The sequence below is a fragment of the Saccopteryx leptura genome, chromosome 1 (assembly GCF_036850995.1).
Source record: "Saccopteryx leptura isolate mSacLep1 chromosome 1, mSacLep1_pri_phased_curated, whole genome shotgun sequence".
Taxonomy (NCBI): domain Eukaryota; kingdom Metazoa; phylum Chordata; class Mammalia; order Chiroptera; family Emballonuridae; genus Saccopteryx; species Saccopteryx leptura.
The window spans coordinates 51125912-51670103 of NC_089503.1; the positions used below are offsets into that span (position 1 = coordinate 51125912).

General features: G+C 43.2%; 8 protein-coding genes and 2 non-coding genes across 23 annotated transcripts; 6 read left to right on the forward strand and 4 right to left on the reverse strand.

Moving 5' to 3' along the window:
* The first annotated feature begins 10756 nt into the window (after window positions 1-10756).
* Window positions 10757-31287, forward strand: NRIP3 (nuclear receptor interacting protein 3). Its single transcript, XM_066366067.1, has 7 exons — window positions 10757-11010; window positions 23446-23607; window positions 24125-24207; window positions 26545-26684; window positions 27395-27447; window positions 27545-27639; window positions 27925-31287. Exons 1-7 carry the CDS (start codon window positions 10837-10839, stop codon window positions 27938-27940), a joined length of 723 nt encoding a protein of 240 aa, XP_066222164.1. The 5' UTR covers window positions 10757-10836; the 3' UTR covers window positions 27941-31287.
* A 9782-nt stretch (window positions 31288-41069) lies between these two features.
* TMEM9B (TMEM9 domain family member B) lies at window positions 41070-59782 on the forward strand. Its single transcript, XM_066366078.1, has 5 exons — window positions 41070-41791; window positions 44482-44573; window positions 49406-49514; window positions 52574-52708; window positions 58629-59782. Exons 1-5 carry the CDS (start codon window positions 41687-41689, stop codon window positions 58782-58784), a joined length of 597 nt encoding a protein of 198 aa, XP_066222175.1. The 5' UTR covers window positions 41070-41686; the 3' UTR covers window positions 58785-59782.
* Window positions 59783-68256: 8474 nt separating this feature from the next.
* Window positions 68257-69338, forward strand: ASCL3 (achaete-scute family bHLH transcription factor 3). The gene has a single exon (XM_066366088.1). It carries the CDS (start codon window positions 68257-68259, stop codon window positions 68797-68799), a length of 543 nt encoding a protein of 180 aa, XP_066222185.1. The 3' UTR covers window positions 68800-69338.
* Window positions 69339-72087: 2749 nt separating this feature from the next.
* C1H11orf16 (chromosome 1 C11orf16 homolog) lies at window positions 72088-92254 on the forward strand. The gene is made up of 7 exons (XM_066366149.1): window positions 72088-72162; window positions 73460-73644; window positions 74898-75054; window positions 76667-76898; window positions 77751-78418; window positions 87792-88010; window positions 92160-92254. Exons 2-6 carry the CDS (start codon window positions 73478-73480, stop codon window positions 88008-88010), a joined length of 1443 nt encoding a protein of 480 aa, XP_066222246.1. The 5' UTR covers window positions 72088-72162; window positions 73460-73477; the 3' UTR covers window positions 92160-92254.
* Window positions 89808-98140, reverse strand: AKIP1 (A-kinase interacting protein 1). 2 transcript variants are annotated; one of them, XM_066366140.1, is made up of 4 exons: window positions 97719-98139; window positions 97202-97282; window positions 94884-94988; window positions 89808-90280 (listed from the first exon to the last, which is right to left on the reverse strand). In XM_066366140.1, the coding sequence occupies exons 1-4, from the start codon at window positions 97899-97901 to the stop codon at window positions 90137-90139; spliced, it is 513 nt and encodes a 170-aa protein (XP_066222237.1). In that variant the 5' UTR covers window positions 97902-98139; the 3' UTR covers window positions 89808-90136. The 2 variants fall into 2 exon arrangements, with proteins under 2 accessions (XP_066222237.1, XP_066222229.1); XM_066366132.1 differs by lacking the exon at window positions 89808-90280 and adding an exon at window positions 92432-92688 and having other exon boundaries at window positions 97719-98140.
* Window positions 98141-149719: 51579 nt separating this feature from the next.
* Window positions 149720-329533, forward strand: DENND2B (DENN domain containing 2B). Of its 5 annotated transcripts, none has more exons than XM_066366231.1 (21): window positions 149720-149973; window positions 202161-202249; window positions 270204-270308; window positions 288055-289311; window positions 293431-293567; window positions 303002-303150; window positions 304932-305147; window positions 305910-306006; window positions 306503-306547; window positions 307558-307742; window positions 308743-308852; window positions 309071-309140; window positions 312060-312137; window positions 312690-312830; window positions 318311-318459; window positions 323376-323553; window positions 323769-323810; window positions 324813-324924; window positions 326243-326482; window positions 327322-327408; window positions 328760-329533. In XM_066366231.1, the coding sequence occupies exons 3-21, from the start codon at window positions 270229-270231 to the stop codon at window positions 328792-328794; spliced, it is 3408 nt and encodes a 1135-aa protein (XP_066222328.1). In that variant the 5' UTR covers window positions 149720-149973; window positions 202161-202249; window positions 270204-270228; the 3' UTR covers window positions 328795-329533. The 5 variants fall into 5 exon arrangements, with proteins under 5 accessions (XP_066222328.1, XP_066222330.1, XP_066222320.1 ...); XM_066366233.1 differs by lacking the exon at window positions 149720-149973 and adding an exon at window positions 192431-192449; XM_066366223.1 differs by lacking the exons at window positions 149720-149973; window positions 202161-202249 and adding an exon at window positions 202603-202974.
* A 7692-nt stretch (window positions 329534-337225) lies between these two features.
* RPL27A (ribosomal protein L27a) lies at window positions 337226-340060 on the reverse strand. Its single transcript, XM_066366244.1, has 5 exons — window positions 340000-340060; window positions 339605-339668; window positions 339118-339193; window positions 338350-338524; window positions 337226-337395 (listed from the first exon to the last, which is right to left on the reverse strand). The coding sequence occupies exons 1-5, from the start codon at window positions 340000-340002 to the stop codon at window positions 337267-337269; spliced, it is 447 nt and encodes a 148-aa protein (XP_066222341.1). The 5' UTR covers window positions 340003-340060; the 3' UTR covers window positions 337226-337266.
* LOC136389807 (small nucleolar RNA SNORA3/SNORA45 family) lies at window positions 337503-337631 on the reverse strand. Its single transcript, XR_010748377.1, has one exon. It is a non-coding gene; the product is annotated as a small nucleolar RNA SNORA3/SNORA45 family (small nucleolar RNA).
* On the reverse strand, window positions 338830-338962 carry LOC136389809 (small nucleolar RNA SNORA3/SNORA45 family). The gene has a single exon (XR_010748379.1). It is a non-coding gene; the product is annotated as a small nucleolar RNA SNORA3/SNORA45 family (small nucleolar RNA).
* A 58-nt stretch (window positions 340061-340118) lies between the features above and the next one.
* On the forward strand, window positions 340119-416212 carry TRIM66 (tripartite motif containing 66). 9 transcript variants are annotated; one of them, XM_066366167.1, is made up of 22 exons: window positions 340119-340253; window positions 342766-343006; window positions 347549-347618; window positions 377473-377576; window positions 378998-379145; window positions 380025-380157; window positions 380480-380596; window positions 381762-381876; window positions 382444-382590; window positions 384954-385071; window positions 387373-388277; window positions 389634-389795; window positions 405583-406104; window positions 406265-406457; window positions 408142-408202; window positions 408643-408817; window positions 409127-409416; window positions 409892-410018; window positions 410347-410421; window positions 410787-410939; window positions 411356-411574; window positions 412472-416212. In XM_066366167.1, the coding sequence occupies exons 3-22, from the start codon at window positions 347576-347578 to the stop codon at window positions 412529-412531; spliced, it is 3867 nt and encodes a 1288-aa protein (XP_066222264.1). In that variant the 5' UTR covers window positions 340119-340253; window positions 342766-343006; window positions 347549-347575; the 3' UTR covers window positions 412532-416212. The 9 variants fall into 9 exon arrangements, with proteins under 9 accessions (XP_066222264.1, XP_066222284.1, XP_066222306.1 ...); XM_066366172.1 differs by having other exon boundaries at window positions 340179-340282; XM_066366187.1 differs by lacking the exon at window positions 347549-347618.
* Window positions 416213-544192: the final 127980 nt, after the last annotated feature.

Consider the following 544192-nt stretch of genomic DNA (forward strand, 5'->3'; position numbering starts at 1 on the left):
AGCCAGGCTGACCAGAGCTCCAAGTTGTGAACAGCTGTTCTGCAATTCCTAAGACAGATGCCACCTAGTGGTTATAAATGGAATTAACCTGTGTTTCCGTCTTCCCAGAGCCTTGGAGCTTAAAATGCCCCTAGTTCAAGACAAAATGTTACCAATGGGATGTTGGGAACCAGGGCTGTGGTTTGACAACTGATTAATTAAATATATCTGTTTAGATTTCCTCCTTTCCTCCACCTGGCCTAATGATTAATGACTAGGTGGGAAGTTATTGATTTAGGTCCTTTTACATTATTAACAATGCTCTGAATCATGTTCAAACACACACACACACACACACACACACATACACATTTATTAATTTATTCATTGTTATGGTGCAGGCACATGCTAGACTGGATATATATATTGCTGAGACAAAAGGAAAAGAAGTTGAAAGAATGAGGGGGGAAATCACCCCAAATTGTAATCTTGTGTAATGTTTCACCATGTGTAGTTAGTTCTAAGAGTTAAATATCCCCCAACTTGGACCATCCTCTGACCCTGTATTCTATCCTAGGATGACATCAAGGAACAGTTTGGAGTTTTCTGTCTTTTTCCTATACAATGCAAAAAGCAGAAATATGAACTTACCTCAGATCTAAGCTTGATGCTGGCTTTGCCTTATACACATTTTGTGGTTGAAAGTAAATTAACTTTTAACTCATTAAAAGTTGCTGAGCAGGAACTGGAACTAATGCCCTAGGGACAGAGCCCAGCAATGTGTAACTGATGCGGCCATGGCCCCAGAAGAGTGGGGCAGTAGAGTGTGAGCTTGTGGTGAACTCTGGTCAAGCCTGCATGCTCAGCCCTCTGAAACCTTGTGGGTAACTTACTGTGTGTGACCACAAACTGCTCATCACCACACAGTGTCAGTGAAGTTGCATGTAAATTATGCCTGTCCATCGTATCAAACTGTGGACAACACAGCAAGATAGTAGCAATGGTGGCAAAACAAGAATATGTGTCTGGAACCTCAATGTCAGATCCAGATGGCTTGGCTTGAGGAAGGCAAGCTTTTAGCAGCCATGTCAGGTACCAAAGCTGGAGTTTTGGGTGTTCTGGGTGCAAGTATAAGAGGCCTGGTGAACCTTCACTTAGGGCTTCCAATGAGAATGGGTTACTCAAGCAGCGTCACTCACCCAATATCCCTCTCCCAGTATTCTAAGAATGCATTCTCTCTGTTGATCTTAGTGAAAGATTTATCTAAGATTTATATTTCATAGTGTTCATTTTCTCCAAGACTCCTATTATGTTCTCTGCAGTAGCTGGATTTATATCCCAGGTCTGCCACTTAATAACCATGTGATCTTGCACAAGTTACTTAACTTCTCTGTGCCTGAGCGTTATAGTAAATAGAAAGTCAAATAAATATAAAATGTAAAAAGGAAAATAAGAGTGATTTAGGTGTAACCAGTTTACACCCTTTTCAGATAACTCCATATGTCTCAACTGAGTGCCAATACCACGTGTGAAGTAATGTGATTAACTATACCTTATGTAAAAGCCCAGTATGTAAAGCCTGATTACCAAGGTGTAATGGGTTTATTCCCTTTTCTGATAACTCCACCTGTCAACCTTATCAAGCCTATGTGTGACTTATGTTTGAAGTGTGATAATGTAACCTTAGGATGTGACAACTGGCTAAACCATATATAAGTAGCTGGGGTGAAGATCAAGTCAGTCGCCTGAGACTCCAATGCAGACTCCATGTTGCCCACCACAATCATTTGGCAACTGCCGGGAAGACTGTGTCTGTACAAGCAAGGTTGTTCGGGCCCCACCGAAGTGAGGATCTAGACTTAGCTGGCCACTTGTGTTAACCGTGAGTGAATTAAAGTCTGTGTTATTTAGCTTGCTATGAGTGTCTTTGTCTATTCAATTGACTCCTAATTGCTTTCATTTTATGTCCTGAACTACCTAATGAACCCAGCTATAATTTAATTATAACCAATTAAATAGTTTATCATGACACTCAGTTTCCTTATTTGGTAAATATAGGTAATGATAGTACCTACTGGATAGGGTTATTGTGAGATTAAATGAGTTCACACACAGAAAACTCTTGGAACACTGCTTGAAACATAAAAAGGGCTTGATAAATGTTAGCTATTATCAGCTTGACCTGTGGTGGTGCAGTGGATCAAGTGTTGACCTGGAATGCTGAGGTTGCTGGTTTGAAACCCTGGGCTTGCCTGGTCAAGGCACATATGGGAGTTGATGCTTCCTGTACCTCCCCCCCCTTCTCTCTCCCTCTTTACTCTCTCTCTAAAAATGAATAAATAAAATCTTTAAAAAAATGTTAACTATTATCATCATCGTTATCTTCCACTTTTTGAGACTTGAGAAGTTAAATTCAAGATATACTTTTTTGAAAGAGAGATAAGAACGGAGAGAGACAGGAAAGGAGAGCTACGATGAGAAGCATCAACTCGTAGCTGAATCACTTTAGTTGTTCATTGATTATTTCTCATATGTGCCTTTATGGAGGAGCAGGGGCTCCAGCAGAGCTAGTGACCCTGTGCTCAAGCCAGAGACCTTGAGCTCAAACCATTGACCTTGGGATCATGTTGATGATCCTACGCTCAAGCCAGTGACCCCACATTCAAACCAGCTGAGCCCACGCTCAAGCTGGTGAGCTTGGTGTTTTGAACCTGGACCTCAGCATCCCAAGTTGATGTTCTATCCTCTGCGCCATGGTCAGGCCCAAAATACATTTTTAAAAATGGGTTCACACTTTTCAGTCTTTTCCCCATTTTGCTGAAACAAAAAGTCCTTTAGTTACAGGCTTTCTAGTAAGATGTGTTCTAGGAACGGAAGAATTTGAGCTTAAGGCAGGCATAAAAAGCTACAATGCCTGATTTGGGTTCTCACAAGACCTTGTGAAAAGCCCTCTCCTGAGCTGGGAAGATGAAACACGTTTTCCATTCCCCTAAACTGTTTTCTTGGATCAGGAACAGCACTCACTCTGAGACACCTGTCAATCCTTCCTTTGTTTTCCCTTCTTTCCGGCCCTCGGCCCCTCATGTGTGAAGACGGCCATACATTTTGCTGAGTCCAGCATCAGATATTCTCCAAAAATACACACTTCAATTTTGATGTTTTCAGCATGACAAAGTTCAACTTCTGACTCCAGGGAGGCAGTACTCAAGGTTGCAAAGCATTCTGAGAGGCTTTCCATCTTCAGAGGTCTGTTTCCAGACAGAAGAGCTCTTCATTGGTCTCTGGAGAACCAGTATTTTCCAGGTTTTCTACCTCGCTTGGAAAAGTGAAGAAAAGAGAAAGATGATTCTTATTTATCAAGGGCTCACTTTGTGCCAGGCCCTGTGCTTTATGTGTTATCTTATTTGAACCACACAGAGTCCTGCCAGATGGGGAAAGTGAGGCTCAGAGAGCTGCAGTAACTTGGCCAAAGCACCGCAGTGGACACTGTGGAGCCAGGACTCCCAGCCAAGCCTAGACTTCCCACTTCCCACCAGACACTCTTGTTTCAGATACTGAGATTCCGCCTCCCCGCTCTCTGCTGTCTGATTTGAAATCCCAGCCTGTCCTCATCCCGGGAAGTGAAACAAAATCATCGCTGACAGGAATGGATCCAAAAGACCCAGCCAACTTTGGAAAACACCCGGGGGATTGCCATCAGCCCTGTTCTATGAAGCTGTGGTGATTTTGGAAATCACTCTGAAGGAAGAAGACAGAAATATCATTGTTTTTGCTTTAACCTGCCAAAGTCGACACAATTTCCAGGGCTGGGTGCCAAGCTGTGGGCACTCATGTAGCGGGAGATCCTGGCACACATATGGTACCTGCAGCAGGCAGCTGTTTGAAGAATCTTCCTGCCAGAGGGAGTTGGGGTGGTGGTGAGGACACCAGAGGAAGAAGGGGACTCTGCAGCTCTGAGGATGGGGGCAGTGAACAAAGTGGGACCAGGAAGTGGCCCTGACTTCCAGGTATGCTCAAGGCAAAGTCAGAGCAAAATACACACGAGTGGGAGGGGAAGGGGGATGCAAACACCTTGGCCATCTCCTCTGCTCTTACTTATTTTTCTGGCTTCCCAGCTCTGGCACTCACCCTGTATCCCATTCTCAAAGGGCCCCTGCTAGCTGCAGACCCAAAGGGTGGTTGCTGGAAGAACAGATCGTAAGCTGGGGGCTGCTGACAGCCACGAGACAGGAAGAGCCTGCCTTGTGGCAGCAGCTCAGAGCAGAAACAGTTAGAGTGTTATCTGAGCCCTTTGATCCAGCCATCCCTGAAACCCCTGCACTTTTTAATGAAGGGGCCAAAACCTTAGCATTTTGGCTTAAGAAATTTTCAATTGGGCTTCTATCCTTTATAATGAAAACAACACAGGATCCTAAGTGAAACAGCATCAGCTTGCCTAGTACAATCTGCAAGGACAGATCCTCTACAACAACCAAGAAAGGATGTAGACAACTTTAGAACAAAGCCACCTGACATGGCAACTCCAAATCTAGAGGCACCAAGTGTGGACAGAGTAGGCCAGCCCCTGCCTCAGGAGGCTGTGGCTCCAAGGGGTGTGCATGGGAAATGGGTGGGTAGAAGATGCTTAGGCTTGACTTACATTGCCTGCAGCTCTGCAGAGAGGCTTAGAGGAAGCATAGACAGGATGCCTCTTCCTGAGGCCCATTCTGAGGCTTAGCAACCTACAGATTTTCTTGAAGCTGTCACAAGTAAGGATGGTAGCTACCTTCTGCAGAGCCCTATGTGCCATGATGTGCTATGTGGCTATGTGTATTATTTCATTTAATCCTCGCAGCAGTCCTGAGAGGTAGGTATATTACTGGCGTCATTTTTTAGATGAAAAATCAAAACTCACAACAATCAAGTAACTTACTAATCATATAGCTAAGAAGTGGCAGAACAGGGATTGAAACCTAGCGTACTGGGCTCCAAAACCTGTGGTTTTAACAACAATGTTCTATTTCTTCCAAGATGGGTCAATGGGGAATTATTAATGATCTATATGGAGAATTAATAATGACCTTTTCCTGCTGCTAAAACCCTCCAAACTTTACAAAACGCAATTTTATATGCAGTCTCACTGCACCCATATTACTGATATAGAAAGTCAGGCTTAGAGGTAGAAAGGGTCTTGCTCAAAGTCATTTGGCCAAATGGGGTAAAGTCTGCAGAAACTCGCAGTGTGTATGTGCAGGAAGTGGGGGGCTGGCCTCACCACACTGACCCATGCTTAAGGGCAATGATGGTGTCAGTCTGGCCAAAGAAGATCTCTGACAGATGAGGGGACCAACCAGTGTTGTGGTTACAGATCCAATTGCAGGACACAAAACCCAAAATGGCAAAGAGCTCTGTCTACATTCACAAACAGATTCACAGCTCCAGCCAAGGCCCTATTTATTTTTCAGCAACACTTGATATGGACAAATTCCAGTTCAACCAGAGAGATTCAGTTTCCTGGTGTTCCCAGAGGGGCCCTCACTATGAAAGCAGCTCCTTTCTTCCATTGGGCCATCCTCAGCAAAAAAGGCTGCAAAACTGAGCTGAACTGCCTGAGGAGTGGGGAGCTAGAACCTGCCTGCCTGGCTTCCTCCCAGAGAGGAGAGGCTGTCCCAGCTCAAGCCCCAGGGGCCCTCGCTCCTGGACCTGTCCTGATACTTTGCCGAGCTCAGAGGCACCTGTCCTAGAGACAAGGCAAGCTGTCTTTCACTGTTCCCTAGGTGACTCTCACCTGGAGGAGTGACCAGGCAGGGATCCAGGACACAGGACAGAAGGGGCCACAGCAGTCACTGTTGTTCACTGCTGGAAGTGTGCCACGGGATGGAAGGTGAGCTGCAATCCCACCCCCTCCTCTCCTTCCTCTCCAGGAGATATTGCTCTCCATGCAGTACCGGGGAAGGGGGCCTTGAAGCCAGGTGAGCAGGCTTCCGGATTTATTTTCTCACAAGCAGTCTGTGAGCTCTGAATCTAGGGCAAGTGTTGAAGGCAGGAACAGAGGGGAAAAGCTAGTTCATGAAGTCAAACCCAGCCCTTCCAGGTCTGGGAGATCTAGTGCAGGTTCTGGGGGAGCAGACAGTCGGTCCTGGGTTTAAAAGCCCAATTCTACCACTTGCTCTCCTAGGGCGAGACCTTAGCTTCTTGCTATACTTCTACTCCACAATTTTTTTTTTTTTTACAGGGACAGAGAGAGTCAGAGAGAGGAATAGATAGGGACCGACAGACAGGAATGGAGAGATGAGAAGCATCAATCATTAGTTTTTCATTGCAACACCTCCGTTGTTCATTGATTGCTTTCTCATATGTGCCTTGACCGTGGGCTTTCAGCAGACCGAGTAACCCCTTGCTCGAGCCAGCGACCTTGGGTCCAAGCTGGTGAGCTTTTTGCTCAAACCAGATGAGCCCGTGCTCAAGCTGGTGACTTCAGGGTCTCCAACTTGGGTCTTCTGCATCCCAGTTCAACGCTCTATCCACTGCGCCACCACCTGGTCAGGCTTTTTTTTTTTTAATTTAGAAAATTAAATTGAACAGGGTGACATTGATCAACTAGAGCAGTGTTTTTCAACCAGTGTGCCGTGAGACATGGTCAGGTGTGCCGTGGGGAAATTAAACATGGGTCCCTAAACTACGGCCCCTGTGCCGGATATGGCCTACAGAGGCTATTTATCCGGCCCACCACCAGCCACCTCCATCCAAACATAAACATTCCCCTCACAATCCCTCCAGCTATCAGCAACAGGAAGAGTGGAGGCACAGGGAATGCTCACTGACCAATCACCTTCTAGGATTCATCCCGACCACTAGCGATGAACCAATAGTAGGCCGCCTCTCATCCACACCCAGGAAGGTCCCTGCTCGGGCTGCCGCGCACTTGTTATTGTGTGGCCTCTGTGAGTAGTTGAAGCTAGTACTCCTCCCCATGGTCCCGATTTCTAATCCTGGTCAGGACTGGAGGTAAATGTTGCCACCACTAGATGAAGCCTCAGCCTCAGCTGGTTATGTCTATCCTGATGGTATAGATATTTGACCTTTTTCTTTTTAAAAGAGGCCCCCGCAGAGGGTGATATACAATGCATCACAACGTTATCTATATTGTATATGGCCTCCTGAAGGGTCATCTTCTTAAAGAGCTCAGTCTATATACACCATCAAAACAGACAGAACCAAGGCCCCTGCACTCAGTTGACCATGGGATTTGAACCCACAACCTCAGGGAGAACTCTAGTATTTATCAGAATCCTTACCTAGAAAGCAAACTTCTCAATCTGACAGTAGAGATGCTCTGAGGACTTATGATGTTACACAAGTACCAACATTTTCTAAAATTGATTTTGTCCAGTCTCTATTTAGAGAGAGTATTTGCCAAATTGATTTGAACCCACAACCTTGATGAAAGCTCCAGTATCTATTAGCACTCCCATTTTCAACCACATATCTATGTGACCTGAGCTTCTCAAGCTTGACTGCAATAAAAACTAAAAACAGAGAGAGACTGAGAACTGTTGAGGAAGAGCTTCGTGTGTGTCTTTCTACCATTCCTGCCAGGATATCCCTTTCGTGTTCATCGAAACAGGCCCAGGCCCTGGCCAGTAGGCTCAATGGTAGAGCATCAGCCTGGCGTGCAGGAGTCCCGGGTTCGAGTCCTGGCCAGGGCACACAGGAGAAGCGCCCAACTGCTTCTCCACCCTTCCCCCTCTCCTTCCTCTCTGTCTCTCTCTTCTCCTCCCGCAGCCAAGGCTCCATTGGGGCAAAGTTGGCCAGGCCGCTAAGGATGGCTCTGTGGCCTCTGCCTCAGGTGCTAGAATGGCCCTGGTTGCAACAGAGCAACGCCCCATATGGGCAGAGCATCGTCCCCTGGTGGGCATGCCGGGTGGATTCCGGTCGGGCGCATGCGGGAGTCTGTCTGACTGCCTCCCTGTTTCCAACTTCAGAAAAAAAAAAAAAAAAAAGAAAAAGAAACAGGCCCAGGTTTCACACTAAGTGAGTATAAATACATTTAGAAACTATATTATTAACTATATGTATAATATGTACTGTGTTAGAGTGTCATTTTGGTAGGTGGTGTGCCCCAGGATTTTGTAAATGTAAAAAATGTGCCACAGCTCAAAAAAGGTTGAAAATCACTGAACTAGACTAGAGTACATAGATTTTGGGTAAACATCTCCACATCATTTGAACAGTCAATTATGTTGTATACCCATCACCCAAAGTCAAATCATCCTCCATCACCTTATATTTGTCCTCTTTATACCCTTCCCCAGCCCCCCACGTCCTCCTCCCCGACACCCCCTCACCCTGGTAACCACTGCACTCTTATCTATGTCTGTGAGTCTCAATTTTGTATCCTATGTATGTGTAGAATCATAGTTTTTTAGCTTTTTCTGATTTACTTATTTCACTCAGTATAACGTTATCAAGGTCTATCCATGTTGTCGTAAATGATACTATGTCATCATTTCTTATGGCTGAGTACTATTCCATAGTATATATGGACTACATCTTCTTTATCCAATCCTCTATTGAAGGGCATTTCGGTTGTTTCCATGTCTTGGCCACCATGAACAATGCTGCGATAAACATGGGGATGCCTTTATGTACCAATGTTTCTGAGTTTTGGGGGTATATACCCAATAGAGGGATTGCTGGGTCATATGATAGTTCTATTCTTAATTTTTTGAAGAACCACTATACTTTCTTCCATAATGGTTGCACTAATTTACATTCCCGCCAACAGTGAACAAGGGTTCCTTTTTCTCCATAGCCTCTCCAACACTTGCTATTACCTGTCTTGTTGATAATAGCTAATCTAACAGGTAACAGGTGGTATCAGGTAACATTGTAGTTTTGATTTGCATTTCTCTAATAGCTAGTGAAAATGAGCATCTTTTCATATACCTATCGGCCATTTGTATTTCTTCTTGGGAGGATTGTCTGTTCATGTCTTCTCCCCATTCACTTGGCATTTATTGAGAGCCTCCTATATACTTTGGATTCAGTAGTAAGGGGGAAAGGGTGCTCAGTTGACATCTTGGAGCTTACAGTTAGTGAAGGTAGTAAATATTAATCAAACAACTAATAACAACCCCACCACCACTACCACCATCACCATCATCACCAAATAAGGTGAAATGTCCAGGAAAGGTGCATAGTATATGATTAGGGAGAATTCACCCTTTCTGGGAGATTAGGGAATTTCCTAAAGAAACAGTAATGGAGCTGAGGCCTGGGATGAACGGTAAAGAAGCTGGGGGCTGTCTGTTTACTGAACAGAGTAGGAGGGGCATTCCATGAAGAGGGAACAGGACATTAAAAGGTAGAGTATTTGGTAAAAGAGAGAATGACTCCTCTAAGGAACTGGAAGAAGGCTCATGAGGCTGAAGTACACAGTGGAGAAGCAGGTGGGAGCTGACCATGCAAGAATGTGGGTCTTTATCTTAAGAGCAATAGGAAGGTTTTTGAGGTACTCTCAGCAGGGAGGTGAGGTGATCACACTCTTCGTTTAAAAAGATGACTCACTCTGGCAGTAGCGAACTCGGAATTGTAAAAGGAACCAAGGCACAAAATTCAGGAGAGCAGCTGAATTTACCTGTAAAATGCAGATAATGCTAATACTACCTCATAAGCTGTTGCCAGGATTCAATGAGCTACTACCTTTTAAGTATTCTAATACCTGGCACATGGTAAAAGGCTCAGTAAATGTCGTTATTGTTACATTTCTTGTTTGTTTCTACAGAGAGCAGCTCTGTTTCCTGGCTGCTCCAGTGAGATGGGATGGGAGAGGGTAGTGGCGGTTCCCTAGAGTGGAAATGTAGTTTGCAGGAAATCACAGCATTGAGACGAGAAGCCAGGATGCCCGAAAGCCCCCTTAGAATGGCTTGGGAGTATGATTTACGAAGAAAACCGGGTTCCAATTGCTCCTGGAAACCTGATGGAGAGGTGGTAAGCCCTAGTGTGGACCGAGAAAACGTGCTTTACTGCCAGGTGTTCCAAAGAGCAGGTGTAGAGTTCTCAGTCGTGTGCAGCCGCGGGGAGGCTGGGACCCTCGCCGCTGCTCAGTCCCACGCTGACCCGGAGGTGGCTGCTCCGCCCTGCTTCTCGGGCACAGGGTGCCAAGAGGAGGGAGGGTCCCCGGAAAGTCCGCTCCAGCCTGCCTGCAGGGGCTGCCCCCTCCTCAGTCACGTGGCCCGGGTGGGTGGGGACCGACCTGAAGTTCAGAAATCCTGAACGATCTCGACTTCTGAGTGCGCCGCGCGTACTCCCGAGCCCGGGCTGTGGGCGCGGGGGCTTCGGACGGAGGCGCGGGAGTGGCAGTCTGCGAAGCCGAGCAGCGGCGCGGGCGGCGGGACTCGAGGCATGGCTCAGCTGTCCGTGATCCCGGGGTCGGCCACTGTATGGACAGGTGAGTGGGAACCCGAGGGCGGCAGCGGTGAGGGTCTGAGAGGCTGATGGGGCTTTGAGCCCCACACCCCATCCAGGTCCAGGGGATGTGGGCACCCACAAGGGAGAGAGCAGGAGGTAAAGCGGCCGCGGTGGACACTCGGCGCTTCGGGCCAGCCCGGCCAGCGCCACTCCTCCTCGCCCGCTCTCCCCCCAAGTCCCGGAGACGCGGAGATGCTCCGCGCACGTCCACCCGGACCCGAGCCGGCCTGGGGCGCCGTGCCGGCCCCGCCCCCCGCGCGCACACTGGCTGCTCCCCGTGACGTCACGCTCGGCTATAAAGACGGCGGCGCGCGGTTCTCACGGCGGCTGGAGGAGCTCGAGGAACGGGGTGGCCGGGGATCCGGGAGCGAGCGGCGGGGACGCTGGGCCGTGGGAGTCTCAGACATGTTTTACTCAGGGCTCCTCACCGAGGGCGGCCGCAAGGAGACGGAGATGCGGGAGGCGGCGTCGCTGCGGCAGCAGCGCCGGATGAAGCAGGCGGTGCAGTTCATCCACAAAGACTCGGCCGACCTCCTGCCCCTGGACGGCCTCAAGAAGCTGGGCTCGTCCAAGGACACGGTGAGCGCCCGCGTCCGCCTCGGGATCCCCTCGCGCGGCGGCCCGTCACCCTCTCGCTGTGCGCTCCCCCCACTGCCGCTTTCACTGAGTCACCACCCCGGCCCGAGCTGCCCTCTGCCTCGCTGTTCTGCTGGTTGGGATTCCTCACCATCCACCCCTGCTTCGCTGTCTCAGGATTCCATCGTAGCTTTTCTAGCTGCGCGTCCCTCGGCTCTGCCTCCTCCCGGCGCGTAGGAAAGACCCTGCCCTGCCTTCTTGCCCCAGGGTCGCCTTTCCTTCCCATTGTTCGCTGTACGAAGTGATCGCCTGGGTTTTGAGCCTCGCAGCCTGGGAGTCCTCGCGGGGCTGCGTGGCAGTTCCTATAACCCAGACAGAGGTGACTGCTAGTGAGTGTGAGGAGAGGACGAATTGGAAGGGGGGTTTCTTGGCAGTCGCCATACCAGAAGACTTCTGTTGAATCCATCTTCCCCCTTTGGAAAATCTTTTGATTTTGGTCTTATCTGCCTTTGACCTTGCATCCTGAAGGGGGACAGGAAAAGAAGGGTCGAATGTGAAGGTTTCCTGAACCCCAAACATCTCTTCATCATAACCATCTCTTCTCCTACACCCCTAGCCCCTAAAGAGCGGATGGACGGAGGAAGCCAGGCTGCTGCTTCTCGCCGACCAGCTGACGTGTGGGGCTGGGGCTGAGGCTGGCGCAGGCTTTTTCTAGCAGGGTTGTCCTTCGCATTAAGGAAAACCCTGAGGACTGGATATCCGGGTTCAAAGACCTTCAGCTGTAGGAGAGGGATGGACGGATATGGGTTACTAGTTTAAAGACCTGTATTTGACTCTCGTCCTTCGGTCACTGTAGTGGTGCTGGGGCAGATGATGTTTTAGCTTTGTAGTTTTTCTGGAGTTTTCTTGTAGTTTGTTTTCTTCAATTTCATAACTGTTTTATTCATCGGGGCAATAATTTATGAAGCATTAATTAAATATCTTTTAAATGAAATAAGAGCCCTGACTAGGTAACTCAGAGCATCGTCCTGGTATGCCAAGGTTGTGGTTGGATTCCCAGTCAGGGCACGTACAAGAATCAACCAATGAAAGCATAACTAAGTGGAACACCAAACTAATGTCTGTCTTTCCCTCTTTCTCCCTCTTCCACTCCCTCTAAAATAAATAAATAAAAATAAATAAATTTTTAAATAAACAAATAGGTACTATAGAATTTTCCCAGTATTTTTTTAGCTTTTGGAATGTCTCATTTGGTTGGGGGGGGGGGGGCAGGTCAGCCTGGTTCACTGAAGTTGCCATTTCATGCCCAAGAATTACTATTGAGGGCAGAGCTTCTGAATCTATTTTTTTAAACAACACTAATGACACACAGATACCAATGTCAGATTTGCCCTCCCCATTGTGATAGTCAGTTTTTAGTTATTTACATGCAGGGATGTCTACCCAGTTATCTTGCTCTGTTTTTCCAAAGGTATTTTTCCTGCACAAGTCACAGGATTATCAATCTGATTCATGCTCACTCAGAGTGGTGACTGAAATGTATTCTTAGAAAAAAAAATAACTCTCTTCCCTTCTTTCACTTTAAAGCAGTCTAGATTTATTTAGCAAATCAGATCCAAGTTTTCTTAGCTTCAGGCCAAAATAATCCTAGTTCCTGGAAGCCACAGGAACCAATAAGGAAGGAATTAATAGGAAACGAAGTAAAACATGGCGTATTTTTCATCCCTTCATCCTGGACTTAAGATATGATTGACGTTTGGTTGTCCTGAGCTGTCAAGGAGTTTCCTATCCCAGAGAAACTACCTCTCCATCCTTCTGCCTAGCATTCCTTACACTGTTTAATTCTGTGTGGGAAGAACTCCATCTGCCATTCTGGCTCCAGTCTGTCACAGCTGAACTGCACAGAAGCTGATAGCATAGGACGTGGGCAGTGGGCTGGAAGAAGGAAGCATCCTCGGAAAGCAGCTTATTGCCCTGGATGTAACACACAGCAGTTTACTGTGAGACCCTGAACCATGGTTCACACCTCCTTCCTCCACTTCCTTTTCCCCCCCTTCCTTCCCCATTGCCAGGGAGTTGATATCTCTCTCACTGTTCTAACATCTTTAATGTGCAAGTGATTGCACAGAAGAGCCAGAACAGATCACGGCCAGGCTGACTGTGGTTGGGCTAGGAGAGCTGTGAGCACTGGGGTAAGGTGGCGTGCTTAAGCTCTCCTGGAACTAATTGCTGCCTCAATACAATCTTAGAATTACCTTAGAAGTACTCTATCACTTCACTTTATTATTACTATCTGGTAATATAGCCCAGTGCTGACTCAATTTTCTCACACTGAAGTGAAATTTTGAGGATGCCAAAATTAACTGAATATATATAGTACAAACACAATAGGAAGAAGACAAGAATAGGGACGGGATGACACCAGAGAGATACTGGGGGGGGGGGGGGATTAGTTTTAATTGACTCTGGGGTATGTGCCGGTGAGATTGTGGGTTGTTGTTTTTTTCCTACTAGTTACTTGTATTAGAATGATATTAAGGGTTTTTCTGAATTATCTGTCTTTTCCAAGCTGTTTCTATAACTTTCGCTATTTGATATTAGCCTGCCAACTGTTTTTGGATTGGCAAAGAGCACCCGTTGGCAATCAGATGTGGTCTTATTCTCTTGGCCTTTGCCCCATTCCTGTTTGTGTGTAGTTGGGGGCTACAAAGTCTGCTATGCAAATTAATTGCATAATTAACTTATTTCTTATTCTAGCTCTCTTATTTTATTTATCCTTTCTTCTTGTGATTTTTTTTCTGTAATAGATTATAAAGAGCCAAAATCAGAGATAGGAGTAATATTTGATTTATTTTTAAAAACAGCCCTGTCATAGGATAATGTTCAGTCTTTCCAATATGATAATATTATTGACATTCAGGCCATATCCTTAGTTGTCCAGCAATAGAGAGCGTTTTGTGTTACTATCTATGATTGCTTCTGCTTATAGCCAAATGCTTTAGCAAAATTCACTAGAATTAGGAATGAAGGCCATGGGAAAGATGGTGGAACACAGCCAAGCCGACTGACCATGCAATAACTAGCCTGTACTCTGAGTATCCGATCTACCTGATCAGAATCTTTGTCAGTTTGAACAGCTATGGTTGGTACCCTACAGTTCAGGGCATTCATAATGCCACAGACATCCATAATGCTATTATAGGTTGATCAAAGAACTTAGGCGCCTCCGAAGAGGAGCATGAAATACCAGTATAACACCGGAATCAGGTGCAAACTGAAGATTTTCAGAGCCATGATTGCATCCTGATTATAGCAAACAGTATTTGAATACTTGCTGTGGTTAGGACACTTACTAGGTGCTAGGACCACAAAGAAGAAGATAGCAAAAAAAAAAAAAAAAGAATTTTTTTATAGATTAGAAGGATGGACAGAACAGATTGATTTATTCTACAAATATTTATTGAACACATGTTACCTATAAGGCAATAATATAGGCATTGAAGATGTAATAGTGAACCAAAACAGAACATTCTTGTGAGGGGAGGAGGCAGAAAATAAAACCAAGTAAACATATTATATATACCAAGTAGCGATATGTGCTATGGAGACAAGAACCCAGGTTAAGGGGAGTAGGGAGTGCAGGGAGTGGCCAGGGTAGGGTCGAGTCGAACCTTGCTGTTCTATATAGGATGGCCAGGGAAGGCCTCTCTGGTAAGATTATATTTTAGGGCCCTGGCCGGTTGGCTCAGCGGTAGAGCGTCGGCCTAGCGTGCGGAGGACCCGGGTTCGATTCCCGGCCAGGGCACATAGGAGAAGCGCCCATTTACTTCTCCACCCCTCCGCCGCGCTTTCCTCTCTGTCTCTCTCTTCCCCTCCCGCAGCCAAGGCTCCATTGGAGCAAAGATGGCCCGGGCGCTGGGGATGGCTCTGTGGCCTCTGCCCCAGGCGCTAGAGTGGCTCTGGTCGCAACATGGCGACGCCCAGGATGGGCAGAGCATCGCCCCCTGGTGGGCAGAGCGTCGCCCCATGGTGGGCGTGCCGGGTGGATCCCGGTCGGGCGCATGCGGGAGTCTGTCTGACTGTCTCTCCCTGTTTCCAGCTTCAGAAAAACGTAAAAAAAAAAAAAAAAAAAAGATTATATTTTAGGAAATACTAATAGAATGAGAGAGCAAAATAGCTTGGGAAAGACTGTTCTAAGCAGAAGAACAGCAAGTGCAAAGGCCTGAAATATCAATGATGCAGTTGAAGAATTATGAGGTCATTCTGGCCAGAGCAAGATGAGCAAGGGGAAGGGCGATGGAAGATAACAGCAGAGAGGTAGTGGGAAGCCAGAGGACCAAGGACCTTACAGGTCATTGTCCAGATAGTTGGCTTTTAATCCAATATGGGAAACCAGTATAAGATTTTGGGCAGAGGTTAACATGACGCGACTTGTTTTATAAAAATATTACTCAGATTGCTTTGTGAATTAGGCTATAGAAGGGCAAGAATAGACAGAAGACAGATTAGACGAAAGGTGAAGGCAGCTCACAGCCGTGTGATAGCAGTTTAGGGGAACAAGAAAAGGTCAGATTCCGGATATATTGTGAAAGCAGAACTGACAAGGATCTAAAAGAAAGAGTAGTCGAGAACGACTGCAAGATTTCTGATGTAGCAATTAGAAGAATAAAGTTGTCATTTACTGCAGTGGATAAGACTACAGAAGGATCAGTTCAGGGACAGAATAAGAATCAGGAATTTGGTTTTTGAACAAGTAAAGTTTGAGATGGCTGATAGTTACTCAAGTATAGTTGTAGAATAGACAGTTCATGAGAAGATAAGTGACACCACCAGGAAGCTTCTGCTTTGGCCTGTTGTGGCAATAGTGATGGAGACCAGCATCTGATTACAGCTTCATCATTCTCTAGCGAGTAAATTGACTGTGAGACTGTCGAGAGGAGGCTGCCTCCAGAGTGTGCCTTCTAGAGCCCTGGAATAAGATCTTACTTACAGGTTATTTGGTCCTTATATGTGAATCCTTTCTAACAAAAATACAGCCTGCCATGGCTTCTGAGAAACCACCATAGCAGACCAATCTGCAAGCAGGTAGCAATCAGGAATAAGGCTGTCCTCTTTCAAATAATGTGTCTGTTGGATCACAAGGCAAAGGCAAAGAGACAGAACACAGAAGGCCTGGGGCAATGTGGCAGCCTGCCTCGTGTAGGTTCCCATGTGTTTTTGAGCAACTGCAAAGCCTAGGCCAAGCTGTCTATATTCCCATGGGGTCAAGTGGGTCACATGGTGTATATTCGGCTAGTAAACAAAGAGAAGGCATAGATGTTAGTGTCCTTTTAGGTTTCCAAGGTGAGATAGAGACAAGCATATTGGGCTTGAAGTGAGAGTCAGTCAGGAGTCTGTGCTTATCTACAAACTGGATGTGAGGAGAATAATGGCGTAGGATGATTTCATTCTCTTTTAGAGGGGAAAAAAAGTGAATGGTAATCAGTTTCAATTTTAGGCTGAGCATAAGAATTTAATGTATATGCTCATACATATACTTACTAACACGTGACTGCTTCATATAGATCATTTCATTTAATCCTCACAAAAGCACTGCAAGGTACTTCCTAACTTGAACTCAGCTCTTTCTACTCCAAGCATACATTTTTGAATACTACTCTAAATCAGGCACCAGCAAACTTTTCCTATAAAGGACCAGCTAGTAACTTTTTTGTTTGTTTGTTTGTTTCTTTACAGGCTGAGCAGGCTCTGTCTCTACTCCACTCAGCAGCTGTTGTGCAAAACGCAGCCATAGACAGTTTATGAGTGGGGTTTGGTTGTGTTCTAACAAATTGTTATTTACAAAAACAGGCAGCAGACTGGATTTGGTTTGTGGACTGTATTTGCTGACCCTAGTTACAAGTGGTTCTAATTGTGGTTCTCTTGCTAGCTAGAAACCTTGGGTCTATCCTCTGGGAGTAAATGCTACAGGGAAGGCAGACTTCTGTCATCCTCCCTATTTTCCAGTCTGGTCCTTTCTGTGGACCACAAGATTCTGTTAGTTTGGTTCTGTCTGGGTTCAATGCAGCATAGGTAAAGGGACTGAGAAAGTAGCCTTGGAAGCTCTTGCTCAAATCCTGATTGTGTGGAGCATCCTGCAGTATAATCTTTTTCTCTTCACCTCACTTTTTTTCCCACTCTACAGCCTGATTAGAAGAGAAGGCAGAGATGTTAGTGTCTGGCAGACCATGTGCCAGATTGCGGAGCCTCAGCTATTTCCACCCAGAAAACAGCACTGCCCACAGAACCCCTTTCCTTCAGAAGCTCCTGACGATGATGGAGGCAGCATATTCACGCTCACCTGGTTAGACGTTAGATTCCTAAACCATGGTTAGGGTTTAGCAGCCACATCTCAGGAGCAGTGGAGGACCAGGGACTGCTTAGGTTAGTAGTTGCCTTTCTTTTCTTTTTTTTTTTTTTCTGTATTTTTCTGAAGCCGGAAACGGGGAGAGACAGACAGACTCCCGCATGCGCCCGACCGAGATCCACCCGGCACGCCCACTAGGGGGCGACGCTCTGCCCACCAGGGGGTGATGCTCTGCCCCTCCAGGGCGTCGCTCTGTTGCGACCAGAGCCACTCCAGCGCCTGAGGCAGAGGCCAAGGAGCCATCTCCAGCGCCCGGGCCATCTTTGCTCCAGTGGAGCCTCGGCTGCGGGAGGGGAAGAGAGAGACAGAGAGGAAGGAGAGGGGGAGGGGTGGAGAAGCAGATGGGCGCTTCTCCTGTGTGCCCTGGCCAGGAATCGAACCCGGGACTTCTGCACGCCAGGCCGACGCTCTACCACTGAGCCAACCGGCCAGGGCCAGTAGTTGCCTTTCTGAGCTAAAGCATAAAGGATTTATGTCAGGAGAGTGACTTGAGAATTATGTCGTAAAGGCCATCAGAGTACCTGCAACACCTGGCTAGCTAATTACTAGTGTAAATCTTGAAGGACATCAGGAATGTTGAAGAAAGCCCTTGGAAATCCAGTATTTCAATAAACATAAAAATAAACCACTTAAGCAAATTCAAAAAGCAACAGACAAGGAGTGGGAACTCAAGTAATACAAACTGTGCAGTCTACAAGAACTGAAGGGACTCTGAAAGAATGAGATGATGTTAATCAAGAAAGGGTTTTTGAAGAAGAAGAAGGTAGAGATTTGTTTGTTCGTTACAGTGTCAAGAGTTGGGGATATAGCTGTGATCAAGATTCCTGCTCCTGTGGAATTAACACTCTAATTGGGAGAATGAAATAATAAAACAAATAAATAAGCAACTTTTTGATTTATTGATTTTTATCATTATTGACTTTATATTATACTAGATAAAGGTTTGATTCTCATATACCTCCCCATCATGTCCCTCTCATATTATACCAATATTCTGTTAAATAAGTATGTTGGGGTTGCCCTGGCCAGTTGGCTCAGTGGCAGAGCATTGGCCCCCATGTGGAAGTCCTGGGTTCGATTCCCGGCCAGGGCACACAGGAGAAGCACCCATGTGCTTCTCCACCCCCCCCCTCCTTCCTCTCTGTCTCTCTCTTCCCCTCCCACAGCCAAGGCTCCAATGGAGCAAAGTTGGCCCGGGCGCTGAGGATGGCTCCATGGCCTCCGCTTCAGGTGCTATAATAGCTTTGGTTGCAATGGAGTAATGTCCCAGATGGGCAGAGCATTGCTCCCTAGTGGGCTTGCTGAGTGGTCGCGCACATGTGGGAGTCTGTCTCTCTGTCTCCTCGCTTCTCATTTCAGAAAAATACAAAAAAAAAAACCCAACAAACCCAAAACTGTTTGGGGTCAAATCAGCATTTACTGCTTATATTATGATAACTGTGTTCTTATTCACAGTTAAGTCAAATACTGTATTATAATTGTGTCCTTTCTCATACACCTATATATTTTTTAAAATTACTAATTGCCAAGTTATTAATTTATTTAATTTTCTATGTAAAATTTAAATTTACTCCATATATCTTAAAACTAAAGATGACTTAGTGTGTGCTCTTTTTCTTGGAAACATTCTTCCCAGAGCCCTCTATCTTCCCATTTCATTTTGGACCAGTTGTTCTCAAGACCTGCTGCACAACTTATATCCTCGACTTTTCCTTCAACGCCATTCTCTGACTTTCTTTGCCGGTCTTTTTTATTGTGTCCTTTACTCCTTGGATCTGATGCTTTTTCTGCTTGTTCATTGGTTTCCCTCACTTTGGTGGAGCATATCCTTCAGTAGCTTCTCGAGGATGGATGGGAAATACCTGCCTTGCCTTGATGGCTAGTTTGGCTAGGTTTAGAAATGATGTATTGTCAGATTTTTTTAAAGTATGATTTCATTGTCTTTTAGCTTCTGTTATTGCCACTGAGCAGTCCTCTGCCACTCTGGTTCCTAATCCTTTGTATTTGGATCATCTTTTGTTTTCTTTGGAAGCATTTAAAATCTTGGTTGTCTGTGATCGTCCAAAAATTTATAGTGATGTGAATCTTGCTGTGTATCTTTTTTTCTTTCATTATGCGAGGCTCCGTGTGGGGCCTTTCAGTCTTTAAACTCATATCCTTTAGTTCTGGCTTAGTATGCTCTGCTATCCCCACTCTTAGTTGTTTTAGAAATCTGACAATGCATAATTTCTAAGCCTAGCCAAACTGTCAACCAGACAGAGTCTTTTGATTTACTCTTACAAAAAGAATAAACTTTTGGAATTCTTCCCAGTTGTCTGGGTCAAATGGGACTTTTTTGCAGGCTTTACACTAATCTAGTTCCAACCTTAATTGTACCCTCCAACTGAAAAGGTTCTAATACGTCTAACTTCACAGCCTATCCAGGAATTAGTTTGTTTAAGGAAAATGCTTTTACAGCTAGACCCCAAAATATATACTAACTCAAATATAATAGTTTATTTTTTCACACATAACAGTTCTATTGGAGAAGTCAACAAGAGAACCCTCCCATGTAGTCATTTAGGGAGGCAGGCTGACAGTGACTCTTGTGTCTTCAACATGTCACTGTCAAGAAGGTTAGCCTCGGGGTCATCCCCATTCGAGCCAGTCAGAAGAGGAAAAGAATGTGGAAGAGTATGCACAGGAGATTTTCATGGGCCAGGTCTAGAAGTGGTGTGTCACCTCTACCCATATTCTGTTTGCTAAAATTTTGTCAGCATGTCTTTCTTTTTTTTTTTTTTTAATTTACTGTTCTATTTATTCTTTTAGGTTTAGGCCTTTCTTATCTCTTGACTATTATTTTAGTGAAATTTTGGTTTGGAGCAGAAGTCTGTGTAATTACACTGTCATTTAAAACATGTAGGCATAATAAAATGACCCCCAAAACACATCTTTGAGGTTTGCTGGCTGTGAATTTTCAACTCTCAAACCATACTATGAATGCATTTAATTATGAAGATGAATGAAGAAAATTACATGTACTGACAGAAAATGCCTTTCATATGTTAAATAAAAATAGAACATTTTAGAATAGTGTTATAGTATGATCCTATTTTTATATATGTTTGTAACTATTAAAATTTGTTTAAAGGATATATTTCTAAATTTAATGGTTGTTATTTATAGGGAGTGGGACTGAAAAGGGGTTAAGAGATATTAGGGAGCCTTTTCCTTTTAATTTTACATACTTCAGTGGTATGTAAATACTTTACATTGGGCATGTTTTGTGTTTGAACCTTCATTGGTCACTAAGGAATAGAGTCATCCATCAGTATCCATGGGGATTGGTTCCAGCATCTCCCCAATACTAAAACTCACGATGTTCAAGTCCCTTATATAAAATGAGGTAGTAGTTATATAGAGGCTATAGCAGAGTTTGCCTCACATCACTTGATTTGTCTGGATTCAGCACAGTACTAGTTGTGTGGCAAATGCAAGTTTTGCTTTCTGGAAGTTCCTGAGATTTTCTTTCCTGACTTTTTTCAGTCTACAGTTTGTTGAATCTTAGGAAGTTCCTGAGATTTTCTTTCCTGACTTTTTTCAGTCTACAGTTTGTTGAATCTTGGGATGCGAACGAAGCCTGTGGATATGGAGGGCTGACTGTAGCCAGCAGGGCCAAATGCCCTAGAGCAGTCAAGTCAAATGAAGGCTGAAAAATATCTACCAGCTTGGAAATGAGGTTATTATTGGTGCCATGGGATCAAAAGTAACTCAGTGAAGAAAATATAGGATATTAGGAACTAGACATAGTGATTTTGGCTTTTCCTTTAAAAAGACCACTCAAGACAAGGGTGTGATTAGAGGGCGGTGTAGAGTTGGGGAGGCAGGGCCTCAGGTTTTCTCCCCAAAACGTATGAGAACTTAGTGTATGATTTATAGCCTGTGGAGGAAGGGTCCAGTAGGAAGGGAGGAAAATTCAGAAGAGAGATGACTTCAAGGAAAATAATTTTAGAACTTTCCTAATTTGCCTCATCTGTCCGGTGGTGATCAGATCGCTCTGCAAGATAAAGAGTAACCAGATGAAGTGGTGTTCAGCAAACCAATGTAGAAGGAAAGCCCCGGACTTCCAGTGTGGAAGCCTTTGAAACCCCTTGCAGTATAATCTTTAGTTCTGCAAACCCAAGTTCTCTGAGTTAGTCCTACAAAACATGGGCTTGACTGAAACCCACGCCCTGCTTTAGTGTGACTTGAGCTGGGAATTCAGGCTAATTAGTGAGATATGAAAGAAGAATTTGTTTCCTTTGAGGAGAAAGCGTTCTCCCAGCAACACCTCAGGGAATCTGACCCCGTTAGCACTTCCTCTAGCTTCTTATCGAGGTAGGAAGCTCATTTTCTTTCAAGTGCCTCTGTCTCTCCTTTTCTCAAGGATACTAATTTAGAATCTGCTTTGCCAAGAATCAGTGTTTTGGGGAATATATTTATTCGCCTTACTAAGGTTACAGTGAGTCATGGCTCTGACTCCATTCCTCCTCAAAACTTTGTAAAGTGGTATAGAATGAAGACCTTTTCCAGTTCTTCCCTCTCCTCTGAGAAGGTTCTGGGCTCTGACCTTCTAAGAGTGACTCTCTTTCCCCTAGAGGTGGGGAAACTTAGGGTTAGACACTGTATTTTGAGGGATTTTGAATGTTAACGTAACTGAAGAATAAGATGCTTTGTATAGGAAATTCTCAGGTCAAACAACTTTATATCAAGAGGTAGCTTATACTTTCTTGAGGCCACTGTAGGTAGAAACAGTAGAGCATGGATATATCTGCCCTAGGAACTCTCCTGAACTCAATCAAGAAGCAGACTTGAAACCCTATTTCTCATTCTGCTTTCTAACGTTAGGTATCCTGACACAGACATAAGGTAAAAATAAATCCCCGCCCTGGCCGGTTGGCTCAGTGGTAGAGCGTAGGCCTGGCGTGCAGAGGTCCCGGGTTCGATTCCCGGCCAGAGCACACAGGAGAAGCGCCCATCTGCTTCTCCACCCCTCCCCCTCTCCTTCCTCTCTGTCTCTCTCTTCCCCTCCTGCAGCCGAGGCTCCATTGGAGCAAAGATGGCCCGGGCGCTGGGGATGGCTCCTTGGCCTCTGCCCCAGGCGCTAGAGTGGCTCTGGTCGCAACAGAGCAATGCCCCAGAGGGGCAGAGCATCGCCCCCTGGTGGGCAGAGCGTCGCCCCCTGGTGGGCGTGCCGGGTGGATCCCGGCCGGGCGCATGCGGGAGTCTGACTGTCTCTCCCCATTTCCAGCTTCAGAAAAATACAAAAAAATAAAAAGAAAAAAAAGAAAAAATAAATAAATCCCCGCTTCTTGGTCAGCCTCTGCCCCTTTTATACTTCCATTTTGGGGCCCTTTGAAGAGGATGTCAGTAGGATGATTTGTTCCAAAGTGTGTCTTTTCTGCTTTCCCACCCCATCCAACCATGGGTGACTCAGCCTTCATATATATATATATACATACACACACACACACACACACACACACACACACACACACCCGACTGGGTCCAAAAGGTAGGACTGTAAGAGAGTGAGGCTTGAAATAGAAATAGACAGCTTCTGACAACCAGTGTCAAGTAGGTTTCTTCAGCCTGTGAAGATGAGCTGGCCCTTCTGTAAGTGACCTGGAGATAGACCGATTACACACAGACTAAGGCCACTTTTCTCTTGAAATGCCCTTGTAAGGTGTGGGAAGACAGTAGGCTCAGGTAGTCCAAATCACAAGGGGCTTTCCATTCTCTTTAGAGATAGAACATTCGTTGGCCCTATCCACATTTTCCAGTGTCCCACCTTGCTCTTTTCATTCAGGGTGGCCTGCTGCAGATTGGTTTATAGTACCTGCTTTGACAGTACACATAAAGTTTCTACTTGAAGGACGAATAAATAAGAAGCAAAGGTAGAGTTCAGTTATGTGAGGCTCCTTCGTATTTCAGTGGCTCCTGGGGGCCGAGGGAGAAAGGAGAAGTGGGGAAGTGACCTGTCAGTAAGAAGTCTCTGCTTTCTACTCCTCAAGCAACCACACAACATTCTGCAGAGGCGCCTCATGGAAACCAACCTGTCTAAGCTCCGAAGCAGCCGTGTCCCTTGGACCTCCAAGACCAACAAACTCAATCAGGCTAAGTCAGAAGGACTGAAGAAGTCTGAGGATGACAATATGATTCTGGTTTCTTGCCAGGTAAGGTTCTGAGAACAGCTTTTCCAGGGTTTTCTGGCTAGTAGGATTTAGGCCCATTATGATCCCAGGAGTAGCTCTCTCACCTACCAATTGTTGAATGTGGGTCTGATGGAATTCATAAGTGAATTTCAAGGGGGCACTCCATGCAACACAGAAAATGTATATAGTATTTTGTATGCATGTGCATCTTTATGGGAAAAGGGATTAAAACATTTATCAGATTTGCAAAGGGCTTTGTGACACACATGCACACACACACTGAAAGACACAGCGACACACACAGGGTACTTGATATGTAGAATGAAACACCCAAAGTCTGTTGGGATCTTCTTTCAGCTTTAGATTCAGCAGGAAAATGATCCCCTCAAAGGAGACTCAGTGGGTAAAGGTGGGACACTACCAATGCATAGTTGTGAAGACGCTCTCTCTCCAGCCCTGCCTTTCATACAGCATCTGCTGCTTGCTCTCTGGATCTCTGTTCTCTCGGTCCTGTTGAACAGTGTGTTTCTCTCCACAGTGTGCTGGAAAGGATGTGAAAGCCCTGATTGACACAGGCTGTCAGTATAACCTCATCTCATCAGCCTATGTGTACAGACTGGGGTAAGTAGCTACTTGTACTGGGTGGAATTCAGATGCTAATCACTCTTTACCTGGATTGGTTTTGAGGTTAGAGGTGGTAAGGGTTTCCACAGATGCTCCAAGAGAAGTTTGTAGAGCTCACATATTAGCTGGAACCAGTCCTTAGTAGAGGGACAGATTGTGGGTTCTCAGGCACCTGCGAGAATCAGTGAGCCAGGAAAGCCTCTGACTTTCCATTAAATCCCAATCCCACCTATTCAGTTTTTTTTTTTTTTTTTCATTTTTCTGAAGCTGGAAACAGGGAGAGACAGTCAGACAGACTCCCGCATGCGCCCGACCGGGATCCACCCGGCACGCCCACCAGGGGCGACGCTTTGCCCACCAGGGGGCGATGCTCTGCCCACCAGGGGGCGATGCTCTGCCCATCCTGGGCGTCGCCATGTTGTGACCAGAGCCACTCTAGCGCCTGAGGCAGAGGCCACAGAGCCATCCCCAGCGCCCGGGCCATCCGAGACAGAGAGGAAAGCGCGGCGGAGGAGTGGAGAAGCAAATGGGCGCTTCTCCTGTGTGCCCTGGCCGGGAATTGAACCCGGGTCCTCCGCACGCTAGGCCGACGCTCTACCGCTGAGCCAACCGGCCAAGGCCCCACCTATTCAGTTTTGAGAAAAGACCTTTGGGGTCTGGAGTGAGAGAATTTGAGATTCTTGGCTTATTGTGGGCCATGCCCTGATCCTGCCTAGACAATAAATTAGAAAGAGCTGTCCTGTGGTATAACCCTGATGAATAAAAGCAGGGAATGTGGTTGGTGTTAGCTTACTCAGGGTCCTTCTGAAGGTCACACTTCCCGTCCCAGGGGGCATCAATTTGCACTTGGAATAGGACTGCTATTGCTGTTGGGCTTTAATCATCATAAGGGTCATTTACCAGTAGTTTCCTAATGTCTTTTCTCTCTGTAAAGAACATGTTAAAAAACCATGCTGTGCCTGCTGGGTGTTGGGTGTGAGAGGCAGACACCTTGTACTATATTGAATGTCTTCTGTTCTCTAACAGCTGGTAATGGTTCTCCCTCTTTTAGTCAGAGAGAGCCATTGTGTATCCTTCCTCCTTTTCACTGAATCATGCTTTCATTTCTTCCTCCTTCTCTTTCCTCCAAAGTACCAGATGGGCTCTGATATCTAGCCCAGAATTGGAAGAATCAACCCAACATTTTTTTCCACTTCTGTATCCCTAAGTACAACAATCATTCTCTAGCCCGACCACTGTATTGAAACAATCATGAGGGTAGGTGGAAGGGTCCATTTTAAACTACTATCAAGATGTCCATAATCTTAGGTAGGGCTTGCACAAGACTTGATTTGTGTAATCAGTGGCCTGCTACATGATCCGTTCCTTCTCGTTTCTGCCCTGTTCGCAATCCTCACCATCGCTGTGGCTCTTTGAGGAGGCCTCTGTGGGTTTTGTGTACGGTACAGGGTGTGGTGGGAGTCCAGGAAGCAAGTGCTCTTGTGGGAAGAATCCTGCGCTTTTCAATGTGAGATGAGATACAGGGCAACATGATGGTTCCAGAAGGAGTAATAATGTTCTGGTACATAATCAGACAGCAGGCTGCCATAAGCCCAGAGGAATTAATAACCATCTGTAAAACTGCAATTACTTTTCTTTTGGATGAGCTAAAACACCAAAAGAGAGGAAATGGAGTAAAGCAGAAGTATTGGCACAGAAAGCCAATAATTAAGTATTTCTCCACCAACCCATAACAGCTCGGTGCTAGCTGTCCCAGTCACGTTACATAACTGAAACCTTGGTGCTGTTTCTTTTCTTTCTCCCCTGCACAGCCAGGTTAAATTAATTGGGACTTTATCTATGATATTACTTGCTGATATCAACATCACTTACTGACACTATGGCCTAAAATTAACTGAGGAGGGTAGACTGATATAAAAAAAGACAGAGAAATTAGACATTGAACAAAGTATCTTCTAAAATTAGGATTGAGCTGCCCTCTCTGAGATCTGTTACCACAGATGGGTAAAATGACCTTGTAACTCAACTGCCTTGAACATAGGTGGGGATGTTAAGGCACAGAACAGGATTCTCTGAGTGTGTTAACTCCTGTCTTTTACCAGTACACCTAGTGGCATACCTCTTTGACAACAGGAGCTGAATCTTTAGTTTTTTACCCCCCATGGCATGTTTAAGACAAAATGCTGAAACAAGAAGTATAGGCTGGCTAGCAACTTTTTTGGTAAATTAATCCCAGGAAGTCCCTGGAGAATTCCAACTGTGGGTCAGAAGGTAGATTGCCAGATTCCATAAAAACCCTCTGCCAAGGGGATTCTTGTATCTTCTCTGGTGCAGACTCAAGGAGCACGTCAAATATCACAAGCATGAAGGAGAGAAGCTTTGTCTACCCCGGCATCTGAAAGTCGTGGGCCAGATTGAACACCTAGTGATCACACTGGGCTCCCTCCACCTGGACTGCCCCGCAGCTGTGGTTGGTGAGTAGAATTGGGTACTGGACCAATGGACCCTAGTATAAATTCTCTCCCTACGTCTAAACCCTCATGAGACCTCATGCCTGTAAATACTAACTTGTTTACAATCCCAGGTTTTCATTTCTCTATACTGTAGACCTGTCCCAATTTTTGCCCTTCAAAGTGCTAGTTGGACCCTGGGCTACATTCAAGGCAAAATGAGAATTACTCTTGAATAAAGGGGTGGGGGGATAAGACAACAAAAATTTTGTGTGCCAGTGAAAATGGCCCCTCAGGACTGTCCATGAGCTAGTTTGAGGTAGAGGGCAAGATTCTCTTACTCCTTTGCCATAAATCCCTTGATAATTTCCCACCACCTCATGCTGTTTCTTTTCTTTCTTTTCTTCATGCATTCTAATCTAGACTAGTTTCTGGTTTTTATTTGAAGTTAAAAAGACCTGGGTTTGAGTCTTGGTTCTATTGTCTTTTAACTATAATGATTGAGGAAAATTACTTAAAATAATAAATGTGCAATAGATGTCTATTAGATGGATGGGACAGATGTATAATGGATGGATGGATGGATGGATGGATGGATGGATGGATGGATGGATGGATGAATGCATGAATGCATGAATGGATAAATGGATAGATAAATGGATGGGTGGTTGATTGATTGGCAGGAACCTAAACCAATATGGGAATAGCTGAATTTTAATTTTGTTTTTAATTAGAGGACAATGAGAAAAACTTGTCCCTTGGTCTCCAGACTCTCCGATCCCTGAAGGTAGGATTGATTCTTTCTCTCTGAGGGAGGGGTTATCTTATTGGATACCGCCAAAGTGAGCTCACTGACAGTAACCAGTGATTTTCCTTTGTTTCAGTGCATCATAAACCTGGATAAGCACCAGCTGATCATGGGAAAAACAGACAAAGAGGAAATTCCTTTTGTGGAGCCAGTTTCCTTGAATGAAGACAAGTGAGTGTCCAAATGGGTCAGATCAAGTCAAATCCATTTGCTATTAATTGGAGGGGTTCTCATACAGGATCCTGGGTTGTGTCTTGCCTTTGGCTTTCAATCATATGACAGATACACCCCTCTCACCCCCATATTCCACCATCTTACTAAACTGTAGCTCAGAACAAGCAGTGATCCTATTGCAGAGAGTGGTGGGGGAAAAAACAGCTTTTAAACTAAACTTGTACTTGCTTTCCTAACTTCTTTGAATTTGGTATCATTTCTTCTGTTTCTTTCTCGTTTCAGCACTTCAGAAGCATAACCACAGCCTGCAGCATGTCTGCACATATGTACACACGCCAGGTTGACAGATTGAGAAGACTGGGTTTGAACCAAATGCAGTAGCGACTTGCTATGGACCAAGTTCTTTTCTCTAATAGAAGCTCCAGGGTCTCCTTCCCACCCAGACCTCTTTAGACTTTAGTCTGTGCTTAGAGATCTTGTCTGGTTATAGCCATTGTTTTTTACTCCTTTGATCACTTAATTTACAGACCTTTCTGACACTGCCAGGTCTCACTTGTGGCCTATTTCTCTGCTTCGTCCAGGAATTTGCTTTTATTAGTCAAGTATAGGGGCTGCCAGGTTCTATTTCTCCATAAGTACACTTGCTTCTTTCCATATAGCTAAAATGTGTGATAAGCAGGAACCTGACCTTTACCTCCTTTCAGCTGTGTCAGAGAGGGGCAGGATACTTACGTCTCAGAATTAACATTTCTTCTAATTCGTTCATTGATTTCTAAAGTAGGAATAGATCTGAAATCTGAAAGAGCCCAGAGAGATCATCTAATTCAACCATTTTATTTAAAGCTCCATACAGGCAAGTGAATTGTCTAAGCTCACACACTGAGTCAGTGGCAGAAGGGACCTAGAACTCACACCTGATGAGCCAGGGCTGGGCTTAGTCTCCCATGCTGCTTCATTTGGCTTGAGAAGAAGAAGAGAGGAGGGTTTGTAAAAAGCAGGGTAGGGGAAGAATATGCTTTGGGGATGGATGCAAGGAGGATCTGGGTAGCCCTCCCTCCTGTGTGCTGAGCCCACTAAAAGCCCCTTGCCTCAAATTGCCACATTTAGGCCCTTATCTTGTTGCCTAAAAGCTGAGGGTACAAAGGCCAGTGAGATGGTCTTTCACCTTGAACTTCTTGGAGGGGAGGAAGGGTGGAACCACAGACAGAAGAAGATGGATTACTCTCTGAGATGGAATTGAAGGCCTCAGTAAGTAATCTGGGCATCATTGCTAGACATTAATACTCCCAAGATCCAGTCACTATCTCGGCCTCGCCTGTTATTTGTGAGCCATGGACTCAAGGAGCTGGGAACAGGAGTAGGTAAAGAAGACAGAAAACCCAGAGCAGGTCCAGACTAGGAGGGAGTAACTCAGCTGGTGGGAAGGCCTACACAGGGAAATCTTTCTGGGGATGGTCAGGATGAAACCTCCGGGCAGGGAGCTGAGGGCATGGAGACTCTTCAGCTCTGCCTTGGTGTGAGAAAAGAGGCGGGCAGGAGCCGGCAGTGTTAAGGACAACTTTTTCTAACTGACCTGTACTTCCTGACCCCTCAAAGAGTTGAAGATTGCAGAGACTTCTTGAAGCTTTTTGTTGGCAGTGTCAGCTTGGGCACCCAGATATCTGTAATGGAATTTCCACTTCAGTTAGGTCTTGCAAGTGCCTAGAGAAGTCAGAAAAATAGCTCACTGAGGGTATCCTGTTAGGAGATTCTCCCAAGTCTGCTCTTGATCATAGCATTCATTCCCAGAGTATTTAATGGGTCCCATTTTGAACTTTGCCAGGTCCCACCACCAATCTCATCTAGTGTTCCACTGCTGTTCCTACCAAACAACTCTTTGGAACGCTGAGTGTTTTTAGCCTTACAGAGCTCCCTAAAGACTAGAAACTTGGTAACCTCTGTTTGAACAGCTGCAGCCAGTGATCACTGGGTCCTCCACAGGCTCCCTTCTTATCAGCTCCGAGAGGAAGGAAGATGGAAGACTAAGCCTAGCCACAGTAGAGGGTCACATTTGAAGCTCAGCAGGGGTGATCCCAGGTCACCAGCTTTCAATGCCCCCTCCACCTCCACCCATTTTCTTACCTAGGGATACCATGCCTTTCCATTGAGGCCTTTCTACTCTCCTCCCCTACCTATCGTGGCTGCACTTTGCCTGCTTCTTATCCTAGGACTGAGTTGAAATACTTCAGCCCTTCCTTCCCTAGTTGAGAGTTCCACTCTGAGCCTTGACTCTTGGCCACAAGTGAGGCATGTTGGAAGTTCCTTGGCCTGGTTTATCCTTATACGGGTTCACTGAGACCAGGAATTCTCAGGTGCTAGAAAGATGCAATTGATTCCAGCCCTTTGAGTACAGGATTATATGGCATTGGGGAAGATGAGATGACCTTTATTGATCTTTCTGGCCTCTGAGAGTCAATCAGTGATTTTTCAATTTTGGAGTAGAAATAATTGGGGCAATATGAGCTTAGGGTATCACAATCTCAGTGCAGTCAAATAATTTGAATTTACTAACCAAATAATTGTGCTTTAAACCTCAGGCCTGATAGAGGTACCTGAAAATATCTAAAGACAATTATGGGAAATCTTGGGCTTCATTAATCTTTAAATCCTGCCAAGCTGATTACTCTGGTAGCCCATCCTTCCTTGATATTCAGTAGGTAGCACTGGGTCTTCTCTCTGGGGGCTGGCAAGGTAAGCAGGTAAAGTCAGTTCCTCCCAGAATCCTAGAAAATTCTCTCTGGCACCTCTACTTGAAGGTATAGGAAGAGAGTGTCTACTTGGTCACAGTTCTGAAGATTGGTAGTAGCAAGAAGTAACCCTGGCCCTGGCCGGTTGGCTCAGCAGTAGAGCGTGGGCCTGGAGTGTGCTAGTCCAGGGTTTGATTCCTGGCCAGGGCACACAGGAGAAGCACCCATCTGCTTCTCCACCCTTCCCCCTCTCCTTTCTCTCTATCTCTCTCTTCCCTTCCTGCAGCAAAGGCTCTACTGGAGCAAAGTTGGCCCGGGTTAGGATGGCTCCATGGCCTCTGCCTCAGGCGCTAGAGTGACTCCGGTTGCAACAGAGCAACACTCCAGATGGGCAGAGCATCGCCCCCTGGTGGGCATGCCGGTTGGATCACAGTCTGGTGCATGCATGAGTCTGTCTCTCTGCCTCCCTGCTTCTCACTTTAGAAAATACCAAAAAAAAAAAAAAAGTAACCCTGTAGAACTGGTACTCCCTCCTTCCTTATTAGATGTCCATCTCAAATACAGAAAGTTCAGAAAATATTGTTTTTTCATTTGGTATTTCTGTGCCTAACTTACTTAAGGAACAAATGCTTTCTGACTTTTCTATTTCCTTGCCTTGCACAGATCCTACCTGGTAAGATTTTCTATTCCTTAGCTCACGGTGTACATAGAATGGATTGCTTGGTATGTCAGCTATCCTCACTCTTGTGTAATAGAAGTATCTTCCTAGGTTGGGGACATGGAGGAGACAAATGGGATTCCTCCCTCCTTCTATTGCCAGGCGTCTGTCTGCATTAGCACTTTATCTGCTCAGTGTTTCTGGCTGTGTTGGGTTAATATGTGAGATTGATGTAACAATAAAGTGAAATCTTCCCCTCTTTGTGTTTGTCTGACAAAGTGTCTGTGTCAGGGCCCCTGGAAGGTGGGCAGTCTGGGAATAGCCTACTGGCATCAGTGTTTGTCCCACAGGGTCTCCTGAACGCAAGGCTCTGTTGTCCTCATTTCCTCAACTGCTACTGGCCCTTCTGCTCTCCCTCTGACTGCTGGTATGTCCCTGGCAAACTAGTGAGCCCCTCTGAGCTTGGTCTTGTAATATATACATATATATATGTGAAACAAGTGATAATACTACTTACAGTAACGAATGAGGTAATACATGCAAAGTGGTTTGCAGATGGTATTTCCCTCAATGCTTTAACTGGGTATGAGAACAGCCTTTTATGGTGGTTCAATAGTAAGAGAACACTTTTAGGAGATATTTATTTAGGTCTAACAAATAAAAGAGGTTTGGAAAGGGGAAGGGTTTAATAAACCTTAATATATAAAGTTATTGTCTAATGACATTCCAAATAAGTTCCTTTTATAGATGATAAAAACTTGCCTTTAAGTGTTAATATATTAAATATCAATACTTAAATATTATAGTATGATTAAATAGTTAACAAGAAATATTCTTTAACTATGACAGTGATTAGTACAATCTTGATTTATGGTTCTGTTGCTACTCAGATGATACTATCATTCCATCTCAAAAGGTTTTCTGTCTTATTTTTGTCCATCTATTCTAAATATTAAAAATGTAAAAGGACTTACCCAACCTGACTCTTAAGCTATGAGGGACAGAATCAAGATTCATAATAATCTTAATATAATGAAACCAACAAAATTAAGTTTTAATGGAGTTAAAAATACATTCTGACTTTCATTTTTAAAAATGTATTGCATTTGCACAGTGGGAATGAACTTGGTTTAAGAAAGGTTCCTGAAAAGATGTTGGTTTTAGTTGACTACATATTATATATGTAGACGTATTAAGGACTGTGTGTGGCAAAGATGTCATTTGTAAGACAGGGATGTGTATATAATATGTGGAGATCCACGAAAGGACAGTGGCAACCTGATTATTGTCTTCAGAGCTGTCATGTGGAAAGTGTTCTGCACAAGCATGCAAGCATTTCCAATAGACAGAGGTTGTAGAGAGGCATATCCTGACTCAATGGGAAAGAAGCATTTGCTATAAACCAGGGACTCCGCTAACCCCCGCAGATAAGGTAGCATTGTTCACAGCTTTGCAGAAAGACAAAGTAAGGCTCAGAGTAGTATAAAGATACAATTATTTAGCACAAATAAATGGTCTGTCTTCTAAATTCTCTTTTACTGAAAGTGAAAGGTGGAATGATCATTTTCTAGCAATACTATGAAAGAGATTTCTGTGTTGGGTAGAAGGCTGGATAAGAAGACCTCCAAAGTCCTTTGTAATGCCAAAATTGATTCTAGGACATCTTTGTTAAGTGGCATTGTGAATCAAATGTAGTTTCTTGTTGACTCATTGCCATCACTATAAACATCGACTCTTGCACTGAAATTATGAGCTTTTACCCAGCTTTGAAGGGTCGCAGATTACTATTCTCAAGAAATCAGAAAGCTGAGACAAATTAATCTGTGTGTTATAGCTTGGACTCCTCAGTCAGCTACTGCTTCTTCGTTCCATTATCAGTGCATCCTCAGCTATAATATGCTACTGCCTTATTTTATGTTCACTTATCTGGCTGATGACTTACTGGCAGCTGTTTCTCACATAGTGTCAGCATATGGGCATTGTGACAACTGTTTTTTCAAAGACCTTTTTACTGAAGGGTTGTGGTATGTTCTGGAAGACTGGGGCTGTCAGATGCCTGAATGGAGAAAAATCTGGGTCTTTACCTGCTTCTAGATAGTGACTTAGCCAAAGGTTCTAGCAGCTTGATGACTATAAGCCTTCTTTCTTTCCAACACCTTTCTCACACTCTTTCCTGGACATATGCCCCTACCCAGCACATCCTAGCACCCATGTCAGGGAGAGGAATTCCACCCTAGCATTTACTGGAACCAGGGCAGCCTTCCAGTATGTAATTAATGTTGACTCACAAGTTAACTTGTGTTTGCACTTGCATTAGCTATTTTGATTTTTGAAACTCAGGATAATATAGGATTATTGTATTTGTGACTCTTCGCCCTGAGGGTCGAAGTTTGAAAAACAGCACACCGTTCTATATTCTCATGCGGATTCCTTTTCTTCCCACTCCTCCAGGCATGAGACCGCAAAATCGAAGGTACAGTAAAACACAATCAGTGTCAAGCCAGACTAAACTTGGACTATCTTCTAACTGCTCGCAGTTTGAACATACATATCAATGATATTGTAAAATCCTTCTTTGTTGTGTTCAATCCAACAAGAACGTGTAAAGTGTGTTTCAAAAGGAAAGCGCAGCGAAACCAGATATATTTGCAAAACATGTTACATACCACTACACATAGGTGATTGCTATACAGTATACCACACCAAAAAAAATTACTAAAATATATAATATGTATAAAATATATATAATATGTAGCAGATATGTACAAAGTTTCATTTAAATTCATTATATATAAATAAAGTATACTGAAGTTTATTTAGATCGTTTCACTTTTATATTCACGAAAAAATAGCTGGTGACATGAGATAACTTCTGCATAAAATTGCCGGTCAACAATGTGTTAATTAATACAGAAAACCTAATTCTCCAGAGAACCCACAAACTCCAATGTTGACGTAGTCAAACCCTGTCAGTTGCTTTGAACAGGAAAAATAGGTTTGGAAGAGAGAGGATGGTTGATCTAGTAGAAATACTTGTGTTTGCCAGAGGAGACACTTAGAGCGCAGAGGGAATGGAGACATCTTCTGTACTGTGAGCCTGGATAAATAATAGGAATTTAACTTTACTTTCATCATTTGACAAAGTAACGTGGGATATCTTGGGATTTTATTATGAAATACTGGACTAGATATACTGGATGACCTTGTTCTTGGGGAGCTGTTGTAGGGGTTCTTATTTTGAAAATGGGTAAGGACATGAGAATTTGGTGCTGAAGAAGTAATTACTCTGTTTTGAAAGTTCTGTAGAACCCCCCCCCCCCCCATGCTTGAATTCTTTTTTCTTCTTTATTTAGAAAGTTAAATTTAATAGGATGACATTGATCAATAAGAGTACATAGGTTTCAGATAAACATTTCTATAGCATTTGAATTGTTGATTATGTTGTGTACCCATCACCCAAAGTCATCATTTTCCGTCAGTGTATATTTGTCCCTCTTCACACCCTTCCCCCCACCCATCCCCCACATCCTCCTCCCCCTGGTAACCACTTCACTTTTACAATATATCCCACTTATGTGTGTCTCAGTTTTATATCTCACCTATGTGTGAAATTATACAGTTCTTAGCTTTCTCTGATTTACTTATTTCACTGAGTGTGATGTTCTCAAGGTCCATCCATGTTGTCATAAATGTCACTATGTCATCATTTCTTATGGCTGAGTAGTACATTGTATATATGTACTACCAGCTTCTTTAATCCAGTCCTCTAATCGAGGGACACTGTGGTGGTTTCCATGCCTTGGCCGCTGTGAACAATGCCTACATGCTTGAATTCATGATAGTTTCTCTGTGGTATTCATGAACCAGGTGGGGAATAGAAAGTATATCAAAGTGAACAGGTTTCATAAAGAGCACTGACCACACGGGTGTGTGAAGAGGGCCTGTTCTGAAGTCTGAAGAAGGGTGGTGAGAGAGGAGGTTCCAGCTGTGTATGCCCCATGGAGAGTAGAATTTCAGAAACAGAAACTCAGTATAAGCAGGTAAAGGGTGAGGGGAATGGCAGGGGTTGAAAAGAGTGACAATTTAAGGGAGGAAATATGGGGTGGAAATCCTAGCATCAGCTTAGGTTGACTACACCATTGAGGCTCAGATCACTCTGTAGAGACCAGAAGCCTGTAGGGTGGGCCAGTTGGAGCCAATGCATTTGAGAGACTGAGAAGACCAAGCCAATCAGATCCGTCTGTCTCTAACATCATCTTCCACATTATCACTCTCAGATGATGACCTTGTTTTCTACTTCATTCATGAAATAAGAACATTCACCATTCCTACTACATCTACCCTCTAACTATCATCTCTATACAGATGTTCAGTTTTTCCTTCTATCATTGTGTTACCATAGCACAACCTCCACAGTCTGTATAAGTTATTGTCTGTCTCCCCCTCTAGAATCTTGGTTCCAAGAGGATAAAGAGTTTTGTCTTTTTTATACTCTGATGTACACCTAGTACTTGGAACAGTTGTGAGCACATCAAGTGTTCAACAACCGCTTGAATGAATACTGGCTACCAGACCAGCAGACAGGAGTTTCCAGAATTTTTCTTCAAAGAAAATTACCTCCTCCCAAGAAAGAAGACTTACCTATCTTAACATGTGGAGATCTCCTTGAGTGCCCTAAGTGGTATTTTTTCAAAGAATTTTGAAATAAACATTCTTTGAAAAAACACCCACAATAAGAAATGACCATTTTGTGGGATTGATCCAGTAAAGGGTGTAATATGGAATATATAATATGCATGTGTGTGGGTGTGTGAAACTAAAGTTTCACAAAATTCCCTTTTTATGTGTGATGTGTTCTAATATAGTATTTTCTGCTCTTTCCTGTTGTTGGGGGTGGGGGGAAGGTTAGCTGCAACTGATTACATTGATTTCACAAACCACTAATGAGGTTGCAACCAGTTTTAAAAATACTGTAGTGTGTCCTAATTACAATTCCCATCTATATACATAGAGCTTCTAATCTGTGTTCCAATGCTTCACTCTTACATATGAATGGATAGCCAAGGATCTCCAGCCACTTAAGAAATGTCTTAAATGAATTTTTACTTAGCTTTGAAGGGTAGAAAAGCAGAAACATAGACTGAAAAACTCAATACAGACAATTCAAAAAACAAAACACTAGAAATATCCTCAGAGAAATAAGATACTACAGCACCCAAATGTAACAGGATGGACAAGAAAGTGCTCTAGTAACTTTAAAATATGGTAACAGAAATGCAAAAATTCAAAACAAGAGTTGGAATATGGAAATATTTCAGAAAAAAGAGATAGGGTTGGGGAAAGAAACGATAAAGTATTCCAGGACAAAAGCTGTGCAGTAGGTGCCCTGGCCGGTTGGCTCAGTGGTAGAGCGTCGCCCCTGGTGGGCGTGCCGGGTGGATCCCGGTCGAGCGCATGCGGGAGTCTGTCTGACTGTCTCTCCCCGTTTCTGGCTTCAGAAAAATACAGAGAAAAAAAAAAAAAAAAGGCTGTGCAGTAGGTTTAGAGAACAACCAGGCCAGAATGCAGGAGGGTGATGACTCCTGGAGGGTTGTTTCCAATTTAAAAATTAAACTGATAGGTTACCTGGTATATTTGAATGCACTGAGAGGCAAGTTTGGGATAAATTATGGGTACTTGAATACTAAGTAATTAGGAAAGCATGGAAAAGAGGTAATGGCTAACTTCAATAAAAAAAGGAAATGTATTATTATGTTAGTTGTATCAACTATGAATAATTTGTACAGTCATAATATAATGAGCTGTGATTTATCTAAGTAAAATGATATAGATAATATAATGAGCTGTGATTTATCTAAGTAAAATGATATAGATACATTGAAGATGGAAGATGAAGAAATAATATGTTTATGAGAGGGCATTAGAGTATAAATATATAGGAAGTACATATTTTTTACAGAAAGTAGTAAAATAATAGACTGAATTGAAAAAAATCAAGAATAGTACAAGGATATTAGTAAGAAATATGAAGATAAACCCCAGAAGAGATAGATAAAAGAAATAAGAGTCTGGGGAGTAGAAATTGTATAGAGGGTTGGGGCAAGGTCTGCTGTGAAATACCATTTGACTTAATGTTCTGTGTTGGCAAAGATAGTGTAGTATTTCATTTATTTGAAAATCTTAGTGGTTATAAAAGATGGACTTTTTCTTAAGTATTTCCTTAAGACACTGGGAAACCGACAATACTGATTTGGCACTCCTCTACAAGGAACTTAAAAATTCTGGTTTGGTCATAAATTTGTGTTGCTTTGTTATTTTGGGGACTGCAGTAACTTGTCAGCAACAGCGACACCAATATCTCTAGGAATAGAGAGATAACATTCTGACCTCATACACTATAATTATCTTGGTGGGCACTGGCAAATGATGGCATGGCACATGTCTGTAGCTTCACAGGCAGCAAAGGGCAGGGAATATAACTAAAGGGTCTAAACAGAAGGGAGCATCCCGGCAATGCACCTGGTAAAGGAGACGGCTCATCACAGAGGATATTCCCAGATATGCTCAGAAATAACTGGAAGAACTTATGTGTGTTTGTGTGTATGTGGCCTGCCATAACTATCAATACTAGAGGCACAATCCAAGGAAAAACATTACTGATGTTGAGTGTGACTCCATCTGTTCTCCTGTACTGGTGTCGCCCAGGAAAGTGCTGGGTAGCTCAGCAATGAAGGGGCAGAGAAATAAGAAAGAGGCACCCAGAGAGCTATTCGATCACTTGAGGGGAAAGGGGGAATCAGAGGCTGCAGACAGAGCTGGCAAAACCTTGGGCCTAGATACATTTGTCCCAGATACATAAATTGTCACTTCTGCTTCCGAACCTTTCTGACTTTCACACTTAAATTTGGAGAAGGCTCTTTTAACTGCCCTGACTATCCCCCACCAAGGAAGTTTTCAGGCTTCACAAATAAGTGAGAGGACCCAGCTGGGCCTGGACCACTCCTTAATAGGAATGAAGTAGGGAAACCTGGTTACAGGGCAGCAAGGAACAGGGAGGGGAAAGGGGCCTGTCTGTCTGTAAATAACAACTCTCCAATGTGACATGAAGATCGAGGAAGAGCCTAGGTCAGATATCTCTCCTCTCCCATCTGATATGGTGCCTCAGATCCCATCTGTGCTGCTTTGTGCATCTCAGCTTCGCATTCTCATGGTCAGAAAGGAATCAAGTAGGAATTCGGGTACCTGATTCTTTAAGACTGACTAGAGGAGCCTCTCCCATTCCCCTTTTCCAGGTCCCTATAAACATTTATTGGTTTTTACTATATCCTAGTCTCCAGGTACAAAGATAATAGATAAGGCCCCTACCCTCAAAGAGCTCGAAATATTTTGGTGGAGGTTGGGAATATAGAGGCAGATATGAAAACAATTTTACAATAATGGGGTAAATTAGGAAAGAGATCTGCACAAACTCAGAAGGGACTGCACTTAAATCAGGGAAGGTTTTCTTGCTTAAAAGACTCCTGACCTAAGGAAGAAGTGAGTTACCTAGATATGAGTAGGTCTTGCAGACAAGAGGAACTGATCCCTCCACTCCTGTTGCATCACCTAAAATTACAGTCATTTTTCGAGAGACATATACTGCTCCCAATCTTGGCTCTAGCTGTGCAAATTCCTGCCGGTCACCCCTCTCCTTACCAGGCTTCTTCATTCAGTGTCCAGACAGGCAACCATCTTAGTCACACTTCACTCGTGGCAGCCACATTCTATATTTTAGAACAGTGATGACTAACATACGTTTTCTAATAGCCACACTTAAGTAAAAAAGAAAAGTGAAATTATTTTCACTTAATTTATATTTTATTTAACTTAATGTATCCAAAATATTTTACCTTAAATAAGATAAAAACATTGAGATTTTTTTCTTGCACGAAGTCTTTGAAATTCACGTATATTTTACACTGTTAACAGCATATCTCAATTCAAACTAACCCCATTTCAAGTGTTTAATTACCACATGTGGCTAGTAGATAGTATTGGACAGTTAACTTTAAAGTTCTGTCCAGACTGAGTGTAACTGGTGTTTCTGCATTAAACAGAGGCGACCTGTCAGAATAAGGCAGTGGTAGTCAACCTGGTCCCTACTGCCCACTAGTGGGCGTTCCAGCTTTCATGGTGGGCGGTAGTGGAGCAACCAAAGTATAAATAAAAAGATAGATTTAACTATAGTAAGTTGTTTTATAAAGATTTATTCTGCAGAACAGTGAAAATCTGACATAAAGTACTTGGTAAGTAATTATTATTATATGCTTTAACTTGCTGTAACTCTGCTTTATAAATTTTATAAAGTTACTTCCCTACTTTATAAATCACCATTACTGTGGAACCGGTGGGCAGTTAGAAAATTTTACTACTAACAGAAATAAAAAAGTGGGCAGTAAGTATAAAAAGGTTCACTACCCCTGGCCTAAGGTATTACTATATATTTCCTCCAAGCCTCTATAACCCCACCCAGGCCCTGAGAACAATTCTGAAGAAGAGAAAGTCCTATGAGTACTCCCTTTAGGTGCCAGACCTAGACAACCATAAATTGATCCTAAAGTTGCAGATGAGTCAGCTTTTAGCAATCATAGCTCCACATTGCCTCACGGTCCGACACATTTGACCCCACGTGTCTCCAGATTCCCCTTCGGCCAGAAGAACACCCCACTACAGAAACCTGATATTTCACTAATGTGGCAGCATCTTCATAAAGTAGTCATCTAGTTCTGCCCCTCTGGTTCTGGTTAGGACTGGGCACCAATTGCAACTTTGGACTTAAAGGGGCTAAAAATATTTGGTGCAGTATCAGATATGTTCTTGTGTTAGAGTCTAGTATCAATAATCACAGGAGAAAAATATTGTAAAAATGCTCTATTAATTAGAACAGTTTCACAAATAGGAAACCACATTTTAAAATGTTTATGAAAGAAACACGGTGTAAAGCCAGTAGCCACGGCCACCAACATAGTCTCCTGGCCCATGCAGGTTCGCATTTGATTCGGACAGATGGTAATGAAACAACAGAGCCAAGAACTGGTGGGCCATTAACTTTAATCCTAGCTTGCACCCTGCGGGCAAGAAATACACACAGTGGGAAAACACTTCCCTTTCCATTCAGGGCTCCCAAAGCCACTGACTTATCCGAGTTCCCTAGAATCAAAGGTTTGTACTTCACCAGCCTATTCACTTCTGTTCCCCATCTCCTTCTCTCTGCACAAACTGGCTTCTTCTTCAGCACTTCGCCATCTTGGCTGCTTCTCCTTGCAATGCTAATTTCAGGAACTGAGTGAGCAAGCTCCTGGTTTGCCCCACTTTATAGTGCAGAAATCAAAACCTTTAAACCGATGTACAAATAAGGAAGCTTCTGATACCAAGTCACTTAGCTGAGGCATAAATGGGATTCCTCATAAGAGTGCACCACCCCACATCATGCAACAGCCAAGGGTGGGGAAAAGCTTAGTCTTAAAACTAAGCCTTAGGCTATAACGACCCTGCCTGCTTACAGCCTGTCTCCCACACCCAATGCAAACTATAAGCGAGCGAACATATACATCATATTTGCAAACTTATTTGGCCCACACATGGGTATTTCAAGAGAGCAGAATTTGAAATCCATAGATAAAGACTTCAATCTGCTCGTATTGAACCAAGAACCAGAAGCCCAGAAAAGGGAAGTTTTGCCCAAGGTCATTCAGCAAATTTAGCAGTGGTTGTGATGAGCCCTGTAGCCTTTAAACTACTGCCTCCACTAACTGAAAAATATTTTAATTGGAGACACTGTGCCAGCCGCAGGGCCCCCCCTAAGTTACCTGCGGAGGGTGCCCGCCCCCCAACCCGGATTTAGAGACGAGTCGCTGGGAATAGGATCGTAGCCGCCCCTACGATCCTACGACAGGATCCACCCTCCGGAGTCCCGGGCGGAGGAGGCTACTAGGGCGGTTCTTTCGCCAACTCCACACCTTCCGGAGCCGACGTGGCCCTGCCCAGCTCCGCCCGGCCGGGCGGCCCAGCTGCAGGCAGCAGGCTGGACCTAGGCAGCCAGCTCCCAGCGGGCGGGAGCGCGGATCCCAGGCCGAGGCCACAGCAGCTTAGCCAGTTCACAGAGACTGGCAGGAACCGCGTGTGAAATGGCGTCCGGGGGCGGGTGGGCGGCACGTTAGTCCCCCGAGTCCAGAGAGGACCCCCGACCTTCTGACTCGGGGTGCGGGCTGCCGGTGAGGGATGGCCCGGCCAGTCCCCTCTCTGCCGCCGGGCCTAGCACCGCCGGCCTCAGCAGTCCGTGCGGCTCGGGCTCGCTCCGGTCGCACAGGGCGCCGGCGGCCTCCGTCTCCCATCCCGGCCCGGCGGGGGCGGAGACAGCCCAGGTCTCAACGCTCTGCTGGGCCCAGGCTGCCCCCTAAGGAGGCCGCCCTCGGCTCCCGGCCGGGGGGTGCCGGCCCGCGCCCGCACCGCGCGGCGTCGGTCCCCTCACACCGGGAACAGTTTCCGGGTCGCAAGCTTTTTGTGGCTGACCCGGCGCGGCCGGTGACGCCGAGGCCCAGACGGAAGTGCGGGCGGAGGAGCCGGAGCCGGAGCAGGTCCCGCGGGCTCCGGCTTGTGGGGGCTGCTGGGTCTGGCAGCGATGGCGACTCTGTGGGGAGGCGTCCTTCGTCTTGGCTCCTTGCTCAGCCTGTCGTGCCTGGCGCTGGCGGTGCTGCTGCTGGTGCAGATGTCCGAGGCCGCCAAGGTGAGTCCCGTCCAGCCTGCGCTCCAGATCGGAGCTGCGCCCCTGCCTGCAGCCTGGCGGGGTCTCTCAGCCTGCTCCTCGCCCCTTCCTCGCCTGGCCCTGGCAGTGCCCACCCACCACCCTCCCCACCGCGGGCTAGCACGCTCGCCCTCCTGCCCTGACAGTCCTCCTGTCACCATCCGCACTGCCACCCCCTGCCCTGACACCGCGCCCGGCCCCACCTTCACCCAGCCCTGACAGTGCCCACCGCCTGGACAGCAACCCCTCCACGTCCTTGGCATTTCCCTTCCCAGCCCTGACAGCACCCACCCCAAACCTTATAGCCTTTCCAATTCTGGGAGCCTTCAACTTGAACTTCCCACCTTGAAGCTCTGACAGCCTCCAATACCCTCTACCAGCCTCACAGACCACTACGCCCCCATCCCCCCGCCAAAATGATGGAAAGCCCTCATCTTACAGAAGTTTTCCCTCTTAGGGACTAACTACCTCATCTCAACTCACCCGGAGCAGATTCCCTCACCATCGTGGGAACGTGCCTCTCCTGGCAGCCTTCCTTCCCGATAGGACTTACAGAGTTCTCAGCAGCCTATTATCTTTACCTAGCTCTCTCCAGGGCCCCTTGACCCCTTTCTTGCCTTCTCTCTAAGTGATAATTTAGTGGGTAACGAAGGATCCAAACTACAAGAGAGACGAGGCTGTGGTGCTCTCCCCTGCTCCATTTCTCCGCCCTTCTAGTCCCTTGATGCTGTTTGCTGCCCCCTTCCTGCTCCTACCTTCCCCACCTGCCCTGGCCCCACACACACTTCCTTGATGAGCTAGCTCATTATTGGGGAAAACAGAAGGAATTCACATTCATGTGGTGGGAAAACAGAATAACATTTGCATTTAATAAAAATAGGAGCTTTAATTTATAATATCTTTAAATTGAGAGTCTGGGAAAAGAGAGATTACAGGCAGGCAGAACAGGGGGGTTTGACTGGGGTTTTTGATCAGGGATTCTTTTTGACATCTTCCCTGTCTCCCACCGGAAACAGGAACAGCAACCAGTCTGACTTTCAAAACTTTGCACCCTCTGCATATCTCTTTCTCATCACTTTAGGTAGTGTATTATAATCAAGAATTTGCCAGTCTCCTTTACTAGGGTGTGTCTTAATTACAAGCAGGAACCATGTTTTACACTTACCTGAATCCACCGATACAAGGTCTGGCACCAAACAAATGCTCACATAATGGTTGCTGAATGAATGAATGAATTGTCCACAGCTCTGCCAGACATACCTCAGATAAGAGTAGTGGGCCTGGTACTCTGGAACTGATGAGCCACTGCCTTCTCTGAAGACCCCCTTTTGCTGAGGTAGCATCTCCTACTTCCTCTGTTCATACATTCATCACCTCTTTCTCCACCTCTGGAAATTTTCTTTATCTGTAGTTGTCCTCTCTTGTCTACCAGAGATTAGAGGCAGTTTCCTGCAAAAGGACAGGGCTCAGCTAGACTCATGCTACTTCCTTATGTACTTTCTTTCTAATTGTAGCTAGGGCCTGTCTATTGGACTCTGGCCCAACCCCTTTGTCCATATCAATCAATGTCTTTCTACCAAAGCATAAAAGAATGGTAAATGGGAGAATTGTGGTGTGTTTTTGAGTAATTTTTAGTTTGTTTTTCCCCATCCTTTTATAAATAACATTCTTATTTGCAGGCACAGCTATCATTTACTTAGCTTTTTACTGGCAGGTAGATGATGATAACATTAGCACAGTTTGATTGTTATCTGACCCATCATTGTAATTAATAAGTTATAGATCAGGTACTATATATTATTTCAAAATGAATTTATGTAATATTTAATGATTTATTAGTATTACCAAGAAGAACTTGTGGCTTTTAAAAACTTTTATCTCGCCTGACCTGTTGTGGCGCAGTGCGATAAAGCGTTGACCTGGGACACTGAGGTTGCCGGTTCAAAACCTTGGGCTTGCCTGGTCAAGGCACATATGGGAGTTGATGCTTCCTGCTCCTCCCCCTTCTCTCTCTCTCTCTCTCTCTCTCACTCCTCTCTCTCTAAAAAAATCAATAAATAAAATATTTAAAAAAAAAACAAAACAAAACTTTTATCTCTCAAAGTTATTTAAGGTTTGTTTTTTTTTTTTTTTCTTTTTTTTTTTTTTTTTTTTTTCATTTTTCTGAAGCTGGAAACAGGGAGAGACAGTCAGACAGACTCCCGCATGCGCCCGACCGGGATCCACCCGGCACGCCCACCAGGGGCGGTGCTCTGCCCCCCAGGGGGCGATGCTCTGCCCATCCTGGGCGTCGCCATATTGCGACCAGAGCCACTCTAGCGCCTGAGGCAGAGGCCACAGAGCCATGCCCAGCGCCCGGGCCATCTTTGCTCCAATGGAGCCTTGGCTGCGGGAGGGGAAGAGAGAGACAGAGAGGAAAGCGCGGCGGAGGGGTGGAGAAGCAAATGGGCGCTTCTCCTATGTGCCCTGGCCAGGAATCGAACCCGGGTCCTCCGCACGCTAGGCCGACGCTCTACCGCTGAGCCAACCGGCCAGGGCTATTTAAGGTTTTAAGTGAATGGTTTTAGAATATTTGACAGGGGGTGCTGAACAAAATGTATATGGTGCAGGTTTTTTAAATATTGATGATAAACTGTCAACAAGCTATATATAAGTTTCCATTTCGGTTACAGAATTCCGGGGATGTCCGGTGTAAATGTATTTGTCCTCCCTACAAACATATTTCTGGGCATATTTATAATAGGAACACATCTCAAAAAGATTGGTAAGTATTCTGGATTACTTAATTACCTATCAGATTTCTTTCTGTGATTGTCACTGTTAGCTCAGAATGGTCATCCAATGTATTGTTTTCTTTTTAAGTATTTCTTTCTAAGCAAAGGTGTCAAATCCATTTCCATTTGAAAAAGTGAAAGTGAGTTCACTTGCCCTGAGTGTAAGCCTAAAGGAATATAGCCAAAACACTTAAGTCCTAGGTAGAGTGGGGTTTTTTTGAAGATGGGGCTGAGTTTGTGCCATCTAAACTACCCTCCTTTGCCCCCTTAAATTTTGACTTTCTGTCTTGCTTTTCAGTGAAAAGTAAACAAGCCTTATTTATCTGGGTTATAATTTTTGCAACTTGTAGGTTTTGATCATCTATTGCCAAATATAGGAGACTAGGTTTAAAAGTGTCAGACTAGGTTTAAAAGTTGAAGGAAGGAGTGGGAATCAGTCATGTATATCAGAGTTTCCCAGTTGGTCTACCATGAATAGGCTATAGCTGTGATAAGATATTGATCCATACAGCCCTTGGGGTAATCAGGCAGGCCTGTGATGACTGGGATCCTGCTGGCCACCAGCAGCCCTCTCTGTTTATCTCAGTGGACCTTGCAAATGATAGTTTTTTTGACATGTGCCATAAAATGGTTGGGAAGCATTTGTTTGTTGCAGGATGGATGGGCTCCTTTCCGTGAAATTGTAATGTTTTACGGTTTGTAACCGTGGTGGAGGAATATCAGGACAGGCATAGAAGTGAAATACTTTGTATTTTCACATGCACTTGATTTCACAGCTAAACAGCCTATAGAAGTTTGAAAGTAAAATTAAATTTATTTGGTTATGTTATTCCAAGCAGACTTTGAAAAAGAAAAGGCAGCCTTTGAACATATTTAGTTTTTCTGATGTTATTGTGTATTCTTCCCATTTGGATTCAGTCTGGTATTTGATAAGTATGTCCTTGAGTATACAGTATTTCGTGAACTTCCATGTTCCACTTAAGTTTCATATTACAAAGTGATTTAGCTATATTCTTAAAGGTCTTATATCAGCAAGTTACTTGATATAATACAAGAAAGCTCAAATAAGTTTTTAAGATATTCCTATACATTTTCAAAATATATTGAGCACTTACAGTTTATTATCAGTAGTGAACTCTGAAGCTTATTATTTGAGTGGCAAGTGAACTCACTATTCAAGTGGTTAGCATTAATCTTTTCACCGACTTTTTGTTATTCCAGGTTCAGACAGACAGAGCTATATGTCAAGAGGGAGATTTGAAAGTAAAATGTTGAAAACAAGGCATGTTTGGGATTTTTTTTCCCTCTCTCCCTGCTTCCTTCTTTCAACTTAGCCATTTACTGAGGCTAGGTTCCCATTTGTCACTGAAAGTTTCTAACTGGCAGAAGGGTGGGCAAGTTATGTTATGGCTTTACGAGGCCTTTCTCTCTATCTGGCCCTAGATATATGTTTACCTTCCGCCTCCATTCTGTTCAGTTGTTAGCTTTAATTCTTCATTGACTTATGCTGTGTGGCCAGTGGTGGGATTCAAATAATTTAACAACCAGTTCTCTGTCCTAATGACTGTTTTAAATATAAAAAAACAATATACCAAAAGGTAGTTTATTATTTCATGTATTTAATACTTAAATAAGAACAATAAGAGGTATAAAAAGCTAGATTATGTTATAAGAAAAGAGCTTTAAAATATGAGTGAACAATATATTAAATAACACCTGACAAAAAACAATAAAACTGTTATTTAAGATATTTCCATATTGCTTCTTGATTTGGTCTACGGCCATAGCACCCTGAACGCGCCCGATCTCGTCTGATCTTGGAAGCTTCTTGATTTGCATCCTTACTTCCTACTGAAGTAACAAATGTGAGGGAGTTAAAACGTAGTATTTCATCAAAGGTATAATGAGTTTTATGAAATGAATAAATATTACAAGCATAGTTTTAGCAAATTTTTTTCACCTATGGAAGGAATGAACATTATTACTACAGGCACTTAGAATATGCTGTTGCACAGAGGAACATTAAAAAAGAGTAAGGAATGTGAATTTGTGATTTCTACATTGGGCAGCTGCCCAGGTGCCCTCCTTAGAAAGAACCCTGATTACAAGTGCCGTTTTAACCAGTTCACTGAACTCAACAAAAAATTAAGTTCTTCTGAACCCATGCGAACTGGCTGAATCCCACCACTGTGTGTGGCTTAGGAAAAGTTTGAGTTCTTGGGTTTGTGTTCGGGGTATGATTTAAAGCCAAAAATATCTTTCCTTTGGCACTAGGGGGAGGTGTTGCCTAGTTCCTAAAGTGGTGGAGTTCGGTAGCTGGGTTCTGTGTTTGCAGGGACTGGCCAGTCAGAACCAACCTTCCTGCTTCTTCTCCAACCCTGCACAACTTTTGCACAGCACTCAATAGCTCTTCATTATTAAACTGTATTTGTTCTTCAAAGGAAATACTTAATACTCAGCACTTAGATTCTCAATTAATACTTAGGTATTGTTTCTAAGGCTTCTGAAGCTGAAATAGGAAACTAAATGGAAGATAAATCTCATTTTCCTGAAGTTCAGAGAAATTCAGGGTGGTGGCCTAGGAGTCAGGAGTCCTGGATTCTGGTACTTTTAGCTAGTAATTTACTCTGTGACACTGCGCATGTGATGTCTCTGAGAGTGTTGGGCTGGATGAGCCCTATGATTCTGAGATAGATACTCCTGTAATGGGATTTAGCTTTCTCTGCCCATTTTACTCCTGCATCCAGCTGGCTGCATTCCTGGCCTTCTGTATGTTTGGGACAGATATTACATAGTTGTATGGTGTGAGTTGTGGGACCTGACTCTTATTTGAAATTCTACCATTGGAGACTTATTTTTTCATTACATATTACCTTTGTTTAAATTACCTGTTAAGTGTAACTGAACTTTTATCATTTATGTTGTATTTGGTTTTCTTCTTATGCCACAGCACAGAAGGAAAGAAAGAAACAGAAAGGACATTTGATAGGGCAAAGGGAAGAATCTTCCTAGAGCGTTGGGTGTCCCCAAGAAGACTGTGGTGGGAGACAGGGAGCTGTAGTGGAGTTCTGGCAGCTAGAAATACCTGAGGGAGAGGTGACAAAAGGGAAGAAAATTGCTTAGCGGAAGGCAGGAAGACAGAAAACTTTGCCTACTTTTGCTAAAGGTGATCAGAGTAATAGGCTCTTATTAGCTGGGGAGAGTAGTAACTTAATTATTTTCTAAAATTGACAGATTTTTGGGAAAAGTTTTTTTTAATAGAATTGCTTTTTCATAAGCCATAAATAAGTAGCCTGGAAAATGGGGAATAAATAAAAAAAAATCTAACAAGAAAGACATTCAGCTCTTTATTTTATATATATTTCTTCTAAGGTATCAGTTTTTATTTAAAAATATTTTTGTTGTTGCCCTGGCTCGGTAGCTCAGTTAGTTGGTCATCTTCCTGATACGTGAATCTCTCTCTCTTTCTTTCTGTCCTTTCCCCTCTTCCTTCCTCTTTCTCTAAAATCAATCAATAAAAAAATGATAACAAAAGAAATATTTCTGTTGACTTAATCTTCTTCTCCATGCTTTTTTTTTTTTTTTTTAAGTGAGAGGAGAGGAGATAGACAGACTCCACTATGTGCCCTAACTGGGAACCACCCAGCAGCGCCTGTCTGAGGCCAGTGCTCAAATCAGCTGAGTTATCCTCAGTGCCCGGGGCCAACACTCAAACCAGTCGAGCCACTGGCTACAAGAGAGGAAGAGAGGGAGAGAGGGAGGGGAAGAGCAACAGATGGTTGTTTCTCATGTGTGCCGGGACCAGGGATTGAAACTGAGACGTCTGCACGTGGGGCTGACACCTATCCACTGAGCCAACCAGCCAGGGCTCTCCATGCTTTTTCAGTAGACTTTTGCTTATTAAGCAAGTGATTGTTTCTTACTGTAGCTTTGAATGTTCAGGCTTTAGAGGTTCAGAATTTAGCAACTATTAAGTGTGGTTAGGCATTCATATACCACACTGTGGCAATTAAGAATAAAGTTAATTCATAAAAGTGATAATCTCATGTTTGAACAATGCCCCAGGTCATTTAAAATTATTTAAAGCAGCCTGACCAGGCAGTGGCGCAGTGGATAGAGCGTCAGACTGGGATGCGGACGACCCAGGTTTGAGACCCCGAGGTTGCCAGCTTGAGCGCAGGCTCATCTGGCTTGAGCAAAAGGCTCACCAGCAAAGTCACTGGCTTGAGCAAGGGGTTACTCAGTCTGCTGAAGGCCCGCAGTCAAGGCACATATGAGAAAGCAATCAATGAACAACTAAGGTGTCGCAACAAGGAACTAATATTATTCAATAGATTGATGCTTCTCATCTCTCTCCATTCCTGTCTGTCCCTATCTATCCCTCTCTCTCTGACTCTCTCTCTGTCCCTGTAAAAAATATATATATATATTTAAAGCAGTTTTTACTGGTAGCTGAAAAAGTTTGAATAGGACTTGATCTGCTAAATAAATAGTTTTTTAACCCATTTGGGATTTTTCAGGTACACTTTTAACTTTTTTTAATGTTTATTTCAGCTTTATTTATTCTTTTATTTTTAACTTTTTACAGTAGCACCATTGAAAATAGTTACTACATATGTGTCTTTATGGTTTCTTAGACTCTTAAATCTTACCAAATTGCTGATATCAAGAGAGGAAATGGTTTCACTTATCTTATTATTTGTTCCTTGTATTCTTTCCTTGGGTAAGTTCAGTGATTATTCTGGATTTCGAGAAAGTTTTGATTGGTAAAAGTAGAACATCCAGCTAGACATAAGCGGTATTTTATCTTCGTTTTTTTCAGCGATTGCCTTCATATTGTTGAGCTCATGTCTGGGATAGAGCCTGACATAGAAGCCTACTGTCTACGCTGTGAATGCAAATATGAGGAAAGAAGCTCTGTGACGATCAAGGTAAAAAAATCCATCTTTTATGCTTCTGGAATAATTCTTTATGATGTCAAAACAAGAAAGATAATTTTGGACATATGAATTCTATTTTAGTTACTCAAACTACTGCTCTTTCCTACCACCTCCTTGACCCCCTCCTTCCTCATCTCCAACCCCACCCTAAAAGAAACAATGGGTCCACTCTCTGCCTGCCTCATTGAGATGCTTTGTAGATTAATTAAGATAAGTTAGATAGGTATAACATGTGAAATAACACAAAAATACCCTATGTGTAATTAGCATATCCCAGACAAATGACCCAGCTTCTCTGGGGTTATATATACAAAAGGATAGTGAGAGTGGCGTGATTAGACCCTCTTCTGCCTGCTCTCTGAGCCCTTAGAAAGAATTATACATAGAGTGACCATGCTACAACGCTTCATCCACTGCGCCACCACAGGTCAGGCCATGCTAGTCTAGAAATATCACTTCTGGATTTTAAGATTTCCTTTCTTTATTTGCTGTAGGATATGGAATGTAAATCACTCTGATGACTGTTTTTTTGGTGTTTTTAGTGAGAAGGAGCGAGAGGGAGAGTGAGAGAGGAAGAGGGACAGACCGGGACAGACAGACCGGAAGGGAGAGAGATAAGAAGCATCACCTCATAGTTGCAGCAACTTAGTTGTTTATTGATTGCTTTCTCATAGGTGCCTTGACTGGGGGGTTCCAGCCAAGCCAGAGACCCCTTGCTCAAGCCAGTGACCTTGGGCTCAAGCTAGTGACCATGGGGTCATGTTTATGATCCCATACTCAAGCCGGTGAGCCTGTGCTCAAGCGAGTGACCTCAAGGTTTTAACCTGGGTCCTCAGCGTCCCTGCCTGATGCTCCATCCACTGAACCACCGCCTGTTCAGGCTCTGATGACTATTTGGATCTCTGATGTGTTCAGTTTATTGTGGTGGCCCATGGTTCTTCTCCCAGATTTTTTTATTATTTATTTTTTTATGGAGCTTCTCATTTTTTCCCAAAAAGAGGTCTCATGGGGAATCTGGAAGTGGTCAGCTGTAAGTTACAAAGAATTCTGTGTGGGAGAGCCCCTTCAGCAGGGTGCTATCCTATAGAGCAGGGGTCCCCAAACTACGGCCCGCGGGCCGCATGCGGCCCCCTGAGGCCATTTATCCGGTCCCCGCCGCACTTCTGGAAGGGGCACCTCTTTCACTAGTGGTCTTCCGCATCCTGTGCTCCTGGAGTCCTGTATGTGGTGGCATCGCTCACGTACAGTACTACTTCTGGTGATGCGGGACGCACGCGTCATGGCTCCGGAAGCGCGTCATATCACTTGTTATGGCTAGCAGTGACAAATATGGAACTGGACATTGACCATCTTATTAGCCAAAAGCAGGCCCATAGTTCCCATTGAAATACTGGTCAGTTTGTTGATTTAAATTTACTTGTTCTTTATTTTAAATATTGTATTTGTTCCAGTTTTGTTTTTTTACTTTAAAATAAAATATGTGCAGTGTGCATAGGGATTTGTTCATAGTTTTTTTTTATAATCCGGCCCTCCAACGGTCTGAGGGACAGTGAACTGGCCCCCTGTGTAAAAAGTTTGGGGACCCCTGCTATAGAGAAATTCTCACTGTACTTTTAAATTTTAAACAAGAATTTTGCTGTATAATTTACATATCCTAAAAGACACTTATTATAAGTGTATAATTCATAAGTTTTAGAAAATTTAAAACAACCTTCTAAAATCTAGTTTTATTATTATTTTTTTTTAGGTGAAAGGAGGGGAGATAGTGAGGCAAACTCCCACATGCACCCCAACTGGGATCCACAGGCAACCCCATCTGGGGCCGAGCAATTTTTAGCGTCTAAGGCTGATGCGCTCCAATGGAGCTATCCTCAGCACCTTGGCTACGCTCGAACCAATTGAGCCACTGGCTGCAGGAGAGGAAGAGGGAGAGAAGGGCAGTGAGAAGCAGATGGTTGCTTCTTCTGTGTGCCCTGACTGGGAATTGAACCCAGAACATCCATAAGCTGGGCTGTTGCTCTATCTACTGAGCCACTGGCCAGGGCCAACATCTAGATCTGTCATACCAATTTACAGTTAATCCTATCCCTACACTCAGTCCTAGACAATTAATATTCTGGTTTTGTGTCTCTGTGGGTTGGGCAGTTTATACAATGGAACCATATAATATGTGGTCTCCTGTGACTGGTTTCTTTCGTTTAGCATAATGTTTTTGAGGTTTATTCATGTTGTAGCATGGATCAGTATTTAATTCCTTTTTATTGCTGAATAGCATTCTGTTATGTGAATATACCATATTTTATTTATCTGTTTATCAGTTGATGGACATTGGGATTATTTACAGATATTTATTATTATGGATAATACTATCATGAATATCTGCATATATGCTTTTGTGTAGATATGTTTTCCTTTCTCTTGAGTAGAGTTCTTAGAGAGGTAAGTTTATGTTTAACTTTTAAGAGACTGTCAGATTGTTTTCCAAAGTGGTTGTACCATTTTACATTCCCACAAGCAACATGTGAGGGTTCAGTTTCTCCACACCCTTGCTAACATTTGTATTATTTCTGTTTAATTATAGTTGTTCTTGGGGGGGGGTGTCAGGACATGAATTAAGATCTCAAGAAAATCACTGGCCTAACACATATTTTTGTATATCTAAATTATCTAAAAGAGTATTGTGTTGGAATTCATCTGTATTACATTTCTGTCAGGGCTCCTTTCTGTTGTCTTGACATAGCACTGGGACACTGTTCAGGTGAGAAAGAACAATGCTGTGCCAGTGGTGGTGACAAAGGACTAGCAATAAGTGAAAAGGGAGTTTTGAAAACTCACAGAAAGATCCTGAGGATAAAATGCTTTCTTTCCTTTTCTCTTTAATACCTTGGTGAAGAGCTGTTGAGTTTGTTTCTTGTGTTGGAATCTGGTTTGCATAGAAACCCTTTATTCTTAGCAGATAAGTCAGTCATCACTGTGGATTTACCATTACTATACAACATTCTGATTTCTTGACTTGAACAGAGTTGTGACTTATTTTCAATTTCCTTTAGGTTACCATTATAATTTATCTGTCCATTTTGGGCCTTCTACTTCTGTACATGGTATACCTTACTCTGGTTGAGCCCATTCTGAAGAGACGCCTGTTTGGACACTCACAGTTAATACAGAGTGATGATGACGTTGGGGTAAGTTCTCAGCATGCTTTGTCTATTCTTGATGATAACCTCTGTCATCGTCATGATGTAATGTACACTTTCATGTTCCGGAGCAGATCATCAGCTAGAGAAGCTAAAGACTGTTCTAATTTTAGTATCTCTCTCTCTCTCTCTCTCTCTCTCTCTTTTGTATTTTTCTTAAATGAGAAGTGGGGAGGCAGAGAGGCAGACTCTCCTGCATGCACCCGACCGGGATCCACCCGGCATGCCCACTAGAAGGTGTTGCTCTGCCCATCTGGGGCTGTTGCCCCATTGCAATCAGAACCATTTTAGCGCCTGAGGCAGAGGCCATGGAGCCATCCTTAGCACTCAGGCCAAGTTGCTCCATTGGAGCCTTGGCTGAGGGAGGGGAAGAGAGAGATAGAGAGAAGGGACAGAGGGAAGGGTGGAGAAGCACATGGTTGCTTCTCCTGTGTGCCCTGACCGGAAATCAAACCCGGGACATCTGCATACTGGGCTGACATTCTAACACTGAGCCAACCTGCCAGGGCTTGGTATATATCTCTTTGTGAGGAAATCACTTTGTAAAACCATAAATATAATGGTTTAAACTGATGATCCTGGCCAGTGCTCAGTGGATAGAGCATTAGCCTGGTATATGGATATCCAGGTTCAATTTCTGGTCAGGGCACATAGGAGAAGCAACCATTTGCTTCTTCCTCTCCCTCTCCCCTGTGTCTCCCTCTTCTCTGCCCACAGCCAATGTGGCTCAGTCAGTTTGAGTATGGCCCCAGGTACAGAGGATAGTTCAGTTGGTCCAAGTATGTCAGTCTCGGGCACTGAGGATAGTTCAGTTGGTCCGAACATTGGCCCCAGATGGGGTTGCCGGGTGGATCTCAGTCAGGGCACATGCAAAGTTCTGCCTCACTATCACCCCTCCTATCACCTAAAAAAAAAATAATAGGCCCTGGCCAGTTGGCTCAGTGGTAGAGCATCGGCCTGGCATGCAGGAGTCCTGGGTTCGATTCCCGGCCAGGGCACACAGGAGAAGCGCCCATCTGCTTCTCCACCCCTCCCCCTCTCCTTCCTCTCTGTCTCTCTCTTCCCCTCCCGCAGCCAGGGCTCTATTGGAGCAAAGTTGGCCCGGGCACTGGGGGTGGCTCTATGGCTTCTGCCTCAGGCGCTAGAATGGCTCTGGTTGCAACAGAACAACGCCCCAGATGGGCAGAGCATCGCCCCTGGTGGACATGCCGGGTGGATCCTGGTCAGGCACATGCGGGAGTCTGTCTGACTGCCTCCCCATTTCCAACTTCAGAAAAATACAAAAAAAATAAAATAAAATAAAATAATAATAATTAAAAATATAAATAAATAAAATAAACTGATGATCCTTAGTGAGTGTGTTGTACAAGGCCTTGCTCTTCAATACCCAGGGCTCAATTTTCATTGCATTTCCCTGTTTATATTGAGAAAAGCACCTAAGATCGTTTTCTCCCCAAGCTCCTGCCTGAACACCTTTCCTGTCAGTGTCACCAAATGTCATAGAAGGTAAAGAGGCTCTAGTGAAGGGAAGCATGAAGACCATACTGTTCCTTTCTTAATGAAGTGTAGCTTGATAACCTGCTGATGTTTTATATATCCTGTTATCCTGCTTTAAAAAAAATCTGTGATCTTTAACTCTAGAGAAAAATAAAACCGTTGCTCTAGATTTTCTTCCTATCTTTAAAACACATTAGCCTGACCAGTGGTGGCGCAGTGGATCAAGCATCAACCTGGAACACTGAGGTTGCAGGTTCGAAACCCTGGGCTTGCCTGGTCAAGGCACATATGGGAGTTGATGCTTCCTGCTCCTCCCCCCTTCTCTCTCTTCTCTAAAATGAATGAATAAATAAAAATAATTTAAAAAGGAGGAAGGAAGGAAAAAATAAAACACATTAGTATTTGTACATGTAGTTGGTATAATAAGTATATAAATTGTTTTGTGGTCTGCTTTGTGTGTTAACATTACTTCATTCAAAAATGTCCAGAAATTGACATAGTGCACAAACTTGCAATTCAATTTAGCTTAGAGAAATAGATTGTTTGTTCTGTTATTATCCTGTTTGCAGTTGATTCCAAATTTTCATTGTTATATATATTATATTCTAGAAATTACATTTAATTTTGGATTACTTTATTGGACCATGTTCCTTAAAGTGAATGAGATTTAGTAGGGTTTCAAGAACCAATTTCAAAAGATAAAGCCAAGGTGAACCCTTGCTAACCACAATCAAAAGTCCTTTCACTCGTAAATGGCTTGTGGAGACCTGCAGGTAGAAGATGAGAAAAGGGATCCTGACTGGATGGCTTGAATTATAACTACAAACCTGCAAACAGAGCCTGCTTTTTTTTTTTTTTTTTTTTTTTTTTTGGTATTTTTCCAAAGTTAGAAGCTGGGAGGCAGTCAGACAGACTCCTGCATGTGCCAGACCAGGATCCACCCGGCATGCCCACCAGGATGTGATGCTCTGCCCATTGAGGTGTTGCTCCACTGCTGCTGGAGCCATTCTAGTGCCTGAGGCGGAGGCCATGGAGCCGTCTTCAGCGCCCGGGCCAACTACCTCCAATGGAGCCTTGGCTGTGGGAGAAGAGAGAGATAGAGAGAAAGGAGAGGGGGAGGGGTGGAGAAGCAGATGGGTGCTTCTCCTGTGTGCCCTGACTGGGAGTCAAACCTGGGACTTCCACACGCCGGGCCAACGCTCTATCACTGAGCCAACCAGCCAGGGCCCAGAGCCTACTTTTTTGATCAATACATTGTGGTCTCATGAATATCAGTTATGAAAACTCAACTTTTGGGCAAGATTTCATTTTTGTTTTGTCAAGTGCTTTAATATCATAGAAACACTTGTTTTTACCTCTTTTTCCCCTGTTTCTTTTTAATTTACCCAGTACATAATGACTAACATTTCATTATGAAGTACTGTGCTGAATACCTGCAATAAAGAGATGAATAAAACAGAAACAGACATGTAAAAGAAATAACTAATAATAGTGTTTGCCCCTTTTCTTTTAATCACATAAGAAATGCCTATCTAGTTTTGAAAAATTTCAGGAGGGAAATGATAGGCTGGGATAAAGGTCAAGACTAGAGATCTGGTGTGGTCAAAAACCAGACAGAGCAGGGCTGAGGGATAAGAGAGCTAGGATAGGGGATTGTGTACCCGAAGCACTAGAGTCTCAGATATTGCTCCCATGTAAGTTCACATATTGACAAGGTTTTCTCTACAGTATTGACCTTTTGGGTTGGATAATTCTTTGTTGTAGGGAACCGTCCTATTCACTGTAAGATACTTAGCAGCATCCCTGGCCTCTACCCCCCAGATGCCAATAGCATCTTTATCCCAATCATGACAATCAAAAATGTCCACAGACATTGCCAAATGTTCCGGGGCAGTAAAATCACCCCAAATTGAGAACTACTAACATATGAAAATATTATGGATCAAAGCCATCTAAACTATTTCATTATAAGGCACGTAGATAAAAAGTCTGACTTAAACTACAAGCCTTACAGCATTAAATGTTTTGGTTTCTGATTTTAGGAATAAACAATATCAATGTAATACACAAAGAACATAAACAAAATAAATGTACAAATGTGTAGACAAAGGTATTTATTTGATTGGTGGGGTCATGTACTTAGTAACATTTTTGTTCACCAGTGATTGATTCTGTGTGTAAATTGACCATTTGAGAACATTGTGTCTGAGAGGCCTGGCTGACTCTTGGATATCTGTTAAACTGATTGTCAGCAGAGAGAGGTTTCAGACCAGAGCCATGAATTTGAATAAAGAAGTTAAATTTAAATTTCTACAGTTGTTGCTTACCCAAGATGAGAGTTCTTCACTATTTATGTGCTTTTAAAAATGCTTTTGTTAAACTCTGTTAAATTGGTTTCATTTTTTAATGTTAGTTCAGTGTGGAACATTTTAAATGAAGTGAGAATTAATACAAATAGTTAAGAAGCCCACTGTAAGCAGTCACAATATTTACGGTATTATATATCCATGACACATCATTGCTGTTATCAAAGCATTACATTAAAACATGTTTTGTATTTATTGTAATTTTATCAGGTATAAAAAGAACAAACATAAAAAAGGTAAATGTCTATTTGCTTTCTCCCAGCATCCATGACCAGAAGCAGCTGGTTCAGTCTTGTTCTGATAGGTGGAGAATAGACAAAAAGGATTACTCATTTGTTTAGTTCTTTAAATTTGGTCCTTAAGATTTTTCTCCTCCTGCCCTGAAGAGTAGGTAGCAGGACTGTGAAACTGAGAAGTGCTCTGCTGATGAAGTCCTTCTTTCCAATCCTGCTTATGTCAAAACAAACCAGTGGTAATAATATTTTATATACAAGTTCATCACTGTATTCCTATAGTGTCGTTTTAATCTGCCTGAACAAATTCAGTATGTTTAGACAACATGACACCAAGTCAAGGTGAGATGAGCCAAGTCTTGGTGCTTGAGCTAATCTGTTAGGTGACCTTGGATTGGGTTATTTCCTCATGGGAAATCGAGTAATCCAACATTAGCCTTCCTCTTTTCTCACCTTCTTTCTTATATCTTCAATACATTTTTAACTTTATGAAATTGTTCTTATTATTTTCATTTGAAGATTAAAAATTAAAAAAAAATTAATGAGGTTCACCTAAATTTAGTGAAAAGCTGAAGGAATGTTGGTAAAGAAGGCAGGGAAAGGTTTTTTGTAGAAAACGTTTTGATGCAGTTATGTCCATGTATTGGTATAAAAAGAAGACCAGGTTTTATCACACCACATGACTACAATTATATATAGGTATGTGGTTGTGTGTAGCTTTCTCTAGATGTGCTGACTCCTGCCCTGGATCTGTAATAGAGTTTTTGCAAACATGCACAGCAAAACCATGTTATTTCTTTACTAGTGGCAAAGTTTAATTTAAGAGGTACAAATTCTGACTTGGATCTTATTTTGGAACATTTAGAAGCTTTAGCTTTGCTAACCAGGGTTTTGGAAAAAGAGATTAAGGAAAAGGCAAACAAAAGCAATAAATTATTTTGAATGCTTTTTGTCATTTAGGCAGCTGTGTTTATATATCATTCATAGATTAGCACAGTGGTTTTCTCTGTAATGACTACAAACATCAGTGGCGTTGGTTTACTTTGACCAGGACAGGTTGGTTTTCTACAGATACTTGGGTAAGCCTTCAATAGCCTCTTTCCTGAGGTAGCAACTAACATGGAAGTTACTGGGTGCCCAGCATTGAAAGATTCAAGTCTTTATTGAATAGAAATTCTGAAGTAATAATTCCTTACTGTCATGGGTAATCGAAGGTAATTTTAGCACTTGAGCTTTGTCTGTTTTCTTTACACATCAGGGAAGGGGTAAACCAGTCCATTTAGTGTATGTGTTGAGGGTGCCGAGAAAGATTAAAACCAACTAAGATTAGGATCCTGTCAGCTCATCTCCCAGGGTGAATGTGTCCCCAACCCACATGGGAGTACGGATTATAAGACAGAGCTTTTCTCTGCTACAGATTAGCTATGTAGTTTTGAATAAAGGAAAAGTCCTGCTTTCTGTGTCTGTAGCATATAGATAAAATGAAAATAGATCATCTTTCCTCTATTTGTTAGGGAAAATTCTCTTTAACATAAATGACCACTTTCTTTATCTTTGGTCCCTGCTTCTTAAGGGAAATGGTGACTCATCAGAACATTACACACATATCTCCTCATCATTTATGCCACTTGAACCCCCTGTTTCTTCATCTGAGCTCATTTTACTTTTGGTAGCTGAAGGCTTAGGAATACATGTTCCGATGGCCTGTTCTTTGAAAAGTCCAGCTGCTCTGTTCCTGGATAACTGCTCTTTGGTGTGTGTGTTTTACATGGGTTTCACCATCTCTTATGTTTTCCATTTCTGGACTTTCAGGATCACCAGCCTTTTGCGAATGCCCACGATGTGCTGGCCCGCTCCCGTAGTCGAGCCAATGTGCTGAATAAGGTAGAGTATGCCCAGCAGCGTTGGAAGCTTCAAGTTCAAGAGCAGCGAAAGTCCGTCTTTGACCGTCATGTTGTCCTCAGCTAATTGAGAATCAAATTCAAGGTAACTAGAAAGCAACAAGGCAGACAACTGGAAAAAATTGACTGAGTTTTTCTGGATTTTGTTTTAATACCCTGTTGATTTCACCAACTCTTGTTGGAAAATTCAAAACCTGAAACAAAAACGTGCGTGGTATTTTCTTGTTGACATATTAATAGAGACATTTTTAAAGCACGCTTAAAGTCAGCCAATAAACCCTTTCCTATTTGTGACTTTTACAGATAAAAACAAGTCTGCCTGTAAATTATCTTGAAGTCCTTCACCTGGAACAAGCATTCTCTTTTTTCACCACAGTTTTAACTTGGTTTTCAAGATAATTTTCAGGTGTTTTTTTGGCAGGGAGGGCTGTGATGTGTGCAAATGGATTAATATAACTTTTCTCAAGTCATTTTACTAAAACAACTTTTGTAAATAGACTTTACCTTATATTTTCAAGTTTCATTTGTATTTTGCAGTATAGCTAGCCTCATCAAAGCCCTGACTTACCCCCTTTGAATTTTGCACTGACTGTATTATCTAGGTACCTGGTCGGTCTGTTGCCGCACTTCATGGTAAATGAGACCTGAAATGCCTGTGGCTCTTCACAAAGTCAGACTTTCTTTAAGTACTGTGTTGTCTGATGCAGTGCATCCTAGAACAAACTGGCCATTTGCTAGTTTGCTCTAATGACTAAACATAGTCTTGGCATGTGTGATCTTTCTCATTCCCTAAATCTTTAAGGATGAATCTTAAAAGACTTGCATACTTGCAATAAAGAAAATTTCTTTTACACTCAAGCCTTGGTGGATTGATGACATACACATATTTGTCAGCATTTCTGGTTAGGTTGAGAGGCCGCTGTTTGAGCTCTGGTATGTGCAGCTTTGAATGAGTACTGGAGTCTGTGTGCCTCCCTCTGAAAAGTATAGCAGTTGTGAAAACTGGCTTTTTTCCCCTATGTCATCTTTGGAATGAAACAATAAAAGTAATTTTTGAAACACCTAGCAGTGTATCTATGTCTCTTAACTTTTCTCTCTTCCCTCTTTGGCTCTATGATGAACTTGGAGATGCATTTTGTATCCTGTTGTGAGACAATTGTATCAGTCCAGTATAATCATAAAACATTGGTACTAAATTGTGTGTGTGTGTGTGTGTGTGTGTGTGTGTGTGTGTGTGTGTGTGCAGAGCAAGAAAAAGAGACAATGCATGGGTATTAAGACAGGACTCTGAAAGTATACATATATCATTTTGATATATTGGGTAAAATGCATAAATGAGGGCATGTTCTAAGAAATTTTTGGAAAAATTTTTATTACATTAAATCTATAAGTTTTTAGGAGCTATTAATGAATTTTTTGGTTAGTAAAAAACAATTTTTTAGACCTACAAATCTAACCTAAAGTTACTGATTTTGTTAGTATTAAAAGATATAAGTTCAGCTGCAACCAAGTTAAATTTATGCCAGAGATTCAAGACTAGTCGAGTATTTAAAGACCAATTAATAAAATATATCATATCAACAGGCTAGAGAAGGAAAATAAAATGATCCTATGAATAGATGCAGAAAAAGCATTTGGCAAAATTCAACCACCTATTTGTAAAAAAAAAAAATCTCAGTAAACTAGATATAGAAGAGAACTTCCTCACTAGATAAAGAATATCTATACAAAACCCACAGCTAAATACTTCATGTTGAAAACTAGAAACATTCTTGCTAAGATGAAGAACAAGGCAAGGAGTCCACCACTCCTTTTTAGCATCATACTGTAAATCCTACCTAATGGCAATAAGACAAGAAATAAAAGGTACAGATTGGGAAGGAAGGAATAAAATTCTTTGTTTCAGATGAAATGATCGTCTATGTAGAAAATTCAAAGGAATCACAAAACAAAAATAAAAACCCTTCTAGAATAATAATTACAGCAAGGTTACGGGATAGAAGGTTAGTATACAGAAGATAGCCTGACCAGACAGTGCTGCAGTGGATAGAGCGGACTAGGATGCAGAGGACCCAGGTTTGAGACCCTGAGGTCGCCAGCTTGAGCACAAGTTCATCTGGATTGAGCAAAGTTCACCAGCTTGGGCCCAAGGTCACTGGCTTGAGCAAGGGGTTACTCAGTCTGCTGTAGTTCTACAGTCAAGGCACATACGAAAAAGCAATCAGTGAACAACTAAGGTGCCACAGTGAAGAATTCATGCTTCTCATCTCTCCCCCTTTCTGTCTGTCCCTATCTATCCCTCTCTCTGATTCTCTCTGTCTCTGTAAAAAAAAAAAAAAAAAAAAAAAAAATATATATATATATATATATATATATATATATGATAATTGCCTTTCTATATACTAGTAATGAACAAGTGAAATTAAAAACAATACCACTTACCAATACTAGCTCCCAAAATGAAATAGGTATAACTCTAACAATATAAGTACAGAGTTTATATGAGGAAAACTACAAAATTGATGAAAGAAGTCAACTAAAACATTGAGAGATATTCCATGTCCATGGATAGGAAGACTCAGTACTGTCAAGATGTCACTTTTTCTCAACTTGATCTGTAGATTCAACAGAATCTCAATCAAAATCCCAGCAAGTTATTTTTTGTATTTCAACAATCTGATTCTAAGGTTTATATTATGAGGCAGAAGACCCAGAAAATCCAACACAATATTAATGGAGAAGTACAAGTCAGAGGACTGAGACTATTTCACTATCTAACTTGAAAACTTACTATAAAGCTATAGTAATCAAGTCAGTGTCAGTGTGGAACTGGTAGAATAATAGAGAAATAGATCAAAAGAACAGAATAGAGAGCCCAAAAATATACCCACACAAATATAGTAAACTGATCTTTGACAAAGAAACAAAGGCAATACCATGGAGAAAAGTCTTTTCAACAAATGGTTGTTGGAACAATTGGACATTGATGTGCAAAATAAAAAAGAAGAAGCTTAGACACAGACCTTACAAGCTTTAAAATATTAACTCAAAATGGATCATAGATTTAAATGTAAAACACAAAACTAAACACCTATAAGATAACATGGGAGAAAAATCTAGATTACTGTTGGTTTGGCAATAACTCTTTTTTTAACTTACTAATTTGAGAGAGAGAGGAAGGAAGAGAGAGAAAAAACATCACCTTGGTGTATTGGGATGATGCTCTAACCAACAGAGCTATCCAGCCAGGGCTGGCAATTACTTTTTAGATATAACACCAAAAGCACAAATCATGAAAGAAATCATTGATAAGCTAGACTTCATTAAAATTTAAAACTATGCTCTGAAAGACATTGTCAAGAGAATAAGAAGACGGGCCATAGACTGAGAGAAAACATTTGCAAAACACATATCTAATAAAGTAGTATTCTCCAAAATATACAAAGAACTCTAAAACTCAACAATAAAACAACCAAATTAATAAAAGGGCCAAAGACCTGAATAGACACCTCACCAAAGAAGATATACAGATAGTAAGTAAACATATGGACAGATGCTCCACATTGTATATTATCAGGGAAATACAAATTAATTTTTTTTAATTTATTTATTCATTTTTAGAGAGGAGAGAGACAGAGGAGAGAGAGACAGAGAGAGAGAAGGGGGGAGGAGCTGGAAGCATCAACTCCCATATGTGCCTTGACCAGGCAAGCCCAGGGTTTCGAACCGGCGACCTCAGCATTTCCAGGTCGACGCTTTATCCACTGCGCCACCATAGGTCAGGCCAAATTAAAACAAGATACTGCTACACACCTATTAGAATGACCAAATTCCAGAACACTGTCAACACCAAGTGCTGGCATGGATATGGAGCAACAGGATCTCTCATTCATAGCTGGTGGGAATGCAAAGTGGTACAACCATTCTGGGAAATAGTTTTGCAGTTTTTAAAAAAACTAAACATACCCTTACTATAAGATTCATCAATCATATTCCTTGGTATTTACCTAAATGAGTTGAAATCTTATATCCATACAAAAACCTGCACATAAATGTTTGTAGCAGCTTTATTTATAATTGCCAAAACCTGTAAGCAACCAAGATGGCTTCAATGGGTGAATAAATAGAGTATATCCAGACAGTGGAATATTCAGTGCTAAAAAGAAATGACCTATCAAACCATAAAAACCCATAAAGAAACCTTAAATTCATATTACTAAATAAAGAAGCCAATCTGGAAAGGCTGCATACTATACAAGTCCACCTATTTGACATTCTGGAAAAGGCAGAACTATGGAGGCAGTAATGAAAAATCAGTGGTTGTCCGGTATGGTGGCAGGGAGGGATGAATAGGTGGAGCACAGAGGCATTTTAGAGCAGTAAAAACTGTTCTGTATGATACTATAATGGTGGGACCTATCATTATAAATTTGTCAAAACTCTTGGAATAGATAATACCGAGAGTAAACTATGTACACTATGGGTTTTGAGTGATAATGATGTGTCAGTATCAGTTCTTCCATCATAATGAATATATTTGGGTGGGATGTTGGTAGTGGGTAAGGATGTGTATGTGTAAGGGCAGGAGCTATATGAGAACTCTCTGCTCAGTCTTGCTGTGCATCTAAAATTGCTCTAAAAATACAGCATTTAGAAGTGAAAATAATTTAATCCGTACTTTTAATAAACTGTAGGCTCATAGTGATCTTCCTGGTTATGGCCTTAATCTCTTTTTAAAAGAATATTGACTAATATTGGCACAGTATAATACTATTACTAAAAGATATTTTTTCATGAATAATTTTAATGTAAAGTCATATGACCCAGATGAATGGGGGAACATTCTTTTTACAAAAGAACTTGTTACAAGAGTCTAGTTTTGTAAGCAAACCTTTCTACTTAGTATTGTTATGTGTTGTCATATCTACATGTTAGGTAGGAAAAAAAAACAGCTAAACCAGAACTGAGCAGTTCTGTTTAACTGTATACTACTTTGCATATTGTTACTAAGTGATTCACCTATAAATCAGGTTAAGTCTGACTGAATCCAAAATACAGCATATTGGTGACAAAACTCAGGTAAGAGAATCTTCCCCAGAGTTGCCCTTGGGGAGAATAAGAACATGATTTATAAGAAAATCCCTAGGCACAGCTGATAAATGATGAATATTGTCAGCTAGCTGATTATTTTATATCTCAAACTATCAATTATGCTGCATGTTAAAAGATACAGATTTTGCCAACAATTAAGTTGTCTGGAGTAGTGGAAAGGGTTTTGATTCGAAAGTTAGGAGACCTAGGTTGAGAGCCCTGCTCTGCAACCAGCTCTGCAACCTTAGCCACGTTACAGCCCATGAGGGATAGGACACGAGGATTTCCAAGGTTCCTTCCAATGCTAACATTTCATAATTCTATTACGTGTGTGATTGTAGGTTTTTGTTTTTCACATCGTAGATGGTTGTAATGTCTCTGAAAGTTGAATCTTTTATGCTCAGCAGAGCATCCAAAAACTATGTGGGGTTTTATGATTGAGGCCCCATTTATTTCCCAGAAGAGCTCTAGGACAGAAACCTGAGACTTCCCAGATGGGTGCGTTTGTCAGCTGTGCATGTGTCTGGAACTGCCAAACCCAGCACTGGCAATCTGTGTAGCTTTCCTTTAGAAACTTGTACTCAGTTCCTACAAACATTTCCAGCCTCCACTAGACTTCCTACCTTGATCTTCTTTCTTACTGCATTTTTTCATTCTGTTGCTCTGTTGTGTTATAGTTAAATTTTCTCCTTTGAATAAAAGATGATCATATTTAAATGCTACTACATTAATTAGTAACTCTTCGAAAATGCTCAGTAGAAATGCTTTGCATCAGTGTGTCTCCAGAGACACCAGCCTCTTTTTCCAAGACTAATGCAAAGTCTTGTTAAAGCCTAGAAACTTAAAAAAAAATTTTTTTCCATTGATTTGAGAGACAGAGGAAGGGAGAGAGAGAAAGAGCAAGGGAGAGAGAGAGAGAAGCATCAACTCATCATTCCACTTAGTTCCATTTTTAGATATGTACTCATTGCTTTTCGCACGTGCCCTGACTGGGATTGAATCCACGACCTTGGTTGGCATGCTGCATGATGCTCTGCCCACTAAGCAACCCAGCCAGGGCCAAGCCTAGAAACTTTTAATTACCTGTGGCGTATACAAATTACTCAGATTCCATCTGAGTCAAAGTTTAAGATAGCATTAAAAATTATCCATCGGAATAAAGCCATACCCAAATCATTTTTGTGTGTAATTGGCTTTGATGACAACAGTGTCTTATGTTTTGGTGCCCTGTTGTATCACTACTGGCTGGCCAGCCATAGGCAATACTCAGGCTCTGTGTTGTCAGGTATGTAGAAATATGGGCTCCGTACCCACGGGCCGCCGTTTTGTAGTTTCTGCCGTACATGTTCTCTATCTACCCTCTAAAATCTCTGACTTGGGAATTTTGTAACTCTTTTCTCTCAGCAACTTTTTCTTTTTGACATAATTTTGGCTAGTTTTTTTATTGATTGATTAATTTTTAGAGAAGAGGGAGGGAGGGAGGGAGGGAGGGAGAGAGAGAGAGAGAGAGAGAGAGAGAGAGAGAGAGAGAGAGAGAGAGAGAGGAACATCGATCTGTTCCTGTTCCTGTCTGTGCCCTGACCAGGAATCGAACCAGCAACCTCTGGGTGTTGGGACAATGCTCCAACCAACCGAGCTATCCAGCCAAGGTAATTTTGGGTAGTTTTTAATCTTCCAGAGATTTTTGTTTTATGTTAGTTATTTCAGGCCATTTGATCAATAATTTGGAATATTTCATTTCCTATTTCTTTGTTTTGATTTTTTCTTTGGCCCTATCACACTTATCACGTTCCCCAACTCTCCCCCCACCCCAATTGGGAAGAGTTTTTCTTGACATTTACTCTTTTTCTAGCCTGTTTCACCGTGACTTATTATAACCCTTCCCACCCCTCTTCCCCATCCACCATCCCCTACTACCCTTTTTGTTTCCATAGTCATTTGTCTCTCAGTATCTAGACTAGATAGAATGGGCTTTTTCACAAGAACTGCAATACACTTTATTGCACTTGAATTCTGGTGCTTAGAGGCCGCTCCACTCGTTCTACAGTGCAGCCTGCAGAGTTCTGCTCTGCTCGGGCAGAGAAACAAGTGATAATGTTATTTAATCCTGCCCATAAGCATTAGGGCTGCTTTGGGGGGAAAGAAGCACTAGGGGCGTGGGCTGACTCTTTTTCTTTACATAGGCCAAGCATACAGAACAATCTCTCCTAAAAATATTGAAAAATCGCACCCCGAGAAATGAACAGAAAGCCATAGTTCCTTCTTTTCCGGAGACCTACAATTAGATTTCAGGTTGCTTTTCCTTTTTCATTTTAGGTCTGTTCTTCATCTCAACAAATATATTATGTATACATCAATGTTTGACTTTCCAGTGTTAGGGAAAATATAAGCCAGGTTTTCTGTAAGGTGCAATTTAGAAAGGACGCTGCACAGGTTTTCTTCTGTTAATAAAGAGGAAAAGATCGAATGCCTATTCTTTTCACTTAATCCTCACAATCTCTACTGAGTAGTTAATATCTCAGTTGGTCATCAGAAAAAGCTGAAGCTCAGAGAGATTACAGAACTTGTTTGTCCAAAGACCAGCTAGGAAGGAGCAAGTCCAAGACTGAAACTTAAGCGTGTAGAACTGAAAGAAAAATGCTCTTTTCCTACAACATTACCCTGCTCCCAGTTAACTGTTTCAACTGCAATATATCTGTAAAGTCTGTTGTGGTTTCATTGTTATAGTTAAAGGCAAAAAGTAATGGTGGTTTAATAGATTAGATGGATGCAGACCATTGAGATAACGTGTTGGTGTGGGACCTCTTGGGGTATACTACTTTACCCTTCTGTTCCATTTAAAAAAAAAAAAAAAAACTTAAATACAGGCACACTTCACACAATATAAAGTTCTGTGTAAGGAAAAATATGTAAATCGACGATACTTTAAATGTGTTAGGAGATTTACATTTAAAGGATTCGTAGTGAATTTTTAAATGTTAACAATTCCTTATTTTTATTTTTGGACTTGCCTCTGGCATGTCAGGTGTTTTGTTTTGTTTTTTGTGTATGTGTGTGGCAGAGACAGGCGAGTAAGAGAGAGGGACAGATAGGGACAGACAGACAGGAAAGGATAGAGATGAGAAGCATCAATTCTCAGTTCTGGCTCCTTAGTTGTTCATTGATTGCTTTCTCATATGTGCCTTGACTGGGGGGCTACAGCAAACCGAGTAACCCCTTGCTCGAGCCAGCAACCTTGCACTCAAGCTGGTGAGCCTTGCTCAAACCAGATGAGCCCGTGCTCAAGCTGGCGACTTCGGGGTCTCAAACCTGCTTCATCCACAGTCCACATCCAAGCCCGATTTTCTATCCACTGCGCCACCACCTGGTCAGGCTGGTATTGTTACTTTTTAAAGATTTTCTTTATTGATTTTTAGAGAGAGGAGAAAGAAAAAGTGGGGGAAGAGAGGGAAGCATCAACTCATAGCTGTTGCTTCTCATATGTGTCTTGACTAGGTAAGCCCAGGGTTTTGAACCAGCAACCTCAGTGTTCCAGGTTGACACTTTATCCACTGTGCCTCCACAGGTCAGGCCTGGCATATCAAGTATTATTTTAAAAAGTTAGCCCTGGCTGGGTAACTTAGTTGGTTAGAGCATCGTCCTGATATCCCAAGGTTGTGGGTTTGGTCCTCTGTCAGGGCACATCCAAGAAACAACCAATGAATGCATAAATAAGTGGAACAACAAATCGATGTGTGTGTGTCTCTCTCTCAAAAAAATCAATAAATAAAAAAGAAAAAGGCTGTGCCTGTGAAGTTGCATGATCAATAACTGCTTTGTAATTTCTCCAACATGCATTTAAATATTGTGATATTTCAGTGTTCCCCAAACTTCAGTTATTTGCATATACCTTCCCAGTCTTTATTATCTATGTCCCATCTGTATTGTTATTTACTTATTATTGTTCCTCAAATCAATACTTTTTACTCAAGTAGATTTTATTTTTAAAGCAAACTTTGTATCATACTATAAATGTGAACTCGGTGGAATTCACAATAAATAGAAATTAAAAGTAAAATATTATTAACTTCTAACTCGTTAGTATTGCTTGTTGAAGCCTTTCAGCTGAGGAGGATTAGAAAGCACTCTAGCAGTGTAGGAGACACACTCTCACCAGACTAAAGCTGTATCTTTGTAATCCTTGAAATTAGGAGAGTTGAAAGACAATAACTTTCTCACAAGATGAGTCAGTGTTATTTAATGATATTTTTGTGTGTCATCAAAAAATCCTCTCTCTTACTACCCACAGAATATTGTAACCCTAGCTAGTTTTCAGAATGAGTTCAGAAACTATACATGAAAGCAGAAAAGTCTTTAAAACATGGCGCTCTGAGAAAATCAGTGATATCTGCTCTCCTTTGATTTGGCCAGATTAATAAACTTGGTTATGTTTCCAGGTTAACAAGAAAATGATGGACAATAGAAGGTACACTAATCTGCCAGAAAAACTGCCTGTCTTCTCTGATTCTGCCCACTTGCCACTGACCAGGTCCTTCTATCTGGACCCCATGGTCACTTTCCACTTGTACCCTGAGGCCCCCCTGCCATCCCCTCACTCTGAAGACCTGCCGTTGCTGCCCTTTTCCAGTGAGTCTCTGATCATGGAAAGTTACAGCGAACCCTGCCCCTTCTTCCCAGTGCCTTATCCAAATTACAGAAGGTGTGAATACTCCTACGGTCCTGCCTTTATCCGGAAAAGGAATGAACGGGAAAGGCAGCGGGTGAAATGTGTCAACGAAGGCTATGCCCAGCTCCAACATCATCTGCCAGAGGAGTACTTGGAGAAACGACTCAGCAAAGTGGAAACCCTCAGAGCTGCAATCAAGTACATTAATTACCTGCAGTCTCTTCTCTACCCTGATAAGGCTGAGACCAAGAACAATCCTGGGAAAGGTTCCGCCATAATAGCCATTGCCAGTGGCCACACTGACCCGATTTTTAGAATCATTTGACTCAGTGTTCCCAAGTAGAATTAAATAATATCATCAAATGGGGTCTCTTATAGCATGATGCGATAGTTTTTCCTAAATGTAATTTCTGCGTGGGCAGATGCTAACCTATGCTGGATATTTCTTACCTGGATTTCAGATGTATAAGACATTATCTTCTGTAGATTGAGAAGATGCTTCTTAAGCTTTGGTGATTTCTTTCAAGAACTTTAGGGGAGCAGGAGTTCCAGGATCCTCTATGCCTCTCACCTTGCCCTTCTCACACCCTTCACCAGAGTCTCAGCTGTGAGAAACTCTCACAAAAGGATTGTGCAGTATGACTAATGATTACTGAATGCTTGTAATGTACTTTGCAGATGTCTCATGCTAAGCAAACACAATGAACCATCCTTGATTTGTCAAAATCTGGTGTTTTTTATTATTTGGGGTTGACAAATCTATGCCTGACCCATGTCATGATGGAAAAGTGTCTCAGAGCTGAGGCAAAAGCAGTTAATAAAACCTTGTTGTCATCTGAAATTATTTCAGTCACCTTTCCCCTGTATACACTAGCCTGCCTTAGGCAGCTTAGTGTAGCAGTGAAGAGGGCAAGCTCTGGAATCGAACTGCCTCAGTTTAAACTGTGACTCTGCTGCTTCCTCCATGTCTCAGTTCTTCACCGACAGAGAAGTATAAGAACAGCAACTACCTTGTATGTTTATTATGAGGATAAACAAATTAACAGTGCCTGGCACGTAATAAGTATTTCTAAACCTTTATTATCATTATCATTACCATTATTATTATCCTTCTCTTGTTTTGTCCATAGCATCACCATTCTCCAGATTCTCTAAACCAGAAAACGTGCCGCTGCCTTCAAAATGTCTATTTCTGTTCCCACGACTAGGTCCAGCTCTTCCTTCTCTCTTATTTCCCAGGTCCCTCTGTCATCAGGCTCAGTCAGAACTTCCAGGACACTCTCATCTCCACTCTCATTTCTCAGTGAAGTCTTCACCCAGCCATTACTTGTTTCTTTCTTTTTTTTTTTTTTTTTTGTATACATATTTCCATGTAGTTTCTTCCTGCTACCGTCACATGCCATATTGCACACCTCTCTGTGTCTTCTTCAGTAGACCGCAAGCTCCTTGAGCATAGGGACCAGTCTTATTCATCCTGGCTCTTAGCACCCAGCAAAGAGCCTCGAGTCAGGTAGGTATTGTCAGCAAATACTGGGTGCTACCGTTTTCCTACTCCAATCCTGTCCCGTGTCTGGGTGTCTGTTAACCGCCTCTTCCCTGGCCTCCCAGCTCTGTTCTCACGGGATCCACCCTCACTCTGAGGTTCTTTCTTAAAGCACTGCATGCCACTTTGTTGGTCAAACCCATGACAATTACCTTTGATACCACATTATTTACATTTTATCTGCTTGGTTTTTTCAAAGCTCCCACCAATCAGGCTCCTTCCCAAATACCACACCTTGATTTTCCCATGAAATCCATTCCTCCCAAAAAGAATAGTAGTCCTGCAAATGCATCCTTTTCTCTTAGCTCTTGCTTCCTACCTAAACTAAAATACTCTCCTTGTCCCTCCACCATTGAAATCCTACCTGTCTTTTTTTTTATTTTTTTATTTTTTATTTTTTTCTTATTGAAGCTGGAAACGGAGAGAGACAGTCAGACAGACTCCCGCATGCGCCCGACCGGGATCCACCCGGCACGCCCATCAGGGGCGACTCTCTGCCCACCAGGGGGCGATGCTCTGCCCCTCTGGGGTGTTGCTCTGCCGCGACCAGAGCCACTCTAGCGCCTGGGGTAGAGGCCAAGGAGCCATCCCCAGCGCCTGGGCCATCTTTGCTCCAATGGAGCCTTGGCTGCGGGAGGGGAAGAGAGAGACAGAGAGGAAGGAGGGGGTGGGGGTGGAGAAGCAAATGGGCGCTTCTCCTATGTGCCCTGGTCGGGAATCGAACCCGGGTCCCCTGCACTCCAGGCTGACTCTCTACCGCTGAGCCAACCGGCCAGGGCCTAAATCCTACCTGTCTTATTCTCTTATTCAGCAATCCTTCTCTCACTGACAGAGACCTCATTGGTTTTCCTTGGACTCTAACTTTGTGCAGCAAAAAACTCAGCCTGTAGGCATGCAGTCCTGGGCAACAGTCATTCTGACTACAAAGCTATGCTCTGTGAGAGCAGTCATCAGGTAAGATGCTTTGGGTTGTAAGTAAGAGAAAACCCAATCCAAACTAGTATAATCAATAAAGGCTCACCTCACTGAAACATCAAGCAGCAGGGCTGCCTTCCAGCAGGGCTCAACACTGTTACCAAGAACCTGTTTCCTTTAGATCTGTATCTTCCTCTGGGAATTATTTTAGTGTCTCAAAATGGCTCTCAGAAGTTCCCAGGATTCCCAACAAAAGTCTGGAAGCCTCGGGAAAACGTTCATAACTAACTAAGTGCTGCAACCCGGGGGATGGAGTGCGCTGATTGACGTATGTTCCACCTGTAGAGCTGGGGTATTCAGCCTTTCTTAACCACATGGATCCTCAGATAGAAATGGAACTGTGGCATGGGGGAATAGTAATGTGGGAGAGACACCTGCAGACCCACTGAACACCGCCAGGCACACAACCAGTGCACAGTAACCGTCGCTTGCCTCAAAATACCAGCCTCTCCCCTGGACGTGCAAATGAGAGCTGAAACTAGACTTCTGTTCCTTTGGTCCCATTGTCCACTTCCACCACCTCAAGTGGTCACTATACCTGTGCTTCTCAGCAGAGTCTTGTCTGTTACAATCATGTCTACACCTTTGATTATTTTTGTTTTAAACTACAAAAAAAATTCTATGATGATGTCCCTAGTCCATTCAGTGGCTTCCTGCCATCATCTCTCCTTCTTCAGCTCAGTGTGGAGGCAGATCAATAGCCCTGTGTCTTTAGGGACCCCCTGGGATCCCACCATGACTGGCTCTTCCGGCAGTAGAGAAGCCTGAGCTTTTGGGAATTGAAGCTATCATGACCTTACTCTCTGATATTCCCCTGCTCCCTCTTCAAAGAGAAAGATGGAGAATAACTCCCTGCCCCTCACCCTGCCATGTCTTCTAAGGCCCCTCTGTCACCCCTCTGCACATGCTCAGTACACTCAGCTCACAGTGTTCCTTCTGGCTCACATCCATGGCAACCTGCTTGGCAACCAGGAGTCAGTTGGGCTGAGGCCCTGAGCCCCAACCAGTGAAAGCTGCGGAGGCCGAAGTGGAGGAGGTTAGGGCTGTGTGTAAGTCCCCTTGGGTTCAGACCTGTAGCCTTGGACAGGGGCAGACCCTGACAGGGTCTGATGGGCTGGGGCAGCAGAGTGTGATCTTGGGTGCTGGGTCGCAGCTGTTGCCTCTGAACAGGTTTGTGGAGCCCACGGCCCTGGGGTCTCAGCTGAGCCTGGGGTTAGAGTTAGTCCTATAGATCAGTGGTCCCCAACCTTTTTTGGGCCATGGACCGGTTTAATGTCAGAAAATATTTTCACAAACTGGCCTTTAGGGTGGGACAGATAAATGCACAAAATAAAATTATGTGACTGGTGTAAAAACTGTGGTATTTTAAAATATAATTGTCAAACTTATGAGACAAGCATCAAGAGTGAGTCTTAAATGGATGTAACAGAGGGAATCTGGTCATTTTGTGTGTGTGTGTGTGTGTGTGTGTGTGTGTGTGTGTGTGTGTGTGTATTTTTCTGAAGTTGGAAACGGGGAGGCAGTCAGACAGCCTCCCGTATGCGCCCAGCCAGGATCCACCCAGCATGCCCACCAGGGGGCGATGCTCTGCCCATCTGGGGCGTTGCTCTGCCGCAATCAGAGCCATTCTAGTGCCTGAGGCAGAGGCCACAGAGCCATCCATCCTCAGCGCCCGGGCCAACTTTGCTCCAATGGAGCCTTGGCTGAGGGAAGGGAAGAGAGAGACAGAGAGGAAGGAGAGGGGGAGGGGTGGAGAAGCAGATGGGCGCCTCTCCTGTGTGCCCTGGCCAGGAATCGAACCTGGGACTCCTGCACGCCAGGCCGACGCTCTACCACTGAGCCAACTGGCCAGGGCCTGGTCATTTTTTAAAAATAAAACATCGTTCAGACTTAAATATAAATAAAATGGAAATAGTGTAAGTTATTTATTCTTTCTCTGCGGACGGGTACCAAATGGCCCATGGACCTGTACCGGTCCACGAACTGGGGGTTGGGGACCACTGCTATAGATGACTGGGTTACAAGGGGAGTCTGTGGCTTAGGCTGGGGTCAGTTTGTCATTAGGGCTAGGATTTGTGCAGGGAAGGATGGTCTTACATCCTCAGGAGTTCCTACAACTGAGGAGCAGGAAAGAGGAAAAAACTAACGTATATATTGGGCTACTTGTCTGCCAGGTGCTTCTCATATATTACCTCTTGAGTGATGACTAAAGTGCAGAGGTGAAGTGAGAATACAGCCGCAGGCTGGGAAGGATTTGAAGCTGCTTCCTCCAACATCAGAGCTCTTGCTCTTTCTACCCTTTTCTGAACTGAGGCTCCAGAGGCAGACGGTTCGGGAGGACGCCCTGAGTGCCTGTGGGAGCAAGTGGGGCCCTAGAGAGGCAGCTAACTGCAGAGCTGAGCCCAACCCCAGCCTGGCGCCCTCTGCTGGGCTGCAACTCAGATATAATGGTGGTGCTTGTTCCCAGGTGGTTTCTCTGAAGGCCATGGAACCCTCCACAGAGCCTGGGATGCCTTTGCCCAAATACTGCAGCGTGGCCACAACCCTGGAGGTCCCTGGCTGGGCCCACACTGCTCCTCCCTGGGGCCTCTCCTTCACCTGCCCCTTTGCCCTCCCAGCACCCTGGCTCACCTGGCACTGCCCTCTCACCAGGTACTGGTCTCTGCCCCTCTGGAGGATGTGGTATGTGCCTTTCTTTTTCTTCTCTGCTCTTTGGCTCTAGATAAAGTGCCAGGAGGGAGAGAACTTACTTCCTGGGAAAGCCAAAAGGGTCTTTATTGTGTGGGCTATGATTTGCTTAAGGTATTATGTAACCCTGTCTACACTGTACTGCCAGTGACTCCAAGGGTTGACCTGGCTTTTGTCCCACCTTGTAGCAGAGTGGCAGATATCAGAGTTGGCATGTGAGGGAGAAGGCAGTCATCTCCTGTTATAAAGTTTCTACAGTAGATCGTTTTACCATCAACTATGGATCATGTTCTGGCACCAGGTGAGAAGTTAGGGTTTCTACAACCAACAGTTAAGTGAGGTCTCTGGGTCCCTCCTCAGTGTCCCCGGCTTCTCCTGAGCAGCGCCCTCTGTCCTCAGCTGTCTAAAGAGCACCTGCAAGAGGGGAAGGGCGCCTCCGCCTTGAAGTACCTATGGGCTGTGTGAGCCCTGGGGGTTCCTGCCCATGCTTCTCAGTGCCGTCTGCCCAGGTTAAGGACGTGCCAGCTTGAACAGCCCCCTTTCTTGATTCTCCTGTGTGGGCCATCTCATTCAGAGCCCAAGTTATGCATCCCTGTATCCAGGCTCGCCCACAAAAGCAAGCAGCTTCTTCAGAAACCCAAACCCTGACTCAACAAACCCTCCATCCTTGCCAAATTGGCTGTGTCCGCAAAATTCCCAGCTAGCTTCTCCTTTTTCTGTCCCCACAGTCCCTTACCCAGCAGCTCTGTGCTTCCCCTGCCCGAGCACTTCCCCTCCCATCTGGACCCCCAGTGCCAAGCGTTCTCACACATTGCTCCTTCAGCGTTCGGCATAGCCACCCAAGCCTCCATGCCTCATCCCAAATCCCGCACACCCGCTTAGGATTTACTTTTGTCTTACTCTTCCCTGGTCTGCTCTCTGATCTCAGAACTGGCATTCATTGATATATCAAAGCTATTCACATTTTGATTACCTCGAGACAATTTCCAGTCCTCAAGCAATGCTTCCCTGCACTGTCCTCTCCTGCCCCTGTCCACAGTTTAGCTTCCCCTTACTGGAAGTCATAGATTGGCACTTTTATGTGGAATACTGTTCCACCTAACCTTGTGTGTCATATACACACCACAGTGCCACTCAAGTCTATCTGTGAAATGTGTTCCTTGATGTTTTTAGGTCTTGGTCTTCTCTACTCCCTACTTCCATTTGCTTTTCCCTAGATGTTCATCTTCTCAACCGTGTCTCCACTTTGCTGACCCAGCATGGCTGGGGCCCAGCCGGCCAGGAAGAGTTGGAGACACTGCTGACACATGGGTCCTGGCAAGAAGGGGACCAGATGGCTTTTACTACCGGGCTCAGATAAAGACTGCTCCAGAGGCAAGTCCCATCACCCCACAGCTCCTGCGCACTCCTCTGGGTGGCCCTGCCACACTGAGGCTCCTCAGTTCAGTTTCTTGGATAAGCACAGATCTTCCATGGCCAGACTGTACAGTGAAGATGTCACATCAGTGAGTATGTTACTTTGCTAGGGCTGTGCAAGAAAGTAGCACAAACAGAGCTACTTCAGCAACAGAAATTTATTGTAAGAGTACTTTGCTCAGGAAAATTCGATGTGTGGAATTCTGGGCATCAGCCTGAGGAAAATGGGGACAAACGCGTTTGCCCTGTGCACGTGTGTGTGCCCTTACACCCTGTGCATGTGTGTGTGCCCTTACACACCTGTGCACGTGTGTGTGCCCTTACACACAGAAGCACAGCCCCCGCACCCTGGGAGCCGGCTGGCTTTCTCTTCGGTGATTGCTTACTTTGGGACTTTTTTCTTCTTTTGAGAGTCAGACTTTGTAAATGTGGACCCATGGGAGAAAGACTAAAATAATTCCTTAAAAATACGGGAATTGCCTGACCAGGTGATGGCGCAGTGGATAGAGCGTTGGACTGGGATGCAGAGGACCCAGGTTCAAGACCCCGAGGTCACCAGCTTGAGTGCGGGCTCATCTGGTTTGAGCAAAAAGCTCACCAGCTTGGACCCAAGGTTGCTGGCTCGAGCAAGGGGTTACTTGGTCTGCTGAAGGCCTCCGGTTAAGGCACATATGAGAAAGCAATCAATGAACAACTAAGGTCACGCAACGAAAAACTGATGATTGATGCTTCTCATCTCTCTCCGTTCCTGTCTGTCTGTCCCTGTCTATCCCTCTCTCTGACTCTCTCTCTCTGTCCCTGAAAAAAAAAATATATGGGAATTATAAAATTTCCAATCAAAAGTCATTTTGTCATTCTCAAGTAATTAATATGTGAGTTGAGTGAAATATTAGCAGAGTTTTGCTCAAATATAGGTTCTGTCTAGTGATTCTAGATTTTATTTCTTTTCAAAATGATAATGAGGTCTCAGAAAAGCTTATATTAACACTTTTCATTAGCTTTAGTACTTCTCCCGCTTTCTCTTCAACGCTGGTCCATTGCTTAGCCTGGGTGGTGTGGCGGCGGAGCTGAGGGCTGCCCTCACGCCACAGCCCCTCCGTGCCCACGTGGCCAGGGGATGAAGGCGCCATCGCTGGCTGATGTTGGACACAGGGACAGCAGCTCCCAGGACTGCTGGGAGGAGAGGGAGTGTGCTGGGGAAAGATCAGAGGACCCAGGGGTTGTAGGCCAAAAACAGAGAGCTAAGGAGAAAAGGAAAACAGGAAAAGAAAGAGAATGGGAAGGGAAAGGCAGGAAGTGATAAACTAGAGTTGCCCGTGGCAAGAAGAAGCAGAGGGAAGGGCAACCTCACCACAGTCTGCCTGTCTGTACTACAACAGGCTCTAAGCAGCTCCTATCCCTGTCCCTTCTGTAAGTGGACTTCCATGTTTGTGGTCATGGTATCCCCCTGACTGGTAAGTATTGGCCCTCCATGTTTGTAAGGAAGCCCCTGGGCCTGGTTCTAGGGCATGGTCACAGGGAACTATGGTGCTCCCCACGGTACTTATTCTGCCTGTTTTCTTTCCCACAGCTGGAGAGGCGGGGCGGCTTGCTTGTGGAATTTGAAGCTCCCCTTGTCACAGGCCCAGAGCTGCCAGCCCAGCGGCAGAGTGTGGTCTTAGGAGAAGATGTCATTTGGTTCTCACCCTCTGCAGAATACTCACTGAAACCTGGGGACAAGGTGCTGGCACCTTGGGAGACAGACAGACAGCGATATGGCCCTGCCACTGTCTTAAGCCTGGAGACAGGAGACTCCCAGAGAGGTAAGGGGGCTGCTGGACCTACCTGTCCCCAGGAGGAGCCAGGCTGGTGATCAGGCCAGAGGGAAGAGCAAAGGGAGTCTCTGCAGCTTAGGGATCTTAGAGGCACAAAACAAAACAAAAACTCATACAGCTTCATCCTGGGTGTGGCAGTAGATACACAAATCATATCTTTCAAATTAAAAAATATTTTGCCTTAATTTTTTTAAAAGATTTTATTTATTTATTTATTTTAGAGAAGAGAGAGAGAGAGAGAAGGAAGGAGGAGCAGGAAGCATCAACTCCCTTATGTGCCTGGACCAGATGATGGGGATGCAACATAACCGAATGTCAAAATAACCTGGAGATGTTTTCTCTGAACATATGTACCCTGATTTATCAATGTCACCCAATTAAAATTAATAATTAAAAAAAGCAAATTAAAAAATATTTTTCATCAGGGTTAAAGAGCTTAAAACTACTACGTCTATGTTGGCTAGCTAATCTATGGTGTGGTAGAGTTATTCTGGGGTCACACAGTACTCATGACCTGTTCTCCACCAAGTCTCCCAGAGCCTGGGTCAGTCCCCTTCTACAGGGCCAACCAGTCAGCATCACTGTAATTCAGAGGATGACAGGAGGTTCCCTTCCCTTCCCCTACCTGAGGAGGCATTTGGTTTTGACATGAAAATTGAGACAGGGAGGCACAGGCAGGTGCACCGGACGTGTCATGGTGAATCGAGCAGGTGAGGAGACACATGAGACAGGCAGAGCAGAGGGGCAGCACTGAGGCTTTGCTTTTGGGGATAGGAGACCCTTATCCCATGATACAGAAGAGGCAGTTGTAACAAAATGTCACCATTTTCTGTCATGCAGCATCAAAAGAAGAGATTACTGTTTACTTTTGGAATGGCGAGACAGCTGCTGTGCCTAGAGAAGGAGTCAGGCGGGTGCCCCCTGCTGCCTGGAAGAAGGCTGTGGAGAGGCTGCAGAGGACTTTCACCAGGGAGCAACCCGGTCCCCTCCTCCAGGCCACTTGCTGCTGTCTGCTGGCGCCGGTCACTAGCTGTGTCACCAACAGGCTTCCACTGGGCACCCCGTTCCTGTGCCCTCCCTCCCACCCCCATGCCAGCTGCCGGCTGCTGTACCAGGGCTGCCTTGACTGCTGCCCTCTGGCTGGGCCCACCTGGTGGCCTCTCACCAGGACCTCAGCGGTCACAGACAGAGAACATTGCGAGGTGGAGCTGAAGCCCACGCCTCAGCTTTTGCCCCTAGAGGCTCCTAAAGAGGAGGAAGCAGCAGGGCAGGCTCCCGTCAGTGTTTCTCCCTCCTCCTCCTCCCTTTCTGAAGAAGAGGGTTTGGAGAAGGAGCCGGAGATGGGCCTCCCTCAGAGGCTGATGGTGGACAGCACAGTCAACACAGACCCCATCCTTCTTGAGGCGACTCCAAGGAGGCCGGGTGGCCTCTGCCAGCCCCCGTGGAGGTACTGGAGGAGAAACGGGCCTGAGCCGTATCCTGGGGAGACAGGTATACCTTCTTCTAAGGTAGGTCTCAGGCCCTAGCATCCTTCCCTCCTGTATCTCAGGCATCTCAGCCACATGACCACTACGCTGGGGTTGGAAGTAATACTTAGGAGTGTGGTCATGTTGAAGGGAGTCAGTGATAGGAGGGAAATGGTAGGCTTCCATTTAAGCAGTAAAGCCCAGCAAGAAAGGATGGACTGAGCTTTGTGCAAAGGTTTGCATCCCATTTAACCACTGCCCTTTCTTCACTAGTCTCTTCTGACAGGGCACTGCTATTGTCTGTTTTTACCTGCTTCCCCACCCCCACCCCCACCACCCTCAATGTCCTGAGAAGCACAGACACTACTTTTTAAGCACTGGCCACCAGGACCTACTCTCAGCAGGGACCCGTAATGAGTTACAAGAGGGCACTGCCTTATACTGCTCGTTCTTCTCAGCTCAGCGGGAGCCAGTGTTATTGCTGACCATCTGCGGTCATCCTCAAACTTTTTTTATCTTTTTTTAAAATTTATTTAGAAAATTAAATTTAACAGGGTGATATTGGTCAATAAAAGTACATAGGTTTCAAGTAAACATTTTTATAGCATTTAAACTGTTGATAATGTTGTATGCCCATCACCCAAAGTGAAATCATTTTCTATCACCTTATATTTGTCCCTCTTTACACCCTTCCTTCCACCCCCTTCCCTGTCCCCTGCCCCACATGCCCTTCTCCCTGGTAACCACTTCACTTTTATCTATGTCCATAAATCTCAGTTTATACCCCACCTATACGTGAAATCATATAGTTCTTAGCTTTTTCTGATTTACTTATTTCACTCAGTATAATGTTCTCAAGGTCATTCCATGTTGTGGTAAATGTCACTATGTCATCATTTCTTATGGCTGAGTAGTATTCCATTGTATATATGGACTACATCTTTATCCAAGCCTTTACTGAGGGACATTTTGGTTGTTTCCATGTCTTAGCCACTGTGGATAATGCTGCGATGAACATGAGGGTGCATGTGTCTTTACATACCAATGTTTTTGAGTTTTCGGGGTAGCTATCCAGTAGAGGGATTGCTAGATTATATGGTAGTTCTATTCTTAATTTTTTGAGGAACCACCATATTTCCTTCCACAATGGCTGTATTAGTTTGCATTCCCACCAGAAGTGAATGAGGGTTCCTTTTTCTCCACAGCCTCTCCAACACTTGTTATTACCTGTCTTGTTGATAATAGTCATCCTAACAGGTGTGAGGTGGTAACTCATTGTAGTTTTGATTTGCCTTTCCAGAATAGCTAGTGAAGATGAGCATCTTTTCATATATCTGTTGGCCATTTGTATGTCCTCTTGGGAGAAGTGTCTGTTCAGGTCCTCTCCCCATTTTTTAATTGGATTGTTTGCTTGTTTGTTGCTGAGATTTTGAATTCTTTATAATATATTTTGGATATTAACCTCTTATTAGAGCTGTTGTTTGTGCAAATATCATCTCCCATTTAGTTGGCTTCCTATTTGTTTTGTTGTCAGTTTATTTGCTGTGAAGAAACTTTTTAGTTTGATATAGTCCCACTTATTTACTTTTGCCATTACTTCTCTTGCCTTTAGGGTCAAAGTCATAAATTGTTGTCTATGACCAAGGTCCATGAGTTTGGTACCTATGTTTTTTTCTATGTAATTTACTGTTTCAGATTTATATTTAGGTATTTAATCCATTTTGAATTAACTTTTATGCAGGAGGACCACTGTAGTCAAGTTTCATTCTTTTGCATGTGGCTTTCCAATTCTCCCAGCATCATTTATTGAAGAGGCTTTCTTTTCTCCATTGTGTGTCTTTGGCTCCTTTGTCAAAGATTATTTGTCTGTATATATGTGATTTTATTTCTGGGCTCTCAATTCTGTTCCATTGGTCTGTATGTCTGTTTTTCTGCCAATACCATGCTGTTTTTGTTTGTTTGTTTGTATTTTTCTGAAGCTGGAAACGGGGAGGCAGTCAGACAGACTCCCGCATGCGCCCGACGGAGGTCCACCCGGCACGCCCACCAGGGGCGATGCTCTGCCCATCTGGGGCGTCGCTCCGTTGCAACCAGAGCCATTCCAGCACCTGAGGCAGAGGCCACAGAGCCATCCCCAGTGCCTGGGCCAACTCTGCTCCAATGGAGCCTTGGCTGCGGGAGGGGAAGAGAGAGACAGAGAGGAAGGAGAAGGGGAGGGGTTGAGAAACAGATGGGTGCTTCTCCTGTGTGCACTGGCCGGGAATCGAACCCGGGACTCCTGCACGCCAGGCCGACGCTCTACCACAGAGCCAACCAGCCAGGGCCATTACCATGCTGTTTTGATGACTGTGGCTCTGTAGTATAATTTGAAGTCAGGTAGTGTGATATCTCTAACTTCATTCTTTTTCCTCAGGATTGCTTTGGTTATTTGGATTTCTTTATGGTTCTATACAAACCTGGTGATTTTTTTGCCCTATTTCTTTTTAAATGACATTGGGATTTTGATGGGTAATATGGCCATTTTAAATATGTTGATTCTTCCAATCATGAACATGGAATATTTTTCCATTTCATTGTGTCTTTTTCAATTTCTTTCTTTTTTTTTTTTTTTTTTTTTTTTTTTCATTTTTCTGAAGCTGGAAACAGGGAGAGACAGTCTGACAGACTCCCGCATGCGCCCGACCGGGATCCACCCGGCACGCCCACCATGGGGCGATGCTCTGCCCACCAGGGGCAATGCTCTGCCCATCCTGGGGGTCGCCGTGTTGCGACCAGAGCCACTCTAGCGCCTGAGGCAGAGGCCACAGAGCCATCTTAGCGGCCCGGCCATTTTTGCTCCAATGGAGCCTTGGCTGCGGGAGGGGAAGAGAGAGACAGAGAGGAAAGCGCGGCGGAGGGGTGGAGAAGCAAATGGGCGCTTCTCCTGTGTGCCCTGGCCGGGTATCGAACCCGGGTCCTCCACACGCTAGGCCGACGCTCTACCGCTGAGCCAACCAGCCAGGGCCAATTTCTTTCAATAATGCTTTGTACTTATTGGTATATAGGTCCTTCACATCCTTTGTTTAGTCCTAGATATTTTGTTGTTGTTATTGCAATTGTAAAAAAAAAAAGGTTTTGTTGTTTTTGTTTTTTGTTCATTTTCTAAAGTTTTATTGTTGACATATAGGAAAGCAGTAGACTTTTTATATTAATTTTCTATCTTGTGGCTTTACTGTATTGGTTTATTGTTTCTACTAGTTTTTTGGTGGAGTCTTTGGGGTTTTCTAGATACAGGATCATGTCATCTGCAAAAAGTAATACCTTTACTTCTTTCCTGATAGGATGCCTTTTATTTCTTTCCCTTGCCTGACTGCTCTGGCTAAAACTTCCAGAACTATGTTGAATAAGAGTAGAAAGAATGGGCAGCCTTGTCTTGTTCTTGATTCTAGAGGAAAAGCCTTCATTGTTTTTACCATTTAACCTAATATTAGCTGATGGTTTGTCATATAGGATCTTTATTATGTTGAGGTACTTTCCTTCTATTCTGATTTTATTGAATGTTTTAAACATAAAGGGATGTTGTATCTTATCAAACAGCTTTTCTGTATCTATTGATAGGATCATATGATTTTTGTTCTTTGTTGTGTCGATGTGGTGTAGTTTGTTGATTGATTTACATATGTTGAACCATCCTTGTGCTCCTGGAATGAACTCCACTTGATTGTGATATATTATGATTTTTTAATGTGTTGTTGAATTAAATTTACTAGTATTTGTTTAGGATTTTTGCATCTGTATTCATTAGAGAAATTGGTCTGTAGTTTTCTATTTTTTTGTGTTGTCCTTGCCAGGTTTTGGTATGAAACTTATGTTGGTCTCATAAAATGTGTTAGAGAGTATTACTTCTTCTATTTTTTGGAAGATTCTGAGAAGGATAGTTACCAAATCTTCTTTGCATGTTTGGTAGAATTCACTAGTATCGTCATTGGTCCTGGGCTTTTGTTTTGGGGGAGGTTTTTGATAGTTGTTTCTATTTCCTCCCTGCGTATAGGTCTATTTAGGTTTTCCACTTCTTCGTGACTCAGTCTAGGAAGATTGTATAGTTCTAGAAATTTATCCATTTCCTCTAGATTGTTGAATTTGGTGGCATATAAATTTCATAGTTTCTACTATGATCCTTTTAATATTTATGATGTCTGTGGTAATTTTTCCTCTTTCATTTTTGGATTTCTTTATATGAGTCCTTTCTCTTTTTTCCCTCAGTCTAGCCAAGCGTTTGTCAATTTTATTGATCTTTTCAAAGAACTAGCTCTATGTTGTATTAATTTTCTCTATAATTCTTTGTTCTCTATTTTATTTAGTTCTGCTATGATTTTTACTGTTTCCTTTCTTGTGCCGTCTTTGGGTTGCCTCTGTTCTTCTTTTTCTAGTTTCTTTTTTTTTTTAATTTTTTTGTATTTTTCCAAAGCTGGAAACGGGGAGGCAGTCAGACAGACTCCCGCATACGCCCGACCGGGATCCACCTGGCATGCCCACCAGGGGGCGATGCTCTGCCCATCTGGGGCGTTGCTCTGCTGCAACCAGAGTCATTCTAGCACCTGAGGCAGAGGCCATGGAGCCATCCTCAGCGCCCAGGCCAACTTTTCACCAATGGAGCCTTGGCTGCAGGAGGGGAAGAGAGAGACAGAGAGGAAGGAGAGGGGGAGGGGTTGAGAAGCAGATGGGCGCTTCTCCTGTGTGCCCTGGCCAGGAATCGAACCCAGGACTCCTGCATGCCAGGCCGACGCTCTACCACTGAGCCAACCGGCCAGGGCCTCTAGTTTCTTAAGATGTGATGTTCGGTTGTTTACTTGGGATCTCTTGTTTCTTGAGATAAGCCTGTAATAATATAAATGTCCCTCTTATTACTGCCTTTGCTACATCCCAGAAATTCTGATTTGTATTGTCATTTTTATTTGTCTGTATATATCTTTTGACCTCTGCTTTTATTTCCTTTGACCCAGTCATTTTTTAGAAGTATGTCGTTTAATTTCCACATTTTTGTGGGCTTCTTTACTTCCTTTGAAGTAAAGAATTGTAATTTCAAAGCCTTACAGTCAGAAAATATGCTTGGTATAATTTCAATCTTCCTTAATTTGTTGATGTTCATTTTGTGGCCCAACAAATAGTCTATTCTTGAGAATGTTCCATGGATACTGGAGAAGAATATATAACCTGGTGTTTGGGGCTGAAATGTCCTGTAAATGTCTATTATGTCCATTGGTCTAGTGTGTCATTTAAGGGTGATATTTCTTTATTGATTTTTCTGTTTAGACAATCTAGCTTAAGCCATTAATGATGTGTTGAGATCTCCAAGTATGATTGTGTTTTTGTCTGCTTCTACTTTTAGATAAGTTAGTAGATGTTATATATTTTGGTTCTCCCTGGTTCAGTGCATATATATATTAAGTGCATGTATATGTTTTCTTGATACAATATTCCCTTTATCATTATGAAACATTCATTTTTGTCTCTGGCTACCTTTTTTGTCTTGAAGTCAGCATTGTTAGGTATGAGTATGGCTACACCTGCTTTTCTTTGGTTATTATTTGCTTAGAGAATCATCTTCCAACCTTTCACTTTTATTCTACTTTTGTCCTTGTAGCTTAGATGTGTCTCTTGAAGGCAGCACATGGTTAGGTTTTGCTTTTTGATCCAATCTGCTACTCTGTGCCTATTTATTGGTGAGCTCAGTACATTTACATTTAGGATAATTATTAACACTTAAGGATTTCCTATAGCCATTTTATATTTTGTTTTCTGGTAGCTCTGTGTCTCATTTGGTTCTTCTCTTTTGTGTTTCAGTTGTTTTTATCTGGTAGTTTTCCATACTTCTTTCCCTTGTTTCTTCTTTTTTTAAACTTTGTGTTTCAATAGTGGTAACCTAATGGTAACCACCCTTTTCCATGGGTGGTTACCATTAGGTTATTAAGAGAAAAATTATCATATGTATAAGAGTCCTTTGTCTTTTGAGGGCTTCTGCACTCCATCCTCCTTTGCTACTGCAAATCTTTATCCTCTCCCCTTTTACGTTATTGTTGTCACAGATTATCCTTGTTTCTATTGTGACATTGTTGGAGCTTTTCCTTGTAGTTTTTTACTTGTTTTTTTCTTTGTGTCTGACTGAATAACACCCTTAAGTATTTCCTGCAGTGGAGGTTTTCTGGTGATAAATTCCCTCAGCTTCTGTATATCTGCAGTTTTTTTCTCCTTCATATTTGAAGGATAACTTTGATGGATATAATATTCTTGGCAGGTAATTCCTCTCTGTCAGTACTTTGAATGTTTGGGTCCACTCTTTTCTGGCTTGTAGAGTTTCTGCTGAGAAGTCTGATGAGAACCTAATTGGCCTTCCTTTATAGGTTATGTTCTTCTTTTCCTTAGCTGCCTTGAGGATTCATCGTTTTTTTGTTTTGTTTGTTTTTGTGTCAGAGACAGAGAGAGACAGAGAAAGGAACAGATAGGGACAGACAGACAGGAAGGGAGAGAGATGAGAAACATCATTTCTTTATCATGGCACCTTAGATGTTCATTGATTGCTTTCTCATATATGCCTTAACTGGGAGGGCTACAGCAGAGCGAGTGACCCCTTGCTCAAGCCAGCAACCCTTGGCTCAAGATAGTGACCTTTAGGCTCAAGTCAGCAACCATGGGGTCATGTCTATGATTCCATGCTCAAGCCAGCAACCCCGCACTCAAGCTGTTAAGCCCAAGCCAGGTATGCCTGAGCTTATGCTGGCAACATCAGGTTTCAAATCTGGGTCCTTTGCATCCTAGTCCAACGCTCTGTCCATTGTGCCACTACCTGGTAGGCTGTCATTGATTTTTGAAAATTTTATTATGATATGCCTTGGAGTAGGTCTGTTTGCTTCTTGGATTCGAGGCTCTTTTTCCATAGTCTTGGGAATTTCTCATCCATTATTTGTTTGAATAGGCTCTGCATTCCCTTCTCCCTCTCTTCTTCTTCTGATATACTCATTATTCTTATATTGCTCTTTTTGATGCAGTCAGACACTTATTGTAGAGCTCTATCACTTTTTTTAAATTCATAACTCTCTCTTCTTCTCTCTATAGCATCACTAATTGCCTGTCTTTGATGTCACTGATTCTCTTCTCTATTTGGCCTATTAGCTAAACTTGCAACCTCATTTTTCAGGTCATGTAATGAATTTTTCATTTCTGTTTGTTTTTTTCTTAAAGTTTCAGTCTCCTTGGTGAAGTACTCACTTTGTTCATTGATTTTTTTAGCTCATTAAATTGCCTATCAGTGTTTTCTTGCTCCTCATTGAATATCTTCAGAACTTAAATTTTGAATTTTCTATCATTTAACTCCAAGTTTTCCATGTGTTGGAGATTGCTTTCTGGATATTCTTCAATTTTTTTCTGAACTACTTGTCTATCTTGTGTAGTCATGGTATTTTATTTCTTCTTTCTTGATAGTTTGAGAGTGGTATTGTTAAGAACTCTAAAAAAAAAAAAAAGCCAAAAAAAGAAAAATAAATATTGAAAAAATAAAATGAAAAATATTTTTAAAATTTTAAATAATTACATGTTGAAAAGAAAAACCACCAAGTGTGAAAACTAAAAACATCAAAAACAAACAAAACACCCATAAAAATAATACAAATATAAAAATTAAATTCTAAAGAGAAAAAAAGGAAAAAATAAAAAATGAAAAAAAAATTGTTTTGAGAGGTTATTGTTTTTTCCATTAGGTGTCACTGCATTACAAGTTTTAGTTCTGTGAAATTCCTGGGCTGACTCTCACTGAGATGTTGCTGTCACAGTGATGTGGGCAGGGTTGCAGTCACATTGGTTGGTGGGGCATGTTTTGAGGGCTTTATGGCTTTAGCAATGGCAATTTCAGGCCTCCGGCTGCTCCTCCCCACATCTCAGCAGACTGGGGGACCAGATGTGAAGCACCTAAGGGGAGAGAGTGTCTCTGGAGTTAGGTGTGGGGTCTTTCTCCCCCACTCTATACCTGCGAGATGAGAGGCAGGATCTGGGAGGCTGGTTTTCTCTGTCTCTGTGCTGAGTGTGGGCTGCAGACTGAATGCAGCAACAATGGCGGCAACAAGGGTGTTCTGCTATTGCTTTGGTTTAGTATCTCCATCCCTGCCCCTCAATCTCTGCTCCTCCTGGCAGCAGGAGACCCAGTCACTCCAGGCTTCTCTCTCCATATCCTGGCAGACAAAACCCAGACTACCTGAACTTCCTGCCTCCTTGTAGTCCTGGCTGAGGAAAAAAAAAACAAAACATCTCTCTGGAGCCTACTGCAAGTGTGTTTTATCTTCCACCCCCCTTTTCAAGCCTTCCCACCCTTAGTCAATTGGGTGTGCAGACATTTCAGGCATGCCTGCAAGCCCAGCTGGGGTTCCTTTGCTGCATTATAATTGTTCAATTTGTTGAAATTTCAAGGGGTGAGGTCAGTATCTCTCATACCGCCATTACTCTGACGTCATCTCAATATTTTTCATAGCATTCTGTAGATTGGTTCTAAACCTGATTAAGCCCCTGGCCCTCAGCGAACACTGATTTTTTTCTTCACTGCTTGGTCACCTTGTCCTACATTCAATCCCTATCCCCATCATATTTCAACAAATCCACTAAACAGTTTTATTTCCAAAATAAATAATAACTGGCTACATAAAGAGAAATATAGTATCTTTGGGTACTTGGCCTGGCTGTCCATTATGCACTGGGTCATTTGTTGCTCCAGGCAAAGGTAATTTTTGGAGATGAACCGTGAGAATCAGTGGACTCATCTCTTTCCTGGTCCCAACTCTGCAACCCAAACTGTGGAGGATATGCCTGAGATAGGGTGTGGAGAAAGGGGCCACCCCCAGCCCTCATCACAGATGGGGTACTACATGCCACAACTAACTAGTGATGATGATGCACAAACCTGTGTGTATCCACAGCTGGAAACAACAGCCAATACCAGAGCTTTTCTCTCTCCCCTCAAGATTTCATATTCTTTAAAAGAAATGTGCTGTCTCCTAGCTGTGCTTGGTAGCCCTCAAGTACTGACGCTTAACAGTCAGTCTCAGGCTCTGCCACTCAGCAGTCTTGAATGGGTCCCTCTGTCCTCCACCCTTTTTGTTACGTTCAGTTACAGGCAGTGAGGGTGCTGTTTGATCTTGAAGTAGCGATCTGGAGAGACTAGACTGTTGGTGGTCAGCAGTCATGTAGCTCTTCTCCCTTGATTATGATGTAACAGGATTCAAACCTTATTTCTAAAAGTCAGAGGGGATGAATTTCTTTTAAAGTATTCCTTTTATTTTTAGATATTGCCCTATTCTACTGTGATCTTTGGTATAGTTGTGCTGAAGTCATCAAGACTAATCCCATCAAAGTTGTGGCATATTAAACATACCTCCTTGAATTTTGGTTTTAGGAAAAAAGATGTTGCAACATCCAGAAAGAAGAGAAGGGCAATAAACACCAGAGAACCAGCTATAGCAGTGTGAGTACCAACCAGCTTGTCCTGGAAGCAAGCAGCATGAAGCCACTACAGATCCTGTCCAAGCATGCTGGACACGGACAACTGAATCAGGGCATAACTGCGACACGCCAGAGACCAGGATGCCTTAGGCTAGAAGCCCCGAGGACCTAGGTAAAGCAGAATGGCTGGGGACTTTTTTTCTTTTTTTAAAGAGACAGAGAGAGAGTCAGAGAGAGGGATAGACAGGGGCAGACAGACAGGAACAGAGAGAGAAGAGAAGCATCAATCATTAGTTTTTCATTGCGCGTTGCAACACCTTAGTTGTTCATTGATTGCTTTCTCATATGTGCCTTGACCACGAGCCTTCAGCAGACTGAGTGAACCCTTGTTGGAGCCAGCGACCTTGGGTTCAAGCTGGTGGGCTTTTGCTCAAACCAGGTGAGCCTGCGCTCAAGCTGGCGACCTCGAGGTCTCGAACCGGGTCCTCTGCATCCCAGTCTGAGGCTCTATCCACTGCGCCACCGCCTGGTCAGGCTGCCTTTTTTTTTTATCATGTTTTTTTTTTTAAGACAATTGATTTTCAATGTGATTTTGTATCAGTTTCAGGTGTACAGCATAGTGATTAAACAACTATATAATTACATAATTTATCAAGTGATTCCCCTGATAATTCTAATACTCACCTGACACCATACATAGTTATTACTGACTGTATTTCTTATGCTGGACTTTATATCCCCATGACTATTTTGTAACTATCTTTACTCCTGAATCCCTTGAGAAGGGGCTTCTTAAGGACCCCTTCCATGGTTTTTTTTTACCTTTTGGGGTCATGCCCCCTTTGAAAATAAAACCCATGGCTCTTCTTCCCAGAAAAATGCACCCCCCCACACACAATTTTGCACAGTTTCAAAACGCTTAAAAAACTCAGAAAGGCCATCATAAACTTTTGAGGGGTACAAGGATACCCATTTAAATGACCATCTATTTGGTGATGGGCATGGGTCTGCTGTACTAGGCCCTACGTCCATGGGAGTCTGTTCCTCATTAGGAATGCTCTACTCAAAACTTTGTTTTTGTCATTTAAATGCTGGCATTTTTTTCCTGAGGAAAGTCTTGTTATGTTCAAAGTGAGATGAACAACCAGGCACTAAACTGAGAGATGCAGCAAAACTGTTGGTGTGGGAGCTTAAAAGTTAAGGACACATCGATGACTTTTTAAAATCAGTGATTTTTTTTTTCAGAGAGAGAGAGAGAGAGAGAGTCAGAGAGAGGGACAGATAGGGACAGACAGACAGGAATGAAGAGAGATGAGAAGCATCAATCATCAGTTTTTCGTTGCGACACCTTAGTTGTTCACTGATTGCTTTCTCATATGTGCCCTGACTGTGGGCCTTCAGCAGACTGAGTAACCCCTTGCTCGAGCCAGTGACCTTGGGTCCAAGCTGGTGAGCTTTGCTCAAACTAGATGAGTTCGTGCCCAAGCTGGTGACCTCGGGGTCTCAAACCTGGGTCCTCCGCATCCCAGTCCGACGCTCTATCCACTGCACCACCGCCTCGTCAGGCTAAAATCAGTGACTTTTGATCCTAAAATTACAGCCAGCATAAGACTCTCAGGATTTTCTCTTTTATAGTAAGCTAAAGAGAACAGATACCTGAGCAAGTTACAAAGTGGCAGGCAAAGCCTTCCCAGGAGGAGGGAGAGAGCAGGCCACAGTGAGAGTCGAATAAGCAGCAGCATCTTCAGTCCATGAAGAATTCCCTGCAGAAGGGCGGCAGGAAGGGCCTTGTTGTGAGAGGCTCAGGAGTGCTGACCCCTGACCAGGACCCCTTACTGGCAAGATCAGCCTGGATGCGCTCCACAGAAGTTACAGTTCGCGGTCAGCCTGCTTTGGGCAAACGAGTCCACAGCCTCTCTGCCACCTTTTCGTAAAGCCTACAGATGTACATGAATGATATTTTGTTGCTCTTACAATACAAATAAGAAGGAATTTTCTTTATTTCCAAATCTCTCCTTTTATTATCATAATTAGCCTTTACTTGGAAAGCAAGCAGTAAAAAACTATTCAGACAGCATTGTTATTGCTTTCAGGCAAAAAAAGGTGAGAGGACTTCTTCACTTACAAGTTAAAATAGGTGCTGAAAGAGACATGCTCCAGGTCCCAGTAAGGCTGACCTTCACAGTCAGCCTCAAAGGCAGAATTAATGTATAAATATTAAGAGAATCATATATTGACTTTATTCTCCTTGCTACTTAGAAAAAGGTAATGTGATCAAAGGTAATGTGATGGTCAACATCACACGGGGAAAACCAAGTCCACACTTTGTCCTGAATCAACTGCCACCACTTGAGTCTTCTTGGTTAAGTCATTTGTACCTACAGTGACAGAATAGGTCCCTGGATATACTTCTATGTAGAGGTCCTTAGAGATGTTCTCAGCCTGGAAGGAAAGCAGATATTATCAGGTTAGAGACTTTATATCCCAGTGCCCAGGGCACCTCCCCCAGGCTGTCTGTGTGCCAGAGGCCAGGTGGAACGAAGCATTAGTGTGGGAGATGGAGGTCCTATTTTCACATCTCAGCCACACAGTAGGACTGGACTATCCTTTAGGTAAGTCTTAGCATCTCCTTATGCTTGTTTCCTTATTTCTAAGACTGTGATAATACCTGCCACACTTGTGAGAACACTCTGTAAATGCTCAAGCATTATAGACACGTGAAAGGTAATACAAGAAGCACTCTAGCTGGATTAGAAAGATAAGAATTAGGGGCCCTGGCTGGTTGGCTCAGCAGTAGAGCATCAGTGCGGTGTGTGGAAGTCCTGGGTTCAATTACTGGTCAGGGCACACAGGAAAGGCGACCATCTGCTTCTCCTCCTCTCCCCCTTCTCTGCCTCACTCTCTTCCCCTCCGGCAGCCATGGTTCGATTGGTTTGAGCGCATTGGCCCCAGGTGCTGAGGATGGCTCTGTGGAGCCTCAGTCTCAGGAGCTAAAAATTGCTTGGTTGCAAACGGCCCCAAATGGGCAGAGCATTGAGCCCAGACGGGGTTGCCAGGTGGATTCTGGTTGGGGTACATGTGGGAGTCTGTCTCTGTATCTCCCCAATTCTCACCTAAAAAAAAAAAAAGAATTAGGCGGTGGGAAAGGCTTAGGACATTGTCTGGGGGATCAAAAGCAGACAGTGGCAATTGTTATCACAGATGAGCAGTAATGGCAAGGCACCTTGGAATGCGAATCATTCCTTTTCACTGTGCTTTGCAAAATTCATTAAGAGGATGAAACATTTCTCCTAAAGCTGTGAATACTATGAGTAGATTCCATTCTGTCATGTAGCAAGGCAGCTGGCTGGCAAAGCCCTCCCTCAGTGGACTGGTCCTCCTACAGCACAAACACTGGAAGCTGGAGTAAATGAAGAGATTTATGCTTAGAGCATAACAGACCTCCAACGATAACTTCACACATGGCAGGGAAGTGGGTCACTGCAGGTGTGCAGACAGAGGAGCGCTTAGTTCAGATGGCAAAAGAGCCAAGTCACAAACCAGAGAAGAGCCTGTCATTAAGAGCCAAAGCTCTTATTCCACAGCTGTGACACTACTCATGCTTACGCAGTGCTCAGGAGCCACAAGCAGTTGTCACTTCTGCCACCACACCTGAGGGGAGAAACAAAACCACTGGCTGGCAAATTCCACTAGAAGGATGAATGAGAATATTTATACTGTTGTGAAACTTTCTCCCTCTTCATCTGATAGATATATTTGAAGCCAATTTTTTTCCACAGCTGCTTTATGTTGTATCCTTTCATATTATATATCCCAGTTAATACAAAACCAGAGGTCTAGTATCGTTTAACTGATGTGAATGTATGTGACATGCCACAACTGTTTATTGGTCATCAACTATGTAAACAAAAGTAGGTTTCAGAAAATGCAGCTGCGTCAGGATTTCAGAAAGCCAAGGACGCTTCATGCGTCTGAATAAAAGGAATCCTGGGGGGTGAGACTGGCACTTATACCGCCAACGCTGTGAACACCTGGAAGTTTAGCATCACCAAAATCCGGCAAGTGGTGGAGGCATCTAAGCCTAACCACTTATATTTGTACTAGAAGCAAAATATTCTTAGTTGTTACTACTCTAGTATAGTCTGAATCTTGGCTAGCACATGGTATACACACAAGAAATAAATTATTGCAGCAACTTGCTGAAGTTCCTTTCCTCAGAAATCCAGCTTTTCCAAGTTCCAAAAGATTTCCTGAATTTATAAACAAATGAATATTTTATCCTAAAAATGAGAAACTCATCCCCCCCTTTATTTTTTTACAGAGAAACATTAGTGGAAAATGGGAATAAATTCCTTCAAAATGTTTTGGAACCCGATCTAACCAAATGTATGGTTCAGAATTTCAGCAATGGTATTCACTTTGTAAGCACAAGGATCAGACCCCTCCTGCTGCTTGAACAGATGGTGGAATTCCAGCAGGACCCAGCGCCAGCCCAGCTGAGCTGTAGGAACTGAGATGTGAATACTTCGCATTCTTTCCAACCACAATTATGAGTTCAGGCACAGAGCATCCCTCAGCCTTCAAGTGAAGGAAAGATACTGAGAAAACAGGACTTCACACTCAACCACAATGTTGTACACTGTCCACAAGTATAAAAACATCCCAACACAAAAATACTACATATCCAGTACAGTGATCCCTATAATAACCAGGTCAACTGGTTCATGAAATTGCAGTGGTGATGAAGCCCAGTGCAGGGCCACCGGGAGCTCTGTCCTCATGGGCTGGGATGCCAGAGCGTGCTCTGTGGCTGGATAGATGCAGCCAAACCCAAGGGATGCTTCTTCTCTCTGAAGAGACAAGTAGAAACATTGTGCCCAAACTCAGGCTTCTGGATTATAAAGAGAAATTTTCTCTTTATTAGGAACTAACAATTGTTATGTCAATTTTTTCTATACTGTCATCTAAATCATTAAAACTGTTAGTGAAGTTGTGAGATATTTTTAGTCAGATGATTACCATAATTACTTTTTTTCCTTCATGGGCTTTGAATTCAGATAAACCTGAGTTTGAATCTTATGTCTTTTATTTATTGAGAGGGACAGATTATTTCTCTAAGCCTTGCTTTTCTATTCCATAATATGGGAATACTGGATTGCAGGGCAGACTTAGAGTGTAGAAGTGACTAAGACTTAATAGGCCCTCAGAAAACGGAATTGTCTACTGTGACTGTCCCAGAAGTAGGGGCACTAGAGGGGAACAGGGTGAACTGATAAAGTCAATTTCCCTTAGAGGCACCAACTTACATTTTACAGGAAAGAATGGGAGGGATAGGAATGACCCTTGCCCAAATGTAAGCCCCTTAGCCTTAGGCCAAAAAAGGAAAGCCAAGGTTCAGGCTCTGGTATCACTCCTCATATCCCAGGCGAGGGAAACAAGAAGGACTTCCAGCGTGCATCCAGACTTCACTGTGTACCTGTGGCCATGTTTCCATCATTCCCCTAAACCCACAGGTCAGAGAAGTAGGAAATTCAACTTGTGGATTAGATTCTGTTTAAGGTTGCTATCTTTGAGTACAACTCGTTGAGTTTAAAAACAAAAACAAAACCACATACTGTTCTCAAAAAACAACAAAGGATTTATATTGAATCAGTTCATCAAGTCTACGGCCATACCACCCTGAACGTGCCCGATCTCGTCTGAATCAGTTCATCAAGTAAAATCTGTCTTCCCCAGAATGACATCTTACCTTTTGCGATGGCATGGATGGACCTGAAGAATATTATGCTAAGTGAAATAATCCAGGCAGAGAAAGAGAAATATCATATGATCTCACTTATATGTGGAATCTAATGAACACAGTGAACTGAAGAATGGAATAGAGGCAGAGGCGGGGACGCAGGGTCATGGGGAGCATAGGGACAGCTGTCAGAGGGAAGGGGGATGAGGGGACAGGATCAGAGGTGAAGAGATCAGCCAAATTATATATACAGAACATACAGATACAGATAATAGAACAGCAAATCCCAGAGGGAAGGGAGGAAGGGAATTGGGGATAGGGGGTAAAGGGCATGTAATGGGGGACACGTGGGAGGGGGGTGAGGGTATTATATTGATTGGGACACTTGAATCCATGTTAACGCAATAAATTTAAATTAATAAAAAAAATCTCTTTAAAAATGTTAAAAGGTTGCCTGACCAGGTGGTGAGTGGTGGCGCAGCGAATAGAGCGTCGGACTGGGACACGGAGGACCCAGGTTTGAGACCCCGAGGTCACCAGCTTGAGCGCGGGCTCATCTGGTTTGAGCAAAACTCACCAGCTTGGACCCAAGGTCGCTGGCTTGAGCAAGGGGTTACTTAGTCTGCTGAAGGCCCACGGTCAAGGCACATATGAGAAAGCAATCAATGAACAACTAAGGTGTCGCAAGGAAAAACTAATGATTGATGCTTCTCATCTTTCTCCTTTCCTGTCTGTCCCTGTCTATCCCTCTCTCTGACTCGGTCTCTGTAAAAAAAAAAAAAAAAGTTAAAAGGTCAAATTAAAACATTAAATCATTATGCTATTAATCATGAAAAAACCAAACAGGTAAGTTTGTACTGAGAGGCCTGTAGTTGCTACTTTCTTTAGGAAAAGTATTTTGTTATAAGAGACCCCCTCCTGGCATTTTCTTTTTAAAAATTATCAAAGACATGATAGGTATCACTAGCTTAGAGGAAAATACATGATTACGAAAAAAATCTCTTTCCTATCCCTAGATGTAGAACAGGATATTTGAAGCTCTTTAAGCCTGACCTAGAATGGCTCAGGATTGCAGCTTCAATGGAAGATCCTACAGTGGCATCAATCTTATATTTTGGACAAACTCCTATTTCCAGTTCACAGCTGTAAGTTCTCCGAGACTGGGGGTTGGTCCATTTCCGTTGAGCACTGTCATGCTGAGTCACACAGGGACCTGATCATACAGATCCCGCATGAGCTCCCCAACACAGGGTCTCGCATCTTGGGAGGCTGAGCACACAGCACAGGGCAAGTGAGGACACATACCTGACCATTTCCTAGGTCTGAGCACAGGTGCAGCTGTGACTTCCCTCTGTGATAACGATAGACGTGGGTTGCCCCTCCTTTCTCTGGCATAGATGAATAATATTTCTGGAGAAGTAATGTGAAAGATGTTGGGTAATCAAATAGTCTGGTGAATTTTTCAAAAAACTGTTACTTGGGCAAAATATGATTAAGAACAGAGACAAAAGAGCAAAGATAAAACTACCTGCCCGCTTAACAGGACTCTGGAGTCACCTAACGAATCTTAGACCAGGTAAAGTGACTGCGGAGGAGGAAACTGCATCTGGCATTACTTTGCTGCCATGTGCTGCCACCTGCTGCCTTTGTAGGGCAAGAACTCTGGCCAACTAAAGCTGGGCAGGAACACGCTTTTTGCCAAGTTAACTAATTTTCATATCTGCGCTCCCATGTAAAATACACGTGCCTTTCACCTCCTCTCATGACAAGTTCTGATGAACAGTTCCATGTTTATTGTCTAAGTCTCAGACAAGGACAAGGGAAAAGAAGGCTGCACCTCCTTGAGATCTGGAAACACACCAGGAAATACAACATAAACCCAATAGCTTGTAGCCAGTCTCCCTTGGGGTGGAGGGTGGGGGGTGTGTGTGTGTGTGAGAGGGTGAGGTCTCCAATTTAAGAATAACCCAAAGGATCAGAAAGCAGTTACATTTTTGTCTACTTCCTTCCTCCAACTAGAAGTTAAACTTAGGTTTGCCCTTGATTATGACTAATGATGAGGACATCACAAGCCTGCTTGTTTTGAACACAGTGTAGGGACAGTGTTGCAAGGCATAAGGACAAAAGAATGAGTAGCTGGGGAAAGCACTTCAAGACATGGATCTAATGCTGTATCTTAGGGGCTGGTTTAGAATTGTGATGGCAAATTCAGAATATTGTTCTTAATTCTATCTCAGAAAGCCAAGGGTTCTGAAGCTCCATTCCATGAAGGAGACTTAAACTGAAAACCAAAACGAAGAACACCAATTTGCTAAACCTCAAACCAAAGACAAATATTATTCCTTTTACTGAGCCATGAACCAAAGTTTAAGTTGATCACTTTACAGTAGAGCCCAAGTTATGAATTTTTCTAAAACCACTTAACAGAATAAGAACATAAAAATATTCTCTTAACTATATAGCTCATTGGTTAGAATCCTGTTCTTGGGAGTCACAGGGATTTTACAAAAGATATAGAAAGATTACAGATTTTTTGAAATCTTAATATATGCAATTGAAAAGTGGACAGAAACTAGGTCTTCTCTTCCTTCTCCCTTACAGAACACATAAGAAACATAAAAAATTAAGGCTGGAAGACACCCAGCGTCTGCTGTAATTCTTAGAAGACAAAGAGTACCTTCCATGAAGGTGATTTTCTTGAATGTTGGCTGCCCTGCCTTCAACATTCCCTTGAAGTACTTAAAGATGACCTTGGTATATAGTTTTGCGAAGAGAGTCTTTAAAACCTTCGTTCACCCATTTCAATAAATGGTACCAAACATAAGTCCTCCATGCTACAGATTATGATAATTTTCTGATGTTCATCTCTCAGTGGAAACCAAAGAAACAGACTGTAAAGGCTGGAAAAGATTTCAGAGAACATTTTTTTTCAACAAGGAAGGTAAAGGTGAGGGAGATTAATTGGCCTAAGCCTAAGACATTACAGTAAGTGCCAGAACATGGGTCTGGTTTCTGAGAGGCGGCTCTTGACATGAAGCCACACTACTTCCCATGAGGGTGTTGCATCTATTCCACAGAACCACCTTTGTGGCCATCAGACAATATGGACCCATAGGGACAAACTTAAAAACTACAATCCCAGAGACTTGAAATAGGTTAAATTCTAAATGTTTTCATTAGGATTTTGTTTCAGTACATTTTGAGAGAGGCTCAGTTCCAGTTTAGAAGGACGCTACTGTTTTTTTTTTAAACTGCATATCAGTTCAAAGTTTTAAAAACTCCAACTATTTGGACTTGTTTTGGAATTCAGCAAATAAGCTTTAACCCTCCCCACCCCACACACTCGTCTGAAAACAATAGTGAGGGCATAGACCTTTACTGACATGTTCACTGCTGTATCCTCAATAACATCTACTGAATCAGGCATTCAATAAATATTTATTGAATGAACTCAAACTTGGATTTACTGCCTGGTTTAAATCCTTGAGTGATTACAATCCACCCACAAAGACAGGCCAGGGTGAACTGGTAGTCTCCAGATTCTACCTAAATTCCACCAAGATCCACTCTGTGATCCATCACCAGGCAGATCAGGGGCATGGCTTCAGCTTACACCAACTTACCCCACACTGACTTGAAGTATAGTCCATGAATTCAGCCATTGTTCTGAAGGAAGCACTGAGGGTCGGGCGACTTTCTTCTCTCTATTTGAATAAATGGCAAGTCACGGGTGAGATCTGGTATTCTCTACTGGAGAATGAAGTCATTTGGGGAATAGCTTCCTTTTTACTTTCCGAAAGGCTCTGAAAGTTAAGTCAGTAAGAAGGATCTTACTGAGAATTCCAACTCTAAAAGGAATACATTGACATACAATTTACCCAGGACAATGACTGGTGTGCGGGCTTTCCTCTAACATCAAATGGTAGTATGTAAGATTTTTTTAAAAGAAGTAACCAACCAGGGCCGAGCACTAGCAATATCCTAAAGCTACCCAATAATGATGTCAAATGTCAAGAGTTTTCAAAGGTCTTTTTCGTTGACTGTCCCGACACTTCACAGCTTCCGTGTGGTTCGTGCCCTGGCCCCCGGAAGGCCACCGAGCGAATAAATGGGCTGGTCCCCTAATACAGGGGCCCTCACCTCTCCTGGGAGAAGGTGCTGGGGGGAATTGGCCCCGACGCCGCTCTGGGGAAGCTCCACAGAATGCCAGTCTACCGCCCTCCTCTTAGCCCGCTCCAGCACTTCTTGACCCAGCCTAGCCGAGCGCTGGAGGGAACGCCGGTCCACCCCGTTCAACGCCGCGGCCGCCAAGCAGTTCTCCATGTCTACCTAAGCGGGCACAGACACACAGCCGAGGACCGGCCAGCCCACCCCGCGACCCTGCTTCAGCTCCGGGGCGGAGGCCGGGCCTCAACCTCCCTAGCGACCAGTGCCTATGGCCCCGCCCCCAACGCGCTACCCAGCGGACGCCGGGTCAGGGGCGACTCGGGGAGCTCTGACCGGTTCTACTTCCGTCTCCCCCAGCGCTCGATTGGGGCCTTCACCCCGCCCATCTCTCAAGGCGCACGCGCTCAGCGCTCGGGCAGGGAAGGTGGGGGTGGGCCTGGAGCATCAGGCGCCTGGGGCGGGGCGATGGGACGCAAGCCCTTGGTGGGTGGCGGGAGGGTGGGGCGCGCGTAGGTATCGCGGCTACAGTGTGCGGGTTGCCGGGAAAAGGCAGAACGCTGGGTGTGGGGTGGTGTGCGTTGGCACGCGGGTTGCGGTGGTCTGTGTAACCCGCCGCCAGGGTCGCCGGTGCCCGTTGTTGGAGCCTAAGGCCCTGGATCCTGGCCCTTGGAGGTTGTCCCCGCTGCTTAACGTGACCAACTTGGTCTAGTTAGGTGGTCTCCTGTTGTCTAAGAAATTGTGGGAATAAGAGTCGTACTTCCCGGCCTTTCTTGATGCCTGGTCAATGTTTTGGGATATCGCTACTTTATTTGAGGAGATGGCTGGGATAGACAAAACAGTGTGGCTGCCAAGTGAAGTTTGGAGAAGGGAGTCTGTCTGGCCAGCGGGCTGTGGACGGTAGGACTCTTAGCCATGAGCCAAAAGGCAGGTATGTGTGACCCACAGGGCCAGAGGAGCGCCAGAGATGTTTGTAGGCAAGGTAATCATAATCCTCTAGTGGCAGCTTTCTCACTCCTCCAGTGAAAAATACAGACTCACACATTTGTATGAGTTGAACCCACCTTTTAAGAGAATAGTTGAACAATGTTTAAGTAAGGAATTGTGCATTGTTTGTTACCTTCGGATATTTGATACATGTAGGCCAGCTCTCGCCTCCTAATTAGTGACTTCTCTGCACCACCCTGCGTGCAACAAAGCATTGATGCTCAGGAGTGAACACTTGAAGAGACACAGGGAAATCAAATGTGCATCTAGGCTCCCTGACAGATGGCTTGATCAACAGTTCTGAGCTATGTATTAGGAAATAAGCATTTTTGCTCATTTCCTGCTTTCCTCTCAAAAAGTTGAGAACTGGATTTAAACTCAGGTTCTGCCACTTTTTTGTTGTGTGATTCTGGGCAAACAAATTGCTTAAATCCTTTGAGCCTCACTTTATCTCTATACTTGGGGATACCAATAGTATCAACCTCCCTAAAATGTAAGCTTTTTGCAGGGACCTATCTGCCTTGTTTACTGAGTTTAAGGTGCATCTAGTCACAGAAGGGGGCTAAAAATAGCTATTGTGAATTGGGTTGCTGTAAGAATTTTGTGAAATAATTCCTTTAAAATGCTTAGCACAATGCCTTGCAAGGAATAAGTGCTCCATAGATTTTGTTATCATTATTATGTGTCACGGCACTATCCTGGGAGTTACGGAGAATAGAAAGTGGATCAGACTAATGAAAAATAAAAAAATAACCCATAAAATCTGTACTGTCAGGAACAAAATATGACGTGTCATAAGATTGAAACAGATAAAGTGTTATGAAGTTTAGAGGAAAGATTATGTTAGTTAGGGGATCAAAGAAGACTCTGTGGGGAAGGAATTATTTTAGCTAGACTTTGAAGGATGGCCTAGGAATTAATGAGAAAGTGGGTAGTTAAGATACCTGTGAACTGCTGTTGTAATGAATGTGGTTAGGAGTGAGAGAATTTGGTCTTTTATTACTTACGAACTTCAAGATACTGGCTCCAAAACATTTAGCTGTGTCTATGTAACCCTGAACAGGTTGCTTAACTGTTCTATACCTCAGTGTTGTCATCTATAAAATGGGAGTGATAGTAAATTCCTCAATAGTGAGGATCAAATAAGTTAATACATATAAAGTGCTTTGAATAGTATATTTGGCACACAGTAAGTGCTCAATGAACATTAGCTAGTATTATTAACTTAATCATACTTCAGGTTGGTCTCCGGATATGTCCTCACCTGATGGTACAGCCACACCTCTTCACCTTACTTGGCACAGAATTCTGTTGCTACCTACTTTCCCCATTTTGATTCAGTCAAAGCATTACTTTCTTTTTGTCAAATCAACTCTTTGAAATCTTCCTCACTATTCCCAAGTTGCAGCCTCTGATACCATAGCTCTCTTTTAAAAAAAATGTTGTGGTTACTTACTTCAATCTGATTTAAATTATATGTAAGTGTAGTTCATTCTCTCCCAACAGCTTATGAACTCCTTGAAGGCAGTTTCTGTGGTTTACAGTTATATCCAGGGCCTGTTAATTAGTGGGTATTCAATAGACATTATAGATTAATAGAAATTAAATCAATTTTTAATTTTATTAGACCTCTGTTAGGCTAGATATGAGTTGGCTGTAAAAAAATAAATCTTACCAATATGCACCTTAAAGAATGTAATGAAGACTCTGGCCTGCTTGGTTAACAGTAGAGCATCGGCTTGGCTTGTGGAAGTCAGGTTCAATTCCCAGTCAGGGCACCCAGGAGAAGTGCCCATCTGCTTCTCCACCCTTGTCCCTCTCCTTCCTCTCTCTCTTTCCTCCCGCAGCCAAGGCTCCATTGGAGCAAAGTTGGCCCGGGTGCTTAGGATGGCTCTATGGCCTCTGCCTCAGGCGCTAGAATGGCTCTAGCATCAATGGAGCAATGCCCCAGATGGGCAGAGCATTACCCCCTGGTGGGCATGCCAGGTGGATTCTGGTCGGGCACATGCAGGAGTCTGACTGCCTCCCCACTTCTAACTTCGGGAAAATACCAAAAAAAAAAAAAAAAAAGAATGTAATGAATGTTCAATTATACTAATTTTCCCAGAATTTAACATTTTGAAGTATATGGGAAAGAAGATGCTTAGAATGAAAATGAAGCCTAAAGACTGACACTAAGTTAAATGTTTGCATTTTATTTTTATATTTATAAATATATATATATGTTATTGTAGCAATTTCACCTTTAATGAAACCAGCAAGTGTTTTGTTTTTTATAATTGAATTTACTGGGATGACATTGGTTTGCAAAACCATACAGGTTTCAGATGCACAGCTCAACAAACCACTTGTACTGTAAACCACAGATTGAGAGTATTCTTTTTCTCTTTTTAAAAATTGAATGGAAATAAGATTGATGGACTATGACCTACCCATCAGGGCCCTTGTGAGTCAAACACAGCCCAAGCCCAGTACTTGAGAAAGCCACAAGTGAGTCTTGGAAATGGAGCAGAAAGTAGAGGAAGGGCAAATACTCAAGAACGTGCCTGGTCATCAACAGAAAGAGCAACTGTTGGTTTAAGTCTTTCATGATTTCTGTCTTCATGAGGGTAAATTCATTACAGAGAACATAAGTTATTTGTCTAGGTTATCTGCTGTGGGGGAATAGATATGTTGGAGGAAGTCTTTATTCTTGAGATCTGAGGAAGGAGATTGGTACTGTGTATGTTGGGGACATTTTAAGGAGAAAAAAAATCAAGTCTAGTGAAGAGCAATGTAATTTTTTTTCTCTGTGTGAGGGGAGCAAAAAAGGGTTAAAAACTTAAGATGGAAAAATGGGTATCATGCCTGAATTAGACAATGAGTTATACTGTACATACCAGGAATGTATAAATCATTTCATTTGACAGGTGGTATTTTAATTTCTTCAGAAGACTTAGGAGGTTTAGGATTATTACAGCTTTGTAAAGTAGTATTATAGTATGAGTCATTAGATCATTCATTTGGCCTGATTACATCAACTCCTTGGGTTATTGGGGAATGAAAGAAAGTCATTATCAAAATTGCCATCTTGATTATATAGATTAAAGAAAATGAATCAAACTTCTGAGAATTAGCTTTCAAAACCTTTTAAAAATTGACCGGAAGTTACAAAATTGGTTGCAAAGCAGGAATGATTAGGGAAAAGTTTTGTCATTTTAAAATCAGAGATTGAAGGAATAATAATATTGGAAGTTATAAATAGTTAGAATGTATATAGAGTTTTTATACAACTATTTTATTGAGGTATAATTTACACATAAAATTTACCTGTCTTAAGTATATAATTAAATAGTTTTTAGTAAGTTTACAGAATTGTGTGAACATCATCACAGTGCAGTTTTGGAACATTTTTATTAGCTGAAAAAGATCCCTAGGGCCCACTATACGCGGTCAGTCTCAGTTCCCACTGCTAGACCCAGACAACCACTATTGTGTCTGCCGTCTATAAATTTGCCTTTTCTAGGTAAGTTATATAAATGTACTTATCACATGAATTTGGCTTATTTTACTTAGTGTAATGTTTTTTTTTTGTTTTTTTTTTGTTTTTTTTTTTTTTTTTAAATTTTTTTTTATTTATTCATTTTAGAGAGGAGAGGGAGAGACAGAGAAGAGAGACAGAGAGAGAGAAGTGGGGGAGGAGCTGGAAGCATCAACTCCCATATGTGCCTTGACCAGGCAAGCCCAAGGTTTCGAACCGGCGACCTCAGCATTTCCAGGTCGATGCTTTATCCACTGCGCCACCACAGGTCAGGCAGTGTAATGTTTTTGAGTCTCATCATATCGTGGTATGTATCAATACTTCATTCCTTTTATGGATGAATAATATTCCATTATATGAATATGCTGCTTCTTGTTTATCCATGCACCAGATGATGGCCATTTTAATTGTTTCTACTTTGGGGGTATTCTGACTAATGCTGCTATGAAAGATTGCATACAAGACTTTGTGTGGATATGTTTTCATTTCTTTAGGGGAAATACTTAGGAGGGGAAATGCTTGCATGGTAAATTTATGTTTTAACATTTTAAGAAACTGCCAAACTGTTTTCCAACGTGACTACCGTTTTACATTTCCACAAGTGGTGTATGAGGATTCCAGTTTTTCTGTATCTTCCAAAATACTTGTTATTTTTTATGGTCATTCTAGTGAGTGTGAAGTATCTTAATTGTGATTGTAATTTGCATTTCCTTAATAACTAATGATGTTGATCACCCTTTTCTGTTATTAGCCATTCTTATGTCTTTTTTGTGATATATTTATTTAAATCTTTTACTCCTTTTTAAATTGGCTTGTTTTTTTAAATTACTGAAGTGCTAGTTCTTACTCTGAACAAGAATTCTTTATCACATATATATGGTAAGTATTTTCTCCCAATTTATGTCATGTCTGTCATTTTCTTTTCTTTTTTTTTTTTTTTACAGAGACAGAGAGAGTCAGAGAGAGGGATAGACAGAGACAGGAATGGAGAGAGATGAGAAGCATCAATCATTAGTTTTTCATTGCGAGTTGCAACACCTTAGTTGTTCATTGATTGCTTTCTCATATGTGCCTTGACCGTGGGCCTTCAGCAGACCGAGTAACCCCTTGCTGGAGCCAGAGACCTTGGGTTCAAGCTGGTGGGATTTTTGTTCAAACCAGATGAGCCTGCGCTCAAGCTGACGACCTCGGGGTCTCGAACCTGGGTCCTCTGCATCCCAGTCCGACGCTCTATCCACTGCGCCACTGCCTGGTCAGGCTGTCATTTTCTTATTGGCGTTTTTTGAAGCACAAACCTAAATTTTGATGGCCCTGGCTGGTTAGCTAAATCAGTTAAGATCGTCGTCCCGAAACAAGGCTGTGAGTTTGATTCCCGGTCAAGGCATACATGAGAAATAACCAAAAAATGTACAACTTAGTGGAACAACAAATGCTTCCCTTCCCTGTCCCCTCTCTCCCTTCCTCTCTCTCTAAATATCAGTAAAAATTAAGCCCTGGCCGGATAGCTCGGTTGGTTGGAACATTGTCCTTGAGCATGAAGGTTGCCAGATTGATTCTCCAGTCAAGGAACACACAGGAGCAGCTCAATGTTCCTGTCTCTCTCCCCCCCTGCCTTTCTCTAAACAAACAAACAAACAAACAAATAACTGTTGGTGAAGTCCAATTTTTTTTTATATTTTATGGATTGTGCTTTGGGTGTCATATTTAAGAAATCTTTTATTAACCCAGGGTTATGAAGGTTTTTTCCCCAATATATTCTTCTAAAGGTTTTATATTTTAGTTTTACATGTAGAGTTATATCATTTTGCATTTGTGTTATAAAATAAGGGTCTTAATTTATCTCTTTACATGCAGATGTCCAATTGTCTCAGTACCGTTTGTCAAAAATATTATCCTTTTGCCATTAAATTGCCTTGAAACTTGTTAAAAATGAACTGACTCTGAATATAAGGATTCATTTTTGTACTTTTAATTTTGTTTCATTGATCTATATGTTTGCCCTTATGCCAGCACCACACTGTCTTGATTATTATAGCTTTCTAGTGATTTTGGAAATTGGGAAGTATAAGTCTACTATCTATGTTCTTTTTTTTTTTTTTTTTTTTTTAGGGAGACAGAGACAGGAAGGGCGGAGAGAGATGAGAAGCATCAACTTGCAGTTGCAGCACTCTTACTCATACGTGCCTTGACAAGGGGGGGGCTCCTGCTGAGCCAGTGACCCCTTGCTCAAGCCAGCAATCTTAGGCTTCATGCCAGCGACCTTGAGGCTGTAGCCAGCGACCATGGGATCATGTCGATGATCCCATGCTCAGGCTGGTGAGCCTGTGCTCAAGCCGGCAACCTTGGGGTTTTGAACTTGCTACCTCAGCAGCTCAGATCAACACTCTATCCATGGTGCCACCACCAGTCAGGCACAAACTTCTCCTGTAAAGGACGAACCAATAAGTATTTTAGACTTTGCAAGCCATATAGTCTCTGTTGTAACTACTAAGCTCTGCTGCTGTTCTATGAAAAACAGACATAGACAATATGGAAATGAATAGAGATCTCAGTAAACCTGTATATAAAAAGATAGGCAATGGGCCATAACAGGGTCATGGGTGATATTTTGCTGATCTGTTTTAGAAAATATAGAAACTCTGCTCCCTTCCCAGGGGTTGTTGGCTCTTGTTTGTTAGTTTACTTGTTTACTTGTTCAGTGATTTGCCTGGACTAATTCTGTGGTGTCTGTCTTCCCTGCAGCGTGTGGCTACTAAAGCCTCTCCTCAGTTTTCTTCTAATTCTTCTTTTCTTTAAGCCTGACTTCCTAGGTATTGTCAGCATAGCTTAGTGGTCAGCTAATAGTCAGTAAGAGGTTGTACTTAAATATTCTGAGCCTAGCAAGGCTTCTACCTTTGGCTGATTGGTTTGTATGTGGGTTGGGGAACACATTTATTAAAGTTATTAAAGTTCAACTAAGTGTGCCATGACTTTTGCTTTCTGAGTATGCAAGGCCTCACATTCAGCGTATGTATAACCTTGGACATGTCCACACCTTCCACATAACCAAGGATCTGAGAGAGCTTATCAGTGTCCACTATGGCTGTCTTGTTACTTAGAGCTCACTGTTAATTTTTTGCTGGTCTATTCATGCCCCAACTGGTGCTGCAGGCTCAGCCAGCTGTGAGGATGATTTTCCCTTGATTGTTTACCACTTGTTTTCTCAGGTCACTTGTCTCTGACAATATCCTGGGTACAAGATCAAGTCATCAATCACTGTCCAGCAGCAGGGTTGCTGGTTTTCATGGCTTGTCTTGTCCTGATAGAACTCCTACCATGTGGAGGTGAGGGGAAGGGAAAGGGACCGGAGCAGCCTTTGCTGCCCCAGTTACACACTTTTATTTTTTTTAACAGAGGTTGGTAGTTTATTGTTTGTCTGTTTGTTTATTTGTTTTGTTTTTGATAAGAGGCTTTCAGTTTGTTGTGTACCTCTGGCAAATTAAAAAAAAAATCCTGAAATGATTGTTATGACAATTTTGTATGGTTTCATTTTGTCTTTTTTGGATAGATAGATAGATAGATAGATGATTTGTCAGCTTCCTTACATGATCATTTTGGAAGTGTTCCCTATAAAGAATTTAATGTCCTAAAAACCAACACAATGTATCCTGACAAATCCAGCAGCTTTTAAAAAAAATTAATATATTGATCTTCCTGTTCCCTTCCAACTTTGTATCTCTCCTAACCTTTTAAAACAAAATTCTTTTTTTGAAATTGAATTTATTGGGTTGACACAGGTTCACATAATTATACAGATTTCAGGCGCCCAATTCTATAGCACATCTCTGTACACTGTACTGGGTGTCTGTCCATCACCATTTATTCCCCTGCACCCTCCTCCACCTCTCCCCGACCCACAGCAATCACCACATTGTTGTCTGTGTCCATGAGGTTTTAAAAACACAATTCTTGACTCTCTTATAAGGTTTACCTTTATATATTTTGTTAAGAAAAAAATATATATTTATTCCTTTTATCAATATTTCATTATTTGTTCAGTGGTCATTTATTAAGTCTGTGTTCTGTATTAATGTTGGAATGTATTCCCATCCCAGGAAGCTCTAGGAGTTGAGTAGAAAGCCAGATTTGCAGGATTATAATTATACCAGTTCCAAAGAAAACTTTAATCATATCTCCTTGTCTGTACTAAGTTTACCTAATTATAATTATAGATGCATCCCACTTTAAGAAATAATAAAAATGAAATTTAAAATGTAAGAAATAATAAGGTGGTTATACTTTTTAAAATATACTGTTTACACCAAAATATTTGTATATTTCAGTTTTTTGTGACTGTCTTTTCCAGTCATGCACAATTCCCTTCACATTTTTGTAGAGAACGTAAAATGCTCTACACCCCAAATTTCTTCCTCGCCACCCCCTTCCCCTTGAGGCCTAATAGTAGCTAAGGCAAAGGTGTCCTGTTTGGGAGACAGGGGGCAGATTGGGAGGATATTGGAAGTAATGGCTGGTGGAATATGAAGAAGGACTCCAAAATTGAAGTGGCTCAAATTGTTATCTGAAGTGAGTTGGCCACAGGATGAGGCGTGGCAGGTAGGGAGGTATGCTGTCTCTTGTATTTGTTTCTTGGACCAGGGAAATCCTGCTTTCCTTTGTGGACTGGGCAAGATTGGGCATAGGGTGAGTGAGGAAGAGGGTGCTTTCATAGTGCAAAAGGAGGAAGAGAAAATGGACACTTGGGATTGTAATGGACAGACCAGGTAGGCCGGTGGAGAGAGGATGTGCAAAAAGCTGACCAGGCTTACGCAAGGCAGAGTATTTCTCTGGCTGACAGTAGGTGTTCTGAGTCAGTGTCTAGATCCTCACATCTTTTGCAGTTTAAGAACGTAAAAGTGAGATGAGCTCGAAGGATTATTTTAGTAAATATAATAGTAGAATTTTTTGATCCATTACATAATAACATGGTGGGAATAGAAGGAAATGTACGAGAAAATGTTTCAGACTCTTTGGTTTTAGGTGAGGTTCTCTAACTTAATTTTTGTACTAACATCTCATTTTATGAGAGTAGCATTGGTGGTAAGCTAGCACTTGTAAATAACAAAAATTAAGTCAGTGGATATAAGTTATTTTGAAATACTGCTACGTAAATTCAAGAAAATATCATTGTATAATACTAAAATATTAAAAGCTGCTACTATATGAAACTTTATCATAAGATAAAGCTTCCCTGCCTGACCAGGCGGTGGTGCAGATAGAGCGTCAGACTGGGATGCAGAGTACCCAGGTTCAAGACCCCGAGGTCGCCAGCTTGAGTGCGGGCTCATCTGGTTTGAGCAAAAGCTCACCAGCTTGGACTCAAGGTCGCTGGTTTGAGCAAGGGGTTATGTTACTCGGTCTGCTGAAGGCCCGCGGTCAAGGCACATATGAGAGAGCAATCAATGAACAACTAAGGTGTCGCAGTGTGCAATGAAAAACTAATGATTGATGCTTCTCATCTCTCCGTTTCTGTCTGTCTGTCCCTGTCTATCCCTCTTTCTGACTCTCTCTCTGTCTCTGTAAAGGAAAAAAAAAAAAAAAAGATAAAGCTTCACCAAAATCATGATGAAAACTAATGGAAAAATAAGATTTAATTTACCACAAAATCTCAACATGTGTGTATTGAGTATATGCTTGTTGAGCAGTAAGGTTGATGTGAATTAAAAGTGAAAGACGGATCATGTGATTATCATATAGAACTTGCAGGTATCATCACTTAAAAAATCCTCTGTGCCCTTTTCTCCTTATTGTGTTTTCGATGCTCAACTCTTTGTAAAGAGCCAAAAGAGGATTTTTTTTTTAAGAGGATAGTCTGTTTATCCAGGCCCTCCAAAAGCATTTCCTCCCAGGCAGTTGACATGTAGCCTTGGCACAATTTCAGGAAACTGTTTTCTTCTGTTTACTCTTTCCCTACAGCATCGCCTAGGAATTGAGATGAAGAATCTCCTTTAACTCTGTTACATTTTAGAAGCATTCTTTATATAACACTTTAGAATCTACTGTTTATACTAGCACAATGAAAATTCTTGTCTTTAAAAGAAGAATGCATCTGTTTAGTAGTGTAAATTTTCTAGTAAAAGAGTCAAAGCTGTTAAGTAAATTAACCCTACAAAGTGTACCTAGAATATTCCTTTTCCATAAGCTCATTAAAATAAGTCTCTTTAGCACTGATGGGTAGCTTAGTTGGTTAATGCATCATCTGATATGCCAAGTCTGAATGTTTGATCCCTGGTCAGGGCACATACAAGAATCCACCAATGATTACATAAATATCATAAGAGGAACAACAACGCAATATCTCACTCTTTCTCTTCCTTCCTCTCTCTCTCTCTCTCTGAAATCAATCAAAAGAAAAAGGTAAGTCTCTTTCAGAAGTTCAGTATGCTTATATATGAATATACGAAACATTAATTATGGAATAATTGTTAACATTTTCAAAATCCTCACTAAGGAAAGAAACTCACCATTGAGTTTCTTCTGAAGAGTATGATCTACTTAATTGATTTATAATACTTTTTCACATAACTCTTCAGAAATATTTTGTAAAGTAAGATAGACACTACATTTTAAAAAATAACTAAAAATTTTTATTCCCTTTAGGGAGCCGGTTTGATTCTAAATGTTTTTATTACTCAAAACTCATTAAAAGTTAGGAATGCAGGAGCATATTATAGCTTTATTATAATCCCAGAATCCATGTTATTTTAATTAGGTATAACTATATCTTTGAGGGAATGTATTAATTTAAAGATGAGAGGCCACAGCGGAGTAGCTCAGTCAGAGCGTTGTCTGGATACGCCAAGTTTGCAGGTTCCATTTCCAGTTGGGGCACATAAAAGAGTCAACCAATGAATGCATAATAAGTAGAACAACAAATCAATGTTTCTCTTTCTCTCTCTCTCTCTCTCTCTCTCTCTCTCTCTCTTTGTTCTCTCACTTCCTCTCTCCTCCTCTCTCCTCACCCTTTTTCTTTATCTCAAATCAATAATTTTTTTAAAAAGATGAGAAACTTGATATACATGAAGATAGAATAACTTGACATACATCAATAGTTAAACATGAACGATGATAAATCCTCTCTGAATACTGTTGTTATATAAACTAATTATTACACACTTCCTTTGTCCTACCATGGTGAGACAAAAAGGGATTCTAAAATACTAGCCAGCAGCAGGACTCTAGACAGCAGTCGGGGAAGCAGGAGGACCAGGAGCTGGATTGAGACTGAAAGAATGACATAGCAACAGGTGGAAAGAATAAAGTTTGTGATCAGGCCCGGGCCAGGGATCTGGAGCCAGTTCAGTGTTTTAGATTGGGAGGATACCCATGAACCAAGATCAGAAAAAAGGCATGAATCAGACCCAGGTTACCCCTGAATGGCAAGGACCATGGCAAACAACCGATCAGAGACAGAATACAGAAGATTGGCACACAAACACCAATGGGATGGGTAGATGGGAATGATGAGCATATGTCCAGAGTTTGGAGTCTCAAATTTAAGGTCTGCCATTAGAGTCTTGCCCCTTAAGATTTCTGCGCAACTTAGGTCTACAGGCCCTCCCTGCCTCTCTATAATTCACAAGGTTTCAAACTTAACTGGAAAATGTGGCCCTGCCTTCACACACCGATAGTGAAGGCTTATGCACTGAGACAAATGAGTGGGAGAAAGAGCGAGGGAGTAACTCCTGACATAGGCACAGAATGCATCTTTCAGGTATGAGAAAGATGGGACTGTACTGCTATACAGGAATGTCCTAGAAATAAGCTAAGGCACTAAGAAATTACTGACTTATCTAAGGCTGTAGAATGATTCAGGGTAGCACTGGAAGTTAACTAATTGTCTTCATTTCTAGATTTATGCTGTGCACCCTGAACAAATGGTTTTCAAAGAGTCAAACTGTGCTTAAGCCAGCAAAAAAAATTTTTTTAAATAAATATAAAGTTTGAGTAAGTGAAATTTTGAAGATGATGGAATCTAATTGATAACTTCCTTACTGTTTAACCTGTACATAATCTCCCTTTTAAAAGTACTCATTACAGTAGTGATTATGCAGAGCAAAAGCCTGTGATGAAAATGTGGTATAAAATTGTATTCTTTGTTCAGCAAGTTAAAACAAGCTGGTCTGTAAGCAATTATTATCTTCATCAAAATTCCTAGCTCTAATGTTTTGGCTTCATTGGCTCTGCACGTATGCCTTCTCAAACAATTGGATGGATTTAAAACACTTAGGAGATGTTTGTTCTTATATCTTAACATAGCATCAGTTCAACAGGAAAAAGAAGAAACCCACGTGAGATTTGGCATTAGGGCATTGTTTTAAAAAGAAAATCAAACCCAAACTAAAGTGAACAAAAAGCCCACAAAAATGCTTATATCCCTGCATATGAATGAGCATTCTTTATTCAGCCTTGTCCTGCCCTGAGCGGCAGTGCTCTGCTTAGGGCTCACCAGCGTCTCTTCCTTACTCTTTAATCACTTAATGTTTCTGAAAAAAGTTACCAGAGGGGCTGGCTACCCATTACTAACATTTTTATGTGGGTGATAAATTAAAAAAAAATCTTTTTGCCATTTTTTGTTGTTGATGTTTTATTTTTGGTTATTCCAAACTACAACAAAAATGTGTTCAATATTCTGAGGAAACTGTTCAGATGCCTGTTTGGGTGAGTAGATCATTTAAAAGTGGTTAGCTTTTTAAGTTCTAAATTTGCATATGTGTAAGTGACTATGAAAAATGTGCCTTTGGATAAGATTGGAAATGTTTGATTAAATAATAATAATCTTTTAAGATTAAAAATATTTACAGGGCCCTGGCTGGATCACTCAGGTGGTTAGAGCATTGTCCCCATACAGTGAAGGTTTTGGGTTCAGTTCTCTGTCAGGGCACCTGCTAGAATCAACCAGTGAATGCATAAATGGGTGGAACAACATATTGCTGTTTCTCTCTATATATATTTCTCTAAAACAAAGCAATAAATAAAAAATTTTGAAAATATCCACAGGGCCATTCTTTTTTTTCACCATTGATTTGAGAGAGAGAGGAAGGGAAAGAGAGCAATAGAGAGAGAGAGAGAGAGAAGCATCAACTCATTGTTCCACTTAGTTTTTCTATTTAGTTGTGTACTCATTTATTGCTTCTCCTACATGCCCTGACCAGGGATCCAAACCCATGACCTTGGCACGCCAGGGCGACACTTTATCTACTGAGCCACCTGGCCAGGGCCTCCACAGGTACATACTTACAGTCAAGTAATTTTTTCTAGGGGCTAGGTTTCTGGTTAGATTCTTTGCTTACTTATGATTACATAGTCAAATATTTATACTGTATATGAAATTACTGTAATTCAACATCTATTTATTGAGTCACTGTCATTTGCTAGATATTGCTACACCTTCAAGAGGTGCATGTTCTAGCAGAATCAGCAGATTGGGTCATGGTGAAAAATAGTTGTGAACAGGTGTTAGAGGCTATGAACTGTGCCTTGGGTGCAAAGAGGGGAGGTAATTCTTCCTACGGGTAGGAAGAAGTCATAGAAGGCTTTACTGAAGAGGTGACATTTGATGTTACCTTTACTGAAAGGTAACATCTATCAAAGATGTTACCTTTCTTGATATTTTCTGTAAATGACAACTTATTTATGAGATTGGAGCATAGACTACCTGAAGCCAGCAATAAGATATAAATTTGGGGGTGTCTTTGGTATATTCAGGTGCAAATATCAGTCAGGTAGTTGGAAGTTCAAGTCTAGAACTCAAAAAAAAAATGTTGGAGCTAGAGATAATAGTTTGGAAATATCAGCATATTTCATTCAAACCATGTAAGCAGATAAGATGCCTAGGGAGAGGCTATATGTAGAAAAGAGCTAAGAATATTTTCCAATTAAAGGGTATGCAGAAGAAGAAGAAAGACACTGGAAAAGAGTGGTCCAAGAGGTAAAAGAAGGAGCTGATAGCAATGCTAGGACTGTAGAGAATGTCAAGAAGGAAGCTCAAAGAAAAAACTAAGAACTATATGAATCCAGACATAGATGGGACATAAAAATGAGTCTCAAAGACATGGACAAGAATGTGATGGTAACAGGGGGTGGGTGGGGGTGGGGAGGGGGTGAGGAAGGAGAGAAGGGATGGGAGGAGTGGAGGGGCACAAAGAAAACCGGATAGAAGGTGACGGAAGACAATTTGACTTTGGGTGAGGGGTATGTAGCATAATCAAATGTCAAAATAATCTGGAGATGTCTTCTCGGAACATATGTACCCTGATTTATCAATGTCACTGCATTAAAATTAATAAAAATAGGCCCTGGCTGGTTGGCTCAGTGGTAGAGCGTCGGCCTGGCATGCAGAAGTCCCGGGTTCGATTCCTGGCCAGGGCACACAGGAGAAGCGCCCATCTGATTCTCCACCTCTCCCCCTCTCCTTCCTCTCTGTCTCTCTCTTCCCTTCCTGCAGCTGAGGCTCCATTGGAGCAAAGATGGCCCGGGTGCTGGGGATGGCTCCTTGGCCTCTGCCCCAGGCGCTAGAGTGGCTCTGGTCGCGGCAGAGCGACGCCCCGGAGGGGCAGAGCATCGCCCCCTGGTGGGCAGAGCGTCGCCCCCTGGTGGGCATGCCGGGTGGATCCCGGTTGGGCGCATGCGGGAGTCTGTCTGACTGTCTCTCCCCGTTTCTAGCTTCAGAAAAATACAAAAAATAATAATAATAATAATAAAAATAAGATAAAAATGAAGGAAGCTCAAGATGCTATAGAAAGAAGGAGCAATCAGAACAAGAACGAGCATTTGGAAACTAAAAATATAAAAAATTGGTGGAAGAGTTAGAAGGAAAAATGTACAACATTTCTTATAGAGGAGAACAAAACAACAACAACAATGAGATAGACAATTAAGGAGATCAGTCTAGGAGGTCCAACATATAAACAATAGGAGTTCTGGAAAGAGAAATTTAAGAAAATGCAGGAGAGGAAGTTTATTTTAAAAACAATATAGGAGCATTTATTGGAAGTAAAGGACATGAGCCTCCAGATTAAAAGGGCTCACTATGTGCCTTAGACCGGTGTTTGATAAAGTACCCATGCCAGGGCACATCTTCATGAAATTTCAGAAAAGATTCTACAAGCCCCCATAGACGAAAACAAACAACAAAACCTATGCATTCTATTCTTCAGCTGCAATATTAGAAAGTATATAAGCAGTGGAGCAATGCCTTCTAAAATCTGAACCAAAAATACATTTTTACCTAGAATTCTTTACCCAAACAAACTTCAATTCAGTAGGAATATAGTTTGAAACCATTTGCAGCCTTGCAAAGTAGTAAGACATTCACTTCCTATGCACTCTTCCTCAGAAAATAACTAGAAGAGGACTTACAAAAACGAGGAGGTAGAAAAAGAAAGACATGAAATGCAGGAGAGCCAACATAGTAGAGATTATTCTTCCGAAGGAATAGGCATGCTTCTAAGACAGGAGATGGGGAGAAAAAAAGATGCATATTGACATAGTACAGGAACTTTGAGGAAGTCACACCTGTGTTTTCTCAGTGTTTACCTGTTGAAAATATTTAGAAGTTTTGAAAATAGGCTTGGGACAGTTGCTGTGGGGAGCAAGAAAGGGATTTCAGTCATTAAGAATGAGTAAAAGGATTGTTGTGCAATATTCTGTATTGAGAGGTTTGTAGTGAAGCCTGTCAATGCCTTTGCACCTTGTAGAAGGGTTTCAGATATGATAAAGTTGTTTTGTCAGTCAACTTCAATGCTGTTTATGAAAGATAAAAAACTTTTTCTTGAGATGCTCTGAAGATTTGTTTTTGCAACACAAACTGAATTATGGTCAGCAAAGGATCTATTTCTTTTTTTCTTAATTTAGAAAATTTAATTTAACTAGGTGACATTAATCAATGAGTACATAGGATTCAGGTAAACGTTTCTATAGCATTTGAACTGTTGATTATGTTGTATACCCATCTCCCAAAGTCAAATCATTTTCTGTCATCTTATGTTTGTGCTTCTTTACACCCTTCCCCTCCCCCTCACCCAAATCCCTCTCTCCCAGTAACCATTTTACTTTTATCTATGTCCATGAATCTCAGTTTTATATCCCACTTGTGTGTGAACTCATATAGTTCTTAGCTTTTTTTTATTTACTTATTTCACTCAGGATAATGTTCTCAAGGTCCATCAATGTTGTTGTAAATGGCAATATGTCATTATTTTTTATGGCTGAGTAGTACTCCATTATATATATGTACTACATCTTTTTATCCAATTCTCTATCAAAGAATACTTTGGTTTTTTTCATGTCTTGGCCACTGTGAATAATGCTGCGATGAACATGGAGATGCATGTGTCTTTATGTACCAGTGTTTTTTAGTTTTGGGGGTAGATACCCAGTAGAGGGATTGCTGGGTCATATGGTAGTTCTCATCTTAATTTTTTGAGGAACCACCATGCTTTCTTCCATAATAGTTGTATTAATTTGCATTCACACCAGCAATGAATGAGGGTTCATTTTTTTCTTTTATTTATTTATTTTTATTTAGACAATTAAATTTAACAGGGTGACATTGCTCAACTAGAGTACATAGATTTAGAGAAAACATCTCCACATCATTAGGACAGTCGATTATGTTGTTTACCCATCACCCAAAGTCAAATCATCCTCCGCCACCTTATATTTGTTAAAATGGTCATATTACCCAATGTAATATATAAATTTAAAACAATTCCCATCAAAATTCTAATGTCATTTTTCAAAGAAATAGAACAAAAAATCATCAGGTTTATATGGAACCATAGAAAACCCCGAATAGCCAAAGTAATCCTAAGGGGGAAAAAAACGAAGCTGGAGGCATTACAATACCTGACTTTAAATTATACTATAGAGCCACGATAATCAAAACAGCATAGTATTGGCAGAAAAGTAGACACACAGATCAATGGAACAGAATTGAGCGCCCAGAAATAAAAACACATATATATGGTCAGATCATTTTTGATAAAGGAGCCAAATACACACAATGGAGAAAAGAAAGGCTCTTCAATAAATGGTGCTAGGAAAATTGGAAAGCCACATACAAAAGAATGAAACTTGCCCTGGCCAGTTGGCTCAGCGGTAGAGCGTCGGCCTGGCATGCGGGGGACCCAGGTTTGATTCCCAGCCAGGGCACATAGGAGAAGCGCCCATTTGCTTCTCCACCCCCCCTCCTTCCTCTCTGTCTCTCTCTTCCCCTCCCACAGCCAAGGCTCCATTGGAGCAAAGATGGCCCAGGCGCTGGGGATGGCTCCTTGGCCTCTGCCCCAGGCGCTAGAGTGGTTCTGGTCGTGGCAGAGCTACGCCCCGGAGAAGCAGAGCATCGTCCCCTGGTGGGCAGAGCATCGCCCCTGGTGGGCATGCCGGGTGGATCCTGGTCGGGCGCATGGTAGTTCCTCAAACCAGATGAGTCCGCACTCAAGCTGGCGACCTCGGGGTCTCGAACCCGGATTCTCTGCATCCCAGTCCAACGCTCTCTCCACTGCACCACCACCTGGTCAGGCTGTTTTCTTACTTTAAAATAAGATATGTGCAGTGTGCATAGGGATTTGTTCATAGTTTTTTTTATAGTCCGGCCCTCCAACAGTCTGAGGGACAGTGAACTGGCCCCTGTGTAAAAAGTTTGGGGACTCCTGCTCTAGGTTGTTGAATTTAGTGGTATCTAATCTTACATAGTATTCTACTATGATCCTTTGTATATTTATGTCTGTGGTAATTTCTCCTCTTTCATTTTGGATTTTTTTATGAGTCCTTTTTCTTTGTTTCCTTAATGAATCTAGCCAGGTGTTTGTCAATTTTATTGATCTTTTCAAAGAACCAGCTCTTTGTTATATTAATTTTTCTATAGTTTTTTGTTCTCTATTTTATTTACCTACTTCTATTATTTCTTTTCTTGTGCTGACTTTGGGTTGCCATTGTTCTTTTTTTTCTAGTTTCTTAAGAGGTGGTATTAGGGTGTTTACTTGAGATTTCTCTTGTTTTTTGAAGGGCATGCGGGAGTCTGTCTGACTGTCTCTCCCCGTTTCCAGCTTCAGAAAAATTAAACAAAAAAAAGAATGAAACTTGACTACAGTTTGTCTCCTTGCACAAAAATTAGTTCAAAATGGATCAAAGACCTAAATATAAGATCTGAAACAATAAATTTCATAGAAGAAAGCATAGGTGCTAAACTCATGGACTTTGGCCATAGAGACCATTTTATGAATTTGACTCCAAAGGCAAGGGAAGTAAAGGCAAAGATAAAAGAATGGAACTACATCAAACTAAGAAGCTTCTGCACAGCAAAAAACAACTGACAACAAAACAAACAGTCAACTAAATGAGAGATGATATTTTCAAACAACAGCTCAGGTAAGGGACTAATATCCAAAATACACAAAGAAATCACAAAACTCAGCAACAAACAAGCAAACAATCCAATAAAAAAATGGGAAGAGGACATGAACAGACACTCCTCCCAAGAAGAAATACAAATGGCCGATAGATATATGAAAAGATACTCATCTTCACTAGCCTATTCGAGAAATGCAAATCAAAACTACAATGAGATACCACTTCACACCTGTTAGGTTGGCTATTATCAACAAGACAGGTAATAACAAGTGTTGGAGAGGCTGTGCAGAAAACGGAACCCTCATTCACTGCTGGTGAGAAAGCAAATTAGTACAACCATTATGGAAGAAAGTATGGTGGTTCCTCAAAAAATTAACAATAGAACTACCATATAACCCAGCAATCTCTCCACAGGGTATCTACTCCCCAAACTCAAAAACATTGGTACGTAAAGACGCATGCAGCCCCATGTTCATCGCAGCATTATCCACAGTGGCCAAGACATTGAAACAACAAAAATGCCCTTCAATAGAGGATTGGATAAAGAAGTGGTACATATATACTATGGAATACTACTCAGCCATAAGAAATGATGACATAGTATGATTTATGACAACATGGATGGACCTTGATAATATTATACTGAGTGAAATAAATAAATCAAAAAAAGCTAAGAACTTTATAATTCCATACATAAGTGGGATACAAAATTGAGACTCATGGACATAGATAAGAATTCAGTGATTACCAGGGGGAGGAGCAGGGAGGAGAAAAAGGAGGGTGGGGGGAAGCGTTGGGCATAAAGAGAATGAGGATTCTTTTTTCTTCACAGCCTCTTCAACACTTACTACCTGTCTGGTTGATAATAGCCAACCTAACAGGTGTGAGGTGGTATCTCATTATAGTTTTGATTTGCATTTCTTAAATAGCTAGTGAAGATGAGCATCTTTTCATATACCTGTTAGCCATTTGTATGTCCTCTTGGGAGAAGTGTCTGTCCAGGTCCTCTCCCTACTTTTTAATTGGATCTTATGGAATTCCTTTTCTGCACCTACTGATAAAATCATATGATTTTTATTCTTTGTTTTGTTGATGTGGTTTAGTACATTGATCAATTTCCATATGTTGAACCATCCTTGTGCTCCTGGAATGAATCCCACTTGATCATGATGTATTATTTTTTTAATGTGCTGTTGTATTCAATTTGCTAGTATTTTGCTCAGGATTTTTGCATCAGTATTCATTAGAGATATTGGTCTGTAGTTTTCTTCTGTGTGTGTGTGTGTGTGTGTGTGTGTGTGTGTGTGTGTGTGTGTTCTTGCCAGGTTTTGGAATGAAACTTCTGTTGGCCTCATAAAATATGTTAGGGAGTATTGCTTCTTCTATTTTTTGGAAGACTCTGAGAAGGATAGGTACCAAATCCTTTTTGAATGTTTGGTAGAATTCACTAGTGTAGCCATCTTGTCCTGGACTTTTATTTTGGAGGAAGTTTTTAATAGTTGTTTCTATTTCCTCCTTGGTTATAGGTCTATTTAGGTTTCCCACGTCTTCCTGACTCAGTCTAGGAAGATTGTATAGTTCTAGGAATTTATCCATTTTCTCTAGGTCAGGGGTCCCCAAATTACGGGCCCACGGGTCGCATGTGGCACCCTGAGGCCATTTATCTGGCCCCCGCCGCACTTCCAGAAGGGGCACCTCTTTCATTGGTGGTCAGTGAGAGGAGCATAGTTCCCATTGAAATACTGGTCAGTTTCTTTATTTAAATTTACTTGTTCTTTATTTTAAATGTTGTATTTGTTCCCATTTTGTTTTCTTTCTTTCTTTCTTTATTTTACAGAGACAGAGAGTGAGTCAAAGGGATAGACAGGGACAGACAGACAGGAACGGAGAGAGATGAGAAGCATCAATCATTAGTTTTTCATTGCACGTTGCAACACCTTAGTTGTTCATTGATTGCTTTCTCATATGTGCCTTGACCGCGGGCCTTCAGCAGACCGAGTAACCCCTTGCTGGAGCCAGCGACCTTGAGTTCAAGCTGGTGGGCTTTTCCTCAAACCAGATGAGTCCGCACTCAAGCTGGCGACCTCGGGGTCTCGAACCCGGATTCTCTGCATCCCAGTCCAACGCTCTCTCCACTGCACCACCACCTGGTCAGGCTGTTTTCTTACTTTAAAATAAGATATGTGCAGTGTGCATAGGGATTTGTTCATAGTTTTTTTTATAGTCCGGCCCTCCAACAGTCTGAGGGACAGTGAACTGGCCCCTGTGTAAAAAGTTTGGGGACTCCTGCTCTAGGTTGTTGAATTTAGTGGTATCTAATCTTACATAGTATTCTACTATGATCCTTTGTATATTTATGTCTGTGGTAATTTCTCCTCTTTCATTTTGGATTTTTTTATGAGTCCTTTTTCTTTATTTCCTTAATGAATCTAGCCAGGTGTTTGTCAATTTTATTGATCTTTTCAAAGAACCAGCTCTTTGTTATATTAATTTTTCTATAGTTTTTTGTTCTCTATTTTATTTACCTACTTCTATTATTTCTTTTCTTGTGCTGACTTTGGGTTGCCATTGTTCTTTTTTTTCTAGTTTCTTAAGAGGTGGTATTAGGGTGTTTACTTGAGATTTCTTTTGTTTTTTGAAATAAGCCTGTAATGATATAAACTTCCCTCTTATAACTGCATTTGCTACATCCCAGAAATGTTGATATGTCATGTTATCATTTTTGCTTGTCTATATATAGCTTTTGATCTTTGTTTTTATTTTGTTTTTGACTCAGTAATTTTTAGAAGTATGTTGTTTAATTTTCACATTTTTGTGGGTTTCTTTACTTCCTTTTTGCAATTGAATTGTAATTTCAAAGCCTTATGTCAGAAAATATGCTTGGTATAATTTCAATCATCCTGAATTTGTTAATTTTCATTTTTGGCCGAACATGTGGTTTATCCTTGAGAATGTTTCATGCACACTGGAGAAAAATGTATACTATGATGTTTTGGGATGAAATACCCTATAAATGTCTATTTATGTCCAATTGGTCTTGTGTGTTAAGGCCAATATTTCTTAATTGACTTTCTGTTAAATGATTTATATATAGCCATCAATGGTATGTTAAAATCTCCAAGTATGATTGTGTTTTTATCCGCTTCTATTTTTAGATCAGTTAGTAGATGTCTTATATATTTTAGTGTTCCCTGGTTCAGTGCATATTTATTAAGAACTCTTATGTCTTCTTGATACAATGTCCCCTTTATCATGATGAAATGTCCATCTTTTTTTTTTTTAATTCAGTGAGAGGAGGGGAGGCAGAAACAGACTCCTGCATGTGCCCCAATCATAATCCGCCCAGCAAGCCCACTAGGGGGGCGATGCTCTGCCTATCTGAGAGATTGCTCCATTGCTCAGCAACTGAGCCCTTCTTAGCATCAGAGGTGGAGGCCATAGAGCCATCCTTAGTGCCCAGGGCCAACTTGCTCCAATCGAGCTGTGGCTGCAGTAGGGGAAAAGAGAGAAAGAGAATTGAGAAGGGGAGGAGTGGAGAAGCAGATGGACACTTCTCCTGTGTGCCCTGACCGGGAATCGAACCTGGGACATCCACACGCCATGCCAATGCTCTGTCACTGAGCCAACTGGCCCTGGCCACATGTGGGGGTTTCTGGTGATTAATTCCCTCAGCTTCTGTATGTCTACAGAAGTTTTTATTTTTCCTTCATATTTGAAGGATAACTTTGATGGATATAGTATTTTTGGCTGGTAAATCCTTTCTTTCAGTACTTTGTTTGGCTCCACTTTCTTCTGGCTTGTAGAGTTTCTGCTGAAAAGTCTAATGATAATCTAATTGGCTACCTTTATATGTTATGTTCTTTTTTTTCCCTAGCTGCCTTGAAGACTTTTTTTCTTTCTCTCTCTCTCTCTTTTTTTTTTTTGTCATTGTTTTTTGACAATTTTATAAACATGTGCCTTGGAGTAGGTTTCTTTGGATTGAGGTAACTTGGTGTTCTATTTGCTTCTTGGATTTGAGGCCCTAACTTTTCATAGTCTTGGAAAATTTTCATCAATTATTTGTTTGAATAGGCTCTCCATTCCCTTCTCCCTCTCTTCTTCTGATATACCCGTTATTCTTTTTTTTAAATTATTTATTTATTTATTCATTTTTAGAGAGGACAGAGAGAGGGAGAGAGAGAGACAGAGAGAGAGAGAGAAGGGGGGAGGAGCTGGAAGCATCAACTCCCATATGTGCCTTGACCAGGCAAGCCCAGGGTTTCGAATCGGCGACCTCAGCATTTCCAGGTCGACGTTTTATACACTGCACCACCACAGGTAAGGCCTACCCATTATTCTTATATTGCTCTTTATGATGGAGTCAGATAATTCTTGTAGAGTCAGATAATTCTTATAGAGCTCTCTCATTTTTTTTTTAAATTTGTGAGTCTCTCTCCTCTTCTCTCTGTAGCATCTCTAGTTGCCTGTCTTTGATGTCACAGGTTCTTTCCTCTATCTGGCTTATTCTATTAGCTACTAAACTTACTACCTCAGTCATCAATTCATGTATTGAATTCTTCATCTCTGTTTTTTTTTGTTGTTGTTGTTAAATATTTTTAAAGACTTTATTCCTTTTAGAAAGGGGGGGTGGAAGGGGCAGGAATCATCAGCTCCCATAAGTGTCTTGACCAGACAAGCACAGGGTTTTGAATTGATGACCTCAGGGTTCCAGGTTAATGCTTCATCTACTGCACCACCACAGGTCAGGCTCTTCATTTGTTTTTATAGTTTGAATCTCCTTGGTGAGTTCATTAAGTTGTCTGTTCATGATTTCTCGCATCTCATTGACTATTTTCAGAACTTCAATTATGAATTCTATTTTGTTTAACTCCAAGGTTTTCATGTGATTGAGATTTTTTTCTGGAGATTTTAAATTTTCTTTCTGAACTACATCTCTGCCTTATGTAGCTATGGTATTTGATTTCTTCTTCTTTAATGGCATTTGAGAGTGGTATTGTTAAGAACACTAATAAAAAAACAACTAGGGAAATGAAAAATTAAAATTAAAAGAGTACAAAAATATATAAAAACATTAAAAATATAAAAATTTAAAAAGTAATGACAAGTGATAGAAGACAAGATGGCGCTGGAGTAGGCGGACGTACCAACATCCACCTCCCAGAACCAAAGTGGATTACAAACTAATTTTAAGAACCATCATCTGGAAAAACCAACTTTGGACTAAACTAAGAGGACTCTTCAACCAAGGAACACTGAAGAAGCCACACCAAGACTGGTAGGAAAAGCAGAAACGCGGAGAGGGCTGCCCAGCTCCCCGGAACGAACGGCAGCCGGGAGAGACTTGCATGGCGGGAAGTGAGTTTAGCAGAGAGAGGAGGGTCCTGAATTCCAGGAACAAAGCCCCAGAACCTAGAAGAGGCATATGGACAGTATTTAGCTGGAAACAAGTCAGGATACTGTTTGTGAGAAAGAGACTGACTTCTCAGACCCAGGATTCTTCTTAAAGGGACTGTGCAGAACACCTCTCTCACAATCACTCACCCGGGGCTCTGGGGGACAGGGAGAGAGGAGAGTACTGGAGTAGCAGGAAGAGAGTGTAATCTTGGAGGCACAGGGAGAAACATTTTGAGAGACAGCCACCCTAACCCCTGGGACGAGTCACTCCCCAAATCTGAAGTGAATATTTCCCCTGGAAACAGCAATATCAGCAAAGGGAAACAGAACACCAGCCAAACAAGCTCTCCCGTGGCACTCAGAGCAGAGTCGCTTAGAAGGAGGGAGCTTTCAGAACTACAGTAGTGAATGTTAGGGTCTGAGCTGCAGCGCCCCCACCCACACAGCTGAGGGCTCGCCAGAGGATGGGCGATGGCAGGACGCAGAAGCACGGTTCTGTCGGCAAGAGCAGAAGCCGGCTGACCACCACTGGGCCCAGGTGTGAGCTCAGTCTTGTCCAGCTGGGGAGGAGGGGGCATGCAAAAGCGGTCAAGTCCAGCTCCGGGCAGCCTCCAATCCAGCCTGTGGGAGAAGGGTGGGAACCCCTGAAGGGGTGGAGACCAGCCCTTGAGCAAGGGCGCAGAAGCACAGCCTTGCCCCGCTCGTGGAACTGAGGCTTATGGCCTGACTTGGGAGCCGGCTCTTCCCGCACAGGTGGAGCCAAAAACCCAGAACAGTCAGAGTCCCGCTACTTAGCATGGGCACGTAGTCCCACCTGGCCTGTGGAGCCAAGGCTTGCAGCCATTCCATGAGTGGGCTCCTCCTGCAAGGGCAGGGTGAAAGCCAAGAAACAGGAAGAGACCCACAGCTGAGCAAAGGTGCTCACCCCTGCCCTCAGGGCCGAACATAATGCCACCCGTGGGGGTGGGGCAAAGGCCAAGGCCACCAAGGCTTGTACACCCGAGCACGTGATCATAGCCACTCCCATGAAGGAGAGGTGGAAACCACAGCAACAGCCCCAGTGGGCAGGCATTGGCAACGCCCATACCCAAAAGCCCTAGGCAGCAACAGCAGAAGGGGTGGCAGGCCTGCAGACAGACCATACCTAGGGAACAGAGGCCACACCCAGTGGACCCCAGTGGCCAAAAGCTTCCTTTACACAGAGAAAATGAGCAGGCAGAGAAATGCAACACAAATGAATCAAGAGAAATCCCCAGAAAAGGACCTGAATGAATCAGATATAACCAAATTACCAGATGCAGAGTTTAAAATAACGATTGTTAGGATGTTAAAAGATATTAGAACAACAATAGATGGTCATTACGAACACCTAAATAAAGAGATAGCAAATATAAAAAAGGACATTGAAATAATAAAAAAGAATCAGTCAGAAATGAGAAATACAATATCATAAATGAAGAACACAATGGAAGGAATTAAAAGCAAGATGGATGAAGCTGAGAATCAAATCAGCGAGTTAGAGGACAAGATAAATAAAGGCACAGAAGCAGAGCAGAAAAAAGAAAAGAGACTCAAAAAGTCTGAGGAGACTCTAAGAGAGCTCTGTGACAACATGAAGAGAAATAACATCCACATCATAGGGGTTCCTGAAGAAGAAGAGAAAGAACAAGGGATAAAGACTTTGTTCAAGCATATCATAGCTGAAAACTTCCCTCAGTTAAGGCAGGAAAACATCTCACATGTTCAAGAAGCACAGAGAACTCCATTAAAGAGAAACCCAAAGAAATCAACACCAAGACACATCATAATTAAAATACCAAAGCTAAGTGATAAAGAGAAAATATTAAAAGCTGCTAGAGAAAAAAAGACTATCACCTACAAAGGAGCCCCTATACGGATGACTTCTGACTTCTCAACAGAAACACTTGAGGCCAGAAGGAAATGGCAAGAAATATTCAAAGTAATGCAGAACAAGAGCCTACAACCAAGACTACTTTATCCAGCAAGGCTATCATTTAAAATTGAAGGAGAAATAAAAAGCTTTCCAGACAAAAAAAACCCAAGGAATTCACTACAACCAAACCAAGGCTGCAAGAAATGCTAAGGGGCCTGTTGTAAACAGATCAAAGGAGAAAAAGAATATAGCAAAAGAGGAATACAGTTTTAAAGAATAAAATGGCAATAAACACATATCAATAATCTTAAATGTAAATGGATTAAATAATCCGATCAAAAGACATAGGGTAGCTGCGTGGATAAGAAAACAGGACCTGTACATATGCTTTCTACAAGAGACACACCTTAAAACAAAGGATGCACATAGACTGAAGATAAAAGAATGGGAAAAAAATATTTCATGCAAATGGAAGTGAAAAAAAAAGCTGGGGTAGCAATACTTATAGCAGACAAAATGGACTTTAAAACAAAGTCTATAGTTAGAGATAAAGAAGTTCACTACAGGCCCTGGCCGGTTGGCTCAGCAGTAGAGTGTCGGCCTGGCGTGCGGGGGACCCGGGTTCGATTCCCGGCCAGGGCACATAGGAGAAGCGCCCATTTGCTTCTCCACCCCCCCTTCCTCTCTGTCTCTCTCTTCCCCTCCCGCAGCCAGTGCTCCATTGGAGCGGAGATGGCCCGGGCGCTGGGGATGGCTCCTTGGCCTCTGCCCCAGGCGCTAGAGTGGCTCTGGTCACGGCAGAGCGACGCCCTGGAGGGGCAGAGCATTGCCACCTGGTGGACAGAGCGTTGCCCCTGGTGGGCGTGCTGGGTGGATCCTGGTCGGGCGCATGCGGGAGTCTGTCTGACTGTCTCTCCCCGTTTCCAGCTTCAGAAAAGGGGGGGGGGAAAGGTCACTACATAATGATCAAGGGAGCAATCCAACAGGAAGATATAACTGTTATAAATATCTATGCACCTAATATAGGAGCACCTAAATATATAAAGCAGACTTTGATGGATTTAAAGGGCGAGATCGACAGCAATCTATAATAGTAGGAGATTTCAATACCCCACTAACATCACTAGATAGATCCTCAAGAAAAAAAATTAACAAAGAAACAGACTTAAAGGACATACTAGATCAACTCAATTTAATAGATATCTTCAGAACCTTTCACCCTAAAACAGCAGAATATACATTCTTTTCAAGTGCTCATGGGACATTCTCTAGAATAGACCACATGTTAGGGCACAAAAGCGGTCTCAACAAATTTAAGAAGATTGAAATCATATTGAGCACTTTCTCTGATCACAATGGCATGAAACTAGAAATCAACCACAACAGAAAAACTGAAAAATACTCAAACACTTGGAAACTAAATAGCATGTTATTAAATAACGAATGGGTAAACAAGGAGATCAAAGAAGAAATTTAAAAATTCCTAGAAACGAACGATAATGAGCATACATCAACTCAAAATTTATGGGACACAGCAAAAGCAGTCCTGAGAGGGAAGTTCATAGCATTACAGACATACCTCAACAAGCTAGAAAAAGCTCAAATAAACAACTTGACCCTATATCTACAAGAACTAGAAAAAGAACAGCAAGTAAAGCCCAGAGCTAATATAAGGAAGGAAATAATAAAGATCAGAGCAGAAATAAATGACATAGAGGCTAAAGAAACAATATAGAGGATCAATGAAACTAGGAGCTGGTTCTTTGAAAAGGTAAACAAGATTGATGAACCTTTAACCAGACTCACCAAGAAAAAAAGAGGACTCAAATAAATAAAATAGAAATGGGAGTGGAGAAATAACAACTGACACAACAGAAATACAAAATATTGTAAGAAAATACTGTGAACAACTGTATGCCAAAACTAGACAACCTAGATGAAATGGAAAAATTCCTTGAACCATGTAATCTTCCAAAAATTAATCTGGAAGAATCAGAAAACCTAAACAGACCAATTACAACAAATGAGATTGAAACAGTTATAAAAAAACTCCCAAAAAAGAAAAGTCCTGGGCCAGATGGCTTCACAAGTGAATTCTACCAAATATTCAAAGAAGAACTAACTCTTATCCTTCTCAAGCTATTTCAAAAAATTCAAGAGGAAGGAAGACTTCCAAGCTCCTTTTATGAGACGAGCATAATTCTGATTCCAAAACCAGGCAAAGACAACACAAAGAAAGAAAATTATAGGCCAATATCCAGGATAAATTTAGATGCAAAAATCTTCAACAAAATATTAGCAAACCGGATCCGGCAATATATGAAAAAAATCATACACCATGATCAAGTGGGATTTATTCTTGGGAGGCAAGGCTGGTACAATATTCGCAAATCAATCAATGTGATTCATCACATAAACAAAAGGAAGGAGAAAAACCACATGATAATTTTAATAGATGCAGAAAAAACACTTGATAAAATCCAGCACCCATTCATGATCAAAACTCTCAGCAAAGTGGGAATACAGGGGACATACTTCAACATGATAAAGGCCATCCCACAGCCAACGTCATACTCAATGGGCAAAAATTAAAAGCAATCCCCTTAAGATCAGGAACAAGGCAGGGGTGTCCCCTTTCACCACTCTTATTCAACATAGTTCTGGAAGTCCTAGCCACAGCAATCAAACAACAAGAAGAAATAAAAGGCATCCAAATTCGAAAAGAAGTAGTAAAACTATCATTATTTGCAGATGATATGATATTGTATATAGAAAACCCTAAAGTCACAGTCAAAAAACTACTAGACCTGATAAATGAATTCAGCAAGGTGGCAGGATATAAAATTAATACTCAGAAATCAGAGGCATTTTTATACACTAGCAATGAACTGTCAGAAAGAGAAATTAAGGAAGCAATCCCCTTTACCACTGCAACCAAAAAAAAAAGTATGTAGGAATAAATTTAACCAGGGAGATTAAAGACTTGTACTCAGAAAATTATAAAACATTGATAAAAGAAATCAGGGAAGATACAAACAAGTGGAAACATATACTGTGCTCATGGTTAGGAAGAATAAACATCATTAAAATGTCTATATTACCCAAAGCAATTTATAAATTCAATGCAATACCAATTAAAATACCAAGGACTTACTTCAAAGAAATAGAACACATATTCCAAAAATTTATATGGAACCAAAAGAGAACACGAATAGCCTCAGCAATCTTGAAAAGGAAGAATAAAGTGGGAGGTATCACCTTCTGGATATCAAGTTATATTATCAGGCCATTGTACTCAAAACAGCCTGGTACTGGCATAAGAACAGGCATATAGATCAATGGAACAGAACTGAGAACCCAGAAATAAACCCACACTTTTATGGACAACTGATATTTGACAAGGGAGGAAAGAGCATACATTGGAGTAAGACAGCCTCTTCAACAAATGGTATTGGGAAAATTGGACAGCTACCTGCAAAAAAATGAAACTAGGCCACCAACTTACACCATTCACAAAAATAAACTCAAAATGGATAAAAGACTTAAATGTAGGCCGTAAAATCATAAGCATCTTAGAAGAAAACATAGGCAGTAAGCTCTCTGACATCTCTCGCAGCAATATATTTGCCGATTTGTCTCCACAGGCAAGTGAAATAAAAGACAGGATAAACAAATGGGACTATATCAAACTAAAAAGCTTCTGCACAGCTAAAGACAATAAGAACAGAATAAAAAGACAAACTACACAATGGGAGAATATATTTGACAATATGTCTGATAAGGGGTTAATAACCAAAATTTATAAAGAACTTGTACAACTTAATACCAGGAAGACAAACAATCCAATCCAAAAATAGGCAAAAGAAATGAATAGACACTTCTCCAAAGAGGACATACAGATGGCCAATAGGCATATGAAAAAATGCTCAACATCACTAATCATTAGAGAAATGCAAATTAAAACCACAATGAGATATCACCTCACACCAGCCAGAATGGCGCTCATCAACAAAACAACACACAATAAGTGCTGCGGAGGATGTGGAGAAAAAGGGAACCCTCCTACACTGCTGGTGGGAATGCAGACTGGTGCAGCCACTGTGGAAAACAGTATGGAGATTCCTCAAGAAATTAAAAATCAAACTGCCTTTTGACCGAGCTATCCCACTGTTAGGAATATACCCCAAGAACACCATAGCACTGTTTGAAAAGAAGAAATGCACCCCCATGTTTATGGCAGCATTGTTCACAATAGCGAAGATCTGGAAACAGCCCAAGTGTCCGTCAGTGGACGAGTGGGTTAAAAAGCTTTGGTACATATATACTATGGAATACTATTCAGCCATAAGAAATGATGACATCAGATCATTTACAACAACATGGATGGACCTTGATAACATTATACTGAGCGAAATAAGTAAATCAGAAAAAACTAAGAACTATATGATTCCATACATTGGTGGGACATAAAAATGAGATTCAGAGACATGGACAAGTGTGTGGGGGTTACAGGGTGAAGGGGAGGAGAGATAGGGTGTTGGGGGAGGGGAGGGGCACAAAGAAAACCAGTTAGAAGGTGACAGAAGACCATTGGACTTTGGGTGATGGGAATGCAGCATAATCAAATGTCAAAATAACCTGGAGATGTTTTCTCTGAACATATGTACCCTGATTTATCAATGTCACCCCATTAAAATTAATAAAAAAAAAAAAGAATTTGTCTCACGGCTAATTCAGGCAGTTAAAAGAATAGTAAAGGATGCTAATTCTGCTTCTTGGGCCACGTCCTGCAAAAGGGGCCCCAAGAAAATTGGTGATTTGGCTCCTCTGATTTTGCCAATTGGATTTAAAAAAATAGGTCAGGGGCCTGACCTGTGGTGGCGTAGTGGATAAAGCATCGACCTGGAACACTGAGGTCGCCGGTTCGAAACCCTGGGCTTGCCTGGTCAAGGCACATATGGGAGTTGATGCTTCCTGCTCCTCCCCCTTCTCTCTCTGGCTCTCTTACCCTTCCCCTCTCTCTCTCTTTCCTCTCTGAAAAATTAATAAAGTCCTTAAAAAAAATAGGTCAGGAATGCCCTGAAATGGAACTAACAATACATGGGCATAAATTTAAAGGACTTTTAGATACTGGAGCTGATGTATCTGTTATTGCTAAGCTACATTGGCCTCCTTCCTGGCCCACTCATGCAGCAGCCACAGAATTACAAGGTATAGGGCAGAGTAAATCCCCTCAACAAAGTTCTAGTTTTTTACATTGGGAAGATTAAGGAGGTCATTCTGGATTTATTAAGCCTTATGTGCTCCCTGGATGGCCAGTTAATTTGTGGGGTAGAGATGTTTTGAAAAATACAGGAGCGTTGCTTGTCAGCCCTAATGGTTTAGTCAGTACTCAGATGCTTGATCGGGGATTTTTGCCCACTAGGATCTAGGGAAAGAACAGCGAGAAATTCTCACTCCCATAGAAGTGGCACCCAATACCAGAAGGTATGGATTAGGATATCAAAATTTAGCAAAGGGGCCTTGGTAGCTCTTGGTACCCCAATAATGCATTGTGCAGACCTAATTACTTGGAAATCAGATAATCCTGTATGGGTAGACCAATGGCCCCTTTCTCAGGAGAAACTTAGGCAGCTGCTCAATTGGTACAAGAGCAGCTACAGCTGGGGCACATTGAACCATTTAATAGCCCATGGAATACACTTCCATATTTTGATCATGTCACCTCCTGGATTATCAAGGGGCATAGGCGACCCTTACAGCTTATAGGTTTTATGCCTCAAAATTATTGTTGTTCCTTTTTTCAAAGGATCAACAACAATGGCTCTGGGAAACTTCCACTAAATGGCAAATCGCTTTTGCAAATCAATGGACAACTTTATAGTGAAACAGTCAACTTAAAAAATCAGCTCAGAGACTAGAATTATATGCCATTATTGTGGCTTTTCAGCATTTGCCATATTCCTCCTTTAATCTATATACAGACAACAAATATTTACTTATGGTTGTTTCCACTATAAAGACTACTGTCTTAGGGACAACTGTGGATGAACTATTTCAGCAATTCCTCCTTCTTCAAAGACTTGTATGTCAACATAGAGCTCCATGTTTTATAGGACATACTCGAGCTCACTCCATACTCCCTGGAGCTTTAGCACAAGGGAATGCCCTTGTTGATCAAGCTACCCAAAAGAAAATTATTTGGAGCAACCATGACAGATCGAGCAATTCAGTCTCATACTATTCATCACCAGAATGCTGCAGCCCTGTGTAAACAGTTTCAACTTTCTCGGGAACCAGCACAGAAGATTGGTAAATCCTGTCCAAGGAGTCCTATACTACAATCTGTCCCTTCATTTGGAGTTAACCCTCAAGGACTCCTACCAGGACAACTTTGGTAAATGGATGTTACTCATATACCTTCATTTGGCAAACAGTCCTATGTCCACGTTACAGTGGATACCTATTCTGGATTTATAGTAACGTCTGTCAGAACAGGAGAGGCTGCTAAGCATGTTATAGCTCATTGTATGCATTTTTCTATTATTGGATTTCCTAAACTGGTTAAACTGACAATGCTCCTGCATATGTAGTAAAAGCATTTACTGTATTTTGTCAAACCTTTCGAATTATGGGTATTTCTTGCAATCTTTAAAGTCAAGGTATTATTAAAGTGTACCCAGCAAATATTTTAAGGTCAATTTAAAAAAATTTAAAAGGGGGGAGTCATATCCTGGAACTCCTATGGGTCTAACATATCATGCTTTTTACTTTAAAATTTTTAAATTTCTTTTGAATGCTGATGAACAGGAGACACCAAATCTTTTTCTCCTGCAAACTTCTACCTTATTTTAATTGATCCAGCTAATAACACTGTTTTGTCTTTTTCCAGATAGCTCCAGATATACGGAAAAGGTTTATATAGACAAATGGGGATCCTCAAACCCCTCAGCGAGATCTTCTGAGCATGGCTTTTAAGGTATCAAGAGGCAGAAAAAGCCCAGTAGAGATCAGGTGAACTACCAGCTTTTAGGATATGCCCTTAAAGGCTCCAATGCCCCAAAGGGGTCTCATAGGATTCCATCTGGGTCCTGCTTCAATAGTGAATAGAAAGGTCATTGAGCTAAAGCCTGCCAGGTTTACATGCCTTTGCTGTGAGGAAAAAGGGACACTGGAAGGTAGGCTTCCCCCTCGCTCCTCTAAGGGAGAGTTCAGTCTCTTCCAGCCCTGCTCCAGCCACCTATGACCTAACCTTGCCCAGAATGCTGTGATTTGCCACTGAAGGCTGAAGGTGCCCAGGGCCGTTGGCCCCATCTACGACACTGTGGACGAGCCTAGGGTATTTCTTCCAAGAAGCAGGTAAACTGACCTCATTTGCACAAGGGCCACTTAACTATGTCTTGCCTGAATAGTCAGGTTTTTTATTCTTCCCTCGAAGATCTCTGTTGTGGGTGTTGATAGTCCTATTTTCTGCTGCTTTGTTTAATATATAGTGTTTCATTTATTCCTCCTACCTCAATGCCCCACTCATATTTCAGGCTTGGACCTACTCCTAATTTAGAGCTCTCTTTCCCCCTTTTGCCAACTTCTATTATGAATTTACCTTTGCCACCCAGCTTAGTGTATCCCAAGGTTCTCTTTACCACGCCACAGTTGCAGAGCTCCAGGGAAAAGCAACCTGGTCTCATCTCTCCAGGCAGAGGAGAACAGAAGCTCCATCTCCACACATGCTGCAGATGGCTTTTCAAGTCTACCTGAATCATTACCAGCTAGAAGCAGCGGTCATTGGGACTTGGATGTGAGCTGTAAAGTATAGAATTGTGACAACAATTCCAGCGCAATGCAGACTTTTCCTGGACTCCTGCTCCTTGTGACAGCTCCTAACGGACTGAACTGGGGTTGGGTTGCATTTGCAGGGATTTGGCATGGTGTTGGTGCCAACTTGGACTTGGTGAACATGTTAAGGACACTACTCTTTTATGGATTCTTGCTGTATTGGCCAAGAGTTTGCTTAAAGGCTTTAATCACTGTAAAAAAAAATAGAAGACTGGATAAAGAAGATGTGGCACATATACACTATGGCAGGGGTCCCCAAACTACGGCCCGTGGGCCGTATGCAGCCCACGACGGCCTTTTACCCGGCCCCCGTCGCACTTACGGGGATTCAGCTGGTTCCCTGATTCATTTCAATTGTAAGTGCTCTGGCTCTTACAATTGAAATAATGCGCCCGCCGCTATACAGGAACTCTCTTTCCTGTATTGCGCTAGGCGCTCACTGTCCTACCTAGATGATCACGTCGCGACGTTGTAGCGCACGACGTGTGTATCTAGGCCTGACAGACTGAAGACCGAGGTGCCGGGTCCACAACGCGGCAGCGGCTGCCGCACTAGGTAAGTATATTTTTTATTTATTTTTTAATTGGATTTTAAAAATGGACCTACATTGTGGGCAGAGACCTGAACCTACATGGGAGGCAGAGACCTGGATCTACATGGGAGGCAGAGACCTGGACCTACATGGGAGGCAGAGAACTGGACCTACATGAGGGGCAGAGACCTAGAGCTACATGGGGGGGCAGAGACCTGGACCTATATGGGGACAGAGGGCATGGACCTACATAGGGGGCAGAGGGCATGGACCTACATGAGGGGCAGAGGGCATGGACCTACATGGGAGGCAGAGACCTGGATCTACATGAGGGCAGAGACCTGGACCTACATGGGGGGCAGAGGGCATGGACCTACATGGGAGGCAGAGGCCTGGACCTACATGAAGGGCAGAGAGCTTGGGACCTACATGGGGGGGGGCAGAGGGCATGGACCTACATAGTGGGCAGAAACCTGGACCTACATGGGAGGCAGAGGCCTGGACCTACATGAAGGGCAGAGAGCATGGGACCTATATGGAGGGGCAGAGAGCATATATATATATATTGGTATTTAACTATTATCAATTTGAAATCCCTAGGAAACAATGACGTCAAGAAAGAGAAAAATTGACTCAGAGTGGATATTCAAAGAACAGTGGACTTATGATTACTTTTTCATGCAGTACAAGGAAAGAGCTGTGTGTTTGATATGTCAGAATATAGTGTCTGTGTTCAAAGAGTATAATTTGCGTCAACACTATCAAACTCAACATAAAGATAAATATGATTGTTTGGTTGGAGATGTGAGAAAAGATAAAATATTAAAACTGGAAAATTCATTGTCAACTCAGCAAAATACTTTTGTGAAGCAGAAGCAGCTAAATATTTCATCACTGCGAGCAAGTTTTCAAGTTGCCAAGCTAATAGCATGCGCTGGCAGACCATTCGTGGAGGGAGAATTTGTTAAAGAGTGCCTTCTTTCTGTTGCCAAAGAGATGTGTCCAGAAAAGGCAGACTTATTTAGTACAGTTAGTCTTTCAGGATCTACAATAACACGAAGGATTGAAGAAATGGGGGAAAATTTGCATCAGCATTTGCAAAACTCTGCGAGAAAACTTTCTTATTTTTCCTTGGCACTTGACGAGAGCAATGATGTTCGTGATTCTGCACAACTTCTAATTTTTATTCACGGGATGAATGACAATTTTGAAGTCACAGAAGAGCTTGCTGCACTGCAAAGCATCAAAGGAACAACTATGGGAGAGGATATCTATGAAAAGGTTTCCCAAACTGTGAATGATTTGGAGCTGGACTGGGCTAAACTAGCCAGTGTGACAACTGATGGTGCGCCTAGTATGGTGGGGCCTAAGAAAGGAGTAATTGCTCGCATTAACCTAGAGATGGACAAACTTAACCATTCTCATCCAATAGCCATACACTGCCTCATCCACCAACAAGCATTATGTAGTAAATCACTGAAGTGGGACTCTGTTATGAAAATTGTGGTATGTTGTGTTAACTTCATTAGAACTAATGCACTAAACCACAGGCAATTTCAGGAATTTCTGTCTGAGCTAAATGTGGCCTATGAAGATGTTCTGTACTACACCGAAGTCCATTGGCTGAGTCGAGGGAGAGTTTTGAGACATTTCTATGACTTACTTCCACAGATTACAGCTTTTATGCTTTCAAAAAACAAAGAAGTACCAGAGCTCAATGATGCAGAATGGAAATGGCACCTCGCCTTTTTGACAGATGTAACAGAGCTACTCAACAGTTTCAATGTGCAACTTCAAGGAAAAGGGAAGCTCATCTGTGATATGCAATCACATGTAAAAGCATTTAAAGTAAAATTAGGCCTCCTTATTAAACAAGTGAAGGAGGAAAATTTCTGCCATCTCCCCTTAACTCAAAATCTGTTAGCGGAAAAACCCTTGATTGCATTCCCAAAAGAAGTATGTGTGGATTCACTGGAAAAGTTGCAAAAGGAGTTCCAATTTAGATTTAAAGAGTTTCATCTCCATGAACAGGACATTCAGCTTTTCCGTAACCCATTTTCTATTGACATTGAAAATGTGGATTCAATTTACCAAATGGAACTGGCTGAACTGCAGAATTGTGACTCTCTGAAAGATGCATTCAAGTCAAACAACTTGCCTAATTTCTATGCCTCTCTCTCATCATCAGAGACATATCCTAATATCAGGAACCATGCTCTTAAAATGTCAACAATTTTTGGCAGCCCTTATGTCTGCGAACAGACATTTTCTAGGATGAAAAATTTAAATTGTCCAACCCGATCTAGACTAACCGATGAACACTTGCATCATTTGTTGTGGCTAGCAGTGACAAATATGGAACTAGACATTGACTATCTGATTAGCCAAAAGCAAGCCCATAGTTCCCATTGAAATGTTGGTAAGTTTGTTGATTAAAATTTACTTGTTCTTTATTTTAAATACTGTATTTGTTCCTGTTTTGTTTTTTTACTTTAAAATAAGATGTGTGCGGTGTGCATAGAGATTTTCATAGTTTTTTTAGTCTGGCCCTCCAACGGTCTGAGGGCCAGTGAACTGGCCCCCTGTGTAAAAAGTTTGGGGACCCCTACACTATGGTATACTACTCAGCCATAAGAAATGATGACATTGGATCATTTACAACAAAATGGTGAGATCTTAACATTATACGGAGTGAAATAAGTAAATCAGAAAAACCAAGAACTGCATGATTCCATACATTGGTGGGACATAAAAATGAGACTAAGAGACATGGAGAAGAGTGTGGTCGTTACGGCAGTGGGGGGAGGAAGGAGGAGGAGGGGGACGGGCACAAAGAAAACTAGATAGAAGGTGACGGAGGACAATCTGACTTTGGGTAATGAGTATGCAACATAATTGAATGACAAGATAACCTGGAGATGTTTTCTTTGAATATATGTACCCTGATTTATTGATGTCACCCCTTTAAAATTAATAAAAATTTATTTTTTTAAAAGATATAAGTATAAAAACATTTACTTTGAAAATTAAAAAAAATAATGACATGTAAAAAAAAAGAAAAAACAGAAAAATATTGAAAACAAAAAAAAAAACCCAAAACAAAACAAACACCTATAAAAAATGAGAAAATAAAAATTGAAGAAAATGTAATTCAAAAGAGATAAATAGAATAAGAAGAGAAAAGAAGAAAAAAAATTTAGCCTGACCAGGCAGTGGTGCAGTGGATAGAGCATAGGACTGGGATGCGGAAGGACCCAGGTTCGAGACCCCGAGGTCTCCAGCTTGAGCGGGCTCATCAGGTTTGAGCAAAAAACTAACTAGTTTGGTCTCAAGGTCGCTGGCTTGAGCAAGGGGTTACTCCATCTGCTGAAGGCCCGTGATCAAGGCACATATGAGAAAGCAATCAATGAACAACTAAGGTGTCACAATGAAAACTGATGATTGATGCTTCTCATCTCTCTCCGTTCCTGTCTGTCTGTCCCTATCTATCCCTCTCTCTGACTCTCTCTCTGCTTCTGTAGAAAAAAAAAAGTCACAGGTCAGGGCACACAGGAAAGGCAACCGTCTACTTCTTCACTCCTCCCCCTTCTCTCTTTCTCTCTCTCTCTTTCTTCCTCTCCTGCAGCCAGGGCTCGATTGGTTCAAGTGAGTTTGCCTCAGGTGCTGAGGAAGGGTCTGTGGCCTCAATGTCAGGCACTAAAAAAATTTGCTTTGTTGCTGAGCAATGGCCCCTGATGGGCAGACCACCACCTCCTAGTGGGCTTGCCGGGTGGATCCTGATTGGGGTGTATGTGGAAGTCTGTCTCTCTGCCTCTCTTCCTCTCACAAAAAAATAAAATTTAAAAAAAGGAAAAATAAATTTTGGTTTTGAGAAGTTACTGTTTTCTTCCAGTAGGTGTTGCTGGAAAAAAGGAAAGAAAGGGGGAAAAAAGGAAAAAGAAAATTTCATTTTGAGAGGTTAATGTTTCTTCCAGTAGGTATCATTGTGTTACCAGTTTTAGGTCTGTGAAATTCCTGGGCTATTCTCTGCTGAGAAATTGCTGTCACAATGATTTAGATTGGGCTGCAGTTGAGTTGCTGGGTGGGGCATGTTGTGAGAGCTTTATGGCGTTGGCTTTACAGTTTTAGGGCTCTAGCAATGGCATCTTTGGCCTCTGGTTGCTCCTTCTCCCTATGTCTCAACAGACCAGGGGAACAGAAACAGAGCATCTCTGTTCTTCAGGGGAGAGAGTGGCTCTGGAGAGCTGGCTATGGGGTCTGTCTCTGCCACTCTCCATACCCGCGAGGTGAGGGAGGCAGGATCTGGGGGGCTGGGAGCTGTGCTTTAGTTTTTCTGTCTCTATTGAGTTCATGCTGCAGGCAGACTGTGGGAACAGTGGCCATGACCCTGAACTCTGCCGCCAATTTAGTCTAATATCTCTCCCTCTGCCCCTCAACTTCTCTACTCCTCTCAGCAGAAGGAGACCTAGTCACTTTGGGTTTCCCTCTTTGTACCCCTCGGACAAAACCCAGATGGCCTGAGCTTCTTTCCTCCCCATAGTCCAGCAGTGAAAAAACCCCCAGTCACTCTGGGTTTATCTCCTCTCCAGAGCTGACCATGAATATGTTTTATCTTCTGCCCCCCCCCCCCTTTAGTTCATTTAGTGTGTGGATCTTTCAGGCGCACCTGTGAACCCAGCTGGACTCCTTTGCTACGTTATAGTAGTTCAATTTGTTGAAATTTCAAGGGTAGAGATCAGGAGTATCTCTCACACTACCATTACTCTGACATCATCCATATTATTCAGGATCTATTTGTTGATGGTATTAGAATCTCTATGCTGGAAAGCTGAGGCCCTTAGCAATTGCATTTAATAAATCATATTTGGTAGAAAAAGCACACACACACACAAACACACACACACACAGAGTTTAGAGTGACAGCTTCCAAAACATCTATAACCTGGACTTTTTTTTTTTTTAGGTGTGAGGAGGAGACATAATGAGACAGACTCCAGCATACACCCCTACGAGGATCCACCTGGCAATCCAGTCTGGGGCTGATGCTCGCAACTGAGATATTTTTGATATTTTTAGTGCCTGAGGCTGACATGGCAACCAAGCTGTCCTCTGTTTTGGGGCTGGCGCTGGAACTAATGGAGCCACTGGCTGTGGGAGGAGAAGAGGGAGAGAAGGGGGAGAGGGAGAGGGTTAGAAGCAAATGGTTGCTTCTCCTGTGTGCCCTGACTGGGAATCAAACCTGGCACGTCCATATACTGGCCAACACTATCCACTGAGCAACCAGCCAGGGCCTAACCTAGACTTTTTAAACCCTTACATCTTGGCTCTTCAAGTCTTGTTGAATTGAAATTTGGCTGATGAGTTACTCAGGAAGAAGGAACTAAGGACAGAATAGTATGCTAGTATCCTAGAAGGAAAGAAAAGGGGAAAGAAAGGAGGAAATGAAATGGATGTAAGCTCTGGAAAGAGCTTGGCTTTTCAGGAGGCTGAAGATGGCTCTGTCCTCTGACACTGGTGTGTCAACCATGTCTCCTAGCACAACAGAAATGTTATGTAGGTAGGCTACCACTTAGCAATAAAGTGGAGGCATGCAAACTGCCATCTCCATTGTACTGATTTGTAAATTTTCAAAGTGATAACTATAATTATATACATTTTAATATGAGTAAACTTTTCATAACTTACTATTTTTACAAGTCCCTAAGCATTTATGATTTCATTTGTCAAGAAAAGTTATTTTATTGTACTGTTTATTTGAATCTATTAAGCATATAAATATGGTCATCTCTGAACTAGACATCTCCTTGACTCTAACCTGTAGTCCAGAACTCTCCACAGAGTCTTTTTTAAAATTATAGGTGCCTAGATTTTACCTCTAGAGATTCCAGTTCATAATATCTAAAGATATCCTGGACCAGAGAGTTGCATTTTATTTTTCTTTTCTTTTTCCTTTCTTTTTCTTTCTTTCTTTCTTTCTTTCTTTCTTTCTTTCTTTCTTTCTTTCTTTCTTTCTTTCTTTCTTTCTTTCTTTCTTTTTTTTTTTGAGAGAGGGGAGAGAATGAGAAGCATTAACTCACAGTAGCTTCATTTTTGTTGTTCACTGACTGCTTCTTCTTGTACACGCCTTGACTGGTGGGGCAGTGACCCCTTGCTCAAGCCAATGACCTCTGGGCTCAAGCCAGTGACCTTGGGATCATGTCAATGATCCTGTGCTCAAGCCAGTGAGCCCGTGCTTAAGGTGGTGACCTCTAGGTTTCAAACTGAGGACCTCAGCATTCCAGGCCAATGCTGTATTCACTGTGCCACCACTGATCAGGCCAGAGCATTGCATTTTGAAAAGCTCAGATATTATTTCCCCCAGAGGACAAATATTTTATTCTTTATAAAAATACAAAGGAATTGGAAGCTCACAACAGTTCTCCTTAGGTGATTTCTAACATCCACTAAAGGTTGAGGACTACCTTTGTTTCTCATTTGCTCTGCATGTTGTGTCCAGAATTATTTTTCTCAAGTGCACATCATGTCACTTTTTTTCCTTAAAAATATTTTTTCCATGCTTTTCAGAATAGAATTAAAATTTCTTAATATTGCTTTCATGACCTTTCTAGATCTGACCCTATATTAAGTCAGAGTAGGCTTACCTTATGCTGCAATAACAACCCTTAAATTTTATGTGGCTTATGACAACAAGAGTATATTTCTTATTCATACAGCATGTGTAGCGTGGGTCAGTAGGAGGGTGCTAGTTTATTTAGGGACACAGTCTACTCCCTTGTCTTACATGACTTTGGATCCATGTGGCAGAGAAGCATGGCCATCTCTCACCTATTCTTCAACACTTTGACCAGGAAGTGACATCCATCACTTCTTGCTCACAGCTTGTTATATAGAAGTCATATGGCCCTTCCTACCTGCAGGATGACTGTAATATAAACTTCTGGGACTGGGAAGGATATTAGTAAGCACTAGTAGTATCTACCACAGACCTGTAATCAACCATTTTCAAAAAAATTGAGGTGAGACTCATACAACATAAAAAAATCATTTAAAAGTGTTTAATTCAGTGGCGTTAATTACATTCAAAATCTTGTGCAACTATCACTTCCATGTAGTTCTAATACATTTCATCACTCCCAAGGGAGATTGTATACCATTTCTCCTTCTCTTGGCCTCTGGCCATCACTAATCCTTCTGTGTAGATTTACCTGTTTTGGATAGTTCATATCAGTGGAATCATACATTTGACCTTTGTCTGTTCCTGTACATCCTCGTGCCTCCTGACCATCCAGAGTATGACCATATAAAAATTTTTATTTTAAAAATGTGTAAGGCAACATTAAAAAAAGGCAAATGTATGTTCTTATTGTTTCCATAAGTTGGTTATCAAACAAACATGATTTTAAGTTAATAAAACTGGAACTGGAACTAATTTAATTTTTTGAAAAAAACACTCCTGGGGCTCAACAAGCATGAAAAGAACTCACTACTCAAAGGGTTAATGTGAATAGTGCTGCTATGAACATTCATTGTACAGTATTTATCAGTATTTACACTTGTTTCCAATCTTTGGGGTATATACCTAGGAGCAGAATTGCTAGGTCATATGGTAATTCTGTATTTAACTTTTTGAGTAATTGCCAAACTGTTTTCTACCGAATCTACCTTTTTAAGCCAAATGACAACCAGTCATTGTTCTTTTTGTTTGTTTGTTTGTTTTTGTTTTTGTATTTTTCTGAAGTTGGAAACGGGGAGGCAGTCAGACAGACTCCCGCATGCGCCCGACTGGGATCCACCCAGCACGCCCACCAGGGGGCGATGCTCTGCCCATCTGGGGCGTTGCTCTGTTGCGACCAGAGCCATTCTAGCGCCTGAGGCAGAGGCCATAGAGCCACCCCCAGCACCCGGGCCAACTTTGCTCCAATGGAGCCTTGGCTGCAGGAGGGGAAGAGAGAGACAGAGAGGAAGGAGAGGGGGAGGGGTGGGGAAGCAGATGGGCGCTTCTCCTGTGTGCCCTGGCTGGTCGTAAAGTCGAACGGTCGTAAGTTTCATAGGTCGTAAGTCGATCAATACCTGTATTTCTTCCTCTTTATCTCTTTTATACCACTTATTTTATTCTGACTCATTGTTTTTCTATACTTCCTCACTAGATTTCAAATTTGCTTATTGGACTTCTTTCTTTTCCTTACAATGATGTCAGAAACAGTTCTTTTGCTGATATTTAATACATGCTTGAAACTAATATAATATTGTATGTCAACAGTAATTAAAAAATAAGAAATTATTTAAAAAATAAATGCTTGTTGAGTAAATAAAGAAATGAATTAATAACTCCAGATATATAAATATAATTATCTTTTTCTTATTTGCTATAGGTTCATTTTTTGTTTTTGCAATTAATCTAGAAAATGACTAGAAAATAGTACATTCTTATAATTCTTATTTCAGGGATGCTTGGGCAAAATTCTGTGAACTTAATGATAACAGGTAGACCATTCTTTAATCCAGAGATATTTTATTAGATCTATGACTGATATCATTGGAACAACAATTGGTAACCAGTTTCAAGTCCGTAAAATTTGATTTTTAATTTTTATTTTATTCTTTTTATATTTTAGTGAGAGGAAGGGAGGTAGAGACAGACTCCTGCATGCACTCTGACCAGGATCCACCTGGCAAGCCCACTAGTTGATGATGCTCTGCCCATCTGGGGCCCTTCTTCCATTGCAACTGGAGTCATTTTTTAGCACCTGAGGCGGAGGCCATGGAGCCACCCTCAGTGCCTGGGGCCAACTCACTCTAATCGAGCCATTGCTGCCAGAGAAGAGGAGAGAGAGACAGAGAGAGAGAGAGAGAGAGAGAGAGAGAGAGAGAGAGAAGTGAGGGAGGGAGGGGGGGAGAACCAGATGGACACTTCTTCTGTGTACCTGACTGGGAATAGAACCTGGGACTTCCACACGCAGGCCAATGCTCTACCACTCAGCCAGCCAGCCGGCCAGCCAGCCAGGGCTAGTCAGTAAACTTTTAGACTTTAATTTCTCCCAATCAAAAATTATCTTCAAACCCATGAGAGAAGGAAAAAAGACCGTTCAGCAAGATGGACGAATGAGGAGACCTTCCAGGCTTAGTGAGCCTTTCTGAGCCTGCTCTTGTTTCCTATCCACTTAAAAAAACACCTGGTTACCTGACCTGTGGTGGTGCAGTGGATAAAATGTCAACCTGGAGTATTGAGATTGCCGGTTTGAAACCCCAGGCTTGCCAAATCAAGGCACATACCAGAAACAACTATTGATGTTTCCTGCTCCTCCCCCTGCCTTTCTCTCTTTCTAAAATCAAGAAATAAAATCTTTAGCCTGACCAGGTGGTGACACAGTGCATAGAGTGTTGGACTGGAACTCAGAGGACCCAGTTTCTAAACCCTGAGGTTGCCAGCTTGAGCACAGGCTCATCCGGTTTGAGTGTGGGATCACTGGCTTGAGTGTTGGATCATGGACATGACCTCACGGTCGCTGGGTTGAGCCCAAAGATCATTGGCTTGAAGCCCAAGGTTGCTGGCTTGAGCAAGGGGTCATTCGCTATGCTGTAGCCCACCCAGTCAAGACACATATGAGAAAGCAATCAATGAGCAACTAAGGTGCCACAGTGAAGAATTAATGCTTCTCATCTCTCTCCTTTTCTGCCTCTCTGTCCCTATCTGTCCCCCCCCCCCTCTCTCTCTCGCTGTCTCTGTCACAAAAAAGCCCCCAAAACAAACAAAAAAAACCCAATTATAACAAAATAAAATCTTAAAAAAAAAAAAGAACAACTGGCATCTCATTTTCTCCCAGGTCCAGCCCACCCAGCATTGTCAAACTATCCTAGTACTTTCTTTAATACATAGCCTGGTATTTGGAATAAAACCCCAAACAATATTACAGAGCAATAAAATAAATGAATCTAGGTCAGACTGAGCCTTTTAGTAAGCTGGTTATAGAAAAATAAGCTTGATTTTATGTATGACATCTTTCATGCACTTTGGAAGGGGAGAGTAAAAGGCACATGGCATTTAGGCAAAGAAATAGATTCTACTATGAAAAATGGGCTAAGAGAAGCAGTTCAGTTATCTTTTAAAACTATTTTTTTTTGTATTTTTCTGAAGTGAGAAGTGGAGAGGCAGAGAGACAGACTGCTCGACCAGAGACATGTGCCCAACAAGAATCCATCCGCATGCCCACTACAGGGTGATGCTCTGTACAACCTCGAGTTGCTCTGTTGCAACAGGAGGCATGCTAGTGCCGAGGCGAGGCCATGGAGCCATCCTCAGTGCCCGGGCCAACTTTGCTCCAGTGGAGCCTTGGCTGCAGGAGGGGAAGAGAAAGATAAAGAGAAAGGAGAGGGGGAAGGGTAGAGAATCAGATGGACGCTTCTCCTGCGTGCCCTGACCGGGAATCGAACCTGGGACTTCCACATGCCAGGCCGACGCTCTACCACTGAGCCAGGCGACCAGGGCCCTAAAACTAACTTTTATAATTTTGTTAAAATCCCAATTATAACACTTAATAATCACTGAAGTCCAAATTTATTTTGACAAATCAATGTATACCTTAAAGGATATTGTTCTTAAGATGTTTATTAATGATCCTAATTCTATAATTTATGTTAGTTATATCTACCAGGAGTATTAAGTTAATTTTTCTCCTTAAATTCTGTGTAGATATGAATGAAATCTTTGTTTATCCCAATAGAAAATTTTCAAGTTGTGAGAGAAAAACATCTTGGTGTATATATAGTTATATGCCAGAAATTTCCTACAGGTTTTTATAGTCAAAACAGTAACAGAAGGAACTATTCACTGGAGGGGTTGTTTGAGACAAAACATAAAAATTAGAAAGTTATTTGCAAACAATATTCTATAACCATATATGCATGTTAACCAACATTGCTTACTAAAACCATTTTGTAGTCTGGAATTATGCATAGTAATACTCTAAGCAAACATGGTTGCTATTCTGCTTAACCTACCAAAGGACTGAAGGCAGAGTGTGAACCTTTAGCCTTGCTCTAGAATGGTGATTCTTTCTTTCTTTCTTTATTTCTCTTTCTTTCTTTCTTTCTTTCTTTCTTTCTTTCTTTCTTTCTTTCTTTCTTTCTTATTTTGTGTGTGTGTGTGTGTGTGTGTGTGTGTATGTGAGAGAGAGAGAGAGAGAGAGAGAGAGAGAGACAGGGACAGACAGACAGGAAGGGAGGGAGATGAGAGGCATCAACTGGTAGTTGCAGCATCTTAGTTGTTCATTGATTGTTTCTCATATGTGCCTAGACCAGGGGGCTCCAGCTGAACCAGTGACCCCTTGCTCAAGCCAGGGACCTTTGGGCTCAAGTTAGTGATCATGGGGTCAAGTCTATGATCTCACGCTCAAACTGGTGAGCCCACACTCAAGCCAGCAACCTCGGGGTTTTGAACCTGGGTCCTCAGTGTCTCAGGCTGATGCTCTATCTACTGCGCCACCATCTGGTCAGGCTGATGCTTACCTTTTTTGAGATCATGAACCCTTCTGAGAATTTGTTACAGGCTACAGACCTCTTCTCACAAAATGCATTATGTTCGCATAAATAATTTTGCATTCCCTTTAACATCTCTGGAAGAATATACTAGAAACCACAGTGATTGCCTGAAGGGAGAGAACTCGAGGGCAAGAGTGAAAAAGAAGACTTCTTTTTCTCTGTATGTTCGGCTATATTATTTTTGAAGTTTTAAACTAGGTGTGTATATCATATATTTTTTTTATTTTTTTTTAAAGTCACAATGCCAAAAAATTTTGCACAAACATTTTGGGTCCTGTGCTTTCCCCCCCTACACTTTTAAAAAATAAATAGCTTTTAATAGAATATAAGATATTTTAATAGACTATAAAAATAACAGACTATAACAGTTAAGCAGTGTGTAGATTATTTTACCTGATTATGAAAGATAGAAATCTAGTCAATAGTTTCAGTGGCCTAGGAGTGCTTATAACTTTTGTATAACAAAACATTGCTGATTCTTTAATGATCTATTTTATTATTGCATTAAATTTTATTTAAACTTTAGTCAGAAAATATTTTAAAAATTCATTTTAAGGATTTTTATTTCTTTTGGAAGCAGGCTATAAGGGTTGTTGTGCCCAGATAAGTTAGTTATTGTGAAGGAAAGAACTACATTATATTTCTGTGTGTGTGTGTGTGTGTGTGTGTGTGTGTGTGTGTGTGTGTGTGACAGACAGAAAGAAAGAGAGGGACAGATAGAGACAGGCTGGAAGGGAGAGAGATGAGAAGCATCAATTTTTTGTTGTGGCTCCTTAGTCTCCTTAGTTGTTCATTGATTGCTTTCTCATATGTGCCTTGACCGGGGGGCTACAGCAGAGTGAGTGACCCCTTGCTCAAGCCAGTGACCTTTGGGCTCAAGCCAGCAACCATGGGGTCATGTTTATGATCCCATGCTCAAGCCGGTGCCCCTGCGCTCCAGCTGATGAGCCCATGCTTGATCAAGCCTGCAACCTCAGGGTTTTGAACCTGGGTCCTCCGTGTCCCAGTCCAATGCTCTATCCACTGCACCACCACCTGCTCAGGCTACATTATATTTCAATTCACATATCGACTTGATGCCTTTTGGGAAGCCTGTGTGAGTGTGTGGTGATAGTGGGGCTTTTCTCCAAGGGAAAATTGCCATATGTAGAACTGACAAAGTAAAGATAATAGAATTAATTTAGTATAGTGTTTCTTAACCTTGGAGATTCTAATTTAGTGCGTCTGGGACTAGGGCCAGAATCTGTATTTCTGACAAGTTTCTTAGATGATTCTGAACTAGGAATTTCAATTTAAGAACTTGTGATGTAGTACAGTGTTTTTCAACCACTGGTCCATGGACCAGTGCTAGTATGCAAGAAATTTTGTGCTAGAATGAGAGTTAACCACCTTGATGTTATATGAAGATTACAGACCCAGTGATCTTAGTTGAATTCACTTATGTTCAGAGTGATTGCCACTTATCAGCCTGTATCATTGATAAAAATACTATTGAGGTTGTCTTAGATATCTTTGGAACTTGTAGGCTCATTGGAACAATCTTTTTGCACTATGCAGAACATTTACAAATCAGACATAATAGACAAAAAGCATTCAGACAAACTTGTATGGTGTTTAGTGCATCGTACACGTAGAGTTCGGAAATCAAGCACCGGCTTGTACTGTGTTGCACTGTTATGTGCGGTAATATAAAACATGTTGCATGCTTCCGGTTCTGGCCAGCTAGGTTACTGGTCCTCGAGTGTAAAGGTTGAAAATCACCGAGGTAGTACATATCATGCTTTACTGATTGCAGAAATGGGTCACAAGGATTCATACTACTGACTTAATTGCATTTGGGTGAATGTAAGCCCCATTTGTCTTTTGAGGGCCTTGGAAGAGAGTATAGTAAAAAGTCAAAAGGAGTGAAAAATCATCCCTCTGCACTCCTGGTAGATATTTCAGGAGTAAAGGGATGGCCTGCCAGGGTATGCTGGAGATTACAGATCAGAGGTGTTTTATGTCAAAACTGGCCCAAAGTCTTAAAAGCTTATAGAAAAACTTCCAGGGTGAATGTGGGGTACTTTAGCCACAAGGTTCCACTCAAATCTAGGGAGAATGGAAAGCAGGATTGGACCAAATGGTGCTTGTTGAAGTTATGGATTAGTGGTTAAAAATTATTTTTAAAAAAGTGGGGTTTTTTTTGTTTTTAATTTTATTTATTTATTTATTTTTTACAGAGACAGAGAGTGAGTCAGAGAGAGGGATAGACAGGGACAGACAGTAACAGAGAGAGATGAGAAGCATCATCAATCATTAGTTTTTCATTGCACGTTGCAACACCTTAGTTGTTCATTGATTGCTTTCTCACATGTGCCTTGACCGCGGGCCTTCAGCAGGCTGAGCAACCCCTTGCTGGAGCCAGCGACCTTGGGTCCAAGCTGGTGAGCCTCGCTCAAACCAGATGAGCCCGCACTCAAGCTGGCAACCTCGGGGTCTCGAACCTGGGTCCTTCCGCATCCCAGTCCGACTCTATCCACTGCGCCACCACCAGGTCAGGCTAAAAAAGTGTTTTATGATTATTCCAATCTTTAGCATTTATGTTTAGCTATTTAAACAAAACACACTATTTTTATTTAAATTTCTTTTAATTAAAGACCTGATATGTGGAAAAGCATGACTTAGAAAACTTAAAAGTCACCTGGGTCAACCATCTTTCCCTGTTGCCTGACTTAGAGAAACCTTGTTATTTGGATCATGAGGAATAAATAAGCCCCTTTAATGACCACATATAATATACTGCTTGCAAAAATTAGGGGATATTTTATTACTTCATATTCAGTGATAAAATATCCCCTAATTTTTGCGAGCAGTATATTATAGACCAAGTACATAGGAAGAAATAACTCTTCATGAGTACTAGACCTGCAAACCTGAAAGACTTCCTTGAAAATCTTAACTCCTTCGTCCCTCAAAGAAAAAGAAAAAAACATGCAAAGGATAATCCATGAACCAGAAAACCCAAACTACTCACCACACTTTAAGGGCAGGATTTAAAACAGCGAAAGGAAGTAAAGCCCATCTCTGTGATGCCAAGTGCTACTTTGGTATATAATAAAATAGTTGAATTATAAGCCCCTCACTGTTAAAGTATTAAGCAGACCCTTAGCTATAAGATGTGTTGCCAGGCATCTGTATGGAATATAACCATGTAATCAGAGCATATTGCACTTCACACAGAGAGAGGAACCAAAGCTACTACTTCTAAAGATTAGGAAACCTTCGTTAGACTGGCAGAAGACAGTACAGAGGAAATGGCTTGGGGGTGGAGGAGATGGATGAGAGAGGATGAAAGGAGCGGTATTCATACTATCCGAATTAGAGCCAGGATGTTTATGCTCAAATCTTGTCTTGGCTCTGCGTTGAGGGGACTGAATAATGGGGACATGAGAAAGTGTTCTCTGAGATCCCTAAATTTAGCATTAAGTGTACCAAATTCCTAATGTAAGCACTTCTTATTTGCAGCAATCTCTGCTCGTCTCTGAATATATGTCGTTATTAAAGTCCAAAGCCAGCTAATGCTAATTACCACTTCCTCTTTTTTTGTTGTTAGTATCCTTCCTAAAGCTGTTAGTTCATCCTGTTGTTTACAAGTCACATGCCTCCACAGGATTGTAACCTTATGGGAAGTGTTTTTATTTACTTTTCCTTTACTTAGACAGCATAAATATTTTGTGCACCTATTTCATGCTGGGCACATAGGATGGAATTACTGTATTAGCAAGATAGACCTGGTCCCTCATAGAGTTTACATCTCCCTTAGTACTTTCTATATAGATGACTTTGTCAAGTGATGTGGACATTAGGTTAGTGCAAATTAATAAACCATCACCATTTAAAATAGCGTTCAAATGTTAGTGTCTCTAATAAATGTTTGGCTAGTATTAAGATTAATACTGACATCAGTGGAATTTAGACTTAGGCTATATTTAGCAAACTTAAGGGATATTAATTTTCTTTCTAAAAGGGCAGATCTAATCAAGATTTTTCTTTAGGAATTAAAAAAGTTCCATGCAAAATTTGCAATGGAATTGGCAAACCAAAGGGACTATTTGTATCTCATTATTGCCCCCTTATAGTGCAGCAGCTGCAGCAGCAGCCAGAGATGAAAACAGCTACTGTTGAGTCTGAACAGAGGAAATCTTGATGCTTTCTTTACAGATGCCACTCACAAGAAAAGTGGGACTTTCATAGTAGAAATTTTAATAGTTTTGGAAGTGGGAAACTTAAGAACTTCCTTATGAGTTTAGGGAGCTGCGTGTGGAATTGGCCTGGAGCATTGTTAAATTCTGTGGCTCATGTCCCCTTGTACATTGAGTTCTCTTGTTGTATGTGGAGGGTAGAACCTCCTGAAATTGAGACTGGAGAAGGCTAAATCCATCCAGATAGGGCCTCAGTCTCCTGGACGATTTAAGCCTGTCAACAAACCAGAGTAGAAACTCACTGCTGGATTTTGAATTTGAAATAAGACTTATTCTAATTTGCCTAGTTTCAGGTTGTCTCCTGCGTTTTCCAGTGTCCCTCAACAACAACTGAAACCTTGGGTTTTCCTAATGTGAACCAATTCACTTTACCAGAAATTGACTTATTTTCACACACACTCACATCATGGTGTCACACTGTATGTAAAGTGTCCTAAAAAAGTTAAATATCCTCTGGCCTCAATATTATTTAGAGAATTAATACTAGTAATTCATGTTACTATCCTTTTTTTTGGCAAAAGAACAATAGACTCTATCAGTTTGGTTCTTGCCGCTATTTCTGTTTGATCATAGGCAAGTTAATTTATTTCCAGGATGTATCTTAAACTCTCCATTATTTTTGGTGCCCCACAGTTGAGTAAATACTTCCCTAGGATATGTGACAATTGTTTTGGGCTTTTAAACATGTCTTGGCCTTAGAGTTAGTTTATATTCATTCATATACATTTGTTCCTTCAAAATTTAAGTAGGTTTGTGAAAGTCAGTTTTGTGCATTTCTATATCAGTCTATTTATAGTGCTTTATGGGAGGAGAAATTGAGTTGTGTGGCTTCTTTATATCCCACTAAGTATGTATGGATTTACATTTTAAGTGTTTTGTATTATTCTTTTCCAAGTGGACTGTCATAGAGGGTTAAAAATTTCTTTCAGAATCCCACTAAGTCTATGGCCATTCCACTCTGAATGCGCCTCATCTCAGAAGCTAACCAGGGTCAGGCCTGGTTAGTACTTGGATGAGAGAATTACACTAATGAACCTTAGATTCTCACTGCTTTGAGGTATTCTATTATTATTTAATGACACCCTTTTCTAGTTTTTGGTTTTGCAAGCTAATGGAGTATTTAAAACACATTCTCAGAATGCCCTTGGGACCTTCTGTTCAGACCAGACTTCTTGGAACCCAGAGCTCAGGGTTTCTGAGCTGCTGCTGCAGTACCAAATAGAGCTTCTTTTAATGTGTTTTTCTGTTTTGCTTTTTTTCTTTTGGTTTTGCAGGGCTCCTCAGGCCGAGGGCTGGGAGAACGGAAAGAGCTCATCGGTTTGTTTGAAGGCAGGCAGGCTGTCCAAGCAGCTTTTCCCAGACTCTCCCAGCTCCGGCTTTTCATGCATACCAGTAGAGCTGCTTTTTTCCTCCGGTGATTGAAACCATCTGGACTGCAGGGGGGTCACGTGTGTATGAGAAAATGACATAAAGTTTTAGATCCCCTTATGCTTTGCTCCAGACCCAGACAATTCTTGGTTGGATGGTGCCGAGGTGAAGACCGTTCAGCTTGAGGGCCAACTCCTTAGCCTGCCCACCCCCAGCCCCCCATCTTCCTTATCCCTGTATCCCTCCTCCGGCCCCGCCCCTCGTGCACTCTCCGCGCGATTTTCGTGTTGCCTCGGAGCACACCCCTCCGCCAGGCTCCAGAAGCCCTCCCTCTCCGTCTGGGGTGGAGGCACACCTCCTCCACGCCCCCTCCGCTCAAATCTGCTCTCCCTCCCTAATCTCTCCCTCCAGCCCGGCCGGGTGCGGATGCCGGCCGCCCGTCCTCTCTCTGGGAGCAGCTCCTCCTCCAGGCTGCACGGCTCCATTCAAGCCCGGTTCCGTGCAAGCGCCCAGCCTGGCTGGGGAGCACAGAGGTAAGTGCGTCTGGCCGCAGTCCTGGCTTTCTTGCCCGCCTGCCAGCCGGCTAGGAGATTGCCTGCTTGCCCCAGTGTCCTTGCTCCAGGCTGGCTGGCAGACGGGAGGGGTGCCGGTTCCGGCTCTGCCCCGCCTGCCGCTGCAGCCCTAGCCGGTTTCCCGCTATTCACTCCTTGCCCCCGGCGGTGTTCCCGCTCTGTGAGTGTTTGCATCCTGGCGCCCAAGCTCGGGGGGACTTCTGGGGACTCGGAGGAGCAGGGCGGCTGCAGGGGACTGCCCTCCGGGGGGTCCAGGCAGGCTCTGCTTTCCCGCCGGCCGGGGCTGCGGTTGGGGGTGGGGAACATCCAAACGAGGGTCTGGGGACGTGCAGAGTGTGGTGTGCGAAGAGGTGACTGCAGTCGGGGAGGCCCTGGAAGTGGGCTTTGCAAGCCGCCTTGTCCCCTGGACATGCCCAAGCTGCTCTGCAGCGGCTGTGGTAGCGTGTATACAGGCTCCTTAGAGAAAACACACTCTCTCTCGCGCGCACACACACACACACACACACACACACACACACGGAACTTCAAACAAAGGAAAAGTGACTTTGTACTCTAAACAAATTAAACTGTGTTTATAGGGAATGATTACCTTTCCTTTTTTTTGCCCTTCTTAAGTGTACTAAGTATTAAAGATACATATTTCTTAAGTGACCCAAGACTAAAGGAACACACTTTAGCCGCCGTTTATGGTACCTGATCCAAGAATTTAGTAATTTAGGAGAGTTCAAGAGAGTGAACATTTTCAAGTATTTCTAAAGACAGATTATGGTATTTCCTGGGATCCTTATGTGAATGTGGTCGTTTATATTACTTGAATATGAATAAAACAACTTCACTAACATAATTTACCTTGTTGCTACCGTAGTCCAGCTTTTACTTGTATCCCCATGCAGGTGTTTCTGTTGTTTGGACAGCAGGGTTTGGGGAAGGAAGGGTGAAGAGGTTATTACCCCATCTCCAGGACGGTTTTGAGCTCTCTCTTACATGCACGCACTGCAGCTGGCTATATTAGGGGAGAGCCACAAGGTCCAAACCCAGGTGACTGCATTATTATTATTACTTTTTCCTTCAAGTAATAATCTCAGAAGGTGAATGTCTTTACTGATGGAATTTTTCAGAAGTAGGGGTTTCTAAAGGAACAGAAATTGTCTAGGTTCCAGAAAGTGAATCAGAGGCTGAGACCAGATTGCTTGTAGTCTGTTTTCCTTGCTTAAGTAAGGGCAGCAAAAAAGCAAGTGCTCAAGAAAAGCCTGTTGAATGCATGGAGTGAATGAAATAAAGGCCTTCTGTACCCTTGATATACAGCTCCAACGCGACTCTGTCTCTGAAGCCTTTTTTTTAAAAACGATTTTATTTATTGATTTTTTAGAGAGAGAGAGAGAAATGGGGTGGACCAGGAAGCATCAACTCATAGTAGTTGCTTCCTGTATGTGCCTTGACTAGGCAAGCCCAGGTTTCGAACCAGTGACTTAAGCATTCCAGGTCGATGTTTTGTCCACTGAGTCACCACAGGTCAGGCCAGACTCCACTTTTCTAATTTTCACAATGTTGAAGCCCTTTTTAATTGAACGTTTAGATTGTGATTGGCTTGATAATTAGTACAGATTTTACTCTTGAGTTTGTGGACTCATTGAGGAAAGAGGAATGACACATAGAAGAAGTTTCAGATTATAGAAGCTCAGAGAAGGAAACACTTAGGAGCCAGGGTAGCTTTGTAGAAGAGAAGGGGCTTGCTTCCTTTAGGCCTTGAAACCAAGTGTGTTTCTGAAACTAGTGAAGAGTTTCTGGGGAGAGTTTTCAAGAGAAGAGAGAGGAGGAGAGCATTTGGGTTGGAACTAGGGAGAAAAGTAAGACTTACTACTGAGTATCCACTCTCTGCAACATGCCATGCTCTCGCTTTCATCTTCCAGTGTTGTGAAGTAGCATTGTTATTCTTGTTTTAAAGAGAGGGAATTCTTGTTTCCAAGATCAGAAAGATAAATAGCCTGCTCAAGATCACACAAGTAATAAGTGGTAGAGCTAGAATTCCAACTCCCCAAGGTCTGACTAAAGCTTACGCTTCCTCGGCTGCCTTCTACAACGGGCAGTGGGAGGTTCAGTTGAAGTGGACTGTGGTCAGCTTAAATTCTGGCTCAGGAGCTGGAACTTTATCCTACACACATTGTCTAGCTTTTAAAGATTTTGGATAGGAGCAGTGATGGGCAAGTAGTGTTTTTAGAAGATTAATGTGACATTTGTGTTCCGGAATGTGAGACACTCATCACAGGTAAAGGAAGTAAAAAGAAAGCGAATGTAGGTTAAGATATCTGAATGTTTAAATTCCGGCCCCATTTACCCTTCAATAGCTTGGTTCATGGGATAAGAACTAATTGCACTGACCATAGGGCTACTGGGGGTCAGAAAAGAGCTGGGTATGACCAGGCGAACATTGAAATGGACTGTGTATGTGGAACCACACAACCGGTGGTGTGTCCTTTATGTTCCCCCCATGTTTTGCAATGCTTTGGTGAAAGTTGTTTTGTTTCATGACTACCCTGGACCCTGGGATGTAGATCAATATTATAATTTGTTTAAAAGCCTTTATTCAGTGGCAAAGTTGAACTCCAGACCATGGCCTCTGCCCTAAAGATTTAAGTCAAAATGCCCTTTTCCTCCCCACATTCCCTTCTTTCTTTTTTTTCTCAGAGAAAGAGAGAGAGAGAGAGAGAAAGAGAGAGAGAGGCAGACAGGAAGGGAGAGAAATTAGAAGCATCAACTTGTTGTGGTACTTTAGTTGTTCATTGATTGCGGTACTTTCTCATAGGTGCTTTGACTGGGGCGGGGGGCTCCAGCTGAGTCAGTGACCTCTTGCTCAAGCCAGGGACCTTGGGCTCAAACCAACAACCTTGGACTTCAAGCCAGCGACCTTTGGGCTTAAGCCAGTGACCATGGGGTCATGTCTATGATTCCATGCTCAAGCTGGTGAGCCTGTGTTCAAGCCAGCTGGACCTATGCTCAAGCCAGTGACCTTGGGGTTTTGAACCTGGGTCTTCAGTGTCCCAGGTCGACACTCTATCCACTGCACCACTGCCTGGTAAGGCTCCCTTGTTTCTGAAAAATGCTAAATTTTTAAACAAGACACTTAGTACAGGCAAGGTAAAAATAAATTGAGATTTCCCCCTTCCCTTCCTCCCTCCCTCCCTCCCTTCCTCCACCCCTTGCTTCCTTCCTTGCTTCCTTCCTTCCTTCCTTCTTTTTCCATTGACTTGAGAGAGGGAGAGAAGGGGGATAGAGAGAGAGAGAGAAAAAAAAAAAAAGAAAGAGAGAGAGAGGCATCAACTCATTGTTCCAATTAGTTCTTTTTAACCAACACTCACAGGTACTCTCCTGTGTGCCCTGACTGGAATCCAACTTGTGACCTTGGGGCACTGGGACGACGCTCTATTCATTGAGCCACCTGGCCAGTGCTGAGATTTTGTAATAATTAAGATAAAACATACATTTATTTCATTTTTTATTTATTTATTTTTATTTTATTTTATTTTTTTTGTATTTTTCTGAAGCTAGAAATGGGGAGAGACAGACAGACTCCTGCATGCGCCCAACCGGGATCCACCGGCATGCCCACCAGGGGGCGACGCTCTGCCCACCAGGGGGCGTCGCTCTGCTGCGACCAGAGCCACTTTAGCGCCTGGGGCAGAGGCCAAGGAGCCATCCCCAGCGCCCGGGCCATCTTTGCTCCAATGGAGCCTCGGCTGCGGGAAGGGAAGAGAGAGACAGAGAGGAAGGAGAGGGGGAGGGGTGGAGAAGCAGATGGGCGCTTCTCCTGTGTGCCCTGGCCGGGAATCGAACCCGGGACCTCTGCACGCCAGGCCGATGCTCTACCACTGAGCCAGCCGGCCAGGGCCTCATTTTTTTGTTATAGAGAAGCAATAGGATGGATGCCTTTGGATAATGACTGAGTGGAAATTCTAAAGCGATGTGAAAGCCAGGATTTAGAGATGTGCAAAGTTCCTCCTGTCTCTCCACATTTCTTACAAGTTGATTGTGTTGTTCTTATATACAGTCAGGGGGCTTATAGGACCATTGAATACCCAAGGTTATTGCCAAGCCCTTTGATTCTTGGCAGATAATGGGCACAGGAAGGGCAGCAGTGGGTGGAGCCACTTGAGTAGAATTGTTTCCCTCTTTGTGTACAATCTAAATGTCGTGCTCTTCCCTGTGCAACGTTAAGCCTTTTCCTCTAACTTTGTGGGAGCTCTGAAGACTTGGTTCTTAGGCCATGGAATGTGAGATAGTAGAAAGTTGCACGAAAAAGGAACAGGCAGAAAAACCAAATTCATCAACTAGAGAAGTTTTATTTTAATTAATACTAGCATCAGCAATGTTGTTTTTAAAAAAAAAAAAAAATGCAAAACTAAAATATGACCCCAGGTTTTCATATCCCTTTTTACCTTTAAGGTCCTCTAACTGGAGAGTTGCTGTATGGAAAGGTGCTTTCTTATGTGAAATTCTCACTAGCACCTCTGAATGTGTCAGGATGACCCAGTTTGGGTTTTGGAGCTCTGAGGGATGTGACCTCTCAGTATAGGGGACTTAGAGTCTGAAGATATGGATTAAAGTTCCAGCTTTACTATTTCTTTAGAAGTTTCTGGAATTTGATGTTGGAGGAGTCTCTTAGCTCAGTTTTTCCTCATTCTTCTAGATCAGGGTAATCCCCTAGGACCAGATGCGGTTCGTGCCCTGATTAGTCCCCTGGTTCCTGCTCTCCCATTTTGTATGTGGTATTACCAAAAGCCATTTTGTTTTATTGATAGCCTCTAGTTATAGATCAGAAGGGAAATCTATTAAGGGTTTCCTTCAGAGAATGATATTTTGGTATGAGTTCCATTGAGAGTTGGAGGTCTCAAAAAGAGATTTTCGTAATTCTTTTATGTAAATATCAGAGATGTTTGGTTGCATTTTTGGGTCATTGCTCACTCACACAGTTGTTAATGTTTTTATATTTGGTCACCATTGTCTTTTCTTCGAGAGACAGAGAGAGATAGGAAGGGAGAAAGATGAGAAGCATTGTAGTTGCATCACCTTAATTGTTCACTGATTGCTTCTCATGTGTGCCTTAACTAGAGGACTCAAGCCAAGCCAGTGACCTTAGGCTTCAAGCCAGCTACCTTGGGATCATGTTGATGGTCCTGCGCTCAAACCCGTGACCCCACACTCAATCTGGTGAGCCTGTGCTCAAGCTGGATGAGCCCATGCTCAACCTGGCGACCTTTGGGTTTTGAAACTGTGACCTCAGCATCCTGGGTTGGTGCTCTATCCACTGTGTCAACGGGTAGGCATTTTTATAATTTATAAAGGAGTGATTTAGATTTCCTAAGATAGCAACCAGGGGTCCCCAAACTACAGCCCGCGGGCCACATGTGGCCCCCTGAGGCCATTTATCCGGCCCCTGCTGCACTTCCAGAAGGGGCACCTCTTTCATTGGTGGTCAGTGAGAGTACTGTATGTGGCGCTGCAAAGCACAGCGTCGCTCACGTACAGTACTACTTCCGGTGACGCGGGACGCACGCTCACAGCTCAGGAAGTGCGTCATATCACTTGTTAGGGCTAGCGGTGACAAATGTGGAACCGGACATTGACCATCTCATTAGCCAAAAGCAGGCCCGTAGTTCCCATTGAAATACTGGTCAGTTTGTTGATTTAAGTTTACTTGTTCTTTATTTCAAATATTGTATTTGTTCTCGTTTTGTTTTTTTTTTACTTTAAAATAAGATATGTGCAGTGTGCATAGGGATTTGTTCATAGTTTTTTTTTTATAGTCCGGCCCTCCAATGATCTGAGGGACAGTGAACTGGCTCCCTGTGTAAAAAGTTTGGGGACCCCTGGCTTAGACAAATAAAACTGGAATATCCTTTTGATAGTCAGATGTAAACTCCTAGCATAGTAGAACCATTTGACTATTTTAACCTATTCCACCTCCAGATATTCTTAGATCTCTCTCAAGAGATTTATTTTACAACCTGCCTAAGAAATGTTTTCTGAACTTTCCTGATTGACGAACACAGATGATCTCTTTGTATTTAGCCTAAGTTTTGGGGTTTCTTTTATTTCCTTTTACTGTTTTCCCATCCCTCTTCCATGAACAGATATTCACAGTGAACACAGTCTTTCCTGGATCCCAGCGGTGGCACCGCATGCACAGACTGTCGCTTTCCATTCCTCTGGCTCATCAAACTGAGCTTTCTCTGTGTTTCTTTACAAGCTGACTCTTTAGACCTAGGATGACACTTGTTGCTTTGTGTTTTAGACAGAAAGTCAGTATCAGCTATGCTGGCAATCAGAGCTTTTAGTTTGAAGAGAGCCATTTGGAAATAAAATGTGCTCCCTCCCACACTCAGTCTGAGTGATTGTGGAGCATGTTGTAAACTCTGGAGATGAATTTTTCAAAAAATTATCATTGAAAGAATTTTGCCCAAGTCCTTTAAGGTCTTAAAAAGAATCCAGCCTTTGCAAGATTGTACTAAAAGTAACAGACTAGCCCAATTAAGGCCTTTCTACAAGTGTGGGAATCATTTGTTTAAACTGGACATTAGGATCCCCAAGAAAATAGGATAGAAATAGTCTGCTTAACCTTTTGTTAGTAGCATAAGAAATAAAACCTTTTTAAATGGACCTCTGTGATAAAGGGCTGCAGTGATTAGAATGTGCTGGTTAGATATGCTCTGGTGGTCAGTGTTCTGGAAGCTACTTTGAGCAAGTGTCAATATTAGTGGCTTTTTGTCTTCCTTTGATATGAAGTTGGGATCTTTAGCTAAGGACAAGTTTGAATCTAGATATTTGTGGGTATTTTTTCCCCTTCTCCCTATTCTTCCTCTTCCCTAAGACTAACTGGAGTGGGGTAGAAGTTGCTTCTAATCAAGGTCAGTGTCCTGGGATGTTCTGTCAGATACTAGTCCCCAAGGAAGTGCTCTGTATTACTATTATTTATACACTATTATTTCCTCCTTCCTTCCTTCCTTCCTTCCTTCCTTCCTTCCTTCCTTCCTTCCTCCCTCCCTCCCTCCCTCCCTCCCTCCCTCCTTCCCTTCCCCCCTCCCTCCTCCCCCCCTCCCTCCTTCCCTCCCTCCCTTTCTTCCTCCCTCCCTCCCTTCCTTCCTTCCTTCCTTCCTTCCTTCCTTCCTTCCTTCCTTCCTTCCTTCCTTCCTCCCTCCCTCCCTCCCTCCCTCCCTCCCTCCCTCCTTTCCTCCCTCCCTCTCTCCCTCCCCCCTTCCCTTCCCTTCCCTTCCCTTCCCTTCCTTCCTTTCCTTCCTTTCCTTCCTTCCTTCTTTCCTTCTTCTCTTCCTTCCTTCTTTCCTTCTTCTCTTTCTTCCTTTTTTCTTTTATTTTCTCCTCTTTCCTTCCTTTTTTCTGTCTTTCTTGTGTTCAAAATTTATTGAATATCTGCTGTGGAAAAAGCTCTGGGCTAGTGCTTTAAAGCAGTGGCCCCCAACCCCTGGGCCGTGGACCGGTACTGGTCCGTGTGCCATTTGGTACTGGTCCACAGAGAAAGAATAAATAACTTACATTATTTTGGTTTTATTTATATTTAAGTCTGAATGATGTTTTATTTTTAAAAAATGACCAGATTCCCTCTGTTACATCCATCTAAGACTCACTCTTGACGCTTGTCTCGGTCACGTGATACATTTATTTGTCCCACCCTAAAGGCCAGTCCGTGAAAATATTTTCTGACATTAAACCGGTCCGTGGCCCAAAAAAGGTTGGGGACCACTGCTTTAAAGCATCTATTTGTTCTCTTACTGCTTTTTTTTTGCAGTAAACATGCTTAATATTAGGTGTTTGATGAATCAATGAGTGAGTAATGTTAAGAAATTAGATGGAAAATTGTTTTTGGATATGGATGTTGGATACCACCTGATTCACACACTGCTGTTGGGAAATGACTGTTTATATATCACTCTGGTTTTTGCTGAGATCACCCCTGATAAGAAGGCTCAACATATGGAGATAGAGTTTCTAGTGTGTGAACAGAGCCCAGTCAGTTATTTTTCCTATTAGTTATGTTAGATTACACTTACTGTTGCCAGGACCTTCGCTTAACATACATAGTATCCCCTGCATTGGAAAGTGCCTGATGGGCCCATGGTTCGTAGTTAGGATTGCCTGGAGAAGTTTTTCCTGAAAGCCTGGTCTTGTCACTTGAGCCAGAGGGATGGATGGATTCTAGATGCTTAGACCCAAAGGGCTTCTCCACAAGCCATAGTGATCCTAACACTATTACCAAGTCCAAGGGAAATGCAAGTTCTTTTGAAAATTGTATACTAGTATGGGGAGGGAGGGGTTAAGGCTTTTTGCTTCTTGGTGGACACTAGAATCTGTACACAGAGACTTTGAGATGAAGAAAACCCAACTTTAAATGAATATTTCCTACTGTGGGGTTAGGGAGAACATGGAAAAATGAGATTTAAGGTCAAAGTATTTATTTGAATCCTAATGTCTAACTAATCAGAGACATCAGTTGTAAGGGTTTTGTTTTGCTATTCCCCCCCTCATCTGTGTTTCGACAGGATCTGACTTGAATTAGAATAGTATTTATGACCAAAACGTTTATACAGAAAATGATGGTGGAGTCATGGGAGCTGAACGGAGGACACTTTATGTCTTATTTCAGAGGGACCATTTTTAAATCCCCATAAGTAGATCAATGGTCAACATTAGTAAGAAAAAACTTTGCTGACAGGTATTGGTAAAATAACATCTAGCAGCCTCTGTCTATTCCAGGACTAGATCTGAGCAATAAAGCCAGTTTGGGAATGCTGTCTTGTGCCCAGTTCTGCCCACATTCAAGTCGCCTACATAGTTCCCATGTGTCTGTCCCTGGAGGGCTAAGGGCAGATCTCAGGATGTGAGGCTCAGACTTGGTCGAAGCCACATCAAGAGCTGGTCCTGGTCGGTCAGCATTATTTTCTGTGGTTCGTCATCACCAGGATTGGGGGTGTGGGGAGGTGGGTGGGTAGGGCAGGGAAGAAAAAAATAAAAGGGCATATAGTTTTGTGGAAATCAAGTAAATAAATGATAAAATTAGAACCCTTCCCCCCACCCCCCCTTTCACTGACTTGGACTTTTGTTCTATTAGAAACTCTTATCACTTGAGGTCGTTTAATAAATAGAGTAACTAGCTAATGGCACTGGGGCTTCTGTATGTCGGTGGGAAGAACCCTCCTAGATGATCCTCGATATGTATTTGGGTTATGCCCATTTTACTTCTTTCTTTTTCTTTAGGAATATTCTGGCTTCAGTGTCTAGATTCTTTTAGGGCTATGGAGACCAGGGGCGGGGGACTGAGTGTGATGTGTTGCCAGACATGAGAGACGTTTGCATTTAGACAAATCCCCAGGAAAGAAGAGACAGAAAAGTTTAGACACAGAGCATAAGGATTGGGAAGCCAGAAGGAAAAGGGCATGTAGTGTAACAGCTTGGCCAGTGTGACCATCTCTGCCAAGCTGGGCCTGGTGGTTGGATGATAGGGAACTGCAGAGGAGATCTTATAATCCACGTCATTCCTTAAAGAAAAGGATGATTTTTTTTCTTAAGAGAAATTATAGTGTATTACCTTGGGGTTTTCTTTGTTTATTTTTCTTTTTGTTTGTTTGTTTTTAAATTACATGACATATTCACAAGTGATACCTGAGTGAGTGTGTGTTTAACTCTGTGCCAAGCATGGTGGTGGATAAACAAGACAAGTATGTGAAAAAAATAATCTGAGTGTAGAACATATAATTGTTGCCTAAAGAAGTACATAAAGTATTATGTTATCAAGCTTTCAACTGTGAGTTACATACAGGGGGTACGGGGCCTCAGCCAAGGCTTAGGACTTGCAGGCTCGTGGCCGAATCTCGCACTGCATGGAGGTTTTTGGAGATGTTGCCGTGTCCCAGGGCTCAGGCTTTGGCCCCCTTGTCTTCTCTGTCTGCACTGTTCTTAGGTGATCTCATGGTTTTGAAGTACTAGCATTTGTGGAGTGTTTACTCTGTGCCAGACTCCATTATAAGGGCTTTAGTGCACTAGTTTAATCTTCCAGACCAATTTATGATTTAGGTACTGTTATACTCACTTATATAAATGGAAACTGAAGTACAGAGAAATGAACTTTTTTTTAAATTAAAAAATGTATTTATTGATTTTTTAGAAAGAGAGAAACACTGATTTATTGTTCCACTTATTTATGCATTCACTGGTTAAATCTTGTAGGTGCCCTGATCAGGGATCGAACTGTAACCTTGGCATTTAGGGACGATGCTCTAACCAGCTGAGCTACCTGGCCAGGGCAGAAATGAACTTTCTTGAGATCATACAGCTCATAAATTGAAGAGTCAGGATGTGAACCTAGGCAGTTGGAGACTGGATACCTCTTGGCGTTCCTTTCCTTTTCCTTTTCCTTTCCTTTCCTTTTCTTTTTCATTTCCTTTCCTTTCGTTTTCCTTTTCATTTCCTTTCCCTTTCCCTTTCTTTCAGGTGAAAGGGGAGATAGTGAGGCAGACTCCTCCAAGGCAGCTATCCTCAATGCCCGGGGCCACGCTTCAACTGATGAAGCCACTGGCTGCAGGAGGGGAAGAGGAATAGAAGGAGGAGGTGGGGGAAGAAGTGGATGATTGCTTCTCCTGTGTGCCCTGACTGGGAATCGAACCGGGATGTTCATATGCAGGCTGATGCTCTAGCCCAGGGGTCAGGAACCTTTTTGGCTGAGAGAGCCATGAACACCACATATTTTAAAATTTAATTCCGTGAGCCTGACCAGGCGGTGGTGCAGTGGATAGAGCATCGGACTGGGATGCAGAGGACCCAGATTTGAGACCCCGAGGTCGCCAGCTTGAGCGCGGGCTCATTTGGTTTGAGCAAAAGCTCACCAGCTTGGACCCAAGGTTGCTGGCTTGAGCAAGGGGTTACTCGGTCTGCTGAAGGCCCGCGGTCAAGGCACGTATGAGAAAGCAATCAATGAACAACTAAGGTGTTGCAACGTTCATTGAAAAACTAATGATTGATGCTTCTCATCTCTCTCCGTTCCTGTCTGTCTATCCCTGTCTATCATTCTCTCTGACTCTCTGTCTCTGAAAAAGGAAAAAAAAATCTTAAAAAAAAACAGAACAAACAAAAAAATAAAATGTAATTCCGTGAGAGCCATACAACAACCTGTGTACTTTATACATTATCCAATAAAAATTTGGTGTTGTTCCGGAGGACAGCTGTGATTGGCTCTAGCCACCCGTAACCATGAACACGAGCGATAGGAAATGAGTGGATTGTAATACGTGAGAGTGTTTTATATTTTTAACGTTATCATTTTTTTTATTAAAGATTTGTCTGTGATCCAGATGCAGCCATCAAAAGAGCCACATCTGGCTCGTGAGCCATAGGTTCCCAACCCCTGCTCTAGCCACTGCGGCCAGGGCCAAGGATACCACTTTTTTAATTTTATTTTTTATTCAGTGAGAGGAAGGAAGCAGAGACAGACTCTGCATGCACCTCAACTGGGATCCACCTGGCAAGCCCACTACGGGTGATGCTCTGCCCATCTAGGCCGTTGCTTGGTTGCTCAGCAACCAAGCTCTTCTTAAAGCCTGAGGTGGAGGCCATGGAGCCATCCTCAGCACCCAGGGCCACTAGCTCCAATTGAGCCATGGCTGCAGGAGGGGATGAGAGAGAGGGGAGGGGGAGAGAGAAGCGTGTGTGTGTGTGTGAGAGAGAGAGAGAGAGAGAGAGAGAGAAGCGAGAGGGGGAGGGATGGAGAAGCAAATGGGTGCTTCTCCTATGTGTGCTGATTGGGAATCGAACCCGGGACATCCACTTGCCAGGCTGATTCTCTACCACTGAGCCAACCAGTCAGAGGAAGATACCATGTTCTCAGTGGTTCTGTATAGCCTTTTAACTGACTCCTCTTGTTCCTGCATGGTCTCTTCTCCACATTGCAACCAAAGTTTTACATTTGTCCCTGACTTTAACCTTCACATGGGATCCCTCCCATCGTACTTAGAATTCAAATTTACTACCTGGTTGTTAAGCGCTGTAACCTCCCAACCGCTCTCCACCTTTGTTTGTGCCCATCTTTTCTGTTTTGGAGCTTTTGCCCTGTGCCTGGCATGCTCTTTTTGAATGTTGCTAGTTTGTACCCTCACTTCATTCAGGTGTCGGCTCATGAGCATCTCCTCAGGGAGGATTTCCGCAACCATCCTATGCAAAACTACTACTCTTCGTCCATCTTTAATCCTTGCTTTGCTTTTCCTGCTAAAATCATATGCATATTTGTGTGTTTTTCTGTCTGCTTTCCCAAATAAATAAACTCCATGGAGATTAGGAAGTTGGTCATTCTGTTTATTGGTATCTTTACTTTTTATATCACTACGTGGAAGGGTTTCTTTAAATATTTGTTAGATGAATAAATATTATCTGCATCTGATATTCATGTTTCATATTACTTCACTTGGCTAAAAATAATGGAGAGGAAAGGGACATACAGGTCTTGGTCCTACTTGGCTTTACATTTATTTCCAAGGCTTTGCCATAATATCTGGCTAAGCAAGTGCTCAGAAAATCTTAGTTGAATAAATGCACTATGTGATTTGTTCTGGGTTCCAGACTTAGGAGTTCAGAGAAGGGTTAGCACAGTATGGACTGGAGTGCTTAGAGAAAATCTGTGGAGGACTTGTAGACTGAAGGAGAGATTGGATTTGTTGGGAGTATAAGAATCATGAAGTGGCCCTGGCCGGTTGGCTCAATGGTAGAGCGTTGGCCTGGCGTGCAGGAGTCCCGGGTTTGATTCCTGGCCAGGTCACACAGGAGAAGCGCCCATCTGCTTCTCCACCCCTCCCCCTCTCCTTCCTCTCTGTCTCTCTCTTCCCCTCCCGCAGCCAAAGGCTCCATTGGAGCAAAGTTGGCCCGGGCGCTGAGGATGGCTCCATGGCCTCTGCCTCAGGCGCTAGAATGGCTCTGGTTGCAACAGAGCGACACCCCAGATGGGCAGAGCATCGCCCCCTGGTGGGCATGCTGGGTGGATCCCGGTCGGGCGCATCCGGGAGTCTGACTGACTGCATCTCCGTTTCCAATTTCAGAAAAAAATACAAAAAAAAAAAAAAAGAATCATGAAGTAATTTATTTATTTATTTTAAGCTAGAAGGACTATTAAGATGATCTAGTTCATTCTTTTTGTTTATAGATGGGGAAACTGAGCTTAGAGAGGCTAAGGGCTTGTCCAAAGGCACACAGCTGGTTTTTGGCAGAACCATGTCTAGAATTCAGGTATTTTGATTCCTAAGTCAAGCCTATTTCCTCCATACATTTTAATGTTGTCTTCAGAATTCAGGAGGATGTGCATGAGCAAAGGTCCAGAGGCAGAAAAAAATGTGTGGGCTAGAAACTGGGATGGCAACTAGGCAGTTCTCACTGCATCAGCGGGTTAATGAAAGAGACCCATGGGAGATACAGTCGGCTGTATAAAGACCAGATCCTGAAGGATCGTTTTTCTTTTCTTTCTTTTCTCTTCCCTCCTTTCCTTTCCTTTCCTTTCCTTTCTTTTCCTTTCCTTTCCTTTCCTTTCCTTTCCTTTCCTTTCCTTTCCTTTTTTCTCTTCTCTTCTCTTCCTCTTTTTTTCTTTTCTTTTTAAGTGAGAGAAGGGGAGGTAGTGAGACAGATTTCTATGTGCACTCCAACTGAGATACACCTAGCAATCCCTGTCTGGGGCCAATGCTTGAATCAACTGAGCTATTTTTAGCACCTGAGGCTAATGTACTTGAACCAACTGACCTATCCTCAGTGCCTGGGGCTAACACTGATCCTGAAGGATCTTGAATATTATATTGAAGACTTCAAATTTGGAATGACAAGGACACGTGAAAATTCTTGAAATATTGTTCTATCTTTCCTCTCCAGTGAAGGTGACATTTTTGGTAATACAGAAGATGGATTGGAATTGAGGAAGAAAGGAGCCTTGAAGGAGTTAGGAGTCCCTTGTAAAAATCCAGGTAGTAGTGTAGTTAGGGGCCTACTAGCTTTTGTTTGTTTTGTTTTTTAGAAATTTGTGGTGGGCCCTGGCCAGTTGTCTCAGTGGTAGCACATCCGCTGCATTTGTGGATGTCCTGGGTTTGATTCCCAGTCAGGGTACACAGGAGAGGTGACTATCCGCTTCTCTGCCCCTCCCCCTTCTCTCTCTCTCTTTTCTCCTCCCACAGCCATGGCTTGATTGATTCGAGTGTGTTGGCCCCAGGTGTTGAGAATGACTTCGTGGAGCCTCCGCCTCAGGTGCTAAAAATAGCTCAGTTGTGAGCATGGCCCCAGATAGGCAGAGCATCAGCCCCAGAGGGGGTTGCTGGGTGGATCCTGGTTGGGGCCCATGTGGGAGTCTGTCTTTCTATCTACCCTCCTCTCACTTCGAAAAGGAAGGAAAAAAATAGAAATCTGTGGTGGTTTTAAAGATGACATATAAGATGTGTATGCCCAGATTTCTAAGAGAATTTTGACATATGAAGCTGGAGAACTTTACCTTAATTCTGCATATGGCTGTAAATGACATTTTAGTGTTCAAATGTTAATTCTTCAATTTTACTAACCTGAGCCCGATTAGAACAGTAAGGACAGAAGAAAACACCCTACTAGTGTGAAAACAGTGATGCAGGGGGTGAGGAGGGGCAGAGGAGCAGATGGATAATGGATGGGAGCCCCTTCTGAGAGTGAGCCTGAACCTTTCTGTCAGAGGAGCTGTGTGGTGGCTGGGAAGTCAGGTGGTCTGGAACCTAGTCTCGCACCATTTTTTTTTTAAAGGACATGACGCCCATGGGAATAAAACCTGCCTCCTGGGCCCACAAGTGCTTTGAATGGATGGGTTGTGGTAATGCCCAGGGCAATTGATATAGTCCACGTAAGTTTTCAACCAGTGCTGATGATGAGCAGTGGTCCCCAACCCTCAGGCCACGGACCGGTACCGGTCCGTGGGCCATTTGGTACTGGTCCACAGAGAAAGAATAAATAACTTACATTATTTCTGTTTTATTTATATTTAAGTCTGAACGATGTTTTATTTAAAAAAAATGACCAGATTCCCTCTGTTAGATCCGTCTAAGACTCACTCTTGATGCTTGTCTTGGTCACATGATACATTTATTCATCCCACCCTAAAGGCCAGTCCGTGAAAATATTTTCTGACATTAAACTGGTCCGTGGCCCGAAAAAGGTTGGGGACCATTGCTGATGAGAATAGATTGCTAAAGCCCTTACCAGGCCAGTTAATGGGCACACGGCATGATAATTTTAAAGTTTTTTTCATCCTCAGGAATCTTTTTCCATCTCTAAGGAAAATATTTTTTTTATTTTAATTTTTATTTATTTATTTATTTTTTATTAAGTGAGAGGCAGGGAGGCAGAGACAGACTCCCGCATGCACCCTGACTGGGATCCACACGGCAAGCCCCCTACCAGGTGATTCTCTACCCATCTGGGCTGCTGCTCTGTTGCTCTGCAACCAAGCTATTTTAGCACAGGAGGCAGGCCATGGAGCCATCCTCAGTGCCAGGGGCCAAGTTTGCTAGAATCATTCTAGCCATGGCTGCAGGAGGAGAAGAGAGAGAGAGAGATAGAAAGAGCAAGAGGGGGAGGGGTAGAGAAGCAGATGGTTGCTTCTGTGTGCCCTGACTGGGAATTGAATCTGGGACTTCCACACCTGGGCCAACTCTCTACCACTGGAGCCAACCAGCCAGGGCTAAAGAAAACCTTTAAAGGTCAGCATGAAAGTGAGAACACAAACCTCTAAATAATATTTTATACTGGATCTGAAAGTTGGATTTGCAGAAAAAAAAATCCTGGAGCATTCAACAAAAACTTAATGAGCAGGACCTGCTACATACCAGATACTGTGCTGAGTATTGGAACTTTCATCTTTTGATCATATCACAGCAAGTGTTATTAATAGATTATTAACATTTGGTTCTTTTCCATGTTAAGATTTTTTTGGCCCCAGAGGTTACATAGTTTGGTCAGTAAATCCTCTGTTAGTTCAGACTGTTTGCTTATGTCTGCATTTACTTGTTGAATGTTCACTGTGTATCAGAGCACGTGCTGAATGCTGAGGCAGGTTTTCTGGGTTTTTTAAAAATTTTTAAAAATTTTTCTGAAGTGAGAAGTGTGGAGGCAGAGAGACAGACTCTCACATGCGCCCGACCAGGATCCACCCAGCATGCCCACTAGGGGGCAATGCTCCTTTGCAGTGGAGCCATTCTAGCACCTGAGGTGGAGGCCATGGAGCCATCCTCAGCGCCCGGGCCATCCTCAGCATCCGGGCCAACTTTGCTCTAATGGAACCTTGGCTGCAGGAGGGGAAGAGAGAGATAGAAAGGAGAGGGGGAAGGGTGGAGAAGCAGATGGGTGCTTCTCCTGTGTGCCTTGGCTAGGAATCGAACCTGGGATATCCACTTGGCAGGCCGACGCTTTACCACTGAGCCAGCCAGCCAGCCAGCCAGCCAGGGCCAATGCTGAGGCAGTTTTGAAGATGAAAAAAATTGGTGACTGGGATTTACCAGGTAGATGTGGCAGCTTTCCAGCCAAGAGGAGAGTGTAATCAGCAGTCATGTATTCTCCTTTCCTGTTTTGCCCTCACTTTTCCTCCTTATCCTTGTCCCCTAACTCCACCTCTACATTTTAGAAAAATGAAAATGAGCTCCTTTGCATTAAGTTTGGAAGGTTTCATTATGGGAGCATTTTCCTGATGAAACCTTATGTTTGAAATCTTTCCAGGAGAATCCATCTTGCCTGTGGAATCACAAAGAAGATTTCTCTGTGAGATCTTTTCTCCTTTCTCTGAAAGTTGCTTTGCCTACAGCATGGCTACAGGGCATGCCGTATTCTGTATTTCTCCAGCTCCTCAGTTCTATCTGCTTCCCTAGCTCTCTCTGGGGGTGCTGGGAGGGTCACGCGGTTTATTTCCTTAAAATGAAGTTCACAAATGAGAGGGGAGGCAATCAGGGTAAATTTTCCCATCATCTGGAAAGGCAGCTGCTTAGAACAAAAGAGGCAAGAGAAGGTAGACACAAAGGAGGACTGTTTCATTGAGCCTCTGGATTGCCAGCTGTAGTGAGGTTGTTTCCCTCTCCTTTGCTTGGCGCCCAGAGCAAGCTTGTCCGCTGTTGGAGGGGCCCTCTGCTCCTTTTGTGCCCGTGAGCTCCTGCAATAGAAAACTACACAGTAGAGAATCATCTTTATCTTCAACTTCAACTTTAAATGGGTTCTTTTAAAATTTTATTTTATGCATTGTAGTACACTATACAAAAGATAGAAAGCTTCACTTTCCCAACACCCAGCTCTCAGTGATCACTGTTCGTATCTTAGTGCACCCTCTTATAGATCCTTCCGTAGGCGTATCTGTGTACACATTTGTATTCTTTTCTTTACCAAAGCAAGATCATACTATACATACTGTTTTTCATTCTATCTTATTTTTAAATTATCTCCACTTTTCCAATTCAGTAAATTTTTATTGTAACTAATACTCAGATCATATTTCAGGTTTTCCATTGACCCCCAAATGTCCTTGTCATTGTTTTTTTTCCATACTAACATTGAACCTGCAACCGCGTACTACATCTGATTGATATGTCCCTTATGCTGCTTTTAATCTAACCCAGTCCCCTTTGTACAATATTGTCTTGTTGAAGGGTTGTCCGTAATAGGTATTGTTAATTGAGTGCTGACTCTGTGACCTGTTACTTCTAAAGGGTTTATACATGTCATTTTATTTCATCCTTCCAACAACATTGAAAAACATGCTTTAGCATTCTTTATTTTTGTATGCTCTCTTCCTGTGGGATCTTAGGCATCCCCAGAGTATAAACTATTTCCTTTATGCCAGGGATACATCACCTGTATCTCAGTGGTCACTTTAAGAGCATGAACTTTAGAGCCAAATGGCCTGTGTTTGAATCTATTTTCCACCACTTATTAAATATGAATAAATTGCTTAACCTCTCTAGTCATCAGTTTCATCAGCTGTAAAATGGGGTAATAATATCTCATAAGGCCTTTGTGAGGTGAAATGAATTAATATATGTACTTAGAAGACGACCTGGCATGTCGTTAATGTACATAATTATCGCTGGTGGGCAGCTGGACAATCCGCAGGCGCCTCCAACCTTCCACGTCCGTCCACATCGGCACTTATCTCTGTAAAAAAGCTCACCGGCTCCTTTAATGAGATCAGAGTTGTTTCTGATTTTTCCTTCTCTCTCAATAATCACACTTGTGAAGTCCTGTCAGTTTCATTTCCGCAAAGTCCTCCTTGCTGTCTTGCTGCCTCCAACCCATCTTTTTCCTGGAATGCAGCTGTACTGTGTCAGCATATGTCCCCCCGCCCCCCTGTTCTTCAGCCAATCTCCCAGGCTGCTCCCGAGAGTGAGCTTTCTAAAAGACAGTTTAATCTTCCTACGTTTTTCCTTTTTATGAGGAATAATACTGTAAACTGCACAAATATTAGGCATGTAAGGATTTCAGCATTTGTATTCACCCGTGTAACCACCACTCAGATCAAGGTATATAGAACATTTCCAAGCCCCGCAGAAGGTCGCCTTATGTCTCTTCCGCAGTCCCGTCCCTAACCTTCGGTTACCTTCTGTTTTGCCTTTTCTTGATCTTCATATAAGTGAATCACAAAAGCTCTCTATTGAATTTTCTTTCACCGGATAAGTGCACACTTACTTGACATTCAAAAATCTTTGTCATCTGGCGTTTGCTTCAAGCCCTCCACACTTAGCCTGCTGAACCTGCATGCAGTTTACCAATACAATAGGTTCTCTCCCGCCCCGCCCCCCCCCCCCATTTTTTTTTGTACTTGATATTCTCTTGGCCTTCTGACTTCATTGCCTGGCAAAGTCATCCTTCAGGACTCAGCTCTGGCTGAATCAGGCCCTTCTTGAACACTGGAGGCATGATCATTATAGATGGTTCTTATTTAAGTGTTTCTCTCCTTTTCTCATTATGTTTAAGAGACTATGGATGGGGCATTTGCTCCTTAATTGACTTTTACACAAGAAATTCATGTTCTTACTAGAAAAATTAGAAAATAGAAACAAACCAAAAAAATCGCTCACAAGCCTATCTTACAGAGATGACCAAATTTTACATACATACTAAAATGTATACTGCCTGACCAGGTGGTGGCGCAGTGGATAGAGCGTTGGACTGGGATGTGGAAGGACCCAGGTTCGAGACCCCGAGGTCGCCAGCTTGAGCGCGGGCTCATCTGGCTTGAGCAAAGAGCTCACCAGCTTGGACCCAAGGTCGCTGGCTCCAGCAGGGGGTTACTCGGTCTGCTGAAGGCCCACGGTCAAGGCACATGTGAGAAAGCAATCAATGAACAACTAAGAAGTCGCAACTCGCAACGAGAAACTGATGATTGATGCTTCTCATCTCTCTCCGTTCCTGTCTGTCTGTCCCTGTCTATCTCTGCCTCTGTAAATAAATAAATAAATAAATAAATAAATAAATAATAAAATAAAATGTATACTAACGCTGTAAAACAAATGTACAGTCACAAACTAAATATTTATCTACTTTCTTATTTATATTGAGTTTTTACCCCTTTTTGCTATTATAAAAACACTGTGATGAACTTTTTTATGCCTGTATTTTAGTGTAGTTCTATGATTGTTTTTGGAGTATACATTTGTAGAAGTAAAATGGATACTTGGAAAATATGAACATTTTCAAGGGCTTTTGGTGAGGTTGGCCAAATTGCCCTCCAGCAAGTCTTTAACCTGCATACACTTCCACAAGGGTGAGTGAGTGCCTGATTTTAATCATCCTTGCTAAACTAAAATTGAAAATAATATTTGCAAATCTGATAAGATAAAAATGGTATTGCAGTCCTGGCCAGATAACTCAGTTGGTTAGAGCATTGTCCCGACGTGCTAAGTTCTATCCTTGGTCAGGGCACATACAAGAATCAACCAATTTATAAATACATAAATAAGTGGAACAAGAAATTGATACTTTTCTTTCTTCCTTTCTCTCTCTAAAATTCAATACATAAAAAAATATTTTAAAATGGTATTGCATTGCTGTTTTAATTTGCATTAATTTTATTGCCACTGAGATTGTGAGACAGACTCTCACATGTGCCCCGACCAGGATTAACCTGGCAACCCCCATCTGGGACTGATGCTAGAATCAACCAAGCTATTTTTAGTGCCTGAGGCTGATGCTCAGACTAACTAAGCTATCCTCAGCACCTGGGGCCAATGCTCAAACCAGTCAAGCCACTGATTGCAAGAGGGGAAGAGGGAGAGAAGGGAGAGAGGGAAGCAGAGAGAAGCAGATGATCACTTCTTCTGTGTGCCCTTACTGGAAAATGAACCTGGGATGTCCATATACCGGGCCAAAGCTCTGTCCACTGAACCACTTGGTCAGGGCCTTCTCGTATGTTTAATGCCACTTAATTTATATTTCTCTTGATTTACGTGTTCCTATATTTTCATATTTTATTTTTACTGATTTCACCAATTTTTTAAATATTAACTCATAATATATATACTACCTATATTTCTCTCAGTTTGTCATTTATCTTTTTACTTTATTTTCTGCATATAAATATTTTTAATAATTTAATGTAGTGAAATTTGTTAGCCTTAAACAATTTCTTTAAACCTGTAGTGTTATTCTTAGAACACTCTTCCCTGAGGAAGATTAAGATAAATACCCATTATATAGTCAACTACCTCTTTTATGATGTCATTGTTTTACTTAAACCTGTACTCAATCTGGAATTTATTGTTATAAAGTAAAAATAATAATGATAATAGCTAACATTTTTGAGTGCATGTTTGTTATTATGCTACTCTAATGCTTTCAATGAACCTGTGACGTAGGCACTGTTATTTTCTTTGTTAATTGACTTGTATTCATTGATTTAGCATAAACGTTATGTTTTTACTATTTCTTTTGCATCCTGTCTTGCATAGTCATTATGAGGGTCTGTTTCATATTCTTGAGAATCAATATCCGTCATCTGTAAATTTTATTTATTTATTGAGTATTTACTGTGAGGAAAACATTCCATTACTGGGATTAGCTTTGTTCTTCTTTTCTACCATAAGTTGTTTTTGACTGCTGATATCTTTTTTCTGTTTATTCATTCTTCTGCATGTACTTGTTGAGCCTCCTTTCGTGGGATGTGGTTTGAACCTGACAGATGTACCATGTGGGCATGTTCCTAGAGAGGCTGGTTGGTATAATGGCCTCAATGTAGGGGAGCCCCTGAGTGATGGGTTGGGCAATTTCACTGAGTGCTGAGCAAGTGCACAGCCCTAAGCTAGAGACCATAAAGAACCCAAGAAAACTTTCCATGTGTCTAGGGAATCTTTAATTATGTGAAAGAGGTAGATGTTTGAGATAAGGCCCAGGAGACAGTGTGTCCATTGAAACTGTAAGCAGGTAGGTATCCTGCGTGGTAAAAGCATTGAGGGCTGATCCTGTGGGATAAGAAAATTACAGATTTATAAGACTAGGAAGTCACAGACCCTGCCCGCAGTCAAGAGCTAAAAGTTAATATGAAAACATAAGTGGATTCACGGGGCAGGTTAAAAGTCATTGGCAAGCATCTGACACAATAAGGGTTTAGAGCTACGAGAACTTACTAAAGAGCAGAAGAGTTTGAGCAGGTTGTGTAGGGCGAATAGGGGCATCATCTTGTTAGAGGGTTGGCAGGATTTGACTTGGTGAAGAGCAAGGGGGACTTTAACTAGGAAGAATATTCTGAGGCACAAAGGTAGGAAAATGTGGTGTAAAACTAGGTTCATTTGCTCCCATCTGTTGGCTCCGTCCCTCTCACCAAGTTGCAGAGTCTTGGCTCGCTCCTCCTTTTGCCTCCTCCTCACAGTGATGAGTGGGGCCTTCCAAAGAGCAGGGCTCTGCCTAGGGGCCAGATTGCAGTCTGGGTGCTGCTGTGGTGCTGGCTGCACTGCCCTCCACTTGCCTTTTTCCAAGGACAGAGCCCTGTCCTCTGGGGCCAGCAGCTTGTGGAGAAGTCTTCTTTCCACTATCACCAACCTCTTAAGTACAGGATTCCTTCATACTATATGGGTCCAGGATACCTGCCATCTTAGCATAGAAACTTCCTACTTTCTCCAGATTTAGGCTTCCATGTTCAGTTCTGTAAATGTTCATAGCAAACCTATTACCCTTTGGTTCTCTGGGCACTTCCTAGTCTGTGTTGCTCAATGGGCGATAGACTCCCATGCTGGGGTCTAGAAACCATCGTGCAGAATGGGGAATGATGTCATGAGGACTGTATAGACAGGATATAGGAGCCAAGGCTGGGATTATAGGTGTGGGTCCTGATTTTGGGGGGACCCAGTTCATTCCCTCAGGGGAACCATGTAGTACGGTTTCTGTTTATGGGTGTTCCATGATTTATTTAATCAGACCTTTATTGAAGTACATTTTGATTATTTTCAGTCTCTTTCTGTTAAAATACAACAAAAATTGTCCATGAATAAATACAATTTAATATTAATTTTTAATTTTGATAATGTTACCATTTAGGTGAGGGGCACAGTAAGCCATTGGTCTTTAGACTGGGATGATTTCCGGATCCTTGACTTCCATATACCATCTGTCTGTGAATACAGTTGTACTCTATCACTCTTTCTCTTTAAAAAAAAATTTTTTTTAAGCCTTTATTCATTTTTAGAGAGGGAGGAGGAAGAGAGAGAGAGGGAAGGGGGGAGGAGCAGAAAGCATCAACTCCCATATGTGCCTTGACCTGGCAAGCCCAGAGTTTCGAACTGGTGACCTCAGCATTCCAGGTCAACTCTTTGTCTACTGTGTCACCACAGGTCAGGCCAATCACTCTTTCTCAGTCACTCTTCTTCCACTTTACAAAAAGAAGCATAGCCGCAACTCATCCCAAACCTTGCTACTTCTGGGCCTGGTGTGCGAAAACTTCCAGGTTAACAAACAAAGGAACAATTAGAAATATTAAGAAAATGAATGACTCTGAGAAACAAATCTTTTTCCAAATCAGATGGTTTCTATTTTTGCTTTCAATAAAGTTGAAAAAGTTTCTAGTTGGTAGATAACTAAAAATAATTTTTGATGATAAATTACTGTGTAATTTTGGTGTGTACCTCAGAACAAGTGCGGAGACTGATATTGCTATAACAAAATTTCTTTCATGTCTATCTAGTTATTTATGTGAACAAAATTTCTTGGTGCTTGCAACTATGAAAATGGAAAATTTATGCATTTACAATAAAATTTTACTTACTACATTTAGTAATAGAAATTTTAATATAATGTTTTAATGAATTTCATATTAATAATAAAATAAAGATAAAGAAAGCAATACAAAAGAAAAAAATTTTAACATTTAGAGCTTATAGGAAAATTAAAAAAACTTTTTGTGTAGATATATGTATGTACATATATATATATTTAATAGTTATATTGCAGAGAGGTATCATAGGTTGATCAATAAAAGATTTTCAAATGTGAATATTAGGATAAAATTCTGAGGTGGAAGTATAAAGGAAATTAAAGTTAGAAGGATAAAAAGGAATGGTATAAAATTTTATGTTTTTTAAAATGAATGATGTCTTGCCCTGGCCAGATAGGTCGGATGTTTAGAGTGTTTGTTGTCTCAGTGCACAGAAGTTGCTGGTTCGATTCCCCAGTCAGGGCACAGACAGGAACAGATTGATGTTTTTTTCCCTCTCTCTTTCTCTCTCTCTCTCTGTGTCTCTCTCTCTCCCTCTCCCTTTCTCTCTCACCAATTTCAATAAATAATTTTTAAAAATGGATGTCTTTTAAATCACTATGCTATTTAGATTTCATTGGATTTATTTAAGAGAATAATGTAGTAGTTTTAATTTAAAATGTCAATATTCACCCTGGTTGGTTGGCTCAGTGGTTAAGAGCATTGGCCCAGCATGTGGACCTCCTGGGTTTGATCCCCAGTCAGGCACACATGAGAAGTGACCATCTACACACAGTGTGTCCGTAAAGTCATGGTGCACTTTTGACTGGTCGTAGGAAAGCAACAAAAGACGATAGAGATGTGAAATCTGCACCAAATAAAAGGAAAACTCTCCCAGTTTCATACCTAGTCAGTGCAGTTCGATGTGGGCTCACGCACAGATTTTTAGGGCTCCTTAGGTAGCTATCCCGTATAGCCTCTACAGACTCGTCACTGACTGATGGTCTACCAGAACGGGGTTTCTCCACCAAACTGTCGGTTTCCTTCAACTGCTTATCCCACCGAGTAATGTTATTCCTATGTGGTGGTGCTTCGTTATAAACGCGCCAATATTCACGTTGCACTTTGGTCACGGATTCAAATTTAGTGAGCCACAGGAACACACTGAACTTTCCGCTGTACCGTCCACATCTCGGCTGGCATGGCCATGGGCTGCCCCGCTGTGTACAGTGTTACGTCATCATCTGCACATGCACACATGCTGCCACATCATCCTACAGAAACTGAGAGGGTTTTCCTTTTATTTGGTGCAGATTTAACATTTCTATCGTCTTTTGTAGCTTTCCTATGACCAGTCAAAAGTGCACCATGACTTTACGGCCACACTGTACTTCTCTTCTCCTCCCTCTCCCCCTTCTCTCTCTCTCTCTCTTCCCCTCTCGCAGCCAGCGGTTTGATTGGTTTGAGCATCGGCTCCAGACAGGGGTTGCTGGGTGGATCCTGGTTGGGGCGCATGTGGGAGTCTATCTCCCCTCCTCTCACTTAATAAAAAAGGTCAATATTTACAAAATGCCAATATTTATAATATGCCATAAAGTGTATCTCTACTGCTGTTCATGATACAATAATTTAAATGTTAACTTAAGCATATGAGAGGAATACTTGTTTTGTAACTTTCTATAGGGCACTTACGATAAACAAACGTCTACAAGGAAATACAATACCAGTGCTCGACTGGAAGGAAGGGAAGACTGACAAGGGAAAGATGCACAGGAAGCGCCAGGGCCAGGGAAAGCAACCGGAGGAGGTGCTGTGAGAGCTGACTCTTGAGGGACTGATGGAGTTGACCGAGCGAAGTAGAGGTGGAAAGGCATTCCAGGAAGAGGGGACAGTATATGCAAAGGGCCTAGAGGTAGAAAAGAACACGAGAAGTTTGGGGGAGACGGCAGGAGTTGCATGAACAGGATGGCCCAGAAAGGAGAGGTGATGGTGGTGGATGGCTGTGAGGGTTCTCTGGCCAAGGGCCAGGCATGAGATAGGAGAGCCATCCATCATGCTGCCCCCTTCCCAGTGATGGTTTCCATGTTAATAATCTCGGGACCTTCTTACAAATGTAGAGATTCTATTTACATTCTACTAGGGGCGAATAATGAGGCCTGGGAAGGGTCTATTCCTCTTGCAGGTTTTGTACTTTAAGAGCAGTGGCCAGACTGAGGTTAGTGCTTGAGTCCAGGGGGTTCTTTCCACACATTGGCCACATGCTTGGTTGAGGCCCACAGCTTTTCATTGAAAAGGGTGTTTGCAACTTAGAAACCAAAGTTTTAGATCCTTGAGTCAATCAATAAAAGATATTTTCCCTTCTCTGATTTGTGCATTTGTTTAAATGAACAGCTTTTATAATCCTGGCCTGAGGTGGAATAGTGGATAAAGCGTCAACCTGGGATGCTGAGGTCGCCGTTTCAAAACCCAGGGCTTGCCTGACCAGGCGGTGGCACAGTAGATAGAGCGTTGGACTGGGATGTGGAAGGACCCAGGTTCGAGACTCCAAGGTCTCCAGCTTGAGTGCGGCTCATCTGGCTTGAGCAAAAGCTCATCACTTGGACCCAAGGTCGCTGGCTCAAGCAAGGGGTTACTCGGTCTGCTGAAGGCCAGCAGTCAAGGCACATATGAGAAAGCAATCAATGAACTACTAAGGTATTGCAACGTGCAACGAAAAACTAATGATTGATGCTTCTCATCTCTCCGTTCCTGTCTGTCTGTCCCTGTCTATCCCTCTCTCTGACTTTCTCTCTGTCTCTGTTAAAAAAAAAAAATTCCAGGGCTTGCTCAGTCAAGGCACATATGGAAAGCAACTACTACGAGTTGATGAGTTGATGCTTCCCACTCCCCCCTCTAAAAACCAATAAATAAAAATAAATCTTAAAAAGCTCTTAAAAATTTTGCCAATTAAATCAAACTTAACATGTATATTTACTAAATCACCCTGCTATAAAGAATTCAACCGTAGGAAACTAATGTGGCCCCAGAAAAGGCAGCACGTAGGGTTATTCTTCTGGTCCGTCTGGTACTGGGAGTTCTTCTACTTTCATGGTAGGTAGATAGGCTTCTGTGATAGGGATCAAAATAGGAGTGCTGGAAAATAAGATGGTATAGTCCTGAAAAATTAATTGCTTTTTTTTTTTTTTTTTGCCTATTTGGAACATTGGTTCAGCAAAGTGAGATAGAGCCGTGATTCGGTGTTTGCACAGAACAGTTTTGAACGAACGCCAAAAGGAAACCATCAAGGGGCTGATTCGATACTACACAGAAACACGAGTTGGTGAGATGAGTGGTTTTTCCACATTTTAATATTTTCCAGGATGACACTGACATCCTTGCCCTTAGAGAACCCGGAGCCACTTAATAATTCATTCTTGCAGGCTCTTGAGGGGGCGAAATGGGAGATTTATACCATTGAGGAGCTATCCCGGGCCTTTCCTAGGGGAGGCTGGGAAGGAACTGAAGACAGCCATGGGAATGTGGCAGGTGAGGCAAGGTAAGGAGAGCCTCATGACTGATTTCTTGTGGGAGAATGCTGTATTTGGTTTTGTAATTTCCAGCTTTGTTTCCAAAAAAGTTTGAGAAAAGCCTAGCTCTTGGGGGACAACAGTAGAGAATGTTGTCAGGGAAAATACTGAGTCAGTCCGGGAGACCTACTGTGTGCCTCTCACTGCTTTCATAAATCTTACTGATTGTCTCACAGAGGAGGGAATCGTGACTCAGAGAAGTCACGTGACTTGCCCGAGATCCATTTTGAACCCAGGTTCATTGGATTCCAAAGCCCTTCCCACTACATTGTGATGCCTTCTTGGGCTGAAATCCTGGAAAATGAGTGATTTTCTGGATTGGATTAGGGAACTCGTGGTGTCCAGCTAACTGTTCTGAAAAACTCCAAGTATGCTTTATTTGGGGGTGTTCAGGGAGAGGAAGAGTGCTGGCTAGGAGAGAGGAATCGAGGGAGAAAGCACTAGTTGCTCTTCAGGCTGTGTCTGTTTCGTGGAAAGGGACCTTGTGCTGTGGTATCTCGCCCTCGGCAATGGTGCTTTGGAGGAAGTGACTCCTGAATTCATTTTCTGCCAGCTATTCCTGTGGAGGAGAAAAGCCTTGCACGCTCTAGGGATATGGGGTTTCACACAACTCAGTTTTGGTTTGTTTGTTTTCTGAGACTATATGGGATTCCCAGATTTTAAAAGTTTTTGCAAGGAAAGAGACTAAAACGAAACAAAAACTCCAAGCTATTATCATCTTTACATCATGTCAGAGAGGAAATGAGAAAACCAGATTAACGTACATTAAAAACAAACAAAAAAGTAAATAGGATCATAGGACAGCTCTTTCCAAGAAAGTACCTTATACTCGTCTGTGATGCAATGAGATGAGATTTAAAATATTTAAAAGTCAAGGAAAAGGACAACATAAAATGTACTGATGTATTTGTCAGTTTGGGAATTTTTATATGATGGTGCAGCCTTAGGGGAAGCTGGATTGTTCAGCTTGTTTCTTACTTTATTTTTTCAATCACAGTTACGCTTGACAGTCTGTTTCGACAGGTATGTTGATGGAAACAGTATCAACAATCTCTGTAATTGACTCAGTGTGGGACGTTGCAGTGAATGGAGAGGAGGAGAGTCGGAACAGGTCCTGGGCTTTTATTTCTGCAGCCAGGCCGAGAAGAAAGCAGAAGTAGCAGCTCTGGTGTCTGGCTTATGAAGGCTCCAGGAAGGACGCCCCAAGGACCTGTCTGGCTGAGTCATACACGGGTAGGAATGAGAACTGCACAAGACCCATTCTACCCAATATGGAACAGGTAGAAATTTATTTGAGAGGGATGCTGTAGATGGTAAAAAAAACAATAACAACTTTATCATGGCCTGGCCCAGTGTTTAAGAGAACCATCCTCCAAAGGAATTATCCTGTTTGGTTCTCCAAAATAATCCAAAGGCAAAGGTACAGACAAAGGCCCATTGTTTTCTCCAGGGCAGCTGTTTATTGCATTGGTGCTCAGGAGGGGTGTGGGAAGCCATCAGGACTGTGGCCTAGGTGCTCAGATTTGGGAGTGGTCCTCCTGTCTGGTTATTTTCTTGAGTCTCTTTTGTGGGGACTTCGGGCAAACTGTGTTTTTCTCCAAGCAGCAAAGTCTTAGCTTCACCTTTCACTTGGTCTTGGAGCCGTGGGTTTTTTTTTTTTTTTTTAATTTATTTATTAAATTTGCCGTGGGGTTTTTATGAATGCTCAGTGCCTGGGAACAGTAAAAAAAAAAAAAAGCCTAGAAGTAGCTTGGGAATTTCCCAACTCTTTTAGCTTGCCTCTCTTGTCCAGGGGACACCTACCTTCTGCATTTCCAGGGCCATTCTGGGGAAATGTGTGTTTTGGCCTCTCTGGAGAAGGGCACATTAGCTTCCATAGCCTGTTTACATTAGTTTGGTCCTTTCTGCCTTTGATTATGAATGTACTCTTGGGTGGGGGTTTCCCTGCTTCCATGGAGGTCACTTCTTCCTTTTGTCTGTGTTTGCAAGTTTACTACCTGGGGAAGAGCTGCCTTTTTCTTTTTCTTTACTTTTAAACAATCTCCTCGGCTTCACTTCTTGTCTCTTTGCTTAGTGAGGGGATCAGTTCACAAACAGGAAGCACTTCATCTGTCTCTTAAAATTCCCTTTTGCTGAAGTCTGTGACTGTTCGACTTCTTCCCATCCGCCTGTCACTGCCGGGTTGTCAGTGGTCTCCCCGAAGACAAGGAACAGTGTTCCAAGCCCAGAGGCGGGTCTGCCTAGCGGGGCTTCTGAAGCTGCAGTGTCCACGCTGGGTTTCCTCCTCCTCTGGATCGTGTGTTCTGGCTGCTCGAGGAGAAAGCAAGCCCCCTGAGGTTAAGAGCTCCACGTTCTTCCTTTCCCTTTTCTCCCAGTCTGTAGTAAGTATGGCTTGGGAGAGGAGAGGTGGGCGCTGTTGGGGAGGGGGACCCGCTGTGGCTGACTGTGCTGGCGAGGTTATATCGCCCTCCTTCCCAGTGTCAGCCTGCCCACCCAGAGCACAGGCACAGCCCCGGCCCGCTCGGAGGCTGACGTCACCGGGTGCTAAGACCGTGACTTGCTGTACGTACAAGAGAAAACCCTTTTGCCTCTTGGCCTGCCTCAGACCTCTTTGTTCTTCTTGTTCATTTGAACAGTTGTGATGCCAGAGCCTCTAATTCAGTTGAGTGACTCTCTCTGTCCTTTGAAGTCTTTTCTTTCTTAAAGGTCACAGGAAAGGTGACTTTTCTTTGGTGGCAATAAGTTTTCCACTCTCTCTATAGCTCTCGTACTCTTTGGAAGGTTTCTCTCTGGGATGCTTCAGGTGGGATTTTTTAAATTACACCAGTAGACCTAGTTGTGTACAGTGACTTCTTCTGTTCCCCCCGGCCTTCCTCCAGCCAATTGAGCTTGGTGCTTTGACTCCTTTTGGAAGACCCTGCCTAGTTCAGGTCCCCTGGATTCCCTTTCTGTTGCTCTGCTCCGTGGTGGCGGTTCACGGCCTCCACGCGTCTGCCCTCTCCTTGATTTCCCAGGCATTCCCATCTCACACTCACTTGATATTTTAATATGCTTTCTTCTGGCTTCTGTTTGGTCAGCTCTCAGATGACAGTCTATTCACATTCACATGTAGATCTACAATTCTCTTTTTAAATGTCAATAATTAAACAATCTGATTCCTTTGCCGCTAGCTTGCCCTCAGTTTGAGACTGTCGCTTTCCTCTTCGGTCTCCCATCTGCTGGCCTTTGCAGGGGTCTTCTCTTCGGCCTCCCTGAGCGCTGTGCCTGCCTCACTCCTGCAGTCCTTTCCTCCGGCGTAGATCACAGATGAAGTATTTACTTAGTCTCTGCCAAACATTCTGGCTATGTTGTTTTGCTTAAGAAGACATGCAGATAAACTGTTTTGATTCTTGGTCTTGGTGCTTTGGGGCAGATGTTTCTTCTATAACAGAGGGAGTGTGGTCAGTTGGAGAGTGCTGGACTAGAGTTTGGAGAATTGGATTCTAATCCCTGCTGCACTACTAATTTGTGGTGTGATCTTACGCAAGGCACATGTCTATGTCTCAATTTCCTTTTGTCAAAAGAACCTTATGATAAAGAAGATAGGAATCTGTGGATATGAGATGGGAACCCAGAGAGTAAGCCTGGGGAACTGAGGAGAGTGTGGATAGATTAGAGGCAGAGAACCATTACCATGAGTATCATTAGTGGAACCAGAAGGATACTCAAATCCAACTACAGATAAAATCAATATATATATATATAATATATATATATATTATATATATATATATGGTCACTTTGAAAAAGTACAAAATGTTATAAGACGGTGGAAATTCTCTAACAAGGATGACTTCAGGAGATAACTGTTTTGTCCACCCCGGGCTCGCTCTGGGTCCACACCTGTTTGCTGTCACCCTCGGGATGTGGGAGGCTTGATCTTCTGTGGCTTCAGTTCCAGAACTCTGCCTCCCACCTTCCACCTCCTTCATAAACCAAGAAATATTTGAAACTCAGCCAAGATCTTCACCTGGCTTTGATTTCCTCATCATGTGGAAAATGGTCCTTGGAAGCTGCAGTTTCCAGAAACCTTAAATGTTTGCTAACATGTCCAACCTCTGCATTTGTTGATCGCTCCTTCTGTGCGTGGCTGTGTTCCAAGTCTTGTGCCCTGAAGGTGGTATGATTTGGTTCCAGCAAGGAAAGGTGGAGTATTTGGGGGATTCTGTCACCAGGAAGTATGAAATAAAAGTAGACAAAAGGACTGAGGGATACCCCCTTGGTGTTCATGACAGGCAGTTCTTTGAAGAAGAGACACAGTGGTTTAATGTCTGCCTATGTAAACCATAATCCCCACACGCAGGTGTGGCAAAAGTTGGTCTGCAGTTGTTCATGTGGAAAAAGACATGCAGGTTGTGATTATTACAATAGCGTTTTTAACTCAAAAGAATGTCACAGTGGCATAGTGTGACTCACAACTGTAAACCTACTTTTACCCACCCCTGGATACATACTCACATAGGCAGAACTATATCTCTTTCTTTTAAAAAAAAAAAATGAATTTTTTGTGTTGACACTGGTTACGAAATGATACAGGTTTCAGGTGCACAATTCTACAACACATCTCTGTTACTTTAATGTGTGTTCACGCCTCTAAGTCAAGTAAATCTCCATTCTTTACCCTTTAATCACCACTGGTTGTCCATGTCCATGAGTTTTCTCTCTCTTTTTTTTCCAGAGCTGTATTTCTCCCTTATCCTTCTCTATCCCCTCTGAAATGATCCTAGGATTTAATCAAATCTTGCCTAGTTTATACTTTTCCTTCCCAGGTAAAGATTTGCATTGGTTTCCAACAAGGCAGAATGAGTACAGTGGTTGGCAAACTGTGGCTCGCGAGCCACATGCGGCTCTTTGGCCCCTTGAGTGTGGCTCTTCCACAAAATACCATATGCAGGCGCTACCTCGATAAGGAATGTACCTACCTATATAGTTTAAGTTAAAAAAATTTGGCTTTCAAAAAGATATATCAATTATTGTACTGTTGATATTTGGCTCTGTTGACTGAGTTTGTCGACCACTGGGTTAGATGAAGACAGTCTCCAATGTCTTTTGCTGCCCTGTCATCAGAAGAAACTTTTCTAAGTGAGTGCAGAGGGAAACCCATTTCTGCAGGGTTAGTGATAAGGACCTGCACCCACTATTGTTGTGCCCAACCCAGGAAGGCTCTCGGGCTGCTGACACTTACCAGAGAAAGTCATGGAACTGAGCAGAACATTTCTGGGGAGGAGAGTTGTGTAATTGACTCTGTGTACTTTCAACTGGGCCTTCTTTGCTGTTCTGCAATACTTTTATTTATTGCTCTGTCCCTGTGACATAAAGCACAGTGCTCATTCTGTGGTTTTGTACCTGTAAGCCCCAATTCCACCCTGATTCTGCATGGTGACATAGCACTCTGGGGTGGTTCCTTTTCTTTAGATAGCTGGGTGTTCTCTGCTTCATTCAGCTCCATGAGAACAGGCAGCAAGCCTTTCCCGTAGGCTCTGGAGACATGTTCATTGAGAATGCCAGCATCATCTGGGCAAAATAACGGCTTGACCTGGGGCTTGATAAGACTTGGAAGGTCAGGTCTGGCTCTTTGGTCCTTTTCCCCCTCTGGTTTTGTCTCAAACCGAGTGTCCCCAGGCAGAGGCCCTGTTAGTAGCTGTCAGGCAACGCATGCCGCGTCCTCCCGGGCACTCCAGTCCTGGGGATCACAAACTCGCGGGTGTCCATTTCTCTTACAATTTTGGCTCATACAGTTGCCCCTCGGGTAGGTGTTCTTCAAGTTACTTTAATTCTCTTTTTCTCCTGTCTATTGTGCTCAGTCACCTTAGGAAACACCTTCCTTGTCCCCCTCTGTCTTGTGGAGTAAAAGCTAACCCTAAGCATAACTGATAGGCATGACACCAAGAAGCCATCAGAAAGGAAAGTCAGACATTTGGGAGTGAAACGAGGTGGTGCGAAGAGTCAGTGCTCTCAGTCCTGTCCCTGTGAGTGCCTTTTAGAATCCCCAAAACACACCCACCTTTTAGTTAACCTGTCCTTCTTCCAGGCTCACAATTTTGGGATTCATAAAAATTATTTAGTTTTATTCCCTTATGTTTTGTTTTATTGCTAGTATTTACAGTTTTGTTTGTTTTTGTATCTTTATTATATATAAACAGTGTTTTGGCCATGCTATTCAGTAATGAGCTTATCTGGGTATCCAAACTAAAATGCCTCATATTATTTCTCTGGGAATATGTCTTCAACTGATAAAAGAGAGTATCAACGGATAAAGGAGAGTTTAATGAAAACAGTCTTCACCCTCTGTCTCCTGCTGGTGATGTTGTGAAGAAGGGACAGACTCTGTCCCTGTCATGGGGAGAGGAGGGGGAGTGCTCCCAGGAGGGCGCGGGGCCAGATGGGAAGAATGCTGTCCTTTTGTCCAGGTCTCTAAGTGGGTGGTAGTGAGGTGAGGTGCTTGTGTGTGCCACGCCGCCTGCCTGGCCTGCCTAAGCTCTTTTCTTTTTTCTCCCCTGCTGTGTGTTGCATTGGGGGAAATACTTGAGCTTAAAGCCTGAAGAAGTTCTCCCACTTTGAAAATCATGATCTAATTATGACCAGACCACATTGTTTAAACATGTTGTTTTGTGGAGTTAATTGAATCATCCCCTCCTATTTTTGAGTAGGAAATAATACATTCTTGTTGTGGTGCCATATCAGGTCTTAAGTGGAAAGCTCCTGGTTTGAAGCCGTGTACATTTCCGGTGGGACAGTCTGCTGCCAGTTTATGAAAAGTGAAGATGTCCCCGTGCTCTGTGTGAAACCTGCCGCATCTCCTTGTAGGAGGAACAATTCAGGAAAATGGAACTTTTTTGGGGGGGGGGGATAAAATTCCAAGCTCTACTTCTTCCAAGTTTGACTGAGAATTTCCTGTTAGAGTGGGACAGCTTATCCATATGATTTTGCCTGGGGATAGTGTGTATCACATAGTTCCAAAGAAGTATGCCCATACCTGATTACCTCTTTGTCCTTCCTATGGTGCCCAGAGATGATGGTTTGAGTTCACCTTTGGTCTCATCTCTGAAAAAAACAAAACAAAACAAAAACAAAACCCAGCATGCATTTTGATCAAGGCTTGGGAATAAAATCTGTGGCCACAGGGCAGGGTAAAACTAATGGTGCTTGTAAATAGCAAACCTCTCACCTTTCCTTCATTGGTATTAGGCTGTAAGTAACTGAACTAACTAGCTATAGACGCTTATTGTGCAATTTTGAGGTGAGGATGGGCAAAATCCCAGGGGCTTGGAGGCAGACATGTGGCTACCAGAGAGATGACATCAGCTAGTTTACTGGTGCCGTGGAGGAACGGGAGATTCCAGGTGCTCAGCCTCCTTCCTGCCTGTGGGGCTGTCTGAAGCCACCCCCAGTCCTATTGGCAGCCAGAGACTGCCTGGGAAAAGCCTACGTCTAATTCTTGCCTCCTGCTGTCCCCACAGGGACCAGAAATTGGAAGGGGTCTTGCAGCTCTGGATGTGGGAACAAAGCTTTGAGGAACGAGCAGACATGTGTGTCTCTGAGTCTATGTGTGTATTTTTTAATACTAACAAACTGGGAGTTGGATATGAGATGGAAGGGGAAGTGTTGTCCGGGTTTTTTGGAATCTGGATTAGGAGTTGTCCTTTTCTTGGAAGGGAAAGCAGTTTATGATTTAACTCATTTTTAATTAAAATTAGTTAATTATTTTCTTCTGATACTCTTAGTGTGGGCACCTAATATACAACAGGAAAGCATTCCTGATAACCTCCTTTCTGTGTTCTGTCCCTTCCCCCATGCTTGTCCTAGAACAGAGCCTCGCAAAGCCGTGCTAGGTGACAGATTGGAGAAATCACGCCTGCAGGGGAGATCTTCCCCTCTTCTCAGCCTTGCCTCACGGCCAGGATTCTGGAAACAGTGGTAGGGCTTCTTGGGAAGCCTACTCTCAGTAGGAGAGGGATAAAAGCTCATGGCCGCTGAAACACGTCAGAGAATAGAGCCGTGAGGTATTAGAGATCTACAAAGCCCCTCTGCTCCTAGCTTTGTTCTCCTGTCAGATGTTGGGAACTCTCTGATTTTGCCTTCCTCTCTCAAGATGAGGGGAGAAAACGAAGCCTCTTTGTGGAGAACCACCAGCAAAAAGCTGATCCTCAGCTTCTACTTATGCCAAGAGGTTCAGACATCCCCATCCCAGGCCCGCCCTGGGTTTCTTTGGGGCCGTCAATAGTTTAGGGTTTCCAAAGACTCTTGCTCACATTCAAGTGTAGCCACTGATTCCTTGAAGCCATATGGGGCCAGCCCAGGCTTGTTCTATCCGGGCGTCTTCCCACCATTGTGCTTTTCTCTTCGCTTGGGCTTTTACCTTCAAGGTCTCTGAGCTGTCAAAGTCCCTCTTCTGAGAACCTGGTTTGTCCCCTCCTGGGCCCAGGAAGCTGTGGTAAGCTTTTGGTTTCCTTCTCAGCTGGGCACTTCTGGGAAGCTGTCTGCATTCCTTTCTGCCCAACTCTGCCTCTGCGGCTCTGTGGGGTGCGGTTGCTTCAGGCCTGTGTGACAGGAATGCTGAAGCAGTTTTCCTGACCCAGTGGAGCCTCTGGCGATAACCAGGAGTTTGAAGGTGGAATTGCCCTTTCTTGCGATCCTGGAACCAGGAGGTAGCTTTCACATGCGCTGTGGTGTGGGGTTGCTTCTTCTTCACAATTTCTCCAACTTGCTTCCCGGTCTCTTCGCTGCTCTGAAAGAGAGGGGCGAGGAGGAAGAGTCATATTGTGATCTTTGTTGGCATTGCAGATGGGTGCTGAAGATGCCGGTTGTGAGGAAGGAGCTTAGAGGCAGGTGAGAGAATCTGTCTCCTGGTTGCCGATGACTGGTGTCTTCCCAGGCTGGGTAGGTTACAGCCTAATGGTTTATGTTGGCATCCCCTGGCCCTTGAAGGCGGGAGCCACCTTTACCTAATTTAAAACCTTCTAGAGAGGGCAGCATCATCAGCTCCTGTAAGGAAGAAATGGCCTAAGAGGACATTATAAAGAATGAACATGCTGGGCAGAAGATGAGCCTGAGAGGAAGACTCCTTGCTCTAGATACTACCCAAGTGTGCCTGCGTTTGTGTGTGTGTGTGTGTGTGTGTGTGTGTGTGTGTGTGTGTGAAAGAGAGAGAGAGAGAGAGCAAGCGCTGGAAGTGGAGGCTGGGAGTAAACACTTCTAATGACTGAATAAGAGAAGTACATCTGGAGAGGGAGTGGGGGGCTGTCTGTGGAGGGCATGGAAGCTGGGGATTTCTGCAGAGATGTGCTCCAGAGTGGCGAGAGGCCAGACGCAGTGGGGAAGTGGTCTGGACGTGTCTGCTTGTGCTTGCACTGCTGTGTACCTTGGGTATGATGGCCACGTTGTCTTCCTCTGGGAGTAGGGCTGGTTCCACGACAGCCCACCCCACTCTTGAGCAACATGGGTTTGAGCTGCGCTGGTCTGCTTATATGTGGATTCCCCCCCCCACAAAATACCATACTTGTATTTTCTCTTTCTTATGATTTTCTTCGTAGCATTTTCTTTTCTCTAGCTTTCTGTCCTCTAACTTTATTTTAAAACTACAGTATATAATATGTGTAACATACAAAGTATGTGCTAGTCAACTCTTTATGCACTGGTAATCTGGTATGGCTATTAGTAGTTAAGTTTTGGGGGAATCGGAAATCATACACAGATTTTTGACTGTGCAGGGGCCAGGAACCCCTAACTGCTGCGTTGTGCACAGGTCAACTGTATCTATGTGATTCTTGCCTGTCAGGCCCGGGCCTCGAGTGTTCTGGGACAGAGGCACTGGGTCTGAGAATGGTCTGACCAGCCAGAGTCCCCACCTGCCAGTTTGCTAGCTTCTTAAGGATGAGAAGCATCCTTGCAGCTGCCGGTCCTCACTGGTGTGGCTTGTAGAGGTGTCTGTGCCCTGCCTCTTTAGGGCTTGAAAACAGATGTGGCTTAATTTGAAGCAGACCTACCTCAAGGGCACAAATCTGAAATGTATATTACACAATTACTGCTAGTCTTGGCTTCTCTTCCCTCTGCGCCTTTCTTTCCTTTATCTTCCCATCACAGGCAGGCATTGTGAGCGGCAGCTGCTATCACACAGCCTGATCAGGACGTTAAGAATGGAGCTAAATATAACTGTCTGCGTATGCTGCTCTGATGTGCTCAGGCGCATCCTTAGAGAAGAGGTTGATTTGAATCTGCGATAGAGAGGGCATTTCCACCCCTGAGTGAGTGAGAGCAGAGAGGAGAAGGAGGAAGGTACTTCAGGGGTTGCCAGAGTATTGATTTCACCGCTTCCATATGCCCCGTTTCCCCTGGCAGCCCCAACATATCCTCCTGTCAAGGGCAGGAGAGAAAACTGAGATGTTGCTTTTCAGCCATGTAGCAGTCAGCAGGTACTTGCTGTATTTTTCAGCTTAAGCAACATTATGATTCAAACATTGTATAAAGCTTCTTTTATGACCAAGCGGATTTATAATCTATTGGGAGAGACACAATTTGTTAAAGAATTAAAGAATATTGAAGTTCTTAACTGTGTTCGATCACTGACTGATATATGTTTGTAGTTCAGAAATAAAAGTTGTATCGTAAGACTGTAGGAAAATATTCTTGGGGGAGGCAGGATCTGTTCTGGTCTTGGAAAATTAGACTGACCTTATATAAGCAGAGGCGGGGGTGGGAAGGGGTCTGGATGTGGGCAACAGCAGGAACATAGAATGTGGCCCTCCCGGGTCCCTGAGCTGGTCTGCCTCCGGCATGCTGGGTCTAGCAGAGCAGAGCTGGAAGTTTGAACGTGGAAGTTCTCTGCCTTGGTGCAGAGGAGTTGGGGGGCGATGCAGTGAACGTGAAGGTTGTGGACATTACTCTTGTAGGAGTAAATAGGATAATTTTGGAGAGGACAAAGGCTGGCAGTAAGGTGACCTGCTAAAGAGTACAGAATGTCAGCAACAGTAATAGAGAGGAAGGGAATGGATCCTAAAGAATATTCACAAGTGGAGTAGGTAGGGCCCAGACAGGGGATGTTAAGGATGAAGCTTCAGAAGATGCCAGAATTTCTGCCCTGTGAGAGTGTGCTTATGAGGTGCTTTGTACTTTATATTCAGTAAATATCTCGGAGTTGTCTGAGCTCTTAAAATTCATCTAGTCTGGCTTCATTTTCCAGATGGGGAAATTAGAGCCAGAAAGGAGAAGGTAGTATTCCCAACACAAACAGCTATTTAGTGGTAGAGCGGGACCTCCAATCCTGGCCCTCTGTCCTCCTAGGGGGATTTAAAGACAAGGGTAGCATGGTGGGAGGTGTGTGGGTCAGAGAAAAGTGCTGTCCAGTGGGGTGACATTAGGTGATTACCAGTCTGTGTGAGCAAATTAAGCTTATTCAGGAGAATTCAGATCAGATCAGTGGTTTTATTACTAAGAATTTTCTTTCTCCTTTCCTTCTCTCTCTCTCTCTCTCTCTCTCTCTCTCTCTTTTTTTACAGAGACAGAGAGAGAGTCAGAGAGAGGGCTAGATAGGGACAGAAGCATCAATCATTAGTTTTTTGTTGCAACACCTTAGTTGTTCATTGATTGCTTTCTAATATGTGTCTTGACCATGGGCCTTCAGACCGAGGACCACTTTGCTCAAGCCAGCAACCTTGGGTCCAAGCTGGTGAGCTTTTTGCTCAAACCAGATGAGCCCACGCTCAAGCTGGCGACCTCGGGGTCTCGAACCTGGGTCCTCTGCATCCCAGTCCAATGCTCTATTCACAGTGGCGCCACCACCTGGTCAGGCCCTTCGTTCCTTCCTTCCTCCCTTCCTCCCTTCCTCTCTTCTTTCCTTCCTCCCTTCCTCTGTCCCTCCTTCCCTTCCCTTCCCTTCCCTTCCCTTCCCTTCCCTTCCCTTCCCTTCCCTTCCCTTCCCTTCCCTTCCCTTCCCTTCCCTTCCCTTCCTCCTTCCCTCCCTTCCCTTCCTCCTTCCCTCCCTTCCCTCCCTCCTTTCTTTTTTTTTCTTTTATTTTCTTTTTTTCTTTCCACTAGGCAAGGAAGATGCACTCTTTGGTTTCCTCTAGTTCTGAGATTCTTAAGAATATAGACATATAATGTATATGACAAGTATTGAATTGGGTTTCCGGGAAACTGTGACTGGTTTTCAATGTGGTGCCTTTCCGAGGGAACTACTAGAGTAATTTGATTCCCCATGCTTCTCACCTTATGTGCTGACCTTGGAACCTAACTGCTGAGGAGGATGTCTTGCTGTTACAGGCAATGGCCAGGGATGATCAGTAGCTAAGGACTCAGTATTTGCAGAGTTACACTATGGCTCTGTCTTTATCAGCTCCCTCTCCCCACCTCCTTTCAAAACACACACACACACACATGCTTCCCCTTTTTCTGTCTCCTTCCATTCCTCTTTTATTCTTTTTCCTTCGCTGTTTTTCTTGTCTCATTCCTCTTCCGCCATCTCCGTCCTCTCCACTCTTGTATATATTGTCTAAGTAATTTCCTGTGTTGGAGTAACCTCCCCTCTTGGTTAAACTCAGACATGACTACAGCAAAGCACCTTGTAAATATTCTGTTTTGTCAGTATTTCCTGATGTGTGGTAACTTGCCCTCAGAGATCCGAGCGAGAATCTGGGAGTCATTCTGGACCCTTTCTTATGTCCACAGTCATCCATCTTCAAGCTCTTGTGTTCTATTAAAATAGCTCTTGGTTCCCCCTTTTTGTGTCCGTTCTCATTGCCCCATGCGGCAGGAGGGAGAGGAGGGAGGGAGATCACAGTTGAAGAAAGAAAATAGATACGAGGGTTGCCTCCAGTATCCTCAGAGGCATTTTGCAAACCTCCAAATCCCAATTTAGAGCCTCCACCTCTGCCTCTCACACTCTTGTAGCTCTCTCTGGGTCTTGGACCCTCTGGGATTGCCTGGTAGCTATGCCTCTGTGGGCTGTGTTTGGAGAAATTCTAAGTCTGAAAATGAACAATAATTTAATAAGCAGTGGAGACTCTTGGAGTACACTGAGTTAAGCCTCATCTTTAAAATAAATTTTTTTTTATTGATTTTAGAGAGAGAGGAAGGAAGAGAGAGAGAGAGAAACATTGATTTGTTGTCCCACTTATTTACGCATTCCTTGGTTGATTAATGCGTGTGCCCTGACTGGGGATCGAACCTGCAACCTTGGCATCATATTGAGATGACATTCCAGCCAACTGAGCTACCTAGCCAGGGCTTCAAGCTTCATCTTCTTGCTGAACTTTCCCTAAGTGGACTTTCCATCCAGCTTTACTTTATAAAAGCTCCTGCAGGCCTTTTCCTTGGAAGAGGTGTGTCCAGGCATGACTGGCAGTAGATGGTGTCCGCCTTGACAATGAGTGGCTGCCATCTGTCATCACCGTCAGGACTCTCAAATGGTTGGCTTGGCGAGGGCCTGTGGTTCCCAGTTACAGCCTCTGGAATCTCATGGCTTGTGAGAAAGAAGTCTTCTATTGGCATCTGCTGTGCTGGGGACAGCAGCCCTTGACCCTTTGTTCTTTTCACTCTGCCTCCCTCCTCCCAGTCTCGAGCAGCATTAGCCAACCAGTTACATGCGCTATTGACAATCGCATTAACCCCGGGTAAGGAACCCTAGCACCGAGGGAATAATAGGCTCTCTGGATTCCTTCTTTTCTTCAAAAGGCTAAGTGGTGCTCAAATATGTTCCTTGACATCCTGGGAGTAATGCTCAGGAATTCCCCTATTCTGACTTCCCAACAAGCTTCCTCCTGTTTCTGTCCTTCAAGATCTTATGTTACTTCCTCTTCTCCCTCCACATTCCTTTGTTTTTCCTCTCATCATTTCACCCATATTCTCTTTCTTGCAACCTAGGGTCTATTTATGTGCTGACTTTGGAACCTAACTGCTGAGGAGGATGTCTTGCTGTTACAGGCAATGGCCAGGGATGATCAGTAGCTAAGGACTCAGTATTTGCAGAGTTACACTATGGCTCTGTCTTTATCAGCTCCCCTGATAAAATTACACTATGGCTCTGTCTTTATCAGCTCCGTCCCCTATTGCATTGATTCCTCTATTTTTTAAAATCATGTATTGGTTTTGTGTGTACAGTTTTAGTGGTTAGACCACCATATACTTTACATCAGGGTTAGTCAACCTTTTTATACCTACCGCCCACTTTTGTATTTCTGTTAGTAGTAAAATTTTCTAACTGCCCACCGGTTCCACAGTAATGGTGATTTATAAAGTAGGGAAGTAACTTTACTTTATAAAATTTATAAAGCAGAGTTATAGCAAGTTAAAGCATATAATAATAATTACTTAGTAAGTACTTTATGTCAGATTTTTGCTAAGTTTGGCAGAATAAATCTTTATAAACAACTTACTATAGTTAAATCTATCTTTTTATTTATACTTTGGTTGCTCCGCTACCGCCCACCATGAAATCTGGAATGCCCACTAGTGGGTGGTAGGGATCAGATTGACTACCACTGCTTTACATAGTATCTCCAATTCCTCTTTGTTGATCTCTAAGCGAATGAATGTTTATAAGCAGCACTTTTTTTTTTTGTATTTTTCCAAAGTTAGAAGCGGGGAGGCAGTCAGATAGACTCCTGCATGTGCTTGCCCAGGATCCACCTGGCATGCCCACCAGGGGGTGATGCTCTTCCCATCTGGGGCGTTGCTCCATTGGGGCTGGAGCCATTCTAGCACCTGAGGCAGAGGCCATGGAGCCATCCTCAGCACCCAGGCCAACTTTGCTCCAGTGGAGCCTTGGCTGTGGGAGGGGAAGAGAGAGATAGAGAGGAAGGAGAGAGGGAGGGTTGGAGAAGCAGATGGGTACTTCTCCTGTGTGCCCTGACTGGGAATCGAACCTGGGACTTCCACATGCCAGGCTGATGCTCTACCGCTGAGCCAACCTGCCAGGGCCTAAGCAGCTCTTTTTTTTTTTTTTTTTTTTTAACAGAGACAGAGAGAGAGTCAGAGAGAGGGATAGACAGGGACAGACAGACAGACAGGAATGGAGAGATGAGAAGCATTAATTATTAGTTTTTTGTTGTGCTTTGCAACACCTTAGTTGTTCATTGATTGCTTTCTCATATGTGCCTTGACTGCGGGCCTTCAGCAGACCGAGTAACCCCTTGCTCGAGCCAGCGACCTTGGGTCCAAGCCGGTGAGCTTTTGCTCAAACCAGATGAGCCCTCACTCAAGCTGGCAACTTTGGGGTCTCGAACCTGGGTCCTTCCGCATCCCAGTCCGACGCTCTATCCACTGCGCCACTGCTTGGTCAGGCAGCTCTTTTTTATACAAAAGTCAAACCAGCTCTAATCTACATAAAATGGGATACATCTAGTATATGTATTGTCAAGGAAGGAGCTAGTCCTTACATAAATTAGAAATGTCTAGGTTCCCACCCTTTGGAGAAAAGAGAGAGAGAGAGAAAGGTTTAAAAAAGGATTAAAAATGGTCCTGTTGTAGGACTTTGATGTTTATTTAGTATGACACTCATCTGTAGACCAGGGTCACCTCCATGTTCCTACGATAAAAACTGGATTTTGAGGGGCCACTGCTCTTCTCTCTTCCAGATTCTTCTTGAGTCCTTAGAAGAAGTGGCATAGTATCCCGTTATGGGAGATACGGTGGTATGTATGTATCCCAACGATGCCTGACAGAGCTGACACGCTGCATTCCTACTGTCTAGTGTTTCAGTTCCAACGGTCAAGCCGGAGTCCTTGCTCACAAACAACTATCAGATGACAGCTTAGTATAGGAGGTTCAAGATCCTCAAGAATTCACTCTGATAGTTAAAAATATCACTTTGTAATTCTGATCATGGCTAATCATAGTTTGGGGAGATAATGGATAAGAATTGTTTGGATTCCTGGGTTTCTCTGTGTCCTTGCTAAAGCTTCGATGGTCAGAGCCCCAAATGGGAGGTTCTGATGTGAGTAGCAGGAGGGAGGGACAAAAGGGCGGATTAGGCAGGGCTCAGCTGTCTTTTTTCTGTAAGCTCTCTCACCACGAGTCACCAGAGATGACTCCATGAGGATCAAAGTGGTAGTTTTCTATCTTCCTGGTCTGCAGGAGGACTTAAGAGCCTCATGAACAAGACATGTTCTTGCTTCACAGTTAATGGGCTACACACACTTGATTTTTTTTTCCCTTCAGTGTGCCTGCCTGAGATGTTATTAAGACTTTATTTACCCCTGAGCCTGCAAATATCAACAGAATGGGTTTCCCCGGATACACTATTGGTCTAACCAGAATGGAGCAGAGGAAGGCATGGACCTCATTTGACCTGTGCTCTGTATTTCAGTCAATGAAACCCAGTCACACTGACTCATCAATTGACTCATTGAGCCATTCCTCAACTCTGTTTTACATATAGCATTTTCATTCTGTTGTCATGTGGCTTTTTTCTAAACGTGTGGAAAATGATATCTTTTGTCCTTTTAAAATTTCATGTTGTTACATGGTTCCAGTTTGTGAAGGCCTTTTTTCCCTAATTCTAGTACAATAATTATCCCTCCCCAATGTATGTCGTATGCATTTTTGATCGGCAAGTCTTAGCTAAGTTACTGATAAAAAGGGTGACTGCGATGGGCTCCAGAACAGAGAGGAAGTGTCTGAACTTCCAGGAGTTCCAGAGCAGTTCTTCCTAGTGCGTATTGATTCGTTTTGTAGCGCTGTTTGGGCCCCACTGTCCTGAGTACCAGACCGTGCATCATACATAGTAAAAATAATAATTATTTTTTATTTTTTATTAAATTTAATGCAGTCACATTGATAAATCAGTGTACATATGTTGAGAGAAAACATCTCCAGATTATTTTGACATTTGATTATGCTGTATACCCCTCACCCAAAGTCAAATTGTCTTCTGTCACCTTCTATCTGGTTTTCTTTGTGCCCCTCCCCTCAAAAATAATTATTATTTTGAGAAACCTTTTCAGTTCAGTTTTATCTACACACACACACACACACACACACACACATGTTCTCTCACACCTGTACATACTATATTACAATATAACATGTATTTTTACTCTCTGAGTCATGGTAAAAAACATGTGAAGTTTACCAGTCTAGTAATGATTGACATGGAGGTTGTTTTTGTTTTCATTATTAGTTGTTTGTTTTTTTTTTTTTTACAGACAGAGAGAGAGTCAGAGAGAGAGGGATAGATAGGGACAGACGGACAAGAATGGAGAAAGATGAGAAGCATCAATCATCAGTTTTTTGTTGCGACACCTTAGTTGTTCATTGATTGCTTTCTCATATGTGCCTTGACCGTGGGCCTTCAGCAGACTGAGTAACACCTTGCTCGAGCCAGCGACCTTGGGTCTAAGCTGGTGAGCTTTCTTTTTTGCTCAAGCCAGATGAGCCTGCGCTCAAGCTGGTAACCTCAGGGTCTCGAACCTGCGTTCTCCGCATCCCAGTCCGACGCTCTATCCACTGCGCCACTGCCTGGTCAGGCTTTCATTATTAGTTTTTTAAAAATTTTATTTAGAAAATCATATTTAACAGGGTGACATTGATCAGTAAGAGTACATAGATTTCAGTATTTCATTATTATAAATAATGCAGGAGACATGCATTTTCCCCTCCTATCTGGAACTTTTTCTTAGTGTAACTTTTTTTTTTTTTTCAGAGACAGAGAGAGTCAGAGAGAGGGGTAGATAGGGACAGACAGACAGAAACGGAGAGAGATGAGAAGCATCAATCATCAGTTTTTTGTTGTGACACCTTAGTTGTTCATTGATTGCTTTCTCATATGTGCCTTGACCACAGGCCTTCAGCAGACCGAGGAACCCCTTGCTCAAGCCAGCGACCTTGGGTCCAAGCTGGTGAGCTTTGTTCAAACCAGATGAGCCCACACTCAAACTGGTGACCTCAGGGTCTCGAACCTGGGTCCTCCGCATCTCAGTCCGACTCTCCACTGTGCCACCGCCTGGTCAGGCTCTTAGTGTAACTTTCTTACAGGAGAGGATATTGAGTCAAAATATTATGCATTTTAATTGATCTAGCAAGTTCCTTTCTAAAAGCTATGTTTCTTTTCTATTTAATAAAAATGCGATCTGTACTTTGTTCAGCATTGGTTATTTTTTTTTTTTTTTTTTATTTATTCATTTTAGAGAGGAGAGGGAGAGACAGAGAGAGAGGAGAGACAGAAAGAAAGAAGGGGGGAGGAGCTGGAAGCATCAACTCCCATATGTGCCTTGACCAGGCAAGCCCAGGGTTTCGAACCGGCGACCTCAGCATTTCCAGGTCGACACTTTATCCACTGCGCCACCACAGGTCAGGCAGCATTGGTTATTTTTAACACACATTTTTTTCTGTGCATTATATATGTGATGCATATTATTTAACAAAATTATTTAACATTAATTTTTTTCCAAGTAATACAGAGTGACCACTTCCCTATTTTACTAACTATTCTTCCATAGCCACAGTTCTCATTCTGGGGCAGCTCTTCTTGGATGTAGGGTGTAAAGGGTGACTACTCTAGTAATTCTTCCCCACCTTTATGATTTATACTTACACCATATAAACTTTTATTTATTTATCTTTAAAATTGGCTCTTTGAAAGCTTTTTATTTTAAATTAATTTTCAACTGGCAGAACAAAGACACTTTTCCTAATCTTATGTCACTATGGTATAGTTATCAACGGGTATAATGTAAACTATAGACTTACTTAACTGGACACTTTTTTGGGGATTTCATTAGTTTTTCCCACTAAGGTCCTTTTTCTATTCCAGACTCGAATCCGGCTCCCACATTACATTTAACTGATGTGTCTTTCAGTCTCCCCCAGTCTGTGATGGTTCCTCAGTCTGTCGTGTCTTCTATGACCTTGATACTTTTGAGGAGTGCTGGTTGGGTACTTTAAATAATGTCCCTCAAGTTAGGTCTGTTTGATGTTTTCTCCTAATTGGATTGCAGTTATGGATTTGGGGAAGAACACTGCAGAGGTGAAATGCCCTTTTCAGTGTGCCCTGGCGGGGGGCGGGCATGATGTCAATGTGCCTTGTTACAAGTAATGTTGACTTTGATCACTTGGTTAAGATCATGTCTGCCAGGTTTCTCCACTGTCAGGTTAACTATTTCTGCCATTGTAGTTAATAAATATTCTGGGAGAGATAATTTGCAAGTATCCTATTTCTCGTTAAACTTTTACCCACTAATTTTAACAAAACAAAACTAAAAGCAGACAAAAAGCTTATATACCATCTTTAGCATGGGTCTAATCTATGAGATCAGTGAAAAGGGGGTTACTTGCTTGTTATCTTTTTTTCTTGTGCACATTAAGATAAATATAAAAATATTGAAAATTTTAAAAATGTTCGCTTATATACCACTTACAGTCATCTTGTGTACACACTTCACCTCAAAAACCTTGGACCCCTCTGAGGTGCTAAGCACCAAATGGTTTAGGTACTATGGTGATATTGTTGATCTCTTATTAGATAGATGAACTGCTTGGTTGATTCTATTAGTCATATGTTAAAACTTTATTAATTGTTCTTGGTACAGAGTCCTAAACTAGGATTCAGAGTTAAGACATAGTTCTTCCTAAAGACTATTACCAGCTGCTAGAGGAGAATTAAGCTGAGTGAGCCGTGGTGCACCGAAATGCACCCTGGATTGTAGGCTGTTCAAGGAGCACAGGGGACAGGGACAGAGCATCCAGTTCTGCCAGAGAAAATCAGGGGAGACAGCATAGACAGGTGACACAGGTTGGGTCCCATCCCCCAGGGTTGCCCAGAACTTATACTCCTTTCCCAGGCTGAAGGAATCTTCTTGGTTAGATCATGGAAAAGCCATTTGAGTCCGTGCTCCTCTTATTCCTCATCTCCTCACCCCACCCCCCCGCCACCCCCACGTTGTACCCTACCTACCTCCTCATCCTGAAGCTTCGGTCATGACAGATTAAGATCTTGGTTGAGCTCAAAGCTCTAAGGCAGGCGTCCCCAAACTACGGCCCGGGGGGCCGCATGCAGCCCCCTGAGGCCATTTATCTGGCCCCCCACCGCACTTTTGGAAGGGCCACCTCTTTCATTGGTGGTCAGTGAGAGGAGCACTGTATGTGGCGGCCCTCCAACGGTCTGAGGGACAGTGTAAAAAGTTTGGGGACCCCTGGTAAGGCAAGGAAACATGAGAAGTCCAATCTGAAAAGGTAACGGGTTTTTAGAGGGGCCTGGGATGTTGCCTCCTTGGTACAGTCTTTCCTGGCCCCAAGACTGTGTGTATGTGGCCCAGTGTTGAAATGCTAGGACTAAGTAAATGGTCAGGGACCTGGGGGTTTGAGAAATTCCAGGAAGTTAGCCCATAGGTAAGCATTGTGACAGATGCTCCAAGAGACTGGATCAAACCAGTGAGTTCCTTGTGCCCTGGGAGCCTGCACTTTGAGCTTCATGGTGAGGGTGGTGAGCTGACTGGAGGTGCACTAGGGCTGGAAGACTGGCAGACCGAAAGAGAGCATGCTCAACTCAGCATGACGATGTCCAGCACTACAGGACAGTAGTAGGATCTGTTATAGGATAATTTTAGGCTGAACCCCACACTTTTCTAATTCAGAGCCTTAGGGTTAGTTGGGGGGGTAGTTGACAGGGTGAATGGTGAGAGGAGATGGGAGGGAGGCAGCTGGGACTAGGAATGAATAAGGACCTGGGGGCATTCCGTTTCATAAATGTCAAGGACTTGTGCATAGAATGAGCATTTCTCTGTTTTCCCAGGAAGGCTGTGCAGCAAGTATGTGTAGCGGTGGCCAGCACGCTGGAGGTCCTGCCAGATGTGGCTCTCCGACAGAGGAGGGCTGCTGTTGCCATCTGGAGGGAGACGTTTATTTTGTTGATTCAAAGGCCCTGGTAGCGCCTATGAAGAGGCTGCTTGAATTGCAGTAAGCAGATCGTCTTCCAAGAGGACTTTGTTAGATGGTGCCAGTTTTCCTGTGTGTAGAGGTGGCTTAGTCTCAGACGATGGGGAGGAGGGACTCCCTGGCGGCCTCAGGCTTCTTCCAGGCACTTTCCAGGCCGTTTCCTAATCTCCCCATCCATGTTTGACACCTGTCTTCTCTCTCCAGTTTTCCCTGCGCAGGAAGCCTGGCTCTCCCATCTTTTCCTCCAGGAAAGGCTGTGTTTTGTTGGTGACAGTTGTCTGTCTGATCTTAGATGACTCCAGAGTCCCAAGCCAAGGACTCTGCTGAAAGGGTTAGATGGAGACTGTGTAGCCCCTAAAACGAGTGCTTTTTCTGCTTTGGACTCTTCAGAAAGCAGTGGGACTAGGTGACTACAATAGGACATTCAAGCTAGAAGGATCCTTGGAGAACAGCTAGTTCTAACAACTCCCTCATTATATGCATGAAAAAGCTGGGGCCCTAAGGGGCACAGGGACTTGCTTTAGATCTCACCGCCCTAGAACCAGGACCTGGGTTCCAGTGTGCTGACTCTCTACTCCTGGAGTTTTAATACCCCCCACCCCACTCTCAGAGGTAGAAAAGGAAAATTCTAAAGCCCTAAAAGGGCTTTCGTACAAAACCTGCCTGCTCACATGGTGGCCAGAGCCCAGTGCTGGAGAATTGGGCAAGACACGTGCTGAGTCCGCATTACTTGGGTAGACCTGATGTCTTCAGTGGAGATGCTGCTCTACCCCAGTCTGGTGGGCGCTGGGAGCTAGGCCCCCCAGAGGCTCCTGAAGTTCTACTGCATCTCTTAGACATTCTAAGATCCAACAAGTATGTAATATTAAAACATCAACTTACTTTTCTTGAATCTTCCTTTGACCCCAAAGTAAAGAGTGACTTTAAGAGATTTACTCTGCTCCTGTGTTTTCAGATACAGTATTTCAGTTGTTTTTAAAGAGATAAGAAAATATGATAAATTCTTCTAGTGACCAAGTCTGCAGCCTAATTATCATATGCATATATATATTCTCTTGGTACAGTGTAAGTCTAGCTACTGAAATTCCCTCATCTTATGGAGGGGACAACTTTCCGTTGTTTTTTTTTAATGAGTCCTTTTTGGTGACTCACTTATCCCCTACACGTTAACCGATGGCCCACTGTGAATGAAATACGAAAGTGGATAGACCTCACAGGGCTCACGACTCTGAGGGCGACAGGGGTCCAGGTGTCCAGAATGGTGTGGGGTAATGTATGTCACGAGAGGGAGGGGACTTGTCACACAGCTCTTGCTATTATTTAGGTCTCTTTATTCCCTGCCCCCCCTAGACAATCGTTTTCAAAACTTATTTTAGTAATAAAAAAACATTGTTTTCAAAACTTTTATACCCATCTCCAAATTAAAAAAAAAATGACTTTTTTTTTAGTAAAAATGTATTTACTGAAGAACAATGACCTGCATGGTGGAGGTGAGAGAGGAAGTGTTGTCTCTGAATGGCGCTGACCCGAGAGGCCCTTCTCATCAAACGGGGCCATTCCTGCGTCCCGTTTGGTTTGGCAGTGACACCGGTGGTGGGATGCCTGCGAGTGGGCACTCTGCTAACAGAGAGTCTGTAAAACCCTGAGCGTCCCCAGAAGAGCGACCTTACGAGAAAAGTTCTGGGAAACAAACCACAGGGAGACTTTATAGGAATTTTTGGTTGAGCCCATAAGCAAGGCCCATGAGGAAAGGAGATGTAATTACTGTTTGTTAGTCTATGAAAAAATACAGTGAGTGACATGAAATAGCTGTTCCAAGTTGCTTCTTTCTGTAGGATAAGAAGAAATGGGTTTTTATGTGTTCATATACTCAAATATTTATTGAGTGCCCGTTGGGAGGCGGTCCTTAAACTAAATACAGGACATACAGTGATTAACAAAAAACAGTCCAGGTTCCTGCTCCTGTGGAATCCTAAGAGAAAACTGACATCAAGCAAAAAATCACACAAATGAGCAATAACAAAGTATGGTGAGGGCTCTGACAGGTTGTTCTCATTTAGATCGGAGGGTCGTGCAGGAGTTTACTGAGGTGAGAGGCAAGTCGAGGCTTGGTGAGTCAGAGTCAGCCAGGCAAGGACGAGGGTGTAGCCTGGAAAAAAACCTGGATTTTTGGGGAACTACAGAAGATTCGTGTAGCTAGCACACAGATGGGGGAGGGCAGGAAACATACTGAGAGGAGGCTGGAGGAGGATCGTGCCGAACCTCGTAGGTCCGGGTGAGAACTTAGATTTTATCCTAAGTGCGGTGGGAAACGAGGCGATCGGTGTGGAAGGTGATTCAGACAGCTTTGTGGAGAATGGAGTCTCGAGGGCAAGGGGGGAAGGTGGGGCAATTAGGAGGATTTTGCCATAATTCAGGGGAGGGACTGGGGTGGCAATGGAGGTGCAGAAAAATGGACAGATAATAGACATATTTTGGAAGTAGAATTTTTCAGAATTGGTAATGGGTTGGAAGTGGGGAAAGGAAGGGAACTGGGTGTTTCTCAGGTTGCTGACACAAGTATGCCTGTGGGCTTCATAAAAGGTACTTGACCACTTAAGGCTGTAAAAGCCCGATCCTTAGAGACAGGTGTAGTTGGATTGACCTGAATCCAGCCTCCCAGAAGCAGCAGAGGGATTCAGCTATCCTCTGGCTCTGTGCATTTCAAGGAGCTCAGACTCAGTAGCAGCACCCAAGCCGGGATTCCAGTTCTACCAATGGGGCCCTTCTGTGCCTCTCCCTTCCTGCATCTCTCCCGGCTGTGGACAGGGTCTAAGGAAGCTGTAGAACTTCATAGTGCCACTAGGGGGAGCATGGCCTGCATTCTGTGTCTGGTCTGGAGGGCTTTTTAAAGTTCAGATTTCTTTCAAGACTGTCTTGTATTAACTTCAGTACTCAGCTCTGGCCCCTGGCTCCTTAAACTTCTTGGAAAAATGCCTGACATATGGCAGGTGCTCAATAAATCCTGCCGATAATATTAAACTATGACTAATTCCTTAGTTTAGAAATGGATGGGCATCACCTCTTCTTTCTCAGTATGGAGATGGGCAAGTGGAATGTGCACTTGGAGGGTCATGAGAAAGAAGAGCAGAAGGATGTCTGTTGGAAGTGGGAAGAGGGAAAACCGTAGTGATTTCAGGGTCTTGAACTTGGCATTTCATCCTCTCTACCTTTGCAGGCTTGGGACAGACACTAGGGCCCATGAGGGATTTCTGAGCCGGTACTAGGGTCAGGTTGGGCATTTCAGTGGGTGGTGGGTGTCTGACCCCTTTGAGGTTCTGTGTCTTCTTGGGAGGATAATAACTGTCCCAGGTTTTTGTTGTTTGTTTGTAGTGAAGAGCAGCTGAAATGATTATCTTAGCTCAGTGCCTGATTTAAGGAGAATGCTTTCACGCATTATCACTTGTTGTGCTCATATCAGCCCTATCAGTTACGATAGGTTTTATACATGGAAACTGGAAGTCAGATGACTTGCCCAAGGGCACATGGCTCGAGGGGGAGCCAGGCGCTGCCAAGGTCTTCTGATTCCTGCTCTGCTTGGTGCTCTTCGAACTACTCTGCTTAATACACACAGAAGAGAGTCGAAAGGCTTTGATACAATTTCTAGATCTGTTATTTTCTGGTTCTGTGACCTGGGGCAAGTCATTTGACCTCTCTTTTAGTATTAAAAAAATGTGTTAAATTAGTATGATAATAACTTTCAGGCCTACTGTTGAATAGGTGAGCCAAGATTGCTAAGCATATTTTGGAAAATGTAAGACAATGTATAGCTACAGGGAAGGACTTTTTTCTTCTAAAATGTGCACAAGTACTTCCAGTCTCATAGATGCTACCATCGAGTCTTCAGACTAAAAAGATGGTAGGCAGGCCTTCTTTACTGTGACTCAGAAAGATTCTCCACTTTCCCCTGGGAACCCGGCTTTGTATTTCATAACTGGTTATCAAAAAAGTGGTCAGTTTGTAGGCTCAGATGGCAGTTTACTTTAGTGGAAAGTGCACTGGACTAGGGGTCAGTGGACTGGTCTCTTGGACTGCACAACGAGCTTTGTAACTGTGGACTAAACACTTGCTTTCTCTGGGCTTCAGTTTTCCCATCTATAAAATGGCAATAATAATATCTGCACAGTGTATTTTAGAAGGTTTTGAGGGTCAAACAAAATAAGTGCATGTAAAAGAATGTTACAAAGCATAAATGTACCCGGGGGATTAAACTTGGAGGGCCTGCTGTGTTCCAGGCACTGTGCTAGCTCTTGGACAGGAGTGGTAGTATTACCGACAGCAGCTCCCGGGAAGCCTGGGCTTCAGCCGCCGGCCCAGAGCAGGGCAGACAGATGAGGTCTGTGGTTGGGTCACCTTTGTTGCTTGGGCTATGACTCTGGACTTGCCCAGCACTGTTACTGGTCCTGACCTAGTGTCTTTCCTCTCCATTGCAGGAAGATGAGAGGCTGTTTGGGCACCAGCACTAGTACCATGAATCGCTGCACTGGTTAAAGCCATCGCCACGACCTGGGCAGGCAGCAAGGTAAGCAGAGAGGCCAGTCCAGGCGAGCTCCTGGGAGGTGAATGCATTTCCGCCTCAGCTGCTGCCCGGAAAATCCCAAGTGCACAAACAAGTCAAGGCAATGCATCTGGGTCCTCCTACCCGTACTCAGGACACAGAGGAAGGGCTTGCTTCCCCTCCAAGTGCTGCAGTTAGTGCCTGCCCCCACCCCCACCCCCACTGCCAGTATTCCTCCAAGTTATAAAAAACTGAGACACTGAAGGGGAGGAAAAATAAGTCCACTCACTGTCTTCTCCCTTCTCCCCTCTGAGCTGTTTAAAGCAAGTTCCCAGGAGCAGCCCAGAGCCTTGTTTGACTGGAAGGGAGGTAGGAGGAGTGGAATGCATGCAAAACCCGAGCTGATCAAAAGACAGTGCTGTTTCGTGGAAGTCTCCCAGACAGAGGGAGAGAGGGAGAGAGAGAGAGAGAGTGAGAGACTGAGAGAGAGAGAGAGAGAGAAAGTGCGAGCGAGCGCTAGCGCTGGCGAGAGCAGGGTCTCCATGACAACTGGCCTGGCCGGCTAGCAGCGCTCTGCTCATTTGGCTGGAAGGAGCGCCACGAAAGGTCAGAGGAAGGAGCTGTGGGAAGCTCGCAGCAGGTATCAGAGCTTAAGCGAGTGGATTTGGGGGCCCCGGGCTCCCTCACAGACTGGTGTGAGCCAAACTCTGCCGAGAATGGAGTGGGCAGGAAAGCACCGGGACTTTCAGGTAAGGTCAGCTCCGGCTGATTGTTTTTCCTCCTTTCCTGGGCATAGCCTTGGGCTGTTTTCTGGGAGGCAGGCGAGTGTCTGTACTCTCTGCTCAGGGTTCGGGGCTCAGGAATGATGTCATGCTCCAACAGTTGGATTCTATTAGCTTAAGGAGGAGGGATACAGCCAATTTTCTTGACTTTGCAAATCTAGCTGATCTCACTCTTGCTGAACCTGAAAGTGTTCAGCCGTCACTATAGAAATCATCTTACTTTTATTTAGAACAAAGGCTTAGGATATTTTACAGGAAGAATCTTATGTAGAAAAAATGAGTTGTGGTCACTCCTGCATTGTGTTTATAGTTCTTAGATGGAAACTCCAGTGTCCTTTGAGTGGCTCAGCTTGTTCTAGTGAATACTGTCTGTTTTGTCTCTTGATGCTGCTCTGTCTGACCTGTAATGAAAAAAAGAGCTAATTAACTCAGCTAGGAGCCTGTGGTGAGATCCAAGTCTCTCTGGAGCAATTATTAGGACAGAGGACTATCTTAGGGATATCTAAACTTGAATTGGTGTGTGTGTGTGTGTGTGTGTGTGTGTGTGTGTGTGTGTGTGTGTGTGTGTGTCTATCTTTCCCAGGTAGCTTGGTAAGAAGCAAGCTGTCCTTCCTCATTAATAAGGTCCATCATAGACTCTCCTTAAAGATATATGGAGGGTGCCGGACTTGGTGTTGGAGGGCCTGCAAAGAGGTTTCTTCTCCAGATATTGCAGAGTGAGCCCTCAGTGGTCACTGCCGAGAGTGAGGCTGCCTGAGGCGACATGAGGTGCTGGGTTTGTGCCCATGGGTTAACACTTTAACCAGATCTCAGGGCACACAGTATGCTCCCGCCCTGTCTTCTGTTTCGGTAAAGCTTGTTCTGACCTAGCGGAGTGGTGTGTAGTGAGCTCAGTGTGGCCTAGGAGAGGAGACCCACCCAGAAAGGCACTTTCTTAGTGAAGGGGCAGCTAGGTGGTTAGCTCATTAGGGGATCAATGCAGTGGACACTCCCTGCACTGGAGACCCGTCCGGACATATGCTTCTGCTTCAGCCATGTTATATTTTAAACTTCCTCCAGACCTCAGGCAACTATGGTTTCTCTGTGGGATGAAGGAACAGCTGCTGTCCTGGCTCTTCGATTTTTCTTCTTGAACTTTCTGAACAGAATGTCTTTTGTGTTCTGGCAAACAATGAGGGGCCTTCTGATTCACTCCGGGTCAGCTTGCCAACGAAAGCACTGGCCATGCCCAATTCAGGCTCCCTGAATGCATCCATATGTACATGAATATTGTGGCCCGACCGTCCACAACGGTGAATGAGTGGACCTCGGACCGGCCTCTTCTAAAAAGAGGCCTCTTGTAACTACACTTCAGGGATCCTCTGCTTGCTTGAAATGTGATTTACTTGGTGGAAGGGAATGAAAGTCGGAAGGTGTGAGGTGGAGGCCTCTCTGAGTCAGTGGGCCCTTCGGTGGGCAATGCAGGCCCAGGAGCTCATTCTCCACGTGTGGTGGTGGGGGGCTCCTCTAACTCCGTCACCTCCTCACGTGGGAAGAGGCTATAGCAGATGCTGTTGGTTGCAGTACTGCAGACAAAAAATGGGTTTGGGCTTAGGAGATTTGAGTCCATGGCCAGGTTCTCAAGGCGGATATGGGCAAATCCCTCAACCCCTTTGACCTTCAGCCCACTTAGCTGTGGGGTGGACATAATGCTAGAACTGTTTCACCGGCGTGCGGGGAGGAGCAGATGAGATGATTTCCACGGATGCAGTATAAGATGAATTGAAATTTGAAGGCTGGTCCAACTCTCTCCTGGAAAGTCGCTTTGCCTCTCTGCCCTGGTTTCCCCATTTATAAAGTGCCCTCTTCTCTTCTGTGTTTGTAAATAAGAATGAGAATCACCTTAGAAGACTTTTTTAAGATATGAAAGGGAAAATATAGTACTTTCTTGGTTTGGGAAGTTTAGAAAGAGTGTGTTCACGGTAGACTTTGAGCCTCATGAACGATCCTTCAGAGGTGACCCTTCCATTAGGTCACTGACTCATGTATTCTAGTGTAGAGAAGAGGGATGCTGAGAGACCCTTGGCTTTCTTAGTGTCCACAGCTGCCTTAGAAGTTATGATGTCATATATTTTAGTAGCTAGAGGAGAGGCAACTGCTGGTCAGGGCTGGTTCCCGCATCCTGCTAGGTTTTGCTGGGCAAACTCTTTGGAGAGGGCCAAGAGGCCTTTCTCCCCTGTTCTGGGTTTGAAAGGCAGGCTTCTAACTGGCAGGATGAGTTATTTTCTCTGAAGGGCGCGTTGGGGGCTGGGCAGCTCTTTCAGGAACTGGTGTGGCTGCAGTTTAGAGGGAAACAAGAAACAAGGAAGTGGGAATTCCAAGGGCAGAGATACTTGATATGCCGTGGGACTGTGCCAAGGAGCAGAGTCACAGGGGCGGGAGGCTCGGGCAAGGGCATCCCGGACCCGTCCTCAGGGAGTCTGCAGGTCCTGGTGTACTAGGTGGGAACACAGGGTGGGGCGGGCACGCTCGGGGGCCGCGGCTTTTGTTGTCTGACCAGGAAAAACCTGCCAGCCGTGCCCTGGAATGGTGTCTGGGAAGAAGCCCCGAGAAAGACCCAGAGTAGACAGATTTTTTTTTTTTTTAACAACAGAGCCCTTTTCCAGGTGAATCACGTCACAGCAGCCTCTGGCCAGCAGGAGAAGTTGTCCACAGCTGAAGCTGGGGCTGCAGCTGTTCCCCAGTCTTTGTCAATCCAATTTCCCAGACCTGAGTCACAAATTGGATCCTTCCATGTTCCTTGAGGATTAAAAAGTAACATTCCTGTTCTCACTGTCTCTCCGCCTTCTACCCCCTTCCTGCATGCGCTCTCGCCCCTGAGCTCCCTCTCTCTTAGACGAGCATGATCCATTACCCAAGGAATTTGAAACTTTGAAATAGCTTGGAGGACAGGCCAAGAGTATCCTTGATTCCACTGGCTCTGCTCCTGCTCCTGGAATGAAGGGCTTTGGGTGTATAGTTTGGAGGGACACCCTCGACTCCAAATATCATGGCCGCACTGTTGGCCTGGAACTAAGAGAGGGTGTTCTCCATATCCCACCCCCTCTGATTCTAAGAGTGATCTTGGGGAGGTCTGCCTAACACGTGAGGGCGGTGGAAGGGTCAGAGTCTTGGGCCTTCCAGAGCTCCTCACTGCAGGCTGGTGGGACTGAGACACTAAAGAGCATGTCTTCTTCCTTTCTTCTCTTGCTGTTGCCTAAGAGGCTTCTGATTTCCAGTGCTGGGCCTAAGAGAATTTCCTGAGGCAGCCAAGCAAAGGGACTATGTATGTGAGCCCTCAGGAGGCCAGGCAGCAGCCTGCAGAGCACTGGACTGGCCTCCTTTCTGTGTTCTGCATTGACTGGAGAGGAGAGGATGTTTAGGGCCGGCTGGGGGAGGGGGAGGGGAAATCTGCTGGCAGATAATTGAGTTCTTTGAGTTAGAGGAACCATGGAAAGTGGAGAAGGGGCCAAGAGGGCATGAAAGAAAGAAAGAAAGAAAAAAGACCATCTGGCTTAGTCTGCAGGGATTTCTCTTTAAAACCTGTGGGAAACTTGAATTAGTGAGTGCCTTCTTCTGGAGGTGGGGAGGGGGCATTTGTGCATCTAGTCTATGCTGGGGAGGAGACACTGTGTACGTGTGTCTTAGTACGTGGGTGGGGGGGAAATGCTAGGTCTCTGTATCTGTCTTAGGGAACGTGCCACATAATATTGTCTGATTGAAAAAACCTGGGGTTTCTGTTTCTAGCCATAGTTCCTAGAAAACTCGTGTGTGTGTGTGTGTGTGTGTGTGTGTAGAGGAGTGGAAGATATTAAATGAGTCTAGAATCTAAACTATATTATTGAAGGATTTTTCCAAAGATCCCTTCTCTTTTTTATTTTATTTATTTTTTGGTCCTGATACACTGGTGTTGAGGGCTGTTCAAATTATCACAATATTCTTCTCATCTAAAAACTGCCTGAATGTTGATTGTACTTTTCCCTATAAAGGGTGAATTATATGCAATTAGGTTGTGAAGCCTTCTCAACCAAAGTTCTGACCTAAGGGTTTGTTGTGAAACCACCCCACTTTTCCAAAGATCCAGACTTCTGTTCTTTGTGACTCGTCATTGAGGGGGTTTGTATGTGAACTGGAGATTGGCCAATAGGAAGCAGCCATGTGGGTGAAGGACTGTTTGGGGAAAACGAGGTTGTAGGACTCAAGATCCTACGTAGTATGAACACTACTGGATGGAAACGAGAGAGGCCCTGGGAAGAGGATTGGAGAGAAGGTAATTAGTTCTCAGGGGCAGCAGGGGTGATAGATAGAAAGGGGGTACGTGGGTAAACCCAGGAGGCCTTCACAATTGAGCAGAAGGCTGGCCTGCTCCTGCGGGACTCCAGGAGACACTGTTGTGTAGGTTCCTGTTAACAAGCAACGGGAGGCCTGGGGTAGGGTGGGTGGCTGGCATTGGGGTTGACATCATCTCTGGTGCTCACGTGCTTCCACCAGTTACTGAACACAGAGGATCTGGGCAGGATGTAGAAAGTATCAAGTGTTGGATTTATCCCCGCGCGTGTTGTACTAGATGTTGTAGTTTCCTCTCCAGTGTGAGCCTCTGTCTGTGTGATTAAGAGAGAAGAAACGTAGACCTGCTGAAGTTTTGGGTTGGGGTGGTAGGGTTAATGACCATCTCATGCGTTAGGCTGGGAAGAAGGAGGACGGTCCAACTCTGAGATGCTGATTTAAAGCACTGTCTGAATGATGGCAGAGAGCCAACTACAGGACTGGAGATAGAAGGAGAGTGATGGTTCTCGGCCTGTGTCAAAGCTTCTCTGAGTGGCCTGACCTGTGGTGGCGCAGTGGTAAAGCATTGACCTGGAATGCTGAGGTCGCCGGTTCAAAACCCTGGGCTTGCCTGGTCAAGGCACATATGGGAGTTGATGCTTCCTGCTCCTCCCCCCCCCTTTCCTTCTCTCTCTTCTTTCTCTCTCCTCTCTAAAAATGAATAAATTAAAAAATAAAATCTAAAAAAAAAAAAAAAGTTTCTCTGAGTGTCAAAAGTGGGGGTAGAGGGGGGCAGGGTAATAGGAAAAGGGAAATGGGAAAACTGGAAAGAAAACTATAAAGTCGGCTAGTTTAGAACTCTATCACTTTTGTTGAGGAACTGGATTTTGCTGTGCTCACTTGTGTGGGAGCACAGGCCCCTTATGGAGTTCTGATAGCTGAGTTTCATAGATTGCTTTCACATGAATCAACCTGTGATGCGTTTGTCAGCTAGATACTCGGTGAGTGTACGGAGCTGCCTCGGAGCAGCTCTGATGGAACCCTTTGCGCTTCATATGAGTATTTCACATTCAGTGTAATGCAGTGATTAAGAGCTGGAGCTCAGGGGTCTTAGAAACCTACATTTAGAAACTGACATCACTGTTTACTAGTTGTGTGACCTTGTGACCTTGGGCAAGTTATTTAATCTCTCTGAGCCTCAGTTTTCTGTGAGGCAGCTGTGAAATGGATATAATAATAGCTCTTGGCTTGTTAAAGAGTTGTGGTGAGGATGAAATGAAATGATACTGTGAAGCTCTCAGCCCAGTGTCCGAGATGTGCACACAGGAAATGTGCAGTGCTTTCCGTTATTATGATCAACTTAGAGCAGTATTTTCAAGAGAGTAAGGCTGGCATCTCATAATTAGGTTGGGGTTACTATGGTGGGAAAGTCAAACCAGATTCTTCTGTTAGTAGGCATTTCCACTTGGAACTTTCTTCATCTTTCTGTCCAGACCCCAGGAGAGTCTCTGGGGTGGTCCTTCTCAACCCAGCTTCACAGGCTCGGCTTTCCCCTCCGGTGGGTGCTCACCCTTCACAGTCAGGGGAGGCTAGAACTGCCTCTCGCCAGCCCCTTTCCTGCAAGCCAGCCACACAGGGCTCCCGGGGTCCCCTTGACCAGTGCTGGAGGCCCTTCCCCGGCCGCAGTCAGTGCTCTGGACACGGATGCCGGGCACTCCTCTCCCACGAGCCCTGTGTGTCCTTCAAGACCCAGCTTAGAGCACAGGCTTTGCAGCCAGCTCTGGAGGCTCTTACTCTCTGTAGATCTCTGGCGAGTTTACTTCTGTAAATGTTAGTGTCTTCATCTGTGAATTGGGAGTATTGTTACCCAACTTAAAGGTTTGTTATAAGGGTTAAGTGAGTTAATTCATATAAAGTACTTAGTTTAGTTCCTGGCACAAATACGCTCTCAGTACATGTCAGCTGCTGCTGTTGTGAGGAGTGCTCCCACCCGTGAATTTCTGTGCCTGCTACAGCAGTAGAAAGAGCCCTGGCCGGGAAGTCAACAGACCTGAGTGTTCGTCCTACCTCTATCTATAACTTGCTGGGTCACCCTGGGGACGTAATGTGGCTTCTCTAGGATTCAATTTCCACTTCTAGTAAGTGGCAGGTTTGGATTGAGTGTTTCCATCAACATTCTGATTTATTTTTCCAACTGGATTCCCCGAAGTTCTATGAAATTAAGTATAATATTCTATACATTTAATTCTAATTTCATATACTTAAGTTCTATGAAATTAAGTATAATATTCTATACATTTAATTTCCCCAAATTGGCCAACATAGATAGTTTGTAGTTTAAAAATATTTGAGTAACTTTTTATTTTGACACCATCAGCTGGATTCTAGGAAGCATTTCTATTTGGTGCTCTTGACTCGGAGAGCTGGGAACTTGTTCTCAGATGCAGAAGGCTTGGCTGCAACAACTTGCAAAGGGGCTCCAGCCCTTAGAATGGCAGTGGTCTGTGACTGACCCTCTCTGTCCTTTAGAGTTTCGAGTGAGGCAGTTGTGCTCAAAGACACATTTTTGTGTTAAGGTCATCCAACGAAAGAATAATGCTTAGAGCCTAGACTCTGGACTGTTGGGGTAAAAATTCTGGCTCTGCCACTTATGAACTGTACGAGTGACTTAGCCGTCCTCTTCCCAGTTCCTCTCCTGTCAGATTTCATAGGGTTGTGAGACCTAAGTGTCAGGTACTTAGATAGTACCTTATATGATATCTAGTGCTGAATGAAACATGTGCAATTGTTATATTTATTGTTTCATTGTAAGCCAAGCAGTTTGTTTCTGAGTGGCTAGTCTGTGGGATTTGTTCTGCTGTGGAATGTGAGGCAGTATCCTCTTCCTTTATGTCTTGGGCAGATATCTAGTATGAGCAGAGCAGTAATAAGTGTCCTGCAGTCAAACCTAGATCACAGCTCCTGTACCTTGCTGTGATAAAAATATATATACTTAAACTAGAGGAGGAATCTGGCTGCACCAAAGGAGCATGTCTGTTGAACGGTCCCTCTCTGATGAGTAATGTATGCTGTGTGGCACTGGGTGGGGACGTGGCAGAGCCCTGTATAGAAGAGCAAGATTGGAAGTGAGCTAAGAGAAGGTGTTATCTCAGACACAGAGGGAGCTGGGTATGAAGGGTGGGCAGGTGGCTGTGGCTAAGAAAGTCAGCGACATCATAGCTCCTGGCACGTTATCTTCCCAAGGAACAGGTTCACACCCCGGCCCCAGGTGAGATTTGCCCCAGCAGTGACCACTTAGCCCACTCTCGGAGCAGTGGGTGGAGAGGAGAGGTTCTAGTCCATTCCAAACAAGAATGAGTAGGCTGCAGAGCTTGGTGCATCTTATCTACAAGTGTAATTATAAAGAGATTTCCTTCTCCAACTGCAAGAAATAGGAACTTTTGCTGCCAAACTTAGCAGCGTGTTTTAAGTCCCTCAAATCTCCTTTGAGTGCTACCAAAGCTCTCAGCTTTGTTGTTATCTCTTGTTGAAATACGGCCTGGAAAGGTCATATCAACAGTGCCAATTTATGGGCCAGCTGAACCCAGGCAGGCCTGGGGCAGAGTGGGGAGTTCCTGGGAGTGGGTGCTTCACAAATTTTCCCTTTGAGTGAGGCTGTTTATAATTTAAGGTTCCTTTTGCTTTAAAAGATCAACCTCTGCAGATTAGGGTCAAACGTTGTATTTCTTCAGCTTTGCTTCTGTAGGCTCCAGGAGTCTTCCACAGGCAGGAGCTCAGACTCCACAGTAGCGCCCTGTACGATTAGGAGCAGCTCAACCTTGGTGGTGCTTACACTGTGCCTGACACTCCTTCTTGGAGGCAGCTTTTCCTGCAACAAAGTTGTGCCAGAATCCCCCCACCCTATTTAATGAATTACCAATTTTTTTTTCTCCTTTTCCAAGTGAGTGAAGGGGAGATAGACAGATTCTCGCATTTGCCGCAACAGGGATCCACCTGGCAACCCCCATCTGGGGCCGATGGTCTGCCCATCTGGGGCCATACATGCAACTGAGGTATTTTTAGTGCCTGAGGCAGAAGCTCCATGGAGCCATCCTCAGTGCCCGGGAACGAAGCACTGGATCCAATCAAGCCACCATGGCTGCAGGGAGGGGAAAACAGAGAAAGAGAGAGAGAGAGAGATTGAAGGGGGGAGGGGAGAAGAAGCAGATGGGCTCTTCTCCTGTGTACCCTGACTGGAAATCGAACCCAGGATGTCCACATGCTGGGCCAGTGCTCTACCACTGAGCCAACCGGCCAGGTTTTTACCAGTTTTTGACCTATTGAGTGTTCTGAAGCAGTGATTAGAAGAGGTGAAGACCAGATGGTATGCAAACCACACATGGGGCTTTGTGCTCAGCTATAAAGATCGGACCCACGTGTATATATATTTGTCACTTAGGAAAACGGATGCAAATAAGAAAGGTAATTAAAGAACCTGACTGGCCTGACAACTGTAAAGAAGTATGGTGCTTGAATGCAGAGGAATATACTTGGAACAGCTGAGATGAACTTGGCAATGGTAATGATCGTGGTTTATAGTTTGTGACTTGACTGACTCAGCTGCTGTGTTCAGAGAATTGAGGCTTTTTTTTGTGTGTAATTTTTCTGAAGTTGGAAACGGGGAGGCAGTCAGACAGACTCCCGCATGCGCCCAACCGGGATCCACCTGGCATGCCCACCAGGGGGCGATGCTCTGCCCATCTGGGGTGTTGCTCTGTTGCGTCCAGAGCCATTCTAGCGCCTGAGGCAGAGGCCATAGCGCCATCCTCAGGCCCGGGCCAACTTTGCTCCAATGGAGCCTTGGCTGTGGGAGGGGAAGAGAGAGACAGAGAGGAAGGAGAGGGGGAGGGGTGGAGAAGCAGATGGGTGCTTCTCCTGTGTGCCCTGGCCGGGAATTGAACCCAGGACTCCTGCACGCCAGGCCGACGCTCTACCACTGAGCCAACTGGCCAGGGCCGAGAATTGAGGCTTTTGAATCTAGAAAAGGATGATAGCACCAAAGTTTATTTTCTAAAATTTTTTTTATTAATTTTAGAGAGAGATAAAACATTGATTTGTTGTTTCACTTATTTGCACATTTATTGGTTGATTCTTGTATGTGCTTTGACTGCAACCTTGGTATATCGATTGGGATGACTTTCTCTACTGAGCTACCCAGCCAGGGTCCTTATTTTCTTTGCTTCCTTCTAACCCCGATTCACTCACCCCTTTATGTTCAGGCATAAATGGAAAGACTGCTAGAGAAATTTCAGTGTTGGAAATGGAATGGGCAGCCCTGTCCTCTCTGGGTCCTGCCTCTCTGAGTTTATCATCTCTGCTGCTCAGGATTGAGTTACTTCTCACCTGTCTGAGAGAGCCAGCTGTGAGGGTGCTGGTGGTGAGAGGGGCGGTGGGTTTTGTTGGCTCTGAGTAAAGTGCCCAAAGGGAAGTGGCAGGGATCAAGTTAAAAAGACAACATTGAGTAACAACCAGAAATTATTGTTTTATTTAAATCTCATTCAATGAAAATAAAACAGCTTTTTTTTCCCCTTTCAACCTCAAAACGCACATCTGTTTGGTGAACCCACATGGGTTTCAAAACCAGTGATATTCAGACTTCTTTTTACCTGAAAAACACCCAGGGTCAGATGTCTACATAGCTTTGCTGGGAGAAGTTGAGTCCTGGGAAGCTGTAGACACCAAAGGAGAAACCGTGGAATGATACATATTTTGCCACAATAAGAAAAATCTGTGAGGCAAAGAACGCCATGGGGCCTGCCACACCTGGGACCCCCTCCCAGCCCCTGAGAGAGGTAACATTTTGTCAGGGGGAGAATTGGGGTACTTTAACTTTCTCTGTTCCCCAGGGATTTATTTCTCCTCAGCCTTTTTTCTTTTTCTGAATTTTACATTCTTTCCCCGAGATCCCATTTTCTGCTGCCACCAGTTAGTTGGAGAAATAAGGGGGGTGGGGGCTATCCAATTCTGCCTCTCTCATTTAGAAACTGAATTTATTTATTCATGGACACCTATCTTTTGAGGGTCCATTTTGTTCTAGGCACTGTTGTAAATGCTGGGACTGTAGAGATAACTGAGACAGCAGGGCCATTGTAGCATGGAGCTTAAAGTATAGTGGGGAGCAGTCTATAAACAAGTAAACAAGTCAGTAATAAATGAGATAAAGATTGTGGATGTGAGCTACGGAGGAAATGGTGACGTAACAGAGAGCCACAGGAACTTGAAAACTGTTTTCAAAAGAAGAGCTAGAGACGGCCTCTCTGAGAATATGACATTTGAGCTGCAAGTTCAAGGACAAGAAGAACCCATGACTATATAGCTTTGGGGGAGGTACACTCCTGGAAGAGGAAACAGCAAAGCCCTTAAAGTGGGAACAGGAGCTTGGCATATTGGAAGAACAGCAAGTCATCGTCATTAGAATACAGGGAGCTCCTGGGTGTAGGGTATGAGATGCTGGTAGAGGATAGTTCAGGCAGAGCCTTTGGCCGTGGTTGGCTGAGAGGAGCATCGAATTTGATTGTCTGAGAAGACTCAAGAAAAAACATGGGCAAATAGAAAGGATCTGGAATGGGGATAGGCACACAGCCAATTAGTAAGGGAAGTTGAATAAATATTCAGTTCTGCTGTTTCTTGGGATCAAGCAAATACATGTTTTTAAAATTTTTGTAGCTTTGAAGTTAGTGGTGTGTCGTGAGTAGAATGCTTACTTTATTCTAGGCGGTGTGTTGCACTAGGCATTTTCACTTGCATCATTTTAGTGAAGTCTCACACCAGTCTGTGAGTGAGTTTGTTGATGTTCTGATGCCTACAGAGGAGACACTCATTCTAAGTCTGTGCGACCCCAAAGGATGTGCTGTTTGCACACCTCCACTCTGATGTCTGCCTAAGGTAGTTAAGGACCATTTTTTCCTGTCATGTTCTCCTTTCTCACTGTTGGAAGCTGGGGTGGCTTTTGGATATTTGTGGAGTTGCATGAGTTTTTTTCAGCTTTCTCTGAAAGGAGTACCTGGTTAAATATTGGGAATGCCAGCCCGTATCAAACACAGGAGGACTGCTGTGTGCAGCAGGACCTGAAACAAGTTAGCCGGAATCACTTCTCTTTAGCTGGGCAGAAAGAGTGATGATTGTTCTTGTTAATACTCCATAAGTTGTTAGATATCTTAGATTATGATTCTTCCTATTTAGGTAAGAAGATGGAATTTGTTTTTTGGAAAATTTTTTTGTCAGTAAACCACCATTTATAAACAAACTCTGATTTCCAGCTTGACAGGCCTCTTTTAGAGTTTCCAAGTTTGTTGGAAATGTTCGAGGAAAGAAGTGTATCAGGCCACACACAACTTTTCACTGGCTGGGAATGGAACGTCGACTAATTTCCATTGGTGGATACTTCTTTTTCAATGGGCTGATCCTGTTTGAATTCTATAAATTAAGGGTTAGGATTCCAAAATAAAAACGCATAGGGTGTTTATAAATGCTCATTCCTTGGTGTTCCTGAAATCTGTGTCCCGCCCAGTCAGCCTATTTGGGTGAATAGTTTGTGACGGGGATAGCAGAGTGAGATTGAATTTTAGATTTCGCACAGATTCCTGACACACAGAATTTCTTTTGTAAGTCGTAGGTTCTCCTTTCCCTTCTTCCCTATTCCTGTCTGTTTTAGTACCTACTTTGCTACTAGAGGGAAAGATACATGGTTAGGAAAGATTCCTTAGTGTTTTTTTAGCACTGATTCACTTAGCGGGCTATAGATGGTCACCCGCCATGAGTGGGGACACACAGGTGAGATAGGGGCTGAGGCTGAAGTGATTGGTCAAGGTCAGATCTTGAAGGGCTTAAAGGTTCTAGGAATTGGGGGATGGTGGTTCTTCTGAAAGCAGAAAAGGAACACAATTGAATTTGGTTGGTAGAAAAAACTTATGTGACCATGCAGAAGATAGAATTGGAGTGGGAGGAAACTTGTTTATCTTATTGGGGTAACTAAGAGTTGTTATTCCAGTCCCTTAAACTTAAGGGAAGTCTGGGGGGTCTGAAGTTCAGGTTATGGAGCTCTCTGGAGCAGGCCAGTGGCAGTTTGCAGACTTGAATGTGCTCCAAACTCACCTAGAGAGCTTGTTTCCAATTCAGTAGTTCTGAAATGGGGCCTGAGAACTTGCATTTTAACAAGCTTCTAAAAGCGCCTACTGCTGTTAGAGGTTGAGAACTGCCACTTAAGAGGCTTGCTCAGGTCCAAATGAGGGTGTGAGGGCCAGATACTAATTGGTATGCCTTCTTTCATTAACCTAGAGTTTCATGTCTATACTGTACTTTTAGCATTTCTAGGGTGGCCTACCTTGTAACCTCAACAGAACTGCCCCCAGGTCACAGTGACTCTCCTCATGATACCCATATCACTTCTGGATGAGGCTTCCAACTGTGTGCTTATCTCTAAACAGCTGCTTGATTGATTTTTAAAACATGCCCATCTGGACACTTGATTCTGTTATGCCAGGATAAGCCCCCTTCGCGCCCTCCCCCTTTCCTTCAGCACGACCTTCTGGTTGGCAGACATATTCTGGGACAGCAGGCAGGCTCAGCATAGTGTGTTCTGTTGATTAGCCAGGTTTACACAAGACATGCCTGGGAGATTATCTCTTTAGCTCCGGAGTTCAATTTCAAGGGCAAAGTCCAGTGCTGGCAACTGACAGGCTGAGGACACCTGGAAGAGAGGATTTTGCTGGGCTTTCACTGATCCAGGCCGCAGTGCCTCTTCCCATGGAGGCAGGTTTTCTGCTAGTCTGCTGCCCAGCAGGGAATCTGGGGATGCCTCTCCTGGAGCAGCATGGCTCCAGGCACTGCGCCTTGCTGTTGACTTCAGGACCTGTGGCTTCAGGTGACACACTTGAGTTAGTAAATATAAGCTGACTTTCTTAACATTGGCATTTCTTGAGTCCTCGTCTGTGCTTGCTTCTCTCCTTGGGGAAAGAGGATCTTCATTTCTCCTCTGGGTCTGTAATGTTTGGATTTCCCCTAAGGCTCTCTAGCCTCTTCTTCAGCATCCCTGGTTAGTTCAGCACAATTGTAGAATTCTGTTTTGGTGAGGGAAGGGATAGGAAAGGTTACCTGCCCCAGCACTCACTGCCCAATCTTTTTCCATATCCCTGCACACACGGAAAGGGATCATTTTAGTAAGGCAGAGGCTACTGGTCGGACTGAGCCCCAGTGCTGCCCCAGGGCTGGAAGCGGTCACTGTCTGCACAGCTCTAACCCATTCTTGGCATAGTGGTTGGGAACTCCGATCCAGTCCGATGTTCCTCAGTGTTTAGAGGCGAGAAAACTGAGTGCCCAAGGTGGCAAAGGCAGGACCAAGGCTCAGGTCTTTTCACATCTGCTGATTCAGGGCAGCATATTGCTGTTTGCATAATGCACAGACTGTGATGTGTTAACAATTTCAGATTAGCCAGCACTCAGGAAACAGTCTGGGGTACATTTTTATTTTAGATTCTTTTCTTTTCTTCTTTCTTTCTTTCTTTCTTTCTTTCTTTCTTTCTTTCTTTCTTTCTTTCTTTCTTTCTTTCTTTCTTTCTAATAACAAAAAGCAATACATTTGTTTCAAAAATGTTTACAAAATAGAAAAATATTGTCAGAATACAAGCCTCTCCTATAAACCCATGCCCCAGAATTGTAGTCATTGTTAAGAATTGGGGAACAATAGATAATTTATTTTCTACACTAGATTTTATATATATATATATTTTTTAATTTTTTTAAGAAAAGAAGATTATCCTCTGATGAAAAAATGAAAAATAAAAGTGTTGATGAGGATGTGAAGAGATTAGAACCCTCATACATTGCCAGTGGAAATGTAGATGGTGCAGCTGTTGTGGAACCAAATTTTTTTGGTTTCTCAAAAAGCTAAAACTTGCCATATGGTTCAGCAATTCCACTTATCTAGGTGTAAACCCAGAATAATTGAAAACAGGGGCTCAGATACTTGTGTGCCAATGTTCATAGCAGAGTTATTCTCAGTAGCCAAAAGGTGGAAACAAGCCACGTGTTCATTTACAGATGAACGAATAAACAAAATGTGGTATATGCCAGGATTATGCAGCCGTAAAAAGGGGTGAAGTTCTCACATGTGCTACAGTGTGGATGAACCCTGAGATGATCGTGTTAAGTGAAATAAGCCAGACACAAAAGGACAAATATTGTGTGATTCTGCTTATTTGAAATATCTATAATAGGCAAATTCATAGAGACAGAAAGTAGATTAGAGGTTACTAGGAGTTTAGGGAGAGAGGAGAATGGGGACTTATTGCTCAAGGGTCATAGAGTTTCTTTTCATGATGAAAAGGTTTTGAAAATAGTGGTGATGATTGCACAACATTGTGAATGCCACTGAATTATAAACATAAAAGTGCTTAAAATGGCAAAATTTTTGTGTATTTTACCACTTTAAAAATGGTTCTATTCTCCTGAAAAATTTTCACTTGGTAATTTACCTCGGCTACTTTTCCATGTCAGCACATTATTTTTAAGGGCAGCATTGTGTTTCTTCAGGTGGATGTATCATATTTTAATTAAGCTTTATTGATAGACATTTGAGGTGTTTCCAATTTTTTTTTTTTTAGAAGCAATACTACAATAAACAGCAGTATACAGCTGGCTTTGCCCTTGTATGACCTTAGGCAGAATTCCTAGAAGGGAAGATTTGCTGATCAAAGGGTGTTAGGCTCATTTAAAATGTTAATAAATATTGCCAAACTGCTTTCCAAAGAAGTTGCATCCATTTACTTATTATCAACAGTATATAAAGGTGCCTCTTTTCACCACACCCTTGGCGATGTGGGTGCCATTCATCTTTGCCAATCTGATAGATGAGAAAGGATTTATTATTGTTTAATGTAACAGGATTTCTTTAATTATTACTAAAATTGAATACCCTTCACGCTCACTGGAAGTTGTGCTTATTTTTATGTGAATTTTCTGTTCAAATATTTTGTTCTTTTTTTTTTTTTTTTGTATTTTTCTGAAGTTGGAAACGGGGAAGCAGACAAGACTCCCGCATGCGCCCGACCGGGATCCACCCGGCATGCCCACCAGAGGGCGATGCTCTGCCCATCCGGGGCATCGCTCTGCTGCAACCAGAGCCATTCTAGCGCCTGAGGCAGAGGCCATGGAGCCATCCCTAGCGCCCAGGCAAACTTTGCTCCAATGGAGCCTTGGCTGTGGGAGGGGAAGAGAGAGACAGAGAGGAAGGAGAGGGGGAGGGGTGGAGAAGCAGATGGGCGCTTCTCCTGTGTGCCCTGGCCTGGAATCAAACCCAGGACTTCTGCATGCCAGGCCGACGCTCTACCACTGAGCTAACCGGCCAGGGCCTTTGTTCATTTTTCTGTTATTTTTTTTTCTCATAGGGTTTATAAGGACTTTTGTGTAGATATTACATTAGCACTGTCTGCCTTATTGTTTGTTGATATTTTTACCTCCAGTTTGTTTCTTTTTAATTTTTGACTTTGTTTATGCTAATTGTTCCCTTTTCACATGTTTTAAACTTTTATGTAGGCAAATATAGGATATTGAAAATCATGACTCCCTCAACCCCCATGTCATACTTTGAAAATTTTTCTTCACTCATCAGAATTATAAAAATACTTCCATGTTTTTATGGTTTCAGTTTTTCCATTTAAACTATAAGTTTGTACTTGATAAAAACCCAAAATAAGCTTTTTCCTATTAATCTGCTCTTTACACAAAATTTGTCAAGTCCACTTTAGTGCTTTCAGTGAATGAGGCTATCTATATTCAAACTCTAGTTATACTTCTTACTTAGTATGTACCATAACCATTTGTAGAGGAACATTTCTGACTCAGTTTACCAGAAAAGCCTTTAGTGAGAGAGGCGGATCGAGAAATTGCGCCCACATCTCTGTCCCCATCCTGTTTCTTTTTTGTTTGCTTGTTTGCTGTCAATATTATACAGTACAGCCAGATTCCTTTAATTAATATTTAGGGAGCATTGCATCAATCCTCTTCTGAAAAATTTCACTTTGACACACTAGACCTGGATATTGTGACATCAAAGCCTCTCTTTCAGATTATACAAGGTTTGACGCAGTGGGAGCCGGGAGGCGTTTGCGTGTTAAAGATGCATGGTTTGGTGCGGAGGAGAGTCGAGGCCACCGTCTGATGGGGTGGGTAGTAAGGCCCAGGAAGGTGGGATTCTGGGGAAGGGAAGAAGTGGGAAGAAATTTATTAATCTGTTTAGAAGATAGATCAAGGAAGAAGTTTGAAGTGAGAGAAGGAAGAGAAATAATATTTATTGAAGCTTATGCCCCAGATATTGAACTAGTAGGTCCCACCTAATAGTATTTAAAAAGTCAGCTTTTAATGCTGGGTCAACCGAGGGTTGCTGCTCCTAAGGATTGTGAACCTGAAAGAGAAAGCATTATTCAAGGGTCAGATTAAGTCAAGTCCTGGAACCCAAAGTTAGGGTTTGAGAGGCTGAGGCAAGTAGCATTGACCCGACATTCTTCCTGTCCCTGTCAGCTCAGAGTTTAAACCAAAATGGTTTTTTAAAAGCAGATATAGGCTAAATAAGGAAACAGAAGGGGAAACTACTTCAGATCAGCAAGCATTCATTAGGCCCCTTGTAGAACCAGCTGTAGACAGAAATATAATTGCTGCCCTGAAGAATTAATAGTGTAGTGGACAAGACATATAAAGGGTGAGTATTCTGTAGTGTGTGATTTATGCCTCTGTATAGGCGGTCTGGGAGGACAGGATTAATTCAGTCGCTGGTGGGAAGAGTGGAAAAGATGAGGTTTCACACAGGACATGGTGCTGGTTCAGATTTTGAAAGAGGAATAGATTTTTTTTTTTAAAGTTGGACCTTTCGACGACTATGAATAGTTATTTAAAAATTGTTTTATTCAGTGATTTTAGGCGGGGGGGGGGGAGAGGTTGAGAGAGAGAGAGAGAGAGAGAGAGAGAGAAAGAAAGAGAGAGACCGATCTGTTCCTGTCTGTGGCCTGGCCTGACCGGGGATTGAACTGGCAACCTCTGTAGTTAAGGATGACACTAACTGACAGCTGTCCAACTAGGGCATGAATAGTTACTTTCCAAGTGGACAAGGCAAGGAGGGGCACTCCGGGTAGAGGGATCAGCATGTGCAAAGACGGGAGTGCAGCAGGTGGGCAGAGTTAGGCGCACTCAGCCCGTTTGTCGCTGTGCCGTATGCAGCCGTGCAGAGTGAGCAGTGTCGAGATGAGACTGCAGAGGCCCGTGTCAGGGCTGTGGTGACCGCTGTTCTGCACACCACACCATCCCTACACATGGTGGAAGCTTAAACAACAACAAGTGTATTATTATTTCTCATGGTTTGGGGCGTCTTGCTCTTGCTTGGAGTCTTCTCATGTAGCTTTAGTCAGGGCTGGGGCTGGGCTCAGCCGAAGTCTGAACTGGGAAAATAGGGTGGGGGCTCAGCTCTATCGCTTTCTCTCCACCCCCATTGATGCAATGCTCCCTAAATATTAATTAAAGGAATCTGGCTGTACTGTATAATATTGACAGCAAGCAAGCAAACAAAAAAGAAACAGGATGGGGACAGAGATGTGGGCGCAATTTCTTGATCCGCCTCATTACCCCATCATTACTCCCTGTGGTCCCTCCAGCCTGGTGGCCCCAGGGGTAGTTAGATTTCTTACCAGGTGGCTCAGAACCTGAAAGCCAGTGCCTTTGAGAGCCTGGCAGAGGGGGCATTGCCTTGATCTAACCTCATCTTGGAAGTCAAGCGCCTTCTGTTCCTTGAGGTAGTTACAGGGGCTTTCTAGTTCAAGGAGAAAAACATCAACTTATTTTGAAATGACCACATTTGTACAGAGAAACTTGAATTTGATGCCACTGGGCTGTTTTCCCCAGATTTAATTCATTGCTTACCATCTTCACAAATCACCATGGCCTCTTACTACCTGAACTATTATTTACATGATGTTTATTTATTTGTTTGTTTTTTAGAGAAGAGAGAGAGACACACACAGAGGAAGAGACAGAGAGAGGAGAGGGGAGGAACAGGAAGCATCAACTCCCATATGTGCCTTGACCAGGCAAGCCCAGGGTTTTGAATCAGCGACCTCAGTGTTCCAGGTCGATGCTTGATTCACTGCGCCACCACAGGCCGGGCTTACATGATGTTTAAATCAGCTCACTCTTAAATTTACTTTAAAAGGAAACGTTATCACGCTTTCTTAAAGTGCAAAATCAATATGATTTACTATACACAGAAAATAACTTTTAAAGTAATTATAATGAAAACAAAAAAGCATTTTAAAATTTTAGCTACCTATGAAAGTCTTCTGTCTCTTAAGAGATTATCCAGTATTAAAGACAGCAGCAAATGTAGACTTTCTTCATAATCTAGTGAGAAGTAAAAAATGTATGACTCAGTCACCTTGTGACTTCATGCCATTGAATGCTGTGTGACATGACGTTGAGTGCCTGTCATGCAGTCCCTTCTCACATTTTGGGAAGCACTGCTGTGGGCACAGGAGCTGCTAGAAGGATTTGAGCCCTGGTGTTACCTGATTTAATCTGCAAGGTCACTTTGGCTAAAGTATAGAGAGCAGATCTGAAGAAAGTAAAAGTAGAAACAGGAAGATGGGTTTTAAGTTGATTGCAGTGAGTCAAGCTATCGATACTAAAATCTGAGGGAAGAGTGGCAGGGGAACGGAGGAGGTGAACACGAGACCTTAAGGAAGTGGAATTTGTAGGGCTTGATGACAGATTGAACCAGAGTAAGGAGAACGACACGTCTGGGACGACCTGTAGAAACTGGGGTGACTTTGTGGAAAAAGTACAGGAGGGGAAAGTATTTGTTAGGGGTGAAGTGGGAAATGATGGATTCGGTTTAAGGCATTCCTTTTTTCTTAAAATTTTCAACGTAAATTTATTTGCCATGTAGATTTATCTGATTGTTTCTTTGGAATATTGAATATTGTTTAGCTTCTTCCTCTTTTGTATTTTCTGTAAACTACAAATTAGATATAGGCTTGATTAGATTTAGATATAAAAGTTTTGAGGGGAAAAAAAACCCTTTCTGATGCAGCAGATCAGAGGCACATAACGTCTGGTTTTCCCACTATCATTGATGCTAGGTTTGGTCACTACTTAAGGTAGGGCCAGCCAAATTTCTTTATTGTTAAATTATAGTTTTCATTTTATAACTAGCAGATCATCTGTGGGTGACCTTTGGCACTCTCCCCATTAATCTTTCACTTAAGTGGTTTCATTTTTTTTTAAACTACTATGGAAGATGTCAAACATACACAAAATTATACAGAATAGAAGATGAACACCCATATATCCATCATCCAGCCTCAGTCAGCTGTTTCAACACATGGACTAGCTTGTTTCATCTTCATCCTTGTCCATACCCCTTTTTGTCCACTGCATTTTTGGAAGCAAAAAAAAAGAAAAATTATACCATTTTTATCCATAAATAGTTCAGGAATGTATCTCCAAAAGGTCTTCAGACATGTTTTAGATGTGTTGATTTCTGATCAGCAATTTTTAGCTGCTTTCACTGGGAATGGAGTAGACTGATGATTGAGCTGCTCCAGAATGTGGGCTTTACACGTAGGTCCAGGTGAAGGAGAAAGGGGCTAGGGATTTGGGGGGGTGTTGGATCATGGATCCTTGCCTGGAAGGACAGAAAGGTGGTGGCTGATGTAAACTAGGAAAGAGAGACTTGAGCAAGGTCAAAGAGCAGCTGTTGGGTAGTAAAAAGGTCAAGAGCTAGGAAGGGAAACTGTGGTCAGGGGGTAGGGTTTTTTAGGACAAGATTGAGATACGTAGTGTCAGGCAATGACAGAGCGCAGAGTTTGTTCATGGGTATGGGTGACTAAAGTAACATTGAAGTCAGGGTGTCAGTCGTGAGACAAGAGTTTTGAATGAATCCCTCCATGTAGGTATTAGAGTTGCCAGGACGAAGAGAGAGCTGTCAGGGAGAGCCTGATGTATGATGTATGTTAGGAGGAGGTGGTGTGGTGTGTGCACCTGTGAAGAGTGAAGATGTGGGTGGTTGCTGTACAGCAGAGCTGCAGCGCTGGTGGGGGCAGGCAAGGTGAGGAAAACACCAAGCACTTTCAACAGCTTTTAAGCCTGTTGTGCTCGAGTAGACATTGCTGTCCACTGGTTGGGGTGGGAAGAAACTAATGGGGAAGGGGATTAATACAGGACAGGAAAAGAATTGTGATATGCGGATGGGGTTGAAGCAGGAGCCCTCTAGAGGAGACACACTTGATCACCTAAGTAGTGCCAATGTTAGGGGAATTGGCCAGTGAGTCCCTGCTTGCTTTTTTTAAAAATTGAGTTTAGAGAGAGGAAGGGTATCTCCCTTCCTCCCTCCCTCCCGTCCTCTTTTTTCCCTCTCTCCCAGCTCTCTCCTGGGTCATTGTCATCAAACCTATAGGAAAGAAACATATTGTAGGTTTCAAAGTTCTGAAGAACTTTGAGCTAAAGACGTGGATTTGTGGAGGAGCCAGAAGTGAAAACTTAAAATGAAAATCCCTCCTCCTGTGACATCTCTCTAAATAATACTTCTAGGATGATTATCACCGAAGGAGAAGAGGTTAAAGGGGAGTTGGGAGAAAAGAAGGCCAAATGGCTTAACACCAGCATCTCCTTGATTCCAAAGCGAAACAAGCTGTGCCCAGTAGAGTCTGGAAGTGGGATGATTTCTCACTATCTTGCCAAACATTTATGTTAAAGGGAGTGACTGACCCATAGACTTACATGGTTTTATGAGGTTTAATGTTGAGAGAAAAGTGTTTCTGTGAGGCTGTGTTTGGAGTGCATTTCCTGCTGACTTTGCTGGTGTGTGTGTGCATGTAAGCAGAAATGTCAGCTCTCATGGACACAGACGACAGTTTGGTGATTGCCGGGGGGAGGAGGTGTAGGAAGATGGGCGGGATAAATGGTGATGGATGGAGACTTGACTAGGGGGTGAACACACAACACAGTGTACAGATGATGTGTTATAGAATTGTGCACTTGAAACCTGTATGATTTTGTTAACCAGCATCATCCCTATAAATTCAACAAAAAAGGAAAAAAAATGTCAGCTCTGCTTTATGCATCTCTTCCTGGAGGATAATGATAGTAATTTATACATGAATAATAACTTACAACATATAAAATATTTTTACATACATTATTTCATAGGTTTTATATTCTATCCTTTCAGACGAGGAACTGAGGTGGCTGGCTACAGAAGACATAATAAAGACAGCATCTTTCTGTACTTAGTAGCAGTAGGAAGTTCAAAGTCCGACATAGTGTGGATTCTGGCTTCTCCTTTTACTAGCTGTATGACCTTTGGTTTTAGTTTTCTTATTTGGTAAAATAGAATTGCTAGCATTTACCTCATATGATAGTTTTAGAGTATTAAATGAATTAACATAATTAACACCTGGGAACAATGCTTGGCACACAGTAGTAACTGGCAAAGAGAGGCCGTAATCATGTTAATAACATAGAAACAGATCATCAACACCAAAGACAAGAAGAGCATGCGAGTGTCCTGATCTGGTTAATTAAGGTGGCTTCTATGAATGGCCTTGGACTTTGTGTTCCTTGGTAGTCGTGGAAACTGACCTTCTGATGCCTTACCTTTAGGCAGAAGAAAACATACTATTTTCTCAAGGCTGACAAATTTTGTTTGTCAGTTTTATATTTTAATGAGATTTTTTTTTTTTTTTTTTTTTTTTTATAGAGGCAGAGATAGACAGGGACAGACAGACAGGAACAGAGAGAGATGAGAAGCATCAATCATCAGTTTCTCATTGCGCGTTGCGACTTCTTAGTTGTTCATTGATTGCTTTCTCACATGTGCCTTGACCGTGGGCCTTCAGCAGACCGAGTAACCCCCTGCTGGAGCCAGCGACCTTGGGTCCAAGCTGGTGAGCTCTTTGCTCAAGCCAGATGAGCCCGCGCTCAAGCTGGCGACCTCGGGGACTCGAACCTGGGTCCTTCTGCATCCCAGTCTGACGCTCTATCCACTGCGCCACCACCTGGTCAGGCTGATATTTCTTATATGTATATCTTTGTTGGATATGTTGAATTATATAGTAGATAATAATCTACCACTTTTTAATCAAGAGTTATATTTTTTTTTTCTTGTTTTTACAACCAGGACATTTCTTTACTATTTTTTACAGCAAATGCTCATGAGATTTAGATTTCCTGTAGCTCTCTTGCGGTGACTACGAATAAAGTACAAATGTATTACATGAAATTGCAACTCAGTGAAAACCACCCTGTAAGGAGCTGAGCTAATGATGTGTCTATATAACTTTCTAGTGTCCTGATAGAAAAATAGAGCTGAAAATACCCGGGAGCATGTAGAGTCATCATACCCCTTAGATGGATTTATTTATTTATATTTAGAAATTAAATTTAATGGGGTGACATTGGTCCACAAGAACACATAGGTTTCAGGTGAACATCTCTATAGCATTTGAACTGTTCATTGTATTATGTGCCCATCACCCAAAATCACATCTTTGTCGGCCACTGTATTTTTGTCCCTCTTTACTCCCCTCCTCCCAACACCCCATCTGATAACCACTTCACTTTTGTCTATTTCCATGAGTCTCTGTTTTACATTCTATTTATGTGTGGAATCATATAGTTCTTAGTTTTTTCTGGTTTAGTTATTTCACTTAGCATAATATGCTCCAGGTCCATTCATGTTGTTGTAAATGAGGATATATCATCATTTCTTATGGCTGAGTAGTATTCCATTGTATATATGTACCTCATCTTTATCCAATCCCCTAAGATGATCTTCTTTAAATATCACTTTTTTTTAGTTGGGAGTTTGTAAGAATTGTACAGCAGTCAATTCTGAAATCCTGAGTTCTATGTGCTCTACTCCATAATCTGTATTTCCAACTAAGGGCACATCCACAGGCTTTGGAAAACCAATGGAAGGACTAACTTTCTAGGAGAAAGTCAGAGCCCTGTAACTTGTGTTCTTGCCTGTATTAAGATTAAACTATTATGGACTGGCCTGGCCTGTGATGGTGCAGTGGATAGAGCATCGGGCTGGAATACTGAAGTTGCTGGTTCGAAACCCTGGGCTTGTCCGGTCAAGTCACATACTTCAAGCAAGCAATGAATAGCTAAAGTGAAGCAACTATGAGTTGATGCTTCTTGCTCCCTCCACTCCTCTCTCTGTAAAATCAATAAATAAAATCTTTAAAACTAATTTCAGATTTTGTTTAATTGTTAAAATAGTCCTGGGAAGGAAGGAGACTGACCAAGTGTTTCATTCCCTTTGAAGTACCAGACATTGGACTTTTCGTTCGTTTACAGATGGGAGGCTGACTTAGTGTGGAGAGAGATCCGGTGAACGAGTCCCATGTACTCCTCCCCACTCTTCTATCTCTTGGGTCATAAATGCCAAGCCGGGATTGCGCTTTGCTTTATCTGGGTGACTGCTTCTGATCTGGAAATGACCATCATCGCGTCTAGATAATACCAGTCCTGGGAAAATGCTGAATGGCGCTATATCACAAGCAAATCATGGGATTATAGTGACCCAGAGGGAGAGCCTATTTGGGAGCTGGTGACTTTTCCAGAAGATGAGAAACATCCATAGGACAGGGAGGTAATGCAGAAGTGTCCCTTGCTCTCTGTCATCCTTGCTTGTCAGAGGCAGGTAGAATGAGGGGAATTTGAGCCACCTACCTTTTCCTCTTTGTAGTAGTGATCTTAGAAAACAGGAAAAGCTGCCATGAGCACAATTAACAGTTAATGTAAAGAAAAACTGATAGTGGTTTTTCACTGACACAGGACAAATTCAGGCTCTGGGGCCTGGGATGAAGCTGACTGCTTGTGGAAATGCAGGTAGCTCTCCTTGGGCAAGAATCCCAGTCTGAAGGTACAAAGAGTGGCTTACTTTCAGTAGATGCCCATGGAATCTCAGATGGTGTACTTTCCTATGATCTCTTAACAACTGTCAGCCCTCTGGGGCTTGTGTAATAGGGGGAACCATGCCCAGAAGGGAGATACACATTTGTATTGATTTGTGTATGCCGTACAGCCAGTGCTTTCTGGGTTGGTTTCAGGTTTTAGACGTTTCACAGGTTTGCCTGTATGCAAGGCTTGCATGTGACTACCACCTTGCTCTGCCAGCCCTCTTTTCTCACTTTCCCTAACCTTTATTTTACTAATTCTAGAGAAATAGAATTGCTGGTTGCGTAGCTGAGACCAAGGCCACCATGAGACCATTTCTTTTGTTGCCTCAGTCACCTTCTTCATCACAGATACTTAAGTCGTGACTGGCGTTTCCTTAGGGTTTCTGAAAGTTTATGAGGGGAGAGGGGGAGGGGACCGTCTGGCCTGAAAAGCTAACTCCCTTTGAGGCTGTTCTTGTGATGGGCTTTACCCCAGGAAGCTTAACCGAGTCTGCTTCCTGTTCCTGAAGCTACAGAAAGGAACTGTTCTCCAGGGTAGGTTCAGCATGTGAAATGGAGTATGAATTGTTATTAACGTTTTGTGTGGATTGTAGGAACTATGTAGTTCTAACTCATACTCTGCCCGTCAGTCGGGGATACCTGTCCCCAGCTGACCTCCTCCCTCTCTCTGGCTGCCTTCGTGTTGTTCTTGAAGATTCTCACCCCAGGTGAGAACCTCCGTGCCCTGCTCGCCCTCTCGTTTTTGTAGAGCTACTGTTACTTTTCTGTCTACAATCTCTCTTTTTCGCTAACTTCTTGCATTATTCCAGGGCAAAGCCTTCTGCTGTTGGCAGACCAGCTCGCCCTTATTTCCTGTTTCTATTCTTTTGTGCAAAATTAACTTTTTTGATTTTTCTTTAAAAAAAAATTTTTTTTTTTAAATTTTTATTTAGACAGTTAATTTTAACAGGGTGACATTGATCAATTAGAGTACATAGATTCAGAGAAAACATCTCCAGATGATTTTGACATTTGATTATATTTGTATACCCATCACTCAAAGTCAAATTGTCCTCCATCACCTTTTATTTGGCTTTCTTTGTGCCCCTCCCCTCCCCCCACCACCTTTTCTCACCTCCCTTCCCCTCCCCTGGTAACCACTGAACTCTTATCTATGTTCATGAGTCTCAATTTTGTGTCCCACCTATGTATGGAATCATACAATTCTTAGTTTTTTTTCTGATTTACTTATTTCACTCAGTATAATGTTATCAGGGTCCATCCATGTTGTCATAAATGATTCTATGTAATTATTTCTTATGGCTGAGTAGTATTCCATAGTATATATGTACCACATCTTCTTTATCCAATCCTCTATTGAAGGGCTTTTTGGTTGTTTCCATGTCTTGGCCACTGTGAACAATGCTGTGATGAACATGGGGGTGCCTGTGTTTTTATGTACCAATGTTTTTGAGTTATGGGGGTATATTCCCAGTAGAGATATTGCTGGGTCATATGGTAGTTCTATTCTTAATTTTTTGAGGAACCACCATACTTTCTTCCATAAAGGAGGTACTACTTTACATTCCCACCAACAGTGAATGAAGGTTCCTTTTTCTCTACAGCCTCTCCAACACTTGTTGTTATTACCTGTCTTGTTGATACTAGCTAATCTAACAGGTGTGAGGTGGTATCTCATTGTAGTTTTGATTTGCATTTCTCTAATAGCTAGTGAAGATGAGCATCTTTTCATATATCTATTGGCCATTTGTATTTCTTCCTGGGAGAAGTGTCTATTCTTTGTATATTTTGTATATTAAGCTCTTATCTGAGCTGTTGTTTGAAAATATCATCTCCCATTTAGTTGGCCTGACTGGGAATTGAACCCGGGACATCCATACGCTGAGCTGATGCTCTCTACACTGAGACAATTGGCCAGGGCCAAAAAATATTTTTAATATGAGATAGAACTAAAGCTTTCCCCAATCCTTTTCCTCCTGCAGTTGATCTGGTATATTACCATGTTTATCTTATTCTTTTATATACATGTAATTCCATAACGAATGTATAGTACTATGTATTTCAAAATTTCATACATGTGACACCATTCTTGCATGCAGCCTTTTGCAGTTTGAATTGTTTGACTCGATGTCGTTTTTGAAAAGTAAGCATGTGTAAAACCATTCAATTTAATTGGTCTATGTTGCACCATTATATGATAGTGAGAGATGGTTAAAGTATTTCTGCTTTTTGTGTATTAAAAACAATGCTGTGATGAACATCCTTGTACAAGGACATGCAGGAGTTTATGTACATTAGATACGTATAGTGGGGTGCATGTCCACTGTTTTTCTTCGTTATACCAGGTTGCTCTCTATAATGCTATACCAGCAGTGCATACGGGTTTTCCTTTCCCCCAATTTTTGCTAACACTTAAGTGACTTCACATTTTTCAGTATTTTCCAATCTGATGAATATGAAATAATATCTCATTGCTTTAATTTGCATTTTTCTGATTTACCAGAAACCTTGAGCATGATTTCACCTGTGATTGAATATTTGGGATTCCTTTTCTTTGAATTGTCTGTTTATTCTTTTACATGTTTTTCAGTTTTGTTTTGTTTTGTTTTTATCTTTTTTCCTATTGTTTTTTAAAGTTAATGTACTCGAATTTTAAATCATTTGTCAGTTATATGCTTTGCAGTTATTTTCTTCCTGTCTGTGGCTTGTCTTTTAAAAGTTGTGCTGGTTTATTGAGAACTGAAGGATCGATAAAGAGCTTCCCAGATAAGAAAAAGCTAAGGGAGTTCATCACCACCAAACCAGTATTATATGAAATATTAAAGGGTCTTCTTTAAAAAGAAGGGGGGAAAAGATAAAAAATATGAACAATAAAATGGCAATAAATACAGACTATCAAAAATAGAAACTAAAAAAACAAAGTATAAATGAACAGCAAAGCAGAAACAGACTCATAGATACAGAGAACGTTTTGCTGGTTGCCAGATGGGAGGGGGGTTGGGGAGAAGGGAGAAAAAGGTGAAGGGAGTAAGAAGTACAAATTGGTTGTTACAGTGTAGTCACAGGGATGGAAAGTACAGCCTAGGGAATATATATAGCCAATAATATTGTAATAAAGTACAAAGGGTGTCAGATGGGTGTGAGATTTATTGGGAGAATCACTTAGTAAGTTATGTATTGTCTAATCCCTGGAGTATACACCTGAAACTAATATAATAATTTCAACTGTAATCGAAAAATAAAATGATTTTAAAATGGAAAAAAATGTTGTGCTGGTTTATAGTTACCTCCACCAGTGTGTAAGAATGCCCCAGCCCTGGCAGGTAGGCTCAGCGGCAGTGCGAAAGCCCGGCGTGCGCAAGTCCCTGGTTCGATTCCCGGTCAGGGCACACAGGAGAAGCTCCCGTCTGCTTCTCCACCCCTCCCCCTCTCCTTCCTCTCTGTCTCTCTCTTCCCCTCCTGCGGCCAAGGCTCCATTGGAGCAGGGTTGGCCCAGGTGTTAGAATGGCTCTGGCCACAAGGGAGCAATGCCCCAGGTGGGCAGAGCATCGCCTGTTGGTGGGCATGCTGGGTGGATCCCGGTCAGATGCATGTGGGAGTCTGTGTGACTGCCTCCCCGCTTCTAACTTTGGAAAAATGCAAAAAAAGAAAGGAAGGAAGGAAGGAAGGGAGGGAGGGAGAGAGAAAGAGAAAGAAAGAAAAGGATGCCCCATTTGCATGCCTTGCCTTTCTCTTGTCATAGTTTTATTATCTTGCCTGATCAGATAGACAAGAGATATTGCCCCCTGTTTTCTACCTTTTCCTTTCCTTGAATATTCCCACTTCTTTATTACATAGTTGAAACCTGGCTTTTCTGTAAAGATCTCACCTCTTTGCCACCCACATGAATGGGGCAACTTCACCTCCTCCCCCTGATTCTCTCTACTCCTTGACCTTGTTTCTCACCCTGCCTGGCAACCTTTCCCACCTGAAGTCAGTCCCTGCCTTCACATACATCTCCCTTCCCCATTCGTGGTGCTGATGCCCTCTGGACTTCCATGTTAATTGGGGCTTACAGCCTTCTTTCTGTGTGCCTTTTCGAGCATAATTAGGACTTGAGCATTTACACTGAGAATCCTTCCATGCTCTGGCCTCACAGTCTCTTAGTCTTTTCAACTCTTAGACTTCATCTTCATTCTTCTTAAGGTCTTCATAACATGGCCATACCTTTGGCCTTGTCGCTCGCAGCCTTTTCATTTTCAGGATCCTAAACTTTGAAATTCCCTTCCCTCCCCAATCTCTTGAATATTTATTTCCACCTCCTATTCCTTCCTTGTCTGCTGCAGACGCCTGGTTCTCCGGCCTTCCTGTGGTGTACGTAGCCTCTTAGCTGCCCCGGGGACTGCTCACTTATTTTGCTGTTCAGCCTGAACCTCAAAGTCAAGAATTCCAGCCAGGGACTTGATTACTCGTGCTCCCTCCTCCTCTTACGCTACCTCTGATCTTCAGTCCTGGTGAACTACACGATCAGATTTTTCTGCAGTCGTCCCTAGGTTTCTGAGTATTGCTTTGTCTTTCAGAAGCAGAAGAGTCCTGACCCATCATGTCTTTCTCGGAAAATTTTGATTTCCCAGAGAAAAGATCCTTAATTTGGCTCTACGATCTGACATTTCTTTGTCTTGCCTGTTCTCCCTTCTTCTTGGTGTACTTCCAGTGAAACTCCCAGCAGGCTGAACGTCTTGCTGTTCATGTGTCTCGTACTTTTCTGCCTCTGAGACGGTTCTTGTATCAATAGGTCCATGTGCCCGGGGTCGCCCCTTTATCCTTTTGCTCTGTGATCTTCCAGGCCCAGAGGAAGGGCACCCCTCTCTAGGAAACCTTCCGCTTCTTCAGTTGGAAGTAATCCTCTCTCCTATGTCTACAGCATTTCAGCTCTCTAATGACATTTGCAGTAGTATTTGCAGTAATCTTCCTGCTTTTGTTTATAGTCATGTGTCTATTGTGGCCACCTTCCTACCATGGAAGCTCTTTGAGGATGGACCCATGCCTGATGCATTGAGGTGTCGCAGCCAGCACGAAGCATATTAGTTCACACAAGGTTGGTGTAATGCCGGTGTTTGAGGCCAGGCAGATTCACATTGTATTCGGGCAGGTGGTAGAGGAACTGTGGAGCTGGAAAACATTAGGCCATTTCCTTTTATTAGATTCTTGCAAAGGCAGGTGAGCAAACAGGAAGGGGAAACCTCTTCTCCTGTTAGTGGGCGAGCAAACAAGCAAACCTCCCCTCATAGTGGTGGGCAAGCGACCCACCAAATGTCCCCTCACAGTGGCGAGCAAGCAATCTGCACCAAAGGAACGCACCGGCGGTAGCCTTACATAGACTATACACACGTGGCTCTGCCACATGCTCACGCACTAATCGTGCAAAGTACAAGCAAGCAAGCCTAACACAGCTGTTTTACTTACAGTTGGTGTTTGGCATGCTTTAGTTAAATGCACGCATGATTGTATGTGGGAATGGAAGGAGAGACTGTTGACCTGGCTTACCAGAGACTACTTACAATTTCATACCCCTTCCCCTACTCTAGTGAGTAAAAAACCAGACTTAGCCTGACCTAGACTAGCAGAAGAACAGACCAAACTCCAGACCCACATTGTAACTGGGAGAGCATGAAGTTTGTCCTGTTGTGGGAACAGGAACCTTGTGTGTACCAAGAGTTGCAACAGGATGCTTTTTGGGTTGAGGGAGTTAGGCTGCCTATGTTCTGTGCACTGTAGGAGAGAGGATGTCAAAGTCGTATGGGAACAGGAAACAGGAAACACTGAGAGTGCTCTTGACCGAGGGAGGAACAGAGGGACTGACTGGAGAGCAGGGTGACTCAGGTGAGGATTTTCTTTTCATCAAATCAGGGCTGTCGCTTTCCTCCTTCCCGCCCGGGCCTGAACCTCCACTGGATAAGGGAAAACACTACCGGCCTGATAGTGTGATTCTTCCTGCCCTGGGACCTTGAGCCGTAGTCTAACTCTTCATCTCAAACAGCCTCCTGTCTTATTCTGTCCAACTACTGTGTGTCTGGAAGGTCGGGCTCACACTTCCACTCCCACAGAAACCCTGTCCAGAGCGATGCTAGCCCTTGCAATCCCACCCATTGTCCTTCAGAGGACTTACAGTCAGCATCTCACATTTGAATTACTTCTTAGTGCATCTCCTTTCCCTAAGTTAGTCTGTCAGCTCCTTGATGGCAAGCATCACGTCATATCTCCTGTTTTCTCTCTCAGCGGAAACAAAGCAGTGATCAGTAATTACTATTGATTTTATTGAAGAGTCTGATACTAGAACTCGGAAGATTGTCAGCAGCAGAATAACGAGATGAGAGAGGACATAACAGTGACACTCAGCCTTGGACTGGTTCTCTCGAGTCTCTGTCTTGAGAGACAATGCCTATTTATCTGTACAACATCCTCGCATACAAGGGAGGAGGCTGGGTTTTTCGAATCCTGGTTATGAACCTCTCCCTTTCAACAGTAGTCAGCACTTGGGCAGGTGAGGGAATGAGGTGTTTGGGTGAGGCTTCCAAGGAAGAAGAGGGAGGGCTGGTGGCTGGGGCCTGCATGGCAGTGACCATGTCTGTCCCCCTAGTGCACAGAGCCGTAGGCACCCACGAGAGACTGGAACCTGACTCATCCTCCACCAGCCTCTTCCTGAGCTGGAAGCAGGATGGGGAGCAGCAAGCCAGTTGGCCGACTTGCCTTTACTGCCTTAAAGTACTTTGTTCTGTTGCTAGCAACAGACACGGGTAGTGTAAATAAAACCCAGACTCACAGGCACAGACACATGCGGAGACTGAACATTTGAGTTGTCAGGGGCGGAGGGAGGGGTTGAGGTGCAAGGGGACAGAAAATGTGGAGCTAAGTCTCTGACGATAGTGAGTGGGCCCAGGCTGTCCCTCCAGCCTTTGACCAGAGACCTCCTGTTGGGGGTGGCTGAGTTGGGGGAGCCTGGGCCAGTCGAGTAGGAGATGATCCTGTCTGGATGCCACAGCTTTCAAACACTAGCTGCTTGTTTCAGTTGGACGCAAAGCTTTGCTTATACAGACACTGCTCAAAGCTAGATGCTGGTGATGTGAAGACGGATTGCAGGTTCTTCCCTCTGTCCTGCCCTTTCTTTGAGGCTTTGCTCACGGATCCCTTGGACTGCTCATGGGTGGCGTAGGATTGATCAGCGGTAGCTGTGGCCTTTCTGGAGATCCTAACCTCTAAAAGCCCCCTGAGGGTCTGCATGTCTAAACATGTGCCTGGTGGTTTGGGTAAGCTGAAAGGTGCGAACTTCCTTCTCATGGACTGAGACTGTCAGCCTGCTGGGAGGGGAGGTGTAATGCCGGTAGCCGAGGCCAGGCAGGGCCACACTGAATTCGGGCAGACAGTAGAAAAACTGCAGAGCCAGAAAGCGTTGGTCCATTCCTGTTTAATAGATTCTTGCAATGGTGGACGAGCAAACAGGCAGGAGAAAAACCGCTTCTCAGGTGAATGAACAGCAAAATGGCCCCTCATAGTGGCAGGCAGGCAATCCACATTCCACCATTTGCCATTTGCCCTGAGTGCAAGCACGCGTAGCCTTGCATAGACTATACATGTGGTGCTGCCATGTGCTCACATACTAACCAAGCAAAGTGCTTGCAGCTGGTAAACCAGCGAGCAAGCCTAACACAGGTGTTTTCCCCACATTCCACCCATTCCACTCCTTTATGGTTGCTCGCTGCACAATCTATGCCACAGGTATCTTCTATGATTGTCCCTGTGCGAGGAATGAGGTACATTATAGAAACAAACAGATTACAGCAACAGCACAAGTTGTACAATAATTACAAAGGTGCCCTTCACAAATTTTCCCTGAGCACTCTGCCCAAGGAGTTAACTGGAGGCCCACCTCTAGCCCCCTACCCTACAATAGGCTGGGAGGTCCTAAATAGTGCAGGGCTGTGTCCATGGAAACCATATAGTGTCCTTGGTGGGTCTCTACAACTGGATGGGAGCAGCTTCCTGGTGCAGGAGGGCCTCCGCAGGAGCTGTGCCTCCCCCATCAGGGTCTCTCATACTGTCCACAAGTGGCTTGGCTATCCAGCAAGGGAGCCGGTGCCCGCCTCTGGTCGCAGTCTGAGAGTCCATTATATCGCTCAATGATCAGTTCATGATAGACAGCCCAACTGTTTGTGCAAATCACCGAAGTAAAAGTATATTAGGGGCTACTAGCTACATAGCTCTTTATTAATGGACCTCAGCACCTTTTCTTAGCACTCTGCCCGTTGCCCCAAGCCCCATCTAAACCCTCAGAAGTCCAAGCTCACAGGGCCCGGCGGGGTCAAACACACTCAAGACATGTGCTTCCTTGACAGTTCTCTTAGCTGCTGCTACTGCAGAAAAGCACCTGTTATCTTCTAAGGCCAACACCTGCTGCACGTTAGAAGTGGACCAGTGCATTGCCAGTTTCACATGGGGCCTCTGCCAACCCTCCCCGTCATCCCTGTTGGACGATGGCCTTTCCCTTATTCAAACTGGGACAACAGGTCTTGGGGATCCTCCTCTCACACAGCTGTCTCCAACAAGTAATCCTGTAGCCGTGCAACCTGAACACCAGCCATTTTCTTGGCAGCTGCTGGAGCCACCTGCTTCCCCTGCTTTTTCAGTGGCTGGAACCTCTGGTCCAGCTCAAGCTGCCACCAAAGCTCTAACAGGACTTTATTAGACTTGCCATTCAGTTTCTCCCCATCTGACTGTGGGGCAGCTCTGTTAGGCTTGCTTGAGGGTTTTCCGGCTGCAGGCACTTTGCTTGATTAGTGCTTGAGCACGGAGCAGGGGATGTGTGCATAGTCTATATAAGGTTATGGGTGCTTCCCCTGGGGGCAGTTCTCCCAGATCGCTCTCCTGCCACTGTGAGGTGTGGTTTTCCTTGCTCCCTTGCCCTTACTGCAAATAGCAGATTTTCCTTTGTTTATTAACTCTTTCCCTTTTGTTGTTTATTTGCTTGCCTATCTTTGCAAAAACTTCCAATAAGCAGGTATGGCCAGATGCTTTCTGGTTACGCAGTTTCTCTACCATCTGCCTGAATCCAGTGCGGACCTGCCTGGCCTCGACTGCCAGCATTACACTGACCCAGCTGCAATCAAATCTACCCATGTCTGTGTTCGGGTAAACTTAACAGGCCCATTTTTCTTTGTTAGTCTGAGGGGCAGCATGGGCAGCAGCCCTCATAGCCTTATGGTCCTGTGCTGTCTCCAGCTCCCCCAAATCCGCTACCATCTGTTTAACTGCACTGATGGGCTACCCTACATAGGGGCTCAAGATAGCCACTGGGGACCCAAAAAGGGCTGATGGGGTGCTACAGAAAATAAGGCTCCTCATCCCTGCCATAAACACTTCCACATCTGGCCCACGGGACCTCGGGTTGAAAGCAGCATTCTTCATACCTAGTTCCTGAAGGACCCAGGGGAGCTCACTATAGGACTGTCACCGACTCACTGCCCCTGGAAAGTCTTCAGCATTCTGCCAGACTATATAAATGGTGACCATCACCCATTCTAATAGGGTATGGTTTCTTGGGTTATCGTAGCAGTTCTGAAGATGCTGCCTCAAGGAGGAGTGTGTGGTAATGGCAGCCAATTTCTCCATCTCTGTTCTGGAAAGTATGATGCCATCCACTCCTATGTCCCACAGCTGCAGGAACCAGGCTGCCAGGGGGTCGGTGGATTTCTGCCTGAATTTCACCCCTAAATTCATCAGCTGTGCCTGGGTGTAGGGCTGACCACAGAGTGCTCTACTGCCTGCAGAGGGAGCTGTTCCTGCCCCTGAAGTGCTCTTGGCTGCTGGGTTTTTACCTTCTGGGCCACCACCAGCTGGGCTCTGAGTCTGCAGAGCGCCGTTTCAGCCTGAACCTCTCCCTCAGAAGAGGAGGAGTTGGAAGCACCGGCTTCCAAAGACTCAGAGTCACTCTGTCAGCATGGATGCTGCTCCTTCTTCGGCACCTGCTTCAGCTCCTGTGGCTGCCGCTCTCTGCCTGAAGGTGGAACTTGAGTTCTTGAACCTGAAGTTGTTTCTCCAACAACTATCGTTGCCAATGTTCAACTTCCAGGGCAAATTGCAGCTGGTGAACCTGTAATTCCTTCTCCAGAGACAGTTCCAGTGTTAGACACTGTTGGTGCTCAGCTTGCATCTCACACTGAAGCTCTCGAGAGCAGCCAGCCTCCTTCTCCAGTGCTCATTCCAGTTTATGCCATCACTGGTTCTCAGCCTGTAGTCTGATCTGCAGTTCTCAGATCTGCAACTCTCTCGGGTGAACATTCCAGCTCATGCTGCTGTCAGTGCACTGCAGCTCACCCTGGAGCTTTGGACCTCGGGCAGCCTCTTGTATAGAGCTCTTGGTTTCTTCTCGCAAGGCTGTAAAAAACAGAACCATATGCTGGAGAACAACAACCTGTCCTCTACAGCAGGGGTCCTCAAACTACAGCCCACGGGCTGCATGCAGCCCCCTGAGGCCATTTATCCGGCCCCGCCGCACTTCTAGAAGGGGCACCTCTTTCATTGGTGGTCAGTGAGAGGAGCATAGTTCCCATTGAAATACTTGTTCTTTATTTTAAATAATGTATTTGTTCCCGTTTTGTTTTTTTACTTTAAAATAAGATATGTGCAGTGTACATACGGATTTGTTCACTCTTTTTTTTTATAGTCCGGCCCTCCAACGGTCTGAGGGACAGTGAACTGGGCCCTGTGTAAAAAGTTTGGGGACCCCTGCTCTACACTATCCTTCAAGGGTGTCAGCAACTCCATACGGATCTGATCCGAATTCTGTCCGCTATGCCAGATGTAATGCTGATGGCTGAGGCCAGGCAGGTCCACATTGGATTTGGACCGACGGTAGAAAAACTGCAGAGCTGAAAAGCATTGGGCCATTACCGTTTGATTATCACAACAGTGGACGAGCACACAGGCAAGGCAAAACCACTTCTCAGGGGAACAAACAGCAAAACGGCCCCTCACAGTGGTGGGCAGGCAATCTGCAATCCGCCACCTGTCATCTGCCCTGAGGGCAAGCACCCGCAGCCTTAAGTAGACTATCCACACATGGCGCTGCCACATGCTCACGCACTTATCAAGCAAAGTGCTTGTAGCTGGTAAACCAGTGAGCAAGCCTAATACAGCTGCTTTCCCCACAGGTATTTTTACTAGTGGGAAGCTGCACAGTTAGTGCTATATGAAGTAACCATTGTGTCTCATGTGAGATGAGCTTATTCAGATAGATTGTGATGAGGATGGGTGATGAGGAAGACTGAGTCTCCATTGCTAGAAATATAGGGACAGATTAGGTATTCTCCCTTCCTCCCTGGTTCTAAAAGATACAACAATTACATCTGGAAAACCTCTTTTATGCCTGACTAGGTGGTGGTGCAGTGGATAGAGCATCCGACTGGGACGCGGAGGACCCTGAGGTCGCCAGCTTCAGGCTCGTCAGGTTTGAGCAAGGTTCACCAGCTTGAGCCCAAAGTCACTGGCTTGAGCAAGGGGTCACTCAGTCTGCTGTAGCCCCTTGGTCAAGGCACATGTGAGAAATCAATCAATGAACAACTAAGGAACCGCAACGAAGAATTGATGTTTCTCATCTCTCTCCCTTTTTGTCTGTCTGTCCCTATCTGTCCCTCTCTCTCTCTCTGTCTCTGCCACAAAAAAAAAAAAAGAAAGAAAAGAAAACCTTTTGTTTTCAGTTTGGGGGAAACAGGAACTATGTTGACATGATGTCATGTTATGTTACGGTTACTATGTTTGTTACTATAGGAGGTAAAGGAGCAAGGTTCATGTGAATGGGTTACCTATTTTTATAATTTTGGAGATATGCAAGATTATTCCTATAGAATAGCAACCTGACTCATATTCTGATAGCCTTTCTTGAATAGGACAGAGAAAAGTGGAGTTACTGTTAGGGTCTGAGAATTACAGATTACCCTGGGAAGGCCTAAGGGAGTCCCTCCCATGTGACCTCCATCATCTGTGCAGTCATGGTGTCATAAAGTCTGGGAACTCCTGAGGAGAGCATTTGTCATTTTCTCTCTGTTCTCTGGCTTAGGGCAGGAGTGTGAGGGCCTTGGCCTGGTCTTTAGGAAGAGTAGATGACTAGGGCTATTATTGAATGGGGTTGGACCCAGTCTAGTTGTGAAGCTAATAAAATTTTAAAGCTGGTCAGGAGGCAGTGCTACTCAAGTCAGTCAGGGAATGAGGTTCTTGTAACAATATGCTCTAAAACACTGGGCCTGGTGGCTTCTTGGAAAGGTTGAAGGAGAGGCAGGGAGACCTCATCCAACTGGACTGCATCTCCTATGCTCATCTCAACCCCTATAAGTATCACAATGAGCTGACTCTGAGGTCTGGTAGTTGATTCCCTTACCTGTGATTAAGGTGAGCAAGGAGGTTCATGTTGAAGCCCCTCCCACCAGTTAGGAGCCTGTAAGACTGTGTTGTTTAACTTACTGTGTCCTCAGTGCCTGGCCTAGTGCCCAGCACAGAGGACGTGCTCAGTCATTGTTTGGGGATGAAATGGTTTCCCAGCTGTGTTTAAGAGGGGCCTTAATCTGGGCCTTGGAACCCAGATCGGATTTGCATAAGCAGAGAGGAAGAATACTCTAGGCTGGACATGGCTGGAGCACAAAAACATGGAGGCAGAGATGGACATTTTTGGAGCAGGAGGTGTCCTGTCTGGAGAGAGAAGTGCACTTGTCTGTGGGTGGAAGGGAATGAAGGGTTTGGTGGTAGGGGCAAGGTGGCTGCAGAGGAGGAAGGCAAAAGAGGGAAACTGATTGGTTGGTAACATTTGTCACAGCTCTGGAGGAACTGGAGAAATTGATCGGGTGTGATTGGCCATGAAGGATCCCAGAGGAATGCCATGATGCTAATTCTGTCATTTAGGAGCAGGGAGGACGGGAACTGGAAGAATAAAGGGAGCTAATAGTGACAGCTAATACTTCCCATTTAGTTAAGTGCCTCCTATGGGCTGGCACTTGATGAAGTGCTTCGTATATACAATTGGATCATTGTAGTAAACTAGGTATGAGGCGATGAGCTGGAAAAAAAATTGCACAAAAGATGATATAGTTAGTTTCTTCATATTTGGCTGTATTTGGCTCTTATGTGGTTAAATGAGAGGTGGCTCCAAGGACATCTTTTTTCCTGGGCTCTGCTTTCCAAAATCTGTCCTTGAAACTGGAGCTGTTATCTAGCGTGGCTGGGCCACTGAGCTTTTGCACACTCCCTGCCAGGAACTGATGTCCTTGGGCCTCAGCTGGGGTGTGTCCCCAGTCTAGCCATCTGGAAGGTCAGAGAAATTAGCCACTAGAATGTGCCCATTAGTGCTTTGAGGGGTTACAACCTGTCAGTGGAATCCTAAGCCTGGGAACTGCTTCTCACAGGGCTTGCGAGGTTGGAACAGACTAACTTCTCGCACTGACTGACCCTTATTTGGACACTAAATTTCCAGGGTGAGATTTGGACTTCTCCTTTCATTTAGGAAAGTGTTTTAAGGGTCTGATATACTTTCAAAGAGATAATGTGACATGAGAGCCATACCTTTCTTCGCCTCTAGCCTATCCATTGAGACCAAGATGGGCCCCGTGTCCACTCACTTGTCCACTGCCCCCTCCTCTCAGTCTTCCTAGGGGAGAAATGGATAACACATTATGGAGCCAGGAGTCACGGTGGCTGAGGTTTGAGAGTCTGGTTTCAAGGGTTGGGGGCAACTTCATGCCCAGCCTTGGGACTTATCTCTTGGCTTTGGGGAACTCATTGCTCCCATTGACTTGGTGGATTTGAAGTTTTCAGCTCAGATGCATGTGGGGCCAAGGTGGGTGCTGGGAGGGCTGTGGGTGGTGGTGGGGGGAGGTAATGCTGCTGAGGGCGAAGACTCTTTTGTGGCAACTCTGAGGGCATATCTCCCCTGCCCACCCGCCCTGGACAGCTAATCATACTGGAAGCCCAGCTCTGTCGACCTCCGGCTTTCCTTCTGGTTGATCCCCGCCAACCTCAGGAATGTACTTCAGCTCATGTCGGTGACATTGGAGGAAGGGAGAGCGGGAAGGAGAAGAACATGTTTCTGTCAACAAAGGTGTGCTTTCACTAGCTGGAACTTGCTGTGAGGCGGCCTTCAGCGTTTCGGGTGATTACTGTGGGCTTAAAGTGTAATGTCATCTGTGGAAGAGGCTGTAAATCATGAAGACAGGTCGGGCTGCAGAGTGGAGGTAGGACCTCCAGCAGCAGCTGCCGGGAACCCAAGGTAAAGGCTGGCCGAGCTGAGAAACTGCTACTGCCCAGGAAGAAAGCACTTTGGCAGTGGTAAGTCCTTTGTGTACAATATCTTATTTAATCTGCACGGCAACATTCTGCGGTTGGATCTGTCATCTCCATTTTACAGATGAGGAGGCTGAAGCTTAGAAAGGTTACGTAGCTCCTCCACAGCTTCATAGCCAGTAGAGGCAGAGCTGGGATTTATACCCAAGACCACTCTTTTCCCATTATTCCTTATAGAAGAAGCCGAGCCATTAATTTTAGAAAACCCTTTTTATTTTAAAAAGAGTTTTAAATTTATAAAATAAAGTTGCAAGGAGAGTACAGAGAGTTCCTGTAGCCCCTGCAAGCCATTCATTTATTTATTTTTCTTCCTCTTGTGGTTAATTTTATGAGGATGCATTGGGGGGTGGGGTACAGATTTGGAGTGAGAACATTTTTTCTAAAGATTATAGCTTGGTGATTTTTCAGCTAGAGTTTCAGAGTCCATCAGAATATATCACTTCTTCTGCAGTCCTGCTCTGTCTCAGCTCTGCCGTGCTGGGCTAGCGCTGGCTTCGAGGTCTCGTTTCAGAGGTAAATGGCCCTACTTTCTGACTCTCTCAAAGGGTTGGATAGCAGCTGAGTCTCGGTTAAGGAAGGCAGATAGCTCTGGGCAGAATCCTTAGCAGCGTGGCTTCTGGACATTCTTCTGTCTGATGGGGCGGTGACCAGGGAGTGTTAATGTTTTCAGCTGGTGTTTCGTGGCCTGGAGCCAGAACCCTCCTAGGGACACAGGGAGTATCTAGGTGAAGCCTGTTTGCTTGGATGCTGTCTTGAGTGTGTCCTTGTACAGTGCTGAGTGGTCTCTGGTGGTCGCTGCTCTGGGCAGAGGCCCAGTGTGCAAGCCAGGCAGGCTGGCTGCGTGCAGGGTGAGATCTGTGGGCAGCGGGTGTGCTTAGCTTTGGGCCCCAGGCACATTCTCCATTTAAGGGAAATGGGGTCTGTGATCTCCTTGGCTCTGGGGGTGAATGGGTTGGCCCGAAGTTTGCTCATGGCCTTTGCTGGATGTGCTTTTTCAATGAGATCATTCCAGAATTACATTCCTATGAAATTATATTTCACTTAGGATGTGAAGCTGGATTTGTGTTAAAGCATTAGCACTAACACTCAGGGCTCAGAGTGGGGCAGAAATGAGAATAGTATCCCTCTTATTTAGAAGGAGGAGGGAAAAGCAGAAGGAGAGGGAAAACAATTGTTAAAAGATTTTGCATTTAAAATCGGGACACTGTAAGTATAGCCAGGGCACCGGGATTGCCACTCAGCCAGGGAAAAGCTGACGTGATATCGTTGTCCTAGCGGCCTGCCACCTCCAGAGAGTATGGGCTCACTCCCCCACGTCTGATTTTTTTTGTCTTTTCTTTGCAGAGCCCGTCCATTCTGGCCATATGAGATGACCATACTCTCTATGATTCTGCCCTGTACCCCTGTGTTGATGCTGTTCCCTTAGCTCAGAAAGCGCTCCTTTCCCTTCTTCTGCCTAGAAAACTCTAATCACTCTGCATAACACGTCAGCATTGCCTTCTCTGAGATCTCCTGTGTTGCCCTCTGATAGTTATTTTCTGGGACTTCTGTGCATCTCACTCTTCTGCATGTCTCTCTTGGTATATTTGGAGAGCAAGGAATATGTCTCCCAGTGCCCGGTACGATGCTTGGTAAACAGTAGGTGCTCATGAAATGGTTGTTGAAGGAAAGAACTGAATGAATGAAAAGTTGGATAGAAGCGAAAGGTGGGTACTGCAGGCGGGGCAAGCCACAGCCTGGTGGCTGACAAGACGTGAATGACATCAGAGGCCAGGAGACCAGAGAGTCAGACCTGTTAGAAAAGTGGTGTCTGTGTGTGTGTGTATGTGTGTGTGCACAAGAGTATGAAGAAGTTTGTGGAATGGTAGGATAGAGAGCCCGATGAATTCTAGGTTCCATAGACAAATTACTGGGATTAGGTCTGGCTTCACTCAAGGTTAGATGAAAGGACGTCCTGAGCAATCTTTGCAGGACTGCAGCAGAATGGAGAGGAAAGAGCTCTGGATTTGGAATTGGGGATTCTGGGTGGTGGTGGTAGTCATACTCATAATAGCAATAACAACATAGTCCTTACTGTGGACCAGATACCATTCCAGGCACTTTTTCTGTATTAGCCCATTTTCCTTTGCAATAAGCTCTGTGAAGTAGCTACCAGTAATAGTTGCCATAGGAAGAACTGAGGTCACATAGCTAGCTACGCAGTAGTTCTTTCTGGACCTGGTTCTCCATATAGTAGTTGAGTGACGGTGGGGCAAGAATGCCTCCCTGACCCTCAGTCTCCTTTGTAAAATGAAGAAAATACCTATTGCATTTAACCTCCCAGGCTTGTTTGGTAGACACAAATGAGATAACATGTGAAAGTGGTTTTGAAAAGTGTAAAGCATTCCACAGTACTTTGGAGACAGCACCAGGGAAGAAGGGAAACACACATTAGGTATTTTGGATATTGGGCTCATTTAACTTGTACGCTGCTCTGAGTGTGGGCCACAACTGTATTTTACAGCCGCACTGGGCTGGCTAGTGGCCGTGTCTTTGATTATATTTAGAGTCAGGATCTGAACCGCCATGAAAGAAAACCAGTTTTTACTGGAGCCAAATATACATGTGCAATGTCACTAGGGACGATGGTTAGGTCTAACCAGCGCTTCCCTCCTAGCCAGGGACGTAGTGAGAAAGTGGGGTGGTGGTGGGGAAGCAGGGTGGTGGGCGTTTGCATGAGGGAGTCAGCTGGTGGCAGAGAGGCTGACTCGGAGACGAGGCCCATGTCAGCGCCTGCAGCCCCGTCACACAGCAGTGGACTGCAGGATGCCGTGGGCTGGTGAGGGGGGCCCATTTTCCCTGAGGTGAGAAGTCTATGGGGAGTTTTACATTGCTACTGCCTTGATAAGGGAGACTATCCAACAAAGTCGTCTGTGTTGGTGGGCATGGGGCCCACACATGTGCCAACACTTGGGCTTGGGGAGTGTGCTGGGCCTGGAAGTGGGTGAGGAATGGGAGAAGGGGATGGAGAGGGCGTGTATCCTTGTGCAGCCAAGGAAGAGCAGTGTGGTCCTGCTGAGGCCCCTTGCTAACTAGTATTCTCTGGACCTCCTTAGAGCCAAGAGGCTTTCTGCATGAGGTCTGAGCTCAGAGCGCCTCCAGCCTGACAGTTGCCTGGATTGGCCATGATGCCTGTGTGAGTAATTATAGGTCGCTGAACAGAACCACTAGTCAGCCACATCCCTCAAAAATGCCTAATTGCAGGCTACAAATATGAAAACACACAAGAGCTTAGATACGTGTCATAGCTCATTACAAAGAGCAGTGGCATGAGTCAGATGTGACTTGGGTGGCTTTTAGTATGTTGGGAGCTGCTTGGGGAGCGTGCTGGCTGGCCCAGGAGGAGGGAGGAGGCATATTCCCTGTCTTCCCATGGGGAGACTGGGGACTTAGGGAAAGGGGAACAGATGCATGCCGTGACTATAGCTTGCTATCTACACTAGCACACCTAAACACATGTGCTTTCCTGACGACAGATTTGACTTTTCTTTAGGAATGGTCTCTACCACTAGTTTACAGAACACATTAGAAAATGTCACATTTGAGTCTCAGGACCCTTGGCATTTGTGAATCTAACATTTCTGGATTTAGCTATGTCTAACACTCTTGAAGGCCCATGATATGTATTATAGTAGTCTGTAAATTGCTGGCTTCCAAGTTTGAAACAGTGCTGCAAGGACTTAGGGAAACAGGGTGTCTGTTTGCAAGTGAGCCTCTCTTAATACCCAGAGTTGGCATATCTGCTGAGCTCTGAAGATCTCCATTCATGGGGCAGGTAAAATGGGCTAGGACAAGGATTTTTTTTTTTAACTCAGTGAGAGGAGGGGAGGCAGAGACAGACTCCTGCATGAGCCTTGACTGGGATCCACCCAGCAAGCCCACTAGGGGTGATGGTCTGCCCATCTGGGGCATTGCTCCATTGCTCAGCAGCTGAGCTCTTCTTAGTGCTTGAGGTGGTGGCCCGGGGCTAACTTGCTCCAATCAAGCCATGGCTGCAAGAGGGAAAGAGAGAGAGAGAGAGAAAGAGAGAAGCGAGAGGAGGAGGAGTGAAGAAGCAGATGGGTGCTTCTCTGGTGTGCCCTGACTGGGAATCAAACCCGGGAATTCTACACACCAGGCCAACACTCTACCCCTGAGCCAGCTGGCCAAGATTTTTTTTTTGAGGTCTCAACAACAAAAAGCATTCTGGTAGGTGCCTTATCTCACATCCTTTAACATCCTTTTGCCTACTTTTTTTTTGTATTTTTCTGGAGCTGGAAACAGGGAGTGACAGTCAGACAGACTCCTGCATGCACCCTACCGGGATCCACCCGGCACGCCCACCAGGGGCGATGTTCTGCCCACCAGGGGGCAATGCTCTGCCCCTCCGGGGCGTCGCTCTGCCGCTACCAGAGCCACTCTAGCGCCTGGGGCAGAGGCCAAGGAGCCATCCCCAGTGCCTGGGCCATCTTTGCTCCAATGGAGCCTTGGCTGCAGGAGGGGAAGAGAGAGACAGAGAGGAAGGAGGGGGAGGTGAGAAGCAGATGGGTGCTTCTCCTATGTGCCCTGGCCGGGAATCGAACCCGGGTCCCCCGCACGCCAGGCCGACGCTCTACCACTGAACCAACCAGCCAGGGCCTAGGACAAGGATTTTTAAAATGAGTTTCTGGAGGAACTTTGGGAGCTTTTGAACCCCCTAAAATGGTATATAGAAATTTATGTGCATATAAATGTTCTGTGGTGATTCCTGAGGTTTATTAGATACTCACAGAGCTCTGTGACCTCAAAATGAGTAACAACTGCTGTACTTGAGAGTAAAGATTTAGGACCGTCTCAATATGCATCCCCTTTGATTCAAGCCTCTGCAGAATACTTGGCAGTTACTGCTTATTCTGACTTAAGATCGGATTTCTCTGGTTTGCACCATTTTTTGTCACACGATTCTGAATGAGTTAGCAACCTTGAAGGATGCAGACTTTCCTTCAGAGAAACTCAAATCATGCTTCGAAGTCTTTGAGGGCAGTTTGCAAACAGGAATTTCAGACATGCTTTGAGATTAACATCTGGTATATTGTTTACAGTCATCTCCCCTTATCCGCGGTTTCACTTTTTGTGGTTTTAGTTACCTGTGGTCAACTCTGTTCCAAAAATATTAAATGGAAAATTCCAGAGATAAACAATTCATAAATTATTAAATTGTGCACAATTATGAGTAGCACGATGAAATCTCACACCATTCCACTCTGTTCTACCTAGGATGAGAATCATCACTTTGTCCATTGTATCCACACTGTATACAGTTGTCCCTTAGTGTCCACAAGGGACTAGTTTCAGAACCCTCATGTGGAAACCAAAATCCACAGATGCTTAAGTCCTTTATATAAAATGGCATGGTATTTGCATATAATCGACACACATCCTCCTGTATACATTAAACCATCAGTCATTTAGTAGCTATCTTGGTTATCAGATCTATAGTTGACGTATCATAGTGTTTGTGTTCAAGTAACCCTTACTGTCAAAAAGTCAGTAGTAGCCTAACGCTACATCACAATGCCTACGTCGTTCACCTCGCTTCGTTGCATCCCCTAGGCACTGTATCATCGCACAGCATCACAAGAGGGTGAGGACAGTAGTACCACAAGATATTTTGAGAGAAAGAGGGAGACACCACATTTACATAATTTTTATTACAGTATATTATTATAATTGTTCTATTTTATTATTAGTTAATTTCTTACAGTGCCTAATTTATAAATTAACCTTTATCATAGATATGAATACAGTCTGTATAGGGTTTGGTTCTATCTGCAGTTTCAGGCATCCGCTCGGGGTCTTGGAATGTATCATCGGCTGATGAGGAGGGGCTACTCTATTGTTACTGTTAAATAATCTGTTTCATTACCTGTAGTTCTACTTACATGTCCTCACCAGTTGGAATCAAGCACCCTAGTGCAGCCTAGACAAAGAAGATTTTGAGATTATGTCTTTGAGAACTGTGCTATAGTGACTATGTTGTTATTTCAGCTGACCCCTAGGAGATAACTGCTTGAGGCTGATGGGGAAATTTTAAGTTCTTTTTTTTTTTTTCAGGGACAGAGAGAGAGTCAGAGAGAGGGATAGACAGGGATACCCAGGGACAGACAGACAGGAATGGAGAGAGATGAGAAGCATCAATCAGTTTTTCGTTGCAAGACCTTAGTTGTTCATTGATTGCTTTCTCATATGTGCCTTGACCACGGGCCTTCAGTAGACCAAGTAACCCCTTGCTCGAGCCAGCTACCTTGGGTCCAAGCTGGTGAGCTTTTGCTCAAACCAGATGAGCCCGTGCTCAAGCTGGCAACCTCGGGGTCTCGAACCTGGGTCTTCTGCATCCCAGTCTGATGCTCTATCCACTGTGCCACCGCCTGGTCAGGCAAATTTTAAGTTCTTGAGAGAAGTGCAGGTATCTGAAAGACCTCATATTACCTATTGGACCATACTTACTTATTGCTGGGCGAAAGGAGCCCAGGTTCACTTAGGAGCGTATTTGGTCTGGTCAGGGTGGGGGGTGGAGGGCGTTGATAAATGCCAGCCGGGTGCTCCAGTCAGGTGTGGTCCAGCACAGGCTGTCTTAGCATGAACCTTCTCCCCACCAGGGAGGCAGCCTTAGCTTGGTCTGGATTTTTAGGCGTGTGAATAGTAGTGGTGGTGGGTAGGAGTTTTCTTTGGCCTTTGGGATTTTCTTTTCTCTCAGTTTAAAATTTTTTAGTTAACTCTAAGAATCAAGGAATCTCAGTATTGAAAGGGACCTTATATACCACCTGTGCTAATTTACAAAGCCAGAGAAGGGGTGGGGTAAGACAGTCTAACCTTGTCTGCCTCGTTCACTGTTGTGTCCCCAACAGCTTCATTGAGTGAGTGGCTTTTGCTAGGGATTCAAAAAATACTTATCAAATGAACGAGTCCCTGTAAACACCAACAATCTTAGCAGACCAATGCTATTGCTTCATTTGTTCATTTATTTAACAAATGATAATAAGCTCCTACTATTGCCACTCTAAGTTCTGAGATAGACTATAGTGAGCAAGATAATCCTTATCCTCAAGAGCAGTGGTCCCCAACCTTTTTTGGGCCACGGACCGGTTTAATGTCAGAAAATATTTTCACAGACCGGCCTTTAGGATGGGACGGATAAATGTGTCACGTGACCGAGACATGCGTCAAGAGTGAGTCTTATACGGATGTAACAGAGGGAATCTGGTCATTTTTTAAAAATAAAACATCGTGGCCTGACCTGTGGTGGCGCAGTGGATAAAGCGTCGACCTGGAACACTGAGGTCGCCGGTTCGAAACCCTGGGCTTGCCTGGTCAAGGCACATATGGGAGTTGATGCTTCCTGCTCCTCCCCCTTCTCTCTCTTGCTCTCTATTCCTCTTTCCCTCTCTCTCTCTCTCTCTCTCTCTCTCCTCTCTGAAAAAAATAAATAAATAAATAAAAAAAACATCGTTCAGACTTAAATATAAATAAAACAGAAATAATGTAAGTTATTTATTTTTTCTCTGCGGACCGGTACCAAATGGTCCATGGACTGGTACCGGTCTGCGGCCCAGGGGTTGGGGACCACTGCTCAAGAGCGTAGTCTGTAATTGAGAAGTAAGGAATTTTTAAAAATTATAGTTTGTAATGGGAATTTAAGAATAAAAAGCTCTCCCTCATTTGGTCATTCTGATCTTCTCATTGTCTGAAGTCTTTTGGGGGGACCACAGGAAACACATGTTGCCCCTTTTTCACCTGAGAGCCTTTCAGAATTCTCATGGCAATGCCAGCCACGCCCGTCTACGACGTCTCTTCTCCCTGGTGAGCCTTCTCTGTTCTTTAGTCCTTTCTCTTGTGATGTGTCTCTGAGTGCCCTCTCCATCCTGGTTGCTCTCCTCAGGATGCAGTCCACACTGAGCCTGTCCCTCGGACCGTGTGGTGTCCAGAACTCAAGACAGTATCCCAAACAATTTCTGAGGCATTTCGGCCTGGAGCCTTTAGTACATTTTAGCTCACTCTGGGCTCAGACAGTGAATGATGGAAAGAGAGGGTCCTGGGCTGGGCCAGACTGAGAACATCTTCATCTTTGGTTATTCTGGAATTGAAAACGCCTTTCTTTTGTCTCCTGCCTGCCTTTGTGTGCCTTCCCTGCTCCTGTCCCCTTGGTGTAGAGAATCTACCCACACCCTTGCTGCCAGTGGCTTGCATTTCCTTTTCTGAATCACTGCCCTTTGTCGCCGGGGCAATTAACAAGACAAAGCAAATTCTAGTTCTAATAATTGATTCTATTCCAGCCCTTTGTTACATTTTCTACCCCTACCCCTCCCCCACCAAAATTGAGGCAAGTTGAATTTTGTGACATCACAATAGTTGGCTATTGTATCAGCAGCTGTGATATCACCACCAGAGGATTATGATTTCAGGGAAAAATGGAGGGAGGGAGGGAGTATACCCAGTAAGAATCCCTTTGGTAACAGAGCAATTATTTTCATTCAAATCTTCACCCAAAAAGCCCACTTGGCCTTTCAGTGGTTGAGCTGTCATTGGAAACCCTCTCCCAGACTCCTATGGCTCTCTCCTCCTGTGGATTAATGGTTTGGTTTGTGGATATTACCCAAGTTGGAATGAGAGAGAGAGAGAGAGAGAGAGAGAGAGTAAGTCTCTTGCTGGCCAGCTTCTGGCAGGCTTTGGGTTTTATCCATGAAGTCAGTGCTGAGTCCAGCTTGTTAGGAAGGGAGTTCGGAGGGAGCCTGGGAGCCTGGCGCCAAGCTGAGGCAGACGTGCAGCCTTCGGGCTGGGAGGCAGCTGATGCGCACGCAGCCCCTTCTGCTCAGGCCCGAGGGACAGCGGCTCTGTGAGCCTTGTGGGCAGCCTGCGTGTGCTGTCCGCAGTGCTGAGTGTGCCATCCGTAGTCCTGAGCCTCGCTGCCCACATGTGTCTGGGGCAGGATTGGGCCCATCCTGAGAACTCCGTGGTGCTTGGATGCAGACTTAAACACACCTGCTGCAGAGGTTCCCAGACTTGCTCGGGTCAAGGGTCCTTACTTTTCCCAGTTTCACTGTGTGCATAGGCCGAAAGCAAACCTGAGTTTCATTACTAAGTGCTTAGGTCTAAACAATGTTATAAGTGCTTGTATCCTAACAACTGATTAGCCATTTGAAAAATTTATACACAAAGTCAAAGGAAAAATATTATTTCCTTCTGAGATAACCACGGTGACTAACTAATGGGATGTACTGGGCTCTACAATCCAAATCAGATTGGATTCTGCCATCATCATTTCCTGTTCCATGTTGCTTTCACGTGGTCTTCGCTTTTTTTTTTTTTAATGATGTGAGAGGCAGGGAGGCGGAGACAGACTTCTGCATTCACCCCCCAACGGGCAAGCCCCCTACCAGACGATGCTCTGCCCCTTCTGGACTGCTGCTCCGTTGCTTGGCAACAAGCTATTTTAGCACCTGAGGAGAGGCTGTGGAGCTGACCTCAGTGCCCAGGGCCAACTTGCTCAAACCATTTGAGCCATGGCTGAAGGAAGAGAGAGAGAGAGAGAGAGAGAGAGAGAGGTAGAGAAGCAGATAGTCACCCCTCCTGTGTGCCCTGACCAGGAATTGAACCCAGGACTTCCACACCTGGGGCCAACACACTAGTGCTGAGCCAACTGGCCAGGGCCAATAGGTCCTCACTTTTTTTTTTTTTTAATCACAGCAGCTGCTGGAAAATGCAGATTCACAGAGAAATGACATCACTGAAAAGCAGGTAGCGCAATCTAATTTTAAAACTGGGAATTCATGGGACGTTTGACAAATGTTGAGTATTGCTCCCTTTTCCTCAAAAATTAAGCTATGTTGCAGCACCCCTGCAAGTCCTCTACAGTGTTCTAGGGCCCTCAGCACCCAGTTTGAGAACCACAGCCCTGAGATGGCCAGCTAACACTTGTTTAAAGGAAGAAAAAGGGACAGATTGTGTCCCTCTCAGGATCCTTAGAGAAGGGGGAAAGATGGGTGGACAGCCTCCCCTTGTCTGCAGTCTCAGCTCCAGCTTCACCGTGTTGTTAGGAGGGGCTTTTCTGTGACCGGGGTCTGTGTTTGGGAGTGCCTCTGTCCCTAGGCAGGGAGCAGTGATGAAGAGAAAGGCCTGAAGAACAGCATGAGAGGGACATCTTTTCTATTTATTTTGTGTTGATTCAGGGCTCTGTGATAGATGGCTTAGAGAAAAATGGGGTTTTAATACCAAGAATTTGCGGGCCAGCCATGAGACCCCAGTCAATATTCTTTTCTTACTCCACCCAGACAGAGCCGGGCTGCAAGGCTTCCCTTGGGATGGAAGATGGCTTCTTGCCACAAGATAGGACAGGGACCGAAGGACTAATGTCCTCTGGTGTCAGTTATGGAGCTCAGCACCAATTTCTCCATACTCTGGGGTCTGCCACTTACTCTGAGACCCTGGGCAAATTATTTAACCTGAGCCTCAGTTTCTTTTAGAATATAAATGACAGCTAGGTTAAATGAGATAAATCCATGCATAGAACCAGCACAGCCTGGCTGTCTACATGCACTTTCTTTTACTCCCTTCTAAAATTGAGGAACAGAGGGGCTTTCTCGAAAGACAGATTCAGCCCTGAGGACATGGCCCACCTTTGCAGCCTGAGAGTTCCTCTGCTTCCTCCTGGTGACTCTGCTCTGTGTATTTCTCAAATCTGCTTAGCCCTGTAACCTGGGTACCTACTCTAGAGGTTCCTTTTTCACTCTTTCATGGCATTCTTCAATGAACAGAGTTCTTCTTTAATGTAGTCTGATTTATCAATGTTTCCTATTGTGTTTATCACTTTTTGTGTCCTGTTCAAGAAATCTCGTCTTGCTTCCAGGTCCCCTTGGCGTTTGCTCATGGTTTCTCTTCTGCTTGCAGTGTCCTCCTGCCTCCTTGATCTTCCAGGTGTCCTGCAAGACCCCGCCCAGTGTAACTTCCTGCTCCTCCAGACGCCCTCCCCCACAGCCCTGTCCACCCTCTTAGGTGTCTTTCTCCTTGCTCCCAGAGCTCTGTGTCCATACTTTCTATTTCATTTCTTGTTACATTGCACCAGAATCTCTTCACTTCTGTTTCTCGGGCTAGGATGGGGAGCTGCTCAAGGGCAGGGCGCCCAGTATAGCACAGTAGGTGGGGAAGATGCCCTAAAGGGTTCAAGGAAGTAAACAAATGACCGTTTTAAATGCCCACACCTGTCTCTTTCTCTACTTTGCTGATGGTATTTCCAAGCCATCCTTAACCTGTGCCCCCTTCTGATGAACATAAACAGCTCCGGGCAGGTTGTGCAATGCTTCTCCGGAGAGTGTGCTCTGGACTGAAGCTACATGACAGTGCTTCCGAGAGGGCTGGTCAGTAGTGCCCCAAATAGTAGTGGTCAGGAACGGAAGGCCCTGTAATTCATTAAGCCCCAGAGAAAGGACCTTTGCCTTTTACAATAGAAAAATGATGGTAATCTTTGCAGAGAGCAATTTCAGTTGAGTTCTTGGGTCGAAACCATCCCTGCCCTGGATCGTTTGGCATGGCCCCTTTTCAGTTTTCTGCATGGGTCTGATTGCTACAGGTTGGTCAGACTGAACTGGGAAGGCTGGTGAGGTTGGAAGAGGGGCTGAATAATGGAATCCAAAGCTGCTCTCCCTGTCTATGGAGGACCACACCGAGCTGGTGGCAAATTTCTTTTTTCCCCCTTCAAAAATCTATATTGAGGGTCTGCTATGCCCCAGGGACTGTTCTAGGCACAGTGGCTATGGCTGTGGACAAACACAAGAATCTCTAGCCTCATGGAGCTTATATAAACATAATAAGTGGGAAAGAAAAGTAGTTATGTTAGATGGTGATTAATGCCTTGGAGAAAAGTAAAACATAAAAAGGGAAATAAGGGTGGTGAGGGGTGGTAGAATGGAAGAAGGCTTTTTCAATAGTAGTTTTAATACTAATTTTTTTATAGTGTGGCCAGGGAAGGCCTCACTAAGAAGATGACATCCAACCAAAGACCTGACCTGGGAGATGAGGGAGCAGCTTCTCTCAGGGGGGGTATGTTCTAGTTACAGGGAACAGCAGGTATAAAGGCCCTGAGGCAGGAATGTGTGTGATGCGTTTGAGGAAATAATGAGATAATGTGGCTGGTGTGGAAAGAGTAGGAGGAAAGAATAGTTGAAATGAGGTCCAAGATATCATGGGGGCCCAGATGACAAAAGGTCTTATAAGTCGTTGTAAGGATTTTGGCTTTTACTTTGAATGATTGGGAGCCATGTAGGGGTTTTCAGCAGGGAATTGACAAGATTGGCACTGATGCAGGTGGTGGGTAAAGGTGATTGATGGTGTTGGCTCTTGAGCATCTATACTGATGGTTTCTATTTTCTCAGGGGAGTAGGAAGCAAAGTCAGCAAAAGGAGGGAAGACAAGTGAAGAGGACTTAAGACTAAGAGTTTGAGGAAAGCTAAACCCTTGGCTTAGGGACTTCAAGTGTATTTCCTCTTGGTTCTGAGTATTCTCTTTTATAGACAGCATCACATTAACCTTCAGGTCCCATTACAGAGAGGGGTATTCTCCGTAAGCTACAGGTAGGAAAACGGAGGTATGAGACTTGCCCTGTCCCTTTACCCTTACTATTTCCTAGTCTTTTTCTGAGAAAGCTGGTTTGTGTGTGTGTGTGTGTGTGTATGTGTGTGTGTGGGGGTGTTTTTCTAGAATAGGGGAGGCATTTTGTCATCAACCAGCTCAAGTTCAGCTAGGCTGGAAAGCATGGGAGGAGGGAGAACGAGGTCAGTTTAGGATCAGGAAAGTCTTCAGAAAGTAGTTGACATTTGAACTGGATGTTTAAGAAAGAATGGGGGTGGAGGACTTCAAGACAGAAGGAATTGATAGAATGAAGAAGCTTGGAGGCATTTCCTAGCACTCGCAGGAAATGGCAACTAGCCTGTCGTGGCCGGCCAGAGGGAAGGCTCTGTGTGAGATAGGTCATGGCCTTTGAATCACCATCAGGACTACGGGACCCACAAGGTCCTTCTTGCCAAAGTGAAAGCAGCAGTTTGCCCCCAGGAGCTGGGCTCCTTGTGGGGCAAGCCTTCCTTCTACTTTCTTTTTCTAAGTGGTGGCAAGTCATCGGGCAGCTGGGCTCCATCGTCCTGGCAGAGCTGGGCTAAGCCACGTGTGGAGAGGCTGAGTTTCCAGACTGGCAGCAGCAGCTGTGTCTAAGTTTTTAGAACTATCTTGGAAGCAACCAGATTTTGTTTGGCCCGCAGTTGTCTAACAAACCCTCACCCCGTTTCAGACTCTCAGGAAATGCTTAAAACCAGCTTCAAACCTCTGCAGAGCCTGCACTGATGTGGAGAAGGACCATCTGGCAGGAAAAGGGATTGAAAATGGTCGAGGCTGAAAACTCAAACTTCAAGTGCTCTTTGAGGAGGAGGGTTGGGAAAGAGGATGTGGGAGTGATAGACAGTGAAGAGATGGAAAGAGAGCTTAATTTTTTTTCGGATTATTATTCAACAACAACAACAACAAAATCACCTTTTCCTGTGGCTGGTTGAGGATGATTCCACCCTCATCAGGACCTGTCAAAACACCCAGCCATTCTTCTGACCTCCCAGCAAAACATATCCTGGTTCCTCTCCACTTGTCTGGGTTCATAATCCCCTCGACATTTTTGCTTGAAAGGCTTTCTTCAGGATCTAGAACCCCAGAACCTGGGACTGGAGTGGAAAAGATCCAAGGTAGGAGGGGGTAGAAGTAGTGACAGAGAAAAGGGGTTGGGCGTTTTGTGGGGGGGGGATTATAGGATAGACTTGAGAAAGTTCTTCCTGGTTCCCTTCCTCAAGCTTTAGATGCTCACCCACCCAACTTAAGCCCGTGTTCCCCTTTCCCTTGTAGTGCCTTGTTTGTTTTTAGGCTCAAAGACAAGGTTGTAGGCAGATAAACCAGTGAGAAATGAATCAGAAAAGGAGAGGAGGAAAAGAGGGATGAGGGAGGAGAAACCCAACACAAATGAAATGAAGGCAGACTTCCAGAAGCAGCCGTTCCTCATGGGTGGTCAGGTGAGACCTTAACTGTATCAGGGTCCTGGAAGACAACAGGGACACTTGTGAAGACCAAGATTGGCCAAGGGTGTGTGTGTGGCGGGGGGGTGGGGGGGGTAGACCTGCCATTGACAATCCGACTGGGTGGCAGCTACAATTGGAAAACTCTCTTTCATTAATTTTGTAGTAACTGACTTTTAGAAAAGAAGGCATGCACCTGAAGGGATATGGCCAGTGCTAGGATTTCTAGGGCCCTTTGACATCCTTGCCTCTGATTCCTTGGGGCCCTCTTTTGTCATCAGTTAAAAAGTCAGTTAAGTCTGACCTGTGGTGGCGCAGTGGATAAAATGTCTACCTGGGACGCTGAGGTTGCTGGTTCGAAACCCTGGGCTTGCCTGGTCAAGGCACATGTGAGAGTTGATGCTTCCTGTTCCCCTCCTCAATGAATAAATAAATAAATAAAATTTAAAAATAAAAAAATAAAAAGTCAGTTAACATTTATGTGAGCATTGTTTTTTTGTGTGTGGGCAGAACTCTGCTGAGTATGGAGGATTGTTAAAAAAATGGAGATCTAGCCTGACCAGGTGGTGGTGCAGTGGATAGAGTGTCCGATTGGGATGCAGAGGACCCAGGTTCGAGACCCCAAGGTAGCCAGCTTGAGCGCGGGCTCATCTGGTTTGAGCAAAAGCTCACCAGCTTCAACCCAAGATTGCTGGCTTGAGCAAGAGGTTACTCAGTCTGCTGAAGGCCCGCGGTCAAGGCACATGAGAAAGCAATCAATGAACAACTAAGATGTTGCAATGTGCAACAAAAAACTAATGATTGATGCTTCTCATCTCTCCGTTTCTGTCCGTCCCTGTCTATCCCTCTTTCTGACTCTCTCTCTGTCTCTGTAAATAAATAAATAAATAAATAAAGAAAAACATTTAAAAAAATGGAGATCTAGCCAGCACTGCCCTACAGCTTTCTCAGCCGTGTGGGGACAGACGGTGCCAGGATGTCAGGAGACCAGTGGGGTGGCTGAACTTCCTGGGAATGCCAGGGAACAGAGAGACTGTGCAGGTGAGCTGTAACCACAAGGCCTGGAGTTGTTAGTCCAGGCAGAGCTGTGAAAGGGAAACAAAGCCCTTCCCACCTTAGCCTGGTCAGGGGACACCTGCAGGAGAGAAAGGAAGAATCAAGCTCTCGGACTTTGGAGAGCTGTTTTGGGTACTTAAAAGGAACTCATTCTAATGACGACCCTCCCTGAAGCTTACAGTGTCAATCTTGGTTGCTGAGGCACTTGAAGGAAGATATTGATTGAAGAGCTAGGCCCTGCTGTGTGTGACCTGCCAGACTGTTCTTTATCTCTTTGAACAGGGAGGGCCTAGGGATGAAGAGAGGTTGTGGGAGAGACTCAGTCAGAAAGTCAGGAGGGTCTGAGTAGGTGCTCCCTGGGCAGGGCGAGTAGGAGGGTTGGCTTCGGGTCACAGCTGTAGTCTGTGGGCTGTAACCAGGCTGTGAGGGCACACTCACGGCTCAGTTCCCTATCTACTTTTTTCTTCCTTCCATTTGGGCTGTTTCCCAAGCTATTACTTCCACATGAGAGATTGCTTAAGAAATTAGTGAAATGTAGTTGTCGGCAGAAATCCTCTCCTGTGGTTTTGAGGTTTCTTCCTTCAGGTGTCTTGACTTCGTACCTGGACGGGGAGAGCAGAATGCCCGGCAGTGTGCTCACAACGCAACGGCCTTTTCTGCAGCCCCGGTGGGATGGGCGGCCCCGCGCCAAGTGCCTGCATCTGGTCCTCATCACTCAGAGGGTTCCAGTGTCTCCTTCTTCAGGGGCAAGGCATACTGTCATGTCCACAGTAAAGCCTGCAGAAAAGTACCAAATACACATTTAGAAATGTCATTTAAACAGGGGGCAACAGTGTTTTGCTCTAGGATAAGAAGGTTTATTCTGGCCCTGGCCGGTTGGCTCAGCAGTAGAGCGTCGGCCTGGCGTGCGGGGGACCTGGGTTTGATTCCCGGTCAGGGCACATAGGAGAAGCGCCCATTTGCTTCTCCACCCCCCCCTCCCTTCCTCTCTGTCTCTTCCCCTCCCGCAGCCAAGGCTCCATTGGAGCAAAGATGGCCCGGGCACTGGGGATGGCTCCTTGGCCTCTGCCCCAGGCGCTAAAGTGACTCTGGTCGCGGCAGAGCGACTCAGCGTTGGCTGGGGAGGGACAGTGGTAAATTGGAGAGAGCTTGCTGCATCTAAATGGGCCACTTCCTAGGTCTGGCCAACTGTGGCCATACAGGCATGGGAAAAAGTCAGTTTGCAGTTGTTGAGTACGTGAAACGGAGTTAATAAAGCTATTGTAATAATCATAACCCGGATGTTTTTTTTCACACAAACAACTAAACCTATTTTTACCCATGTTTGTACTATAAAAATGCAGACAGTGATGGTAGATTTTCTGGTTTTTCAAGAGAAACTAAAATCTGAATTTTTATTTGTATTTTTTTTTGTACACACTCATTTAAAAAATATTTGACAACCAATTAAACGTTTTTACAAATAAAGGGTAAGCCAAATAAGACTTTTTTTTCTGTTACAAACAACCAGTTTATGTCTCTGGGTATGAAGTTTCTTATCCCCAGGAATAAAGTGAGGAAAGCAGATATTAGCTCTTGGAGGCGGGCAGCAGGAGGAGTTGTTTTGAGATAAAAGACCTCCGGGTACAACTGAAGACCGGGGAAACTGTTTAGAGGAGACAGTGGTCATCTGTCCAGTGAGGCACCTGCTCCTTTGTCATTGAGGGTAGAAGAAGCTGAGGGGTGGCAGCAGGAAGGGGGACTGAGTGTCCAATTTTATTTGCTCACAGCTGGGCAAACTCTTGGTTGGCACTGACCCTTCATAACTTTCCAAGTCCTCTGAGAGCATACTGTAGGACATAGGTTTTCATATTCTCAGGTATAGAAGACTAGCCCTAAAGTGCTTTCTGAAAATGCAAACTCCTAGGCCCCAGCCACACAGATTTCCATTTAGGAGTTGGAGGTGGGGCCTAGGACTCTGCATTTTTAACAAGTACTTCACTGATTTTCAGGAAAGTAAGTAGTAGAATTAAGCAGAGCTGAGTTCACATTCTTGCTCTGTTTTCTTCACTAAACGAGTGATCTTCAGCTAGTCATTCAATCTTTGTGAACCTAAACTTCCTAATTGGAAAAACGGGTCTGTATTATCTGCTACCTTGAAAGATAGTGAGAATGGAATTGGAAAAAGATTGGAGACCACAGAGGGTCCTGGCTCATGGCTAAGGTACTGGGTGCAGGCCACAGGGGCTCAAATTCCTTGCACTTTCTAGCTCTGTGACTTGGGGAGAGCTGTTTAACTGCTCTGTACTTTGGTTTCCTCTGTAATGTGTAAGGAATAACAAAACCTACTTCATAAGGTTGTTACAAGGATTGAATGATTTAATACACATAGAGTGCTTATAACTTCAGCCATTATAATTATATAAAGAATCTAGGTGCGCTCCCTCTTGGGGGTACACCTGAGCCTTTCCTGTCCCTCATTCCCCCTAGGCATGTATACCTTTATCCTTCTTTCTTCTAAGCTCCAAAGGCCCCTTCTTTTGCCTCTGCAACTTGTTTCCTGAGCCCGTTTCTTCTATAGCTCACTTATTCTACCTCTGTGACTTTCTAAATAAACTTTCTCTTATAATTTGAGTCTTGACTTTGAATTCTTTCTTAGCCAGAACTCAGGTACTGAGGTTGCTGAACCAACTCCACTGGTCTAACACCTGTGCCCTCTCACTGCTGACATTACGGTGCTGTGACTCGGATACTCTTGCCGTGACTCAGATGGTCTTATTGTGGTAGTAGTGCAGCAGGATTCCAGGGAAGCCCACCCAAGACCACCTTCCAGACCTGGACCCATGCTAAGTGCCAGCAGGGGCCCATTGTGCCCCACTAGCTCCTCACTTTGCATCGGGTTGACTTGGGTGAGTTTTCGTTGGAATTCTGGAACTCCCTGTTTTAAGGTAAGCAGCTTTGTCTGAACTGTTTTCTTTAAAATCGTTGAGGCAGAGCTAAAGGTTAAGGGTTGAAATTATTTAGGACAGTAGGAGAAAAATGGATGGCTGGTTTTTAACTTTGGCTTTTCAATTGAAATTACCTTCTGTGGATCTAAACAAAACCTTTTGCTAGATAAATGAGAGCCTGAATTTGTTCATCTCTGAAAATAAGGGACACTTCCTCCCTCCAGCTTGAATCTTGGGTATTCTTAGGCAACTAAGAATCTATGTGGAGGTGTCCAAGGCATCATCCCTCATGACATGCAGGAACCCCATAGGAAATTCCAACTGAACCATAATTGACTCTTCTGGGGATGCATACAAAAAGGTTGGTTACCTAGCGCTCTGAGTCCTCATCATTATATTAGACAGCCAGGGTGAGAACCTGAGACATGCAGGCATCCCCAAACTACGGCCCGCGGGCCGCATGCGGCCCCCTGAGGCCATTTATCTAGCCCCCTGCCGCACTTCTGGAAGGAGCACCTCTTTCATTGGTGGTCAGTGAGAAGAGCATTGTATGTGGCGGCCCTCCAATGGCCTGAGGGACAGTGAACTGGCCCCCTGTGTAAAAAGTTTGGGGACCCCTGTAGAGGACTTGGGAGGGTGACAACTCCTTGGGTATCAATTCACAAGCAGAACTCTTCAACCCACCCCACAGTATCCCTAGAAATTTGTTCAGATTCTACAGATCTAAAAAAAAAATCTAGCAGCATATTTCATAATAAATAAATGTGCCTTTGCTTTTCTTTAGGTACAATTATGGTGGGTAACAAATAAGTGAAGGCTTACTTCAGATGTTGCCTCGCTAGAAGGCCTTCTTTTTACTTGATCTTTTACTTGACTTTTCTCCCTTTACATTTAGCTCCTCTAGGGCAGGGACTGTGTCCATCCATTTTTAGGTGTTGCACCTTGCAAGTGCATAGCATAGCGTAAACGTATTGAATGGCAGTGCCAGGACGTCTGAAAAATGACTCAGGCTTGTGAATGGAGAGGTTGCTTTTCAAATACCTAGAAAAGCATAAGATGGAAGAAAAACTACTTACTATTAAGCTTCTGTGTGCCAAACATAACAATCATGTGAGGTAGGTCATGTTTTTATTATAGCTCTTATAGTGAGAAAGTTGAGTATTTGAAGATCACTTATGCAATGTCACTTAAGTAGCAGTTGATGGAGGTAGGTTTGGACTTATTGAACTCTAAGTCAGGTACTGCTTCCATAACACCTTCGATGTCTGGGACTGGTGTCTTTGTCTCAATGCAGAATTTGTAGAAAAATTCTAGGGGAATCTTGTTATGTTTCTTTCTCTGGGTTGTAACTCTTCAGATAGCTTAAATTTTAAGGCGTCCCCAAACTATGGCCCATGGGCTGCATGCGGCCCCCTGAGGCCATTTATCCGGCCCCCTGTCACACTTCCGGAAGGGGCACCTCTTTTATTGGTGGTCAGTGAGAGGAGCACTGTATGTGGCGGCCCTCCAACAGTCTGAGAGACAGTGAACTGGTCCCCTGTGTAAAAAGTTTGGGGACCCCTGGTTTAAAATTTGTCAGAGCTGGAGTTTGAAGCAACTCGTGATTGGTAGTAGATGATAATTCAACAATTCCATTTTTCCAAACATGCCATTTCTGTCTAGCCTTTGTCATTGATGGGCCTGAGAACTAGCAAAACAGCCTCATATTTCTCTGCCTCCATTTCCAGTGGCAAAGCTGCTCTCCTTGCAGCCTGACTAGCCAAGGTGTTTGACTGAAAGTGTAGATGAGAGCCTGGGATTGCTCTTAAGGTCCTGGAAGAAGCAGTGTCCACTAGGAAGTCAGCCATGCAGAATGCTCAGGTTTTAAAGGGCTAGCCAGGTCCTCTGTTCCTCAGCTCCCTAGATTATTCCCTAACCCAGACAGATCTGGCCTAGAGAGAGCAGGTGGGAAGGAGGACTGTGAGAAGAAGATATTTTTCATCTGTTTTTCTAACTTAATGGGGCCTTTGGAGTTCTTAGCAGTGCCTGACTTAACTCCTAGGCCACATCTGAAAATAACAGCTATGCTCTTGAAGAAGTGTGACCAAGGTTTCCCTGCCATGGGCCTGGTAGCAATTTTGGTTCAGTCCTCTCTTGGTTACATCTTCACAGCATATTCTTCTTGGTCCAAGCAAATATCTGACTCATCTACAGTCTTCCTTATTACTAAGTTGGTTCTGTTCTTGTATTCAACCACATAACAGCATTTCAGAGTAGTGGGTCCACCCTCCTTACACTGGGAATTCACGGAAAGAGAATATAGTTTTTATCATGCTCTTTTAAGATATTTTGGTTTTCGAGCCTGACCAGGTGGTGGTGCAGTGGATAGAGCGGCGGACTGGGACATGGAGGACCCAGGTTCGAAACCCCAAGGTCGCCGGCTTGACTGTGGACTCATCTGGTTTGAGCAAGGCTCACCAGCTTGAGCCCAAGGTCGCTGGCTTGAGCAAAGGGTCACTCGCTCTGCTGTAGCCCCGCAGTCAAGGCACATATGAGAAAGCAGTCAATGAACAACTAGGGTGCTGCAACACAAAATTGATGCTTCTCATTTTTCTTCTTTCCTATCTGTCTCCATCTCTGTCTCTGTCACAAGAAAAAAGAAAAAAGAAAGATACTTCAGTTTTCCATCTTTTCACAAGTTTTCTGCCCTTTCCCTGGGGGCTGGCCCTGGAGCTGCTAGAGCATGTCCAATGTTGTTTTGATGGGTTACACTGTCATTGCAACCATTGTTACCATGGGCACAGTTGAAAGCTTATACTCAGCAAATTGATTCCTTGTAAACGCTGTGTTCCCCGAGGGCCCTGAAAACTGGGCTGAGAAAGCCTCCAGAGGCCCCACTTCTCTCCTTTCTCTCTGTTAGACACAGCCACATGCCAAGCACTTAACTTGCACTGGACTGGTGCAACTAAAGAGTATCTCACCAGAGCCAGTGCGCACAGATGCCCGATGGTGAGACTGACTCCTCCTTTTCCTCTCTCTAACATTATACTGTAGGGATGACTTTTTTCCACTCTATGAAAGATAAAAGTGAAGCTCGGAGTTGGTTTCCTTCTTCTTAAAGCATCTGTAGTCTTCACCTTGGAGGGATGTTTCATTGCTATCACCACCAGGTAATCATGCTGGGCCTGCTGGCTGCTTCCTCCCTTTTCACCTCCTTCACCACCCTCACCGAGACCCCATCCCTGGCAGCTTCCAGGAAGTTAGAGAAATTAGAGGTAATGCAGTTCATGTTGAAATTAGGAAAGAAGTATAAATGATACAAAGAATTAGGACTTGATTATTTTTATCATCAAGACCAATCACATATTTGCACCATGGTAAATAAATAGATGACCTCTATAATAACTAGATTAAGGTCATTAGTGGTTATAAATAAATATATTTAACGTCCATATCCAAATATACTTGATTTTGGACCATGTGACGAGAATGCCAATCAGAGTGAGAGAACTACTGTTCCTGAATTGTTCAGCTTCTGTGAAGGTGGTGCTAGCCCAGGCTGAGGGCACATTCACAGTGGTTGTCCCACACCCACTCTCCAAGGCCCTGAAAAAAATTCTTTTTGCCCTTGTTCTATTTTAATATCTACATTGAGATATTCACCTGCCATAAAATTCACTCACATAAAGTATATAATTCAATTGTTTTTAATATATTCACAGATGTGTGCAAGCAACCATTACTATTATCTAATTCCAGAACTTTTTTTATTCCCCCTCCCCAAAAACAACAACCCTATACTCCTTTAGTCTTTTCCCCATTCTTCTCCCTTCATCCCAGCCCTCAGCAACTACTGACTTACTTTCTGTCTCTGTAGATTTGCCCTATTCTGGACATTTCAAAAAATGGCATCAGGGGTTATTCATGTTGTTAGAATGTGTAATGCATCAATGTACTTCATTCCTTTTGTTTCTAAATAATATTCCATTGTATGTGTACACCACATTTTGTTTATGCATTCATCCACTGGTGAACATTAGGTTGTTTCCGCTTTCTGACTATTATGAATAATGGTATTATGAACATTTGTGTGCACAAGTGTTTGTGTGGACATAATGTTTTCACTTTTCTCAGATATATACCCAGGAGTAGATGGTGATGTGTCATATGGTAATGCTGTGGATAATTTTTTGAGGAATTTCTGAAATGGCTGCACATTTTGAATAAAAGTTCCAGTTTCTCCACAGCTTCACTAGTACTTGTTTTTTTTTTTTAAGATTTTATTTATTCATTATAGAGGGGGGGGGGAGAGAGAGAGAGAGAAGGGGGGAGGAGCAGAAAGCATCAACTTCCATATGTGCCTTGACCAGGCAAGCCCAGGGTTTTGAACTGGCAACCTTAGTGTTTCCAGGTTGATGCTTTATCCACTGTGCCACCACAGGTCAGGCTAGTACTTGTTTTTAGCTGTCTTTTTTAGTATAGTCATCCTAGTGCATGTGAAGTAATACCTCATTGTGGTTCTGATTTATATTGCCCTAATGACCAGTGATGTTGAACATTGTTTCACATGCTTATTGGCTAATTTTATTTCTTTGGAGAAATATCTATTTAAATCCATTCTCTGCTTTTTAACTGGGTTATTTGTCTTTCTATTATTGAGTTGTGAGGGTTATTTATATGTTCTAGATACAAGTTCTAGAGCAGATATATGACCTGCAAATAATTTCTCCCATTCTGTGGGTGTCTTTTTACTGCCTTGGCAGTATTTTTTAATATAACAAAAGTTTTTTATTTTGACATAATACATTTTATGTCTTTTTTATTGTTGTTGCTTATATTTTTGGTATCATAGCGAAGAAGAAACAAGATTTACCTCAATATTTTCTTTTAGGCTTTGCTTTTGTAGTTTAATTCTCACAGTTAAGTCTATGATCCATTTTTTACCCAATTTTTTTTTGCGTAGTGTGAGGTAAGCATCCTACTTTATTATTTTTTAACTTACTTATTGATTTTAGAGAGAGAGATAGGGAGAAAAAGAGAGAGACAGAAACATTGATCAGTCCCTGTATGTGCCCTGACTGAGGATTGAATCTACCACCTTTGCATACTGGGACATTGCTCTAACGGGCCAAGCTATCTGGCCAGGGCTCCTACTTTATTCTTGCACATATGAATATTCAGTTATCTTACCACCATTTGTTGAGAGATTTCTTTCCTGGTTAAATTGTCTTAGCATCTTTGTTGAAATCAGTTGACCATTAATGTATGGGTTTATTTCTGGACTCTCAATTCTATTTCATTGATCTCTATTTCTAGTCTTTTATACCTATCACACTATCTTTTTCTTATTTATTTATTTTAATTAAATTTTTAAATTTATTGTGTTAAATGGATTCAAGTGTCCCACTCAATGTAACATCCTCACCCCACCCCTTCAACAACATGCCTCCCATTATATCCCCTTTATCCCTCTCCCCTGACTCCCTCCCCCCTTCCCTCTGGGATCTGCTGTCCTGTTATCAGTATCTATGTGTTTTATATATATATATATATATTTCACTAATCCCTTCACCTTCTCTGATCCTATCCCCTCATCCCCCTTCCCTCTGACAGCTGTCCCCGTGACTCCGCCTCTGCCTCTATTCCGTTCCTCAGTTCACCATGTTCGTTAGATTCTTGCATGTAAGTGAGATCATATGATATTTGTCTTTCTCTGCCTGGCTTATTTCACTTAGCATAATAATCTCCAGGTCCATCCATCCATTCGCAAAAGGTAAGATTTCCTTCTTTTTCACAGCTGCATAGTATTCCATTGTGTATATGTACTACAGCTTTTTTATCCACTCATCCACTGATGGATACTTGGACTGTTTCCAAATCTTGGCTGTTGTAAATAATGATGTAATAAACACGGGAGTGCATATCTTCTTTTGAATTAGTGTTTTGGGATTCTTAGGATATATTCCTAAAAGTGGGAAAGCTAGATCAAAAGGCAGTTCCATTTTTAATATTTTGAGGAAATGCCACACTGTTTTCCACAGTGGCTGCACAAGTCTGCATTCCCACCAGCAGTGCAGGAGGGTTCTATTTTCTCCACACCCTCGCAGTACTTGTTGTGTGTTTATTTGTTAATGGGAGCCGTTCTGACAGGTGTGAGGTGGTATCTCATTGTCGTTTCAGTTTGTATTTCTCATGATTAGTGACATTGAACATTTTTTCATATGCCTATTGGCCATCTGTATGTCCTCTTTGGAGAAGTGTCTATTCAGGTTGTTTGTCCATTATTTAATTGGATTGTTTATCTTCCTGGTGTTGAGTTTTAGAAGTTATTTATAAATTTTAGTTATTAACCCCTTATCAGACGTATCAGCAAATATGTTCTCCCATTGTATGCGTTGTCTTTTTATTTTGTTATGGTGTCTTTTGCTGTGCAAAAAAGCTTTTTACAATAGTTGAATATAGTCTCATTTGTTTATTTTGTTCTTTATTTCACTTGCCTGTGGAGATATATTGGCAAAAATATTGCTACAAAAGATATCGGAGTGATTATTGACTATGTTTTCTTCCAAGATTTTTAAGGTTTCGCGATTTACATTTAAGTCTTTTATTCATTTTGTTTGTTTTTGTGAATGGTGTAAATTGGTGGTCTAGTTTCATTTTTTTTCATGTACCTGTCCAATTTTCCCAACACCATTTATTAAAGAGACTGTTCTTACTCCATTGTATGCTCTTACCTCCTTTGTCAAATATCAATTGTCCATAAAGGTGTGGGTTTATTTCTGGGTTCTCTGTTCTGTTCCATTGATCTATATGCCTGTTTTTATGCCAGTACATACCAAGCTGTTTTGATTATAATGGCCTAGTAGTATAACTTGATATCAGGAAGTGTGATACCTCTCACTTTGTTCTTCATTTTCAAGATTGCTGAGCTAGCTGTTCAGGTTTTTTTTTTTTTTTGGTTCCATATAAATTTTTGGAATATTTTATTCTAGGTTTGTGAAGTACAACACTGGTATTTTAATAGGAATTGCTGTGTCCCATAGATATTGGGTTGTTGTATTGTATGTTCATTTTCATTTGTTTCAAGGCAATTTTTTATTTCTTCCTTGATCTTATTGTAAACACATTTGTTATTTAATAACCTGCTACTTAGCCTACAAGTGTTTGAAGGTTTTTCAGTCTTTCTATTGTAGTTGATATCTAGAGTCAAGCCATTGTGATCAGAGAAGATGCTTGATACAATTTCAGTCTTAAATTTATTGAAATTTGTTTTGTGTTTTAACATGTGGTCTATCCTAGAAAATGTACCATGAACACTTGAAAAAGAATGTATATTCTGCTGCTTTGGGGGTGAAATGTTCTGAAGATATCAATTAAATCCAGTTGATCTAGTGTATCATTTAAGGCCACTGTTTCTTTGTTAATTTTCTGTCTGGATATACACACTATCTGAATTGCTGTGACTTTATAGTATGTTTTGAAATTGTTTTGGCGGCTCTGGTTCCCTTACATTGCCGTGAAATTTTAGGATTATCTGGTCAGTTTTCTGCAATTGATGAGTATTCTGCTCAATCTTTAGATCATTTTGGTGATTACCATCTTAACAATTTTGAGTTTACTGATTCATGAATGATGGGATGTCTTTTTTATTTTTTTAGATTTTATTTATTGATATTTAGAGAGGGGGAGAGAAAGAGGGGAGAGAAGCGGAAAGCATCAACTAATAGTAGTAGTTGCTTCCTGTGTGTGCCTTGACACAGCAAGCACCGGGGTTTTGAGCTGGCGACCTCAGTGTTCCAGGTTGACGCTTTATCCACTGTGCCACCACAGGACAGGCTGGGATGTATTTCTATTTATTTATGTGTTATTTCAGTGATGTTTTGTAGTTTGTAGTGTACAAGTGTTACACTTCTTTTGTTAAATATATTCCTAAGTATTTTATTCTTTTTGGTGCTATTAATAGAATTCTTTTCCTTTCCTTTCCTTTCTTTCTTTTTTTCTTTTTCCTTTTTCCTTTCCTTTCCTTTCTTTCTTTTCTTTTCGTTTCCTTTTTTTTTTTTCAAGACAGAGAGAGAGAGAGAGAGAGAGAGAGAGAGAGACAGGAAAGGAGAGAGATGAGAAACATCAACTTGTAGTTGTGGCACACTTTTAGTTGTTCATTGATTGCTTGTCATATGTTCCTGGACTGGGAGGGGGGCATTCCAGCTGAGCCAGTGGCCCCTTGTTCAAGCCAGCAACCTTGGCCTTCAAGCCAGCAACCATGAGATCATGTTGATGATCCCATGCTCAAGCCAGCAACCCTGCACTGAAGCTGGTGAGCCTGTGCTGAAGCTTTGGGGTTTTGAACCTGGGACCTCAGCATCTCAGGTCAGCACTCCATCCACTGTGCCACCACCAGTCAAGCCAGAATTTTTTTTTTTGATGTTTATTTTCCTGTTGTTCACTGCTAGTGTGTAGAATTAAAACTGATTTTTTTTTCTTCTTTTCTAATTGAAAGGATGGGAGATAGACTCCTGCATGCACCCTGAGCAGGATCTACCTGGCAGCCCCAGTGCTCTGCCTATCTGGGAAATTATGTTTACAACCCAGCTATTTTTAGTGCCTGAGGCTGGAGGCTACACGGAACCACACTTAGCGCCCCAGGGTGATGCACTGGAACCACTGAGCTATGGCCGGGGGAGAGAGAGGGAGAGAGAGACAAAGTGAGAGAGAAGAGAGAGGGGAGGAGGGAAGAAGCAGATGGTTGCTTTTCCTGTGTGCCCTGATGGAGAACTGAACCTGGGACATCCACACACAGGGCTCATGCTCTACCACAGAGTCAACTTGCCAGAGCCAATTTTTAAAAATATTACTGTATGTCTTGCAAACTTGCTGATTTTATATATTATTTCAAGAGTTTTATTAGTGAACCTGAAGTTTCTTGTATGCTATAGAAATTTAGAAAGTTTCATGGTAAAACCTTTAAAGTATTTTCTTTTCTTTGCAATCATTTGTTGAAGAATCATTCAAAATAAAAAGTACAAAATTCTTAAGCATACATAAAAAGAAGTTCTCTAGTGGAATCCTTAGAATTTTCTACATCCAAGATCATTCCATCTGCAAATAAGAATAATTAATTTTACTTCTTTCTTTGCAGTCTGGATGGACCCTTAAATTTTAACCGTTTTCTTCCTTTCATTATTTTAGCATAAAATAATGTACCCTAAATATATTCGCTAACTATATATGGTACATGAAGTGGCATTTTTTATTTTGTAAGTACTTAAATATCTAAAGATATGTTAATTTTATTCTAATTAGTATTAGAAAAAAATATGATAGCTTCTAATTTTGTGGTATTAGCTCCAAAGTCACTTTATCAGAATGTTCTTCCCTGAACATCCTATTTAAAATAACAGACCTTGGCCCTGGCCGGTTGGCTCAGCGGTGGAGCGTCGGCCTGGCATGCGGGGGACCCGGGTTCAATTCCCGGCCAGGGCACATAGGAAAAGCACCCATTTGCTTCTCCACCCCCACCCCCTCCTTCCTCTCTGTCTCTCTCTTCCCCTCCCGCAGCCAAGGCTCCGTTGGAGCAAAGATGGCCTGGGCGCTGGGGATGGCTCCTTGGCCTCTGCCCCAGGCGCTAGAGTGGCTCTGGTCACGGCAGAGCGACGCCACGGAGGGGTAGAGCGTCGCCCTCTGGTGGGCAGAGCGTCGCCCCTGGTGGGCGTGCCGGGTGGATCCCGGTCGGGCGCATGCGGGAGTCTGTCTGTCTCTCCCCGTTTCCGACTTCAGAAAAGTACAAAAAAAACAAAAACAAAAAAAACAAAAACAAATAAAATAACAGACCTTTTTCATTCTCCCTCTAATCTTGCTTCATTGTTTTTCTTCATACCACTTATCACCATCCATATTCTGTACAAACGTGCGCTTATGTATCAGACACCTGTGACAGGTGCATGCTTATTGTCTGTTCCTCCCGTCTAGGGTACAGGTCAGCTGTGTGAGGTCAGAGACTTTGTTTCATTCTTTGACTGGATGGCAGGGACAAGGACATGGACACTCTATAAATCTTTGTTGTATAAATAATTAATTATTTAGAACATTTTAAGAGGAGCAAGTCAGTTTCCAGTTCATTCAGGGAAATGTTTTGAATAGGAGTTGTTCAGGAGGTAGACAAATATGGCAAAATTTATAAAGGCTGTATGGCATGCTAGGAATTTGGAAAACTCTTAACTTAAATGGGAAGAGGTAGGATGGAGATGGAGTTGTTTTTTCTGTTTTTGTTTTTTCTTATCATTTTTCTGTGAACAGATATGTTAGCTGTTTGCTCATGGACTCTCTTCTCAACCCAGATTAGGGTCCTCTGAGGCTCTTAAGCTGTAACATGTGGAATTAAATATATGTGGGAAAGTGGTTCCTGCCACCCGCCACAGAAACCCTGTTGGCAGTTTTGGAGGTCATCTGGAAATATTTGAGGTGCTTCTGGATGCCTATGGAAACTTGGCTTACAGGCCTTGTCTTTGCAGGGCTCTGCGTTTGCAGACAGCCGAAATGACCATGACTGCCAACAAGAATTCCAGCATCACCCACGGAGCTGGAGACACTAAGGCCCCTCGGGGGACTCTGAGCAGGTAAGTCCGGGAGCACTGCTTGGGGAATGGGGCTCACTGGAGGGTGTCATCCAGGGACAGCCAAATGGCCTGGGTCCTTGGTAGGATCTCTGCCAAAATGTGAGTGATTATCATCATGACTGACAGTCATCCAGCTAAATAATCTGGGCTCAGGTCATGTTGACCACAAAGCAAAAGTTGTCTCGACTCTACATACCATTTTCTAGTTCTGTAAGTCTCCACAGGCGAGAGCAGACTGGGATCATAAAACAAACTTTGCCCTGTGCTGTTGGAGGAGCCTGGAACTTCAGCAGTGGAGCCAGCAAGAAGCAGCTGGTGTTCTGGATGTATCTTTCCTCCAAGATGGGGACAGTTTCGGGGAATGCCCTGAGCTAGGCAGTGCTATGGTGAGGGAGGCTGACCACACTGGGGATGGGGGTGGAAAAGCAGTTATGCACATTAATACAAGTTCCATGCAGAAGTCTAGGGCTACAAGAATTTCAGCTGGGCTGCAAACATAGCAGCATTGGGAATTTTAGTCAGCATAACCTATAATCCACTTTGCTGGTTTTGTCTTCTTTTTAACAGTGGGAGTGTTGGACCACAGAAAAACCACAATTTTGGATTTGTAGGATTGTCTTTTATTTTTATTTTTTGTATTTTTCTGAAGTTGGAAATGGGGAGGCAGAGAGACAGACTCCCACATGTGCCCAACCGGGATCCACCCAGCATGCCCACTAGGGGACAATGCTCTGCCCATCTGGGGTGTTGCTCCGTTGCAACTGGAGCCATTCTAGCACCTGAAGTGAGGCCATGGAGCCATCCTCAGCGCCCAGGTCAACTTTGGTACAATGGAGCCTTGGCTGTGGGAGGGGAAGAGAGAGACAGAGAGGAAGGAAAGGGGGAAGGATGGAGAAGCAGATGGGTGCTTCTCCTTGTGCACTGGCTGGGAATTGAACCTGGGACTTCCATATGCTGGGCCAATGCTCTACCACTGAGCCAACCTGCCAGGGCCAATAGGATTGTCTTTAAACCCAAGCTTTAGCCTGACAAAGCAGTGGCGCAGTGGATAGAGCATCATACTGGGATGCGGAGGACCCAGGTTCAAGACCCCAAGGTCACCAGCTTGAGCGTGGGTTCATCTAGTTTGAGCAAAGCTCACCAGCTTGGACCCAAGGTTGCTGGCTTGAGCAAGGGGTTACTCAGTCTGCTGTAGCCCCCTGGTCAAGGTACATATGAGAAAGCAATCAATGGACAACTGAAGTGCCACAACGAAAAACTGATAATTGATGCTTCTCATCTCTCTGTGTTCCAGTCTGTCTGTCCCTATCTATCCCTCTCTCTGACTCTCGCTCTGTCTATATAAAAAAAAAAAATTATATATAAAAAAAAATAAACCCAAGCTTTAACTCCTTACCAAACAGTGAGATCTCACGGTGTTTTCTTATGCCCTCTAAAGTCTTGATTTACTCGTCTGTAAAATAAAACAGTACTTACATCACAGAGTTGCTGTGAGGACTTACTGGTATAATACATGTCAGTGCTTAGCCAAATGTCTGGCATGAAGCCCCCCATACAGGTTAGCTTCCTCCCTGTGGTGGGACAAAAGCTCCCAGAGCTGGCAGGTAATGCCCAGCTCTCACCAGGGCTTCTCAGGTCCTGGCCAGAGCTGGATGCTGATGTCCAGGAGAACCTCCAGGCTCATTTATTAAATTCATGTACCTTTCGAAGCCCCTCCTACTGAATCTTGGGTGGACAGATTTGACTTTGGATACCTCAGCTAGTAGAATGGATCACTAGCTATGAGAAGGATGCTCAACCTAAGTTGAGGCATGGCTTTTCCTTCCTGGATGTCTGGGCTTTGCAGTGCCAGGCTGACCCAGTCGGTGTAGCACCCCCAGGTCTGGCCAGAGGTGGTGGGCTGCCACATCTGTTTGATTCATTCAGGGCTGGAGTCTGGATGTGGTTGGTAGAAATGGGGGGTAGGACATAGCCGCTGGGGAGTCACTGGCATAAATGAGGCAGGACGAGTTTCTTATACCACACAAGAAGGGTTTTGGTCCCAGTTGAAACAGTCTGGATGGACTGTGCCAACCAAATGAACAGAGGTTGGTAGGTTCTGACTTATTAGGTACCTTAGGTACTTAAGCTTGGCACTTAGACAAAGAAATTGAATATCCACTCTGTGGCAATAAGACCAATAAGCACACCGTGCCCTCTGCCCACACTGCCACTGCTGATGGTTTCCCAGTTCCATTTGGACTATGTATCTATGTGTTTTAAACGTTTTTAAAAATTGTTCTTTCTTTAGTTTGCCACTGCGCCTGCCATCATGACAAGATGGATGGTGTTTGTAAATAGCTACATCTCTGATGGGCCTAAAAAAAAGCATTTTTCCAGCTTTCCTTCTAAGTCTTCCCTTCCTTTCCTTCCTTCCTTCCTTCCTTCCTGCCACATTTCCTCTTCTTTACCCCCCTCCCCCCTTTCCCGGGTGTAAAGCCAGTAGACAGGACCAGGGCCACCAGCACAGCTGCCTGGCCCATGCAGGTTCGCATTGGATTTGGACAGTCGGTAAAGAAACAATGGAGCCAAAAACTGATAGGCCATTTTCTTTAATTCTAGCTTGCACCCGGCGGGCAAGTAAAAACACACACTGGGCTCTAAAACCCACTCACATTCAGTGCTCACAAAGCCACTGATTTATCCGAGTTTCCTAGAATCAAAGGTTTCTAGCTCACCAGCCTTATTCTCCTCAGTTCCCCATCTCCTTCCTTATCCCAGATACAAACTCTACACAAACTGGCATCTCACTCAGCACTCCGCCATCTTGGCTGCTTCTCCTGGCCACATGGCTTCTTTCTGCTCTCTGCTCTGCTCCCTCTGCTCTCTCCTCTAATGATAATCTCAGAAACCAAGAGAGCAAGCTCCCATTCTGCCCCCATTTTATAGTGTAGAAATCCAAACCTTTAATCCAATATACAAAACAGGGAAGTCGCTAATACAAAGTCACTTCTCTGAGGCATGATTGGATTGTACCGCCCCACATCAAAAAGGGTGGGAAAGGCTTAATCCCCAAACCAAGCCCCAGGCTACAAGGATTCTCAACACACATTAATATCACCTGGGCAACGGCCTCCACATGGGCAGCGTCATCTTTAACAAAGTGAGCATAATACATTTTATCTGCCCAACACCAGGCTTGTGGCATGGAGTCACGGGCCTCTGTGGCTAGCTACACCGTTTTCTCAGAGGCTGCCGCTGGACTGTAGATGTCATTTTGAAATTGTCATCCGGTGGCTTCTCTGGCTGCCTTCACCCCCAGCCACCTCTGGGGGGGTGTTCTTGGGGCTGAATATAGGGCAGTGTAAAGCCAGCAGGCACGGCCAGGGCCACTATCACAGCAGCCCGGCCCATGCAGGTTCGCATTGGATTCGGACAGTCGGTAAAGAAACCATGGAGCCAAAAACTGATGGGCCATAGCCTTTAATCCTACCTTGCACCCGGCGGGCAAGTAAAAACATACACTGGGCTCCAAAACCCAGTCACACTCAGTGCTCACAAAGCCACTGACTTATCCGAGTTTCCTAGAATCAAAGGTTTCTAGCTCACCAGCCTTCTTCTCCTCAGTTCCCCATAGCCTTCCTTATCCCAGATACAAACTCTACACAAACTGGCATCTCACTCAGCTCTCCGCCATCTTGGCTGCTTTTCCTGGCCTCCTCCACATGGCCTCCTTCCGCTGCTGGCTCTACTCTCTCCGCTCTCTCATGCTAACCTCAGGAACCAAGAGCGTAAACTCTCGTTCTACCCCCACTTTATACTGTAGCTTCACAACCTCTAATCCAATATACAAAGTAGGGAAGTCTCTAATACAAAGTCACTTCTCCGAGGCATGATTGGATTGTACCACCCCACATCAAAAAGGGTGGGAAAGGCTTAATCCCAAAACCAAGCCCCAGGCTCAACGATACTGCCTGCCCAGAGACACACATTAATATCACCTGGGTAACGCCATCTTTAACAAAGTGAGCATAATACATTTTATCTGCCCAACAAGCAGTAAGTCACCAGTTCGCTCAGGAAGTCATTGTCAGTGAACCCTGAGGGCTCTCCTCCTAGGTGCTCTGTGGTGGGCAGTGGGGGGTGAAGAAGGATGATCCGATCTCTTTCTTCAAGGCAGTTATAACTTAGATTGATGACCTTGGCCCTTCAGTTTCTTAGTCTAGCAGTAACCGGGGCCCTCTTATCATTGCCAGGCCAGGAGGCCCAGTGGGAAGAGACTCCCTGGTGTGACCGACAGAAGCTGGCTGGGGAGTGCAGGGGTCCTAGGGCTTGGAAAAGCTGGGTCTCTAACTCCCTGGCTGCCTGGGGGACCTCCCCATCATCCACGTGGAGGCAGAGGAAGCCGGTGTACTAACAGGCATTTATATTAGATTCAGAGACGAGGTGTACTCTGGGGCCTGGGAAACTGGTGGGGCAGGGCTGACGAGACCCTGTGAAAATGTCAAGATATATATTAGCAAGGCTGTTTCCTTGATTTGAATAAGCCTTCACCTGGTGCTACCATTAAGCCAGTTTGGGTTAAAGATCCTGAATTCCATTCCATGATTAGATTTTTACGGGTGTTTTGCTAATTTATATTCTTCCTTTTTCTTTGCATCCCAGTCTTAATTTGGCAAGCTTTATATGCCGGAGGAGGAAATCTAAGCCTTTTCATTTGACCAGCAAAGTGTTCAGTGCTGTGCTTTGGTCTCCTGGAGTAGATTCCCCATTCTCTTTGTTGATGAGGCTTCACCCTTAGTTGCCAGCTACACCCTCCCCCACGGGCTGTTCCTACTCCAGCTCAGATTTGGTTGCAACCAATTCTGGGTGTGTGTGGGGGGGGATCCGAGAGGTCAGGCTTCAGGACATTGGTGTTGATGAGCTGGGGTGCAGCTTGGTGGACTTGCAAACAAGGAGGAGTTAGGCTTAGAGCTAATTCAGCCTCCTAGATGGTGTGAAGGTTGCCCCCTGTTGCTCCCAGGAGACTTCACACGTGCTGTAAGACCTGGCAGGCAGGAAAGGCTGCTCTCAGTAGATGTGTCGTGCCTGCTGATTTCCTCTATGGCTTCTTCATGGTGGAACTGCTGGGTCTTGCGCCCTGGAAACATAGGCTGTCAGTACTGTGTGTGGGAAACCTAGGCGCCTGTAACCATGTAGACTTGTCGGGGTCAAAGACTTAGACTGATTTCTTTCCCTCTATGCTGAGCCTGGAGGAATGCCTAATGTGTAGAAAACAGTAATGATTTGTTGACCAGTTAGCTAGATGGCTGGGAGGTCAGCTTCTTAGAACAAATGATACAAAGCTAATGGAGGAAGAACTTAAGGCTAGCTTGCTTGATCCTGCTGTTATTTATGTATTTACTTATTTTCCTGTGCCACTGTGTTCCCCTCCCTATACACATTGCTGGAATCTCCCTGCTTAAACACTACTGTCATCTATGATAAGGTCAAATTTGGCCTGGCTTGTAAGGCTTTCTTTCTACCCTTATCTTACTGCTCTCTAATGCAAACCTTACATTTCTGCCAGCCTGGATGCAAAAAAAAAAATGTTAGTCATTTCCCTCCCAGTGCTTTCCTTGACCTCCCAACTAAGAAGGAATCCTCTCCCCTCCGTATTCACTCTCAGAACCCTCTGTCTGAAGCCTCCAATGGCACTTAATCAAATAGTCCCTCACAGGGTGGACCTTTGTGTGGGACTCCTTTCCCTTCTCATTGGAGCTCCTTGCAGGCACAGCTCATATTCTTTTGGATTCTTAGAGTTGGAGGGGAATCTTGGGATTCTTTTGGCTCAGTTACTTACTGTTACATATGCGGAAGCTAAAGCCCACAGAGCTAATTGACAGTGGGACCATAATGTCAACTCACATGTGCAGGTTTCTGTGCAAAGGAGGCCTTAGTTTGTGATATGGCGAAATCCAGAGAGGTCTTGGGACCCCATTGCCAAAGCAGGGCCAGATTTGAACGCTGTGCCTTAGATTTCAGGAAGAGGTTAAGAGTTTATAGGGAAGAAAAAATCTCCTGAGAGTAATGACTATAGATAAAAGAGCCTGGCCGTGCAGGCTGTCCCTCAGGAGGGCCTATGGCCTTAGTCCTTCCTAAAACCCAACCATATCATCAGTGTTGGTCTGGTCATTTACCATTGCATAACAAATGACCCTAAACTAAGGTTGGCTTAAAAATTGGTGCCTTAAAACAATGTGTTTGTGGCTTAAAACATTAACAGTCATTTAGTTTGCTAATAAATTGCTGTTTGGGGAGGGCTCATTAGGGAAAGTCTGTCTCTAGTCCTTGCAGCATCACTTGGGGTGGCTTGAAGGTTGGGGTGACTCAGTGGCTAGGGACTGGGTCATCTGAAGGCTTGTTCACTTACAGTTCTGACTGTTGACGCTGGCAGTCAGAGGGGACATCAGCTTGGGCACACCTCCCTATGGCCTTTGCATTTGGTTGTATGCTTTCACAGCATGATATCAGGGCTCTACGAGGGAACATCTCAAGAGAACAAATCAGAAATGTGTGGTTTTTTAATGACCTAACCTCAGCAGTTGCATAGAGTTTTTTCTATTTTACTCTATTCATTAAGGCAATAACAGAGGGCTGCCTAAGTTCAAGGTAAAGAGCTTCACAATTCCACTGTGGGAGTGTGTATGTGTTGGGGGGAGGGCCTCCCTATAGGGGGGTTCTTCCACACTGCTAAGCAATTCTCCTACAGTGTCTGGGTGTCCTACAATTCAACTCATTTCTGACACAGTAGAGCATCGGATTCCCCAGGTTCGGGGTTCAGCCCCATGAGACTGCCTTCCACTTCCGATGCTTGTTGTGAGCCCAGGTTGTCACCTGTGCTTCTGATTGACTAAATCAGAGGTTCCCAGGACTACCCTCCGTGGGCTTAATTTGCTAGAGCTGCTTACAGAACCCAGGAAACTGTTAGCTCACTAGATTACCAGTTAATTATAAATGATACATTAAAGGATAAGAATCAACAACCAGATGTAGAGATATATAGAGTGAAGTCCAGAGCCAAAGAACTTCTGTCCCCACGGAGGTTGAGCCCGGCACGGTCACACATGGAAGCTTTCTGGTTCACCCGCTTGGAAGCTCTCTGCCTTGTCCTTTTGGGTTTTTGTGGAGGCTTTATTACCTAGGCATGTCTGATTAAATCATTGGCCATTGCTGATTGATTCAACCACCAGACCTTCTCTCCTCCACAGAGGTCAGAGGCTCGGCCTAAAAATTCCAACCCCCTTATCACAAGGTTGATTGTCCTGGAAATCGACTCCTAACCTTAGATGGGGTCCAAAAGTCACTTCATTAACAGCACAAAAGACACCTTTATCCCAGCTGTTCCTTAGGAAATTCCAAGAGTTTTAGGAACTCTGCCAGAAGTGGGGATAAAGACCAAATATTATTATAAATCACAGCACCGCACGAGGGGAAGGAAAACGGTTCTCAGTTGACAGGAGGAGCATTAGCATCGCACCGTGAGAAGGGCCCGTGAGATGGACTGTGTTGAGGTCACTGTCTTTGGGCAATACAATCTGCCACAGTCTGCTCTCTGGTCACAAAAGTTCCCATCCTTCCCCCATGCAATATACACTCAGGCTCTCCTTTGAGATCCCAGGTCTCATCCCAGTAATGATATCAGCTTGAGCTCTAGGATCTTGTTATCTAAATCGGGTCTAGGCATAGCTGCGACTCTTTGGGTGCAGCCTTTTCTGTTGTGTGCAGTTCCTTGAGTACTGTGCCTGCCGACTACACACCTGTCAGCCTGCTCAGCTGCCCACAGTAAAAGAGAAAAGAGGTGAGCCCGAAAAAGGAACTGTTCAGTTTTCGAGCAAGATTGAATAGAAACAAACGAAAGGGGGTTTTCTGGATTAGAAATGAAAACTTATTTCATTCTCATTCTCTCTAGACAGGAAACCATTCAATTAAGAAATGGTTTCCACATAAAAAAGAATGAAATCTCACCATTTGCGACAGCATGGATGGACCTTGAGGGTGTTATGCTCAGTGAAATAAGTTAGTCAGGGAAAAGACAAATATTTTTTCACATATAAGTGAAAAGACAAATTTCACTTATATGTGTAATCTAAAGGACAAAATAAATGAGTGGACAAAATTGAGACTCATAAACACAGAAAGCCGACAGATGGCTGCCGGAGGGAAAGGGGGTTGGGGGCTGGGTGAAGAGGTGCAGGGACTAAGAAGTGCAAATTGGTAGTTACAGAATAGTCTGGGGATATAAAGTACAGCATAGAGAATCTAGTCAATAATATTGTAATAACTATGTGTGTATGGTGCCACGTGGGTACTAGAAATATCGTAGGGAACACTTTATTAAGTAGATGATTGTCTTAACTACTGTGCTGTATATCTGAAACCAATATAAAATAATATTGAAAGTAAATTGTAGCCTGACCAGGCGGTGGCGCAGTGGATAGAGCGTCAGACTGGGATGCAGAGGACCCATGTTCAAGACCCCGAGGTCACCAGCTTGAGCGTGGGCTCATCTGGTTTGAGCAAAAAGCTCACCAACTTGGACCCAGGATCACTGGCTCGAGCAAGGGGTTACTCGGTCTGCTGTAGACCCACGGTCAAGGCATATATGGAAAGCAGTCAATGAACAACTAAGGTGTCGCAATGAAAAACTAATGATTGATGCTTCTCATCTTTCTCCATTTCCTGTTTGTCTGTCCCTATCTATCCCTCTCTCTGACTCTGTCTCTGTAAAAAAAAAAAAAAAAAAAGAAAGTAAACTGTAATTAAAAAAAAAAGAATAAAAAAGAGAAGGCTTCCAGATGATGGTGACAGTTTTATAGTGTCTATGAGTGTGTTTGTGTGAATTCATCAAACTGTACACTTTAAATTGCACAGCTTAGCCATGGCCGGAGAGCTTGGTTGGCTAGAGTGTCATCCTGGTACACAGAGGTTGCTGGTTCGATCCCAGGTCAGGACATAAACAGAAATGGATCGATGTTTTTCTCTTTTTCTCTCCCCCCTTCCTCTCTCTCTAAAATCAATTTAAAAAAGAAAAAGCTATCTAAATTGCAGAGTTTATTGTGCTCTAATTATCCCTCAATAAATTTTTTTTTTTCAAAAATCTAGAGTAGGACTGAAAGATCCCTTTGTCAAGGCCTAAAAAAAGATTTCAAGTGTTGCCTCACAGACTCACACACACAGACAAAAGGCCTCCTAAGGATCGTAAGGATATGTCTTGCAGATCCCTTGTAAATAATAAGGCTTCTAAGATGCTTAACAACTGTTGTCAGAACACCCCGTGTCCCTCTCCAGGTGGCCTCGGCCTCCTCACAGCATGGGAGACAGGACCTAGAAGCTGCTGCTTGCTTGAGGCCTAGGCCTGAAAAGTGGCATGTATACATTTTTTTCTCTCTTCTGCTGGTCAAGTAGTCAGAGCCTAGATTCAAGAAACAGGAGACACATCAAAGAATTTGGGGACCGTGTTGTAAAACCATCACCAGTGTTTGCATGTTTTCCCGGGACTGCATTTCTCTCCCTTTGGGCTTTGCACAGTGCCTGGCTCTGCTTTATACAGCAGTACCATTCCTACTGGACCAGGGTACTGGGGGTGGTCCAATAGGGCATCCTGTTTTACCTGCGTCAGAGAGGGCTTCTAGCTTATAAATCCTCTATGTTCATTGCTGCTGTTTCTTCAAGGACTTGGGGTTCCCGCCAATCCTCTTTGTGCTTCCCTAGAAATCGGCTCGGGGGCAGGCAGGTAAGGAAGGCTTTGGTGGAGTTTTAGATGAGCTTTCCTGGGGTGAAAAGGTGACTCCGTTGTTGCTTGGACGCTGGTTAGCTACCACCTACTTACCCTAACCAGCGATGCTTGCCCTGAGGAGCCTCTGCGTGTGGAGGCTCAGGTGCTGCCGCACTCGGGAGATGAGGCTCTCCTGGACCCGACTGTGGCCATCCAACCTTTTGAGGTGAGGTTGCTTGGGGAGCAGAGAGGCCGAGCTGTGAGTGTCACCCTGTCCTTCGGCTTTGTATCAGGGCCATCCAGAGTGGAATGTCAGTGATGGTTACTGAGCTGAGCCTCCGCTCTGGCCTGGGGAACAAACATCTGGACTTACTGTTGGGGCTCAAGCAGCCTTCCTCCCCTTTCTCCTCCTGTGTGCCTCAGAGAATGGTCCTGGGGGAGCTCAGTGAGAATGCCATGTTCAGAGCTAGGGCAATTGCTGAATGGCAGGAGGATGTTGATGCCCACCAAGCCAGAAGGGCCCACCTTAGTTGAGCAGCATAAGATGGTGAATGGCCAACTCCTAGGACTTCATTTGGAAGCAGGCTAGACACCTGCTTAGTACGGACTAAGCATATTGGAAGTGGGGTTCTGTGTAACCTTAACTTGAAAGCAAACACCCTTCATGGCACTTACAGTCCATCTTGATATCCTTGGGCTATTTCCTGGGCTCCCAGGAACGTTCCCCAGCTGACCTTAAATTAACTTGGTCCTCTTCCTGATACCTTCAGAAGCCCTGGGCCAGACGTGCTGAGTTCAGACCAGTCTTGCCATCAAGGACTAATACATAGTAGCCTTTTCTCAAAAAAAAAAGCCCCTCAGTGCACTTGACAATAATGGGACATTCCCTGGCACAAATGCTTCCTTCTGTGTTACTTGACAGTGGCCCAGGTAGTTAACTGAAGGGTTCAGTCATGTTCTTGTGAAACAGTACCAGAGGGAAGGGCACATATTTTGCCTACAGGTGTGAAAAGGAAGGAGCTTGATGTGGCTAAGGGTGGGATGCAGGCTTGTACTGAGGAAAAGACAGTGTGAGATGGCAAAGGAAAAAATGTAGTGACTAGATCCTGGTACGCCTTGACATCCATGGCAGTGAATTTGCACTTTCTATTGATAGTGGGGAGTTTCAAGCGTGACGAGTTTCATATATATATATATTTTTTATTTTTTTTTTTGTGTGTGTATTTTTCTGAAGCTGGAAACGGGGAGACAGTCAGACAGACTCCCGCATGCGTCCGACCGGGATCCAACCAGCATGCCCACCAGGGGGCGATGCTCTGCTCATCTGGGGCATTGCTCCGTTGCGACCAGAGCCACTCTAGCGCCTGAGGCAGGGGCCATAGAGCCATCCCCAGCGCCCAGGCTATCTTTGCTCCAATGGAGCCTGAGTTTCATATTTTGTAAATATGTCTGGCCCTGACTGTGTGGCTTGATTGGTTAGAGCATTGTCCTGCTATGCTAAGGTTGTGGGTTTGATCCCTGGTCAGAGCACATTCAAGAATCAACCAATGGGCCCTGGCCAGGTGGCTCAGTGAATAGAATGTCGCCTGAAACTCCAAAGTCATGAGTTTGATCCCCAGTTAGGGCACATACAAAGAGAAACCAATTGATGCGCAACTAAACGGAACAATGGATTTATGCTTCTTCTCTGTCTCTCTTTCTCTTCCCTTCTCTCTCTCTTTTCCAAATCAATGGAAATTAAAAAAAAAAAAGAATCAGTAAATCGAAGTTTTCCTTCCCCCCTCCGTTTCCCTCTCTTTCCCTTCCTCTCTATCTAAAATCAATAAGTAAGAAAAATATTTTTAAATGTCAAGATGAGAGATTGGACTTGAGCTGGGTTAAGACCAAAGGCAGAGAGGGAAGGTAAGAGATTCTTTTAACAGTCTTGGTGAAAGCGAAGATATGAACCAAGAAGGTAACAGGAGCAGTGGGGATAGGGAGGAGGGGACAGATGTGAAGGTGTAGAATTGGCATGATTTAGTCATGAAGTGGCCAGTGTTTTGGGGAAGGGAGCTGGATCCAGATGCTTGAGAGGGGGGAAAAGAACAAACGCAGACCTTTTCTCTCCTGTGTGGGATGAGTTGGAATACATGTAGCAGTAAGAACCAGGGGCAACGGAAGCATAAAGAAGCATAGGGATGCTACCATGTGAGAAGACCCTCAGCCCAGGTGTGGGTGGGAAGTGGAGGAGAGAGGCATGGGGGTGTGGCAGGCCCATATACACAAGCCCGGCCCTTCCCACCTGCATCATTTTCTAAGGCATTACGGCAAACCACCCTAAAACATAGTGGCTTAGAACCATTTATTATTTCTCACATTTCTGTGCATTCATTGGACAGTTCCTCTACTGGTTTCCCCTGGGCTCCCTCATCTAGACGGGTTCATTTGGGTCCAAGATGACCTCACTCGTGTGTCCGGTACATGTGGTGGCTGGCTGCTGGCTGAGATACCTTGGTTATGCTCCACATGGCCTCTCACCCTCTAAGACTAGACTGGCTTCCTTACGTGACAGTCTCAGGGCAGCATTCCAAGTGTGTGAAGGGGCAAACTGAAAGACCACTTGAGACCTCAGGTTTGGAATTCGGACAACTTAATTTTTACCACATCCTATTGGTCAAAGCGAATCACAAGATCAGTCTAGATTCAAGGGGCAGAAATATAGATTCTATCTTTTGATAGTATGAGCTGCAAAGAATTTATGCCTGTATTTAATTGATTTCCTTCCCCTCCCACGCTGAACAATTAGAATGTGAGGACAGAGAGGTAAGCCGTTTGAAAAAGTTTGCCAAGCAATTATTCTGAATAGTCAGCTCCTTGTTAATATTCATTATCAAGCTAAGATTGAGTACTGGTGTTCACTGATTTCAACACTTGAAGTATATTGTGTCTACTCTTTGCAATAATCCTCTGAGATATATTCTTTTAACCTCCATTTTACAAATAAGGACACTGAGGTTTAGAGAGATTAGGTTCTTTGCTCAAAGTTAGTAACTTGTTGGTGGCTGTGCCAAAACCTGAACCCTAAGGACACAATGTTCTCAGCCTCTATAGAGCACAGCCGCTTCTAGCATACCTGCTGAAAAACACAATACGTCATAGTGAGTTGTAGCATTTCACATTCATCATCTCACTTGCCCATTATAACAGCCCGGTGATGCAGTTAGCCCAATTTTGAGGAATTGAAACTGAAAGCTCAGAGAGAGCGAGTGGCTTTGCCTGTGGTCACATTCCTAATAAGAGGTAGGATCAGAAACATGGAGGCCCTGGCCAGTTGGCTCAGTGGTAGAGCGTCGGCCTGGCGTGCGGAAGTCCCGGGTTCGATTCCCGGCTAGGGCACACAGGAGAGGTGCCCATCTGCTTCTCCACCCCCCCCCTCTCCTTCCTCTCTGTCTCTCTCTTCCCCTCCTGCAGCCGAAGCTCCATTGGAGCAAAAGATGGCCCGGGCTCTGGGGATGGCTCCATGGCCTCTGCCCCAGGCGCTAGAGTGGCTCTGGTCGCGACATAGCAACGCCCCGGATGGGCAGAGCATTGCCCCCTGGTGGGCGTGCCGGGTGGATCCCGGTCGGGCACATGCAGGAGTCTGTCTGACTGCCTCCCCGTTTCCAGCTTCAGAAAAATACAAAAAAAAAAAAAAAAAAAAGAAACATGGAGAGAGTGAGAGCCTTACCAGGTGGTGGTGCAGTGGTTAGAGCATCCGACTGGGATGTAGAGGACCCGGGTTCAAAACCCCAAGGTCACCACCTTGAGTGCAGGCTCATCTAGCTTGAGCACGGGGTTGTTGGCTTACACATGAGATCATAGACATGACCCCATGGTCACTAGCCTGAGCCTTAAGGGTTGCTGGCTTGAAGCCCAAGGTCACTGGCTTGAGCCCAAGGTTGCTGGCTTGAACAAGGGGTCACTCACTCTGCTGTAGCCCCTCGGTCAAGGCACATATGAGAAAGCAATCAGTGAACAACTAAAGTGCTGCAACGAAGAATTGATGCTTCTCATCTTTCTCCTTTCCTGTCTGTCTGTCCCAATCTGACTTTCTGTTTCTCTGTCTCTGTCTCTCACACACACACACACACACACACACACACACACACACACACACACACACACACACACACAAAACCCCAAAAACAAAAAAGCATGGACAGCCTGACCAGGCAGTGGCGCAGTGAATGGAGCGTCGGACTGGGATGCGGAGGACCCAGATTTGAGACCCTGAGGTTGCCAGCTTGAGCGTGGGCTCATCTGGTTTGAGCAAAAGCTCACCAGCTTGGACCCAAGGTCGCTGACTCAAGCAAGGGGTTACTCGGTCTGCTGAAGAAGGCCCACGGTCAAGGCACATATGAGAAAGCAATCAATGAACAACTAAGGTGTCGCAATGCACAATGAAAAACTAATGATTGATGCTTCTCATCTCTCCATTCCTGTCTGTCTCTATCTCTCCTTCTCTCTGACTCTCTCTCGGTCTCTGTTAAAAAAAAAAAAAAAAAGACATGGACAGAGAGCAGTGATTTCTACCCTCAAATGAGAAGTACAGGCCCTTGAGGGAAGGTCAGGGCCTTGTGTGTATGTTTACAGATTCCTCCGTAGGACCCTGTAAGTGAATGCTGCCTTCTCTGAGATGAAGCTGGGGTGCCTGTGCCCAGGTGCGCGTGGGCACATCCCAAGTTGCTGGAGCGCACTGGGCCTGCCTGTGGGGAGGCTGGGCAAGGAGCGCTTGCAGCTCTGGGCCTCAGATCAGCAAGGGTATGAAGACCAAGACCTTTACAGGAAAAGGCAGTCTTTTCTCTGTTTTATCCTTCAGAAGAAGAGAGAGACACAGCCTCAGTTAAAGCAGGCTAGGCATTGTGAGAATTTCTTAACTTGGATTTCTCCATCCTGGAACTACTAAGGGAAGTGAATGACTTCAGACAGGAACAGAGAGAGATGAGAAGCATCAATCGTTAGTTTTTTGTTGCGACACCTTAGTTGTTCACTAATTGCTTTCTCATATGTGCCTTGACCAGGGGGCTACAGCAGACTGAGTAAACCCTTGCTTGAGCCAGCAACCTTGGGTTCAAGCTGGTGAGCTTTGCTCAAACCAGATGAGCCCTCGCTCAAGCTGGCAACCTCGGGGTCTCGAACCTGGGTCCTCCACATTCCAGTCCGACGCTCTATCCACTGCGCCACCACCTGGTCAGGCAAATGATTCTTTCTAAAAGCATGATGTAATTAGACAGACCAGAGATCATCACTGTTTTTCCTGTCCCACCTGCAGGAGTCCTGCCACCTCACCTTCCCATAAATCACAGTAGCTTTATAGACTGGTGAATTTTTACCTTGGGGGATTAGGAGACATATCCCCAGGGGAACATATATCAAAACGTCTGGAGAGATGAGACATACATAGTCTGAAGAGACTTCCTAAGAAACTCGCATCTCATTAGTTGCCTGTCCTCCCCCACTAGAATTGAAGCTTCACGAGGACAGGAATTTTTGTCTTATTTATTCTTGTATCTAGCTCTTAGAGCAAGGTCTGACACATGGTATTGTGCTTGCTAAATCTTTGTTGAATGAATAAGCAAATGATAAAGTCGTCCTCTATTAAAGGCATCTTCTCCCACCTCAACCGAGACTAACTGAAACATAGAGTCCTTTATGTAGCACAGGCACTAATTGGCTTATGGGGCTGGATGGAAGATCTTTTGCATCCATGGTTCTGTTAAAAAAACAAACAAACACCAGTGAGCGACTTCAGGCCTCTCTCAGTTGTGAGGAGGTTGGGGTCTCCCCAGGCTCAAGCCGGTCGCCTAGCCCTGCTGCTCCCTACCCTGGGGAGCGCTGAGGCTTATTCTCTTCACATCTTCTTGCTGAGCAGTCTCTTTGGTCATCGGCTTGGCTAGGCACCGAATTTCTCTCATCTGTGCCCGTGTACACGTGGGATGGCTCTTGTTTGACTTGCCCTTTTAAAAACAACTTAAGCATGTTGAGGTTTCCTGTTGATCGGGGGCAGCCAGAGGCTATGACCCAACAGGGAATTGTCGGCCAATCCCTGACTCACCCAAGCTCCAGTTTTCTGTGTGTGAGTAAGCAGTGACAGCAGCCTGGCTCGGGGGCAGCTGGCTGCCTTCCTGGGGATGGCACGGTACTCTGGGGCCCGCGAGGCTGGACTGCCTGGCTTTGAGGACCATGGCGTTAGTTAGCTCAGGTAGGCTTTTGGAGCATGCGGTATTGACAACACCTGCTGCCTTTGACCTAAAACTGGAAAGAATTCTGAAAGTTGACACTGATTACTCGAGTAGACAGCTTCTATTTCTCATCACAAATGGCCCTGCAGCATCCCAGGGCTTCGGTAACTATGCGATAAACTTTGGTGAGTCTCTCTGTCAGGATCTTGCTCTTCTAATCTTGCCATTCCTACTTCAGAGACGAAAAGCATCAGCCACCTCTTTTGTAGAAAACTTTCTCAGTTCTGGAGTTTCTAGGTCCCTATTTTCTTCCCTAAATGCTATCATCTGCTGCTCCAGTTCTGTAAGGTCTTCATTGGTTAGTTCTTTGCCAGGGGAATTGAGTAACTCAGTGATGCCATTGTCACTGATGTCCAGTTGCAGTTGATTACCAATAGCCTTTAAGGTGCTCCATTTTTAAGTACAAGTTGTACCTAAGTTTGATGTTAGCACCTTGGGGGCTTACTCTGCACTGAAAAGGAAGTACATACCTGGTTCTCTTTAATAAGCTCACTGTTACCTTTTTCTTTCTTCATTTGTTTATCATTCACTGAGTACCTTGCAGATGCTGAGTATGTGTTCCTCCACCTGAAGAAAAAATCATGGTCTAGTGGGGAAGACCAAGAGGTCCTCTGATACTTAAAAAATGCAGCATTCAAGACAGGGCTGTGCCCATTGCTGTGGGAGTTTCTGCTGAGCCATGTCTGGAGGCCTGGGTGGTTCACAGAGATGGCAGAGGCCGCTGCTTCCTCCTCAGAGAGGCAGCGCAGTGTGGTGTAAGTTCCTGTCTTGGCTTCACCACTTACCAGCGCAGTGATATTGAATGAGATATTTAACCTTTCTCTGCCTTAGTTTTTCTTTTCATTTGTAAAGGAGCATAATAATAAACGATAATGACATGATAGTGTTTTTATGAAGATTAAATGAGTTAGTCTACGTAAAAGCCTTTCTTTAGAACTATTCCTGATGTTTGCTAAGATCTGTATGTGGATTTGGAAATGGCTGGTGCTTGTTCGACGGGATGCCGCCGCTGGAGGGTCGCGCTGCCTGTGCCCGTGTCCCCTCCCCACTGGCCTCCTCAGTGAGAGAAGAAAAGACTCTTTCCTGAGGGCCCCCCCCTGATCCTTTTGAGACCTTCAGGGATCCGAACTCTGATCAAGACTCAGCTGAGGAGCAGTATCTGTGTCAGTGGCAGAAGTCTCAGGGGAGATAGGGGCTTGTTAAGGCGACAGATCAAAAGGCTTGCATGTATATTTGTGGCGTGGGGCAACTTGAGGAGCTGTTCGCTGGAGCTGCATTGTACTAGCTCGTGAGAACTGATCGTTAGCATCACTTCCCAACTCCACATTCAGTGACATCTCACTGATAGCTTGAAACCAGCCTTACTAGGAATAGTTACATGTGGAACTTGGCAAATGCTACAGACCTGTGCTCTCCCCGGAGAGCTGATTGTTACACAGTTATCAGCACACCGCTGGTCTTCCTGCTCTCGGGCTGGCAGATGGAAACGCGTGGGGTGCTCCTGCCTGTCACAGAACCGGCTTCTCTTGCAGACAGTGCTCAGGGTCTCTGTGGATGAATTGTGGATACGAGTCTGTTTCTTCCCTTGAGGGCAGCTTTGAAGATGCATAACTTGAACAGAGGGCTTTTGAGAGTGTCACAGGAAGGAGTTAGTGAGCTCTCTGGGATTAAAGCACGTCGCCTCTGATTGTCAGGCCGCTCACTGCTGTTTTCTCTTTCTTTTTCCTTTATTTTTTTTTTTTGCTCCTAGGTCTCAGTCAGTCTCTCCACCTCCAGTTCTCTCCCCGTCGAGGAGTCCCATCTACCCCCTCAGTGACAGTGAAACGTCAGCCTGCAGGTACCCAAGCCGCGCCAGCTCCCGGCTGCTCCTCAAGGACTGGCACCCCCGGGACCCTTCACCCCCAAATCCTCAAGCTTCCTCCCCAGACACTTCACCACCCGTTTGTCCCCTCAAAGCCACCAGCTTCAGTTATTTGGACGGAAGCCCTTCATTGTGCAAGAGAGAGGACCAGAAGAAGAGTGTCCAAGGGGCCGCCCAGGATGCAGAGGGGGTAGCTGCTTGCCTCCCCCTGGCCCACAGCACTCCGTCCCTGGGGCCGGCATCTAGCTCACGGAGCATCTTTCAGAACCGCGCCGGCACCCGTGCCCACAACCTGGGCATCCGGGAGAAGATTTCAGCATGGGAGGGTCACCGAGAGACCTTGCCCCGGATGAGCGTGTGTGGCGAGAAGTGGGAGGGCCCCGGGGGCGAGCGGGCGGTCAGTGAGGGCTGCCCCAGCGTGGGCTGCCCCAGCGTCGCGCCGTCCCCCTGCGGCTCAGAGAAGACCTTTGACTTCAAGGGCCTCCGGAGGATGAGCAGGACCTTCTCCGAGTGTTCCTACCCTGAGACCGAGGAGGAAGGAGAGGCACTCCCTGTCCGGGACTCTTTCTACCGGCTGGAGAAATGGCCAGGCCGGAGTGAGCCCAGTGCCCTCCTCAGGGGGCCTGGCAGCAGGAAGGAGAGCTCAGCAGTGCTGAGTCGCATCCAGAAAATTGAACAGGCGCTGAAGGAGCAGCCAGGCCGGGGACTCCCCCAGCTCCCCAGCAGCTGCTACAGTGTAGACCGGACAAGAAGGAAGACTGGGACCTTGGGCACCTTGGAGGAACTGACAGGGAGCGCGAGTGTGAGCGCTGGCAGCCGGGCAGGAGGAGCTGGACTTAGGGGGGAGGCGGGCCCACCCCTGGAGAGGGAAGGCAGTGGCTCCAGTAAGCCAGGGACTCCTGGAAACAGCCCCGGTTCCCAGCTGCTGTCATCGAAGAGCTCCCCTGATCCCGCTGTGAATCCTGTCCCCAAACCCAAGCGCACCTTTGAATATGAGGCTGACAAGAACCCTAAGAGTAAGCCAAGCAATGGTCTACCTCCTTCGCCCACACCTGCTGCTCCACCTCCCTTGCCCTCCACCCCAGCCCCACCAGTCACCCGGAGACCCAAGAAGGACATGCGTGGTCACCGCAAGTCCCAAAGCAGGTAATACGTGGTCCTCCAGTGTCTTATAGCTGGGCACAGTGGCTTTCTTTCCAGTGGAGGATGCCAAAGCAAACTGTAGTCATGGGTCACAGTCAGTCATGCTTTTTATATGTTCTGAAGCACCAAACCATTGTTAGGTAGTAACATGAGATAGGTGAAATAGAGATTGTTTTTCTGCTCTTGCAGGAGAAGGAAACTTAAATGTGAGGGGGAGGGTGAAAGCGCTCTTCCAAATGCCATGTGGTGAAGACGTTGGCTGGGTGTGGCCTTGGGGTAGAGTTGGCTGTGTTCTGAGCCCAGTTGGAAATTCCTCAGCCTTTTTAGCAGAGGGTTGGGCCCTGTTACTTTAGAGAGAATAGATAGAAGTCCGGTGGGATTCTAGCCTCATGACTACCTGAAGTGTCAGCATTAGAAATTTAATTGAGTACAGCATTATCTGAATACTGCATGTTACCATTAACACAGTAGTATTGACACATTTAACGTGACTTCCTCTTTCCCGAGGGCTAGCTGGCCACATAGAAACCCTGGGCCTGTGTGAAGATGGGATCCTTGGATCCCAAAGAGGGAGGCTGATGGGAAAAAGCCTGTAAGAACACTTCTTCTACTTATTGGCCATGTTTACGAAGGACTTGTTTTTAGACTCACATTGGTTTCCTGGGTCAGTCTCAACATTCCCGACCCAGACCACTGAGGCCATCTCCGCAGTTATGTTGACTTGGGAGCTGGTGAAAGTTGACAGGCTTCTTATTCTCTGAATTGGGGACGGCAAGCCAACCTCCTTTGGAAAGCCCATGCTCCTACCCCTCAGCCTTTCTCTTCTAACCTGAAGTCAGGGGGGCATTCAGGTTTGCTTCATTTCTACAGATTCTTCCATCTATCCCCATACTTCAGACTTTATCCAGCACACCATATCTCATATAGAAACTTTCTTGTGCAGAGAGGGAGGCATCACAAAGGTCCAGGCCCGTGAGCCAGAGAGCCCCTGGCTAAGGATAGTCCCATGTTTGGCTCCCCCACAGGCTCACTGGCTCTTCAGATCTTTAACAGCCTACTAAGAGTGTTTACTTTGTCTTTGTTCATCCATTCTATTTAAACACCTACCTAGATAGAGCCTTCGGTGCACCAAGTCTTGTGCTCCTCAAGAGGACACCAGGGTAAATGAGACAACGTTGTTTTGTTCAAGGACTTCATGGTCTGGTGCATAAGATATATGGCTCACAAAAATTAAGGGATATTTCAAAATGAATATGAAGCAATAAAAAAAAAGCATTTGATTTTTTTTTATTAAACAAGAACATCAGAAAAGCAAACGACAAGTCAAAGAAAGTTGTTTGATTATCCAAATGAGATACAAAACCAACTTTTATTTCATTAGTGAAAATACACTATTCAAAAGGCTGAAAGTACTAGAGTATCTGCACGTCCCTGATCCCATAATTTTTATGAGCAGTATAGATGCACAAACCATAGGTGCTTTGTTACACGCCATGATCCATGTCATTGTAAGAGCCCTGCAGAGACTTAGACGGAGAGGCCTCTAAATTAGACTGGGCAGTGCGGGAAGCCTCCTCGTGGGAGTTGCTGAGCTAAATTAAGAACAGCAAAAAGTGGTTAGCAGGTGAGATAAGGGGGTGGGGAGACAGTAGATCAGCCTGAAGGTTTTACACATATACCCATACACATTACATTTACATATAAAGTGACTTATTTTATTTTCTTTTTCAGAGACAGAGAAAGTCAGAGAGAGGGATAGACAGGGACAGACAGACAGGAACAGAGAGATGAGAGCATCAATCATTAGTTTTTCATTGCACATTGCGAACCTTAGTTGTTTATTGGTTGCTTTCTCATATGTGCCTAGACCTAGGGGCCTTCAGCAGATGGAGTAACCCCTTACTCGAACCAGAGACCTTGGGTCCAAACTGGTGAGCTTTGCTCAAACCAGATGAGCCTGCACTCAAGCTGGCGACCTCGGGGTCTCGAACCTGGGTCCTCAGCATCCCAGTCCGACGCTCTATCCACTGCGCCACTGCCTGGTCAGGCTACATTTACATATAATATATGCACACACATATTCCACATATGGTGGACTCACTTCATGTAAGAATTAACCTGGCAAAATTTAAATCTGCACTTTGGGAAAAAAAAAAAAGAGAAATGGTTCAAAAAGTATCTGGCCAGAAAGCACAGCTTGTTAGCGTGGTCCGGAAGTGCTGAGTTGTGGTTTCAATCTTCAGTCTGGGCACGTGCATAAATAAGTGGGACAACAAATCGATGTTTCTATCTCTCTCCCTTCTTCTCTCTCTAAAATCAGTTTTAAAAAAATACAGGCTGTTTGTTTGCCTTTCCACACAGTGAGCATCCTCCCCTGAGGAGCGTGACGTGGTAAGTTGGTATCCGTTGTGCCAGGTACGGTTCTTATAGATAATATACTTTTGAATGAAAAAAAAATATGCAAGCCAAATATTTCTTTTGGAATTCAACCAAAGAAAAGGAAATCTGTTAAGAAATATGAGGGAGAAACTGACTATATCAGTCTTAATGGAAGATGATATGTTGGTCCTTGACATGGTACCTTCCTGAGGGACTGTCAGGGATAATTGGCTGAACATGACTTGTACCTTGTTTGCTGACTTGAGAACTACCTGCATAAGGTGTGACTGTGCTGCAGGTATTACTGAGAGCTTGTTCTCAGACCAAGATCGTGGCCTGAGGGTCAACCTGCAGGAACCACGGCTCTCAGCCATTGGCTATTGAACTGGTTGAAAAGTCTGGGACAGAGATTTGGGAGTCATCATGGTAGAAATGGTAATTATTGGTCCCCAGAAAGTGTTGGATGGGCAAGAGTTCTGAAAACAGAACTCTGAGAGGCCCTGGCATTTGGAAGGCAAGTGGAAAGGGGATGACCTCACAAGAGCCCACAAAGTAATTGCCAAAGAGGCCGTTGAAAACTAGAAGAGACCGTGTCATAGAGGTGAGGGGAGGTGAGCGACAGTGTCAAGTGTTCAGTTGCGTCAAATGCCACCGAGTATCTGGGCAAGCTGAGAACAAGATGTGACCTTGAAGACACTTTTAGTCCTTGCCTTGCACCCCAGGATTCTTAGCAGGAGGTGTTCATTAAACAAGAAAGAAAGAACTTCATTGGCTGCAATGTTTAATGGTACCCAAAAGAGAGGGAGGTGTTAGGGGACGAGAGGAGAGATTCAGTCAATACCTGGCTTTCTCTGCCTCCCAGGAGTCTGCTGGGGACATGCCTTAGAGAGGAAGAGGATGCAGCTGGTGTCAAGTCTTGGCTGAGGAAGATGCCTCCCCAGTGAAGGGGAGGAGTGTGGAGTACTGTGGCGCAGGGTGTCTGGGGAGCAAACAAGCTGTGATTTTGCAATTCTACTGTAGAGGGGAAGGGGACTTGGGGGTTGGAAAGGAGCAGATGACTAACTGAAGGGACGCTGACTCTTCTTGGCAGTAGCTTCTGGCTTCAGATTTTCTACTAGTTCAACCTCAGAAGTGGTGTGATTGGTTTTGAGAACTCAGCCATCTGTTTCAGCAAACCACCTACCTGCATTTCCCTGACTCCCAGGCAACCTTGGGAATCCCTCTCCCAGGGTTGAGCCCTTAGTGCCTGCTCAGTGCAGGCGCCCTTGTTAGGATGCAGACATGACGGGCGAGTCTGGAGGCAGAGCCGGCACTCAGTCCCTGTGGTCATGGCAGATGCTTCTCACAGAGGATGGTCTCCAGGCTCAGACATCCTAGGTGCGTCCTGCTTCTGTCACTTCCTCTCTCTGAGCCTCTACCTCTTCATTGGTAAAATGGCACAATACCTAGGAGCAGCATTGTGAAGATTAGTGACATAACTCATGTAAAGCACTTGCCACAGCATCTGATGCATAGCACCCTTTCCACCTGTGGTAGTTGTTACTGGTATTATCCATAGTCACCCAGGCTAGGCCTTTCAGACCATCTGATTCTTCATTTGGGTGGTAAGTTTGGCTCTGACTTGGCTCAGTAGCTGGTCTTGTGAGGAGGACTTCTAGTCTATGCTGTTGCCTGTGGCCTTTCCCCAACAAGGCAGCAGGACTCTCGTTCAGCCGGAATCACCCATGTTCTTGTTATCCACAGAAAATCCTTTGAGTTTGAGGATGCATCCAGTCTCCAGTCCCTGTACCCCTCTTCTCCCACTGAGAATGGTACTGAGAGCCAACCCAAGTTTGGATCCAAAAGCACTTTAGAAGAGAATGCCTATGAAGACATTGTGGGTAAGCAGTGGCCGAGGTGGTGGGCGGGGTTAGCCAGGTCCCACTTCATTCACCGTGGACAGCCTTCGCCCAGCTTCTGGACCTTCTCAAGGAAATAGTCATCAGAGGAAGTAACTTAGCAAAGACTGAGCGCAAAGAGATTAGAGCCTGGCCTTGAATTAACTGAAACTCAAAGGGCTTCTTGGACCATAAAAAGAGGAAAACACATTATCCCTTTCTTTTATTTTTGGAAGGCTTTGGAGTCTTAACAGGTGCCCTTCCTTAGCTGTGTATCCTTAGGCAAATCACTTAACTTTTCTGAGGTCTCTATTTTGTCAAATGATGATGCTATGATAGCAACAAAAATAGTTTTATTAAAAATAGGCCCTGGCTGGGTAGCTAATTTGGTTAGAGCATTGTCCTGACATGCTGAGGCTGCAGGTTCAGTCACTGGTCAGGGCACATACAGAAGATGACCAATGATGACATGAGTAAGTGAACAAGTCCAACAAGTTGACGTTTCTCTCTTTGTCTCTGTTTCTCTCCCTTCCTCTCTCTCTAAAAAAAAAAAAATCAATCAACCAATACAAAGTTTTTATAGAAAATTGTTTTAATAAGAATACTTCATAGGATTATTGTTAGGGTTAAATGAGATTAAATAATTTTCAAAATACTGACACAGTGACGGGTTTCTTAATATACACTGCCCACAAAAATTGGGGGATCAGGGAACATGCTGATACTCCAGTACTTTCAGCCTTTTGTATAGTGCATTTTCACCAATAAAATAAAAGTTGGGCCTGACCTGTGGTGGCGCAGTGGATAAAGCGTTGACCTGGAAATGTTGAGGTTGCTGGTTCGAAACCCTGGGCTTGCCTGGTCGAGGCACATATGGGAGTTGATGCTTCTAGCTCCTCCCCCCTGTCTCTCTCTCCTCTCTCTCTGTCTGTCTGTCTCTCTCTCCCTCTTTCTCTCCTCTCTGAAAAAATGAATAAATAAAATAAAAATTTTAAAAAAATAATAAAAGTTGGTTCTGTATCTCATTTGCATAATCGAACAACTTTCTTTGACTTGTCATTTGCTTTTCTGATGTTCTTGTTTAATAAAAAAAAATCAAATGCTTTTTTTAATTGCTTCATATTCATTTTGAAATATCCCCTAATTTTTGTGAGCAGTGTACATCTCCCCTACTCTTCCCTTAAAGAAGTGTCAGGAGCTGTGTGAAAGCCTCTTGAGATTTTACCCACACAAGTTCAGCCTGTCCCAGTTTCACTGATGCTGGTGGAAGACACCTGGATCAGAGACAAAGGGCTTTCTAACTCATGGCACAATAGGCAGCATGAGCTTTAGGTTCACACGGGTTCTGCTTGCTTGCTCCGAAGTCCCATGGGGCAGTGTGGAAAAAGTCTACGTACAGGCTGCACTCACAGCATAGGAGACACCACTCTTTTCAAGGGGCTACTCCCGAACCCGCTCATAAAGAGAGATTATCCTCATTGTTCTGGTTAGGAATCAACTCTGCCCCTGCCTGGAGGGAGATTCCTATCTTGCAAGGCTGGTTGCTATATAAACATCTACGGGAGGCTGGTCTGGAACCCATTCATTCCTCTTGCTCAGAAGGTCAGAAATGTAAGACAACACGGCGAATTGTCCTCCAACAACTGGAAGTACTTGGTGTTGGCAAACTTGTGTTTGAGGGTCAATAAAAACCCAGTAAGCTAGGCTAGGTTGGGTTTATTTTTGGCTCTTGTTTTAATTCTGGCCTTATTCTCTTCTGAGGGGGCTTTTAATTCTGCTCAAGTATGGTGTGTGCCTGGTGCAGGTGGCTAAGGAGAGGCGGTGTGCGTGTTCCGTGTTCACTCTCTCATGTGCCTCTCATTCCTGTCTCTGTCTCGGCCTCAGCCTTGGGGCTGGAGAACATGGTCTTAGTTAACACTTGAAAGACAGGTGGCCCTCGTGGAGAGCCCTCTAAATTCTCGTAAGACTACGATCTTAGTAAAAAGAGTCATCTATTCCCTCATTTGACCTGAGCCATCAGGTTCATCATTTTCCCCTGAGAAGTTGCCAGCATTTCCAGGGCAACAGCAGCAGTGCTCGGACCTACCCAGGACTGCTTTCCCAGGAGCTAAGGGATTAGCATGTAGCCATCCAGACTTAGGTCACGACAGGAAGACTGTGGGAGTGAAATCCCTCGAACAGCAAAAGGGCTTGGGGAAGGAGGCCTCTTCCCTTTCCACTGGGAAAAAAACTTTGTATACATGGGTTACCCAGTGTCAAGAGCTTTAAGGATCAGAGGCACAACCCCGTCTCCCTCCCTACCTGAGCTGCAGGGTGAATTCCTATTTCCTCTAGTTTGGAAGAAATCATCACATCTTCGCTGCCCACAGCCCTGGTGGCTGGCTGCTGCCCTGGGCCGAGGAGGCCTTGCCCACACAGCAGTCAGTCCTCAGTGCCCTCTCTTCTCTGGGAAGCTTCGCCAGCCCTTCTGTGCTGCCTGGGGGCTTCAGGTGTGGGGATGTTCTTGTATCAACTGAACTGAGTCAGAGAAGGGGATGCTCGCACCATCTGAACTGTCCAGAGTGCCAGAGTTCTAGGACTCTGTTTGGGATTGTTTGGGGGCAGTGTCTGGTGGGGGTGCATGTGAATGCGAGTTTTGGAACCACTTTCCTGAGCAACAGAACTGTTCCCTGGGCTTCCTTAGGTTAGGATAGAGAGAAGAAGAAGAAGAAGACCAGCATATCTGGGTTCAGCCTCCTCACTCAGGAGAGGGGACGTTTTGCCACTCTGGGATGCTTCTTGGATGGATGATTTAGAAGCCAGGGTAAGGGCTGGTGCTGGTGACACAAGTTGGCACATGTCCCTTTGTTGCTCACTGGCTTCTGAATCTTTGGTGCCTGTGTAGAGAGGTGGGGAGATGGTATAGGAGGGAGGGCAGGGGAGTAACCCAGATGCCTGGCTTTTGCTTCTGCCTTGTGGGGTGGGTTTCAGGGTCTATCATTAGTTCAGTGCCCTGGGCACATTTTCTTTCTCTATATCTCCCACAACAGCCCAGTCTGAATTTCTAGACCTGACCAGGGAAGCTAGAGGGAGGACACCTCTTACTTTTAGATTCTGGTTGATTTATTTCTTTCTCCATCCCTGGAGACAGGCCCAAGAATTTGGACCCTCCTCCAGAAGCTTTGGGGAGGGGAGGCTTGTTTCAGAACTCTGAATGTCGGTGTCACTCTTTGCCTGGGATTGACCAGTACCTCGGGCTTCCCAGGAGCCTCTCTGTTCTTGGCCCAGGCTGTGGTCTGAGATTATGGTCATTTCTGGTTCTGTCTGGCTTACCCAGCTCTTGTGCTGCCTCCCTTACAGAGGGACAGATGAGGCTCTGTTTGGGGTGTACGATAATGGGGCTGGGAGAGGAGAGCACCCATTCTAACTCTCCATCTTGGGGACCAGCCGATTGGACTGGAGTTCCTGGTCTGTTAGAAGCTGAGTACCATCTCTGTGAGCAGTGGCATTGAACAAGGGAACTTGGGAGTTGGCTGGCCTCCCACCATACCCGGCAGGACGCCTGGGGAACTAGGGTGGGATTCTCCAAAACAGGCTGAAGTTTCTCCTGCTAGTTTGCGGTAGAGGGATTTAAAAACAAAGCAACCATCTTGCTGCTTTCTGGGGCTATTAATTCTCACCTGTTTCATTTGACATCTGCCCCAGAAGATGCTGCTATTCTACAAAGCCTTATAGTCATTTGCATTTTGAACTGACACTTAAAAATGCACCCTAACAAGGAAGCAGCTTGTTAGGGAGTTATGCGAAGTGGCCTGAGTGCCTGACCAAGGAGTCCGGGCTGCATTCCTGCAGAGATTCCCACTCCTGTCATCTTGCTGGGGCCCAGCAAGAGTTTCCAGGAACTTGAGTGGGATGGGAGCTGGGGACAGGCCAGCCAGCCTGCCTGCAAAGCTTTCTGAGCCTCTGCTGTCTCTCTGCCTTCTCCTCTCATTTGTCCCCAGGCTGGGAAGCAGTAAGGAACAGAGGGCACCTAGCAGTGTAGAGCTTGCAGCCCGGAGGTGCAGCCCGGGGAACGGTGCCCAGACAGTTGGGAAATGGTGTCCAGGCTTGGAGGGTAGGTGACGACTGGTCCTTAGAGTTCCCCATCTGATATGCTGTGCATTGTGGAGGGAGTTGGGCCCTTAGCCTGGCCCTCTCTCCACTGTGTGTAAGTGAGGGTGGGGCGGAGAAGTGAGAACTGGAAGAAACTACTGGTTGGAACCTGGAGAGGGATGGGGAGGGAAGCAGCAGCCCAGGGCCCTGGCCATGGGTGTGGTCTGGGAAGTTTAGGATTCTGTTTGGAGAAATTCTCCATGTCTGTGCACATACATACACACGCACACCCCTTCCCTAACTGGTTCTTCCAGTTGGGTGTGTGTTGGTAGGGGGTGTTGGCACATGTGGTCAATGACCAAAGGATCTATGGGCGGAGTGGGGGCAGGGCCGGTGGGGCTGGGTTCTTCCTTCCGGAGGATTAACTATGATAAGTTTGGGCTCTGACAAGTCCCTTTAAAAGAGGATGAAGTAGAAATTCTTGGCGATGCCCTTGTCCCTTATCTCATCAGTTAAGCTGGGAAGGGTTGAGCCCTCTGGCTTCCCCAGCTGGGCTTGTTGAGATGACATGGGAGTGCTCAGGGCTAGGCCTCCGGGGAAGAGAGCCTACAGCTTCTGCCTCTTCCAGGGCACTGTGTGGCCACCTCAGGTGACTTGTGTGGGCGAGAGTACAGGTGAAAGTTTTGAGCCTGCCTGGCTTTTTGTCTCCTGTCCGTGTCCCTCTTAAGTCTTCACCATGTTTCTCTGCTCTGCTGTAGCTTCTTCAGCCTTGCTGTAGCTCTGCTCCCCCAGGAGTTCTGAGCCTTACCCCCCAGACCTCCTCCTCTGCCAGCTCTGAGCTATTGCTTTGGAATTAACTTGCTCTCAGCAGGTTGTATTATGTGTCTCTAGGATTCAGGGCCTGCTTGGTCTCTGCACATCCCTATCCCTTAGGTACCCTTACTGCCTGGCGAGATGACTGACAGTATCCGTGAGACAGCTGCAAAAAAAGGGAGTCAGGGACCGGAGGAAGTTGAGAATAGCAGGTGAAATCGGGCTGTGACGGGCCCAAGCGAAGGCTGGGAGGTAGGGCTTGGGCTGGGGCCAGCAGTCATTTCCTGGAGAAATGGTCAGTGGCCTGGTTGTATCAGACAGGATGTTAAACATTGCTGGAGGAGGAAGAGGCTGATATTAGGGCTGGGCAGGCAGGGATGGGGGGGGGGGGGGCGCAGGCATGTGAGGCTTTCCTTAAATTTCATTTCCAGAGGTAGGACTAGTGTCAAGAGCCTGGTGTTCCCAACTGTGTTCTCCCTGGTTGTCACTGATGTGCATCAATGTCATACATCTATTACTTCCTCAGGCCTCAGTCTCCCATCCAAGTACTAACCAGGCCCGACCCTGCTTAGCTTCCGAGATCAGACGAGATCGGGCACGTTCAGGGTGGTATGGCCGTAGACAGGCCTCAGTCTCATATCTGTTTTTTGAGGTTTAGATTTTGCGTCAGTGTTCAAGCTCTGATTCTGGGGAAGGAAAGAAGGGGGAGAGAAGGAGGGAGGAGAAGGGAAGGATAGAGGAAAGAAGGCTTAACTTAGGACCTATGTCATGGTACTCAGAAACTATTAGGAAATTCAGAAACCTCCATCTGAATCAGTGGTTCTTTCTTTGAAACACTATTCTTCAATTACAGTTGATACATAATATATTAGTTTCAGGTGTACAATATAGTGATTAGACATTAATATACCTAATGAAGCAGTCACCCCGGTAAGTCTAGTACTCATCTAACACCTTACATAGTTATCACAATATTGTTGACTATATTTCCTATTAAAGCAGTGGTCCTTAATGGGGGGGGGGGGCAATTTCTCTTTCTTTCCTCCCTTCTTCCATTATACATTCATCCACTCATCTACCCATCCGCTCAAGGGATGTTTTTGTTTTTTACAACTGAGTGGATGCTACTGTCCTCTAGTGGATTGAGGCCAGGCTTGCTGCTAAACATCCTACAAATGTATAGGACAGTCCACTACGACAAGAATTATCTAGCCCCATCTGATCTGTGATGGCTCATAGAGCATTAACCTGGAATGCTGAGATCAACGGCTCAAAACCCTGGGCTTGCCTGGTCAAGGCACATTCATACGAGAAGCAACTTGTAAAGCCAGTAGCCACGGCCATCACCGCAGCCGCCTGGCCCACGCAGGTTTGCATTTGATTTGGACAGATGATAATGAAACAATGGAGCCAAGAACTGGTGGGCCATTAGCTTTAATCCTAGCTTGTACCCGGTGACCAAGAAATACACACAGTGGGAAAACACTTCCCTTTCCATTCAGGGCTCCCAAAGCCACTGACTTATCCGAGTTTCCTAGAATCAATGGTTTCTAGCTCACCAGCCTTATTCACTTCTGTTCTCTATCTCCTCCTCTCTGCACAAACTCTGCACAAGCTGGCTTCTCCTTTACACTCCGCCATCTTCTCCTCTCTTCCACGTGGCCTTTCTCTGCTGTCCTCCCGCATAGGCTCCTCTGCCCCATTTTATAGTGTAGAAATCAAAACCTTTAGGCCCTGGCCGGTTGGCTCAGTGGTAGAGCGTCAGCCTGGCGTGCAGAAGTCCCGGGTTCGATTCCCGGCTAGGGCACACAGGAGAGGCACCCATCTGCTTCTCCACCCCTCCCCCTCTCCTTCCTCTCTGTCTCTCTCTTCCCCTCCTGCAGCCGAGGCTCCATTGGAGCAAAGATGGCCCGGGCGCTGGGGATGGCTCCTTGGCCTCTGCCCCAGGCGCTAGAGTGGCTCTGGTCGCAACAGAGCGACGCCCTGGAGGGGCAGAGCATCGCCCCCTGGTGGGAAGAGCCTCGCCCCTGGTGGGCGTGCCAGGTGGATTCCGGTCAGTCGGGCGCATGTGGGAGTCTGTCTGACTGTCTCTCCCCGTTTCCAGCTTCAGAAAAATACAAAAAAAAAAAAAAAAAAAAAAAAAAGAAATCAAAACCTTTAATCCAATATACAAACAAGGAAGTCTCTGATACTTATCTGAGGCATAATGGGATTCCTCATGAGAGTGCACCACCCAACCATGCAACAGTCAAGGGTGTGGAGAAAAGCTTAGTTTTAAAACTAAGCCTTAGGCTATAAGGACCCTGCCTGCTTACATCCTGTTCCCATACCCAATGCAAACTATAAATGAGTGAACATATATATATATATATTTACAAACTTATTTGACCAACACAACTACTATGAGTCAGTGCTTCCCACCCCACCCCCTTCTCTTGCTTTCTCCTCTTTCTCTAAAATCAGTAAATAAAATCTTCAAAAAAGAGAGGGATAATTATCCAGTCCCAAATGTCAGTAGTTTGGAGAAACTCTGATCTAAAAGAGTTGCGACAAGGTCATCCTATAGGTTGATAAGGGCTCTGTCTGATCATCTGGTCCAAGGCAGTTTGGCGTTGATGAACGTGGAATAAGTGTCCTTCCTGTCCTCATCTGAACAGTGATGCTCTGGTACTGTTACAAAGGATCAGGAAGGCTGTCTAACCCTTGATCCCTGAATCTCACTGTACAGGAAATGTGTTGGAAAGGGACCAGGAAGTGGAGCCTATCCTGCCTTCTCTCCTGTGCCCACAGTGGGGTAGGCTGGAGACAGCCTGCAGAGGGCACCAGGTTTAGTATTTGGCTTCTTGAGGCAGGGTTGCCAGACCAGCTCTGCTTAGTCAGGGCTCTGGAAGGGAGACAAGTCGTTTTCCTATCATGACTGTGTTACAGGAAAACGGCTGCTCAGTTGCTGAGGACACTGCTGGTGTTGGGAACCACTTAATCCAGGCCAAATCCTGTCTTGACCCATCTTTGCCTCACATTTGCAGAGATTTGTGTTCCTTCTGTGGCCGTCTAATTGGCTCTGACTGCAGAAATCTTCCCTTCATACTGCCCTTACCCCCTCTCCCCACACCTCTGTGAAGGCATTTCCTAAATTCATTGATAGTCATAAGTAGCTACCAGGATTCTGGGACATCTTGGCTTTGGAAATTGAGAAATCTGTAAGAACGTGGGGGTTGGTTTTTCTCCTGTGTCTTGCCCTAGGAAAGCTTACATTGCCAGTGGCCTTGTAGCTCTTTGTCCTGCCCAGTCCCGGGAGGTGGCCCCTGAGCTGCTCTGGACTGTGAGGCACATCTGTCCCCCGGGCTCAGTCCTGGTGCTGAGCAGAGGGGGAGGAGCGAGCCCTGCTCTCACCATGTGTGCTTCCTCCGGCAGTGCCTTGTTCTGGTCACTTGTACCTAGGCCCTGAGTCCCCACGTAGCAGTGTTGACATGGAGTGGAGGCTATGGAAAGACAGGGGAAGGAGAGCGGAGGGCAGCATTCACTCACAGCCCCCATGGACCTTGTCACCACCATGATTCTGGCAGGTTGAGGCAGGACGGACCTGGATCATAATGCTTCTGTATTTTAGAAAAGTCCAGGCATGTGTTGAGAGAGGGGCAGGAGGGGATTGCTTATGGGAAGGGGTTGCTCTTTAAAGGAAGGGGTTTGTGCTTTGACTCTCCAAGATTTCCTGGTCCTGCCACTGCAGCGCTGCTGCCAGGGATTTGAGAACTGTCCCTCACCCCCACCCCTTTGGCCCAGACGCCTTTCAAGCCTTTCACACCTCCCCTCTGTCACAGCAGGAGAGTTTATTCCAAATGGGGATGAGGACTATTCTCTTTTCTGCTGAGCTCAGCGGTAGAGGAAATAGAGGGACAGTGTAAAGAGCGGTTCGTTGAACAAATAATTACTGAGCGCTCACTAGTTGCTAATCTCTGTGCTGGTGCTGGGGTTTTCTCAGGGGACCTGACAGAAGAACTGTCCTGAAGAGTTGTTGGGCAGTGTAATAGGTGAGAGCCAGGCCTGGGAAAGCCCTGAGCGCTTTAGAGTTCCTTGAAGCCCGTCCCCCAAAAGGGAGTCTTCGGGGAACAGTCCATAAAGGGACATCCTTGTGACATCTGAAAGCCTTTCATACCTTGAACTGTGTATCTCGGCAGCTTTCATAGTAGAGGGACTAGAGCCAAGGAAAGACGCTTGGTGTTGGCTTTGTCCTGGCTGGGCACAGGCAGGGGTGACTGGGCTAGTCTTGTGCAATCCCTGAATTTATAAAGCAGAGGCCAGACAAGGCTGAGCTGAACTGGGGGTGGGGGTTCAGCCTCGGGACTTGGAGCCAGGATCTGTTTGTAGCCTCCCACTGCAGACGGGCAGCTGCATGACTCAGAGCTGAGGGCCAGGCAGAAGCCATTCTCTTTGGTTCACAGGAATTCTGCTTGTTTATTTGCGCGCGCGCGTGTATGTGTGTGTGTGTGTGTGTGTGTGTGTGTGTTTCCGTCTTCCCTTCTCCCCCTACTCTAACCTTTCCTCCTCTGCAGGAGATCTGCCCAAGGAGAATCCATATGAGGATGTGGACTTAAAGAGCCGAAGAGCAGGACGCAAATCCCAACAACTGTCAGAGAATTCCTTGGACTCCTTGCACAGGATGTGGAGTCCTCAGGACAGGAAGTACAACCCACCCACTCAGGTAACAGCAGCCAGACGTGGTCTGTAGGCCAGTGGGGGCCTGTCCTATCAAGGTGTGGGCCAGCTTCCACTCAGGCTTTGTCCCTCACTAGTGCTTGGCAAAGGAAGTGACCTCACGCAGGAAAGACCTCTGCACTCAGGGATTTGGGGCAAGCTCTTGTGGACAATTGAGATGCTCTTAGGGGCATCCTGTCCAGCTGTCTTCCTTTCCCTGTAAGAGCTCTGAGCTGCCAGACTAAGGCAGGAATCGCTGTGGTCTGCTGTCTTGTTACTCCTCCCCTCCTGTGGGAAACAGGAGGACAAGGCCCTGATAGGAGTCTTGGTGCTCTGCAGCACTGGCAGAAATTACTTCAGTACTGGCATTTGAGGGCCAGGCTTAGGCCCAAAAACCAGATTTGAGAGCTGGCCAGGTGTCCTTGAGACCTGGGCAATCCTGTTGGAGGGAAGAAGAATGCATCTGCTAGGATAGGAGTGAACTGACAGAGGCAGAATGAGAAGAGTCAAAGACTTCATCTCCTTGGGACCTTGTCCAGGGTGGTGGACAGGAGGCAGGCAGATTAAGATGCTTTCTTGGACTTCCCCAGGCAACTCTCTTCCCCTGTGCAAACAGAGGGACCTTGATACTTTTAACATTGGCTAGAGACTATAAAAGTTATTTCTTCTGCCTTTGGAATGATGTGATTGTTTTTATAAAAGATTTACCTTTCTCCAGTGCTCTGTTCAAATAGGATTCCATTGAATATGTATTTTTTATTTTTATTTATTTTTAATTTATTCATTTTTAGAGAGGAGAGAGAGAGAGGGAGAGAGAGACAGAGAGACAGAGAGGGAGAGAGAGGAGAGAGACACAGAGAGAGAGAAGGGGGGAGGAGCTGGAAGCATCAACTCCCATATGTGCCTTGACCAGGCAAGCCCAGGGTTTCGAACCAGCGACCTCAGCATTTCCAGGTCGACGCTTTATCCACTGCGCCACCACAGGTCAGGCCCATTGAGTATGTATTGCCAGACTGATTGGGTGGGACGGGAAATCGAGGGGCAGGGAGGAAAGAGAATTTGGTGGAGTGATGAGAGGCAGTGCCAGGTCCAGACAACAGGTGGGAGGGAGGCTTGCTGAGTTTGTAGGGGGTGCTGGTTTTCTAGCAGTGAGTAGGATTTGCTGAGAGTAAGGTGCTTTGTACCTTAGGGTGTCAGTCTTGACCGAGGGACACAGAAAGTCTATCAAGGCTGGGGATGGGGGCAGCCTAGACCGTGTGGGTAAGGCTGTGAGGCCTTTCTTGCTGGGCTTTGGTGGTCAGAGCCCAGAGCACTTGTGTTCCCCCTGGAATATGTGAGCAGGGCAGGCTGGCATGGGGATTACAGGATCTGCTAGAGAAGCGTTTTAAGACTGGGTCAGGGGCGGAGGGGGAAGACGGCGTAGCAGCCAGGCTCAGTTACAAGCAAAGTCTAAGTCTTATCCCAAAGCTCAGGAGGAGCCCCCAGGATTCCTGGTTGGCTTCTCTTTCCACTCAGATGACAGCCCAGTCTTCTTAGCCTCTACTCCCCTTATTCTGGCAGAAGTAGTTAAGCTTTCTTTGTGGAGGCAAGTCTCTAATCTAACCCTGACCAGCTGATCAGCAGCTAAGGTCTTCAAAGAGGAAACCCCGGCAGATCGAAGTTGCAGGGTGGGATTTTGGGAGCCCCTGATGCCAGCCTGTGGCTGCTAAGTCCAGGCCTCAGCAGACAGGTGGCAGCCAAGGCTTCTGTGGCGAGTCCCTCTTCCACGTTCTCTCCCCCCCAAACCAGCTCTCCCTGAAACCCAACAGCCAGTCCCTGCGCAGTGGGAACTGGTCGGAAAGGAAGAGCCACCGGCTGCCACGCTTACCCAAGAGGCATAGCCACGACGACATGCTGCTGCTGGCTCAGCTGAGCCTGCCATCCTCACCCTCCAGCCTCACCGAGGACAGCCTCAGCACCACGAGCGAGCTGCTGTCCAGCCGCCGCGCCCGCCGCGTTCCCAAGGTAGCCTCCCCAGGTCGGGGGCGGGGGCCCGGCAGGCTGGCGGGTGGCTCTTCTGCCCCGTCCTTCCCTCCCCGAAGCTGTGGCTGCTTGATCACTTCTGGGTATATTCTGGGTCTATGCACTGGAGCTTCCCATGAGTGCATGTGGGTGTGCATTTTTAGGTCTGTGCACACACTTTTCCAGGCTTTGAAAGATCTCAGACCCAAACACGGGTTTCCCTTTCTATAACACTCAGAATCGAGAGTTTTAGACTTAAAGGTCTGCACGCAGAGGCGGCCAGGCCCAAACCCTCAGCCCGAAGCAGCAGGATTTAGCTGAGTGGTATTTTTAGCCTGCGAACAATGCTTGGGTATATTGGGAATTTAGCTCCTTCCTGTCACTGCTCCAGGTTATAGCCCGAGGGGAAGGCTGGAATCCCTGTTCCTGTTATTGCATCTGGGGAGCTCTTTGTCTCAGTTGGTTCAGTGACGCTGGGGACCCAGGAGTTACCATCCTGTCCAGTTTGATCACAGTTCCTTCCTCTGGGGAGCTAAGTTGAATGTCCTTGTCTTGGGGCAGGAGTCCTCTCGGGGACTAGGTAGGTGGAGAGCTACCAGACAGCCTGCACTGGAGGTAGTGCGTCAGGGAGACCAGCTTGGGCCTGGTGCAGGGAGGGCAGAAAGCTCACACCAGTAAGGAAGTGGGTGGGCTATTCATCAGCCTTCTTGGGAGTAGCAGCAGCTGGTGTTAGGTTATCTCATGCGCCTTGCTTTTCTCACCCAGCTTGTCCAAAGAATTAACTCCATCTACAATGCTAAAAGAGGAAAGAAGAGGTTAAAAAAGTTGTCTATGTCCAGCATTGAGACAGCATCACTGAGAGGTAGGCCTTGACACCTGAACTGGTTCAGGCATCTGGGGCCCTTAGGCACTAGGAATGGAGAGGCATGGACTAGCCTCAGTTTACCCTTCTGTGGGCCATTCATGGGGATCCTCCTGCCTTCTAGGAGGCTGGAGCCCTGCCAAGAAGGGGACACATAAAGGGGAGGGACAAAGAGGGAAGAAAGTCCTGGATGGGTTGGTTCCAGCTTTGGGCTGTGAGGCCCTGAGTAGGGAGGTGGCTATGGGAATCTGCTTCTGGCAAAAGGAAAGTCCCGACTTATTTGGGTCCTCAGCTTCCCCCAGATCAGGACTGGATGCAGAGGGGTTTGGCTGTAGATGAACACCTGCTGTTGGAGCGCTGAGCGACCCTGGCCCTGGGCGACTCAGTGCCTGGCCATGGGCCCCAGGAGGCCAGACTAGGTAGATTCATCCCTCGTGAGAAACGTTGGGAGCCGCAGTGGCTCAGCAAGCATGCCCTGCCGTTATTTCTTTTCCAGATGAGAACAGTGAGAGCGAGAGCGACTCTGACGACAGGTTCAAAGGTGAGGCGTGGTTCCCCAAGAGCACAGCACCCTTTCCCAGCCCTGACACAGGGAATGAGCCTTCCCTCCCTCTGCACGTATAGTTCCCACGTCTCAAATTGGCCTGGTTTGGAGAGGCCACAGGCAGGCAGGATCGTGGGCCAACAGGGCCAGGAGCTGGAGGGGAGACCGTTCCTGCAGTCCTGGGAGCTCAGCCCTGTGAGGTTTTCTCTAGTCGTCTCATTTTGCCCAGATTACAGGCTGGTGTCCTTGCTTGCACTTTCCCAAGCCATCACCGTGAGAACTGGATACTAGATTTGCCCGGTACATGTGAATCTGGACAGTCATAGATGGGCTCAGGAGATATAAGTACCTCTTCTGGTTCTAAGGAACATGCCCTAGGCTGAGGAACCCAATCCTCTGGAGGCCCTGAGGCCACTCATCTCCCCTTCCCCCAGAGTGGAGGACTGCCACCTCCCTGGAAAGGTTCGGGGGCCATCATATTCCAGGGGCCTTGGACAAATCTGTTCTTTCTCAGGAAACCCTGCCTGGATGATTAAAGTTGGTGGGAGCTAGTTCCCTCCTTTTTTCCTCCACTGGCCCCAGGCAAGTGGGCAAGTGAACTTTGGGCCTAGGAACAGGGACAGAGGATTCAAGTCAAAGGACTGATAGCGGCCCAAGGGCGAAGCCTTTGTGGGTATTCATAGCTCCTAGTCCTGTTGGCGCAGGGACAGGGGTGGTTGGGTGCCAATGATACGTCCTTGGGTTTCCCTGGCTTGGGCAGTTCTATTGACCCAGCTCAGCCTCCAGAGGCTCCAGGAGGCCCAGACCAGTAGCTCTCTGTGTTGTCAGGACAGGCCCCTTGCTCCTGCCCCTTCTCCCCCAGATCTGGCTGGGTGCGGGTGTCAGACTAGGCTCGTGCACTTAGAGGTGATCCACAGAGACTGAGCCCCGAGTCTGGTGTGGAGGGGGCTAATGTGGGGTCTGTGAAGGTCCAGCTGCCTGTCCCCTGATGTGTGACCTGCCCCCAGCCCACACACAGCGCCTAGTGCACATCCAATCGATGCTGAAGCGTGCACCCAGCTACCGGACGCTGGAGCTGGAACTGCTCGAGTGGCAGGAGCGGGAGCTTTTTGAGTACTTTGTGGTGGTGTCCCTCAAGAAGAAGCCATCCCGAAACACCTACCTCCCCGAAGTCTCCTACCAGTTTCCCAAGGTGAGACGGTCCCTGTCCCCACCCTCTCTACAGCCTTCTGTCTGCTGGCCTACCTGGGGAAGGACAGAGAGCCTGCTCCTGACATGGGACTCACCTAGCTGTCTGAGCACGGCCCCTCCTCTCCAGGAGGGAAGAGAGGGCTTGGGGGGGGGGGGGGTTGTTATACAGAAGATGAGGGCGGAGAGAATACCTCCCAGGGTGCTTAGAATAAAATCAAATTGTGTACAAGGACTACAAGGCTCCTGAGGAAGGGCCCCCAGCTACTTGTCTCTCTCCCACTTTATTGAGATATAATTCACAGACTGTGTAATTTACCAGCTTTAAAGTGTACGAGTCAATGACTTTAGTATGTTCATAGCATTGTACAATCAGTTTTAGAAGATTTTCATCACCCCCAAAAAGATATTATACCCCTTAGCCGTCACTCCCCATTTCCCCACCCACCTCCCCTCCCCCCTCCTCTCTGCTCACCACTGGCCACCCTGGCCTTCATTCTCTCCCTTCACCACTCAAGCCTTTCTCCGCACCACAGCATGTGGTGGGAACGTTCTTTCTCCAGCTCCCTGCGTGGCTGCTAGCCCTTTCTCATTCAGTACCTCTTCCCAAGAGGTATTTCCAGATACCAAAGTAGCCCCTCCCTTGCCCCGTTTTCTCTGTCATATCAGCCTTTTTGTGTGTGTGTGTGACACCCTCTGAAATTTTGTTGTTGATTCTCTCACTCTCCTGACCAGAATGTTTAGGGACAGGGGCCCCATCAGTAGCCCCAGCACATGGCATGGTGCCAGTGCCACATGCACAGTGCTTGTTTGGCATATATGGAATGAATAGATGATGACTCACCCCACACCCAGACCCCTCTGTAAGAATTGGACGTGGGGACAGGGTTTGCTGAGAAGTATGCCAGTTGGTAGGGTGCCATCTAAGGCTCTCAGGGGAGGAGATGTTTCTCAGATTCCATGCCCTCCCTTGTCTATCTGTCCCATATTCCGTTTCCCTGCAGCTGGACCGACCCACCAAGCAGATGCGCGAGGCAGAGGAGAGGCTCAAGGCCATTCCCCAGTTTTGCTTTCCTGATGCCAAGGACTGGCTCCCCGTGTCAGAGTATTCCAGGTGAGGCCTGCCCTGACCTGGCTGGAGGGAGGAAGAGGGCAGAGCCTCTTTATCCCCACAGCCGTGGGCAGTTGACCGGGGCCCACCCTAGTCCCAACCTCCTCTCCTACAGCAACCTGGCCATTCACCCCCTCCCTGGGATGGCAGGTCCCTCTTCTTGGGGGCTGTCTCCTGGGTCCTCTGATGTTTCCCTGATGCCTGACCTCTCCCTGTTCCAGTGAGACTTTTTCTTTCATGCTGACTGGTGAGGATGGCAGCAGACGCTTTGGCTACTGCAGGCGCTTACTGGTGAGTAGGGCCATTCAGTCCTTGGGGACAGAGCCACAGTGTTTCTGTGTCGGTGTGTCCTTCTTCAACTGTAGCTTGTGTGAAATCCTCCATTCTGTCCCCTGTGTGCTCCCTGAGGCTACCCCAATTCACACACACGCTAATACACACAGTCTGGGCTACCAGATGTTTTTAGCTTGCCTATACTTTTTCTTTCCATTCATTTGCTTCGGGCTTCTGAGCTCTGATTGCTAACTCCAGACTGCAGGACAATGTCACCCGAGCAGTGTGTGTGTACGCAACAGATTGGGGTGCAAGAAAACCTTCTTCACCCTCCTTCCTAGCCAGCCTGATGCGGGGAAACATTTTGTCCAGGGTCTGGATGGGCTGGAGGCTGAGCAGAAACAGAGCAGAGCTTCTCTGGGATGCTGGGAGAGGTGCCTTGAACTCAAGGGAAAGGGAAATGTAAGCCGTGTAGAGAGAGAAGTCCTTTCCAACCTTCCTTCCCATTTTTCCTGGGAAATAGATCAGAGTGGTAGTAAGAGAGTCCTGTTGCACTGTCCCCTAGAGCAGTGGTCCCCAACCTTTTTTAGGCCACAGACCGGTTTAATGTCAGAAAATATTTTCACGGACCGGCCTTTAGGGTGGGACGGATGAATGTATCACGTGACCGAGGCAAGCTTCAAGAGTGAGTCTTAGAAGGATGTAACAGAGAGAATCTGGTCATTTAAAAAAAAATAAAACATCGCTCAGACTTAAATATAAATAAAACGGAAATAATGTAAGTTATTTATTCTTTCTCTGCGGACTGGTACCAGTCCACGGCCCGGGGGTTGGGGACCACTGCCCTAGAGCTCATCAAGGGTGTGTTGGCTTGGGTTATTGGCTATGTTTCAGGATTCTCAGGCCTTAGTGGGAGAAGGCCTTCCTAGATGCCGGTCTAGGGGCAGATGAGAGGGATCCTCAGCAAGGGTAATAAATAAGAGGGATCCCAAATGAAGGATTTGGGGCCAGTCATTCACTTATTCATTCATTTATTTGTTCAGAACCACATACTATACACCTACTGAGGGACAGGCAACATGCTAAAAGCACAGAAAGATGAGTTAGACATTGATCCTGCCCTCAAGGAACTTGAGGTAGTGGGGCAGAGGAGGCAGGACTTCCAGTGAAGAAGTAAAAGCAAAGGGAATAAACTGTAGTATTATTTAGGACCTATTATGTTCCTGGCTAGATCCGTTAAGTATGTCGTTTTCTTTAATCCTTATCGTAGCCCATAAAGTAGTGTTATGTTTGTTCTATAGATTACAAAACTGAGACTCAGAGTGGAATGATTTTTCCCAAGGCCACACAGACAGTGCGGGGCAGAGCCAGAATTGACTCTCAAGTCCTTTAACACCAAGTCTGGTGCTCTTGGATCATCCTAAAGGGTAGTGTGGAGAGAAGCGATACATGGATCTAGAATGCCCAGTGAGTGGGGCTGAGGGAGGGAGGGGCAGTACAGATGCAGGTGGGAGCCAGGCGGAGGCCAGCATGGTCCCTTGGGCCTGGAGGGGAGCATTCTGAAGGCTCCCTTTGCAGAAGCAGAGACGGAGCAGAGCTGCTCCTTTGCAGTGGGTCTGCTGCCCCCAGGAAAGAGCATGTTTGTCCTGGCGAGCTCAGAGAGGGCCTGGGCTGGGTCCCTGCCAAGGGGGCTGGCACTAGCTCGGCATTCCTGCAGATTGGACACAATGATGCTAACCCAAATCCCACATACTTGATTTAATCACTTGGGGCTTTAGGGGAGGCGGGGGAGAGGGAAAGATTGAGGAGTGAGTTTCAGGCCTAATATGGACAAAAACAGATTCTGCCTTCTCTTTAGATCTGTGACGTGTGGCCAGCAGGTTTGGAGCCTGAAATAGTCCCATCTGCATTTGCTTAGCAGCCTGCATGAGGGGCCAGCACCTGCTGCTCCCCTCCCTCCCCACCAGGCCTTGCCAGGCACTCCAGGCTGCTGAGCCAGAGGCAGCCACGGAGCCCTGCCAGCCTCTGGCTGGGGCAGGAGACTCCTGTGGAGTCACCTCCGCCTGCACTCCGAGGGGCTCCCGGCCTGGAGACCTCTCAGGGCACATCTCCTTCAGCTGCAAACTTTTAAGTCCCTTTTTTGCTTTGTTCTCCTCTACTCTGTGGCACACCTCTTTCCTGTGTCTTTGTGTCCCTTTCTCTTCCTTCCTGTCGGAAAGCAACATGCTTTAGAGATAAAACAGCAAATCGGAGGCCGAAATAGACTCCTGGCTCCCTGGCTTTTAGATATGTGGTCTTGAGTAATGGCTTAATGTTTTTTTTTTTAACTCAGTTTACTCATTTATAGTTTACTTTAGTCATGCACAAAGCCCAGAACTCAGATATGGTAAACATTTAATATATAGTAGTTTGCTTCCTTTGTTCATTTTCAGTTAGCCTTCCTAAAATGTGGATGGATCAAGGAAGGGAGGAAAGAGAAACCAAGAAGAGGAATGTTTTGCAGAATGTTCCCTGTCGAGGGGACCGAAGACTACATGGCTTGCTTTACACAAGTTCCTCTCATTACAGTTGTGTTCTTGATGGGCCCAGCCTTAGGGATGTAAATCTACAAATCATACATTAGCCCCTGCCAACTTGCTTTGTACTTTGCCAGCCCCCATCTGTGTCCTCCTTGGAGACAGGGTACAGCCTGTGCAGAGCTTTGCAGGAGCCTGGCACCTGGGGCCGGACGGCCTACCAGAGGTTGAAGCCTGCCACCCAAGTGTAGCAGCCTCTTCTTCGGGGCCTGGTTGAATAGAGATTTAGAAGAGGCTTGGAGTCTTTCTTCTCCCACGAGAAGAGTCATCCTTAGCCCTCAGATACCAAGGAAAAGGAGCCAGGAGTAGTAATCATGCATTCTCTCTGTCTGTCTCCCTGCTCTTCCTCGTCCCGGCCCAGCCAAGTGGGAAAGGGCCTCGGTTGCCAGAGGTGTACTGTGTCATCAGCCGCCTTGGCTGCTTCGGCTTGTTTTCCAAGGTAAGAGGGCTCTGGCTTCCTTTCCCCCCTCCTCCCCACTGACAGTTCCCATAGGAGTATTTGCAGCCAGCTCAGATGAGAAAACCAGCTGTGTGTGTGAGTGAGAGGGCAATGGAAGGAGAGGATGCAAGAGCAAGTGCAGGAGAGCTCTCCCACACCCTCCTGCCCCCAAGCCTGGCTCCTCCTCTGGCCAGCTGGCGTCTCCCCAGCACCTGCATCAGCAGGGTCTGCTAATGTCACAGCACACCCCGGGCCATGGGCAGAGACAGATTTTTTTTGGGTACAGAGATCACCTTGGGGAAGCCAAGGTATTTCCTTAGCCCAGCTCCTCAGCTCTTGGCGTCCAAGACAAAGACTGGTTAGGACAGAGCAGTCACTGAGTGCCAAGGGGAATGGGAAGGGTGGGCTGTGAAGCTCCTGGAGAGAGAGCCCTCCTGTCTCCCAAGTTCTAGCCTCGGCTGCTCCGGTGCCAGGCTGTCGTCCTTGCAGAGGAGGTCGGGAAGGGCAGCGCCCTGACACCCTTCCTCTTTGGGCTGCTGGTGGTGGGCACAGGTCCTAGATGAGGTGGAGCGACGACGTGGGATTTCCGCTGCATTGGTCTATCCCTTCATGAGGAGTCTCATGGAGTCGCCCTTCCCTGCTCCAGGGAAGACCATCAAAGTGAAGACGTTCCTGCCAGGTGCTGGCAATGAGGTAGGGATTTCTGCTGCCTCTTCTCTCTGCAGGGGTCCCCAAACTTTTTACACAGGGGGCCAGTTCACTGTCCCTCAGACCGTTGGAGGGCCCCCACATACGGTGCTCCTCTCACTGACTACCAATGAAAGAAGTGCCCCTTCCGGAAGTGTGACGGGGGCTGGATAAATGGCCTCAGGGGGCCGCATGCGGCCCGTGGGCCTTAGTTTGGGGACGCCTGGACTAGGGACCAGAGACTGCCTAGCCAAGGGCTTAGTCTCTGGGAGGTGCAAAGCACAGCCCTGTCCTTGCTCACCTAATCGATAGGGACCAAAAAAGGGAATGACAGAAGTGTTCTCTCTGCCCAACTCTGCAATTCCTAGGGCCCTGCCCTGACCTGCTTGGACTAAACTGCATACCACCTACCCTCCTTTTATTCACTCATCTAATCATTACTGTGTGTTCTCTCATAGTCGATCAGGCCAGACTTTGGGGCAGAGTCACAAAGTTAGAGGGGTACAGCTCTGTCCTTGTGGAATTCACAGTCTAGTACAGGCGTGGCTAACAGTTTTTGCCCCTGGGCCAGATTAGAAAGAAAACTTTTTTTCACGAGACAGACGAAATATTAAAATTAAAAAATGTTAAATATAAAAATGATTCGTTTAAGTAAACAAAATTTTATTATGTAATTTGTTTATGAATAAATGTAAGTAATTTAGTACAACAAGTTAACAAAAAAACTAATGTGACATGTTGAGGTGCTTTTTATCGCCTATTATTTTTTTAATATCTGGCTCTATACTTGTAGCTATTCTTAACACAGCCTCCAAATGTAAATCATTCAGTCTTGATCTTGTACTTTTATTTAGATTCATTAAAGAAAAAGTTTGTTCACAAAAATAAGTTGAGCTGAAGATTACTAAATATTCCTTGGAAAGTTTTTTTAAATTTCCATATTTTCCATTATTCAGTTGCTTATAAAAATTGCACAGCCAAGTACAAAAGTTGTAAATCTTTATAATGGAATTTTTTTGAAAAATAAAGAAGTAGGCCCTGGCCGGTTGGCTCAGTGGTAGAGCGTCGGCCTGGCGTGCGGGAGTCCCAGGTTCAATTCCGGCCAGGGCACACAGGAGAAGCGCTCATCTGCTTCTCCACCCCTCCCCCTCTCCTTCCTCTCTGTCTCTCTCTTCCCCTCCCGCAGCCAAGGCTTCATTGGAGCAAAGTTGGCCTGGGCACTGAGGATGGCTGTGTGGCCTCTGCCTCAGGCGCTAGAATGGCTCTGATTGTGGCAGAGTGATGCCCCAGATGGGCAGAGCCTCTCCCCCTGGTGGGTGTGCTGGGTGGATCCCGGTCGGGCGCATGCGGGAGTCTGTCTGACTGCCTCCCAGTTTCCAACTTCAGAAAAATACAAAAATAATAATAAATAAATAAATAAATAAATAAATAAAATAAAGGAGTATCGCGAATCCATTCGACCAATTATTGGAAGTTAACCCTAGATTAGTCACACGCAGAATTCTTTTCTGCGTATCACTATCTTCTTAAATATTTCGATTTCCAATAATCAAAGATCTTCTGCTTCTGAGTAGCTGAGATTTTAACTTTCATTGTTGTACAATGGTTACATATTATAGTTTATGTATAACAATTTAGAAGTACCACTTATTTCATTTCCGCAGTGAGTCGTGCGGAGAATATTAAAAATTTAATCACGGCTACATAAACTCATTACCCGCAGGCCATATGTTGGCCATGCCTGCTCTAGTGGGAGAGGTTGATATTAAATAAATACTCCTGCATATAAATAGACAATTCCTAAACGTGTTAATGCCCACTGAAGGCACAAGAGTGAGCATGTGTAACTCTCTGCTTCAGGGATCTGCTTTAGATTAGGGTACCAGGGAAGGCCTCCTTTTAGGAAGTGACGTTTTACCAGGGCTTAAGGGTGAATAGAACCAACTAAGTGGGAGGAAAGAAACTGAATGAGAAGGGTATAGATGGGAGGAGGTTATTCTAAGTAGAGGGAACAGCACATGCAAAGGCAAATGTTAGGGAAATGTGTGTGCTTGTCAAGGAACTGAAGAAAGGCCAAGGTGGTTGAAAGGGTGGTGAGCAGGGGTGGCGAGGCCAAATCACATTGTGCCTCTAGGCCCAGGTGAGGATTTTGGATTTCATCTAAAGTAGGGTGATAAGATCTGAGGTATGTTTTTAAAGTCTACATACCAGTGCCTCCTCTGGCTGGTATGTAGATAATGGACTGGAGTGAAGAGAGAGGGACGAGCTAGGGTGCTGTTACAGCAGTGTAGGCAAAGGGTGGCAGTAGCTTGGCTCAAGGTGTAGTCAAAAGATGAAGAGAAGTAGATGGGTGGGATGCATTTTAGAATTAGGATCAAGAGCACTTTGTGTTTGATTGGAAATAAGGAGTAAGTGAGGAGATTGTAGGACAAACTCCCAGCTTTCCAGCTTGAGCTACAGGGTAGCTGATTAGGCCCCCCATGGAGGAGCAGGTCACGAGTAAGAGTTTGATTTTGTACATGTTACCTTTAAGCTACCCGTGAAACACCCAAGAAAAGTTGGGTAGCAGAATGTAGAGAGGGAAGAGAAGAGAGCCCAGGCCTCTGCTCTCCCCAGTCCCGAGTGTCTCCAGCCTTCAGAGGTCCTGCAGTGGAGGAGCAGCAGCCCTGAGGATGGAGAAGATAGGAGGAACACCAGGAGAGGGTGGGGCGTGTCTTAGGAAGGAAGGAGTGATCGGATACCGTCAGGAGGTCAGGATGAAGGTGGCAAGATGCCTGGACAAGAGTGGATTTCAGAAGAGTCAGGGGCATGGGGACCCAGAAGTCTGAGTGGTCAGAGTTGAGAAGTGAATGGATATGAGGTGAGAAAGTGGAAAGAGCCCGTTGAGACACTTTCTCAAGAGAGAACTAGGGAAGGGGACAGTGGTTGAAAGGAAACCTGAGGCCAGGGGAGAGTTTGTTGAAGATGGTGGTTTGGGTGCTGGTGGGAATAGCCCTGCAGAGGAAGAGGTTACAGAAGCAGGAGGGAAGGGACAATCGGTGTCACAGTGAAGGCACTGGCGGTGGGAACGGGGGAGGGCTGGCTTTACTCAGGAGAGAAGGGCACATCTTTGTGGGATGTCAAGAAAGGACCATGGCTTGTAGAGTCTGGAGTCTCATCTGGTGGATTCTGTTTTCTCAAAATAGAAAAGAAAGTCGTCCTCTGCGAGTGAGTGGTGGGTGCTGGGTTCTAGTAGAGGGGAGAAGAAATCAGTCAGTCATTGCAGAGAATGGGAGAGGCAGTGATTGGGAGATTACTGGGTGTGCTGGGAGTGGCGAATACCATTTAAGGCTCTTTTTGCCCACCTTTGTTTGGAGGGACTTCAGGCTTCGTGAGTGGCCTGGGGTGGGACAGCTGAGAGCCCAACAGCATTCCTGGGAGTTCTTCAGGATGTGGCCTGCGCCCCCTTTCCAGCCTCATTTCTCTTCACTGAGGAACTGCTTACTGTCCCTGAATCCTGCTTCTTTTTGCCTGGAAGACACTTCCCTTATCTCTACTTGGGCAGTCCAAGTTCATTAAGCATCTGGGACTCTGAGCTGCTGCCCTGATCCTGCCCTGCACCAGATGAGGTTGACACCCTACTTCACAGCTCTCTCAGCCCCCTCTGCAGATGTTAATTAGGCTGTAATTAGGTTCTCTCAGCCCTAGGACTGTGATCTGATAGCAGGGATGAATTGAAAAGAGGTATATAGGTTTGGGGAGCTGCCCTAGTGAATTCTCACTCCTTGGGGATGCCGGTCCCTGGGGTAGGTAGTTAGAGTGCCTGGGCTGCAGGGCAGAGCCCCTTGGGTGACATGCAGGCTGTTAGGAGGCAGGTGGGTGGTGCTTCACTGTGACTTCCCGCAAAGGCAGGAAGGGAGCAAAGTCTCTGGGCATAACTGTGATATGGGATTCCTTCAGCCCACAGTCACTAAGCATTTTGGGTGTCCCCAGCACCGGGTCTTGTGGGAGTTCACTACACAGTAGTAGAGACAGAATATAAACATTATTAGGGTGCCTTATGCCCATTTAGCTGCTTCTCTGGGGCTCGGGGGGGGGGGGGTGAACACTGAGCTAGGAGTTAGAACTTCACTTGCTTAGACCCCGAGGCACAAATGAAGTAGAGTGGGGTCAAAGCCTCTTGGTGAGAGCTCTGCTACCATAGGGCTAGAAGAGGGAACTTGTTTTCTACCCCGGTTCTTAGGCGGCCTGCGCATCACTGCTGTGCATGCCTGCTGAGGGACCAAGGGTAAGACTAGGCAACCCCAGTGACAGTGCTTTGGTGTGGCCTGAGGTCAGCAGTTCCCCGCTCACAATGCTGGGGTCAGTGCTGCCCTCCACCCTCACAGCTGCGCCCAGGGAAGTGGCTCTCTGTGCCTTGGCACTGACCTTGGGAGTGGCCTTGCAACCCCTTTGGAGGAAAGATAGCTAGGTCGGGCTCTGCTAAAGGAAGTCCGGCTTCCTGGCCAGGTTGTAGAATAGCTGCCATTTCCTTCTGTTTTTCTTATCCCTGCACAAGTATTAGATAGGCTGATAGAGAGAGGAGCTTGGATGGCAGGACAGTGTAACCTCTGGAAAGAAACTGTCTAGCAGGAAAGGGAGGGGCCATGGCAACAAGGACACCAGCATTGTCTTTCCAGAGGTGGGTGAGAGCAGGGTCCTGGGGCGTGGAGATGCTGCTCTTCTTATGGCCTGAGGAGCAGCCATCACTCCTGCGGTCTGGTCAGCGTGGGGGCCAAGATGTTTGCTTGGGGAAATGGGCAAGAGAGCGGGGAGGACCCTATAGATCAGGGGTCCCCAAACTACGGCCCGCGGGCCGCATGTGGCCTCCTGAAGCCATTTATCCGGCCCCTGCCGCACTTCCGGAAGGGGCACCTCTTTCATTGGTGGTCAGTGAGAGGAGCATAGTTCCTAATGAAATACTGGTCAGTTTGTTGATTTAAATTTACTTGTTCTTTATTTTAAATATTATATTTGTTCCCGTTTTGTTTTTTTACTTTAAAATAAGATATGTGCAGTGTACATAGGAATTTGTTCATAGTTTTTTTTTTATAGTCCGGCCCTCCAACGGTCTGGGGGACAGTGAACTGGCCCCCTGTGTAAAAAGTTTGGGGACCCCTGCTATAGATCAAGCTGTGATGTTTCTTCATTCTCCTTATCTGTCAAAACAATTAGCATTCCTCCAACCTTTCCTGAGAGCCTGATTGATGGATGGCCCTCAGCTCCTTTCTTCTGGAGCCTCCCCACATTCAGAGTTAGCACTCTTGCCCACAGGTTGAGTGTCTGCTGGGGAACAGCTATGGTCTGAGGGGAGGGAGAGACTGTGTCATATTGCACAGTGGGATAGGTTAGAGACTCTGGAAAAGAGAGGGTGGGAGGGGAAACCAGCATCCCGTCACTTTGTGAAGGACCGGGAGTGGCACCCACTTGGCCCACCTCGACTCACTTTCCCCATCACTTTCCTGCAGGTGTTAGAGCTGCGGCGGCCCATGGACTCACGGCTGGAGCACGTGGACTTTGAGTGCCTTTTTACTTGCCTCAGTGTGCGCCAGCTGATCCGGATCTTCGCCTCGCTGCTGCTGGAGCGCCGGGTCATTTTTGTGGCTGATAAGCTCAGGTAGGGCCTGTGAAGAAGTGGGGGGAACACATCCACTAATTCATCCGACATGTATTTATGAGCCCTAGTATGTGCCAGCCCCCGTGTGTGCATGTGTGTGTATGTGCGTGTGCGTGTGTGATGAAAATCAAATGAGAAAGTTAGCACTTCCATTTGAAGAGAGGGGGCAGTTGAGGTAGTAGCACTTGGTAGCACAAGATGGCCGGACCGAGAACCCAGTGGAGGACTTGGCCTGAGAGAAGAGGACACTTCTTTTGGAACAGCCAGAACCACAGGTGCAAATGCGAGCAGGGCCAAAGTAGGTTTATAATTGTGAGGATACGAAACACTGAGTTTATTCTTGTATTAGTAGTTCTTAATTATTGTATTATTTTTCATACGAACAACTGTAAACCTACTTTTGCCCCATCCTGTATATATAATGGAGAAGGGTAAGAAAGGAAGGAGATTTCTGGCTGATGGCTGCATTTCCGCCACTGGGGGCGGCAGGTCAACTGGGTGGGATGCTGAGTTTGAGAGCAGTGATAAATTGTGGGAAAAGGTACCATAAAGAAGGGGCCAGGGCCCTGGCCGGTTGGCTCAGCGGTAGAGCGTCGGCCTGGTGTGCGGGGGACCCGGGTTCGATTCCCAGCCAGGGCACATAGGAGAAGCGCCCATTTGGTTCTCCACGCCCCCCTCCTTCCTCTCTGTCTCTCTCTTCCCCTCCCGCAGCCAAGGCTCCATTGGAGCAAAGATGGCCCGGGCGCTGGGGATGGCTCCTTGGCCTCTGCCCCAGGCGCTAGAGTGGCTCTGGTCGCGGCAGAGCGACGCCCCGGAGGGGCAGAGCATCGCCCCCTGGTGGGCAGAGCATCGCCCCTGGTGGGCGTGCCGAGTGGATCCCGGTCGGGCACATGCAGGAGTCTGTCTGACTGTCTCTCCCCGTTTCCAGCTTAAAAAAAAAAAAAAAAAAAAGAAGGGGCCAGGGCAACTGACTAGGGTAGGGGTAGTGTGAGGAGCACTGGGCCATCCCACTGAGGGGGCCAGGCAGGGGTGTCACTTGGAAAAGGCAATTGATTACAGTGACGCAGGGCTAGGCACTTGGGCATTTGTGGAGCAGGACGAGGTGAGACATTGAGGGTGCCGGGGAGGAGAGTGGTTGCAGGAATGCTGGCTGGTGAAACTAGGAAGCGAACAAGGAGACGTCCAGCCACTGGAGGTGTCAGTGAGGCAGGGAGGCTGGTCTAGGAGGAATAAGAGAAGAGCTGGATGGGTCACCAGTCTTGGTCTGAAGCATTGGCATTTATGATTTTAGAGGAGTTCCAGCTGCCAAGATCTGGTTGTGGCCAGCAGAAGGGTGACAGAAATGTCACTGGACATAAGGAGTTTTGGGAGAGGCCATGCTCTTTTAGGCAGCTGACATTTTTTTTTTAGAGTGTCTTAGTCTATTAAGGCTGCAATAACAAAATACCATACTCTGGGTGGCTCATAAACAACAGACATTTATTTCTCAGTCCTGGAGGCTGGAAGTCCAAGATCAAGGCACCAGCATGGTCACATTCTGGTGAAGACCTGCTTCCTGGTTCATGGCCAACACCTTCTCACTGTGTCCTTCTGTGGTAGAAGGGGCCAGAGATCTCTGTGGAGTCTCTATTATAAGAACATTAATCCCATTTATGAAGGCTCCATTCTCATGACCTAAAGAGCCTGACAAAGCCCCACCTCCTGATGTCATATTTGGGGGTTAAGATTTCAACATATGAATTTGGGGGAATGCAAACATTTAGACCATAGCAAAGAGTAGGTGGAGGTAGGACAGACAGGGAGAGGATGAGATCTTAGCAATGTAGTGTTTATTTATTTGTCAAAGAATCCATCACAAGAAGCAGTGGTTTCTCTAAGGTGGTACAGTTAATTCGGGTATTTTCTAAGCTACCTCCTGTGTGCCACCATCCCATGTGTCAGGTGCTGATATGAGGGACAGAAAAGGGAAATTCTGTCTGGTTTGTCCCCCAGGGAGCCCAGGATCCCTGAGGTATTTCTGTCCCTATATATGAGGAGGTGGTGAGGGGAACAGGAGAAATGGGCTCCGAAGGCCACTGGAGCAGGAGCCCAGGCCTAGCCTCAGCCCAGGAGAAGGAAGAGGGAGCAAAAACCAAAGCTGTGACTTTTTCAGAAAATTCTCGGTTTAGAAATGAAAACTTCCACTCACTTCCCAGCACAGCCTTTGTGTCTCTGTATCCCATAGTTCTATATATTTTGTGGGCCCACTAGGTCCCTGCAAAGGGACCAAGCCGGCAGCTGGAACCGACAGGTACACGGGCCCCTACCTGCCCCGCCGCCTCTCTGCCACCCATGGTCGTTGTCCACTGGAAAAACCCCAGCTGCCCAGCTGTGAGGCACCGATCTGGCCAGACCTTGGTGCCCCTAACAGAGCCAGGACCCTGAGGTTTCTTTTGCTGAAGGTTTCATTCCCTTACCGGGGGCAGTCTCCTCTTTGCCACCCCCACCCTTAGCCCAGCTACAGTTGGGCTATGAATACAGCTATTGTTTCTTGTGGCTGCAGCTGCCTCTGAGCACATTCCAGACCTTTATGGAAGGAAAATGCCTCAGGGCCCTGATCTTGGCCTGGGGCAGCATTCAAGTTCTGCGTATCTTGGATCTGAGAAAAGATGTCCTCCTGTTCTGGGCCTGCCTCCAGCTGGAGAGGGACAGAATAGGGAGCCCAGTGATAGTCAGACTATGGTCAGGGCTCAGTAAGAACAGCCAGCTCATGTTCTGTTGCTCACCTTTTAGGTTTCCCACAAGTCCTTTGTCCCTCTGACTTGGTTTTGATATCTGTGTATGTGGGAGGTGAGAGAGAGAGAGAGAGAGAGAGAGATCGTGTGTGTGTAAGAGTGTAAAGCCAGTAGCCACGGCCACCATCACAGCCGCCTGGCCAGTGCAGGTTTGCATTTGATTCTGACAGACAGTAATGAAACAATGGAGCCAAGAACTGGTGGGCCATTAGCTTTAATTCTAGCTTGCACCCGGCAGGCAAGAAATACACACAGTGGGAAAACACTTCCTTTTCCATTCAGGGCTCCCAAAGCCACTGACTTATCCAAGTTTACTAGAATCAAATGTTTCTACCTCACCAGCCTTACTCACCTCTATTCCCCATCTCCTTTTCTCTGCACAAACTCTGCACAAACTGGCTTCTTCTTCAGCACTCCGCCATCTTGGCTGCTTCTCCTCTCTTCCACGTGGCGTTTCTCTGCTCTCCTCTCTAATGCTAATCTCAGGAACCGAGAGAGAGCAAGCTCCTGGTCTGCCCCATTTTATAGTGTAGAAATAAAAACTTTTAATCAATATACAAACAAAGAAGTCTCTGATACAAAGTCACTTATCTGAGGTATAATGGGATTCCTTATAAGAGTACACCACCCCCTATCATGCAACAGTCAAGGGTGTGGGGGAAAGCTTAGTCTTAAAACTAAGCCTTAGGCTATAAGGACCCTGACTGCTTGCAGCCTGTCTCCCACATCCAATGCAAACTATAAGTGAGCAAACATATATATCATATTTGCAAACTTATTTGACCAACAAAGAGTGAGAGCCATCAGACCTAGGGGGGTACAAAGCCTTCCACCTCCCAAGCCCCATTGGAGGAGATGGTGGAAATCAGTGTGTCCCTAGGCCCTGAGGCAGCCTTTTCCCAGATCTTTTTCAGATGGCTCTCCTTGTGGTATGGGAGCTCCTGTCCCCAGGGGAGGGGCTGTCAGGGCCAGGACACCTGTGTCTGCTACAAGGCCCAGCAGTATTTTAGATGTCCACAGGGCAGCCAAGCCAGACACTGGCTTATGAAACACTGGTGAACACCCAGAGATTTTTTCTAGAAGAGGGACTTACTTCAGTCTTGGGTTAGAGCCATGTTCTCTGACTAGTGGGGCGTTAGTTGCGAGAGTCCCTTTTGGAGCTGATCAAGTAGAGACCAGGCTTTTATGGCTAATGGGGGGGGGGGGAGGGCAATAGAGTAGAGTAGGAAACTCAAGCTTGACTGCAGGCCTCTGTCCCATTACCTGTAATAGGTCCCTCGGGGAAGGCCTTTGACTCTGCTCCTGACAGATGGACAGTTCAGGCCAGCTGTGTCTCCTGTGTTTACTAGTGCCCTCAACACACTTGGGGTGTGCACTCACTCTTGTACCTTCTGGCTGGCATGCTAGAGATTTTCCTCCAGCTCCCATTGGTCATTCGAGGCCTGGAGCCTCCGCTAGGCTGAGAGGGATGACCCCACTGAGACCAGTGGCTATATTTTTGAAGCCTGAGAGGAAAGAGGGTAAGAATGGTGCCGGCCCCCTCACTTCAGTCAGACCACTTTTTCCAATTAAGGAGAAGGAATGGCTAAAGGGCAGAGCAGTGGAAGTGCGGCTGGGCTAGGAGACAGGACGTCTGATTGTGTTGCAGATCTGCCACTTAAGACTAAACCAAGCCTGTGAAATGTGGAATTGATAAAATGACCTCTGTAGGGCCTTCCTGCCCTTACACGCTATGAATTTGTGATCATCTCTTACTCATTTTACCTTTGTATTCCCTGGCCTGAGCTGCTACTCAGCACTAGTCAGGCCTGCCTGTGCATTTGGGTGGCCCTTTGGGGGTGGGGGGTGGGGGTGTGAGTCCTTTGTGTGTTTAAGCATTGCTACATACCTTCCTGGCTGTTCCACGTAGAGTTACCAAAGAGGGCAGTACCAGTGTCCTTGGGGTCCTGACCAGTGGGACTATGGGAGCTTCGCTGGCCTGCACAGTCAGACCCAGGCCTGAACTTCATTAGCATTTATTTTTGTTGCATTGGGAAGTTTAACATAGAAGGATGTTCAGGCCCCCCCCCCCCCCCCAGGCTCTAATTCCCCTTCCTCGAAGGTGCTGGGCCTGGGTTCAGGCACTTGGTCTCTGTCTTTCAGTACCCTGTCCAGCTGCTCCCATGCGGTGGTGGCCTTGCTCTACCCCTTCTCCTGGCAGCACACCTTCATTCCTGTCCTCCCGGCCTCCATGATTGACATCGTCTGCTGTCCCACCCCCTTCCTGGTTGGCCTGCTCTCCAGCTCCCTTCCCAAACTGAAGGAGCTGCCTGTGGAGGAGGTGGGCCACCTGGGGAACCAGCTGGGGGGGGGGGGGGAGAAGGAAGGGACAGAAGGACAGAAACCCCAGGAGGGAAGGGCGGCGGGGGGGGGGGTGTGGAAGGGAGAAAGGGCTGTCCCCAGCTGGGATTATTCCTGTTATCCAACCCTGGGAATCTGGGGTCTGGAGGCCTGGGAGTGAATTGCAGGGATTCATACCCTGAATCTTATTCTCAGGCACTGATGGTGAACCTGGGATCTGACCGATTCATCCGACAGGTAAGAGTGGGGTGCCCCCAGAACGTTGCCTGCCCTGGGGTGAGTGCCTGTTTGATGCCGATTCCAGAGTGGCCAGCTCTGTCACACACTGCTCACCCTTCACAGCCTGTCGGCTGCACTCTCTGGTTTTCATATTCACAGAATAGACAAAGGTGGGGAGAAGCTAATCTGGGAAGTTTGACTCCAGCAGGATCTGCCTTTCTGCCTTCATCAGCTTCTAGAAGGCAGTCTGGGAGTACATAGAACAGGGCCTGGAAGTGTCAAGACTTGATCTCTGGGCTCTGCCACCTTTGAGCCACATGACCTCGGACAGGCCTCTGAATGTCTCAGAGCCAGAGTTCTCATTTTTAAACTAGGCATGGTGGTAACTCCTGCCTTGAAATGTTCCAGGGGGACTGGTGACACATGACACATAGAATGCCATGGAATGTACAAGTTTGTAGTTACTGTTGTCGGCTTAAAAACGCCTTTGTTAGTCATGGAAATCCTGCTGGCTCTCTATAAAGAGCACAGCCCAATCCCGTACTCTCTCCTTTCTGGGAGTGTAGAGACTCTTACACAGCATTGATAGAGCTGTGACTTGGGTACGAGGTGTCAAGGTATGGACCAGAATGTAGACAGAAATGATAGCCTAACCTCATACCTGAGACACAGGCTGGGCCACAGTCTCCCCACCCTGAGCCAACAACTGCTCTTCCCACCTGGAGCTAAAGATGGAGGAGTTGGGTAGACTTCATCAGGGTGCCAGGGTAGGAACCCTTAGCTGGTCCTGTGAGAGCTACCTGCTCTATCACTTTTTATTTATGTGACCTTGGACAAGTTTCTTAACCTCTCTGCCTCAACTTATCAATTCCAAATGAGGTTGATAAATAGCATCAGGGTTATTGGGAGAATGAAATAAGTTTGTATATGTAAATTGTTCAAACGGGGCCTGGCACATAGTGAGTGTTCTGTCAGTGTGGGCTATGATTATTACCACTGTGTGCTTTCCTTCTCCTGCAGATGGATGATGAGGACACACTGTTACCTAGGAAGTTACAGGCAGCTCTGGAGCAGGCACTAGAGAGGAAGCATGAGCTGATCTCCCAGGACTCTGACAGCGACTCTGATGACGGTGAGGCAGGCTAGCTGCGGCCCCACAGCTCTGATCCCAGACACCCTCTGCTCTGGGTCTGGGCCTCACGGGGCCGGGACCTTGTGTTTCTATGCACCAGACCCTGTGGCTGATGAGGTTCCAGTTGTAGGACCTTAATCTCCCTTTAGCCTAGAATTCTCTAGCCCTACCACCAGTGGGTTCAGGGAGTTATGGCTTGACTAGTTCCAAGGGGAAAGAAATTTGTGGTATCTTATCAGAAGGAGCTCAAAAACATAACAGTAGTGGGGCCGCTTCTAGGGTGGCCCTGGCTAAAAGCTATCCTCTTCCCTCTAATCCTTCTCTACCCCAGGAAGCTTGGGAAAGAAAACCCAAAGGCACGTGACAGCTACAGCGACTCTTCTTGCTGACAGGAAACTAGTTATCGCTCCCTCTCAGGCCTTGCCTTGAGCCACTGAAGGAGATGGAGGGAACTTCCTCTTCCTGTGAAGCTAGAAAAACCACCCAGGGTGGGGGTGTGGGAAATGGGGTCCTCTGGTCTCTGATTTCCATTCTCATTCATCCAGCAAGTACATATTTTCCAGCTTCTATGTTCAGAGCAGTTTCCAGCCTCCCAGCTTGTGGGCTGGTTATAAGCCCAAGGGCACGGGAGATAGTTTCAAGAACAGATAAACCAGGGGTCAGGAACCTTTTTGGCTGAGAGAGCCATGAACACCACATATTTTAAAATGTAATTCCATGAGAGCCATACAATGACGCGTGTATATTACGCATTATCCAATAAAAATTTGGTGTTGTCCCGGAGGATAGCTGTGATTGGCTCCAGCCACCCACAACCATGAACATGAGCGGTAGGAAATGAATGGATTGTAATACATGAGAATGTTTTATATCTGTGATGGTGAACCTTTTTAGAAAAACTGTCCACTTTTGCAGTGCTGGTCAACTTGGTCCCTCCCGCCCACTAGTGGGCATTCCGGCTTTTATGGTGGGCGTAGCGGAACAACCAAACGGCACCGCGATTGGCCCACCATGAAAGCCGGAATGCCCACTAGTGGGCGGGAGGGACCAAGTTGACCAGCACTGCAAAAGTGGGCGATTTTTATAAAAAGGTTCACCATCACGGTTTTATATTTTTAACGTTATTATTTTTTTTATTAAAGATTTGTCTGCAAGCCAGATGCAGTCATCAAAAGGGCCACTTCTGGCTCGCGAGCCATAGGTACCCGACCCCTGAGATAAGTGGTTCTGGCTGGAATTTTGTTGGGAAAAGGAGACAATATCAGCTGGAGGGTGAGATTGGAGGTTGGAACCTCAAAGATTTTCTCGTCTCTTCCAGAATGTAATACCCTCAATGGGCTGGTGTCGGAGGTGTTTATCCGGTTCTTCGTGGAGACTGTTGGGCACTACTCCCTCTTCCTGACCCAGAGTGAGAAGGGAGAGAGGGCCTTTCAGCGAGAAGCCTTCCGCAAGTCTGTGGCCTCCAAAAGCATCCGTCGTTTTCTCGAGGTTTTTATGGAGTCTCAGATGTTTGCTGGCTTCATCCAAGACAGGGAGCTAAGAAAGTGTCGGGCAAAGGGTAAGGTTAGAAGAGCTTGGGATTGGACCTTCTCTCATTTTTCTGCTACCAGCGGGGTGAATCACTAGGCACTGTGACAGAAGCTCTTGTGTATTGGCTAGGGCCAGGCCTCCTAACATCCCTTTTTCTGATAGAAACTTCCAAGGGAGCTTTCTTCTCCTCCTGTCCCAGTATAGCCTGCACAAGGCTATGCACAGGCTTAAACCTTGTGGCTAGAGGGTGGGGCTCACCACCTCCAAGAGCAACATGCCATCCCTTCCTCAAACATCCTTCTTGTTCAAAAAGACTCGACTGAGCAATTTAGGGGGTTCTGAGAACCCAGGATTGGGAAAGCCCTGGAAGGGAATTGAGCAAGCTGACTGTCTGAGATTGGTGGCAGGTCATCTATCTCCAGTTATTTGTGAGCTTTGCCCACTGTAGGGCTTTTTCACTTCATCAATATCTTTCTAACATCAGGGTTATTATTCTGTCCACTAATACTATCCATTTCGCCTGACAAACCTTTCTGAAACAACCTGGTAGAGTGCTCTAAAAGGAACGAGAGAAAGTGTCTACCCAGGGGCATCTTTGAAACAAGGAATCACATCTGTGCCATAATGCAGCTCAGGAATGTGTACCGGGGAGCATGGTATCGAGGGCCTGCTTTGAGCAGTGAACACCAGTGAGGTGTTAAGAATGACAGTTCTGACGAGCCAGTCTGAATTCTGGAGATTTTCCTGTAAATTATAATCATAGATCCTTAGTTTCTCCCTTTTGGGGATCTGTGCCCCATGGTCCCCCTCCGGTAGGCCCCCTCTTCCCTTCTCCCAGTGACTGTTCTTTTCCCTGCTCTTTCCCAGGCCTCTTTGAGCAGCGAGTAGAGCAATATTTAGAGGAACTCCCAGACACTGAGCAGAGTGGAATGAATAAGTTTCTCCGAGGTTTGGGTAAGTAGCCTTGTCACTGATGAGATAGATGGTCACCAACAAGGGGGGGGGGGCTGGGGAATCTGTACCCCAAACTGCTCCAAACCAATGCCAATGGGTATTTATACTGGGGCTGTAGGCAGAACAGGAAGCAATCCCTTGGTGAAGTGAAGGTTCCCAGCCCAGGGCTCAAAGGGCATTTAGTACAGTATTGACCAAACTACAGAACCAAAAAACCCACAAAACAACACAGATCCCCACCTGATCTTCTGGGTGCACTCCTTCCTGACAGAGTAGGAGGCCCCCTCTGACCAGACAGCTTTCCTCTAGGCCATGAAGGGTCTATAAAACAAGCAGGACCAGGTGCCTAACTCTGAAAACCTTCACTCTTTTTCAGCCAGTTAGATCATAGACTGTCTCCGTAAAGGGAAATTGAGGCCAAAGATGTTAAATGCTTGCCCAAAGCTAAACAGAGATTAATGCCAGTGCCTTCATCAGAGCTCCAGAGTGTTTTCCCTACCGTGGATCAGATCTATCATAATTCCATTCCGTTCTTTCTAATCCTCTCTTTCCACTGGAGAGGTTTAGGGCTCTTAGAAGAGATGATATTGGTCCTGGATGGTTGGCTCAGCAGTAGAGTATCAACCTAGCGTATGGAAGTCCCAAGTTTGATTCCCAGCTAGGGCACATAGGAGAGGCAACCATCTGCTTCTACCACCCCGCCTTCTCTCCCTCTCTCTCTCTTTTCCCTTCCTGCAGCCATGGCTCGATTAATTCGAGCATGTTGGCCCCGGGCACTGAGGATGGTTTCATGGAGCTTCTGCCTCAGTAGCTAAAAATAGCTCATTTGTGAGCATGGCCCCAGATGGGCAGAGAGCTTCAGCCCCAGATAGGGATGCCAGATGGATCCTGGTCAGGTCACATGTGTGAGTCTTGTCTCTGTATCTCCCCTACTCTCACTTAAAAAAATTGAAAAATAGCCTGACCAGGTGGTGGCGCAGTGGAGGGTGTCGGACTAGGATGCAGAGGACCCAGGTTTGAGACCCCGAGGTCGCCAGCTTGAGCGCGGGCTCATCTGGTTTGAGCAAAGCTCACCAGCTTGGACCCAAGGTCGCTGGCTCAAGCAAGAGGTTACTCGGTCTGCTGTAGCCCCATAGTCAAGGCACATAGGAGAAAGCAATCAATGAACAACTAAGGTGCTGCAACAAAAAACTAATGATTGATGCTTCTCATCTCTCTCTGTTCCTGTCTGTCCCTTATCTATCCCTCTCTCTGACTCTCTCTGTCTCTGTTAAAAAAAAAAAAAAAAAAGAAATAAAAAAAGAAGAGATGATACTGAAATATTCTCACACTTGTCCTTTCTGGCCCACAGGCAACAAAATGAAGTTCCTCCACAAGAAGAATTAAGCCCCTTTTCCAGTAACAGAGTCCAGTGCCTTACAAAGCCTGGAGCCTGGGGAGGGGGCCCTGTTGGGACCCTGTGGGCTGCTCTGCCCCCCACAGACCCCATCCTCCAAGCCAGCCCACCTCTGCCTTCATGATATTCCAGGATACTGTTTGTAAATAATCTGCTGTAAACTTTCTTATCTGTTTTTGTAACAAGCAGAAAGAATCTGGTAAATATTTGTATATTCCCAAGGGGCCGGTGCTTTCCTGCCCTGCCTGAGCATGGATGAAGTTTTGCTGGGTGCTGGTGACTGGCCAATTATGTGCAGCTGACTGTCTCAGCCAAACCACTGATCTTCCCCTGGAGGCTCCTGACCTGCCTGCCTGAGGCCCCTGCTGCCAGTCTTGGGCCATGGAAAGCAGATGCTGTCTTGTTATCTAGAGGGGGACTATTTAAAAATAATTTTTTTTTAGAGTTTCTATTTTTTTTTAGTAGTCTCCCCTTCCTATTGCTCAGTTTTTGAAAGGCAAAGGTCAGTCAATCCATTTACAGCATACCAGGCTCTCGGGTCTGGCCCTCTCTTGTCCTCCCACCTTGGTGATGGTCAGTGAGTCACGGGAAGCCCACCCTCAGCTCTGCCAGTGCTCTCCGGCCCGGCTCCCCGTCAGTCAGTGTTGGCCATGATGCGGTACAGGGCGTCCCTCCTTCCGCCATCTACAGGTGTTCTCAATAAACAGTGTACAGTTGTTTGGGCCCAGAGCCCCATGTGTTCCTTGGCTTCATTATCTAGAACTTTCTCTCCTGGGGGATGGGCTGAGATAGACCAGTCAGGGGCAAAACACTGTTATGCAAGAAATAGATAGAGTACTTGATTAAGAGTTCAGCTTTAGATATTGGGTTCTGTGGTCTGAGTGGTATGACTAGTCTTAAAGTGAGAAAATACCTAATCACTGTTCTGGTTCAGCTTCCCTCTCAAATAGCTAACTGTTCAGACTCTATGTCAGTGTTTCCAGTGATGAAGAATTCTCATTGCCCTTTGGCTCCACTATTAGGTGAATCTTAACATTTTCCTATCCAGTATAAAACCCCTAAGACTTCACTGAGTATCCTGACTTTGGTGGAGTGAAGCCCACCTAAAGCCAACCGCGGAGAGTATATGGCTCTTCCATGTCACTCTGTGAATATTTATTTCTGTTGAAACTGCAGGACTGAATACAGAAAGTTCTGTTACCCTTCCATGGAAGAGCAAGGAGAGGAGCAGGATGAGGAATAGGCTTAGGCTTTCTACCTGCCCAAGGCCTTCTCAGAGCACAGACCATGAACATTCCCAAGATGAGGCATTAAGCTAGAACTTTGTTCATTAGTTTTGGGTTTGAACCATGCAATAAAGTTTTCCTGTCTTCCACCTTCACCTGCTTACATAGGAGACAGTCCCACCCTCAGCTCCCTTTGTTCCTTCCCTCCATCTCCATTGAGGCCTGTGCAGATGCCAACCTGTCCATGGTTTGGGGTTGCTATCTGCCTCATGAAGCCAAGTAGAGGGTTGTCTTCTCCTCTGAGAAGCCTTCTATATAGTTGGCCTTGGCATCTTCCAGGAATAGAAGGAAAGGGATTGAGACCTCATGAGTCTGGGTTTTCAGTTGAGGTAGAGAGGACAGAAGTTATAACCAGGAAGTCCAAATGGGTGTAGTAGTTAGCTCGAGAATGCGTTACTGTTAATGCAGTCTGGGCTTCATGGCATAGAAGTAGATTCCTTAATAAAAAAGTAATTATACAGTTTGCAAAAGATGCTATTTTTTTCTCCTTTTCTCTTCCTCTATTTTTTAATGTGGCTTCAGAGAATCCTTAAGACGTGATCAGATCACAAGATACTTGATGTAAATTCCTTTTGGGGGGAAAATTAGAAACTTTTATTTATGTTTAAAATCTTAAAAGACCTAAAAAAATCTTAGAAGACCTAAGATGAACTTTATGATTTCTTCCTCCTACAATGGCCACAGCTCTCATCCCAGTTCAGAAAACCAGTACTGGCCATATGGTTCATATGGCTTCACTATGGCTTCATTATGGTTCATTTAGTGACTACTATGGACAAGGCACAGAGGTCTTATGGGGATGGTAGAGGTGGGAGTGTCCAAGGGGCCTTGTTTGGGGTTGACAAAAAGTGTTCAGGGTTTTTTCCAGATTCTGCTTTCACATGATCTCTGGACTCCCTAATCAGATGGTTCTCAACCCCATCAGATCCAACACCTGCCTTTTCTATAGCAAATACCATAACTCCCCCCTTTACTATCTTGAAATGAAATTCATAGGTAACATAACCTACCTAAATACATCTTAACTGTAATATAAAAGGGGAGAAACAAAGGAAAGTTTTATTATAAAATAACATGTATTTAAATAGCTAAATGCTTGAGGCACAACTGTACTAGAAAATACAACGGAGTCATATATTTACATCTGTACACAGAATTACTGGGACTGCAATAACTACACATGCAGACAGATAAAAATGTATTAGAAACTCAGATTCTATTGTGTAGGTGTTACCAATGGCAAGAGTTTTCTGAAATGAACAACTTTTGGTAATATTCTAAAAAAACCACAGTCTGACTAAAACAGTATTTGGAATCCTGGAAAACAGAATATGAAAACTGAAACAGGCCCTGGCCGGTTGGCTCAGTGGTAGAGCGTCGGCCTGGCGTGCGGGGGACCCAGGTTCGATTCCCGGCCAGGGCACATAGGAGAAGCACCCATTTGCTTCTCCACCCCCCCCCCTCCTTCCTCTCTGTCTCTCTCTTCCCCTCCCGCAGCCAAGGCTCCATTGGAGCAAAGATGGCCCGGGCGCTGGGGATGGCTCCTTGGCCTCTGCCCCAGGCGCTAGAGTGGCTCTGGTCGCTGCAGAGCGACACCCCAGAGGGGCAGAGCATCGCCCCCTGGTGGGCAGAGCGTCGCCCCTGGTGGGCGTGCCGGGTGGATCCCGGTGGGGCGCATGCAGGAGTCTGTCTGACTGTCTCTCCCCGTTTCCAGCTTCAGAAGAAAAAAAAAAAACTGAAACAAACCCACAAAACTTATTGATTACATGTAAATTGAGTTAGGTTCTAAGGTAGATTATTTTTCTTTGTTGTTAACAATCAATCTGCCCTGGCCGCTTGGCTCAGTGGTAGAGCGTCGGCCCAGTGTATGGATGTCCCAGGTGTAATTCCTGATCAGGGCACACAGGGGAAGTGACCATCTCCTTTTCCAGCCATCCCTCTCACTTCTTCTCTCTCTCTTCCCTTTCTGCAGCCATGACCCAATTAGAGCGAGTTGGCCTTGGGCACTGAGGATGGCTCCATGGCCTCCACCTCAAATGCTGAGAGCTCAGTTGCTCAGCAATGGAGCAGGGGCTCAGATGGGCACAGCATCGCCCCCTAGTGGGCTTGCTAGGTGGATCCTAGTCAGGGTGCAGTCTCTCTCTGCCTCCCCTCCTCTTACTAAAATTAAAAATAAAAAAAGTCTATCAATCTATACATTGATGGATAGCCAGCATTCCTGGTTGCTTCCCCTCCATGATTGTTACTCTCCCCCCCCCCCCCCCCCCCACTGGTTGGTATTGCCACCTTGAAAACAAGTGTTCTTTAACAGTGCCTTCCTGACAAATCCTAGGGCAATTGCTCAGGGTAAGGCAATGTTGTCTCCTCCACCAGAAGTCGGAGTGTCTACTCTAGAGTTAAAAAGGCCCTGGGTTTTCTCTCATACTCTGGTAACTTTTAAAGCAAGACAGACTGCCCTATTATATCTTTCTAAAGGCTCTTTTCAGCAAACTGTAGTGTTGAAATGAGTCTGGGATTTCAAAAGGCAGTATTTTGAAGGAGTGCCCTTGGAAAGCATTATTACTCTGATTGTGGTTCACATTGGATAGTCTGTTAATTAGGGCCCAAGGAAAATCACTCTAATTGCAATCACAGGTCAGTTTAATTTCTGTTAAAAATAATACATTTCAGCCCTGGCTGGATAGCTCAGTTGATTAGAGCATCCTCCTGATGCGCAGAGGGTTACTGGTTCAATCCCCAGCCAGGGCACATACAGGAACAGCTCTGATGTTCCTGTCTCTCTCTCTTTCCCTTCCTCTCCTGCTTAAATTGACAAAAAAAAATTTTAATGTCTTAAAAAATTATATACATATATCACATGTGGACTTGAAACCTTCCTTGTCCTGCAAATTACTTGTTTGGGTACATAAAAAGGGTTTAAAAAAAAAACAATGTGAAAATAAAAGTAAAAATGGGCTGGAAAAGAGCCAGAAATGAAACATACACTTTACCCTATTTTCTTGCTAGGGATGGTACACAAAAGTAGTTTCTAGACTCTAGAGCCACAAAAAGTGGTGCTATGCATTTCAAAACATCTTAAATTTAAGGAGGTGGGGTGAGTGTAAATTCAAATGTCATGAAAACTCTAAATATTACTTTTCAGCGTTGGCAAGTTAATAGCAACTTTTTAGAAATTTTTTTGTCCATTTATACTGTCTTTTAATATGAATGTACTGTAACATGCATTCTCCCTCATCAGAAACCCCTTGTGCCATGTTCTTACAGAACATTTCATGTGTGTATAGCATTTATTTTTTTAACCCAAGGTACCTTGAACATAGTTGGCGCTTATTATCTGTTTGACAACTGAAACAGTTCATTGTGAGAGATTTGGAAATTCTCTTCTAGGTGTATATAGAGACCACGCCTCTTGTTAAGCGAGGCCGAGGCGGGATTCTGAGTGTGCAAGGGTGGCGTTGGCTGCGGGTCCCCCAGCGGCCCACGCCGCACTGGTACCATAATCAAATTAATATTCCGCCTCACGGAGTAAATCTTGGAGCCGCGCGACGCTGCCTGGCCCCTCCCCCAACCGGAGACGGCCGGTGCTATGACCCCGGAACCAGAACCTCGTTCCGGAAGTGGCTTCAGGGCGGTGGAGAGGCGAGCTGAGCAGTGGTGTCATGGAAGGCACCCGTCAAATCTAACAGCGCAGACAAATGTGGCCGCGGATGCCCCAAACACCGCAGGACTCTGGCTGCTCGAACCCCCGCAGCCTCCCGCCCGCAGTACGCGCCGCAGGTTTGTTTTCCCCCAAGAGCGGACTGCACTGGGCTAGTCATCAAATGACAATAATTCGAATTGAAAACTTAATCGGACATGGCTGATTTACCAAGTCCGTGGTAAATACATTTCCCATAAATCCTAAATTATAGCTGCAGTTCCGTTTGTATGAAAACAAAGCATATAGGCCAGTAATATCGATAGCAACTCCAATTTATAGAAAATTTAGCTGTCAACCTCATAGATTACTTAACAAGTACTTTATGTCGGATTTTCACTAAGTTTGACAGAATAAATCTTTATAAAAACAACCTACTATAGTTAAATCTTTTTATTTATACTTTGGTTGCTCTGCTACCGCCCAATAGGATGTCCCAAGCAGTACCATTTTCATATTTTCAGAACTACGGGAACAAAGTGTTGAAGGCTACAGAGAGCATCTGGTGCCCATAAATGGGATGCCACCATAACCCTATGCACTTAGGGACCACTAGAACGGCATCACAAGCTTATGCCCATAGGACAGGTGAATCGAATTTATCTGATGAACACCATTTCCTATGCACTGTATTCACATCTCAGCCCTGGCACTTACCACTCTAAAACCTATGGTTTGCCTTTGGTTCCTGCCACTCTGTATCCTTTATTTGGGACGTGAACGTTTTTGGCTTTTCACTCACTCAGCTTCCTTTGGCCTCACTTTAAAGAATCAGAGAATCCTCTCCAGCTGTTAGCTGCAGGTACCGGTGAACACACAAGCTAGAACAAAGGTCAATAGCCGATTGTTCCAGGCCAAGAAATGGAAGGCTGTACTAGACTTACACCTTTAACATGTCCATCTGCACCACCAGGTAGGATTGGGATTAATATCATTTCATCCTGTTGCTGGATAGTTACAATCAATTCCTGGGATAGAAGATAACCAGTAAGGGATTAGTGATCCTTCTTCCCCTAAACTAATAAGCCCTACCCATCATCTACTTTTTTAAGCAAGAGACAGATAGGGAGAGATGATAAGCATCAATTTTTCATTGCAGTACCTGTTTTTCATCGATTACTTCATTGACGGGGTGGGGGCACTTCAGCAGACCAAGTGATTCCTTGCTCAAGCCAGTGCCCTTAGGCGCTGGGTCTCAGACTCAAACCTGGGTCTTGTGTGTCTGATGGTTTATCCATCGTGCCACCACCTGGTCAGGCTGCCCATTTTCTGAATCCTACTCCCTTTTCTTGGCCCTGGCCTCCATCCTCCCACTATAGACATCTAAAACTGAAGCCTCTCTGGGCTCATCTCCCACAGGAGTTGCTTGCCCAATCTTTCCAAATTGGTTTCCTGAATGCTTGTTTGTTCTCCCCTCTGCTTGGACTACTTTCCCATTAGCTGAGTAACACCCATGGGAAGGACTTCCCTTCTCCCAGAATTTACTAAATGATTACTAAGAGGCAATAAATAAATGCTTTGCATTTTACTTAATCCCTCATTCTTAAGTAGGTGCCTTCAACTAAATTTTAAAGGTAAGATGATTGCACCAAGCCTAAGTCATGTAAATTTCAGATTCCGTCTCACTGTGTATTTTTATACCCCTAGTGTTAAGGACTTCAACATTAAATCAGGTATTGTAATTCTTGATCTACTGACCTTTCATACATAAGTCTGCAGGAAGACACTAAGGGAAAATCCATTACTTTACCTTTCTCCTTTCCATTTGCATCACTGAAGATGCAAATCCATACAATCCAGTTATTAGTTTGTCCAACTGCAGCCTTACTGACATCTCTTAACTTTTAAATCAATTAAGTTTCATCAGTGTGCTTCCTTATTTTTGATGGTTCCCAGTATCCAAAGCAGTGGCCCCCAACCTTTTTTGAGCCACGGACTGGCTTAATGTCAGAAAATATTTTCACGAACCAACCTTTAGGGTGGGATGGATAAATGTATCACGTGACTGAGACAAGTGTCAAGACTGAGTCTTAGACGGATGTAACAGAGGGAATCTGGTCATTTTAAAAAAATAAAACATCGTTCAGACTTAAATATAAATAAAACAGAAATAATGTAAGTTATTTATTCTTTCTCTGCGGACTGCTACCGGTCCGCGGCCTGGGGAGCACTGATCTAAAGCAAGGGTAGTCAAGCTTTTTATATCTACTGCCCACTTTTGTATCTGTTAGTAGTAAAATTTTCTAACCACCCCCTGGTTGCACAGTAATGGTGATTTATAAAGTAGGTAAGTAAATTTACTTTATAAAGCAGAGTTATAGCAAGGTAAAGCATATAATAATTACTTAACAAGTACTTTATGTCGGATTTTCACTAAGTTTGACAGAATAAATTTTTATAAAACAACCTACTATAGTTAAATCTTTTTATTTATACTTTGGTTGCTCTGCTACCGCCCAATAGTGTGCGGTAGGGACCAGGCTAACTACCACTGAAAAGTTTGTCATGACAGATTCATCCTATAGAAGCCCATAGTTCCCAGCCCATGTATGATCCCATATAGCACTCAAAGAAACAACTCTCCACACCAAATCCATTAGCGGATTTTCAGTAGGTTAAGTGTTATCTTATCTGTTTCTCTGTCCAGGATTCTAGATTGCAAGTTTTATTTTGGGTCAAAATTTCAGTCTTTGAAAGAACTCTGAAAACTGTAGCAAATTATTATTTACCCCTTAGATCAATGAGGTCCTGTCTGTACATAAGCATTGGTCATCAGGTTTTTGCTATGGCCCTTAGGATGTCCCAAATATCTCTATTAGGTACAATGATGACTGGGAGAAAATCTTAGCAGTTATTTTTAAGCCTCATATGCACAGGAACCCATAAATCCTGACAACTGCTTTCTATAATCCAAACCAATTTGATATGTAAAAGGTCAGGTGTGTTTAAAATTCATATTGCTGGGGACCATCTCAAGATTTTGGTTATGACTAGAAAAGTTTAGTTCAAAGTCCAAAATGAGGGAGCCAGGTGGAAAACACCTTAGTTTCAGGAATTACATCCTGAAGAACCACCTCAATCCTACCACCTTGCCCCCTCTTTAGAACATGCCTCATCAAAACTGAATCTTCCCCTTTTGGGCCCCACGCAACAGTTAAGGACACATTTTTCCACCCACCATAAATTCAGTTTACAATACAAACATGCCTTGCAACTATTTTATATTTATCTACACAACCGTCACCAGTAGGTATCATTCTCACTCTATAAATGCAAAGGCCTGTAAGTGTTGGTGTTGTCTCTTGCACACTTTCTTTTAGAGGAGTTGGCAGAGAACCCCAGGCATTCATATCTTTAACCCTTAGAATCTGTTAGGCAGGCTTTGACACACAGATAGGGAGGGAGAGGTGCCAAAGAACCTCCACTCAGACCAGAAGACAAAATCACTTAGCATTTAATGGGCTTCCCTCTGTGTAGCTTCACGCTACTAAGACACAGGCCCCACCAACACCCTTAATCTTCTCCTCAGCTCTTCTGCTGAAGAATTTGGCTTTCACAATGACAGGCTGCTTTGGGAGCTTTCCCTTCCCGAGGACTTTGTAGTAGCCCTAGAAGAGTAGAGAAAAGGGTTATAACATACCATGGCAGGTATCAACTCCCTAGCGGATATGAGGAAAGCTGCTGGACAACCCACTCCATCTAGGAAATGGGGAGGGCATGTTTCTGATCTGGGCACTACCGGGGGCACCGACTGCCCACGCCAGTGAATCAAGACCAGCAGATTCTCTCTGAGAACTCTAGCACACCAGGACAAGAGATGTCAAGATGTGACTCTAGTCTCAGGCAAAGCACACACCCCCCTTTCCTCCTCAATTACCATCTAATAAGTGAAAACGGAAAACAACATTCCCAGCAATGCTGCAGGAAGTCTTGACTATCAAAATGGCTCAAGGGATGTAAAGTAGGCTGGGAAAGGGAATGTAATACTTAATGGAAAGCCCTCTCAAGGTTTAGACTTACTTCTATACCCACAGGAGATTAAGACTGAGACAAGGACCAGAGCTCAAAATGACACACAAAACAAGGCTGGTGGGGTTTTCTTGGGGACAAGTTGGGGAGTCCTCCTCAGATGATGTAGGACGTTAAATAACAATCAAACATATTAAAATTTTATAGGGTCGGGAACATGAAGGGTCAACCGTTGTGCCCAATGTAGACCTGTGTAAAAATACCAGAGCCAGCTAAGCTAAAATATAACCAGTAGCTCAGAGGAGAAATGCAAACCTGTACAAACCAGGGCATTAACAGTAGGAATAAGATTACTGATTAGAAAAACAGTCAAAGGAAAATGAAGTAAAGGGATTACTCTTTAAATATTTTGCTGAATCACAACTCAACTTGAGTTCTATTTTGGACAGTGAATTACCTTTGAAATTCTACCAAAAAGAACTGTCTAGTAGGAAACTGGGTACAGACTTCAGGTGGGAGATCAAATAGATTAGTAGATTCCTCAGTTTTGAGGAGAGATAAGAATCCACATAAAGGCAAAGATATTCACTCACCGATCGCACCACATCAATGATAGGAGCAGCTCCAGTCTTATTTTTGGCAGCATTTACCCGTGTCTGCTCACTGACCAACGTCCACAGTTTATCAAGGTTAACAGTTGGGCAGAAGCTCTGGTTCCTCTTTAAGTGGTAATGCCTCATCCCAACTTTCCCAAAGTAACCTGGGTGACTGAAGAGAGAAGGCAGCCACTTTCATAACCTCAATCCAACTGAGAGCTATGGTTACCATCTTTACAGTCCACCTCCTCCATTGCAGTGTAAATTGTTAACTCGTGTCGACTTGTGACATGACACTCCACTCCATTTGTTGAATAAAACAAATCTTTACAAAGCCCACCAAAGACTTTCAGGAGGAAAAGAGTAGCTTTATTTTATGGAACCAGGTTAAGTCAATGAATGAGATCTTCAAATTAAAATACCATCCCCTAATTAGTGGGCATAAGTGAATCTAACAGTTGAATAGGTCAAGCTGATGCATGTCACTAACCCGGTGACTGACTATGCCATAGGGGGGCCACAGTCAGTGAATAAGGTCAGCAGTTCACTCTTCGAGGACTCTAGCACACTAAGGCAATAGTTGATACCCAAGCATGACTCTAGCCTCGGTAACAGATTTTCTCAGTTAACATCAAGTGTTAACTAGGTGAAAGCCAACAACAAGCAAAATTTTTGGTGGTAAGAGGTTTCCCATTCAAGATGTTGAGGGCCCCCCACCCCACTCCCAAAACTGTGTCAGTAAAATACAGTCCAAGAAACACTCACTATTTGTCGAAGTTGATCCTGTGATGATGCAGGCCACCAGCATTACCTCGGCCTCCCGGGTGCTTTCTGTGTTTGCCTGCGCGATTACAAAGCTACATGGATAACACAGCCTTCTTCAGCTTAATACTTACCGCAAAAGCATTCTCCCACATCTCTGCCTTTGTTTATGCTATTAGTCTACAATACTTCAGTTATTCCTTCAAGACTCCGGCTTAAACTATCTCTCTGCAGCCGTACCACTGCCTTCAACCAATACGGTGCCCCACTCCATCCTCATTCTCCCAACCCCCAAATGATGTGGTAGTCGCTATTAACTACTAGTGCAGTAAAGGATTCTAAGAAAAAATAAAAAAAATAAAAGAGGTCAGATTTAATCGGACCCGACTGGATCAAATTTACTAACCCAGTCCTAAACTATATACCTTTGACTAGCTAAGTTCCAGGTAGGAGAGCCCAAGGCCCACCGGGACGGAAAGCCGGCACTTACCGATGCGGCCGTGGCCGTGGCTCACGTGGCCCCGAAGTTTCCGGGTCTTCCTCAGTCTGGATGGCTGTGTGGGAGAAAATATTGGTGAAAAGACCAAAGCACGGTGAAGCAGAGGGAGAAACTAGCCGGATTGAGAGGCGCCCACAGGCCTGAAAACCACCGATCTGCTTTGCGGCGCATTCAGCAAAGCATGAGGTTACAGACTGGCCCGGGGCCGCGCGGCTTCTTCCGGGCGGGGTCGCTTAAAAGATCCGAATCCCTGCCGAACAGGCGGCCCCCCATCCTGCAGCCAGCCATGCGCGGCCCGGAAGGCCGGGCTAAAGTCGACGGTAGAGGGTGCAGAGCTCGCGGCCTGCGAAGGCAGAAAATGGGAACCATAGAAAAGAACTACCTACCATGGCGGCTGAAATGCAAGAGGGAGACCTCAGCGAAGTCTCGCGAGGTATAGGACGCGGCGGGGGGAGCGGGGCGGGGCGCAGCCAATACACACCGCACTTCCGGCGTCGAAAGCCGGGCTTAGAGCGCGTTTTGGGTCTGGCGCAGCTGCGTGTGGTACTGCTTCCTCTTCCTGCAAGTTGCCGCGGTCCCGGGACTGTCCTCGTGGTTATGGCGGCTTATCGCCGTTCTCCGTGCCGCTCTCTTCCTGCAGGTTGTCGCCGCCGTCCCTGGGCTGTCTTGGTGATTATGGCAGCTGAGAACCGTTTTCCCGTGCCACCTGTCGTGTGCACAGGCTCGGAGACTGAGAGTTGTCGCAGATTTTGAAACTTGGGGCGCTGTGGGCCGGGCTCTTTGCCCGGGCTCCATGGCCCAGAAACCCTCCTAGGCCTCGGTATATCTCAGCTCTAGGTCACACGCCCGAGCTTGAGCGACCCCACGTCCTTGCTCTGTTCTTAGTGGCATGCTCAGCGCCCGCAGTAGCGATTGCTTGCTAGCTAGCCGCTTCCGTGCTGCGGCCGCGGTGAGAAGAATGAGGCACTGTTTATTTGACCCGCAGCGTGCCCACCTTTGAAGTCGTTAACCTGGATGTCTCTACCACCCTAGCGGACCCACTCTCCCACACGTGAATGGGCGCTGGGTCTTTCTTTGCCTCTGTGCTATCATTTAAGACGTTCTCAGTTTGAGTCAGCTATGCTTCAGAGACCTGTATACCTGGTTGTTGTGTAGCGCCTCCGCCCTCCTTTTTTTTTATATATGAGGAAGGGAGAGAGAGAGAGAGAGAGAGAGAGGGAGATCTGTTCCTGTATGTGCCCAGACAGGGATTCAAACCGGCAACCTCTGCTTCTGGAGGATCTAACCAACCGAGCTATCGGGCCAGGGCTACTGCCCCCTTTTTATCCACAACTTGTAAATTTTCCAACCTCCACATGTACATTTAAATCTGAACTTGACACACCTGTAACAACCCGCCCCCCCTTCCCCTTGGACCAGAGAACCCTTGCTCAACCTGGATCCAATGCAGGCTTTTGTTGAAACTTCTCTGACCCATGCAGTCATAGTTGCTCACTTGTGCAACCACAAAATCTGGTACATAAATCTTTTATAATTGTTGGTAGACATCTGTCTTCCCTACTAGACCAAATCTCTTACAGGGCTCGAGGATTATTTTACCCATGCACTCCCAGTTCCTGATATGTAGTACGTGTTCAACAAATGATTACATGAATACACCTACCTTCACCTCTTTTTTTTTTTCAGTTATAATAGCATCTTAAGTCTCAACCAGTGTTCAAGATTCCATTCTCTTAGTAACTGTGTATGTTTATTTTCTGTTTTGTTTCCTTAAGCTAAAATATTTTAGCCAAAATAGTCAATTCTCCTTATCTCATTCTATTACCCTTGTTCTTAACCCGTTCCCTCAAAGAGTAGTCCATACGATCACTTCCCATTTGCTGTTTAATCCACTTCAATCTAGCTCTTAGTCCCACTATTTCAATGAAATTGCCGTTACCAACAAAAGTTATCAATTAACCAAACATCAAACGGAATAAACTCTTCCTATTACTCATACCTCCTGTTCTTTCTGTTACAATTTTTTTTTTTTTTTTTTCTGGAGAAACTCACCTTTCTCCTTTCTTTCTGGGTATTTTTCAGTCTTCTTTTCAGTTTCTTCCTTGTGCACCGTTTAGATGTTCTTGAGCCTCTTGTCCTTGCATGTCTTTTCATAGTACACAGTCTTCCTGGGTAAACTCATCTTGGGTGGCTTTAATTCACATCTCTATTGCTTAGTTCCACACTATATTTACTTAATTAATGGCTAATATTTCTTGGACATTCTACAAACTAGATAAACATATCCAAAGACTTCAATCTTCCTGGTTCACTGGTGCTTTTTTAAAAAATTGATTTTAGTGGGGTGGGGGACACATTGATCTGTTCCTGTATGCCTTCACCGGGGATTGAACCAGCAACCTCTACACTTTGGGATGATGCTCTAACCAGCTGAGCTATCCAGCCAGAGTACAGTATTGGTGCTTTCTTTGTTCTATACCTTGTTCACCACAGCAATGTCAGGGAGACATTAAAATTGTCTGCAAGCTTTTTCTCCTCTAATACACCTGCCATATCCTTGCGCCAGTGCCTTCATTAAGGCCCTCATCATAAAACTTATCTTGAGTTCCACACCCTCCTGTGATCACCCTGTCTGCATTCCAACTCTCCTCCAAACCTCCATCCACGATACCTCTGCTAGGTTAATCTTCCTAAAACCTGGCTTTCATCCTTTCACTTACTTGATCAAAAAATTTCCCTATTACCAACAGAAACCAGCCCACTTACCTTTCTAGGCTTACATCAGCTTCTCCCCTAACAAGTTTTCTACTGCAGCCAAACTTGGCACATCTCTTCTGCCTTTTTGCCTGTGCTTGTGCCATTCATCAATCTTGGAGTGCTCATCCTCTTCCTGAGCATATATCCTGAATCTTCCTCAACCTTTAAGGCCCACCTTATAATCTGCTGCTTCCCAGAACATTCCAGTCCACATTGATAATAGGCAGATACACCTTTCAGTTTACAAGATATATCTGCTGAAAAGTCAACACTACCAGCCCCACTTTACAATTGAGAAAATTGCACAGAAAGTTGAGTGACTTGCCAGAGGAGATGGAGATGCTCAGATAGAGCCTGAACCTAGCCTTTAGTCTTCTCTCTCTCTCTCCTCCTAGATCCCCTGCTTTTACCTCGGTGACCACTCCGTCTCTGACCTCACAGCATTATGGTCTTCATCATGCCTTCAATCCTTAATCATGTAGTGCCTATGATGAGCAGAAAGAGGGGCCTTGAGCATGTTGGGCAAGGTCTAAGAAGAGATCATCTTCTAATTGACATCAAAACTGGGCAACAGATGTTCAAGGGATGAGCTGAGCTAACTGGAAACTATCCTGGGATGATGCTCTGTGAATTAAGGTAAGCTGGGCAGAGCTTTAGGAATGGAAGGTGTCCTGTAACTAGGGCCTGAAGCAAGGATCAAAACATTCCTGGGGGTGGAGGTAGGGTTCTGGGTGGTGGGACACTGCTTCTGAATAGTTTTGCCAGGCTCCTTGGTTTTAGAGGAGCTACATCCTATTTGTCAGGCCACCTGGCTGCACAGGAGGCTTCCGAGTGCAGTGTTGGGATCCGTGCTCACCTGACATTCTTATTGGTTTGGTCTCCAGGATAGGGAGTGTCCTAGATGGTTGTCTGGCTCTGGTTTCCAGCCAGTTCACTCTCTTTTACAAAGCAACCATGTAGCTTCAACAGGGGCTCATGTGGGTTTGTCAGGGTGGGTCAGTTTCTCTAGGTCAAGTTCCACACTATATTTATTGCTATATATGATATATATAGCTTGCCATATTTTGTGTATGTATAAATATATATATGGCAAGATTCACACTATATATATATTACTCTGGGAGAGCAAACGAAGCTGAATTCTATGTCTGCAAAATTGAGTAGCCTCCGGATATTAGGCATTAGGTGGCCTGTTCCTCCCTGTAATAGGTATCCAGGGCATGACTCCTGAGAGGCATCTTCTGTGACATCTTTTCTGAATTAGAGCATGACATTGTGACATCTCAGGCATCTATCTGGGTTTCCCCAGAGAGTCAGGGCTCCAGAAAATACCTGTGAAATGAGCAGAAAGGAGATGACTCCAGGCAGCAGCCTGGGGAGGCAGGTAAAAGTGGTACTGACCATTTTGCTACCCCACACCTCTTTCCAAGTGGCCTTGTGAGCACACCGCCACTCTGAAGAGGGCCTGGGGTGGGGGTCCTCTCTCTTCTCTCTGGATTTCTGAGTTCATCAGCAGACCTTCAGACAGCAGCGACAGTGTGGATGGAGTCAGCCTTATTTTCTGGCTCTTCATCTTTAGATTTGGACGTGTGGAAATATTATGTTGCTTTTTTTTTTTTTTTTCCAAGCAGAGGATTACTAATTTAAGACAGAAAGAGCCAGATTTTGAAGTGAGAATTAGAGGAAAACTTTGAAATACAAATTTGTTTCAAAAGAATTAAAAAATTTTTTTTTATGTAATAGAAAAGAGTAAAACATTTAAAATATTTTGAGGAAAAAAATGTAAGAATAAATATTTCAAATCATAACACCCTACAATATTGTTTTCATGTCTGAATATTACCTTTCAGCTCTCATCTACCTAGAGACATGGCTATCTGTAAAACTACTGATTAGAGTCCCTAAGTCTCTTTGTATTCTGCTTTTCATTTAATACTGTGACATTTTTTTGTATCACTACCCAGCCTTCATGATTATTATTTTTAACAGCTAAAAGTAATTTGTGTTTAGGATGTACTGTAATTTACTAAGCCATTTTCTCATGTATTTTTCTTTGTTGTTGTTATTATGTTCTTTGCTATTAGAAACAATGATACAGTGAACGTGTGTGTATATATAGTTTTTTTCTTCTATTGAATAACTTGTCTAGGATAAATTCCCAGGAGTGAGATGCTGGATTATAGGGTATGAACATTTTTATGATTCATTTTATGTTGCTATATATTTTTTTCCAAATGGATTGTACCAATTTATGCATCAGCAGCATGTATAGTTTCCATTTTCAACTACAACAGGCTCAGGGTTTTTATTTTTTTCTTTTATCAATAGTTTTTGATAAATGGCAATATGGCATCTAGGGGAAAATCCTAGGCCCTCGGGGTTTTCTTCCAGCACAAAGTAAAAATAATTTAATTTAAGGATTAGGAATTTATAGTCTTTCCTTTCTGTGTTGAATAGATAAAAAAAAATCATTGTGCTACATGGCAAATGCATTTCTAGGAGCTAGGATGGAAAGCGTGAAGAGAGGAATTCTAGCATCTTTGAGAGTACTTTATCCCCTAGCACAACAAAGAGGAGCTTAAATATGTGTGTATTAATTTAACTTCAGATGATAAAATTAGTGGAAACAACTCAGAAACTTGGGTTTATTTCCTATCTGTGTTTTTACTAGTTGAATTATATTGAACAAATAGCATATTCTCTTTGAAACTTAGTTTTCTTGTCTGTATAATGAAAAATGACAGGGACTTATTCATTCATTTTAGTAATATTTATTGAGTGCTTGCTATGTTCAGGCACCATATATACAGGCCAAGCAATAAGGGGCAGATAGATACAGTGGTGAGCAAGAAAGACAATAGTCCTGCTTTCGGACTGTGTCTAAAACAGACAGTAAACAAGTAAAGAAATAATGTATCATATTCAACACAGCCTTGCTTAGCATGGGTGCTCTCTCATTGCCTAGTGTTGCTCTTTCACACTTTTCTCCCTAAAATAAGTACATTTTAGTGATAATTTGTTTTGTAATACCCGTGCTAACAACCTCTCAAGTTCTTACTTCCATTGTAAGGAATGACTTGTTCTGTCGCAGCTTGGCAAGGTTAAAGGAACTGATAAACATTTCCTTCTCTCAGAACCCCTTGTGTGGGGTGTTAAAAAGAGGTGTGTTTGGTGAGCAAGCTAATCTTATATGTGAGATTTCCCATCCTTCAAACTTATTGTTTCATTTAGTCCAAGTTTCTCTGTGACTTAAAGCAGAGGTTGTAAGCCGATTGCTGGTCTATTTTGTTTGATTTGTGCTGTTTCTTATGTTTTTATATTTAATTAGTTGTCAATGTTTTAAAATTTAAATAAAATTTGGATTTGGGGTTTTGAAAAACTAAGGTTTGGCAACACTGCACCCACATCTTTTAGGTGAATGTCTCTGGCCTGTACAGCTATTTGAATTTGCTACCAGTTTTAAGTGCATTCTGCCAACCTTGATCTGCGCCACTTCTCCAGGTCAAGGGAGATAGGAAGGAGAGGGAAGAACTAAGTTATGGTGAAAAGAAGCTAGAGAAGGGATAGAAAATAAGTCATTTGAACTTCTCCCCTTATCCCTAACCAGAGACTCATTGCTTGGCTATGCCTTCAGTTACTCCAGTTGCTTTTCCAACATGGGAATTAAATACTTATTGCTTTATATTTTTACTCTGTATAGAGCCCAGTGGTGTTGGAAAGCCATGCCACCTTCCCTTATTCCCTGAGTAACAATTCAGAATTGTTACTCAAAGTCTAATACAGCCCTGGCCGGTTGGCTCAGCGGTAGAGCGTTGGCCTAGCGTGCGGAGGACCCGGGTTCGATTCCCGGCCAGGGCACACAGGAGAAGCGCCCATTTGCTTCTACACCCCTCCGCCGCACTTTCCTCTCTGTCTCTATCTTCCCCTCCCGCAGCCAAGGCTCCATTGGAGCAAAGATGGCCCGGGCGCTGGGGATGGCTCTGTGGCCTCTGCCTCAGGCGCTAGAGTGGCTCTGGCCACAACATGGAGACGCCCAGGATGGGCAGAGCATCGCCCCCTGGTGGGCAGAGCGTCGCCCCATGGTGGGCATGCCGGGTGGATCCCGGTCGGGCGAATGCGGGAGTCTATCTGACTGTCTCTCCCTGTTTCCAGCTTCAGAAAAATGAAAAAAAAAAAGTCTAATACAGCAGTTCTCAAACTGTGATCTATAGACCTATGAGAGTCCTAGAGACCCTTTCAGGGGGGCCATAAGGTCAGAACAGTTTTTTATAATAATACTAAGATGTTATTTGTCCTTTCACCGGGTTGATACTTGCATTGATGCTGCCAAACCAAAGGCCTAAGATGGTGTGTAAAATTACTAGTACAAATCATTGTACATTGCAAGGTTTTTGCATTAGGAAAGAAAAAAGCCAGTTTCACTTAAGAATGTTTGTGATGAAGCAGTAAATATTTTATTAAGTTTCAATCTTTTAATACATGTCTTTTTAATATTCTGTGTGAAGAAATTAGAAGTATGCAAAAGCACTTCTGCTACTTGGACTATTATTTGAGTTGCAAGCTGAACTAGCCTTTTTTTTTTTATTTAGTGAGGAGTGTAGAATATCAGTTTTACTTGAAAGAATAACTGACAGACAAACTGTAGTTCTTCAGGCTTGGGAATTTGGTAGATATTTTCTCAAAAATGAAGCAAGCCTGTCACTTCAAGGAAAAAACTGACAGTATTTTCTGCCAATGATAACATTTGAGTGTTCAGGCAAAAATTAGAATTCTGGAAAAGTTATAGTACGTCTGTGAGTTAGATAACTTTCTAATAGTTAAAGAATTTTTCATGAGATTAGAGGTGATATTAGACTGTAATTTTGTTGTTGTTATTGTATGGTGAAACGCCAAGATTTGAAGCATCTGCATAAGTTGTTGAACCAATATTTTCCAAATGACCAACCTGGGTGTTATAAAATTATGCCTGGGTAAAAAAGCAGTTTATAGTGCAAAATAGACCAGTGAATTTAATGTGGAAGAATAAGAAAAGCTCATTAATGTAGTTTCAGATTTCACATTACAACTAACCTTTAAGAAACTGCCTCTTGTTGAATTTTGATATAGTGTCAGAGAAGAATATCCACAATTATCTGATAAGGCTAAATTTAAATATTTCTATCTTTTCCAACTGTATAGCTATGTGAGGCTGGATTTTCTTCATATATGGTAAAGAAAACGACATGTAACAGATTGACTGCAGAAGCAGGTATGGAAATCCAACTGCCATCTATTAAGCCAGACATTAATGAGGTTTATAAAAAGGAAAACAATGTCACTCTTCTCACTAAATTTATTTTTTGAAAATTGTTAATTTTTCCTAGTATCTTATTCATGTTGATATACAATAGGTTTATTGTTTTTTTTTAAAGAATTAATATTTTAAAGTTATCTCAGTTTTAATTTATATTATGGTAAATAGCATTAGCTATGACTCATAAACAAAATCTATTTGGGGTCCTTAGTAATTTAAACATGGTCAGGGGTTCGGGAAAAAACCTTTTAGGCCCACCCAAGCTGTTTCCAGTGGCCTCTCTTCAGCTTTTTCCTAAAACCTCACAAACAAGCAACATCTGGGCTTCAGCTTGCCCGATACCTCTTGCTAAGTGGCCCCAGGACCAGCCCTAGCAGCAGCCGGCTTTGGTTCACAGGTTGGCCTCACCTGGGCAACTCTAGCACAAGTAGCAGCCATCTACATATCTCTTTAGCTCATGCTGGGTGGCCCTGGGAAGAACATAGGTGATGGTTGACCTTAGCCTGTACTTCTTGGGAGGTCCCAGAGCCAGTACACCCAGGGACAGCTTCAGCCCATGTTGAAACATCGCCACCCAACGACCTCCATAAGTGACATACTCAAGGGGCAGACTCAGCAGACACCAGACCCCTGCTGAAGTTAAGTCCTGCTCTGTGGGTGGGCTCCTGCACAGCTGATCCTCCATGATGTTTGAAGGTTGGTGGTCAGTTGTCACAAGCAATCCTTGTAGCTGATCACCCTGGCGGTAAATCCCTCCCATTGATGTGCCAACAGCACTCAAGGCTCAATTACAAGAGGAGGGTATACTCAGCCCACACACACAGAGGGTGCACCTCGAGTGCCCATCCTGGGTGATTGGGGAGGCTGTGTCACTGGACCCTATAGAACACCTACTGCATTAGGCAAATCTACCAAGCTTGCAAGATGTAGCAGCTCTACCTAATATATAGAAACAAACACAAGGAGACTGCCAAAATGAGGAGACAAAGAAATATGTTCCAAATGAAAGAACAGAACAAAATTCCAGAAAAATAACTGAACAAAATGTAGACAAGCAATCTACTAGATGTAGAGTTCAAAACACTGTTTATAAAGATGCTCAATGAACTTAGTGAGATGATCAGCAGCATAAAAAAGAGTCAGTCAGAAATGAAGAATATAGTAACTGAAATGAAGAATAATTTACAGGGAATCAAGATCAGAGTAGATAAAGCCAAGAATCAAGTAAGAGATTCAAAATATAAGATCTTCCTGGATTCAGTGGTGTCAGAGTAATGGCAGCCTGAGAGATACTCCTGATCTGTTCCTTTAAATTTTCAACAAAGTGGATAACTATAATGCACTGAAGGAATCCCAGCTGGGCTTGCAGGTGCACCTGAAAGATCTGTGCACTGAATGGACTAAAGGTGGTACAGGTTGAAAAGGGGGTGGAAGATAAAACACACACATGGTTGCTCTGGAGAGGAGTTTTTTGTTTTTTTTTTCCTCTGCTGACTATGGGGAGGAGGGAAGCTCAGGCTGTTTGGATTTTGTCTGAGGGTTATGGAGAGAGAAACCTGAAATGACTGGGTCTCCTTCTGCCAGGAGGAGTGGTGAGATAGAGGGGCAGATGGGGAGAAATTAAACCAAAGTGGCAGAGTGGGGGTTACGGCCAGTGTTCCCATGGTCTGCCTGTAGCCTGCACTGGGCAGAGACAGAGAAAACTAAAGCGAGCCCTCCCCCCCCCCCCACAGACTCCCAGATCCCACATCACTCACCTCATGGTATGGAGAGTGGCAGACACAAACCCCACAGCTAGCTCTCCAGAGCCACTCTCTCCCCTGAAGAATAGAAGTGCTCATGTCTGCTTCCCGGGTCTGTTGAGAGGAGCAGAAGAGCACCCAGAAGCCTGATATCACCATTGCTATAGCTGTAAAGCTATAAAGCCAAAGCCATAAAACCCTCACAACACTCCCCACCCACCAATGCAACTGTGGCTTTGCCTACATCACTGTGGCAGCAACATCTCAGTGGAAGACAGTCCAGGAATTTCACAGAACTAAAACTTAAAATATAGTGACACATACTGTAAGAAACCTCTCAAAACCGAAATTTATTTTTCCTTTTTTAGAATTTTTTCCTTTATTCCTTTTTACTATTTTTCTCTTTTGAATTTTATTTTCTTTAATTTTTATATTTCTTATTCTTAATTTTTGTGGGTGTTTGGTTTGCTTTGGATTTTTTTTTGGTTTTTGATCTTTGTTTTCTGTGCTTTTTCTTTTTTACTTGTCACTTTTTGAGTTTTTTTATTTTTGTTGTATTTTTTCTAATTTAATTTTTCATTATTTTAGGGTTTCTTTTTTTTGTTAGGGTTCATAAAAGTACTACTCTCAAATACCATCAAGGAAAAAGAAAAATGAATACTGTGGCCACACAAGGCAGAGTCATAGTTCAAAAAGAAAATGAAAAATCTCCAGAAAAATTCTCAATCACGTGGAAACCTTGGAGTTCAATGATAGAGAGTTCAAACTTGAAATTCTGAAAATACTCAACAGGATGTGAGAAAAAACCAATAGACAACTTAATGAGCTCACCAAGGAAACTGAAACTTTAAAAACAAAGATGAAGAATTCAATACATAAATTGAAGACTGAGGTAGCAAGTTTAGCTAATAGCACAAGCCAGATAGAGGAAATAATCAGCAACATCAAAGACAGCCAATTAGAGCCTGACCTGTGGTGGTGCAGTGGATAAAGCGTTGACCTGGAAATGCTGAGGTCGCCGGTTCGAAACCCTGGGCTTGCCTGGTCAAGGCACATATGGGAGTTGATGCTTCCAGCTCCTCCCCCCTTCTCTCTCTCTGTCTCTCTCTCTCCCTCTCTAAAAAAATGAATAAATAAAAAGAATTAAAAAAAAAAGACAGGCAATTAGAAATGCTACAGAGAAAAGAGGAGAGAGACCCACAATATAAAAAAAACTGAGAAAGCCCTATAAGAATTGTCTGACTCCATCAGAAAGAGCAATATAATAATAATAGGTATATCAGAAGAAGAAGAGAGGGAAGAGGGAATGGAGAACCTATTCAAACAAATAATAGATGAGAATTTCCCAAGCCTATAAAAAGAGAGCCTAGAATCCAAGAAGCAAACAGAACACTGAGTTACCCCAACCCAAACAGACCTACTACAAGGCACATCATAATAAAATTGTCAAAGACTAATGACAAAGAAAGAATCCTCAAGGCAGCTAGGGGAAATAAAAACATAACATATAAGGAAAGCCCATTAAGTTATCATCAGACTTCTCAGCAGAAACTCTAGAAGCCAGAAGAGAATGGACCTAAACATTCGAAGTACTGACAGAGAGGAATTATCAGCCAAGAATACTCTATCCATCAAAGTTCTTTAAATAAAGGAGAAATAAAAACTTTTGCAGACATACAAAAGCTGAGAGAATTTATCACCAGAAAACCTCCACTGCAGGAAATACTCAAGGAGGTTATTTGACCAGACACAAAGAACAAAACAAATCAAAACTACAAGGAAAAGCTCCAACAAGGTCATATTAAAAACAAGGATAATGGCCCTGGCCGGTTGGCTCAGTGGTAGAGCGTCGGCCTGACGTGCAGAGGTCCCGGGTTTGATTCCCGGCCAGGGCACGCAGGAGAGGCGCCCATCTGCTTCTCCACCCCTCCCCCTCTCCTTCCTCTCTGTCTCTCTCTTCCCCTCCCGCAGCGAGGCTCTATTGGAGCAAGGATGGCCCGGGTGTTGGGGATGGCTCCTTGGCCTCTGCCCCAGGCGCTAAAGTGGCTCTGGTCGCAAAGAGCGATGCCCCGGAGGGGCAGAGCATCGCCCCCTGGTGGGCAGAGCGTCGCCTCCTGGTGGGCGTGCCGGGTGGATCCCGGTCAGGCGCATGCGGGAGTCTGTCTGACTGTCTCTCCCCGTTTCCAGCTTCAGAGAAGTACAAAAAAAACCAAAACAAAACAACAAAAAAACAAGGATAATTTGTGATAACAATAACATAAAAGGGGAGAAGATAAAGATCTGCTGTAGCAAAGGAGGATGGAATGCAGAAGCACTCATAAGACAAGTCTTATACATATGAACATTTTTCTCTTAATAACTGAACAGTAACCATCCACAGAAAAGCCACTACTGATAAGAAAGTATTTCAATATAATAAACGCCATATATGACAAATCATCACTGGAACACGCAGCTTAAAAAAGAAGAAACAGATGTATGGAATACCATGAAACAAAAACAACTGACAGAAACAGAAAAGAAAGAACCGAACAAGACACACAGCTATCAGAAAACAAAACATAAAATGGCTATAGGAAATTCTCAAGTGTCAATAATTATCCTAAATGTAAATGGACTGAATTCACCAATAAAGAGGTACAGAATAAGAAGTTTGGATCATAAAACAAAACCCAATCGTGTCCTGCCTTCAAGAGACACATTTAAGCTGCAAGGACAAAAGTAGAGTCAAAGTGAAAGGTTGGAAAACAATTCTCCAAGCAAATAATAACCAAAGAAAAGCAGGTGTAGCCATACTCATATCTGACAGTGCTGACTACAATACAACAAAGCTAATCAGAGACAAAGATGGACTTTTCATAATGATAAAGGGGACATTGTATCAAGAAGACATAACATCTTTTAATATATATGCACTGAACCAGGGAGCACTAAAATATATAAGATATCTACTAACTGATCTAAAAATAGAAGCTGACAAAAATACAATTATACTTGGAAATTTCAACACACCGACAGCTTTAGATAGATCAATCAAACAGAAAATCAGTAAAGAAATGTCGGCCTTAAATGACACTCTGGACCAAATGGACATCATACACATTTACAGGGCATTTTGTCTCAAAACATCAGATTATACATTCTTCAGTGTGAATATAGAACATTCTCAAGGATAGACCATATGTTGAGCCACAAAATGAACATTAATGAATTAAGGAAGATTGAAGTTATACCAAGCATATTTTCTGACCATAAGGCTTTGAAATTACAATTTAACTGCAAAAAGGTAGTCAACCCACAAAAATGTGGAAATTAAACAACATACTTCTAAAAATTGACTGGGTCAAAGGAGAAATAAAAGCAGAGATCAAAAGATATATACAGACAAATGAAAGTGACAACATGACATTTCAAAATTTCTGGGATGCAATGAAAGCAGTAGAGGAAAGTTTATATCATTACAGGCTTATATCAAGAAATGAGAGATTCCCAAGTAAACAAACTAACATCACATCTTAAGGAACTAGAAAAATAAAGACAAAGGCAACCCAAACTCAGCAGAAGAAAGAAAAGAGTAAAAAATTAGAGCAGAACTAAATGAAATAGAGAACAAAAACACTAGAAAAAATTAATAGAACAAAGAGCTTGTTCTTTGAAAAGATCAATAAAATTGACAAACCACTGGCTAGACTCACTAAGGAAAAAAGAAGAAGGACTTGTAAATAAAATTCGAAATGAAAGAGGAGAAATTACCACAGACATCACAGATATACAAAGGATCATAGTAGAATGCTATGAAAGATTAGATGCCACCAAATTCAACAACCTAAAGGAAATGGATAAATTCCTAGAACTATACAATCTTTCTAGACTGAGTTACAAAGAAGTGGACAACCTAACTAGACCTATAAGCAGGGAGGAAATACAAACACTATCAAAAACCTCCCAAAAAACAAAAGTCCAGGACCAGATGACTACACTAATGAATTGTACCTAACATTCAAAGATTTGGTACCTATTCTTCTCAGAGTCTTCCAAAAAACAGAAGAAGAAGCAATATTCCTCAACACATTTTGTGAGGCCAGTGTAACCCCCATACCAATACCTGGCAAGGACAATACAAAAAATGAAAACTAGAGACCAATATCTCTAATGAATACAGATGCAAAAATCCTAAACAAAATACAGTACTAGCAAATCAAATACAACAACACATTAAAAAATAATACATCCTGATCAAGTGGGATTCATTCTAGGAGCACAGGGATGGTTCAACATATGTAAATCAATTAACGTAATACACCATATAAACAAAACAAAGAACAAAAATCATATGATCCTACAATAGATGCAGAAAAGTTATTCCATAAGATACAATATTCCTGTGTTTCAAACACGCAATAAAATTGGATTAGAAAGAATGCATTTCAACATAATAAAGGCCATATATGACAAATCATCAGCTAATATCAGAGTAAATGGTGAAAAAAAATGAAGGCTATTCCCCTAAATTCAGGAACAAGACAAGGCTGCCCACTCTCTCCACTCCTATACAACATTGTTCTGGAATTTTTAGCCAGAGTGATCAAGCAAGAGAAAGAAATAAGGCATCCATATCGGGGAAGAATAAGTAAAACTATCACTTTTTGCAGATGACATGATTCTGTATCTAGAAAACCCCAAAGACTACACCAAAAAACCATTAGAAGCAATAAACCAATACAGTAAAGTCACAGGGTACAAAATCAATTACAAAAGTCTATTGCTTTCCTATACAAGAATGATGAAACTTCAGAAAATGAACTGAAAAAAACCCAACAATTCCTTTTACAATTGCAACAACAACAAAAAATACCTAGGAATAAACTTAACCTATACACTGTAAACTACAAAGCATTATTGAAAGAAATAGAAAAAGACACAATGAAATAGAAAAATATTCCATGTTCATGGATCAGAAGACTCAACATAGTTAAAATGGCCATATTACCAAAAGCAATATACAAGTTTAATGCAATTTCCATCAAAATTTCAATGTTATTTTTTAAAGAAATAGAACAAAAAATCACCAAGTTTGTATGGAACCATAAAAAACCCTGAATAGCCAAAGCAATCCTGAGGGAAAAGAATGAATCTGGAGATATCACACTACCGGACTTCAAGTTATACTATAGAGCCACGATAACCAAAACAGAATAGTATTGACATATGGACCAATGGAACTGAATTGAGAGCCCAGAAATGAAACTACATATATATAAGGACAAATCATCTTAGACCCCTGGTTGGCAAACTGCAGCTCGCAAGCCACATGAGGCTCTTTGGCCCCTTGAGTGTGGCTCTTTCACAAAATACCACGTGTGGGCGCTACCTTGATAAGGAATGTACCTACCTATATAGTTTAAGTTTAAAAAATTTGGCTCTCAAAAGAAATTTCAATTGTACTGTTTATATTTGGCTCTGTTGACTAATGAGTTTGCCGACCACTGTTGGATAAAGGAGCCAAAATCACCCAATGGAGAAAAGAAAGCCTTGTCAATAAATGGTGCTGGCAAAATTGGAAAGCTACATGGAAAAGAATGAAACTTGATTACAGTTTGTCCCTGTGCACAAAAATTATTTCAAAATGGATCAAAGACCTAAATATAAGATCTGAAACATAGGTACTAAACACCTGGAACTTGGCTGTACAGAACAATTTATGAATTTGACCCCAAAGGCAAGGGAAATAAAGGCAAAAATAAATGAATAGGACTATAACAAACTAAAAAGCTTCTGCACAGCAAAAGAAACTGACAACAAAACAAATAGGCAGCCAACTAAATGGGAGATGATATTTGCAAACAACAGCTCTTATAAGGAGTTAATATCCAAAATATATAAGAACTCACAAATCTCAGTAACAAGCAAGCAGACAATCCAATTAAAAAATGGGGAGAAGACCTGAATAGACACTTCTTCCAAGAGGACATACAACTGGCCAACAGATATATGAAAAATGCTCATCTTCACTAGCTATTTGAGAAATGCAAATCAAAACTACAATGAGATACCACCTCACACCTGTTAGATTGGCTATTATCCATAAGATAGGTAATAACAAGTGTTGGAGAGGCTGTGGAGAAAAAGGAATCCTCATTCACTGTTGATGGGAATGTAAATTAGTACAACCATTATGGAAGAAAGTATGGTGGTTCCTTAAAATATTAAGAATAGAACTACCATATGACCCAGCAATCCTTCTATTGGGTATCTACTCCCAAAACTCAAAAACATTGGTACCTAAAGACACATGCACCCCCGTGTTCATTGCAGCATTACTCACAGTGGCCAAGACATGGAAACAACCAAAGTGTCCCTCAATAGAGGATTGGATAAAGAAGATGTGGTACATATACAATGGAATACTACTCAGCCATAAGAAATGATGACACAGTGCCAATTCTGACAACATGGATGGACCTTTGGAACCATTATACTGAGTGAAATAAGTATCAGAAAAAGTAAGAACTGTATGATTTCACATATACGTGGGATATGAAACTGAGACTCATGGACATAGATAAAAGTGAAGTGGTTACCAGGTGGAAGGAAGTGTGGTGGAGGAGGATGTAGGGGAGGGATGGGGTGAAGGTTGTAAAGAGGGACAAATAGGTGAAAGGAAATGATTTGACTTTGGGTGTTGGGTGTACAACATAAGCAATAGTGCAAATGCTATAGAAATGTTTACTTGAAACCTATATATTCTTATTGATCAATGTCACCTTGTTAAATTTAATTTTCCAAATTATAAAAAAAGAAATATAAGAAAGCAAAATAAACCCAATCAGAACAGCAAAAAGATTAGGGCAATGTGAGGAGCCTCTCAAGCAACATTACTTAGTAAGTTATATAAAGGTTAATCACTGGGGTTTACACCTGAAACTAATATGATGTATGTCAACTGTAATTAGAAAATAAAAGTGATTTTAAAAAGTAAATACTTGAGTGTCTATAAACTCAGCCACTTAAACCTTCTCAGACTGCCCTCACCTCCACTGAAGTTGCTATTATGGCTGCTCTCTGGGAAATAACTTCTTGTAGAGCCCCACAAAGAATTAAAGGTGAAAATCTACCCATTACTTTATTCAGTGGCATCTTGCAGGGCCTCCAAGCAGCTTGGCCTTTCCCAGACCCCATTACCCCTTGTCCTTAATGGGCTTGACTCCCAGAGCCTGTGGACTGAAGAGCTATCTGTTCTCTAAAATTTATATAATTACAGATCTCCAGATTTGAATTAAATGATTTTTGTTTTGTTCCTTAAATAAGTAGAAATATAAAATTAGGTACACTCCATTTGTTTTTATACAATTATAAAACTGAATATAGTTTACAAATTATAAAAAACCAAAACAAATTAATAATAGTAACTTCATCTGCAGATGATGTGTTACTAAACTACTTTCACACTATAATTTAAATGTGGCTAAGTTTGGCAATCTTACTCCCCCTCCCCTCAATGATGGTGGCCCAGTTTCTCTCCTCCTTTGTTCATTCCAAGTATGTACTGAAACAGTCATCCATGTGTGCCCACTCATTTATACTGCATGTGGGAAGAATGCATCCTTTACATATTAAGTTGGCCCCTTTGTTTTCTCTTCTTTTTTATTTATTAAAATATACATATTTTCTTTTAAAGAGACAGAGGAAGGGAGAAAGAGAGGGGAGCATTCATTTGTTGTTCCACTTAGTTGTATATTTTTTGGTTGCTTCCTGTTTGTGCCCTGACCAGGGGTCAAACCTGCAACCTTGTTTTCAGACGATGCTGTAACTGACTGAGCTAACTGGCCTGGAACTTCTCTTCTGAGATAAAGTAATATACTGCTTGGTGCAAACTAGATCCTAAACTGTTAACACTGCCCCTAGAATCATGTATTTGTGGATATGTAGATGATCCAGCATATTTATACTTTAAAAAATCTTACCAGGATGAAACACTAATTTTTAAAAGATGATTGGAGAGAACTCATGTAAATATGCGTGTGGACCTCAGCTTGAGTAGTTAAGAGAATGAAGTCTGGAATCAGACTGACGGGTTTGGATTCTGATCTGTGTTTGTGCAGTTACTCAACCTCTCTGAGCCTCTTTTTCCTCAGCTGCTCGTGGTATCACATAATTTGTAAAAGTATCAAAATCCTTATTGTCAAGGGTAGCTTTAGGATTGAGATACAGGATATAAAACACCTAACATAAACTTGGCATTTAATAAACTACTTTCTCTCTTCCAAAATGAAATTCTGGATAAAGCTTGTACACATACACAGGTAGATCTGGGACACTTCTGAAAGGCAAACCCTGTAAGAAACACACAACCTAGCACATGGTTTTTTCAACTGCTATTGTGCCGACTGGTCTGCCAGAAATCTCGTGCCAGTTCACAGAAGAGTTAACCACCCTTATGTTGTATGAAGATTATAGACTTGATGATCTTAGTTGAATATGCTTATGCTCAGGGTGATTTCTGCCTTAGTGGTCCCTGAAATAATTCTATTTTCACTGGTTCCCAAGTGTTAAAAGGTTGAAAACCACTGAGTCCTAGCAGACATGGCAGGCTTTGTTTTCCACAGCAGAGATGGTGCCCTTTGGGCCCAAGTGAGAGGTTGAAGCTGTGTCCTGCTATAGGTCTTGAGCTCCAGTTCTGGAGAGGAACATGGCCTGTACTTCTCAGGCCTTGGCCTCTGAGTACTCCCTGGCTTATACAGAAAGGATATATTTTCCTTCCAAAGGAAATATATCACTCTGCTTTGTGCTTCACTTACAGGGAGTGGAGCTTGCTCACTCTACATCCTGCTTCACACCTGAGGATATCAATGGAAAAGCTGTAGTTTTGGGCATGGGCATGGATATAGGCTTTAGCTCTATGGGGCTGCCACTAGTTGACCAGAGGCATAGCAGTGGACAGATGGAGGCTATGATACTGACTTGCTCATTGTGCCAGCAGGACCTGCAATATGTGGGTGCCTGGCTCCTACCCTGCCAGCACCTGCTCTGTAAGGACTGCTTCCAAGGCTTGATCCAGGAGCTAGGGCAAGTTGCTAAGGCTCACAGGACTGTCCCAGATGGTAAGTACATAAAAGCAGCATAGGTTCACCTCCTTCTATACAACAGGTCTCTCCTGTTTCATAGGAACTGAATTTCAGTTATAGAAAGAAACAATTTAAATGCCCAAGGGACACTCACTCATTGCTGAAAGCAACTCTTTGGGGAATCTGTGAGACAAAGCAAATCCTCTTGATGCCTAATATATGTGTTTTGTAAGCTGGGACTTTTTATGTTTGGGATTTCCTTAAATTGCTGGCAGACTAAGAGCCTAGAATTTTGATCCAAGGTTGGGCTGACTCTCCAGATGGAGAGGCAGGGTCCTGGCTCACTAGACTCCTGAGGCAGGGGGAGATGGGCTGGGCTCCTAGGGTTGATCAGGAACAGATTTTGAACACTCTGACTAGTGTGATTCATTCACCTTCTAAGTTGCTGCCCAGCAGGGAGGAAGAGCTTCTATCTTGCTTCTGAATGTCAGGTTTCCTAGGAAACAATTTCTTTGAGAACTGTGAAGTCCTTGGAGACAGGAACCAGGTCCCTTCACTTCAGTACTGTAGCAAAGGACACCTAAGAGAGGTGCAAAGGGTATTCATTGAATGAACTTAATGGAATAAGAAAACCAAATAAGTTTACAGTGTTTTGAAACATCCTTTTTTATTTATTGAATTTATTGGGGTGACATTGGTTCACAAAACCATATAGGTTTCAAGTGTACAACTCAACAAAACATCTGCATGCTGCATCAGGCACCCATCGCCCATTATCTTCTTGTTTGTATTTTTGTTGGCAGTATTTTCAAAGTGATTTGTAACAGAAGTTTAGGCTATCTTTGAGGCAGTATAACTTTCATTTGTCTTTAGATCTGAATTTTGAGCTCTCCAAACCCTCTAGCAAGCTACCTAACCTCTCTGAGTCTCTATTGAGAGTTTAGAGCACAAAGAAGATATGGTCTACTTTGAACTTTTAAGTTAATATCTGACTTTTTTTTTTTACAGGGACAGAGAGAGAGAGAGAGAGAGACAGACAGACAGACAGACAGACAGGAACGGAGAGAGATGAGAAGTATCAATCATCAGTTTTTTTGTTACGACCTTAGTTGTTCATTGATTGCCTTCTCATATGTGCCTTGACCACGGGCCTTCAGTAGACCGAGTAACCCTTTGCTCGAGCCAGCGACCTTGGGTCCAAGCTGGTGAGCTCTTTTTTGCTCAAACTAGATGAGCCCGTGCTCAAGCTGGCGACCTTGGGGTCTTGAACCTGGTCCTCGGCATCCCAGTCCGACGCTCTATCCACTGTGCCACCGCCTGATCAGGCTAATATCTGACTTTTAAACTTATAACTTAAATATTGTTCTTTCTTAAACTTTTGATTTTAGTTTACAAATATTTTTAAGTAATGCAATTGTCTAGCAAATAAGCATTCCTAATTAAAGAACTCTTAGAAATCCAATAAATTAAATTTATAAATATGATGAATCTTAAATATGTCTTAAAAGTTCCAGAACTATTGGGTTAATATCCAGAATAAATAAAGAACTCTTACATCTCAATAATAAAAGTTTAAAATGGCGAAAGAAAAAAAAAAACATGGCTAAGGACTTGAATAGACATTTCTCTAAATGAGATAAATGGCCATTGAGCACTTGAAAAGATTCTAAATATCAATAGTCTTAGGGAAATGCAAATCGAAACCACAATGAAATATCACCTCACATACATTAGCTACTTCAAGAGCAGAACATAAAATAGTAAGTGTTGGTGAGGATTGGGATCCTTTGCACTGTTGTTGGGAATATAAAATGGTGCCACTTCTGTGGAAACAGTATAGTATTTCCTAAAAAAGTTTAAAAGTAGAATTATCATTTGATCCAGAAATTCTGCTTTTGGGTATATACCCAAAAGAATTAAAAGTGAGGACTCAAAGAGATATTTATATCCCCATGTTCATATTAGCATTATTTGCTATAGCAAATAGGTAGAAGCCATCCAATAGGCGAATGAATTTTAAAAAATGTGGTACTGTGTATACATACAGTGGAATATTATTCAGCCTTAATAAGGAAATTCTGACACAAGCTATATGAATGAATCTAGACTACATTATGCTAAATGACATAAGCCAGTCATATATATATATATTATATATATAATATATATATATATTATATATATATGATTCTACTTAATGTAGTACCTAGCATGGTCAAACTCATAGAGACAAATTAGAATGGTGGTTGCTAGGGGCTGGAGTGACTTGGAAATAGGAAGTTACTTTTTAATGGTATAGTTTTAATTTTGCCCCCCCCCCTTTTTTTTTCTTACAGAGACAGAGAGAGAGTCAGAGAGAGGGATAGATAGGGACAGACAGACAGGAACAGAGAGAGATGAGAAGCATCAATCATCAGTTTTTTGTTTTGACACCTTAGTTGTTCATTGATTGCTTTCTCATCTGTGCCTTGACCATGGGGCTACAGCAGACCAAGTAACCCCTTGCTCGAGCCAGCGACCTTGGGTCTAAGCTGGTGAGCTTTGCTCAAACCAGATGAGCCCGCGCTCAAGCTGGCGACCTCGGGGTCTTGAACCTGGGTCTTCCACATCCCAGTCCAGCGCTCTATCCACTGCGCCACTGCCTGGTCAGGCTAATTTTGTCCATTTTTAAATCAGGTTATTGTTGAATTGTAGGAGTTATTTATATATTCTGGATACTAAATCCTTGTCAGATATATGGTTTGCATATATTTTCTCCTGCTCTTTGGGGTGCCTTTTTGTTCTTTTGATAGTGCTCTTTGATGCATTAAAGTTTTTTATTTTGATGAAGTGCAACTTACCTATTTTTTCTTTTGTTATCTGTGCTTTTGGTGTCATATCCAGGAAATCATTGTCAAATCCATTGCCACGAAGCTTTTACTCTGTTTTCTTCTAAGAGTTTAAGAGTTTTAGGTCTTATGTGTAGGTCTTTGATCTCACCTAACTTTTTGAACATGAGCTAATATGCATGTCTCAAGGCTTTGACTCTAAAGTCAGAAAACTAAATTCATACAAATGACAGTCATCAGAATCATAGTGCTTGTTGCCAAGTTTTCTAAGTCCATTGAAGACCAACATTATAAACTCTGGTATTAGTATATTGGGTATCTGAATGTGAGTCCTGGTATGCCTGCCACTATTTAATAGTTATGTAGTTTGGGCAAGTTCTCTCGCCTATAAAATGGAGATGATAGTAGTGATTCACTCAGGATAGTTGGGAAGATTAAATGAAACATACACATAAAACATTCTATTATATGCTTAGTATATAGTAAGAGACCAAGAAATGTGACAATAATATTATTTAGAACTTGTGAAATTGAAGTGGAAAATAGTCTGTTAGATGCAAATATAATTGTTTTGGAACCTGTGAGGGAATTTCTTGAGTATGTGGCATCTTATATTCTTTAGTATGTTCTAGCATCTGGCTAGGCCATTGTTACCTTCCATATTTGCATTTATGGGTAAAGAGTGGAATAATCTTCCTCTACCACTTGGAGATTTTGGGACACTGTGATGTGTGGTATTTGTTGGTTTGTATGTCTGTCTCCTTCAAAGGTATTTATAGGAATCCCCAGATTATGAATGAGATAAGTTCTGTAGGTTTGAAAATATTTAAGTATTTATATGCACAGAAAGGTAAAAATAAATACTATGTTAAGACAAACATCTGTTTAATAGGTAAATATACCCGTTCCAGCTTACATACAAATTCAACTTAAGAACAAACCTACAGCCTGACCTGTGGTGGTGCAGTGGATAAAGCGTCGACCTGGAAATGCTGAGGTCGCCAGTTCGAAACCCTGGGCTTGCCCGGTCGAGGCACATATGGGAGTTGATGCTTCCTGCTCCTGCCCCCCTTCTCTCTTTCTCTCTCTCTCTCTCTCCTCTCTCTCTCTCTCCCTCTCTCTCTCCTTTCTAAAATGAATAATAATAATAAAAAAAAAGAAGAAACCTACAGACCCTATCTCGTTCGTAAACCGAGGACTGCCTATATTGACTTTTGTGTACTCTGGCATTTAGGGTATGGAGATGAAAAGACAAGGAACTCATACTCTTTTTGAAGGACAGATACTTAAACAGGTAGTAATCATACAGTGTGGCAGGGATGGCAAGAGAAGATTGTTTCAAGTTAAGGCAGAGGAACAATACCTCTGGAAGGTTCTTTATACACCAGGATTGGTGGATATCAGGCATCAGTTGCTTATTGCATACTTTCTGACAGACTATAAGAATGGCACCCAAATGAGCTGTCTGGTAAAAAAGCAAAGCGGTCACCTATCTCTAGTAAGCCTAATGAGATACCCAATACCTGAACTTAGATTTCTGGTTCATAATTTGAGAAGCCACATTTTGGGAGTTTTTTTCCTTTGGAAAGAGCTTTTAGCATGGCCACTTTATCCAGCAGAGGAGGAACACAGCCTTGCTAAAAGGCTATTTCTACCAATCTGAGGTTTTAGAAGATAAATATAGGAGAAAGTAGTAAATTGTCAGATCAGATTAAATTCATGTTCACCTGTCCTCAAAGCTTGTGATCTGTACTGTAGCACTTTGCTGGAGACATTCCACTCTCACTGGAATCCTCACTGAACTGATGGGGAGACTCCATGGAGAATACTTGAGGGAAGGACCAACTTTGCAGCCTGAGTCAAGTGTAAGTCTTTCATTAATGCAGCCACAGCCTAGCTGAGATTCTTTCCAGCAACTCGGTCACACTAGGAAATGGCTCTGCATCAGGTCTCAGGGCTCTGAGGAGACCAGCAGGGTAAGGTCTTCCAAAGCTAGTGATGGGGGACCAGAGAAAAGGTGGTAGTGTGCTGAGCACACCGTGGCATAGCCATGCAGTGGGATGACTGGAGCTACAGGCTCTGTGCAGAAAAGCTGGATATTGGAAATGAGTTTACTCTGTTGATGAGAATACCCACTTGGGACTATTTACTTTTAAGCTTAATTGAAATAGTAACAGGTCAAATTCTAGCTAGAAAGTTGGCCATTGAGTCCCAACCTGATACTTGAAACACAGGTAGCAAGCTCTGGAGGTAGCTGGCCTGCCTGAAACTGACATTTACTAGGTGCTGGATGTTTTCAAAATTCTCAGGGTGTCAATGGCTTTATTTGCTGTTTTAGGGGAGAAAAGGCAATTAATTGGATATTTCCTTTCCCATAAAGGTAAAAGGAACATTATTCTTTCTCTTCAAATCTACTAAAAGACAAATCCTAGCTTAGAGACCTTGCTTCTAAAATTCCAGAATCTACTTGTTTAGTATGCCAGTGGCAGAGGCCAGGTAGGTTCACAATTGGATTCAGGCAGATGGTAGAGAAACTGCAGAGCCAGAAAGCATTGGGCCATTCCCATTTAATAGATTCTTGCATTGGCAGACAAACAGGCAGAGAAAAATCACTTTTTAGGCAAATGAATAGCAAAAATGGCTCCTCACAGAGGTAGGCAGGCAATCCACCATCAGCAAACTGCCATCTGCCCTGAGGACAAGCACCCATAGCCTTACTATATGTATATGTAAGACTATACACGTGGTGCTGCCACGTGCTCACACACCAATCAAGCAAAGTGCTTGCAGCTGGTAAACCAGCAAGCAAGCCTAACAGCTGTCTTTCCAACATTCCACCCCTTTAGAGTTGCTTGCTTCACAGTCTACATGACAGGTATCTTCTGCGATGGTCGCTGTGCAAGGAGTGAGCTACATTAAAGTCTACAGCAACAGCACAAGTTATACAGTAATTACAAAGGTGCCCTTCACAATTTCTTCCTGAGCACTCTGCCTAGAGAATTAACTGGAGTCCCACCTCTAGCCCAATCCTACGGTAGGTGGGAGGGCCTATGTAATCCAGGGCTATGTCCATTAAAGAAAATGTCCTTGGTGCATCTCTGCAACTGGATGGGAACAGCTTCCCGGTGCAGGAGGGCCCCCCCATCGGGGTCTCTCATATTGTCCACAAGTGGCATGTCCATACAGCAAGGGAGCTGGTGCCCCGCTCTGGTTGCAGTCTGAGAGTCCATTACACCACTCAATGATCAGTCCACGAAAGGCAGCCCAGCTGTCTGTGCAAATCACCAAGGTAAAGGTTCATTACAGGCAGGCAACTGGCCATACAGCTCTTTATTAATGGGTCTCAGCACCTTCTCTAAGCTGTCTTCTGTTGCCACAAGCCCCATTCAAACCTCTCAGCAAGCTTACAGGGCCTGGCGGGGTAAACACATTCAAGGCCTGTGCCACCTTGACAGTTTTCTTCTGCTGCTGCTGCAAAAAAGCACCTATAACCCTCTAATGCCAATACCTGCTGTTCATTAGAAGGGGACCAGTGCATTGCCAAGTTCACATGGGCTCTCCAGCTCCCGCCCATCCCAGTTGGGCGGGTTCCTCGGCCTTCCCCCTATTCAAAACTGGGATAACAGGTCTTGTGGGATCGTCCTCTTCCACAGCTGTCTGCAGCAAGTAATCTTGCAACTGTGCAACCTGAATGCCAGCCATTTTCTTGTTAGCTGCTGGGACCACCCAATTCTTCTACTTTTTCAGCAGTTGAAACCTCTGTTGAGACTTTAAGCTGCTGCCAAAGCTCCAACAGGACTTTATTAGACCTGCCATCCAATTTCTATCTGCCCCAGCTGCAATAAAATCTACCCACATCTGTGTTTGGGTATCTTACAGGCCCATTTCTCTTGTTAGTTGGGGGCACAGCATGGGCAGTAGCCCTCATAGCCTTACAGTCTCGTGCTGTCTCCAGCTCCTCCAAATCTGCCACCGTCTGTGTAACCACGTTGACGGGCTGCCCCACTTAGGGGCTCAGGATAGCCACTAGTGGCCCAAAAAGGGCTGATGGGGTGCTGCAGAGGATAAGGTTCCTCATCCCTGCCATAAATACTTCATGTGGCCCACGGGACCTTGGGTTGAAAGCAGCATTCTTCATACCTAGTTCCTGAAGGACCTGTGGCAGCTCACTATAGGACTGCTTCCAGCTCACTGCCCCTGGCAAGTCCCCAGCATTCTGCCAGACCATACAAATGGCAGCCATCACCCATTCTAATAGGGTATGGTTTCCCTGGGTTGTCATGGCAGTTCTGAAGATGCTTCCTCAAGGAGGAGTGCGTGGTAATGGCAGCCAATTTCTCCATCTCTATTCCAGAGAGCATGATGCCATCCACCCGAATCTCCCACAGTTGCAGCAACCAAGCTGCCAGGGACTTGGTGGGTTTCTGCCTGAATCTCGCCCCTAACTCCATCAGCCCTGTCTGGGTGTAGGGCTGGACCACAGAACGCTCCACTACGTGCAGAGGGGGTTGTGCCTGCCCCCGAGGCGCTCTTGGCTGCTGGGTTTTTACCTTCTGGGTGACCACTGGCCAGGCTCTGAGTCTGTGGAGGCTCTCAGTCTGTTCCAGCCTGAATCTCCTCCTGCTCAGAAGAGTCGGAAATGACTACAACCACCGACTCAGAGCTACTCTCCCAGCATGGATTCAGCTCCATCTTCAGCACCTGCTTTGGCTCCTGCAGTTGCTCTCAGCCTGAAGCTGGAAGCTTGAGCTCTTGAACCCACAGTTGTTCCTCCAACAATTGTCATTGCCAACATTCAGGTTCCAGGACAAACTCCAGCTCATGAAACCATAATTCCCCCTCCAGCAACCGTTTCAGTTCCAGGTGCTGTTGATGCTCAGCCTGCATCTCACACTGCAGCTCTTGAAAGCAGTCAGCCTCTTGTTCCAGCAACTGTCGTAGTTCCTGCTGCTGTTGGTGCTCTGTCTGCAGCTCTTCCTGGAGGTCTCAAACTTGGATGCCTCTCTAACAGAGCTCTTGATTTCTCTCACTGGGCTGTAAAAAACACCCAGCCTACAGCCTCCAAAAGGATAGCCATGGGGAATCATATGCTGGAGAACAAAGACCACTCCTCTACCCCACCCTTCAAGGGTGTTGGCAGCTCCATATCAATCTGATCCAAATCCTGCCCACTATACCAGGTGCAATGCTGGTAGCTGAGGCCAAACAGGTCTACATTGGATTTGGGCAGATGGTAGAGAAACTGGAGCCAAAAAGTGTTGGGCCATTACCGTTGAATAGATTCTCACAACAGTGAATGAGCAAACAGGCAGGGAAAAACCACTTCTCAGGCAAATGAACAGCAAAAATGACTCCTCACAGTAGTGGGCAGGCAACCCACAATTGGCAATCCACCATCCACCCTGAGGGCAAGCACCTGCAGCCTTATATAGACTATACATACATGGTGCTGCCACATACTCCCATACTAATCAAGCGAAGTGCTTGCAGCTGGTAAACCAGTGAGCAAGCCTAACAGCTGTTTTCCCAACATTTAGTTATCTTTTTCCATTGTCAATGTGGGTGATGCAGTCAAGATGTGGCCAGATCCCTGGTCTAGCAATCATGACCCTGAAACTCTGGACTCGAGCACTAAGTGACTGGGTGATACTGGGTCTTTCCTGACTCTCAGGGAAGGATTTGAAGAGCTTGAAGAACATCAAATAACCACCTGAACCTGGTAACAGGTGACAGCATGTTACTTGTAAATTACAAATGCTGGAAGGGGAAGCAATCTCTGTCCCTCAGTGAGCAGCCATTGGGGCTTTGGGAAGATCCAAAGAGAGAGAACTGATGCAAGATGTTACAACCTCAGAGTCAGAGTGGGAAATGGTGCTTATAATAACGAGCAGCTCAGCTGGAGGGGCTCTAATGGCTTGGGGGAGGGTGGGATGTTGGTGGGGGGGCTGAGAGCTCAGCAACAGGAGCCTGGTAGGTAACATGATGGCCATTTGCTTGTTCCAGGTGCTGAATAGTCCAGCCATTTTGGGGGCCTGTTGTGGGCAGTGACCCAAGTCTCCCAGGTGGAAGTCAGGCTGCTGAACTGGGCTGAGCTGTGTGTGCAGCAGGTGCAGAAGCTAGAGCTCAGGAACCCTATCACGGGATGGCTTTTTAGTTCATTCACAGTTTCCTCAACTTAATTGGCCCTCTAGGGCCCTGGGAGTAGCACTGTGCACCTCAGAACAGTACCCTTACTGGGAGAGCAATTCTCCTGGTAATAGAAGGAGGCAGGCTGTGTTTGGGCGGAAGGCTATAGCTAGAACAGGTTTGCTAAAGGAGGGAGTTCATGGTAGCTGTGATGAAAGGACAGGTCTCTTGTTTGCTGGAACCCTCTCATTCAAGGGGGATCAGTCATAGTTCATGCTTTGGGGGATGGAGAGCAGGGAAGACCCTTGGAGTTTATCTCTAAACCTTCAATGCATAAATGGGGCATCAGGAGTCCAGAAAGGGCTAGTATCCTGCTGAGTGTCACCTAATTGTTCACTTACAGAACTAGAAAAATATATCCAGCTCCCTTGGCTGCTAGTCTAGGGCTTGCCTGGGCTTGAGGGCTTATAGGAACTGCGGACCTAAAGTGGGACTCTGCTTCCCTTGGTTCCCCCATTGTTTCTCTGTCCAGGCCCATTTGGAAATGGGGACAGTGGCTTTGCATGGAGTATGTCAGTGCATCAGTCCTTGGATTGGTTCTTGAGATTTGAAGTGAAAAGAGATAGAGGTGCCACTCTATCACATGATATGAGCTAGGATTCATCCTCCCTGTATTTTCTGCATTCCACTGTGGGTTCTTTGTTTGGCACAGAAAGCTTGTTTCACAGTTGGGTGGTTCCTAGGAGCATGGGCTCTGAAGGCTATGGACCCTTCCTGTCCAGTCTCAGCCTGTCACCTGGGATGCATGCCAAGATTTTGACTCTGGGCTCAGATCTACTGCCTGGCCCTGCCCCCCAGTCCCTGGATGCCCAGCCTGCTCTCACTTCACCTGTTGCCTCTGTGGGTTAATCTTCGAAATCCTTTGGCTTCAGCCCTGATCACTCTCTCCTATTTGAGGCCTGCATTTCTAGCTACCTTAAGGCTCCCATATGCTTGCAGTTCAGAACAGAAACTTAGCACGGCCATCCAGGCTCTTCCCAGTCTCACCCCAAACTAATTTAAGAGCTTCATCTGTCATTCCTCTGTATGACCGAGCTTTCCGCAAGAGGCTTTACATTTTAATACCTGAAATCTTCTGTTTGTCATGTTCCCTCCCTCTGAAATAAATGCCCTTTCCTCATGGGTAACATCCTACCCCACACTGAAGGTCCAGCTCAAATGTGACCCAGTTATCAGAACTAGAGCACATAGGGATGTGGGTTGACTTGGGAATAAGCAGGATCCCCATTACCAGAATTGAACCCCAAAGGGTGAGGCTGGAACAATTTAAGTAGTTGTTCCTTTAGGCCAGGGCTCAGCAAACTTTTTTGTTAAGGGGCTAGATAGTAAATATATTTGGCTTTGCGGGTCATCCAGGTGCTGTCACAACTACTCAGCTCTGCCACTGCAACACAAAAATAACCATGACAATATGGAAATGATAGGCATGACTGTGTTCCAATAAAACTTTATTCACAAAAGACAGGCGAACTGTAGTTCTCTGACCCGTGTTAGGCTCTGCCTGGGGAAATTGGGTGGGATTTGAACATATGGGTGACATCAAGTAGGAATAACTATAAGAGCCAAGCAAGGCCAAAAAATATGGCAGTGACTCGCAGGTAGGTGTAGTGTTAGGAGGAGGCACATGAAAGGCTAGGAGGAACAGGAGGGAGTTAATTTTGGCTAGAATATAGAATTACTTGAAGTAGAGAAGTGAGAACTCTGGAAAAGAAATTTAGGGCCATTTGTGTTGGGTCTCAATCAACGTAAGTTATTCTATAGACAGTGGGGCTTGGGGGCAATGGAATATGATCAAATCTATATTTTAAAAAAGTCATTCTGCCTGAGAAGAATGATTGGAGGAGACAAGACTGGATGCAGGAAGACCTGCCAGGAGGATACTGCAGTTTTCCAGGCCATTGGTTTCAGATTACTGGTCCTTGAAGCAGAGCTGGTTTGGATACTTAAGAACTATTTGTTGCCCTGGCTGGTTGGCTTAGCGGTAGACCGTCAACCTGGCATGTGGAAGTCCCAGGTTCGATTTCCGGTAAGGGCACAAAGGAGAGGTGACCATCTGCTTCTCCCCCTTCTCTCTCTCTCTCTCTCTCTCTCTCTTCCTCTCCCGCAGCAATGGCTTGATTGATTTGAGCACAGACTGGGGTTGCGGGAGTGGGTAGAGTGGGTGGGGAGATCCCAGTCAGGGTACATATGGGAGTCTTTCTCTGTTTTTCCTCTACTCTCAGTTAAAATAAACAAGCAAACAAGTAAGTAAATAAGTAAATAAACAAACAAATAAAAGAGTTATTTGTGGAAGTTGGTAAAAATATAGATTCTTGGTCCCATACCCATACCTAAGAGACTTGGATTTGATCAACTCGGGATTTCTGAGAAACCCTCTGGATTTGTGAATCACTGATCCAGCAAGGCAGTAGGATGAGGCATGATCTTAAGAGGCTATGAGGGCCAAAGAAAGTAGGCACAGGCAAGATGGGATTTGGCAACTGTCCTTTTTGTCCTCCTGTTATGTGCCGCTGTTCATGACAGCCCATTCATTTCACTCCCTCTTCTTCACACATTACCACTGACCCCAACATCACATTTTGTTTATATTCTTTCGGTTCTCTTTGAATTGATTATTCTGTCCCTTTCTTTCTATTTCTGCCCTTGTTCAGGATCCCATTGATGCTCAATGGCCCAAACCTCCTCTGTGATCGCCCTCCTGTCTCCAGTCCATCAAAATAATCATAAAGCCAATCTCTGTCTCTCTCAGGTCCTTTCTGGGCTGCCTTTGCTTTTAGGACAAAGTCCAAACTCCTTAGCATTCAGGGTCCTTCCGGAGCTTACTCTCCTACCAGTTTCCAAGCTCATTCTGTGTCAGTCCCCCTCTGTGCTTTTGAAATTTTCCTGTACTCTCCACTTTTGCAGTTACCTTGTACTTGTTGTTCTGCCCCATTCTAATATCATTGCTCCAGCTCAGTCCTGTTTTTCCTCCCTGCTCCTGCATGGCTGTATCTCCCTGGGGGGTGGAGTTAGATGCCAAGGGACACCTCCCAGGACCTTGGTGCATCATAAAATGTGTGTCTTCTCTATCTGAAGTCCTAATCCTCCACTTGTGACGGACAATTGGTCACTATGGCAACTGACTGTGACGTCACAGGATAAGGACTTCAGGTGAAGTGGCAGGAGCAGGTGAGTATGTAGTAGATTTTAATGTCTGTTGAAGCCCCCTGCCCCCTCCGTCAGTGCCGGGGGCTTGGAGGGATATCTTGGGCTACTACTGATTTTAAAAATGATGCAGTGAGAGTGTGTGCCTGGCATCTGCGTGCTGCAGCAGTGTGGGGCTGACAGAGTGTGTCAACTTGAGCTCTGGCTGTGCAGGCACCGCTGCTGCGTGAGCCTGTTATTCCATTCTGGATTGCTATTTTGATACCCAGATTGCATCATTCTTCCTACGTATAAACAGGGGGTCCCCAGGGCCCTGCAGCTACTCACTTCTCCACCGACACTGTTGTTGTGATGAGCTCTATTTAAATGAGCTGCCGGATCCAGGCAGGTTCCGGCCACACATGAGCACTGTCATTTTGGGGAACATGGAGGGCTGAAGGATTTTTGGATCGAGTCCTAAAAGGCTGAGAGTGATGGCCTCCTGAGCTGAGCAGAGAGCGACAAAGCTAGTTCCTGAAAGTTGAAAATCTTGTTTTCTTCCTTCTGAGCTTCTATTCCAAGGCACCCAGAGGATTAGGAAGGAGCTGCAGCTAGGAAGAGAGTCGCCTCTTTGAGGTCTCCCTCTTGCTGTTCTGTTTGGGAAAATTGCTGCAGAGCCTTCGAGATAAACAGGAACAGGAGGAGTCAACCAAGCCCTTTCTTGCAGCAGCATCTCAGGTGAGCTGGAGAAATGCAGCCCTGGCTGAGGCTGTATCAGAGAAAGGAGGAGAGGATCCAGGCTGCTCCCCTACCCCACCCAGTGTCCAGCTCCCCGAGGCTTAGGCCCTGCGGACCAGTTGACTGCAGCATGCAGGGTGGGTGTTCCTGGGTGCTTGGTAAGCACCATCCTCTGGGACCTGTGGTGGGCTCACCTGTCGCTCTTCTGACTTCTCTCCCAGGTGTAGCTCTAATCACAGAGCAGCAAGAGCCACAGGTAAGCCTGTTGGCAGCCAGGGGCAGGAGCAACAGCCACTTAGAATCAAAATCTGTCTTTCTAGCAGGGACTGGGCATCTGGGGAATGGGTACAATGTATTTCTCAAAGGTGGTGCTACTCTGCACTGTGGAGTAGAGGAAGGCTTTAGGGGCTTCTGTGCTGGGTCTTAACTGATGCCCAGTACCCTAGAGCTGCCCTGGGGTGGGAGGACAGGAATGGTTAGTAAACATAACCAGCCCAGCAGAGGGTAGGACCAGAGTGGTTTGTTTTTTTCCCCTTGTATAGTTTCTGACAGGCATAGAGAGGTAGAATGTCTTACTTGTGGCTACAGAGTTAATCAGGGACTGCTAAGTGGTTTAGATACCGCCTGTGTTTTACAAGGGCTCTGTGGTGTTTGGCTGAGTTCCTTCCTCTTTCTGGGATTCCATGTCACCATGTTTATGGTAAGGGAATTGGCTAGATGAGCAGTGAAACAAGCTCCATCTGTCCAGCTTTGGTTTTACAGGCAAAGGAACATTAGGCTGCTGCAGAGGATGCTCTCTGTTGGAGCCAGAGCTTGGGCCCCAGCTACAAAGTTTCATGGGGCTGTGGACAAGAGCTGTAGAATGAAGGGCTTCTTAACCTTCACAGGTTTGGTTGCTTAGCACTGAGCTCATGCTTATTATGCACCTGGGATGTATGTGTCCCTGCCTTTTGGGCTGAGCTGCTGACCCGGTGCTCACTTTCTGAGACCTCCTTGGGATTTTTCTCCACCCCAGCTCCTGCTGGTCAGGTTGTCTTGGCTCTGCTGTTCATGTCTGAAGGGTGGAGTACCCACCGTCTTGGTCCCCTTCCCTTGCTGCCTCACTAAGCCCTACGCTCAGCATACTCTAGGACCCTGTAGCAGACCTGTAGTGCCAAACCTCAGGCTGCACCCTAAGCCTGCTCATTGGTCCTTTAGTGAAGCTGGGACTTAGAGGAGGCAAAATGTCTGCCAACTGACCGCCAACCCCCAGGGTACCTAGGTATCAGGATACCCTTCTGTATGTTGAGCATCTGGTGTTGGCTCTTCTCTGTCAGAGGGAGAATACCTCACAGCTGCATTCAGAATCTAACTTTTCGGAGCCTCTTTAAAATCGGTGGGCCTACTGGATACAGGGGGCAGAGCTATCAGGTATGGCCACAGGAAAAGGGGTGCTCTCTCTAAAGGCACTGGCCTCAAACTTGGTTGTACATTGCGTTCACCTGGGGCATTCTTAAAAATACTGATGCCTGGATCCCATTGCTTGAAATTGATTTACAATGATTGATATGGGATGTGGACTGGACATTAGGATGTTTAAAAGTGCTTCATATGATTCAGCTATGTAACAGAGTTTGAGAACCACTGTTCTAGCCAGATTTATTTTCTCCAGGCAGTAAAACTGTTTCACTTTTTTAAAAAAAGATCATATTTCTTAAAACTTTAAGCATAGCTGGGGCTGGCTTTCAGTTTCTTTTGGGTTCTGAGATCCAAAGCTGGTTCCATGTCATCAGTAGTGTCTGATCATTATTATGGAACATTTTACTTATATACTTACATTATTTTTTTTTCTTTTTCTTTTTTGTATTTTTCTGAAGTTGGAAACGGGGAGGCAGTCAGACAGACTCCCGCATGCGCCCGACCGGGATCCACCTGGCATGCCCACCAGGGGGCGATGCTCTGCCCATCTGGGCGTTGCTCTGTTGCAACCAGGGCCATTCTAGCACCTGAGGCAGAGGCCATAGAGCCATCCTCAGCGCCCGGGCCAACTTTGCTCCAATGGAGCCTTGGCTGTGGGAGGGGAAGAGAGAGACAGAGAGGAAGGAGAGGGGGAGAGGTGGAGAAGCAGATGGGCCCTCTCCTGTGTGCCCTGGCCAGGAATCGAACCCGGGACTCCTGCACGCCAGGCTGACGCTCTACCACTGAGCCAACTGGTCAGGGCTATACTTACATTATTTAGTTGATTAAAATAAAATTACCTTTTTTATTTACACTGGAATGAGAGAGGAGCATAGCATTGTGAAAAGGGTTTCAACTGTAATTCTGCCTTTGCTTTGTATGACCTTTGATAGGTGACAACTTCATAGAGCCTCAGTCTCTCCAGCTATGAAATGGGACAATGCCTGCCTCTCAGAGGAGGTTGAATAATTAAATGAGATAACACATGTAAAGTGCCTGGTTCAGGGAGTGGCGTCCCACACATCCCAGGGAGCAGAAGTGTTCACTCTTGTAATGGACTGACTGAACATCTTTGGATTTCAGAGCCACTCTCCCAGGCTGCTGGGTCCCCCAGAGGATCTCTAGTGCCAGTGACTTCTTAATTCTGGAAGCAGAAGCCCCACCTCCTTTGGGGATGGTTGTATGGCCTTTGGACCATTTCTCAGAATTGATGTTCCTGTGTGCTAAATAGAAGCTTAAGGCTGTTGCTTGAATAATTCAAATGGGGGGAAAAAGCAATATATATCTAAATAGTATTTAAAACATGTATTAATAACTAAATTAACTTTGAATATTATAAGTAGATGTTGGATAATTTTAGATATATAACAGATGTGTAAAAATTCATGTATGTATTTCAGTTGTCTTAAAAATTTTTTGTTTTGGTATTCTCCTTGAAAATGGGGAATTCTCTTAAAAAAATTTAAAAAGTTCAAGTTGGACACAGCTTGTGGGGTCAGGGACCTTCTGAGGGAAGATAAGAATTTCTGGACAAAAAGGTTGTGACACAGAGAACACATGTCCCCTGCTGGCTCTGGGCCCCACAGTCTCCCTGGGGCCTGCTTGCAGGCCTGCCACAGTTCTCCATCTCTATTGTCTGCTGCGGCAGCCCCTCTTCAGGTGGGTGGGCCTTTCATTCCAGGCCTCCCTCAGGCACAAGCTTGGCTTCCGGCTTGCTGACCTGATAGCCAGGGGCTGTTTGGCTGGCTGTGCCTTCCCATCTTGCCTGGGGGCATGTTTCTGAAGCCTGGCTGCAGTAGACAGAGGAAGAGGGTTGGATAATCCACACTTGCCAGATATTCCCATTTCCCTCATTTTAAGGATGGAAAAAGGGGATCATTTATTTACCTAAGGTTACACAGATAGTGCCTGCCCTGGGCCTGGAACCCGCATCTCCCAATTTACAGACTTTCTCAAGCACCACACCTCTCCTCTGGATCAGACCTGATTCCTTTATCACCCTGGGCTGGCTTTTTCTCCATCACTCTGAAAACTTCCAGGTGCCTTCTTACTACTTTAAGTGGCTGTGAGTGCAAGGAATACCCAAACCCAAAAGAAACGTAAAATATGCAATATTTTTTAGTACCCATTGTGGATAATTTTTGTATGCAGACACGAACAGATAGTTAGAATGCAATGTGATTTTTGTTATACTAGAGAGATGTTCAGGGTACTGTGGGGACCCGGAAGAGAGAACAATTAACTTATCCTGAGAGAAAGCAAACCCTGCTTCTCAAAGGTAGAACATTTGGAACAGGTTTGAAAGGATGAATAGGAATTTATATGAAAAGGAGGGGAGCAAGAAAAAGTATTTCAGAGAAAGGGAACAACGCTTTCACAAACAGTCATGAAAGGGTTCAGTGTATTCAGGAGATAGCAGAGAGATAAGGTGTGGCAAGAACAGGGTATGTGGCAGATGAAGCTAGATGTGTGACTAGAGAGAGATAAGGCCAAGTTGGAAAGGGCCTGAGAACCAAGTAGAGGATTTGGGCCTTTAAGGCCAAGGCGGGCAGGGAATATATGATGAGGCCTTCTCTGATCTATTCAGTTATTTCTCTTTTCTCACGATGCTAATGAGGCTGTGTTAGTATGACTCGTGTGGGCCTCTGGTACCAGGGAGTTGGAAGAAAGCCTTGTGGGAATTTTCAATGATTAGTGCAGCACTTCTGACCTAGGGGTAGGTGAGCAGGGTTTCCTTGGGGTGAGACAAGTGAAAGGGAGGAACAGTCACCTGATCCCCTGGAGGAGGCCACCTGTGGAGAGCATCCTTCTCCACCTCTGGCCACTGTTCTTGACAGATAAGAGACTGCGAGATTCTAGATCCAGTTCTGGCCGTGGCTCTGTGAAGGCTGGGGAGGTTTTTACATTGGGGGTAGGGGGGCGAAGAGTGAGAGGAGAAAGAGTATTAAATTATTATTTTTCATTATTTTGTGAATTTTGATTTTTCCAGGATATTATCAGTTAGTTTTGCTTCATAATAAGCCACTTCAAAACTTTGTGGTTAAAACAACAAGTAAACTTTAATTTTTGATTCCACAGGTTGGCATTTGGGCTAGGATTCTTGGCTGGGATGAGTTGGGCTTGGCTAATCTCAGCTGTGCTCACTCTTATGTCTGTGTTCAGCTGGTGGGTCAGTTGGAGCTAACTGGCTTATAAAGGCGTCAAGTAGGACACCTGAGACAACTGAGGCCTCTCTCAGCATGGCCTCTCATCTTCCAGAAATCTAATCTCAGGCTGTCCATGTGGCAGTCAGTCTTTGAGTTCCTGAAAACGAGTAGAACCTCACACAGCCACATGAGGTGTAGGCTGGGAACTTGTTCAGTGTCACTTTTGCTGCATTCTGTTGGCCGAAGCAGGTGATGAAGCCAGCCTAGCTCCAAAGGGTGGAGAGCAGATTCAGCCTTTTAATGGTTAGGATTGCAAGGGCATGGACGCACAAGGGGAAGAATTTGTGGCCATTGTTTTCAATCTACCTCTTAGACGATTTGATTTTCATCATCTGGGAGAGTTGATGACCAAGGTCCTTACCATGAATGGCATATGAGAAATCTTTTGATTCATGGATGATCATGTGCTTTCTCAAGTATTTTCTAATTTAAACTCCACAGCAACTCTTGTTTCCCTTTCCATTTTACATACAAAAAAAATGGGGCGCAGAGGAGTTAAGTGAATTTAAGTGACTTGCCAACCAAGATCATTGGGTTTTAAACCTGGTGTGTGGACTTACATTTGTCTGACTGCAAGTCCAGAGCAGCTGCCGTTGTATTGTTTTGATGATATGAGGCAGAGAAGGCTGGTGGCATGGCAGTATTCACTGCCACAGCAGCCCTTTTCCATGTCGTTCTCATCCTTGGGCACCGGCACCTCGTCCTGCTCAGGAGGCTCATTTCCTTGCACCTGGGTGAGCTGATTGCTCTTGGGGTGGGCCTGAAGAGCACTATAGTCTCCAGGGGGGGCAGTCTGCTGTTGCTTATGTAGTTCAGGGGCCACCTCTGCTGAGGAATGTGTTGGAGACAGTTGCATTTCTCTGGGAAGGGGGTTAGGACAAGATGTTCATATTCACATGTGAAACATACTTGTGATGCACCTGCCATAGACTAGCTGAAGAAGGCCCCAAAAGCTCGATCTTGGTTGTAACAAGAGAAATGTCTCCTAAATGGACAGACAGGAAGGCTTTGCTTTTCTCTGGTTAGGGCCTTTTGGAAGCTCTCGCTTTGAGATCTGCAAAGTAATTCTGCTACCTGGTAACCTTAATGGCTGGACCTGTGCCCGAGGCTAAACTGGTTTTCTGGAGCTTCGCCATGAATGGGAACTGGGTTGTCAGGGCTATGGAAGGAGGAGTAGCAAAAAGCCCCCAATTATCAGAACCAGAGTAGGGTTTGGCCTTCAGTAGCATGGCTTGTGGGAGGGGGAAGGAAGGTAGGACCAGGCAAAGATAAGGATGTAAGGAGGTATATAGGACAGGCCTCTGATGGGATGGTTATGCTCAGAGTACGTAGATGGAAAGTGCAGGCTATGGCATCAAACGTAGTTGATTTTGGCACAAGTGGTATTGACACATACCTTGGTGTATGAATTAGAAGACCTCATGTCTAGGCCTTATGTATAATCTGCTGTGTTGCCCTGACTCTGTCTTTTGTCCCCCTCCCAGAGCTCATCTCCTGTCCTGGGTATAAGCAAGTGTACCCTACCAGGGATGTAACTGGACATTTTTTTCTGCAGTGCTTTTCTGCTGAGCAGTTCAAGATGGCCAGGGTAAGTCAGGACAAGCAAAGAAGCAGCTGAGCCTTTTCAGAGATCTGTGGGGCCTCTGTCTATAATTCTGTCTATTCATCATTCCATAAAACTTGTTACCCCACTATCAGCCAGCCTAATCATCCATCCATCCATCCATCCATCCATCCATCCATCCATCCATCCATCCTTCCATCCTTCCATCTATCCTTCTATGCATCTATCTAGAAAAGTGTTAAAATGTTTGAGGTGGGAAAGCCAAACGAGTGTTTTCTTTTCTCTCTTACAGCTCTTAAAATATTAGTATTGAGCTTTTATTTCCTTTTTTCTCCCCAAGTCAAAACTCATGCACCAGCCTGGGTTAAATGGGTTCATCAGTGTGTCATGCGTGTATTTAACAATACCCCTTCAACCTGTGTTTCTGAACTTTTCCATTACTTACTGACTGGTTCCCTTTCTGTCCCTCACTCCACTAGGGTCTCCTTGACACATTTTACTCATTTGTCAATTTACTTACTTTCACCTGTATCTAGTTCTTATTACATTTCTTACATGTGGTAGGTGCTGTGCTGGGTGCTAGGCAGAGAGAGACCCATGTTCTCTACCCTCTAAGAATTCATAGTTTAATTAGTAAAACTTGTATTTCTCCTCTCTTTCCCCTCACTTTGGATTTTTCAGATGCCAGTGTGAGGGGAAGCTGTTAGACTCTATATCAGTGTAGTGGCCCTATGTTACTCAGGAACAGATAGGCTAATTTTTTCCAAATCTCTTCTCTGTATGTTTTCCATCAGCTTCATAAGGTGTTTGCTGACCAAATGAATGAACACTTGGAGTAGGAGAGGACTGGGCACTCTTGGGCCCAGTAAGCCCCAGTTGTGGAAGCATCGCTCGAGAGTTGGTCTGTGCTTGGTCTCTCCTGGCTGCGGACGATCAGCTTTCTGTGTGCCCCACAGCAGTGGCTTCCTCCTCTCTGCAGGCACATTGAACTTTCTGCCTGTGCCCTCCCGTTTTCCTCCCTTGTCTTCCTGGTATACTGCTGCTTGTCATTCCACAGTCAACTCAAATGTCACCTCGTTATGGAACCTTTCCCGGCCTCTCCTGGCCTGAGCTCCTGGAAGCCGCCCTTGCATCCTTTTGTCACAGCCTCGCTCACTGACTCTGCTACCCTGTCAAGGCTGTGGGTGCTCTGGTTATTTGGGTTTCCTTATCTGGAGCACAGTATTTGTGTGAATGGCCCCTGAGGCCATTATTCTTTTAGTTGCAAAGGTTGCTCTTCTTCACAATCCCCCACATGTCACTCCCAGGCAGCTCTCCAGGACTGACGGCACTCCACAATAGTGGAGGAACAGCTGTGCGGGACCCCAGTCCCTAGAGCATTTGCCACTCATAGAAGCAGGCCCAAATAAGGATATTGTCAGTAACTCAGAACCGTCTGCTTCCAGAACTGCTCTGAGTGCAAGGAGAAGAGGGCAGCCCACATCCTCTGCACCTACTGCAACCGCTGGCTGTGCAGCTCCTGCACGGAGGAGCACCGGCATGGCCCTGCCCCTGGGGGGCCACTCTTCCCCCGGGCCCAGAAGGGATCTCCAGGTATCACTTCTCATTCTCCCCATCCGCTCCCAAGCCCTTAAGCACTGCTGAACCCCAACATCCTGGGAGAATAGCTCTCTGACCTGTTTCCCTACTGGGGGTGGGGGTAGGGATGGGCCCAGAGCCTTTCCCTAAGGAAAGATGTTTTCTCCAGAATCACAGTCACAGTGCAAGTCCCTCTGGCCCTCCTTGTTGGGGGTGGCCGCGGGTGAGTGTGGGTGAGATGGTGCAGGGAGGAATAGTTTTGAATTATCATGGAAGCAAGCTAGTTGAGTTCCTTATGTTCACCTCTATTTATAACAATCATGCCTCACTTCTATTCAGTTACTTAATTAAACAGCCTGTATCAGGGCTTGTCAATATTTCTAATACCCTTTGTTTTAAATGACAATCTTCTTGAAAGTCATTTCCCAAGGCCCTTGCACCACGGGAGGGGTTTTACCTTTGTCATACCCACAGAAACCAGATTTAATGATCCACAAGACCCGGCCTGGAGCCTGGTAAGGCAGGTAGCTGGTTTAAGCCCCACCATACAGAATCCTGGTTAAAGAGGTTTAGGTTGAATTTAGAGGAGCCATTCATTATTCTGTAGGCGGTCCATGAGCTGATGAAAACGGGAGTAACAAGCACCTACCTCAGCCTCTGGCGTGTGGTGGGATGCCTGGGGCTTGTTGGTGTGTTATTTTTGGCCAGCTGGGCAAATCAAGGGGCTAAGCCTCCATCCTCGTGCTGCTGGGACCTCAGGAGTCCAGAGAGAGGCCTCTTCTATTTGCACTACGTATCCTTAAAGTTCTGTGTCTCCCCTGTGTCCATTGATGGCCGAGGGCTGCTTGGTGGAGCTTAGCAAGAGAAGCCCACTTTGTCCATCTTGTCTGGCAGGATTGAATGGTGGTTCTGGGGACTTCGCTTTGTACTGTCCTCTACACACGCAGGAAGTCCTCAAGCTTTTCTGCGAGACCTGTGATGTGCTCACGTGCCATAGCTGCCTCATGGTGGAACACAAAGAGCACAGGTGGGGCTGGCTGGCTGCTCAAAGGGGTGTTGGGAGGGCTCCGGACTCCCTATGTGTGAGAGTGTTGGGTTCCCCATGCATTAAAATTCTTTCCCTGCCTAAGCCAACCTTCAGTCCTCGGACTGACGATTTCTCTGCTCCTGCTGTGGTGCTTCTTTGCAGGTAGACTAAAGGGCCAAGAGTCTGCAGAATCTGACTTTTCTTGGATGTGACCTGCCTCCATTGGTCTGGCTGAGATGCACACTGTGGGGATGCTGGCCTGGCTGGCATGCCCAGAATGAATAAGACAGCTCCTCAGCTTTTCCTCTGCCTCCTCTTCCAGGTGCAGACACCTTGAAGAAGTTCTGCAGAATCAGAGGATGCTTCTTGAAAGTGTGACGACACAGGTGGCTCATAAGAAATCCAGTCTACAGACATCTGCAAAGCAAATTGAAGACAGGTAGCACAGGCTAGCCCCTTGCCCGCTTGGGAAGTTCTCTGTTCCCTCCCATCCTGGGCATGCCGTTAGGCAGATGTGAGTACATATTCCAGAAAGCATATGTCCTGGCCTTAGAAATCTCAGGGCTCGAGAAAGGGCTTCGGGTCATCACTCAAATGGGACTAGATTAGGTCAGGATGATCAGAGTGAGTCTGGGCCAAAGTACATGTCTTCTGAAAGTGGCCATGAAATAGCCAGAGGTGGGTGCTTGAGAACACGGCCCAGATTAGATAACTGGGGAAGAGAGTGCTGTTTATCAAGTGTACAACAAGTAAGTGGTAATCGGTATTTATCACCCCTTTCTTAATGTTTTCTGTAGAAACCTGCAGGTCATATGAAATCATTGGTGTTCTGCGAAGGAAGAGGAATTGCTAGGTGCTGAGAGCTCATCATATGGCAGACAGTGGGCTAGGCATCATACAGGCGTTATTTTGTTTAATTTTTATATCTTTTTGAATCAGGAGTTCAGAGAGGTGAGGCATTTTGTTTGAGTTCACACAGCTAGTTTGGAATCTAGGTCTGTGTGACTTCAAAGGCCATGTTCTTTTTTTTTTTTAACAGCTTTACTGAGTTATAATTACATACTTTAAAATGTACAATTCAGTGGTTTATAATATAGTCATAGAGTTAGGCAACTATTATTACTTTCTACATTGAGAATATTTCATCACCCTGAAAAGAAGCCGCAGCCAGGTTTGCAGTCAGTCCCCATTCCCTCAGCATCCCCAGTGCTTGGCAACCACCAGTCTACCTCCTGTTTCTGCCTGTGCTCTTTTTACTGCACGGCATTGCTTAGTGGAGCATTCTCCTTATTAAGACAACAGATTACAGGAAAGCATACCCATGTGTACTCACTCTGTCCTGCCTCTAGTGCTGTGTGAACTGATGAGGTGCTGGGTTGATCTGGGTGTGGACCTGAGGTTTACCTACAGAAAACCAGGTTGAACTCTGGGCCATTGGCCCACTTAGATCAAGTGGGCTGGGTTGTACAAAGGGTGAGATGGTAGAGGAAGGTTCTTGTTTCTTTATATTTGGTGCCTGCTGGGCCCTGATCTTAGTGAGCAGCCTCCAAGTTGTTGGCTCTCACGTTTGCTGTCTCTAGACCTATGTCCCATCCTGTTTACAGGATTTTTGAGGTGAAGCATCAGCACAGGAAAGTGGAAAACCAGATCAAAATGGCCAAGATGGTTCTGATGAATGAGCTGAACAAACAGGCCAACGGGCTCATAGAAGAGTTGGAGGTACATGTGGACAGATTGATCAGGTGGATGGGTTCTGTGCTCTCCCTAGGTCAGAAATCAGGCACCTATCAAACTAGTTCCAGAGCACAGAGCCACTTAGACTGGAATTAGATGTGCAGTTCCCATAGCTCTCTCTTGCTCCCTATATTTTAAAATGTGTACTCTGATTCTGAGAGGATGGCTCTTTAAGGGCAGGAAAATTAGTCCAAACACCCATCAGTGCTGTGGCTCTAAGGCAACTGCCTTCCTATACTATGCAGAGTTATAGCCTTGGAAGAGGGTCATGAAACAGCCCATCCTCTTCATCAAGATGTGCCCAAGAGATGTAGACATTCATTCATTTATTACCTGTTCCATATTTGCACTATAAAATCTTTTTTCTCCCTCCCTTCGCCCATCCCTCAGCAGCCCATGGCAGCACTCTATCCTGCTGTCCTCCTCTCGGGTGCAGTCTCATCCGAATCCACCTATGTTCACGCTGTACACACAGGCCACCAGATTTTCCAGGCAGGTAGACTGCAGTCTGAGAATAGGGTCATGGACTCTGTCTTCTCTCTGGGTACCCAGGGCATTACTAATGAGAGAAAGCGGAAGCTGGAGCAGCAGTTACAGAGCATCATGGTCCTCAACCGTCAGTTCGAGCACGTGCAGAACTTCATCAATTGGGCTGTCTGCAGCAAAACCAGTGTCCCTTTCCTTTTCAGTAAAGAGCTGGTAAGAACTCTAACTCCTCAATCACTGCTTTTGTTAGTAAGCGAATGCCATTTTTTACCAAACCCTGCAGTGCAAAGGACCTAGGTGCTAAAACCACCCTTCCTTCCTCTAGGCAACTTAGCTGGGAAATCCTGTAGTTACTTGGTTTAGGTCATGGATTCAGAAACTATCCTGGACACTAGCAGTGTGCTGATCGTCCCATACAAGTTATTTGGGTTCAAATGAGGGGCTAAGAGGAAAGAAGTTGAGGATGATGTTGGAGTGTTGGGCTTGGGAGGAGGGTGATGCTCAGGAGAAGGAAGTTGAAGACTTTTGAGAGAAGTTGGTGGGGTTTATATTAGGATGAGGAGGCAGTAGAAGGATAAGGAGATACTGAGGTTCAAGGAAATGAGCATCTGGCTGAGGACCTCGAGTCTAAAGTGCCTGTTGGGTATCTAAAAGGAGATATCCAACATCTGTTTTGATAGATGGGTCTGGAAGTCAGAAGAAAAGTCAGGGTTTGAGATAGAGATGTGGGAGTCACTGGTTTTTCTGTAGTGTTGCCTTGGAAGAGTATGTGAAGGAAGAAGAGAACAAATCTGGAACCCAGGGAAATACCATGATTTTCAGCAGAGAAGAGAGGAAGAGGATGTGTGAACGACAGTGAGAATCAGAGGTCTGAGAAGTAGGAGAGTGTGGTGCACAGAAATGAACTGAGTTCAAATTTAAGTGGTCAATTTATTATGGCTATGTAGGTAAAAGAGGGTGAGTAGTGAGGAGACTCTTGAGATCTGGGAATCAGAAGGTTGCTGGTGATCTTTTGAAAGAAATTCCAGCAAAGCAGAAGGGCTAAAAGCTAAGAATGAGGGGACTAAGGATAGGAGGTGAAGAAGTAGAAGAGAAAAGAAAGGGAATAAGAAGGTAGCTTGAGAAAAAGTCAGACTTTTTTTTTTTTTTTAATATGGAAAACATTTGCATGTATTTTTTTTGGAGAAGGTGAAGATAGAAGATTGGTATGGTGGAGTAAGCACTCTGAGAAGGCAGAAAGAAGCGAAATCTAGAGTGAACTGGTTAATCTCAAACACAAAGGCATTCCCTTCCTGTGAGATGGGAGGACAGGAAGGCGTTGGTGTATTGTAGTTAAGTTTGGAGTTAGGAGGGATATAATTTTGGGGGGTTTGCTCTTTATGCTCTCTCTTGTCTTCTGTGGAGTTGAAAGTGATAATAAGAGGGTTAGGCATTGGGTAAGTGCCACTGAAAAGAGACATAAAGATTTTAGATAGTCACTGAGGACAGTAGAAAAGGAAGCTGACAAGAAAGGAAGTGATGAGAAAAAGGACTGAGGTTAACGGTCACTGAAGCGACCCCAGTTACCATGGCTAGGGAATGACTGACTTGCCCTACGGCTAAGCACTGGTGGTGGGGAGGGACTTAGGGCACTAGTGGTATTATTACTGAAAATGATGGAAAGCTGGGCAACCCTGTAGACTGATGGGGCAGGCTTGGGGGGTTCAGCGAGGTTGAAGAGCATGCTCTGAAAGAGTAAGAACTAGCTATGGCCAGGTAATAGGATATTGGAGTTGGCAGTCCCACAGGTAAAATGGTTCTCAGGGGTCTCAAACTCGGGCCTGCGGGCCGCATGCAGCCCACCCACCAATTTTGTGCAGCCCGCAGACTGGCCCGCAGACTAATCCACGAAGTTTGATTAGTCTGCGGGCCGCGAGTTTGAGACCCCTGTATGATGAAAAGGATGACTGAACTAAAAAGAAATGTGAAGTTGATTGACATTAAAGACATCAAGGGAGTTAGAGCCAAGATGTTGATTGGGATATTAGACAACTAGATGGCTGCAGGGTAAGTTGGGCATTTGCCAGAATCCTAGATAAATGGGGAGAGTGAATGATAGGAAATAGATGGCAGGGATGAGGGAGGAAGAGGGCAGTTGTTTAAGATGGAAGGGAGTTTTACATGTGGGGGAAGGACAGCAATGGGAAGCTCAGAGAATGTCTGCTCCCACAGGCCTATAAATTGAAATGTGATAGAATGAATGGAACATTCTTGAGAGGGCTTCCAGGCAAGAGATACCCTGAGAGCAATTACAAATCATTTGAGGGCTTGAAGATATAAGAATGTAGGAGTTCCAGAAGCCTCAGTAAGAAGAAGAGGGTCAGTGGGGAATGAGAGCAGTTCCAGGTGGGTCGGGGTGGTGAAGAGGCAGGAGAAGGACATGAACATACTAAGGCTCAAGGAAATGAGCATATGGCAGAGCACTGAGGCTAAAGAGCCATGGCTTTGAGCCTTTCCACCTGTCCAAAGAGTGAGGGAGAGGGAGTTGTCATTCAGGCGCAAGATGCCCAAAGAAATGACTTCGATGCTGTTGTCAGATTGTGTTTCAGATGCAGCGATTGCTGGAGACAAATTGTAACACAGATCCTGGCTCCCCTTGGAGTATCAGATTCACCTGGGAGCCTAACTTCTGGACCAAGCAGCTGGCTTCCCTTGGTGAGCCAGGGCCTACCCTGTGGGCTTTTACATAATTACTAAGAATGAATATAGAGCACCTGCTTAGCTTATTGGATAGGTCAGCATATGCCCAAAAGAAAGCACTCCTTGAGAATGCCAGAGGTCGTGGAGTCATTCAGCAAACCTTTTTCTTTGCGATGGGAGGGCATTGTTGGGGTATGGGTGTGAGAGCAGACAGTTTAAATACTAGTGGCTATTCAGGACTTTTGTAGCAGGCCCAGTTGAAACCTGAGTTTCTCATTCTGCATGAATGTCCCTGTCACCTTGGTTTCATTGCTGGAGAGGAGACATGACAGTGGCCCTGCTCTCCAGAATGTTGTATGGTAGTGCAGATGCACCTATGTGTACGTGTGTGTGTGTGTGTGTGTGTGTGTGTGTTTGCACAAATGGGTATCTTAGCAACAGAGAGGGAGAGGGGAGAGGAAGAGAGAGAGAGAGGGATGGAGGAGTAGAAAGAAAAAAAGGAGAGAAAAGAAAAAAGAGAGGAGAGAGGAAAGAGAGAAAGAGAATGTCACACATACCCTTGGGAGTTGAAATATAAGCAGATAATTCATGATCTTGTATGTTTTGCTTTCCTACTACAATAATTTGTTGACATTCAGTCTTTAGACAGAATTTAGACAACTTGTAGTTGTGTCTGTGTTGACAACCTAATGGTAGGTTTGTTAAACTAATGGCTAAATGTTACCTTCATCTGGGCTATTAATCTCACTGAAAGTTTTTTGATTTTGACAGAGTGATGAGTGATATTTAGGATTTTATTTTGCTGCCATCTCCCCTTTGATTTAACTCAACAGACCTTTGATGGGTCCTTGCTCTGTTTCAGGTCTTATTCTGGGCACTAAGAGACCAAAGGTGAATAAAACACCTCTTGCACTCAAGTTGCTCAGTCTTCCCTGAAATAAGCCTCATCAAAACAATCAGCCAAGGGAGCCATTAGACTGAGCTAGCAATAGATATCATCTACTCATGCATGAGGGCCCAAGGACCTCAGAGGACAGTGCTGGCGCCTGGCACTGGCTGGCAGTGGAGCTTCCCCACTCTCTTCCACCCTATTTTCCCAATGCACAGTTCCCCAGGCTTGTATTTGAAGACTTGATCACTGTCTGGGGATGACTCTTATTTGCTGTTTTCAGTACATTCCCTCCCTATCTTCAATGTTGATATATAATAATAATAATTTTTTTTTGTCTCAGTCTCTGTCAGGCTATTCTATTTAAAAAATGGATACTCTTTGAAGGAGCCTGTGGTTTCTCTAGTGGGATACAGAACCAGGACTGAGCATCTGGTAAAAGCAGAGCTAATTTCTCAAATGTCCCAGGTCCCAGAAGCTGGTCTGTACTGATTGAATTCCTGGCCACATTCAGGACTGAGTCTTAGAAATCTGGAGTTGAATTACTTTTCCTCTTTTTTCCCCTATTGATTTGGGGGGGGGGGAGGGGAGAATGAGAGAGAGAGCATCAACTCATTCCACTTAGTTGTGCATTGGTCAGTCACTTCTCATATGCGCCCTGACCAGGGACTGAATCCACAATTTTGGTGGGTTCTATCCACCAAGCCACCTGGCCAGGGCTAGAGTTGAATTTCTTTCTTTCTTTCTTTTTTTCTTTGACAGAGAGAGAGAGAAAGAGAGAGAGAGAGAGAGAGAGAGAGAGGGAGACAGGGACAGACAGAAAGGGAGGGAGATGAGAAGCATCAATTCTTTGTTGTGGCACCTTAGTTGTTCATTGATTGCTTTCTCATATGTGCCTTGACTGGGGGGCTACAGCAGACCAAGTGATCTCTTTCTTAAGCCAGCAACCTTGGGCTCAAGCTGGTGAGCCTTGCTCAAACCAGACGAGCCCATGCTCAAGCCGGCGGCCTCAGGGTTTCAAACCTGGGTCCTCCATGTCCCAGTCAGACGCTCTATTCTCTGTGCCACCACCTGGTCAGGCTGAGGTTGAATTTCTTAATTTCTGTACCTGCCTGACCTGTGGTGGCGCAGTGGATAAAGCGTCGACCTGGAAATGCTGAGGTTGCCAGTTCGAAACCCTGGGCTTGCCTGGTCAAGGCACATATGGGAGTTGATGCTTCCAGCTCCTCCCCCTTTCTCTCTCTCTTTCTCTCTCTCTGTCTCTCCCTCTCCTCTCTAAAATGAATAAATTAAAAAAAAATTAAACTTAATTTCTGTACCTGGTGCAGGTTTGTTGATTGATGTCCATTGATCTCAGGAGTTGGAAGTAGCAAGTAAGGAACAACTGCAGGTTACCTTTAGAAACATGCTTTATTCTGCATTTCCAGGCTGTATAACTACAGAAGGTGGACAGCTGTCCCGGGCAGATACCCCTGCTTATGGAAGTTTACAGGGACCATCATCCTTCTATCAAAACCACCAGTCCTCAGTGGCTCAGCAAGAGACTCTTAGCCACCCCTCACATAAGTTTCATTCCCTAGCTCTGTGTTCCTCGTCCGTGTGCTGCTCCCACTGCTCCCCAGTCTCGCCCTCCCTCAAAGGCCAGATCCCCCCACCCAGCATACACCCAGCCCATGGCTTTAGGCAGCCCTCTGAGATGTTACCCCAGCAGCTGGGATCACTGCACTGCTCCACCCTGCTGCCCAGGGAGAAAGAGCTGCCCTGCAATCCTCACCCACCGAAGCTGCTGCAGCCCTGGCTGGAAACCCAGCCCTCCGTGGAGCCTGAGAGCACGTCTCAGCGGCTGGGGCATCAGCTTACTTCCCAGCCAGTGTGCATCGTACCCCCGCAGGATGTTCAGCCAGGAGCCCATGCCCAGGCCACCTTACAGGCACCCTCCATCCAAGTCCAGTTTGGCCACCACCAGAAGCTGAAGCTCAGCCACTTTCAACAGCAGCCGCAGCAGCAGCTGCCGCCTCCACCACCTCTGCCACCTCCGCCCCAGCAGCAGCCTCCCCCCCTTCTGCCTCCATCCCAGCAACTGGCTTCTAGTCAGTGTGAGAGCCCCCCGGGGCCTGCCTGTTCCCAGAACGTGGACATAATGCACCACAAGTTTGAGCTGGAGGAAATGCAGAAGGACCTGGAGCTTCTCCTTCAGGCTCAACAGCCCAGCCTGCAGCTGAGTCAGACCAAGTCGCCTCAGCATCTTCAGCAAACCATTGTGGGGCAGATCAACTACATCGTGAGGCAGCCGGCACCCCTCCAGTCCCAGAGCCAGGAGGACACAGTGCAGGTGAGCCTCAGGGGGGCGCGGGGCACATATTCTCCCATCCTAGGGTCACCTGGGAGTACAGGGGGGTGCAGGAACACAGTCTCTTCATCTCAGGGCGGCCTTGAGCACAGCCCTCATGTTTCAAGACTGCCCTGGGCTCCCCCTCCCATCTCAGGGGTGCTCCAGAGAGCGTAGTACCTGTCCCCACACAGACCTGGGCTCAGTGCTCTCCAGAGTGCCCTCGCTTAGCCCTGTCCTACTCTGTGCTACCAGGAACTTCTACTGGACACTAGGAACTCTCTCTGTGACTAGAACCTTCTGATCTGTGCTGCACTCCTGCCAGTGCCAGGGCAGAGGGAGGCTGTCTCTTATCTCTGTAGCTGCCTCACTTCTCTTTCTGGGAACTTCGGCATCTCAGACAGGAAATAGAACTGAAGGAGTGGAGGGAGGGGATGCATTAGATGTTCCTGGGCGGCATCTTTATAGCGCTGCACAGCTGTAAAACTTAAAATTTACTTCAAGCCTACAAACTAGGTACGTTTTATATACATTATATCATTTATCCTACCGCTGTTAGGTAGGCATGACCATCTGTTTTGCATAGATACTGAAGTGGAAGTCAGAGAGGTGAGGAATTTGCCTTGAGGTCATAAAACATTGAGAGGTGAACCAAGCCTTGGATCCAGGTCTGCTGACTGTAATGGCACAGAAGAGGCCCAGTTCTCTCCCTAGGGGGAAGATGAGTGCCTCTGCTCTCTTTCCTCAGCTAGAAGCCAGCTGAAGAAATGCAGTTTGCACCACTGGGATCTTTGCTGCTTCTACATCTTCATTCTCAACTCTTGCCTTTCTTTTTTTCCAGAGTTTCCTGTTCTAGCCCCTTCCCTCTACTTCTCACTTTCCCCACAATGATATCTCCTTTAAATCTGTAATCACATTCAGACCTTCAAAGCAGCTCTATAGACTTTTACTTTATTACAAAATATAAGGCCTCACATTTATGCTTAGTACTCATAACTTTAGATCATGTTTCATTGTTTCCCTCTGAGGCTAGTTTCTATGAGGGGCTATAGAATAATCCTCAGGACAGTGGCAAAGGATCTCGGGTTCAGAGGACCACAGCCTAAATGAAAGTCACAACTGTTATGACTGCTAAGGCAAATATGACAGTTAGTTCAGAATTCTCTGTTGGGGTTTTATCCTAAGACTATTATTAGGATGTAGTCTTAGGAAGAGTTTAGATAAAAGTATTTTTCTTCCTGAAAAATGTTTGAACAGTTCACAGTGGTGATTAAGGGGAGTGCAGGGTGGGCATTAACCCAGGCTGCAGCTGCTGCGCTCTGCAGTGAAACCCATCCAGGTTTTTATTTTCTTCTCCAGGCTACCGATGAGCCCCCAGCATCTGAAGGCCCAAAGCCAGCGCTCTCTCTTGACAAGAATACTGCTTCTAACTTGCCCCAGTCATCTGGGGAAGAAACCCCTCCCAGTGTCCCCTCACTGGACAGCACCACCCAGCACTCCTCTCCAAACGTGGTGAGAAAGGTACTAACCGAGCCTGCTTTTCCTAACCACGGGGCACCCAGTGCCAGCCAAGACCCCGGGGAGCTGGATGAGGAGGACTGGGCAGGGGGAGGAGGATCCCTGTTCCACCCTGGGATGTTACACAGCCCTGACTCATGCCTTCTGTCCTAATGAGTCAGCAGCATAGATCCTCCCCACCCCCACTTCTACCCCCGCATATATGCTTAAAATGGGACCAGCTAAGCTTCATCTCGAAAGGAAAGGAGCCAGCTTAGTAAGCATTTACTCTGCCTAGAACTGTGCAAGTGCTTCACAAGCATTGCACCCCTCCCAACAGTTCTGTGCGGCGGGCACCCCATTTTATAGCTAAGGAAACTGGGGTCCAGGGCCCTACGCCAGCAGATTAAAGGGCTGAGGCTCACTGAGGTGTATTTAAATCAGGGCTGTCAGTATCCAAAGCCTGAGCTTTATTCTCTCTGCAATGAAAATGGGGAAATATTTTATGTGACGCCATAACCCAAAATTGGTTGACCTTAGAAATAGAATCAGTGGAATTTGTTAGGCGAGTGGTCTGCAGGGATGTCCTGGGCACCTAGGGGCACTGAGATCTCTTAAAGATCAGCTGTTGGAGCTCACCTGTCCACCCACCTCCCTGCTTGCTGGATGTGTTCATTTATTCTGGCGATAACCCAGAACCCCACAGCTTCTCAGTGCTCCTACCTGTCTGCACCCCTGCCCTTGATCCCCACGCCTGTCCTCCGCCTAGCCACAACCTTAGTACTGTGTCATGCCCTCCCCTCAGCCCTCCCTATGTCCCTTGTTCCTATGACTATATTGCCTTCCCTGGTCTGGTGCTGGCAGCCCTCCTGGTGCCTCGCCCTCAGCCCTGTCCTGCAGCCCCACTTCCCAAGCTGTTCCCTAAGCCCACCCCTCCCCGGGTTTCCCTAGCAGCACCAGTGCCGTCTGTCTTAGGTCAGTCTATCTCAGTGATCCTTGACAAGAGAATTTAGAAAAGTAAGGGATGGCCAAAATGAAATGTTAACTTTGACATCCCTGGTGATTCTTAAAGTCTGAGTAGGTCTCTGGTATTAGTGACATTTTGTTTCTGCCTGTCCTGTCCCACCTGTCGAAGTGCTTTGGCCTAGAGGCCATAGAAATGCTGTAAATAGACCCTTGGTGGCTCTTAGGGGTTTAATACTTGGGTCCTTAGATTCTTATACTTCGGCCAACTGTCTATCCAAACATTTATACACTCAATGTTCAAAAATATATATATTAATCTCCTCATATGTGCTAGATATACTGCTCACAAAAATTAGGGGATATTTTATAGCTTCATATTCCTTTTGAAATATCCCCTAATTTTTGTGAGCAGTATATTTTTGCTAGGTGTAGTGAATAGTCTCACACCGGAGCTTACAATCTAGAGGGAGAGAGTTAAGTAACAGCAGTAAAGTATGACAGAGTGCTGTGATAGTCATTGGGGTGTACTGAAGGAGCACCTACCCTGGGGGACAAGACTGTTGGGAGAAGACTCCTGGACGATGGGCTTTTGAGCTGTAATTTGGAGGAGAAGTTAGGCTAGTGAAGGAAGGGGGTGGCGGTGGGGGCTAGAATAAACAGTCACAGGGAATGCATGGCAAGTAGGAAGCTCCAGAGGTGAGAGACAGCCTCGAGCACATAGAGGGTTTTGGATAATTTGGCTTGATGGGAATCTGAGAGGAGTGGGAGTGAAACCGGAGAGGTTCAAAGGCCTCGTGAAGTAAACTGTGGAGTTGGCTCTGGTCTTGTGGGTTGTGAGGAACGAATGAAGAATATCTAGCAGGGAGGGACCTGGTTTGGATTAGATTTGAGAAAAGTAAGGTTAGTTGCAGTAAGGGAGACCAAAACAGTACAGAGGAGAAGTAGAGTTTGGATGAACTCAGTAATGATGGGACTAAAGAGGAAGCAATGACTTCAAGCAATCAGATTACAGGAGCTTTTGGACTCAGTCTGATTGGAAATGGGAAAGTGAGGGACAGGAAGCCTTTTGGCTTAACACCTGCATCTCTTTTGGCCCCATGGTTTGCCATTCACGGAGATGGGAGCATGGGAAGAAGGCATATTTCGGGAAAGAAAGAAGTTATGTCTTGAATCGTGGATGTTCTTCTAATGGAGGTTGCATTCGAGGATGACCGAAGGGCTGCCAGCTGTGGCTGTCAGTAGTTCAGAAGGAAGCATGGGAATGGCGTGTCTGAGTGGTGGTGGCAGCCATGAAGAAAAGGTCACTGCTTGTCTAACGAGTCTCGGTTCTGTTCCTGAACAGGGCAGAGCACAGAGGAAAGAAAGGGGGTGAGCCATGTGCAAGCATGGAGCCCGCGCTGTCTGAGTGGTGGGTGGCCAAGGGGCTGTCTGAGCAGCAGAGGGATGCTGCCGTCCCGTGTGGCTGCAGGTTGGGAGAGGGCTAGTGAAAGTCCTAGGAGGTCTAACTTCTCATTTTGAGCTGCCTTGGCCCTGCTTAACCTGGGCTAACACAGAGGTGGAGAGGGCGGCTGGCCTGGAATTTTTTGGATGTTTTATAGGCTTTTTCATGGCTTTATGACTCCCAGAAAAAGGACCCTCAGGGTTGCCATCCTGGTCCAGAGGACCATTTGTGTCTGCTTGACTGAGAGAGGACTAGTTATACGCAGAGCTACTTCAGTAAGTACAGGGCTTTCTTTCTGAGGGCATGCGTAGCCTTCAGCCTGGAATTGGCAGGGTGGAGGGGATGAAGTTTGAGGGTGCTGAGTACTGTTTTGAGCACCTTATCGTTAAATGGTAATACTTTGTATAGCATTTTCTACTTTTTTAAATAGATTTTTACATGGATTATTCCATTTTATCTTTTTGTTTTTCTAGAACTACTATGAGGAAGCCACTTTCTTGCCCCCCTTTGAAAGATGTGGAAACTGAGACACAGAGAGGTTAAATGACCCACCTAAGAGTTATATACAGTTGGTTATTGGCAATGTTAGAACCAGAGCACAGTTCCTGACTCAACCCTGTGTTCAGGACTAGGTTAAATTACTTCTCTGTGCACTGCAGTGGAAAAGGTAGGACTCCATTTGGCCTCTCATGTGCTGGATTTTTCTTCCTTACAATCTTTGAAGTAGCCTTAGGCGTTGCTAAGTGGAGGTCTTAGGAGCCAGCCTAGTTTGGTCTTGGCGTCCTTTGTCTGGTAAGGGTTGTTTAGCCTCCAGCCCACCACTCAGCCTGTACTGACCTGAGCCAGGGAAGTTGGAAGTCTATCTGAAGGTCACAGACCAGAGGAGCCTATGGGATGGGGCACCTCTCCGTGTGTCCCACAGGGACTCATTCACACTCTGAGCTGCTCACCAGCTTTTTATCACCACAGAGAAGATTGTTATTACAGCAGAGCAGCTGTGCACAAGGACCTAGGACTTGCTACTAAATGAGCCGATGGTGAAAGCAGATTGCTGCTGAAAATGAGGTGCGAAAGTTCTAGAATGGGTTTCATAGTGGCTTGAGCTCTGCAATCTCAGGAACATTTTATCCCACCACCTTCCCTGAATCCAACAGGATGTTTTTGATTGAACTTTGATGTTTGTCTAACACGAGCTATTGCCTGAGCTTTTAGTCTTGGATTAGCCACTCTGAAGAAAGACCATGGTTACAGCTCTACAACAGAAGCCTCTTACCCACTGAGTGAAAATGGAAGACATCTTGATGGCTTCATTTCATGCTTCCAAACTAGTCAACTGCTGAAAAGTACACACACCCCTTTAGCAATGCTCTCATGGAGTCAAGGCTAAAGGTATCACAGCCCTATGTGAGCCCCAATTCACCTGCAGGAGGGCTCCTCTCTCTTCTGCTCATAACAGGGCCCCATATTTAACAGAGGACTTGGAGGCCCTCAGGATTCTGTTCATGGCTTGAGAAGAGTCTGGGATGTATTTTCAGTAAATGTTACTGAAGTGGTAGGCATTCCCATGGTCCAGATCATTAGGAATGATGCAGAAGAGTAAAGGAGTGTGACTCCTACAAATAGCATTTATTACCATTATTAAAGTATTTTGATGCCTGAGCTCTAAATTTGATTCTTACAACTCAGTGAGATTCACATTAACCTGTGGAGGAAAAAATTAAAGCCCAGAAATGGGAAACGACTTGCTTAAACTCATACTGTAAACCCTGGCCTAAGTGAGGAAACACTAGGGATCCTGCCTTCATAGTCCCCAAATCCTCTGCCATGGGTCAGATCATGGGTTATCAACCTCAGCAATGACCTTTTCCCCATAGCCTGGCTCTGAGAACAGCTGTTTCTTAGGATGTTCCTGAACAAAGAGGCTGGTGAGGCTTTCTAAGGGTCTAGCCTGTGTTAGCATGTGTAGAACTCTACAGAGATCCACTCTGTCCTCCTCAGGAGTCAAGTCAAACACTCCCAAGTCTGGTTCCCTGAGTTTGGCACCTCCTGGGAAGCCTGTCTCCTTAGCACTAGTCTGGTTTAATTCACAGACCAAACTCAGGCTCTTTGTTTAGCTCTTTGTTTCTCAGGCTCTCTTGGTCCATGAGAAAACAGGTCCTTGCTTGTAGATCTTAAATTTCCTTGCCTTGGCCTGGCCAAAGAATCTCTGGCCTATTTCTCCTGAGCTGCCAAGGCCTGAACCCCTCCAAATGTTTTGAGGGTTCCACTCATTCTGGCTTTCCCTTCAGATTTACTGCAACCCATTTCCTCCTTCTACCTCAGACTTTAGGGTCCTCAGGGCACTGGGCACTTTTTGTTCTCTCTTCACCACCCATGAGCATTTTCTCATTAGACTGTGGTCAGTTAGCACGAATCAGCACAGTGACAGCCACAACAGTAGCCCCAATTCACACAAGGGCTTGTCATGACTCTGGAGGAGCACTCACGGTCAACAGGAGCAACGATTTCACTACTGAAAATCAGCCTGTAAAATCACTTGCTGAAAAGTAATTTCCTTCCTCAGCTGGTTCAGGTGTTTTAAGATCTCCTATACTGTTATTAAGCCAGCCTACCTACTCAGAAGCTATGAAGCACTCAAATATCCCAAGGATTTAATTTGCAAATCTACTTACCGCTATCCTTGTCTCCTTATCTGTTTCTTTCAGCCAGAGTGGAGGCCTTCAGTGTGTTTCTAAGACACAGTTCCCAAGTTGTACATTCTCCTACTGCACATTTATACAGTGTGGTTAGCCTTTGACAATTGTAACTACTGTAACAAAAACCTGTAGCTAGAAGGGATCAGTCAAAGCTTCGGAACTCCATGCATTATATACTATGTGAGATCATAAGCCCACACTCACATGTCTAGTGAGCATTCTTCCAGAAAGCTTAGTCATATGGTTTTCTTTGGAAATTTTTAGTTCTACATTACAGCAGCAAGCAGATTCGAAGCTGGGAGTCAGGACTTTTATAATGGCAGCTAACCACAAGGGAGAAAGCAAGAAGCTTCACCTGGAAGAATGGCATGGTGTAAGGACTGAGAGGATGAGCTAAGCCCTACATCCTTAGACATTCCCTAAAGCACCACTGGACTACAGCCCATCTTAGCAATAGAAGGTCATCAAAGGTCCTTTGTGTCACTAAAGAAATGGTCTTATTAGGTTCCGTGTAATCTGTTTAATAAGACAGGGTAGTGTGGAAAGTGTTTCAGAAGTGCTTCCATTCAAAATAATCTTTTTAAGGTATGTTTCAGTTATTTGGAGAATGAATTTCCGTGGAACACCACCCTGTCTGCGCCACTTTCTCCCTGGCACTATTATCTTGCTGTAAGAACCCGAAATTGATATTAAACTCAGGGCATGAACTACGTGTCTGTTTATTGACTTCTCAATTCCATCTTATTAGGACAGTAGCTTTCTAGCTAATGGCACAAAATCAAGACCAGACAGCAGATTTTTAAGGCTGGGCTCAGATTCCTTGTCCTGGGCCTACGTGGGCTTGGGAAATCTGGGTAATCACTCTGTGTCTCCATTTTCCTTCCTGTTAAAATGAAAGAACAATGCTTTCTATGATATTTGACATCACCGTGTGGCAATAATTAGAATAATAATATTAACACATTGAACTCCAGAAAAAGATCTGGGTGGTGAGGAAGGGGAGAGGAGGGGGGCAGGTAGCAGCACAAGTCAAGCAGGAAGCAGGTTAGATGGGTGAAGGGTTGCTATGTGACTAGTAGAAGTGGGCGGAAGTCAGACAATGCAGGGAAGTAGCAGGCCAGGCAAGTTGTGGGGGCAGGTGGTTCAGACAGGTAGATTATATACGTCTAGAAGAGGCAGTTCAGACAAGTCACAGATCAAGCAGGTGCCCATAGAAAGAAGGAGACAGAGATAAAGGGATAAGAGACAAGAAGAGGAAAGCAACAGGGACAGGAACATACAGTTTGGGAGGAGAGAAAATTAGGGGCAAGTGAGAACATGCTAAGTCAGAGAGGTATGAGGTACTCTTTAGGCTCAGGGCAGTCTCTGCTCTTACCCAAAGGTAACCTGAGTAGATTATTAGAGTGAATATTTATGGCATTTTGACTTCTTTTACTCCTTGAATTAGAAAATGGTTATTTTCCCTTGAACACCTCAAATACATATTTCCTCTAATGAAATCTGAAGATTTTGTATGTAAAGATGAGATTGAGGCTTGGAAGTGTCAGTGAGTACCCTGTACAGACTTTACAGCTGGTCATAAACTTTTTTTTTTTTTTGTATTTTTCTCAAGTTAGAAGCGGGGAGGCAGTCAGACAGATTCCCGCATGTGCCCGACTGGGATCCACCCGGCATGCCCACCAGGGGGTGATGCTCTGCCCATCTGGGGTGTTGCTCCGTTACTGCTGGAGTCATTCTAGCGCCTGAGGCAGAGGCCATGGAGCCATCCTCAGTGCCCGGGCCAACTTTGCTCCAATGGAGCCTTGGCTGCGGGAGGGAAAGAGAGAGAGAGAAAGGAAAGGAGAAGGGGTGGAGAAGCAGATGGGTGGTTCTCCTGTGGGTGCTTCTCCTGTGTGCCCTGGCCGGGAATTGAACCTGGGACTTCTACATGCTGGGCCGATGCTCTACCGCTGAGCCAACCGGACAGGACTGATCATAAACTTTCACCTCTTCTCATTTGACCTCCGATGATCTTGGGTGGCATCATCTCCACTGACAGAGGAGCTCCTTCTGTGTGTGAGGAACCAAATATCATGTGCGGCCACCTTCCCAAACCCTTCTCCAACCCTGGCGTGAGCTTCAGAAGCTCTTACCTTCCTTGCAGGCCCCAGAGATTCAGCCTGCTTTTCCGGCCCTGAAAGTAGACCCTCCCCTGACCCTTACTCACCTTACTGTTCTGGCAGGACAGTAGGACGGGCGTTCTCAACTCCCCTCTTTCTTCCTGTGCATGAAAGGAGTACCATATGTTTTACTATTTTGTAGCCCTTCACTCCAGAGAGAGAAAGCATCAAAAAATACTCGGCATACATAGGTTCCAGAAATGGCATGGTGTTTGTACAGCCTGTAGAAATGGAGTTGATGCTATGCTTCCTCAGAGCACTTGCTCTAAGTCCCCCCCTGGATGTTTCCCAGGTTCTCATTCATTACCACTGCGGAGCTTCACCCCCCCTCCTGATAGCCTTGGCCTCCTTGAGGTTGGTTGTAGATATGGAGACAGAAGAGGCCAGTCTAGTATCAGTAACTTAGGACATGTTACTGATCTTGTACTATTATGATACTGTTATGGTATTTATGGGAGCAGGTCTGTCAGGTCCAAGTTAAAATAAATTGTGACAGTTCCCACAGTTCTTCCACAGCTCAGTCTGCATGCCCTCCTCTCCTCTGTTATCAACTCTTATTTCATGACATGCAATAAGTAATCAGGATAGGGGAGCTGATATCCTACAAAAGAGATCTCTACCCCTCATCTGGAAAGTTTTGTCTTTGGGAATTTAGTTTTGTGCATATCTTGTGACATATAGCACCTGACCATTAGTACTTAGAATGGGCCTAGGCAGATTTTGGTGCCCTTAATGCTTGGTGCTAAGGATTTCACTGAGAGACTAGGTGCCATTGGTGTCATTGGTAGATGAAATGAATACCAGAACTGCATTAAATATACATGTCAAATACGGACAAGGTGAAAGAATCCAGCTCAAAGGATCAGATTGTCCTATGTAACTAAAGAGAATGCAATCATCATTGGATAATCTTGTCCATAGATAAGGAGATATAGACTATTAGAAAACTATGGTAGGTCCTGGCCATTTGACTCAGTGGTAGAGCGTCCACCTGGCATGTGGATATCCTGGGTTCAATTACCAATCAGGGCACACAGGGAAGTGACCATCTGCTTCTCTATCTCCCCCCCTTCTCTCTCTCTCTTTCTCTCTCTATCCCCCTCCCACAGCCATGGCTCGATTGGTTTGAGTGCATCAGCCCGAGACACTGAGGATGGCTCCATGGAGCCTCCACCTCAGGTGCTAAAAATATCTCAGTTGCAAGCATGGCCCCAGATGGGCAGAGCATCAGCTCCAGGTGGGGGTTTCTGGGTGAATTTCAGGCAGGGCACATGCAGGAGTCTGTCTCTCTATCTCCCCTCTCCTCACTTGGAGAAAAAGAAGAAGAGGAAGAAGAGGTAGAAGGAAGAGGAGGAGGAGGAGGAGGAGGAAGAAGAGGAAGAGGAAGAGGAAGAGGAAGAAAGATATGGTGGTACATAGCCAGGATAACAAGGGGATACCAGGGACCAGGGATTGTGGGCCGTGGCATGTCTGAGCTAGCTCTTGGTTTCTGACCATAGTCCCTTGAGCTGAGCTCCATGCCTAGTCAGCCCAATTTGGTTTGAGCATCCCGCTATTGTTCTTTCTTCTCAGCCTTTTATATATTGGGACTTAGACTACACAGCGAATTGAACTCTTTTTATTGAAGACTACTGAACTACCAAGGAGCATATAAAAGCAAACTTTTCTCTGGAGACATAAAAGATATTTAACTCATCTGCTTTTAAAATCGAGAATTAAGAATAGAAAATATAAGCTTTGTTAAAACAATAAGAGGAAAGGTCTGGAGAGAAGAGATAGAGATGATAAGAAAAAAAACAGGAGAGGAAGAGAGGGAAGGTCAAGAGAGAAAAAAGCAGGTGAGGGAAGGATGAAGGGAGGGAAGAAGAGAATATAGGAGAGAGATGGGGAGGGAGTAAGTACAGAGAAGGATAGAGGCAGACATGCCAGAATTAAGAGTGGCTTCAGGCCTGGCCTGTGGTGGCGCAGTGGATAAAGCACTGACCTAGAATGCTGAGGTCACTGGTTCAAAACCCGGGGCTTGCCGGCTCAAGGCACATATGGGAGTTGATTCTTCCTGCTCCTCCCCACCTTCTCTCTCTTTCTCTAAAAATGATTGAATAAAATCTAAAAAAAAAAAAAAAAAAAGATAATAAAAAAAATAAAGAGTGTGGCTTCAGTGCCAGAGATCTGGATTCTTTTTTTCTTTTTTGAGTTAGACGAGGGGAGATAAACAAGCTTCCACATGCACCTTGACCAGGATCCACCTGGCAACTCCCATCTGGGGCCGATGTTTGAATCAGTCGAGCCACTGGCTGCAAGAGGGAGAGAGAGAGAAGGGGAGAGTGAGAAGAGAAGCAGATGATCACTTCTCATGTGTCCTCTGACTGGGAATCAAACCTGGGACATCCATATGCCGGGCCGATGTTCTATCCACTGAGCAAACCAGCCAGGGTCGAGATCTGAATTCTAAATCTATAAAAATCTTACTTGAGGGTGAATTATTGAAAAGTTTATCCCATGAGGTCAAGAATGAAACTAGGATGGCACCATAACAGTTTCTATTTAACCTTGTACTGGAGGTCTGAGTTAGTAGAATAAGGCAAAAACTAAAAACAAACAAAAAATTAAATGTATGGAAAGGAAGAAATAAAACTTACTATTCGTAGATGACATGATTTGTGTGCACAGAAAAATCCCTAGGTGACTTTAACAAGGTCTCTGCATAGGTCAGTATACAAAAATCAATGATATTTTTTTTCTTTTTTTTTTAGTTTTATTTAAAAAATTAAATTTAACAGGGTGACATTGATCAATAAGAGTACATAGGTTTCAGATAAACATTTTTATAGCATTTGAACTACTGATAATGTTGTATACACATCACCCAAAGTCAAATCATTTTCCATCACCTTATATTTGTACTCTTTATACCCTCCAGGGGTCTCCAAACTTTTTACACAGGGGGCCAGTTCACTGTCCCTCAGACCATTGGAGGGCTGCCAAATACAGTGGTCCTCTCACTGACCACCAATGAAAGAGGTGCCCCTTCCAGAAGTGCAGTGGGGGCTGGATAAATGGCCTCAGGGGGCCACATTGCGGCCCATGGGCCATAGTTTGGGGACGCCTGCCCTACCCCCATACCCCCTTCTCCTGGTAAACACTTTACTATTACCGTATTTTTTGCTCCATAAGACGCGCACCTTTTCCCCCCTCAAAAGTGGAGGAGTGAAAAATACGGTATTTTATTAAATATTTTAACACACCATTTGGTTCAGAATATTTTTTTTCTTATTTTCCTCCTTAAAACCCTAGGTGTGTCTTATGGTCAGGTGCATCTTATGGAAAAAAAAAATGATATCTATGTCCATGAGTCTCAGTTTTATATCTCACCTGTATATGAAATCATACAGTTCTTAGCATTTTCTGATTTATTTACTTCACTCAGTATAATGTGCTCAAGGTCCACCCATGTTGTAGTAAATGTCACTATGTCATCATTTCTTTTATGACTGAGTAGTATTTCATTGTATGTATGAACCACAGCTTCTTTATCCAATCCTCTATTGAGGGACACTTTGATTGTTTCCATGTCTTGGCCACTGTGGATAATGCTGCGATGAACATGGGGGTGCATGTGTCTTTACATACCAATGTTTTTGAGTTTTGGGGTATATACCCAGTCGAGGGATTGCTGGGTCATATAGTAATTCTATTTTAATTTTTTGAGATACCACCATACTTTCTTCCATAATGGTTGTACTAACTTGCATTCCCACCAGCAGTGAATGAGGGTTCCTTTTTCTCCACAGCCTCTCCAACACTTGTTATTACCTGTCTTGTTGATAATAGCCAATTTAACATGTGTGAGGTGGTATCTCATTGTAGTTTTGACTTGAATTTCTCAAATAGCTAGTGAAGATGAGTATCTTTTCATATATCTGTTGACCATTTGTATGTCCTCTTTGGAGAAGTGTCTGTTCAGGTCATCTCCCCATTTTTTAATTGGATTGCTTGTTTGTTTGTTGCTGAGCTTTCTGAGTTCTTTGTATATTTTGGATATTAATGCCTTATAAGAGCTGTTGTTTGCAAATATGATCTCCCATTTAGTAGGATGCCTATTTATTTTGTTGTCAGTTTCTTTGTGCAGAAACTTTTTTGTTTGATATAGTCCCATTCATTTATTTTTGCTTTTACTTCCCTTGCCTTTGGGGTCAAATTCATAAATTGTTCTCTACAACCAAGGTCCATAAGTTTAGTACCTATGTTTTCTTCTATGTAATTTATTGTTTCAGATCTTATATTTAGGTCTTTGGTCCATTTCTAAAAAAATTTTTATTAAATGAGAGAAGGGGATGCAGAGAGACTGCTGCATGTGTCCCAACTGGAATCCACATGGCAAGCCCACTAGGGGGCGATGCTCTGCCCATCTGGGGCACTGCTCTTTTGCTCAGCAACCAAACTCCTCTTTGCACCTGAGGTGGAGACCATGGAGCCATCCTCAGTGCCTGGGGCCAACTTGTCCAATTGAGCCATGGCTGCAGGAGGGGAAGAGAGAGAGAGAGAGAGAGAGAGAGAGAGAGAGAGAGAGAGAGAGAGAGAGAGAGAAGCCAGGGGGAGACAGGTGGAGAAGCAGATGAGCATTTCTCCTGTGTGCCCTGACCAGGAATCAAACCCAGGATATCCACATGACGGGCTGACACTGTACCACTGAACCAACTGGCAAGGGCCCTTTAAGCCATTTTGAATTAATTTTTGTGCAGGGGGACAAACTGTAGTCAGGTTTCATTCTTTTGCATGTGGCTTTCCAGTTTTGCCAGCACCATTTATTGAAGAGGCTTTCTTTTCTCCATTGTATGCTTTTGGCTCCTTTGTCAAAGATGATTTGTCTATATATGATATATGTGGTTTTATTTCTGGGCTCTTGATTCTGTTCCATTGGTTTGTATGTCTGTTTTTCTGGCAATACTGTGCTGTTTTGATTATTGTGGCTCTGTAGTATAATTTGAAGTCAGGTAGTGTGATACCTCCGGCTTCATTCTTTCTCTTCAGGATTGCCTTGGCTATTTGGGGTTTCTTATGGTTCCATACAGACCTGGTAATTTTTTGTTCTATTTCTTTAAAAAATGACATTGAGATTATGTTGGGGATTGTATTAAGTTTGTATATTGCTTTGGGTAATATGGCCATTTTAACTATGTTGATTCTTCCAACCCATGAACATGGAATATTTTTTCATTTCATTGTGTCTTTTTCAATTTCTTTCAATAATGCATTGTAGTTTTCAGTATATAGTTCCTTCACATCCTTTGTTAAGTTTATTCCTAGGTATTTTATTTTTTTTACTGTTGCAATTATAAAAGGAATTGTTTTTTTGAGTTCATCTTCTAAAGTTCCATCATTGGTGTATAGAAAAGCAATGGACTTTTGTATATTGATTTTGTATATCTCTCTCTTCCTGTGAGTTTACTGTATTGGTTTATTGCTTCTAATGGTTTTATGGTTGAATCTTTGGGGTTTTCTAGATACAGGATAATGTCATCTAGTTGCCTGTCTTGATGTCGCTGATTCCTCTATTAGCTAAACTTGCTACCTCAGTCTTCAATTCATGTATTGAGTTCTTTATCTCTGTTTTTAAAGTTTCAGTCTCCTTGGTGAGATATTTGTTTTGTTCATTAATTTGTTTTCTGAACTCATTAAGTTGCCTATTGGTGTCTTCTGGCATCTCATTTAGTAGTTTTAGAATTTCAATTTGAATTCTCTATCACATAACTACAAGGTTTCCATGTGATTGAAATATTTTTTCTGGGTCCTGGCCGGTTGGCTCAGTGGTAGAGCGTCGGCCTGGCGTGCAGAGGTCCCGGGTTCGATTCCCGGCCAGGGCACACAGGAGAAGCGCCCATCTGCTTCTCCTCCCCTCCCCCTCTCCTTCCTCTCTGTCTCTCTCTTCCCCTCCTGCAGCCGAGGCTCCATTGGAGCAGAGATGGCCCGGGCGCTGGGGATGGTTCCTTGGCCTCTGCCCCAGGTGCTAGAGTGGCTCTGGTCGCGACAGAGCGACGCCCCAGAGGGGCAGAGCATCGCCCCCTGGTGGGCAGAGCGTTGCCCCTGGTGGGCGTGCCGGGGTGGATCCCGGTCGGGCGCATGCAGGAGTCTGTCTGACTGTCTCTCCCCATTTCCAGCTTCAGAAAAATACAAAAAAAAAAAAAGAAAGAAAAAAAATATTTTTTCTGGAGATTTTTCATTTTCTCTCTGAACTGCATCTGTCTTGTGTAGCCATGGTATTAAATATTTTCTACTTTGATGGCATTTGAGAGTGGTGTTGTTAAGAACCTTAGCAAAAAATAAAACTAAAGAAATGAAAAATTAAAGAAATACAATAAAAATATAAAAGTCTATAAAATTATGACAAAGAAGAAAAATCCCAGGAAAAATGGTTAAAAACCAAAACAAACAAAAGAAAGGAAAAAACAAAACACCCAGAAAAGACTAAGAATAAAATATATAAAAATTAAAGAAGCCCTGGCCAGTTGGCTCAGTGGTAGAGCGTCAGCCCAGCGTGTGGATATCCTGGGTTCAATTCCCGGCCAGGGCACACAGGAGAAGCACCCATCTGCTTCCCCACCCTTCTCCCTCTCTCTTCTCTCTATCTCTCTCTTCCCCTTCCTCAGCCAGGGCTCCATTGGAGCAAGTTGGCCCAGGTGCTGAGTATGGCACTGTGGCCTTGCCTAAGGAGTTAAAATGGCTCTGATTGCAATGGACCAATGGCCCCAGATGGGCAGAACATCGCCCCCTAGTGGGCTTGCTGGTTGGATCCCATTAAGGCATATGTGGGAGTATGTTTCTCTGCCTCCCTGCTTCTCACTTAAGAAAAAAACCAAAACAAAACAAAAAAAAAAGAAAATGAAATTCAAAGGAGAAAAAGTGAAAGAATAAGAAGAAAAAAAGGAAAAAATGAAGAAAATAAAAGGAAAAATAAATTTTGGATGAGGATTTCTTCCAGTAGGTGTCACTATATTACAAGTTTTACCTCTGTGAAATTCCTGAGATGTCCTCCACTAAGATGTTGAGGTCACAATTATGTAAGCAGGGCCACAGTTGCATTGGTGTGCGGGATGTGTTGTGAGGGCTCTCTGGCTTTGGCTTTATGGCTCAAGCAGTGGTGGTCTCAGGCCTCCTAGCGCTTCTTCCCAGGTTTCAACAGACCAGGGCACCAGATGTGGAGCACCTGTGTTCTTCAGGGAAGACAGTGGCTCTGGAGAGCTAGCTGTGGGGTTTGTCTCTGCCCCTCTCCTTACCACGAGGTGAGGGAGGTGGGGTCTGGGAGGCTGGGTGTTGTACTTTAGTTTTCTTTGTCTCTGCCAACTGAGGGCTGCAGGCAGACCATGGGACCATTGGCAGTAACCCTGTGCTCTGGCTGCTTTCATTTATCTCCCCCTCTGCCCCTCTGTCTCACTGCTCCTCCCAGCAGAGGAGACCCAGTCACTCGAGTTTCCCTCTCTGTACCCCTCAGACAAAATCCAAACAGTCTGAGCTTCCCTCCTCTCCAGTCTGACAGAGGAAAAAAACCCACTGTGAGTGTGTTTTATATTCCACCCCTTTCTTCATCCTGTCCTACCTTTAGTCCTTTTGGTGTGTGGCTCTTTCACACGCACCTGTGAGCCCAGCTGGGGTTCCTTTGCTGTGTTATAGTTGTTCAATTTGTTGAAATTTCAGGGGGTGAGATCAGGAGTATCTCTCATGCTGTCATTACTCTGATGTCATCTCCTCAATTATATTTCTATATGTGAGCACAAGTAAAAAGAAATGGAAATTTATGAGATTAGGTTTCCAATAACATTAATAAAACAACACTTCTGATGTCTTTCTGGATGAAGTTTCCCAATTCCTCTCTTTCTTCCTGTACATGAAATTAGTAATTCTTGTCATAATATTCTGTAGTTTTTCACTCCAGTATAAAATTAGGGTCACAACAATAATAACAACAACAATAGCTGGGTTCATTGAGTACCTGCAATATGCCAGACATTGCTCTAAATGTTTGCGTGGATTCTTTGTTTTAGCCTTCATGACAACCCTTTAATGTTTGTTGTGAGGATTAAATAAGCAAATGTGTCTAAAACACTCCATGAATTGCCTTGCATGTAATAAATTCTTAATAAATTTTAACAAGATAAAAACAATTATTATTTTAGAGAGGCTCATCGACTCAGTTGTTAGCAGAACTAAGCTGCTATTCATTTGGCTTATGATTTGTAGAATAAACAGCCATGCATTATTGTTGTTTGTTAAAAAATTGAAATAGCTCATTAATTCATTTATTCAGCTAGGCACTACTCATGGTTCTAGGAATAGAGGGTAAGCAAAATAGACAAAATCCATGCCCTAGTGGAGTTTACAGTTTGTAGGGGAAGCAGACATTAATCAAATGGTGTCACAGATTGTGCTATGAGAATAGAGTACTAGGATTTATGAGAGCATAAAAGGGAGGAGCTCTTATGGGTTGCCTCACCTTGCCCTCTCCCCCCATCCCCAGCTATCAGCTTGACTCTACCCTATCTTTGCTCCCGCAGCGCTCCACCTCTGTGAGCATCATGGGCTTTTCCAACACTCTGGAGATGGAACTGTCATCTATGAGGCTGGCAAGGGCCCTAGAGCCACAGGTCCAGAGCATGAGCAGCCTGACAGGTGGCCCCCCGCAGGCAATACCAAGCCTGCTGAGTGGCTCCCTACCAACCATGTCTAGCCTGACGAGCAGTCAAAACCAGGCTATGTCCAGCCTGACAGCCAGTCACCAGCAGACAATGCCCAGCCTTGTGCGTGGCACACCCCAGTCCATGCCCAACCTGATGAGTGAGTCCTCCCAGGCCATCACAAGCCTGGCAAGTGATTACTCTCAGGCCGGGCCCAGTCTGATATCTGGTCCTACCCAGGCTGTTTCAAGTTTGGCCACTTGCCCTGTGCAGAGTATGCCTCCGGCTCCTGACGTGCAGCTGGAAACTGGAGCTAGCTGCAGTCCTGGCCCTGGCCGAGTGGCAGAAAGCCTGTGCCCTGGGGATGGGGCTGACCCCTCCATGGGGAATGCCCTGTGTAAGGTAAGTCCTGGGAAAATGCCATTTAACTATCTCTGCTTATCACTGGGCAAAAGGGTGGCCCCTAAAGGCCTTATCCTTGCTTTTGCTTAACAGCTCTGTGACCACTAATGGCAAAAATATCTGATCACTTTGATTTTTGTTGACCTTTTACTTTTGAAAGTTGGAAAGTGAGGATTCCAACCGTTTCACTGACTCTTTGGGACAAGGCCTCACAGCCCCTGGTCTAGATGTTTCCAAGGACTTGGCTGTCCCCTCAGAACTGGAGGAACCAATTAACCTCTCTGTGAAAAAACCAACTGTGGTCTCAGTGATAAACACATCCATGGTTCTGCAGCAGTACCGGAACCGAAAAGGTGAGACTCAAGTAAGCAGCCTGCTTTTCGTGCTGACCGCGGACGTGAGCATGTGGACTGAACATTTCCAGGAGAGACAGAGGTAGGAGACAGGCCCAAAGCCTGAGGGAGCAGTGATCCTCTTGGGCTAACTCTGTCTCCTCCAGAGCTGGCTTGTTGAGTGCTGTCCTGTTTCCCTCACTGTGGCCATGGCTGACCCAGGAGTGGCCAGGACTTAGCCTCCTTATAGCATTTCCCATGCAAAACATTCTGGGGTTCCGGGTTATAAGTGAGGTAACAGGAACAATTTACCCCAGGAGGGCTAGCCTTGACAAACTATTTTAGAGAAAAGAGCATGTCTGAGTTTGGAGTCAGAGCTAAGTTAGAAAACCAGAACTGTTTCTATATTTGATCTTGGGCAAGATACCTAACTTTTCTGAGCTGTTTTTTATTTTGTTTTGTTTTGTTTTTCTCTAGAAATGGGGCTAATCTTACCTGCCTCACAGGCTGCTGGGACAGGAACTGCAGGGAGATCATTTGGGGACTTACTCTGTAGTAATATGAATTTGCCTTGCACTTGGCAGTAAAATGTGTTTTTGTTGTGCCTCATAGTAAAGGGAATTTAGACCAGTAGAAATGGCCTCTAACCCTCTTCTCATCTACCCACACCCTTCTCAGAGGGACTAGGCCCCCGGTCGGCAAATTGCCGCTCCTGAGCCACATGCGGCTCTTTGGCCCCTTGAGTGTGGCTCTTCCACAAAATACCACGTGCGGGCGCTACCTCGATAAGGAATGTACCTACCTATATAGTTTAAGTTTAAAAACTTTGGCTCTCAAAAGAACTTTCAATCGTTGTACTGTTGATATTTGGCTCTGTTGACTAATGAGTTTGCCGACCACTGGTAGGCTAAAGTTCCTTTCCTCTATGGAAGGGGAGCGCTAAAGTTGGGGAGTTAGGAAGCAACGGCTTAGTGATCATATGGGACATTTTCAGGTCAGTGTGTGACATGCGTTTAGTTTGTAATGATGAGTCTCTATACTGTACATGTAATAAATGAAAACAAAACAATTCTTCTTTTCCCCTTACAATGACTGAGTGACCAACTGAAAGAGTATTGGTTCTTAACTGCACAATAATGTAACTCTGCATTGTAAGTCATTACAGTTTTTGGATCCTGCTTGCCTGTGGAAAGTGCCCAGGACAGTGCCTGGTGCTAAGTTGGTAGCTCAGTAGAAGCTAGTTTTCTCCTCTCTCCCCACACTGCCACCTGCCCACCTACACAGACTGCACCACTCTGGGCAGGGGTCCCAGGAACCTTTTGCCCACGGAATGTGAGCTGGAATCCCAGCACTTGGCTGAAAAGGCAGAGGCAGGACAGAATGACTCCTGAGAGCAGGTAACACCAGTGTCGGGAGAACAAATGACTTCTGGGCTCACTTTGAAGGTGAGAAGCAGGTTTCTCTGAGCTTGACCCAACACTCACTCCTAGGTGGCCTCTGATTATTATCTGTGTTTATCTTCTTAAGAGAAGGTGGCCTTCCTTCCCTGTCAGGAAGGGGAGCCATAGTAGGATTGTCACCACTATGAATGATTACCGTGTATGTAACATTATGTGGCAGGCATGTGACCAAAGGTATGAATAGCAGATATGAACAGGGTATGCTGTCATAAATATATGTCACAGATATATGTGTTTTGCCTTAGAGTGTGAGAATTTTGAACGGGGAGCCCTAGAGATGGACACAAAGGAGAACCGGAGTATCAGGTAACAGATTCTTGGCCTGACCTTTTTCTCCCACTCCCTCAAATTTATGTCCTGGGAGGTTTGCACAGGATGACTTAACTAGAAGCAGAAGTTTGCCTGCAACTGTCTTCTTCAACCCCTAGACCCTCAAGAGGGGTCTGTGTGGTTGTGTGTCCGGGGTGGTTGTGGGAGATATAATGGCTCCTGCGCCGTGAGGCATATGCTGTGTGTGCAGTCTGCCCTCTTCATGGAACCTTTGTCTTTGGCCACGGGGCTTCCCAGGGGCTGGCAGGGCCTGGCCAGGCAGAGCTGGGCAGGAGGGCAGAATGTGGGCTTGTTGAGGGTTGGACTGAGGAGATCTTGAGCAACAATTCAGTTGTGGGATCCTGGATGAGCCCTACTTAGAGGTTAGGGCCAGAGAAGGCTCCCACCAAGACCCACAGGTATTTCTCTTGCCACAGACCCTACAATAGTGAGCCCAAGATTCCCTATGTGCGGCTGGAGCGACTCAAGCTCTGTGCGACCTCTTCGGGGGAGATGCCTGTGTTCAAGTTGAAGCCACACAAGAATGATCAGGATGGGAGCTTCCTGTTGATCATCGAGTGTGGCGCCGAGTCCTCTAGCATGTCCATTAAGGTACCACTTTGTTCTGCCTTGGCCTTGAACCTTGGAATCCCTCTTTTCTCTGCTACCACCAGAATTCTGGCTCTGGCCCTGTCCTGAGTCTCAGTGGGGCTGCAGCTTGGCCGGACTTTCCCCCTGCCATAATGGGCTTGTGCGATGCACATTAGGAGTGAGCTGCCAGCAAGCACGGGGCTTGGCTGGCTTATGGTCCTGGAATAAGTCAGTGTTCAGGGCTTGTCAACCCCTCTCCTCCTTCCCTCCCTCAACAACCCACGAGTGCAAGTGCAGTAATCTGACGCTCAGACCCACTTCTTCTCCAAGGTCAGTCAGAACAACAAGCCTGATGCCATCCAGGCCCCAAGTCTGGGAGGAAGAAAAGTCACTGTGACGTCTCTGGCTGAACATCAGTCACCAGAGGTGGAGGGGGCATCTCCTGAAGAACACAGGCTTATTCCCCGAGCTCCTGGAGCCAAGAAGGGGGCCCCAGCACCAATAGAGAACGAGGACTTCTGTGCTGTGTGCCTCAACGGGGGGGAGTTGCTGTGCTGTGACCGCTGCCCCAAAGTGTACCACCTTTCCTGCCACTTGCCAGCCTTGCTCAGCTTCCCAGGGTGAGTCATGCCAGTCCGGGGCCATCACCTTGTTAGCAGGGGCATCTTTCAAGGATGATGATTTCAGGCCAGGCCGTCAGAGCTCCCTCTGGTGGCTCCCTCCCCTCGCTGGGCCTGCAGGTCTGTGAGTTAGTGGTCCTATAGCTGTGCTCCTTCTGCACACAGAAATGTGGATGCTTGAAATTCAGGTGGCTTCTGTTCCTTCACTGTTTCCAGCTTCCTCGTGCACATAGACTGTCCCTACACTCCTGTCCCAGCCCCTTCATAACTTCTCTTTTCCTGCACTCATTAAATCCCGGGTTACTGAATTCTTCTCAAGCTCACGGTTTGGAAGTTATTCCTTACAGTAAGGGGCTAGGAGCTCAGTTTCCCATGCCCCACTCCCCACATGCCTGTTTTGGGACACAGGGACAGGGGAGGGAGCTCTGAGCAATGTGCTGAGGCCTAACTTGGCCTCACCTGCCTCTCTCTGCAGGGGAGATTGGGTGTGTACCTTGTGCCATAGCCTGACCGAGCCCGAGATGGAGTATGACTGTGAGAATGCCCGCTATCACCAGCCCGGAGGGCGGTTCCCTCCTGGCCTGAGCTTATCTGACCAGAAGGTATGGAGGGGTCTATGGGAATAGGTTCCGTGCTGGTGCAGCCTCCCTGTGCCAACGGGGGCTGAGGCCCTCTGAGCGGGTGAGGGGCTCTCTGGGTGTGCCTCTCTTTAGGGCTGTGCCTGACTGTTTGGCCCATGGGGAGTTTGCTGTGATTTTCTTTCTGCCAGCTGTTTTCTTCTGGCCCAGGAGGCTGAACCATGCCTTAGTGTGATGGCCCAGACCCTGTGGAACAGTCAACCCCTTTCGTGTTATCAGGATCACTGTGTGTAGTGTTCATTGAGGTGGGGCCAGAATAAAGTAACACGGATGCCAATTCTGATTTCTGCAGAAGTGTGAGAAGCTGGTACTGTCCTTGTGCTGCAATAGCCTCAGCCTGCCTTTCCACGAACCTGTCAGCCCACTGGTAAGGAAGGCCTTGCTGTTTCTGCCTGTTACTGTGCTTTCTGCTTCGAGGGCCGGTGGTACCCAGGTGGGCTCAGAGCTCAGCCACTGGAAGTACATTAATTTGTGGATGGTCCAGGAGACCAGGGGGCGTGGCCACCACAGCCCCTCCCCACCCCGGGCTGCTGCATCGCACCTGACTTGACAAGTAAAACATTCCTCCTTTTTCCTTTCTCTCTGTCTTATTTCTCTACACTTTTCTTCTGTGGGCCTTTCTCTTTCTTATGGTACCTTTTATTTTTTTACTTCTATTCCAACTTATTCTCCATCTCTTCTTTTTTTCTTGTTTTCACTTCTCTCTTCCTACTTTGCCTCTTTCTCCCCCAGGCCCGGCATTACTACCAGATTATCAAGAGACCCATGGACCTGTCAATCATCCGAAGGAGGCTGCAGAAGAAGGACCCGGCTCACTACACCACCCCGGAGGAGGTGGTGTCCGACGTGCGCCTCATGTTCTGGAACTGCGCTAAGTTCAATTATGTACGTCCTGCTTGTTTTACCTCTGCCCTGTTTCCCAGGGGCCCCAACATGCCGCGGCTGGATAGGGTATCGGGATGGGTCCTGGGCTGCAGGGAGGACTTGAGAGCAGACCTCTGGGGCCCGGTACGTAGTGGGTGTTTAAAAGCTGTCTCTTGCGCTTGGGCCCCCACATGGGCTCAGGAGGAGGATGTGGGGTGGTACTAGTGACTGGCCACCTGTGGGAAACTGTCAGGGTCATTTCTGTTTTAAGAACTGATACCAAACTGGTTATGCTGAGTCCTGAGGAGAAAAACATACATTTCCAGACATCCAGGAGACCCAGCTAGGCTTTGTGGTCTCTGTGTAGCTCTTGAGAGGCCTGGAAGAGATGGGCTGGTAGAAAGAGGCCAGACCCTCACCGCTCTCCTCCCCCTCAGCCTGACTCCGAGGTTGCAGAGGCCGGCCGCTGCCTGGAAGTGTTCTTTGAGGGCTGGTTGAAGGAGATCTACCCAGAGAAACAGTTCGCCCGGCCGAGGCAGGAGGACTCAGACTCCGAGGAGGTGTCTAGCGAGAGTGGCTGCTCCACTCCCCAAGGCTTCCTGTGGCCTGCCTACATGCAGGAGGGGAGCCAGCCGAAGAGGCGGCGGCGCCACATGGTGAGGAGTTGCTGCCAGCTGGCAGGCAGGCGGGGCTGGGCGGGCGATCGGCAGGCAGGGGGCACCTGAGCAGCATGCACAAGAGCAGCCCAGAATGAAGCTGCTCAGGTGGCACACGAGAGTGGTGGCAGTGAACTCTCACTTGAAATGCCTTAGTCTGAGAGGCAGGCAGGGCGTTGTGGGGCTCACCAACTCCCTGAGGTTCAAAATCCAGAGAGGTGGTTGGACTTCCTCAGGGTCGCTCAGTAAATGACCAGCAGGACCAGGGTGAGAAACGAGGTTCTCCTGCCCCCCAGTTCAATGCTGGTGATTCTAAACTGGGGTGCCCGTAGGGAAGAGTAGTGCCTGCTCTCAGAGCCAGAGAGTCAGAGAGAGGGATAGATAGGGACAGAGAGACAGGGATGGAGAGAGATGAGAAGCATCAATCATTAGTTTTTCATTGCGACACCTTAGTTGTTCATTGATTGCTTTCTCATATGTGCCTTGACCAGGGGGCTACAGCAGACCGAGTAACCCCTTGCTCGAGCCAGTGACCTCGGGTCCAAGCTGGTGAGCTTTGCTCAAACCAGATGAGCCCGCTGAAGCTGGTGACCTCGGGGTCTCGAACCTGGGTCCTCCGCATCCCAGTCCAACGCTCTACCCACTGCACCACTGCCTGGTCAGGCCTCAGAGCCAAATTTTAACTGGGGTTTGGGAGAAAGGAAGGAATCTCTTCAGGCCCTTGGTGTGTAGAGAAGGAAGGGGAAGTGTTGCTTGCAGCAAAGAGAGCTCCTCTGGCCTTTTGCTGGTCCCAGCTATGCAGACGTGAAATACCAATTCAGACCTATTTAATTCCACCACAGTGCATTGCCTGCCTACTGTGTGCCATATATGTATGTATTTATTTTTTTCTTTCAGGAGAGTGAAAGAGCAAAAAAAATGTCTTTCCGTCTGGCCAACAGCGTCTCCCAAGTGTAGAGCCGGAAGGAGACTGAGCACTCTGGCGGATGGAGCCGCGTCCTGCTGACCATTCCTCCCCACCTCTCTGCTCATTCTCTTCAGATTGTGGATGTGAGACGAGTCTTGTTGAGCTGGTGTAGTGCCCTTCTTTGCCATTTGCATCTTACAACATTTATTTGGGAGGCTTAGTGCATCCACTGCAGAGAAGATTTCAGTAATAAACTGCAGAGGGAAGTGTTCCCTATCACCAGAATGATCGATGTATAGGGTAATGACCAGACCGAGCCTGGTCAGGCATGGGAGGACCTAACTTCCTTGGTGATTGTTCTTGCTGAGGAAGGCAGACTTTTTCACCTTTCAGAATGCAGAGCTCAGGAGCAATGTATATATCTGAATTTCTCTTGGGCTCAGAAGAGGGTAAGAGAAGGGAGAGAGGTTCTGACAAATTGCAGGCCTGAGATCCCTGGTCCAGCACAGCCAAAGACTGTCACTGTTTGCCTTTGCTTGGCCTGCCGGGACAGAGGCACCAGCCCTGGGCAGGATAATGGAGGCTTCGAGAGACCAGAGGTCTCAATTGGTGCCTATTCGGGTTCTAACGGTTTTCAGGGTATTTGTTTTCATGCCCCCTTCCTGATGTTGACGTAGGTGGCTGTTGGGAAAGTGCTCTGGATGGTATGGCGTTCTTGATTGGTGGGTGGCTGTGTGGGGACCACTTACATCTTTAGGCTCAGATTTTATTTGGCCTAAGAAGATGTCAACTTTAGAGCCAGCCCTCTAGGCCACTCACTTTGGGCTAAAAGCTCCTCTTTGGTGTCAGAACCTGCCTTCCTAGAAGTGATTGTTGATGGCCCCTTCATTATCTCCATTTTGAGGTTTAGATCCCAAGTTCTGTTTGGGAAACCGAGGCAGCTGCTTCAGGCACAGAGTTTTCTGGGCAGGGAGGGTGACCCACAGCCAGCTCACTCTGCTCCTGCTCAGAGGCTCTAGTCCTCTACCTGTCCACATTCACAGAGCAAAAGATCAGAAGGCAGTTCTTCGACTGACCTGCCCTTGGGCTGCCCACAGCCTGGAAAAAGCACGTCTCTGCTGGTAGATCTTTTTTTTTGTCACCACTGGAGGTTGAAGAAGGCCAGAACGATTGGCAGGAGCCAGACCTAGGCATTCTCTGGGAAGTTCTGTCTAGGATGAAGAAGGGGAAAACTGGAGGTGAAAAGCCCCTTCGGTGTCCCTGAAGCCACTTCAGGACTTGACTTTTCTTTGGAAGCGGAGGGAGGTATCCTAGAAGCCATGGGGCCAGGAGCAGAGCTCCAGCTGTCTTGGATGGTGTTCATGGTACATTCAGGGTGGCCGGGAGGAAGAGGCAAAGGCCAGTGCTGGATCACACAGCCTTGCCAGCCAAGGCTTGCTGGAGAGAAGAACCTGTTGCTGGTGCTGAAAGGGAGCTGTGGACCTGGAACGTCCGTGATCCGAAGACACAGCTCTCCCTGGTCCTGTCATGGATTGGTTTATTTCAAAGGATTCTTAGGTCACGGTTTTATTTTTGCTAAAAGACATAATTTAAGGAAGTTCTTGTGTGTAGGGTCTTTGTTGACAGGAACATTTTGATCAGAGAAAACATCCCATCTCTCCTTGTGAGTTGATGGTACAGATTATTTCCTTCCCCACCCAGGTTGGAAATCACCTCAAACTGCCCTCATTGGCTTGCCATTCTTAAACCAGAGCTTGCCAAGCTCTCCTAAGCAGCTGGGCTTCTACACCCTGTTTTCTGGTTTGGGATGACCAAGTCTCTAAGACTAGCAGCCTGCCAGTCCTTGGACTTAACCCTCTGCTCTTTGGGGTTAACATGACTTTCTGGTTTGGGCTCTGACCACTTCCCTTTCCATTTTTGAATCTTGTTCACTGTTTGGTTGGATTGGCAAGGTTCCCCCTATAATTACCTCACTAATTCCTGCTTTGTAATCTTTCCTTTGTGTGGCCCACATTCCCCCTCCCCCGAGAGAGCTCCACGGTGCTTCATGTTGGGCAGCCAGGTGAAGGCGGTGACAGTCTCAAACTTGATTATGATCCTTCCCCAGGACTAGTTGGAGACCACAAATATGAAGAAGAAATACTTGGCTAGATCTTGGCTTTCCTTTTATCTATGAAGCTTCCAGCTTGGGTATAGCGTGATGGGCCCCGGGACCAGCCTGCTGGGCCAGAGGACCTCAGTGCTGTAGTGGAGAGCCACATATCCCTTTCCAGTCACAGAGCTCCTGCATGCTGAGAGGCTCCCTAGGCACCTGAGCTGGGAGGGGCAGGAGGCAGACTAGCCTTTCCTCCAAGAGTTTGAGACCCTGGCCCACTGTACCATTCCTACACTGGTTACCTGAAAACACTTCCCTCTCTCTGGCTTTTCGTGTGTGCTTAGCACCAATGTTATGAGTCGTGGTTATGTTTTATTTTGTTTTGTTTTTGCATGCAGAAAACATCATGAATTTTTAGAAAGAAATTTTTTTAAAAGCTAACAGCTGAGTGATTGACTTCAGTGGCTCTTTGCAAACATTTGCATGGTTCCTGCTTTTGACTTAGTTAATGGCCCCATTTTGAAGTCAGTTAAGCCCTTTGGCCCTTGAAAAAGTCAGGAAATGGAGATACAATGAGTTCTGAATTCTTATGATACAGAATGCCATCTTAGAGAAGACTTTGGGCTTTTTGGGTGTGCTGGGAAGCAGAGTGAAGTGGCTTCAATTGATGACAAGGGGATTTTAGTGCAAACATTGGTGCAGGATGAACTTGTAAGAAACTCTTGCAGAACATGGGTAGGTTGCTCCGAACTGCTAGCAGTTGCTCACTGCATACCCTCTGCGAGTACCCCGCATGGCAGCCCCCAGACCTTCTGTAGCCTTAGCTGTGCGCAGGCCCTAACATCAAGCCCGGCACACTCTGCTCCCTGTACCCATTTCTGGCAACAGAGCTTTGCCTTGCTCCTAAGACCACGGCCCTTTCTTGTTTGTTCCTGGACTCTGCTCTGTTTCCACTCTCAGTCCATGGTATCACCTCGCATCTTTTCTGAACTCCTGAACTGAGCATTGCTCACCATCGCTGTGCTTTCTCCTCTCCCACTCCCTTGCTGCTGTTGATTTGAATTGCCTGCCCCTTTAGCCCATTTCTGTGACCTCAGCTGCTCTCCCAGTCTTTCAGCCTTCTTCTAGACTTCTTTTCTCCCTGGCCTGAACCTAAGGCCCATCACTGCCATTTTTATCAGCATTGTGAAATTTCTCATCCCCTCTAACTTTTGCTTAAACTATTAACCATTCTCCATTTTCTGCATCAGCCAATTTTTTCCTCCTTCTTCCCACAGGTTGGCAGATTCTTAGATGACAGCCTCTGCTGGGCTCTCAGTATCCATGGGTCTATTTCTGACTTGTTATTACTGTGCTTTCAGTCCGGGCTGTTCACCTTTGCTCTCAGCAAGTGGCTGACCTCACTGTCCGTGTCACAGAAGAGAGGACCTGAAGCAAGCACGTACTTGCCCACTTGTTTCTCTCCCCTCCCATCTGTCTCTATCCCTCCTCTTGCTCCTGTTTGCTGCCCCATTTCTTGATTCCTGCTGTCTGTCCAGACTTTGCTCTGTCACTTGTCCCACTGCTTCTGCTTTCCTGGGTCTTCGGCATCCCTCCCCACTGGTTACCTCCACATAGCCAACAGACAAGCAAAGGCCTCCCCAAGATTAAAAAAACTGTCTTGGAGTCTTTTACTCCTTGCACTTTTCCTTGTCAGTCTAATTTCTTATAAAAAGAATTGTTTTCACTGCTTCTTTTCAGTCACTCTTCACCCTCTAATAGTTTTTAATAAAAGTGACCAGTGACTATCCAGTTGCCAAATTAAACAAATACCTTCAGTCCTTCACTGCCTTGAACTTTCTGCAGCATTTCACACCATCTACCACTTCCTCATTGCAACACCCTCTTCACTTGGCTTTATGGCACCCCAGGTCTCTGGGTTCTCTTCTTACCTCTCAGCCTCCCTGGCTGAGCCTTTGCTGAAACCTTGACGGGGCCACATCTGCAGCTTTCTTTGGTCTTCTCTGCAGGGCTGGGAAGGCAGGAGGAAGCACAGCTACTCCTGCTCCCCAGCTGCTCTGCTCCCCCCTTTCTTAGCCTCTTTTCATTGGCTTGTTTCTTCTCCTGGGCTCAATTCTCCTCATGCCAAGCATGTTTATGGGCTTAGCTGGGAGGCTAGCATCTCTCAGTCCTTCCCTCTGTCACTTCTAGCACAGCACAGACACAGCTCTTCACCATGTGTGCTAACAGGCCTATCTAAATTAGCCCAAGAGTGTGGATTGGGTTTTACCAAGAAGCAGTTTGGTAGACGGGATTATTAGGCTGGCGGGCAGCTCCTCACCATGATCCCATACCAGTCAGAGCTTGCCGTAGCCTGCGAGAAGCTTGGGATCATATGAAACGTTCTTCGTGCGTGGTAACCAGGAGGAGGGTCCTGGTGGCGTTGCTGTCTGCCACTGATAACATTCTGATGGAGGGAACACTGAGAAGTTTTGTGTTCTATTGGGGCTCAGTTAGGGTCAGCCTGGCCTCCTTTAACCAGGTCTTTCCCATTTGCACTGATCATAACCACTATCGCTCCAGTTCCTAGAGCTGGAGGCAACTGTGGTGTGTTTTCCTGGAATAGGGAGGTATGGCCTGCTGAACGCCTACATTTTGGTTCTGCCAGTTATGAGCTGGGTACAGCTTCCCCATCTATAAAGCTGCTGGTGGTGGTGGGGATTGGAAAGCAATTTCTCAGAGGTGCCCCAGCTCTAGAGATGGTAATGCTTAGTGTAAAGTTGAGGCCACACAGGGAACAAGGGGACACTGGGAGAGGACACAGCCAGAGATACTTGGCCAAGGCCAGAACTGAGCTGCTTTGAAGAAAGTCTTCAGTAGCTGGTGCTGCTCCTTGAGCCGCGTGCTCGTTCCTCGAGCTGCACCCCTTTCTTGGAGATCCAGGGTGAGTTCCTCCGAGGCCTTTCCCAGAAGTGGCCATTGGAATCCAAAGTTTTGGTTGGGGCACAAGGGAGGACTGTTGTACGGGAAAGTGTCACTAATCTAAAAATAACCTACATATTCAAGAACAAATTAAAACATAGCACTTTTCTTTACCAATCATTGTGTCCTGGAGTGTATTTTCATGATGAGGGTGGAATATACTCCCTGGTCTTCTTGCCACCCCCCACCCCACGGACTCCAAAATCATCAAGCACACAGGTAGGGAAGAATAAACTGGGAAGCCTTCTTTCTAGGGAAGAACTCAGCTCTGCTTCTTATTGCATGAACATAGCCTATTCTTCAAAGTGCAGGCAGCAACTTGAGGTGGGTTAGGGAATGCCCTCCACTTCCAGGCGCTCAACATGTCAAGTACGTGCTTTGTATAGTGATATTCCCCGGTCGCCTCGCCTTAACTCTCCTCTCTACCCGCTTTCCACCAGTGGTTCCTAGTCATTTAGCATATAGACATTGGAATGAATATTTCTCATTCATTTTGACTACATAGAATCTGAACCCCTTTCCTATTTGGGGGGAAGTGCCCACCCCAGGAATATTGAGAGGCAGAGCTCACTTCTCACTATAGAAGCTAGATATTTTAAAAACCCCAGCATCCTTGCAGCCAGGATACTGGTCTAGTGATAGTAATTAAAAAAAGAAAAAGAAAGAAAAGCAGGGACCATAGAGACGTCTCTGGTGGCAGTGTTGGTGGCACTGGGGTGGGGTTTCCGTGGCAGCAGTAGCAGCGGGACAAGTTGAAGCACCTGGTGCTTGATGGCAGTGGTAGTTCCTTCAGTAGGCCAATTAGCTCTTAGTTTAATTTTCTGGCCTTCCCAACAATTCTGTGAACTACCTAAATGGCATTTTCATAAATTCATTTTCTGCTTAAATTATCCAAGATTGGTTTTTTTTATTTGCAACTGAACAACCTAATTGATGCGGAATCTCAGAGAATATGATAAAGTCATGGACCCACTCCCTGAGTTCCAGACCCGCCTCTCCTATGGCCTATTGGACACCTCCGTTTGTCTCAAGGTCACCTGGGATACTAGCCCTCCTCCAGTGTATTCTTCTTTGCATGTACCCTGTCTCAGGGATGTGGGAAGGAAATAAGGGGAATGTGGTGTCAGAAAAGACAGAGGCCCTGGCCGGGTGGCTTAGTAGATAGAGCATCCTCCTGGTGTGCTGAGGTTGTGGGTTCGATCCCCAGTCAGGGCACATACAAGAAGCAGTCAGTGAGTGCACAACTAAATGGAACAACTTAAGTGAAACACTGAGTTGATGCTTTTCTCTTTCTCTCCCTCCCTCTCCGTTCCTCTCTCTCTCTCTCTCTCTCTCTCTCTCTCTCTCAAATCAATGGGAAAAAAAAAGACTGGAAAGTTTGTTTTTCAAGGGTGGATGATTGTTTTAATGCTTAAGATGAGACATGGAAATGGTCTCTGACCCCACCCCCCACCCCTTCTGAGACTGGCCCAAGTAGCTGAAACATTTCCCATGCCTGCTCTGAGCTTTCTGCTGTGTTTGGCCCTTGCTAACTGTACTAGTTCTATCCTTCTCTAGGTCCTGGGACACATAGCCTCTCTACTCCCCACTCCTCATGTTCTATGACAGGCTGCTAGAACAAGCGCACTCCCTAGATAGAGCAAGCCCTGCTCTGGCAGGTGGCCTGAAGGAGACCTCTTCTTCCTGCACTTGTGACCTCGGCACTGTTTTGGTCACCAGGTAGTATAGTCCGAGGATCCAGGGCTCGATAAAAATAAGTTCTAAAAAAAATGGTTTTAAATGGCAAAACCTAAATAAATATATAATGCCAATAAACTACACCATATGTTGAACCCATTGTTAATTTTATGACAATTTCATACAAATTTTATTGTGCTTGAAAACAATTAGTAAGTTAAGAGTTTTTCAGGGGCCTATAAAAATAACTCCTAAAAAAATAAAATAAAAAATAGCAAAACCTAAAAAAATAAATATTTAATTGAGTGTCTATAAATTTACCATTACATTAAACCAGTTAATTGTTAATTTTATCATTTCAATAAAATTTTTATTACACTTGATAACAATTTGTAGATTATGGTTTTTCACTTACAAGAAATTCTACATGCATAAGATGATTGCTATGAAACCTGAGCCAATTGCAAATTAAATGAATTACTCCTTGCCAAATAATCTAAAAGGCAATATTCTAAAGACAATTTCAAAAATTGGCAGTACGAACTGGATTAACCACAGGCTGTCGGTGCATTTTAATGTTTGATGTGTGTTGTAGGGCCTCCTAGAATAAGAATGCCTGGGAAGAGCCCTTGTCCGAGGGAGCTATGGGCTAAGGACCTCCTGCTGTAGATATGAACTCCTGTAGGCCTCATACAGGATATGGTTTGGGACTGAGGGAGTGTCAGCCCCTAGAGCCCACTTTCCAATTGTGGCAGATACTGCCAGTTGTTGCCAGTATCCATTTTCTCCTTAAGTTTAGTAAAAATTTTCTTCTCTACCTTCCCAGCCTCCTCTACAGCTGGATGTTGTTTTAGGAGTAAGTTCTAGTCAGTCAATCATGAGGCACAGTGATGAATACAACTTCCAAGGACACAGGTTTTAAATGAAGTTGCTTGTCCTCCACTTCCCCCATATCCTTTACCCTTTAGAAAAAGACATAGATAAGCTCCTGGTCAGCCACTTCAATCCTGCAGATGAAGGTGACATCTTAGAGAACGCTGAAACCGAGGTTAGGAAGAAGCTAGGTTCTTTGACTATCTCATGAAGCAGAGCCACCTGCTCGAACCTACCTTGAACTGCCTACTCGCTTACTTTTTGGACTATTACCTGTGAAAGAAGTACATTTATATTTTTTAACCCTTTTATTTTGGGGCCTTATTATTATTATTATTATTATTATTATTCCAGCAGTTAAGCTTAAACTCTAATATACTACAAACAGAGATTTGTTGTCCACTGGGCTGATAGTCTTCAGCTCCCTGGGCGCTTCTGTAGGCTCTGAAGGCTCAGCATCGTGGTGAAAGTGAGGCTCCCTCCGTGCATGGGAACATGAGCACCACAGCCTCACCCCTGCCGCAGCCTGAGGACGATGGCCTGGTGCTGGTGAAGGCTGTGGTCCTCGTGCAGGGCTCCGCTCCCCACCAGTCCCAGGGAGTCCCACTGGCAATGTCACTTCATGGCAGTGCCTCTGGGACTTTTTAAGTGGATTAATTAGCTTAATGAAGCATTCATCCTCTTTCCTATTGGAATGTATCTCTGGGTGAGAGAGACCAAATAGTTGATGAGTGAAAGTATCTCATTCAGAAGTATTCCAGCGAATTGAAGGATGGATAGATTGGAATGTCACCCTTCTTCAGTCCCTAATGAATTAATGGGTCCAGGCAATGACCATTCATGGCCACCCATATCACAAAAAGGGAGCCATCTGGACATTACATGTCTCCTGATTGAAGAACAAAACATCACCTATGAAATGTTTCAAACAAAAGAGAATCTGAATCTAAACAAAACTCTAGATATAAAACTGCCAATTTACAGATGTAGGTCCCAATTGGCAGGAAATGGCAAGAATAGAGGAACACTGTAAATGACATCACAAGGATACAGTCAGCAGAATCCAGTCTATGAGATAGAACTCATAGGTCAAATGGCCTTGTTTCTTTAACAAATATATTGCAAGGGGACAAAAGTAAGAGGGGAAACCTGTAGATTAAGAAGACTTAAAAAGCATATAAACCAATTGCAAAGTAAGGAACTTTTTTATATCCTGGTTTAAACAAACTAAAAATATCATGAAAGGCCCTGGCCGGTTTGCTCAGTGGTAGAGCATTGGCCTGGCGTGAGGAAGTCCCGGGTTCGATTCCCCACCAGGGCACACAGGAGAAGTGCCCATCTGCTTCTCCACCCCTCCCCCTCTTGTTCCTCTCTGTCTCTCTCTTCCCCTCCCGCAGCCGAGGCTCCATTGGAGCAAAGATGGCCCAGGCGCTGGGGATGGCTCTGTGGCCTCTGGCTCAGGTGCTAGAATGGCTCTGGTCCCAACAGAGCGACGCCCCGGATGGGCAGAGCATCGCCCCCTGGTGGGCGTGCCGGGTGGATCCCAGTCGGGCGCATGCAGGAGTCTGTCTGACTGCCTCCCCGTTTACAGCTTCAGAAAAAAAAAATTTTTTTTCATGAGACAATAGGGAAAAGCTGAATGTCAGGTTTGATGACACTAAGAATTCATTGTTTTTATGCTATTTTAAATTTGTTATTTTTTATATTTTAGGTGTGATCAAGATTTACAATATTAGAAACAACAAAAAACCTATAGAAGATGGTTAAGTAATTAATAGAATATAATTTTAAATATTTACGGAGTCTATAGGGCATACTTTAAATGAAACAAAGACTTGTAAAGTGTTTGAACCAGGAATCCAACAGAGAAATGAGATGCATAAAGGGAGAAGAAAACTCCAAAGTTGTCCTGCTTGAGAAACATCTCAAGTATTTCAGAAAGCAGAGATGTTAGTTTAAATAATTATCAAAGGAGAAATAAGAAAATAGATTCGCACATGAGATTACATTTTATAGAACATAACGCTCTGAGCATTGCTGTTTTTTGTTATTATAAATTTTCACGCAGTCTCCACATTGGGCACAAGGGTAAGATTGTCTAAACTTTTTTTTTTTATTATTAAGTGAGAGGCAGGGAGGCAGAGACGGACTTCCGTATGTGCCCTGACCAGGATCCATCTGGTAAACCCCTTACCAGGTGATGCTGTGCGGGTCTGGGTCACTGCTCCATTGCTCAGCAACTGAGCTATTTTAGCACCTGAGGCAAGGCCATGGAGCCATCCTCAGTGCCCGGAGCCAGCTTTGCTAGAATTGAGCCATGGCTGCAGAAGGGGGAGAGAAAGAGAGAGAGAGAGAAAGAGATATTGAAGGGGGGAGAGGGAGAGGTGGAGAAACAGATGGTTGCTTCTCCTGTGTGACCTGACTGGGAATCGAACCCGAGACTTCCACATGCTGGGCTGACGCTCTACCACTGAGACAACTGGTCAGGGCTTAAACTTTTAAAAAAATGTTTCTATTGATTTGAGAGCAAGAGAAAGAGGGAGGGGGAGATTGAGAGAGGGAGAAAAGGAGAGGGAGAGAGAATCTTTAACTTGCTGTTCTGCTTAGTTGTTCCATTTTTTAGTTGTGCTTCATTGACTGTTCTTGTACCTGCCCTGACTGGGAATGGAACCTGTGACTTTGGCACATGAGGGCGGGGAAAAGGAGTTGGGAGGGGGAATGGTTCATGCTTTATCCACTGAGCCACCCAGCCAGGGCAAGATTGTCTTAATCTTTAGTGGTAGTTAGACTGGGCTGGTTTTCACTAGCAATTAGAATGGTCTATATTTTTAAGATGAGGCACTGAAATTCTGTCAGTTCATTCTAAGACAAAATTTCCTTAAGAAGATTTAAGTGTATAATATAGAAAAGAAAACAACTACATAAAATATTTGGTCCTTGATTAAATATTAGATAAAAAGGACATTGCTGGGACAAGTAGGGAAATTTTAATAAGGGACTGATAGTTTGTATTAATATTACATTTCCTGAGAATGTTAATTTGAACTTGGTTATGAGGAGAACCCCTTTGTTCTTAGGTGGTACATACTAGATTATTTAGGGATGAAAGGTCATCTCTAAATAATCAACTAAGTCTCAAGGGTTCAGTAAAACTATGTATTATATTATGAGAGATAAGTAAAACAAGTGTAGCAAAATTTTAACTAGTAAATTTAGAGAAAGGGTATATGGGTGTTCATTGCACTGTTCTTCTTGGGGGGGAAGCAAATAATTTTAACAAATGAGGCATTCAATGTTTGCATATATAATAGCAACATGGAAAATACTTTAAGAGATGATGCTAAATTAAAAAAAGCAGGACACAGAATTATATAGAAAAGAAAAAAGATACAAATACAAATATACGAAAATGTTGCCAGTGTTATATATTATGATACTAGCGTTGGATAATTTTTCTGCCTTTTCTCCAAACTTTGTGTTAAAAGGTTATACTACTTTTATACTTAAACACACACACACACACACACGCACACACACACACACACACACACATATAAATTTGGGGCGCATTCCCATCTTAAGATCAAGTCTTCTGATCCATGAAACATTAATTTAGTTCTAGTGTGCACTACCCTGACCTGTAATTAGTTCTATCTAACAACAAGGCTGGGCCAGACATTTGTAGTTGACTACAAACTGCATTAATTGCCAAATGTTTATTTCATTTTGAGCTATGGACTTAAGGTACAGTTTCACTTGTCAAGGTAAGAGGATAGCAAAGTGGAAAGACTTGCATAAATTACTGAAACCTACCAATAATCAAAGGCATATCTCATTAGGAAAAGGTTACATTTTGCATACTTTTCAAAAACATGTCCCCATTTAAGAGATCTTAATATATAGTGTGTCCATAAAGTCATGGTGCACTTTTGACTGGTCACAGGAAAGCAACAAAAGACGATAGAAATGTGAAATCTGCACCAAATAAAAGAAAAACTCTCCCAGTTTCATACCTATTCAGTGAAGTTCGATGTGGGCTCATGCACAGATTTTTAGGGCTCCTTAGGTAGCTATCCCGTATAGCCTCTACTACAGACTCATCACTGACTGATGGCCTACCAGAACAGGGTTTCTCCACCAAACTGCCGGTTTCCTTCAACTGCTTATCCCACCCAGTAATGTTATTCCTATGTGGTGGCGCTTCGTTATAAATGCGCCGATATTCACGTTGCACTTTAGTCACGGATTCAAATTTAGCGAGCCACAGAACACATTGAACTTTCCTCTGTACTGTCCACATCTCAACTGGCATGGCCGTGGGCTGCTCCGCTATATACACGGTGTTACATCATCTGCGCATGTGCACATGCTGCCACATCATCCTACAGAACTGGGAGGGTTTTCCTTTTATTTGGTGCAGATTTCACATTTTTATCGTCTTTTGTTGCTTTCCTGTGACCGGTCAAAAGTGCACTGTGACTTTATGGACACACTGTATTTCACTGTGTTCTACAAAGTATTCCTTCCTTCCTTCCTTCCTTCCTTCCTTCCTTCCTTCCTTCCTTCCTTCCTTCCTTCCTTCCTTCCTTCCTTCTTCCTTCCTTCCTTCTTTCCATCCTTCCTTCCTTCTTTCCTCTCCCTTCTTTCTTCTCTCCTTTCTTCAATTAATTCTTTCTTTTACTTATGCCATGATTTCTATTAAATAGCTATTAAATGCCAGGCACTGTCTTAGGTACTGGGAACAAACAATAAACAAAGAGACAGGGTTCCAGTTGGCTTGGAGTTTAACTTCCAGTGAGAAAATAAAGAAAATAAGATTGTTTTAGATGGTTTTCAGTGCTCTGAGATAGCTACTGTGATAGAGAGGTGAGACTGCTTTAGAAACAGTGATCAGGGAAGGCTTCTCTGAGGAGGTGGCAAGAGAGCTGAGATCTGAATAATAAAAAAGAACCAGCCTTGTGGAGGTATAGGGGCGAGCCTTACAGCAAGGAAAGCAGTAGGTGCAAAATACTTGACTTAAAATAATTCAGTCAACACGATGAAAAGAATACAAAAAGATAAAAGTAAAAATGAGGGGAAAATCGAAGAGAGAACAGGAGAAAGTTGTAATACCTGTATACAAGCCATGGAGTTTGACAAAGGTATTAAAGTTGAGCTGCAAATTTTATTTCTTTCTCTGGAAGCCAACCTGAAAGGGAAATGTGATGAATTTCATGGTTTGCGTTTTTTTTTCTCACTTCCCTCCCTTCCCTCCCTCCCTCCCTCCCTCCCTTCCTCCCTTCCTTCAGAAAAGAAGTGTCCCTTTTTCAAAAGGAAAAAGATTTTTTATCTGGCACTCAGGATTGAAATACACTTCTTGCATAGACCTTCCTGTAAGGGGCATAGAATAATTCTATTAGTCACCAAATTTATTACGACAGCCATATAAAACCAATATAATTAAATTCATTTTGTTTGCAATAATAGTAACTCAGCCACCTGAACTAGCTTAAGCAAAAGAGGGCCCTTTATTATAAAGATTTGAAATATTACATGGAAATCAAAGGCAGAAATGCAGCTCATTTCAGGAAATACTGTGATCAGGGATGGGAAGCTATTAGGACTCTTTTAGTCTCTTCTCTCCTCTTTGTGGACCCTTTCTGTTCTTTCACATTTCCCCCTGCAGTTTGGCTTTCTGCATTTCTCCAGGCCACATGGTAGGAAAACATGTCTGTGGACAGCTCCTGACTATCTATGTTGTGATTTTCTATGTGAATATGTTAGCTACCTAGAGAAGAACTAAAATCAGTCCTAATTCCAAATTCCTGGGAGAAGAATATGCTCGGCTTGGCTTGAGTCAGACACCTACTGTTGGAGCAATTGACTGTAGCCAGACATCCTGAGGATCCGAGGATCCAGGGCTAGTTCCCAGAAAAAGACATCTGACTCTACTGCTCTTTGGAAAATGCAACTTGTAATTCATCTAGGGGGTCAAAAAACCATTTAAAAGGTGGAGATCAGCATTAAAAAGTGATAAAAAAGTATTAGCCTGCATAGCATGTGGGATGGGTAATATTTTATAAAGCTGTTTCAATTATTAAATGTATAGGTACTCGACCTGGAAATGCTGAGGTCGCCGGTTCGAAACCCTGGGCTTGCCTGGTCAAGGCACATATGGGAGTTGATGCTTCCAGCTCCTCCCCCCTTCTCTCTCTCTGTCTCTCCTTTCTCTCTCTCTCTGTCTCTCCCTCTCCTCTCTAAAAATGAATAAATAAAAAAAAATGTATAGGTACATGCATACTGGGTTATAATGTAAAACATTTCTTTTTATGGATTACAGTCCCAAAAGTTTGAAAAACCCTGGGCTAAGCAATCTGGTAAAATTCTATTATACTACAGAGTTGTAATAAGCATCATTTTTAATCCCTCTAGTAAATACAGAGTTTTTTTTTTAAGTAAACAATCTCATATGTTTTAAGGGTAAACACGGCATAAGGGTAAAGCATGACAGGCAGCTTTGCAAGGAGGAAGACAAAGTGGTATAAACACACAGCTTTTTGACGGTCTGGCTTAAGTCAACATAAAATGTAGACCGTGGTTTCCAACTTGGTTTTGTATCAGACTTGCTTGAAAACCTTTTAAAAGTGGTCTAATGGGATCCATTTAATCAGAATTTTTGGAGGTGTAATCTGTGAATCTGTATCTCAACACAAAGTAAAGCAGAACAAACAACTTCCCAGATGCCTGTGATATGTAGCCAGGTTAGGACTCACTGACACCAGAGATTATATACGCATATGAGAGGTGCGCTGCATGCCTTTCAAACATTTTCCCGTAACTGCAGTTTCTCTTAACCAGACTTTTGATAGACATTAGGAAGTGGACAGTTGAGAATTATTTCTTGGTGAGGATCTGCAGTGTAAGGCTTCATTCCTAGCTGCTGACTAAAGGCAGATCTATACACTTCACAGTTCATTGAAGCAGGTGTAGAGTTTATCTCCTTTTGTTGGACATAGCAGCTCTAACACTCACGCTTGGATGAGGGCAGGGTTGGGGGGAGGGGCACAGAAAATTCTTGTAGGCTATTGCAGATCCTTATTAGACAATAGTTCCCTATTTCTGCGGCGAAAAATCAGGCCAAGACCTCAAAGTTCTACAGCAAGGGACACGATGAGGATTATTTGTGCTGGGAAAATTTGCAAAAATTTTAAGTTGTCAGTTGCCCACTATGGCCATTTTGAGTGTTTTCAGATGAACCTGACAGGATGAACGAGTTGCCAAATGTACCCCTATGTCCAAGCAGTAAAATGAGTAGATCTGCTGTATCAAGTAATTGGCTATCATCAAATTTTAGAAGACATCTGCCTCAAATAATTAGGTGAGAGTTGAATTTCTTCCCCACAGCTGCTAGCAAGCAAGGCCCATGTCTACAAAGTCATTCCTAGTTCAGGTCAAGAAATACATTAGCATACATCTGTAGCCAGTGTTCTAGCATGCACTCATGTGGTTTCATAGAGGTTTGTAGCTAAAATTAAGGTGACCAACATTTTTACAATGAGAAGGAGGACAAAAATAAATAAAACAGTATCATAAATAAAGGAAACATTTTATTCATTGCAACAATAATACACTATAATATGATAAATGCATAATAAAAACATTTGTAATATTTTATATTGTAATTATGCTTACAAGCCTATTATTTTTTTAATAATAATTGTAAGAAAAAAGTATTCATTTAGATACAAATACGTCACAACACATGCAATGGATCGACTCTGCATTGATCGAATACGGACATTTACAGATTAGTCTTCCAATATCAAAAAGGAGGACATGTAGGAGGGCACTTTTCAAGGAAGGATGGAACTTACGAAAGAAGGACTATCCTCCCTAAAGAAGGACAATTGGCCACCTTATTAGATTTCTGGGAATTGTCATTTGGTCTCTCAGGGGTCTCGCAGGCCTTCGGTGAAGACAAACACCCTCCCTCCTAGGGCTCATTTCTCCGTGTTTTTAGGCTAGTTCTCAACCCGCAGTGGTGCAAGGTCCAACTGGCTGGACGACCGGGCCTCGACCCCGGGGGGGAGAATATTGGCTTGGCCATCACCTTAGTACTGTTATATCACTGTTGGGAAATTTTAATTTCGTGTAACATGGCTGCTTCTCTGTCCCTGAGACAGGATTCTCACGTCTGTCCCTAATAGGAGCAGCTCTCGGGGTCGCCAGGGAGCACAGCGGGGCACGAGGGGTCCTGTGTGCGGGGAGAAGAAGCTTTGCTCCAGCCGCCACGCTTTGTCCTCGCGCGGCCCCCGTTCACTTTCCTGCGGCAGCTCCGCCAGCCCAAAAGTTTGGTGGGGGGTGGCATTCCGGTCTCGGCGCCCCCCCATGGGCTCCCAGTGTGGCCGCCTGGCGGAGACCAGCTCACTGATCCGCCGGGTGAGTGCCCTCGGAGTCGCGGCGCATGGCGGCTCGGCGGCAGTGGGAGGGGGTCCTGGGCTGCAGCTGGACACGGTCGTTGCTATAGCAACGCGTCGGCAAACGGGCCGCTGGGCCTCCAGCTGCGGGGTCGGCTGGCGGCCCCAGCGGCGAGGGAGCCCGCCTAGGCCGCGGTCCTCTCCTTGTGTCTTCTGGGGCCCGAGCCGTTGGGACCCGGTTCCCCGCGTCCGGTGTTTGGGGTGGCCCCTGGCTGCCCTGTTTCATGACCACCTCTCACCTCCACTCCATCCAGGGACGGAACCTTTTTGAAAGTTTAAAGCGAGTTTACTATATAGGGTGAGTGTGATTTGGGAAAAGTAACCCATCCTAAAAGTTCTGAAATTGTTTTTTTTTTACTTCCTTTCTTTTTTTAGTCTCCTAGAGCCCGAGACGTAATAGAACCTCACAAATTGGTAGCTCTTCTTTACAGCACTGAGTAGAGCCCCTTGCCCACAATGGCTGCACATACGAGGAGATAGTATGGCATAAGACCAGCCCTTATAGGCGGGTGGACAGGTAATTTAAGCGCTCGACCTCAGTTTTCTCATCTGTGAATGCAGATATTTCTCACAAGGTTACGGGCTTGAAGGAGCTGGCAAGTGAAACTCCTTTGGGAACAGTAAATGTAAACCACTCCAGAGCTGGGTGTGAGGGGTATTTATTTGCTTGCTGCAAGTGGTTTGATACACCTGGTCTCACATCACCAGCTAAGGAGGACCTTCTGTTTTGTCTGACCACGGAACAGCTCCAGTATCCAACCGAAACATCAAGTGGCCATGCATTGGAGGAGGGCTCTGAGAATGGAAAGAAACAATTTTTGAACCTAAGCTTTCTGTTCTTGTTTTATACACTCTTCCAGGTCCATGCTTCAGATTACAACCGGAATGCAAATATCTCACACATTTAAATTTCTGGCCCACATATAACCCTCCTGTTCCTATCACAGAGTAAGAGATGTTGCTGTTTACACTGGACTGTCCCTCAGGCAAACGGGGGCACTGGGTACTCTGTCTGTAAGGCTCCATGGCGCCTTTCTCTTCTCCGGCTGTACCTTACTCTAGGCTCCCCTGGTTCCCTTTGTTCCAGTTACATTTGCTCTTCTTCAGTTCCTACCACAGGCCTTTGCATATGCTCTTCTCCCTGCTAGGTATGTTCTTTCCTCTTCTCTTTAGTCTAAAATTGCTCATATTTCACATCTTAGCTCAAAAATTTCCTCAGGAAAGCTGCTCCTGACCTCTTCATCTAGGATAAATCCCGTTAGGATACAGGCTTTCCTGACAGGGTTATTTTTCCTTAGTAATGCTTGTCATGATTGCAGTTTTATTTCTCTGCGTGTCTGGTGCAGCATATATAGTTAATAAATACTTGAATGTTTGAGTTATAAGCATTTTGCCGTATCATTTAACAACCTCTGAAAATATCATACAGTGGTTAAGAGCACACACAGACTCCAGAGCCAGACAGAGGCCTAGAGTTGAATTTTAACTCCACCGCAGTTCTTTATCTGAAATCTGTGGGGCTAGTTGTGTGTTAAAATTTAGAATTTTTCAGAATTTAGAAAGATAACATGGTGTATTATGGTATCACTTCTGATGGGATCTGGGGCAGCACTCTGTAATCAAACATTAATTGTAAGATGACCTCCCTGCACATAGAATAAATAAAGACTATACATAGTTCGACATCAGTTCAGGTCAGGTTTTGTCAACAAGTGAGTTTGTCGCAAGTTTGTGAGAACATTTGGTTTTTAGAGAGCTTTCTGAATTTTAGAATTTCAAATGAGGGAGTGTGAGTTTGTCTCAGTGTAATCTTGAGCTAATGACTTAACTGCTCTGTGCCTCAGATTTCTGAACTGTAAAATGGAGATAATACTAGCACCTACTAGCTCACAGGTTACATTTGGTTGTTGAGAGGAGTAAATGAATAAATACATGTTAACTCCTTAGAGCGTGAATGGACCTTAGTGCTATAGAAGGGCCAGCTCTTACTGTATCGTTTTTATTGGCTTCACAATAATCCACATTGCGGATGAACCATAGTTTATTTGCAACTTAATTGTTGCTGGATATTTATATATTTCAAGTACAAAAATGTTGAAATGAATGTCTTTTTTATTTTTTAGAAAATTAAAAGGGTGACATTCATCAAGAGTACATAGATTTCAGGTAAACATTTCTATAGCATTTGAACAGTTGATTCTGTTGTATACCCATTGAACAGTTGATTCTGTTGTATACCCATTGCCCAAAGTCAGGTCATTTTCTGTCACTTTATATTTGTCCCTGTAAGACCCTTCCCCCAACCCTTTGCCCCACCTCTGCCCCCACGCCCCTTTTCCCCGGTAACCACTACACTCTTATTTGTGTCCATGAGTCTCAGTTTTGTGTCCCACTTATGTATGAAATCATACAGTTTTTAGCTTTTTCTGATTTACTTATTTCACTCAGTATAGTATCCTAAAGGTCCATCCACGTTGTCATAAATGTCATCCTTTCTTATGGCTGAGTAGTATTCCATTGTATAGATGTACCACATCTTCTTTATCCAATCCTCTATCAAGGGACACTTTGGTTGTTTCCATGTCTTGGCCACTGTGAATGATGCTGAGATAAACATGGGGGTGCATGTGTCTTTACATACCACTGTTTTTGAGTTTTGGGGATTATATACCCAGTAGAGGGATTCCTAGGTCATATGGTAGTTTTATTCTTAAATTTTTGAGGCACCACCATACTTTCTTCCATAATAGTTGTACTCATTTGCATTTCTACCAGCAGTGAATGAGGATTCCTTTTTCCCAACAGCCTCTCCAACACTTGTTAGTACTTGTCTTGTTGATAATAGCTAATCTAACAGGTGTGAGATGGTATCTCATTGTATAATAGTTTTGATTTGCATTTCTCAAATAGCTAGTGAAGATGAGCATCTTTTCATATCTCTGTTGGCCATTTGTATGTCTTCTTGGGGGAGGTGTCTGTTCAGGTCCTCTCCCCGCTTTTTTTTTTTTTTTTTGTATTTTTCTGAAGTTGGAAACGGGAGGCAGTCAGACAGACTCCCGCATGCGCCCGACTGGGATCCACCCGGCATGCCCACCAGGGAGTGATGCTCTGCCCATCTGGGGCGTCGCTCTGTTGCAACCAGAGCCACTCTAGCGCCTGGGGCAGAGGCCATAGAGCCATCCTCAGTGCCCGGGCCAACTTTGCTCCAATGGAGCCTTGGCTGCGGGAGGGGAAGAGAGAGACAGAGAGGAAGGAGAAGGGGAGGGGTGGAGAAGCAGATGGGCGCTTCTCCTGTGTGCCCTGGCCGGGAATTGAACCCGGGACTCCTGTACACCAGGCCGGTGCTCTACCACTGAGCCAACCGGCCAGGGCCCTCTCCCACTTTTTAATTGGATTGCTTGTTTATTTGTTGCTGAACCTTGTGAGTTCTTTATATATTTTGGATATTATCCCCTTACCGGTGATGTTGTTTGAAAATATCATCTCTGGCCCTGGCAGGTTTGCTCAGTGGTAGAGCATTGGCCTGGTGTGTGGAAGTCCCATGTTTGATTCCTGGTCAGGGCACACTGGAGAAATGACTATCTGCTTCTTCACCCCTTCCCCTTCTTTCTCTCTCTATTTCTCTCCTTTCCTTCTGCAGCCATTGCTCAAAAGGTTCAAGCAACTTGGCTCTGGGTGCTGAGGATGGCACCATGGCCTTGCCTTAGGTGCTAAAATAGTTCAGTTATGGAACAACAGGGTAGTGGCCTCAGATGGGTAGAGCATTGCCCTGTAGGGGGTTTGCCAGATGAATCCCAGTTGGGGTGCATGCAGAAGTCTGTCTGTCTCTCTGCCTCTTGCTTAATAAAAAGAAAGAAAGAAAGAAAGAAAGAAAACAAAGAAAATATAATTTCCCATTTAGTTAGGTGTCTATATATTTTGTTGTCAGTTTCTATTGCTGTGCAGAAGCTTTTTAGTTTGATATAGTCCCACTTATTTACTTTTGCTTTTATTTTCTTGCCTTTGGGGTCAAATTCATAAATCGTTTTTTATGGCCAAGGTCCATGAGTTTAGTACCCATGTTTTCTTCTATGTAATTTATTGTTTCAGATCTTATATTTAGGTCTTTAATACATTTTGAATTAATTTTTGTGTTGAGGGACAAACTGTAGTCAAGTTTCATTCTTTTGCATGTGGCTGTCCAATTTCCCAGCACCATTTATTGAAGAGACTTTCTTTTCTCCATTTTGTGTTTTTGGATCCTTTGTCGAAGGTGATTTGTTCATATATACAGGTATGTGATTTTATTTCTGGGCTCTCAATTCTGTTCCATTGGTCTGTGTCTGTTTTTCTGCCAATACTGTGCTGTTTTGGTTATCGTGGCTTTATAGTATAATTTGAAGTCAGGTATTATAATTCCTCCAGCTTCATTCTTTTTTTCAGGATTTTTTTTGGCTATTCGGGTTTTTTTTTTATGATTTCATGCAAACTTAGTGATTTTTTGTTCCATTAAAAAAATTACATTGGAATTTTGATTGGAATTGCATTAAATTTGTATATTGCTTTGGGTAATATAGCCATTTTTACTATGTTGATCCTTCCAATCCATGAACATGAAATATTTTTTCATTTTATTGTGTCTTTTTCAATTTCTTTTAATAATGCTTTGTAGTTCTCAGTTTATAGATCCTTTACATTCCTTGTTAAGTTTATTCTTAGGTATTTTATTTATTTTTTGTTGCAACTGTGTAAAGGGGATTATTTTTTTGAGTTCATTTTCTGAAGTTTCACTTTTGGCATATATGAAAGCAATAGACTTCTGTATATTGATTTGGTATCTGGTAACCTAACTGTATTGGTTTATTGGTTTCTATTAATTTTTTGGTGGAGTCTTTGGGGTTTTCTATATACAGGATCATCTGCAAAAAGTGATACCTTTACTTCTTCTTTCCCAATATGGATGCCTTTTGTTTCTTTCTCTTGTCTGATCGCTCTGGCTAAAACTTCCGGAACTGTATTGAATAAGAGTGGAGAGAGTGAGCAGCTTTGACTTGTTCCTGATTTTAGAGGAAAAGCCTTAATTTTTTCACCATTTAGTATATTAGCTGATGATTTGTCATATATGGCCTTTATTATGTTGAGGTACTTTCCTTCTATACCCATTTTATTGAGTATTTTAAAAATAAAGGGATGTTGTATCTTATCGAATGCCTTCTCTGCACCTACTGATAGGATCATATGTTTTTTGTTCTTTATTTTGTTCATATGGTATATTATGTTAATCGATTTACATGTGTTGAACCATCCTGAGTTCTTGGAATGAATCCCACTTGATCGTGATGTATTATTTTTTTAATGTGCTGTTGTATTTGATTTACTAGTATTTTGTTTAAGATTTTTACATCTGTATTCATAAGAGATATTGGTCTGTAATTTTCTTTTTTTTTTTTGTATTATCCTTGCCAGATTTTGGTATGAGGGTTATGTTGGCCTCATAAAATGTGTTTGGGCGTATTACTTCTCTTTCTATTTTTTGGAAGACTCTGAGAAGGATAGGAATCAAGTCTTCTATGAAAGTTTTTAGAATTCACTAGTGTAGCCATCTGGTCCTGGACTTTTATTTTTGGGGAGGTTTTTGATAGTGAGATGAATGTCTTCATACTTAGCTAAATCTTTTGATTGGATTTTGATTTCTAAAGACCCTTTTCTAAAAATGAAATTACAGGTGGAAGGGCAGGTCATTGTGAATGCTCTTGAGACATATTGCCACCTTTAGAATGATTATAAGAGCCTATCATCCCACCCTCAGTTTTATGACACCTTGTTAGCATCATTATTATTATTTATTCATTTACTTTTAAATTAACTGAGAGGTGGGGAGGCAGAGAGACAGACTCCCTACAGGGGATGCTCTGCCCATGTGGGGCCATCGCTTCATTGCTCAGTAACTGAGCTCTTTTGGTGCCTGAGGCCAGGCCACGGAGCCATCCTCAGTGTCTAGGGCCAAGTTACTTAAATTAATTGAGCCATGGCTGCAGAAGGGGAAAAGAGAGAGAGAGAGAGAGAAGGGAATGAGGAGGGGTGGAAAAGCAGATGGGCTCTTCTCCTGTGTACCCTGACCGGGAATCAGACCCAGAGCATCCACACACAGGGCCAACACTCTACCACTGAGCCAGTCAGATAGGGCCAGCATTATTATTTTTTAAAAACATCTTTGTTAATATTACAGATAAAAACAGTACTTCCTTATTTTAACTCAGATCTTTCATTATTAATGTGTTTAAGCATTAAAAACATCTTGTTAGCTTTTGGATATTTTTTTCTCTATGAGTTACCTGCATAAACTCGATGATGATTTTGATACTGGAGTCTCAGGTTTTTCTTTTCAATTGTTTGATTTCTGCCTCTCCCAGCCCAGGCAGGAGCCGGTATGCTGGACTTTGGCTGGAACTCATTGAATAAGGTTTCCCTGGAACCTAGGGCGAGTTGTTACTTGCCTGCAGGCTACAGAGCAATGTAGAAAGTATTTCAGAGGCTGGGTTGGGGAGAATCTGAAATCAAGACCAGGTTGACTGTGTGTGTATCTGACTTTTCAGTCTATCAGGACTTGGAAGAAAGAGGACCTCCAGGTAGGAGGCAGAGGACGAAGGTAGGAGAGGCAAGAGTGATCCTGAAACCTGGGAGAAACAAGCTGTAACCCTTTTTTTTTATATAGGAACCTTGCAATATTTTTGTATGGACAAGGAGAGGAACACTGGGGGCACTGACTTGGTCAGATATTGATTTGTGTGAATTGTTGATAGAGTCAGGATATTAACCCTCGTTCATCATATGGGAGCATTTCTCTACAACTGCCTTTTTATTTAATTTGACAGATTTTTTATTTATAGAATTTAAAGCAATTATATGTTGTCTATCTATTAATCTTTTTCTTGTTGATTGGTTGCTTTTATGCTTAGAAAGTCTTTTTCATATAGAGACCAAATAACTATCTATGTGTTCTTTAAAAACGTTATTTTGGGAAGTCAGTAAATTAAGTCAGTTAATGAGAAGAAGTGAGAATTCAGTAGTGTGATTTCTGATAAAAGAAACCTAAAAGATGATGATACAAAGGGTGATCTTAGGTCATCTTCATGTCTCCTTAACGATAGAAGGAAAGAGCTTATGCTGCTGTAAGGGAGGTTGAGGGGAACTTCTGACAGTGTCTGTCACGCATTGTGAATCTAGAATTTTTGAGACTGTTAGATGTATGCTGCAAGAAATGTGATACGTGATCTCTCAAGATACTTCCTACGTCTTTTATCCATCTGATGATCCTATACAGTATTTCAAGCACCCACAGTTGTTAGATATAGAGAAATAATTTCCCTGATTCTAGAAGAGGCTTAAGAAAAGGAAAATGTAAGTAAAATTAACTGCTAACTTTGGCCTTGGTAAATTAGAATGCTTTAAGATGTGCTTCGGAAAGACTTTCTCTTCTCGCTGAGCTCCAAGGTGAATTAGGTTTTGCTTGGATCTGTCATAAGGTTCTAGAATATAGAAAGTGGACAACTTGTTAAACTATCAGTATCTTTTCTTAGTTCATTAACTGAAATAAATCTTTGGGTGCATGAGAAACTAATCACCTCACAAATTACTGCAGTTTTATCAACCTGAAATTATTTTATTTCAGAAAGGTTTACAAGATGAGTGGCCCTAACTTTTATAATTAATCAGAATATCCTTTCTACTTATAATGGCTGAATTATCTTCCTTAATAACCATTGACTTAGTTTGAATCAGTGAGGATATTATGTTACATTAGAAATAAAGCAAGAGAGCATTGTTCACAGTGGCCAGGACATGGAAACAACCAAAAAGCCCATCAATAGATGACTGGATAAAGAAGATGTGGCACATATACACTATGGAATACTACTCAGCCATAAGAAATGATGACATCGGATCATTTACAGCAAAATGGTGGGATCTTGATAACATTATACGAAGTGAAATAAGTAAATCAGAAAAAAACAGGAACTGCATTATTCCATACGTAGGTGGGACATAAAAGTGAGACTAAGAGACATTGATAAGAGTGTGGTGGTTATGGGGGGAGGGGAAAGAGGGAGAGGGAAAGGGGAGGGGGAGGGGCACAAAGAAAACTAGATAGAAGGTGACAGAGGACCATCTGACTTTGGGTGATGGGTATGCAACATAATTGAACGACAAGATAACCTGGACATGTTATCTTTGAATATATGTATCCTGATTTATTGATGTCACCCCATTAAAAAAATAAAATTATTAAAAAAAAAAAAGAAAGCAAGAGAAAAACAACTTTCTGTTGATCAAGATAAGTTGATTTAGAAATATCATTTGCCTTATTTTTTTTAATCTAAATTATTTAATAAATATTACTAATCATTCATTCAACAGATATTTATTGGGTGCCTGTGATGTTCCAGGTGTAGTTTCAGATACTGTGTTATAGTTTCACTTTCACATTGTGTGTGTACAAAGTTTGCAGGTGATTTAACACTCTTTAACATGAGCTGTGCTTATTTGGAAAAATTGGTCATTTGGACTTACACATAAGGGAATGTAAAAAAAGCCATATAGAGCAGTGGTCCCCAACCCCCGGGCTGCGGACCAGTACTGGTCTGTGGGCCGTTTGGTACCAGTCCGCAGAGAAAGAATAAATAACTTACATTATTTCCGTTTTATTTATATTTAAGTCTGAACGATGTTTTATTTAAAAAAAAAAAGACCAGATTTCCTCTGTTACATCCATCTAAGACTCACTCTTGACGCTTGTCTCGGTCACGTGATACATTTATCCGTCCCACCCTAAAGGCCAGTCTGTGAAAATATTTTCTGACATTAAACCGGTCTGTGGCCCAAAAAAGGTTGGGGACCACTTGTATAGAGAATGTTCATTCAGCCTTTAAGGTTGAGGTGCCGGTAATTGAAAGTTCTACTCTGTTACTTTGTCCTTATCACGATGGAATGCTCATCTGCAGTGACAGAGTTTGCAGGGAGAGAATCCGCTTGTGATTACCAAAGGCAATGTGTGTGAGGCTCAGGGTCTCACACTTGAATTCTTTCAAGTCTGTTCGCAGTTCGCAAGTCTAACGCAGAGGCTCTTAGATCTGCTCTGGGGAGCTCAGCCTCGATCCAGCTGAGATGTTAGGAAGAAAGCAAATTCTTATCCTTGGATGTTTTTCATGGAAATCAAATTACTTTTTCCTCTCAATACTTTTTATGTTGCTGTTCAGTTAGTTTACGGCAATAAAATTCAATTATTTGTTATTATGAAATTTTTGGTTATTATGAAATTTTGTCCAGTAGTGATTTTCAAGTTAACTGATTTTCAGTCATTACTCTTTGATGGTACACATTTTGAAATGTGTGCACTTAGCTCCTTCTTATTTATAGTCACATCTCACTTTAAACAAAATGTGACATAATTACCATACTATAAAATTTACCTCTTTAAAGTATGTAATTAAGTTTTTTAGTATATCACAAGACTTTGCAACAATCAACACTATCTAATTCCAACATGTTTCACCACCCCCTAAAAAAGAAACCCCACAACCATCAGCTGTTGTCCCCGTTCTTCTCTCACCCAGCCTGGCAAGCACTAATCTACTTTCTCTATGGAATAGCCTATTTTGGACATTTCATATAAATGGAATCATATAATATGGGGAGGCCTTTTACCTTTGGCTTATTTTCATTAGCGTGATGTTTTCAAGAATCATTTGTTTTAGTATGTATCAGTATTTCACTCCTTTTTATGACCAAATAAAATTCCATTGAATGGATGTACCACATTTTGTTTACTCATTCATCAATAGATGGCAATTTGGGTTGTTTCCTTTTTTGGGGCTATGACGAATAATGCTGCTATGAATGTCTGCATGCAAGTTTTTGTGTGAACTCACATTTTCACTTCTCTTGAGAATATACCTAGGGGTGGAATTGCTGGCCATATATGTAGTAACTCTATGCTAACTTTTGAAGACTGCTGAACTGTTTTCTGGAGTGGCAGCACCATTTTACATTGCCACTGGCAGTGTATGAGGATTCTCATTTCTCCACACCGTCAACACCTATTTATTGTCTTTTTGATTGCAGATGTCAAATGGTACCTCATTGTAGTTTTGATTTGCATTTCCCTGATGACTAATCATGTGGAACATCTTTTCATATTATAGGCCATTTGTGGCTATTTATATTCCTTTTATTTGGACTTTTTTTTTTATTGTTGAGTTGTAAGAGTCCTTTATATATTTTAGATTCTAGATCCTTATCAGATACATAATTTAGCAAATATTTTCTCCCATTCTGTAGATTATTTTTTTACTTTCTTGGTAGTGTCCTGTGAGGAACAAAAGTTTTTAATTTTAGGAAGTTCAAAATATCTGTTTTTTCTTTGGTTGCTTGGCTTTCAATGTCTTACGTACAATACTATTGCCCAATTCAAGGTCATAAAGATTTACTTGTATGTTTTCTTCTTAGAGTTTTATAGTTTTAGCTCTTACATTTAGGTCTTTAATCCATTTTGAGTTAATTTTTGTATAAGTATGAGGTAAGTGTCCAAATTCGTTCTTTCCATATGGATACCCAGCTGTCCCAGCACTATTTGTTGTACACCTCACTTTACTTGCTTAAATCCACTTGTGAGTCATGTTTTGGGGAACAAAATTTGGCTGATTCCTTGTCACCTCAATTAGATGGCACTGTCCTACACAGAGGATATTTCAGGCAAAGGAATATCTGTATTCCTCTCTACGACTTTAGCTACAATTTTTTTTTGTCATTTAAGTTTTTTTTTAAAAAATTTAAATTTTTATTTTTCAACCACAGTTTACATTTAATATTATTTTGTATTAGTTTTAAGTGTACAGCATAGAGGTTAGGCAGGTATATAGTTGAAAAGTGTTTCCCCTGATATTTTGAGGACTCACTTGGCACCATACATAGTAATTACAATATTATTGAATATATTCCCTTTACTGTACTTTACATCCCTGGGACTATTTTGTGACTACCAATTTGTAGTTCTTAATCCCTTCTCCTTTTTCATCTAGCCACCTTAATCTCCCTGCCCTCTGGCAGCCATCAGTCTGTTCTCTATATCTAGTTTGTTTATTTTGCTCTTTAGATTCCACATAGAAGTGAAATCTTATGATATTTATATTTCTCTGTCTGACTTATTTCACTTGGCATAATACCTTCTAAGTCTATCGAGGCTGTTGGAAATGCTAAGATTTCATTCTTTTTTTTCCTTTAAAAAACATTTTCTTTTTTTAGGTGAGAGGAGGGGAGATAGTGAGGCAGACTCCTGCATGCGCCCCAACCAGGATCCACCCAGCAATCCCATCTGGGGCTGATGCTCAAATCAACTGAGCTATTTTTAACACCTGAGGCTGTTGTGCTCCAACAGAGCTATCCTCAGCACCCAGGGCCACACTCGAACCATGCCTGAACCAACTGAGCCACTGGCTGAGGGAGGGGAAGAGAGAGAAGGGAGAAGGGGGAAAGAAGCATATGATTGCTTTTCCTGTATGCCCTGACTAGGAATTGAACCGGGGATGTCCATATGCCAGGCTGATACTCTATCCACTGAGCCACCAGCTAGGGCCAAGATTTTATTCTTTTGTAGCCGAGTACTGTTCCATTGTATATATGAACCACAGCTTTTTTATCTACTCATCTTAGTTCCACATTTTTTTGTGGGCTTATAACTTGGTGAATTGGCTTGTTGGGGATAGAAGCTTCAGAGCTGCTTCTTCCTTTAATCTAACTTAAGGTCTCTAAGTGGACTCATGTGGCTGCCTCCTTGCCGTCTGTTCTCTGAATAATAACCTCATTGCCACTTGACCTTCTGAGGAATGGGAAGACCTAAGGAGAGGCTGCTTCATGCCCAGCTGAGGTGGCCCTAAAATTTTCATTCCAGTCTATGGGAAGAAAAGGAAAAATCTATCCACAAAGAAAAGGTGGGGAACCTTAAGGGAAGACAGAGCTTTTTACCTCTTTGTGCCTCCCGTTTAAAGCTCGTCTTTCTGGAATCATGACCTAGTTGAGTCTTGGCTGGAATCAGAACTTTTTTCTTTGGAAAGAAGAGATAGGGAAGGGGGCCTTGTGTTCCTCCCAGAGGTTCAAGTGTGCACTGTGCGCTTAGGATTGGGGTCAGTCTCACCCAAGTTCACGTTTTGGCTCTGCATCTCTCTCTGGTTTCTTTATTTATAAAATAGAACTTATAGTCCCAATTTTTTTCCAGCACAATTATGAAAAACAAATAAAATACCCTATGTAAAGTGTTTAACAAATTTGTAGCCCCTCAGTAAATGCTAGTTTTCCTTCTCCATGTTTCAGATTTTCTTGAAAGTTTGTATACATTTTTACAAATACAGTTTTGTTTTTTTTTAAAAAAACCTCATAGAATCTTAGAGTTGGAAGGGACCTTCATGACCATAACACTGCTGGATCTGTCAGAGCTCTTTTCATGTTTACTTCCTTGATTTACTTAATTAGTGTTTATTGATCACTTACTGTATTTCAGACACTGTTCTCTGTACGTCTGTATAAGTCAGTGGAGGAGACATGGATAGACATGCATGACACAAGCTGGCATATTGTTATCACTTCACTCACCCTCACTTCCCACGTCTAATTCATTCACTTACTAAAGTCACAGACTATGCTAGGTCCTTGAAATACAGAGATACAGTTTTTGAGAGCTCACGGTCTCTTGTGAGGGAAGCAAAACCAAAAAATTGTGCTATCCTGTGGGAGGTACTATAAGAACCTCATAGATTGGTGCTGTGGGAGTTGGAGGAGAGCACTCCTGAGTCTGCTTGGGGAAGTCAGGGAAGGGTGAGCTAAAGGGCAGATCAGTCTGAGGTAGAATGAACAGCAGGCCAAGAGGCCTGGGGGTGGGGAAGAGTGTAGGTCTTAAAGAAAGTTGATAACCGGGGGAATAATTGGAGACAATGACTGGATGGAATAGCAGTGTGTAGCTTACAAAGAGCCTGTTAACGCTGGGCTGAGATTTGAGGTCAGTTTTGATGGAGAAGACAGAAGCACAATTTGTATATAGTTAAGAATTAACATCTATCTTGGCTTTGTTCTCCTTTTTCTAATCCTAGCTTTAAAAAAATCATATCTTTTTTTTAGTATTTTCTCCAAGCATCTGCTATTTTAATTGAGCTTTGCCTTCCTGATTTTCTTCATATCGCATCTTGCCACCTTTGACATCATCCTAAGTTACTTGCCTATCTATTTGGAGTTTATAGGTCATGGGGATCTCTCTGTGTGATTTTATACTTTCTCTGGAAGGGTCTATGTCCTGTTTGCCCCAGGATTTAGTAGGTAATAGGAAAGACCAACCCATCACGTTGGCTGAGACCAAATGGAGAGAGAGCTGTTGGAGAAGGGCCAGGTATATGGGGAGGGTCCCTGAACCTCAGGGTCCTTTGGTGCTTCTGAGGTTGGCCTAGTTATTTCTTCTCTTCTGCTCTCCCATAGCCACTCTGTTTGGCTTTGCTGCAGGGCTGTGACTCAGGTCTCCCTTGCTTCACCTTATTCACAGTAACTGAGGGTTGAGGAGTGTGGCCCAGCAGCTCAGGAGTCTGGGCTTGTTGGTGGCACCCATTCTCCATGTATCTAGTCATTTACTCCCTCACGACAGTCTAAGCTGTCCCTTCAGACGTGGGAGAACATGTCTGAATTTCCGTAGGTCACTCATGTAGAACTTGGTTCTGAGATTCTCCCTATATTCTAAATCTTTGAAGAACTGGCCTTGACAAGAAGTGGTTAGGAATGAGAAGGGAGAAGGGAGGGTATGATAGTGGTTTTCAAATATTTGAAGGGCTGTTCAGGTAGAGTAGATAAGGTGCCAGATTTTGGTCTGGAATTCTGGACCTACCTCTTACTAGCTTTGTTATTTTTTTTTTCATCTAAATTCCTTTAAGCCTAAAATAATTTTGTGATTTAATAAATGTAGCAGGCAATGACTCTACTAATTAGATCTGGTTTCTTGAGGCAGATTGAGTTTTAGCTTTTTGAGCTCAGCCACTAGTGAATTGAAATTGTAATAGCTATATTTATTATACTCATAATTGAATGAGTTATTAATAAGCTATTTCTTAGTCCCACATTATCTCTATTTTTCAGGCTAATTTTTTTTCAGTAGGATTTCCTTAATCGTGTCAAATATTTCATTCCTAGAATGCTTAACATGTCTGATTGGTATAATCTCCAGGGAAACTGAACAGTCTTAATTACATCTGGTGTTTTGATTTCATTTGATTCTTTAGATTAGAGTAAAAGGAAATTTTTAATAAAAGACTATGACTACTCTCTAATATGCCTGTGCTTATTGCATATTTAGAAAATTTTGGTCATACTACATTTGTATTACCAGTAGCTCAGATAATTTAGGTGTGGGATTAGTGTATTGGGTGTTTAACTTTTTTTCAGAACAAATAACCTGATGACTTTATCTGTTTTTCAGTATTCTCCCTACATTCTTCTCATCACTATCTTTGAATAGCATTGACTGCTATTTTCTGTTCATTTAGCTATTTCCATAGCATGTGCCAAGCTTGCTCCCTAGGAAGCAGAAGGTTCTTTGACTCTTTCCCAAGTGTCTGTTTTCTAGTGAATAAACATTGATAATAATTTGTAGAGTATGAGTTTTAGTTCTAGATGCTATTTTTAAATAAAATTAAGGATAACTTGAATTTCACCCAGAGGAGAGTGAAGGGCTTGCGATGGTGAAGGGTCTTTAAATAATATGAAGAACAGCTGAGGGTGTTGGAGATGTATTATAGAAAAGATGACTAGCTTCTAGAAAACATGACCAAGGGACACATACTTATTTTCTCCTCATCCAAAAGACTAGACCTCTTAAAGAGGGACTAGGTGTATCTATAAGACTAGGCATAACCTACAGGAAGATTTATAGGAGAATAATTTTAACTTAGTACGAGGAGAAATAGTCCATCATTGGTGTCCAATGTAATGAGCTTTCTGGGGAAAGTAGACAGTGGGCTTCTTGTCATTGGAAAACTTTTAATAGTGTTCATGTCAGCATACAGCAGATCATCTATGAAAGAAATTCCATACCACACCAGATGTCCTTTGGTATTCTTTCAAATTTCTGGATTCTGTGCTCCCCCTCCCACTCCTTATACTATATTATGGTTACTTCTCCATTCTAGGTTTTGCATTAGTGACTTATATGATTGATTTTAAATTCCTAAACTTAATGTAGCACAGAAGATGGTGATGTGATGGATAAAAACTTCCTGAAATTAAATTTTTTTGGTAGGTAATTCACAAAGAGGATATATACCACATGCTCATATGCACTTATACACATACATCCGTTTTGTATATATAAATATAATTGAGATTTATTATGCTTTCATAGTTTTGTTCTCTGCTCCCTATTGTTATAACATATATGCATTAGAGACTTCTGAGTCTCATAAGAAAATGTTTATTATTTTGACATTTATTTTTCAATTTTTTAAAAAATATAGTTCTGTTAAGTCTTCAAAATCGAGCCAACAAAGAGCCTTTGTGGGAATAGGAATTAAAAATTGGTGGTTTTATTTTCACCTTATTTGACAAAGGTCTATAAATAACATAGTAAGGACACTCAATTAGAGTCTTATATGTTTAAGAATAGGAAGTGGGAGCACTATGGTCATTTTGGAAAATTGTGTTTTCAGGCTCGTTTACTAATTGGATTGTTGAGTACAGTATTAGTGGTTTCAAATGGCATCGCAATTCATTGCAATTCTGACCCGGGGTAATAGATGTACAGGTAAAGTGAAATTCATCTTCCTTAAGAACTACTGGCTTTATGAAATGATTAAATCTGATTTTAAAATAAAGCATTAAGTGCAAACCATTATGAGTTCAAAAAATACTTATAGGTCCCATGAAAGAAGATTTAGTGCATTTAGCTTTCAAATAGTTTGCTCATTATAGATGAAATGCCTTTAAATTGATGTAAATGGTCATGCCAATAAATTAATAAAATAGGGGAACTTAGGTATCTTCTTTTTTGGAATGGATTCATCCCCAGGGACAGATGGTTTCTTTCAGAACAGGCTTTCTTCTGAAGTGGTAAGGCATTAGAGAAGTCTCTTCTGGGACGAGCACAAGATCAGAGTGGTTGCTATTTAAGCTTTGATTTGGTATTGTGGGAAAAAATGTCATCGTGCTGGGAGAATTTCCCTGCTGAGAAAGATACAAGTTTCAGAATTCTTTAAATCTTTTCATTTAAAGAGCCCCAAGCATATGTAATTATGCCAGATTCCATCTCTCTTACATCCCTAGCACAGCCCAGGCTGTGGATATTAGAGAATTTGGGGAATGTCCTTAAGTTCATTAGGGCGAAGGTAAATCCTTGGCAGTCTTGGAGATTCTCTGATTCTGCTAAAAACAAATCTTCCATAGAGTTGTCTTTTTTTCTGACTTCAACCCTGTGCAGTAATGTTAATAGTGATATCTAATGTTGAAATAATGGTTTTTCAAATATTTGCATAGGATACAAATACTAAACAAATACACTTATCACTTTATCCCTGAGCATTTTAGAGTCATGTTGCTAAATGAAAATGACAATAAATTTCTGTTGAGAATATCCAATATTTTTCTTGTTTTCTCTCCTTCAGCATAAAATATCCTCATGAATCTTTCTCAAAATATTAGTAAGATTGGCCATGGACATCCATTTTTGAACTATGTTGGATTATTGTGGCTTCTTAGACAGGTAACTGGAGCTGGAACATGGAACAGTTTTCTTTCTCTTCCCATTTCTGTTCACCCTACCCTCCATTTCTTTAACTGCCTCTGTGTTTCTACACATGATGAAGAACTCTAACACGGAGCTCCTTACCTTACAGGCTTACTTGTAAAGTGACAATCGAATGAATCTGAGTAGTCATTATCTCTATTATTCATGTTTTAAAAAGTTCACTGAATTATCTGAATGTTAATGTTCAGCAGTTTAACTTTTTTCAGGCTTTTTTTTTTTTAACATCTGTGTGAGTTCTCTACCACCTCAACTGCTACCTTATTTCTATAAATAGATTGCTCGGCTTCATTTCCCTTCCCTTGTCTTCCTTTTTTCCCCCCTTTTTACAAACAGTTGAATCCCTACCACTTGGTGCATTGTGATAGCCCTAGATTCTGTGATGAATGAATGAAGCCACCTCTGTTTCTCTGAGAGCCTGGTGGCAGAGAGGTACGTAAGTGACAGGTCAGAGTGGGATAAAGGTCATCCCGGAGCTGTGTATAAAGTGCTGCAAAGTATAGCGGATGGACAAACTTACTTTGTGTGTGGAGGGGGGAAAAATAAGAGAATTGAAAACTAAGATAGAGGTAATATCGAATATTTATTAAGTTCTTTTTTCTCCTTGTCAATGTTGTTTAGTCTGTATGAATTTCAGACATCGATTTTTCAGTGCAGTGTGGTGGAATTTATAGTTGATCAGGAGGTTTGAAGTGTATATTTTATATCTCTAGAAGATCTCCTATGATAGATTTTTTTGTTTGTTTGTTTGTTTCCAGAGGCTTAGCAGGAGATTTGCTCATGATTTCTGGCCTCTGTATTACTAGAAATGATTTCTACCTATTCTTCAGAGAAACCTATTTTGCCATTTCCCAGGGATTCTGACCTGGTCACTAGACAGTCATAAAGATTAGATTCTGTATCATAGGGAGTGATTCCTAAGGCTTTCAACTTCTGTCTTTATTAGTATTTTATTTACTTGGTTTACTTTAGTTTTAAAAAACCCTTACATTTAATGTTGTTTGTAAAATATTCATAAATCTTGTGAAACTCTATTTGTCATATTAAGTTATTTAAATTCAACAGATATTTAATAAATCACCTACGGCGTGACAGTCATTTGATGAGCACTGGGATAAAAGAAAGATATAGTCTCTACCTTCACAGAGTTTACACTCTATAGGTGAACACGGGCAAGTAAACAGGCAGCTGCGAAAGGTGCTATGATAAGGGAAGTGCATAATAATTTTTGACTGGTATGAAGGGTGCCTAATCCAGAGTTGGGAACCGGAAGTGTTTCTGGAAGGACAGGTAGAAATTATTCCGGTAACAGGCAGAGTGATGGGCACAGTGTGTCAAGCAGAGAAAACAACATATGCAAAAGTCTGAACCTCTGAGACATAGGAACTGAAAGAATTCTAAGAATTGAAAAAAATGATGACAGGAGCCTAGAGTATGAGGTGGGGATAAGGATGAGGCCAGAGACTATATCGTACATATATTGGGCTTTGTAAGCCATGTTGAATCTAGATTTTTTTTTTAGAAATAAATTTTTATTTTAATGGGGTGACATCAATAAATCAGGGTACATATATTCAAAGAAAACATGTCCAGGTTATCTTGTCATTCAATTCTATTGCATACCCATCACCTAAAGTCAGATTGTCCTCCGTCACCCTCCATCTAGCTTCCCCCATACCCCTCCCCCCTCCCCCTCTCCCTCCTTCCCTCCCCCCACCCGCTGTAACCACCACACTCTTGTTCTTGTCTCTTAGTCTCGTCTTTATGTCCCACCAATGTATGGAATCCTGCAGTTACTGTTTTTTTCTGATTTACTTATCTCACTCCGTATAATGTCATCAAGATCCCACCATTTTGTTGTAAGTGATCCGATGTCATCACTTCTTATGGCTGAGTAGTATACCATGGTGTATATGTGCCACATTTTCTTTATCTTGTCTTCTATTTTTTTTACAGTGATTAAAGCCTTTAAGCAAACTCTTGGCCAATATAGCAAGAATCCATAAAAAGTAGTGTCCTTAACATGTTCACCAAGTCCAAATTGGCCCCAACACCATGTCAAATCCCTGAAAAATGCAACCCAACCCCAGTTCAGTCTGTTAGGAGCTGTCACAAGGAGCAGGAGTCCAGGAAAAGTCCACATCCAGGAAAAGTCCGCATGGCATTGGAATTGTTGTCACAATTCTATACTTTGCAGCTCACGTCCAAGTCCCAATGACCGCTGCTTCTAGCGGTAATGTGAATCTAGATTTTAACTCAAGGTAATAGGGAGTGATTGAAGGGCTTTAAGTAGAGGAAAAGCATAAGATGTTCATTTTAGAACAATCATTTTGGCTGTGGTTTGGAGAATATTCTGAAGAGGTTTAGAGGTAAAGAAATCAGTTAACTGGAGGCTGGTGTAGTAATCCAGGCAAGAGATATTGGAGTTGTGGTGTAGGGAAGTGGCCATGGCATAACATAACTAAAACTTTTAAGTGTGATGGAGGCTCAGATTAATTGGACATTGGACTATATTTTGATTTTCTGTCTTGATGAAAAACTTCTGGATTTTATACTGTTGTAGAAAAAATGTCTTATGATGAGAAAAAAAAGGAGATAAAAAACTCATGAACATGGACAACAATGTGCTGACTACTGGGGGGAGGCTGAGGAGGGTATGGGGGATAAATGGTGATGGAAAGGGACTTGACTTGGAGTGCTGAACACACAATACAATATACAGATGATGTGATGTAGAATTGTGCACCTGAAACCTGTATAATTTTACCCAGTGTCACCTTAATACATTTAATAAAGAGGAAAAAAATGAAATAAATTTTAAAAAATCATGTTTGTTATAAATAGCAGTGAATACTATAAAGTATACTAGACATTATTCTAAGCATGTACATTATATGAGTTCATTTACAACAATCCTATGAGGTAGCTGCTAGCATTATCTCAATTGGACAGATAAGAAAACTGAGACATAGGTTAAGTAATATACCCAAGGTCAGATAGCTAGTGAGTGCCTCAGTTGGGATTTGAACATGCCAGTTTGGTGCCAGGGTCAGTGTTCTTTTTCTTTTTTTTTTTTAAGCGAGAGGGAGAGTGAGAGAGAGAAATAGACAGGAAGGGAGAGAGGTGGGAAGTACCAACTCGTAGTTGCATCACTTTAGCTCTTCATTGATTGCTTTTTATACATGCCTTTATGGGGGGCTCAAGCCAAGCCAGTGATCCCTTGCTTAAGCTAGTGACCTTGAGCTGAAGCCAGCGATCATGTGGTCATGTCTATGATCCCATGCTCAATCCAGTGACCCTGCGCTCAAACCGGTGACCTTGGGGTTTTGAAACTGGGACCTCAGTGTCCCAGGTCGACACTCTATCCACTGCACCACCACCTGGCAGGCCAGGGTCAGTGTGCTCTTAATCACTTCTCCCCATGTTTGAGTGACTAAGCATGAACCTCCTCTCCAACTCTCTCTCAACTATTCTGTGTCCATTCTGGAGAGAAGCAGATTAATGCTAATGATATTTGAGATAGAAGCAGTATTTATGGATTCAGGGAGAGGAAGGAGAGTAGAATGACTAGATTTATGGTTCTGCCACTTGGATGATCAGTGGGACCGTTCACTATGATAGGAAGCCCAGGAGGCAGAGGAGGAAGAGCAAGCTCAGGTACACACTGAGGGTGGAGGAGCAAGGTGAGATAATTATTACTGTTGTGAACATGTTGAATTTGAGGGGCTTATGGGTCCTCCTTGCAGATATGCTCAGTAGATAGTTGTTGTATGGGTCTAAGTTGTTGACTTCCTGGTAAGAATGGACACTTCCTGGTGAAAATGTGGGTGAAATGAGAAGATCTGAATTAATAGGCTTTTTTTTTGTTTGTTTGTTTTTGTAAAGCGTGTTTGCCTGGGCTGTATAGTTTACTTGGTTAGAGCCTCTTCTGGAAGTGCAGAGGTTGCCGGTTTGATCCCAGTCAGGGCACATAGAGGACCAAGCAGCTCAGTGTTCCTGTCATTCTCCCCAATCTCTCTAAAATCAATAAAATATTAAAGAAAAACTTTTAAAAGAAGCATGTTTCAATTTGGCAACTCCTCTTTTTTGGCCTTCATTTTAGTTATTTTTCTTACCTTAAAATAATTTAAATTCATATTTAAATTTGCCCTTCAATTAAAAATACTTATCTACAAAAGAGGAATAAGAATATCTGCTCTGTTTGCCTCATAGTTCTTGAAAAATTAGAAGGTCCTTTCATGGATTTTCTATTGCTGAGATTTTCATTCCAGGAATTAAACTGAAGTGTTTGAAAATACTTTATGAATGGTTAAGTAGGGATACCAATACAGATTGGTATTTAGTGGAGATTATGTGGCTGTGCCTCTACCTAATGGCAAACATGCAATGATTCCTCATTGCCCTGCTTGGGAAATTTTATAGATTGATTGATTTGCTTTGCTTGGGAAATTTAAATCTTCAGCTAATTCTTTGTAATCTGGGACAATCTCTAATGCTTATAAAATAGACAAATGGCCTGACCAGGCGGTGGCACCGTGGTTAGAGCGTCAGACTGGGATGTGGAAGGACTCAGGTTTGAGACCCCAAGGTTGCCAGCTTGAGCGCGGGCTCATCTGGTTTGAGCAAAAAGCTCACCAGCTTGGACCCAAGGTCGCTGGCTTGAGCAAGGGGTTACTCGGTCCGCTGAAGGCCCGCAGTCAAGGCACATATGAGAAAGCAATCAATGAACAACTAGAGTGTCGCAATGCGCAATGAAAAACTAATGATTGATGCTTCTCATCTCTCCGTTCCTGTCTGTCTGTCCCTATCTATCCCTCTCTCTGACTCTCTGTCTCTGTTAAAAAAACAAAAGACAAATGGTTGGGTGTCATATCTTTTTGAAAGAGGAATTAGCAAAATTTTCTCACTGAGAATATAAAGAAAAAAAGATTTGTAATAACTATGATTTCAAAGTCTACAGTACCATTTAAAAAAGAACATTAAATAATAATAATAATTTCCAGGCACTGTGCTACGTGATTTATATACTTGGCTTGATTTAATTCTCACATGATTATTACCCTCATTTTATTGTTCAGGAAACGGGGGCTTGGAGAACTTGCCTAAGGTCACACTCAGGTAAATGGCAGAGTTGAGACTTAAACCCAGGTCTTAACTACAGAGCCTCTGCATGTTACTAGTTTATATATTCTTTTAGTTTCAAGTTTAATGATTTTTTAAATAGATAATAGTTATACTTGGTACATAATTTAAAAGTAGGAGGGTATACGGTGAAAAAAGTCTTCCTTTGTCCCTGTCTTCTTGACACTCACTTCCTTACAGAGCGTCCTTTCAGAGATGTTCTGTTTGTATGTGTGTGTATATATAAATTAAATATACTGCTCACAAAAGTTAGGGGATATTTCTTTTTTTTTTTTTTTTTTTTTAATTTTTTTTTTTTTTTTTTTTTCATTTTTCTCAAGCTGGAAACGGGGAGAGACAGTCAGACAGACTCCCGCATGCGCCCGACCGGGATCCACCCGGCACGCCCACCAGGGGCGATGCTCTGCCCACCAGGGGTCGATGCTCTGCCCATCCTGGGCGTCGCCATATTGCGACCAGAGCCACTCTAGCGCCTGAGGCAGAGGCCACAGAGCCATCCCCAGCGCCCGGGCCATCTTTGCTCCAATGGAGCCTTGGCTGCGGGAGGGGAGGAGAGAGACAGAGAGGAAAGCGCGGCGGAGGGGTGGAGAAGCAAATGGGCGCTTCTCCTGTGTGCCCTGGCCGGGAATCGAACCCGGGTCCTCCGCACGCTAGGCCGACGCTCTACCGCTGAGCCAACCGGCCAGGGCTAGGGGATATTTCAAAATGAATATGAAGCAATTGAATATACCCTAATTTTTGTGAGCAGTTATATATAAAACATGCATATATAGTATGCATATAAATAAAATTTAACATCTACTTTACACAAACAGTAGTAATACCCTAGGCCTGCACCTTGATATATATATTAAGTTCTCCAATATATATATATATATTGCCTAACGATATCTAGGAGATTGTTCCAGTTATAAAAAAAAAAATTTCATTTTAACTGTTGCATTCCACTGTATGGATATGCCACCAGTCCCCTACTGAATGAAGGACACTCAGATGTTTTCCAATATTTTGCTATTACAAACAGGGCTGTAATAAATAACTTTGAATTGATTTGTGCATGTGTCAATCCTCTGTATGTACTAGACAAGGACCTAGGGGATTGTTCTGGGCATGGTGAAATTCACTGTAGGAAGAGCTATATTTTATTACTAATATGGAAGTTTTTTTATTTCAAGTACAGTTGTACAATAAATCAACAAATATGCAAGTACTTTTCTATTAGCAGGGTTTCAGGTTAAGCACTGCAATCATATATATGAAAGGGTTTGTAGATTTCAAAAATGAGAAAAGAGAGGGTTATGGCATAGTTGACTGACCTGGAGTGAGAGATGTCTGCATATAAGCAGATTTACTCAACAGAGTGAAACCTTCATTCCTAAGGAAAAATGACTCATTATTGCATGGAAGAACTTCCCTGGAGAGGCACTGATGCATTTGAACCTTAGGAGGATTATGGTACAATTCTTGCTTAAAAAAAGTTGCCATATAAAAATGATTATAATGGCTTTGTTGCCATTCAGTATATCCAGAAAATGAGCCAAAGGAAAATCTTAAGATGTAGAGTAAAATGAAGAAAACCAACATAAGCTTGTATATAAAGAACTGCAGAACTATAAGATAGAGTGCAGGGGCTGTGATACTTACATCTTCATAGCTTCCTCATTGGTAGAATATAAAATGGGTATGTATGAACATGAATGTTCATATCACATAATAATTTGTATTCTTCTGTATTAGCGAGTAGACAATTACTATTTTCAGGAATGGTTCTAAATATTTAATATGAAGTGGACAAGAACAACAGTGTATGCCCAAATAAACAAGCTTAAGGAGGTTGACATGGCAGATTCAAGAAACATATGTAAGATTACTCTGTTTACAGCACATCTCATAAATAGTAAATAATAAGTGAAGTTTGTGAAAAGTCATGTGGGCTTTTGAAATGTGAGTCAAAACTAAGTTTGATTTGCTCTCCTAATACTCAATTTGTTTATTATGCATTCTTGCAATACCTTTGTTGTTTTTTCTTTCTGGCTATTTTCTGTTTCTTAGTTATTAGCTGTAAAATCTATAGTTAATGAACAGGATAATGCAGAGTAAAGCCACTTTAATTAATGAAAAAATTTAAATCTCTTATCCAGAAATATAACCTGTTAGTTTAATTTTAGTGTATTAGGGACATAATTATTGCATGTGAAAGAGTAATACTATCATACTTTGGTAGTTTATCATATTAGTTATTATAGTACTCTGTTAACTCGGTACTAGATAGATTTGGGGGCTCTTCTCCCCCTGCATGTTCTTCCAAATGAATCTTTATGTCCCATAACCTCTGTTTTGACATCTGAATTCCTGCCATTGCCAACTGTCCTCCCTCAAAGTCTAATTAGAGCAGCATTGGCTAATGGATACATAAGTTTCCAGTAGTTTATGACCAGTGTTGCTTGGCTTATAAAGGTGAAATCATCAGATGTTCTCATTTGTATAACACTTCACTGTCAGTGTCCAAGGATTCCTATTTCCCACAGTTTTTCAAAGTCTCCTATTGGCTCTGTGGTTGCATCTGCAACCTTCTTTAGCATGTAGCTCAGCTGGACCTAGAGTGACTGTGTCCCTTTCCTGTTTCACCTTGTCTGTCTGCATCTTTACTTCTCACTTGTCCTATATATTCTCTTTGCTGAAGAAGGAACAAAATAGGAATTAATACATTTTTAGGATATATAGCTTATTACTATTTCATTATTTTATGCGTTGTGACATTTTATTGGAATGCTTATGTTTACATTTAGTGTGATATCACAAAGTAATCCATTAATAAAGGCGCCATTAGACCAACTGTTGTCACAAAGTTCCTATGGCTCTCACTCAGGCATTAGTTTTTATATGTTGTAGCGACAATATTTCAACTTCTGATGATGTTCATCTGGTTATTTGGAGATAAAATGAAAAGCAGCAAGAGTTTGGGGTTCACTTTGGTACCTGTGGAAGTTTTGCTAGAGCAAGAACTGCTGGAATCTGTTGGGTTGTGGTAGTTCAGATGTAGCATCTTATATTAAGCTTCAGCATCTCTGTGTACTAGTTGGCAGGTACCATAATTCACATTTTACAGCTCAGAAGATTGCAGTGCAAAAGTTACATAGTCTGCCCAGGAACACTGTTTAATAATACAGTGGGTGTGGGATCTGAGTATTATTCCACTCATGGGGTCATACTTCTCTGAGGCGCTCTAAGTAGTTTCGGGTAATGACAAGTCTGTTCTTTGTCCTTGGTCATTTATTGTTAATGAAGGACTGGGAATAGATCATAGTGATTTGTATAAAAATAGTTGATTACTTATTTAAAATTACGCTGTGTGGACCTGTGGTGGCACAGTGGATAAAGCGTCAACCTGGAAACACTGAGGTTGCCGGTTCGAAACCCTGGGCTTGCCTGGTCAAGGCGCATATGGGAGTTGATGCTTCCTGCTCCTCCCCCCTTCTCTCTCTCTCTCTCTCCTCTCTATAATGAATAAAATAAAATAAAAATTATTTAAAAAAAAAAAAATAAATAAAATTACGCTGTGTGGTACATTCTACTTTGGTTGTTTCTCATCAACTTGTCAAAATGATATGAGAATTTAAACAAGGAGATTCTAGGTTGAAACTTGGGACACATTTCCATTTTAAAATTAAATTAGCATCTTTAGTTTCTAGTGTCAAAAATATGTTTTCCCCCCAAAGAGCATATTATTAATATTGTTTAGTTATAAAATATATATGGAAAACCTATGATTTTTTTTGCCTATATTTACTTAGTGCATTTAACTTACTTGCTTTTAACAGTGTAAGTATTTTCTGGGTCCTAGTTTGAAATTGATGAAGGTTAAAGTATGCTTACAGTTAGGTCACAGTTTGAGATTACAGATGCCTCTTATAAGAAAAATGCATATTTTCTAACTTTTCAGTCAATAAGCCTCAACGTCTGTTTTACTTTTTGACGAGGACTAGTTCTTAGGTTAAACCAATGGATTAGTTCATGAAATTTGTTGAAAGCTATTTCTTTGCGACATTCTGATGGCTTCCAAAATAAGTATCTGATATTCACCTTGTACTTTTTAAAATATCTTTTTATTTTGATTTATTTGTAGAGTCACATGTAGTTGTAAGAAACAATGCACAGACATCCTATTGGACTCTACCCAGTTTGCCCCGCTTGTAATATCTCACATAACCAGAATACAGTATGACACTGGGAGACTGACAGGTACACCATCTGTGTACCTTAGCCTGACTTCACCAGTTGTAAATGCTTTGTGTAGCTTGTTTGTGTGTGTTTAGGATTCCTCGTGCCACAACCACCTTCCTCTTCTCACCTAAGTCCTGGAAACCACTGATGTAGTCTCCGTATCTATGGTGTTCTTATTTCAAGAATATTATATACATGCACCTTATTATTTTTTCCCTTCATATGCATGGTATCCGAAAATAACATCTACAAAAGAAAGGGTAAAGGATTCCTAATATTTGTTTTTACATTATGAGGTGTTCTACAGTTCTCTGATAGAAGGGTAAAGCTATCACCTCAATGTAATGAAGTAAGTGATTTTTACACCTAGGTAAATGATTTTCCCTGGGTGTAAATTATAGTTTTCATATACTAATATGCTGAGTTACTAAATCTGTATAGTAGACACATAAAAAATGCATGCAAATTCAGTTTTCCACTTAAATATCACCTTTCAAAGAGACTATTTTGATTATTCAAACAAAAGTAGCCCCAAGTTATTTTTTATCTCATTGTCTTCTTATTTTCATCATGGCACATAGACACTTTTTTGTTAATTTATTTGTTCCTCTTTTCTTTCTTTTTCTTTGAATTAAAAACATTTCAATTATAGTTTACATTCAACACTATTCTGCATTAGTTGCATGTGCACAGCATAGTGTTTAGACAACCATATACTCTACAGAGTGTTCCCCTGATATTTCCAATGCCTGACTGGCACCATACATAGTTACTGCAATATTATTGACTATGTTTTCCATACTGCACTCCATCGCCCCTCAACCATTCTGTCGCCTCCAGTCTGCACTTCTCAACCCTTAAATTTTTCACCCTGTCCCGCAACCATGAGTTGTTTTGATTGTTTATATTGCTCTTCAGATTTCACCCATAAATGAAATGATATGGTATTTGTCTTTCTCCAGTTGATTTATTTCACTTATCATAATATCCTCTAGGTCCATCCATGCTGTCACAAATGTTAAGATTTCATTCTTTTTTATGGCTGACTATTGTTCCATTATATATATGTAATGCAGACTTTTTATCCACTCATCTACTGATGGGCACTTGGGTGGCTTCCGTGGCTTGGCTATTGTAAATAATGCTGCAATGAACATAGGGGTGCATATATTCTTTTGAATTACTGGTTTGGGTTTCTTTGGATATATACCCAGCAGTGGAATTGCTGGGTCATAAGGCAGTCCCATTTTTAATTTTTTGAGGAAGCTTCATATTGTTTTAAATATATTATCAATGAGATTGGGAACCTTATTTGTGTTTTTCACTTTATATTTTCAGTGCTAAGAGTGGTACCTATACATAATATGCTTTTATTGAATGAAATGTGTTTCAGAGGTCTGAAAATGCATCTTCTAAGCCTGTTTTTTCTTTCTTTTTTTTTTTTATTTTGCTCATCAATTTTATTTTTTATGGTGTCCTGATTATGCCTGAGTTTTGGTGTATAGTATTGAACTGTTTGAATCATTTTACTCTAATCCAGTCAACCAATGGTTTGTTTAGAACAGTACCAGGGAGGTAGAATAAGTCTTTCATACCCTATTCAGGGTTGTTTAAAGTGATCCAATAATCTTTTGTGAATTGATAGAACTCTGCAACATCTATAACTTGCTTCATTATATAGACATTACTGTTGAGAGTTTGGTCTGGTAGCAGATATCCTGAATTTGAAGCCTGTCTTTATCATTTGTTAGCTGTGCGGTCTTGTGCACAAGAGGGTAAATTACTTACCCTCTCTCTATCTTGATTTCCTAATCTGTAAAATGGGAATGCTGTAATAATTAAATCTATTTTATAGAGTTGTTACAAGAATTAAGTGAGACAGTGTTTTAAAAGTACTTGGACCAATTCCTGGCACATGAGATATATTTAATAAATGCCAGCTATTATTTTTCAGCCTGAGGAAGTTAATATCTGTTTTAGTCAGACATCATGCAGTTGAGATAACATAATTTATGGCATATATCTAATTAGATAACAGTAATATAAATAAGAGTTTTGTCTATAATCGGAAAATGAATTTCAGATTTATTTTTTCTTTTTACATTAGATAGTTTCATGAACATCAAATATACTGCTCACAAAAATTAGGGGATATTTTATCGCTTCATACAATAGTTTTGTATTGCTTCAGTATAGTTTGGTAAGTGCTAAAAGGAAACAAAATCTTAAAGGCCTATGAGCACACTCTCTTGATTGTTGGTTGTAATTCTTTCTTTCAATAAGAGAGGTCCCCTCAGAACATAGATTGTGCTTTTGTTGATCTTGCAAATTATGATCATTGATATGAGTTTCCCAGATCGTGGCTAGATGCTGAGAGTAAGAGATAGTCATGAGAAGGATAGGAAACTGCTGTTGTTTGTTTTAGCTCCCCTTCAGCCAGCTCAGAGCTCTCTCTCCATTCATTCTCTCTGTCTTGGATGCCTGGTTTCTGCTTGCTGCCCTCCTGGTGCACCATCTTACAGACATTTTCTATGTCATCTGCTAATGTTGCTTGGTTAGTAATCGGCCGACTCTTTAGATTGATTGAGTCCCTGTAATACCTCCCTCCTCTGTAATTACAGATTTACAGGAATTTACAAAGAAATGCACAGGGAGGTCCTGTGTACCCTTTACCCATCCACCGTGAATTGGAAGATCCTGAGTAGCTGTACTATGGTATTAATATCAGGAAATTGCCATTGGAATAATCCACAGAGTTTATTCTCTGCATTTATTCTTGTGTTTTTGTGCACATGTATATTTTCTGTGGAGTTTTTCTTTTATCACACGTGTAGCTCAGTGTAACTATCACTATGATCGAGATACTGACCTGTACCATTACTGTGAGGCTCCCATGTGCGCATGCTCACACACCCTCTGTCTTTCTGTAAACCCCAGGAAAATACTAATTTGTTGTTTTTCTTTACAATTTTGTTAGCTCAAGAATGTTATATAAATGGAGTCATAAAGTATGTTACTTTTTAAGATTGGATTTTTTTTTCACTCAGAATAATTCTCTTGAGATTCATCCATCAAAATTTGCTGCACGTATTAATACTTCATTTCATTTTCATTTTTGAGTTGTAGTCTTTGGTATGGATATACCAGAGCTTGTTTAACTAGTTACCTGTTGGGACATTTGGGTAGTTTACAGTGTTTTTTTGTTTGTTTGGTTGGTTTTTTGTATTTTTCTGAAGTGAGAAGCAGGGAGGCAGAGAGACAGACTCCCACATGTGCCCGACCAGGATCCACCCGCAAGCCCACTAGGGGGCGATGCTCTGCCCATCTGGGGCATTGCTGTGGTTGCAACCGGAGCCATTCAAGTGCCTGAGATGGAGGCCATGGAGGCATTCTCAGCGCCTGGGGCCAACTTTGCTCCAGTGGAGCCTTGGCTGTGAAAGGGGAAGAGAGAGATAGAGAGAAATGAGAGGAGGAAGGATAGAGAAGCAGATGGGCACTTCTCCTGTGTGTCCTGGCCAGGAACTGAGGCTAGGACTTCCACATGCCAGGCCGATGCTCTACCACTGAGCCAACCGTCCAGGGCCTAGTTTCCAGTTTTTGACTGGTATTATTATGAACATTTGTGTCTCTGGGATAAATGCCCAAGGGCACAGTTGCTGGGCTGTATAGTAAGTCCATCATAGTTTTAAAGAAACTGCCAAGCTTTTTTGCAGAGTGGCTTTATTGTTTTACATTTCTACCAACAATGCACGATGGAATATTATACATCAATTTTCCACATCCTCACCTTTAATTGGTATTGTCACTATTGTTTGTGTACTCTTTTGACATACTTTCTTAAGAGATACATAAATATTACATCTTAAATGCTCTAATATTTCTGTCTTGACTAAGTCATTTTGTAGAATTATGTAACATAATAATTTTCAAAAAGATAAAACAATCACTGAAATTTTAGATACCTTAGAGTTCTCTCTTGGAGTTATACACGCTATAAGATGCATGTGTAATGAATTGACTCCATTATAATATCACAGAGTATTTTCATTGCTCTAAAAATCCAGTGCTCTGCCTACTTCTCCCTCTCTCCCCAAACCCCTAGCATCTGCTGAGCTTTTTCTTGTCTCTGTGGTTTTTTCTCAACCAGGTTGTCATATAGTGCAGTGGTCCCCAACCTTTTTTGGGCCACGAACCGGTTTAATGTCAGAAAATATTTTCACGGACTGGCCTTTAGGGTGGGATGGATAAATGTATCATGTGATCGAGACAAGCGCCAAGAGTGAGTCTTAGGTGGATGTAACAGAGGGAATCTGGTCATTTTAAAAAATTAAAACATCGGGGACCTGAAGATGGCAGCAGAGTAGGCGGACACACAGTTGCCCAGCTCTTACCACCAAACTGGAATACAAATCAATTTAGGAAAAATCAGCATGAAAAACCAACCCTGGACTTCAAGAACAGTTCTCAAAAACCAAGGAGCAAAGAAGAAGCTACAACAAACCTGGTAGGGAGCACCCGAATCTCCCCTGCATTCAGGAATGGAGGGAGGGGGTGAGGCTGAGAGCCCAGAGGGAATCTCACTCCAGGGAAAAGAGCAGAAAATACTGCTCACAGCCACTTGCCTGGCAACCGGGGGAGCGAGGTGTGTTGAGAGGACCAGCTTGTCTCCCAGGTGGAAAGGAAAGAGAGGGACAGACTGTGAGGGGCTAAGGAATGCAGGAGACAACCTAAAAAAAAGCTGACTCATTCGTGCTGGAGGCAGCCATAGCTGGGGGAGGGACTGATCCTTCCCCACAAAACAGTACTGAATTGCTTCCGGATCAGAGATCTCCAGACATCTCTCCAGCTCCAATCAGTGCAACAAGACACAGCTGAAAACAAGAAGTGGGGAGGAAGGGCAGTAACTCAGGTCTCCATGGAGATCTGAGATATACCTCCCTCTACTGAAGCTGAGAAAACACCCTGCCCCCAGAGAGATTAGTTGGTGGAAGAGGCCTTCAGAGTCTCAGATTACACCCATTGCATTCCTGGATACAGTTTCAAGGAAGCCACTTGCTGAGATCAGTAAACAAGACTATCACCTGTTAAGAAAACAAACAAATCAAGACTTCAAAGCTGCCCAAATCCAAAAGTGGATTATAAATAATAGCTGATACCAATCCAAGAAGACCTAGAAATAACACAACTGAAAACTGGAGGCAGACAACACCAAGCCTAGACTCAACCAGCTCTATAAGCAAAACACCCAAACACAGACATTATGAGAAGACAAAAAAGTGCAATCCAAATGAAACCACAAGAGACACCTTCAGGAGATGAACTGAGTGATACGGAAATAATCAAACTTCCAGATGCGGAGTTCAAAATAATGATTGTAAGGATGCTTAGGGATCTTAGAACAACAATGGATGGTCATTATGAACACCTAAATAAAGTAATAGCAAGTATAAAAAAATCAGTCAGAGATGACAAATACAATATCAGAAATAAAGACCACAATGGAAGGAATTAAAAACAGGATAGATAGAGGTGAGGATCAAATCAGCAAGTTGGAGGACAATTGGAATGAAGGCATGAAAGCAGAGAAGAAAAAAGAAAAGAGACTCAAAAAGACTGAGGAAACTCTTAGAGAGCTCTGTGACAACATGAAGAGAAATAACATCTGCATCATAGGAGTTCCTGAAGAAGAAGAAAAAGAACAAGGGATAGAGACTTTGTTCAATCATATCATAGCTGAAAACTTCCCTAAATTAATGCAGGAGAAACTCTCACAAGTTCAAGAAGCACAGAGGACTCCATTAAAGAGAAACCCAAAGATACCTACACCAAGACACATCATAATTAAAATACCAAAGCTAAGTGATAAAGAGAAAATATTAAAAAATAAAACATTGTTCAGACTTAAATATAAATAAAACGGAAATAATTTAAGTTATTTATTCTTTCTCTGCGACCAGTACCGGTCTGCGGCCCGGGGGTTGGGGACCACTGATATAGTGGGAATTATACAAATTCCTTTTCAGACTGGTTTCTTTCATGTAGTAATACGCATTTAAAGTTCCTCCATGTCTTTCACAGCTTGATAGCTCATTTCATTTTAGTACTGAATATCTGTACCACAGTTTGTCCATTATTCTAATGAAGAACATCCTGGTTGCCTCCAGATTGGGAAGTTATGAATAAAGGTACTGTAAACACTCATGTTCAGGTTTTTGTGTGGACATAACTTTTCAACTCATTTGGGTAAAACTAAGCAGGATGATTGCTGGATTGTATCGTAAAAATATGTTTTTTTTTTCTTTTTTAAAAAATTGAATTTATTGGGCCAACATTGATTAATAAAATTATATAGGTTTCAAGTGTATAATTCTGTAATACATCATCTGTATATTGTCGTTCACTACCCAAGGTCAAGTCTCCTTTCATCACCATTTATCGCCCCTTCACCTTCTTCTACCTCCCCCACCCCCTTTCCCTCTGATTACAACAGTAATCACCATGTCATTGTGGTGAATATTTTTTCTTTTTGCTTAATCCCTTCATATTTTTCATCCACCCCCCCAAACCCCCTTCTCTCTGACAGCTACCAGTCTATTCCCTGTATCTATGAGTCTATTTCTTTCTTTTTAAATTAAGATTTTATTTAATGACTTTAGAGAGAGGAGGGAGAGAGAGAGAGAAGGGGGGAGGAGTGGGAAGCATCAACTTGTAGCATTTGCTTCTTATATGTGCCTTGATCGAGCAAAGTCATTGTTTCAAATGAGCAATCTCAGCATTCCATGTTGACGTTTTATCCACTGCACCACCACAGGCCAGACCTGTGAGTCTATTTCTATTTTGTTTGTTAATTTATTTTATTCATGAGGTTCCACATGTAAGTGGTACTTCTCTTTCTCTGCCTGACTTATTTCACTTAGCATAATACTGTCCAGGTCCATTGCTGTCACAAAAGGTAAGACTGCCTTCTTTTTGATGGCTGAGTAGTATTCCATTGTGTAAATGTACCACAGCTTTTTATCCACTCATCTACTAATGGACACTTGGGCTGCTTCCAAATCTTTGCTATTGTAAACAATGCTGCAATAAACACGGGGAGGCATGTATTCTTTTGAATTACTGTTTTGGGTTCTTTCAGATATATTCCCAGAAATAAAGTTGCTGAGTCATAAGGCAGTTCTGTTTTTAATATATATTTTGAGGAAACTCCATAGTGCTTTCCACACTGGCTGCACCAGTCTGCATTCCCACCAACAGTGCATGACGGTTCCCTTTTCTCCACATTCTCACTAACACTTGTTGATTTATTGATGATGGCCATTTTGATCATCACTATTTTTTATTTTAGGCATTCTGTTTGGTAACATGTTGTTGTGATTTTAATTCACATTTCCCTAATGATTGATCATCTTTTCATGGGCTTATTTGCCATTTGTTTGTCTTCTTTGGTGAAATGTTTATGTGTTTTGCTCATTTTCTAATTGGATTTATTTAAATGTTGAATTTTGAGAGTTCTCTATATATTCTGGATACAAGTCCTCAGTCAGATATGTAATTTGCAAATTTCTTTTCCTAGTCTGTAGTTTGTCTTTTTAATCCTTAATGGGGTCTTTTACAGAACAAAAAAAATAATTTTAATGAGGTTAACTTACCAAATTTTTCTTTTTACCTATTTCGTTTTCTAAAAACTGGCATACAGTTTGGTATTTATTAAACTTCTTGGATCTGTGGGGTTTATACTTTTCGTCATGTTTAGGAAAATTTCAGCCATTATTTATTTATTTTCTTGCCTCATTTCTCTCCTTTTGATACTCCATTTATATATATACTAGATACTTGACAATGTCCCACAGGTCACTGAAGCTCTGCTTATTTATTCCTTGGCCTTTTGCTCTCTATCTGTTTCATTTTATTTGATTTCTTTTTCTTTTTAGCAAGAGAGAGAGAGAGAGAAAGAGACAGACAGACAGACATACTGGGACAGACAGGAAAGATGGTAGATGAGAAGCATCAACTCGTAGTTGCGGCTCCTTATTAGTTCATTGATTGCTTTCTCATATTTGCCTTGACCAGGGGGTTCCAGCTGAACCAGTGATCCATTGCTCAAGCCAGTGACCTTAGGCTTCAAGCCAGCAACCATGGGTCATGTCTATGATCCTGTGCTCAAGCTGGCAACCCTGTGCTCAAGCTGAATGAGCCCATGGTCAAGCCAGCGACATTAGGATTTTGAACCTGGGTCCTCAGTACCCTATCCACTGCACCACTGCCCTGTCATGCTGTTTAATTTCTATTGCTATTTCTTCAAATGAACTAATCTTTCATGCTGTTAATCCTATCCACTCTATTTTTCATTTTAGGTACTGCATTTTTCCATCTGTAGGGAGTCCATTTGTATCATTTAAAAAATATCTTCCATTTCTCTCTTAATCATTTTCATCAATTTCTCCAGTCATGGGCTGCGTAATGACGTTTCAGCCAGCGATGGTTTTCCTTATTACAAGAATCACAGTCCTGTGTTGTCTGTTGTGTGATGTCTGAAATTTGTTGTGTTGTATATTTTATCCAGTTTTTGTATATTTTAGCAGTTAAAGGCAGAAGGATAAATCTTTTCCTGTTATTCCATTTTGACTGGAGATAGAAATCTTTGTATATGTGTTTTAGCGTACATTTTTAACAGCTTCATCGAGATATAATGACGTATAATAAACCAGGCATGCTTAAAGTGTACAATTTGATTACTTTTGATATATGTGTAGGTATACCTGGAAAACCATCACCACAATCAAGATAATGAACATACCTATTATCCCCCAAAGTTCCCTCTTGCCCCTTTTAATATCTCCTTCCTTCCTCTCCTTGCCAGGCCTCATTACTGAGCAACTCCTAAATACTTCTTGTCACTAAAAATTAGTTTGTATTTTCTCAAATTTTATGTAATTGGAGTGTCCTAGCACTCTTTTTTTGTCTGCTTTCTTTTGCTAAGTGTATTTATGTTGATATTCATCCATGTTGTGTGCCTCAGTGTTGCGGTGACAATGAACTACCTGGAGACCAGATGACATGCTCTGAGGGGTCACGGGGAGGAAACAGCCCCAGTCAGCAGACCGAAGGACTGGAGCCCCATCCCCAGCCTTCCTCAGATATTTATTAGCCAGTACAAATAACTCAAGGAAGCAGGCAGAGGAAGTTTTTAGGGGGGTGAAGTAAAGGACAGCGAACATGCTGACTTCTCCCTGTTCTGAGAGCCTTAATATTTTCTGTAATTGAATCTTATCCTGCTGTTTTGCTGTTTCCAGCACGCACTGTTTCTAGTAAGGGTCAGAGAGGCCCCTGGACTCTTGTCCGCTCAGGGCTTTCACCCTCGGGTGCCTCACTGTCTCTAATTGTTATTCTAACTCTATATTTTCAGAGCATATTCTTACACCTCAGTACTTCATTCCTTCTTATTGTTATTGTGTGTAGCATTCCATTGGATGGATATCCCACAATCTATTTATCCATTTACCTGCTCGTAGACATTTGGGTTGTTTTCATCTTTGGCTATTACAAATAAAGCTGTTATAAACATATTTGTATAAGGCTTTTTGTGGACATATGTTTTCGTTTTTCTTTGGTATATACCTAGGCTATACCGAATTGAAATTAGTTGTTCATAGTGGTAGATATGCTTAATTTTATAAGAAACTCAAACTATTTCCTAAAGTGATTGTCCCATCACTTTTTTTTGTGTGTGTGACAGAGACCAAGAGAGACAGAGAGAGGGACAGATGGGGACAGCCAGAATGGAAGGGAGAGAGATGAGAAGCATCAATTCTTTGTTGTGGCACCTTAGTTTCTCATAGATTGTTTTCTCATATGTGCCTTGACCTGGGGGCTACAACAGACTGAGTGATCCCTTGCTCAAGCCAGCGACCTTGGGCTCAAGCTGATGAGCCTTGCTCAAACCAGATGAGCCTGCGCTCAAGCCGGTGACTCGGGATTTTGAACCTGGGTCATCTGTGTCCCAGTCCGACACTCTATCCACTGCGCCACCGCCTGCTCAGGCTGTCCCATTACTTTATAGTCTCAACAGCAACATGAGAAGGTTTTGTTGCTCCACATCCTTCCCAATACTTGATTTTGTCAGTCTCTTAAATTTTAAATTTTCTGAAGGGTACGTAGGAGTATGTTATTGTGGTTTGAACCTGCATCTATCTAATGGACTAATGATTTTATGAAGTTTTTTTGTATGCTTCTTGGCCATTCATATATTCTTTTTAAGGATTCTGTTCTTTGCAACCCTTTTTGTGTTTTTATTATTGAGTTGCAGAGATTCTTTATAACTCTGGATATAAGTCCTTTGATCAATATATGTATTATAAATATTTCCTCTCAGCCTGTGGCTTGCCTATTAGTTTTCTTAATGGTGTCTTTTGAGGAACAGAAGTTTTAAATTTTGTTGAAGTCTAATCTATCAATTTTTCTTATATAGTTAAATGCTTTCTAAGTTCTTTTTAAAAAATAACTTATCTGAAAGTCATGAAAATTTTATATTCTAAAAGGTTTGTAATGTTATCTTTTGAATTTGTGTTTATCATCCATTTCTAGCTAGTGTTTGTGCGTAGTGGAAGATAAGAGTTGAAGTTAAATTTCTTTTTCCCATATGCATATACAGTTATTTCAGCACCATTTGTCGGAAAGGCTTTTCTAGTTTGTTGAATTCCTTTGCCATCCTGTCGACAATCGGTCAACCTCTGTTCTGCTCCCTCGATTTGTCTAGCCTTAACCCAGCACCCCAGTGGCTTTTCTCCCCGCCCCCAGCAGTGTCTTGATTACCTGGTTTTATACTGAGTTTCAAAACCAGGTAGTGTGAGTCCTCCAACTTTTTTCTTTTTAAAGATAGTTTTGGCTTTTCTGGGACCTTTGCCTTTACAAATACATTCTGGAATCGGTTTGACAATTTCTAGAAAATGTGCAGCCAAGTTAAGAATCACAGAACAGACTTTGGTAAATCCATGCCTTGTGGTGTTTCTTAGAAGTCATCTTGTGGATCTTTTCTAGATACTTCCCTTGGGAGAATTGGGCTGTATTCTATTTTAACTTCCATATCGGTTAATTTCTAAAAAGGAAATTTATATGAATAAATATTTCTCTTGAAGTCTTTGCCTGGGTGCATAGTTGCCTTGTGGATTTTAGTGTCTCTGATAGAACTGAATTGTTATTGTTTCAGTCTTAAGAATGTGTTGATTTAGTACAAGAAAAACAAGATAACATAGCACATCACTAAGTGTGTCTATAAAGAATGTGTAAGAGAATGAGATTTTATTTTATGATATCAGAATTGATCTTTTTTCTGCTGTATTATATTGTCTAGACAGATATTAGGGAACTATTCAGCGACACAGTTTTTATGGTACTACACGTAGTGAAGTATCAAATACTATAACGAAGTAGCTTTATTGCTTATATATTTTCAAATAAAGTTGAGTTTTCCAAAAACTTCATACAGTCTATTTTTTGCTGTTATCTTGAAATATATGCTTTAATAGTGTTAGATTTTTTTGGTGACATTAAATTGCAGGAAGAATTATATTTCAATATGTATAATATTTTTTTAGAATTTTTACCTAACCATATTGTAGTGTTCACTTTTGTAATTATTTCTGAGTTGTAGTTTTACATATAAAAAACATTAACCACAGTTTATAATTTCAGCTGCATAAATTGGTCCTTTTTAGTCTCTTGTAATACATGTAAACGTTATGAATAAGATCTTAGAGGAACTTCTATGTCATTTTAATGGTTCATGCTTTTATTGAATAACTAAATTTCAACTTTTAATTTAAATTTGGGGTGTTCACAGAATAAAAAATTTGAATTAACTTTGATAAATTAGGGCACTTTGGTATAGTGATGGAAAGAACTAAAAAAACTATAATCACTGTATCAGTGTGATCATATTGTTTAATGAGAAAAACAAGCCATTTTTCTCTGGATGGCAATTATTTATTGTAATAAAAGTACATTGCAATTACAGATGATTTTTCAATTTTATGGGCGTTTCTGCCAGCTGAAAATAAGTGCTGATTTGGGCTTTCCTTGGAAAAAGAGGTGGAAATTGTATTATTAATTTTGTATGGAGGCATCTTTTAGTCATTAATCAGCTATATTACTCTGGAAGCAGTGGAATGTTGTTTTAAAATGTTTATAGTTATGTGATGTAAGCCCAATTAAAGAAAAAGTCAGTTGTAGAGAAGTCCTGCATGTGTGATTCAGGGAATCTGAGACTGATGAGGATTTAGCATTCAGTGGAGTACTAATTGTATGTGCTGTAGATGTTAAGTATAAAAGGAGTTTAAAGGCTAAAGATCCAGGTGGGTTTGGCTTTTGGTTAAAAAGGTAATATGTGATGTTCTTCATATCTGTATTGGGACAACAAAATGATTTTCCAATATTTCCCACAAAATGTTATCCAGATATAGTTCACTAGCTTCTGATTTCCCCTCCTCATTTAATTATATACAGGCATAGCTCATTTATTTCCGGAATGAGAGGACTAATTGAATAGGTGCTATATGGGATTGCTGGAGCCTAATCCCTAGGGAAATGCATTTTACTCTTTTGCTTTTCTTTATTATGATTTGTCGCCAACCATAATCTCTTCCAGGTACAAATAATAATAACCAATAATTTTATGTCAGCCAGTTATTGATATGTACCACACTGTGTTCTAAATGCTTTTTATGTATTGACTCATTTGACCCTCGCCTCAATGCTATGAGGTATATAGGTAATATAATTTTTTGCATTTCACAGATGGGGAAACTGAGACAAACATTACACAGGTAGAAAGTAACAGAGGTGAGCCATGAACCAAAGTCTCTGGTATTAAGCCTATTCTGTTCTGCTTAGCGTGAATTGATTAAGAAATCCCAAGTAAATTTTTATTATTGGCCCTGGCCAGTTGTCTCAGTGGTACAGCATTGGCCAAATGTGTGGATGTCCTGGGTTCGATTCCTGATCAGGGCAAACAGAAGCGCCCTTCTGTTTCTCCACTTCTCTCCCTCTAGCTCCCTCCGCCCCTTGCAGCCATGGCTCTGTTGGAGCAAGTTGGCCCCAGGCACTGAGATGGCTTCATGGCCTCCACCTCAGGCGCTAAGAAGAGCTCGGTTGCTGAGCAACAGAGCAATGCCCCAGATGGGCAGAGCATTGTCCTCTAGTAGGCTTGCTGGGTGGATCCTGGTCAGGACCCATGTGAGAGTCTGTCTCTGCCTCCCCTCCTCTCACTGAATGAAAAAAATTATTACCAGTGTTTTAAACATTATTTTTACTTAAACATATTTTATTTAATATGATGGTATTGAAACATCATAAGCTAGACAGCTCTAACTGGATCAGAGATGGTTCCAAGAAGCTAGTTTAGTAATTTCTTTAACTTCCACTAGAGGTCAGTCTGTTACTTGGCAATGTGAATATTTTCTGCTTTCTATTATTGGAAGTGTAAAAGTACACTAAATTAAAGTAGTATGCTATGAAACAGACTTGAGTAGCCAGAATAATTTTTAAATTAGAAACGTAACCAAAGAGTCATCTTGATAGTAGTAAAAATATATATGACTATTACAAGACCCAATATTGGCTAAATAGATTGTATTTGCAGAATTTAATTGAGATATCCTATGAGATGATATCTGGCATGGAAAAGGCTAATGACCTTGACCTTCCTTTATTGCCTCTAAACTAATGACACATTAAACATTGAACCAATTACTAGTACTCCAAATTTATTTTCTTGATTTATTTAATTTAATCAAGGTCTTAGAATATACCCTGAGAGTAATGAAATTATTTAGTGTTCACTAATAGATACTCCCTGATGAGTTTAAGGCAATATAGGTCTAAAAATCTCTTTTAAAGTAGCCTAGAGACTTATTTCTCAGCTTTCAAGTTTGGGAAATAATAAGATACTGACCTGAGATGCAGAAACCAAGAGTCTTTATGTAGAAGCAACATTTTGAAGCAATTTCTATGGTTGTAAAAGAAGAGAGTCATATTTTGGAGGGATTAGCTATAGTTATTTGGAGAGTCTAGCACAGCCCTGAGTACAGAGTAATTTATCAGTTGACCAATGATGTCAGTTATATGTAAGTAATGGTTCCGGCTACCATAGGTTAAATAAAGCCTTTTAGGCAGCCTTCAAACCAACAAAACAATCTGACTTGACTTCTGATTTGTCACACTGGAAATGAAATGGCAACCTGAAGAAGAGGTCAGGCCAGGGAGGGAAGTTATGCAGGGAGGGGTGTGTCAGCAGAGTTTATAGGTATGGATACTAATAAGTTAAATCTACGGGATCCATAGTGGTGTGAGGGACAAGAGAGTCCTGTAGCTAGAAGCAGACAAAATATTGGGGTTCCAGGCAGACAAGTTGCCACTAAGAACCAAGAATTCTTCAATTCTTTAAAGGCAGAAGAGAACAAATGAACAGGAAGGAGTTTATGACTTTTAACTCTTACGATACTTCCCCTTATTGTGTACTTTTTATATGTTCGGTACTAAGACACTTTCTATATATTATCTCATTTTCTTCTTATAATAATCATATGAGGCAGATCCCAGTCCCCTTTTACAGAAAAGATGACTGAAGCTCAAAGCGTTTCGGTAACTTGCCTGGGGTCGTATAGCTTGTCAATGGTGGAATTGATATTTGAACCCAGAGCTTTGTGACTCCAGCTATGAAACTCAGCTTTCTGATGCAGAAAGTATTTCTTTTTTACCCTACTTTTATGCTGCCTGCAGTGTAGAGATGGTCACAGGCTTATATCCAGTGGGAAATTAACCCCATAGGCACACCCCATTACAACAAAAGTAGAGGGTTATAACTTGCAGGGAGGTGAGGTAGGGATATTTCTGTTAAAAATGTGAAGTTTTTTAACCTTTGCTTATAAACCACAGTAAAGACCTATATTCTCCATGTGGCAGTGATTAGATGGTGAATCTACTCCTTGTACTTCTCACTACTTTTTTTTCCCCTCTCCTAAAATCCACTAATTATCTTCCTGGGTGTTCTCTCTGTTGGCGTGGTGTTTCATAAATGACACTAGCGGAGGTGCCCTCTCGCGGACTTTCTAGAGCTGTAATAGGGAGAGTAGTGGGCCAACCTAAAAGAAATTTAGGGATCACTAATTTGGTCCGTCAGTATACTTTTGTCACTTTATTTTTACACCTGCAGGCAGCAAAGCTTCTGAGACCTTTCAGTCTTTTAAAGATAGCTTTGATTCCAGCTCTCTTTCTGCTTCGGATATGTTTTTGAAGGGATGAGGACAGAATGTCAGCTTTCTTCTCCCAAAGACACCCGTTGCTGAATTTCCCCTATAATCTAGGGCTTTCATCATTTCCTCCATGTTGACAGTGGCACAAGACCTGGGGAATAGCATTTATCTTTTGTTTTTTTGACCCAAGTGATTGGTAAATGGTGAAAGGGACATCAGCTAAGAATGCTTTTAATAAGGGCCTCTTTCTTGTGGTCGAGCCAGGGTCTGTGGTCAACTGCAAAAAGTATTTCCCAAGTTCTCTCACTTTTTTCATCTGAAGTTGCTTGAAGGTGATACTTGGGAAGAGCACATCCACATGCTGTCCAAGGGCAAGCAAATGGAAAATTCTTCTCTTTATCTAGCTTTTAATCTCCTGGGTAAAACTTTGATTTATTCTAACAAAATACTATAGAATTCTTAACCTAGCAGTATAATGTAACACTGGGTCCACAAGTACCAGAATTCCCTTTGAAGCCTTTCAGCAGACAGAATTTTGTAAGGCCAGAGTGCCCACTTTTCCCCCAAGAGTCTTTTGGGATTGAATTTCCTCATCCTTGTTTTTAATCTATGAATGCCCAAAGTCAACTCTCTCTCTTATTTGCCATTTCATGGAAAAGAGGGACAATTGATGCAATTTCCTTACAATCAAATTAGAAACTACTTGCTCCTGCAACTATTCCACTTGTCTCCAGGTAAATCCCCAAGTGGCTTTCCTACTCATTTCCACCCTTGACTTTCTTGCCTCTGACAATGAAAGTCAGGTTTTACAAACACTGTTTTGGTCATGTCACTCTTAAAACTTACTTATTCCCTTGCAGTGCTCTTAGGTTATAACCTCCAATCTTTACTGTATGTACAAGGCCCTACAGGAGATGGCCCCTTGCCTACCTGACCATCTTCACTGACACCAGTGTAGCCCTTCTTTACTGGCCAGCCATATTGGTCATCCTTGGTTTCCTCCCATCGGCCAAGTTCCTTCCTGATCCTCCTTTTGGAATGCATTCTTTGCTTTTCTTCACTAAACTGCTTGTTATTCTTTATATCTCTGCTCAAATGAAATGTCATCCAGAGAAATCCCAATACAATCCTATCTCTAATTACCAAGTCAATTGAATTATTTTCTACATGTTTCTATTGCTAGAAAGTTCAGGATCTCCCTTTTGAGGACTCTCCCTTTGCTTTGTGTGTTATCTAATAACCTGGAGGTTCCAAAGAAATTTAGTTTCATGAACCAAGTAGGAAATGAACTGGAAATCGGATAAGGACATTATAGCTGTTGCTGATAAAGACTGTTGATGTTGAAGACTGATCCTGAGTAGTCCAAAGGGGCAAATTATCTATTGCATTGGGATGGCGTGCCCAAACTACAGAATGTGTCATTACTTTACTTTCATATACTCAGTCATTGTTCCTCAAGGCACAGTCTGTGTTATGGTGGTTAAAGGCTGGGCTAGAGCTACCCTTCCTTCATAAACCCATGGGTTCAGTTACTAACTCAGGCAGCTCCTACCTGGTGATGTATACAGCTCTTTTTGCCAGAAGACTTTGGTCAGAGCCATCTCAGGTTTATCCCAACAGGTTTTCTTGACTTTGAGTCCCAGGGAATACTCCCACAAGACCTTTGGGCTTTGCATTCCAAGAGAAAAGATAGTTATTTTTAGGTATTACACCCAAGAAAGGTCCTATTATACTCAGATAGAGGATACTTATCTTTCAATATGACATTAAAGGAGGCAACTTAAGTGACTCTTCACCAAATAAAGAAATTTAGCTTCAAGGAGAATTGACTCTGTCCATACTGAGAACCACCTCTGAGGTTTTCTAGCTAAAATAATTTAACACATACCTCTTGGGCACTCTATTTAACCTCTGCTTTTACAGTCACCCTTTTATGCACTTATTGATCCATTACCCTTGTGATTATTTGTTAAATGCCTGTCTCCCCTATTATAATACATGCTCCAAGAGAACAGGAACTATTTCTGCCTTCTTCATTGATATATCTTCAGTGACTCTCAAAATGCCTTGTGCATAGTTCACAGTCTGTACATATTTGATGAGCGAATGGAACTGCAAGTTTTCCAAAGTAGAAATTTAATAGCAACTATCCTAAAAATCCAGAAGATAGTTAGAAAAGTAAAGGCATGTTAATCATATTCCCTATCATGGAGCTAATTAAAACTTAAATAAAATGAAAAACAAAGACAAAAATTTATGAAATTAGGAAAGGCTCAGTTCTAGGTTATAGACTGGTATTTAAGATGTATAGTGAAATACAGATCAAGTCTAGGAAGGGTGCTAAAAGCAGACACATACTTCTCTAGATTGTAAACAGAGTGTGAATTTCACTGAAATTAAGTGGAGAGCCCTACCTGCTCCATCCATGAGGTTTAGGAGTTGGTGCAGACCATGTGAAAAATTGGGAAATCCTCAAGGAAGCCAGCTCCATATCTCAGCATAGACAGGGAGATGAGGCTAAGCGAACAGTATCTTTATACCTGACTTCTCACCTGTAATGAAGTGAGGAGGAAGAAAGAAAAAAATGACAACGAGCTTTGCAGAAGTTGACCAGAATCAAATGAACAGATGTGAATAGGCAATAAATTAGCAAACCAAAGTTGGCTAAACTGCTTTACTCTGAGCAAACTGCTTTACTCTTAGCAAATATTGAAAATTAAGAATTATTTCGAATGCAAATCAAAACTACAATGAGATACCACCTCACCCCTGTTAGATTAGCTATGATCAACAAGACGGGTAATAGCAAATGTTGGAGAGGCTGTGGAGAAAAAGGAACCCTCATTCACTGTTGGTGGGACTGTAAAGTAGTACAACCATTATGGAGGAAAGTATGGTGGTTCCTCAAAAAACTGCAAATAGAACTACCTTATGACCCAGCAATCCCTCTACTGGGTATATACCCCAAAACCTCAGAAACATTGATACGTGAAGACACATGTAGCCCCATGTTCATTGCAGCACTGTTCACAGTGGCCAAGACATGGAAACAACCAAAAAGCCCTTCAATAGAAGACTGGATAAAGAAGATGTGGCACATATACACTATGGAATACTACTCAGCCATAAGAAACGATGACATCAGATCATTTACAGCAAAATGGTGGGATCTTGACAACATTATAAGGAGTGAAATAAGTAAATCAGAAAAAAAACAAGAACTACATGATTCCATACATTGGTGGAACATAAAAATGAGACTAAGAGACATGGACAAGAGTGTGGTGGTTACCAGGGGTGGGGGGAGGGGGGACAGGGGGAGGGTTGGGGGGAGGGGGAGGGGCACAGAGAACTAGATGGAGGGTGGCGAAGGACAATCTGACTTTGGGCGAGGGGTATGCAACATAGTTTAATGACAAGATAACCTGGACATGTTTTCTTTGAATATATGTACCCTGATTTATTAATGTCATCCCATTACCATTAATAAAAATTTATTTAAAAAAAAAAAAAGAATTATTTCGAGAAGCACAAATTCCACAAAAATGCATCTGTATTGACTCAAATAATTTGAAGGGAGCATAGGGTTTTTAACAGTTTAATTAAGGAACGCAAGGTGCTGAGAATCATGAGGTGTGAAACTTTGAAGGTGTTGGCAGCCATGTTCCCTGCCGTGGGAAGGAAGTTGGTCTTTCTGTAAAATAGCAAGAGCCAATTCTACTCATAGAAACAGAAATAAAAGATGAGAGAAACAGCCTTGTTGATATAAACAGGCCAGGTGGTAATGGTGTTCTAGTCTGTAGTTTTAGTTATCCCTGAGGCCCAGCTGCCCTCTTTTTTTTTTTTTTTGACATACAATATTATATTAGCTTCAAGTGTACAACATAGTGATTAGATATTTATATAACTTATGAAGTGATCACCCTGGTAAGTCTATTACCCATATGATGTCTTACTTACATAGTTATTGCAATACTTTTGAGTATATTCCCTACGTTGTACTTTACATTCCCATGACTATTATTATAGCTGGAAATTTATCCAATTTAATACAATTTAACCTTTTAAAACTAACTTCCCAACCACCTTCCCATCTTGCAACCATCAATTTTTTTCTCTATATATATGAGTTTGTTTCTGTTTTGTTTGTTTATTTTTATTTATTTATTTTTAGATTCCACATGTAAGTGAAATCATAATGGGTCTTTGTCTTTCTCTGTCTGACTTATTTCACCTCTAGATTGGTCCATGTTGTTGCAGATGGCAAGATTTCCTTCTTTTTTTACGGCTGAGTAATATTCCACTTTCTATATATACCACACCTTCTTTATCCACTCATCTATTGATGGACACTTAGAGGTTACTTCCACATTTTGAGTATTGTAAATAATGCTGCAGGGAACATATGGATGCACATATCTTTTAAAAAATAGTGTTTTGGATTTCTTCAAAGAGATAAAAACCCAAAGTGGAATTGCCTAGCTGCTCTTTATGCATTTCCCAGAGTTGTATAAGGTACTCCAGTGTCTTTCCAATATGTTCTTTTTATCTAAGCCAGTAAAGTGAGACATCTGCTATAGGCTTACAGCAAAAAGTTCTGTCTAATATAATATAGATAATAAAAAAGACAAGCAGAGAAGATCCAACATGTGCATTATGGGTGTGCTTGATAAAGAGGGAAGAACAAATGGGTAGAAAAATTTTAGATATATAGTAGAGAAAAAATTCTTCAGCAATTAAGGAAATTCATAATCTGTAAATGAAAAGGGCACACATTTCTAGGAAAAACTGAAGGATAATCAATACCAAGCAAACATATTATAGTCAAATTAGTATGCTTTCAAGATTAAAGAAAGAATCTTTATAGGCCTTCAGGAAGAAAAAGCAAGTCATCCAAAAGGGAGAAAATCAGTCTGGCCTCAGACATCCTGAAAACAGTCAGAGCCAGGAGACGGTGGAGCAGTGTCTCTAGCTTTGGTGGGGCATATGTAGGTAGACTTGATATCCACTCAAACTATGGTTTATTTATAAAGGTATCAAACAATATTCTCAGACATTCAAGGGCCTAGTTCCTGAAAAATTACCTCATGAGTAAAATTAGTCATCTAAGTGATAAATAAGGAAAAAAGAACTTGAGAATGGAGAAGATGTATGAAAGGATGGGCTGAGCATATGGAATTCATTTAAATATAGAACTAAGTCAAATCTAAATAGCTGTGCATGTTATGAAACAAGAAGATGTAAAGGCTATACAACTAACAATGAAAAAAGGAATTATGTAATATATAAGGTAGGGAAGACAGAAGAGGTAAGGTTATGTCTAAGTGTGTGAACTCTTCACTTTTCTTAGTGGAGAGGGTCAGATGTAGCCTTAAGTTGATGAATTTGTTGGTCTGAGATAAAGTCTTGCAACTGCCACATACCAGCTATTATAGTAACTCAACCTCAGGTAAGTTTAAACCCCCTCTGTAGTCACAGAATCTTCATCTGTGTCATGGAAATAATGACATTACCCACCAACTAAGGTTGATGTAAGGATTACTCAGTACAGTGCCTGGCCTCGAGTAAGCTTTCAATAAAAAATTACCTATTATTATTTTAAGGAGAAAATGTGGGCTGATAGTTTTATAATTTCAGGATGGAGAAGGTCTTTCTATGTATAACTAAACCCAGAGACCATAAAGGAAAAGATTAATAATATGACTTCAGAAAAAGTAAAAGCTTTTGCATGGCAAAATCAGCATGATAAGAATCAATGAACAAATACTCAAGTGGGAAAGAATAATTGCAATATATTTGACAGAAGGATTGATACTGTTAATATTCAGGGATCACTGATAAGTCAACAAAGAAATATGAGCAATCCAGTCTAAAAATGGGTAATCGATATGAACAAATATTTTATAGAAAAAAATAATAAAAATGTGAAAAAAAATACTTACTCTCACTTATAATTAAAGAGGTGGAAATTAATATATGTCATTTTTCATTTATCAAATTGACAAAGATGAGTTTGAAAATATCTAATGGTGGAAAAGCTTTCTCATATTCTTTCTGGAGAACAATTTGGCATTTATCAGAATTATAAATGCTCATACATGTTATCTCTACAATGCTGCTTCCAAGAATATATTCTACAAATATATTTATTTTAGAATACAAAGATATATATAAAAGGATGTTGTCTATATCCTTGCTTATAGTAGAAACAATTTGGAAATTATTTACTTGTCTATTGATGTTAGTTTGTTAAATAATTTAAGATGCTTATTTACCTTGGAATATTATATAACCATTGCAACAAAATATGTATAAATATATGTACTGATAATGAAAAAATGACAAGTTATAATATTTAGGGGAAAAAAGCAACTTACATGAGAATAAATACAGTTTGATCTTATTTACTAAAAATAATACATATTTTTATATAAATGCACAGAAAATTTCTAGAATGTTACACAAGAATCATTGAAAGTAGTTGTCTCTGAGGTTGAGACTGGAGATGCTATGGACTTTTATTTTCATTTTATACCCTCTGGACTCTTCCCATTTTTATTAAGAATTATCCTTTAATTTTATAGTAATTAAAAACAAACAAATATTATCTTTGGTGGTGCTGGTGACTATGTTGCTTTTAAAAATGGAATTTAATATTTTGGGAATAAAATTATTTTGGGTAAATAGCAAATCTAATTAACTAAGTTCAACTAATATTTATTCAACAAAAATTAAGTAAATCCCTACCCTACACTGCATGAGGCACAGAGCTGAGTACTCTTGATGCTTACAAGCCTTGTAACAGATAATGCTTGATAAATGCTATAAATAAAGGTTCAGATATTTCTCTTAGGTTGGATTTTTCTAATTAAAACTAGATGAAATGGGATTTGCTTACAAATACTGTTTTCACTACATAACCATTGTTGTGATACCAACATAGAAACAAACACCCCGGGCAAGAATAATGCTATTACTAGGGTTTGTGAATTAGGCTACACTGGTTTGGTAGTCTTGTGTTTTGGTTATTATAATAATGACTGCTGAGTGCTGACTGCTGAAGGCATAGGGAAAATGTGAGGTTTTCTTGTTTTATTATTATTTTTAGAAAATTAAGTTTAACAGGGTGACATTGATAAATAAATGTACATAGATGTCAGGTAAACATCTCAACATCATTTGAACAGTTGATTATGTTGTATACCCATCACCCAAAGCAAATCATTTTCCATCACCTTATATTTGTTCCTCTTTACACCCTACCCCCAACCTCTTCCCATCTCCCACTCCTCCACCCCCTGGAAACCATTGCATTCTTATCTTTGTCCATGAGTCTCAGTTTTGTATCCCACCTATGTGTGAAATCATACAGTTCTTAGCTTTTTCTGATTTACTTATTTCATTCAGTATAATGTTCTCAAGATCCATCCATGTTGTTGTAAATGTCACTGTGTCATCATTTCTTATGGCTGAGTAGTATTCCATTGTATATATGTACCACAGTTTCTTTATCCAGTCCTCTATCAAGGGACACTTTGGTTGTTTCCATGTCTTGGCCACTTGTTGGTACATAAAGTGAATAATGCTGAGATGAATATGGGGGTGCATGTGTCTTTACATACCAATGTTTTCACGTTTTGGAGGTAGATAACTGGTAGAGGGACTGCTGGGTCATATGATAGTTCTATGCTTAATTTTTTCAGGAACCACCATACTTTCTTCCATAATGGTTGTACTAATTTGCATTCTCACTAGCAGTGAATGAGGGTTCCTTTTTCTCCAAAGCTTCTCCAACACTTGTTATTAACTGTCTTGTTGATAATAGCCAATCTAACAGGTGTGAGGTGGTATCTCATTGTAGTTTTGATTTGTATTTCTTGTCTAGCTAGTGAAGATGAGCATCTTTTCATGTATCTATTGACCATTTGTATGTCGTCTTGGGAGAAGTGTCTGTTCATGTCCTCTCCCCATTTTTTAATTAGATTGCTTGCTTGTTTGATGTTGAACTTTGTAAGTTATTTATATATTTTGGATATTAACCCCTTATCAGACCTTTTGTTTGCAAATATCATCTCCCATTTAGTTGGCTGCATATTTGTTTTGTTGTCAGTTTCTTCTGTGCAGAAGCTTATTAGTTTGATATTGTCCCATTTATTTATTTTTGCCTTTACTTCCCTTGCCTTTGGGGTCAAATTCATAAATTGTTCTCCACGGTCAAGGTCCATGAACTTAGTACCTATGTTTTCTTCTATGTACTTTATTGTTTCAGCTCTTATATTTAGGTATTTGATACATTCTGAATTAATTTTTGTGCAGGGGACAAACTGTAGTCAAGTTTAATTTTTTTGCATGTGGCTTTCCAATTTTGCCAGCACCATTTATTGAAGAGGATTTTTTTCTCCATTGTATATTTTGGCTCCTTTGTCAAAGATGATTTGTCCATATATATGTGGTTTTATTTCTGGGCTCTTGGTTCTGTTTCATTGGTCTATGTGTCTGTTTTTCTGCCAATACTATGCTGTTTTGATTATTGTGGCTCTGTAGTATAATTTGAAGTCAGGTAGTGTAATACCTCTGGCTTCATTCTTTTTCCTCAGGATTGCTTTGTCTATTTGGGATTTCTTATGGTTTCATAAAAACCTGGGAATATTTTGTTCTATTTTTTAAAATAATGACATTGGGATTCTGATGGGAATTACATTAAATTTGTATATTGCTTTGGGTAGTATGGTCATTTTAACTCTTGATCCTTTCAATCTATGAACATGGAATATTTTTCTATTTCATTGCATCTTTTTCAATTCCTTTCAATAATGTTTTGTAGTTTTCAGTATATAGATCCTTCACATCCTTTGATAAGTTTATTCCTACCTATTTTTGTTGTTGCAATTGTTTTTTTAAGTTGTTTCATCATTGGCATATAGGAAAGCAGTGGACTTTTTCATATTGATTTTGTATCCTGCAACTTTGCTGTATTGGTTTCTTGTTTCTAATAGTTTTTATTTTATTTTATTTTTTAGTGGGAGAGACAGACAGACAGAGAGAGGGAAATATAGGGACAGACAGGCAGGAAGGGAGAAAGATGAGAAGCATTAATTCTTTGTTGTGGCACATCCGTTGTTCATTGATTACTTTTCTCATATGTGCCTTGATTGGGGGGCTCCAGCAGAGTGAATGACCCTTTGCTGAAGCCAGTGATCTTGGGCTCAAACCAGTGACCTTGAGCTTCAAGCCTGCAACCTTTTAGGCTCTAGTCAGTGACCATGGGGTCATGTCTATGATCCCATGCTCAAACCAGAGACTCTGCACTCAGCTGATGAGCCAGTGCTCAAGTTGGATGAGCTGGTGCTCAATATGGCAACCTCGGAGTTTCAAATCGTTGTCTTCTGCATCTCAGTTCGATGTGCTATACACTGTTCCACTGCCTGGTCAGGCTCTAATAGTTTTTTGATGGAGTCTTTGCGTTTTCCTTTTTCTTTTTGATGATAAATTTTTATTTAGATTATTTGAATTTAATAACATATTAAAAGACTTTTAGTAGAAACATAATATGCTATTATGTTATCAATATTATTATTGATGTTTTACATCACAAATAAAATGTATTTCAGATTTCCTTTCATTTATCTACTAGGGTTCAAATAAGATTATACCTTATAACATATGATATTGAATTCCAAATTTAAGATATTAAAAGATTAGAGATCTATATATTTAATCCATCTAATTGATTTAAGTAAAACAAATATTATATTCAGGTCAAATATATAATTTTAGCATTCATTCATATCTTGAGACTATGTTAGTGGCAGCAAGCACTTAATTTTTTTTTTTTTTTTGTATTTTTCTGAAGCTGGAAACGGGGAGAGACAGTCAGACAGACTCCCGCATGCGCCCCACCGGGATCCACCCAGCACGCCCACCAGGGGCTAAGCTCTGCCCACCAGGGGGCATCACTCTGCCGCGACCAGAGCCACTCTAGCGCCTGGGACAGAGGCCAAGGAGCCATCCCCAGCGCCCGGGCCATCTTTGCTCCAATAGAGCCTTGGCTGCGGGAGGGGAAGAGAGAGACAGAGAGGAAGGAGGGGGGGGGTGGAGAAGCAAATGGGAGCCTCTCCCATGTGCCCTGGCCGGGAATCGAACCCGGGTCCCCCGCACGCCAGGCCGACGCTCTACCGCTGAGCCAACCGGCCAGGGCCAAGCACTTAAATTTTTTTAAAATTAATTTTAATTTATTGTATTAACATGAATCAAGTGTCCCACTCAATATTACACCCCACTCCACCCATGTGCCCCCATTACATCGCTTTGCATCCCTCCCCGCTAACTCCTGCCCCCCTTCCCTCTGGGATTTGCTGTTCTGTTATCTGTATCTCTGTGTTATGTATATATATTTTCACTAATCCTTTCACCTTCTTTGATCCTGTTCCCTCATCCCCTTCATTCTGACACCTGTTTCTGTGTTCCCTGTGATCCTGCCTCTGCCTCTATTCCGTTTCTCAGTTCACCTTGTTCATTAGATTCCACATATAAGTGAGATTAAAACGATTTTTCTTTCTTTGCCTGGCTTATTTCACTTAGCATAATAATCTCCAGGTCCATTCATGCTATTGCAAAAGTAAGATTTCTTTATTTTTCACAGCTGCTTAGTATTCCATTGTTAAATGTATCACAGCTTTTTAATGCATTTGTTCACTGATGGACACTTGGGCTGTTTCCCGATATTGGCTATTGTAAACAATGCTGCAATAAACATGGGGGTGCATATCTTCTTTTGAATTGGTAATTTGGTGTTCTTAGGATATATTCCTAAAAGTGAGTTAGCTGGGTCAAAAGGCAGTTTCATTTTTAATATTTTGAGGAAACGCCATACTGTTTTCCACAGTGGCTACACCAGTCTATATTCCCACCAGCAGTGCAGGACGGTTCCCTTTTCTCCACACCCTCACCAGCACTTAATGTGTGTTAATTTGTTAATGAACACCATTTTGACAGGTGTGAGGTGGTATCACATTGTGGTTTTATAATAATTTGCATTTTCTGATGATTAGTGACATTGAACATTTTTTCATATGCCTATTGGCCATCTGTATGTCTTCTTTGGAGAAGTGTCTATTTAGTCCCTTACCCATTATTAAATTGAATTGTTTACCTTCCTGATGTTGAGCTTTAGAAGTTCTTTATAAATTTTGGTTATTAACCCCTTATGAGACATATTGACAAATATGTTCTCCCATTGTGTGGGTTGCCATTTATTTTGTTAATGGTGTCTTTTGCTGTGAAAAAGCTTTGTGGTTTGATATAGTCCCATTTGTTTATTTTGTCCTTTATTTCACTTGACTGTGGAGATAAATTGGCAAAAATATCGTTATGAGAGATATTGAAGAGTTTAGTGCCTATGTTTTCTTCCAAGATGTTTGTGGTTTTGCCACTTACATTTAAGTCTTTTCTCTGTTTTTGGTTTATTTTTGTAAATGGTGTAAGTTGATGGTCTATTTTCATTTTTTTGCATATATACCTGTCAATTTCACCAACACCATTTATTAAAAAGATTGTCCTTATTCCATTGTATACTCTTACCTCCTTTGTCAAATATCAATTGACCATTAAGACATGGGTTCATTTCTGGGTTCTCTGTTCTGTTCCATTGATCTGTATGCCTGTTCTTGTGCCACTGCCAAGCTGTTTTGATTACAATGGCTTTGTATTATAACTTGATATCAGGAAGTGTGATACCTCCCACTTTATTCTTCATTTTCAAGATTAATGAGGCTACTCATGTTCTTTTTTGGTTCTATATAAATTTTTAGAATAATTTTTTGTATCTTTGAAGTATGCATTTGTATTTTAGTAGGAATTACATTGAATTTATAGACTGCTTTGGGTAGTACAGATTTTTAATGATGTATATTCTTCCTGTCCATGAACATGGTATATGCTTCCACTTATTTGTATCTCCCTTGATTTCTTTTATCAATGTCTTATAATTTTCCAAGTACAAGTCTTTTACCTCCTTGGTTAAATTTACTCCTAGGTAGTTTATTTTTTTGGTTGCAATAGTGAAGGGAATTGTTTCCTTAATTTCTCTGTCTGGCAGTTTATTATTGGTGTATAAAAATGCCACTGATTTCTGAATATTAATTTTATATCCTGCTACCCTGCCAAATTCATTTATCAGGTCTAGTAGTATTTTGACTGAGACTTTAGGGTTTTCTATGTAGAGTATCATGTCATCAGCCAATAATGATAGTTTTACTTCTTTTTCAATTTGGATGCCTTTTACTTCTTCTTCTTGTCTAATTGCTGTGGCTAGGACTTCCAGAACTATGTTGAATAAGATTGTTGAAAGGGGACACCCCTGACTTGTTCCTGATCTTATGGGGATTGCTTTTAATTTTTGCCCATTGAGTATGATGTTGGATGTTGGTTTGTCATAGATATCCTTTATTATTTTGAGGTATGTTGGCTATATTCCTACTTTTCTGAGAGTTTTGATCATAAATGGGTGCTGGCTTTCTCTGCATCTATTGATATAATCATGTGATTTTTATCCTTTCTTTTGTTTCTGTGATAAATTACATTGATTGATTTGCAAATATTGTACCCGCCTTGCCTCCCAGGAATATATCCCACTTGATCATGATGTATGATCTTTTTGATGTATTGCTGGATCCAGTTTGCTAATATTTTGCTGAGAATTTTAGCATCTATATTCATCAGGGATATTGGCCTATATATATATTTTCCTCTGTAGTGTCTTTACCTGGTTTTGGAATGAGAATAATGCTTGCTTCATAAAAGGAGCTTGGAAGTCTTCCCTTCTCTTGAATTTTTTGGAATAGCTGGAGAATGATAGGTGTTAGTTCTTCTTTGAATGTTTGGTAAAATTCACCCGTGAAGCCATTTGGTCCAGGACTTTTGTGTGCTGTGAGTTTTTTGATAACTGTTTTGATTTCATTTGTTGGATCAGTCTGTTTAGGTTTTCTGGTTCTTCTAGATTAAGTTTTGAAAGATTATATGTTTCCAGGAATTTATCTATTTCGTCAAGGTTGTCCATTTTTTTGGCATATAGATCTTCATAGTATTTTCTTACAATCCTTTGTATTTCTGTGGTGTCAGTTGTTACTTCTCCACTTTCGTTTCTAATTTTATTTATTTGCATCCTCTCTCTTTTTTTCTTGATGAGTCTGGTTAAAAGTTTATCAATCTTGTTTACCTTTTCAAAGCTCTTGGTTTCATTGATCTTTTGTATTGTGTTTTTAGCCTCTATGTCATTTATTTCTGCTCTGATCTTTATTATTTCCTTCCTTCTACTTCCTCTGAGCTGTGTTTGTTTTTCTCTTACTAGTTCTTTTAGGTGCAGGGTTAAGTTGTTTATTTGAGCTTTTTCTTGCTTCTTAAGGTATGCCTTTAATGCTATGAACTTCCCTGTCAGGACTGCTTTTTCTGTGTCCTGTAGATTTTGAGTTGTTGTATGTCCATTTTCATTTGTTTCAAGGAAATTTTTTATTTCTTCTTTGATCTTGTTGTTAACCCATTTATTGTTTAATAATGTGCTATTTAGCCTCCAAGTGTTTGAATGTTTTTTAGTTTTTCTATTGTAGTTGATTTCTAGTTTCATGTCATTGTGATCAGAGAAGATGCTTGATGTGATTTCAATCTTCTTATATGTTTTGAGACTTGTTTGTGCCCTAACATGTGGTCTATCCTAGAGAATGTACCATTAACACTTGAAAAAAAATGTATATTCTGCTACTTTGGGGTAAAAGGTTTTGGAGATATCAATTATATCCAGTTGATCTAGTGCAGGGGTCTCAAACTTGCGGCGGCCCGCCGAACAATTTTGTGCAGCCTGCAGACTAATCCACGAAGTTCAAAATATTTTGGATAAAATTAAGTAAGCCTAGGGGCCTACTTGTATTTTTCATTTCTCTAGCATCCTAGCTAGATATTAGCTTAGTTAACAGCAGTTGTGATGCGAACTACAGTTTCTGGTCGTTTTGTGACACTGAGTAAACTGCATGTACGATTGTGCTTGTTGTACTGATTTTTTTTTGTTTTCAACTGCAGTGAGAAAAGTGTTGCGTAACAGTTGCCTTTTGTAGACCTAGTGCGGCCCACCGAACGGCTGTGATCTTGCTCTGCGGCCCACATGCTGAATTGAGTTTGAGACCCCTGATCTAGTGTGTCATTTAAGGCCATTGTATTTTTGTTAATTTTCTGTCTGGAGGATCTATCCATTGAAATTAGTGGGGTATTAAAATCTCCTACTATTACAGTATCGCTATCAATCTCACTCTTTATGTTCATCAAAATCTGCTTTATATGTTTACAATGGTTATATCCTCCTGTTGGATTGCTCCCTTTATCATTATATAGTGACTTTCTTTAATCCCTTACTATATAACCTTTGTTTTAAAGGTTATTTTGACAGATATAAGTATTGCTACCCCAGCTTTTTTTTTTTTTTCATTTGTGTGAAATACTTTTTCCATCCCTTCACTTTCAGTTTATGTATATCTTTTGTCCTGAGGTGGGTCTCTTGTAGTATGTATATGTATGAGTCCTGTTTTCTTATCCATGCAGCTACCCTATGTCTTTTGATTGGAGCATTAATCCATTTACATTTAAGGTTATTACTGCTATGTACTTATTTATTGCCATTTTATTCTTTAAATCTACAATCCTCTTTGTCTCGATTTCTTTTTTTCCTTTACTGTTTTTATGGCAGGTCCTTTAACATTTCTTGCAGAACCGGTTTGGTTGTAATGAATTTATTGAGTCTTTTTTTGTCTGGGAAGCTTTTTATTTCTCCTTCAATTTTAAATAATAGACTTGCTGGATAAAGTAGTCTAGGATGTAGGTTCTTGTTTTGCATCACTTTAAATATTTCTTGCCAATTCCTTCTGGCCTCAAGTGTTTCTGTTGAGAAGTCAGATGTCATCCTTATGGAGGTTCCTTTGTAGGTAATTAACTGCTTTTCTTTTGCATCTTTTAATATTCTTTCTTTGTCTCTTAACTTTGGCATTTTAATTATGATGTGTCTTGGCGTAGGCCTCTTTGGGTTCCTCTTTAATGGGACTCTCTGTGCTTCTTGAACTTGTGTGAATTTTTCCTTCATCAATTTCAGGATATTTTCAGGTGTGATTTCTTCAAACAGGTTCTCTATCCCTTGTTCATTCTTTTCTCCTTCAGGAACCCCTATGATGCGGATGTTGTTTCTCTTCATGTTGTCACAGAGGTCTTTTAGGTTTTCCTCAGTCTTCTTTATCCTCTTTTTGTTTTGCTGCTCTGCTTCTGTGATTTTGTTTATCTTATCCTCTAAATTGCTGATTCAGTTCTCTGCTTCATCCAGCCTGCTGTTGATTCATTTTAGTGCATTCTTCATTTCTGATATTGTATTTGTCAGTTCTGACTGCTTCTTTTTTGTTTATTTCAATGTCATTTTTTATGCTTGTTATCTCTTTATTTAGGTACTCATTATGACCATCCATTGTTGCTCTAAGATACTTGAGCATCCTAAAAATTATTATTTTAAACTCTGAGTCTGGTAGTTTGGTTACTTCCATTTCATTTAGTTTTTTTTCTGGAGATTTTTCTTGGTGATTCATTTGAGTCGTATTGCTTTGTCTGCCCATTTTGTCTGTGTATTAGGTAGTGCTGTCTAATTTTGAAATTTGTTGTGGTGTCTTTATGAGGAAGATGGGCTCTGTGGTACTGACCTCCAGGTCACCTTATTTCTTTACTCTAAGAATGTTTTCTTAAGATAGTATTTTCCCTCCTGTTGTATGTGAGTATTGAATGCAGTTTAGTCCTTTCATGGGTGCGGTTGTCCCTTCAGGCTGGCTGGCTCTAAGGGTCCACCTTGACCTTGTGTATTAGACACTGCAATGTCTGTCCTGTTGGTTATATTTATTCTCCACAGTATCTGGTGCCTGCTGGACTCCTTCTTTGTGCATGCTGCTAATGTAGTTAGCTGAATCTAGGGTTGGTGCTGTCTCCCACCCACTACTGGTTGTGTTGGTTCTAGGTCTTCATGGGCTGGTGTTAGCCATTGTTCATAAGATTCTGTGGACAACCTGCTGGAGCTACTTCTCTTTTCACTGTTTGTCTGCTTTTTCTGTGCCTGGGTAGCATGGGAGGGGCCAACCTGTGCATAAGGATCAGCTTCCTCCTGCTTAGAGATGACAGCAACTCCATAAAAGCCTGAAGCTCTGTAAGATTTCCCTTCACTTTTCAGCTGTTCCACCTCCTCTTGTAGCTGCCTGGTCTTCCCACAGAGTCTTCTGTAGTAAGACTGTAGTATGGGATCAGATTGGCCTCACCCAACCAACCTCTCTATAGGTTGTAAGCTTGGTAGGCTAGGACAGCTGATGTTGGGAATACAACGTTTTTTGGGCCCCTTACTTCAGGGATCTGTCAATCATGAGCTCAGTATGAGGAAAGTGACCCCTACTCCAGAACCTAATCCCTCAGCCACTGTTGGATATTCAAATTTTATTTCTCCCCAGCAAGGTGAGCAGTAGGTTCAGATTGAGTGTGGCTGACAGTCTTGTAAGGTATTTTCTGCCAAGGAAAAAAGAAGGACATAGCCACCAAGTGTGGACAAGCAAAAGCTTTATTGAAAGCGCCCCAGGCGAGGTTCACTGGTCCGCAAGACAGGGGCCAGGGAAGTCGCACAGCTTCTTCCGCCTGGAGTTAATTTATAGTGTTGATAGGGTGGTGGTGGGGTGATAGGTCGTGGCGAAATTTCATTGGCTGACAGACTTGTTTTTTTTCAAAATGTTCCTTGGCCATTTCTTTTGGTGGTCATGGGTGTTGGTGGTTTCTCATGTGACCTTCCCCCACTGCCAACCGACCTCACATACCGACCTTTTATGTTAGATAGGGGTGCCGCTATTTGTCTGGCTACTTCCTGCTGGTTAGGGACATTGTGGGGAAGGGAGGTCAGGAGGTGGTGGCAAATTCCCTGTGGGAGGGACAGGAGTAAAAGGAGGATCTGCGGGGCCCAACTTTTTAGTGAGCCAGAGATGGATGGGGCTCAGTGGTTCTGATTGCCAGTGGTCCTGTACGGGGGCAAGCTTGAGGCGGGAAACATGATACCAAGGTGTTTGCCCTAGGAGCTTGGATGTGGTAGGAGTAGTCAATATTACTGTGCTATAGGGAGCCAGGTTGGAGTTCTCTTAGAAGAACTTTGTCCCCCGTTGGAAGGGACTGCTGGATGAGCTTCACTTGGACCCCCTATGGGAGTCCGCATGTTCCCTAAGAAGATGGCAGAGTAAAAACAGAAAGGGAAGGTATGTGGCAAGAGGAGGGGGGTTGACAGGTAAGTTGTGATTGATTAGGAATGGTCTACCATAAACCAGCTCAAAGGGGCTGAGTCCAGTGGGGTTTCACGGGGTTGCTCTGATTCTGGTGAGTGCCAGGGGAGGAGGTTCAGCCAGGACAGTCTGGTCTCAATGGAGAGTTTAGTTGACCCTTCAGGATGCCAAGGGCCCTTTCCACCTTACCCAACGATTGAGGGTGATAGGGTATGTGGAGTGTCAAAGTGATGTTGAGAGAGATGGTGACCTGCTGGACTATTTGGGCATTGAAGGTCAGGCCGTTGTCTGATTGGATGGTAGTAGGCAGTCCAAACTGTGGGATGATACGTTCAACGAGAATGGAGGCAATGGTGTCTGCCATCTCTTGAGGGGCCCACCAGATGGAGGGGGACAACTGCCTTTTTATTTAAGCGTAAGTCTTGTACGAGGCAGTAGGCCTCTGAGGGTTTTCAAACAGGAAGGATAGTGGTATTACAGGCAGAGTCCGTAGGGATGAGTAGGCCTTGATTTAAGAGGTGGGTAATTATGGGTTTAAGGCCCTGTTGATGATTCGCCAAAATGGGAAATTGGGGTCTAGATGAGAATTGGGAGGGATTCTTCAAATGGATGTGTACAGGTGTGTGGTGGGTCGCTACCACTGGGGTCGAGGTGTCCCAAATTTGGGGGTTGACAACATCTGGTAGAATAGGGGGTGTGATTGGGTTAGGGTGATCTGTAGTAGTGGGAGAGCCTTCAGTCAGGAGTGGAAGAAATAAGTGGGAAGATGCTGTCAGCTGGATAATGGCTCCAAGACTTTGTAGAATGTCCCAACCCAGGAGGGGTACAGGGCATGAGGGCATAACTAAGAAGGAATGCAAAAAGGGGATTCTGTCCAAACTGCATGTCAGGAGTGGTGTGCGAAAGGGAAAAGAAAGGGTCCCATCAACTCCTATAACTGAGGCCTGTGAGGGAACTACAGGTCCAGAGTGTGACAGAAAAACAGAGAAGGTAGCCCCCATGTCCACAAGAAATGAGATGAACTTACCCGTTCCTGCAGCATTACCCTGGGTTTGGTGTTGGTGATGGGAGTCTTCGAGTCCGGGCCGCGTCAGTCATCCATGAGACTGAGATGTTTGAGCGATGGGCTCGCCTGGCTGGCTTGGCCTCCCATTTAGGTGGCTTATCCTCTGCATGGAGGCACTGAAGAAGAGCCTGTTACCCGAAGGGAGTAATTGCTGGGGTCCAGACCCGGGGGGAATCCAGGGGTCCCACAGGAAGAGACAGCATCAGCACAAAATGAGTGAGAGAGCCGAATTCTTTTAGCATTCACTGCCCGGCATCTCTGCTAATGGCAAGTCTAGCTTTATTTTTATATACACACACTAAGTTATAATCACATGGTATCAGAATACATTGATTAATAATTGTTTTTGTTTCACTATGGTTACATATTTCTAGGCAATGGTTAATTCATTTCTATAAGCTATAAATCAGGTGGTAAGTCATTCTAAGTATAGTTATACAATAACTTGAGCAGCAATAACAATATTGGCGCAAATTCTAAAAGGTCAGTATTGATTAATAACTCTACCTAACCTAATGTCCTATTATCTAGTCAAATTTTATTTGCCTACTATATTCATATACTAGTTAAGTTATAACTTTGTTTTTCTGAGTGTTCCACCACCTGCAGGTCAGGTATGCAAGAAGAAAGGAAAGTTTCTCTACCACATGAAAAGGCTAGGGAGGTAAAGTAATGAATTAAATAAAGGTTGAAAGGTGCTTCTGTGTATAGTTACTGTTTCCTACCTATTCATAAGTCACAATCTAATTTTTTCTAACATGATTTATAGGAAGGAATTCTCCTAGAGACTTAACCCTTTTTGGGGGATATCAGAGCCAGCTTCCTATGTCTATAAGCCCCGGTAAAGGGGCTTTATAGGCTTTTCTGTGGAACTCACACCCTCTGTCTCATTTCCAAAGAAATTACTATGAATCTGCAGGGAAAGCACAGTGCTATTATCCCTGTGCCATAAATGATAGCACACACACCCAGAAAAGGGGGGATAAAAAAACTAAATTAATTCAAAAAGTTAAAGGGGGAAGTATCATTGTGCCTTTTCTTTGCTGTGACTGTGTCAACCAGCAATTGTTGATTTTCTTTTGCTGTGACTGTGTCAACCAGCAGCTGTTGATCTTCTTTGCTGTGACTGTGTCAATCAGCAGTTGTTGATCGGCTTATGACAGGCAATCACTTCACCAGTGGCCAGGCTGCTTGCAGTCAGGGCAGAGTTTAGTGGGTGGCCTCAGGCAGGGGCACTGCCAGGCCCAGTGACCTCTTTGCCACATTTAAAGCAAGTTCCTGGTGGGGTTTCTCTTTTTTTCCCAGACTAGGGTCGGGCACCTTTTTTACCTTGCCACTGTTGATCTGCTGGCCTCCAGGCGCCACAAGAGCCTGGGTTTGGAGCATTACCTTTTGCTGCATGCGGGTCTGGTGAGCAGCCTCGGCCTTTTCCTTCCAACCATTAAAAACTTTAAATGATATGTTCATCAGGTCTCGGATAGGGGTTTGAGGGCCCTCTTCTGCCTTTTTAAGTTTCTTCCGAATGTCTGGGGCCGATTGGGAAAATAAAGTGGGTGGCTAATACAGTGGCCCCGGCATTGGAGGTAGGGTCTAAATGAGTATGGAGGACCATAGCATCAGTGAGGTTCTTCAAAAAGAGGGCCGGGTTTTCCTCAGGTCCTTGAGTGATTTCCCTTATTTATCATAGTTAACTACCTTTTGGGCTACGCTCTGCATACCAGCTATGAGACATTCAATCATTTGGTCTCATCACCTCCTACCTGTTTGTCCCGTCTGGTAACCCCAGTTGGGGTCTGTGTCAGGGACCGCCTGTACCCCAACTGGCATTTGGTCGTTTTTGAGGTAAACCTGATCAGCGTGAGTCCGTGCTGCTGTCCAGATTCGGTCCTGTTCATCGGTGGTAGGGTAGAAGACATGATAACATAGAGATCATACCAAGTGAGGTCATATGCCTGAGTGAGATATTGGAATTCCTTGGTATAGGCGGTAGGATTAGAAGAGTAGGAGCCTAAACACTTTTCAATTGCAGACAGATCAGAGAGGGAAAAAGGAACATGAACCCGACCAACTTCTTCTCCGGTCACCTCGCAGAGAGGGCATAGAAGGTTGTCTCCCTCTTGTGGCTCAGAGCGAGATCTGGTGTGAACACTGACAGGAGAAGAGAGAGAGGGACTGGTATCTGCAGGCAAATGAGAAACAGGATTTGGCGAAGGGAGAGGAGGACCCTGATAGGGCAGAGGGGGTCGTGCAGGAGGGGGAGAGAATTCCTCAAGGGGGTCGACGAAGGAGGAAAGATCAGGAGTGGAGGGTTTAGCTGAGGTTTCTCTGGCTAAAAGGACCTGTGCCGTAGAGCAGGCAGCACAGAGATTAGGATGGGAGTGCAAATACCAGAAGCCCTGAATGTAAGGAATCTCCAACCATTTCCCAGTTCTTTGGCAATAGTTCTGTAAATCGGTGAGGGTGTTTGTTGGTCAAATAAGTTTGTAAATATGATATATATGTTTGCTCACTTATAGTTTGTATTGGGTGTGGGGGACAGGCTGTAAACAGGCCTGGTCGTTATAGCCTAAGGCTTAGTTTTAAGACTAAGCTTTTCCCCACACCCTTGACTGTTGCATGATGTGGGGTTGTGTACTCTCATGAGGAATCCCATTATGCCTCAGATAAGTGACTTTGTATCAGAGACTTCCTTATTTGTATATTGGATTAAAAGTTTGGATTTCTACACTATAAAGTGGGGCAGACTGGGGAGCTCACTCTCTTGGATCCTGAAATTAGCATTAGAGAGGAGAGCAGAGAAAGGCCACGTGGAAGAGGCCAGGAGAAGCAGCCAAGATGGTGGAGTGTTGAGAGAGAAGCCAGTTTGTGCAGAGTTTGTGCAGGGAGTAGGAAGGAGATGGGGAACAGAGGTGAATAAGTCTGGTGAGCTAGAAACCTTTGATTCTAGGAAACTCGGATAAGTCAGTGGCTTTGGGAGCCCTGAATGGAAAGGGAAGTGTTTTCCCACTGTGTGTATTTCTTGCCTGCTGGGTGCAAGCTAGGATTAAAGCTAATGACCCACCAGTTCTTGGCTCCATTGTTTCATTACCATCTGTCCAAATCTAATGTGAACTCTAATGTGGGCCAGGCTGCTGTGATGGTGGCTGTGGATACTGGCTTTACAGTGTTAAAGTCAAAAGTCCCTTCAGGAGGCCACCTGGTCTGGTTATCCAGTGGGTACTGTGGCCAGGCCACAGTGGAGAAGAAGATCAGTTTCTTCTTCTTTAGAGAGGGATCTTTGTTTGAGAAATTCCGGATAAGGCTCCCTAGGGGTGTTTTTGAGTCAGGTTTAGATTCCTGTGCCCCTATGGCCACCCTCAGCCTTGAGGTGACCAGAGATGAGAATTGGCATTCCGCAACTCATTCTCTGGCCACTGGATAGTCAGGCAGAGTGGGAGTGTCCGGGACATCTCCACAAGCATACATGCACTCGAAAAGGGTAGGAGGTTCCTGAAGCCACTGTGATTATGAACAGGGAGTCTCGGAGTCGGAAAGAACTGAGGGGAGGCTGGAGGCAGGGGACTTACAGCACCATGTGCTGAAGTGGGTGGGAGGTTGGAGGTCCCTGGTCTTCCTTGGAAGGGAAGGGAAGAGGAGCAGCCCTTGCGGGCTCAAGCTCCTCCCGGGTTTCAGCACCAAATGTAAGGTATTTTCTGCTGAGGAAGAAAGAAGGATGTAGCCACCAAGTGTGGACAAGCAAAAGCTTTATTAAGAGTGCTCCTGGGTGAGGTTCACTGGTCCGCAAGACAGGGGCCAGGGAAGTCGCGCAGCTTCTCCCGCCTGGGGGTAATTTATAGTGTTGATAGGGTGCTGGTGGGGTGATAGGTGTGGTGAAATTTCATTGGCTAACAGACAGTTGTTTTTTTCAAAATGCTCCTGGGCCATTTCTTTTGGTGGTCATGGGTGTGAGTGGTTCCTCATGTGACCTTTCCCCATTGCCAACCAACTTCACAAGTCCCCTCTGCAGAAGTTTTTATAGCTGGTGAGACCCTGGTCTCAGGGCGGAAGACTGAAAGAGTTTTCTCCTGGGGCTGTCACCCACCACCTCCCTGAAAGTGGTTAAGGCCTTGACCAGACCCAAAAATAGGCTCATGGGGATCCACACTTTAAATGTTCGTGTTCCAAGCCTCTCTCCCTCCACACTGGAATCTAGCCTAGTAGGGCAGGATATCCAGCACCCAGGCTGGCTGACTGTGAAGCTCCACCCTATCTGATGCACATGAGCCGCTGTGCTGGTGCTAATCACAAAGAGCAAAATTTGCCTCAGCTGGGCCAAGTGTTAGGAGTTTTTCCTTAGGACTCACCACTAGCAAGGGTTGTTAGGTCCTGAAATGATGCTCTCCTCAGCTGGCCACTGGATGTCCCAGCCCTGGGCCTCCCCTGGAGGGAACCCGGCATAGACCAGTGAGAGACACTGCCCATGACTTGCCCTCAGCAACCTTTTTGGAGCTTCAAGCAAGCCAGAGTATGTGGCTGCCTCTGCTTGGCCCAGGTGCACATGGAAATACCAAGCTGCACACCTAGGTTGGCTTTTACCCACTCTGGGCCTGGGGGAAGCTCAAGGTTCAGTGAGTTCCACCTCCTGCAGCCTCTATCTGCTGGCTGCTTATTAGGCTTGGTCACTGAAAAAACCTCTGATAGAGTCTAGGGCCTGGGGAAATTCAGGGATTAGGAAGAATGGTGGGTGTGGTTCCTGCCTCTCAGTCCTAGGTGTCAGTCTCTCCAGGCTTTTTTCACGAACCTCAATAGGTTGTGGCCCCAGGAGTCTTGTGAGTGTGACCTCTGATACCCAAAGGTATGGTCTGTCCACAGACCAGTTTCTACTGAGTCTTCCATGAGGCAAAAGCACCAGACATAGAGTCAGAAACATGCAGGGGAAAGCTCCAGCCTCAACACCAGAAAACTGAGTCACTGATGCACCCCCTGCTGCCTGGCTTCTCAGAATAACCCAATCTCTGTGGGTGGCACTGGAGAGACTCTAAAGGGCGGGAAGTTGCTTTTTCCCAGGCTGATGTAGCTCAGAGGGGATTGCTCCACTCAAGAAAGATGATGACTGTAGTACTGGAAAATGACTCAGCACAGGGGATCTGGTGGCCGTCCCCCATTCTGCCTCTCCCTGTGCCTCTAACTTTACACTCTCCTCATGTGACTCCAGTCCTCTCAGCCCTCTCTCCACTGAAGCCCTGAGTAAGTGGTTGTGGACAGGATTTTCTGCATTGGCCCTTTAAGATGGAGCCTGCATCTCTGAGAGCTTTGTCTTTTTCTCACAGATACCTCAACTCTTTTCACTGCCAAATGCTGTGTGAGCACCTCTTCTAGGCTTTGGGTATCTAGGCTGGGGATCTGGGCCTGGGACTTAGGACCCACACGTCTCAGGGTGAACCTCCCTGCAGTGAGAGCCCCTCTGGACCCTCTGCCCCAGCTTGCTCCTGGGAGGGAACAAGGCAGCCCTTTAAGCATCTCCCTTCCTACCAGTCTCGGTGTGGCTTCTTCTGTGATCCTTGGTTATAGACTCCTCTTTGTTTAGTCCTAAATTGATTTTTCAAGATGATTCTTCTTAAATTAAGTTGTAATCCAATACGGTCCTGGGAGGTGGCAGTTGGAACATCTGCCTACTCTATCACCATCTTGGAAATCTTTTGAGGTTTCTATATATAGGATCATGTCATCTGCAAAAAGTGATACCTTTACTTCTTTCCCAATATGAATGCTTTTTATTTCTTTCTCTTGCCTGCTTGCTCTGGCTAAAACTTCCAGATCTATGTTGAATAAGAGTGGAGAGAGTGGCCAGCCTTGTCTTGTTCCTGAATTTAGAGGAAAAATCTTTTTTCACTATTTAGTCTGATATTAGATGATGATTTGTCGTATATGTCCTTTATTATGTTGTGGTACTTTCCTTCTATTCCGATTTTTTTTTCTTTTTTGCATTTTTCTGAAGCTGGAAATGGGGAGGCAGTCAGACAGACTCCCGCATGCGCCCGACCGGGATCCACTCGACATGCCCACCAGGGGGCGATGCTCTGCCCCTCTGGGGCATCGCTCTGTTGCATTCAGAGCCATTCTAGCGCCTGAGGCAGAGGCCACAAAGCCATCCTCAGTGCCCGGGCCATCTTTGCTTCAGTGGAGCCTTGGCTGCGGGAGGGGAAGAGAGAGACAGAGAGGAAGGAGAGGGGCAGGGGTGGAAAAGCAGATGAGCGCTTCTCCTGTGTGCCCTGGCTGGGAATCTAACCCGGGACTCCTGCACACCAGGACGACGCTCTACCACTGAGCCAAGCAGCCAGGGCCTCTATTTCGATTTTATTGAGTGTTTTAAACATAAAGAAATGTTGTATCTTATTGAATGCCTTTTATGTATCTATTGATAGGATCATATGATCTTTGTTCTTTGTTCTGTTCATATGGTATATTACATTAATTGATTTATGTATGTTGAACCACCCTCGTACTCCTGGAATGAATTCCACTTGATTGTGGTGTATTATTTTTTAAATGTGTTGTTGTATTCGATTTGCTAGTATTTTGTTTAGGATTTTTCCATCTGTATTCATTAGAGATATTGGTCAGTAGTTTTCTTTTTTTTATGTTGTCCTTGCCAGGATTTGGTATGAGGGTTATGTTGGCCTCATAAAATGTGTTAGGGAGCATTGCTTCTTCTTCCATTTTTTGGAAGACTTTGAGAGGGTACGTACTGAATCTTTGAATGTTTGGTAGAATTCACTAGTTCACTATTGTATCCATCTGATCCTGGACTTTCATTTTGGGGAAGTTTTTGATAGTTGTTTCTATTTCCTCTCTGCTTATGGGCCTATTTAGGTTTTCCACTTTTTTGTGACTCAGTTGAAGAAGATTGTATAGTTCTAGGAATTTATCCATTTCCTCTACGTTGTTGAATTTTGTGGCATCTAATCTTTCATATTATTCTACTATGATCCTTTGTATATCTATAATGTCTGTGGTAACTTCTCTTTCATTTTGGATTTTGTTTATATCAGTCCTTCCTCTTTTTTTTTTTAGTGAGTCTAGCCAATGAGTGGTTTGTCAATTTTATTGATCTTTTCAAAGAACCAGCTCTTTGTTCTATTAATTTCTTCTGTAGTTTTATTTTTGTTGTTGTTGTTCTCTATTTCATTTAATTCTGCTCTAATTTTTACTATTTCCTTTCTTGTGTTGACTTTGGGTTGCCTTTATTTTTCTTTTTTTAGTTCCTTAAGATGTGATGTTATGTTGTTTACTTGGGATTTCTCTTGTTTCTTGATAAGCCTGTAATGATCTAAACTTCCCTCTTATTGCTGCTTTTATTGCATCACAGATTTTTTGATATTTCGTGTTGTCATTTTCATTTGTATATATCTTTTGATTTCTGCTTTTATTTTTTCTTTGACTCAGTCATTTTTTAGAAATATGTTGTTTAATTTCCACATTTTTGTGGGTTTCTTTACTTTGTTTTTGCAGTTGAATTCTAATTTCAAAGCCTTATAGTCAGAAAATATGGTTGGTAAAAAATCAATCTTCCTGAATTTGTTGATGTTAGTTTTGTGGCCCAACATATGGTCTATTCTTGGGAATGTTCCATGTACACTGAGGAAAAATGTATACTCTGAAGTTTTGGGATAAAATGTCCTGTAAATGTCTATTATGTACATTTGGTCTAGTGGTCTTATAAGGCTGATTTTTTAAATTGATTTCCTGTTTGGATAATAGATATAGGTGAGAAGGTGCTCTAATGATAGTACTGATGATGACAGGAAAGGAAGATCCAATATTCCTGAGCAAAAACTAGATTTGATCGAATGCTCTATATTTACCATTGGTATTTATATTTTATCACTATGTACTTACTGCTGTAAAGAAATGATTTTATGAAGATTGTACTTTCCTTGAACCAAACATACCTCAACTTTTTTTGGAGTTTGGCCATATGATTTATACAAACCTGTTTAGAAACTGTGACTTTTTTCTGTTAAATGGTCTGTGATTTTTCAGAATCTTACGATTCTATTCAGCTCAAGACATTTGAGTAATGGGCAATGATTGCAGTATCCACTTGGCATTAGCTGTTTGATTCTAAATTCCCATATGGTCAGTGCTGCTGTGCATTACAGACAAAGTTTTGAGTGTTGTCTCTCTAACTGCATATCCCTCAGAAGTCCTGTTTTCTGTTTTTTAATTTTTACATAGCACAGTGATTTTTAAGAATGCAGGTACTTCCTTATATCTATGCTGTCTTTTTGTCTTTTCATTTTTAAGTTTAAATAACACATCTGATGTGTAAAATTTAGTTGCGCAAGCACCCCTAAGTGAATGAAGAAAATTAATATTTTTTCTTTTTTTGCAGGTGCTCCATTGTACAAAGTTAGCTCAGCATTTACAGGGTTAAGCCAACTTCTCTAGTTTCCTACTGACAGTTGGTTAGACCTTCCTGGTCTACAAGTATATTGGTGAATGGGGTGACTTTTTAAAATTAAAATTTTGCAAAGGCTCCATGTTAATATAAGATCCCAAATGCTACATGTTCAACTGCTTTGGAGTTCTCTAGACTTCTATGACTTAAGGTTGAGTACATTGCTAATTTTCTATATGTTTGTTTGAAGAAGACATTCTACCAAGTTTGTGGCATGAAGAACAAACATACAAGTAGCATGTAGTTGAAAGCCATATAATTATTATTTGGAAATGAATTATTTGTGAAGAAGCTTAGCCATCTTTCTTTGAGGGTTTTCTCTGCTCCCATGATGATTTAAGTTAATCTACATTCTTTCATGTTGGATATTGAAGTTCTTTGAGGTTATAACATGATCTAAAGGAGACACAATAAATGTGTAACTGCCTTCTTTACAGCTGACTTACAATGCTTCCTCTGTTTCTTATTGCAGTTCACTTAGTACTTACATTGTGGATTATTTCTGTAAAAGTATGAGAAGTAGGAATGTATATTTTGGCTTTGAATATTTTGTTGCAGAAGAACAGACTTTTATTCTGATTTTAGATGATAGGAATTTGGCCCTAAGTTGAAATTTAAGATTTCTTTTAATGTTCTCTTTGAAAGAAAGAATTTCTGCCAATTGTACATTTAGCCAAGGGGACATTACAGTGGTGACCTTAAACTCTATTCTACCCTGCTTCATTCATTCATTCTTCATAGAACAAATATTTGGTAAGTGCTTACTATGTGTTGTACTGTTAAACTATGATGAGCAAAAGTAATATTGTCCTTCCTCTCACAATTTAGTGGTGGAGGTAGACTTTAATTAATTACTGACCAAAATATTTAATTATAAATTGTGATAAGTGTGATGAAGAGAAAGTACAAGTTCCTTTGAGAGAGAAAACACAAGAGACCTAATTTGGATAAGTGATTAAAAAAGGCCTTTTTGAGGAAGTGACATTTAAACTGAGACCTACAGGATGAGGAGTTTACTGGAAGGGAAAGGGGGTGGAAGGATTTCCAGGCAGAGGCAGAGGTTTTGTGATATCATTTTATAGTACTTATGACCTTTTGAAATGCTTATATAATTAGGTACTAGTATATGAGCAAGACAGTTTATAGAACTGTGTTACTGAAAAGATGTGTATAAATTACATTTTTATAAATGAATTCCTGAATTCCTGCAGGCTTACATTATACTCACTGTGCTGTCTCATCTGCATTTGATTGATGTTCAGTTACTTCAATTACTGCTAGATTGATCTTTCTAAAGCACAACTTTGATAATGCTTTTTCCTGCTCACAAATTTTTACCAGCTTTCCAATTACCCAATAAAGTCCAGAGTTCTCAGCCTCATGGTCAAACCCTCCGAAAACCAGTCCTAGTTTCCATACCCTACTTCATCCTTAATTAATCTCCTTTCTGTAGTTCTTCCTATTGGCCAACAGAATTTCTGAATGAACATGGATACTTTCTCATATGTCCACTTCCATTGCATTATTTCTCTTTCCTTCCAATCTATTTGCCTCCTTTTCAGGTTGTCTAAATCCCATGTATACTTCCAGGCCCATCTCAGGTGATATTACTCAATCTCAGTGTCTTCCCTGGCCACGCAACTGGAAGTCACTTCTTTCTCTTGTGACTTCTTTCAACATTTTATTTTTATGCTCGTTAGGCACTTCTCCCTTTTTATTTTGTTTTGAAGTTATTTCTAGGCATGTATTTTCTTCCCAACTGGAATTGTGTGCTTCTTGAGTCCAAAGCCTGGGATGGATGAATCTTTGCTTTTCTTACTGTGGCTAACACAGTCCCTTGCATATCGTTAAGTCTAAATAAAAACATTTTTGGAAAGGATTTACAAGTTAATTGTTGTTAGATTGCCCTTAAAATGTTAGTGATCTTTAATAAATACACTGGAAGACTGACATAATAATATAAAACTTCATTGTAATGTTAGCACTCCTGTTTATATGTTTTTTATTTTTGCGGCACTGATTTAGACTATTTTAGATTCATAAATGGTGTAGTCATTTTCATTTTTGCCTCTCTTTTGAAAGTTTGAATGAGAAGAAAAATCAACACCCTTTCTGGTTGTTGATACCCAGCGGGGAGAAATAGATTTGAAAGCATGTTTAAGTAATGTACAACTTTGATTGTTTTCGGTTTTCAAAGCACATGCAACTTTAGATAGGTTTGGAGGAAACCCAGATATAACTTCCTTATTCATTGGTCCATTTGGACCTAAATCTTTGGTAGACAACTTCTTGTTTATATATTTTTATTAAAACCCATTTCCCTTTGAGAAGTGTGCTTTTTGCTTCTGTCTGAATAAATGTTTGAACAGCTTTTAGATTGCTCTTCAATTTATGAATGTAGGACCATGTCAGGGCTCCAGTTCATGTAATACTTAGGGTATTTTTTTATTAAAATAATATTAGTTCAGGCAATATTTAAATGTCCAGGACAATGATATATTTCTCCTAGGACCATTTGTCTCCAAGGACAGCTAAAACAAAGTATAGTGGTAAAATAATGTGTAAATACTTATATTTGATTCAGTATTTGTAATTCAGTTAACATTATTGTTTTGGCTGGAAGCATTTTTTATAACTCTTTTTTCAATTATATTCACTTTTCCCCCTTAGGTAAAAGGTAGGTTCTTTCAAGAGAAATCATCTAGGAATTCCATATCATTATGATTAGCTAGCTCTATTCCTAAATTTTAACCCTGGAGTAATATATAGTTCTATATAAATTAATGAGTATATGTGAATTTTTAGAGGCTTTAAAAATATATAATTTACCTTTCTTGCAAAAATATTGTGTATATAGTAAAAAAAATTAAAAAATTAAAAGAAGTTACAAAGAAAAAATGGAATTTATCCATAATTTTTTCTTTCAGAGATAATCCTCATTCTAAGTATTAATAAAATCAGTCTTGAACGAGGTACCAGTTAAGGATACATATAAGTCTAGGTTCAAAAGCAAAAATCTGATTTCAAGTCTGGAAGCATTTTGTATTAGATTAAACTGGGGGTACTAGAGGTTTAAAATTTCTTTAAGGTCATTTTGAATGGGAAATTATGAATTACTATTTTTTAACCTTTTTTTCATTGTTTACATGATGAGTATTTTTTAAAGACTCTTTTAGCTATTTAATCTTGACAGAAATTTGGAAAACTTTGGTTTATCAACAGTGTGGCCAATTAAAATAATAGTATTTTAATTCCCGTGATTAAAGAAAGTGTTTGAGCTCTTAATCACTGAAGATATTTGAAAATGGTTTCACCTGCTAATTTGAGTGACAATTAAGTGGTCAACATAGGGTTCCTCTTTTGGATTCCATGGAACCATATCAACGCAAAGTGCTTGATGAACATGTGATTGTCATTTGGTCATATTTGAGACCACAGGGAAATCTGATGAATGAGCAGGTAGCTATCTTGAGAATGGAATAGAGTCTATTAGGCTGCATCAAATTGATGGAGGTAATAAGAAGCTATAAAACCTGAAAACTAAAATATTTTTATTAAGATTTATTCATTGATTCTGCAAGTATTTGTTCATTATTCAAGCACATTGATTGTTTGCTTAGTATTGTTTTAAATCAGGGTTTCTCCACCTTGGCACTATTGACATTTTGGGCTGCACCATTCTTTGTTACAGGGTTGTCCTATGCATTGTAGATGCTTAGCATCACCATCTGTGACTTCTACCTCCTAGATGCCAGTAGAACTCTCCCAGTTATGACAATTAAAAATATCCCCAGACATTGCCAAGGCAAATTGATTAGGCAAACTAACCTCTGGTAAAGAATCATTTTTCAGATGAACTATTTTTTTTCTTTTTTGGGAGAGAGAGAGGGAGGAGGAGCAGACAGGAAGGAAGAGAGATGAGAAGCATCAGCTCGTTGTTGCGGCACTAGTTGTTCATTGATTGCTTTCTCATATGTGCCTTGACCAGGGGGCTCCAGCTGAGCCGGTGACCCCTTGCTCAATCCAGCAACCTTGGGCTCAAGCCAGTGACCTTTGGGCTCAAGCCAGCAATCATAGGGACATATCTATGATCCCATGCTCAAGCCAGTGACCTTTGGGCTCAAGCTAGCAATCATAGGAACATATCTATGATCCCATGCTCAAGCCAGAGACCTTGGGGTTTAGAACCTGGGTTCTCAAAGACACAGGTCAACACTCTACTTCACCAGCACCTGGTAAGACACAGATGAACATTTTTAAAAGCAAATTTTTTGAATTGTACTTTGCTTGGTTTTCCTATTTCAGATGTACATGCTTCATGGTATTTGGTCTTTCAGTATTTCCCGGGTAGTCCCCTATCTGAAAATGGACTTGGGTTTTATTATGGAATATGGAACTAGCCAAATTAGCTATAGAAATATTGCAATACCCTAAAAACAAATTAATAGTTGTTTTAATCATGAGTCCATAGCATTTATGGCATCTTAAAGCAAAGAATCTACTATTTTTTTGGTCTTTTGAACAGTTCTTTGTACTCAAGAACAAATTCTTACAAAGAAACCTTCTAATGCTTGTTATTTTTCCTCTTTTAAGAATGATCATATTCATCTTTTGTTTTAAAGCCTTTGTAACTTGTTGGTACTGCATAACAATTCCATTATTATAGAGACCATTCTCTTTGCTTCTCTGCTATATCCTTTTCTGAAGCTATGAGGGATGTGAAACATATTCTGAAAATTTATTCAAAGCTTTAAAACTTATTATATCCAGGAGAGACAGATTTAAGACTGCTGAGGTTACTGGTTGTAGTACTTCAAGCAGAAATCCATACTCCATTAGGTTCTCTAACATTGTGACCTTAATTTTCCAGATATTTTGCCCTTTAAATTGAAAGCAGTTTTTAATACTATTTAAAGTCTTCTGGAGGGCTTTGTAATATCACAGACTTAAGTGTGAAACATTTGAAACAAATGAAAAGTAAGATAGCGGCTGACTTAGGATGGTATCATTATATATATATGTTTTTATTTCAAAATATACAATGATAGGGAGATATGCATGGAACATACTTAATGCACTGGAATTGGTAGAAAGAGCCCTTTAGGAAGAAGTTGTTCATACTGTACTTGAGCAGAATTTCTTTCATGGGGTTCTTTCTTGGCATCACCTAAATAGTTTTTCATTAGGAATAGGTGTTAAATTCTCTAAATGTAGAAAGTTTACTTTCTGTAAAACTATGGCTGAAATGAAAATCTACCCAGACAATAGCTGCTATCTTGCTTCAGCAGATAAAGCAGGAGTATAAAACTGTATTATACTACTGAGTCAAGAAACTTAGAACTTTTAAGAAATAATAACAACAACAACAAAGAAAACCTCTATGGGAAAGGAGAAATGAAAAGCCTCTTGTTTTTCGTTAGTAAATTAGGTCAGTTTTTAAATAAGATTCTTATTGAAAAATGTACACATTTGTTAAGTAGTTGATATAATTTAATCCAGTTCATATCTTAAAGGTATAAAAGTAAACTGAATTCTTTAGGGGGTCTTAATTACTTTGTCTCTTTTCTACTGTAAAATGTTGTTTAGAACCTAAATTAATCATATAATCTTTAATTTGTGGTTCACTGAAGGATGATAGATCAAATATTCTTTTTTTCACATTTCATGTGCTTTTACTTATTTATTTAAAATTATTTTTATTTATTTATTCATTTTAGAGAAGAGATACAGAGAGAGAGATAGAGAGAGAGAAGGGGGGAGAAGCAGAAAGCATCAACTCCCATATGTGCCTTTACCAGGCAAGCCCAGGGTTTTGAACTGGTGGTGACCTCAGCATTCCAGGTCGATGCTTGATCCACTGTGCCACCACAGGTCAGGCCAAATATTCTTCATTAACCTACAGAAGCTAAAAATTTATATTAGCCACTGTATATTACATTAGTTATCAGATAGCTGTTAAGGGGATATAGTAGCCTCCCTGAGTTCCTTATACATATTCCTGTTAATTAAATGCTGAATAAATCACAGGAATATGCTAATGCCAAGTAATTTTTGATGTTTCCAGGGGGACATTCTTTAACATAAATAAACCGTTGCAGGTAGATTCTTCAAATATTTTGCTGTCCTGTTGCAGTGCAGAGCTAGGGTAATTTACTCTTATTGGTATTGATGTTTTATGGGTACTCTATTGCTTTAGATTAAGGGTGACATTGGTAAGGACACATGCACTCCTATGTTCATCGCAGCATTATTCACAATGGCTAAGACATGGAAACAACCAAAGTGTCCTTTGATAGAGGATTGGATTAAGAAGATATGATACATATATACAACAGAATACTACTTAGCCATAAGAAATGATGACATAGTGACATTTATGACAACATGGATGGACCTTGAGAACATTATATTGAGTGAAATAAGTAAATCAGAAAAAGCTAAGAACTGTATGATTTCACACATAGATAGGATATAAGACTGAGACTCATGGACATAGATAAAAGTGAAGTAGATATCAGGGGGAGGGGATGTGGGAGAGGGGCATGAGGAATGGTGTAAAGAGGGACAAATATAAGGTGATGAAAAATGATTTGACTTTGGATGATGGGTATACAACCTAATCAACAGTTCAAATGCTATGGAAACATTTACCTGAAACCAATGTACGCTTATTGATCAAAGTCATCATGTTAAAGTTAATTTTCTAAATAAAATTTAAAAAAGATTAAGAATAAAAGGATTCTTTCCTTTTTGCAGAATGTGACTTAGTTTTGCTGAGAGTTTGGTTCAATGGGCCTCCAGGTCAGTTTTTAGTTTTCATGTAGCCAGCTGTCTTACTCCCTCACATATTCATTGGTCCACTGTCTCCCAAAAGATTACTTGTGGCCTCATCAGACCAGGACAAGAGAGATTCATCACCTTCTGTCTAAAGATTGCCAACAAGCACATGTGGGTCTGGACTTGATATCAATATAAAAATACCTTTTTTGTAAACTTCCTAAAGTAGTAAAAACTGGCTAGATGTGACATACTTGGATATGTCTGAATATCAAAGGGAGAACAGCTTCTGGACAATTCTTACACTTATTCATCCTGTTCATATCATCAGGATATTTGGAAGCATTCCTTTTAGCTTTTATATACCTTCCTGTTGTCAGAGTGGTTAACTGGCCAGACAGCAGTGATTCATTGTCCCAGAATTATCACCTGAAACAGTTCCTGACTCCTGACTTATATGTGCTCTTCTGTTAGATTATAGCTCTAGATTCTTCCTCTCTTTAGCACCTTTTAAAAGGAGTAGACATTCTGCTCATTTTTCAAAGTCTGTAGAGACATAATATGTGTGTGTTTGTTTGTTCATTTATTCATTCACTCAGTATTTGTTGAACACCAGACACTAGTGCAGGACACATCTGCTAAGTTTGGGTCACTCTGCAAAATTTATGAGGAATAACCTATGTTCCTGAGCTCTTCTTTTTCCCAGAAAAAAAATCCTGCTATTGGCTTTTTTTCTTTAGTTAGTGGCAACAAAGTAATCTTTAAGATAATACATATGACTACTAAATGACAAGACTCACCCTGAATATTTTTCTGAATAGAACATCTCGGCATAGAAATAGAAGATACAAAGAAGAATTAAATGAAAATTGAGTGCTAAAAAATATAACAACCGAAGTAAAACATCACTAGTATTTAAATTAATGCTTGACTAGATTCTTGTTCAATTGTCAAACAGTAATACTTCATAAGCAATGCGGTGTAATTCCTATTGTATCACATCACATCATGAGACATATAATGTCTGGTTGTCTCATTTTCAGTGCAGCTCATAATAATGATCAGTGGGCTCAGGTGGTAGCAGTCAGACCCCCCAATGTGAAGTTTCCCCACTCGTCTCTTCGTTCTTTTTTTTTTTCTTTTTTTTTTTTTACAGGGACAGAGAGAGAGTCAGAGAGAGGGATAGAGAGGGACAGACAGACAGGAACGGAGAGAGATGAGAAGCATCAATCATCAGTTTTTCGTTGCGAGATCTTAGTTGTTCATTGATTGCTTTCTCATATATGCCCTGACCGTGGGCCTTCAGCAGACAGAGTAACCCCTTGCTCAAGCCAGCGACCTTGGGGTCTCAAACCTGGATCCTCTGCATCCTAGTCCAACGCTCTATCCACTGCGCCACCACCTGGTCAGGCTCTTCGTTCTTGATGTTCTGAAATTTTATGTTTATCAATGTGTATCATTTTTCACTAATTTGCTATGAAATCTGGGGACTCTTTCACTTTGAAAATTCATGCTCTTTACTTCTGGAATGTTTTATTTATGTTATGTCTTTGATAATTTCTTCTCTTTCAATTTTCTATATTCTTTTTTCCTTGAACTCTTGGTATTCAAGTGTTGGATCTCCTATATTCATCCTTTAATTTTCTTATCTGTTCACTCCCATTTTCCATCTTTTTGTCATTTCGGCCTATTTTTCAGGACATTTCCCAAATTTATCTTCTAACTCCTTAAATAAATAAAATAATTTAATTTTTACATGTTAAGGGCTCTCTTTGGTTCTGAATGTTATCTTGTTGTAGCTTCTTATTTCATGGATATGATATCTTTCAACTCTTGGAGGATATTTTTATACATATGGTAATAATTCTGCCTGGTCCTCTTTCTGGTGTTTTTTTTTTTTTTTTTTTTTTTTTTAGTTCTTTCTCCCCTATTTGTTTTGTTCTCTTTTGCTTTTGAGTGTTTCATAAAATGACTAGCTTTCCTTGCTGGTTTATTCTTATTTAAGAAGGAAGTATTAAAATTGCATCCCAAGCTTTGTATCAACTAGTGATGGTGACCTGGAGATGATCTAAGATCTTTTTCTGAGGACTTTGGGGGCCAGGGGAGGAACTCCTGTATGTTAGTATCCGTGTGTGTGTGTGTGTGTGTGTGTGTGTGTGTGTGTGTGGCAGTTTCTCCACAGAGGAAGCTCTGCTCTCCTGGCTGAGAGATGTAGTCCTGGCCCCAGCATCTGGGAGTAAGCAGGGAAAGAGGGATGGGGAATCTGAGGCTGATGCTTCACTGTTGTTCTCAGATATACTTGGACCCCAAGCTTGAACCTGCCTGAGCAGATAAGTTCTAGTCATTTGTAGGGGGAGGGGTAGTTTTCTGGCTGTGCAGAATCTAGTGATACTTTTAAAATTTTTGCATTGATTGGGAAAACTCAAATCTGTAAAGTACTTTAATAACATTTTAGACAGTAAGATCTACAACTCAGTGCCCAAACCACTTATATTTCTTGTGTCAAGGCCTAGAAGAGAATAGAGGATAGTAGCAGACACTGGTAATTGGGACTAAAGTGACACCCCACTCTCAGGCTGTCATGGCAAATTTACCATACTTTTCTGACTCTTTTGTGTAAAAGAAATAATAATTTTTCTAAAACTCATTGCTGTACCAGGTTTAGGGATGAGTTTCCATACTCTTCCCTTTCCTATTATCTTCCTAATGTGCTGAGTGCATTCTGTCATCCCAGGGAAATATTGCTCTTTTTCTCATTTCTAAACATTATAGTTATAGTTTACATTTTCTCAGAGACACCTAGTGTGCAAGGTCCCTACAGAGGCAACTTCTTCATCATCCTTGGTTTCCTTAAGATCAATAAGACCTTATAGAGATATACTTTCATTTCTGAGTATTTCAGACTGTAGTTCTCTAATAATAGCAATTTCATTTTGGCTGATCATATGTCACTCAAAACAGTAGAATGCCCACTGGAACCATGGATCACCTAATTGTTTTCAATGGATGATGATTTAATATTACAAAGTTGTATATAGCCATTTCTGATGCCTTAGAGCAGTGGTTTTCTTTTTTTTTTGTATTTTTCTGAAGCTGGAAATGGGGAGAGACAGTCAGACAGACTCCCGCATGCGCCCGACCGGATCCACCCGGCACACCCACCAGGGGCGAGAGCAGTGGTTTTCAAACATTCTGGCCCAGTCTTCAGTATGAAAAAAATTTACCTTGCTACACACACACACACACACACACACACACACACACACACACACACACACACACACACACATTCCTGAAGCAAGTTTAAAGAAATGATATCTTTATGACAAGTGTTATATTCTCATATTTTCTGTCCAATTTAATTTTAAAATATTGTGTCCTGCAAATGATCTACAGTTTGTAAATCATTGCTTGGTGTTTTTTAATATTTTGGTGGGTATGGTAGATTGTGGACCTTTTTGTCACTCTGATGAACGTACTGGAATCTTTTCTCAGAAAAATGCACATACACACATTTTTGCATATATTTTCAGGGGATTGACAGCCTTTAGGTATAAATGTGAACTCCTCCCTAGTTCTAAAAGCTTCTGCGCTAGATAGTGTTTGGAGTCATCTTGCTTTGCTGGTGCATTTCACCCAGCATGCCTGGACCAATATCATCAACTTCCCAGCAGCTGTTCTGCTCTTCCTCCCTTCCTTTTGCTAAGTATAACTAATACAGGGCTGTAGACTAGAGAGACCATGTAATAAATAAAACTCTATCTTGCATATCAAGATTAAAAGTCTCAGAGGGTCCTTATTCTTCCTGGGTGTGTAGTTGTCTCTATAATATTTAGAGTCAATGCACAGGGAACTGGGAGAGACAAACACTTGCTTTGGGATATGTCAGGAGCCACTGTGTATTTTGCAGAGTGGCTCTTTTGCTAGGACCTTAGCTCATCAATCCCTAAGCAACTGCAGGCAGATTCCCTGGCCATTTCATTTGTGGTGCAGGACTTATTACCAGTCACCATCCCCAACTCTGCTTTATGACCACCATATGGAGACACAGCTTTGTTGTGTGAACTTCTGCCTTCCCTTCCTTTCACTTATCATGCTTTCTGTCCTTCTTTTCACAAATATTCATTGCATTCTTTCCATGCTCCAGGCTTTGTGACTGAGAAGAATAACATGGTGAGAAAAGCTCTGTGTCTGCGTGTGCATGACCGGCCCTTGTCTCTTTCTTCTAAGACCTCCGTTCTGCGGTTAGTGCTCCTGTGCCACTGTCCCTGGGCTCCTGGCAGCCCGGTCTGCTGCTTACTTCCTACCTTACTGGGGTTTGGTATTTAACTGTTTCTTGTCCACCTTGGAAAATTTTATCTGCAATTTTTCTTCTTCCTGGAACCACAGACATAAACATATATTTTCTTTCATAGTTTTTCTTTTGGCTAGAACAAATAAATGCATTTTTTTTTCATTTTAAATAATAATGTAAATGTGTAAATCTTAAAATATCATTTCTGTTTTGAGTTACTGTCCTGGACATAGCATCCTGGGAGAATGGTGTTAATGTGAAAAAATCACCCCCAAAGTTGAGAGGTATGATCTTTGAAAGACATCTTAATATTGGGAACACTTTCAGCTGATAAAATATAGGCTCATAGCATTTGAAACATTATTAGTATTCTTTCATAAGCAGACATCAGTCTCAAAAATCTTGTGTAAAAACATGACAAAATCGGTCTTTATTGCACTCTGATAAAATAAAAAAATGATTTTTTTCACTTTTTTTGAATGTAAAATAATTGCATGTTATTATAATAACTTCCATAGCAGCTGGAACAAAATCTGACACATTGTTAATGGTGTAGTTAAAAAATGTGAGCATTACATCTTTATTTTGATGCAGTTATACAAGAGATTTTTGAAAAGATTCTTAAACCTTGTATATTTTACAGTCAGGCTCAGCAAATAGACACCATGCATGCTGCAGGTTACATCTTACAAGTGCCCATGGTAAACATCACTAATCAATCACAGTGTTTTCTCTCACAATCTCACATCCTTCTCAACATACCGATCCAGGTGATTGCTAACTCAGTGCAGATATCATGTGAGATGAAAGCTGTTTGTCATATTAGTTTTGCACCTTAACTATTAGAATCAGCAGCAGATACCAAAAGACTGCTGAACTTTGGAGAAAGCAAGCAAGGAAGTACAATAGAAACAACAGTATCAAATTTAATCCAATAACTCTCAAGTTTATGCCTAAGCTTTGCCATTTGTTGGTGTATTAAATATGTTAGCAGCTTGTCTTCCACACCAACTGGGCAAACAGTAGTAAAAAGGACACCAACCGTGACTGATTCTTAATTTCTACTGTTTGATTTTCTGTTTATGTCCGTAGTTGTATGCAGTGGATCTTGGATGCCCATGTTAAAATTAACGTTTTCATTGTTCCTACAGTATTAACCTCTTTTTAGTACTTAATGCATTCTTCTTTGTGTTACAGTTGGTCACACGTCCAGATTAGTATTTTTTCAATACCAATTAGGTTGAACTTTGAACCATGACTATTACTGGGTAGTAAAATCAATTTAATGGAGTGGTGGAAGGGTATTGTGGCAAGAATATTTTTCAAAATGGAAATGGGAGTGATGTCAGAGTAATAGCAGTGTGAGAGATACTCCTGGTCTCTCCCCTTGAAATTTCAACAAATTAAACAACTAAAACACAGCGATGGAACCCCAGCTGGGCTCACAGGTGCATCTGAAATATGCACGCACTGAATAGACTGAACAGGGGAGAGGGTGAAAAGGGGGGCGGAAGCTCAAAGGCATTCGCAGTGAGCTCTGGAGAGGAGAGATGCCAGACTAACAGGGTCTTTTTTCCTTTTTCTTGCTGGACTGAGGGAAGGAGGCTTATACTACCTGATTTGAGTTTTGTTTGCTGGGAAATGGAGAGTGAAACCTGGAGTACTGGGGCCTCCTTTAGCTGGGAGGGAGCAGAGAGATTGAGGGGTAGAGGGAGAGGTGCTGAACTAAGGTGAAGCTCAGCCGACAGCTGGGTCACAGCCAGTTTAGGGGTCTGTGCTCTTCTGCGGCACTGAGTCCACACTCTGCTTGGCCAGCACTCTGTGCAGTGACCGAGAAGAAGGTGCAGCCACTGCCCTCCCAATACTCTTTGTCTCCCTCCCCTCCCGGGTACAAAGAGTGGCAGTGGTGGATCCCACATCTGACTCTCCAGGGCCCCTCTCTCTCCTGAGAAGCAGAGGTACTTCATGTCTGATCCACTGGTCTGTTGTGAAATGGGGAGGAACACCTGGAGATCTGAAGTTGCCATCGCTAGAGCCATAAAGCCACAAAGCTGTAAAACCGCAGAGCTGTAAGACTGAAACTGTAAAGCCCTCACAACATGCCCTGCCAACCTATGTGACTGCAGCTGTGCCTGCATCATTATGACAGAAACATAGCAGCGGGGTTCTGCCCAAAAACTTTGTAGACCCAAAACTTGTAGTACAGCGACACCGACTGGGAACAAAAAGTAACTTCTCAAAACTGATAAAAAGAATATTTTTCTTTTTTTATTTTTCTTTGTTCTCCTTTTTCCCATTTGAATTTAATTGTCTTTAATTTTTATACTTTTTATTCTTATTTTTTGTGTTTTTTATTCTTTTTCTTTTACTCTCCTTTTTCTTATTTTTGTCATATGAATTTCATTTTCTTCAATTTCTGTATTTTTTACTTTTTTTGGAGGTGTTTTGTCTGATTTTGATGTTTTATGCCCACTCTTTTCTTTCTTATTCTTTTTTCTTGGTTTTGCTCTTTGTTTTCTGTGGTTTTTCTTTTCTACCTATCATTTTTAGAATTTTTATTTTTTAAATTTTTTTAGTTAGTTTTTAACAATAGCACTGTCAAGTACCATCAAGGAAGAATAAATAAAATACTATGGATACACAAGACAGAGATGTAGTTCATAAAGAAAATGAAAAATCTCCAGAAAAAAATTTACATGGAAACCTTGAAGTTAAATGACAGAGAATTCAAAATTGAAGTTTTAAAAATGCTCAATGAGATGTGAGAAAACATTGATAAGACAGTTTAATGAGCACAAGAAACAGGTTAATGAACACAAAAGAGTACTTCACCAAAATGGTTGAAACTTTAAAAAGAACCAAAAAGAGATGAAGAACTCAATATATGAACTGAAAACTAAGGTAGCAAGCTTATCTAGTAGAACAGGCAGATAGAGGAGAGAATCAGTTAAATCAAAGAGAGGCAACTAGAGATGTTACAGAGAGAAGAAAAGAGAGACTCACAAATTTTAAAAAATGAGAGAGCTCCATAAGAATTGTCTGACTCTATCAGAAAGAGCAATATAAGAATAATGGGTATATCAGAAGAAGAAGAGAGGGAGAAGGGAATGGAAAGCCTATTCAAACAATTTATGAGAACTTCTCAAACCTATGGAAAGTGGTAGAGCCTCGAATCCAAGAAGAAACCAGAAAGCCAAGTTACCTCAACCCAAACAGACCTACTCCAAGGCACATTGTAATGAAATTGTTACAGATCAATGACAAAGAAAGAATCCTCAAAGCAGGTAGGAAAAGAAGACCATAACATATAAAGGAAGGCCCATAGGTTATCATTCTCAGAAGAAACTCTACAAGTCAGAAGAGAGTGGATCCAAACATTCAAAGTACTGAAAGAGAAGAATTACCAGTCAAGAATACTATATCCATCAGAGCTATCCTTCAAATATGAAGGAGAAATAAAAACTTTTCCAGACATACAGAAACTGAGGGATTTTATCACCAGAAAATCCCCACTGCAGAAAATATGCAAAGGGGTTATTTGACCAGACACAAAGTACAAAACAAATCAAAACTAAAGGAAAAGCTCCAACAAAGTCACAATAAAAACAAGGATAATCTGTGACGACAATAACATGAAAGGGGACAAGATAAAGATCTACCATAGCAAAGGAGGGTGGAGTACAGAAGCACTCATAAGACAAAGAACTCTTGTACATATGAACATTTTTCTCTTAAAACCTAATAGTAACCACCCACAAAAATGTCACTACTGAAACACAGGTTAAAAAACAAGAAGAAACAGGGAAAGAAGTATGGAATACAACCAAACAAAAACAACTGACAGAAAAAAAAAGAGAAGAACCAAACGAGACACAGAGCTACCAGAAAGCAAAACATAAAATGGCTATAGGAAATCCTCAAGTGTCAATAATTACTCTAAATTTAAATGGACTGAACTCACCAATAAAGAGGCACAGAGTAGTAGATTGGATCAAAAAGTAAAACCCTCTCATATACTGCCTTCAAGAGACAGATCTATTATTCTGCAAGGACAAAAATAGACTCAAAGTGAAGGGTTGGAAAATGATTCTCCAAGCAAATAATACCCAAAGAAACACAGGTGTAGCCATACTCATATCTGATAATGCTGACTTAAGACAACAAAGGTAACCAGAGACAAAGATGGTCATTTCATAATGATAAAGGGGACATTGCATCAAGAAGACATAACACTTCTTAATATATATGCACCAAACCAGTGAGCACCAATATATATAAGACATCTACTAACTGATCTAAAAATAGGAACACAAAAACACAATCATACTTGGATATCTCAACACACAATTGATGACTATAGATTGGTCATCCAAACAGAAAATCAATAAAGAAATATGGCCTTAAATGACACACTAGACCAAAGGGACATAATAGACATTTACAGGACATTTCATCTCAGAACTTCTGGAAGTTTTAGCCAGAGCAATCGAGCAAGAGAAAGAAACAAAAGGCATTTATATCAGGAAAGAAGAAATAAATGTCCCACTTGTTGTAGATGACATGATCCTATATTTCATAGAAAACCACAAAGACTCTACTGAAAAACTATTTGAAACAATAAACCAATACAGTAAGGTCACAGGATACAAAATCAAAATACAAAAATCTATTGCATTTGTAATGCCAATGATGAAACCTCAGAAAATGAACCCAGAAAAATAATTCCTTTTACAGTTGCAACAACAACAAAAAATAAAATACCTATGAATACACTTAACAAAGAATGTAAAGGATCTATATATGGAAAACTACAAAGCATTATTAAGAGAAATTGAAAAAGACATAGTAAAATGGAAAAATATTCCATGTTCATAGATTGGAAGGATCAACATAGTTAAAACGGCCATATTACCCAAAGCAATATACAGATTTAATGCAATCCTCTCATCAAAATTCTAATGTCATTTTTTAAAGAAATGGAACAAAAAATCACCAGGTTTGTATGAACCATAAAAAACTCTGAATAGCCAAAGCAATCCTGAGAAAAAAAGAATTAAGCCGGAGGTATTACAATACCTGACTTCAAATTATATTACAGAGTCACAATAATTAAAACAGCATGGTAGTGGTAGAAAAATAGACACAGAGATCAATGGAACAGAACCGAGAGCCCAGAAATAAAACCACACATATATGGGCAAATAATCTTCAACAAAGGAGTAAAAAACACACAATGGAGGAAAGAAAGCTTCTTCAATAAATGGTGCTGAGAAAATTGGAAAGCCACATGCAAAAGAATGAAAACTGACTACAGTTTGTCCCCTTGCACAAAAATTAATTCAAAATGGATCAAAGACCTAAATATAAGAGCTGAAACAATAAAGTACATAGAAGAAAACATAGGTACCAAACTCATGGACCTTGGCTGTAAAGAACAGTTTATGAATTTGACCCCAAAGGCAAGGGAAGTAAAAACAAAAATAAATGAAGGGGACTATATCAAACTAAAAAGCTTCTGCACAGATAAAGAAACTGACAACAAAACAAATGGCAGCCAACTAAATGGTCAATGATATATGCAAACAACAGGTTTGATAAGGGATTAGTGTCCAAAATATATAATATAAAGAACTCACAAAGTTCAGCAACGAACAAGCAAGCAATCTAATTAAAAAATGGGAGAGGACCTGAACAACACCTCTCCCAAGAAGACATACAAATGGCCAACAGGTATATGAAAAGATGTTCATCTTCACTAGGTATTCGAGAAATGCAAATCAAAACTACAATGAGATACCACCTCACACCTGTTAGATTAGCTATTATCAACAAGACAGGCAATAACAAGTGTTGGAGAAGCTGTGGAGAAAAGGGAATCTTCATTCTCTCCTAATGGGAATGCCAATTGGTACAACCATTATGGAGGAAATGATGATGATTCCTCAAAAAATTAAGAATAGAACTACCATATGACCCAGCAATCCTACTGGGTATCTACCCCCCAAACTCAAAAACATTGATACATAAAAACACATGCACCCCCATGTTCATCATAGCTTTGTTCACAGTGGCCAAGACATAGAAACAATGAAAGAGTCCCTCAATAGAGGATTGGATACAGAAGATGTGGTACATATATACAATGGAATACTACTCAGCCATAAGAAATGATGACATAATGACTTTTACAACAACATGAATGGAACTTGAGAACATTATACTGTATGAAATAAGTAAATCAGAAAAAGCTAAGAACTGTATGATTTCACACATAGGTGGGATACAAAACTGAGACTCATAGACATAAGAGTACAGTGGTTACTAAAGGAAGGGAGATGTGGGGGAGAGGTGGGGTGAGGGCATAGGGTGTAGGGGGAAGGACGTAAAGAGGGACAAATATAAAGTGACAGGAAATGATTTGACTTTGGGTGATGGGTACACAACATAATCAGCAGTTCAAATGCTATAGAAATGTTTACCTGAAACCTATGTACTCTTATTGATCAATGTCATGCTGTTTAATTTTCTAAATAAAACAATGGAAATAGAACAGACAAGAAAAGCAATTAGAGCACATTATAAATAGTAAGGGTATTGAGACACAATGTAAAAATGTATTTTCTGTGTCAAAAACATTCGAGAAATACTCAGCTACACTGCAAGAACCTTGTAATAGGTGTCTGATTTGCATTTTTCAGTTAATTTCCTATTATAAGTGCATATTAATGCTTAAGTAATGATAATGGTATTTGCCCCAGTAGTCACTATGTATTTAAAAAGAAGGACTTGTTTACCCAGGCAGTTTCTGATTTGGCTTAAGTGTATGTAGAAATTTTCACCAGGGGTGCCTTTAAGTGTACCACCCATTATTTTATGGTCTTTAGTTGAATGGGTTTGACATGTTTATATACTTCACCTTCCTGTTTACCACAGGACTCATTGAAAAAACTTTGTTGAGACTTAATGATGAGTGGTTTGGTCATGATCTAGACTCATTCCTCTTCCATTTCCCCACGACATGTTCTGAGTACTTACAAATTATCAGACAGTTTACAGGTACTAATGTATCACTTATCATGTATAAGCATTTTATATGTATTCATTTACTCCTTACAGTCTACAGAAGGTGCTTTGTTAAACCCCAATTTACTGATGCGGAAACTAAACCACTGACGTAGATTAAGTAGATTAAAGTCACAGATTTAGTAAGTGGTCAGAATTTGGACGTTGGCAGCCTGTAGGTGTAAGGGAAAGAACATAGCACTATTGAAGTTCAGAGTTAGGCTAGAGGACTAGTATGCCTAGGGAGCTTTGCTCAGTCAAGGCTCTTTCTTGGGACAAAGCTGTTAGACAGAAGGCCTCACATAGTCTTCTTTGTATGACTGGGCCCTGAACTTCTGTAAAGCTGGAAGAAAGACTGAATTCTCCGTTTTCAATTAAGTTTTTGATGCTGTGTGGACACAGGTTAAGATAAGTGGCCAGATGCCTTGCCTTTTAATAAAAATTCATTTATAGTCTGCTCCCACCAATTAAAGGTAATCTTGGCAAATGTTCAGGGTCAACTTAATTTTTAAAAATTTAGATATAATTTACATATAAAATTTACCACTTGAAAATGCGCTACTCCATGGTTGTACAACCATTATTACCTTCTAAATTGAGAATATTTTTGAATTAGATGAAACCTTGTAACCATTAGCAGTCACTTTCCATTCTTTCCCTTCCTCCAGCCCTGACATACACTAATCTTCTTTCTGTATGGATTTTCCTATTCTGGACGTTTTATTCATTATGGACATTTCAATCAGTAGAACATACAATATGTGGTCTCTGAGATTGGTCTTTTTTTTTTTACTTAGCATACATAATATTTTCAAGTTAACCCGTGTGTGTGTGTGTGTGTGTGTGTGTGTATGTGTATACATGCCACATTTTGTTATCCATTCATTAGTTGATGGACACTTGGATTGTTTCAAGCTTTTTGCCTACTATGAATAATGCTGCTATTATTAGTGTATAAGTTTTTGTGTGAATATCTTTTCAGTTCTGAGAGTATATCTAGGAATTGCTGGGTCAAATGCTAACTCCGTTTAGCTTTTTGAGGAACCATTAAATTGTTTTCCATAACAGCTACACCATTTTATACCTCCACTAGCACTATATGGAGATTCCAATTACTTCACATTCTCTCCACTACTTGATAATTTCTGTTTTGTTTTGTTTTACTGTAACCATCCTGGTCAGTGTGAGGTGGTATCTCATTGTGATTTTGGTTTGCCTTCACATAATGACTAAGAAAATTGAGCATCTGTTCCTGTGCTTACTGGCATTTGTATATCTTCTTTGGAGAAATTTCTATGTAAATCAATTGTTCATTTTAAAAATTGGGTTGTCTTTTATGTCATTATAAATTCTGGATACTAGACCTTCATTAGCCATATGATTTGCAAATGTTTTCTTTAATTCTGTGGGTTATTTTGTTCCTTTCCAGATAATGCTCTTTGAAGCAGAGATGTTTTTACTTTTGATGAAGTCTATTTTTTTGGGGGGGGGGTTGTTTGTGCTTAAGTGTCATAACTAAGAAACTTGCTTAATAGAAGGTCAGAAAAATTTATTACCCCTGTATTTTATTCTAAGAGTTTTATAGTTTTAGCTCTTACATTTAGGTCTATGATCTATATTGAGTTGATTTTATACAGTGCGTCCGTAAAATCATGGTGCACTTTTGACCGGTCACAGGAAAGCAACAAAAGACGATAGAAATGTGAAATCTGCACCAAATAAAAGGAAAACCCTTCCAGTTTCTGTAGGATGGTATGGCAGCATGTGCACATGTGCAGATGATGATGTAACACCGTGTATACAGCGGAGGAGCCACGGCCATGCCAGTCGATATGTGGAAGGTACATAGAAAAGTTCAGTGTGTTCTGTGGCTTGCTAAATTTGAATCCATGACCAAAGTGCAACATGAATATCAGCGCATTTATAATGAAGCGCCACCACATAGGAATAACATTACTCGGTGGGATAAGCAGTTGAAGGAAACCGGCAGTTTGGTGGAGAATCCCTGTTCTGGTAGGCCATCAGTCAATGATGAGTCTGTAGGGGCTATACGGGATAGCTACCTAAGGAGCCCTAAAAAATCTGTGCATGAGCCCACATCGAACTGCACTGAATAGGTATAAAACTGGGAGAGTTTTCCTTTTATTTGGTGCAGATTTCACATTTCTATCGTCTTTTGTTGCTTTCCTGTGACCGGTCAAAAGTGCACCATGACTTTATGGACACACTGTATATATTGTGAGGTAGGGGTCGTTACTCATACTTTTGTGTATATATACCTAGTTGTTCTAGCACCATTTATTGAAAAGACTGTTCTTTCCCCATTAAATTGTCTTAATATATTTGTCAAAAATCAATTGATGACTGGTGTATAGGTTGGTTTCCAGACTTTCATTGTTTCACTGATGTAAATGTTTATCCTAGGCCAGTACCAAACTGTTGATTACTGTAGTTTTAAGGTAAGCTTTGAAATTGTGAAGTATGAGTTCTTCAGCTTTGTTCTTCTTTTCCCCAAGATTGTTTGGCTGTTGGATTCCTTTGCATTTCTATATAGATTTTAGGATTGTAAATTTCTGCCTCCCACCAAAAAAAAGATGGTTAGTATGTTGATACAGATTGCATTGAATTGCTCAATCAGTTTGGGGAATATTGTCATTCTAACAATATTAGGTCTTCTAACACATGACGATGAAGTGTCTTTACATTTGTTTCTTTAATTTTTTTAACAGGGTTTTATAGCTTTTACTGTATTAGTATTATACTTATTTTGTTATTTACTCTTGTATTTTGATATTATTCTTGTATTATTTTCTTTTTTTAATTTTAATTTTATTTTATTGTGTTAACATGGATCCAAGTGTCCCACTCAATATAACACCCTCACTCCCACCCCCATGTCTCCCATTATACCCCCTTTGTCCCCTCCCCCAAACTCCCTCCCTCTTTCTCTCTGGGATTTGCTGTCCTGTTATCTGTATCTATGAGTTATGTATATATAATTTCACTAATCCCTTCACCTTCTTGAGTCTCATCCCCTCATCCCCCTTCTCTCTGACACCTGTCTCTTTGCTCCCTGTAACCCCATCTCTGCCTTTATTCTGTTCCTCAGTTCACTTTTTTCATTAGATTCCAAAAAGATGGAATTATTTTCTTAATTTCATTTTCAGAGTGTTCATTGTTAATGTATAGAAATATAACTGATTTTCATTTATTGTTATTGTATCCTGTAACTGTGCTCAGTTCCTTAGGATTTTTTTATATGCAGGATCATGCCATTTGCAAATACATAGAGATAAGGTTTTCTTTTTTTATTCCACTGTGGATGCTTTTAATTTTGTTTTCATGTTTAATGCTCTCCAGGCTAGAACTTTTAGTATAGTGTTAAAATAGAAATGGTGAGAGTAGACATTCTTGTCTTGTTCCTGATCTTAGGGGAACACTTTCAGTCTTTCACTATTAAGTATGATGTTACCTATGGGTTTTTTGTAGATGCCCTTTGTAAGTTTGAGGAAGTTTTCTTCTACTCCTAGTTTGTTGAATGTTTTTATCATGAGAGAGTGAGAGATTTTGTCAAATGTTTTTTTCCTGTGAGTATTGAAATGATCATGTGTTTATTTTTCCCCTTTATTATATTATTATGGTGTGTTACATTGATTTTTATATGTTGAACCAACCTTGTATTCCTTGTATATGTCACCTTTTATCACATTGTATAATCCTTTTTATATAGTGCTGCATTCAGTATTTTGCTAGGCTGCTAACATTTTGTTGAGGATGTTTGCATTTACAGTCATTCATACAAAATATTAATCTATAGGTGTGTGCATGCATGTGTGTATATGTGTGATGTCTTTGACAGGTTTTGGTATCTGTGTAATATTGGTCTCAGGCTAGTCACATCATGATTGAAAGATAATTTTTGCTGTATTTTGGTTGACAAGTGTTTTTCCCCCCTTTTTTCCTTTCAGAGGTTTGAATATGTCATCTTACTCTCTTCTGGATTACGTAGTTTCTGATGAGAGTTCAGCTGTTATTTTCATTGAACATTCCTTGAATGTGATAAATCATTTTCTGTTGCTGCTTTCAAGATTTTTTTTTGTTTGTTTTTTGTCAGTTTGGTTAATATGTGACTAGGTGTGGATATTCTTGAGTTTATCCTACTTGGAGTTTTTTTTTTTAAAGCTCTTTGGATATGGAGATTGTTTTTCATCAAATTTGGAAGCTTTTGGCCATTATTTCAGAGACCTTTAAATAGGTCTTTGAAACTATGTTTATTTTTCTTGATTCATTTTATTTATTTTGTTCCTCACACAAGATATTCTCATTGGCCTGTCTTCAAGTTCAACACTTCTTTCTTCTGCTTGCTCAAATCTGCCATTGAGTATCTCTAATGAAATATTCATTTTAATTATTGTATTTTTCAATTCCAGATTTCTATTTGATTAAAAAATAATTTGTATATCTTTAATGATAATATCTATTTGGTGAGATATTCTCATACTTTCTTTTAGTTTTTTGGTCATATTTTCCTTCAGCTCTTTGAAATTGTTTAAAATAGCTCACTTTAAGTTTTTGTCTAGTAAGTCTAACATCTGGGCTATCTCAGGGTCAGTTTCTGTTGAGTGCTTTTTTTCTTCTGTGTGGTCATACTTTCTTGTTGTTGTTTTTTCCATGTTGTATAATTTTTTTAACTGGATATTTTAAATGACGTGAAAACTCTGAAAATTGAATATTCTCCCTCCCCAGGGATTTTTGTTGCTGCAGGCTCTTGCAGTAGTTGTTTGATGACTTTTCTGAACTAATTATGTGAAGTTTATGTTATTTGTTTTCTGTGTCTCCTGAATGCTCTACTTGATTGGAAGAGATTTCCATAAATGCTTATGATCAGTAAATAACCAGTCTTTGCTGAGGAACTCTGTATGCATGTTTGGTGTACCTTCAACTTTTTTTTTTTTTTTTGCATTTTTCTGAAGCTGGAAACAGGGAGAGACAGTCAGACAGACTCCCGCATGCGCCTGACTGGGATCCACCCGGCACGCCCACCATGGGGCGAAGCTCTGCCCACCAGGGGTCGATGCTCTGCCCATCCTGGGCGTCGCCATGTTGCAACCAGAGCCACTCTAGCACCTGAGGCAGAGGGCACAGAGCCATCCCCAGCGCCCGGGCCATCTTTGCTCTAATGGAGCCTTGGCTGCGGGAGGGGAAGAGAGAGACAGAGAGGAAGGTGCGGTGGAGGGGTGGAGAAGCAAATGGGTGCTTCTCCTGTGTGCCCTGGCCGGGAATTGAACCCGGGTCCTCCGCACGCTAGGCCGACGCTCTACCGCTGAGCCAACCGGCCAGGGCGGTGTACCTTCAACTTTAAGCAAAGTTTTGACAACTCTCTATGCTAGCCTTTACTTTCTGTGGTGTAGAGCCTCGAGCTTAGCTAGAGCTTTTTTGAGGGGTTCCTCAAAGGAAAGTCTTTCCTGTGCATGTGATAGCTCTATTCATGTATGTGGCCTCCTAGATTCTCAAGAGCACTTTGGAGATTTTAAAAGCCCCTATGGACATCTTATTTCCCAGCTCTTCTTTTTAAGAATTTTGTTTAGTCTGTTGCTCCAAGTGTTAATGACTGCTTCAGGCAGCAATGAAGTTAGAATATTTACTTGCAATTATTTTCAACAAATGCCCCCATGGGAAAAGACTTTTTTTGTACTAGGTGAACTTTTAGGCAGATCAAGTACAGGCTGGTTTATAAGTGAGGCCTTCAGAGAATCACTAGAAAGTTCAAGTCATGACAGATATTTGAAAATGAGAATTTGAAAGAGCACCAGTTCCATTCTGCTCTCTCCAGTGATTACTGGGCTGTACCAGGAATGTGGGCTATTATTTTTCAGGGCTATTGCAGAATTGGAGAGTGGGAGTAGAACTAAAGGGAAGTTAAAATTTCACAAAGCTTACTGTTCTTACTGAGATTCAACTATTTATTTATTTAAAACAAATGCTTCCTGGGTGGCTGTAAGCCTTTGGTTAATTTCCAGAATTCTGAAAAGTTTATTCTAATGATTTCTGTCAGCTTTTCATTGCTTTAATGGATGAACAAAATTTTGGAGGTCCCTATTGTGCCATTTTTGTCAACAATACCCCACAGCTTAATTTTAAGTACAACTTTTCAGCCTTCATCTTTCCTGAAAATGTTCAGTCATTTGGCTTTTGACAAATCCTTTATTAAATACCCTCCTTCATGCCTCTGTGGACACTTTTCCCATTTTTCAGTGGCCTCCCTTCCTCATATTATCCTTTAGAAGTTGATATTTCTTATAGTTTTATCCTGGGCTCTCTTATGTTTTCATTCCACATATTTTTCCTTTGTGATCTCATCTATACCCATGACTTCAAATTTCCTCTTCTACGTTTCTAACCTAGATTTTGCTTTGTCTGTGCAGTTATATACACTGTCTCTTAAACATCTCCATTTCAGTGTTCTAAGGGTAAAACTAACTTAGCATACCTGAACCAACTGATTCCTAACTCCAAAACTATTCTTCCTCCACTCTTTACTATGTTAGTGATTTATTTGGTCATCATCCACCTCAGTATGTAAGGTATTCTTTCTCTGTCTCTATTTTATAAAATTTATTGATTTTAGAGAGATAATGGCAGGGATGGAGAGAGAGAGAAGCATTTATTTGTTATTTCAGTTAGTTGTGCATTCATTGGTTGCTTCCCATGTGTACCCTGACTGGGATCAAACCCACAATGTTGGTATTTTTGGATGACACTAACCAACTGAGCTAACCGGCCAGAGCCTTAAGTAGTCTTAACTTTTTCTCTCTCTCACCATGGGCATAGCCAATCAGTTACCAATTTATTTCACTCTGCTTCCTAAATATATCTCAAATCTGGCAGTTTACCCATCCCTGATGCTGCTTTCCTAATTAAGGCCACATTTTTGTCTTGCTTAAATTATTGTAGTACTACTTGTCTTTCCATCTCCAGTCTTGTTCAGCCTTTCATACATTTTCTATACTGTAGGTAGAATATGTTTCTAAAAAGCACGTTTAGTTTTTTTCATTCTCTCATTGGGTAAACAATAGATATTAATATAGATACCATCCCTGTCTTTGGAACTTTGCATATAGTGAGGGACACAGATAAGTATATGATCAAGTATAATTCAATATGTGATTAAACAAGTATAGAGCACACAGGAGAGGCAGACACTTAACCAAGACTTAACATATCAGGAAAATTTTAGAGGAGATGATATCCAAGTTGAAATCTGCAGAAAGAGTAAGAATTACAATGCTGAAGGGAAGAATAGGAGCATCCAGGCTGAGAGTGATAGTAGGAAGGCCTAGAGAAAGCACAGGACTGCAGGAAATGAAAGAAGTTCTGTATGTTGGGAAACTTTATGTTAAGGAAGTATTATGGGATAAGCCTGAAGAGGTAAACTGGAGTTGTAGCAAAGAATCCCCTGTATGTCACATTAGGATTCTTTTTAATCTCAGTGATGTTGGAAATCACTGAAGTACTATTTGTTGGGGGAAAACATGATCGGTTTTGCATACTAAAAAGGACACTCTAGCCAGAGTGCAGAGAATGAGGGGGCTGATTTGGAATCAGGGTGACCAGTTTGGAAGAGAAGGGACCAGTTCAGGAAGAGTTAAGAAGTCCAGGCTGTAGTTCAGGCAAGAAATCTTAGTGATATGGACATTTGGAATGGAAAAAACTGGGTAAATTTGAGAAGTATTTTAGAAGTGGAATGGGTTTCTTATTGTTGAGTGTGGAGACTGAAGGAGAGGAAGGATCTAAAGGAAATTGTTTGCATTATTTAGTTAATAAAGTTATCTATTTCAATAGGTAGCTATTAAGAACATAAAGTTATTGCCTGACCAGGCGGTGGTGCAGTGGATAGAGCGTTGGACTGGGATGAGGAAGGACCCAGGTTCGAGACCCCGGGGTTGCCAGCTCGAGCAAAAAGCTCACTAGCATGGACCCAAGGTCATTGGCTCGAGTGGGGGGGTTACTCAGTCTGCTGAAGGCCTGCGGTCATGGCACATATGAGAAAGCAATCAATGAACAACTACAATGTTGCAACAAAAAACTGATGATTGATGCTTCTTATCTCTCTCCGTTCCTGTCTGTCTGTCCCTATCTATCCCTCTATCTGACTCTCTCTCTGTCCCTGAAAAAAAATAAAAATAAAAAGAACATAAAGCTATTATACAATATATGTACTATGTAATATATATATAAGTATATTCATGACAAGAAAGTATACAGTGTTTTGTAAATTAAAAAAAAAATATTGACGTCTGAGGTAAGTCTAAACATGTAAGCTTCCTGAAGAGACTTTACTGTTCTGTTGGTAAAAGCTAATAAATGTAGACCTAATGTCTGTGAATTATTTATTTCTATGATCCTAGCTAGCCCTGTATTTCCTATTGGGATTCATGATTAAAATCATCTTCCCTTTTCTAGTCAACAATTTTTTTCTTTCATAAGTATAAAACTGCATAGTTAATTCTATCAGCTTTCCCAGGCTACATAACAATGTTTCTACTTTGGAATTCTCACTATAAAACAATTAAAAACTTTTACAATTTTCAATTTGTAGCATAGTGGAAGGTCTGACTAGAGTAAACATCTTGCTGATTTTAGATTCAATTTTATTTGGTCACTTTTATAAAATGAATTATGTCTACATGACTAGCTTTTGCCATCTGATTGGAAAGCATACTTTGGAATATAGCATTCTTTGAATTTGAAGACCTTTTAAAAAGTTTATCATTTTATCACTGAGACACAAAAAGAGAGTCATTGGTCATTTTTGCAGAAGAGGTTTGGAAACTCCTATATTTGGATTTCCATATTCTTCTGCATGGGTATTGATGAGATAATACAATAACCAGTACCCCCTGAATGGATATGTGGTTAGATACAGTATTGTTAAACAAAGTAGCTTTCAGTTTAATTTTAACCAGGATCATTAATCTATTTTTATTTCTGGTAATAAAAGAACATTTAATGTTAATATTATTTTTAAATATTACAAAGGGTATTTTTCATCTTCATCATTAAAAAAGAGACATGATGATTTCCTTTTTAATTCAAGAGAAAAATCCCTTAGTTCCAAAAAAGAAATCCTCTCTATTCTCAGTTGTCTTAAAAAATCTTGAACCTGTCAGTGAAATTGTGTAATCTAGTAATAACATGCCTAAGGCTTATTGCCTTTTCTTGGGCAACAGTATCAGCAAATGATGTGTTCTATCGATTTTAATCACATTGTTTTTACAATTCCATTGCAAGGTTTTGAAAAGTCACCAAGTAAATAAATTTGTGGTTACAGATATATCTTTTCTCAGAAAACCTAACCATTTACATATTAGTCCTTCATGATCACTTGTTAAGATATAATATAGACTAGTAATATTTTGAGAGACTGGTCTTGGCTAGGTTAAATAAAATGTTGTCTTTGGTATTCAGCATTACATATTAAAAAAATAAAATTGTTATAAATGTGATACTTGAGTGTCCATAGCATTCAGAATTTAGCATATAAAAAGCAGTTTGTGGGCTGATCCAGCAAGCCATTCCCTCTACCACTCACTCAGCTGCACATTCTAAGCTATTGATAGATATAAGCTAAGTAGATGACAGTTTGTATCTTGGAATCCAGGCAGAACAATATTAGTTACATTAGATTTAGAGATTATGACTAATAAAGTAATTTTCTGATGCTACCATTCATTGAGTTCTGACAGAGCTCATATAATAATAAAAACCTCCACTATTAAGAGCTTACAACATATCAGGGCTTTACGTACATTATATCCTATCTTTATAACAATTCTGCCAGGTAGGTATATAGACACCATTTTATACACTTTGCATATGGAAAAGCTGAGACCAGATAGATTAAGTCAATAGTGAGGAATTTGAACTTTGACCTAACAGTAAGCTCATGTTCTTTCTGCTTACCAATGGCAAACACGTTACATTAAAAATTTTCTGTACACGTTGAAAGGAATCACTGTCTGAGAAGACTTTTGAGATTTTAATGCTCATAAATATTAATAGTTTAGAAATTTTGGGGTCTTAGACTCTAAGTAGTAGAACATTGGTGTTCGGTTTCTTGGGGCTGGTGTAGCTTTGCTTGCAGTAGTGCTGAATTTGGAATTGGGTGTGTACAAAATAAATAACAATATTTTATTGTGGAAGTTATAGTGGGAAGCTTTGTTTGGCATTTTTGTTGTTATTTTGTAACTAACTAGAAATAAATCTTATATTTTACCACATTGAAACTTGACTCTAGTGCAGTGGTCTCCAACCCCCAGGCCGCGAACCGTTAGCAGTCCGTGGGCCATTTGGTACCGGTCCTCAGAGAAAGAATAAATAACTTACATTATTTCCATTTTATTTATATTTAAGTCTGAACGATGTTTTATTTTTTAAAAAAATGACCAGATTCCCTGTGTTACATCCGTCTAAGACTCACTCTTGACGCTTGTCTCGGTCACGTGATACATTTATCCATCCTACCCTAAAGGCCGGTCTGTGAAAATATTTTCTGACATTAAACCGGTCCATGGCCCAAAAAAGGTTGGGGACCACTGCTCTAGTGGATTTTTCACTAAATTCTAATGTGTGTTCATATGGCAGTAGATTTGGATTAATGTACTGGCTGAGGCCTGTTGTTTGTACTTTTAATATTCCCAGTTCATATTTTCAGTATGCACAGGTGCTCTGTATTCCGTCCTCTGCTGAGCTGCTTATGCTTGCTGGAGGGTTATTTAGTGTTGGCAGTTTGGGGGCCACTCTGTTCACTCCAAGTCTGTGGCTGATTAGTGTTAGGGTTGGAAGTGTTCACCTGAGATGAGTAGGGTTGGAAGTGTTCACCTATGATGAGTCCGTTGCAGTACCCTTTCTTTGTGGCAGCTCTCTCAGGAGAACCTCATGTCCCACTTCATCCTCTCTGTGTTTTGTGTCTCATGGCACTGTTGTTCTTCAGTGAAGGCACCCCTGTTTAACCCCAGTCTTTTCTGAAAGTGCTTCTTCCATCTTCTTGTCTTAACCCAGACCCCTCCCCTGTCCACCATCGTTCTTGCCTCAGATGGAAACGTCTCCTGCTCCTCTGGAACCACAGGCTCTGGGCCCCGGCATGTGTGGTATCTGTCCAGAGAGCTTGTCTTGTTCACTAGCTGAATCCCAGCTCATCCTTTAGGACTTAGTTTGAGTATACCTGTCCCATGAAACTTTCTGTGACTCTCCCTCTATAAGTGAGTAATTACTTTTAACATGTACCAGGGAAAGCACTAGGCACTTTATAAGTTTATCTCATTAGTCCTCACAACAATCATATGAGATAGACCCTGGCAGGTTGGCTCAGTGGTAGAGTGTTTGCCTGGTGTGTGGAAGTCCCACGTTTAATTCCTAGTCAGGGCACACAGGAGAAGCAATCATCTGCTTCTCCACTCCTCCCCCTCCCCCTTTTCTCTCTCTCTCTCCCCGTCTCCCACAGCCAAGGCTTGAATATGAGCAAGATGGCCCTGAGTGCTGAGGATGGCTCTATGGCCTCACCTCAGGTGCTAAAATAGCTCAACTGTTGAGCAATGGAGCAGCGGCCCCAGATGGTCAGAGAGCATTAGCCCTAGGTGGGGGGTGCCAGATGGTCCTGGGTGGAATTCGGTCGGGGTACATGTCTCCCAGTCTGTCTCTCTGCCTTCCTGCCTTTCACTTGATAGAAAAAGAGAAAAAACTCCAATCATATGAGATAATTACTACTATTACCTTTGCATTTGGGGAACTGAGCTTGTAAGTGCATCCTGGTGTCTCATTCTAAAAATGTTTTGTTTCTCACTAGATTATGTTATTTCCTTTGTCAGTCCCTCCTTAGTGTCACTTTTGTACTCTGTATATACCTATCATCATCTTTACTGTTCCCATTATTAGTAAGGCCCGTAGCACTCAATACAATCGTGGGTATATAACAGGTATTCAGAAAGTGTTTGCTGGATACATACATGAACTAATTAGATGGCTAGGTTCTCAGTGGGCCTGTGCTCCTCCTTGGAGCTCTGGTGCTATCTATTGATACTTAACTGAGTGCTACTCTCTGGATACTCTTCTTGGCCAGGCTTATAGCACCCTTGCCATTAAGTGCCTTTTAGGTCTTATTTCCCCTATCTTTCCTGTCTTGCTGAAATGAACAACCATGCCACACTGATTTCTGAAATATGATGTTCTAAATGCCTTTATTCTGGCTATAAGATGGGTTTGTGTGCTGCAGTACAGGGCTCATCACTAGGAGTGGATAAAATAGCCTCTTCCAGAAAATAAGTATTCTTACTTGAGGTTATTTGGCTAGGGAGCCTGAAAAGGTTACCATATTTCTCACATGAATTTTTTTGGTCTTGGCTATGTCTCACATATTTTATTATGACAGAAAAATGAACCAGTTATTGCTAGTTACACCATCTGCCCCAAATAGTGATCTTTTGTTGAATATAAGGATTTTAGTAATAAAATTTATTATCATGAATACTTGTAGTTGTTGAGAACTCGCTTTAGCAAGCAGAAACCCTTTGAATTTGACATTATAGTCCATCACCGAAATAAATACTTTTGCATTTATAGTCTTCTAGACTCCTGAAAAAAAAATATTGAGTAGAATCCAGATATGGGAGTGTGGTGATAATGTCTTGTCTGATAGGGAAGCTTTCAGGAGCAGGGAGAAACTGATTGGAAAGGATTGGGTTCAGGCTCAGTATAGGGGTTTTGGTGTTTTGATCTAGAATAAGAGCTTCATTAAGGTGGAGTGAGAGTTGGTTGTTTTTTCTGTTTGTTTTTATTTTTTTGGCCAGGAGCCCTGCTTAAGGGTGTTCTGACTTTGTTTACATGCCAGTCTGTTGGCTCTCTTAATACTAGGCAAGCACATTTTGTCTTATATTTATAAGCTCTAAAACACTGTCCCATAAATCAGCGAATGGCTTTCAATCAATAATACTTATTTAATGCAGGCCTTTTACTGGATATAAGGTGACAGAACATAGTTCCTGTCTTGAAAGGGCTTAGGGTTAAGAGGAAGAGTTTTTGTTTTCTGTTTTACTAAATTATTATTATTTGCACAGAAACTTGAAAACAAGGAATATGGCATCTGGTTTTGGTGTCCTGTTGTAGATTGTTCTGAGTTGTTGAGTTTGCACAGATCTGGCCCCAAGAGGAAAGTTGCCTGGGTTACCTGTAAATTGTGCTACCAGTTTTGAACATGACCTTGAGGGTCAGAATGCCTTTTCTCATATGGTATGCAACATCTGAGTTAGAACATTATATAACATATCTCCTTAGCTAACCAGTTTCATGGAAAGTTGGTGATTTTGGGAAGTTCCTCTCTTTCAGTATTCCTGGGAAGTTTTGGCATACAGGAAAGGCACTCTGACTGCACTAATATTAATACATTTTATTAGTGCAAAATTATTAATTTAATAAATGAAATTTGTAAACCTCTCAAATTTACCATCAAGTTCTTAATCTTATTGATCTGTTGCTAATTGGATTAATATTCCTGAATACCTATTTACTTTTTTTGTGTGTAAGATAACATTTAAGTTCCACTCTCTTAGAAAAATTCAATTTTATAATACAGTGTTACCAACGATAGTCACCATGTTAAACGTCCAATTGTCAGAACTTACTCATCTTATGACTGAAGTTTGTCTTCAATTAGATGAAGTAATGGATGTGTTAATCTTTTCACAATGCATACACATATCAAATTATCACGTTGTGAACTTTAATTATCCTGTGATTTTATTTGTCAGTTGTACCTCAATAAAGCTGAAAAAAGTAAAAAAGATTCTTTAATACACGAATGCTATTTTCTTTTAAGCATCTTCAATGGCGCATAGCTGAGTGTTCATGCCACAATCCTCAGAGTGGTTCTACTTCTTTTCTAGACTCTATTGCCAACATATTTTTGGCTGCCTTAGCTACATGCGGGTGCACTTGCTCACTCTTCACCTAATATGCCCTGCTTGCATGAATGGGCAGGAAATCTTACTTCCTCTTTTTTATAATATCTTTTCTTCTACACTTCATTTAGCCTTTTCTTTTCTAGGACCTTTCTAGCGCTCTAGCCTTTTCTAGGGCCACTGCTCCTCACCACATTCAGCTTTCTGTTTCATCCCTTCTCACTATCACCCTGTCCCCATAGTAAATTCTAACAGTGCTGCTCTGTTATAGGTGAAATCCAGGTTGGGTGAGATGAGTTTTGGGGCTGTAACTGGTTTAGCCTGATTTGTGGTAGGAAAGCAGAAATCCCATTATAATACTGAAGCCTTACCAGGGAGGTGAGTTCAGTTACCAGTTCAGTTCCTTTAAATGTCTGCTGTGCCTCAGTTGATCATTAGATGGAATTATTCATCTTCATATAATTTTTTAAAATTAATTTTAATGGGGTGACATTGATAAATCAGGGTACATATGTTCAGAGAAAACATCTCTAGGTTATTTTGACATTTGATTATGCTGCATTCCCATCACCCAAAGTCCAATTGTCTTCTGTCACCTTCTAATTGGTTTTCTTTGTGCCCCTCCCTCTCCCAACGCCCTCCCTCTTCTCCCCTCCCACCCCGTAAACCCCACATTCTTGTCCATGTTTCTGAATCTCATTTTTATGTCCCACCTATGTATGGAATCATATAGTTCTTAGTTTTTTCTGATTTACTTATTTCGCTCAGTATAATGTTATGAAGGTCCAACAATGTTATTGTAAATGATCTGATGTCATCATTTCTTATGGCTGAGTAGTATTCCATAGTATATATGTACCAAAGCTTTTTAATCCACTCGTCCTCTGACGGACACTTGGGCTGTTTCCAGATCTTCGTTATTGTGAACAATGCTGCCATAAACATGGGGGGTGCATTTCTTCTTTTCGAACAGTGCTATGGTGTTCATGGGATATATTCCTAAAAGTGGTATAGCTGGGTCAAAAGGCAGTTCGATTTTTAATTTCTTGAGGAATCTCCATACTGTTTTCCACAGTGGCTGCACCAGTCTGCATTCTCACCAGCAGTGCAGGAGAGTTCACTTTTCTCCACATCCTCACCAGCACTTATTCTGTGTTGTTTTATTGATGAGCGCCATTCTGGCTGGTGTGAGGTGATATCTCATTGTGGTTTTAATTTGCATTTCTCTAATGATTAGTGATGTTGAGCATTTTTCCATATGCCTATTGGCCATCTGTATGTCCTCTTTGGAGAAGTATCTATTCATTTCTTTTGCCCATTTTTTGATTGGATTGTTTGTCTTCCTGGTATTGAGTATTACAAGTTCTTTATATATTTTGGTTATTAACCCCTTATCAGACGTATTGCCAAATATGTTCTCTCATTGTGTAGTTTGTCTTTTTTTTCTGTTCTTATTGTCTTTAGCTCTGCAGAAGCTTTTTATGTTTGATATAGTTCCATTTGTTTATCCTGTCTTTTATTTCACTTGCCTGTGGAGATAAATCGGCAAATATATTGCTGCGAGAGATGTCAGAGAGCTTACTGCCTATGCTTTCTTCTAAGATGCTTATGGTTTTACGGCCTACATTTAAGTCTTTTATCCATTTTGAATTTATTTTTGTGAATGGTGTAAGTTGGTGGTCTAGTTTCATTTTTTTGTAGGTAGCTGTCCAATTTTCCCAACACCATTTGTTGAAGAGGCTGTCTTTACTCCAATGTATGCTCTTACCTCCTTTGTCAAATATCAGTTGTCCATAAATGTGTGGGTTGATTTCTGGGTTCTCAGTTCTGTTCCATTGATCTATATGCCTGTTCTTATGCTAGCACCATGCTGTTTTGAGTACAATGGCCCTATAATATAACTTGATATCCGGAAGTGTGATACCTCCCGCTTCATTCTTCCTTTTCAAGATTGCTGAGGCTATTCGTGTTCTCTTTTGGTTCCATATAAATTTTTGGAATATGTGTTCTATATTTTTGAAATAAGTCATTGGTATTTTAATTGGTATAGCATTGAATTGATAAATTGCTTTGGGTAATATAGACATTTTAATGATGTTTATTCTTGCTATCCATAAATACAGTATATGCTTCCACTTGTTTGTATCTTCCCTGAATTCTTTTATTAATGTTTTATAATTTTCTGAGTACAAGTCTTTAATCTCCCTGGTTAAATTTATTCCTAGGTACTTTATTTTATTGGTTGCAATGGTGAAGGGGACTGCTTCCTTAATTTCACTTTCTGACAGAATGCCTCTGATTTCTGAGTATTAATTTTATATCCTGCCACCTTGCTGAATTCACTTATCAGGTCTAGTAGTATTTTGACTGAGACTTTAGAGTTTTCTGTATAAAACATTAATAAAAGAATTCAGGGAAGATACAAACAAGTGGAAGCATATACTGTGTTTATGGATAGGAAGAATAAACATCATTAAAATGTCTATCATATCATCTGCAAATAATGATAGTTTCACTTCTTCTTTTCTAATTTGTATGCCTTTTATTTATTTTTCTTGTCTGATTGCTGTGGCTAGGACTTCCAGAACTATGTTGAATAAGAGTGGTGAAAGGGGCACCTCTGCCTTGTTCCTGATCTTAAGGGGATTGCTTTTCATTTTTGCCATTGTGTATGATGTTGGCTGTGGGTTTGTCATAGATGGCCTTTATCATGTTGAGGTATGTTCCCTGTATTCCCACTTTGCTGAGAGTTTTGATCATGAATGGGTGCTGGATTTTATCAAATGCTTTTTCTGCATCTATTGAAATTATCATATAATTTTTCTCCTTCTTTTTGTTTATATGATGAATCACATTGATTGATTTATGAATATTGTACCAGCCTTGCCTCCCAAGAATAAATCCCACTTGATCATGGTGTATGATTTTTTTCATATATTGCTGGATCTGGTTTGCTAATATTTTGTTGAGGATTTTAGCATCTAAATTTATCAGGGATATTGGCCTATAATTTTCTTTCTTTGTGTTGTCTTTGCCTGGTTTTGGAATCAGAATTATACTCGCCTCATAAAAGGAGCTTGGAAGTCTTCCTTCCTTTTGAATTTTTTGAAATAGCTTGAGAAGGATAGGAGTTAGTTCTTCTTTGAATCTTTGGTAGAATTTACTTGTGAAGCCATCAGGCCCAGGACTTTTCTTTTTTGGGAGTTTTTTGATAATTGTTTCAATCTCATTTGTTGTAATCAGTCTGTTTAGGTTTTCTGATTCTTCCAGATTGGTTTTTGGAAGATTATATGTTTTAAGGAATTTGTCTATTTCATCTAGGTTGTCTAGTTTTTTGGCATACAGTTCTTCATAGTATTTTCTTACAATCTTTTGTATTTCTGTTGTGTCAGTTGTTATTTCTCCACTTTCATTTCTAATTTTATTTATTTGAGTTCTCTCTCTTTTTTTTTTTTTGGTGAGTCTGGTTAAAGGTTCATTGATCTTTTTAACCTTTTCAATGAACCAGCTCCTGGTTTCATTGATTCTCTGTATTGTCTCTTTAGCCTCTATGTCATTTATTTCTGCTCTGATCTTTATTATTTCCTTTCTTCTACTAGCTCTGGGATTTACTTGCTGTTCTTTTTCTAGTTCTTTTAGATGCAGGGTCAAGTTGTTTATCTGAGCTTTTTCTAGCTTCTTGAGGTATGCCTGTATTGCTATGAACTTCCCTCTCAGGACTGCTTTTGCTGTGTCCCATAAATTTTGAGTTGATGTGTACTCGTTATCGTTGGTTTCTAGGAATTTTTTAATTTCTTCTTTGATCTCATTGTTAACCCATTCGTTATTTAATAACATGCTATTCAGTTTCCAAATGTTTGAGTATTTTTCAGTTTTCCTGTTGTGGTTGATTTCTAGTTTTATGCCATTGTGATCAGAGAAAGTGCTCAATATGATTTCAATGTTCTTAAATTTATTAAGACCGCTTTTGTGCCCTAACATGTGGTCTATCCTAGAGAATATACCATGAGCACTTGAAAATAATGTATATTCTGCTGCTTTAGGGTGAAAGGTTCTGAAGATATCTATTAAATCCAGTTGATCTAGCATGTCCTTTGAGTCTGCTGTTTCTTTGTTAATTTTCTTTCTTGAGGATCTATCTAGTGATGTTAGTGGGGTATTGAAATCCCCTACTATTATAGTATTGCTGTTGATCTCACCCTTCAAATCAATCAAAGTCTGCTTTATATAGGTGCGTAGATATTTATAACGGTTATATCTTCCTGTTGGATTGCTCCCTTTATCATTATGTAGTGACTTTCTTTATCTTTTAATATAGTCTTTGTTTTAAAGTCCATTTTGTCTGATATAAATATTGCTACCCCAGCTTTTTTTTCATTTCCACTTGTGTGAAATATTTTTTTTCTATCCTTTTATCTTCAGTCTATGTGCATCTTTTGTTTTAAGGTGTTATTCTTGTAGACAGCATATGTATGGGTCCTGTTTTCTTATCCACGCAGCTACCCTATGTCTTTTGATCAGATCATTTAATCCATTTATGTTTAAGGTTATTATTGATATGTAATTGTTTATTGCCATTTTATTCTTTAAAACTGTATTCCTCTTTTGCTATATTCTTTTTCTCCTTTGATCTGTTTACAAAGGCCCCTTAGCATTTCTTGCAGCCTTGGTTTGCTTGCAGTGAATTCCTTGAGTTTTTTTTTGGTCTGGAAAGCTTTTTATTTCTCCTTCAATTTTAAATGATAGCCTTGCTGGATAAAGTAGTCTTGGTTGTAGGCTCTTGTTCTGCATTACTTTGAATATTTTTTGCCATTCCCTTCTGGCCTCAAGTGTTTCTGTTGAGAAGTTGGAAGTCATTCTTATGGGGGCTCCTTTGTAGGTGATAGTCTTTTTTTCTCTAGCAGCTTTTAATATTTTCTCTTTTTCACTTAGCTTTGGTATTTTAATTATGATGTGTCTTGGTGTAGATTTCTTTGAGTTTCTCTTTAATGGAGTTCTCTGTGCTTCTTGAACTTATGAGATGTTTTCCTGCCTTAATTGAGGGAAGTTTTCAGCTATGATATGTTTGAACAAAGTCTCTATCACCTTGTTCTTTCTCTTCTTCTTCAGGAACCCCTATGATGTGGATGTTATTTCTCTTCATTTTGTCACAGAGCTCTCTTAGAGTTTCCTCAGACTTTTTGAGTCTCTTTTCTTTTTTCTGCTCTGCTTCTGTGCCTTTATTTATCTTGTCCTCTAACTCGCTGATTCGATTCTCAGCTTCATCCATCCTGCTTTTAATTCCTTCCATTGTGTTCTTCATTTCTGATATTGTATTTGTCATTTCTGACTGATTCTTTTTAATTATTTCAATGTCCTTTTTTATATTTGCTATCTCTTTATTTAGGTGTTCGTAATGACCATCTATTGTTGTTCTAATATCTTTGAGTATCCTAACAATTGTTATTTTAAAATCTTTATCTGGTAATTTGGCTATATCTGACTCATTTAGGTCCTTTTCTGGGGATTTCTCTTGATTCTTTTATGTTGCATTTCTCTGCCTTCTCATTTTGTCTGTGTAAAAGAAGGTTTTGGTCACTGGAGTCCACTGGGTGTGGCCTCTGTGTTCCCGAGGTGTGGTCTGTCTGCAGGCCCACCACCCCCTCTACTGTTGCTGCCTAGGGTGTTCAGGTACGGGTGTTGCCGGTGCCTGCCCTCTGGGCCTGTTGCTGTGGTTTCTGCTTCTCCTTCATGGGAGTGGCTGTGATCATGTGCTTGGGTGTACAAGCCTTGGTTGCCTTGGCCTTCACCCCACCCCTGTGGGTGGCGTTATGCTCAGCCCTGGGGGCAGGGGTGAGCACCTTTGCTCAGCTGCAGGTCTCTGCCTAATTGCAGGCTTTTTCCCTGCCCTTGCAGGAGTATCCTGCTTGTGGAACGGCTGCAAGCCTTGGCTCCACAGGCTGGGTGGGACTGCGTGCCCATGCTCAGTAGCGGGACTCTGCCTGTTCTGGGCTTTTGGCTCCACCCCCATGGGAGGAGCCGGCTCCCAAGTCAGGCCACAAGCCTCGGTTCTGCAGGCAGGGCAAGGCTGTGCTTCTGCACCCTTGCTCAAGGGTGGATCTTCTCCCCTTACCGAGCTCCTGCCCTTCCCCTGCAGGCTGGATTGCAGGCAGCCTGCAGCTGAGCTTGACCATTTTTGCATGTCCCCTCCTTCCCAGCCGGGCAAGACTGTGCTCACATCTTGGCCTCAGTGGTGGCCAGCTGGCTTCCGCCCTTGCTGACAGAACCGTGCATCCCGCCACCGCTTGTCCTCGGGGGAGCCCTCAGCCATGTGGGTAGGGTCGCTGCAGTTCACACCCTAACACTCACTACTGTAGTCCCAAAAGCTCCCTCCTTCTAAGCGACTCTGTTCTGAGTGCCGTGGGAGAGCTTGTTTGGCTGGTGTCCTGCTTCCCTTTGCTGATATTGCTGTTTCCAGGGGAAATATTCACTTCAGATTTGGTCAGTGACTTGTCCCAGAGGTTAGGGTGGCTGTCTCTCAAAATGTTTCTCCCTGTGCCTCCTAGATTACACTCTCTTCCTGCTATTCCAGTCCTCTCCTCTCTCCCTGTCTCCCAGAGCCCCGGGTGAGTGGTTGTGAGAGAGGTTTTCTGCGTGGTCCCTTTAAGAAGAATCCTGGGTCTGAGAAATCAGTCTCTTTCTCACAAACAGTATCCTGACTTGTTTTCAGCTAAATACTGTCCATACGCCTCTTTAGGCTCTGGGGATGCAGGCTGGGGCTTTGTTCCTGGGACTCAGGACCCTCCCCTCTCTGCTAAACTCTCTTGCCGCCATGCGAGTCTCTCCTGGCTGCTGTTCGCTCTGGGGTGCTGGGCAGCCCTCTCCGCATTTCCGCTTTTCCTACCAGTCTCAGTGTGGCTTCTTTAGTGTTCCTTGGTTGAAGAGTCCTCTTAGTTTAGTCCAAAGTTGGTTTTTCCAGATGATGGTTCTTAAAATTAGTTTTTAATCCACTTTGGTTCTGGGAGGTGGAAGTTAGTACATCCGCCTACTCCATCGCCATCTTGTCTTCTCCCATCTTCATAGACTTTTAATGCTAGAAGGAAGCTCCTCACATCCTCATCTATGTTTAAATATCTTCTTTTGTTTCCTGACAACTGACCTTCCAACTTCTACTTGTTTATTTCTGATGACTGAGCCTTTTCTTTTATCCTTCAGAGTTCTGTTAGGAAATCCCTTATACTAGATTGAAATTGGCATAAACCCTCTCTCCGAATCACACAGAAGTCATTTCCTTAGGCCTAATCCTCTTCAGATCTATGAAGAGAGCCCTTACATTCCCTTTGCGATGTCCCTGCTCCATATGACCCCTTCCTTTCTTTGATGACTCTGCCTACACTGTGCCTCAGTGATTCATGAGTCTGACCCTCTCCCACAAAACTAACATTCAGAAATATTTATTGAATGTCTATTATGTATGTACATGGATGGGTTTGTGATGGCATAAAGGTCCCTGTCTTCAGGTTGCATATTTTATGCAGGGAGAAAAGACACTGGATAATGACAGGAAAGCATCAGGGAGAGGGCGTCGTGCTTTAATCCAGTCTTGTTAAGCCAGACTTTCTGAGTAAAATCTATTCTTACCTTAGACTGTTGGTATAGGGACCGCATTTAAGACTGTTCCTGCATATTACAGCTTAATCAGTGAGAAATATTATGCAAATTAAAATGGAAAGAAATACTAATAGCACTCATCAACTATTAAACATTTTTAAAAGATCTATGAAATAATGTAAAATTTAAGAATAGTGTAAATCCTTTTACAAGACAATACAGACTCATTTCCCTAAGCATGCCCTTTACGGAAGTGGGAAACAAGCACTGGTCTGCTTTAAAATAGAACACTCTGAAAGTTCCCTGAAAGTAGGTAAGAACTCTGGGAGAGAACTCCTAAGTGAAATGATAAGTGCTATGAATAAAGATAAAGTAAGGTAAGGGGACAGAGTGAATGGCCTGTTGTTTCAGATGATGTGGTTAGAAAGTTCTCTCAAATGATCAGGAAACACCATGAAGCAAGGGAGCTAGCCATACAAATGTCTGAAGAAAGCATCCAAGGCAGAGGATGCAAAAGGGCCAAAACCATGAAAAGGGCATATGCTTGGCATATTTGAGAAATGGCAAGGAAGCTAGTGTATCTAGAGCAAGGGAGAGAATGGTAAGATATGAGATCTGAGAGTTAGTGAAGGATCTCTTAATTTGGGGTCTTAAAGGCAAAATTCAACAAAACATACATTTCTTTGTCATTTCTCTGTTCATCATAAAATTTATTTCTTAATTATAATTTTCATTTTGACAGCTCATGTAATTTATTTTAAATCATTTTCTATTTTTAGTACCAGTTTAAGAATATATATTTTTTTAAGTACAGCTTTGCTTGCATTATGTAAGGTTCATGGCCATAAGTTACATCACCATTCCTACAAGGGAGGCTAGCAAATAGATTTTAATGAGACAAAATCAGTATTCTGTTAGTAAGGAAGGATAAGAGAATAAATATTGGATAAACTACTAACAATATCATAAAGTCTTATGGACTCAGGAGATTTTCCTTCAGATTCCCATGTTGTACAGATTGTTACCAAGCATTGTGAAATATAAAGATACCTGAAAAATACCCAATTTATTTTATGAAACTAGCCAGAATTTAGTATCAAAATATGACTAAGAGGGCTAAAAAGAAAAATTATAGACCAGTTAACTTATGAATATAACTATGAAAACTCAAAATACAAACATCATTTTTTTTCAGCACATTAAAAGAGTCATCTGGGCCCTGGCTAGTAGCTCAGTGGACAGAGCGTCAGCTTGGCATATGGACATCCCAGGTTTGATTCTTGGTCAGGGCACACAAGAGGAGCACCCATCTGCTTCTCTTCTTCTTTATTTCCCTCTTCTCTCCCTCTTCCCCTCCCCCAGCCAGTGGCTAGATTTATTTGAGCATTGGCCCTGGATGCTGAGGATAGCTTGGGTGGTCCAAGCATGGCATCCTCAGACACTAAAAATAGCTCTCTACTCAAGCACTTGCCCAGTGGATCCTAGTCAGGGTGCATGTGGGAGTCTGCCTCACTAACCCTCCACCTCTCACCTAAAAAAAATCATCTGTCATGATCATGTAGGGTTCATACTATAAGAGCAAGAATGCTTTAATATTAGGAAAGCTTTTGACACACTACAATGTCTAAAAAGATTCAATAAGAAAAAATATAATCACAATAGATAAAGATTTGATAAAAGCCAGCATTCATTTCTGATTAGAAAAGGCAACTAAATCTAGAAAGATATTTCTTTAATCAGATAAGGACATCTAACTTCTTATTTTGTTCAAGTTTATTCAAGTTCAAAGCACAAAATTCTAGTCCACAGATACCTAGTCTTTTATTCTCCTGCTGTGTGATGAGCATTGGAAAGGTGTATAAGTCAAGACTTCTGGACAAGATGACAGAGTAGGTAAACTCTGTGCTTGCCTTATCCCATGACCACATCAAAATTACAACTAAATTGTAGAACAAACATCATTGAGAACTACCCAACAGAATCACTATAACTAAGGATATAAAGAAGCACCCATGTAGAGACTGGTAGAATAAGTGAAGATGCAGAATGGGCAGGTCCCACACCACCACTGTGGAGATTAAGAAAATATAGGAATATCTTGGCTATACCTTGAGGAGCAAGGGGACCCAGACTCATACTGGGCTCCCCAACCTGGGGCATCACTGCTGGGAATAGCAGTCTCCATAATCAGGCTGTGAAAACCAGCAGAGATTGTGTCCCAGAGAGTTATCTTCTCTAATCCGAATGGTATGAAACTAGAAATAAATTACAAGAAGAAAATTAAAAAGCACAGAAACACATGGAGGGTAAATAACATACAACTAAACAGTAAATGAATGAACAATGATGTTAAGTAAGAAATCAAAAGATAATTTGAGACAAATGAATATGAAAACACAATGATCCCAAATCTGTGTCACACAGCCAAAGCAATTCTAAGAGTGAAATTCATAGCAATACAGACCTACCTCAAGAAATGAGAAATATCTCAAAAAATTAACCTTACACCTAAAGGAACTAGGAAAAGAGGAACAAACAAAGCCTAAACTGAGTAGAAGAAAGAAAATAAGTTCAGAACAGAACTAAACAAAACAATGGAAAAGATCAATGAAACCAAATTCTTTGAAAAGATAAACAAAATTGATAAAGCTTTAGCCAGATTCATTAAGAAAATAAGCTAGAGTTCTCAAACAAACAAACGAACATATCAGAAATGAAAGAGGAGTGACAACCAAAACCAGAGAAACACAAAAAATTTTAAGAAAATACTGTGAAGGTGATGGAAGACAATTTGACTTTGGGTGAGGGGTATGCAACATAATCAGATGTCAAAATAATCTGGAGATGTTTTCTCTGAACATATGTACCCTGATTTATCACTGTCACTGTGGACAAGTCCTGCCAGGGTTGAGGACAATGGAGACGCAAAGACCTGACTTCAGGAACCAGGTTCAGTGACACAGATCCACTTTATTCAGAAAGTAAGCTAGCTTATATAGATGGGTTCAGCCTATAGGGTGTTACAGTGTGTTCCTCAAAGCCAATGGCTGAAAAGATCAGGGAGCTGCGTGGTTGGCACTAAGTCACTTCCTTATAGCGGGCTAGCTTCCTTCCTGGGTATGCCCAGGCGGCTTCTGGGAGCTGGAGTATTCTCACAGCATTGCATCAGCCACAGCTGCTAGGAAAGTGCTCTGCGCTCCACCCACATGTCACCACATTAAAATTAATAAATTAAAATTAAATAAAAAGAAAATACTGTGAACCATTATATGCCAACAAATTGGACAAGCTGGAAGAAATGAATAAATGCCTAGAAACATATAAGCTTCCAAGAATGAATCAGGAAGAAACAAAAAAATCTGAACGGTCTTTAACTACTAACAAAATCAAATCAGTAATCAAAAAACTCTTAAACAGAAGTCGTGGTCCAGATGGCTTCACAGAATTTTCCAAACATTCAAAGAAGAATTAACACCTACCCTTCTCAAACTATTCCAAAAGATTGAAGAGGAGTGAAGGCTTCCAAACTCATTTTACAAAGCCAGAATCAACCTAATACCAAAACCAGACAAAGACACTACAAAAGAGGAGAATTATAGGTCATTATAACTGATGAACATCAATGCAAAAATCCTCAACAAAATAATAGAGAGCCAGTAACATACCCATGCCTAGCCTGACCAGGCGGTGGTGCAGTGGATAGAAAGTCGGACTGGGATGCGGAGGACCCAGGTTCGAGACCCCAAGGTCACCAGCTTGAGCACGGGCTCATCTGGTTTGAGCAAAGCTCACCAGCTTGGACCCAAGGTTGCTGGCTCAAGCAAGGGGTTACTCAGTCTGCTGAAGGCCAATGGTCAAGGCACATATGAGAAAGCAATCAATGAACAACTAAGGTGTCGCAACGAGAAACTAATGATTGATGCTTCTCCTCTCTCTCCTTTCTAGTCTGTCTGTCCCTGTCTATCCCTCTCTCTGACTCTCTTTCTCTTTAAAAAAAAGAAGTGACCCACAAACCCATGCCTATATGGTCAATCTATGACAAAGAAGTCAATATATACAATGGGATAAAGATCAGGGGTAGGGTTCAGCTGGTTCACACTGGTTCAGCAGAACCAATGCCTAATTTTTTGTTGAATTTGGCAAATTGGTTGTTAAAATGGCACTTGTAATCAGGGTTCTCTGAGGTGAGCACCTGGGTAGCCGCCCAATGTGGAAATCACAAATTTACATTCCTTACACTTTTGTAATATTCCTTACTCTTTTGTAACATTCATCTGCACAACAGCGTATTCTAAGTGTCGTAGTAATGTTCTTTCAGTCCATAGGTAAAAAAAAAATTGATGGAACTATGGGCTTTTTTGTTTGTTTTATTTTTTGACAGAGACTGAGAGTTAGAGTGACAGACAGGGACAGACAGAAAGAAAGTGAGAGAGATGAGAAGCATCAATTCTTCATTTTGGGACCTTAGTTGTTCATTGTTTACTTTTTCATATGTGCCTTGATCCAGGGGCTACAGCAGAGCAGGCGACCCCTTGCTCAAGCCAGTGACCTTGGGCTCAAGCCAGCGACCTTGGGCTTCAAGCCAGTGATGTTTGGGCTCAAGCTAGCGACCATGGGGTCATATCCATGACCCTACGCTCAAGCTGGTAAGCCTGTGTTCAAGCCAGAGACCTTGGGTTTTCGAACCTGGGTCCTCTGTGTCCTAATCTGATACTCTATCCACTGTGTCACTGCCTGGTCAGGTGATGGAATTATGCTTGTAATATTTATTTATTTGTTTCATAAAACTAATTGTACCTTTGATGAAATACTACGTTTTAATTCCCCTTGTGTTTGTTACTTCAGTAAACAAACATGTAATGTAAAGAGAAAAAGTTCCAAACAACCAGGGGGTGACAAGCTGTCACTGGAAATATCTTAAATAACAGTTTTATTGTTTTTTGTGAGGTATTCTTTAATATTTTTTATTAACGTTTTAAAACTCTTTCTTATATCATAATCTAGTTTTGTGTATCTTTTTATTCTTATGTAAGTATTAAATGCATGAAATAGGCCCTGGCCGGTTGGCTCAGCAGTAGAGCGTCGGCCTGGCGTGCGGGGGACCAGGGTTCAATTCCCGGCCAGGGCACATAGGAGAAGCGCCCATTTGCTTCTCCACCCCCCCCCCTCCTTCCTCTCTGTCTCTCTCTTCCCCTCCCAAGGCTCCATTGGAGCAAAGATGGCCCGGGCGCTGGGGATGGCTCCTTGGCCTCTGCCCCAGGCGCTAGAGTGGCTCTGGTCGCGGCAGAGCGATGCCCCGGAGAGGCAGAACATCGCCCCCTGGTGGGCAGAGTGTCGCCCCTGGTGGGCGTGCTGGGTGGATCCCGGTCAGGCGCATGCGGGAGTCTGTCTGACTCCCGTTTCCAGCTTCAGAAAAATACAAAAAAAAAAATGCATGAAATAACAAGCTACCTTTTAATATATATATATAGTATATATATATAGTATATATATATATATATATATATATATAGTATATATATATTGAGTAGGTAAACTCTGTGCTTGCCTTGTCCCATGACCACATATATATAATATATACTTAAAGTGGACATTAGGGCAGAGAACCGGTTGTTAAATTATTTGAATCTCACCACTGGTAAAGATAGTCTCTTCAATGTGGTACATGTAGACAGTAGAATATTACTCAGCCATGAAAGAAGGAAATATTGACATTTTGCAACAACATGGATGGATCTAGAGGCTATTATGCTCAGTGAAATAAATCAGACAAAGACAAATAACTATATGATTTCACTTATATGTGGAATCTAAAAAACAAGATAAACAAAAAACAGAAGAAACTCTTAGATATAGAGAACATTTTGATAGTTGTCACATGGGAGAAGGGTTGTAGGAAAAAATTGAAAGAGATTAATAAGTACAAATTGCCAGTTATAAAAATGGTCACAGTGTTGTAAAAAGTATAGCATAGGGAACGTGCCCAATAATATTGTAGTAACTATGTATGGTCGAATGGGTAGTAGACCTATTGGGATGAGCACTTTATAAGGTATATAAATATCTAATCACAATGTTGTACACCTGAAACCACTATAATATTGCATGTCAAATGAAATTGAAAAATAAAATAAACAAATATGAGTAATAAGAAGCTTTGTCAAGGCCCTGGCCGGTTGGCTCAGCGGTAGAGCGTCGGCCTGGCGTGCGGGGGACCAGGGTTCGATTCCCGGCCAGGGCACATAGGAGAAGTGCCCATTTGCTTCTCCACCCCCACCCCCTCCTTCCTCTCTGTTTCTCTCTCCCCCTCCCACAGCCAAGGCTTCATTGGAGCAAAGATGGCCTGGGCACTGGGGATGGCTCCTTGGCCGCTGCCCCAGGCGCTAGAGTGGCTCTGGTCATGGCAGAGCGACACCCCGGAGGGGCAGAGCATCGCCCCCTGGTGGGCAGAGCATCGCCCCTGGTGGGCGTGCCGGGTGGATCCCGGTCGGGCGCATGTGGGAGTCTGTCTGACTGTCTCTCCCCGTTTCCAGCTTCAGAAAAATAAAAAAAAAAAAAAAAAAAAGAAGCTTTGTCAAATGTAAAGTGCTATCTCAATGTGAATTATAATTTTGATTTTATACTCTTTGTAATAAATTCCAACTTTAAGTGACAAGCCATCATTGTGAAGGGCCAATAACTTTAATACTCAACTTTACAATTTTCAATCAGTTTTCCAAGGTGGCACAATAAATGTTTTTCTGCCCATGAGTGCAATTTGATTTTCTTCATCTTGAAATTGCTTTATTGAGAAAAAAAATATTCTATTTCTGGATAACAACAACACAAGAACAAAAAGAAAAAAGAATTGGTATCTAGAAAGTATCCTCTAAACAGGTAGAGGGAAAAAAGAGTGTAACTGATTCCAGTAAAACACACACACACACACACACACACACACACACACACACACACACACTTCTTACAAATGCTTGACTTTGTTTTTCAATAAACTCCTGTGATTACAAAGTACAGGGTGGAGCAAAAGTAGGTTTACAGTTGTTCATATGGAAAATAATACAATAATCAATAAATAATAATACAAAAATAAACTGTTTCGTGTACTCACTGCTATAAACCTATTTTTGCCCCACCCTGTAGACTTTTAAATTATATCTGAAGCAGAATGGTACAAGGCCATAATAATGTACTCTCAGTTACTTCTGGAAGTTTCTCTAGGTATTCTCTTATATGTACCACAGAAAACATTTCTCCCTTCTTCCTAAACTGACATTTTTCCAACTTACCACTGTATAACTGCCAAAAACGCTAGTTGGGAAGACTGCTGGGCACACCTCCTTTATGCTCAGAGAACAACAGGACCCATTATTTCCTATTTTTGCTGTTTGAGTATAAAAATGAGGACACTTCTAAGATTGCCCATGAACTTTTAGAATTAAGTTGTTTTATAAAATCAAAGTATCAACTACTTTGTGTTGTGTATCATATAAATTTTCTCTAAAAATTAGTAGACCAAGGTTTAAATTTTGAAATCACAGTAATGTATGTTTCATACCAGTATTTTAAGCCTCTTTTTAAACCAAAGGTGCATTAAGAAATACATTTTATAATGTAACCAAGTACACATGCATGAATACATACACACAAACATTCTATATAAAAACATTTCAAAATATATATATATATATATGTTTCACAGAACTTTTCAAGGATCTATGCAAAATGCTCTGAT

Bases quoted from the DNA above. Each gene is read 5' to 3' on its own strand.
- NRIP3 (XM_066366067.1), top strand. From the start codon at position 10,837: ATGTTTTACTCAGGGCTCCTCACCGAGGGCGGCCGCAAGGAGACGGAG. The intron at 11,011-23,445 runs GTGAGCGCCCGC...CTACTCCTCAAG, and splicing joins TGGGCTCGTCCAAGGACACG to CAACCACACAACATTCTGCA. The intron at 24,208-26,544 runs GTAAGTAGCTAC...TCTCTGGTGCAG, and splicing joins GCCTATGTGTACAGACTGGG to ACTCAAGGAGCACGTCAAAT.
- TMEM9B (XM_066366078.1), top strand. From the start codon at position 41,687: ATGGCGACTCTGTGGGGAGGCGTCCTTCGTCTTGGCTCCTTGCTCAGC. The intron at 49,515-52,573 runs GTAAAAAAATCC...AATTTCCTTTAG, and splicing joins GAAGCTCTGTGACGATCAAG to GTTACCATTATAATTTATCT. The intron at 52,709-58,628 runs GTAAGTTCTCAG...CTGGACTTTCAG, and splicing joins AGAGTGATGATGACGTTGGG to GATCACCAGCCTTTTGCGAA.
- ASCL3 (XM_066366088.1), top strand. From the start codon at position 68,257: ATGATGGACAATAGAAGGTACACTAATCTGCCAGAAAAACTGCCTGTC.
- C1H11orf16 (XM_066366149.1), top strand. From the start codon at position 73,478: ATGGAACCCTCCACAGAGCCTGGGATGCCTTTGCCCAAATACTGCAGC. The intron at 73,645-74,897 runs GTACTGGTCTCT...GCTTTTCCCTAG, and splicing joins TGGCACTGCCCTCTCACCAG to ATGTTCATCTTCTCAACCGT. The intron at 78,419-87,791 runs GTAGGTCTCAGG...TTTTGGTTTTAG, and splicing joins CAGGTATACCTTCTTCTAAG to GAAAAAAGATGTTGCAACAT.
- AKIP1 (XM_066366132.1), bottom strand. From the start codon at position 97,901: ATGGAGAACTGCTTGGCGGCCGCGGCGTTGAACGGGGTGGACCGGCGT. The intron at 97,283-97,718 runs GTGAGGGCCCCT...TTATTCAAATAG, and splicing joins AGCACCTTCTCCCAGGAGAG to AGAGAAGAAAGTCGCCCGAC. The intron at 92,689-94,883 runs GTATGTGTCCTC...TTGTCTCTTCAG, and splicing joins CAGACCTAGGAAATGGTCAG to AGAGAAGAAGCATCCCTTGG.
- DENND2B (XM_066366231.1), top strand. From the start codon at position 270,229: ATGACCATGACTGCCAACAAGAATTCCAGCATCACCCACGGAGCTGGA. The intron at 308,853-309,070 runs GTGAGGCCTGCC...TCCCTGTTCCAG, and splicing joins CCCGTGTCAGAGTATTCCAG to TGAGACTTTTTCTTTCATGC. The intron at 309,141-312,059 runs GTGAGTAGGGCC...GTCCCGGCCCAG, and splicing joins GCTACTGCAGGCGCTTACTG to CCAAGTGGGAAAGGGCCTCG.
- RPL27A (XM_066366244.1), bottom strand. The intron at 339,194-339,604 runs GTAAGTGCCGGC...GTAATCGCGCAG, and splicing joins CCACGGCCACGGCCGCATCG to GCAAACACAGAAAGCACCCG. The intron at 338,525-339,117 runs GTGAGTGTTTCT...TTCTCTCTTCAG, and splicing joins AGGATCAACTTCGACAAATA to TCACCCAGGTTACTTTGGGA.
- TRIM66 (XM_066366167.1), top strand. From the start codon at position 347,576: ATGGTAAAGAAAACGACATGTAACAGATTGACTGCAGAAGCAG. The intron at 381,877-382,443 runs GTACATGTGGAC...CTGGGTACCCAG, and splicing joins GGCTCATAGAAGAGTTGGAG to GGCATTACTAATGAGAGAAA. The intron at 382,591-384,953 runs GTAAGAACTCTA...TGCTGTTGTCAG, and splicing joins TCCTTTTCAGTAAAGAGCTG to ATTGTGTTTCAGATGCAGCG.